The sequence below is a fragment of the Lissotriton helveticus genome, chromosome 7 (genome assembly GCF_964261635.1).
Source record: "Lissotriton helveticus chromosome 7, aLisHel1.1, whole genome shotgun sequence".
Lineage (NCBI taxonomy): Eukaryota > Metazoa > Chordata > Amphibia > Caudata > Salamandridae > Lissotriton > Lissotriton helveticus.
This window is the reverse complement of record NC_136068.1, coordinates 370,861,215-371,437,930: the sequence shown is the minus strand read 5'-3', so window position 1 is coordinate 371,437,930 and position 576,716 is coordinate 370,861,215. Positions and strand designations below refer to the sequence as shown.

Genomic DNA, 576,716 nt, shown 5'->3' with positions numbered 1-576,716 from the left:
TAGTACCCATTATAGGTACAAACATGACGATCAATACCCCAGGCTGTAACCTTCTAAGGGGGTCTGATCTAAACGAAATTGATTGACTAACAAATGCTTTACAATCTCCCTACAGGAACACTATAACTCAGGTTCAGGCCCCTATAGACTCTGAATCTATTAATCTCCTGAGTACACATGTCCAGGCGACAGCACCAAATCCAGAGCCATTATACAATCTTAGTAGATCTACTAATCCCGGGAATATAGCAACAAGCTCCAACACACATTTGCTAGTATGCAGCACAGTGGAACCCAACCTTACCCAGGTCACACTGGAAACCAAATTAAGAGGCTCTAGCACTCAGATTCCAAGCTTTAACATCCTGTCTTGGAATATAGCTGGCCTTCAAAAGAATTTAGCCCTTCCTGAATGGAACAAGTTCGTTGAAGCCTACGATATTTGTATTTTTCAGGAGACCTGGAGTCTGGTACCTCACCATAAAGTGGGTTTTGCCACTTATCACATTCCAGCAGTACCGTCAGTATCAGGAAAGGGGGGGCCATCTGGTGGCCTACTGATCTGGGTTAAGATCTCATTGGATTGTACATTCCAACAGATTGACTGCAAATGTCCTGACCTCCTAAGGATGACCCTAAAAGACAACAAGAGTGGGAGGATACTAGAGATCTTTAACATCTATGTGCGCGGCACAAGAGGTGGTGCGCAACCTCCCATTATTGCGTGCCTGGAAGCTGAACTCTGCCGCTGCCCCTTAGACTCACACACTCTGATAGCGGGAGACTTCAACTGCACATTTGAATCTCTTGCCGTTGACGACATGTTAGGCCTAGATGAAGACGACGCAAAGCAGGGAGTTCCCCCGCTGAATTTATCCCCTGTAAAAAAGTGGACCCAATTAGCGGTCCAGCTGAACTCCCTATGCCTAGAATACGGGTTAAGGGCAACAAATGGGAGATCACAGTCTGACTTGATGGGAGCCCATACGTTTAATAGGTTAGGCCATTCCTCCAGGATTGATTATATCCTGCTTGACTGCAATTTCTGGAGTCACTTAATAGACATGGCGGTACTGCAAATTTTTGACAGTGACCACAACCCGCTATGTCTCTCGCTTAAACCACCATGGCCTCCAAAGCTCGTGAATCCAAGTAAAATAGATCTAATGCAGACAAGGGAATTAATTCCCTCAAACTCTTGTAGGCACCTCAAATGGAATAAAGTTGCCCTTGATGAGTTAAAATTATCGGGCATTAGAGCCACCTTAACAGGGGCCTTAACTGGGTTGCAAAACATTACTACCGAATTAGATGGCTTACAGAAGATACCCTTAATATATGAGAACACCTTTAAAATGTTGGCTACTTTTTTCTACACAAATAGCAAGAAACCTAATTTGCGTAGCACCTCCACTGGCACATGGTACACGGCATCTTACAGTCACAAAAAATCAGCACTTATAAAGGCCGTTAAAAGCAAGTCCCCCTCTGGGATTTCGACAGCAAGAAAGGAGTATAAGGCGGCAGTCCTTAAGGCAAAAAAAGATTGGGAGGAGCAGCATTGGCAGGCCCTATCAGCTGCTAGCCTGGAGAAGGATGCCAAGCTTTTCTGGGATCTCCTGAGGAAAAAAACGTGCCCTGTTAGCAAGCTTATCACTAATAACATCTCAAGTAAAACTTGGTATGACCACTTCCAGAGCCTATATGGCGATGATGGGGAAGTTACTCTAGATGGCCCACCAGTTGACCCTCAGGCGGCTCCCGGGGACCTTATTAGATACCCTTTCACAGATTTGGAGGTAGAAACGGCCATTCGGCGGATAGTCCCAGCAAAAGCAGCAGGGCCCGACGGCCTGCCAGGGGACCCTCTCCAAGCAGATCCTGTCAATTGGGCTAAATTTTTATCATCCCTAATTAATGCCATAGACAGTGGCTGCCCGATTCCGGAGTCCTGGAAGGGGGCCGAAGTAGTACCAATTTTTAAGAAGGGGGCCAGGGATAATCCTGCAAATTAGCCCCCAATAAGCTTGATAGATTCGATCCAAAAGGTGGTAGGATGTGTCTTGCTGGAGAGAATCCTAGCAGGGGCGGACGAAGATGAAGTCCTTTCGGATTATCAGGCTGGCTTCAGGGCAGGTATGGGGACAATCGAGCAGGCTTTCAGGCTGCTCCTCCTGTACTGGAAGGTGGTTAGAATAGGCAAAGGCAGTCTTTACCTTGCTTTTAACGACCTTAAGACTGCCTTTGACCTGGTCCCACGTGAGCGCCTGTGGCAGGTCTTGGTAGAACAGGGGGTTCCTAGGCACATCGTGAATATACTGATTCGCCTTCATGAGGGCAATTATGCCCAAGTGAGATGGGGGTTACAAGGGGAAAATACACCTCGGATACCGGTGAACAGGGGAGTCCGCCAGGGATGCGTGCTAGCTCCCACCCTATTCTCTTTGTAGGTGAATGGGGTGGTCAAATACTTACAGCAGATACCATATGACGCCCCACCCCTGGCGGGCGAAAAAATTCCGACACTCCTGTTCGCCGACGATACCCTCCTCTACTCAAAAACCCCGAATGGCCTGCAGACCCCCTTGGACAGTTTCCAGCGGTTTTGCACTACTAGAGGACTGTCCATCAACACCCTGAAGACTAAGTTCCTAACTCTCAATCCATCTAGAACCTTCAGGAACCCTCCAATGCTAAACTCCGTCCAACTAGAAAGGGTCACCACCTTCGATTATCTGGGCATCCGTATCTCAGATTCTATGAACTGGTCACCGCACACACAGAAAATGCTTATGTCTCAGAAAAGGGTGGTGGGGTCAATACTAAAAGAGCATCGTTCTTCCATGAGCAGACCAATCGCCCCCGCCCTCACAATTTACAAGGTGCCGAACTGTGGGGTTTTTCTAATATAGACCAAATTGCAAAATTGGAGAATAAATTCTTAAAAGATCTAATGATGCTCCCTCAGAGGATACCCATCAAGCCTCTTTTATACGATTTAGGCTGTCACTCGCTCAGGGACATAGCAAGACTTCGCCCACTCTTGCTCTGGGTACGCCTGTGGCGGACCCCAGAGCTATCGAAATACGCAGCAAGGCTGAGGGAGATAATGGATATGGACGGGTGGTACAAGATCCATTGGCTCAAAAGCGTAAAGAAACTTCTGTACGATTTGGACCTCAACGAGGAGTGGCAAAATAGAACTGCCCCGCCCAAGGCTGAGGTCAAGAGGCTGTACTGGCAGTGGGTTGCTAAAAACGACCTGCTTAACCCAAGAATAGGCAGGCTCACAGAAGAGTTCATGTAGCATAAGCTCTTTATTCGCTACGAGCAGTATTTAGATTCCATACAAAAACCACACGATAGAGCCCTTTACTTTGAGTTCAGGACAGGCACACTTCTTATGAGAGAGATGACTGCCCAGTGGATGCCTCCCCATCAAACCACAGCTCTCTGCCCAAGCTGCGAGGCTCCCTCTGAGTCAATTGCACACCTTATGTTTGTCTGTCCAGCATATAAAGTCCCTAGGGGGTGTTGGCTGAAACCAATATGCAATGAGATGGGCACTGGCAGCCATCGAGCTGCACTGCGTATCCTAAAATCTGACACCCGGGACCTCTACGTTTGTGGACTAGCTAAATACCTTAAATGGGCATGGAGTATTAGAGCGCAAAAAATAAAATTTAACTCCTGAAGCATGAATTCTGAAGTTGGACCTAGTCTCCAACAAAGCTCCATTCCCTTCTACCACCGCGTAGTTGATAACTTTTTATAACTATTTATTGTCTATTGTTTTTTGAATTGATAAATTTTAACGCTCTTTTTATACATCACGTTCTTATAATGTGTGCATTATGGTCTATTTTGTATACTTTTTTACATTGGATTGTATAGCTTTCAAGATATTTATTTATCGAAATAAAGCTTTATGAACTGAACTGAACACTGGTCACTGTGACTATACAATCATATATTCTGTTAATCGCTGGAGACTTTTGTTAACACGCTTCAGACTGAATATTTTACACAGGTCCTTAAGTTTCCCCAATTAAATGATTGATCTAGAACACTATGTAAGTGCCCGTGTGACGATGTCTCTGCACAGTCATCTATACATATATTGTTTTTTTGCAAACTTTACTCTATCCCCAGGAAAAGATGGATTGTGCCAGTGTTAAGAAAATTGGGCCTGAGACAATGCTGCCCCGCATTCCTGGCACTACATTTTTTGGACAATTAAATCATTATTGCCTCTGTTATTGCTTTTTATTTTTTTTATTTTAATCTCGCAAATCAACTGTGCTATGATACCTATAATTTTTTTACTTTTGTTAAAATTACCTGAAACCATTATAGTCCTCCTTTTTTAAATTGTTCCAGGAATTTTAATTGTGTGATATAGAAACTGTGTTTTATGGTTTACTTTGTATAGTAACAGAATAAAGTTCTTTGAATTGAATTGAGCAGCAGCTTCTTGAAGCTCAACTCAGAGAAAATGGAAGTTCTCATCCTCGGATTCACCCCCTCTGCATGGGACGATACCTGGTGGCACCACACCCTCTGAAACCCTCCCACAGACCACAGCAACAACCTCGGCATCATACTTGACTCCTCCCTTAACATGAACCGACAGAATAACGCTGTAACCTCCACATGCTTCAACACCCTCCGAATACTCTGCAAGACCTTCAAATGGACCCCCCCCCCCCTGAATCCAGGAAGGCCAATGGCCATGAACTCATCACCAGCAGGCTGGACTACAGGAATGCTCTCTTAGCCGGAATCAACAAATCTCTACTTCACAAACTCCAGACCGTCCAGAACGCCACAGCCAGACTCTTCCTCAGAACCAACGAAACAACCACATCACCCAGCACCTACGAGACCTCCACTGGCTCCCTGTCGAAAAAAGAGTTACCCTCAATCTGCTCACACACGCCTACAAAGTCCTCCACAACACTGGACACCCATACCTCCTAGAAAGAATCCACAGAGCCAAAACAGGAGGCAGATCCTTCTCCCAAATCACGGCAAAGACGTGGAACAAACTCCCCCTCAGCACCAGGTGAAGCTCCACACTACAAGCATTCAGAAAGAGCCTCAAGACCTAGCTCTTGAGATGACCGGAGCTGCCCGAATATCCCCCCCACCCCACCCCCTAGCACCTTGAGACCCTCAAGGGTGAGTAGTGCGCTCTACAAATCCCTGATTGATTGATTGATTTACCCTGCAAGCATCTGTTGCATTTAAGATGGTGTTTTACTAATAATGTGTATGGACTGTTTTATTCTTTATTCATGTCAAGCTCTTCCTGTCCTACTCCCACTTGGGAAGATGTGTTGTAATATGTTTATCCTAATACAATATCCGTCATCCTTTTCTACCTCTTTCTCCCTCTCTCCTTTTCCAGCTCTCCTACAAAGTCCTAGGCAGCCCTTAAAATCCTCGCAGCAACAGTGACATCAAGGTGACCATGATGACTAGAGTGGTCTTGGTGGTGCTGTATGTACTTCAAAGAAACGTTGTCGAACTTTATCCAGCATCCAGAATTTGTAAGAAGACACATTCTTCTTGACTTTGATGCAGCCGCGGTGCGTCCTTTGGGGAGTAGGGGCATAGCCCCACTAAGCCACATGGACGCACCGTGGTATTTTTGGCAATAATAATTACCTATGTGTAATATTAGCGCTACCGGCCGGGAATCCGCCGGGAGTGGGACAATCGGGAGTGCACAGGGGGTGGGGCTGGCTGGGCTGCTGCAGCTTGAGTGACAGTCCACACTCAGCTGCAGCAGTACTGCGCATGACAAGGTTAGGTGCCACCTTGCCCGAGCATGCGCGCTAGACTTTCCCCATAGAGAGGGGTGCTGCTTCTTACAGCAGCGCAGCCGCTGAAAACAGGTAAAAAAGGGCGAGTACTAAATGTGCCCCCCTAGCCAATCCTGGCGCTGCATGCAGCGCCAGGATTGGCTAGTCCACCGCTCGGAAGGTGTCAGCAGTAAAGGCGGACATTTACTCGCTTCCACAGAAGCCGCCTGAGCTTGGAGTGAAATTCTGCACTGCTCGGGTCGTGCTGGAATCAAGACACGGCATGACCTTGACACATGCAGCGATTATTGCCTGATCCAGGGTGCGTACGAGTGCAGTTGACACCAGCAGCGGAATGAGCGATGAATGGCAAAGTAACTCTTGCCTGAAGCTGGGGCGTAGCGGAGACTGGCAGAGAATTGTGGCTCACATGTCACCTTGCACAGCTGAGACAGGGGCATTTGACAGTGCCAAGCAGCGTAGGCTGAAAGTTGCCCGGGACATGGAGAAACTCCACTTCCACTTCTGCGTGGATAATTAATTCTTTTCAGCTGGTGAAGAGGAGTTTGTTTTGCCGATTCGTTTTCCCGACCTTCCTGACCCCTTGAGCTGTTTGTTTATCCGATCCGGCTGTGACAGAGTTCGTAAGGAGCAGGTAAGAGAATGTGTGGCTAATGTGTTTTTTAAATCTGTGAGAAAGACATACTTAGAAGAACGCCGTGTATATTTCATTTACATTGTGTGTTTAAATCATTGGTATCATTCATGAGTGGTTCTGCAAGGATGCACAACAACTAAATGTCCAGATAACCTTGGGTATTGTTGATCTTGCTGGAGAGCGTTCTTTTTTTGGTTTGTAGTATTTAAATGCAATAGAACTGTGGTTAACGTGGATAGCTCAGTGGGTTACTGCCTTTGTCACAGAGATCCTTTGATACAGAAGATACAATCCTAACATAGGACAGTGTGCTCAAAGACGTGTATACAAACCAGAATGGTATAATTAGATTTTTTTTTTTGTATTGCTAGTTAGTTCGAATTTCTAATCAGTAGAGCCAACCACTGGGGTATGCTTTAAATCCTGTGTTTGTGGTTCTCCATTCCCAACCCTCTTAATACATATTACCCAGCAGCATGGATGAGATGTGATTCCTACACCTGGTAATCCTCATTAGCTTATGTGACATTCCCTATAGGCTGATTTGGATACTTTTATGAATCATTGTGTCTGCATAATGTGTGTGTGATGTACAGTACTGTGATACCCTACACTATGAGTAGCGCTATACAAGAAATAAAATGCATATGAGAGAGGGGCTATGGAATGATGATGGGCTCTGTTGGAGGGTGGCAATGAGGGAATCCGAGGGGGACATCATGAGGGGTGGAGATACGGAGAGATGGGAGGCACTGGTGGAGGTTGTTTGTGAGGGAGTCTGAAGAGGAGGTCATGGGGGAGGGGCTTTGGAGTGATGAGAGGCACTGGTGTAGGGTGGTAGGAAGGGCGTCTGAGGAGGAGGTCATAAGGGGGAGTTGCTTTGGAGTGATAAGGGGCACTGGTGGAGGGGTAGGAAGGGAGTCTGAGGAGGAGATCATGGGGGGAGTTGCTTGGAGTGATGATGGGTACTGGTGGAGGGTGGTAGGGAGGGACTCTGAGGAGGCGGTCATGAGGGAGGTTGCTTTGGAGGGATGAGGTTATGTGCAGTGCTTAATTTGAACCGGTGGCTGCAGGTGGGTCCCACCGGCAGTTGTTTTTGGGAACCACCACTTCATAAATCTCTCTGCGCCTATCAAAAATGAATTTGTTTGTCTGTAATGTAAAACTCTCCAATACCTTCGGGAGGAGTTCGCTTTGTACAAAACTGCAAAAGTAATCTGTCTTGCCCGTTTTTTGGTTTTTTTAGAACAAAAGCTTTATTGTACAACCTTAATCTATAGACACGTCCCAGTGCTAGCAGTATGTAGAGACTGGGTGTGATATGTCATGTGTGTCGCTGTCCTGATGAATAACACAGACACACTAATGTGCGGCCTTGTCACCAGGACTGAGGGCAAACCCGATCTGTTTTTCTCCAACTGTCTGATGCGACGTGACACGCGTTCCGTTTACTAACATGAACTGCTGCTCAATAGGAATAGGGAACTTGGTGCCTGGGGGTCTGTTCTGTTGGTCTGTGTGCCTGGGGGTCTGTTTTTCTGTGTGCATGGGGGTCTGTTGTTCTGTGTGCATGGGGGTCTGTTGTTCTGTCGGCCTGGGGGTCTGCTGATCTGTGTGTATGGGGGTGTGTTGTTCTGTGTGTGGGGGGTCTGTTCTGTGTTCCTGGGGGTCTCTTGTTCTGTGTTCCTGGGGTGGTCTGTTGTTCTGTGTGCCAGGGGGCCGGTTGTTCTGTGTGCCTGGGGGCCGGTTGTTCTGTGTGCCTGGGGTGGTCTGTTGTTCTGTGTGCCAGGGGGCCGGTTGTTCTGTGTGCCAGGGGGCCGGTTGTTCTGTGTCTCTGAGGTGGTCTGTTGTTGTGTGTGCATGGGGGTCTGTTGTTCTGTGTGCATGGGGGTCTGTTGTTCTGTGTGTGGGGGGTCTCTTGTTCTGTTTGCCTGGGGTCTGTTGTTCTGTTGGCATGGGGGTCTGCCCGATGGTATGTATGCATGTAGTACTGTAGGTGTGTTGGTCTGAGAGTGCATGGATGTTTACATGCATGTATCATTTATGTCGAGTCAACATGTGCTTGGATGGTGTGTATCTGTATTTACTATAAAAGACAAACACATTCGCTTTGCCAATATTTGGATTTCATTTCACTTCAAAAGCAAATTTAAAGTCTAATTTTACGCCCACTTTACCTCTCAGCCTTGGTCATGGTTCCTCTAGACTCTGTTAGATTACCTGTGGTTGGTAGCTGCCTCTGGGTACAATGAACGTCACCCACAAAAATTAAACGGGTGTCTATTTACTTCCATCTCTAGACAAGTGTATTTTGCTATCTTTCACAACCTCTCTTCTGACCCTCACCCTGGAAAGGCCTTCCCAAGACGAAGGCTCAGTTTAGCCAGTGTGACCGTGCAACATGTTGTCTGGCACCTGCACCAAGTGAATGGGAACACATGTTCACAATGGATGTCATTCTCCTTCCAGATACTAAGCCTCGCACTGTACTGAACGTATGGACTGCAAAGAAGGGCACTTCTAGGGGCACTGATGTGAAAGAGGTCATAGGGACAAGAGATGCACCGTGAGCATAGGTAGTCTGCTTCAAGATGACCTTTGAGTATAGCACAAGCACACAAATTACAAGGGCATACCCCATGGCCGTACTTATACCACGTGAACATAATTATAGCCTAGGTGACTGGACACCTAGGCAGCCAGCCTCTTAGCATTTTCTCGTGGCCTTCAGAATTTATTGTTCACTTGGCCAAGATGGTTAGCAAAAACCGAAACAAATAACAAAACCCAAAAGACCACGAACCATGGTCATCCACAAACCTTTTTTTTTGCTAAACACTGTTTAATTTCATTTCCCCACTGTAAAATGATTTGGCGTGGGAATTGGGGGCCCTTTTGGTTGTGGATGATTGTGAGTACCAAGTTCTGGACATTTTGGTCAGGAGGGGGTCCTCATGCCTAAAATTTTTTGACAGGGGGGTCTCGGCATCAAAAAGTTTGAAGACCTCTGCTCTAGAGAGATAACGGATGCAGAAATCTGACATTAATAGAAACAGAGTGGCTGGCTTTTATCTGGTATAAATGCTATCCCCAAGGCCTGTAAGTATGAGTTTTTATGAAATTGCATTTCTGCAAGTTGCCTAGCTGCAGGGAGGAGGTTAATAGTGTTGTGTAGATATCTCAGTGCACAGGAGGCTGTGGCAAATTACTCAGGACATAAATACAGTGGGGAGTTCATTGCATTGATTGTAATTCTTTTCCCAAACACATGTAAACTCAAACATACTCACACATGCAAACAGCCAAAAACACCAGCACATGTAAACGCAAACCTGCTTACACATGCAAACAGCCACAAACACCAGCACATGTAAACTCAACCATACTCACACATGCACACAGCCACAAACACTAGAGACCAACAAGCAGACAACCACATCCACTCACTTATTCTGATAATGGGAAGTTCCAGGCTCAAGCATGCGTACCGGAGGGCCCTAGAACAGGTGAGGTGCCAAAGATATAAAGACAACACTTCTAGCATTACAGAGTAAAGCTCATTCTCTTTCCGGTTTTTCAAAGCTGTTCCGCTTAGAAAATGGTCAGTTCCTCTTGAGCATTCCACAAGAGTGACTCGCAGAGTAGCTACAGCAAGAGTCACGTGCTGCTTCCTGGGTGTATAGGCCTAGGGGGAAGGCATATGAGTCATCAGTCATTGCTTCATAGGTTCCTCGCAGTGACCGTGTGTAGGACATGTATAATTTGATCATTGAATAGTCATAGTGTATGGCTAAGCAGACCTTGAAGCTCAGATTTTTTCTTTTTTGAGTTTTATATAGCGCGAACTAGACCTGAGACATCAGGTATCAGAGCGCTTTACATGAGCACCAGTTTCGTTATAGATGAACACCTTCATTTTTTTATTGGTAGGCACGGGGAGATTAAGTGATTTGCCCTCAATCACAGGATGTAGAGTGTTGTTGCTGAGACTCTAACCAGGTTACCCAGCTTCGAAGCCGACCGCTCTAGCCGTAAGGCTACATCCTCTCCCCTTGATTGTTGATTGTAGTCAATTGGTCACAATTATGCAGCTCTCCTGTACGGATCGCTCATAGTGTTCTATTTACTTAATAAAAAATGTTTGGGGAAAACAACAAAAATGTTTGCCCATATAACGTTATTTTGTATTGCACGTTCTTTAAATGCCATTGTCGACATCCGCCATGCCGCTGTGCTTTTTCCTTGAAGCACATGTCTTTTCAGTGCCATCTGAAATTCCTGCAGAGATTGGATGGGCCACATATTGGGTGATGTGGAGTTTCAGTGTAGAAGGACAGAGATGTAAAAGTCCCAGAACTATGAGGCAAACATGGTGGCTTTGGTGTTGTTTGAAGGTTGTGATTGGTGGATCTAAGGTTCTGATCTGGTGTGTAGTATGGTAGAGTGTCAGAGAGGGTGTTGGGAGCCGTGTCATTTGCTGATTTGAAAGTTGTGATTGGTGAATCTAAAGTTCCGAGTTGGTTTGTAGCATGGCAGGGTGTCAGAGAGTAGGTTGAATGCCATGTCATTTGCTGATTTGTATGTCCATGTAAGTGGTTTGAATACGGTCCTGTTCATGAAAGTGAGCCAGTTGGCCTGGTGACAGGATTTAGTCTGAGCATAATAGGACGGAATGTATGAAGCTCTGTGGTTATACTGAATAAGCAGCTACCTATGTTATGCCATCTATTATTGTAATAACTGCACTTTCACAATTGCTTTTTTAACCTTCCTGCTTTCTCAAATTTGCTTGAAAATGCATGATTTTTCTTCTTTTTTTTCAAAATTTTCTTGGGGGGGTTATCCCCCTAAACCCCCCTTTTGGGGTTCGGGCACACTCGCTGCGCTCGCTCGCTACGGTGCTGTATGCAAATCACTTTGCGCCCCACCACTTTCAAATGTCACCCACTGCCCCTGCTTTGATGTACTTACTCTCCTTCATCTGCAAGGCTGAAATTTGGCGCAACATGTCATCCTCTTAATCTGTGATATTTCTGCCACGTTTTACTCAGTAGGGGGTAGACGAAGGCAAATTAGCCTTTTTCCATTCCTTACCACATTTGCGCTTCGTTGTTGCGCCATTTTGAGCTTCCTCGTAGTCAGTAACGAGTAAAACTATTACCAGGTTATTAGAACCAAACACTCGGCATTTAGCTGCTGCCTGCAAGCAATGCTGCCTGTGTGAAGGAAAGGTGGTTTTCGGGCAGCCTGGCCCCTCAGCCTCTCTCTTGCTGTGCGCTTTGGTTGCCTGTTGCAAAGTCATTATTTAGTGACTGAGGTGGAACCTGAGAAACCTCGTGACTCATTGGCTGCACAGCTCGTGCAGTCTTTCAAGTCCTTGTCCGTGAGCCCACTGCGACCGACAGGGCATAACCTTTCCATGACGTGTTACAGTCCTGCTTGGATTGCTTAGCTCCATTTTGTCTGCTTCTGCAGTCTAGTAACATCCTCGGGATTGCGACACTGACATATTCAATGAAACTACTGAATAGGGCTCAATGGCTGAGAGTTTCAGTGCAGAACCGAAGTTCAAGAGTGGGGTCATTGGGCAGAAGTTCAGTCCGGATCAAGTCAAGATAGGCTAGGCTGTCAAGGTGAGGTAGGTGCTTTGTGCTTCACTTGCTTGCTCTGGGTCACATTGCCTCTGATGCGCTATTTGAGCTTCTCTGCCTGAGATTAGCTGCCCTGAGCTCTGCATAGACAAACATTGCCCAAAAAGAAGCAATTACATAGAATAAAGACCAGGCTAAGGTGGATTAGAGCACCGAATGAGAAATGGATCAAGGAGAAAAAGAATGATAGTAAGAAAGAAACAAAACAAGAAAGAAAAAGAACAGCTGTTTAAATGTGCTGTGTTCATTTTGTTTTTAGAAGCGATTTAGTCATCTGAGACTTTTAGTAGCTCACTTTCTTCAGAGATAGAATCAAACAGTTGAGGTGTGTGTTTCTAAAAAAAATGAGTGACAAATTCGGTTTCAGATGCTTCGAAAACCCAAGATTATTTTTTTTTTTAAAATAGGAAATCCGTTTGAACACTGTCCTCTATCATGGGTTTCCACCCAAGAATTAATAAACAAAGAAAAGTGTATCAACTCAACCATAAATCAATATTAATTTGTATAAAGTATGACATGTTGGGGAGCACTTTTACAGTCAGTTGTGTGTATCAACATTTATTTAGTAAAATTTTACAGCCATCCATTAAGCACTTTCAACAGGCTCCCATCATAGCCAGCATAAAATAAGAGACATATCATGGTACGTGATTAGTAATATCTTAAAGAGTCCTTTGCCAACTCGATGTTAAAGTGATTGGACAAATACATGCACAGCAAACAAATTAAATCAAATAACAAATATTGAGAGGCTCAACAAGTGATAGGAAATTCAGTAGTCTACCATTCCATACATTACTGGAGCCAACCATTTTTTATTCCGAGTTGGCATGTCACGTGATTTGGTCTATTTCACTTTACAATTAGTCCCATAATTGATATTTATCAAAAAGTCCATTAGTTCACTCCCCAACACACTTCCCTCGCTTGTGGTTCAACGGCACAAATGGGATAGTCTAATTCCAAGGGTTTTCACCAGGAAAATGATGATCAGATGATCAGGCAAGTAAGAGCTTGCAGTATCTTAAAGCATAAGCCACCTGTCATGATCTATTTAAAGCGAAGACCCGGTGTACATAGGGCTAGCCACCTGTCCTGGAAACGTCTTGAACCAGGCTTGCAGAGAGGCCAGTAAAGTTTACTTTTTCCCTCACCCCTTGGCAGATTTCGGTGCCATAATGCAACACACTGCCTACACTTCTTGAGGCATCCTTCTGCACTCCTGAAATGCCCTATTATGAGACAAAAATGGGCATAAAGTACTTGTTTATTGTTGGATATGGCACCACTATTCTCTCAAGGATGATCCTCTTAGAAAATGGAAGAAGTTTGTGGACCTTGCAAAAGCACAGCATAAGATGTCAGTACATCATGGTATTATGTAAGGGGGTAATTTGAAAAATCTAGCTCTGTACATTTACATAAGTGCTTTAATCTATTAGAACTGAAATGTCCCACGTAAACCCTCTAAAAACATGGACATTTCAAACCTTAGTACATTGTAAACGTGTTAGCTGTGCAGTAATGCGATAGAAATGATGATTGCATACGAACGTCCACCCAGGTACCTTCAGTGCCTGCAAATAATCTGAATGAACCCTTCAGCATTTTCATGGACGTGACCGGTAAATCTTTTTTTAATTTAATCTACGTTATACTGGGAAATATCCTTTTTCGCACGTTATATACATAACAGCCACTAGAGGGAGGCAAATCATTAAAAAAATAATAAGGCCCGTGCGTGTAGGGGAATAACAACATTGTGATATTTCATATTTCACTTTGCTCTGTTGAAAGGCACGCAGTGGCGTGCACTTATTTTACTGCTGCATCCTCCGAAAGTGGCCGCCTTATTAAACAGTAAATCATGGTACTCTCACGTGGTCTCACTCAGTAATAATCTAAAACTCTCATGAGAAACAGGAGCGCAACTAGACACGAACTTCGCGGGAGGGGGGCGGGGTGCGCTCGGGTGCTTGTGGCTGCCTTTACAACTGTCTTATTTGGCGCGCCCCCCCCCCATCCCTTTTGAACTCCTTCTCCATGAATTCCCACACTATCAGAGGCGCAACTTGAGCCAAATTTCGGAGGGGAGGGAGGGGGGGGGCCTAAAGCCTCGTTAGCACTCTCCAACAGTGCATCTCATCTCTCCATAGCCTCTCTGTGACATGCCTTTATTTTATTTATTTTTTCAGAGTGCTACTCATAGTTCACTCACACTCTGTTCTCTCATCCGCATGCTACACATTCTTTGCAGCAGGCACGTTAACATTCCGCACTACTTTATGGGGAGCCAAAACTGCCACTAGACAAAATTCGGACTCTCACCAGCAGGATCATTTATCACCAGAGTTATCTTGACATTTCTCAAGTTCAAGTTCATAAGTCTTTATTTCGAATAAAATTCATAAAAGACCACAAAATAAAAATATTTACAAAATATCAACATTTTTGCATATTCCAAGGAACCCCAAATATAAAACAAGGTTGCCCGTAGGCGACATACAAAATTTTAAAACACAAGTTAAGAAGAAGAATACAAGTTAATCAAAGCAGGGTTACACGTTCTTTGCACGTATCAGCCACATCCACCCCAGAAATTTAGCAACACAAATCACAGATTTTTCAGTGCGCATGTCGTGTAATTTCAACAGGGCAGTGCGATTCTCTACACAATTTAAAGTTTTACAAATTGGTTGCAGCCATTTAAGTCGGGGCAACCGATATGCTGGGCACGCAAAAAATATATGGCCAATACTCTCAACCTGATCAGAGCAAAAAGGACACTTAGAGGTAGAAGACTTTGTCCATCTTGCAGTAAAGGAATTGATCGGCAACGTTCCCACACAAAACTGAAAGTACAGCTTGCGATCAAGGGCTTTGCATATCAAATCCCAAAAAGGCTCAAGGGATGGTATAATCTTATGTGATAAGAACAATCCCGTTAGGCTATTTTCTGATGAGAGTGAAACCAAAACAGATTTCTTTGCTGCCCAAAATAGCTCTTTAAACTCCACTTTGGAGGGGAACCTAGCACATTCCGGATGCAACCATAATTCAGAAAGGCCCATGGAGTCCAGAGTCTGTTTAACCTCCCGCAGCCAAGGGATTTTCATGGCACCCCACAGTGATCTAATTTCACACAATTCGTGGGCAAAAAGGCTAAGCTCATGAGTAGTCCAGAGTCGTCGCCAGAAGGCGACAAGCCGGTACTGTGCCATCTCATCCAGAGGTCTGCAACCCAAATCCAAAAGCAAGGGTTTTATGGGTGTCGATTGCGGAAGCCCAACTAGACTCCGAAGGAACCTATTCTGTGCTATAGTCAATGCTGTCAAGCTTTTGTAACCCCAAATGTCCGCACCGTACAAAATGGCTGCGTTAACCTTGGCCTCATAAATTTTTAAAGCTGGTGTAATGCGTTTTGTCAAGGTTTTTTTTTGTTCCTTTAGCAAGCAGCCAGTGAGGCGGACAAATTTTAGAATTAAAACCTCCAGCTGGGGATTCCAGTTAAGTTGATGGTCAAGAGTCACGCCTAAATAGGACATGACTTTGACCTGTTCAATAGGGACACCTTCTAATAAAAATGAACTTGTAATTTGTTTGTTTTTGTTAAAAACCATAAATTTCGTTTTATCAGCGTTAATCTGAAGGTCATTTTCAGAACAAAATTCTGCAAATCTATTTAAAGCTGCCTGGAGGCCACTCCGAGTCCTAGAGAGGAGCAGGGTATCATCAGCGAATATTAACATGGGGTACTTGCCCCCCCCCAGGGTGGGTGCATCAGTTTGAGTTTCATTAAAGAAGGCAACCACCCGATTAATAAATAGGAGGAACAGCGTGGGTGCCAACACACAACCCTGCCGAACCCCGCGTTCGACAGGGAAGTTGGCGGTTACCTGACCCTGCTTCCCCCATCTTACACGGGCAAAATTATCCTCGTGTAGACGCCTAACCAGCTCTAGAAGTTCAAGTGGAAGGCCCATAAGTCTAAGGGCATCCCATAACTTGGCCCTCGGAACCAGGTCGAAAGCCGACCTGAGATCGACAAAGGCGGCGTACATGACACCTCCGCCCAAGAGGACCACCTTCCAGTATAACATGGTAAGGCGAAACACCTGGTCTAGGGTGCTAGTACCTGATCTAAACCCTGCTTGCAAGGGGGAGAGTATATTATTCTGCTCCATCCACCCCTGAATTCTAGCTAGGGCCATTCTTGATACCACTTTCTGAATAGTATCTATCAAGCTGATGGGGCGATAATTTTTCGGAGAAGTTCGATCCCCTTTCTTGTGTACCGGAAGTATTTCAGCCCCTTTCCAGGATTGTGGCACCCTAGCTCCCGCGGCAATAGAGTTTGCTAAAATTGTTATATAAGGGACCCATAATTCTATATTTAATTTAAAAAGATCTGCGGGAACAGCATCTATGCCTGGGGCTTTCCCAGACTGGACTAAGTGTAAGGCATGTTCGGTGTCAGAAAAGCAGAAGTTAAGAACATCCCCATAAACTTCTAGTGAGGTCCCCACTACAGACTCAGTAGCTAAATGAACGATGTTAGGGTCTTTAAACTGAGTGGAAAAGAATTCCACCCAATCATCAGAGGAAACATAATTTTCCGGAGTAAGTGAGTCAGAGCCCCGACCCCACCTAACCAACTCCCAAAACTTAATCTGGTTGGATGATTCACAGGCTTTAAGGAGTTCCGTCCAATATGAATCGTCCCATTCCCTTTTGGCTTCCCAAATAACGTGTTTATAGGCCTGTCGGGCTGTCCTGATTTCTGGGGTATTTCTAGATTTAACAGCAGCGATTAGTATACTATGGGCCTCTCGACAATTTTTAGTATACCAACCTTTGGGTTGCTTCACTTTCTGTTTTCTATATGGCCTAGTAAGCAGTTCTTTAATGGCCGCAAAACATGTCTCGTGAAGATCAACAATGGTGGGCTTAGCCCTGTCGTCGTCAGGTGAAAGTGCAAGCATCTTATCTCTGGTTTCAAGGGCAAGATTTTCTATATGACTTACAAGCTCCTGATCTACTATGACCCTCGGCCATTGGACTCGTCTTCTATTGTCACTTAGAACCAGATCTGATGTAATGCAGGCTGTTTCAGCCTGGGGAGGTGCTAAGCCCGGGACCTTAAATACAAATAAGAGTGGATCATGATCACTCTCTGGCCTTATTTCAATTGACATGTCCACTACTGTGTCCCAGGAATCGATATTGACCAAGATATAGTCAATACGACTCACACCAAGCCCATTATTGAAAGTTGGGTTGCCCACCTTATCAGATAGGCAACGCCCGTTCACTGCACGGAACCCCCATTCCAAACAGAAACCAAGCCAGTGGAGGGCAGCCTCTGTTCCCTTAACTCCCTTAGTTATAGCCAGCGGGGGAATATTCCAGACAGAGTCATCCTCCAACCCTATATCCTCACCTAGATTCATAATTGGTTCAAATGTGCAGTTCAAGTCACCAGCCACCAAAACGAGCTGGTCACTTTTCTGCTCATTTAGGAAGGCTTCCAAGTCATTAAGGATGGGTTGTTTTTTTCCACCCTGGCAACCCCTGGCATAGATATTAATTAAAAGGATGTCCTTGCAGTTCTCCTTGCGCAATAGCAGACAAAGGAGATCGGGGTTCTTCACCTGGATTTCCTTCACACTAAAACAGAGTGAGTTTTTTACCCAAATTGTTAACCCACCTGAAGGCCTGCCCCTAAGACCCTGCAAAGCAGGTATATAAAAGTTTAGAAAACCTACTCTAAACAGGGGATCAACTGACCAGGTTTCCTGGAAAACGATGATATCATGAGTGATAATGAAATCGACCCAATCATCGTTGTCCAGGCGACCCCTTAAACCTGCTATGTTCCAAGATGCCATATTTATTGGGTTAGCTAGATTACTAAAACTGGAGGTCGCAGGGTGTCCCGGAACTTCAGACTCAATCAGAATACGCTCACCATCGATGTCCACTGGAAGTAATAATCCCGATGGCATCGTGGTGCATTCTATACTAGGTGCTACCCGGGAAGGCAAGCTGAGATCTACTGGATGCTTAAGAGCAACCCCCCCCCCCCTGTCAGTCAACCTCATCCAAACAGCCAAACATGTTACAGGTAGGCACACCTTGCCATCCAGTGTTCTGTGTGGGCCCACTGTACCCAAAACCTCTAAGCCTGGGCTTTTGAATAGTCATCCAAGACCCACCCATATCAAATTGCCGTTGAGGGGGATAAAAAAAGGTGAGGGGTCTAACAACGATTGACTGATCACCTTCGTAATGGGGCCATGAGCAAAGGTGCTGTGCAGTATTGGGATCAGCGAATGACACCACTATACAGTCACCAGTAAGGTTTTTATAAGTGCGTCCAACCCATGGTACTCTTCGCACCATTAAGACCTGGCTTCTTAGGTGACTGGGTATCTGTTTGTTCTTGTTTAGCCAGTGGATGACCTTATTTTTAAGAGACCAAGGGTCCTCTTTTGTTTGATGGCCAAGAGAAGGAACGCCAGTTAATATGATGACATATGAGCTCGCCTCAGGAGGTAGATCAATATATCCACCACGAAAATTTGGTCTACTAAATTCTAACGGTGGACAGTTTTTATTAATCAAGTCGTTAGAACGTTGTACAACAGGTTTTAAGCTAGGTTTTGGACGTGTTGTATTCTGTGATGTGGTAGTGTGAGCCCTCGCCTTTGGTGGAATTGTTGTTTTAGCGGGGCAAGCTTGTTGTGTGGGTTTCGGTGGTATTGGGTCCTGAGGCATAGAACAAAGGCTAAGATTAGAAGAGTTGATGGCACTATCTCCAACAATTGTGCGAGGTTTTGGCACAGGTTTGGGGTTTGTGGTGGGGGGGGGGCAGGTGGGTCTGCCACAAGTGGCTGTGGCATCAAGCTCCCATCCTGTATGACCCCAGCTTCCATTTGCTTAAGACTAAAGCTAGCCAATGTAACAATAGTTTTGTCCATTTCTAACAAATGGTTTTCCATACGGGAGAGTCGTAGTTCTAGGGGAGTAAGTAACTTTTTGAGCGTGTCCCAAACTGTTTGTAAAAATTCCTCATCCCTCCTTCTGTCCCCCTCAACCTCACTCAATCTACACTTGTTTGGTACTATGTTATTGTTGACCTGGGAATTTTCCACTAAGGATTCAAACTCTACATCACTTGGGGCAAAACTAATGTCACTACCATGTGGAGCAGGTACAACTTTATCTTTTGCATCCTCTGTCCCTAGTATACCCAATGGACGTCGATTATTAAAAAACTGGGAACGGGCAATCCTTGCCTTTTTACGAGCAAAGGTAGACCTTGCCAGAATTTTTTTCCGCTGGAGGGCAGCCTTTCTAGCGATAGCAGCTGACCTAGGCATGACAATTTTCCCCGGTGATTTTTTCCCTGCCACAAAAATGGATGGTACAGGCACCTCTGAAGCGGTTGGAATAGAAACCTGAACTTGCATAAGAGGAGATACGGGTGGCGGGTGATGCATTTCAGCCATTGTAATCAAGGGGCGAGGGCCAGCTGGACGCTCGGGAGTTAGTGCTAAGGCCAACTTTCCCAGGGACGATTTTTTGGAGGAAGCAATGTCCATAGACAGTTTCCGAGCAGCATCTAATTCCAAGGAAACCCTGTGCTGCATTTTATTTATTTCAGCATCAATGGCCAAGTTAGTCTTTGTGAGGAAATCGTCCAGAGTCCCACTAGGTTTTTTGAGACCCAAGGCAGTTTTGCTCCGACTACCCCGTGAGCACATTATTAACACAACAGGGGACAAGAATACACAATGAAATTAACACTAATAACAAAAAAAGGTAATATAATGAAACCAAGGGGGGTAGCCCAGCCCAGCCCTCTTAGACCTCGAACGGCCTCAAACGGCCCGCTCTTAGCCCGGTCTTCGCCCCAGCGCTGCGTCCCGCGCTGCGGGAGACAAACACTGTTTATAGTAACTAAGATTAGGCGGAGGGTGGAGCTACAGGGAGAGCGGACCGGAAGGTGGACTCGGTCTCGCAGGGACACCTGGGATAGGTAGTCCCTGCACGCTCGCAGCCCTGTAGCCTTGCTGGTCCCTCTGTCCAAAGCGAAGTGCCCCCACAGTAACAGGCAGAGTCCAAACAAACGAAGCGGCACCCGCGGAGCGGGTGCGGCGAGCTTCTCACTCAAGGCAGCAGAAGGCAGGTGAGCGCGAGTCCCACAAAGCGCTGACGGTGAATGGTGTCCCAAAGGTCAAGGGCTGTTCCAGGTGATTTTAACAGCACACCGAGGGGCAGAGGGCGGAGCTACAGGGAGAGCGGACCGGAAGATGGACTCGGTCTCGCAGGGACACCTGGGATAGGTAGTCCCTGCACGCTCGCAGCCCTGTAGCCTTGCTGGTCCCTCTGTCCAAAGCGAAGTGCCCCCACAGTAACAGGCAGAGTCCAAACAAACGAAGCGGCACCCGCGGAGCGGGTGCGGCGAGCTTCTCACTCAAGGCAGCAGAAGGCAGGTGAGCGCGAGTCCCACAAAGCGCTGACGGTGAATGGTGTCCCAAAGGTCAAGGGCTGTTCCAGGTGATTTTAACAGCACACCGAGGGGCAGAGGGCGGAGCTACAGGGAGAGCGGACCGGAAGGTGGACTCGGTCTCGCAGGGACACCTGGGATAGGTAGTCCCTGCACGCTCGCAGCCCTGTAGCCTTGCTGGTCCCTCTGTCCAAAGCGAAGTGCCCCCACAGTAACAGGCAGAGTCCAAACAAACGAAGCGGCACCCGCGGAGCGGGTGCGGCGAGCTTCTCAGCAGAAGGCAGAAGGCAGGTGAGCGCGAGTCCCACAAAGCGCTGACGGTGAATGGTTTCTATTATTGCCCGAAAACTGCATGATGCATAGGGAAGTTTATTAGCTTTTAAAACTAAAAATATTTTTAAACACAGTGCCACCCACCAAAGTCAACATCAGGAGCGGCTGCACTAGTCGCACCGCCTTAAAGCCAGTCCTGGTGCCAGCAATGGGACAGGACAAACATTTCAAGAAGTGGGGTCAGAGCTAACTTCATGGCGATTGTATGAGGAAAAATATCTATGTAACTGGTGGGGTGTGATACTCCTCCTAAATTCCAGCAAGCAAAACAAGTTAACAGATTTCTTGATGATTTAAGGGAGACTGGACTTCTCCCCTGAGAATTTTTTGAAATTTTGGGATCAAATTTCCAAAAATCTACAGACCCATATAGGGTATTCATGAATCATTCCAGTACTTTCTTGGTGCACAAGGGAAGCATGACCTTTCTAGGAGTAGATCTAGTTTTTTTTTCAAATGTCTTAAGTCAGAAATTACTTCCACTATACCAAGGTCATAATGTTTTCATAGGTGTGCCCCTTATGCCAAGGAGTACATTCAATATGACATTGCAAGAAATGTATTATGGATACTTCAGCCACAGTCATGGGTACCTCTAAACATTTGATCCGGTATACAAGGAGCAGCATTTTGACATTGACACCCCCTATAAAATGAGTATAGGAGATCTTATGACAAGAGTTGCCTCCAATATCAGTTCCAACATTTTTCTATGTATCCACCCCTTATGCTAAGAATTACTTGCATCGTGTCAGGCCTTCGGCCAGGTGTGGTGCCGCGTGTCGTGTTTTCTTGCGGCTGGGCATGACTGGGCTACCTGCTTTCTCAGACAGTTCGAGTACCCACAGCCAATGATGGTGTCTTAATAGAAGCAAGTCTAGGCCTGCTGTTTTCCCAAAGTAACACCTCACATCCACATAATATTATGCCCTTGTCCAATAAGGCAATAGTAACCTCCATTATGCCTGACCAACAGCACATTTGCGTACAGAACACACATAAACTGGCCCACACATATTTTCTCACATACTCATTCTCACTATATCTCTTGCACTCTTTTATACATTTGTACTCTGTTACTCACACACAGACACACTGCCACTCACACTTCCATTAGTCAATCTGCTTTCATTTTGGTAGAAAAGCTTTTCCTGCTGCATCTGCTATACCTGCCTTGCCTTTGTAGTGAAGCTTAATCAAAACATATTCTATGTAAGCTATTCAAAAATAATAATAAATAGACTTCCTAATGTTTGTTACAAGTATGATGTGAATAAAAAGTGCACTTCCTTAAAGTAGCTGTATGGGCCTTATATTTGGTTTCATGTGTGGATCAAGCAATCACAGTATTGGAAATGAACTAATCCATGTTCTAACATTTAATATCACGGAATCCAACTGATTCTATAAAATGCTTGACTTCTTGGACAACCATGGATTTTATCCAGCAACACTTTGCATTTTGGGGTTTTGAGACCCAAATTACAATGTAAAAAAACTACATGTCCTGGAATGAGTTTTGAGCCACTGCCCAGTCAATTGTATCCTCGGATACTGTATTGGAGAGTTTTTGTATTAGTTGAGGTGAGTCTCTATATCCTCACGATACTTCTATCTGGGACTTGTAAACTATAGATAGGAGGGTTATGTTGTTACACGCGTGTATTGTTATTGCTATAGTTGGAGGTTGTGGCACCACTACAGGCAACCGGAAGGGGAGAACATGTTGATTTATTTTATTTACAGGGTACTGACTAATTGATGCGTGGTCCCTGTAATGGTGTCCATGCGCTCGCGCTGTAAATAGCGGCGCCGTCTTTATAATGAGACTCGAGACACTCGTCTTTAGTTGCTGCGTGGTTCCGACTAACCCCGTCGGCCATGCCCCCTTTATTTTATAGCTGGCGCGTGACGACACGTGCCAGCACTAGCGTGACTTCGCCGGCACGGGTAGGCTGAAACGCTACCCTGCACCCGAGGACACTACATTCCTTCTAACCTTTATTGAACAAAACAAAATAGAAACACTAGACATAATGCAGATCTGTTACCAGTCACTTGAATTTCAGTCTCTGGACGATCACACTAGGAAATCAGCTAGCCGGGCGGATGGTGCTGGATTCTTACGCAACCCATACCAGGATTGCTCTCCCCGTGACAATGGCACCGACGGTGTTATTCCAGGCGGGGTTCCGCTCGCCGGGGATCTTACCGGAGAGCTCGGAAGGCTCTCTCCTGGAGTTGTCGACGTTGGTTGAGTGTCCTGGTTCATTGCGTTCTCATCTTCAGTGGGGTACTGCCCCTGCAGTTCAAAGCCATCTTCACCTGTCAGTTGACTTGGCCTGCTCCTTAAGAGTTCTGGCTCCTGTCGGTCTGGTGTTCCGGGGTATACCTTCTTGAAGAATGAGATGTTGCGAGTGACTACTTCGGCTCCTCTCTGGGCTGTCACCATGGTGCCAGTTCGGCGAAGGACTGTCCAAGGCCTGTGTTCAAACGGGAGCCGGAATTTGCTCCAAGGATGTCTGTCCTTGATGTACACAGTGTCTCTTACTTGGATGTCGGACTCCTTGGTTCGTCTCTGGGTACTGGTGTGATCATTGGAGTTAGTCCGGTTAGCCAGGGTTTTCTCCACGTCCACTTGGGCTGGGGTCCAGTTTGGGTGATTCGGGATAGTGTCTCTCACCACTCGGCCCATGGTTGCCGGCCCGGGTGCTGCTTCGGTTGTGAGGTGGGGCGTCAGCCGGTACTCTCTCAAGAAACTGTAGATGGATCTCTCCAGTGGGGATCCATCTGCATGCGCAATGCGTATCGTCTTGTTGAGCGTGCGCATAAATCTCTCCACTTCCCCATTGGCTTGTGGCCAATGTGGAGTTACCTTCCAGTGATGGATTCCCCAGCTCTTCAAATAGTCTGTGAATTCCTGTCCTTGGAAGGGTGGGCCGTTGTCTGTTTTGACCACCTCAAATATTCCATGCGTGGCAATGGTTTTCTCGAACTTGGTGATGACCTCGGTGGCGGTCTGACTTCCGACAATCTCCACCTCTGGATACTTTGTATGATCGTCAATGATTACTAATGCATAGCGTCCATCAGGGAGGTGCCCAAAGTCTGCACTTACACATTCCCACGGCCTTTGGGGGTTGTCTTCCATGAGGACTGGGTGAGGGCGTTCTGGCTGCCCAGCTGTTTGACACCATGTGCAGGCTCTGACCATCTGCTCAACCATATTGTCCATTCCTGGGAACCACACCTTGGCCCTCAGCCTGCTCTTGGTTTTCACCATGCCTTGGTGACCTCGGTGTGCCAGGTCTACAGCTTGCTGGGACAGGCTGAAAGGCATCACCAGTCACGGACCTCGTAGTAGGCAGCCTTGGCTGTCGGTGGACAGTTCCTCCTTCACCCGCATCATCGCCTAAAGTGCCGCTTTGGCTTGCGGCGTCCGCCTGCTCCGGGTGGCTTGAACAGGGCGCCAGTCATTAGATAGGACGGTTGTTAGAAGTGATTTTCTCATCTTAGACTTTTAGTAGGTCACTTTCTTCAGAGATTGAATCAAAGACCAGAGGTGTGTATTTCTAAAGAAAATGAGTGACAAATTGTTTCAGATGCTTCAAAAACCCAAGATTAATTTTAAAAAAGAAATAGAAAATCCGTTTGAACAATGTCCTCTATCATTGGTTTCCACACAAGAGTTCATATACAAAGAAAAGTGTATCCACTCAGCCATAAATCAATAAATATTAATTTGTATAAAGTATGACTAATGTTGGGGCGCACTTTTACCGTCAGTTGTGTATATCAACATTTATTTTGTAAAATTTTACAACCACCCATTAAGCACTTTCAACAGGCTTCCATCATAGCCAGCATAGAACTTGAGAAATATCATGGTACGTGAATAATAATATCTTAAAGAGTCCTTTGCCAACTCGGTGTTAAAGTGATTGGACAAATACATGCACAGCAAACAAATTAAATCAAATAACAAATATTGAGAGGCTCAACAAGTGATAGGAAATTCAGTAGTCTACCATTCCATACATTACTGGAGCCAACCATTTTTTATTCCGAGTTGGCATGTCACGTGATTTGGTCTATTTCACTTTACAATTAGTCCCATAATTGATATTTATCAAAAAGTCCATTAGTTCACTCCCCAACACACTTCCCTCGCTTGTGGTTCAACGGCACAAATGGGATAGTCTAATTCCAAGGGTTTTCACCAGGAAAATGATGATCAGATGATCAGGCAAGTAAGAGCTTGCAGTATCTTAAAGCATAAGCCACCTGTCATGATCTATTTAAAGCGAAGACCCGTTGTACATAGGGCTAGCCACCTGTCCTGGAAACGTCTTGAACCAGGCTTGCAGAGAGGCCAGTAAAGTTTACTTTTTCCCTCACCCCTTGGCAGATTTCGGTGCCATAATGCAACACACTGCCTACACTTCTTGAGGCATCCTTCTGCACTCCTGAAATGCCCTATTATGAGACAAAAATGGGCATAAAGTACTTGTTTATTGTTGGATATGGCACCACTATTCTCTCAAGGATGATCCTCTTAGAAAATGGAAGAAGTTTGTGGACCTTGCAAAAGCACAGCATAAGATGTCAGTACATCATGGTATTATGTAAGGGGGTAATTTGAAAAATCTAGCTCTGTACATTTACATAAGTGCTTTAATCTATTAGAACTGAAATGTCCCACGTAAACCCTCTAAAAACATGGACATTTCAAACCTTAGTACATTGTAAACGTGTTAGCTGTGCAGTAATGCGATAGAAATGATGATTGCATACGAACGTCCACCCAGGTACCTTCAGTGCCTGCAAATAATCTGAATGAACCCTTCAGCATTTTCATGGACGTGACCGGTAAATCTTTTTTTAATTTAATCTACGTTATACTGGGAAATATCCTTTTTCGCACGTTATATACATAACAGCCACTAGAGGGAGGCAAATCATTAAAAAAATAATAAGGCCCGTGCGTGTAGGGGAATAACAACATTGTGATATTTCATATTTCACTTTGCTCTGTTGAAAGGCACGCAGTGGCGTGCACTTATTTTACTGCTGCATCCTCCGAAAGTGGCCGCCTTATTAAACAGTAAATCATGGTACTCTCACGTGGTCTCACTCAGTAATAATCTAAAACTCTCATGAGAAACAGGAGCGCAACTAGACACGAACTTCGCGGGAGGGGGGCGGGGTGCGCTCGGGTGCTTGTGGCTGCCTTTACAACTGTCTTATTTGGCGCGCCCCCCCCCATCCCTTTTGAACTCCTTCTCCATGAATTCCCACACTATCAGAGGCGCAACTTGAGCCAAATTTCGGAGGGGAGGGAGGGGGGGGGGCCTAAAGCCTCGTTAGCACTCTCCAACAGTGCATCTCATCTCTCCATAGCCTCTCTGTGACATGCCTTTATTTTATTTATTTTTTCAGAGTGCTACTCATAGTTCACTCACACTCTGTTCTCTCATCCGCATGCTACACATTCTTTGCAGCAGGCACGTTAACATTCCGCACTACTTTATGGGGAGCCAAAACTGCCACTAGACAAAATTCGGACTCTCACCAGCAGGATCATTTATCACCAGAGTTATCTTGACATTTCTCAAGTTCAAGTTCATAAGTCTTTATTTCGAATAAAATTCATAAAAGACCACAAAATAAAAATATTTACAAAATATCAACATTTTTGCATATTCCAAGGAACCCCAAATATAAAACAAGGTTGCCCGTAGGCGACATACAAAATTTTAAAACACAAGTTAAGAAGAAGAATACAAGTTAATCAAAGCAGGGTTACACGTTCTTTGCACGTATCAGCCACATCCACCCCAGAAATTTAGCAACACAAATCACAGATTTTTCAGTGCGCATGTCGCGTAATTTCAACAGGGCCGTGCGATTCTCTACACAATTTAAAGTTTTACAAATTGGTTGCAGCCATTTAAGTCGGGGCAACCGATATGCTGGGCACGCAAAAAATATATGGCCAATACTCTCAACCTGATCAGAGCAAAAAGGACACTTAGAGGTAGAAGACTTTGTCCATCTTGCAGTAAAGGAATTGATCGGCAACGTTCCCACACAAAACTGAAAGTACAGCTTGCGATCAAGGGCTTTGCATATCAAATCCCAAAAAGGCTCAAGGGATGGTATAATCTTATGTGATAAGAACAATCCCGTTAGGCTATTTTCTGATGAGAGTGAAACCAAAACAGATTTCTTTGCTGCCCAAAATAGCTCTTTAAACTCCACTTTGGAGGGGAACCTAGCACATTCCGGATGCAACCATAATTCAGAAAGGCCCATGGAGTCCAGAGTCTGTTTAACCTCCCGCAGCCAAGGGATTTTCATGGCACCCCACAGTGATCTAATTTCACACAATTCGTGGGCAAAAAGGCTAAGCTCATGAGTAGTCCAGAGTCGTCGCCAGAAGGCGACAAGCCGGTACTGTGCCATCTCATCCAGAGGTCTGCAACCCAAATCCAAAAGCAAGGGTTTTATGGGTGTCGATTGCGGAAGCCCAACTAGACTCCGAAGGAACCTATTCTGTGCTATAGTCAATGCTGTCAAGCTTTTGTAACCCCAAATGTCCGCACCGTACAAAATGGCTGCGTTAACCTTGGCCTCATAAATTTTTAAAGCTGGTGTAATGCGTTTTGTCAAGGTTTTTTTTTGTTCCTTTAGCAAGCAGCCAGTGAGGCGGACACATTTTAGAATTAAAACCTCCAGCTGGGGATTCCAGTTAAGTTGATGGTCAAGAGTCACGCCTAAATAGGACATGACTTTGACCTGTTCAATAGGGACACCTTCTAATAAAAATGAACTTGTAATTTGTTTGTTTTTGTTAAAAACCATAAATTTCGTTTTATCAGCGTTAATCTGAAGGTCATTTTCAGAACAAAATTCTGCAAATCTATTTAAAGCTGCCTGGAGGCCACTCCGAGTCCTAGAGAGGAGCAGGGTATCATCAGCGAATATTAACATGGGGTACTTGGCCCCCCCCAGGGTGGGTGCATCAGTTTGAGTTTCATTAAAGAAGGCAACCACCCGATTAATAAATAGGAGGAACAGCGTGGGTGCCAACACACAACCCTGCCGAACCCCGCGTTCGACAGGGAAGTTGGCGGTTACCTGACCCTGCTTCCCCCATCTTACACGGGCAAAATTATCCTCGTGTAGACGCCTAACCAGCTCTAGAAGTTCAAGTGGAAGGCCCATAAGTCTAAGGGCATCCCATAACTTGGCCCTCGGAACCAGGTCGAAAGCCGACCTGAGATCGACAAAGGCGGCGTACATGACACCTCCGCCCAAGAGGACCACCTTCCAGTATAACATGGTAAGGCGAAACACCTGGTCTAGGGTGCTAGTACCTGATCTAAACCCTGCTTGCAAGGGGGAGAGTATATTATTCTGCTCCATCCACCCCTGAATTCTAGCTAGGGCCATTCTTGATACCACTTTCTGAATAGTATCTATCAAGCTGATGGGGCGATAATTTTTCGGAGAAGTTCGATCCCCTTTCTTGTGTACCGGAAGTATTTCAGCCCCTTTCCAGGATTGTGGCACCCTAGCTCCCGCGGCAATAGAGTTTGCTAAAATTGTTATATAAGGGACCCATAATTCTATATTTAATTCAAAAAGATCTGCGGGAACAGCATCTATGCCTTGGGCTTTCCCAGACTGGACTAAGTGTAAGGCATGTTCGGTGTCAGAAAAGCAGAAGTTAAGAACATCCCCATAAACTTCTAGTGAGGTCCCCACTACAGACTCAGTAGCTAAATGAACGATGTTAGTGTCTTTAAACTGAGTGGAAAAGAATTCCACCCAATCATCAGAGGAAACATAATTTTCCGGAGTAAGTGAGTCAGAGCCCCGACCCCACCTAACCAACTCCCAAAACTTAATCTGGTTGGATGATTCACAGGCTTTAAGGAGTTCCGTCCAATATGAATCGTCCCATTCCCTTTTGGCTTCCCAAATAACGTGTTTATAGGCCTGTCGGGCTGTCCTGATTTCTGGGGTATTTCTAGATTTAACAGCAGCGATTAGTATACTATGGGCCTCTCGACAATTTTTAGTATACCAACCTTTGGGTTGCTTCACTTTCTGTTTTCTATATGGCCTAGTAAGCAGTTCTTTAATGGCCGCAAAACATGTCTCGTGAAGATCAACAATGGTGGGCTTAGCCCTGTCGTCGTCAGGTGAAAGTGCAAGCATCTTATCTCTGGTTTCAAGGGCAAGATTTTCTATATGACTTACAAGCTCCTGATCTACTATGACCCTCGGCCATTGGACTCGTCTTCTATTGTCACTTAGAACCAGATCTGATGTAATGCAGGCTGTTTCAGCCTGGGGAGGTGCTAAGCCCGGGACCTTAAATACAAATAAGAGTGGATCATGATCACTCTCTGGCCTTATTTCAATTGACATGTCCACTACTGTGTCCCAGGAATCGATATTGACCAAGATATAGTCAATACGACTCACACCAAGCCCATTATTGAAAGTTGGGTTGCCCACCTTATCAGATAGGCAACGCCCGTTCACTGCACGGAACCCCCATTCCAAACAGAAACCAAGCCAGTGGAGGGCAGCCTCTGTTCCCTTAACTCCCTTAGTTATAGCCAGCGGGGGAATATTCCAGACAGAGTCATCCTCCAACCCTATATCCTCACCTAGATTCATAATTGGTTCAAATGTGCAGTTCAAGTCACCAGCCACCAAAACGAGCTGGTCACTTTTCTGCTCATTTAGGAAGGCTTCCAAGTCATTAAGGATGGGTTGTTTTTTTCCACCCTGGCAACCCCTGGCATAGATATTAATTAAAAGGATGTCCTTGCAGTTCTCCTTGCGCAATAGCAGACAAAGGAGATCGGGGTTCTTCACCTGGATTTCCTTCACACTAAAACAGAGTGAGTTTTTTACCCAAATTGTTAACCCACCTGAAGGCCTGCCCCTAAGACCCTGCAAAGCAGGTATATAAAAGTTTAGAAAACCTACTCTAAACAGGGGATCAACTGACCAGGTTTCCTGGAAAACGATGATATCATGAGTGATAATGAAATCGACCCAATCATCGTTGTCCAGGCGACCCCTTAAACCTGCTATGTTCCAAGATGCCATATTTATTGGGTTAGCTAGATTACTAAAACTGGAGGTCGCAGGGTGTCCCGGAACTTCAGACTCAATCAGAATACGCTCACCATCGATGTCCACTGGAAGTAATAATCCCGATGGCATCGTGGTGCATTCTATACTAGGTGCTACCCGGGAAGGCAAGCTGAGATCTACTGGATGCTTAAGAGCAACCCCCCCCCCCTGTCAGTCAACCTCATCCAAACAGCCAAACATGTTACAGGTAGGCACACCTTGCCATCCAGTGTTCTGTGTGGGCCCACTGTACCCAAAACCTCTAAGCCTGGGCTTTTGAATAGTCATCCAAGACCCACCCATATCAAATTGCCGTTGAGGGGGATAAAAAAAGGTGAGGGGTCTAACAACGATTGACTGATCACCTTCGTAATGGGGCCATGAGCAAAGGTGCTGTGCAGTATTGGGATCAGCGAATGACACCACTATACAGTCACCAGTAATGTTTTTATAAGTGCGTCCAACCCATGGTACTCTTCGCACCATTAAGACCTGGCTTCTTAGGTGACTGGGTATCTGTTTGTTCTTGTTTAGCCAGTGGATGACCTTATTTTTAAGAGACCAAGGGTCCTCTTTTGTTTGATGGCCAAGAGAAGGAACGCCAGTTAATATGATGACATATGAGCTCGCCTCAGGAGGTAGATCAATATATCCACCACGAAAATTTGGTCTACTAAATTCTAACGGTGGACAGTTTTTATTAATCAAGTCGTTAGAACGTTGTACAACAGGTTTTAAGCTAGGTTTTGGACGTGTTGTATTCTGTGATGTGGTAGTGTGAGCCCTCGCCTTTGGTGGAATTGTTGTTTTAGCGGGGCAAGCTTGTTGTGTGGGTTTCGGTGGTATTGGGTCCTGAGGCATAGAACAAAGGCTAAGATTAGAAGAGTTGATGGCACTATCTCCAACAATTGTGCGAGGTTTTGGCACAGGTTTGGGGTTTGTGGTGGGGGGGGGCAGGTGGGTCTGCCACAAGTGGCTGTGGCATCAAGCTCCCATCCTGTATGACCCCAGCTTCCATTTGCTTAAGACTAAAGCTAGCCAATGTAACAATAGTTTTGTCCATTTCTAACAAATGGTTTTCCATACGGGAGAGTCGTAGTTCTAGGGGAGTAAGTAACTTTTTGAGCGTGTCCCAAACTGTTTGTAAAAATTCCTCATCCCTCCTTCTGTCCCCCTCAACCTCACTCAATCTACACTTGTTTGGTACTATGTTATTGTTGACCTGGGAATTTTCCACTAAGGATTCAAACTCTACATCACTTGGGGCAAAACTAATGTCACTACCATGTGGAGCAGGTACAACTTTATCTTTTGCATCCTCTGTCCCTAGTATACCCAATGGACGTCGATTATTAAAAAACTGGGAACGGGCAATCCTTGCCTTTTTACGAGCAAAGGTAGACCTTGCCAGAATTTTTTTCCGCTGGAGGGCAGCCTTTCTAGCGATAGCAGCTGACCTAGGCATGACAATTTTCCCCGGTGATTTTTTCCCTGCCACAAAAATGGATGGTACAGGCACCTCTGAAGCGGTTGGAATAGAAACCTGAACTTGCATAAGAGGAGATACGGGTGGCGGGTGATGCATTTCAGCCATTGTAATCAAGGGGCGAGGGCCAGCTGGACGCTTGGGAGTTAGTGCTAAGGCCAACTTTCCCAGGGACGATTTTTTGGAGGAAGCAATGTCCATAGACAGTTTCCGAGCAGCATCTAATTCCAAGGAAACCCTGTGCTGCATTTTATTTATTTCAGCATCAATGGCCAAGTTAGTCTTTGTGAGGAAATCGTCCAGAGTCCCACTAGGTTTTTTGAGACCCAAGGCAGTTTTGCTCCGACTACCCCGTGAGCACATTATTAACACAACAGGGGACAAGAATACACAATGAAATTAACACTAATAACAAAAAAAGGTAATATAATGAAACCAAGGGGGGTAGCCCAGCCCAGCCCTCTTAGACCTCGAACGGCCTCAAACGGCCCGCTCTTAGCCCGGTCTTCGCCCCGGCGCTGCGTCCCGCGCTGCGGGAGACAAACACTGTTTATAGTAACTAAGATTAGGCGGAGGGTGGAGCTACAGGGAGAGCGGACCGGAAGGTGGACTCGGTCTCGCAGGGACACCTGGGATAGGTAGTCCCTGCACGCTCGCAGCCCTGTAGCCTTGCTGGTCCCTCTGTCCAAAGCGAAGTGCCCCCACAGTAACAGGCAGAGTCCAAACAAACGAAGCGGCACCCGCGGAGCGGGTGCGGCGAGCTTCTCACTCAAGGCAGCAGAAGGCAGGTGAGCGCGAGTCCCACAAAGCGCTGACGGTGAATGGTGTCCCAAAGGTCAAGGGCTGTTCCAGGTGATTTTAACAGCACACCGAGGGGCAGAGGGCGGAGCTACAGGGAGAGCGGACCGGAAGATGGACTCGGTCTCGCAGGGACACCTGGGATAGGTAGTCCCTGCACGCTCGCAGCCCTGTAGCCTTGCTGGTCCCTCTGTCCAAAGCGAAGTGCCCCCACAGTAACAGGCAGAGTCCAAACAAACGAAGCGGCACCCGCGGAGCGGGTGCGGCGAGCTTCTCACTCAAGGCAGCAGAAGGCAGGTGAGCGCGAGTCCCACAAAGCGCTGACGGTGAATGGTGTCCCAAAGGTCAAGGGCTGTTCCAGGTGATTTTAACAGCACACCGAGGGGCAGAGGGCGGAGCTACAGGGAGAGCGGACCGGAAGGTGGACTCGGTCTCGCAGGGACACCTGGGATAGGTAGTCCCTGCACGCTCGCAGCCCTGTAGCCTTGCTGGTCCCTCTGTCCAAAGCGAAGTGCCCCCACAGTAACAGGCAGAGTCCAAACAAACGAAGCGGCACCCGCGGAGCGGGTGCGGCGAGCTTCTCAGCAGAAGGCAGAAGGCAGGTGAGCGCGAGTCCCACAAAGCGCTGACGGTGAATGGTTTCTATTATTGCCCGAAAACTGCATGATGCATAGGGAAGTTTATTAGCTTTTAAAACTAAAAATATTTTTAAACACAGTGCCACCCACCAAAGTCAACATCAGGAGCGGCTGCACTAGTCGCACCGCCTTAAAGCCAGTCCTGGTGCCAGCAATGGGACAGGACAAACATTTCAAGAAGTGGGGTCAGAGCTAACTTCATGGCGATTGTATGAGGAAAAATATCTATGTAACTGGTGGGGTGTGATACTCCTCCTAAATTCCAGCAAGCAAAACAAGTTAACAGATTTCTTGATGATTTAAGGGAGACTGGACTTCTCCCCTGAGAATTTTTTGAAATTTTGGGATCAAATTTCCAAAAATCTACAGACCCATATAGGGTATTCATGAATCATTCCAGTACTTTCTTGGTGCACAAGGGAAGCATGACCTTTCTAGGAGTAGATCTAGTTTTTTTTTCAAATGTCTTAAGTCAGAAATTACTTCCACTATACCAAGGTCATAATGTTTTCATAGGTGTGCCCCTTATGCCAAGGAGTACATTCAATATGACATTGCAAGAAATGTATTATGGATACTTCAGCCACAGTCATGGGTACCTCTAAACATTTGATCCGGTATACAAGGAGCAGCATTTTGACATTGACACCCCCTATAAAATGAGTATAGGAGATCTTATGACAAGAGTTGCCTCCAATATCAGTTCCAACATTTTTCTATGTATCCACCCCTTATGCTAAGAATTACTTGCATCGTGTCAGGCCTTCGGCCAGGTGTGGTGCCGCGTGTCGTGTTTTCTTGCGGCTGGGCATGACTGGGCTACCTGCTTTCTCAGACAGTTCGAGTACCCACAGCCAATGATGGTGTCTTAATAGAAGCAAGTCTAGGCCTGCTGTTTTCCCAAAGTAACACCTCACATCCACATAATATTATGCCCTTGTCCAATAAGGCAATAGTAACCTCCATTATGCCTGACCAACAGCACATTTGCGTACAGAACACACATAAACTGGCCCACACATATTTTCTCACATACTCATTCTCACTATATCTCTTGCACTCTTTTATACATTTGTACTCTGTTACTCACACACAGACACACTGCCACTCACACTTCCATTAGTCAATCTGCTTTCATTTTGGTAGAAAAGCTTTTCCTGCTGCATCTGCTATACCTGCCTTGCCTTTGTAGTGAAGCTTAATCAAAACATATTCTATGTAAGCTATTCAAAAATAATAATAAATAGACTTCCTAATGTTTGTTACAAGTATGATGTGAATAAAAAGTGCACTTCCTTAAAGTAGCTGTATGGGCCTTATATTTGGTTTCATGTGTGGATCAAGCAATCACAGTATTGGAAATGAACTAATCCATGTTCTAACATTTAATATCACGGAATCCAACTGATTCTATAAAATGCTTGACTTCTTGGACAACCATGGATTTTATCCAGCAACACTTTGCATTTTGGGGTTTTGAGACCCAAATTACAATGTAAAAAAACTACATGTCCTGGAATGAGTTTTGAGCCACTGCCCAGTCAATTGTATCCTCGGATACTGTATTGGAGAGTTTTTGTATTAGTTGAGGTGAGTCTCTATATCCTCACGATACTTCTATCTGGGACTTGTAAACTATAGATAGGAGGGTTATGTTGTTACACGCGTGTATTGTTATTGCTATAGTTGGAGGTTGTGGCACCACTACAGGCAACCGGAAGGGGAGAACATGTTGATTTATTTTATTTACAGGGTACTGACTAATTGATGCGTGGTCCCTGTAATGGTGTCCATGCGCTCGCGCTGTAAATAGCGGCGCCGTCTTTATAATGAGACTCGAGACACTCGTCTTTAGTTGCTGCGTGGTTCCGACTAACCCCGTCGGCCATGCCCCCTTTATTTTATAGCTGGCGCGTGACGACACGTGCCAGCACTAGCGTGACTTCGCCGGCACGGGTAGGCTGAAACGCTACCCTGCACCCGAGGACACTACATTCCTTCTAACCTTTATTGAACAAAACAAAATAGAAACACTAGACATAATGCAGATCTGTTACCAGTCACTTGAATTTCAGTCTCTGGACGATCACACTAGGAAATCAGCTAGCCGGGCGGATGGTGCTGGATTCTTACGCAACCCATACCAGGATTGCTCTCCCCGTGACAATGGCACCGACGGTGTTATTCCAGGCGGGGTTCCGCTCGCCGGGGATCTTACCGGAGAGCTCGGAAGGCTCTCTCCTGGAGTTGTCGACGTTGGTTGAGTGTCCTGGTTCATTGCGTTCTCATCTTCAGTGGGGTACTGCCCCTGCAGTTCAAAGCCATCTTCACCTGTCAGTTGACTTGGCCTGCTCCTTAAGAGTTCTGGCTCCTGTCGGTCTGGTGTTCCGGGGTATACCTTCTTGAAGAATGAGATGTTGCGAGTGACTACTTCGGCTCCTCTCTGGGCTGTCACCATGGTGCCAGTTCGGCGAAGGACTGTCTAAGGCCTGTGTTCAAACGGGAGCCGGAATTTGCTCCAAGGATGTCTGTCCTTGATGTACACAGTGTCTCTTACTTGGATGTCGGACTCCTTGGTTCGTCTCTGGGTACTGGTGTGATCATTGGAGTTAGTCCGGTTAGCCAGGGTTTTCTCCACGTCCACTTGGGCTGGGGTCCAGTTTGGGTGATTCGGGATAGTGTCTCTCACCACTCGGCCCATGGTTGCCGGCCCGGGTGCTGCTTCGGTTGTGAGGTGGGGCGTCAGCCGGTACTCTCTCAAGAAGCTGTAGATGGATCTCTCCAGTGGGGATCCATCTGCATGCGCAATGCGTATCGTCTTGTTGAGCGTGCGCATAAATCTCTCCACTTCCCCATTGGCTTGTGGCCAATGTGGAGTTACCTTCCAGTGATGGATTCCCCAGCTCTTCAAATAGTCTGTGAATTCCTGTCCTTGGAAGGGTGGGCCGTTGTCTGTTTTGACCACCTCAAATATTCCATGCGTGGCAATGGTTTTCTCGAACTTGGTGATGACCTCGGTGGCGGTCTGACTTCCGACAATCTCCACCTCTGGATACTTTGTATGATCGTCAATGATTACTAATGCATAGCGTCCATCAGGGAGGTGCCCAAAGTCTGCACTTACACATTCCCACGGCCTTTGGGGGTTGTCTTCCATGAGGACTGGGTGAGGGCGTTCTGGCTGCCCGGCTGTTTGACACCATGTGCAGGCTCTGACCATCTGCTCAACCATATTGTCCATTCCTGGGAACCACACCTTGGCCCTCAGCCTGCTCTTGGTTTTCACCATGCCTTGGTGACCTCGGTGTGCCAGGTCTACAGCTTGCTGGGACAGGCTGAAAGGCATCACCAGTCACGGACCTCGTAGTAGGCAGCCTTGGCTGTCGGTGGACAGTTCCTCCTTCACCCGCATCATCGCCTAAAGTGCCGCTTTGGCTTGCGGCGTCCGCCTGCTCCGGGTGGCTTGAACAGGGCGCCAGTCATTAGATAGGACGGTTGTTAGAAGTGATTTTCTCATCTTAGACTTTTAGTAGGTCACTTTCTTCAGAGATTGAATCAAAGACCAGAGGTGTGTATTTCTAAAGAAAATGAGTGACAAATTGTTTCAGATGCTTCAAAAACCCAAGATTAATTTTAAAAAAGAAATAGAAAATCCGTTTGAACAATGTCCTCTATCATTGGTTTCCACACAAGAGTTCATATACAAAGAAAAGTGTATCCACTCAGCCATAAATCAATAAATATTAATTTGTATAAAGTATGACTAATGTTGGGGCGCACTTTTACCGTCAGTTGTGTATATCAACATTTATTTTGTAAAATTTTACAACCACCCATTAAGCACTTTCAACAGGCTTCCATCATAGCCAGCATAGAACTTGAGAAATATCATGGTACGTGAATAATAATATCTTAAAGAGTCCTTTGCCAACTCGGTGTTAAAGTGATTGGACAAATACATGCACAGCAAACAAATTAAATCAAATAACAAATATTGAGAGGCTCAACAAGTGATAGGAAATTCAGTAGTCTACCATTCCATACATTACTGGAGCCAACCATTTTTTATTCCGAGTTGGCATGTCACGTGATTTGGTCTATTTCACTTTACAATTAGTCCCATAATTGATATTTATCAAAAAGTCCATTAGTTCACTCCCCAACACACTTCCCTCGCTTGTGGTTCAACGGCACAAATGGGATAGTCTAATTCCAAGGGTTTTCACCAGGAAAATGATGATCAGATGATCAGGCAAGTAAGAGCTTGCAGTATCTTAAAGCATAAGCCACCTGTCATGATCTATTTAAAGCGAAGACCCGGTGTACATAGGGCTAGCCACCTGTCCTGGAAACGTCTTGAACCAGGCTTGCAGAGAGGCCAGTAAAGTTTACTTTTTCCCTCACCCCTTGGCAGATTTCGGTGCCATAATGCAACACACTGCCTACACTTCTTGAGGCATCCTTCTGCACTCCTGAAATGCCCTATTATGAGACAAAAATGGGCATAAAGTACTTGTTTATTGTTGGATATGGCACCACTATTCTCTCAAGGATGATCCTCTTAGAAAATGGAAGAAGTTTGTGGACCTTGCAAAAGCACAGCATAAGATGTCAGTACATCATGGTATTATGTAAGGGGGTAATTTGAAAAATCTAGCTCTGTACATTTACATAAGTGCTTTAATCTATTAGAACTGAAATGTCCCACGTAAACCCTCTAAAAACATGGACATTTCAAACCTTAGTACATTGTAAACGTGTTAGCTGTGCAGTAATGCGATAGAAATGATGATTGCATACGAACGTCCACCCAGGTACCTTCAGTGCCTGCAAATAATCTGAATGAACCCTTCAGCATTTTCATGGACGTGACCGGTAAATCTTTTTTTTATTTAATCTACGTTATACTGGGAAATATCCTTTTTCGCACGTTATATACATAACAGCCACTAGAGGGAGGCAAATCATTAAAAAAAACAATAAGGCCCGTGCGTGTAGGGGAATAACAACATATAGATATTTCATATTTCACTTTGCTCTGTTGAAAGGCACGCAGTGGCGTGCACTTATTTTACTGCTGCATCCTCCGAAAGTGGCCGCCTTATTAAACAGTAAATCATGGTACTCTCACGTGGTCTCACTCAGTAATAATCTAAAACTCTCATGAGAAACAGGAGCGCAACTAGACACGAACTTCGCGGAAGGGGGGCGGGGTGCGCTCGGGTGCTTGTGGCTGCCTTTACAACTGTCTTATTTGGCGCCCCCCCCCCATCCCTTTTGAACTCCTTCTCCATGAATTCCCACACTATCAGAGGCGCAACTAGAGCCAAATTTCGGAGGGGAGGGAGGGGGGGGGCCTAAAGCCTCGTTAGCACTCTCCAACAGTGCATCTCATCTCTCCATAGCCTCTCTGTGACATGCATTTATTTTATTTATTTTTTCAGAGTGCTACTCATAGTTCACTCACACTCTGTTCTCTCATCCGCATGGTACACATTCTTTGCAGCAGGCACATTAACATTCCGCACTACTTTATGGGGAGCCAAAACTGCCACTAGACAAAATTCGGACTCTCACCAGCAGAATCATTTATCACCAGAGTTATCTTGACATTTCTATTATTGCCCGAAAACTGCATGATGCATAGGGAAGTTTATTAGCTTTTAAAACTAAAAATATTTTTAAACACAGTGCCACCCACCAAAGTCAACATCAGGAGCGGCTGCACTAGTCGCACCGCCTTAAAGCCAGTCCTGGTGCCAGCAATGGGACAGGACAAACATTTCAAAAAGTGGGGTCAGAGCTAACTTCATGGCTATTGTATGAGGAAAAATATCTATGTAACTGGTGGGGTGTGATACTCCTCCTAAATTCCAGCAAGCAAAACAAGTTAACAGATTTCTTGATGATTTAAGGGACACTGGACTTCTCCCCTGAGAATTTTTTGAAATTTTGGGATCAAATTTCCAAAAATCTACAGACCCATATAGGGTATTCATGAATCATTCCAGTACTTTCTTGGTGCACAAGGGAAGCATGACCTTTCTAGGAGTAGATCTAGTTTTTTTTTCAAATGTCTTAAGTCAGAAATTACTTCCACTATACCAAGGTCATAATGTTTTCATAGGTGTGCCCCTTATGCCAAGGAGTACATTCAATATGACATTGCAAGAAATGTATCATGGATACTTCAGCCACAGTCATGGGTACCTCTAAACATTTGATCCGGTATACAAGGAGCAGCATTTTGACATTGACACCCCCTATAAAATGAGTATAGGAGATCTTATGACAAGAGTTGCCTCCAATATCAGTTCCAACATTTTTCTATGTATCCACCCCTTATGCTAAGAATTACTTGCATCGTGTCAGGCCTTCGGCCAGGTGTGGTGCCGCGTGTCGTGTTTTCTTGCGGCTGGGCATGACTGGGCTACCTGCTTTCTCAGACAGTTCGAGTACCCACAGCCAATGATGGTGTCTTAATAGAAGCAAGTCTAGGCCTGCTGTTTTCCCAAAGTAACACCTCACATCCACATAATATTATGCCCTTGTCCAATAAGGCAATAGTAACCTCCATTATGCCTGACCAACAGCACATTTGCGTACAGAACACACATAAACTGGCCCACACATATTTTCTCACATACTCATTCTCACTATATCTCTTGCACTCTTTTATACATTTGTACTCTGTTACTCACACACAGACACACTGCCACTCACACTTCCATTAGTCAATCTGCTTTCATTTTGGTAGAAAAGCTTTTCCTGCTGCATCTGCTATACCTGCCTTGCCTTTGTAGTGAAGCTTAATCAAAACATATTCTATATAAGCTATTCAAAAATAATAATAAATAGACTTCCTAATGTTTGTTACAAGTATGATGTGAATAAAAAGTGCACTTCCTTAAAGTAGCTGTATGGGCCTTATATTTGGTTTCATGTGTGGATCAAGCAATCACAGTATTGGAAATGAACTAATCCATGTTCTAACATTTAATATCACGGAATCCAACTGATTCTATAAAATGCTTGACTTCTTGGACAACCATGGATTTTATCCAGCAACACTTTGCATTTTGGGGTTTTGAGACCCAAATTACAATGTAAAAAAACTACATGTCCTGGAATGAGTTTTGAGCCACTGCCCAGTCAATTGTATCCTCGGATACTGTATTGGAGAGTTTTTGTATTAGTTGAGGTGAGTCTCTATATCCTCACGATACTTCGATCTTGGACTTGTAAACTATAGATAGGAGGGTTATGTTGTTACACGCGTGTATTGTTATTGCTATAGTTGGAGGTTGTGGCACCACTACAGGCAACCGGAAGGGGAGAACATGTTGATTTATTTTATTTACAGGGTACTGACTAATTGATGCGTGGTCCCTGTAATGGTGTCCATGCGCTCGCGCTGTAAATAGCGGCGCCGTCTTTATAATGAGACTCGAGACACTCGTCTTTGGTTGCTGCGTGGTTCCGACTAACCCCGTCGGCCATGCCCCCTTTATTTTATAGCTGGCGCGTGACGACATGTGCCAGCACTAGCGTGACTTCGCCTGCACGGGTAGGCTGAAACGCTACCCTGCACCCGAGGACACTACATTCCTTCTAACCTTTATTGAACAAAACAAAATAGAAACACTAGACATAATGCAGATCTGTTACCAGTCACTTGAATTTCAGTCTCTGGACGATCACACTAGGAAATCAACTAGCCGGGCGGATGGTGCTGGATTCTTACGCAACCCATACCAGGATTGCTCTCCCCGTGACAATGGCACCGACGGTGTTATTCCAGGCGGGGTTCCGCTCGCCGGGGATCTTACCGGAGAGCTCGGAAGGCTCTCTCCTGGAGTTGTCGACGTTGGTTGAGTGTCCTGGTTCATTGCGTTCTCATCTTCAGTGGGGTACTGCCCCTGCAGTTCAAAGCCATCTTCACCTGTCAGTTGACTTGGCCTGGTCCTCAAAAGTTCTGGCTCCTGTCGGTCTGGTGTTCCGGGGTATACCTTCTTGAAGAATGAGATGTTGCGATTGACTACTTCGGCTCCTCTCTGGGCTGTCACCATGGTGCCAGTTCGGCGAAGGACTGTCCAAGGCCTGTGTTCAAACGGGAGCCGGAATTTGCTCCAAGGATGTCTGTCCTTGATGTACACAGTGTCTCTTACTTGGATGTCGGACTCCTTGGTTCGTCTCCGGGTACTGGTGTGATCATTGGAGTTAGTCCGGTTAGCCAGGGTTTTCTCCGCGTCCACTTGGGCTGGGGTCCAGTTTGGGTGATTCGGGATAGTGTCTCTCACCACTCGGCCCATGGTTGCCGGCCCGGGTGCTGCTTCGGTTGTGAGGTGGGGCGTCAGCCGGTACTCTCTCAAGAAGCTGTAGATGGATCTCTCCAGTGGGGATCCATCTGCATGCGCAATGCGTATCGTCTTGTTGTGCGTGCGCATAAATCTCTCCACTTCCCCATTGGCTTGTGGCCAATGTGGAGTTACCTTCCAGTGATGGATTCCCCAGCTCTTCAAATAGTCTGCGAATTCCTGTCCTTGGAAGGGTGGGCCGTTGTCTGTTTTGACCACCTCAAATATTCCATGCGTGGCAATGGTTTTCTCGAACTTGGTGATGACCTCGGTGGCGGTCTGACTTCCGACAATCTCCACCTCTGGATACTTTGTATGATCGTCAATGATTACTAATGCATAGCGTCCATCAGGGAGGTGCCCAAAGTCTGCACTTACACATTCCCACGGCCTTTGGGGGTTGTCTTCCATGAGGACTGGGTGAGGGCGTTCTGGCTGCCCGGCTGCTTGACACCATGTGCAGGCTCTGACCATCTGCTCAACCATATTGTCCATTCCTGGGAACCACACCTTGGCCCTCAGCCTGCTCTTGGTTTTCACCATGCCTTGGTGACCTCGGTGTGCCAGGTCTACAGCTTGCTGGGACAGGCTGAAAGGCATCACCAGTCACGGACCTCGTAGTAGGCAGCCTTGGCTGTCGGTGGACAGTTCCTCCTTCACCCGCATCATCGCCTCAAGTGCCGCTTTGGCGTGCGGCGTCCGCCTGCTCAGGGTGGCTTGAACAGGGCGCCAGTCATTAGATAGGACGGCATCAGCGGCCAGTTGTAGGCATTCATCTCCTTGGGTGGCTTCGATGATGGCTTCCAGACTCATGGGTAGAGGCCGTGACCTTTCCAGTATGAGCCGGACACACTCTTCAGTGTCCTCTGCATCATCTCTTTGCATTTTTGTGGCTGCTCTGGGGTGTCTCGAGAGGTAGTCTGCTGGATTTGATGAGCCTGGTTTGTACTCTACCCGATAGTCGTACCCTTGCAGCTGAAGTATCCACTTTTCGATCCTTGGTGGAGGTTTGGATACAGAACCCTGAAACAGGGGGATGAGCAGTTTGTGGTCTGTGAATACCATGAAGGGATGGCCATATACATATACGTGAAAGTGCCGGCAGGCCCAGTGGATGGCGATTGCCTCCCGCTCTATTTGCGAGTATCTCTGCTCTGTGTCCGTTAGGGAGCGGCTGGCATATGCAATTGGCGCCCATTCTCCATTGTTCTGTAGCTGGGCTAGGACTGCCCCCAGTCCAAAGGGACTGGCGTCCACTGCAACGTTGGTGGATCTGGTGGGGTCAAAGTAGGACAGGGTCGTATCCTCCGATAGGGCTGACTTTGTGGCCTTGAAAGCTTGTTCCTGTTCCGGGCCCCACTGCCACGTGGTGGTGGACTTTGTCAGCTCCCTGAGGGGTTTTGTGAGATTAGAGAGATCGGGGACAAAGCGTCCGCAAAAGTTCACCATCCCCAGGAAGCTCCTGACTTCCGAGATGTTGGATGGGGCTGGGGCTTCTTGGACGTCCCTCACTTTGTCGGGATCATGGGCTATTCCCTGGTCGGAGAAGGTGTAGCTGAAAAAGTGATCTTGTTTTTCAAGAACTGACACTTCTCCCGGTGTAGGGTCAGACCGGATTCCTTGATCCTTTGGAGGACTCCTCTCAGTCTCTGATGGTGATCTTCTATCGATGATGCGTAGATGAGTAAATCATCACTTATGTTTAGAACCCCTGGGAGCCCGCTGAGGACCTCACCGATGGTGTTTTGAAACACCTCAGTGGCACTCGAGATTCCGAAATTGAGGCGTCGGTATCTTCTGAGGCCTACGTGCGTGGAGAAGGTGGTTATGTATCGAGAGTCCGGATGTAGTGGTAGTTGGTGATAACCGGACTGGAGGTCCATCTTTGAGAACCATCTCGCGCCGTTCAATTCTCCCAGTATGTCATCGATGGTTGGGGTTAGGTGTCGTTCCCTCTTCACCGTTGCATTTGGAAGGCGCATGTCCACAAAAATGCGGACTTGCCCCGGCTGTTTCGGTTTCCGGGCCACCACGATCGGAGACACCCACTGGGTGGGCCCACTGACCTTTTCGATAATACCTTGTTTTTCCAACGCCTCTAGCTCCTCTTCAACCTTCTTCCTCAGGTGGAACGCGATGCGCCTATGTCTCAGTGCCACTGGTTGGACCAATGGGTCAATATGGAGGGAGACCTCTTTCCCTTTTAGGCATCCGATGCCTTTGAACACGTCTTCGAATTCTTCCATGATGGACTCTAGCTCCTCTTTTAGTACTGCCATGGCGAGCGATATGAGTCTCAGCTCTTCCACCGACTGTCCACTTATCAGCGTACCGCTGCCTTCTCTCGTGACATACACGGTGGTGGGAATTTTAAGGCTTTGGTGTTGCAGCTCAGTCTTGAAACATCCTATCAGCAGAATAGGTGCCTTCTGGCCATACGCAAACACTCTAAACCTTGCCTCGCGTAGGGGCCGATTGCTAAGCTGGTTGTATACATTAGCGGCCATCAGCTCAATGGATGCTCCAGTGTCGATAGTGGCTCTCACCTCCTGCTGGTGAATTTTAATTCGGCATTTTGGAAGACGTCGCTTCTTCCGTCGCGGCTGATCAATCGCAAATACATAGTGGACCGGGTAATCGCCCGTGTCATCGTCCCTGTCCTCGCTGTCTCGTTCCACTACTACTGCTTGAGCAGCTTCTTTATTTGCTTTCGCCAATCGGCATACCGCCGCATAGTGGTTCATCCACCCACATGCACTGCACTTCTTTCCTCTCGCCGGGCAGTCCTGCATGCGGTGGGGCGGGCCTCCCCAGTAACCACATTCCTTCCGCTTATCCTGATGTTTCTTCCCGGCATATTGCCGCGCTTTTGGCCTCACCACATTTGCCTTCTCCGCCATGTTGACTTGCTCCGTTTTGACGGGTCGGTGGAGGGCTGCTTCCATGTGAGAGGCTCTGGCCTGCGACAGTTCCTTGGAGCGGCCCAGGCTGAGGATGTCTGCTAGTGTCTTGCCGTCTTCTTGAAGGATAGTGACTCTGAGTTTGGATGAGTAGCACCCTTGGATTATCTGCCCTCGGATTTCTTCCTGCTCATCACAAAATCCGCATGTGCTAGCCAACTCTTTTAGCCATCCATGGAAAGCATCCAGCGACTCCTCTGCGTCCTGCTTGGCCTGGCGAAATATGAATCTCTCATAGTCTTTGTTCGCTTTGGTTCAAAATGTGCGTTTAAGGCGTTGAGGAGGGTATGATATGACTTGGGCGTAGCTTCAACCAAAGTTTTGTAGATACAGTGGATGTCTTTGCCTCCTAGGTGGAGAAGTAGAGCTCTGCGCCTCTCACGGGCTGTGCCCGCCCCTTCGAAGTAGATCTGGAGACGATCAGTCCAGTCTCTCCAACGCGGAGCAAGGGACGATGGAGCCCCATCTACCACAAAAGGCTCAATGGCAGGGATCGACGCCATTTTGGCGCGTGCATGAGCACTCCTCGCAGCACGTGCGCTACTCCCTCCTGGGCGCGCTGGTATTGGCTTGGCCGAGAGTGGTTGCGATGTCTCTGGGGGTTCCTTTCCAGGACCATTCGCACTCACACACCCCCAGGGCTGTTCCTTACTCACTCCTCTCCTCCACAGATGTCAGCATTTCGGGTACACCGGCGTAGGCCTGGACCTGGGTGCAGCATGGGTCTTCTCCCCTCCGCAAGGCACTCACAGAGGCCACAAGGACCGCCCTAGCTGCAGAACGCCGGTCTGGGGACCCCCCAGCAGGTGACCTCGAGGTCGAGCGTGAACTTATGGGCCCAGAGCATGTGTTATTGGCCAGAGCACCACCAGTTATTGGAGGCACCACGAGCACAGCATGGGTTATTTTAAACCCTCGTCGCCAGTGTAATGGTGTCTATGCGCTTGCGCTGTAAATAGCGGCGCCGTCTTTATAAGGAGACTCGAGACACTCGTCTTTAGTTGCTGCGTGGCTCCGACTAACTCCGTCGGCCACGCCCCCTTTATTTTATAGCTGGTGCGTGACGACACGCGCCAGCGCTAGCGTGACCTCACCGGCGCGGGTAGGCTGAAACGCTACCCTGCGCCCGAGAACTCTACAGTCCCCTTTGGTAGCAATTGACACTTCCGGTCCAGTGTGTTCACAAATTGGTGTTTCCTTAGCACCCGCGGGGCAACTCTTTTCGGAACGGGTGAGTTTATTGTTTATCACACAACATCATGATGCATTAACACGTTTAGAGGCATGTTGGCACATATATTTAAGGGTCATACTTATTCTTTCCAACAGGTCGCCAAGTCACTTTGACGTGATTTATACTCTTAATATCATTATCGCCTGTCAACTCTGATTACACTAAGGGGTTGAAGTGTTCGTTCCGCACTTGATTATTGGATCGTGTGGGTGAGTGTTATTTTGGGTTTTTCCCTATTCATGACTAGTAATACAGGATGATTGGAATGTATTTGGGCTGACTGCAGGTGAGTGTTGTGTTAGGATTTGGGTCTCCTCTATGCATGACTAGGATCACAGGCGGATTGGAACGTATTTGGGCTGGCTGATGGAGTAACTCTTATGTGGTTAGGACCACCGCTTGGGTGTGCCTCATACGACAATGGCATTATTGAGCATCCATCTTCTACAAAGGGTTGCTCGACTTTATCATACTGTGGGCTATGATTGTATTTGAGCTCATAGCATGGATCTGGCTATTGGACACCACCTCTTTTGGTGACACTGCTTGATTTATTAGGATCTACCATTTGGTTATAATGCTACAGACCACATGTGATACTCGTGTTTTATAGTATATTATGTTTGTATTACTTTTTATTCATTTACATTGCTGTATCAGAACACATATATGTTTCATGTTATTGGCAGTTTACATGGGACCATCGTTATTTAGAAGCATCCAATATGTCGTGGAACACTGGTCCAGTTATTTAGTCTGGTGTTGTGTTGAACCATTATCTGTTTTTTTACAATACTAGCTAATTACTTGGAACATTTTGGTGTCTTGTGCATCACACTTTCCGTGCTATTTGGTACCACAGGAATTATCTTGCCATCACTGTATGAAATAACAATGGTGGAGGTTCATCAGCTCTATGTTCTTGCTCTCCTTTACTTGATTACACACTACGTGTGCCCGGCTTACATGACTAATTACATCTTGTAATGATTGATATCTATTATCACTTAGGGTGTCTATTCTATAGGCATCCTATACAACTCACGGTGTCTCCTCATTTCTTCTTTCTACGGTTCTGGGATTATTTGGTCCATGCAAGACTAACAAGAATAGTTTGTATATGTGTATATATTAGCTATTAAACAAAATAACTTAGGGAAGCTAGGTAATGTTTATATTCCAGCCTTGAGAAAGTCTGAATACATATTTGTACAGACCAAACAAGTGTTGGCTTCAAGAATTGGCATCAACAATTGCTGGAAATTTGGCGTACACAAATAAAATAACGTATTTTTCCTTCTCTTGTGATTGGTGGATGGTCCTTTGAAAAACAACGGTGGATTGAAATAGGATACATTCACCTGTGGACATTGTAGATTTTTGATACATACTGTTTTGATATATTCTTAATTTGGGATATAAGTTCTGATTGAATTTATTGTGACTACTCAGGGTGTGCTATAACTGTATTGTTTGATATGTCCTGGAATGAAGCAATGTGGTGAAAGGAAAGCCAGGAATGGCTGAAGGTTTCACACAATCCTCAATACAGGACCATGCCCCAAAGCCTCAGCCTTAGTCTCCTTCTTTGTGCCATCTCACATTCTCAGTCCACTCTCCCATCTTGCACCAGCCCAATTGTTGCAGATGGAATTAAGTAGGCATCTAGTACTATGGAAAGAGCAGATATGTGCCTTTGTAGAATTATGTGTATATTCATGAGAGTTGTGCAATATTTATATGTGCAGAGTTAGAGGTGTACTGATGTAAGTGCTGGGTGATGGTGAATAGTGTGAGTGAACGCAGCATGAGTGGTGGGAGTGGAGGGTGAAAAATTTGCCAATTTGAGTGCATGAATGCAATGGGAAAGGAGAGCCCATGTGAGTGTGGTGTAGGGAAATGGGTGCAGAGTAAGAGGAGTAAGTGCAGGGTGGTGGAGCGGTGTAAATGCAGGGAGAGTGGTGTGCTGTGTGTGGTGCAGGGTGATCGACAAGAGTGAAGGGTGATCTGTGAGAATGACTGGCAAGTGCATTGTTGAGATGAGTTAGTGCATAGTGAGTGGCGTGTTCCCTATGTGTTCCGGCAGACTATTTCCCCTGTGTGCAGGCAGGATAAACAAAGTGCCTGCATGAATGCAGGCTGAAAGGTTTGTCCGTGTGAGTGCAGGGTGAGAGGAGGAAGTGCACAGTGCGGGGAGTAACTCCAGGGTTAGTGTTGTGGTTGTTTGCGTGGTGTGAGTGCTATGCCCATGTTAGTAAAGTGTGATCTGTGTGAGTGACAGCAAAGCCTATGTGAGTGCACAGTGAGTGATGTGACCTGTGAGAGTAGGGTGAGAGGAGTGACTGCAGGGTGAGTGATGTGAAATATGAGTTTGGGTGCAGGCAAAAGAGCAGAGTGGGGGGAATAAATGCATGGAGAGTGATGTGCTTGTTTGAATGAGATTGCAGAGTGAGCAGTGAGAGTGACCAGTAAGTGAAGTGTCACATGAGTGCAGGGTGAGTAGTGTGATTGTGTAAATGCAGGGTGAAAAGTGTAAGTGCATGGTGAGTGGTGTGAGTGTAGTGTGATCACTGTGAGTGTAGGGTGAGCAGTGTGCTCACGTTACAGCAGGTTAGTGGCATAATGAAACTTGAGGGCCCCCCCCTGCAAAGCACATGGCGAGGGCCCCCCGGTGGCCCGGCCCACCACCTACCACTTTGCCCTCCCAACCAGAAATCCATACTAATAATATAAAGAGAGAGACCAAACCGTTGAGGCGGGTAAGCTCCAGAACCACAGCGCCAACCGGAATAGCGCATGAAGCATTGGAAAGGTGAGGCAAACCAGATGGACAAAGGCTCTACACCAGCGCAACATATACTTAAGAAGGGACAAAGCCCGTTGTGGGACAAAGTAGTCCGTTGGAAGTAGCACCAGCTCTGAGGTGGGCGTGTGCATTGTGGTAGGCGTGTGCGTTCTGTAAAGCGTGAGACGCCACATGAGAATAGCGTTCTATTGCAGAACTTACGCCCCCTGAGAATAGCGTTCTGTAAAGCGTGAGACGCCGCATGAGAATAGCGTTGTGTCACAGGCATTGTGGTGGGGCGTGAGACGCCGCCCGAGAATAGCGTTCTGAGAATAGTGTTCTGTAGCAGCATTGGAAAAGCGTGAGAATAGCGTTCTAGCGTCTCAGTGCACCAGGTGTGTGGCGTCTCAGTGCACCACGCCGTGTTTCAGAACTGCGTTAATGTATGAGGGCACACAGGCACATTGTGCAGGCCAGGGTGGCTGTGGCGCGACAAGGACAGAGAACCTCAGAGCACACGCTCACCTCCTGCGCAAAGGACTGAGAACTTCACAGCGGGCACACACGCTGAACGTCGGCGCCTTAATCAGCGGATGCAAATTATTCTTACCTACTCGAACCATTGCAGACATTCTTTTTTATACCCGGACTACGTCGGGACGGGCAACTAGTCTAGTATATTTTGATTTGAAACCTCCAACATTTAAATGAAAAGGCTCTGTATTGTCTCTCTAAGTTCTAATGAGAAAGTGGAAAACACTCTAAATATACAAGCTATGCCATTTGTAACAATCCTGTCAAAATCAGATTATTTAACTGAGGCAGCAATCAGAACAATGCCAGGGAGCGATCCTATTGTCTCAGGAACACCATGGCTGAAGAACAAAGAACAACTATGAAGGGTCTGAAATATAATTGACATTAATGGACAATAACTTGAAACTTTGAAAGACAAACCCAGACCTGCAATTCCATAAAAACTTGACTGAAAATATACATGAGAAGTACACAAGATAGAACTCAGTATTGAGAAAAAGTCAAGAGAAATAGCCTGGAATTTTTCATTGAGCAACCCTACTTTATATTCCTTTTCATGAAATGCATTCTCACTGTCACACTACAGCAGTAAATGTAAATTTCAAATGTGGGGAATAGGCAGAGTGGGGGACCAGTTGTTACTGGTACCGGAAAAAATATCTAAGCCTCTGTAACCAGTTTAAAAGGTATGTAAATATGCAAATGGTCTCTGGCCTTGAGGGAGTTGCCTTAAACCACCTTGTTCTGGGCCTGGAAGCTCAGGTCACCTGCACCCACTGCACGCGGCACGCACCATTTAATTTATGATGTAGGACTGTTATGAGGCAACTGACTGCTGCAACCAACGCTGGCGAGAGAGTGTAGTGCTGTCTGTGTGCGCTACTGCTCTGATGAGGCCCCTGGAGACTGGAAAACGGGGGCTGCTGGGGGCTTAGCTGCCAAGTTTCAGATTGCCATGTGCGACTGTTGTTGATGTATGTTGCATCCCCTGTAAGTAATCTCTGACATACACAGATATTAATTTTCCAATAAAAACTTTATGGATTAAATCGAAATGTGAAACTGAGTTTTCTTTGCCAGGAGGCAGTCACAGGAGCAATGTTAGTTGCAGGCCCCTCTGTCAGAATACTGGGAATATATTGGGACCTCATTTTCATGGCAACACTGAGAACCTTCACATTTAACCACAGTCCCAGCTCTGATTGTGTCTAACAGTTGCTCCCCTGGTGGCCAAAGGCAGAGCCTTTTCCTTCTCAAGTAAGATGGCCACCACATCGTTCGCTCTCTCAACAAAGATGATTCTCATTTCACCTCTCTGGAGAATAGGAGTAGTCAGAAAATCTTTAATTCAGGGAACCATGCTAGAAATTCTCTCTTCTTACTTAATGTGTTGTCAATATCAAAATCCAAGATCTGGCAGTTGCAAAGTCCCAAAGTTTACTCAAAGGGAGAGGATAGTCAGAATACATTTCTCACCAGTGTTTCAAGGGTCATATTACAGGACCAACGTGTTTCATACAAGTCTTCCCAGCGCACACAACATAGGACCACCACAGCCGGCATCGTCTACTGAAGACGACCCACTGTGCAGATTAATTAAAGACTGACTACATTCTGTGAACTGAATCATCTGAAGCAATAACTACATCCTTCTAAGTAGCAGTAAAAGACGCCATTCCAGATCTTCCTTTCGGACATGAATTCCTCAACCTAAACCATTCTTCAAATAATATATTTTACAGCCCAGTAATAAAGGGGAGCACTGTGCTTCAATCATCAGTCGAATTACTGCAAAAAAGAATCCAGCTGTACCGATGCCGTGATATGAGAAATGATCACCTTGTCAATTTATGACAGATCACCAATGAAGGACATGATGTCACCAGGCAATCTTCGTGAGACCCACAGAAGGGGACCAGGAACAGTTCACAGAAGGACCTCACACTTGACACCACAGGAAATATCTTCATCCAGAAACGGCTTCACTAACCAACTGCGGAACCTGCAAATGAGCACACAATGTCCTACTGGCCCTGGGCTGGGGCAGCGCTGAGAGCTCCAGAGGAGGCTGTCCAGTCTACTGGAGAATGACTCCACGCACCTCGGTACGTCACTAGTGTAGCCACTAAAAAACATAGGGCGCATCCCTCTGCAGGAGCGCGTACTGTGTGATCTACCACTGTAGGTAAGGTCCTGTCTTCATAGTAGCCCCAGAAACAGCAGACCTCCATTGAATGAGCAGAGAAGAGGGACTGGCTGAGTGATCCAGACAGGCCTCCCGAGTAAGGTGAACTGTCGACCTCACTGTAATGTTCTTGGGAGGAGCAGGGAGTTGTGTGTATTGCTTTGACTCCTCTTGGACTGAGAAGCATGGACGTCATTTACAGCTCGCCAGGGGTAGCTGCTGCTACACCTGGCTAGCCCCTCGCGACCCCTGGCACTGCCTTTGTGACCCCTTGTCCCAAAGGTGGCAAACACAGTGCCAGGAGCAGAGGCAACTAATCCTTATAGACATTGTTTGGTTGGCACTCCACTTTCTTTGTTCTGTGTCAATTTTTTTATTGCACTATTGGTGAATATTAGTATATTATTCACTATTAGTGTATTAAAAAATGAAGTAAAATTAGCTCAAATATGACCCTCCATGGCAAGGCAGGTAAATAAAAAATGCTTTTAAATGTATGTTGTGTGTGTGATTGTGGGTGAAAGTGTTTATGTGAGAGACAGTGTCTGTTTGTGTAAATGTGTGTATATGTGTAGGTGTGAGTGAAAGTAAAGGTTAAATGGTGTGTGACGTTGCTAGTGATGTCGTTTCTGATACGCCTGTCATTTTGGTGAAAACATATCCATGCTGAAAAGCTGGCTTTCTCTAGATGGGTTGCGCCTGCTGTCAGTCATCCCTGAGGAGAAAGGAAAATCTTGCCACAGAAGTACTTCAGCGCCCTCTCTGTGGTTCCATCATAGAACTGTCCGTCGTGCCTTGAAAACACAGAGAAAAAAGAGTGGCGTAACGCATAATGATAGCACCCCTGCAGAATGTGATAACAGGCCCTAGTCTCAGATATCTGCCAAATATTCATAAGCTCTGGGCTGAACAGCTTTCCCCTGAAGGGTAGGGGGAGGGCGCACCACAAAGGTAACAGGAGCTGCAGGAGCCTGTGTTACGCCCCAGAGAGGAAATATTCTTAACTCAGACAGTTGAGCAATATTTGCCCTGCCAAGCTGTTGTTTAAATCAAATGCTCCCCATTGTTATTAAAAAAGGGCTATCTTTATCTTAAAAGTGGAACCTGAACCTCTCTGTGTTCATTCTTTTTCTACAGTGCCTCAGTGTGTAAAGGCCAGCAAGACAAGACCAGGCCTGTTTGCCGCACATGCAGAGCTGACTATGCTTGTGAAGTTCCACCAGAAAACAGGGTATCCAATCTCGGACCAGGTATATACCTATTCCCCTGCACTCTCCTCTGTGCTAGGATTCCAGAGGCCACTGACCCTCCATTTTATTGCGAGCCGTCAGTACTGGCTGAAGCAACAGCTTTCAGCAGAGGCCTAATGCTGTGGCATACTGTACAAGTAAGGTTCTCTACTCCCTGCTTGCTTCAGCCTCACCTCCTGCTGTCCTCGCCACTCATCAGCTGCTGAGACCCAGACCTTCAACCATTTTTTTATTCCATTTTTAGGCTTGCCTGGTTTACATTCTGCAACAATCCAACTCCCAGGCTCCCTCCTCAATCAATGGACCCCGCCACTCCTGGTGGCCCCAAACTGATTTCAAGATTACAAGATTTTATTTTTGGGTGATCGGTCTTTCTAAAATCAAAAACCATTACACCAAATAACAATATTTAAATAGTACAACTACATATAAACACATAAAATTGTTTGCAGAATCTTACAAAATTAATCTGTAAGGTACTTTTATGCGTCAAATATTAAAAATGTCATTTTTAAACGAAGGTTTAGAAAAATCATGTCTTTCTAACATCATTATTATTAAAAACGGCCTTTAACTCTTCTTAATTTTCTGGTTCACCGTTAGTTTTTTATAGAGAATCTTTTTTCGCTCTCTACAAAGTTTCAACCGATTTCCTTTAAATACACATATAAAAGTTTCACCCCTCTACATACTAATGGGATTGAGGTCCCGCCGAGCCAGGTGATTACAGCTTCTCTACATGAGCGTATATTCAAACTATTCAGTAGTGATTTTAATATTGCCTTCCGTTCATTTAGTAGCATAGGGCATATGCAAAAAATGTGTTGAATAGATTCGTCTTTATATCCGCATAGTCTGCAGTCTCGATTTTCCCTTTTATCCTTCCATGCTGGGATTAAGTCTTTTGTTTCCCACATGCCCAGACGCAACCTCATAAATTGATGTTTTAGGGTAAGTGAGAAATAGGCTGATAAATATTCCTGAGGCTTCCTTTTCCCATATGGATTAATAACCGTCCAGACATGCCATCTTTGCAATAGGGTATACTCATCCATTGAGTGAGACAAACATTTAATTATGATGTTGATTAGTTTGTTGAATGCCTTTTTCCTATGCTAAGATTCCAAATATCTAGGGCAGAGAGGTCCTTTATCACTTGGTTTAAGTAACTAACCCAGGATCCTTGCATTTTCTTTTCTTTTTGTCTTTCTATTTCTTTCCAGAAAAGGTGATCTATGGTTCCGCTTGCAGAAGCATGCAACCTCCAGCACAGTTTTATGAATGCTCCTTTGCTGCGAAATTCCTGGTTTAATAAGCCAAACACTAGCCGCACCTGAGCAGGATATGGAAAACTTTACTTTTGTTTGTATTTTGTTCAAGACTGGAATTTCACATCCTTTCATTATTTCGATGCCATAGGTTACTGCTGGCATTAACTGTGCCTGCATAACTGTTAATAAGTTGCCATATGATCGACAGCTTAATTTATTTTTTAATACATTGAAGCCATATATCAGGTTTTGAGATTTTGACTTCATTGAAATGAGCTGTGATTTGTGGGGTCATTTTTGTTCTACCATGAATCCGAGATATTTTTAGGAAGCTCCTGTTTCGACTTTCTTCCCCTCTATATGCCATATACATTTCTTGTTTTTGTTTTTGGCATCTACTAGCCGTACGACCTTTGTTTTTGATTAATTCAATTCTAGCCCTTGTGCTGTCAAATATTTGGTTAAGGCACTCATTCCTCTTTGTAAGCCAATTGGCGTTTGACTTAGGAGTACTAGCCCCAAACTGAATATCATAATTTGAGGTCACCTTTTCTTATCTAATTGACACTACACTTCTCTGTAAGTGCCCGAACCAATCTACCTCTTGATTTTACGGGTATGTCCAAAGCTAGCGTAAAGGGTTCCTTGCTTTGTTTTGTTCTGTGCACTCTTTCTAGTTTGGAACAGATCTTTTCCATCTGTGTTTGAATAAAGAGCCACAGGTCTGCTTCAGCAATAGTTGGCACATGTACAGATAAATGAACAAACAACATCATGCACTTCAAACGCAAACATACAAAATCACATTCGTAATGTCAAAATTGAGTAAACATTAAAGAACAGAGTACAGAAAGAGTTTTTCAGGAAACATTAAAAAATATATATATAAAAGCTGCGGTCATCATGTGAATTGAGATATTTTCCCACTGGCTATTAGTAGTAATGGAATATTTTAATATGTTTGCCAATTAATATGCAGCTCAAGATCAAATTTTCTATACAGAAAGGAAATTAATAAATGTTAACTACGGTTGTGACAGATTCTTGAAATGTAGATCAACATTGGCTGAATATTTTTAACATGATGGAATATATTATACCTTTGCAAGTTTCATAGTTTATTAATGGAATGAAAAGTATAGACTAAGCATGGGCGTAAAATCCGCTCCGCTCGCGTATTTTTCGGATTTTCGGCAAATTCGCAATCCGCGAACTCTCGCGAATTTGTCGAAAATCCGTGAATCCGCTCGCGGCGGATTTTTTGCTTGGTTGCGGCGCGCGGCGTGGTGCACGGCGTTCACTTTCCGTCATTAAGCGTTTGCCGAGTTGTTTTTCTCGATCATATTTTGCGAGTGCCGTGCCATTTTGGATCTTGCTGCGTGATCCCGCGGGAGTTTGGCGCCCGCGAATACGTAATCGTGGCTTGCCACCTTGCACAGCACACCTCGCGAGAGTTCGCAATTGCGAACACGTAGTTGCGGCGGAAAGGAACAATCTCGCACTCGCGAAATAGAGATTTTGCAATTCTGCACAAGAAATCCACCAGCAAACAGGATAAACCTTCAGAAAATGATGATTTTTATCAGAATCACTCCTCAGGTTGACATTTGAATGGCCTTTTTTTTGCAAGGAGTCCATTTTTGGGGGGGGGAGGGAAGGAAGTGCCCCACAGTCTCCAACTTCCTGTTCCTGTCCAGGAGGCTCCTCCCAGTGCTTTGTCCATCTCCTGGTCACTTTCATTTGGATCTGGAGCTGGAAGGATTACTTTTTGTGGGTGCTGCTGGATATTTGGATTTGAGGCCTTTTTGACTTTCTTTGGATCACTTTTGGATTAGAAATCAACTTTCACAAGTAAGTTTGTTTGGGGCATTACAGTTGCTGCAACTACAATGTTGGAACTTTTTCAGAACATTAAATACATTATATTGTGGGTAGCCACAGTATCCAGTAGGACCAGGGTGTGTTATGGGTGCATGATACAACTGTTTTGTTGAATTTAAACACCATTGAGGCCATGGATGGGCTGGGATTGTGCTGATTTTTGTTGTTTTTGTCGTTTTTTTGGGGCTGCTGGTGGGGCCCTTTGCCCAGGGGTGGTGAGTGTTGCATGGGCCTAGTCTTTCTGTGGGGTGTCTTCTTGAATTTAAACATCATTGAGGCCATGGATGGGCTGGGATTGTGCTTATTTTATTGTTTTTTGTCGTTTTTTTGGGGCTGCTGGTGTGGCCTTTTGCCCAGGGGTGGTGGTGCATGGACTGAGTGTGCCTGTGGTGTGGTCTCACTCTCTTTAATGTAAACATCATGGATGGCATTGGATTGTGGTGATTTCTGGCTGGTTTTCTGTTTTTTGGGGGTGTACTGTTGATGTGGACTGGCCATGTGGGTGGTGGTGGTGGCCATCTTGAGTGCTGGCTGGTACAGGCAACATGTGCTTGGGGTGCAAGGGGCCATTTTGAAGAGAGGCAGTGTCTGAGGCCTGCACTTATTTTGCCTACCTTTCATCCATTATGCCCATGGGTAGTGAGTGTTGCATGGGCCTAGAGTTTCTGAGGGGTGTCTTCTTGAATTTCAACACCATTGAGGCCATGGATGGGCTGGGATTGTGCTGATTTTATTGTTTTTTGTCGTTTTTTTGGGGCTGCTGGTGGGGCCCTTTGCCCAGGGGTGGTGAGTGTTGCATGGGCCTAGTCTTTCTCTGGGGTGTCCTCTTGAATTTAAACACCATTGAGGCCATGGATGGGCTGGGATTGTGCTGTTTTTTGTTGTTTTTGTCGTTTTTTGGGGCTGCTGGTGTGGCCTTTTGCCCAGGGGTAGTGGTGCATGGACTGAGTGTGCCTGTAGTGTGGTCTCACTCTCTTTAATGTAAACATCCTGGATGGAATTGGATTGTGGTGATTTTTGGCTGTTTTTCTGTTTTTTTGGGGTGTACTGTTGATGTGGACTGGCTTGGGGTGTAAGGGGCCATTTTGAAGAGAGGCAGTGTCTGAGGCCTGCACTTATTTTGCCTACCTTTCATCCATTATGCCCAGGGGTAGTGAGTGTTGCATGGGCCTAGTGTTTCTGAGGGGTGTCTTCTTGAATTTAAACACCATTGAGGCCATGGATGGGCTGGGATTGTGCTGATTTTATTGTTTTTTGTCGTTTTTTGGGGGCTGCTGGTGGGGCCCTTTGCCCAGGGGTGGTGAGCGTTGCATGGGCCTAGTCTTTCTGTGGGGTGTCCTATTGAATTTAAACACCATTGAGGCCATGGATGGGCTGGGATTGTGCTGTTTTTTGTTGTTTTTGTCGTTTTTTTGGGGCTGCTGGTGTGGCCTTTTGCCTAGGGGTAGTGGTGCATGGACTGAGTGTGCCTGTAGTGTGGTCTCACTCTCTTTAATGTAAACATCCTGGATGGCATTGGATTGTGGTGATTTTTGGCTGTTTTTCTGTTTTTTTGGGGTGTACTGTTGATGTGGACTGGCTTGGGGTGTAAGGGGCCATTTTGAAGAGAGGCAGTGTCTGAGGCCTGCACTTATTTTGCCTACTTTTCATCCATTATGCCCAGGGGTAGTGAGTGTTGCATACTTGCATGGCCCTAGTCTTTCTGTGGGGTGTCTTCAATGTAGTGATAGAATATTGGGAGTGGGGCACAGGGTCAGCGCTGATTTGCATATCGCCATTGTCTAACCCAGGGTGGTGTGGAGTGGAAAAACGATGGATTTGGGCCCAGATCTTTGGACTGGGGTGAATGTGTGACATTGATCCACATTCTGTCCATCATTGTTGTGTTTGCAATTACCGCTCTAAGTGTACTGGGGATGCTCAGACGTGAGTCCCGGGCACTCCACACCACTGGAGTCAAGCTAGCCGGGCTGATGAGAGGTGTTACCTCGAAACCGGGCCGGTCCTCGGATGCTTGATTCCGTTCTGGGAAGGACATGGCTTTTGTAGTTCGGACTGGACTGTTCCAATGGGGCACAGGGTCAGCGCTGATTTGCATATCGCCATTGTCTAACCCAGGGTGGTGTGGAGTGGAAAAACGATGGATTTGGGCCCAGATCTTTGGACTGGGGTGAATGTGTGACATTGATCCACATTCTGTCCATCATTGTTGTGTTTGCAATTACCGCTCTAAGTGTACTGGGGATGCTCAGACGTGAGTCCCAGGCACTCCACACCACTGGAGTCAAGCTAGCCGGGCTGATGAGAGGTGTTACCTCGAAACCGGGCCGGTCCTCGGATGCTTGATTCCGTTCTGGGAAGGACATGGCTTTTGTAGTTCGGACTGGACTGTTCCCATGGGGCACAGGGTCAGCGCTGATTTGCATATCGCCATTGTCTAACCCAGGGTGGTGTGGAGTGGAAAAACGATGGATTTGGGCCCAGATCTTTGGACTGGGGTGAATGTGTGACATTGATCCACATTCTGTCCATCATTGTTGTGTTTGCAATTACCGCTCTAAGTGTACTGGGGATGCTCAGACGTGAGTCCCAGGCACTCCACACCACTGGAGTCAAGCTAGCCGGGCTGATGAGAGGTGTTACCTCGAAACCGGGCCGGTCCTCGGATGCTTGATTCCGTTCTGGGAAGGACATGGCTTTTGTAGTTCGGACTGGACTGTTCCCATGGGGCACAGGGTCAGCGCTGATTTGCATATCGCCATTGTCTAACCCAGGGTGGTGTGGAGTGGAAAAACGATGGATTTGGGCCCAGATCTTTGGACTGGGGTGAATGTGTGACATTGATCCACATTCTGTCCATCATTGTTGTGTTTGCAATTACCGCTCTAAGTGTACTGGGGATGCTCAGACGTGAGTCCCAGGCACTCCAGACCACTGGAGTCAAGCTAGCCGGGCTGATGAGAGGTGTTACCTCGAAACCGGGCCGGTCCTCGGATGCTTGATTCCGTTCTGGGAAGGACATGGCTTTTGTAGTTCGGACTGGACTGTTCCCATGGGGCACAGGGTCAGCGCTGATTTGCATATCGCCATTGTCTAACCCAGGGTGGTGTGGAGTGGAAAAACGATGGATTTGGGCCCAGATCTTTGGACTGGGGTGAATGTGTGACATTGATCCACATTCTGTCCATCATTGTTGTGTTTGCAATTACCGCTCTAAGTGTACTGGGGATGCTCAGACGTGAGTCCCAGGCACTCCACACCACTGGAGTCAAGCTAGCCGGGCTGATGAGAGGTGTTACCTCGAAACCGGGCCGGTCCTCGGATGCTTGATTCCGTTCTGGGAAGGACATGGCTTTTGTAGTTCGGACTGGACTGTTCCCATGGGGCACAGGGTCAGCGCTGATTTGCATATCGCCATTGTCTAACCCAGGGTGGTGTGGAGTGGAAAAACGATGGATTTGGGCCCAGATCTTTGGACTGGGGTGAATGTGTGACATTGATCCACATTCTGTCCATCATTGTTGTGTTTGCAATTACCGCTCTAAGTGTACTGGGGATGCTCAGACGTGAGTCCCAGGCACTCCACACCACTGGAGTCAAGCTAGCCGGGCTGATGAGAGGTGTTACCTCGAAACCGGGCCGGTCCTCGGATGCTTGATTCCGTTCTGGGAAGGACATGGCTTTTGTAGTTCGGACTGGACTGTTCCCATGGGGCACAGGGTCAGCGCTGATTTGCATATCGCCATTGTCTAACCCAGGGTGGTGTGGAGTGGAAAAACGACGGATTTGGGCCCAGATCTTTGGACTGGGGTGAATGTGTGACATTGATCCACATTCTGTCGATCATTGTTGTGTTTGCAATTACCGCTCTAAGTGTACTGGGGATGCTCAGACGTGAGTCCCAGGCACTCCACACCACTGGAGTCAAGCTAGCCGGGCTGATGAGAGGTGTTACCTCGAAACCGGGCCGGTCCTCGGATGCTTGATTCCGTTCTGGGAAGGACATGGCTTTTGTAGTTCGGACTGGACTGTTCCCATGGGGCACAGGGTCAGCGCTGATTTTCATATCGCCATTGTCTAACCTAGGGTGGTGTGGAGTGGAAAAACGATGGATTTGGGCCCAGATCTTTGGACTGGGGTGAATGTGTGACATTGATCCACATTCTGTCCATCATTGTTGTGTTTGTAATTACCGCTCTAAGTGTACTGGGGATGCTCAGACGTGAGTCCCAGGCACTCCACACCACTGGAGTCAAGCTAGCCGGGCTGATGAGAGGTGTTACCTCGAAACCGGGCCGGTCCTCGGATGCTTGATTCCGTTCTGGGAAGGACATGGCTTTTGTAGTTCGGACTGGACTGTTCCCATGGGGCACAGGGTCAGCGCTGATTTGCATATCGCCATTGTCTAACCCAGGGTGGTGTGGAGTGGAAAAACGATGGATTTGGGCCCAGATCTTTGGACTGGGGTGAATGTGTGACATTGATCCACATTCTGTCCATCATTGTTGTGTTTGCAAGAATATTGGGTAGATGCACAGCTGTGGTAATGACAATGTTTATTTTGAAGGTAGAAAATGTTTTTATGGTGCTCCTAAATGTAACGACGAGGGTCCAGCGTCGTCTCGTTAATGCATAGATGTGAAATTGGACAGTATCCAATATCATCCCTTTAAGGCACACATTTTAGTTATCTTTCCCGTTGAGGGAAAAAATACTTCCACTCGGTTCTATGTTAGTTGAATATATGAATCATTTAATGGAATTAGTTTTCTTTCGTATTTATCAACTTCTTTGCATTTTTCATATGGATTGTGATCCAATGTATTTCAGGCAATGTCATTATGTGATATCCAATGCATTTCGGGCATTACACTCATGCCCTTCATCAGGGAATCGACACTGAAAACATAATATGATAATGGTTTGTCATATGGTAAAAAGTAAGGGGTAAAACATAATCATGGTGATACATTTCCTAAGTTGATGACTATACTTCATATAAACATAAGATGTACAGTGATACATATTACTTCAAAATAGTGTCAAGGGTGCACAAACAAGGTGAGGTGAACAGAAAACGGCGTATCACTCACAAGCCTTTCCTCAAATGGTTGAGTTACATCTGTAAAGAAATGTAAAGTGTAGGGTTAGCGTTATGCTGGGCGCTTAACGCGGGGATGCTTTCAAAGGGCCGTCAGCCCTTCGGCTGATGTAGACTAACCTGGTAGGTTGGGGATTCAAATCCGTAAGGAAATCTTCTGTAGCAACGGCACAGGCGGATGCCGGCAGTGCTTTAATGTGTTGTAAAAGTTCCGGTCACGTGGGCATGAACATAGTCGAAAGACTATCGGAAACTTCGGTGGGTATGTCTAGCGGGAGGGTGCTTCGGGTAAACCGTGGAGTTGGGAAATGGTAAATGCAATTGGGTAAAAAATATTCGTTGCTGGAATAGGGTTGGAAAAATTGGAAGAACTATTGGGTGGTTAGGAAATGTTGGTTATGAAGAATAATAAAAAAGGTGCTGGTGGGACTCGAACCTTTAGGTGGCCATGTTAGTTGTGGGGATGCTTTGTGGGTAGAGCTATTCTGGATATGGGTAATGGGTTTATGTTTGGTAGTGTCTGGTAGTAAATAGATCTAGCACATTGTAAGCACAGTTCAGTCATAAGAACAATATTTATAGGTAACATGACAGTTCAATTCTTTCATTTAAACCTGCCGGTTTCTGGGTAGACAGTTTATGAATCCAAAAGTTCTCTCTTTTGAGGAGGTGTTTAGTATTGTCTCTTCCCTCTATTTTCTGGGCTGTCTCTAGTATGATAAACTTAATTTGGGAAACGTTGTGATTTGCTTCTGTGAAGTGCGCTGATAATGCTGACTTCGTGTTTTTCAGTCGTATATTAGATTTGTGTTCTGTTAAGCGCACTTTTATTCGACGTTCTGTTTTCCCAACGTACATCTTGCCACATGGGCATCTTATTCCATAGATCAAGTTGCTAGTGTCGCACGTAGCATTTACCTTCAGTTTTATCGGATGGCCTTTCATTAGGTGGTTAATCGTATTACCTCTTATTATGCTGTTACAGTTGCCACAATTCAGGCAAGGTTTAGTTCCTGAGTATGTGGTGATTTCTGGAGGCCTGCTTTGCAAAATTTCGCCGATATTCCTAGCTCTGGTAAATGCAAATAGTGGTGGAGCATTAAAAGATTGTTTGAAGTCAGGTTCCATGTTTAATATTGGCCACTGCTTCAGAATCACTTTTTTGAATTTCTTGCTGGCTGTTGAAAATTTTGAAACTGCTACAGTTCGCTGTTGTGAAGGTTTATTTCTCGATGTTAGAAGTGTTGTTCTATCAATTTCTTCGATCCTTGCTTTGGTATTTTCCATTAGTGTTTGAGGGTACCCTCTATTGATGAATTTGTTGGTGGTTTCCTTAAGTCTTATGTTGAGAGTATTTTCCTCTGAGGTAATTCTTTTGACTCTGGCCATCTGAGAGAAGGGTAAGTTTCTTATCATATTGGGTTCATGGAAACTTGAGTATGATAACATGTTGTTTCTGTCTGTTGGTTTAACATATAGGTCTGTGGAAAATCCATGTGGGGTTGTTGTAACTTTAACGTCCAGAAAGTTCACCGTGGTGTCTGACATATCCCAAGTAAGTTGGATTCGTGGGTCTATTCTGTTAAATTCGGTCAATTCGGTTTGCAGTTTTTCCTCTGTATTAGTCCAAATGATGAATAGGTCATCAATATATCTGATGATCATTTTCAAATTGTCCGTCCATTCTTTTTTGGTCAGGATGTGTTGATTTTCATACCACTGCATGAAAATATTAGCATACACGGGTGCCGCCGAATTGCCCATAGCCATCCCAGTTAGTTGTTGATACCATGATTCATTGACTTTGAAATAGCTTTGGTACAGGGTGAAATACATGAGTTCCATTAGAAAGGTCTGGAGGTCCTGGTCTAATTCTGTATTCATGAGTGCTGCTTCCATGGCTTCAATCCCCATGTTATGGGGTATGCTAGTATAGAGGCTACGCACATCTGCTGTGCAAAGTATGATTTTGTCTTGTGGGTCCCATTTCACTTGTTGTAATTTCAATAGGAATTGTGAGGTGTCCTTTACATAGGTCTGCATAGCTTGTACTGTAGGTTGTAAGTACTTGTCAAGTAATTGGCCTATTGGTTCGTGGAGACTCCCACATGTCGATACTATGGGTCTCATTGGTGGATCCATGGTATTTTTGTGTATTTTCGGTACCATCCGGAGGGTTGGGCTTTTAGGGTTGGAAGTTATGAGAAAATTTCTTGTCCTCTCTGTGATGGTTCCTTGTTTGTAGGCCCTATCAATGATTATCCGTAATGTTTTGGAATATTCTTGTGTCGGGTTGTAATCCAGTTTGCTGTACGTGCTGGTATCATTGATGTGTTCCATCACTTTGTTTTCATACATGGTTTTGTTCATGATAACAATTGCACCTCCTTTGTCTGCTTTGGTGAATACTATTTTGTCATTAGATGCAAGTTTATGTAGTGTGTCCAAGTCTTTTTGCGTGGTATTTCTATGCTTGGGTTTAGTATGTTTAAACTTACTTAAGTCTTGTTTGACTAAGTTCTCAAATAGGTCTAATGTTTTGTGGCTTATGGGTGCTTGGAAGGTACTTGGTGGTCTTAACCCTAATAGTTGATCCTTCTCTTGTTGTGGTTGTTCTGGTACAATATTGTCAAAAAAATGTCTTAGTCTTAGTTTACGCATTAATTTGAAGAAACTGACTTCCAGTTCCAAGTGGTCTGTGGTTGTCGTCGGTACGAAAGATGTTCCCTTTTGAAGCAATCCTAGTTCATATGTGTTGAGGTGGTGGTCACTGATGTTGATCACTAATTGTTCTATGTCTGGTTCTTTTTGGGTCTCTTCTCTTTCTCCTTGTCTTTGAGTGTACCTGCGGTACTCCGTGTATTCGGTGGGTCTCTTTCCTTTTCCTTTTCTTTTCCCTCTCCGGGGTCTCCTTTTTGGGCTTGGCCCTGTTCTAAAAAAGGATTGGTATCAGTTGTTGCGCTAGTAGTAGGATGTTCGGCTGTGTCTTTATCTTGTGGTTGTTGGGTGGGCTGTGCCCTTTGTGGTTTTTGGCTGGTGTCACTGCCAGTTGATGAAGTATCAGTGTTGGATTGATATGGACGGTTCCTCCTTTTTTGGGCGTAGATGTCTGCCCATGTGTAGACTTCACCAAGTCTGTAATCAAGGGTATCCCTCTTGAATTTACGAATTTTGCGTTCGTTAATCTCCCTGGACTGTCGGTCTATTTGACTTTTTATGTCATCCAAGGTTGTTTTTAATTCCTCTTCAGTCAACATTCTGGATAGTTCAGTTGATACTTCTTGAATTTCTTTGCTCAAGTCTTCTAGTATTGTAGATAGTTCTTGTATTATGAGTAAAATCAAGTCTAGTGAGCATTTATTTAAAATTTCATACCAACGTTCCTGGAATTTTTTTGAATGTTTGCAGAGGGATGGTTTCAGTGCAATTCTGAGGCCTCGTGGTATCCGTTGATTGCGATGATATTTTATAAGGGTACTGGCATGTAGTTGTTGGTTGGTTTTCCTTTTTGAAAGGTACAGTAACTGTCTCACATTTTGTTCCTTTGACCGACCTGTGGTGTCCTGTGCGAGTTCCTCCCTGATAAGAGAATAGATTTGATCCACGTCTTGGATGACATAAAAAATCAAATAGACCGACACTCCAGGGAGATTAACGAACGCAAAATTCGTAAATTCAAGAGGGATACCCTTGATTACAGACTTGGTGAAGTCTACACATGGGCAGACATCTACGCCCAAAAAAGGAGGAACCGTCCATATCAATCCAACACTGATACTTCATCAACTGGCAGTGACACCAGCCAAAAACCACGAAGGGCACAGCCCACCCAACAACCACAAGATAAAGACACAGCCGAACATCCTACTACTAGCGCAACAACTGATACCAATCCTTTTTTAGAACAGGGCCAAGCCCAAAAAGGAGACCCCGGAGAGGGAAAAGAAAAGGAAAAGGAAAGAGACCCACCGAATACACGGAGTACCGCAGGTACACTCAGAGACAAGGAGAAAGCGAAGAGACCCAAAAAGAACCAGACATAGAACAATTAGTGATCAACATCAGTGACCACCACCTCAACACATATGAACTAGGATTGCTTCAAAAGGGAACATCTTTCGTACCGACGACAACCACAGACCACTTGGAACTGGAAGTCAGTTTCTTCAAATTAATGCGTAAACTAAGACTAAGACATTTTTTTGACAATATTGTACCAGAACAACCACAACAAGAGAAGGATCAACTATTAGGGTTAAGACCACCAAGTACCTTCCAAGCACCCATAAGCCACAAAACATTAGACCTATTTGAGAACTTAGTCAAACAAGACTTAAGTAAGTTTAAACATACTAAACCCAAGCATAGAAATACCACGCAAAAAGACTTGGACACACTTCATAAACTTGCATCTAATGACAACATAGTATTCACCAAAGCAGACAAAGGAGGTGCAATTGTTATCATGAACAAAACCATGTATGAAAACAAAGTGATGGAACACATCAATGATACCAGCACGTACAGCAAACTGGATTACAACCTGACACAAGAATATTCCAAAACATTACGGATAATCATTGATAGGGCCTACAAACAAGGAACCATCACAGAGAGGACAAGAAATGTTCTCATAACTTCCAACCCTAAAAGCCCAACCCTCCGGATGGTACCGAAAATACACAAAAATACCATGGATCCACCAATGAGACCCATAGTATCGACATGTGGGAGTCTCCACGAACCAATAGGCCAATTACTTGACAAGTACTTACAACCTACAGTACAAGCTATGCAGACCTATGTAAAGGACACCTCACAATTCCTATTGAAATTACAACAAGTGAAATGGGACCCACAAGACAAAATCATACTTTGCACAGCAGATGTGCGTAGCCTCTATACTAGCATACCCCATAACATGGGGATTGAAGCCATGGAAGCAGCACTCATGAATACAGAATTAGACCAGGACCTCCAGACCTTTCTAATGGAACTCCCGTATTTCACCCTGTACCAAAGCTATTTCAAAGTCAATGAATCATGGTATCAACAACTAACTGGGATGGCTATGGGCAATTCGGCGGCACCCGTGTATGCTAATATTTTCATGCAGTGCTATGAAAATCAACACATCCTGACCAAAAAAGAATGGACGGACAATTTGAAAATGATCATCAGATATATTGATGACCTATTCATCATTTGGACTAATACAGAGGAAAAACTGCAAACCGAATTGACCGAATTGAACAGAATAGACCCACAAATCCAACTTACTTGGGATATGTCAGACACCACGGTGAACTTTCTGGACGTTAAAGTTACAACAACCCCACATGGATTTTCCACAGACCTATATGTTAAACCAACAGACAGAAACAACATGTTATCATACTCAAGTTTCCATGAACCCAATCTGATAAGAAACTTACCCTTCTCTCAGATGGCCAGAGTCAAAAGAATTACCTCAGAGGAAAATACTCTCAACATAAGACTTAAGGAAACCACCAACAAATTCATCAATACAGGGTACCCTCAAACACTAATGGAAAATACCAAAGCAAGGATCGAAGAAATTGATAGAACAACACTTCTAACATCGAGAAATAAACCTTCACAACAGCGAACTGTAGCAGTTTCAAAATTTTCAACAGCCAGCAAGAAATTCAAAAAAGTGATTCTGAAGCATTGGCCAATATTAAACATGGAACCTGACTTCAAACAATCTTTTAACGCTCCACCACTATTTGCATTTACCAGAGCTAGGAATATCGGCGAAATTTTGCAAAGCAGGCCTCCAGAAATCACCACATACTCAGGAACTAAACCTTGCCTGAATTGCGGCAACTGTAACAGCATAATAAGAGGTAATACGATTAACCACCCAATGAAAGGCCATCCGATAAAACTGAAGGTAAATGCTACGTGCGACACTAGCAACTTGATCTATGGAATAAGATGCCCATGTGGCAAGATGTACGTTCGGAAAACAGAACGTCGAATAAAAGTGCGCTTAACAGAACACAAATCTAATATACGACTGAAAAACACGAAGTCAGCATTATCAGCGCACTTCACAGAAGCAAATCACAACGTTTCCCAAATTAAGTTTATCATACTAGAGACAGCCCAGAAAATAGAGGGAAGAGACAATACTAAACACCTCCTCAAAAGAGAGAACTTTTGGATTCATAAACTGTCTACCCAGAAACCGGCAGGTTTAAATGAAAGAATTGAACTGTCATGTTACCTATAAATATTGTTCTCATGACTGAACTGTGCTTACAATGTGCTAGATCTATTTACTACCAGACACTACCAAACATAAACCCATTACCCACATCCAGAATAGCTCTACCCACAGAGCATCCCCACAACTAACATGGCCACCTAAAGGTTCGAGTCCCACCAGCACCTTTTTTATTATTCTTCATAACCAACATTTCCTAACCACCCAATAGTTCTTCCAATTTTTCCAACCCTATTCCAGCAACGAATATTTTTTACCCAATTGCATTTACCATTTCCCAACTCCACGGTTTACCCGAAGCACCCTCCCGCTAGACATACCCACCGAAGTTTCCGATAGTCTTTCGACTATGTTCATGCCCACGTGACCGGAACTTTTACAACACATTAAAGCACTGCCGGCATCCGCCCGTGCCGTTGCTACAGAAGATTTCCTTACGGATTTGAATCCCCAACCTACCAGGTTAGTCTACATCAGCCGAAGGGCTGACGGCCCTTTGAAAGCATCCCCGCGTTAAGCGCCCAGCATAACGCTAACCCTACACTTTATATTTCTTTACAGATGTAACTCAACCATTTGAGGAAAGGCTTGTGAGTGATACGCCGTTTTCTGTTCACCTCACCTTGTTTGTGCACCCTTGACACTATTTTTAAGTAATATGTATCACTGTACATCTTATGTTTATATGAAGTATAGTCATCAACTTAGGAAATGTATCACCATGATTATGTTTTACCCCTTACTTTTTACCATATGACAAACCATTATCATATTATGTTTTCAGTGTCGATTCCCTGATGAAGGGCATGAGTGTAATGCCCGAAATGCATTGGATATCACATAATGACATTGCCTGAAATACATTGGATCACAATCCATATGAAAAATGCAAAGAAGTTGATAAATACGAAAGAAAACTAATTCCATTAAATGATTCATATATTCAACTAACATAGAACCGAGTGGAAGTATTTTTTCCCTCAACGGGAAAGATAACTAAAATGTGTGCCTTAAAGGGATGATATTGGATACTGTCCGATTTCACATCTATGCATTAACGAGACGACGCTGGACCCTCGTCGTTACTTTTAGGAGCACCATAAAAACATTTTCTACCTTCAAAATAAACATTGTCATAACCACAGCTGTGCATCTACCCAATATTCTATCACTGTTGCAAAAGACTGGAGTCCCCGGGGACAGATAGCACGCATTCACCAGCTCAACGAACGCTTTCACAATGAGCAGTTATGAAGATATATCAAAAAGCACTGAGGCCAGAGCCTCCACCTTTGCGTTTGAAGCAAAAGACGTGGATCAAATCTATTCTCTTATCAGGGAGGAACTCGCACAGGACACCACAGGTCGGTCAAAGGAACAAAATGTGAGACAGTTACTGTACCTTTCAAAAAGGAAAACCAACCAACAACTACATGCCAGTACCCTTATAAAATATCGTCGCAATCAACGGATACCACGAGGCCTCAGAATTGCACTGAAACCATCCCTCTGCAAACATTCAAAAAAATTCCAGGAACGTTGGTATGAAATTTTAAATAAATGCTCACTAGACTTGATTCTACTCATAATACAAGAACTATCTACAATACTAGAAGACTTGAGCAAAGAAATTCAAGAAGTATCAACTGAACTATCCAGAATGTTGACTGAAGAGGAATTAAAAACAACCTTGGATGACATAAAAAATCAAATAGACCGACAGTCCAGGGAGATTAACGAACGCAAAATTCGTAAATTCAAGAGGGATACCCTTGATTACAGACTTGGTGAAGTCTACACATGGGCAGACATCTACGCCCAAAAAAGGAGGAACCGTCCATATCAATCCAACACTGATACTTCATCAACTGGCAGTGACACCAGCCAAAAACCACGAAGGGCACAGCCCACCCAACAACCACAAGATAAAGACACAGCTGAACATCCTACTACTAGCGCAACAACTGATACCAATCCTTTTTTAGAACAGGGCCAAGCCCAAAAAGGAGACCCCGGAGAGGGAAAAGAAAAGGAAAAGGAAAGAGACCCACCGAATACACGGAGTACCGCAGGTACACTCAAAGACAAGGAGAAAGCGAAGAGACCCAAAAAGAACCAGACATAGAACAATTAGTGATCAACATCAGTGACCACCACCTCAACACATATGAACTAGGATTGCTTCAAAAGGGAACATCTTTCGTACCGACGACAACCACAGACCACTTGGAACTGGAAGTCAGTTTCTTCAAATTAATGCGTAAACTAAGACTAAGACATTTTTTTGACAATATTGTACCAGAACAACCACAACAAGAGAAGGATCAACTATTAGGGTTAAGACCACCAAGTACCTTCCAAGCACCCATAAGCCACAAAACATTAGACCTATTTGAGAACTTAGTCAAACAAGACTTAAGTAAGTTTAAACATACTAAACCCAAGCATAGAAATACCACGCAAAAAGACTTGGACACACTACATAAACTTGCATCTAATGACAACATAGTATTCACCAAAGCAGACAAAGGAGGTGCAATTGTTATCATGAACAAAACCATGTATGAAAACAAAGTGATGGAACACATCAATGATACCAGCACGTACAGCAAACTGGATTACAACCCGACACAAGAATATTGCAAAACATTACGGATAATCATTGATAGGGCCTACAAACAAGGAACCATCACAGAGAGGACAAGAAATGTTCTCATAACTTCCAACCCTAAAAGCCCAACCCTCCGGATGGTACCGAAAATACACAAAAATACCATGGATCCACCAATGAGACCCATAGTATCGACATGTGGGAGTCTCCACGAACCAATAGGCCAATTACTTGACAAGTACTTACAACCTACAGTACAAGCTATGCAGACCTATGTAAAGGACACCTCACAATTCCTATTGAAATTACAACAAGTGAAATGGGACCCACAAGACAAAATCATACTTTGCACAGCAGATGTGCGTAGCCTCTATACTAGCATACCCCATAACATGGGGATTGAAGCCATGGAAGCAGCACTCATGAATACAGAATTAGACCAGGACCTCCAGACCTTTCTAATGGAACTCATGTATTTCACCCTGTACCAAAGCTATTTCAAAGTCAATGAATCATGGTATCAACAACTAACTGGGATGGCTATGGGCAATTCGGCGGCACCCGTGTATGCTAATATTTTCATGCAGTGCTATGAAAATCAACACATCCTGACCAAAAAAGAATGGACGGACAATTTGAAAATGATCATCAGATATATTGATGACCTATTCATCATTTGGACTAATACAGAGGAAAAACTGCAAACCGAATTGACCGAATTGAACAGAATAGACCCACAAATCCAACTTACTTGGGATATGTCAGACACCACGGTGAACTTTCTGGACGTTAAAGTTACAACAACCCCACATGGATTTTCCACAGACCTATATGTTAAACCAACAGACAGAAACAACATGTTATCATACTCAAGTTTCCATGAACCCAATCTGATAAGAAACTTACCCTTCTCTCAGATGGCCAGAGTCAAAAGAATTACCTCAGAGGAAAATACTCTCAACATAAGACTTAAGGAAACCACCAACAAATTCATCAATAGAGGGTACCCTCAAACACTAATGGAAAATACCAAAGCAAGGATCGAAGAAATTGATAGAACAACACTTCTAACATCGAGAAATAAACCTTCACAACAGCGAACTGTAGCAGTTTCAAAATTTTCAACAGCCAGCAAGAAATTCAAAAAAGTGATTCTGAAGCATTGGCCAATATTAAACATGGAACCTGACTTCAAACAATCTTTTAACGCTCCACCACTATTTGCATTTACCAGAGCTAGGAATATCGGCGAAATTTTGCAAAGCAGGCCTCCAGAAATCACCACATACTCAGGAACTAAACCATGCCTGAATTGCGGCAACTGTAACAGCATAATAAGAGGTAATACGATTAACCACCCAATGAAAGGCCATCCGATAAAACTGAAGGTAAATGCTACGTGCGACACTAGCAACTTGATCTATGGAATAAGATGCCCATGTGGCAAGATGTACGTTGGGAAAACAGAACGTCGAATAAAAGTGCGCTTAACAGAACACAAATCTAATATACGACTGAAAAACACGAAGTCAGCATTATCAGCGCACTTCACAGAAGCAAATCACAACGTTTCCCAAATTAAGTTTATCATACTAGAGACAGCCCAGAAAATAGAGGGAAGAGACAATACTAAACACCTCCTCAAAAGAGAGAACTTTTGGATTCATAAACTGTCTACCCAGAAACCGGCAGGTTTAAATGAAAGAATTGAACTGTCATGTTACCTATAAATATTGTTCTTATGACTGAACTGTGCTTACAATGTGCTAGATCTATTTACTACCAGACACTACCAAACATAAACCCATTACCCACATCCAGAATAGCTCTACCCACAGAGCATCCCCACAACTAACATGGCCACCTAAAGGTTCGAGTCCCACCAGCACCTTTTTTATTATTCTTCATAACCAACATTTCCTAACCACCCAATAGTTCTTCCAATTTTTCCAACCCTATTCCAGCAACGAATATTTTTTACCCAATTGCATTTACCATTTCCCAACTCCACGGTTTACCCGAAGCACCCTCCCGCTAGACATACCCACCGAAGTTTCCGATAGTCTTTCGACTATGTTCATGCCCACGTGACCGGAACTTTTACAACACATTAAAGCACTGCCGGCATCCGCCCGTGCCGTTGCTACAGAAGATTTCCTTACGGATTTGAATCCCCAACCTACCAGGTTAGTCTACATCAGCCGAAGGGCTGACGGCCCTTTGAAAGCATCCCCGCGTTAAGCGCCCAGCATAACGCTAACCCTACACTTTACATTTCTTTACAGATGTAACTCAACCATTTGAGGAAAGGCTTGTGAGTGATACGCCGTTTTCTGTTCACCTCACCTTGTTTGTGCACCCTTGACACTATTTTGAAGTAATATGTATCACTGTACATCTTATGTTTATATGAAGTATAGTCATCAACTTAGGAAATGTATCACCATGATTATGTTTTACCCCTTACTTTTTACCATATGACAAACCATTATCATATTATGTTTTCAGTGTCGATTCCCTGATGAAGGGCATGTGTGTAATGCCCGAAATGCATTGGATATCACATAATGACATTGCCTGAAATACATTGGATCACAATCCATATGAAAAATGCAAAGAAGTTGATAAATACAAAAGAAAACTAATTCCATTAAATGATTCATATATTCAACTAACTGTTAGGAACTTGCCTTGGCCCTTCACAGTCCTCTTTCTCTTGCCATGTATAACGAAGCCCATGTGACGCTAGGTGGGGTTAAAAGGCTGATTCCCCCTGTCTCTGGTGCTCGTTATCTAGCATTGTGGTTCCTGTTCCTAGCTGAGAGTTGTATTTTGTTTGGGAATACCGATTTAAATCACGGGCTCGTGATATTCCCTGTATTGTGTTTCTGACTCTACATTTTCCCTTTGGATTTCCCTGGTCCTGCCCTTGTGTGTGTGGGGTTTTTTGGTAGCCTGTGTTTGTCTGTTTTGTCTTGTTCCGTTTTGTTTATATGTTTTAGGTGCAGTTCCAAGTCCTTGGGCAGTGAGGTTCCGTGACGATTTTACTCATGTTTGTAACATTGTCGGAAATACATAATTTTGGTATCAGTGAACCGCAAATGATCCATTTAGTATATCCTGGTGTTTTCGCTATGCTACGAGCAAGAGCACTCCAGTTACAAACACATTTCTGTTCTACCCGTGACATCCATCTTAGAACACGGAAGCCATTTTGTATTCCTTGCCCTCACATAGTCAATGGACACGCAATGATCTCTTTTTCATTAAAGGACACGTAGGCTTTAACCGGCAATTCACCTTGCTAGTGACACGTGCACCTTAGGCCAGCAACGCTGTAGCAGCATGACTCGGCAAGAACTGCCTCCCCAGCCTGAGGCCAGTCCTGCTATACTGGTTCTTGTGTTCGTTGGCCTGATCATGATTAGGCGGCCGAAGCTGGTAACCGTGCCCATTTACGACCCACAAACATTTCTTATCCTGTCTTTCTATCTTCTACACCTGGCTCTGCTCCTTTCCTTCTGGGCCTTTATTAGGGGGAGGTAACGAAATTTACGATGAGGCGGTCCGGGTCTTGAATGAAGAATTGACATGGGATTATGATGGACTAGTGGGAACCCCTCATTCGTAATGTTTTGACATCAGATACTGTTGACGATTCCTGTGCAACGCCAAATATTTATTGTTTAAGACACGAATGTTTAGAACTGTGGTAACATGTAAAGAATTTGCCTGAAGCCCAATATTTAGTATATAAGGAGCAATCCTCTTTGTACAAATCGAACAGGCTCCTAGATACTGCCCATGTGTAGTTTCTGTGACTTCTGTGTCCCTGCAGTAATAAACCTTTGGTCTTTGACGCCACCATCGAGAAGCCCGTGTTTCTGTTTGTTTGTGTACCAAGACAGGTTGAACTCCGGGGTCTTCGGGTGTTGTCCCTGACACCTCTGGACGGAAACTAAAAAGTCCAGAACTCCAGTTGGCGCCCAACGTGGGGCGACGTCATTCGGTACCGGTCCAAAAGCCTGAAGAGTTCGAGGAGCTTCGTGTGAAGATTTCAGAGGGAGGCGCCCCACTTCATCGATCCCGGCATATCGCAAAAGTGGCCCCGACGTCCTCTTCCACGAGGGTTCCCGTTCAGACGGCTGCAGTGCTCCGTTGCCTTGACCGTCGCCCTGTCTTGGACCCGAGGTGCAGTCCTCAGTACGGCGAAACGTGACGGGTTTCTCCTTGGTGACGTCTTCAGTGCCTCAGTTAAGTATTCAGTGGTTGCTAGTTAAATATTTTGTAAGGATTGCTCCTGTTTGGATAATCCTTTTAGTTCTCAGTTCAGTTCAGTTCTGTAAGGTTATCACTGGTTATTCTGGTTACGATAATCATTCTGTTCAGTTCAGGTATCGATACATTTGTCAGTTCTGGTAGGCCTAAGTTCGTGGTTCGAGTGCGCATCTTTTCTGTTTGTGTCTTGTTTGTCTTGTGTTCCGGATTATAAAATGGTAAGTCGGAAAAATTGTATGTTGTCTTGTTTTAGTTGCAACAGTGATTCCCGGTTGGAGGACTCGTGTTTGGTTCCCCCGATTGGAACTCCCCTTTATGATCTATATTGCAAATTTGGTGTGGGCCCTATCTCTTATAATGAGGTATGGATCCGCTACACAGAGAAAGACGGTGTCCTTAGTTGGCCACTACATGGTAGTTTCGAACCTGAAGTTCTCGATAATTTAGAAAGAAGGTTGTTTAAGAAGAAAGCCCGGCCGGCAATGTTTGATTCTTTCCGTTATTGGCGAAAAGAATCTAAACAGAGAGAAATTAAAAAGTTGAAGAAAGAACAGAAAGAGCAAGAGTTGACTTTAGAACAGTCTGCTAGGCAGCTGCAACTCAACGAGTCTGAGAAAGCGATGGAGGTGGCCGATAGAGAGCGTAATTTAGCGATAGACAAGTGCTATCCTGCTTTGCCATCGAGTACGGCTAAGACAGTAGAGGACCCTGAAAAGGATCCCCTGTTGTCTTACTTGTTACGATCACCCCCACCGTATGCACAGGGTGCTACGGCTCCACCTATACCGAATGTTCAATTACCGGTTGCTGGACAACCTGGTGTCCCTGTTCCCGCTCCCCTGAATCTAGTTCCTGTACCTCCTGTGGTCAATATTAATGTTCCTTCGACAACCCCTCTTCTAGGGTTGCCGGCTTCTTTTCCTATGCCTGTGTCACTCACACCTGCCACTTCACAAGCTATTTTGCCTGCTACTCCTACTGTTCCTGATCTATCTATTCCAACTACTACTCTGTTCACTGCCTCTGCAAGTATTATGACTCCGCTTTCTGTTCGACGAAGAATCACTGATTCTGTCTCCAATATTCTATCTCCCTTCTATAAAACTCTGATTAAGACTCCTACCTCTGACTCTGTGCAGAGACGTAGTCAGCTTCCCAGTACTGAAGAAAGAGGACTACTAGATTCCACTGCCCTTAGATGGGTTTCGAAAGTTGGAAGATATAATGTACAAAATGTATTAGATACATTTATGCAATGGAACGAACCGACACAACGATATGTGTTCGATGAAATGTGTTTCCTTCTACGTGAGGAATTGGAAGAGGATGACCCTGAATCAAATTTAGGAGAATTAATTAATGTTCAGAAAGAGTTTGCTACAGGTATGATAGTTGGTCAAAATATAAAAGAAGCGATGGAACTAATTTTAAATTATAGATCCGACTCATCCCTTCTTTCACCGAGAGAGTTAGAGAAACGTAGTACGAAACGAAATCGTCAATATCCAATGAGAGAGGTTCCACCAATTTGGCGCGAAGCTGTGCAAGCTAATGCACCGCTTGGTATTGCAGCCGCTCCGGCCCAATTCCAGAGAGTCTGGATACATATTCCATGGAAACGAGCTGAAGTGTTAGCAGTAAAACAGGCCTTGCCAGATCCGCGTAAAAATCCTGCAGGGTACTACAAAGAGTTGGCTCAAACAGTTGACGCTTGTGTATTGAATCTTGCTGACATAGATCTGCTATTTGGTAACGTAGTACCGCAACCAATTTGGGCTAAAATTCGTAAAGAGAATCATCCAGTTGCCCTAGGTGGTGACTGGGCAGCTATAACTGCAGCGGATGGTCAACAAATAGGTGGTTCCAAACCTGAACCTTTAATTGCTAACTTGCCTGGTAGAATAATCGATTTAATGAAAACCTTAATGCCTGCATTACGCGTTAACTGGGATAAATTGTCCGCATGCAAACAAAAGAAAGACGAAAGCGTCTCCGACTTTTTCACAAGATTCGAAGAGACTTTCGTAGATCATAGTGGTCAGGATATGAGCACAGAAGGGGGCCAGAGATTATTTGTTGATAAATTTGTGCACAATCTGTTGCCAGAACTTAGTGGTAAATTAAAGAATTCTGAAAGTGCGTGGGCTGTCTCTACGACTGCGCAAATACTTGCGACTGCTCAGTACTACGAAAATAGGGATAAAGAAGAGAAGGAAAAATCAGATAAAAAGACGAAAGATTTAAAAACTAAAGTACTTTTACAGCAAGCTTATCCGCCTCGCATGAATCAAACTAATATGCAGCAAGGGTCATATCAAAGAACGGATTATAATTTTCAAAGGCCACAATACCAATGGAATCAATGTGCTTATTGCAAAAAGGAAGGTCATTACAAAAGTGATTGTCCAGTTCGGGCGCAAAATAATGATGCGGCCGCTCAGAGAGGTCGTGGTAGTTCTATGCAAAACTCTAGAGGTCGAGGACGAGGTGCTATGCCTCCACAGACAAGTGATCGCCCCTCTAATTATTTCGACCAGCGTAATGGACAATCTGCCCAACAGAATAGGTCTCCACAGTATCATGTTGAAGACTATTATGAAGCTAGTGAGGAAGGTCAGCAAAGTGAATACTAGGACAGCCATGGACAAAGAGAGGGAGTAGTATCAGTACCAGTAGATCAGAGTGGGCCTTATGTCGCGGTAGCAACATCAGGTATAGTCGAACCGTTTCTGTTGGATACTGGTGCAGCAAAAAGTTCTATCATACATGCGAAACTCCCTGGCGCACCTTTGTCTGGCTCAACAAACGTTTCAGTAGGTTTTTCGGGCGCCCCTGTTCACAACCCTGTTTCTGGTCCTTTGTCTATTTCTGTTGGACCCCGTCAATTGAAAGCACCCCTGATTTTGACGACAGGTTGTAACGAAAATCTGCTTGGTTTAGACTTGTTAAAACGCCTGTACGCGACATTATACTGTTCTCCAGCAGGAGTACAGCTTACGTTGGGTAAAAGAATAATCTCTCCGATGTACTTGTCGATGGATGCGCTCCCACCAGAGCTGCGTTCACTCCCTGATACTCTTTGGGCGACTGGTCCTAATGATGTAGGCCTATTGGAAATTCCACCCTATGTAGTAACTTTGAAAGCAAATGTCAAACTTCCACGAATTCCACAATACAGAATCTCTAGTGAAGGTGAGCGTGCGCTCCTACTGATAGTACAAGACCTGATCAAGAAAGATGTTGTAGAAGAGACTAGAGGTAATGTCTGTAATAGTCCTGTACTGCCTATTTTGAAACGAACTGACCCTACAAAGCCTCCAGTATATAGGTTCGTAATTGATCTTAGAGAGGTTAATAAAATTGTGATCCCACAGTTTCCTGTGGTTCCAGACATTACTGCATTGTTAACGTTGATTCCTGCTACAGCAGCATGGTTTTCGGTTGTCGACTTGAAAAATGCCTTTTTCAGCATTCCGATAGCCGAGGAAAGCAGAGATATCTTCGGTTTCTCTCTAGGAGGACGAAGTTTTAGATTTAAACGCGCTCCACAAGGTTATTGTGAAAGCCCATCCATTTACAGTCAAGCATTAAAAAGCCAGTTAGATTCCTTCGTACTTCCTCGTGGTTCTGCTTTAGTACAGTATGTCGATGATCTTCTAGTGGCTGCCGATGACAAGGAAACTTGCAAAACAGCTACGATCTCTTTATTGCATCACTTGTCAGATTTGAATCACAAGGTGTCACCTTCAAAAATGCAATACTGCTGCCAAGAAGTGATCTACCTAGGTCATCTCTTGTCAAAGGAGGGAAGGAAGTTGACCCCAGAGAGAATAAAAGCAATTACACAGATGAACGTTCCTAGCACGCAGAGAGAAGTACGTGCCTTTTTGGGTATTACCTCATATTGTAGGCAATGGATCCCAAATTTTTCTCTTCTAGCAAAACCATTGGTAGCCTTGACTGGGAAAGGTGTCCCGAGTCCGGTACCATGGTCTGCTGAATGTCAACAGAGTTTTTCTGAGTTACGGAATGCACTGTGTTCAGCACCTGTATTGGGTACACCCGACTACAGTAAGCCATTCACGCTCTATGTCCACGAGAGAGAAGGTTGTGCATTGAGTGTTTTGACGCAGAAATTCGGTGATAAACAACGCCCTTGTGCGTATTTTTCATCAACATTAGATCCAGTAGCTAGAGCATTGCCTAGTTGCTTGAGAGCTACAGCCGCAGCTGCAGCTTCCATTCGACAATCTGCTGGTTTAGTAATGAACAACATGTTAGTAGTCATGGTTCCTCATGCTGTGGATACACTCATGAACCGAACCAAGACGCAACACCTTACCAGTGCTAGATTATCAGGTTATGAACTGACACTGTTAGCTAGTCATATTCAGATCAAAAGATGCAATGTATTGAATCCAGCAACATTGTTGCCGACTAGCGAAGAGTCGAGTGATTCCGAACCACACGACTGTTGTTTCAGAACTGAGGAAGAAACAAAAGGACGAATCGACCTAAAAGACACTCCGTTGTCAGAACCAGATGGCACGTTGTATGTTGACGGGTCTTGCTTCAAATTGGAGAATGGTGATGTGACTGCTGCTTATGCAGTAACGACCTTGAGTACGATTGTGGAGACTGCAAGAGTGAGTCAGAATTCTGCCCAGGCTGCAGAATTGATCGCGCTAACAAGAGCGTGCGTTTTAGCTAAGGGAAAGAGAGTGAACGTGTTCACAGATAGTCAGTACGCGTTCGGCGTGGCCCATAGTTTTGGCCGTTTGTGGAAAGAGAGAGGTTTCATTACGTCCCATGGGACTAAGATTCAACATGGTCAGCTAGTTAATGACTTGTTGGAATCTCTAACCTTACCGACTGAAGTTGCGATTGTGAAATGCAGTGCTCATAAAGCAATCACGGATAATGTTGGTCGTGGGAATGCTTTTGCTGATGAGACTGCAAAACAGACAGCCAGAAATATGACGAGTAGAATGTATCTTGCAACGTCTGCAAGATGGATTTCTGAGTCTGGAATATGTGAAGACACAGTGGAAAGCGTGAAAGAAATTCAGAAAGAGGCGACTGAGGAGGAAAAACTTGCATGGAAAGAGAGCACGGGTAAATTGGACTCGAGTGGGTGTTGGATTGACTTGTCGGAACAACAGCGTTGGATGTTGCCTGATGCGTATGTGCTTGCAGTAGTAACAATGGCACATGGAACAGCGCACATCAGTTCAAAAGGGATTTGTAAGATGTTGGCTCCGGTCTGGAAGAATGACGGGATTAGTAGGTGTGCAGAGAGAGTGGTGAGGAATTGTATGGTATGCTTGATGCATAATCCTGGCAAGGGAATCCCCACACCTGCAGGTCACTTCGCTCCTCCTTCCTGCCCCTTTGAAGTGATCCAGCTAGACTTCATTCACATGGATCGTTGTAATAACCTGAAATACGTCCTAGTGGTAGTTTGTGCTTTCTCCAGATGGATCGAAGCATACCCACTGAAGGACAATACTGCCTTATCCACTGCCAAAATTCTTCTTAAAGAATACTTCCCCAGATACGGAATGCCACGGATTGTATGGTCAGACAACGGAAGTGAGTTCGTAGGGAAAGTTATGCAGAGTGTGTGTGCCGGCCTAGGGATTAGACAGAAATTTCATAGTGCGAATCATCCCCAGTCCGCGGGTTTAGTCGAGGGTTACAATGGCACCCTTAAACTGAAACTCGCTAAGATACAAGCATCCACGGGTTTGTCCTGGCCAGACGCATTGCCTTTGGCTTTGCTATCAACAAGAACAACTGTACATTCTAGAGTAGGGCTTAGTCCCTACGAAATAGTTTTCGGTCGTCCTGCAAATGTTTGGGGGGTACCTAGACCGAAAGAATTTAAGCAGCTGGAATACCCAATGTTAATTGATTACCTTTTCGACTTGACTGCTAAATTGAGTCTTATTCGCCAACAGGTTTTCGATGCATTGCCAAAGCCATCGGAGAGTCCAGGTCATCAGCTGAAACCGGGTGATCAGGTGGTCATCCGAAATTTTGCAAGAACGAAAAATCTTCAGCCCAGATTTATTGGCCCGTTCCAAGTCCTGCTAGCAACGAGAACTGCTATTCGTGTGGCCGGAAGAAGAAATTGGATCCATACGACTCATGCTAAACGTGTGCCTCTGCCACTTCCTTACGACAACTGGGTAAAGAAAGGAATCGGTGCCTCTGAAACGGAACAAATCCCCAGGTTCATACCTTTCAGCGATGCAGAACTGATCACGGATTCACCAAATTCTGACTCTCCTCCTGAAACTGCTCTTTTGAACCCTGAACATTTGCTTTCTGCACCAAAAGAACATTTGTCATCTGCGAACGTGAACATTGCAACGTCAGCTGAAAATACATTGTTTCCAGATCAGACAGCTCCTGCAAAACTGAGATACAACTTACGTTCTCGCAATATGGACAAATAAAGCAGGAAACTGCCTATTTTCAGATTTGAATTTGCTATACATTGCCTCCAGCCAGGAAGTTTGCTAATACTTTGTATTGTTTCTTTTTGTTTTAAAATTGCCTTGCCGTCTGGGTAGCCGTAGGGTCGTGGCTGTGTGCCTAGTTGAATCTGCAGGGGTCTGACACAAGGTCGATCTTTCTGTTAGTTTTGGGAACTCCCAGGGCTGATAGAGGCATTTTCATCTACGTACACATCATCAGTGGTCGCGAACGGTCGTAGAAGATGGAGCTTCCTGAGCTACAACGAGAAAATGTAATTTATGTTCGCAGAAATAGACTGAACAGAATACTACACAGCAAATGCTTTCTAATGCAATGTGCAGTTACATTTTTAATTGTTTTAATAACGTTGGTGGGTGGAATCGTCTTTGGTGTACATTTGATTTTTATGCCAGTAACTACAGTACCTTCCCTTGATCCTGCTACTTCTACGGTTTCTTCTATGCATTCTTTTCACTCATTTCCTGAACACGAACAAGCTCGACGCTCAGAATTTATTAACAATACATTTGTACAGCTCTTGCATCAACACCAACTGATAGTTAATACTACAGACTGCTGGGTGTGTGGTTTGATACCTCACACTATGGATAAAGGCATTCCCTATCTAGTCTTGCCTTTTAGCTATAATGGATCATTTCAGGCCTTTCAGACCATTTTTTCATATGCCCTTGAGACCTATCCTCCGCGTCCATCACGGTCCACTAAATACAACTCAGCCAACAAAGCTTTAGTCCAGGGAATTATTGATATGATTAAAGACGTCAATAATACTCCATCTTATCCTAGAGATGAATTGCTGGTGTATTTGACTTGGAACTCTACAGAGTACCGCCTTGGTTTGGGAGAAAGCAAGCGTAAAAGCTCCACTTCAGTTTGGGTCGTGCCTCACCGAGGTCAGGTCTGTTTGCAAGGAAATGGGAGAAATCCGAGAGCTCAGCTAGGGAGCAGTGAGTGCGTTGAGACTTACGTATTTCCGTCTGACTCCTCCCCTGCCTTTCTGACTGCTAGGGGTACCTACTTCATTTGTCAGGACAGAGCATATACATGGCTGCCTGCTGACTTTTCAGGTTCATGTTATATTGCTCGATTGTTACCTCCGACATACACTGCTTCTTCAGATTATCACAAAACCAGAGTAGCAAGAGGTGTCTTCAGCAAGGAAGATACCGCTGGTCAAGAAGCTGGAGACTTCTTCAAAGGTTTCCTTCCGTTTTGGGGGCCTATGGCTAATAGTAGAAGTATACGTCAACTAACACGAGTAGTTGAATCTACTATTACAGAAACTGCTGGTGCCCTTAGTAACTTAACTGCTGAGCTTCAAGCGGATCGTCTCATGACGTTGCAGAACCGTATGGTTCTAGACGTAATACTTGCAGATCGAGGTGGGGTATGCAGAATGATCCAATCGAGCTGCTGTGTCTTTATTCCAAATAATGCTCCAACAGTCTATGAAGCAATCTCTAAGCTACATAAGATTTCCGACTCTATACACGTAGATAAGGGAAACTGGTCCTTCATGGAGTGGTTTTGGACTCTGGTATCAGAGTGGGGATGGAAGGTTCTGATGGTCATTGGTGTCATCCTAGTATTTCTGTTCTCGTGCTGTCTTATTATCCAATGTGGTCCCGCTCTGTGTAGCCTCTGTGCTGCAACCTGTTTCAGAAAACCACCTACATTAGGAGAAAAGACACGAGACAGGATGATGATACAACAACATGTCACTGACCTAATGAGCATAGAATTAGACTCTGACTCTGATATAGACTAAGTAATTGCCTATGTAAGGGCAAAAGGAGGGTCTGAGGTTCCGTGACGATTTTACTCATGTTTGTAACATTGTCGGAAATACATAATTTTGGTATCAGTGAACCGCAAATGATCCATTTAGTATATCCTGGTGTTTTCGCTATGCTACGAGCAAGAGCACTCCAGTTACAAACACATTTCTGTTCTACCCGTGACATCCATCTTAGAACACGGAAGCCATTTTGTATTCCTTGCCCTCACATAGTCAATGGACACGCAATGATCTCTTTTTCATTAAAGGACACGTAGGCTTTAACCGGCAATTCACCTTGCTAGTGACACGTGCACCTTAGGCCAGCAACGCTGTAGCAGCATGACTCGGCAAGAACTGCCTCCCCAGCCTGAGGCCAGTCCTGCTATACTGGTTCTTGTGTTCGTTGGCCTGATCATGATTAGGCGGCCGAAGCTGGTAACCGTGCCCATTTACGACCCACAAACATTTCTTATCCTGTCTTTCTATCTTCTACACCTGGCTCTGCTCCTTTCCTTCTGGGCCTTTATTAGGGGGAGGTAACGAAATTTACGATGAGGCGGTCCGGGTCTTGAATGAAGAATTGACATGGGATTATGATGGACTAGTGGGAACCCCTCATTCGTAATGTTTTGACATCAGATACTGTTGACGATTCCTGTGCAACGCCAAATATTTATTGTTTAAGACACGAATGTTTAGAACTGTGGTAACATGTAAAGAATTTGCCTGAAGCCCAATATTTAGTATATAAGGAGCAATCCTCTTTGTACAAATCGAACAGGCTCCTAGATACTGCCCATGTGTAGTTTCTGTGACTTCTGTGTCCCTGCAGTAATAAACCTTTGGTCTTTGACGCCACCATCGAGAAGCCCGTGTTTCTGTTTGTTTGTGTACCAAGACAGGTTGAACTCCGGGGTCTTCGGGTGTTGTCCCTGACACCTCTGGACGGAAACTAAAAAGTCCAGAACTCCAGCAGTATTGAGTCATTTTATCCCGGCTGGGATTTAGGAGTGGCTGGGGCTCCGGCGCTTCTGTCTTGGAGATCGGTAGTCCGGCGGGATCACCCGGTGGCATTTGGTGTGTTTGAGTGCTCTGACGCTGCCCCGCACTTCCGCGTCTTTTGCAGGCTCTCCGCATCGTTGTGTGGAGGCGGAGTGCCGGTTTGGGCGCTTTCGCGTTCGAAGCGACGCGCAACGAAGATTGAGTTGCTCTGCCCTTCAGCCCCTGTGTTTGTTTGTTTTGGACCCTCGTTTGGCCATAAGAAAGGAAGGCTCTCGTTGCTTTGGCTATTGGAGGTTTTTTTAGTCGTTTTCACGACTTTTTCCTCCTCTTCCCCCCCTTGGCCTCCGTTGGTTTCAGTTCCCTGAAGCAATCCCCTGCTGCTTCGCCCTATCTCCCCCTGGTTCCCCTCCCCCCCATTATCTGCCTGCCGGACTCAGCATCTACTCCTGGACGGAGCACTCCACCAGGCGATTATTACAGCTTCTGTGGGTAAGGAGGAGTGTTACAGGGAGGTGTGTGTGGGGGGCATGAGAAGAGAAAGAGGGCTTGTATATTGGGGATATTGACATTGTGTTGTTTTTCTTGTGTGGCAGACGGCGATTTGGCCAATCCCCTGTAATACAGCACGTGGAGTTACATGGTCCTGGCAGAAGGACTCTTTCCCTTGGAGAAGAAGACCTGGGATCCCTTGTTTGTCCTTCCCTTATTCCCGCCCCCTGTCCCTAACCAGTTCGTTGGTTCATGGTATTGTTTACGGTGTGAGCCACGGAGTGGTGGGTTCAGGGGAACGGGGTTGTCTTCGCTCCTGCAGTGTATGGGCATAGGTGGGCAGGAGCCAACAAAATAACGAGCCCACGTAATAATTGCACTGCCTGAGCGAAGATGGATGAGGATGTGGGTGCTACGGCGGGTACATCCCCCACTTTACAGGATGTCATGGGCGCTTTGACTGCACTTCAAAGCCAGATCCATGATTTACGACAGGAAAATGTGGCCATGAAGCAGGAGGTTGGGGCACTGCTTAGTAGAGAAAGGGTGCAGCTTAGGACACCTCAGACCCCGGTAATACAACCAGCCACATTTCAATACACAGGTGGGCCAGGGCAGGGAGCTAGTGGGGGGGTACCAGTATCAGTTACTGTGAACACTCCTGTACCTGTACCATTGGCGCCACCAGAGAGGTTTGCAGGGGATAGCGCCAAGTTTGGCACTTTTATGAACCAATGCCAACTGCACTTCATGTGCAAACCAACTGCTTTTCCCAATGATTCGGCCAAAGTGGCGTTTACGATATCATACCTGGCTGGCACAGCGGCACAGTGGGCTATACCCCTAGTGGATAGGGATGATCCGGTGTTGACTAACTATCCGGCATTTAAAGAACTGATGCGCGGGTTGTTCGCGAAACATGCCTTTATGCAGGCAAGTGACGCAGAACTTCTGAAACTAAGACAAGGACGCCAGGACCTCCTGATATATATTTCCACCTTTAATCGGTTGGTGTCGGAGACACACTGGCCCGAGGATAAGAGAACATCTTTGTTCTATCAGGGATTATCCGAAGATCTTAAGGACATAGTCTCACAGATAGTGGACCCCCCACTTGATTGCGCAGCCTTTATCGATCTGGTGGTTAAGTTGAACCATCGCTTGGCGGAGAGACGGGGGGAGAAGAGTCGTTACCAGGTGTCTCGGGGAGGGTTTGTGAAGCCTGATCATAAGCCCCTGGGAGCTGGTGAGACAAAGGGTCTCTCTGAACCGATGGAGATAGGTGGAGTAAGGGGGCCTTTGTCCGATGAAGAAAAGAAACGAAGGCGTGAGATGGGTCTGTGTCTGTATTGTGGCCAGGGTGGGCACTTTGCGAGGGAATGTCCCGTGAAACCCTCAGGATCCTCCTATGGGAAGAAGGTGGCCTGTTTGTACCATGAACGGAAGGAGCGACAGTACGAGGTGCTTGGGGTAGTTGACAGGGCTCCTAGACATTTCATCATTAATGCGCATTTGGTACTTGGAGGAGAGAGTAGAGTGCCAGTGTCGGTATTGTTGGATTCGGGGGCTACGGGGAATTTCCTTGATATCACTTTGGCTGATAAATTGAAGGTTCCCTGTTGCATAAAAGATCAACCCGAACCCGTGCGGGCGATTGATGGCACAGAATTAACATCTGGTTCAATTACAAAGAGGACTATGCCTCTGTGCCTGGTATGCGAGAACGGACACTCCGAGATGGTGTGTTTTGATCTCATTGATGCTCCCTCATTTGGGATGGTTTTAGGTGTGCCGTGGTTGCAAGAGCACAACCCCAGGATAGATTGGGCACAAAGGCTGGTGTCTCTTGATTCCTTGTATTGTATAAAACATTACTACAGAGATGCAGGGGAAAAGGAGTTGCCATTATCTTGTGCTACTACTGACATGGATGCAATACCTTTGCAATACCAGGAGTATAGGGAGGTGTTCGATGTAGAAAAGGCGCAGGGTTTACCTCCACATAGGTCATTCGATTGTAAGATCGATCTTATTCCTGGGGCGCCCCTTCCTTGTAGTAGAGTGTATGCCCTCTCCGAACCGGAGGAGCTGCACCTGAAGGTGTATCTCGACGAGATGTTGCGTCTGGGGTTTATCCGTCGATCATGTTCGCCTGTCTCTTCGGCTATCTTTTTTATTCCGAAGAAGGAAGGTACTCTGCGGGCATGTGTGGACTATCGCACGTTAAACAAAGCCACCATCAAGAACAAGTACCCTCTTCCACTCATCCCCGTGTTGTTAGATCAGCTTCGCAGCGCAAAGGTGTTCACCAAGTTGGACTTGCGGGGCGCCTATCACTTGGTGCGTGTGAGAAATGGGGATGAGTGGAAGACGGCTTTTAAAACGAAGCATGGCCTTTATGAGTACTGTGTAATGCCGTTCGGGCTGTGTAATGCACCGGCGGCATTCCAGTACTTCATAAACGAGGTGCTTCGGGAGTTCTTGGATCGGAGTGTGATAGTATACCTGGATGATATCTTGATTTTCTCTGAGACAGGGGTTGAGCACCAGCAGCATGTGATCCAGGTCCTACGCAAGTTGCGGGAGCATAACCTATATGCAAAACTGGCGAAATGCCAATTTAGCACTACGCAGGTGGAGTTCCTTGGGTTTGTGGTGTCTGCCGGAGGGGTTCGGATGGATCCAAGAAAGATCGAGGCCATACTCACCTGGCCAGTTCCAACGTCTGTAAAACATATACAGGTGTTGTTGGGATTCGCCAATTTTTATAGGCGTTTTATCTCTCATTTTTCGGACATCGTGGCTCCCCTGACTCAGCTTTTGCGAAAGGGTGTACCTTTTGAGTGGTCCACAGAGGCGCAGGGGGCTTTCCAGCGGCTGTTGGGTGCGTTTACATCGGCACCTGTGTTGATCCATCCTGACCCGGCTCTGCCATTTTTTGTGGAGACGGACGCATCGTTGTGTGCAGTTGGTGGAGTACTGTCCCAGAGAGAGGTTGAGACTGGGTGTATGCATCCTATTGCTTTTTTCTCCAAGACCCTGCTGCCTGCGGAGCGTAATTACACAGTGGCAGAAAGGGAGCTGTTGGCGGTTAAATTGTCCTTTGAGGAATGGAGGCATTATCTGTGGGGGGCGAGGCACACCGTTACCATTTACACGGACCATAAAAATCTGGAGTTTTTCCGTTCAGCGCGAGCCTTGACACCACGCCAAATGCGGTGGGTTCTCTTTTTTAATGAGTTCGATTTCATTATTACATATCGGCCGGCAGCGCAGCAGGTTAAGTCTGATGCCTTATCTCGTATCCATGTAGACTCCAGTGAACAGGGTAAGGAGAAGGAGAGTAGGCCTATGATATCTGAAGACAGGATTGTCGGGGTGGTGGATGGGGAAGCGTTCACTGCGTCGGTAAAGAACCAGTTGCGCAGGATGGATCTTACGCCTTGGGTGTCTTTGCCCCAGGCATCGTTCCGGGATGACTTATTGTATTATGAGGATCGGTTGTTTGCGCCCCCTTCATTGAGAGATCAGGTCATGGAATGGTGCCATTCATCTGCCCTGGTGGCGCATCCTGGGATCCCAAAGACGAAGGAGATGTGTGCTAGGTGGTTTTGGTGGGAATCGTTGGCTAGGGATGTTCAGGGGTATGTTACGGCTTGTCCGGTATGTGCTATCAGTAAGCCCTAACATAGTAAACCATCGGGTCTGCTGAAGCCTCTGGAAGTCCCTCCTTCACCTTGGCACACCATCAGCATGGATTTTGTGACTGAGCTACCTTCTGTTTCTGGGTTCACTGCTATTTTGGTTGTGGTAGACTTGTTTACCAAGATGGCCCATTTTATTCCTCTTCCGAAGATTCCTACCGCCAGAGAGATGGCTTTGGTTTTTATGTCTTCAATCGTGCGAATACATGGGTTGCCTTCTGCCATGGTGACAGATAGGGGGGCTCAGTTCGTTTCCCATTTTTGGAGGGAATTGTGTGCAGTGTTGCGGGTGGACGTCAGATTGTCAACTGCATATCATCCACAGTCTGACAGCCAGACCGAGCGCACAAACCAGACTATGGAACAGTACCTTAGGTGTCTGACGTCATCACTGGCATGTGATTGGGTTATGGCTCTTCCCATCGCCGAGTTTGCATATAACAACAGTCAGCACTCGGCCTTGGGCATGACACCCTTTTTCTGTTCATTAGGTTACCACCCCAGGGCATTGGCTATTCAACCCACTGGGCATGTGCCAGCCATAGATGATGTGTGTGGTCGTTTGGGCAAGATATGGGATGTTGCCCGGGAGCAGTTGTTAGCAGCTAAGGCTGCTATGAAGTTGCATGCGGACAAACATCGTGTTCCTGCGCCTGTTTATCAGGTGGGAGACCAGGTATGGTTGGCTACGAAAAATCTGAGGCTTGAGGGCTCTCGTAAATTACAACCCAGATATGCGGGACCGTTCCCAATAGTACAGATCATAAACCCTGTGGCCATGAAATTAGAACTGCCCAGTGACTATAGGGTTCATCCCGTATTTCATACGTCCCTACTAAAGCCTTATGTACCTTCCTCACAGGTCCTGCCACCTCCTCCCCCTATTCTTGTGGATGGACAGAAGGAGTTTGAGGTCCGGGCTATCCTGGATTCAGAAAGACGCAAGGGACGTCTGTTCTATCTGATAGATTGGAAAGGGTATGCCCCTGAGGACCGGACTTGGGAGCCGGCTGGGGGAGTACACTCCCCTCGTCTTGTTCGTATGTTCCATCGTCAACATCCATCTAAACCCTGCCCTGTGGGGAGGATCGTTGGGAGGGGGTACTGTTAGGAACTTGCCTTGGCCCTTCACAGTCCTCTTTCTCTTGCCATGTATAACGAAGCCCATGTGACGCTAGGTGGGGTTAAAAGGCTGATTCCCCCTGTCTCTGGTGCTCGTTATCTAGCATTGTGGTTCCTGTTCCTAGCTGAGAGTTGTATTTTGTTTGGGAATACCGATTTAAATCACGGGCTCGTGATATTCCCTGTATTGTGTTTCTGACTCTACATTTTCCCTTTGGATTTCCCTGGTCCTGCCCTTGTGTGTGTGGGGTTTTTTGGTAGCCTGTGTTTGTCTGTTTTGTCTTGTTCCGTTTTGTTTATATGTTTTAGGTGCAGTTCCAAGTCCTTGGGCAGTATTGAGTCATTTTATCCCGGCTGGGATTTAGGAGTGGCTGGGGCTCCGGCGCTTCTGTCTTGGAGATCGGTGGTCCGGCGGGATCACCCGGTGGCATTTGGTGTGTTTGAGTGCTCTGACGCTGCCCCGCACTTCCGCGTCTTTTGCAGGCTCTCCGCATCGTTGTGTGGAGGCGGAGTGCCGGTTTGGGCGCTTTCGCGTTCGAAGCGACGCGCAACGAAGATTGAGTTGCTCTGCCCTTCAGCCCCTGTGTTTGTTTGTTTTGGACCCTCGTTTGGCCATAAGAAAGGAAGGCTCTCGTTGCTTTGGCTATTGGAGGTTTTTTTAGTTGTTTTCACGACTTTTTCCTCCTCTTCCCCCCCTTGGCCTCCGTTGGTTTCAGTTCCCTGAAGCAATCCCCTGCTGCTTCGCCCTATCTCCCCCTGGTTCCCCTCCCCCCCATTATCTGCCTGCCGGACTCAGCATCTACTCCTGGACGGAGCACTCCACCAGGCGATTATTACAGCTTCTGTGGGTAAGGAGGAGTGTTACAGGGAGGTGTGTGTGGGGGGCATGAGAAGAGAAAGAGGGCTTGTATATTGGGGATATTGACATTGTGTTGTTTTTCTTGTGTGGCAGACGGCGATTTGGCCAATCCCCTGTAATACAGCACGTGGAGTTACATGGTCCTGGCAGAAGGACTCTTTCCCTTGGAGAAGAAGACCTGGGATCCCTTGTTTGTCCTTCCCTTATTCCCGCCCCCTGTCCCTAACCAGTTCGTTGGTTCATGGTATTGTTTACGGTGTGAGCCACGGAGTGGTGGGTTCAGGGGAACGGGGTTGTCTTCGCTCCTGCAGTGTATGGGCATAGGTGGGCAGGAGCCAACACTAACATAGAACCGAGTGGAAGTATTTTTGCCCTCAACGGGAAAGATAACTAAAATGTGTGTCTTCAATGTAAACATCATGGATGGCATGGGATTGTGCTGATTTTTCTGTGTTTTGTCGATTTGTTGGGGTGTATAACTGAACTGATGTTCCTCTGTCTTCCATTGCTTTTAGGTGCACAAGACTCAAGAGAACCACCAGTGCCAGGAAGAAGTCCTGCAGCGGTGTGTGTGTGCAGCATAACGTCACGCGACATCACGTCTGGACACAGACAACTCTGCAACTCGTGCAACTGCTGCCTGCTGTTCTGACCTGCTCTGAAGAAGATGGCCCCAAAAAAAGTTACCCGTAGCTCCTCTAGCAAGAAAGGTGCCTGTAAGGAGCAGAAGAAGCAAGTTACCAAGGAGACTGGTGTGCCGGCCGCCCCTTTTTTTGGGAGTAAAAAAAAGTATGCCTGCAGCAGCAGCGGGATCTGCTGGGGACCAAGCTGGCAGCAGCACCCCGGCTCCATTGGGCTCAGTGCCACCACCACCACCACGCCAACTTAAGTCCAAGCCCTTGAGTGCTGCAGAGGCAGCCAGTATAGTTCTTCAATCACCATCGACCAGTGATGTTGGCTCATCGCAAGAAAGCAGCAGCAATGTCCCTCAATCAACACAGGTTGTTGTAGCTCATCTGACGAGTGTTGAACAACCACAGCCGCAACAACAATCACATGTGCAAGTACAAGCCCAAGTACATGTGGAAGGAGAGGCAGCGCAAGGAGATGCGCAAGCAGAGGTGCATGGAGGGTCACAAGTGCCCACAATAGTTGTTCCTCCCGAAGTAGGGGCACATCAGGAAATCGACAATCAAGGCGAGGTATCATTTGAGGAAGACACTCCTCCTGATGATCATTCATTGTCTTCCACACCCCTAGCAAGGAAGAGATCAAGGGTGGTGTCTACATCTTCTTCAAGCACACCTCCTTCTGATGATACGGATCAAAATTGGGAACCAGCACCACTGCCGTCTGAGAGTGAGGCACACCATGATCTGACAAAGGTAGTTAAGCGTAAAAGGAAGCTCGTCCAAAGTCTCAGACTTATGGAGTGTGATGATGAGGCTGAACAAGAAGTGGCGGATACTGCTGCTGATGAAGACTCTGACAACGACGACCGGAGTCATCATAAAGGTCACTGCAGCCCCAGCGGGCATGCAGCAAACAGACATTTTGACCCTAGCCCGAAAAGCTGCTGAGCGTGATGATGATGATGTTGTCGACGAGGAGGCAGTGGAAACACCACCACAATCATTGGAGTTAAGTAGTACACCAACTCGTACCGCTTCCATATTTCTTTCTGGCAAGAAGGGACCTCCATCCACCTAGACCTTAATTAGTGGCGGTGAAAGTGCACAACGTACAAAAGTTGGGCAATCCAGATCCTCCACTTCATCTGGCATTAGCAGCATGACCACCACCATCAGTATCGTCGCCTCCTCCGGCCCCCACAGACACTTCAAGTCCCCAGTTTGGGACTTCTTTACTGTTTGCCCACAAAGGGAAAAGTTCGCCATTTGTACCATTTGTAAGCTTGCAGTTAGTCGTGGTAAGTTAGGTACCAACTATGGTACCGGAGGCCAGAGAGGTCATCTTAGGAGACAGCACACTGTCCAATGGTTTGCGCACCTAAAGGCGATCAAGGAATCCCGAATTGGAAGTCAAGAAAACGTTGATGTTTCATCTGATGATGACGAGGAGGAAGAAGACGTGTCAAACACTTCACTTACACCCAGTACCCCTGTCAGCAGCACACCCCGTGTGAGGCACACTAAGAGTGTTGGAGCGAGTGAGACACCAACGCGCAAAAGTTCACCAGCGAGCATAATTGGGTCAACAAAGTCATTATCATCCCGTAAATGCTTGGTCCAGGGCAACATTAGAACCATGTTTTCTTCAGACGCGCCATATGAACGCAACCACCCACTGACGCGTCTGTATAACACTAAGCTGGCTAAAATGCTAGCTGTGGACCTTCTCCCTTTTTCTTTTGTAGAAGCGGTAGGTTTTCTAGAATTAGTGGCAACGCTCTGCCCTAAATGGAAGGTTCCTAGCCGGTTCTATTTTGCCAGAGTTACGGTTCCAGCACTACATGAAGATGTGCCCGGAGGCGATTGGGGCAGCTTTGCAGAAGAGTGCTGTTCACACTATACATCTGACAACAGACATGTGGACCAGTGGCGCAGGCGCTGATTACATGTGCATCACTGCACACTGGGTCTCTTTTTCAGGTGTTAATGCAAAGCTAAACGCAGGTGTTGACACAGACCAAGTTTTTAAAGCTGCTCGGAAACATGCAACACTAGCCATGTTTGGCTTGGAGAAAAGTCACACAGCAGAAAACATTTTGGACGAGTTTAACAAAAAGGTCTTTCACTGGCTGTCCCCAAAAAAACGCCAGATTGGTTATGTTTCCATGGATAATGGCGCCAATGTAGTTAAGGCCATGTCGCTGGGTGCATATTTCAGAGTGCCGTGTTTGGCGCACTGTATCAACCTGGTAGTTCAAAAATTCTTGAGTGATACAGACAGTACAGCGTTCGAGGTAATGGCCACCTGCCGCAAAATGTGCAACCATTTCAGCCATTCTTTTAAGGCCCGGAAGCATCTGAGGAGCCTGCTACTTCAACGTTGAATGCCAGTGAAAGCACTCATCCAGGAGGTGGCAACACGTTGGAACTCAACCTTCTACATGCTTGAGCATCTGTATGAGCAGTATACGGTACTCGATCACTATTTCTTAACAGAGGGTACAGCTCAGAAGGACCTGCGGATGGGTGCGGCGCAATGGGACATAGTTAAAAGCCTGACAGACATGCTTCGTCCTTTTGAGTTCTTCACGCGCGCAGTCAGCCAGGAGGACTGTAATTTGGGAAAAGCTATCCCATTGTTGTGCATGCTGGAGCACCAACTGAAGGCGGTGTCTTCTGAGTTTGAAAAAGATGAAAAAAAAAGACCCTTTTATTTTGTCGGAGAAATTATTAGAGCGCCTACGTGGTGATAAACGTCTTAAAAAGATCAAGTCAGAACAGCATTACATTTGTGCTACTATTCTGGATCCACGCTACAAAAAGGCGCTGGCAGGCCAAGCATTCTTTCCTTTTGCTGATGAAGATGTTCAAAACTACAAACATTGGCTAGCCTGGTCAGCCAAGAGGTTTGAAAAAGAACGGCAGGATATTGAAGGAGAAGGCAGTACATCAGCATCAGCATCAGCAGGCCATCCCCAGTCAAAAAAATCCACTTCTGCACCTGTGGCTGTGGCACAAGTGACCTCTCAGCCGTTAAAGACACCGGCAACCGGATCATCTGCACCACACACAACAGTAACAGTGGCTGCTGTAGAGGATTGGCTAACTTTGCTTGGGTATGGCTCTCGAAAAAATGTCACAGGCACAGCAAAAAGTAAGCAAAGTGGAGGAACCGTTGATGACCTTGAGTCGATGGTGCAGGACTATCTGAATGACTCAACAGAGGTCTTTCTTAATGATGAGCCACTGCAGTATTGGCATGGGAAAAAACAATTGTGGCCACAGCTCTCCAACCTGGCTATAAACTATTTGTCTTGCCCACTCGCAAGTGTGTCTTCTGAACGTGTTTTCAGTGCTGCTGGTGGCATTGTAACTCCCAAACGGAGCCGCCTCTCGCCCAAAAATGTGGAGCGGCTGACAATGATCAAGATGAATCAGCACCTCATACCACCAGATTACAAAGTACGAGAAAGCACGCCGCATGAAGACGAGGAGGACGGCAATGTAGATGAGGGGATTTGTTCTCTGTTCGGTGACACTGACCTCATCCTGCCTGAATTCGCAGAGTATGATGACAAAATCTTCTTCTTATTCCCTGACACCGAGCCCTGAAAATGAGACAATGAATCAATAACTTTCTTTTTCGTCCTTATTCACTTTTATTCCTGTGTGTCTGTCTTTCTTTGTTTTGCACAGTTAATTTAATTCAAACTTTAGTCACCTAATCCCAAAAACAAGCCCATCAGCAGAACTGTCTTCACTTGTTTGCTTATTGATTTGAAGGTGCCGCAGTCTACATTCCTCAGGTTCACAAGTTCTGAAGAACATGCTCCTCTATCCTCCTCCTCCAGACTCCGATTTCCCTCAAAGCAGAGGGCTGGATTACGCCCAATGAAGAAAGACTCAGCACTTGTGGGGGGGTGTTCTACTTCTTTGCGGGTGAGTTGACGGCTCTGGGCCCATTGCTGTGAAGCTCTAATAACGGATAAAAGTGTTTTGGACCAAATATGAGGCGGAAATTTCTTGCCGTTTTTGCTGACTTGCTTGCCTTTGAGGTGCTCTTTGGTGGGGTTCCGGGTGTTTGTGGGTGAGTTTTGGGGTCTGGGAGCACTGCTGCAACAGTCTAATGTTGATTGCATTTGCTTTTCAGGAAATCCATGGTGGAAAACAGGCGTTATGATGATGACCTAGCTGCACAGCGCGTTTGGACCGAAGGCCGAGAGATATTGTAAGTATGGGATTTTTCTTTTTTGCTGTTTGGGGGTGTGGTGGTCGCGTGCTTTTTTGCGGGTGGGTTGGCGGGTCTTGGGGCATTCCTGGGAAGGTCTAATATCGGATAGAAGTGTTTTGGACAAAATCCATAAGGAAAAGCCTTTTTTTTGCTATTTCTTCTGACATCTTGCTCAATGTAGCGTTTTGGGGGGCTTCCTGGTGTTTGTGGGTGGGTTGCGGGGTCTCTGTCGAAGCACTGCTGCGACAGTCTAATCTTGATTGCATTTGCTTTTCAGGAAATCCGTGGTGGAAAACAGGAGTTATGATGACGACCTAGCTGCACAGCGCGTTTGGACCGAAGGCCGAGAGATATTGTAAGTATGAGATTTTGCTTTTTTGCTGTTTGGGGGTGTGGTGGTCGCGTGCTTTTTTGCGGGTGGGTTGGCGGGTCTTGGGGCATTCCTGGGAAGGTCTAATACCGGATAGAAGTGTTTTGGACAAAATCCATAAGGAAAAGCCTTTTTTTTGCTATTTCTTCTGACATCTTGCTCAATGTAGCATTTTGGGGGGCTTCCTGGTGTTTGTGGGTGGGTTGCGGGGTCTCTGTCGAAGCACTGCTGCGACAGTCTAATCTTGATTGCATTTGCTTTTCAGGAAATCCGTGGTGGAAAACAGGAGTTATGATGATGAGACCTAGCTGCACAGCGCGTTTGGACCGAAGGCCGAGAGATATTGTAAGTATGAGATTTTGCTTTTTTGCTGTTTGGGGGTGTTGTCGCGTGCTTTTTTGCGGGTGGGTTGGCGGGTCTTGGGGCATTCCTGGGAAGGTCTAATACCGGATAGAAGTGTTTTGGACAAAATCCATAAGGCAAAACCTTTTGCCACTTTTTGTAACTTAGGGTTCGTTAGGGTTAGCCCTAGCAGCAGGATTGCATGTGTTTCGGGGTGTTCTATTGCAACTCAGTTCTGGGGTTTTAGAGCACTCTTGGAGCGATGCTGGCTATGGATACTTTTGCTTGCTTGCAAGTGGTTTGAATACAATCCACGATGGGTAAGGGTGTATTTGGGCCTACTTTTACTTTTAAAGTACGTTTTGTCACCATTTTTCTGCTAGGCCTCGTTTTTTGAGATCTGATTGGGGGTCTTCTACATTTGCGACTGGCTTTAGTAAGGGTCTTGGTGGGAGCATTGCTGGGAAGGTCAAATTTTGTTCTAAAACACAGTTTACAGTACACCTACCTTGAGGGGAAAGATCCGCTATAATATTTTGGCCATACTTATTTATCCTTAAAAAGGTGACTCAGACAGAGTACGCAATTTCAAAAATATTGTACTGTCTATTAGGGAAATCAAAGTGTGACTTTTTGCACCACACAGCTTACATACCTTATATTTATTTATCAGTGGTATTGTAATAGCACTTCCTGTTTTCCGTTCAATAATTACAGGCCGGGTTTCAGTCGACATCCGCCAGGCAGGCAGTGGACAGGGTGTCTTCTGTCAGTGGTCACCAACATTGATGGACGAAGCGTCAGCTGGAATGGAGGAGTGCCGCTAATAAGAGGAATTGTTTGCTGCATGCAACTTACTTACCAAATTCAACAGGACAACTCCAACAACATACAGAATACAGATACAGTATCCATTGTTTTCTTCTATGAGTGTGACTGCATGTGGTTAGCTTTAGTTTGTACCCAAAGATTTCTTTATCTTCAATTATTGTTTGTCCATGCTGTGCTTTTTATTTCTTCTCTCAACAAAACCTACCCAAAAAGAAACCCCCATTCCCATCCATTTTCCAAACCCTAACCCTCTTCCCCCGCGCTGTGTGGTTTTGCTTGATGTCTGACTAAATGACATCACTAATTTCACACACTTGCTGGGGAGGATAAGGTCATAGCAACAGGCTGGTGAAGGAATACGAGGATATCTTCTAGACTTACTCAGCTTCAGTACTATTTCTTGTAGTAGTAGAAGCCAATGTCAACTAAATTCAACGCAAGTACTAGTTATACTTGCAATACTTTACCATTTGTTAGGCTACATTGTGGCACCGTTCTAGTTTACTGTCACCTGCTATATTCTCGATCGTACCGTAACCGTTGTAATGCTACAGTAAGGACAAACCAGGTTTCGTTTTCTTTTTTCCCATAGGCATGCAACTGCCACTGTGTCACACCACTAGTACCACCGCAATGAGGAAATTTCATCCGCCCAGGATTGCCAACCTTAATCCCCATTTCACGTGGAGCCAGCCCTGGGCCTAGCCCTAATTTCTAACACAAATTACAGGTAAGATAAGCGTTTGGTGGGAGGTAGTATAATGGAGTATTAGGACTAGACGAGAGATTGACGGTAGTACTACTAAAGTCCTATGACTCTTCAGGAAAACAAACTTACTGTTACACCCCCACCCACCAGACTGAAAAGCAGTAAAAAACAGGTATGGTCAGATAAAGTTCAAAAAAGTATATTTATGTAGCCCTAACAAAATAATCTCCCTCAAGACCCTCCCTAACCCCAACGATTGTCTTTGAAAAGTCCCAAAAAGAACCCAACTCCCAAATCCCACCCAATAAAAGTCTCTAAAAAAAGGGCACGGGACACTCCACTACTGGAGGGTGCTGGTGAATTTTGCGGCCAGGGCATCATACTCCTTGCGGAGGGTGGCAAGTTCGAAGCAGAGGCCCTCCACCAAGTTCTTGTACCTAAGGACCTCCTGCTCCGGGTAGGACATTCGGACTCCTAGGCGGCGCTGGCGTGCCTTGCAGCTCCTGTGGGGGGCAGCTGGTCTTTTTGCTGCTTGGCGGTGGCGGTTGGCTTTGTTAGCCCGGCTCCGTACCGCTGGAGCACTGCGCTGGCTGGCAGCCCGTGGGGTCACGGAGGAGGATGCAGCTGTCCCAGTCGAGGATGTTGTGGTTGCACCGGTCGACTGCGTGTCCTCCTCCTCCTCCAGGGCCACAAGCCGCCGATATTCGGCGACAGTGGCATCCAGCCTCCGTTGCCGGGCCATTCGAGCCTGCTCCCTCCGTGATGTCGATTTGGAAGGAGCAACTATATGAAGAAAGAAAGACATAGTCTGTAACCAATGCTCCTTCACATTAATAACACAAAGTGATTGAGCCGAAAGTTGTGTCACAGTACAAGTAGCAAATTGAAAGCACAGTACATAACTATTGAGGACAGTATCTATCTAACCTCCCACTTCTGCATCCTTGCTCTAACATTAGTGGGAGTTTAATGAACAAATTCTACGACCACTATGGACTTCCATTACAGTCGACTATGACAGTACACCAGTCTTATTCTTCTTCTTCTCTCTTGTTTACGAAAATTGGTACGTTATCTTATGCAAGCCGGCAGAATGCCAGCACAGTGAACTTGCACCCGAGAAAAACAGACGCACACCATGATGAGTGAGACAGACTTGCGTTACTGTACCTGTCCAGTACATGCAGGTGGTGAAGCTGTTACTTTTCTATTACGGGTGGCACTGAGAATACTCTGTTACAAGGGCTACTGCTTAATTAATTTACCTTTCACCCTACAGTGCAAATGAGTACTAGAAAAGGAAAATGAAGAAGCTAAATAATTAGATTATCTATCACTTCACATGGGATGTATTTGATGACATATGGGATGACTTTAGGTGCTTTGCCTATTATTGAGTGAACAGTGATACACCCACACATGAATGACGTACTACTACTAAACTAAAGTTATTAAGAGAGGTACGGAGTGTCCACCGTAATAACCGGATATATGCTGTGCTTGCAGTTGCAATACAAACTACTGCTACTATTCATGGTAGTATTGGACAAATTTACAATTTCTTTTCCTTGCCTTCCCTACACTGGAACGGACGTGCGGGTGCGGTGTTACATGCTCTTCAAGGTAACACTTAGTTCATCCAGCGACCATCTACTCTCTCTAGATACACATGTGCTATCTAAGAGTCAGATAATACCATGCTCCAGGCATCCATCCATTCAAAGTATATGCACACATACAGTTTCTGTTTCACCCACCCAGGCTGTTGTCCGTCCACCCATCCTTGCTTCATCATTGACCCATTTTGGAAAAGGGGGGCTGGTGATGGACAGAGTTTCTGAATGATGCAGAATACTCTTACCAGGTCAATAGATCATGGTTTTAATCCATCACCGTTTTTTAGCTCACTGCACCATCCCAGCTCAGAACCTGGCTATATGCAAATTAGTCTGTTCCTGTCCCAGTGCATGATGGGAACAGGGCAAACCAAACTACCAAGCCAATTCTTATACTGGGAAGGAAACAAGCTTCCGGGGACCGGTTTCTGGCATCACAGCCTTCTTCGGCCCGGCTTGCTTGAATGATCATCATTGACCCAGCCATGCACCATACCATATTCTTTCCTTCCCAGCCACCTCGGGGGCCAAGCAAACACATATCATTCTTCTTTGCCAGCCATCATAAAATTTCTCGTCCTTCCACACTTACTTACACCCTTGTTTCGCTTTTCGTTCATCCCATCCATCAAGTTCATCTAAGATCTTATTGGGATTCTTCTCACCAAAAACTTCACAGCTAAGTCGAAGTACATTTCGAGGAGGCTACTACCTGGTTGATTTGTAATACACCCGTGCAGAAAGCACACTATGCAGTCTTCAATCTCAATAAGTAAGGAATATATAGCTTACCTCTTCCCGCCACCACCGTGCGAACCCTCACAGGAACGTCCGCCGGCACTTCCACCGCATCCTCCCCAGAGTCCTCGTCCAACACCACCACCTCCGCGCTGGCCCCGCCACCAGATGTTACACCTACAAAGTACATTTAAGGATGTTAGAAATACACCACTCACTACTATATAATATTTGGTCTAGGAGGAATAAAGAAATTTAAAAAAAACGAAATACAATGTAATAATTTGTAACTGTATACTCTACAGTAAAAATGTCCCTTTTTCCAGGGAAGGCTGTTGTCTTGCTGCACTTTTTGGCACAACTGATGAATGCTTGCTTTTTATTTTTAACACACAACACTTTTTCTCCTAACAGAAGCTTGACTTCTAAGAACACGATCAGGGTCAAGCTCAAGTTCAAACCAGGTGAGAGCTCAGCTCGACCACAAGAAATGTGTCCAATTAATCGTTAGCACTAAGCACTTTTCCATTTTCAGTTAAACGTTTACTTTTATGACAAAGTTGATTTTAATAAATGTGTTTAGTTTTAATAAAGCTTTTAAACTTAAATAGACTCTGTGGTTTTTGGTCCTCCAGACTAGAGTGGATGAGCTAAAGGTTTTGGAATTTTTGCAAGCATGAGTGCCTCTGACACTTCTTGACTGTGACTCCGTACTCTTGTCCTGCGTAGGATAATCTAATGATCATTGGGGATCAATCATCGGTGACTTAGGGAGCTAAATGACTCTGCCACACTATCTAGTCAGTAAGGAGATTGGGGGTTCTTCAAAGTCTGATATCACTGAGGTATGTGGAAAGAAAGTCTACCTGCGCCTATTATAATTGATAAACAATGCACTATTTAGTGTTCATAGTTCGGTTTGTGCAGATTTGTCCCTGAAACAGTAGTAGAATGGATTGTCCTCCTATCCAAACCAAAAGTAAAGTAGTATCTTATTCTTTCTTGGTGGTCATTCACCTTTTTATTGTTGGCAATTGTCAAAGCATAAACATTTAGAAGACTTGAAAAGACATTATGGACAATCCCAGAGGACTGAACTCAGTGCATAGAGCTATTGCTGACTAGAATGGGAGTCCAATGGAATTGACAAATGTGCTATCTTAGTTAGCTACACAGACAGACTAATAAGAATAATCTAGTAATACCACAGGGAGTCATAGTCGAGGCAGGATAAGAATTTAGATCCAGTCTACAAGAAGATCAAAGACGATTTAGAAAAAATCGAATGAGGAACGCTAGGAAAAAATAGGTACTCTTTATTAAAATTAAAACTTACTGGGGCCAGCAAAGGAGCCCTCGCCTGCCCGATCCTGGCCTGCATCCTCCTGAACAGCACCCTCCTCCTCCTCCTCCTGTGTCCTCTTGCCCTTGGGGGGAGCTGATGTACAACATGAAAGAAAGAAAGACCAGAAAACATGGATGAGATTTGTCAACCAAACCAAACATTTCAAAAGAACAATAACAAAATATTTTGGAGAAATAGCAAATAGATAGACAACTATTCCACGGGATATATTGACCTATCTCATGTGGTATACTACGTTATTCGTATTGCCTGATTTGCGGACCGTTGACTTTGAAAGTTCCTATGTAACTCAATAAACAGACTACTAAAAAGGTTTGCCTAGGCCTGGCAGGCAGCAGTCCGCAGCACGCGAAGTGACATACAAAGTCCATCCTGCTTGCAGATCAGTGAATACTCAAACTATCAATCCACCGACCACCACCACTATTTCTTCTTATAGCCATGTGTCTAAAGGAAGGACTGGACTTCAGTCTGTTGGGGCTGATTTAGAAGTCCCTTGCGGCTCATTTTCCTCCATTGTTGCGTGACTTTTGTGACGCAGCGGCAGAACAAAAGAGTCGCCATGGTGCGGCGTATATATAAAAAAAAACGCATATGGGAGATGCATCACGTTGTAAAGCCCTGTGCCATCAGGGGGCGTTCCGGCGCAAGGGAGGGCGTTCCTGCGCAGGAACGAATCCTAAAAGTGGCTGAGGGAAATCTACAAGATGTCAACCAGTCACTTTTAGGACAATGATGCGTGACTCAAACCCTGCGCCTGCTTGAAGCCGACGTACGGCTTGATGCAGCATTGGGGAGATAGGGCACCCCAGAGCATTGCTGGAGCTGCGCCATCGTTGGCACGCAACTCCAGCAATGCGCCGCCTTTACGGCACAGATGCGTAAGGCTTCTGTGACGTTTTGGGCCAATGGGTGGTGGTGGCATGGCGCACAATTACTGCCGCATCCCTGCTACTTTGCAGGGATGCGCCGGTAATTGAAAATATGACCCTTAGTGTCTAGCATTACGCAGTTCTTACCTTAACACTACACTCATACATAATTTCTCAGGCCAATGAAATGAACACAAAATACAAAACAAATAAGCATAGTAGCAAGCAAGGCTACTGAGAAGGAGAGCAGTGCACCTGAAATGCATAGAAGATTTTGAAATATAATTTACCTACAATGTAATCTGCAGCATTATTGCTCTTGGTAAAGAACAAAGATTTGCAAATAACAGAGCCGGATAAAACAGAGTAGTGATGAATAGCTACTACTACTCACCAAGCCCGGGGACCTCTACGCCCAGCGCGTCCAGCAAGTCCCGTTCCCGGTCCATGACATCCGTCCAGCGGTGGGTGGCCTGGTTATAGGTGCGCCGGACCCCAGAGAGCTTAAACATGGCCCGGCACACCTTCTCCCACTGCTTCCAGCGCTCCCGGATGCCATAGCCGGTTGCGATCTTGCCGCCTCCCAGGATGGTCTTGGGAAGGCGGCGCTGGACGTAGAAGATTAGTGCGCCCACCTCCTCCGCGCTAAAGATCTCCCGTGGCACCACTTGCTCCCCCCACAAACGCCCGCACGGGAGCCGGGCACGGGGTGCGGGACCCTTCCCCTTCTCAGGGTGCTTCCCGGCTCCCTTTACCATGGTCTGGGCAGAAATAAAGTTAAATGATAAAGAAGAAATAGAATAGTGAAGAAGAAAAGAAAAGAGTTTAAAAAAGTAGTTTAAAATTAACTAAAAGTAGCAGAAAACACAAAAATATAGAGCTAGAAAAATAGAGGGATAGATAATAAGTAAAATAGATCAAATAAACTTCAAACAAGCAAAGGATGGCAGAGATTCAGAGAGGATACAGAAAGCATGCCCAGAACCATAGCAATGAATGAGAAACAAGTGGCCGCGCCCATTCACGACCGCGTGGGTAAGTTCGCGCAAGATTTTCCTCGCGATCACGCGCGAAATTGTACTAGCGAGCAGCACACTTTGCGAGATTACACATAGCGGCCGGAAACGGAATTACGTCACGCAAACAAGATGGCCGCGCCCGTGTACGACCGCGTGGGTAAGTTCGCAAACGTATCACTACAAGCGCCTTGCGAACATGCAAAAAATCACGCGAACATACACGCCGCAAAAAAAAAATTCGTGTATTCGCACGCATTCGCGGCTTCCGAAATCGATCTCGCACGGATTCGCGCCCCGCAAATCGCGCGAAATTGCAGAAAAACGATTTTTGCTAAACTGAAAGCAATCACCAGGTGCAAAAGTTCAAACTTAACATTAGTAACCATTCACTCTAGTGCTTCCTGAGGGGCCCCTCCAGAGTTCAGTTGCCTATTTGCAACTATTCTATGACCCTGCTATGACCCAAACAGCAGGCTCATAGAATAGCTACAAGTAGACCATAAAGGTCCTGTGAAAAAAAATTGCACTGCAACAGAAAGCAAATTACAGATAAGGAAGGAAGCAGGTGCCAGCCAGACTGAAAGTTTCAAAATTACTGACACATTAATCACCCCCAAATTAATTCATGGCAGTTGAAGAAGGGCAGGTGTGCTTGCTTTCACTGCAACAGAAAGCAAATTACAGATAAGGAAGGAAGCAGGTGCCAGCCAGACTGGAAGTTTCAAAATCACTGACACATTAATCAACCCCAAATTAATTCATGGCAGTTGAAGCAGGGCAGGTGTGCTTGCTTTTTTTCACCCCCATAATATACAGTGATAAACAAACCTAATGGGTGGCAGTGAGGATGTACCAGAGGGTGGCATGGGTGTACCAGAGGGTGGCAGTGGTGAAACAGAGGGTGCTGTGAACCTGTGATGATAAACCAGACGTAGAAACAACATAGTCGCGGCCGTTGCGAGCCGAAAAGTAAGTTCGCAATTGCGAAATGGTCCACAAATCCTCGCGAACGCGCGCCAACACAAAAAACGTAAAAATCCGCAAATCCGCGAGAGTTCGCGTATTTTTGCGGATTGCGAATCCGTAAATTCGCAAATTCGCGTACGCGAGATCCGCTAGATCCGCCCATACTTAGTATAGACCTTTATTCTCACCGAGCTCTCCTTCTCTTGCCTGACATGTTCTTATTTGCCATACTATCATCGACTCAGTCCTAACCTGCTTTTACATATGGGCGGTCAACATTTTTCATGAAATATGCAACATTTTGTAAAAAATTATGTGAAATTATGCCTATTGCGTGAAATGCACTTGGCCAATAATTTTCATGAAATTTGAACATAAGTAATTACATAACTCACGTACAAAAGACATCAAGTGTCCTGCTCTCTCTGAGGGCACCCACCCCCATCCCTTTTCCAGGCCTGACTCTGACTGAAGAGAAACAATGTAACTTGTTACTTTGTTTCTCTTCAGTCCTGGGTCAACGTGAGGAGCTAAGAGCAGGCTGCAGACTGCAGCTGCTTAAGAGCAAACCTCTCACAGCTCTCTAAAGAAGACTGGACGCCCTGCACCGCGGGGGCTGCGGGGTGTTTTTTACGCCCCTGCAGCACGGAAGGTTCATTGCAAGGAGCATGAGTGCAGTGTGGTTGCTGTGAGTTCAGAGTGAGCAGTGTGCATGTTGGGCACAGGGTAAGAGCAGGATGAATAGTGTGAGTGGAGGGTAACATCATGAGTGCAGTGTGATTGCTGTGAGTGTATGGTGAGTGGTGAAAATGACAAGTGAGTGGAGTGTTATGTGTGTGCAGGATGAACGGTGTGCTTGTGTGAATGCAGGGTAGGAGAAGGATGAATGATGTGAGTGCATGGTGAGCTGGGTAAGTACAGTGTGATCACTGTGAGTGCAGGGTGAGTATGAAAGTGAAGGGTGAGCGGTGCGAATGAGGAGTGAGTTGTCTAAATGCAGAATGCATTTCCAGACACCTAGAGAAATACAGCATTGTATTGACAGCTGGCGTAGGGTTTGAGATATAAATTAAACTAATGCTATTATGGCTTCAATCAGGGCTGGAGGGTGGAGGAAAGTAATAATGTGCTAATCCTGCAATAAACTTTCAGTCTCTTGATCAGGGTTGCCAGCTGTTAGACCTGTCTGCTTCTGAGAGTCCCCTCACCACTATGATTTCTTTTGTTCCCCTGTACCTCCCAAAATTTGTCGCTTTTCTTTGTCTGCCAGGACTTTTTATGTGTTGTTTCATGGGGTTAGATGTTCCTTGACGCCCAGTTGCTCACAAGGTTTGTGGCACCTATTTACAAGGCACCTGTCGAAACCTGTGGCATTACAAACTGGGGTTGTCAACCTGAATATATGGCCCTAAAATGGTGGACACCCTTTTTCCCTCATGTGAATGACTCCCATTGGAGCCTCCATGAACCTTGGCCTTTTGAGGTTTTGGCGCCCTTTGTTTGGCGCGCATTCCTGATAGGAATTCCTTTATTTCCCTCAGGTACACAAAATGGCTGCTCTAGAACCATAGTACGGTGGCTGGTAGTGCCCTAAATACACCTCAAAAGTCCCATGTCATTGTCACAGCCAGGGAAGGTTCTAGAACCTTCTGGCTCGTGCCAGCACCTCAGGACACTGGCTATAAAAGGCCCAGTCCCTGGCGGCCATTTTCGAAGAAGATGATGAGATTGAGATTCCTGACTTGACACCAGATTGACACCTGCCCTGTTGACCCCTGAGGTGGCTGGTAGCGCAGGCAGTAGAGTAGCAAAGGTCATTGGCGTTGATTCTGACTGGCGTTCCAGTCAACTGCGTGAGCGGTGACCTTGCGCCTACAGCTCCTGCCCAGCGAGTGCCTCATTACCCCCAAAGACTGTGGCCAGATTTGTGTGCCTCCCCGCCCCTCCCCCAGTGGTGAATTGCGACAGATTTCACGAGTCGCGAGGCGAGAGCAAGTTCGCCGCGACCGCGATCGTCAACAGTGCCCCCCCTTCGCGACAGGCGCCTCTAGAGGGGAGCTCGGACGTCTCCGAGCCCCATCGGCGTAGAGCGCTTCCTGCGTGGACTGAAGGTGAGGTGGTGCGCCGGGGCGGGGAAAGGCCGGCCTTCGTTGGGCGGGACTATCGTCTCTGCCACTCCCCAGTGACCCGGGAGCTGTAGCTGTGGGCGGGAACTCCCCTCGTATGCGGAAGTCGGAGGGAGGTCTGTGGAGCCCCTGAGGACCCCATCGCTGGCGTGCGAAGCGCCGTGCCCTGGCTGAATCGCTTCCCGATTGCAGCCGATGTGAGGTGGCCCATTCCTTCAGGTGGGGTGCAGCGTTGTAAAGGAACTGTGAACCGGCATTGATTTGACTGAGCGCGAAGGTTGTGTGATCTCTCCGGCAGCCCGTTCGTCAGTCTAAAGACTCTGAACTGGTGCCGCCTGAGTGCTAGCGGTGACAAAGCCTGTAGGCGTGCATAGACTCCACCGGCAAGCAGAGGTCTCATCCCGGTGGCAGCCGAGCGCAAATGAAGTATTCACTGTATTTCCTTGCTTTTTAGATACACGCGCATTCTCCCTGAATGAACCTTAAAGAGTCCCAAAACTCATTCTGTGCCCAGAGAAGCCCGTATACCTTAACCTTGAAACCAACATAAACTGTAAGAGTTATCTTTCCAAACTGAAACGTATTGCAAGTGTAATGTTCCTGAAGTATTTAATTGGTGGCAGCGATACCAGAATGAACATGTGTTTGTTTAGTTAAATGAACCAGTATTTATTCTGCTAGGCAAAAGTGATATTCATCCTATTTATTCGTGATACTCATTCCTGTTATTTATTCTACTTATTGATGCTAGTGATGCTATTTAATCTTGATATTATTTATAATATTGCTTATTACAGTATTGAAACCCAAAACTTTGTGACCAAAAGAAATGTATATGTGCTTTCCCAAACAACCCTATTCTCAACAGAGAACTTTTACATAAAGGAATCGTATTTTTCTACAACAGTGTTGTGGTGTCCTTCTTTTTGGTGTGACTGCGCAGGGAGTTATTATTGGGTCAAAGCCGGCTTAACACGACAGCCCCCACTTGCCTTGACGCTTGAGCCAAGCTACCCCCTTTGTGCTGGGCTTGCCCATCGCAGGTCCAACACCAGCTAATCGAATTTCTACCTGCATCACCTGTATTTTGATGTCCCAGCCAGTACAAAATAAGCAAAATAAGCAAAAGCTGGTATTTTTAGCACTTATCTGCACATATTTAAAATGAAAAATGTAAATAGAAAGCAATTTTAAATGTTTATCTTGCCCTCCTGCTGCAGGGGCTTTGAGTGAGGGGGCAGGGCTGCAGAGCAGGGGAGGAGTGGTAGAACCCTCCTAAGTCCGCAATGACCTTTTGGCCGGCCCTCTTGGGCCGCCCAAAAGAGTCATGCGCACTCTCTCTATTCTCCATGCAGACTGCATTACAGCTTGCATGGAGAACATGCTCAAGCCCCCTGTCCCTGACTAAGCGCAGAATCACGGTGCTCAGACCAATCACAATGCTGCTTTGCTTTCTGTTTCTGGAGTCCGACGCAGGAGAGCCGGAACAGAGATGTGGTACCTGGCAGCAAGGTAAGTGTTTATTTTTGTAAAACAAATTCACAATGCGACCCATGCCCTGTCGTGCCCCCTCTCCTGGCGCTCGCCCCGCCAACCGCAAACCGTCGGTGGTAGCTCGCAGAGGGAGTGCTGCGGGAGGTGGGGCAGGGTGGGGGGTAGTGGAGTCGAACATACGACGACAAGGAATAAAGTAAGTCAATTATTAAATAAAACTATTGATCATGAAAAAGAGGGGCCTACCCTAAGTTAATTACACTGTATTTGACATAAGCCTACAACAGAATTCTATGCCCATTTTCACTTGACAGACAGTCTCTACTAATCTGATGGTTAAGTGTTACATGGGGGTTAACCCAAATAGGGAGCCTCAGACAGATCAGACCCAGTTTTACAAGATCTTCACTATCATCAAGGCCAATCTCCTTCCGGCAAATTTAAAGGTGAAGAGGGTGGGACAGAGAGAAGACACCTGCAAAAGCGATTCTCTTCTACCTGTAATGACAAACAGTTAGAAGAACACATACAACAGCCCCATTGATGAACGTATGTACACACTGGCTTTTGTACACCTCAAGGAGGCGGATGATAGGTTTCCCACCTACAGAAAATGATAAATTAAAAATAGCTCCTACAGCTTGACTAAGCTTCAGACAGCTGTTAGCAATTAAAATTTTAAAAAAACCTTAGAAATTCACTGAAAAAAAACAAAGGTTTCGGGAATGCCATAGACATATTACATCACTCATGACATGGTCACCAGGACAGCTTCTTGGCCCCCAAGGTCCCTCTGGAGGCAAGGGGAGTTTATCCTCCAATTAGTAGTGTGCCAGGAGGCACATTTGCAGTGGTGGAGAAAGGGGCGTGGCCTCTTACAACCTCTCAGCAATCCTGCTGTGTGGGATCTACTGGGGGTGACAGGAGGGGTAGTTTGCCCCCAAGGATGTCCTACCCCTCCTATTAACTTCAGTAAGTTCCATACAGCAGGATTACAGAGTTCTGATAGCACGCCATGCCCTCTTTCACCACCACTCTGCAAATGCACCTTGGTTGAGGGCTGAAGTCCCATTCACTGGGGAGGGTTCTTAGGGGCCAACTAGCCCACCTGTTACCTCTAGTAAGCCCCAGACAGTGGGATTGCTGACAGATGGATGCAGGCCATGCCCCTTTCTCCACCACTCTGCAAACACACCTCCTGGCACACTACTGGTTGGGGGATGAAGTCCCTTTGCCTCTTGAGGGTCCCTGGGGGCCAACAAGCCCTCCTGTTACCTCCAGTAAGCCCCACACAGCTGGATTGCTGAGAGGTGATCAGAGGCCATGCCCCCTTTCTCCACCACTGTGCAAACACAACTCCTGGTGCACTGTATGGGGCTTTCTGGTGGTAACAGGTGGGCTAGTTGGCGCGTAAGGACCCTCAGGAACAAAGGGGAATTCATCCCCAACCAAGAGCGTGCCATGAGGCGCATTTGTAGAGTAGTGGAGAAAGGGGACGGGGCCACCGGGGAATTAACAGCTTTGTTTTTTTTATTTTAGGAATTGGGGCTGTGTGGCTCCCTTTCCTTTGACCCTTTTGGGCCCCAGGTACCCCATGCCCCAGGGCCTGACCCATTTTTAATTTGTTATTACAACAATAAACCAGGCCGGGGGCTGTGTGGCCCCCTCCCCAGGCCAATTTTGGCCTGGGGACCCCATCACCGGGGCCCGACCATTTTTTTAAAGGAGGGGGAACATGTGGCCCCCCTACCCTGGGCCAGTTTTGGCCCCGGGACCCCGTTCCCTAGGGCCTGCTCTGTATTTAATATTTGTTTTGATAATGGAGGGTGGCTGCGTAGCCTCTCTCCCCAGGCCAATTTTGGCCCTGGAAACCCCATCCCCCAAGGGCCGGCCATTTTTGTTTAGTCTTGTTTTTTATGGGAGGGGCCATGGGATCCCTTTCTCTGGGCCAATATCGCACTGGGGACCCCATCCCCTGGGGCCCAACCATTTTTTTAAGGGAGGGGGACCATGTGGCCCCCTACCCTGGGCCAGTTTTGGCCCCGGGGACCCCGTTCCCTGGGACCTGCTCTGTATTTAATATTTGTTTTGATATTGGAGGGTGGCTGCGTAGCCTCTCTCCCCAGGCCAATTTCGGCCCTTGAAAGACCATCCCCCAAGGCCCGGCCATTTTTGTTTTGTCTTGTTTTTTATGGGAGGGGCCACGGGATCCCTTTCCCTCTGCCAATATCGCACTGGGGACCCCATCCCCCGGGGCCAGGCTTTTTAAAAAAAATGGGTAGGGGAGCCTAAGGAGCCCCCTACCCCGGCCGATATTGCCCCAGGGATCCCATCTCCTGAGGCATGGCTAGGTTGTTGGGGATCATGGGGGAGCCTCAGCACCCCCGTGGTCCCTGCCGGCTCCCGCCTCTTGCGGGAGCCAGCATTGCTTTTTGGGCTGAGGGAGCTGCAAATATGCAGCTCCCTCGGCCCAAAAGCAATTCTGCTCTGCTTCATGGAGGCAAGAGCATTTTTCAATGCTCTTGCTTCCATGAAGCGAAGCAGTGTGTGCTATGGCTTCTCCCGTCAAGCCATAGCAAACTGCAATGTCTCAGGGTTGGGCACCCCAGGACATTGCTGGAGCTGGCCCTGTGGGGGTGGCAGTCCCCAGGGCCATTTCCCCTTCCTGGAGGGAAGCCGTGTGGCCCCCTGAATATTTTAATCCAAGCCCCCGGGAGGTGGCGGTCCCCAGGGCTGGAGCCCCCCATGCATTCTAATTCAAAATAGCCACAGGGAGGTCGTGGTCCCCAGGGCTGCGGGGGGCTGCACAATCCGCACAGCCCCCGCACTTCAAAGTATTAGCCCCAGGGAGGTGGAGGTCTCCAGGGCTGTGGAGGCCCCAGTTATTGCTCCGAGGACCTGGCCCACCTGGGGCCCTCAAGTAAACTGAGAGCGGGAGCCAGTGTTATTTTTTTTGCCGGATTCGCGAATCCACAGCGAATCCCACCGAAATCTTTTTTTTTTTAAATGCTTTTGCTTGGCCCTGGGTTCCCTGTGGAGCTCCTTGACCAGGCCTAGGGGGTCAGGGTGTTTCTACCCTGCCCCCTTTTCTTGTTTCTTAAGCTTTTTCTTGTGACTCGGTGTAGCATAAATGAGGAAAATGAGAATATAATATTTATATAAAAATAGGTTTATTTGAGAAAACAAATAATAATAGGTGTTGCTCAGTCAGAAAGTCCCAGGTAGGTTGACTGTAATGTAGAACGCTTAACATAAGATGCAGCACAAGCCTAACAGAAAATTCTAAAGGCATTTAAAGTGACATACATGTATATAGAAAATGCAACACATCGCTTCCCTTTAAAATTGAAACATAATCTCTCCTTTTAATGGGAGCTTTAATAACTCTTTAATTCTAGAGGAAATAGAATCTGCCTTATCAAAACTTTCAGTTCTGCAAGAGTTAGAATCCAAAGAAGGAACATCACATTTAGCAATTCTTCTAACATCCCAAATGTTCCCATCTTGTGTCATTACACTATTGTAAAACTTGTTAATGACTTTAATGGGAGGCCCATACTTAGATGATCCTTTAATGTAGAATCCTGGTTTGCGTACTTTTACCCAATCACCAATCACAAAAGAGGGTTCTCTCACATTCATTTTAGAATCATAGGATTTCTTCATTTTGTCTTGTTTCATTTGTACATCATATCTTGTTTGTTCTAAATCAAAATCACAATGTTCCTTTGACATTTTATTTTTTACCCACCAAAGACACAACTTCGATCCAGGATCTCTACCTTTGAGGAGATAGAATGGACTCAAATTTGTAGTAGAGTGTGTAGTAATTTGATACAGCCACAATCATTCCCTTAATACAACTTTCCAATCCTTGCCCAACTTCTGAGCCATTTCAACACCGTCTTTAAGGACACGGTTGAACCTCTCAACCTGACCATTACTCTGAGGTACATACAGCCAGATTCATGAAGCAAAATTGCGATCGCAATAGCTGCGAATTAGCTATTGCGATCTCAATTTACAGAAAAGCAATTCATCATGTGAAAAACACTGTATTTGCGTGTTCGCAAAAATAAAATTGTGAATTCGCAAAATAAACGTCAGAATTTAGGAGGAACCCCAATAGCGAATCGGAAATAGCGAGAATCCATGGATTCTGCGATTTATTTTGCGATTCCACTAAATATCTGCAAACGCTATTCATGAAAACTCGCAAATAGTGAAAAACCCGAAAATCGCTATTTGCGAGCCGTAATTTAAGGAGAACCAAAAGCAGGTGGTAACCATTAAGAAAAAAAAAATTCAAAAAAAAAACCTAATGAGCCACAGGTGCAGTCCTGAACACACACACTTAAGGAAACACAGTAGTAGCATGAGGACTCTCACAATGCCAGGACTCTACATGGTGGTCAGGCGGCGCAGGCTCCAGGCTGCAGCACGGAACAGACGCAGGATCCAGGAGAGAATATTCCGCTTGCGGGTCACCCTGCTGGGCCAAACAAGGGAGCAAATTTACGCTAAGTACCGCCTGAATGGGCCAATGATTCTTAAGCTGATCCTGGACCTAGACCCCCTGATGCAGCACCCAACAAGGAGGACCAATGCCGTGCCTACACATGTCCAGGTCTTGTGCTGCCTGCACCTACTTGCCTCCGGAAGCTTCCAGGGGATAGTCGCTGTTGCAGGGGGGATATCCCAGAGCACCATGTCCCACTGCCTAAAGAGTTTCCTTGAGGCAATGCTGAGCCGCCTTCACCACTACATCTCATTCCCGACCACCCAACAGGACTTGAATGACACCAAGCTACAGTTCTACAATGTTGCCCAATTTCCACAGGTCATTTAATGCATTGACTGTACCCACATCCACATCTGCCCACCAGCACCAACGGAGTACATGTACCGCAACCGCAAAAACGACCACTCCCTCAATATCCAGATGGTGTGCAACGCAAAGACTTACATCACGGACATAGTGGCACAATATCCGGGGAGCACACATGACTCCTTCATATTCCGGCACAGCGGCATACACACACAACTGGCCTGGGGAGACTTTGGCGAAGGACACCTACTAGGTAAGTACACATGCCCCATATAATACACGGTGATCATGTAGCTGCGCAGAACATGCACTCACCCTCTGCTCCTTTTATTCAGGTGACAGCGCCTACAGTCTCTGTGAGTACCTCCTCACCGCTTACCTCAACCCTGCAACACCACAGCAACGGCGTTACAATGCAGCACACATCCGCACTAGGAATTGCATTGAGAGGACATTTGGGCTGTTGAAGAGTCGCTTCCGCATACTGCATAAGACTTGTGGGGCCGTCAAATACGAGCCTGAGGTCTGCTGCCGCATTGTTGCCATGTGTGCAATACTCCACAACATTGCTACCAAGTGCAGGTTACCTGTTGAGATATCTGGCAGTGAGTCGGAATGGGACAACCGCCCACCTCCACATGCGCGTCATGCACGCGGGGAAAATCCTGCTGAAGGACACAGACGCCGTAACCAAATCACTAATAACTTTTTCTAGTCCACCCACTCCCCTCACCCACCACTGCACTCATGCATGACAAATGTAATAATGACATGAGTCGGATTTACGTTCAACCATAAATTCTTATTGTTCATTCACAATAATGTGGTTTTACTTTTGTCCATGGGTGCACATGGGAACAGTATTGCTTCATACGTCCCCATGCTGGGGTAGAGGGCTTGTTTGCAGATTCTGCATGGCCCTGCAGGCAGAGTGTAAATTGTCAATGGCGCCTCCGTCCAGACGCACCCAGTCGCCTCTCGCTATCCTCATTTGCAATGTTGGCCCGTGATGCTGCAGTGGGCCTGCTGCTGCGGCGTGTTCTGTCACCGGCGGCAAGGACATGCTGCTGTGGCTTGACGTGCCCTCGCTGACATCATCACCACCCCCTGGTGCAACATGGGCAGTTGGCTGCATACTGTGCACAACTGCTGTCACCTGATCAAGTGCCCTTGCAACGTCCTGGCAACACTGAACCATTTGTACCTGCATTGCAAGGGACCGGCGGGACAGCTGAGATGTTGCGTTGCCGAATATATGATTTGACCTGGTGTAGGCTGACAGGTGGGTCAGCAGCTGGCGGTGGTGCCGCCGGATGATGTCCTACTGAGAGACCAGGATCTGGTTGTTCTCTCGCACAGCTGCGGTCAGCTGTCCAACATGCTGCGCGGTATTGGTGAGCTGCAGATGTATGGCAGCCAGGTGACGCGCCTGCGTCAGATGTACCGCAAGCATGCGGCGTTCAATTGCCAGGCCAGGATCACGTGCATGGACAGCCCTGCACGCGTGTGTTGAGATGTCATGCAGCTGGCGCGACAGTCCGCTGGACTGCGACCTGATGGCGGCTGAGCGTCTCGTCTGCCTCCTGGCAGCTGGTGGGGTGGCCTGTACCACTGCTGTGGGTGTGGTGGGGGTGGTTGCTGGGCACCTGTTGCTGCAGGGTTGGCCCTGGCCACATGGGGGCGTGGTGGTGGTACTGCTACAGGTAGCTGAGATGTTCCTGGTTCAGGTTGGCCCTCACCCTCGGTGTCCTCCTGGTACTCATCAATATTTAGGGCCTCGCTGTCGGTGCTGGCCTGTTCTGCTGCACCAGTGATGTAAATGGGTGCATGATTAATGATATGTAGCTTGCACATGAGATGTTGCTACATGCATGCAGGCCTGCTGTCCCTGACTGGCTTTTGGAATTACTTTGAATTTACCGGTCTGCCTGTGTTGGGCTATCTGGGAATGTTTATTACACTACAACTCCCACAATGCAATAGGGCATTTCAGGTGTGCATGGCCTGCATTACTGGGGTTGTCAATTTGCTAGCTCAGGGGTCATGGGCATTGTTAGGGGACGGACTCGCAGTCGCATGGCACTTACCTTTGGATTGTTGGGTGGGTCGGGACGAGTCCAGCTGGGTGACCCCCACGCAGGCTTCAGGAGTCAGGGTGTCCTCCACGAGGTCCTCCAGTCGGGTGTTGGGTGTGGCAGTGGGGTCTCCTCCACCGGTGGCAAGTCGCTCCCCCAGCCTCTCCTCAATTTGCTCCTTGGCACGCCCTCTGAGGTTGTACCACCTCTTTTTCAAGTCGTCAATTGACCACTGGGTCACCCCGACCGAATTTACCTTGGCGCGGATGCGCAGCCAGATGCGGCGCTTGTCAGCCTCTGGCACCCTCCTGGAGTCCTTGCCAAACAGGCGTACATGGTCCTTACAGACCCCCTCAATTATGTGGAAAATAGAATATTGTCGTTATATATGTCCCATTATACACCCTCTTTCTCGTCCCGAGCTCATCATGACGGTAACTAGAAAACCCGGGCACATAAATGTAAGGTTGCACGCAAACACATCTCTTCCTCAAACTGCAACTGCACATTCTTATGGTCAGGCCGATTCAGAGAAACGAGCCCCCGTTTGCCAAAACACAACAACCAATTCCGAGAAACCAGCTCCTGTTTGCTAAACACATGACACCAGACATCCTGTCACGACCATTTCTCCTTTTCTTATCTAAGGAACCAGCCTAGGGTTATTTCTCAACTCTCTGCCTCTGCCATGACTTCGTCATGATTATGACACAGTTACGTCGCTACTGCCATGATCTCTGTATGATTGCCACATTTTCGTAACTGAACATTACTCAAGGGAAGCTCCTTCCTCTTTTTTGTGTATAATTGCCATGTTTTCTGTGATTAAAGTAGAGACCATTCCCGAGCCTCCTTAGGTGACGGAGCTCTCCCTTAACTCGAGTTACTGAATAAAGACCCTGAATTCTAACCACCACGGACTCTGCTTTTCATGCTTGACCTTATTGATATTATAGAAATTCCGATCAAGGTAAATTACTAAAATATTTACCACAGCAAATTGGCACCCGAATAGGGACTTCCCTTTCTCCCCACACGCCGGTGATGCGGACCCGAATCTGTCTCTCCAGACACCGACGGACTTCCAAGTGCACACTGCAGGGTGTTCCTGCATGAACTCCTTCGCGTCGAAGAGGGACCGTGCCGTGGCCTAGCCATCCACACGAGGCGGTGAGGACGACAGCGGAAGTCTTGACCCAGAGCCCGAACATTGTGAAGTTGCCGAGTCTGAGGTCTTCAGAACCCCGACAAATCCCTGATCAAGAGCGCAGCTCAACAAGTCCAGTGACCTGGTTTCCAAGGTCTTCAAGGTCTCTGCACCTCGGTGAGTCCTGTGGGGGTGTATCAAGACGGGTTCTGATTTTTCAGAGCATGGTCAAGACGGGTTCTGATTTTCAGAGCACGGTCAAGACGGGTTCTAGGTTTCTAGAAAAAGGTATGTTTGTACTCTGATACTCAGGGTATATCACGTTATCAAGTATAAATTGTTTATTTATTGACGAAAATGCCTTTGTTTTCCAAATTGTGTAAAATGGGTACCCGGAAAGGGTTACTGGAACAATCTGTACCAGTCCCCCCGAAGGATACTCCTGGTTACTTCATGTATACGAAATATGGAATTGGTGCCATCTTGTATTTGGATCTTTGGGAAGGTTACACTAAAGATTTAGAAGTTGCGATCAGATGGCCAAAGAGTGGCACCTGGGATTTGAATTGTATCATGGCAGTTGAAAAGAAATGTTGGGAAAAGAAAGCAAGACCCTCGATGTTAGAGAGTGTCGAAATATGGCGAAAGGAAGCACATCGAAGGGAACAGAAAGAGCTAGGTAAAGTGGAGAAAGCAAAGAGAATGTCAGAAGAAAGTAAGATGAGAAAGTTACAGATTCAGAATGATGATATTTGTTTTGAACAAAAGAAAAGGGAGGTCTCGGCCTCTGTGACGGGTATATATCCCGTCCTCTCGCAAAAGACAGGGTCCGATGGTAGTTCAGAACCTAACATCCCCACAGCACCTCCACGTCCTAAGGTTCCTTCCGTGCCCGAAGACTTCATTATCACCTATTTAATGGAACCACCTCCTGCTTATACTAATCAAATAAGGCCAGACGAGTAGTTACCCAGACGGAACCCATCCCTGACACTTCGGGTGGTGTTCTACCTATGTTAGAATGTGAATATGACCCTACTCCCGGGGAAGGTCCACAAGCAGATGTCTCCTACCGCTTACGGGAAGCTCTAGAAAGCATACGGGAGGTACCGAATATCACAAATTGCCTAAATAAAATTTACGAGGCTCTCCGAACAGGAGAAAAATTAGAAGTCCTACAAGAGGCTATTAAAAATAGACATATTGCTCATAGAAAATGCCTCTCACGATTTATGATTACCTGCTTTATCCGCATGATCTCAAGTGCTGGAAAAAAGGTTCCCGATGACCTACTTCAGCGAGATCAAGCAGTAGTAGCGGGAAATTATAATAAAATAAAAGAAATAGATCTCTTCGCTCCTCTCTTTACTAGTAAGGTTTCCGACTCACACCAGAAAGATGCCCCTACCCAGGAGACCGAGAATGAGGGTACAGACGAAGACAGGGAAGAAGGAGCTGCTTTTCACAGAGCAGTATGATCCCGTATCCCTCGCTCCCTAGGTAGCGGACAACTCAGGAATAAGACAAAAAAAATGTCAGCTTCCTCAGATAAATTGTTTCAACAAACACAGGAAGCCTTGGATGATTGGATGGACGACGAGCCTCCACTCACCACACAAGAAAAAGAACTCGCTCGATCAAGCGCTCATTGGGTGTCTCAACACTCCATATATGGCCCTGACATAGTTGCTCAAATCTTTTTATCACTCCCTATGACATCTCAAAGACTAGCCAGCATATATATGGTCCAACACCTCATTACCTTGTACGAAGACACTGGCTACCCACCCAAAATGTTACGTCCTCTCTTACGGGATTGCCTAGAAGGTAGGTGGGTGGCAAGGGGACAAGAATTCCTCAATATTTTCCTGGATCAGCGACAACGCTATGTCCAATGCTTTTCTGATATATATGACTCAAATTCCCTACAGTACGGCCAAGGTCAATTTCCTCTTCGAGAAGTACACCCCATCATAGATTCTGCAGGAAAACTACAACAGACATTTGTCTATACTCCCTTGACAAAACTAGAGATATTAGAAATGAAGAAAATGGTCCCTTCTCATGAAAAAGATCCTACAGGATTCCATAGGAAACTCAAGGATATTCTTCAAATGGGCTCCTTTACTTATAAGGACCTCAATATTCTCCTCAAAGTCCTGCTACCTCAAGGAACATACAACAAACTAAAAGGAAAAGATTAGGAGGTTGAAGGGAAAAAGATAGCATGGGCAGATTTAGAGAAAGAAGACACTACTCGTGATCCTGGACAAGGCCTGGGACCTCTAGTTCTGGAACTCCCTCGCCTTCTCCCAAAAATACTCTCTCAGTTGTTGGCCACTAAGAAAGAAGATTGGGATGCTATCTCTGCATGCAAACAAAAACCAGATGAGGATGTAGAGGACTATTATACAAGATTAGAGAAATGTTTTCTTATTAATAGCGGCCTCTCCTCAGGTTGAGATGCATATAGTCGATTGTTTGTCTCAAAATTCATCGAAAATGCTTTACCTATGATCAAAAATAGAGTATTAAAGGTTGAAGGTACTTGGCAAGCTAGTTCCCCTTCACAAGCACTTCAGATGCTCCAGTATCATCAGAACAGGATTAGGGATGAACAAGAACAGGAGAAAAGAAGGACAAAAGACACTAAAATGAAGGTATTGGTAGCGCAGACTAATACAATTCCTCAGACCCATAAGCAAACTCCAGTATCACAAGAAAGGGTTACCTGTAACTATTGCAAAAAGTCTGGTCACTTTGTACGTAACTGTCCAGTCTTACAACACAATATTGCTACTGGAAAGACACAACCTCGCACCAATACCACTCGTCCCTCTGCTCCAACATCAGCTACCCCAGCTGATACTAAGTTAACAACCCAACTCTATCAGTGTCCCGTATCATCCTATCCTGAATTCCCCACAATTTCATGAGACAGCTGGGAGGAACACGATAGTCGTCCACTGATCCCGGTCGACCAAGAAGGTCCCTATGAACATGCTAAACTCCTAGGTAAAGAAACGAAATGTCTGATTGACACCGGGGCCAGTCGGACGACAGTGCAACAAAACGAAGTTCCCAAGGTATCCCTCTCTGGCTCAAATAGTATTTCCTTGGATTTTTCAGGTACACCAGTCATCAACAAAGTTTCTGAACCAGTATCACTTCAGGTTGGCCCTCTTACAACTTCCACCGATCTGATACTTACTAAGTCCTGTCCCGAAAATCTACTTGGCATCCAGACATTAAAGGAACTGGGTGCTGTGATATGCTGTTACCCGGAAGGGATCCGACTATTTCTCCGAGATTTCAAAGGTCACTTCACCACACGAGAGTTAGATGTCAGATTAAGGGACATTCCTGTTACATTATGGGCTACTGATCCAACTGATGTAGGATTCATGGATATTACACCGCACATAGTCACGTTAAGGGAAGGTGTTGTCCTACCTCGTGTCCGCCAATAAAAATTACCTCCAGATGTGGAACAAGCCCTTATTCAGATTATCGATGACTTAATTCAAAAAGGAGTAGTCAGAGAAATGCCTTCCAACATATGTAATTCGCCAGTTCTGCCAGTCCGAAAGAAAACTGATGATGGTGCACCACCAGTTTACAGACTTGTGGTTGACTAACGCGAGCTCAATAAATGTGCGGTACCACAATACCCTGTGGTCTCAGACATCAGTACTCTGCTAACAGCTATAGATCCTGATGCCACACATTTTACCGTTATTGACCTGAAAAATGCCTTCTTCAGTATACCCATTCATCCAGACAGTCAATACCTATTCGGATTCCCCCTTCAAGGTCATAGTTTCTGTTTTACAAGAGCTCCTCAAGGGTACACAGAAAGTCCCAGTATCTACAGTCAGGCACTTAAAAGACAATTGGACGACATTGTTCTGCCCTCCAATACGACATTGTTACAATATGTCGATGACTTACTGATCACCGCACGTTCCGAACCAGAATGCGAACAAGCCTCACGAATTGTCCTAATGTTCCTTGCACAACATGGCCACAAAGTGTCACCCTCTAAATTGCAATTGTGTTTACAGCAGGTGGCATACTTAGGACACCTGCTGTCAAAGGAGGGTAGGGCACTCACACCTGAAAGAATCCAACTCATTTTTAACATTCCTATCCCTAAGACTCGGAAAGAAGTCTGTGCTTTTATTGGCCTCACTTCCTATTGTAGGCAGTGGATTCCCCAGTTCGCCTATTTGGCCAAACCCCTGATACAATTAACGACCTCCGATTTTGCCACCTCCTCTCCATTGCCATGGACACCTGATCATACATTTGCTTTTGGCACCCTTAAACAAGCATTATGCTCTGCACCTGTCCTAGCTACACCAGATTATGCCAAACCTTTTGTCCTCTTTGTCACGGAATGGGAAGGTACAGCCTTGTCAGTGCTCACACAAACACAGGCCAATAAACATCGTCCCTGTGCTTATTTCTCCAGTACTCTCGACCCTGTTGCACAAGGCTTGCCTGCCTGTTTAAAATCCATTGCAGCTACGGCTCTGGCAATACGACAAAGTGATTCCATTGTGCTAGGACATCCTCTTGAAGTACAAGTCCCAAATGCAGTAGAATTACTTTTGAATAGGACACAGACACAACACTTGACCATAGCTTGTCTCACAGGTTATGAAGTTACATTATTCCAACCCCACATTATCATCAAACGATGCAATATCCTCAACCCAGCTACGCTACTGCCCACTGTTCCAGTAGACAAACAGACTCACAACTGCCTAGAGGTAGTCGAACTAGTCACAAAGCCCCGGTCTGATCTTGTAGATGTTCCTTTAAATGCACCAGAACACACACTGTTCATAGATGGTTCCTGTATGCGCCTCCAAACAGGCGAACTTTCTGCAGCTTATGCTGTCACTACAGAAAATACAGTCTTCCTGGCAGCCAGAATACCCGTGCATTCAGCCCAAGCAGCAGAACTCATAGCTCTTACACAAGCATGTGAATGGTCAAAAGGAAAACGAGTCAATATCTACACCGATTCGCAATACGCGTTCGGGGTAGTCCATAATTTTGGAACTTTATGGAAGGAAAGAGGTTTCCTAACCTCTCATGGAACTAAGATACAGCATGGAGATCTTATTCTTCAGCTACTAGAATCAATACACAGGCCCACAGAAGTAGCTATACTGAAATGCAAAGCACACACAAAAATCATAGACTCTGTCACAAAAGGTAATGCTCTGGCGGATGCCACAGCTAAACACACTGCTCAGACAGGAACACTGAACACTGAAATTTCCATCAAGACTGTTTGTCCAGTTATCGACCCTACCAAAGATGTAGTAGACATCCAAAACCAAGCTACAGAGACCGACAAGAGGAAATGGGAAGAAGAGGGCGGTTCTCACACAGATCAGGGTTGGGTAACAAAGGATAGGTCCAAATGGTTTCTCCCTGACATAATGGTTCCAGTAATCATAGAAACTGCTTACGGTCCCGCACATCTAGGAGAAAAAGGGATGTTAGACAGTCTAAAATTGATATGGCATAACAAACATCTACGTTCAGCGGCTAAACAAAAAGTACGAACCTGCATGATTTGCTGGCAGTTCAATCCAGGGAAGAGTGTCTCAGTTGAACAAGGAGGGTTCCATCCTCCAAATTACCCCTTCGAAGTCCTCCAAATGGACTACATACAAATGGAGAGATGTCAGGGACATAAGTGTGTCCTCATAGTAGTCTGTACCCTAACCCGATGGACTGAAGCATACCCCGTCCCAGACTATGGTGCCCAGATGACAGCTAAACAATTGGTGAGGAAATGTTTTCCTCGATATGGGTTGCCAAGAGTCATATACTCTGTCAACGGACAACCATTCTCCTCCAAACTCATGGAGGCTGTTTCCTTACTGTTAGGATACACCTGGAAATTCCACTGTGTTCGACACCCCCAAGCCGCAGGTCTAGTCGAACAACATAATCAGACTCTAAAGACCAAGTTAGCTAAAATATGTGCTGACAAGCAAATAGACTGGGTTACAGCCCTTCCGGTTGCTCTTTTCTACATGCGGATGGTGGCACATTCCCGGACGGGTCTGTCACCTTATGAAATAACATTTGGGAGACCTCCGAATATCTGGGGTGTCCCATCCCCTAAAAAGTTAACTGACATTGATTCTAATGTACTGACAGATTACCTAGCTTCCTTGATGTCTGCACTACGTTCTAGTTGTTCACAGGTGGCTGCAGCCTTTCCAGACAAAACAACGCCAGAGGAACACGCCATCCAACCTGATACCTGGGTGTTAATCTGGAACTTTGATCGCACCAGTCCCCTGGAAAGAAGGTGGACGTCTCCCAAGCTGGTGCTACTCACGACGAGAACTGCAGTCAAAGTAGAAGGACGAAAAGGGTGGCTTCACGCCAGCCACTGCAAGAAGTTCTTCGGACCAACTCCTACTGATATTGTTGCTAACCCCAAGGGCATTGAGACGACAGACTTTATCTCACCCCTTCCTGAACTTTCCCCTCAAGAAGAGTACAGATCGCGGCTGCGATCCCATCAGAAACAAGCTAGAGACATTGCATCTGACCTCGACCTACCGGTGGCTATTTAAGTCCTAGACGTAGTTTTGGTGAAGCGGTTGCTGGGAAGTGTCCGGTCACGTATGCAAAATTGACTCAGACTAGCCACCAAAACATGGAAGATACATTTTGTATAAAATTACTGCATAACAAAGTTTCTATCTTCCTACTCTTTATGATTTCTATCTTTTGTATCACGGCTTGCCTGGGTTGGTTCCTTCATCTAGCTTTTCCACCGTCTTCCCCCACGCCTTTGAACAACACAGCTATGCACTCACATGTAGATCTTCCTCCACATCTCGAAAATAGAAGAAAGGAATTTTTCAATAAGACATTCATCTCCACGCTCCACCAACATCAAATGGTTATTAACAAAACCAACTGTTGGGTCTGTGGTTTAGTGCCACATTCCGTACACGGAAGAATGCCTTTTATCCCTCTCCCTTTCAGCTATGCTGAATCTACCTATGCCCTCTCTATGATATTCTCCGCTTCCGTTAGAAACATTCCTGAGACCAAGGCCAAGAACGCTAGCACCTGGAATGAGATAAAAACAAAGACAGTACGAGCTGTTGAAAAGATGGTAAATTTCACAGCAACATGGGGACGAGCAGACAATAATGAAAATACCAGTTATTCCCTTTTTAACGACACTACCTCTTTTAGGGAAACGTTTTCAGTCCAGAAGAGACAGACAGAACAGGGAGGATGGGCTGTGCCCCATAAGGGCCTATTCTGCGTAAGAGGAAAGGGCAAGGGTCAGAAAATGGGAGACAGTGAGTATAACAAGACATAACCCTACCTGACCTGAATTTCCCAATGATGGCCACTGCCCCCAACACCTATTTCATCTGTGGACCTCACGCACGTACTTGGCTAACCCCAAGGCTGGTCCGGGAAGTGCTACCTTGCATTTCTCCTTCCCCCTACCTACACCGCCCCAGCAGGTTACCATCTAAGTGACCCTCCGACCGTAATTAATAGACGGCGAAGGGGGGCCATAGATGCTGAAGATACAGCGGACCAAGAGGCTGGCGATTTCTTTAAAGGAATCATCCCATTCTGGGGGCCCATGATCAACAGCTGCCACATAAGACAACTGACTCGTGTAGTCCAGGGAGCCATAAATGAAACCGCTGGTGCATTAAGTAACATCACCGCTGAGATGGCTGCCGACAGACTCATGACATTGCTGAACCGCATGGTTCTAGATATCATATTGGCCGACCGTGGTGGCGTATGTGAATTGATCGGGTCCAGCTGCTGTATATTTATTCCAGATAATGCACCCTCAGTGTATTCCGCTATTGCCCGCCTTCATACACTTTCCAGAAAACTAGATGCAGACACTGATGCCTGGTCCCTGACGGGTTGGCTCTGGGGCCTCCTGTCCTCATGGGGATGGAAGGCACTTACAGTTATAGGTCATTCTCTTCACCTGTTGCCTCTGTATTCAGTGTGGCCCAGCACTCTGTACTTTCTGTATCACTACCTGCATTCCCAGACCCCAAACTAGAAAGAAAAATAAAGAAAAGATTATGTTACAGGAACAAGTGGACAACCTAATGAACATAGAGGTAGATTAAGAAAGACAATGTTAAAAGGGTATATTATGGGACAAGGAGGGAATGTGGAAATAGAATATTGTCGTTATGTATGTCCCATTATACACCCTCTTTCTCGTCCCGAACTCATCATGACTAGAAAACCCGGGCACATAAACGTAAGGTTGCACGCAAACACATCTCTTCCTCAAACTGCAACTGCACATTCTTATGGTCAGGCCGATTCCGAGAAACGAGCCCCCGTTTGCCAAAACACGACAACCAATTCCGAGAAACCAGCTCCTGTTTGCTAAACACATGACACCAGACATCCTGTCACGACCATTTCTCCTTTTCTTATCTAAGGAACCAGCCTAGGGTTATTTCTCAACTCTCTGCCTCTGCCATGACTTCCTCATGATTATGACACAGTTACGTCGCTACTGCCATGATCTCTGTATGATTGCCACATTTTCGTAACTGAACATTACTCAAGGGAAGCTCCTTCCTCTTTTTTGTGTATAATTGCCATGTTTTCTGTGATTAAAGTAGAGACCATTCCTGAGCCTCCTTAGGTGACGGAGCTCTCCCTTAACTCGAGTTACTGAATCAAGACCCTGAATTCTAACCACCACGGACTCTGCTCTTCATGCTTGAACTTATTGATATTATAGAAATTCCGATCAAGGTAAATTACTAAAATATTTACCACAATTAGGTACTCAAGTTCTTGTTCAGAGAACTTAATTTTCCTCTTCCTCTCATGGCCATTGCTCCCTGCTGCTTTCTGTGACATTTTGGAGGTTGTGGATGTCCTGCTGTGCTGCTGGAATTTCACTGTTGTGGAGGTCTTCACAGTCCAGCTTCCAGTTTCAGGCTCAGTGGTCTGAATGAGGGAGGGAACAGCCTACTTCCTGGTTGTGGTGTCATCATTGGGCTCGAAATGCGACTTCCCGTTTTTGCGATCTCGCAATTAGCGAGATCGCAATTTGCGATTTCATTAATTGCGAAATCGCAATTTCAACCAAGAAATTGGCCGATTCTGAGAATATTATGCGATTATGGCTAAAACGCAATCGGCAATTGCGGCCGATTGCGATTCGCATTTTTTGCGCATATTTCTTCATGAATGCCATTCTGCGAATTCTAAATTGCGATTCGGTAAATTTCGCTATTTAGAATTCGCAGAATGTTGCATTGATGAATCTGGCTGTTAAAGAGCTGTAGTATGATGCTTGATATTATGCAAAGTCAAAAATTCCTCCATTTCATGAGACTTTAGTTGTACACCATTATCTTCTATATAAATATAAAAACAAATGTATGTCTGTCTGTCTGTCTGTTTGTCCTTTATGCATTACTACACCATTCAACCGATCGCCATGAAACTTTGGGAAGTTGTTGAGTACACTCCCGGGAAGGTTGCTGGCATAATTTGTTTTTTAAAGATCGGCCCCCCATGGCCCTCATAATCTTTCCAATTCTGAATTTGCAACCACGACTTTGCAAGAGTACAAGACTTTCGGTGAAAAAGATGATGAACAATGTCATCGAAGCTACAATTATGAATGAGAAAATCAAGGGGGAAGATGTACTGTTGCCACGTATTCCAATGATCCCAACAGATATGCCATTTGAATTCAAACGTTTACAGTTTCCGGTGCGACTCGCTTTTGCAATGACCATCAACAAAGCACAAGGATAATCGCTGCAAGTGTGTGGACTAGATTTGGAGAATCTGTGCTTCTCACATGGACAACTGTATGTGGCCAGCTCACGCATCGGAAAACATTCAGATTTATTCGTGTACGCACAAAACTAGATATATCGTGTATCCACAAGTACTCAAATAAATAAATAGAATTAAAACAACACTTTGAAATGTTTTCCATATTAAAATTAATAAGTTTCAATAAAAATGACACAATGTAAATTGAATGTTATCATAACGAGTTTACTTGAATTTCCTTTCTTCTGAGATTGCAGCAACGTGCGATGCGTAAGCTAGTCTGTTATAAAAAATCTCAGGGAAACCTTCTCTAGAGAAGATCTCTTTAAAAAACTCTATAACACTTGAAGTAGTGGCATGGTGGACAAACTTAACTTCTGGCCACTTTGAATAATAGTCAATAATGACTAATGCAAAACGAGACTCTTGGGCTAATGAGTTGAATGGACCATATATATCAAAAGTAATCTTTTGCCACAGAGAATCTAGCCATGGAACAGGTCTCAGGGGAGCAGGAAAAACTTTCAACATCTTATCACTGTTGATACATTCAAAACACTCCCTCACTGTTCTATCCACAGATGTGTCCAATCCTGGCCACCAAAAATGTGATCTAATTAACCTTTTCATAGAGGACATTCCAGGAGGCCCTTCATGAGCAAGTTTTAAAATGAGATTCCTCATTGATTCAGGAGGAACACATTTACCATTTTTAAAAATTAGATTATTTTCAACAATTAGAAGCCTGCCAAAACGATTTAAGTTTAGTAGGAATATTTCCTTCACTAGGCCATCCTTTAAGAATAAACTCATTAACTTGACAACTAATTTTGTCAACAACCATGCTTTGATCCCACATGTCTTAAGAAATTGAGGAAAATTCTGGTGAAACCAAATCAGACACAGATGCAACCATATTAGCATCAATGGTATCTTCAACTTCAGGCATCTGACAACTAGGAAGACGAGAAAGACAATCTGCTGTAGCATTATGTTTTCCCGGAACGTATTCTATGGAAAAATTGTATTCTTGCAGTCTAGACATAAGTCTGCTGATCCTTGCTGTAGCATTCCGCCACCGCCAGGAGATAAAATTGAAACTAATGGTTTATGATCGATCCTGAGAATGAATCTATTGCCCCATATAAAATTCCAGAAATGCTCAATTCCCCAAACACATCCCAATAACTCTTTCTCAAAAACCGAATATCTTCTTTCAGTCTCATTTAAAGTGCTAGATGCAAAGCCTACGCACCATTCATCTTTTCCAGCTTTTTATGAGAGTACACCACCTAACCCATACATGCTGGCATCAACAGTTACCACACAAGATTTGTTCAAACAGAAAGGTTTTAAAGTAGGAGCTTCCACAATTTCCTTTTTTATGAGCTGACAAGCATCTTCTTGTTTCTGTGTCCAAATAAATTCAACACACTGTCTAGTAAGTTCTCGCAATGGCTCCATCTTGGTAGCATAGTCTTTAATGAACTTGCTGTAATATTCCTAAAGTCCAGCAAAAGATAAAGGTTTTTCCTTATAATCTGGAGCTTGAGCGTTAACAATGGCATCAACTAAAGACTTCTTAGGAACAACACCATTCTCTGAAAGTGTGTGACCTAAATACTCTACACTTTCACGAAACATTTTACATTTTTCTAATTTCAAACTCAACCCATTCTTTTCCAAACGACTACAAACCTCTTTTATGTGTTCAGCATGTTTCACTGAATTAGCTGACAAAACATGAATATCATCTTGAAAGCATCTAACAGATGCATCTAAATCTTTAAAGATGTGATGCATTGCCCTTTGAAAAACTGACGCCGCTGAGGCCAAGCCAAAGGGCATTCTTTTATATTGGAAAAGACCTTCTGGTGTTATAAAGGCAGTATATTGTTTCGAATCCTCTGTGAGAAGAATCTGATAGTACACAGAGCGTAAATCAAAAGTATAACAAATACTGTCACCTTCAAGCATGGATACAACTTCATTAATATTTGGCAATGGATGGCAATCCACAATTAAATTAGCATTTAGTGCTCTCAAATCAACACATAGCCTCAAACTTTAATCTGATTTCCGTGCAAGAACAATGGGAGAAACCCATTCTGAGGAATCTACCTCCTCAATTATATCTTGATCAATGAGTCCTTGTAATAGATTTTTTAAATCCTCTCTCGCACTTATGGGCACAGATCTAAGTTTTTGTTTTACAGGCAAAGTTCCATTTCTTAATTTAATTTTATGTGAAAAATTGTTTAGCTTACCTAATTTTTCACAGAAAACTCCAGGAAATGATTAAACAATGTCATCACATTATTTATTTATAAAGGCACTATCCTTAGCTTGTGATATTAATAACACAGGATTTTCACTTCTAGAATTCAACATAATACCCAGAGACCACTGATCTTTCCATCCTAAACCATTCACACCTTTGCAACATACAATTTAATGTTGGCAGAACATTCTTTGAACTCAATACCAGTAACAACAAAACCTTCCATATCTATGATAGATCCAGCCTGACCCCTAGGAATGAAAATGTTCCTTTAAAACGATCTAGGAAAAGCTCCTTAGTGACAATGGTCCAAGGAGAACCGGAGTCAGCCATAGCTCTAATTCAACATTTTGAATATGTACAGTACATTTAGGAGGTTTGAGTTCACTCAAATTAGACCCTACTACTTCTTCAGCTGTGGATAATAACATTCTAGTCTCACGGCACCATTATTATCAGAATGATCTCCAGAATTAATATAAGATACCTTTCCTTTAACTCCAGAAATGTCACTTTTTTTGTATCCTTACAAAAAGCAGCAAAATGTCCACGTCTCCCACATTTTTTACACTCTCTACTAAGAGCAGGACATCCAGCAAAAGATGCGTCATGATTAGGGTTCCCACATCTAAAACAATGAAAACCCTTTTAAGATTTTTTAGTAAAAGTTTGGCTAAAATAGTTAGATTTAGAAGACTCACCATGTGATGATGATGTATTGGAACTAGTATGTGGTGGATCATGTGGGAGATCTCTCTTAACAATACATATATCATCACTGGAATTTTTACTATTCCTATGTGCACATTTAACCCACTTTTCAGATTGTTCCATGGCTTTGGAAGTTTTAATGATCTCAGATAGATTGGGATCACCCATAATCCATAATTGTTCTTGTATTTTTTTACTTTTGATGTGTACTATTATCTGATCGTGAATCATCTCAGCAGTCATGGGACCAAAATTGCAATGTACAGATAACCCACGTAATCCTGTAAGGAAGTCTTCAAATGTCTCATTTTCTTCTTGCTCTCTGGTGTAAAACGTATATCTATTAAGTGCAACACTGGAAGAGGGTTTCAATCTAGTTTCTAATCTATTCAGTGCATCTTCAAAAACATTTCTATCACCTCCTCCATCCCCTTGTGGGAGAGTTCTAAAAACAAGTAGACCCTCGGATCCCAAACAATGCAAAAGAATATTTTTGTTTCTTTCTGCTGAAAACCTTTCACCATCAATAGCTTTAATATAAGTCATAAATTCTTCTTTCCACCTGGACCATGGTAATGGAGGATCTCCCTTTACCTGAAGAAATGTTGCAGGTGGATCAAACTGCATACTGGTATCTAAATAATTATATACAACAATAGAATGATGTGATAAAATATATAAGAAAAGCTAGAACTAGTAAAAAGGAAATTATCACATAAGAGCAAATTGCATATTTCTTAAAGATGTAATGTATATACACCTAGCAAATAAAACTTAACAATGGTAACTGTAGTAAAACAGTATGCACTTAGCAAAATCAGGTACAAAAAAATAGACCCAAATATCTAATAAAAATGGTGAATGTATCACCAGAAAACTATTATAATGAAAATATAGGAAACAAAGTCCTGTTCTCAAAGTTATAACGCACTTTAAAATTGTGGATTCCGAAGTAGTAATAAAATATAGTTCAAATTGTCTTAGGTGCTGCCAGAATGCAAGTTCAAATTATTTAAAGTTCAAATTGAATTAGGTGTTGGCAGAATGCAGTCATTCTTCACACATCGTAATAATGAAATGAAGAAAGAAAAAAAAAACTAAGGAAAATATACCACTGTGTGTCGTTTTGTTCCTCTTAACTTTGATGAAATCGCCGCCGTTCTCGCTCCTGAAAATTGAACTCTGTGAAGTAAAATGCACATCAAAGCGGTGATGCACTCCGTGAACATAGATTAACATCTAAGTGAAGCAGTAAACAACAAACAAAATTGCCCCCGTATGTGATCCCAGCGTGAACCGGCGTGACTAAACAAATGCGATGACGCGAAAGGTCACAAGCATGGTGAAGCGGAGGATCACTCGTAGGAGCACTCGAAGAGCAGAATGCCGGTGAATCCACACGATGCGCTTGAAAGGAAATAAGGAGCAACGGACTGGAGAGAAGTCAATAAATCAAATTAAGTTTCAAAAATATGTATCTTCGTCGTAGTTCATTGAACATTTTTCATACTTCCACAGGATGAATGGGAAAAAAAATTCCATGTAATTTTTGTAATCCGAAAATTATAATCCAACAGCACACAAGATGAATATTCCCATTCGAAAAATCAGGACACAAAAAAAAAATCCAGAGTCTTTGTCCACACTCTTTGTCGCCAAAATTGTAGCATAAATGAGGAAAATGAGAATATAATATTTATATACAAATTGGTTTATTGGAGGAAACAAAAAAAAATAGGTGTTGCTCAGTCAGAAAGTTCCAGGTAGTCTGACTGAAATGAAGAATGCTTAACATAAATGCAGTACAAGCCTAACAGAAAATTCTAAAGGCATTTAAAGTGACATACATGTATATAGAAAATGCAATACTCGGTTCAACCGAGTCACATGATGGCTGCCAACACTTCCTGTTTCAAGTGTTTGCAGACAGTCAGATCTCAAGCATGGAATCGGGAGGGTTTACGGATCCACTGCGGTCACAGTTGTATATCTGCGAAATGTTTAAATTTCACAAAAACGACTGAACGGATTTGAGCCATTTCACAAAAAGAGTGCTCTCTGGACCAAGAGCTACCTTTCTGCCAAATTTAGCAGTTGAGGGTGTAGTTGCATCAACAGTTTCCCATGGAAATTAATATGGAGAAAAAGCATTTTGGGACCTCCCTTTTTCTTTGCCTCAGCTGGACGAATCACTCCGAAATGTTCAAGACAGCAGATGACATGACCGTCCCAATAATTTAAAACATTTTGCGAAGATTCGTCAAACGGCGCCAATGTTAATGGCAAATCAAAAATCACTTTTCCTATGGAAACTAGGTCCTAACTATAACTACCCACTGGTGACTAGCAGTAGGTTATGTCTATATATATATATATATATATATATATATATATATATATATATATATATATATATATATATATATATATATATATATATATATATATATAATATATATATATATATATATATATATACATACATATATATATATATATAATATACAATCACACACACATTAATGAAGCATTATATAGCAAAACCTTCACCCTGCACCCCCTACCCTACTCTGTCTCTGCCGCTGGGAGCCCGCAGCAGACCTCCTCTTATGCTGCTGGGCAGCAACCAGTAAATTACTTCAATTATTTAAGAATTTAGAGGTGCATGTGAAAGGAAGGATTACCTTTCACTTCTGATTGGCATGTTGACCTGGCCTTGGTCCCAAAAACCAGGACTTTTATTTCAAATTAACAAAAGCGGCGGGACACCGGGCCAGTCCTCTGAAAACTGGGACAGTCCTCTGAAAACCTGGACTGTTCGGGCAAATCCGGGACAACTGGTCACCCTAGATTGGGGTGATGTACCCACAAAGCTCGGTTCTCCCCGCAATCTTGTAAAAGAATGGAAAGACATTGATCTAAATGTTCTAAATTCACTTGCAGTGCATGGAGTTTGCATTGTAGTCTCTACAGAGAACCAAGTTCAAATCACAAGTATAAGATTTATGCATTTTCTTTCAATTATCAATTATACTAAACAACAAAGAAAAATGATTGTTAACCAAATAAACAAAATCATTCTTATTAAAGTTAATAAGATAAAACTGAAAACTATGGACATCTTTTACAAGGATAATGTGACTCTCCGGGCTATTAGAATCCACCACTGATATACCAGCGTTTAACAAGAGCATATCAGGACAAAAGAGAGGGCCCCTGAAAAATAGATATGGAGAAGCAACACAGGAGAAATAATATCTACAGTAACACATGAAACCAGCTTCTCACAATAATTTGAAAAAGTGAATAATTCTCAAAATATTAAGTCATACATCAGCCCAATTCTAGTGATTTTTTTAATCAAACATATATATATATTACTTAAACTTTACATTCAATAATAATTTAAAAAATGTACAAAAGGAAGTAGGAGCTCCCTACAAGCTCCAACTCAATCTCAAAGATACACAGCCATACCCTCATGGTTTAGAGCATTCATACCCATCCACACAAAAAAATACCATACATTCTGGACAAAGCAGATGCTCAAGCATAACATAATTTGACCAAAATCCAAATGGTTTCTATGAATCAATCAATCAATCAATCAATCTGGGGTTTGTAAAGTGTGCTACTCACCCGTGAGGGTCTCAGGGTGCTGGGTGGGGCAGCTCCAGATCAGTCAAAGAGCCAGGTCTCAAGGTCCTTCCTGAATGTGTGCAGGGTCGTGAAGCGTCTGATGTTCACAGGGAGCTCGTTCATGGTTTTGGTTGCGATGAAGGAGAAGGCTCTCCCACGTGTCCTGTGTCTGCGGATGCAGGGGACTTCTGCCAAGGCAAGGTCGGCAGAGCGGAGGTACCACTTGGGTATGTGGAAGGATACTCTTTGGTTGAGGTATTTGGGTCCGGTGTTGTGGAGGGATTTGTAGGCGTGGGTGAGGCATTTGAAGGTGACCCTCTTCTCGACGGGGAGCCAGTGGAGGCCTCGTAGGTATTGGGTCATGGGAGGAGTCAAGGATGATGCTGAGGGTCCTAGCGTGGTCTGCAGGGGTGGGTGGGCTCCTGAGGGCCAAGGGCCACCAGATGTTGTCCCAGGCGGAGGCGCAGGGACCAAGGATGAGGACCGCGGTCTTCTCTCAGTTGAGCTTCAGGCTGTCCTTCATCCAGGCTGCCACATTCTTCATGCCTTCCTGGAAACAGAGTCTGGTGTCTTCGGATTTATTCGTGAGCGAGAGGATGAGCTAGGTTTCATCGGCATAGGATATGATGCTGAGCCTGTGATGCCTGATGATGGTGGCGAGGGGGCCCATTTAGATATTGAAGAGCGTGGGGCTGAGTGAAGGTCCCTGGGGTTCTACACAGTTGATTTCAGTGGGTTTGGAGAGGAAGGGAGGGAGTTGGATCCTCTAGGTTCTGCTGGTGAGAAAGGATTGGATCCAGTCGAGGGCGGCTCCTTGAATTCCCACGTCATGCAGTCTGGCTGCAAGAGTGCGAAGTGAAACGGTGTTGAAGGCTGCGGAGAGGTTTAGAAGGATGAGGGCCATGGTGTGTCCCTGGTCGAGTAGCATGCAGATGTCGTCAGTGGCAGAGAGGATGGTGGTCTCCTTGCTGTGGTTGCTGTGGAATCCCAACTGGAAGGCGTCCAGGATGGAGTTCTCTTCTACAAAGGTGGTCAGCTGGGTGTTTACGAGTCTCTTGGTGACTTTGGCCGCAAAGGGGAGGAGAGAGAGGGGCCGGTAGGTTTTCAGGTCCGTAGGGTCAGCTGATGGTGTCTTGAGGAGGTGTTTTACTTCCGCTTATTTCCAGTCATCTGGGCAGTTGCCAGATCTGAGGGATGCGTTGATGGTGCGTCCTAGTTCGGGTGCGATGATGGTGGAAGATGTGAGGTGGACAAGGGTCTGTAGGGGCTCCAGAGTGAGTTTTCTTCATGGTCGCTGTGATGGTCCGCTTATCGACCACAGTGGGTAGGGGGGTGGTGCTCGTTGTTGGTTCGCAGAAGTTGTCGTAGAGGACCTTGATCTTCAGATGGAAGTTGGCGCTGAGCTTGTCGCAGAGTTCCCGGGAAGGTGTGACATCTGTGGCTTCACAGGAGGGTTTTGTGAGCTGCTCTATGATGTTGAACAGTTCCTTGTTATGTTATGTTAGGAAGAATTTATAAAGTGCACGGTCACCAAAGGTTTCATGGCGCTATTCGGATGAATGTTGATGCGGCGGGCCAAAATTAGTAGGGTTGCACGAAAAGCCACGTCTTCAGGGCCTTTCTGAAGCCCAGTAGGTTGTTGCAGTTCCTAACTGGGAATGGGAATGAGTTCCAGAGCCTGGGTGCCAAGTAAGAGAACCTGTGACCACCCTGCCTTTTTAATTGAGTGGTAAGAAGATGGTGGTGGGCAGATCGGAGGTTATGTATCCTTGGCATTGGTCGCGTTGGTCTGGACCTTGTTTCGTATGAAGGTCCGTTTGGTGTCTCCTATGAGCTGGTGGTATTCCTTCAGGGCGCTCTTGTGGTCGTTTAGTGGTTCCGTAGTTTTCAGGTTTCGCCAGGTTTTCTCTTGGCGTCTGCAGGAACGTCTGGCTTCTTGAAGTTCTGTGGTGAACCAGGCGGCTTTCGGCGAACGTTGTTTGGCGGGGAGGTGGAGGGGTGCGAGTTTGTCGGCGCAGCAGGCGATCCAGAGGTGGAGTTTCTTGGTTTCAGAGTTGGTGTTGGTTGTGGCGATGGGGGGGTTTTGGAGGAGGGTGATATTTAGGAGTTCCTCTGTGACCCTTCTCCAATTCCTTTGTGGCAGGCGTGGGGCGGGTTTAGGTGCGGTGGTGGTGTTGAACGTGAAATGGATGCAGTAGTGGTCGGTCCATAGGGGCTGGGTGGTGTGGCAGAAGCGGATGTTAGTTCCTCCTGTGAAAGATGGGGTTGAGGGAGTGGCCAGCTCTGTGGGTGGGCGTGTTGACGATCTGTTTCAAACCTAGATTTGCGAGGTTGTCGGGTAGCGCAGTGGAGTCGGGGTCGTTGTCGAGGTGGAAATGCAAGTCACCGAGTAGAATGTAGTCCGTGGAGGTAATGGCGTGGGGTGCGCCGAGCGCTGTGATGGCAGTCACGTGGAGGGTGCGAGGTCCTGGCGGTCTGTAGATGAGGGTGCCATGTAGCGTGGTCCTGGGGCTTGTCTGGAACTGAAAGTGGAGGGGTTCTGTGTTGGAGTGGGGGTCACTCGTGCTGGATGTGGAGAGGCCGATGGGGGTCTTGTGTGCAATGGCGAGTCCTCCTCCTGGGCGGTCCTTTCTCTGGATCTTGTTGCCATCAGGGATGGTGGTGGCAAGTTTGGGACCGGAGGAGGAGTTGCTCCTGGTTTCCATCAAGAAGGCGACGTCAGGCGAGAGGGTGTCGAGCAGGTCCCAGATCTCAATGGCGTGATGGTGCAGGGAGCGTACATTGAGCCGGATGCAAGTCAGGGTTTTGGTGTTGTGTGTGTCGGGCGTTCCTTTGGCGGTTGCGGGGGCTCTGTCGATAGTGAAGGATTTGCGGCAGGGTCTGCACGAGAACTGCCCGTGTGTTTTGATGGTTGAGGATTTAGCACAGTTGGGGTGTCTTCCAGGGTTGAGTGCGGGGAGGATGGTAGAGTCGTAGCGTAGAGGACTGGGAGAACCAGGGGTTCTGGCGCTGGTCGCGGTCACGGACAGGCACAGACAGGCTTGCCTTAGGCACGCCAGCAGTGCGCGCTGCGCAACCGTGCAGTGGCCACCATTATGTAGGGGATGGGGGAGGGACGAGTAGCAGGCAGGCAGGAGCGGGGCAGTCAAGAGGGTCACGGGTGGACGCGGCAGGGGGAAATGGGGGGAAAGAAAAGGCGGGAAGAAGGGGAAAAAGACAAGTACGAGAGTACAGCAGAGGGAAATAAATTACGAACGGAGAGTAAGATTCAACAGTGGGATTTAAACAAACGGCAGAATAGGAGTCAACAGTGGGCATTAAACAAACGGCAGAGTAAGAGCCAAAGGTGGCAATTAAAAGAAACACCGGCAGAGTAAAGAGTCAATAGTGGGCTTTAAAACGAATGGCAGAGTAAAAGAGTCAACAGATGAAAATTAGACACCATCAGGCAGAAGAAGCGCAATCTGAGGAAAATGAAACCAGTATCAGGTGGATTTGAACCCTGTCAGCGGAGGGCTGGCAGGCAGCACACAGCACAGTGGAGCTGCCAGGAAGAGTGCGATCCTGGGACTGAAGTTGTAGGTCTCACTTGCACTCCCCGGCAGCTGCCAGGGAAGGGACGAGTAGCTTGGAGGGGAGAGTGGCCGGTCAGGGGGCGGGGTCACGGGTGGACGCGGCAGCAGGAAACGGGAAAAAGAAATGGCGGGGAAAAAAGGCAACAGTGGGGGGCAAGTACGAGATTACAGCAGAGGGAAATAAAATACAAACGAGAGTAAGAGTCAACAGGGGGCTTTAAACAAATGGCAGAGAAAAGAGTCAATAGTGGGTTTAAAACGAACGGCAGAGTAAAAGAGTCAACAGAGGAAAATTAGACACAAACAGGCATAAGCAGCGCAATCTGTTTGAAAACCAATACAAATATCAATGAATTCTACAGGTACTAATGGGAAAACAAAGCAGAGAAGAGAAAAGATAACACAGGATTGCATCATATCATTTGATTCTACAGGTACTTATAGAAATCAAGACAAAAAGGAGAAATAACAAAATAGGATAGCAAGAGCATAACTAGATTAAAAGCCCTCCTTTAGCCCGTTCTGAACTACAAGGAGAAGTGGGTATATAAAAACAAGCATACCCGTCACAGTCTGGGGGGGAAATAGCCCAGGTTTCCTGCAGTAATAGTCAGGGAAATCCAATCTGTTACCTTCGAATTGAAGCCAGCTATATTCCAACTCAGAGAGTTAACTGCAGCAGGTGCAGACAGTAATTCCCCCCCAAATATGGGCACAGATCATTACTGGATTGAGCGAATCTATAGTCACAAGATCTTGAAGGGCCTCATACCCGTTTTGTCAGTACAAGACATTGTCCACGACAGATGGTAGACAGTTGGACAATGTGGTTAGTGTAGGGGTTGGATGAGGCTGTACCGAATGCACAGCAACAAACTGATATGGATTATAAAAACACCCACTATTGCAATACAACATTCCTACTCAGTTTTCCTGGCCAAAACATAAGATGTAGCTAGCATATTGCATACACAAATGGGATTACAAAAAGTGACCAGAAGGCAATCCCCAATCAGATATTTATTTGCCAGTCCAACCCACTCCACCCTCCTTGCAAAGAGAATCTGATTCCAATGATGCTACAAAAAATCCGAGCTCTGAGAGAACCAGGGGAAAAACATATATATAAGCTGCTCTGCGGAGTCTCTCTCACTACGCCTAAGCCTAGGGGCATAGCCAGAACTAGACCATAGGGGCAAGCTGAATGGGGTAAGCTCAAGAAATTAGGCTTATCCACTGACACCATGCACACACAATCTCCCCTTGACGCTTCATTAGCAGGAGAGCCGGCTATAAGTCCATCAGCTCTATCTGTGTGGGCAGAGGCTTCCACTGTACATATTGAGGTTATGTTTGATGTGCAATTTGTTTGTGCAGCCTTACTCCAGGAGGATACAGAAGACATAGTGGATGAGCACAACCCAGTAAGGTTACAGCGCAGTCATTATGCAGCTCCTAAGGGGTAGGGTGACATGATGACCCGAGAAAGGCAGACATTGAGGTTCACAATTATGATTCTGCAGAACAGATGTAAAGTTGGCTTCAATACGCACAAGGTGCAATATATTAGGACTCAGTTGGGTTCTTATGATAATACAAAACTTGTTGCAATAGTCCTCCAGTAAGGCCGAATAAGAGCTGTCACAAGATGAAAAGGGCATCAGGATGGGAGTACTCGGAGGAGAGGAAACCTGCGCCCGTGGAGCCCGTGTTTTTCCATTTGGCTGCCAGTGCTAAGGGGTAAAGAGATCACGGACACTAACAGCCCATACCAAATTGGAAACTATGGTTCTGGTGTTACTAGATCAAGAGCCATTTTCATCCAGGGTTGCAAGCTGGTTGCATAGACTCAAGATTTCAAGAGAGAATCTTCTTTCAGATAAGGCAATCTCCTTAGTGACAACACCAACAGCACATTCCAAAATACTGTCAATAGAGGTGCTAGTAGCAGAGTATTAGAGTGCAAATTCTCCTCTTGCATTTGAAAAGGGGCAAGTGGAGTAGTGTGGCTCACTGGTTAGAGGCGGCAGACCCGAGAGCAGAAGTCGGCCCGGGACCAGGGTTTGATTCCCGACGTGGCAGGGTCGTGGACCTTGGTCAGCGGACTCGAAAATTCTCGCTTCGGTGCTTACTCTAATCAGGGATCACACTCGGCAACTCTGGGCATTAGCTTGCCTAATCTCCACAATGGCCCCACCAATTCCAGGGATGCCTGGCTCCACCTTGGGGACTCCCAGCAGGGACCATCCCACAGGGAAAGCCAGGACGGGTTCCCCAGAGTTATACAGCGCCGGGACGCCCCGTTGCTGGGGCAGCTGTGCGCTTTACAAGTATACTACATTTACATTTACATTTACATAATCATGGGTAGTCTGCACCTACATATAATCCTTTATTGTTTTAATTTAGGCCATTAGAAAGTGAACTGTAATTACATGAAAGGTTATGTGTTAGGTATATTTTCGATGGAAACTTGAAGTAATTAGCATTGCAACTGCTTGTGGTTAGTCAAAAACATTCACGTGCAGAATTTGTACATGTCGCTTACAAATACTCACACAATTGATGTACATATGTAATCTGTTAACTTAGATGTGCTCCTTAATGATTTTCATTTTATATGTGTAATTTCATGAGGCCGCCTTCTATTTCTTATGCTGACTGATTTCTGTAGGCCTGAATCTTATTTTCCCTTGGAAGCTCTCGCATTAGATTTACTAGTGAATTGAATGTGCATATTGGATTTGTTCTTTCTCACATTTCTGTTGCAGGTGGAGAATTCATCCTTGTTAGCTAGAATAATGTCTTTGTTTTAGGAGTTAGGCTTCGGGAGGAGAGGATGCAATGAACGTTGATACTGATAATAAAAGAACTGTTGTACTTTCTCATCGGAGTAAGCCTGGAAATCAAGGTCACCCCGCCAAGGTCTGGGAGAATCACTGCTGTGTGGAAAGTTGCCTACAAGGAGGTGGCTTGACTGAATGGTGTGATGTCGCAATGCATCTTGGGATACGACTTGCAAAGTGAAGTATCTAAGTTAGGGATAGTGTCTGGGGGACTACTGCCTTGCCTTGAGAGAGCAACTTAGAATGAGCTCTGTAGCTTCATGCTACTTGACCCATCAAAAAATGAAGAGACTTCTTAGGAAGACTTCACACGCTGACACCTTATGGATTGTGCCTTGTGAAATGCTAAGTAGAGATGTCACGCTAGTGGTAGAGTAGGGGCAGACTAATGCTTTATACCTACGAACCTCCAATAAAGGGGAATCTCAACGTTGGTGCTATTATCCCCAAAGGTTTGACTTTGTATTAGTTCCAGTGTATTTCTACCACCTCATCTTGAGGTGTTTGTACGTCCAACTGTTTTTGGCTTTGTAATAAACTAAGTATACCTAATTGGGAGTCTGTTATTCTTTGGAGTCATAGTTCATTGAAACTGTAATGATTGAATGGCTAACTATTTTTCTCCCCACCACGCTTTCATCCTGACAAAGAGAGATATCGGCCTGGGGTTCCAGAGTAGATATAGAATGTGGAAACCGGTTCCTTCAAGAGTGAGGGGCATTACCCACCGCCTCCCTAGGCTCTGAAGGGTACAGATGGGCCTGCTCTTAACCCTGTCTTCCTCTCAGTTGCAGCGGTGATTCTAGGACATATAGTCCATTCTGGAGCCCAGAGCCGAGCCCCAGAGCAATATAGTAAAAGCTTGTCCAGTTCTGAGGGAAGGGATATACATGGCTCTTTTAAGTGCTTCAGGCATCAGTAGGAAAGGAGGGGCCCACCACATCCATCCTCTTGGTTGCAGCTGTGATTCTGGGACAAATAGTCCCTGCTGGAGCCTAGATACAATGCAGCAAATCGTATCCAGCCCTCCAGGATACCAGTGGAGTTTTTAAGCGTTTTAAGGATCAGGAGAAAAGAATGAGGGGCTCACCACCTCCATCCCCTCAGTTACAGCGGTTAATTTTGGATACATAGTTCCTGCTAGAGCCCAGATGCAGTGCAGGAAAGTGCATGTGGTGTTTATGTGCTCAATGGTCCAATATAAAATTGATAGACTTCCAGAATCCAGCCCTTATCTTAGTTTCCTGTGCACTCCTGATGTGACACAGGTATACCTGTAAGTCTTCTTCTGACAACCTCAAAAAGACTAATGGTTCATTTCATTGCATGCTGTAGGTTACTATCACAAATGGATTAGGATGCCTGAAGGATCTGTGCAGTATCATAGTTGAGTTAGTACTAAACTCATGGAAGAGAGGAATCTCTGGTTTCGGCTGGTACACCCACAGAATCATGCATACTTCCTAGAATATGTCTACGCACTTCTGAAGAGGACCCTAACAATGAGGGTGGTTCGCTACCCAGTGTACCCTTTGAGTTCTCAATTGTGGATGTTAAATACAGCTGGGCCATTTTCTGGGTTCAGTGCAAGACTATCTGCCAGATTCCCTTCATACCATTTATACGACATCTTGATATCAATTTTTGCTTCAACTCATGCTGGCTTACAATATGCACTACTTTGCTTAACCTATGTAAGGGAAGCCTCTAGCAAGAGGCTCCCTTTTACTTGCTGCTCGGCCAGCAGATAATAAGTATTTCCAACTTACTTGCAACATATTTAATTGTTACTTGTTATATCCCCCTTCCCTACTCCTTTGTAGTTTACCCAAAGCTGTCATTGGTCTTACTTTGTTTTCCATTGGGAATTCTAGTTGTGGCAGCCAGTGGTTTTAGAACCAGAGTTTATGACCTATGACCTTTGGCCTATGACTATGTCAGGGTAACATAATATAGGTTTGGTATTCCTTTGTTTGGTTATGAAAGCATATACATTTGGGGTGTTTGATCATACTAGGATGGTTTTTATTATTGTTTTTGATGCTTTGTTTAACAATAATATGTTTATCTAGTTTAGGAAACATAATTGTGACTGCTAGTATTCTGTCTTAGATGTGCACAGTTCTAACACCTTATTCACAAGTGCATCTCGATAAACAAGTATTCCCTGTCCCACTTTTTTGCATGTAATGTCTGTTCACACTACTTTCCTTAATGTAACAGTATACAATGCTTAACTTTTTAGCATGTGGCTAGAGAGGAGAATCACTGTACTGATAATCACCATGCTGATATTCTGAAGGACTAGTGCTATATTCTAGTGGCTGCTGGTCATCCCTGAAAGTGCTGATGCATAATAAATTGCCCTGTGGTCACCTCATTTTTTCACAATTTGCCTTGGGTGCAGTCACAGACAAACAAACCCATATACTCACACTCACTTTTCTCATACACAAACGCACTTGCACAAACTCACACTTTCACAATCATTGACCGACTCTCACAACTACTGGTGTACAGGGGTTCTAATTTGAACTCCTGGGATACAGGTGTTCTGCTTTAATGATGCAGCAGTTGCACCAGGGACTCTGTGCCCTGGTGCAATCGCTGCACCATTGATAGAGGCACCCCCCTGAGTCCCTTCCACTCCCTCTGCCAGTCTCTCCCTCACTCACTCCTTTTAACTCACTCACTTGCGTTCCCCTATTCACACTCACTATCACTCATTCATTGATTCTCACTCTTCAATTCTGATTGACACTCTCAACCACATTAAACTAACACACACTCATTCAACCTCGTTGTCTCTCAATCATTCACAATCACATTTTCATTCACACATGCATAGAGAAACAACAATGAATTTGTTGGCAACTTAGAGGATCTTTTGTAGCAGCAGAGCAGGAATCCAGTGCTAGACCTTGGAACCAACAAGCCATAATTCCTACCAAGGATCCGTACAGAGCAGCGGGCCAGGTTTAAGAGGAAGACCACTGAAGCCTTCTCCCAGCTTCTTGATAGGACTGGAAGCACAGCCCCATCAGAAACCTGGACAGAGCTAGGGGCCCAGCCTGTGCTACTCTGTGTGGCTTCTCATTTGCCTCAGGGGTGCACTGAAAACAGCCAATCCACTAACTTTATACATGTATGTCTGGCTATATTTCAAAAACCAAAGTGACTAATGCGTACGTATTGTTGATCCATTAGGCAGGTGTAAATGCATCAGGAGGACACAGCCATTTTTAGGTGTGACTTGGCAGAGCAGCTGTTGCCAGACCTTATCTGATCAATAGAAATAGAGGTTTAAGGAGCACCACTGAAAGAGAGGCTTTGGATCTGCTCAAATGTTGATTATGAGTGAAGATTTTGATTGGGAGAACTTGCATGCTTGCACTGAAAAAAGCTGAAAGGAATGCTTATGTTGCCTTGTGGAAACGCCTATGCTCTAACCAGCCGGACTGAGTTGGTTATGGTTACAGGCCAGTGGTCAAGTGAATAGTGATCTGTTTATTATGAAAAGTTACGAGAAAAGCAATAGGCCTGAGTCATTGATTGTTAAAAGCATATGTTAAAGCCTATAGGGCATTAAGAGTGGATTGTCATTACATTCTGGTAAAAGCTTATAGAGTTACTTTGTTACAGAGAATATCACAGATTACCACAGTAGGTATGTATGTGTTTTAGTGTTGGTGTTGGCTACCTCCTGTGACCAACCCTCGGGGTAAGTTGCACCTTGAAAATTCTTGTTATGACTTTTTAGAATGGGATGAATATTACCTTGCAAATTGTAATTTTGTAATTATTAGTCATTTTATGACTGAATACCAATATTTGTCTCGTGGGAAAGCTTATGTGGAACATAATTGGCCTGACAAGCATGAGATAAAGGCTATAGGTCTGACTTGTTCTTGGAGACCATTAGGTCCGAGACCTTTATGTCCGAGGCCATAGGTCTAATATTTTCCTTATGAAAGGTTACGAAAAAGAGACTAGGTCTGAAATTAATTGTGAACATCATGGTGTAAAGCCAACAGGCATTTAAGGTGCATTGTTATTACCTATAGGCATGTAGGCTAGTATTGCATTACATGGATGCTCAAACAATACTTTAGTCGATAAGGGTTTTGGTGTTGGTGTCCCCCTCTGTCTCTCTTCCTCACATATTCTGCAGTTAGGAAATATGCACTTTGATAATCCTTGTTAACCCTCTGACGAGCTGAATATTGTTTTTCAACTGTAATTGTGTGCATCTTTATAATTTTCTAACTGTATACCTGAGGGTTACCTTGTGGGAAGGCTTAAAGCAGAATTATAGGCCTGAGTTGGTTATGGTGACAAGTCAAAAGAAAAGACAATAGGCCTCATGGGTTATTTGGGACATTTGTCAGATGCCATGGGCCAGATATGTTTATTAATACAAGTTAAGACAAAGGGAATAAACCTGTCCAATTGATTGTGAAAATTATTTATTAGAGCCAAAACGCCTTTAAGGGTGTATTGTCACCACACTGTGTGTAGACTGATATTTTGTTACAGCGAATCTCACAGATTATCTTGGTAGGCAAGGTTGTTGGTTCCCCTCTGAAAACATTTGGAGTTCAAGATCTGCATTGTAATAATCCTTCTTAGACATTCTTAAGAGGGTTTAATGTTTCGCCAGATGCAATTTGACATATATTTGTACTTTTTCTGATATTTGCCTGCAGGCTGCCTTACAGGAAATCTTATGCTCGATAGAGTGGTCCAAAGTTGGTGATGGCTACAACCATAAGGTATCAGAATTGTAGATCTTAATGTTGCTGGGAGAACAACTTGAACCCCATCATTCTGCTTCCCATTATCAGTGTGGAAACATGTGCAAGACTGTGATCCGCACTAACATAGATGAGGGCAAAGGAGGATAAGGGATATGTAAATTAGCACGCAAGACACACTGTGTGCTTGTAGTCATACAGTGCATGTTGTCAGACAGAGGCTCTCTCAGAGTTTCTGCTGTATCTCACAAGTGATAGACTTTTTATACTAAACATAACACAAGACTACTGTTACTCTCTGATCTTAGATCTTAGAATCTGAGAACTATTTATGTGCTCATTCTCTCCCCTCTCTTCCCCAGTATTCAATATCTGAGCATTGCGCAGTCTTAAACGTTTTCGGAACTGTCGCCGGGGAAAGAGACTGGTGGGTTCCATGTCATTTCAGCAACAACATTCAGATCTACAAGTTCGTGGTAACTTGAAACTGATACGAGGCACAACAAGAAAATCAGTAATGACAGGTATGCACTAATACATTTGAAAGGAGTGTTTTCCAAAAAGAGAAATATATGTTTCAGGTGAAGATATACTTTCATCGTCAATGGTGGGAGGCCTTGTCTAGTCAAAAATGTGGTATGTTAAATTTATGAGAAAATGTGACATTTTACCATAGTATGTCAGAGACAGAAAGTGTTTTAAAACAATTTGTCAATTAAATATAACAGTTGTCTGACTACTATACTTTTTCTATTTTCAGTTCAAGGCGGAACATATTACAGTGCAGAGGCAAAGGTTAGGCATTTGTAACTGCGTCTCATGTTTGTCAACAATTAGGCCCCGTCGATACATGAAAGACATGGAATGGTCTTTTGGTGTTTTGTATATGCTGAACCACAGTGTGTAGTGAAACAAATAGAGTGGCAGATATTATGCTCATAATCACAGTAACTATGGATGGAAGGAAAATTGTATGTGAAGCGAGTGTGAGCTATGTTAGCAACTATCGTCCCATTTGCCTTCTTCCAGGGATTAGCAAGGTTCTGGAGAAATATGTCAACATGATCCTTTTCAATTTTATAGACACCTATAACTTGCTTCACCCCTCCCGAACTGGTTTTCGGCCACTACATGGCACTGAAACCGCTTTTATTACTGTGGTCGAAGAGTATAAGAAAATCCTCGACCATGGGGGAATCCTCCTCCATTTGAGCTCAGCCTTCGATACTCTAAATCATAATATCCAGTTAAACAGACTCAGAAGCATCAGAGTCTCAAGAGGTGCTGTTACCTGGCTACAGTGCTTCTTAGAAGGTAGAGCTTTTAAGGTTTTCGAAGGAAACCACCACTCCAAGAGTCTGCCATTCAGCTGCGGAGTGCCTGAGAGCTTGTCGTCGAGCCCCACATTGTTTAATGTATATTTGAGACCTCTTGCAGAGATTGTTCGGCCATTTGGGATTAATACTGTCACATATGCTGATGATACCCAACTGGTCTTTTCACGGACTCACTCACAGAATTTCCCTTCTTGCCTTGAACCATGCTTAGAGAAAGTGGCAGAAGCGACAAAACACTGCTGTCTCTAGCTCAACAGAAACAAAACCGAGCTTATGATCCTGGGTGACACCGCTAGCTTAGACCTTGGATTGACATGGTCAAACTGTCTCGGGTCTGCCCCTGCCCCTAAGATAAAGATCAAAAGCTTAGGTATGTGGCTGGACCACTCCTTCAAATTTGATCATCAATAAGCATGGGCGGATCTAGTGGATCTCGCGTACGCGAAATTGCGGATTTACGGATTCGCAATCCGCGAAGATACGCGAACTCTAGCGGATTTGCGGATTTTCCCGTTTTTTGTGTTGGCGCGCGTTCGCGCCGATTTTGGGACAAGTTCGCAATTGCGAACTTACTTTTCGGCTCGCAACGGCCGCGACTATGTTGTTTCTACGTCTGGTTTATCATCACAGGTTCACAGCACCCTCTGTTTCACCACTGCCACCCTCTGGGACACCCATGCCACCCTCTGGTACATCCTCACTGCCACCCATTAGGTTTATTTATCACTGTAGATTATGGTGGTTGAAAAAAGCAAGCACACCTGCCCTTCTTCAACTGCCATCAATTAATTTGTGGGTCATTAATGTGTCAGTAATTTTGAAACTTCCAGTCTGGCTGGCACCTGCTTCCTTCCTTATCTGTAATTTGCTTTTTGTTGCAGTGAAATTTTTTTTCACAGGACCTTTATGGTCTACTTGTATCTATTCTATGAGCCTGCTGTTTGGGTCATAGCAGGGTCATAGAATAGTTGCAAACTCTGGAGGGGCCCCTCAGGAAGCACTACCTTGAATGTTACTAATGTTAAGTTTGAACTTTTGCACCTGCTAATTGCTTTCAGTTTAGCTAAAATCGTTTTTTCTGCAATTTCGCGCGTTTTTTGGGGCTCGAATCTGTGCGAGATCGATTTCGGAAGCCGCGAATACGTGCGAATACAAAATTGTTTTTGTGCGACGTGTATGTTCGCGTGATCTTGCGCGTGTTCACGAGGCGCTTCTAGCTATACGTTTGCCAAGTTACCCTATCGGTCGTACACGGGCGCGGCCATCTTGTTTGCGTGACGTAATTCCGTTTCCGGCCGCTATGTGTAATCTCGCAAAGTGTGCTGCTCGCTAGTACAATTTCGCGCGTGCTCGCAAGGAAAATCTCGCGCGAACTTACCCACGCGGTCGTGAACGGGCGCGGCCATCTTGTTTCTCATTCATTGCTATGGTTCTGGGCATGCTTCTCTATCCTCTCTCAATCTCTGCCATCCTTTGCTTGTTTGAAGTTTATTTGATCTAATTTTACTTATTATCTATCCCTCTATTTTTCTAGCTCTATATTTTTGTGTTTTCTGCTGCTTTTAGTTACTTTTAAACTACTTTTTTAAACTCTTTTCTTTTCTTCTTCACTATTCTATTTCTTGTTTATCATTTAACTGTATTTCTGCCCAGACCATGGTAAAGGGAGCCGGGAAGCACCCTGAGAAGGGGAAGGGTCCCGCACCCCGTGCCCGGCTCCCGTGCGGGCGTTTGAGGGGGGAGCAAGTGGTCCCGCGGGAGATCTTCAGCGCGGAGGAAGTGGCGGCACTCATCTTCCACGTCCAGCGCCGCCTCCCCAAGACGATCCTGGGAGGCGGCAAGATCGCGACTGGCTATGGCATCCGGGAGCGCCGCCAGCGGTGGGAGAAGGTGTGCCGGGCCATGTATAAGCTCTCTGGGGTCCGGCGCACATATAACCAGGCCACCCACCGCTGGACCGATGTCATGGACCGGGAGCGGGACTTGCTGGACGCGCTCGGCGTAGAGGTCCCCGGGCTTGGTGAGTAGTAGTAGCTATTCATTTACTACTCTGTTTTATCCGGCTCTGTTATTTGCAAATCTTTGTTCTTTACCAAGAGCAATAATGCTGCCGATTACATTGAGGTAAATTATATTTCAAAATCTTCTATGCATTTCAGGTGCACTGCTCTCCTTCTCAGTAGCCTTGCTTGCTACTATGCTTCTTTGTTTTGTATGTTGTGTTCAGAAGCATTTCATTGGCCTGAGAAATTATGTATGAGTGTAGTGTAAAGATAAGAACTGCGTAATGCTAGACACTAAGGGTCATATTTTCAATTACCGGCGCATCCCTGCAAAGTAGCAGGGATGCGGCAGTAATTGTGTGCCATGCCACCACCACCCATTGGCCCAAAACGTCACAGAAGCCTTACGCATCTGTGCCGTAAAGGCAGCACATTGCTGGAGTTGCGTGCCAACGATGGCGCAGCTCCAGCAATGCTCTGGGGTACCCTATCTCCCCAATGCTGCATCAAGCCGTACGTCGGCTTCAAGCGCGCAGGGTTTGAGTCATGCATCATTGTCCTAAAAGTGACTGATTGACATCTTGTAGATTTCCCTCAGCCACTTTTAGGATTCGTTCCTGCGCAGGTACGCCCTCCCTTGCGCCGGAACGCCCCCTGATGGCGCAGGGCTTTACAACGTGATGCATCGCCCATATGTCCATATGTGTTTTTTTTTTAATATATACGCCGCACCAACACCATGGCGAGTCTTTTGTTCTGCCGCTGCGTCACAAAAGGCACGCAACAATGGAGGAAAATGAGCCGCAAGGGACTTCTAAATCAGCCCCAACAGACTGAAGTCCAGTCCTTCCTTTAGACACATGGCTATAAGAAGAAATAGTGGCGGTGGTGGGTGGATTGATAGTTTGAGTATTCACTGATCTGCAAGCAGGATGGACTTTGTCTGTCATGTCACTTCGCGTGCTGCGGACTGCTGCCTGCAGTGCCAGGCCTAGGCAAACCTCTTTAGTAGTCTGTTTATTGAGTTACATAGGAACTTTCTAAGTCAACGTTCCGCAAATCAGGCAATACGAATAACGTAGTATACCACATGAGATAGATCCCGTGGAATAGTTGTCTATCTATTTGCTATTTCTCCAAAATATTTTGTTATTGTTCTTTTGAAATGTTTGATTTGGTTGAAAAATCTCATCCATGTTTTCTGGTTTTTCTTTCTTTCATGTTGTACATCAGCTCCCCCCAAGGGCAAGAGGACACAGGAGGAGGGTGCTGAGGATGCAGGCCAGGATCGGGCAGGCGAGGGCTCCTTTGCTGGCCCCAGTAAGTTTACATTTTAATAAAGAGTACCTATTTTTTCCTAGCGTTCCTCATTCGATTTTTTCTAAATCGTCTTTAATCTTCTTGTAGACTGGATATAAATTCTTATCCTGCCTCGAATATGACTCCCTGTGGTATTACTAGACTATTCTTATTAGTCTGTCTGTGTAGCTAACTAAGATTGGACATTTGGCAATTCCATTGGACTCCCATTCTATTCAGCAATAGCTCTATGCACTGTCTCCTTACTGACTAGATAGTGTGGCAGAGTCATTCAGCTCCCGAAGTCACCGATTATTGATCCCCAATGATCTCTAGATTATCGTACGCAGGACAAGAGAGTACGGAGTCACAGCACAGTCAAGAAGTGTCAGAGGCACTCATGCTTGCAAAAATTCCAAAACCTTTAGCTCATCCACTCTAGTCTGGAGGAACAAAAACCACAGAGTCTATTTAAGTTTAAAAGCTTTATTAAAACTAAACACATTTATTAAAATCTACTTTATCATAAAACTATTTAACTGAAAACGGAAAAGTGGTTAGTGCTGACGATTAATTGGACACATTTCTTGTGGTCGAGCCGAGCTCTCACCTGGTTTGAACTTGATCCTGGTCGTGTTCTTAGGAGTCAAGCTTCTGTCTGTTAGGAGAAAAAGTGGTGCGTGTTAAAAATCAAAAGCAAGCATTCATCAGTTGTGCATAAAAGTGCAGCAAGACAACAGCCTTCCCTGGAAAATGGGACATTTTTACTTTGGAGTAGACAGTCACAAATTATTACATTGTATTCAGTTTTTTTAACATTTCTCCTAGACCAAATATTATATAGTAGTGAGTGGTGTATTCTAACATTCTTAAATGTACTTTGTAGGTGTAACATCTGGTGACGGGGCCAGCGCGGAGGTGGCTGTGTTGGGCGAGGACTCGGCGGACTCTGGGGAGGAGGCGGTGCAAGAGCCGGCGGACGGTCCTGTGGGGGTTCAAACGGTGGTGGCGGAAACAGGTAAGCTATATATTCCTTACTTATTGAGATTGAAGACTGCATAGTGTGCTTTCTGCACGGGTGTATTACAAATCAACCAGGTAGTAGCCTCCTCGAAATGTACTTCGACTTAGCTGTGAAGTTTTTGGTGAGAAGAATCCCAATAAGTTCTTAGACGAACGTGATGGATGGGATGAACGAAAAGCGAAAGAAGTCAAGTCAAGTCAAGTCATAGAATTTGTATAGCGCACTACATACCCAGAGGGTTTCAAGGCGCTTAGGAAGGGGAGGAGGATTACTTGTCAAATATCCACGTTTTAAGTTGCTTTCTGAATGCTAGGTGGTTCTGGGTAAGGCGAAGGTAAGCGGGGAGTGAGTTCCATGTTTTAGCAGCTAGGTATGAAAAGGATCTGCCTCCCATGGTGGTCTTGTTGATGCGAGGTACAGTGGCGAGGGCTTGGCTGGAAGAACGTAGTTGGCGGGAGGGGGTGTAGAAGGACAGTCGTGAGTTGAGGCAATCTGGTCCGATGTCGTAGAGTGATTTGTGTGCGTGGGTAAGCAGACGGAAGGTGATCCTCTTATTGACGGGTAGCCAGTGGAGGTCTTTAAGGTGACCAGAGATGTGTTCGTTGCGTGGGATGTCTAATATGAGCCTGGCTGAGGCGTTTTGGATTCGTTGGAGTTTCTTCTGGAGTTTTGCGGTAGTACCTGCGTAGAGGGTGTTTCCGTAGTCCAGTCGGCTCGTGACCAGAGCGTGGGTGACTGTTTTCCTAGTTTCGGAGGGGATCCAGCGAAATGTTTTTCTGAGCATGCGAAGAATATTGAAGCAGGAAGAGGATACGGCGCTGACTTGTCTGTTCATTGAGAGTGAAGAATCCAGGATGACGCCTAGGTTACGTGCGTGGTCTGTCGGGATGGGTGCTTTTCCGAGGGCTTCTGGCCACCAGGAGTCGTCCCATGCAGAGGGGGATGTACCTAAGATGAGGACTTCTGTTTTGTCCGAGTTCAGTTTCAGACGGCTTTGTTTCATCTATTCGGCAACTTCTTTCAAGGGTGTAAGTAAGTGGGACGCGAACTTGTATGATGGCTGGCAAAGAAGAACGATATGTGTTTGCTTGGCCCCCGAGGTGGCTGGGAAGGAAAGAATATGGTATGGTGCATGGCTGGGTCAATGATGAAGCAAGGATGGGTGGAAGGACAGCAGCCTGGGTGGGTGAAACAGAAACTGTATGTGTGCGTATACTTTGACTGAATGGATGCCTGGAGCATGGTATTCTCTGACTCTTAGATAGCACATGTGTATCTATAGAGAGTAGATGGTCGCCAGATGAAGTAAGTGTTACCTTGAAGAGCATGTACCACCGCACCCGCACGTCCGTTCCAGTGCAGGGAAGGCAAGGAAAAGAAATTGTAAATGTGTCCAATACTACCATGAATAGTAGCAGTACTTTGTATTGCGTCTGCAATCACAGCATATATCTGGTTATTACGGTGGACACTCCGTACCTCTCTTAATAACTTTAGTTTACTTGTAGTACGTCATTCATGTGTGGGTGTATCACTGTTCACTCAATATTAAGCAAAGCACCTAAAGTCATCCCATATGTCATCAAATACGTCCCATGTGAAGTGATAGATAATCAAATTAGTTAGCTTCTTCATTTTCCTTTTCTAGTACTCATTTGCACTGTAGGGTGAAAGGTAAATTAATTAAGCAGTAGCCCTTGTAACAGAGTATTCTCAGTGCCACCCGTAATAGAAAAGTAATAGCTTCACCACCTGCATGTACTGGACCGGTACAGTAACGCAAGTCTGTCTCACTCATCATGGTGTGTAACTTTTTTTCTCGGGTGCAAGTTCACTGTGCTGTCCATGTCATTCTGCCGGCTTGCATAAGATAACGTACCAATTTCCCTAAACAAGAGAGAAGAAGAAGAATAAGACTGGTGTACTGTCATAGTCGACTGTAATGGAAGTCCATAGTGGTCGTAGAATTTGTTCATTAAACTACCACTAATGTTAGAGCAAGGATGCAGAAGTGGGAGGTTACATAGATACTGTCCTCAATAGTTATGTACTGTGCTTTCAATTTGCTACTTGTACTGTGACCCAACTTTCGGCTCAATCACTTTGTGTTATTAATGCTAAGGAGCATTGGTTACAGACTATCAGCCTGATTCATGTACAATCCGTTTTGCGTGTCCCTAATAGCGAATCATAGCGACTCGCTATTGAGGACACGCAAAACGGCATTCATGTAGGAATTGCTAATAAAATAGCGATTCCTACATGTTCTTTATTTGCGAGTAGCAATTTGCTACTCGCAAATACTCCCCATTCATTCCTATGGGCCAAGAGGCCCATAGGAATGAATGGGGAGTATCCCTTATTTGCGAGTAGCAATTTGTTACTCGCAAATGAGATAGCGACTGAAAGGGTGCCAGGGGTGTCCAAAGGACGCCCTGTAGCACCCCTAAAATGCACATTTGGACAGGAGTTGCGCACACACATGTCCAAAGGACATGTGTGTGTGCAACATGCAACTTAGAAAAATGCTTTTAAAAGCATTTTTCTGAGTTTCTGCTATTTACCGACAGGTCTGACCTCTCGGTAAATAGCGGCCCCAAAAGTGCTAAATCGCAATTTCAGGATGTGTCATGAATAGCATTTGAGGAATCTCTAATAGAGATTCCTTAAATGCTATTCCTCGCATATTTGCGACTTCTTAAATAGCGATTTTTGCATTTGGTATCATGAATACCAAATGCAAAAATCGCACTCGCAAAGGGCCAGATTCTCAGAATCTGGCCCTTTTGCGAGCGCTATTGCCTACATGAATCAGGCTGTATGTCTTTCTTTCTTCATATAGTTGCTCCTTCCAAATCAACAACACGGAGGGAGCAGGCTAGACTGGCCCGGCAACGGAGGCTGGAGGCCACTGTCGCCGAATATCGGCGGCTGGTGGCCCTGGAGGAGGAGGAGGACACGCAGTCGAGCGGGGCAACAACAACATCCTCGACTGTGACCACTGCATCCTCCTCCGTGACTAAGCCAGCGGGACCGAGCCGGGCTAAGAAAGACAACCGCCACCGCCAAGCAACAGAAATACCAGCTGCCCCCCACAGGAGCTGCAAGGAACGCCAACGCCGCCTACGAGTCCGAATGTCCAACCTGGAGCAGGAGGTCCTGAAGTATAAGAACTTGGTTAAGGGCCTCCGCTCCGAGCTTGCCACCCTCCGCAAGGAGTATGATGCCCATGCCGCAAAATGCACCAGCACCAGCACCCTCCAGTAGTGGAGTGTCCCTTGCCCTTTTTTTATAGACTTTTGGGGGGTGGGATTTGGGAGTTGGGATCGTTTTGGGACGTTTCAAAGACAATCGTTGGGGTTAGGGTGGGTGAGGGAGATTATTTTGTTAGGGCTACATAAATATATTTTTTAACTTTATCTGACCATACCTGTTTTTTACTGCTTTTCAGTCTGGTGGGTGGGGGGCGGGGGTGTAACAGTAACTTTGTTTTCCTGAACAGTCGTAGGACTTTAGTAGTACAACCGTCAATCTCTTGTCTACTCCGAAATAATACTCCATTATACTACCTCCCACCAAACGCTTATCTTACCTGTAATTTGTGTTAGAAATTAGGGCTAGGCCCAGGGCTGGCTCCACGTGAAATGGGGATTAACGTTGTCAATCCTGGGCGGGTGACATTTCCTCATTGCGGTGGTACTAGTGGTGTGACACAGTGGCAGTTGCATGCCTATGGAAAAAAAGAAAGCGAAACCTTGTTTGTCCTTACTGTAGCATTACAACGGTTACGGTACGATCGAGAATATAGCAGGTGACAGACAGAACAGTGCCATAATGTAGCCTAACAAATGGTAAAGTATTTGCTTGCAAGTATAACTAGTACTTGCGTTGAATTTATTTGACATTGGCTACTACTACTAGAAGATATAGTACTGAAGCTGAGTAAGTCTAGAAGATATCCTCGTATTCCTTCACCAGCCTGTTGCTATGACCTTATCCTCCCCAGCAAGTGTGTGGAATTATTGATGTCATTTTAGTCAGACATCAAGCAAAACAACACAGCCCGGGGGAAGAGGGTTAGGGTTTGTAAAATGGATGGGAATGGGGGTTTCTTTTTGGGTAGGTTTTGTTGAGAGAAGAAAAAAAAAGCAGAGCATGGACAAACAATAATTGAAGATAAAGACAATCTTTGGTTACAAAGTAAAGCTAAGCACATGCAGTCACACTCATAGAATAATACAATGGATACTGTATCTGTATTGCGTATGTTTTTGGTGTTGTCCTTGAATTTGGTAAGTAAGTTGCATGCAGCAAACAATTCCTCTTATTGGCGGCACTCCTCCATTCCAGCTGACGCTTCGTCCATCAATGTTGGTGACCACTGACAGAAGACACCCTGTCCACTGCCTGCCTGGCGGATGTTGACTGAAACCCGGCCTGTAATTATTGAACGGAAAACAGGAAGTGCTATTACAATACCACTGATAAATAAATAAAAGGTATGTACGCTGTGTGGTTCAAAATGTGACACTTTGATTTCCCTAATAGACAGTACAATATTTTTGAAATTGCGTGCTCTGTCGGACTCACCTTTTTAAAGATAAATAAGTATGGCCAAAATATTATAGCGGATCTTTCCCCTCAATTAAGGTGTACTATAAACTGTGTTTTAGAACAAAATTTGACCTTCCCAGCAATGCTCCCACCAAGACCCTTACTAAAGCCAGTCGCAAAAATGTAGAAGAACCCCAATCAGATCTCCTAAAACGATGCCTAGCAGAAAAATGGTTACAAAACGTACTTTGAAAGTAACAGTAGGCCCAAATACAGACCGTGGATTGTATTCCAACCACTTGCAAGCAAGCAAAAGTATCCATAGCCAGCATCGCTCCAACAGTGCTCTACAACACCAGAACTGCGTTGCAATAGAACCCCCCGAAACACATGCAATCGTGCTGGTAGGGCTAACCCTAACGAACCCTAACTTACAAAAAGTGCCAAAACTGGTGTTTCCTTCAGGATTTTGTCCAAAACACTTCTATCCGGTATTGGACCTTCCCAGGAATTCCCCAGGCAAGACCCGCCAACCCACCCGGAAAAAACCACCCGACAACACCCCCAAACAGCGAAAAAGCTAAATCTCATACTTACAATATCTCTCGGCCTTCGGTCCAAACGCGGCGCTGTGCAGCTAGGTCATCATCATCATCAATCATCATAACTCCTGTTTTCCACCACGGATTTCCTGAAAAGAAAATGCAATCAAGATTAGATTGTCGCAGCAGTGCTTCGACAGAGACCCCGGCCGCAACCCACCCACGAACAGCAGGAAGCCCCCCAAAACGCTACATTGAGCAAGATGACAGAAGAAATAGCAAAAAAAAGGCTGTTCCTTCAGGATTTTGTCCAAAACACTTCTATCCGGTATTAGACCTTCCCAGGAATGCCCCAGGCAAGACCCGCCAACCCACCCGGAAAAAACCACCCGACAACACCCCCAAACAGCGAAAAAGCTAAATCTCATACTTACAATATCTCTCGGCCTTCGGTCCAAACGCGGCGCTGTGCAGCTAGGTCATCATCTTCATCAATCATCATAACTCCTGTTTTCCACCACGGATTTCCTGAAAAGCAAATGCAATCAAGATTAGATTGTCGCAGCAGTGCTTCGACAGAGACCCCGGCCGCAACCCACCCACGAACAGCAGGAAGCCCCCCAAAACGCTACATTGAGCAAGATGACAGAAGAAATAGCAAAAAAAAGGCTGTTCCTTCAGGATTTTGTCCAAAACACTTCTATCCGGTATTAGACCTTCCCAGGAATGCCCCAGGCAAGACCCGCCAACCCACCCGGAAAAAACCACCCGACAACACCCCCAAACAGCGAAAAAGCTAAATCTCATACTTACAATATCTCTCGGCCTTCGGTCCAAACGCGGCGCTGTGCAGCTAGGTCATCATCATCATCAATCATCATAACTCCTGTTTTCCACCACGGATTTCCTGAAAAGCAAATGCAATCAAGATTAGATTGTCGCAGCAGTGCTTCGACAGAGACCCCGGCCGCAACCCACCCACGAACAGCAGGAAGCCCCCCAAAACGCTACATTGAGCAAGATGACAGAAGAAATAGCAAAAAAAAGGCTGTTCCTTCAGGATTTTGTCCAAAACACTTCTATCCGGTATTAGACCTTCCCAGGAATGCCCCAGGCAAGACCCGCCAACCCACCCGGAAAAAACCACCCGACAACACCCCCAAACAGTGAAAAAGCTAAATCTCATACTTACAATATCTCTCGGCCTTCGGTCCAAACGCGGCGCTGTGCAGCTAGGTCATCATCATCATCAATCATCATAACTCCTGTTTTCCACCACGGATTTCCTGAAAAGCAAATGCAATCAAGATTAGACTGTCGCAACAGTGCTCCCAGACACCAAAAATTACCCACAAACACCCGGAACCCCGCCAAAGAGCACCTCAAAGGCAAGCAAGTCAGCAAAAACGGCAAGAAATTTCCACCTCATATTTGGTCCAAAACACTTTTGTCCATTATTAGAACTTCACAGCAATGGGCCCAAATCCGTCAACTCACCCGCAAAGAAGTACAACACCCCCACAAGTGCTGAGTCTTTCTTCATTGGGCGTAATCCAGCACTCTGCTTTGAGGGAAATCGCAGTCTGGAGGAGGAGGATAGAGGAGCATGTTCTTCAGAACTTGTGAACCTGAGGAATGTAGACTGCGGCACCTTCAAATCAATAAGCAAACAAGTGAAGACAGTTCTGATGATGGTCTTGTTTTTGGGGTTAGGTGATTAAAGTTTGAATTAAATTAACTGTGCAAAACAAAGAAAGAGAGACACAAAGCACACAGGAATAAAAGTGAATAAGGACGAAAAATAAAGTTCTTGATTGATTGTCTCATTTTCAGGGCTCGGTGTCAGGGAATAAGAACAAGATTTCGTCATCATACTCTGCGAATTCAGGCTGGATGAGGTCAGTGCCACCGAACAGAGAACAAATCCCCTCATCTACGTTGCCGTCCTCCTCGTCTTCATGCGGCGTGCTTTCTCGTACTTTGTAATCTGGTGGTATGAGGTGCTGATTCATCTTGATCATTGTCAGCCGCTCCACATTTTTGGGCGAGAGGCGGCTCCGTTTGGGAGTTACAATGCCACCAGCAGCACTGAAAACACGTTCAGAAGACACACTTGCGAGTGGGCAAGACAAATAGTTTATAGCCAGGTTGAAGAGCTGTGGCCACAATTGTTTTTTGCCATGCCAATACTGCAATGGCTCATCATTAAGAAAGACCTCTGTTGAGTCATTCAGATAGTCCTGCACCATCGACTCAAGGTCATCAACGGTTCCTCCACTTTGCTTACTTTTTGCTGTGGCTGTGACATTTTTTCGAGAACCATACCCAAGCAAACTTAGCCAATCCTCTACAACAGCCACTGTTTTTGTTGTGTGTGGTGCAGATGATCCAGTTGCCGGTGTCTTTAACGGCTGAGAGGTCACTTGTGCCCCAGCCACAGGTGCAGAAGTGGATTCTTGTGACTGGGGATGGCCTGCTGATGCTGATGCTGATGTACTGGCTTCTCCTTCAATAACCTGCCGTTCTTTTTCAAACCTCTTGGCTGACCAGGCTAACCAATGTTTGTACTTTTGAACATCTGCATCAGCAAAAGGAAAGAATGCTTCGCCTGCCAGCGCCTTTTTGTAGCGTGGATCCAGAATAGTAGCACAAATATAATGCTGATCTGACTTGATCTTTTGAAGACGTTCATCACCACGTAGGCGCTCTAATAATTTCTCAGACAAAATAAAATGGTCTTTTTTTTTGTACATCTTTTTCAAACTCAGAAGACACCGCCATCAGTTGGTGCTCCAGCATGCACAACAATGGGATAGCTTTTCCCAAATTACAGTCCTCCTGGCTGACTGCACGCGTGAAGAACTCAAAAGGACGAAGCATGTCTGTCAGGCTTTTAACTATGTCCCATTGCGCCGCACTCATCCGCAGGTCCTCCTTCTGAGATGCACCCTCTGTGAAGAAATAGTGATCGAGTACCGTATACTGCTCATAGAGACGCTCAAGCATGTAGAAGGTTGAGTTCCAACGTGTTGCCACCTCCTGGATGAGTGCTTTCACTGGCATTCCACGTTGAAGTAGCAGTCTCCGCAGATGCTTCCGGGCCTTAAAAGAATGGCTGAAATGGTTGCACATTTTGCGGCAGGTGGCCATTACCTCGAACGCTGGACTCTGTTTATCAATCAAGAATTTTTGAACTACCAGGTTGATACAGTGCGCCAAACACGGCACTCTAACATGGTCACCCATCAACATGGCCTTAACTACATTGGCGCCATTATCCGTGGAAACATAACCAATCTTGCGTTTTAGGGGGGATAGCATTTTCAAGACCTTTTTGTCAAACTCTTCCAAAAGGTTTTCTGCTGTGTGACTTTTCTCCAAGCCAAACATGGCTAGTGTTGCATGTTTCCGAGCAGCTTTGAAAACTTTGTCCGGGTCAACACCTGCGTTTAGCTTTGCTTTAACACCTGAAAAAGAGACCCAGTGTGCAGTGATGCACATGTAATCAGCGCCTGCGCCACTGGTCCACATGTCTGTTGTCAGATGTATTGTGTGAACAGCACTCTTCTGCAAAGCTGCCCCAATCGCCTCCAGCACATCTTCATGTAGTGCTGGAACCGCAACTCTGGCAAAATAGAACCGGCTCGGAACCTTCCATTTAGGGCAGAGCGTTGCCACTAATTCAAGAAAACCTACCGCTTCTACAAAAGAAAAAGGTAGAAGGTCCACAGCTAGCATTTTAGCCAGCTTAGTGTTATACAGACGCGTCAGTGGGTGGTTGCGTTCATATGGCACGTCTGAAGTAAGCATTGTTCTAATGTTGCCCTGGACTAAGCATTTACGGGCTGATAATGACTTCGTTGACCCAATTTTGCTCGCTGGTGAACTTTTGTGCGTTGGTGTCTCACTCGCTCCAACACTCTTAGTGTGCCTCACATTGGGTGTGCTGCTGACAGGGGTACTGGGTGTAAGGGAAGTGTTTGACACGTCTTCTTCCTGCTCGTCATCATCAGATGAAACATCAACGTTTCCTTGAATTTGGCCTTTCTTGATCGCATCTAGGTGCGCAAACCATTTGACAGTGTGCTGTCTCCTAAGATGACCTCTCTGGCCTCCGGTACCATAGTTGGTACCTGGCTTACCACGACTAACTGCTTGCTTACAAATGGTACAAATGGCAAACTTTGGATTTTTTGGACAAACAGTAAAGAAGTCCCAAACTGGGGACTTGAAGTGTCTGTGGGACATGGAGGAGGCGGCGATACTGGTGGTGGTGGTCATGAAGCTAATGCCAGATGAAGTGGAGGATCTGGATTGCCCAACTTTTGTACGTTTTGCACTTTCACCGCCACTAATTAAGGTCGAGGTTGACGGAGGTCTCTTCTTGCCAGAAAGAAATATGGAAGCGGGACGAGTTGGTGTACTACTTAACTCCAATGATTGTGGTGTTTCCACTGCCTCCTCATCGACAACATCATCATCATCATCACACTCAGCAGCTCTTCGGGCTAGGGTCAAAATGTCTGTTTGCTGCATGCCCGCTGGGGCTGCAGTGACCTTTATGATGACTGGGTCGTCGTTGGCAGAGTCTTCATCAGCAGCAGTATCCGCCACTTCTTGTTGAGACTCATCACACTCCATAACACTGAGACTTTGGACGAGCTTCCTTTTACGCTTAACTACCTTTGTCGGATCATGGTGTGCCTCACTCTCAGACGGCTGTGGTGCTGGTTCCCAAGTTTGATCCGTATCATCAGAAGGAGGTGTGCTTGAAGAAGATGTAGACACCACCCTTGATCTCTTCCTTGCTAGGGGTGTGGAAGACAATGAAGGATCATCAGGAGGAGTGGCTTCCTCAAATGATACCTCGCCTTGATTGTCGATTTCCTGATGTGCCCCAACTTCGGGAGGAACAACTATTGTGGGCACTTGTGACCCTCCATGCACATCTGCTTGCGCATCTCCTTGCGCTGCCTCTCCTTCCACATGTACTTGGGCTTGTACTTGCACATGTGATTGTTGTTGCGGCTGTGGTTGTTCAACACTCGTCAGATGAGCTACAACAACCTGTGTTGATTGAGGGACATTGCTGCTGCTTTCTTGCGATGAGCCAACATCACTGGTCGATGGTGATTGAAGAACTATACTGGCTGCCTCTGCAGCACTCAAGGGCTTGGACTTAAGTTGGCGTGGTGGTGGTGGTGGCACTGAGCCCAATGGAGCGGGGGTGCTGCTGCCAGCTTGGTCCCCAGCAGATCCCGCTGCTGCTGCTGCAGGCATACTTTTTTTTTTACTCCCAAAAAAAGGGGCGGGCAGCACACCAGTGTCCTTGGTAACTTGCTTCTTCTGCTCCTTACTGGCACCTTTCTTGCTAGAGGAGCTACGGGTTACTTTTTTTGGGGCCATCTTCTTCAGAGCAGGTCAGCACGGCAGCAGTTGCACGAGTTGCAGAGGGTTCTGTGTCCAGACGTGACGTCGCGTGACGTTATGCTGCACACACACACCGCTGCAGGACTTCTTCCTGGCACTGGTGGTTCTCTTGAGTCTTTTTGTGCACCTAAAAGCAATGGAAGACAGAGGAACATCAGTTCAGTTATACACCCCAAAAAATCGACAAAGCACAGAAAAATGAGCACAATCCCATGCCATCCATGATGTTTACATTGAAGACACCCCACAGAAAGACTAGGGAGTGGGACATGCAAGTATGCAACACTCAGTCACTACCCCTGGGCATAATGGATGAAAAGTAGGCAAAATAAGTGCAGGCCTCAGACACTGCCTCTCCTCAAAATGGCCCCTTACACCCCAAGCACATGTTGCCTGTACCAGCCAGCACTCAAGATGGCCACCACCACCACCCACATGGCCAGTCCACATCAACAGTACACCCCCAAAAAACAGAAAAACAGCCAGAAATCACCACAATCCAATGCCATCCATGATGTTTACATTAAAGAGAGTGAGACCACACCACAGGCACACTCAGTCCATGCACCACCACCCCTGGGCAAAAGGCCACACCAGCAGCCCCCCAAAAACGACAAAAAACAATAAAATCAGCACAATCCCAGCCCATCCATGGCCTCAATTATGTTTAAATTCAAGAAGACACCCCACAGAAAGACTAGGCCCATGCAACACTCACCACCCCTGGCCAAAGGGCCCCACCAGCAGGCCCAAAAAAACGACAAAAAACAATAAAATCAGCACAATCCCAGCCCATCCATGGCCTCAATGGTGTTTAAATTCAAGAAGACACCCCTCAGAAACACTAGGCCCATGCAACACTCACTACCCCTGGGCATAATGGATGAAAAGTAGGCAAAATAAGTGCAGGCCTCAGACACTGCCTCTCCTCAAAATGGCCCCTTACACCCCAAGCACATGTTGCCTGTACCAGCCAGCACTCAAGATGGCCACCACCACCACCCACATGGCCAGTCCACATCAACAGTACACCCCCAAAAAACAGAAAAACAGCCAGAAATCACCACAATCCAATGCCATCCATGATGTTTACATTAAAGAGAGTGAGACCACACCACAGGCACACTCAGTCCATGCACCACCACCCCTGGGCAAAAGGCCACACCAGCAGCCCCCCAAAAACGACAAAAAACAATAAAATCAGCACAATCCCAGCCCATCCATGGCCTCAATGGTGTTTAAATTCAAGAAGACACCCCTCAGAAACACTAGGCCCATGCAACACTCACTACCCCTGGGCATAATGGATGAAAAGTAGGCAAAATAAGTGCAGGCCTCAGACACTGCCTCTCCTCAAAATGGCCCCTTACACCCCAAGCACATGTTGCCTGTACCAGCCAGCACTCAAGATGGCCACCACCACCACCCACATGGCCAGTCCACATCAACAGTACACCCCCAAAAAAACAGAAAAACAGCCAGAAATCACCACAATCCAATGCCATCCATGATGTTTACATTAAAGAGAGTGAGACCACACCAAAGGCACACTCAGTCCATGCACCACCACCCCTGGGCAAAAGGCCACACCAGCAGCCCCCCAAAAACGACAAAAAACAATAAAATCAGCACAATCCCAGTCCATCCATGGCCTCAATGGTGTTTAAATTCAAGAAGACACCCCTCAGAAACACTAGGCCCATGCAACACTCACTACCCCTGGGCATAATGGATGAAAAGTAGGCAAAATAAGTGCAGGCCTCAGACACTGCCTCTCCTCAAAATGGCCCCTTACACCCCAAGCACATGTTGCCTGTACCAGCCAGCACTCAAGATGGCCACCACCACCACCCACATGGCCAGTCCACATCAACAGTACACCCCCAAAAAACAGAAAAACAGCCAGAAATCACCACAATCCAATGCCATCCATGATGTTTACATTAAAGAGAGTGAGACCACACCACAGGCACACTCAGTCCATGCACCACCACCCCTGGGCAAAAGGCCACACCAGCAGCCCCCCAAAAACGACAAAAAACAATAAAATCAGCACAATCCCAGCCCATCCATGGCCTCAATGGTGTTTAAATTCAAGAAGACACCCCTCAGAAACACTAGGCCCATGCAACACTCACTACCCCTGGGCATAATGGATGAAAAGTAGGCAAAATAAGTGCAGGCCTCAGACTCTGCCTCTCCTCAAAATGGCCCCTTACACCCCAAGCACATGTTGCCTGTACCAGCCAGCACTCAAGATGGCCACCACCACCACCCACATGGCCAGTCCACATCAACAGTACACCCCCAAAAAACAGAAAAACAGCCAGAAATCACCACAATCCAATGCCATCCATGATGTTTACATTAAAGAGAGTGAGACCACACCACAGGCACACTCAGTCCATGCACCACCACCCCTGGGCAAAAGGCCACACCAGCAGCCCCCCAAAAACGACAAAAAACAATAAAATCAGCACAATCCCAGCCCATCCATGGCCTCAATGGTGTTTAAATTCAAGAAGACACCCCTCAGAAACACTAGGCCCATGCAACACTCACTACCCCTGGGCATAATGGATGAAAAGTAGGCAAAATAAGTGCAGGCCTCAGACACTGCCTCTCCTCAAAATGGCCCCTTACACCCCAAGCACATGTTGCCTGTACCAGCCAGCACTCAAGATGGCCACCACCACCACCCACATGGCCAGTCCACATCAACAGTACACCCCCAAAAAACAGAAAAACAGCCAGAAATCACCACAATCCAATGCCATCCATGATGTTTACATTAAAGAGAGTGAGACCACACCACAGGCACACTCAGTCCATGCACCACCACCCCTGGGCAAAAGGCCACACCAGCACCCCCCCCAAAAATGACAAAAAACAATAAAATAAGCACAATCCCAGCCCATCCATGGCCTCAATTATGTTTAAATTCAAGAAGACACCCCACAGAAAGACTAGGCCCATGCAACACTCACCACCCCTGGGCAAAGGGCCACACCAGCAGGCCCAAAAAAAGGACAAAAATCAGCACAATCCCAGCCCATCCATGGCCTCAATGGTGTTTAAATTCAACAAAACAGTTGTATCATGCACCCCTAACCAACCCTGGTCCTACTGGATACTGTGGCTACCCACAATATAATTTATTTAATGTTCTGAAAAAGTTCCAAAATTTTACTTGCAGCAACTGTAATGCCCCAAACAAACTTACTTGTGAAAGTTGATTTCTAATCCAAAAGTGATCCAAAGACAGTCAAAAAGGCCTCAAATCCAAATATCCAGCAGCACCCACAAAAAGTAATCCTTCCAGCTCCAGATCCCAATGAAAGTGACCAGGAGATGGACAAAGCACTGGGAGGAGCCTGCTGGACAGGAACAGGAAGTTGGAGACTGTGGGGCACTTCCTTCCCCCCCCCCCCCAAAATGGACTCCTTGCAAAAAAAAAGGCCATGCAAATGCCAACCTGAGGAGTGATTCAGATAAAAATCATAATTTTCTGAAGGTTTATCCTGTTTGCTGGTGATTTTCTTGTGCGAAATTGCAAAATCTCTATTTCGCAAGTGCGAGATTGTTCCTTTCCGCCGCAACTACGTGTTCGCAATTGCGAACTCTCGCGAGGTGTGCTGTGCAAGGTGGCAAGCCGCGAGTATGTATTCGCGGGCGCCAAACTCCCGCGGGAACACGCAGCAAGATCTAAAATGGCGCGTCACTCGCAAAGAAAAACAACTCGGCAAACGCTAAATGACGGAAAGTGAACGCCGTGCACCACGCCGCGCGCCGCAACCAAGCAAAAAATCCGCCGCGAGCAGATTCACGGATTTTCGACAAATTCGCGAGCGTTCGCGGATTGCGAATTTGCCGAAAATCCGAAAAATCCGCGAGCGGAGCGGATTTTACGCCCAAGCAGTAAGGCTGGCAGCAACTTGTTATGGCATTCTTAGGATACTGGGTAAATTCTTACCTCTACTTCCAGTCATGGTGATGAGACTTATGGTCCAGTCTCTGATTCTCTCTCACCTGGATTATCGAAACTCGCTTTACCTAGGGGCCCCTATTTAAACCACAAGAAAACGAAACTACAAGTGGTACAGAACTGTGGAGCTCGGATGCTGCTCAGCATTTCCAAAACGCAGTCAGTCAAGTCTGCACTGCATTCCTTACACTGGCCAGCAATTACCAAGAGAATAAAGTTTAAGTCTCTATGTAGGGCTCACAAGACAATTTGGGGAAGGGCCCCCGATCAATAATTCTCTCATCTCTTTCTATCCTCCTGGTAAGAATCTCCGCTCTGCCACCCTATTCTTGGAGTCAGTTCTTAGAATGAAAAAGGAAAGATGTGGGGCTGTTCCTTTTCATATATTTATTTATTTATTTATTTATCATGAGTTTTATATGGCGCTGGCTAGACCCGGAGGTATCAGAGCGCTTTACATAAACCACAGCGAGTTGTAAGTTACAAGTATTAAATAGGTTACATACTGATTACATAATAACGACAAAAGTACAGTCTAGGTGCAGTAAATAAAAGACAGTTGCACGGAAATTAACAAGGGTAGTGCTGCTAGGCTATGAAACTCCCTCCCTCCTCATCTTCATTCAGTGACTCAACATCTTCCCTTCCAAAAGCTTCTCATAAACTGGCTGTTCCCAAATTCTGCACCATAAGCTACATTGTTTCTGTCTGTGCGATATGGCTAGCACAGGGATGCCTTCGGACAGCCATGCACTCTACAAATGTTTGTAATAATAATAATAATAGTAATCATCATCAAAAATCCATATTTCTGACATTTGTCCATAAAAGCACAGATAGAACTACAATACATTACATTAAATTTACTTTAAGATAAATAAAATTTGATGATCTAAATGAAGGGCAGAATTGCTAACAAAAGTTCTTGTATAGCACATTAAAGATCTATAAAACACTAGAAAATCTCACGTGCCCACCTCCAAAGACCTAGGATTTGGCCTACGGGTATAAGTTTCTTTAAAGTGCATGTGCATTACATGTGCAATACAAAAACCATCACAAGACGGAAAGAGCACTAAGCAGTTCAACTGTGCGCAGACATGAGCCCCATATCCCTCCATTGTATTTATCTACAGGAAAATAGTGCAAGTGCCTTACACCATCTTTGCATGTACGCAAACTACATAGACAAGAGCCCTTTTCCAGGAGCCAGGGTTCTCTTTACTAAAAACAAGGCTATCATTGCCTGATCACATTAAAAAAATGTGCATGAATGTGAAAAGTAAGAAAAACCAAGTGTACAACATATTATACTTAAAAGATAATTATCTAAGAATCATAAAATGTTTTTATACAAGTTAAACATTTACCTCTTTCAATTAAGAGAAAAAAGATGGGATGATCAAGCAAGACCTATGGGCTAATCTGCAGGAGAGCTCTACATATGCACCACACGGAAAATAAAAAGTGTGATATTGAGAACATAATAGGCAGGTGAGTATTGTATTTCAGTATCCTAAAAACCTCTGCGCAATGCTTAGTTCCCAGGTTTCTGCATAGCTAGATTAGCCATTGGTGTCTCGCCTTCTTGTAGCCTTGACAGAAAAATATTACATGATATTCTGTCAACTGGTGAACACCCCCACCCACTACGCCGGCCACACGCATGACCCAATCTTCTCCAGCAAACACGTCTCCTTCAGCCACTCCACCGGACTCCATTGGACTGACCACAGCTGCGTCCACTTCAGCTTCAGAAGAACCACGACTCACCACCACCCCCAACAGGCCCCTTGCAGAAACTGGAGCAAGATCACTGCTGACAAGCTCACCACCGCCCTCAACCGAAACCCCCAGCCAGCTCAACGGACCCCAACGAAGCAGCCAACAACCTCACACAGTGGTTCACCAACTGCGCAGACGAACTCACACCACAGAAGACCCCCCCCCCCAGCAGACCCGGCAGCAAGAAAACTTCATGGTTCACCAAAGAACTTAAGAACTCCAAGAAGACCTGCCGCACCCTCGAGAAGGCCTGGCGCACCGACCAGACCACAGACAACATGACTTCCCTCAAGAAAGCCACCCGCAATCACCACCAGCTGATCCGGACCACCAAGAAGGCAGCATTCAAAGAACGACTGGACAACAACGCCCACTACAGCAAAGAACTCTTCAGCATCGTCAAAGAGTTCTCCAACCCCAGTGCTGGAAACAACTACATCGTTCCCTCGCAAGACCTCTGCAACTCACTCGCCTCATTCTTCCACTGCAAGATCGGCGAAATACACAACAGCTTCGGCGCACCAACCACGCACCCCACCACCGAACCAACGCCCCCCACCATCACCCTCCGCGCCTGGACCCCGGTCAGCACCGAAGACACCATCAGCACGATGAACACCATCCACTCCGGATCCCCGACCAACCCCTGCCCCCACCACGTTTTCAACAAGGCCGACTTCACCATCGCACCCAAACTCAAGGACATCATCAACACCTCCCTCGACACCGCCACCTTCCCGGAGAGCTGGAAGCACGCCGAAATCAGCGCTCTCCTGAAAAAACCAACAGCTGACCCCACCGACCTCAAGAACTTCCGCCCCATCTCGCTCCTCCCGTTCCCGGCCAAGGTCATCGAGAAGACCATCAACAGACAGCTCGCCGCCTTCCTCGAGACAAATGAATCCCTCGACCACTCACAGTCCGGTTTCCGAGCCAACCACAGCACCGAGACCGCCCTCATCGCAGCCACAGACGACATCAGATCCCTGCTCGACAACGGGGAAACAGCGGCCCTCATCCTCCTGGACCTCTCCGCAGTATTCAACACCCAAGTGCAGCGCCTACGCAACATCGGAATCCAAGGGAAGGCACTGGAATGGATCATCTCGTTCCTCCCCGGAAGAACCCAGAGAGTCCGCCTCCCACCGTTCAGATCAGAGGGCACCGAAGTCATCTGCGGCGTACCACAAGGATCATCACTCAGCCCCACCCTCTTCAATATCTACATGAGCCCCCTCGCAGCCATCGCACGCCAACACAACTTCAACATCATCTCCTACGCCGACGACACCCAGCTGATCCTCTCCCTCACCAACGACCCCGCCACCGCCAGAACCAACCTACACGAAGGGATGAAAGATGTCGCCGAATGGATGAAGAACAGCCGCCTGAAACTGAATTCAGACAAGACGGAAGTCCTCATCCCGGGATCATCGCCCTCCGCCTGGGATGACTCCTGGTGGCCCCCTGCCCTGGGCACCACTCCCAAGCCAACGGATCTCGCATGCAACCTGGGCTTCATCCTGGACTCCTTCCTCTCGATGACCAGACAGGTCAATGCCGTGTCCTCATCATGCTTCAACACCCTGCGCATGCTCCGCAAGACCTTCCGATGGATCCCCACCGAAACCAGGAAGACGGTCACCCAGGCACTCGTCACCAGCCGCCTGGACTACGGAAACGCCCTCTATGCCGGAATCACAGCCAAACTCCAGAAAGGGCTCCAACGCATCCAGAACGCCTCCGCACGACTCAGCCGCATCTCCGGCTACCTGAAAGCCCTACACTGGCTCCCCGTCAGCAAGAGGATCACGTTCAGACTCCTCATCCACGCACACAAAGCCCTTCACAACCTGGGCCCCAAGTACCTCAACAACCGACTGACCGTCTACACGCCCAACCGCCAGCTGGGATCAACCAACCTCGCCCTCGCCACCGTTCCACGCATCCGCAGAGCCACCGCCGGAGGAAGATCCTTCTCCTACCTGGCAGCCAAGTCATGGAACTCCCTCCCCACCCACCTTCGGCAAACCCAGGACCACCTCGCCTTCAGGAAGCAGCTCAAGACCTGGCTTTTCGAGCAATAAACGGACCCCCCTGCCCCAGCGCCTTGAGACCCGCCCGGGTGAGTAGCGCGCTATTCAAATGCTATGATTAATTGATTGATTGATTGATTGACACCCCAAATTAGGTGAGAACGCCCATTTGTTTGTAAAAGCATGCAACTGGAGGACCCCATGTCTAAACTGCAAGTATAATTTATTTGCAAGGGCTGGCTGAATATCATCCAGAACAGGCTCTAATCTATACTGATCTTGTATTTCTAAAAACGCTGTAGTCTGTGAGCCAGACATGGTGCTCCTCTGGAGCCGGGCAAGTGTATGCTCCCTACAACTCCCTATCAAGTCCTTCCTAGATATTGTAGAGCAGGTTTCCTCATCATTGTACCTAAGGTTGCCCCTTCCCATTGCCACAAATGTATCTTTAACGAAGGCTTGCCAAGGTAGTTTGCTCACACCCTGTAGACTCAATACCTCGCTCAGCTCTTCCCTATATACAGCCGGTTTAGGGGTGCCTCCAAGACGTTGCCAAAATAAGAGGGGTCTAAGGGCAGCTTTGTCTGCAAATGATCTAATCCCAAGGTCCAGATGAAGTGGTGTAAGAGGGGAGCGAAGGGGAAGGCCAAATAACTACCTGGCAAAGGAGTTCTTGATTTTTGCTATAATGCCAGATGGATGGTGGGCCCAGAATTCGGCCCCGTAAAGGGCAGCACCCCGTGCTTGTACTTTGTAAATTTCCGCTACCGGGCCAACAGGTTTATGGATGCAGTTCCTGTATACCTTTGTCAGGCCCCATAGTCTGGGCCACCTTCAGGCTGGTTGTCTTAATTTGGGCCCCCAGTCCATTTTTTCCGTAAGCGAAATATGGAGGTAGTCAAAAACAGACACCCTCTCAAGAGGTCTGCCTTCTAAACGGGGATTTGGCCGAGTACTATTGCCTGCATTAAACACCATGGGCCAGATGTAGGAAGGCAAATACCGGTCGGTAACGGACGATTTCGGCCGTTACCGACTGGTATTTGGAGTTTGGGATGAAGGGGCATGTTAAAATACAGATTCGGTAATTTTACCGAATCGGTAAAATACCAACTCGGTAAAATTACCGAATCTGTATTTTGACATGTAGGTAGCACTGTAATCAGTGCTACAGGGGTTTAAGAATTCGTTATTTACCACCAACTAGAAGTTCATGGTAAATAATGAAAACCCTTTAAAAAGCATTTCTTTTGCTTTTTAAACAGTGCCATGTTGCAGACATACATGCCCTAACGGCATGTATGGCTGCAACATGTGCATCCATGCACAATTGAGGGGGGCAAAAGGGTGTCAAAGTGACACCCTGCCACCCTTCAATGTTTCCCCCAATTACCAAATCGGTATTTACCGATTCGGTAAATGACATTCATTCCTATGGGCCTCCAGGCCTATAGGAATGAATGGCAATTACCGATTCGGTAAATACCGATTCGGTAATTACCGAATCATACTGATTCGGTAATTAAATCGGTAAAATTACCTAAATCCCGATTGCCAGTTCTTAAATACCGAATCGGTATGATTCGGTATTTAAGAATCAGTAATCTGGGATTACCTACATCTGGCCCATAGTATTTGGTTTTCTGTACATTAATCTCCAACCCCCTTTTTTTTGCAAAAGACGTAAAGTTATCTAGGGCCCTCTGAATACCCATAGGAGTTTTTGAAAGCAGGAGAGTGACATCTGCGAATATCATGACAGGTACTTTGCGGCTCGCCAATTTAGGGGCATCAATGTCCTTCCCTGCAATCAGAGCCTCAACTAGTCCATTCATAAATAAATGGAAAAGGGTCGGGCTAGGACACAGCCTTGGTGTACACCTCTGTCTACTGGTATGGGAACAGTTAGTTCTCCATGTTTTGAAATTCTGATAATGCAAAGTTGCCTTCGTGAAGTCTTTCAACAGGTGGCAAAGATAGGCTGGAGCCCCCAAGTCCAGTAAAATAGCCCACAGTTTGGCCCTTGGCACCAGATCAAATGTGGATTTTAGGTCCATAATTTTTAAGTAGAGTCTGCCACCCTCTATACACACTGTATTCCAGTATAAAAGTTGTAGCCTACAAATTTGATCTGTTGTGGACGGGCTAAGGACATTATGCTCCCCCATCCAGCTCTGTCGACGCCCCAGCACCATGCTGCCAAATATTTATGGGCTGACGTCGATAAGGATTATAGGTCTATAATTTATGGGAAGAAGTGGTGAACCTTTTTTATAAATTGGCAAAATTTCCACCCCTGGCCAGGTAGCGGGGATCGGCATTCCTTGTAAGATGGCATTAAATAGTATCCACAAGTAGGGGGCTCAGATTTTAGGTTCACTACGTAAGAGGTGCCCAGGGATCTTATCTAGCCCTGGTGCTTTCCATGGTGCTACTTTGCTCATGGCATCAGCTATCTCCTTAAGGGTGATAGTGGGAGCCTCAGATGACGTTATTTGACTGGTGGCAAACTCATGACCAGTTGCACTAGCCTTGTCCTCTACCCCAAAGTGAGCCTTCCACACTTCCGCCCCCATATTGGGTTCTATTGCCTGTTTGCCTTCCGAGCAACCCGTGTTAACCACATTCCAAAAGGTCCTTATATCACAGGTGCATCGGGCGCTTCTCAAGGAGTCCCACTTGACACGTTCCCAACTTTTTTTTGCCTTGTTGATGGTGCTTTTATATGCCGCCCATTTTTCTTTAATTAGCAGCCTGTCCTTGACCTTGATAGTAGTGATAAGGACTGACTTGGCCATATGGCAACTATTGCAATACCAGGGGTGTTGTGGTCTAATATTTTCCCCTATTTTTTATTGACATAAAAAATATTAGCCATAGTGGATGTTAGAACTTGATGGTTTGCCACGATTTTAGAGAGAGACCGAGAGGTGCCATTGGACAGAATAGATTGGTTCCCAGCCATACGAAATGGAATAGTGGTTTGGTGTAAAGAGGACAATCTTTCCTGAGATTGGCAAATATCCCCCCTTCGAACTCTCTTCCTGCAATTGGTGAGTGTTAGTCCGGTGTCAGGAGATGATTTGGGTTCAGATGCGCTCTCAGCGCATGGCGAGACTATCTCTAGGATAAGAGCATTATGATCACTATCATGGCGGGGAACAATTTTAAAATCTATCACCCTTTGCCAAAATGTTGTGACTATCAAGATATAGTCTAGAAAGGAGTGATGGCCTGATCTATTAAAAGTGTAATTCCACGGTGTGTCGGATTTTGTGCGACCATTACATGCCCTTAATGAATGGTTCAATGTGAGGGTGTTCATCTGGAGCACTAATGGGGTCCAGGCCCTAACAGGTGGAATGCTAGGTTCTGGAATTGCCCAGTGTAGATCCTCATCACTGGGGTTACCTCCATTCAGGCCATCCAAGGGCTCATACTGACAATTAAAGTCTCCACCGAAAATCACCAAGAAGTTAGCAGGGATAGGGGATAAAAAGGTGGTCAACTGGTCAAGAGTTGTTGACTTTTGACTGTAGTCAACCGGTTGGAAATATACATTGACCAAGACGATTCTAGCCTTTGCAGGAAAGATCAGGAAAATACAGAAAATATCAGTTGCGGATGGCTCAATCTGTTTGGCTACACAACCCAAGTGTACACCGACCCAAGTACATGGCCCCCCCTAAGTGCCTTCCCTTGCCTCCAAAAGTGTCTGGCCCTCCCTGCCCCCAATGACCTTGAACCAGTGCTGGCAATATATTTGTCAACTATGGGAGATGGAGCATTAGAGGCTAACCATATTGGAGGATTAAGAGCCTGCTTAGACGTATGGGGTAGGTCAAACGAGGGTCGGTTTGTTGTGGTTCTGTGCAAGTTGTCTCTTTCAACACCTCCCTCTTCAGTAATGCCCATCTTCCCCTGATCCATGCCCCGCCTAAATGGCACACTCTGTTGAAAGAGCTCTCCCCGTTGGTTAGCACTCCCTAGGGACTCCTTCTGACTATGGAAATTCTCGATCGGGTACCATGCAGGATTGAGTCAGTCCACCAGTTTGAAAGTCCCAAATCTACTTGATAGGGGTAGGTTGACAAATAACAGACTGGGTTGATCGTGGCTAAAGTTAGTAGGTTGATTATTCTGGTTCCACATGCCCACCTCATGAACATTTTGCTTGCTGATTTGTGGGACTCGCCTTAGAGGATAAAAATAGCTCAGTGGCAAATACCTGATATCCCCTAGCTGCCTGTGGTGGTTCCAGTCTAGGAGAACTTGAGCAGCCAATGGATTTCTGAAATTAATCACAATACAGTCCCCTTGAACATCTTTCGGCCTCCAACCACCCAGCCAACCCTTCGTGTCAAGAGAATTTCACCTGAATTTTTATAGGAAAATTGCTTCTGCTTGGTCAGCCAAAACAAACATTTATTCTTCAGTTCAAAATGTGATTCCCTCTGCCCCATTTTAACACAATGACATAAGGGGTTGAGGCAGGTGGAAGATTGATACAGGGCAAGACTGGCTTCTCTTCACTGATTTCTGCACGTGATACAGGCCCTTAAAACGCACCCCCCCCCCCATTGACTAGGTCCCTGACTAAGCATGTTGTCAATTACTGTCTGAAACGTTGGATTGGCCCTACTTTTATTAACATCATCCACCTCCTGAACGTGCCCCAGACATTGTGTGTTATCATATGCTGTCTGCATTGTAGGGTTGGCCCTGGTTTTCTTAACAACCCCCTGATTGATCTGATCTGGGGGAGTAAAGGAAAACGTTTTATTTCCAGGTGGAGGATCCAACCTGCTGCTGGGGGGAGAAGCTTGTGTAACTTGGTGATTGGCTGACTCAACCCCTTGTAGTAGCTACTGCCTTGCTTACCCGGGCCTCAATCAAGGATGCACGCTTATCCACCCACGCTATTAGACTACTGAGCTCGTCCTTCACAATGGCCCTAACTTGAACCTGTAAGTCCACCACCGGGTTGGTCACCAATGCTGGGTGCTGTATGGCGATGGTTGAACAACCACCTGACCCTCCCTCCCCAATGTCTCCGGTGGCTGTTGACTCTACTGCACCCTTCTAGCATTTTGCCCCCGATCTCACAGCAGCAGAATTGGGTTTCCCTTTCTTGACAGGGCCATGAGGAACATCCTCCAGATGCGGATCATTACTGGATGATTCATGAACAGTTACATGGGCCCTTGGCTGGGACTTAGGAGAGTTAGTGTCCAAGGGTGGTGAGGTATGCGTGGCATCAAGGTCAATCAAGGGAAAGTCTAAGTCTGGGGTTAGCAATAAACGCCTTTCGTTTAGGTTGATTTTGGTCACTACCACACCTATAGTCTTCTGAAGCATCCTGTTGAATCGAGGTAGGTTGAAATGTTGCTGTGGTTTGTGGTAGTGGCATTTGTTTCTTCTCAGCACAAATTCTTTTCCCCATTATTGTATTTATATGCCACGTACGGGTAGATCAAGTTTGCTAAGCATCTACTGATCTAAATCTTCCCTTCCACTGACAAAAGGGGCAAATGGAAGCCAAAAATTAGTCCGGACAAGAAAGAATCAACAGGGGCCAACCCACATGAAAAGTAAAAAGGCAAACAAATATGGACAACGTAGGCACAACAGCGATATGAACGTTTCCGGGGAGCAGAGGCGCTAACCTTAGGCCCTGCAACAACTAAGGATCAGATCCAAAAGACTCCGCAGGCAGACCTCAGAAGGGTGGCCCAGCCCAGTCTCCTCCGGGTGCTTCAGGAGGGCCTGGGACGATTTTTATGCCTCCAGGCAAAGACAGGTAGACGTTGGCGACACATGGGCCGCAAAGGATGCTGGGGTTTGTGGTCCCGCAGTGTTGCTCTCCCCCGCACTGCAGGAGGGCCTGGGCCAATTTAACCGCCTCCAGGCGCAGACAAGAAGATGGTGGTGGCACTCGGGCCACAAAGGATGGCGGGATTTCTGGTCCCCCGGTCGCAGTGTTGCTCTCTCCCCCACTATGGGAGGAACTGTCCCAATTTATGCGCCTCCAGGGGCAGACAGGAAGACATTTGTGGCACTCAGCCACAAAGGATTCCAGGATTTGTGGTCCCCCAGTCGCAGCGTTGCTCTCTCCCGTGCTGCGGGAGGGCCTGGGCCAATTTATCTGCCTCCAGGCGCAGACAGGAAGACCTTGGTGGCACTCGGGCTGCAAAGGATGCCGGGATATGTGATCCCCTGGTCGCAGCATTGCTCTCTCCCGCACTGCAGGAGGGACTGGGCCAATTTATGTGCCTCCAGGCGCAGACAGGAAGACGTTGGTGGCACTCGGGCCACAAAGGATGCCAGGATTTGTGGTCCCCCGGTCGCAGCGTTCCTCTCTAATAACAATAGTTTTAACATAATTAACCTATAGAATAATAAAGTAGCGAGAGCAAAATGTTAACAGTATTTGAGCGGTCGATGAGCTGGAACTCTCATCATCATTTTTTTAAGACACACTGCAAATATATGTAAAATTGTTTTGATAAGAAGTTTTGGGAATGCCCCTAAAAGATCTCTATAATGCATCCACCGGTTGGTGTGTAATTTTGACTCTTTTCGACCATTTCAAGTTCCTTGGGGTAAATGGGAAATGCTTCAAAACAGACTTTGCACACCACGGGTTTTCAAGCATTAAGGTTTGAGTCTCAGCTGTTGGTGCTAGTTACATTTCTGACTAAGCTACACTACCTTTACTCCTAATTTGTTTCTACCAAAGCAACTGTCTAGAAGCTGGGAGAGTTGAAGCGATGTTTACATTTAGAACACTACTTGTTGTGAAATATATACAACATAGATAGTTGCTTGCAGCTGTAATCCGTTACATGCAAAGCATAAAATATTACACAAGAAATGGGGGTGCCTGAAAGTAGGCAAAGTGATTTATATAAAATTCAACCTGGACAGAGCATAGCACAAATAAGTATATAGCTGACTATCCACAGTCTGTACAAATAATTAATACAAAACATGCATCAATTATTTGTACAGCATACGATCTTCGTCTCAGTCGTTATATTGTAAATAACATTGATTCAGCCACAGCCGACATGTGTTTCGTTGCTATTCGCGACATTTTCAAGGCTGTCAAGCAAAATGATACAATGTATTTATAATATTGTAAACATCTATACTCAATTGGAAAGATCAACACAAAAAACCCATTGTGCCACATTCGACATTTTGCTGGTTGAGCCGTTCCGCTCCCTTTTCAGTGGTGCTCATATAAAATTGTCAAAAATAGGTAAAAGCACGTGTAACACCCTAGTGCAAATAAAAATGTAGATGTAGAATCAGTTACTAGTGGTGAAGGAGTGATTTCTAATACTAATGAGATTTCTGTTGTTAATCTTTCGCAACATGTATTATGTGAGGACGAAATAAAATTGCTTACAAAAGGTCTTAACTTTTGCCCAGCGTCCGAACCTAATTTTAATTCTATGCATGTAGATGTTTTTAAATTTGTACAGAATCTCAAATTGAAAAAGTTTTTTGCATTACATCCTAAGACCATCACTGAGAGAAGCATTGCGAACAACATTTCTAGTGAAAGGACTATAGAGGATCTATATAATATACAGACATTACTCACCATTAGTGACGTTAACTCTATAACAACATCGATACCCCAGATCCTATTGGATGTGAACATTCAGCCTGATTTAAATACTAGTAGTGTTTTAAACCCAAATCCATCTTTCTCCCACCTTTGGGTAATGACAATGCAATGGAAACTTTTCAACATCTAGTCACCATGGATTTGTATAAATGGGAGGATGACTACACAAAAAGGTGACCTACAATAAAAGACAACCTATCGAGGGGGGAAAGGTAGGCTCTACGTACACTTAGCCAGTTACCTGACTTGACCGTGAAAGAAGCGGATAAAGGTGGGAATTTAGTCCTGATGGACACACAAGAATACCTTGGGGAAATCAACATACAATTAGGGGAAGTGAAGTCATATGCAGCACAATCAGGAGACCCTATGAGATCTATCACGAATATCCTTGAAATTAAACTGAAAGGAGGGAGATAACAAGGACTCATAGACGATCAGGAATTCAAGTATCTCCATGTTCCCAATTCAGTGTCACCCTGCATATACATCCTCCCAAAAATACACAAACTGGGGGTTTTCCCCCCGGTAGACCGATAATTTCGGGTATAGATTCCCCGACCGAACACATTTCAGTATACATTGATCAGTTCCTTCAGCCCTATGTAAAAAATCTACTCTCATTTATATTAGATACAAAAGATCTTTTGAACCAATTACAGGATTTCACTTGGACTGAGGACTTTGGCTTTGTTACTCTTGACATCAGTTCCTTATATACGTCCATTCCAACTCATGAGGGTCTTGAGGCTGTTAAATATTTTCTCTCCCAAAGGGATGCTTCTTTATGGCAGCACACAGCTATGCTTCTGGAGATGGTCACTCTAGTTTTAGAGAACAAAGTTTTTCTACATAATGGGTCCTGGTTTAAACAACATCAAGTAGTGGCCAGGGGTTAAAAATTGTCTCCAGCATACGCTAACCTGTTTGTAGGATGGCTGGAGAAATTCTATATATGGTCCCTATGTCCTGAACATCTAATCAACCATGCCATATATTGGGGGCGATATATAGATGATGTTCTATTAATTTGGACAGGAGATGTTTCACAACTGGAGGAATTCTGTTGCTTCCTAAACTCTAATACATACAATATCCGTTTTACACATGTGTATGACAAATTTGAAGCAATCTTTTTAGATCTAAGATTGTATATCAAAGAAAATTCTATAATGTCTGCCCTGTACAGAAAAGAGACAGCACACAACGCAGTGTTACATGCTGGGACATCCCATCCCAGATCACAGGCCAATTCTAATCCTTTTGGAGAGCTCACTATGGTGGGACGAAACTGTAGTGAGGATAGCATTTTTGAAAAAGAAATGAAAAATACACTCAGGAGTTTTGAATCTAGAGGGTATGAACATACAATCTTTGGCAACGCGGAAGAAAAGGCACAACATCTAGATCGCAGGAAACTACTTGCACATACACCCAGGAAGGAAAACAAGAGAAAAAGAGCCCATACGTCCAAAGTAGTGCTAGTAACAACATACAACACATACAGCCACAAACTATACAACATAATCAAGAAACATTGGCATATACTAAGAACAGATATGGACATTCAGGAGGTGATAGGGGCTAAACCAACTATTGTTCATAGACGTGGTCTAACTTTGCATAATAGACTAAGCCCTAGTTTTTACAATCCCAAGAAACCAGGGAGAGGTCCACCCTTGCTAGGTGGACCAATAGATGGCTTTTACAAATGCGGCTATTGCTCTGTTTGTCCCCATACCGTGGACAAGATCAAGATGTTTAGATACAATTCACTGATTGAACATAAAATAAAGTCTTTCATGAATTGCAATAGTAAATTCATGGTCTATTGTATAATATGTGTCTGTCAAAAGATTTACGTGGGAAGCATGATTAGACCGGTAAAAGAGCGCATACAGGAGCACATACGGGCATTAGAAATGGTAATGTCAGTTATCCCTTAGCCGTACATTTCAACGTGAAACATGGTGCAGCGGAACTATTACATCTAAAGTTCCATGGAATAGAATATGTATTAGAGAACCCCAGAGGGGGTGACAAAATACATTGTCTGCGCAAATTGGAAGCCTCTTGCATATGCAAACTGCGAGTGGTTGAATATGGGCTTAACGTCGATAAAGAGATATATGATTTCCTAAAAGATTGAGAAAACAATTAATATCTACTGTTTGTCTCTTATCTTGCATTCTCTTGTAACATATGTTTTCTCCCTATACGCTGAATGCAAAGTGACCCCTTTGCCTATTATATGAGGATATGAGATGTCGGGTTCTTCCCAGTGAATATTTCAGATGTTGTAATCAGATTAGCTATGATGTTGTATATTCATGCTGAACTTGTATGACTATGCTTCCCTACTTTTTTTACATGCCATAAATGAAATATAAAAATGTTAACTAATATATGGAGAAAGGATTGGGAGTTGCGAATTAGAATAGGTACAGAAAAATCATCTTCTATTGATTCTGCATTGGTTATAAAACAAATTGTATAGCTAACATGCGTTTAATAACTGTTCGTTTTTACGTTAATTGATAAGTTGTGTTTGTACTGTGGCAAATAATCTGAGGGTTCTGGTGCCATTGACCTTGATATCCGCAAAATTTGGGTCATATACCAAGAGATTCTCTTATTGTGGAATGCTAAATAAGCTCTGAATTTATTATGTGAGACACAAAAGACTACTACTTGACTTCGTTTCCCGTTTGATATTCTTTCTGTCCTTTACACTACCATTTATGGGTTACTAACTAGTCAAGATATAATGACTTGTTTGCTTTTCTGAACTGTCTTTTCTAGCAAGCGGCTAATTCCTTTGCTTTTAAATCATTCATAATTCACACTTGACAAAGATCGGAAACTTCGGTTTCTATGGTTGTCAGCTATCCTATACACGGTAACATAACAAGTAAACACTTCACGATAAACTACCAAAATGGCAGCGGTTTCTTGATCCTACATTTTGGTTAAACGTTGAGTCACACACTAATCACGTGTGTAGAATGCCGGGATGATGCAGAGTTATAAACTGAATGGTGAGGAACGCGGGACCTTTATATCTTTCCTGTTTTTTCCTTGTGGACTGGAGGCTACTTTCCCTGAGGTGAGCGCACTATGCGGTATTAGTTAGGGAGACGGCATTGCTATAAACATAGGACTTTTTAGTCTACACAACCGATCGATACTTACGATACTGTAGACTATAGCCACTCCTTTTGTCTTTACTCTGCAGCTTTTACACTGCCGAAAAAATGACGGGATAAATCGGGAGGTACATTGACCAAGCTGGAAGTATACACCAGTGGTGGGATTACATATTAGGATAGAACATGCCCGTTCCTGAGGTGAGCTCATATACATACATTTTACATATCAGTGGAATGCAGGCTATTTTGGAGGATAGTGGACATAGAATTTCTATCACGCCTCGCGTACAATATATGTTTTCTAGTCTTTTTTGTCTTTACAGAGAACTAATCCAGAATATATATAAAAGGGATTCTTTACCTTGTGACGTTTTAAAAATAATTTCGTCTTCATTCTCCTCGGGGAACTACACATGGTATTTTACGAAGCAAGTTAATATAGAGGTTTCTTTATAAATATAGTTAATCAATCTACAGGCAGCAGCGGACAGGTCACTCTAGAAAATATGTAGGTGTCTTCATCAAGGTTGTATTTACTTTGGTGTTGAAGACTCTGTGAAGTATGTATATGGTGGTACCAAGCTGGTAATCAACATTAATAACAAATATTAGGATACACCTAATGCAATTGCCAGCTTTTAATAGGTAGTGTGCATGTGCGGGACATTGACCATGACTTGAAGGAAAGTTTGGCGACATGCAATACGTTACACTGGCTATCTAGAGGATTTGCCTATACTCGTAGATTTCTTTGGAACATATGGAAGGTTATAATAATTTTTTTGGGGCCAAACTCACCATTTCCAAATAAGGTTTAGAAGAAAGTCTCTACCATTGGTTTGTATCTCATGGAAAACTGAGGCACATTGTGTTGTTTTCCAGTATCAGTCTGCAACTTGGGAGCGATATCAGCAATATGGACAAACACTATCCAGACTTCGTGTGGTCTTTTATCTACTGAACATGCGTGATTCTTAAATCAAAAATCTACTTAACTTTGGAGGTATTTACAAAAAATGTTCTCCTCTTCCTAATTTTTCATAAATACTAACTACATGGACATAGGGTGTCTTCAATGTTTTCACCTTTTTCACTTTTAACATTTCTGTGTCACCAATAAAGTGGTGCACACTTTTTCTGCGACAATATTCGTTTAAAATTTTTTTTTTTCTCAAAAATTCTTTATTTTTTGCACTAGGGTGTTACACGTGCTTGTATACACGCTTTTACCTATTTTTGACAATTTTATATGAGCACCACTCAAAAGGGAGAGGAACTGCTCAACCAGCACAATGTTGTATGTGGCACAATGGGTTTTTTGTGTTGATCTTTCCAATTGAGTACAGATGTTTACAATATTATAAATACATTGTGTCAATTTGCTTGATAGCCTTGAAAAAGTTGCAAATGGCGACAAAACACGTGTTGGCCGTGGCTGAATCAATGTTATTTACAATCTAACGACTGTGATGAAGATCGTATGCTGGACAAATACTTGATGCATGTATTGTATTAAATATATGTACCGACTGTGGATAGTCAGCTATATACTTATTTGTGCTGTGCTCTGTCTATGTTGAAATTTGTATGTATATATATGGAGGATTCTGTATATATTGTGTAGTACTGTGGGTGGCACGGTACAGGGACATAGAGCACGCTTTGTACGAATCATGTTCTACTTACTTTATATGCAAAGATAACGGAGGTGCTGGTTACCTTGGATAACCACTGCCATCATTTATCTGCCGATTAAAGTGATTTATATATTTAAGTCTACAAACAAAAATACAAGCGTTAGCACGCAAATTGGCCCTGTCCTTATTGTAGCAACTGTCAGGCCGGCTCTCTGGGTCCTGCATGTCTTAAGGACAGCTAAGCAATCCTGTTGACATGTAATGCTGCTGCTGTCATTTGAAACATTTGATCCAGGTACTGGCTTAAGCACACTCAGTTGCCAAGTACCACCTTGTTACCACCTTGTTATGCTTTCATTTTCTGGGTGATTGTTTGAATACTGAATGCTTGCTCTCGCAGAGTAGTGTGGGGGTACAGAAGGTATATCAGGTACCACCTGAATTAATAAAAATGCATATATGAGGTCCATATATGAGGTCCATATATGAGGTCCATATGAGGTCCAAGCAATATTATTATTGAATAAAACATATATACGACTTTTTCTATCTTTAAATATATATTCTAAGTACCTTTAATAGGTTTAAGGTTTTAATTCCTAGGTTACGCTGTACCTTTGCAGTGTCTTATGCACACTGATCAAGCAGTACAAAAGTGCTACACCTCTATTTCCAAGTGCAGCATCTCCTTGTAAGTGCTGTTGCTGACACAGTTCTATCACTGATTTAGATCTCTTTGATTCCCTTTATACAGCTACTCATGACCTGTGCACCTGGACCGCTCCGTTTATCTCCAGTCCTGTGGTTTACAGATCACCGGTCACAATGAGAAGTAAAAGATGTGGACGGACCAGGTGAGAAGATGAGCAGCAGTGGAGCAAACGCAGGGACCTCCATGCTGGCCTGACTGCTGGATGAAACTGAGGAGAGGGTCTTCAGCAGCAATCACAGGGGACGTAGCACACAGGCTCGCATAGGTATTGGTGGCAGTTTGAAGTACAAACAGTGATGCACTTTCGAGCACATAAGTCTTAAACGGACATCATTCACTCAAGAAACAGGCCACAATGATGAGATGCTGTCAGACATTGGGGTTTACAAGGATCAATAGGAGAAGAAGATGGGTGAAATGATGAGATGCTGTCAAGGACACATACCTTAAATAGACATCAATCACAGACTTAATAGCTGCAATACAGAGTGCAAGCTCACAGAGTTTCACAGGGACATCTCTCAGAGAAAATGTAGTGACAGAGCAGGGGTCAAGCATGTTGTGCCCCGCAAGAACATTGATCCAAGATGTAGTAGCAATGCAAGCTGCAGGCATAGAGAATCTCCTATGGGTATTCCTCGAACAAAGAAGCACCAGCAATGTGCGCAAGAAAGCTGCCTGAATCAGCTATCATGCAGAGGTAGCAGGATGAAGCACACAAACACATTGAGGGAAATTGAGCAGGGTATCAATTGCAGGATCCCAGTCTTGGCAGACATGGCTTCTCAGCTGTTGGACCCTGCCCTTTTTTCAGGGTTATCCCCAAACTACCTTTCTCCACCAATTTTCTGACCTTCTTTGTGTTGGCTTTAGGATTTTGAGGACTTTACTACTGATAACCAGTGCTAAAGTGCATGTACTCTCTCCTGCAAACAAAGTATGATTGGTTTACACTAATCAAAAAATGACCCAGTCCTCAAGGCAACACAGAAATAAGTAGGGCTGTAAACAGTTCTAGATCGTCCAAAGAGCACTCTAATTATATCTCTATTCATAGAGATTATAACACTGTTTCAGGCTGTTGCCAACGTTAAAAAATGAGCCCATCTCTGATAAACAGAAAACCGTCCAACACAGTACAGACATTCACTAGAGGGACAACATTTAGGAAAAAAGTGTGAATAGCTAGATGACACCTCACGGGCGCACCACCAATGGGGCCCCTGGTTGGTACTCACCAGGTCGGCCCTGTTCTCATCATCGGTGTCAAATAGCTTAACGAAAACGTGTCCAAAACCCAAAGTAAGGAAAATAACAGTGAATGGTGCAGTGTACAAACAACATATATGTGACACGGACTAACAACGTTCAACATATAACACACACAAAACTGCGCAGCAAGATACTACTCATTACTTTATTTATATCTTCTTGTTGCATTGCAGTTTAACATGTAATATAAAAGGGTGAGATATGAATACTACCTATCGCCTCATACTCAACCCGCAGCGATGAGTATGAGGCGATAGGTAGTATTCATATCTCACCCTTTTATATTACATGTTAAACTGCAATGCAACAAGAAGATATAAATAAAGTAATGAGTAGTATCTTGCTGCGCAGTTTTGTGTGTGTTATATGTTGAACGTTGTTAGTCCGTGTCACATATATGTTGTTTGTACACTGCACCATTCACTGTTATTTTCCTTACTTTGGGTTTTGGACACGTTTTCGTTAAGCTATTTGACACCGATGATGAGAACAGGGCCGACCTGGTGAGTACCAACCAGGGGCCCCATTGGTGGTGCGCCCGTGAGGTGTCATCTAGCTATTCACACTTTTTTCCTAAATGTTGTCCCTCTAGTGAATGTCTGTACTGTGTTGGACGGTTTTCTGTTTATCAGAGATGGGCTCATTTTTTAACGTTGGCAACAGCCTGAAACAGTGTTATAATCTCTATGAATAGAGATATAATTAGAGTGCTCTTTGGACGATCTAGAACTGTTTACAGCCCTACTTATTTCTGTGTTGCCTTGAGGACTGGGTCATTTTTTGATTAGTGTTGGATTGAGTGGAGGGCGATCCAGTCCTTTCTGCCCCTCTTGACTCCTAGTAGTTAAATATATGATTGGTTTACACCTGTTTGGCATATTTGATTTACTTGTAAAGTGGTATATCAAATACCAAGGGCCTGTAAAATAAATGATACTGGTAGACCTGCAGTACTGCTTGTGCTACCCACAGTAGTAGCCTTTCAAACCTGTCAGGCCTGCCACTTGGACTTGGCAATTAAAACTCTTGCCAAGCCTTAACAGTCCTAGATAACCCAAAGGGCAGGATGTTGTGTGAATAAAAGGTAGGACATGTACTTTACTTGACAAACAGCCTATTTTGTTTTCACTTCTGTGGGGTGAGGCCTACTCCTCTCATAGGCTATCATTGGGAATTCACTTATATTTTTTAAGTGGTAATTACTGATCAGAAAGGAGCATGTTTGGCATGTTTAGAATAGTGGTGATAAATCCTACCTATTGGTATAGTTGGAATTTACATTACTATTTTAGAAATGCCACTTTTAGAAAGTGGTTGAAAAAAGGGGGGTTAGGCCCAAATGACTGGAGACAAGGTAGGGCCAATAATCAATTTATTTAAAGAAAAAAGTACCTGGAATTCAAACTATTTAATGAAAAAGATGACCACTCTATGCTTTTAGTGATACGGGCTGTTTATTTACCCATTTACTTTTTTTAATTACTCCTTAGTTTGAGTAGGAAACTCTCTTATTTCCAAAAGAAACATGAACAAAGTCTACAAATTATAATCACATTGTTGGACTTGGCCCTTATGGCGGGTTAACCCCTAAACTTTTTGCTTTTATTTGTGACCCTGTGTTAGTGATTTTTGGGTCCCTGCGCACTTTTTCCTGTGTCCCATAGTAAAAGTGCGTGCGTGTAGTATGGCTGGCCGGCCCTCCCATAGGAATGCATGGGGAATGTGTGTGTCCATGTTAGTTCCTAATGTGTGGGGAGTGCAGGCTCGAGTTTGGTATGTGTGAACTCGTGAGAGTGAATGCTGCACGATGGTATGTGCGGCTTGTATGTGTCTAGAAGGGAAGTGCCACTTCTAGACATTGATATGTGTGTGCAGTAAGGGTGCTGGAGCGTGATTGGCTGGAGCTGGCTGGCAAGCCTGGCTCCAGGAAGTTTGGATGGGTCTGCCCAGGAGTGAGTAGAGAGATCAGCATGAGTGATGTGTGGGAGGGCTGCACCTGGTTCCTGATGGGCTGGGTTTTTCACCACACAATACTGGCTCCGCCCCCTGTGGTGCGTCTAACGACCCTAGCCTCCCCAGTGAATGAAAGGGGTGGTTGGGCCATCAAGGGTGCTCCAAGACCAGCTGCGATTGGTCTCCCCCCACCCTGCACCTACAAACAAAGGATTTCACAGTATAAGAAGGGGCTGTGTCCCCACAGAAGTTGTTCTCTTCCAGGATCCTGCCAGAGGGGGCTGCTGCTGTTGCTGGGGCCAGGAGTAGACATGGGCGTAAAATCCGTTCCGCTCGCGGATTTTGCGGATTTTCGGTAAATTCGCAATCCGCGAACTCGCGCGAACTTGCCGAAAATTCGTAAAATCCGTGCAAAGCGGATTTTTTGCTTGGTCGCACTTGCCAACTAGAATACTATACAATTTCGCGGGAGTAAACACTTGCGAACACGTAGATGCGGCGGGCAGCGACAATATCGCAATTGCGAGATTGCAAAATTTGCAATTTCGCACAAGAAATCCACCAGCAGGCAGCATAAACCTTGAAAATTATGATTTTTATCAGAATAACTCCTCAGGTTGACATTTGCCTGCACTTTTTCTTTGCAAGGAGTCCATTTTGGGGGGTGGGGGTGGGAGGAAGGAAGTGCCCCACAGTCTCCAACTTCCTGTTCCTGTCCACCAGGCTCCTCCCAGTGCTTTCTTCATGTGCTGGTCACTTTGATTTGGATCTTGACCTGGAAGGATTACTTTTTGTGGATGCTGCTGGATATTTGGATTTTTGCAATACTGAAAGCACTCAGCAGGTGCAAAAGTTCAATCTTATAATTAGTAACCATTCCCTGTAGTGCTTCCTGAGGGGCCCCTTCAGAGTTCATTTGCCTACTTGCAACTATTCTATGACCCTGCTCTGACCCTCACAGCAGGCTCAAAGAATAGCTACAAGTATACAACAAAGGTCCTGTTAAAAAAATTACACTGCAACAGAAAGCAATTACAGACAAAACTGAGAGCACTCAGCAGGTGCAAAAGTTCAATCTTGTCATTAGTAACCATTCCCTGTAGTGCTTCCTGAGGGGCCCCTTCAGAGTTCAGTTGCCTACTTGCAACTATAGGCCACAAAGGTCCTGTGAAAAAAAATTGCACTGCAACAGAAAGCAAATTACAGATAAGGAAGCAGGTGCCAGCCAGACTGGAAGTTTAAATTCAGTGACACATTAATCAACCCCAAATTAATTCATGTCAGTTGAAGCAAGGCAGGTGTGCTTGCTTTTTTTCACCCCCATAATCTACAGTCAGCGATAAACCAACCAGAGGGCGGCAGTGATGTACCAGAGGGTGGCATGGGTGTACCAGAGGGTGGCAGTGGTGAAACAGAGGGTGCTGTGAACCTGTGATGATGAACCAGATGTAGAAACAACATAGTCGCGGCCGTTGTGAGCCGACAAGTAAGTTCGCAATTGCGAACTGGTACAGAACCCTCGCAAACTGGCAGAAATCCTTGCGAACACAAAAAAAAAATCCGCAAATTCGCGAGAGTTCGCGGATTTTGCGGATTGCGAATCCATAAATACGCAAGTTCGCGGATTGCCAATTCGCAAAATCCGCCCATGCTTAGCCAGGAGGACCGCCACTTGGACTGTCTCCCTGCCTGGAGACCCAGTGTGCTGGCTCTGGGCCCAGCCTCGCCCCCCTGCCTGCCTCCAGACCCTGCTGGAGATTTTGCTTTGCTCATAGCGCTGAGAGCGCTGCTCTCTTGTCCTTCAGCGCTGGGGAGCGCTGAGATCCCTTGCCTAGCGCTTGAGAGCGCTTCATTTGGCCCCTAGCGCTGTGAGCGCTTTTTTTGTCCTGTGGCGCTTGGGAGCGCCTTTTCTTCGCTGCTAGCGCTGCTAGCGCTTTGTGTGCCCTGCCGGTGCCCAACCGGCATCTGCCCGAAATTACGGCGCATAGCGAGTGCCTACCTCGCTTCATATTTGTATTTAATCGAGGGAGCCCACCCCTCTTCAGCCCCGCATCACCGCCGCAGCCCCAGGGCAGAGGAGACGCCGAAGGAGCAGCCGCTGACGTCACCCGGGAGCCGCGCTGTCATTGGTGGAGGCTGCGGGAGGCTTGCCGGGCGACCTGTGCAGTGATTGGCTGCTGGGGAGGACCGGAGAAGCAGGAAACAGCCTGCCGAGGCTCCCGAGGGAGAAGGGAAGCCCAGCCAAGAAGAGCCGACGCCGCGAGGAGACGCCGCCTCCCGAAGTACCTGGTGAGTGCCGGCGTGCCCCGGGTCGCATCTCTGTCCTAGGCATTCTGTGTCCCCGAGTCCCCCGAGAGGGACTCCAACGTGCCCGCAAGTGCTTTACGAGTCCCGAGAGACTCGAGGGGCCAGGTCTTTGTTCTTGGAGCCTGCGAGGCTCAGACCCGGCCCCATCGTTCTTTGAGCCCCGAGAGGCTCCAGCCACAAGTGTTCGAGCCCAGGGAGGCTCGTGGGGCATTCACCTTTGTCCTGAGTCCCCCGTGAGGGACTCCAATGACCCCGCAGCAGTGATTAGAGCCCAGAGATGCTCTGGGGGTATTTTCTTCATTTAGAGCCCGGGAGGCTCCCGCCCCTATCTATTTTGCGAGCCCCGAGAGGCTCGAGTGCCCATTCGTGTTTGAGAGCCTGAGAGAGGCTCAGGGTGCCAGTTCTTGCTCAGAGCCCAGAGAGGCTCATCGCCCGCATTTGTCCACGAGCCCCGAGAGGCTCAGCAGTGCCACAGTTGTGGTTCTTGAGCCCACGAGGCTCCAACGTTGCCCTAACATTACCTGCACCAGTTGCCCAGCACTTTGTGGGCAACTGCCACGTTTAGGCTTGTGTTCTTGGCTGCCTGCGCAGCCTGCCTGACATTGTGGACTCAGGGCATTCTAGCCCTTGTGAGGCCAGTTGGCCTGAGGGACCGTTCTAGTGTTGTGCCAGGTGATTCTGGTACATTCCTGATTTACTTGCTAAATGTGAGTTCTGCGCAATTGTTATTGCTACACCTCTGAATGTGTTGATGCATCATGTGTTTTGCTTCCTTCCCTTTGCTATGTGTTGATGCTTAGGTGATTGCTTTTCCTTCCATAGGTCCTGATACTAAGGTCCTAGTTCCCTGCGTGATTTTCCTAGAGTGGTTAGGGTTACGTAGGAGGTATTTACCCCTTACCAGGAAGTCCTGGTTGTGTGCTACATGTGCTATTTTGATGCTAAAGTCATTATATGATTTATGTGCTGAGTATTATTTCTACAGAGTTATTATTTCTACCACTGCTAAGTTCTAAAAGTGCATACCCTTGACAGTGGCCCAGGTGGACCTGTCCTGTACATAATCCCTTGTAAATTCTGCCCGTGCCTGTTGGCACAGTGTAACAATATGTGTGTTTTATCTAATGTATGTTTATTATAATACAAAGGCTATTTTTATATAACCTTGTGTGGAGTTTCCTTTGTGGTGGGTCCTGGGTGTTGTTGCTGGGGTGCGTGCGCAAATACTTAACTCACATCGCCTCCAAGTTTAGCCTTGCTGCTCGCGCCACGTTACCTAGATGGTGAGCAGGGGTTATCTTGGCGTGTAACTCCCTTGCCCTGACCTTGGGAATGGTGATCTCTGACTGACTTTGGCACGAGCCTTGGCCAGCCGGGGGTCCCGTTTCCAACACACATTGATCACATTAATCACATATAGACGTTTACAATGGACAAAATCAATAATACTCCAAAAACATTCATAAATTGCACAATACGTAATGTAAATAGTAAGCAATCACGTTTGGTTATACAATTTATAAATAATTATTATGTACAACCAAAGAAACTGGAACATTCAAAGATGAATTCAATCTAGGTATCCTGATTTAACAGTTTTAACTGTTTTATATCAATTAAAGAATATGCCGATGCGTTTCTGGCCATGGTTAATTCCTTTGTGGGCTTTCATCAGGGCTCCTTAGTACAAGCATATTGAAGCAATCTTCTGAAGATTTCTTGTTGGAAGACAACAGTATGATTTGAATCAATCCTGGGGAGGCGGGGCCGGGATGTTACTTATTTTGTGTGGATGAATTGCTCTCTCCTTTTTTTTGGGGGGTATGAGTTTTTTTCAAAAAAGATGTCCTGAATTCACAGTCCTGTCTCTTGACGGGATATCCTCTCAAACAGTTAACGTCTTTTATCGTGATCATACAATGATTTACTGCTGTTTTGTTATCCTAGTCATACAAGGCAAAGCCATAAAACTCCTTAACTCCCACGCCGGTCGCCACCAAATGGTTGTAAGACGTCGACGATTTTGTCCATTGTAAACGTCTATATGTGATTAATGTGATCAATATGATTATAATTTGTAGACTTTGTTCATGTTTCTTTTGGAAATAAGAGTTTCCTACTCAAACTAAGAAGTAATTTAAAAAAATAAATGGGTAAATAAACAGCCCGTACCACTAAAAGCATATAGAGTGGTCATCTTTTTCATTAAATAGTTTGGATTCCAGGTACTTTTTTCTTTAAACAAACTTTTAGAAAGTGGGCATTTCTCTGTGCTTATGAGTCTTTGTGCCTTACAGCCTGACTCCAATACACATCTGAGCTAGGGTGACAGCTACGTTTGATGCATAATTTCCAGACAGCCAGAACACAGGTAGGGCTGGGTGTGACAGGGGTTACATTTGCATTCATCTGCATACTGATAGTCTTCCTGGACTGGGAAAGGGCGTTAACACTTTACAATTGAATATGTTGTTTCCTGCCCTCACACAAAGGGCTAATAATTCCTCTAATGGAGCCAGGGCTGGGTTGAAAGGGAGTGTTATGCACTTTTAAGGTTTCTTGTGAAGTAACCCTCTATATCAAGACATTTATAAGTAAAAGTACAGGGGCTCTGGCCCCATGTTGAAGAAGCAATTCTGGATCTGGAACTGAACCTCTGGCAGAAGGACTGCAGCGCTGCTTAAAGGACTCATCTGGACTGCTATTCTGCTTGTTCCCGAACTGCCTGCTGCTCCCTGACTCTGGTCTAACCAGACATTGGATGGGAGTTGTAACCAGACGCTGCTGGCTCTACATGCTTACGAGAGAACTGCGTTGCTGCCAGGAGGAACCGCCATTAGCACAGCCTGCTTTTTTGTGCTGGCCTGCTGCCTGTGGGGCTGCTGGAGGGACTGCCACTTTGCCAAGAACCTTTATGTGCTGGCCTGCCAGCCTGCTGCTCCCTGTGTGCCCCCAAGTGTTCTCCAAGGACAACAGTCCGTGGTGAGTGCTGTTTTATTGCTCCTTGTCTGACCTACACAGCGCAGTTGGAGGTCTTCATTTTTGCCCCAAACCTAAAGTCAAGAAGACGTTCTCACGTCAGTGTGTGGTGAAGCACTGCTACCACCACTTCAGAGGGTTTCAAACCAGCGCATGGTGAAGCGCCGCTACATGTTCCTGACTCTCTGGGGGACAGGGTGTGTTGAGCGCTCCTCATTTGGGCAGAGTGGCCTCTAAGGCGGGGTGCCGTGTCGAAGCACCAGCTCTCAGTGTACCGCAATGCCCTCGGCCCGAGGGAAATCCCCCACTAGCACGGCCCCTCTTCCAGGAGTGAGAGGTTGCCCAGTGATGTCCTTGACACAAAGGAGACCAGCATCGTGTGGGGGTAGTGCCACAATGTGCCTTTGCCCAAGAGTGATCGAGCACCTTCAGGGTTTTGCTGAGGCTGACCAAGTCCAGCTCTAGTCATTAGCCCCACTGGTTTGAGAAACATCTACAGGTACTAGCCCACTGCAGCTGCACAACGCAATTGCAGGCAGCTGAGGTGGTGCGTGGATTTGGGACAGCGAGGGCCCAATGTTGTCTTCCCGCAGTCTTCAAGTTTGTGCCTTCTCCCTCCTTCTGTGGGGAGGGCCATGGGGGCAATGTTGTTGCTCTATATTTAGTGGGGAAACCTCTGGAGAGGATCCTGAGAGCAGTGCAAGGCCGTGTATAGAGGCGAGACCGTGTGAAACTTTTGTTTAGCTCTTAATTACAGTATGGAATGTAATAGGAGCGCATGTGCTCTGGTGCCTCATGTTTAGTTATTGTGATTGAGGTCCCTTCAAGCATTTATGGTGATGTTTTAACTGTGTGTATTTTTACATACCCCTACCAGATCACAGTAACACTTATAATATGCACCCAGGAGCTTCTATGCCTACGTTTTGTGATTGTTATAGTATAAAGTTTAACAGGGGAGCAGGTATATTGTCCCATATGTGCTTATGGTGATAAATGGTGATTTATGTGTTTCCCTAACCTAAACTAGCATTACATGGACTGATGTTATAATGTATGTCGTTTTGATTCTTGCATTGTCAGGATAATGAATACTATACCAGGAATTGCATACTATGCACAGTATTTATGATTCATGTCGTTTTGATCTATATTGTGTATAATATACTATATTTTTATATAATTTTGTGTGGAGTCTCTTTTGTGGTGTAATCATTGTGTTCTTGTGTGAGTGTGTTGTGCAAACGCTTTACACGTTGCCTCTGATGATAAGACTGCCTTCTCTGCGCCAAGGGTGAGCACATGATTTCTTTGTCCTACTTGCCCTTACTAGAGTGGTGGGTTCTTCCTGACTTAGAGGCATACCCTAGCCAACCAGAAACCCAATTTCTAACTTCAGCCATCCTCAGAGTTTCTTGAAGTCAAATGAGAACCAAAGACGTGCTGCAGGGTTCAGCTTATGTCCACCCCGGAGCAGTTGGCCCAAATATAGCTATCCACTTAAAATCACGGCCTTACTTTCGAGGGAAAGTTATCAGCTCAGAGTGCATTTTAAGTGTAATTGGTCACTGCCCCATGAAATGAAAATGAACTTGGTGTATTGCTTCCAGACACTGCCCTGTCAACATCACAAAGAAACAGATTAGTGGCTGATGCATGTGTTGGGCAAGCAGCCCATCTTCTTTGTAAAAGGTGCACAGTTTGGACCTGTCTTTGGATTATTCCTTTGCTTGGTCTGTGTTCAATTCACCAAAACATAATTCCTTCTCCTGGCGGTGTGTCAAAATATCATTCATCCACAGAAATATTGTCTGAGATAAATATCACATCGGAAATATCATTTACAAAAATATAATCCCATTGGTATAAAACAAATTAACTTCAGTGGAGAAATATTGTTGTGCTCAGGGCACAGTAGTCATGTGAAACAACATTCTGAAAACAATATTCCAGTGCCATGCCATCCTGCTTTCTCTAGGATAATGATTCAAGAAAGACAGTTGTACTTCATAAAGATTCTAGAGGGAACTGAGGAGCAGAAAGGGGCCATGCAGAGAGAAGGGGATCCAGCAGTAGCAGCTACTATGAAATCCTTCTGAGTAGCCTAACATCCTAAGGATTAAAACAGCCTGGTATTCTTACGTGGGTACCCCGCTTCACTTACACCCAAGCATTTTCATACATTTCACATGCAATCAGGGAAATGAGAGGCAATCAAGGCATAATACACAGATTTACTAAATATGGCCAGCTGGTAGACTCCAGTTCAGGTAGAAAGGTCTGTGCACAGGTGCTGGTTGCATAATAGGTGGTACAATAAGACCAATATATATCATTCGAAGAGTAGAGGCATCCTAAAAACTCTGACTCAGTATCATCCACTGAGCTATACCATTCCAGTCAATATTTGGCATAGGATACTAATAAATAATAGACCTGCTACATCGCCTGAGCCCAGACCTTCCCAAGGTAATCTGACAGCGCATCCACATCAGTAGATCCCTGAAGTTGTCTTTATGGAGCTCAGTTTCAAACCTACCCACCGAGTCAATGCACTAATTATACTACTAATATCAGTCATTTGTGCATGTTTTTCACCAGATCCTACGATTTGCATCAGCAGTTTTCAGCATTTGTTCAGTAAATTCCAAAGGTGAGCAGCTAGATCTCGTTGTGTCAGTGATGTCTGAGAGGTCATCTGCGACTGGGGACCCGATGTAGGACACCAAATACCAGTCAGTAACGGCTGATTTCGGCCGTTACCGACCAGTATTTGGTTTTTGATATGTAGGGGGCCTAACATTTACAGAATCTGTAAATTTACCGATTCTGCTAAAAAAAAAACGAATCGGTATATTTACCGAATCGGTAAATCTAGATGTAGGTGGCACTGAAAACAGTGGCACAGGCCCTGATAATTCGTTATTTACCACGAAATTCTATTGTGTGGTAAATAACGAATTCCTGTGTACATGCACATCAGTGCATGTACACTGTGCCATGTGGCACACATACATGCCCTAAGGGCATGTATGTGTGTCACATGGCACACAAGCCAGAATCAGGGGTACAACAGGGTGTCAAAGTGACACCCTGTCCCCCTTGACAATTCGGTAATTTTACCGAATCGGTATTTACCGATTCGGTAATTGACATTGATTCCTATGGGCCTGTATTACTATATCAGACATCCAAAAGCTTTCCAATGTTTTTGAATCTTTCCAAAAAACGGAAAAGCAATTGCCTTAAATGGAATACTGCATTCTAAATCTTCTGGTGCTGGTACAGCTTCCAGCCCACTCTTGCTACTAAAGCAGGGCTTCCTTGGGGTTCTTTTCTTAGCTTTGTGCTTTTCAATATGCTACAACCCCTCACTTGGCAACGTTTGACTCCTCATTATATTTCTTTATTAGTGTCTTACTTTAGGATACTCAAACGCAGTTCTGCCCCGCTACCCCCTTCAAATTTTCACTACCTGTGTCCCTGCCTCCCGTAACCAAGTATCACCTATAAAGCTGTACTAGGTAAATGTTCTGGTTCTTGTATTTCTCATTCAAGTATCACGCTACCAGAAAATAAGAGCTGAAACTTCAAAAACAAGTCCCACCAAAAACTGTGTGCCACCTGGAATCACTGAAGCTAAAGAAATTATTACTCGACAGCTCAACAAAACTGTTACTGTCAAACAGTGTCATATCATTTATGTCCCACTCATATCACTGTCTACCAAGCAGTATTTGTTAAAAGAAACAATGTTCCTAACTTCAATGGCTCTTTTAAAATGACTTAAGAAGTGTATTTGCAGAGTGCATGTTCCACCGCAAGGGAGTTAGTTTCTAGCCACTAATGATAGTGTAGCATGTATATTGTTACTCAGCTAAATTGTACTCATGTTATTAAATGGAATGATGAAAAGCCAGGTGTAACTGTCACGATTTAAACCCATAACCATGGGGACAAACAGATATCTAAATGGGGGATGCATTAATCCACCAAACAACTAGACCCAATGGCTCAGTGAGAACATTATACTTTTCACTGACTTATTCTGGGATGATCTTTCAGGAAAAGGCTTTGCCTGCATGGGCTGGTCTATTAGCGGGCCACAAGGTAATTCTTCTTATCTGTTTTACAGACCCCTCTGGTCTTGATGGCTGTCCTGTGATAGAACAGTCATAGTGTGCCTTTACACTTCAGCATCCTTAGAAGTAGCCCATTGGAAAGTGCTACTGTCAGAACTGCTCATAAATAACTGCTCACACGCAAATGGAAGAAGAGCAAGTTTATTACGCTCTGGCCTCAAGCATGATCGCCTCTTCACTCAACGTTCTATGGTGAGCTCCTATCGAGCGTTCCACCGAGGGAAACAACACTTTGCGGGAAGGGGAGGGGAGGAAGGTTCATACCAATAGGCAAGATAGATAACTGTTAAACATCAGGTTACAACACATCTCCCTCTGTCCGAAAACAAAAGACAGTTACAGCATACATTACCTCCGGAGGAGGCATATATTTACATCCTACTATTTCACGTAGTCCTCCTGCCAACGTGGCGGGTGGCATACTCTTGAGTCTCTGGGCAAACGGTCACTGGATGGTGTATCCTCTGGGGTTTCCTCACTATCGGGTACAGGTACACACACATTGGGGCAACTACTCACATTGTTCATGCTCCAAGTGCTGCCGTCCTCCAAAACGACAGAGTTCCCACCAACCCTCTTGATTCTCGATGGTTTGGAGAAGGAGGAGACCTTAGCACGTCCAGTGCCAGGTTTTTTTGATCACCACCCATTGTCCCTCATGAAATCTCCTACTGGAGGTTCCCTATTTCTGGTCATATCTAGTTTTGTATTCCGCTTGGTGTTGGACCACTTTTCTCGTAGTAGAATCTCTGTCCACCCATACCGGATTGCCCCCATTGAGCCAGTTAGGGGTGAGTTTGGATCCTGGGTTTCTCCCCTTGAGGGACACAAAAGGAGACACTCCAGTCACAGCATTCGGGGAAGAGTGATACGACCATAATGTTTTCCTGATGGCTTCCTCAATAGGTTTGTGCATAGTGACGGCCATCTGGATAGTGTTTTTTAACATTCTATTAGCTCTTTCCACTATCCCATTGGCCTTGGGACAGTAGAAAGGTGTCCTCACATGCAAAATGGCTAAACCATCTAAGAATTCTCTCATCAACTCTGATGTAATTTGAACACCATTGTCCGTTACGAGGGTACTAGGTACTCCCTCTTTTGAAAATATTTCTTTAAGGAACTCAATTAGGATTGAAGTGGTTATTGAGGGCACCATTTTAGTAGTAATCCAATGGGAATGATAATCAATAAGTACAAACATAAATCTCTGGGAAATGCTTAAAATATTCAATGGACCTATAATATCTAGGCCAAGCTTATCCCATGGTTTAGACGGCACCACCACAGGGATAAGGGGTGCTTTCTGTACCACTTTCGATTTGTCACTCATCCCACAAGAAACACAATCTTTCACTGTACTTTCAACCAACCAATCCATTTTGGGAAACCAATAATGTTGCCTAATTTTGCTCTTGGTCATGCTTCTACCTGGGTGTCCCTCATGCGCGATGTCAATCACTCGTTCTCTCATGCTACCAGGGGGAATGATTTTTGTTCCCCTATACACTTGGCCCCCTGTGATGGATAGTTCGTTCCTCACCACCCAGAAAGGTTTAAGAGGATCTGACAGCTCGTTGCAAGTTCTAGGCCACCCCTTCTCAATCATCACTTTCAACTCTCTCAACACCTGATCCTCCTCTGCTTCCTTCTCCCACTCCTTCCTGTTGATGGCAGGATATTCAATGGACAAAACAACCTCATCAGGTGGACTGCATGGTGAATCTTCACCAGGTATGGGTAGCCGTGACATGCAGTCAGCAATTGTGTTTTTTACACCTGCCACATAACACATCATGAAATTGTAACCCTGCAATGCCAAAATCCACTTAGAGATGCGGGGAGTGGCCGTCTCAATGTTTTTTGTAGAAAATAGTGGAATGAGGGGTTTGTGGTCGGTGCGTAATGTAAAAGGGATACCCCACAGGAAAAATTTGCAGTGGTTTATCGCCCAATAGCATGCTAGGGCCTCCCTTTCGATTGTAGAATAATTTGATTCGGCTTCCTTCAGACCTCTGGATGCGAATGCAATTATTCTCTCGCATCCGTTCACCACTTGAGTAGGGGATGCACCCAAACCCTTCATGCTAGCATCCGTGGTAAGGGTATTTTCGCGTTGGGGTCAAACATACCTAGAGTAGGTGCTTTGGCGATAGCTGCCTTGACAAACTGGAATTCTTGATGTCACTCCGTACTCCATTCAAAAGAAGAACCCTTCTTTAAAAGCTCTCTCATGGCCTTTGTGTGACCAGCAAAATTTTCTATAAATTTGGTCATGTATTCCACTAAGCCTAAGAAGGATCTAAGCTCGTCTTTATTCGATGGACCCGGAGCTAAAACCACAGAATCCACCAGACTAGACTTGGGCTTGATTCCTTCTCCCGAAATGGTGTGCCCTAAGTAAGTTACGGACTTGACACCAATTTTACACTTGTCTTTTTGAGTAGTAAAACCTGCCTTGCTCAGTTTGCCTAGCACCTTTTTGAGGTTCTCGTTATGCTCAAGTTCTGAATCACCATAGATCAAAATATCGTCTTGGAAACATAAGACTTTTCCTAGACCTTCAAGTATGTGCTGCATAATCCGTTGAAATACGGCAGCTGCGGATGCCAACCCGAATGGCATCCTGTTGTACTGGTATGCCCCAAACGGTGTTATAAAGGAAGTCAGGTGTTTGGACTCTGGATGTAGGGCAACCTGATGATATACAGCCGAGAGGTCTAGGACGCTGAAATACTTGGCTCCCTGAATGACACTGAGCATCTCATTTATCTTGGGGAGAGGATGTCTCTCCACCCAGATGTTGGCATTACGATCCCTGAGATCCACACATAACTGAATGCCTTTTCCTCCCCCCTTGGCCGCGACCGCAATGGGGGCGAGGCACTCTGAACTCTCAATCTTCTCAATTACCCCCATAGATTCCAACTTCTCCAATTCTTCCTTAAGGGAATCTCTCACCTCCAAGAGTACCAATCTGGCCTTATGCACTGATGGTTTATAATGCTTTTTCAACTTTATTTTATGGATGAACCCCTTCAGCAAACCTAGTTCCTTCGAAAATACCTCAGGAAACTCTCCACACACATCAGCACCTATGCTGGGTCGTTCCACCAAGTACACCGGCTCTGAGGCATTGGGATCCAACTTAATACCAAGGTCTTTTTGATGTTTCCACTCTAATAAGTTTGAACCCTGTTTTGTTTTGTATACCTTCCCAACCGTGAACCTGTCCTTGAAGTTAATTTGCATAATCAGCATGCCAACCAAAGGTATTGAGTTCCTGTTGTATCCCCCTGGGTTGATGACTGGAGGTAATAACACATACTCCCTATCTCCTGATTTACTTTTGAAAGTTTCTTCACTTATGAGAGTATACGGTGAGCATGAATCAGCATAAACATCATAAGATACATTGTCAAGCAAAATTTTACATTCTGGGTAATTGCTAGTAGAGCTCTCAAGAAGTTCATTGACTTGGAAAACAATATCTCCCCTTTGTACCTCTTCTTCATGAATAACATGAGTTATGTCTTTTCTTGCATCATGACACACTTTAGTAAAATGACCACGTTTGTTACATGTTCTGCACAAGGCACTTCTTGCAGGGCACTTTACACAGTTTTTTTTGTCCTCATTTGCCTTCCCTTCAAAACAAGGGCGATACCAACCACCTTGCACGACTTAAAGACGTGATTTGATTTAATATTCTGGTGGTAGAGATGTCCCAAAAGAAGCAAGGGTGATGTCTTTAACTCCATCTAGGTATATTTCAACCTGCAGGACCTTAAACGAAACTAGGCTGGCCCTGGTCCAGGAGTGTTATTGGCATAATCATCGGACCCGGGGCAAGAAAAAAACGAAAAAAAAACGGAATCACCTCCAGTTGATTAGCAGGTCCCAAAATGCCAAGTTACGTTTACTAGCTGTTCTTTTAAGGTCCATTTTAGACGTCTCATATAAGGATGAAAGCCACCGAGAATGTAATGGGGGTGTTTTTTCTATCCAGTGTATACAAATGTGTCTTCTCGCCAATAAAATTGCGTAGAAAAGAAAAGATTTCGCCTTGCCTTTGATATTATCATCCAGCCCAAAAATGAGAAGTGAAAGAGTTATTGACAAGGATGTATGTAGGATAGAATATAAAGTATTAATCACTTCTTCCCAAAAATTTGAAATGTCAGGACATTCTAAAAACATGTGTATGTCACTAGCACCTACCATGCTGCATTTATTACACTTTTTATCTGGTAGAAATTTAGAGAGTTTCAGTGGTGTTATGTATGCACGGTGTGCAGAGAAGCAGTGGTTTCGTCTTAGCCATGAGGGCTTTACGATTTTATACAGTAATCCGAAAGACTTTCGCCACCTCTCCTCACATGGAGTACCAGTCACTGTTCCCCATAGCTCGTCTGGAAGTTGGAACTCCCCGTCGTTTTCCTCCAACAGCTGCCAGTACCATGTGGCTACTTCTTTCCCTCCTATGGGTCGTTCTACCATTTTTTGCTCTGTTATGCTAATTTTCCCAATGTTAGTGTCAATACGACTCTGTGCTCTTGCCCAGCTGTCTATTTGAATGTATTTGAATCTGGACAGCCCTGAGCCAACAGGTTCATATAACTCATCCCAAGTTATTAATTTTCGTCTTTGAATAATTGGCTCCACCTTGTAATACCTGCTTGTTCTATTATGGTAGAAAGACTGTCTCTCAAACATGGTGGTAAACCGGGTGAATCCCAGATTGGGGAGTAGTATGAGTAGTATGACAAGCCAAGTTTTTTCCTGATATTAGCCCAGTTTTTGGCCCATGATTGTGCCATTTTAAGTTTGATATTTTTGAAGAATTTCTGACTTGCAAATTTAAACATAAAACCATCGGGTGTTAGATTCGCCCCCATCAACATAGCCTTGTACATAGAGTCAGTAGTAAGATTAGATGGCATTTTTAGAAGCATTCTTGAGTGTGACATCTGGAAAGCCCATGATTAATACAACAAATCCGGCAATGCAAGGCCCCCTTTTTCTCTTTTTCTTCTTAGTTTTTTCCATGCTATTCTTGTGGTTTTATAGTTCCATATAAAAGAGTTGATTTCTCTTTGAGATTTTTCAATCAATTTCGGATCGAATGCAATTGGGATAGTATTAAAGATGAAGGTGAATTTTGGGAGGATGCACATTTTAACTAGATTTATCCTACCCATTATAGAGAGTGGTAGATGTGACCAAGATTTTAGAAGTTTTTTGCTCTCAGTGTGTATTCTTTCCAAATTAGTTTGCCCAATATTTCCCACTTCTTGTGTTATTCTTATTCCTAGGTATCGCGTTGATGTTGATATGTTTACCCCTAGCTGTATGTTTGGTAAATTCCATATCATTATCTCACTTTTATTAGAGTTAATGTCATAACTCGAGATATGGCCAAATTCTTCAGCCCGTTGAATAACGACTGGAAATGCCCTCACTGGGTCAGATGTAAAGACCAAAATATCATCTGCATATAATGCCACCCGCCTTTCCCAAAGCTAAAAGATGGTATATTAGCCTCGTCCCTTAAAAGCTGAGCGAACGGTTCGATATACAGATTGAATAGGAGAGGGGAAAGCGGGCAGCCCTGCCTTGTGCCTCTAGATATATTAAAGGCTTCGGTCAATCCCCCATTAACCAGCAACCTGGCTGAGGGTGTGCTGTATAGTTGTTTAATAGTCCTACAAAACCCTTCCCCACAATTTAATTTTTTTAATACATCGTTTAGATAGAGCCAATTGACTCTATCGAACGCTTTGGTTGCGTCTAAAGTCAAGGTAGCCAAGGGGACAGAGAAGGCAGTGGCAATATCTATAGCCCCCACAACTTCATGTGTTAACTCCGCTAGTTGTCTACCCTTAATAAATCCCTCTTGATCTAAGTGGACTATGTTATTAATAACTCTGGCAAATCTTGTGGAGATGATAGTTGTAAATATTTTGTAGTCGTTATTGAGTAGTGATATTGGTCTATATGACCCACACTCTAATGGAGATTTTCCAGGTTTCGGAATAAGTACAATTGTGGCTTCACCCCAATATTTAGGCGGCAAATATCCATCTATTAGAATACCGTTAAAGAGGGCCGTGAGCACAGGGACAATGATATTCTCGAGAGATCTGTAAATGTCTCCCGGCAGCCCATCCGGACCTGCCGCTTTTCTTTTTTTTGATTGGCGAATCGCTTTTTTTACCTCGTCCATTGTAATCTTATTCTCTAAAAATTTACTCTGACTTGTTGATAAAGTTGGAAGGGTAATAGCATCTAGTCCCTTGCTTGCTGGTCATTGGGAAGATCTTCTTTATAAATCTCCTCAACACATTCAAAGAAGGCTCTCCCTATTTCTAGATTAGTGGTTCTTGTCTCTGACTCTCCTGCTATCTTAATTTCCCTGATGTAGTTTAGGGCTTTGTCAGCTTTTATTTTCCATGCAAGTACTTTCCCTGCAGCTTCTCCGAATTCAAATTGGGAGGATTTGCTCACTTCCCACCTTTTGTTTATTCTCTCTTGTAGAGTGCTTTCCAGTTGGTTTTTTAACTCGGCCAATTTTTCATGTTCTTCTGATGTTACTAAAGACGGGTCGATCTTTGATTCTAGAAGCTTCATATCTATTTCTAGTGTCTTTATTTTTTCAATGTATACTTTCCGCCTAAAAGAGACTCTGTTAGTAATCTGTCCTCTTAGGAAAGCCTTAAAAGTCTCCCAAACAACTGTTGGACCAGCAGAACTTTTGTTAATATTGAAAAAAATTAAAGCCTCATCTGACAGAAATTTGACCTCTTCCTCTACAAGCAAGAGTGTCCGGTCAAAGGACCAGGATGGATGTTTGACTAGATTATCAGATTTCAGAGTACATTTTAATGCGGAATGGTCTGATAAGTGTGACGGTAAATAATCTATTGATATCAGGGTGTCCTTTAGACAGTAGCTGAAGAGAGCGTAGTCAATTCTAGATTTGTGTTTAAACCGACTGTTCCTAAAGGACACCCCTGGCTTATTGCCCACTCTTTCTCTCCAAAAGTCCGCCAATCCTAGATGTATCATGATTGATTTAAGAGTTTCTCTCGATTTAACGGAGCTAAGGGTTCTAGATTTTGTCGATTTGTCAAATCTTGGATCAAGAACAATGTTGAAATCACCCATCCAGATTATTGGCTCCTGGGCTGATATTAGTTGGTTCCTTACAGCGTCCAAGTGTGTTGGATCATCTGAATTGGGACCATAGTAGCCTACCAATGTCCTGATCTGACCGTCAAGAGAAACTCTAGATATTAACCATCTCCCTGTGTTGTCTTCCTTACATTCCAGTATTTGCGCCTTTACAGATTTTTTAAAGATAAATATTACCCCTCTTACATTCGCATTATGATCTGTGGAACAGAATTTATCAATCCACCTTTGTTTTTTTAGTATAGTAATAGCCTCTGATTTGAGAAGATGAGTTTCCTGCAACACGATGATATGCGCCTGCGAGTCTCTCAGATATTGTAAAATACAGTTTCTTCTTCCTCGCACGCGCAGACCATTCACGTTCCAGGCCATATAATTTATAGTTGTCATGATTTGGCTTCCTTCCCTAACATCCTCATTCTCTTACTTATACTTGTTATTTGAAGACTTTTTGATTTTAGCATGTTAAGAGTTTGACAAAAGTAGGATTCTAGAACCTTGAATCGGGCTGACAAATGAGGATTTTTTGCTTTCTTGCCCCCCCCCCTCACCCTCCCCGTAGGAAACCCCCCCTTATTTATTCTGGCTTGGTGTTGAGCCAGGTAAACGCCCACCAAGAGCCTATCCTTTTGACCCCCTACTGCTACATTTTCCTCATATAAAAAGAAGTAGCTGTAACTGAGCCATAAAAGGTGAAAAATCACCATTGTTTATCATACCAAGAGGGGATATTTGGGGGTTTTCTACTATTGGAAATATGTAAATGTGATAATGTGATTATTGTATTTTAAATGAGTACCATTTATGTATTTTGTGTATTCATATATATATATATATATATATATATATATATATATATATATATATATATATATATATATATACACTTTTCTTTTTTTTATATATCTTTTCCCCCCCTTTTTTTTATCTTTATTGTTCTTTCTCTAATTTTTTCCCTCTCTTTTCTGTTTTACATTTCCTCCCCCTCTTTTTTTTTCTTTCACTACAAGGTCAGTGTACCTTTCGTGGTATCTAACTTAACTTGTTTTATGAGCCTGAGCTTGGGCATGGTCTCTAATGGAATCAAGTAGGTCATCGGCATCATGCATAGAACGAACGTTATGCATCTTGTTATTGTACATCATTCGGAGAAATGCAGGAAATCTCATCTGTACCGTCGCACCAAACGATCTAAATTTATCCATACGTTGCCCCAGTTCCCATTGTCCATCCAATGTAGTTTTTCATAGATCTGAGGGTATCTCAAAGGAGAAATCAGGGCCCTTTGTTGTGCCAACTTTTAAAGCAAGATTTAATATTTTTTCTTTAAGAGCATAAGTCAAAAAGTTGATTAGTATTTTTCTTGGTTTAGTCCTTGCCGGATTCATACGGAACGGGTCCCTGTGTATTCGCTGAATGTCTTTGTTTAGTTCTTCAGCCGTTTCTTCCAAGTTAAATGAGTCTTTTATTAGATGTACTATAAAACCTTTAAGGTCCCCGCCTTCCTTTCCCTCTGGAATTTTTAGAAGTCGAATGTTGTTACGTCTGGAGTAATTTTCTAATACTTCAATTCTCTCTTTCATGTTATCACCGTCTCTTTGAAGAGTGTGGATTTTTGATCTGGCCGACTCCAAATTTGTGGTCAATAGACCTACCGAGCTTTCCAGTACCTCCGTTCTCTCACAGAGGCCTTCTACCTTTTGACCCAATTCCTCACAGGTTGTTCTAATCTCTGCCTGGTTAGCTTTAGAGACTGCGAAATCTTGTCTTATCTCATCTCTCATAGCTGCGATAGAGAAGACTATAGCCTCGAGTGCATTACCGAGAGCTGGATCTGAGTTTTGGACCGTTGCATTTTTATTCTTGCCTAGTTCGTTTATTGGAGTCTCTTTACCTAAAGTTTCTCCTTGTTGGGCAATTAGTACATTGTCAGTAAGGCTCTCTGTATGTACTTCTGATTCAGACAGAGTAGATTGAGTAGATCTTGCAGAGGCTTCGGATGATCCCTCCTCTAATAATAATGGAGCCAGGGATAAATCTAATCTTGGGGCGGATTAGCCGTGTTCTATTGTGTTGTCCTGCTTATCTTGTTTGCCCTGCTGTAGTTTTTGGTTCTCCATGGCTGCAGCCATATCCTGTGTGATCTGCAGTACTTGTGGGAGGGCTCTAAAGTATGAACGCAAAGATGGAGTTATATCACCTGCAGCTTTTGGTTTTTTACTCTTATTTTTACTTTTAAGCTGTTTTAGAGTAGTTTGTTTGTCTCTCACTGATTCAGTCTTTTTTCTTTGTGCCTGACCTTTCTTTTGAGTCCCCCCCAAGGTGCACTCTGGGAGCTGTAGTCCGTCTCCCTCAAACCCAGTCTGCTTCTCTCTGTTTTTTGTTTTACTCCTAGTTATCCTTGTTTGTGAATCTTGCAATTCTTTATTTAAATCACACTCTGTGTTTGACCCCTCCTTAAATAAATTAAAGAGCTTACTTGAGTTGCAAGAAAAGATATTTTGATCACCAAAACCCGCGAAACCAGCTCCTGCAGCTGTTGTCGTGCCGCTCGTCCCCTCTGCTACCGAACCGATCAACAATGCAGTTCTCAGCGGTTCCTCTCCTCTTCCTCCGCCAAACGCTGCCGCCGTATGTGTGCTCCGAGCAGCGGCCGCACGGCCGCACCTGATCTCCACGGCTGCCCACCCCCAGCACAGGAGAGAGTCGGAGAGGGATGAGGCAAGCGGCGGGCACATTCGAAAAAAGCCTGTTGTTTGATCCGCTAATCACTTTGCGTCCTTCGAAACGACCGCTGAACCAATTCGAAATCCCCTGGAGGCTCCGCGAGAAGGTACACTTCAAAGTGAACCCAGGTACAGCATCACCGCTAAAACCGCGGTGTAGCAGCGAGGGTCTCAGGAAACAGCCTCTGGGCGTGCAAGCCACACCTAACCTACGGCCGCCATGTTTCCTCCCACACTGATGCCGGCACTTTACACTGTTAGCTAAGTGATTGGGATTACTACAACGGTAGCACTTAAACATTTGTGTCTCGGATTTCTGATTTGAACTTCCTGCATGTACACTTCTGTTTTTATCTCCCTTCATGTTTACCTTCAACACTTTCCCTTCGCAAACCTGCTTTACCTCAACAGATTCCTTCATTTCGTTCATACAGAACGCTATGTGCTCTATGCTTTTCGCTATGTCTACCGCCTGTTTTAAATCAGGTGCATCCGCTAGTAACTTCTCCTGTATTTTTTTGTCGGATGTGCACATCACTAACTGATGTCTGATAAGAGAATTAGTTAGTGTTCCAAAATCACACGTGGATGACGACCCTCTAAGCACTGCAATATAATTAGCTACCCTTTCATTTTTCCCTTGTGACCTTGAGAAAAATTTGTGGCGTTCAAGCACCACATTGATTTTCTTGCCGAATTGTGCCTCTAACTTTTTCAAAGCTATTTTGAAAACATCAGGGGGCCCTCACTTTCTCCCTCTTCAGTTCCTAATTCAATTATAGTGTCAGGTAAATTGTCATAAATTTCCCTTGCATGTCTTCCTAAGTTATGTAACAATATGTGTAGTTTGCGCACAGATGAAAATCTGTTGCCTCCAATCGCGATCAAATAGGACTCAAATATATTCACCCAATTCTTCCATGGGGTGAGAGGTTCACCGTCCTCACTCAGAAATGGAGGTGGCTGTGACATTGTCATTGAAGACGCCATAGTTTAACAAAAGGGGTTGAGTAGGCAGAAGCTTAATATGTGATTTAGGAGGAACTGACAGACTTTAAGGTAATAGAGGGATACTCTTGTACAGATATGAAAATTCCAGGCACAAAATTCTCACCCTAAATATGTGGCAGAGGAAATAAATTCACATTACACATTTTTCCCGTTTTTTTTTTGGTATGCAGACTGTACCTCAACACCATGAACCCATAAACTTCCAAACCGTGCCCCTTGCGATCACTTTGGTTACCCTGTAGAGATACACGTGCCAACTTCGCTGTGCTGGGTCCTTTCCTGACCCTTTTTCACACGAAAGTTCCTGTCAGCGCGGTGGGTTAAAAGTACTTTGCACGCAGGCTCTTATCCTCCACAATGCTGAGCCTATCAGCGCAAAACTCAAATGTGGTACTAAAGTACTGAAGTAGTTTAGACTTTCCACATACACCTTCGCTTCATATGTCCTTTTCCTTAAGGTCTTTTCTTACTTCCCACCTCTGTTGCGCAGCAAGAACCCTGCGCTGATACTCGCTTGAATAAGGGGTCGTTCGGGAAGATCGCCCTCTGCTGCTAGGAACGGGGCGCGCGCCAGTTCCGTCAGCTGAGGGAAACCGCTGTCACTTCCACACGCTGTGCCGCTCCGATCGCTGATCTCATGAAGGAACGCAGACAGTGCTTATGCCAGATCCCTGCCTGTCACGCACTCAGGCACTAGTCAAAACTTCCTTCTGTTTACCCATGCCGCGTATGAAGCCACCACATCATACATGCAGTACGGACTCGTACAACAGATCAGCTTACATGCTTCCTTCAACGTGCTTTTCTTTTCAAAACAGTCTTTTTCTTTCCTCAAGTTTCCACGTATCACCGCTCATTTATTTTCCTGAATATACTTCAATTTCCTTCAACTTCCGTACTAAACGTTGTTTTCTTCCAGCCACTAACATCACTCGGCAATACTTTCAAAACGGTCCGGTGCCGATTATTATATCATTGTTAACTCGTACTACATCGGCACCCTTCGTTCAATTTGCCTGAAGTATGATGTCACAATTTTGCCAATATTTTATCGCTGATACCACTTACCATCACTTTCGCCGGAATCACAGCCCGCCGGAGCTCCAATCTCATATGTCACTCTCTGGCCACGGAAGGTTCACCGGATCCTGCTATATAAACCGTGGAAGGTCCAGACACTGCCCCCTGCGCAGCCTCGTCGCCACTTTGTTAGAACTGCTCATAAATAACTGCTCACATGCAAATGGAAGAAGAGCAAGTTTATTACGCTCTGGCCTCAAGTACGGTCGCCTCTTCACTCAACGTTCTATGGTGAGCTCCTATCGAGCGTTCCACCGAGGGTAACAACACTTTGCGGGAAAGGGAGGGGAGGAGGGTTCATACCAATAGGCAACATAGATAACTGTTAAACATCAGGTTACAACAGCTACACCACAAAAAAGTACGAAAACATCTGGCAAAACGTCACTAAAAAAGAGAATCAGGATGCATCAACAGTCAGCAGCAGTGTGCCCAGCAGCAGTAAATCAAGAAAGCACCTGGCAAGTGTGACTAATGCCTTTGATGTACATTGGGATCTTTTACATATGCTAACATCATAAATGTGTTTGAGAAATAGAGCAAATGGTATCAGTGCAAATGCTATTGTTGGCATATTTGTATTTTAATGTTACAAAACATTGAGGAATACACATCAATTGGTATTTTAGTCTGTATTCCAACCTGTGCTATCCATATCCTACATATCCTTTATTTTGCCCACGTTAGCTCAACTTGATTTATAGACTCTACCTGCTAAAATGCTACTGTGGGGAGATAATAGCAGTTGGCTTAATTAAAAGAATATCCAAGTGACCTGCAAGTTTCACGAAGGGCAAAATAAATATTTTCATACAGCTCTGTGCGTAGAAAATCCTCTGCATACCTCCAATATAAACTACTTAAAATACATTTAAAACATGTTCTGTGTTTTGGAATAAATAAATAATTATAAGAGATGGCAGGATTCTTCGATGTCTCTGAATGATGAAATGAAACAGTGGACTTTTATTTCTAAGTGCGGGCAAAACTATTTTTCTCTCGTTAACTTTTTGACACAGATAACAAACATATCAATGTCTATTATTTGTCTTTTCTTCCTCCTTTTCGGCATCGACATGATTTCCAGAATTAATAATTTAGCTGACTATCAGCTCTTGCAAGCAGTCCTGTTTCCTGGCCTTTGCATCATGGGGGAATTCCCTAAATGGCAAACTTTTCTTCATCTGATGTTTATATGGATTGTAAAGCATCCATTGACAAACATAAATCATACATTTTTTGTTCAACTAATCAGGCTTTCAGAGTCTCTCGATCTACCATTGCTGCTCTATTTGATGGTCTTTACTAGCTGCCGACAAGGTCATGATGAAGGCATTGTTGTACACTTCCTTTTTCATGAGGGACATTAACAGAGTGAATGCTTTCTCCGGTACAGATGTCAGTCAGGTAAATGTTCACTTGGGGCCAGATGTAGGAAGGCAAATACCGGTCGGTAACGGCCGATTTCAGATGTAGGGGGCCAAAATATTACCGATTCTGTAAATTTACCGAATCGGTAAATTTACCGATTCTGTAAATTACCGAATCGGTAAATTTACAGAATCGGTAATGTGGGATGTAGGTGGCACTGAAAACAGTGCCACAGGCCCCTAAGAATTCGTTATTTACCATCAAATACTATTTGATGGTAAATAACAAATTCCTGTGTACATGCACATCTGTGAATGTACACCTGTGCCATGTGGCACACATACATGCCCTAAGGGCATGTATGTGTGTCACATGGCACACAAGCCTGAATCAGGGGTGCAACAGGGTGTCAAAGTGACACCCTGTCCCCCTTGTAAATTCGGTAATTATGTCGGTAAAAATACCTACATAGCATTTACCGATTTGTAAATACCGAATCGGTAAAATTCGGTATTTACGAATCGGTAAATTCTAATTTTCTACATCGGACCCTTGGTGTCTTTCTGTCAGCTTGAACCTATAAGATGAAATGAAGAGGCAAAGCACATAAACCCCTTTTGACATGGCCGTGATAATTAATTACAGTAGCCCACGATGGACAATTGTTACTGTAGCAAGATGATGGTGTGGCCTGAAGAATCATATTTCTATGGTAATGGGGCAGGCCTAGCCAGAGAATCTCCCCTGCATGGTGGAGTGCATGTATCATTGCCGTAAGTGCTCAACTGCATGTGAAACCGGTATCCTGACTATTTCTTTGACCCTGGCATTATGCTAATTTCTCATGTGCACAAAGGACTTAGCCTGTCCCTGGCAATGTGAGGTACAGAACCTGCTCTGTGGCCTGGAGGTACGCACCAAGTGTGCCTTCATAAAGAGCATCTGACTAATATCCATACCCTGGGTGATTCACATATATGGTGGTGGAAGCATACCAAGGGTTGTGAGATTTTAATATGATATGATCTTTTTCTCTGTAGGTGGTAAAGGTGAGTGGTGGGACTGCAGTTTCTGTAGTTCAAGGTGAGAATGTTTCTAGGCAGGCCCCCCATTTTGTCTGTCCTTGATTACTGATTCTTGAAAGCTCATGACAACCAGATGCAGCCATCTCACACTACTTTGTACCCTTGATTTAGACACACCTGCTTGGAGCTGACATCATTACTACCTGCTGTTAGTGCCATCCCCTTGACTAAAGGCATGAAGGTTTTGTCTGAGGAGTAGCCAGAAAATTACATTAGAAACAAAATCCAAAGCTGTTCTTAAACTACAGGTATCCGTCAACATCGCCAGTCTACAAAATGTGTATACAAGTCAGGTCTAAACCACCACACTTTGTTTCAGTTTCTTCATCAAGGAATGGAAAGCTCTGCAGAGTACTCAAAGCACTGCTGTGTGACTGGACTGGGGTCTGAATGACAGCCAGTCTCCAAGAGGTGAGGGGACATCATCTCACAGCTGTAACTTGCTGGAGAGGCTGAGTGCATTCCAAAGCACCTAAAAGTTTGCCTGCTCAAAGAAGGAAGGAAGGTGCCTAGCCGTAGAAGAAGCGAGAGTGTCTAGAAGAAGGAGCTCAGCATGTGGAACACCCAGACATAGCTGACTACTGGCAAGGAGAGAAGCAGCTACTGACTCGATGTGTGAGGTGATCCCCAGTCCTGTTCGTGATGTGAGCATCCCAAGAAGTTGCTCGCCAAATCACTGTGTTATCCAGAATTCCCAGTGACAGCCCCAAAGGCCAAGTGCCACCATAGCTATCAAGGGTGTCCACCTGTTAGGAACTGCTGCATCCCCCCGGAGGCTGCAACAGCTGAAGACGAATGTCCCATTGCACCGGGCCACATGGTGTGATATCTGAAAAGCCAGCCACATGCACTGTCTAATTCAAGCAGTCCCAATAACAGCACAACTGCAGTTGGTGGACCTCTGGTGCCAACTTGAGGTACAAGGCCACGGGCTGTACTGGGCTAAGCCACGGACTGCTACTGCCATTGAGCAGGACACATGGGTCTATTAAGTGCAAAGGGAATTTTGGCAATTGGAAACAATAATCTTTGCCTGAATTAACTTGTTTGGCCTACAGACTATTGAAATGACCTCCAAGCTAACCTTTGGGTAGTCTGCATCTGTGACTCATCTATGGTTATTCCTGTTTCATCTATGGTTATTCCTGTTTCACTGCCAAATTTGCCTAAGGGGGGAACTTCACAGCATGAGAAAGGGGGAAGCGGTCACCATAGAGCAGATATCTTCAAATCTTTTGATGCAGAGACACCGCCTGTCAACATATTTTATGTGTAAGGACCCCCTCCTGACAACAATGTCTAGAACCCGTCACTCCTCATTATCAAAAACCATGAACGCCCCCAATTTTGGTGGGAAAATAATATTAAATAGTGTTTAGCAAACCAAAGGTTTATAGGTGGCTGTGGTTCAGCGTCAGAGACTTACCAAACAGTTCAAACATAAAGTCTCCAAAAAGAATTTTCCTAAAAATGCACAATGGTACTTTATTTTTCACAAACAAAACATAATTTGACAAAACCTATTCAGATGTTTCTGAATTAATGTGATGGGTGTGCCTGTTTTTCTCCAGAGAAACGGACAATCTGTGGTTGCACCTCATTAGTACCAGTTTAACAGACCTTTCTGAACTAATGTGACCGGCGTGCCTGTTTTTTTTCCAGAGAAAAGGACAATCTGCGGTTGCACCTCCTTAGTAACAGTTAGTACCAGTTTAACACCCAAATATAGCAATAAGCAATGTAAACTGATAAAATGTAAATGTAAATTGATCCTGGTATAGCGCACTACTCACCCACAAGGCTCTCAAGGCGCTTGTACAAATACCGCTGTGGAACCCATCCTGGCTTTCCCAGTGAGGTGTCCACTCCTGGGCACCCCCAAGGTGGAGGCCAGGCATCCTTAGCGTTGTGGGGGCCGTTGTGGAGATTAAGCAAGCTATTGCCCAGAGTGGGATTCCATGATTGGAATAGGCACCAAGGCGAGAATTATCAGGTCCATGGAACTTTGAGCCCAAGACCCACCGAGGCGGGGAATTGAACCATGGTCCCAGGCTAGACCTCTGCATCAGGGTCTGCCGCTCTAACCATTGAGCCACACTTCTCCACCGCAATGAAAACGTGACTAGTACAGCTTTGCAAAGGACTTTATACTGCACAGCAACACATCCCCTACTTTTAAGTAGTAGTTTATTCGATCAATAATTGATCATTTAAAAAAGAAATCAAAACAGCTCAAAGCAGGTATTAGAAACATTTGGGGAGAAATATAAATAGAAGCATATCAGAAAAAACATCATAATTGTGGGGTAAGTTAAAAAAAATAAAACATATATTTGTCAAAGCAAAAATTACTATGAGAATAACCACATGCAGAGTCAGGAAAAATAAATATAAAATCCATCGAGATAAATCGCCAATTATGTTGCAGGCAATTAAAAACATTATTGCACATTTTGGGGGAGGAGCCTGCTCTTTAGTAACTTTTGTACTGTACGGGTAATAAAAAAAACTTGTGTGAAAATCAGCAGATTATGCGGCAGATGATAGATTATGTAGCAAATGTGGTAAACCTATAATTATACTAAAATTGCAGCTGCCACACAATTTCATATTTTCAGTGGCCTAATAGCTGTAGTACATGGGCTGCAACTTTAGTGCAGGGCATCCGAGAAGAACCATACAATATTTCATAAGATGCTAATGGCTTGGCTTTTGGAACTGTACGTTGCTGAACATCATTCATCATAATTAAAACATACCATTTACAATCAATATTGATGAGTTGTAAGGTCCAAGTAGGATGCTTTCTTTAATTCCTGGCGAGCAAGTGGTCCCTTAATCTTCTTTCATACTGCTTTTAAAAAAAGGTTTTTATTTGTAACATTATGAAAACAGACACTTGTATTTTAGCAAAAACTGAATCCTGGTTATATTAGTTTGCTGCTGTTGTTGACTTCAGCCATGTTTAGTGGGTGCTTGAGGGCCTTGAGAGCATGAACATGGGGCTGGGTCAAAGATGTAGCTAAAAACTAAATATTCTGTATGTTTTTATGTCTTTCACAATCAGGTAGCTAAATATAAAATAACGGGCAGCCTAAATGAAAAATAAATAAATATAAAAAGTTGTTACTCAGTGGGAAATGCACTATGGTACATTATGAAACCACTATTAGATAATACACTGCAGAGGTCTGTGTGTTAACCATAGAGCCGCAGAAATAAATCTTGGTTGGTGCAGTAGAAAATATTGACTTGTGTCTTTTATTTTTAGTGCTAGGAGGTCACAGTCTGAGGCAGAAAGCACAGTGAATATGTAAGTCATTATTCTGTACTTGCATTACACACAGTATAAGATAGACTGCTACAAAATGCACAGAAAGTTTTACGATAAAATGTGCTTCCAAGATATAGACTTTAGCAATACCCAGAACATATGAAATGTTTTTTTGTTTTTTACATTACTGTCCCTTCAACACCTCCTCAAGGATAGTAAGCGCTATGTAAATACAATGACAATTAAAAGAACACACTTTTGCAGCTCAGTTGTTAACTCCTTGTACAAAGCCACTCAAAAAGAATAAATCTTTGTCATCACAAAGCTTCAAGTGATTCGATCAATTAAAGCCAGTACCAGCTCCCAAGCATCCGTTTTGATTTACGGATTTCCCTTCACAATTTAAGTTGTTGTATCCATTTGCATTTCTTTAATGCAAGCAGCACAGTGGCAGAATAGCGTGTCTAGCTGTCTGCCCAGCTTTGGTTTTACAGCAGAGGAGTGTCGCTGAATGACACTCCAGCAGAAGAAGCTGAGGAATGCGTGCACCCCTTACCAAGACTCCGCGACCCCCCTGGGAGTCTCGCCCCAGAGATTGAAGACCTCTGTCATAGAGGGTGTCAACATTACATAAGACCTCATATGGACATTGCAAACCTGAAATTAAACCACGTTTGGAGCATATAATAGTGTGTTTTTCCTGCTTGGTTTGAACATTTTCTTTTAGCTAAAAGATAACCACTAAGTAGGAAATTACATTATTTCTGTTGGTTGACTGTTGAGTTCAAAGCTCTAGCCCCTCGTTACTTCCCCAATGAGAAGTCTTTGTCTGCTTGCCCTCACTACCCTTAGAGTCAAGTGCGAAAGGGAATACTTGGTCAAGTTTGCAAAGCCATAGTAGGATGGACTCCAGGACACCAGTGACAAAACCACCATGTTTGAGGAGCCCTTGTTTGCTGTGTGGGTCTGATAGGCAGCAGAGTGCATGTCTCACAAATAAGTTTATCATCTATGACAGCATTCTCAGCTTTAGCACAGCTTCTATAAGAGGCATTCCGTCCAGTAAACTAAGTTCTATATCTGAACTAATAAGATTTTAAAGCTTTAAGCCATTACGGCCAACATCTTTAATATGCATAACTTATGAAAATAATAATGAACATAGCCAAAACCAGCATGAGTGCTGGAAATAAAATTGCCTCTAAGGGCCATTAACAATCTACCTCCAAAATTAAAATCAATTTTTCATTTCATGAATTTTTAAAAAGTAACTATTTAGAGAAATGTAATTCAGAGAAAGTAGACAAACAAAATAAAACTACAAGTCTTCAATACTAGATCACAATGCTTTCAAGGCACAGAAAATGGCTTTCTCTGTCATGAAGCTTGGAAAGAGGCTCTTCTTCGCATGTGCAATGAATGCTTCTTTTGATGAGGGGGCGTAGCATCAGGGGGGTGTTTGGATATAACACCCCCCTAATAAATGCTTCATCTGATTGACAGTTGAATGAAGGGACTTCCCGTCAGAAAGGTAATGTTGGATTACACTTGCAATTAACAGAACTGATGTGTTTAGACAAAATCCCCATTTAAAAAAAAAAAAACAGACCCACACTCTCTCTCTAGGGCTACTTTGTGCGCATAGAGAAAAAAAGTGCAGTGCCATATTTACAAAGAGAATGAGCTAAAAAAACAAGCATTTGAAATGCAAAAGGTCTTGCATTAGTTAAATGGAGAGATATTGGCTTTGCAAATGGGAAAGAAATGTGGGGTCCGCCTGGCTTTGTTTTGATATTTATTTACTTTTGTAGCAATCGCGGCCCGCTGCACCTTACCTTTAGATGTTAAAAGCTAAAGCGTGGTGTGTTGCCATTACTACAACAGTTAGTAAATAGAAAGAAAGTTTGCGGCCGCCGTATTTTTTTTCTGTTTATTTACTATTGTAGCAATGATGTTTAAAGCTAAAGGGTGGCGTGCATCCATTGCCATAAAAGTCACTAAATTGAAAATAAAAGTTGCGCGCCTGCCATATTTATTTTTTATTTATTTACTTTTGTAGCAATCGCAGCATGCCACCCTTTACCTTAATATGTTTATAATTAAAGCGTGGCATGCAGAGATTGCTATGAAAGTAAATAAATGGAAAAGAAATGTGGCGTCCACCTGCCTTTGTTTTTCTATATATTGACCTGTGAAGCAATGGCAGATGTTTAGAGCTAAAGCGCGGCGTGCCGCCATAGCCATAAAAGCCAATAAATTGAAAAAAAGGCACAATAGTGCAACAGAAACGAGACTGATGCTGCCATTGTTTATTTGAGTGTGGTGTTCGGGAACTGCGGCTGGTGAAGTGTGGAGCTGTTCAGCCTGCAACACTAGCAGACCAAAAGTCATGAACAAAATAGTAAACTGTAAATAAAACATTCCAAGCAAGATTACATGTAATAGGGTCAGTCCTTACAGGAGGTTACAACAGCAGAAAGGGAGGGAGTAGGGACTACTGAACAAATTAACCAATGAATGAAAAGCATTTACAAAAGAGAGTCAAAGGAGCCAATAGAAAAAATGGGCGGAGGTTCAAGCCCATTTCATGAACACAGCATGTTTCGAAGAGACAGCACAAGCGCTGCCTACGGGAGACCTAAAACTGTTTTCGAGCTGTGCATGCACAAAGTCAAGTAATTGGTTTCTTGTGCAGAATTTTTAACCAAGGCGCAACTTCTACTCCACATTTCTATGCAATGGCCGCCATTCAAGGGTAAGCTGCACAAAATGAGTAATTTGGGAGAAATTACGTTATAAAAGAGAATACCATGCAATATTCCACTTCAGCACTTTTTTGTGCGTGGTTTTATTTGATGCTATGATTTCACCCAAAGACACTTTTTTCCTAGACCTGGCTTTGTGTTAACTTCTATGAGTGTTTGCTCTATTCCCACAAGCTTATGACCACTTCGTATAGATAATAGGCGGCATTGATGTGTCATGTCAAAAATTAATTTTGGGGCTTATCAACAAGCCTCTTGCGCCGCCGGTGCGGACCCCCCCCCTCCCCTCCCAAGTTAAAAATGACGTACCGACGGCGCAAGGGGGTTGTACATAAGCCCGTTTGTGCTTTGGTCTCGTCAGGTTTCTGGCGCAAAAATGTTGCTGAACGGTGTTGTCACGCAAACGCCCAGGTTAAAGACAGGCAATTAGACCTTATTTGGGTATGCCATGGTGAGTGTCGGGAAATCTCAGACTCACATGCTCCACAGTTTTACTGACCAAGCTACCCCCGTTTAAATGTGAATGCGGCAGTAGGTTTCGGAAGTTGAAGTAATGAAAGGGAGGAGGGGAGCCTGAGCTTTGGAGCAGGGTCACCTTTGAGTGGAGGATTGTCGACTGTCTGGAAGTATAAGGTGTAAGCCCTAAACCTGTGGTTCCCAAACTGTGCACCGCGGCTCCCCAGTGCGCCGTAATGAGGTGCCAGGGGCGCCACACACAGCTAGGGTGACCAACCGTCCGTAAATTCCAGGGCCATTACAGGGAGCAGCGCTGCTCCCCTGTGAGAGGCCTCACCCCCGCTGCTGGAGCCACCTCACACTCCTCCAGGAGCACAGGAGCAGCCCCTCCCGCCCATTGAAATTCTGTATGGGGCTGATTGCCACTTACTGAATGACAATGGGGCAGTCAGGGGTGTTCAAGCATGTGGCAGCCTCCTCCTGCCTCAATGTACAGAAGGGCATTCTGTTAGACAAAAAAAAAAGGAAAACGCGCACGCTGCAATGTTAGAGAACACTTCATTTAAAGAAGCCTGTGAAATAAGTTTAAAAGAACAGGTTAACGTTCTTTCACTGTCTCATCATTTTTTAACTGAAGTATTTTCAATATTATATTCAACAATGCCATGGTTGCTGCTTTTTTATTTTAAGGAACTAGCAACCATTGACAAAGCCAATAGTCCTGGCTTGTTGTTGGTGCAATGATACTTGCTGTATTATATATCTGGATGCAATGACAGAAACAACATAATACCAGTCGGGCGCAACACTATGCTAAGCGCAGATTTTTAGCCTAGGTGTTTTAAACTGCGCTCTTATTTACATACAACACCCCCTTTGAAGAGACCCCCCATTTTTTTTACACCGCTTAAAGCCCTGGAAACAACACCATGTTACAGTAACCTCACTTCCTGGCACTGTGCATCATGTGCGACTCATGACTTCTACGTTTTCAGTCTGCCTATGTGCAGGGGCATAGTGAACTCTCCCCCACCGCACCCCACCCATTGCTGTAGTTCGTTCTTGATAGGCCTCTTCTGCCTGCAACTCTGCAAAGGCTCAGCTCATAATGTGGAAAGGTGGGTGAGTAAATAAGTGAAGGAATGTCTGAATGGATTACTTAAAGGATGAATGCATGAATGAAAGGGGGAATGGATAGATAATGAAAGAAAGGATGGATGAATGAGTGGAAGTATGGATGAGAAAAAAGGTAAATAGATGGATGTATGGGTGGAAAGGTAGATGGATGGGTAAAAGTGTGGATGGGTGTGTGAAAGGATGGATGGATGAGTAAAAGGGCAGCTGATGGGTGAGTGAATTGGTGGATGGGTGTGTGAAAGGATGGATGGATGGATGAATGAAAGGGTAGATGATGGGAAAGTGAATGGGTGGATGGATGAATTGATAAGTGAAATGGTGAATGGATGGATGAGTGAAAGGGTGAATGTAAGGATTGATGAGTTAGTGAAAGGGGTAGATGGACAAAAGGATGGATAGATGAGTGAAGTGAAAGGGTGGATGGATGAGAGAACGGATGGCTGGATGAGTGAACGGATGGTTGGGTGAGTGAAAGAATGCGTCCCAATTACTTTAAGGAAGATAACAGGAGGTACATACCACCCATCCACCGGTAAAAAAAATGGTGGGGAGCCACGGCCAACTGCCGATTAGGTCAAGGGAGCCACAGGTCAAAAAAGTTTGGGAACCACTGCCCTAAACCATTGGAGCTGGTTGAGTTCAGGACAAGAAAACACCTCAACATGCCTCCGCCCCCCCCCCCCCGCCCCCCACACACACACGCCTAAAAGTGATATTAAACAAATTAGAGTGCAATTTAAAAAAGCCTAGCAAACTGCATTGCGAGGGTGGAAGAGTGGAAACAACATTCGCCTCTGCCTAGCACCACACTCTTTATTCGCATTCAGTCACCCTGCTTCAGCCAGGACACCGGGGGCCAACTTCCCGAGAGAGCTACAAGAGGGATGCGCCCTATGTCAATCCGAGCGAATAACGGCACAGTCAGTATTGACAATGACAACTGTGGTTAAAGCGGACAAGATGGTCAAGTGGCGCTGGCTCGTCATGCGGAAGATACAGACCGGGAGGCTCTCGGTCACAAACGGCGACCCTGACATTGCTGCAGGGCGAAGTCCAGGCAATCAGACCTAAGTCCGCAAGTGTAAAAATAACACACAGATTTCATTCACATTCGTCTGTTTGCCTTAAGTCTGGATGCTGGTTTATTGTAACACGCAGGGAAAATTATTCCATGGGCAGTTCCGGAACATCATGCTTACAGATGTAGGCTGCAATATGTTATATATAAATTCCATGCCTTGCACGCACGCGCGCTGCTACTGCGTTTCAGTCTTTGAACATCTAGCACGTGAGCTCCCAGGCCAATTTCTGGAACCCCATATCCAATGAGTATCTGATAAGAATTCTCTAGCCAATCCCATCACAATGCTCCTCGGGCCAATTCAAGCGCACTATGCTTTCACACTCCCAGAGGAATCTGTTTTCTCTTTTCTGATTGGTTGTCAGCACACGGCTTGTCCCAAGTCTTTTGGCTGTTATTACAGACATAAATACTTCCGTTGATTATTAGCTTCAACACTGTCCCAACATTTTGTGGAAAGGTAGCCACCGCACTGATACCGTGGGATGTGCTGTTGTGTAGGAGCAGAGTGATGTCAGGAACGGCGTGGGCGTCCTTGTGAAGGGAATTACTGTCATTAGTGTGCATAATATGAACGTTTTCGAGATCGTTTTGATGTGCATGGTGAAGAAGGTAATACTTTTACTAATGTTAGTCCTATTCGTTTTGCGAAATTTCATAAGCAAAGACTTCATTCAGTTTTCAAGATAGGAAGTTGATTATAACAAGTAAATGTAAATGCAATAAGTTTAGCCTAGGTGATTAATAATAAGTTTTTGTTGTACGTTTTAGCTTAGTGAGCAGTTGTGCAATATAAGTTACTGAAACACTGTTAAAGTGTTATGGCTTGTTTATTGAGAATGGCAATGTAGTGTGCAGTAACATCAATTTTAGTTAACATTTAAGCATTTTATTGGGGCGTCCCCGTGTCTCATGTCCAATCTCATTGTCACCTCTCCCTGTAATGAAGCGTGGCAATAATTGTGCTTCAGATTTCTCTTTTAACTATGTGCAAATTAAACCACTCAACCGTCTTCAGTAGCAATTATTTTGATATTTCTGAAAGTCTTTTCTGTTCCAGAATGCCCTTTTTAATGCTTGATTAGATACCATTTCAGCTGTCTGTCTGAGCTGTAGGCACAATAAACAAGTATTTTTAAAAAGAGCTATGCTGCAGATAGCGTTGACCGCGTCATATGGGATTGTGTTTACACCTCTTAGTTTATGGTTGTTTACCAAGGCACTTTGTAGAATATCATGCTGTTTGTTTTAATGCAGACTAATAAAATTGCAAAAAACCCAGGTGTGCGAGTGCTCCCTTCTTGAGTCCAGGGTGGGGTCTGGAATGTTATCTGCTCAAAAAGGAATAGTGAATTCGCAGCCAGAGCCACATTCCAAGAAGCTCACTGGTATTTATTAATGTCTTATTTATGGTGCGTCTCTCTGGCTAATTTTGTTTCCTTGGAGACTTTCAGAACATTCTGTAGCCTGGACACAACTTCTGAAATCTGGTCAATAATGCAAGCATGAGGCTCATGTTGTCATCTGGGCTTTCTCTACAGAACAGGATTTGTCTATAAATCGTGCATCCCCTTATTCCCTCAACAAAAAGAACTTCATAAAGACTGGAAGCGAGGATAAAGCTGAAGGGCTTGTATGATTTGTGAACAGAGTGGGCAGGAAATGAGCAGACTTTAAGGGGTTTTATAATAGTCACTGTTTCTACATAGAGCATTGTTTTCTAAAATGTGCAATATGATGATAGAAAAGTAATTTTGTGCTTGCATTTTTTTGCCAGTACTGTAATACGACATACCCTAGACTTGACGCTTACAACTCACTCTGCTAGGACAGCAAACCAGAAGAGAAAAATAAAATAAGAGTTCTCGAATCTAAGTAAGCATTACATTTTTGAATGAGATCATTGAAATTGGTACTACTGTTCAATATATTCACTGTTGATGCCTTTTGCAACGAATAAATGTTCAAAGAAAATGCTATTACTAAATGGACGTCAATACACAGCCACTGCGTATTAGCAGTATCCTTCAGGAAAATGTGCACATATTGTACTTCGTGGTTTTTGTTTGCAAGTTTTTTGTTGTAATTTGAAGTGCAAGCACATCATTGAAAAGGGTAACTGTCGATTTTAAACAGTATTAGAACAAGAAAGGATGAAGTGGGAGAAAAATCAGTTAACAAATAGAAGTTGTAGACTAAGCAGCAACTTTTATGTCTATGAGGTGGCCACTGCTGTCTGTGGGGAGAAGGACAAGGGACGGGGTGGGTGGGAAGGTTCAAGCACGGACGAAGCTGGAGGAAGTGAGAGGAACTGGGAGGGGGATCAGAAGTGATAGAGAGGCCCTGAAAACACATGGACTTTTCCAGGTATCGACAATGTGAGAAGAGGACCAGGTAGGAGAGGAGATGGCATGTAGATGCACTCCTATGTAGTGTGAGATAACATTAAAAAAAAATACTTAATCCCCGGTGCTGGTAAAAATAAATGTGTCCTTGTGTAATGTAACATGTGCTCATGTAAACACTCCAAGTGCTTTACATGTAGAAGGGTCTGCGTTTGAAGTAAATTGTGGAATTAAGTACATTTATATTTCCTTTAAATTCAGTTCATTTTGCAGGTTTCTATTTTAGAAAGTTTACATTGCACTTTTCTCCAACTGAGAACCTCAAACCGCTAGAAATCAAATTAATAATGGAACCATGCACCGTACACAACATTTCAGCAGTCCTAAGATGTACTTATGTCTGGGCCTTCATGGCTGTTCCTCGCATTTATTGAGCGCATCCCACAGGTCTCTGAGGACAAACCACTATAGACAAAACACAAGGAGCAGAGAGGAAATGTGGTGTAGCCAGCTGGAAAAAAACTGAGGGAAGGAGGGGTGTGATGAGAGAGGAGAACAATGTATGTGATTGCTGTCCTTTCGGCTTCGATTCCTTGGCCGAAGAGCATAAGGCATGCAAATGATAATTAGGTTGTAGCCCTGCATTGTGTAAACCTGTAATATCACTCGACGACTTGCATTGTTTCAGAAGCAAATACCGCATTCAAAGGTTAAAAAAAAAGGCATTCTTACTGTGCAGCGTGGAAACCTCCTGTCAGCTGCTGCTCCCTTGCAAAAACATAAAACTTTCCTCGGCCATGCAAATGAAGAGTTCATGCAGGACTAATGTGCTGAGGGCTGGTACAAGCAAGGATGTGGGCGAAGGGGCTCTTTTACAAGTAACTATTTGTAAGGAATGCGAAGAAGGAGGAGAGACTGCCAAAAAGCATGCACACTCTTATGGAGTGTTAAAACATAAATACAATTAGATTTTTAACACATTTCCCTCAGAGCATAGAACAAGAAGGCTGCATTGTGTTGCTGAGCAACAACAGACTAAAGGTTACTTTGTAGGCTGAAAACCTGTCTGTAATTTAAAGCAAGGGCTCTGTGAAGTGAGCGTGAGATGCAGCTGTGGCGGCCGAGGCATGGGGTGGGCTGTACGCCGAGGATAAAGCAGAGCCAATCGAAGATGATAAGATTCTGTGAGAGAAGTGGCACAGAAGGAGGAGGGTACAAGCAGGGGTGCTGACATGCTTGCTCACAAATAACAATGAAGTTTGTTGATAAAAGCGGAGGAAAATTAGTACTTGGGCCGTGGGACACTGATAAGAAACCCACACTAACAACAACAGGAAACAGCACGCTACAACCAATAGAAACAAAGAAAAGTAAGTGTCAAGTGCACAAATAACTGAAAAGTGAGGGTGGGATGTAAGCCCCCTTTAATAGCTTATTTACCATTATGAATTATACTTATAGACCCATCTTGCTTTGGCAGGAGTCAAAACGATAGAAAGCAGGACGACGGTTCATTGGCACTGGCTACATAGGTCAATCAATCAATCAATGCATTTGTAAAGTGCGCTACCTACCCGTGAGGGTCTCAAGGCGCTGGGGGGGAGGGAGGGGGGGCGCTACTGATCGAAGAGCCAGGTCTTGAGAAGTCTTCTGAAGGCCAGCAGGTCCTGGGTCTGTCGTAGGTTGGTAGGGAGAGTGTTCCAGGTCTTGGCGGCCAGGTAGGAGATGGATCTGCCGCCGGCGGTGGTTTTCCGGAAGCGAGGGACTGTGGCGAGGGCAAGGTTGGCAGAGCGGAGACTGTGGGTGGGGGTGTGGAAGCCGAGTCTGTCGTTTAGGTATGCTGGTCCTGCGTTGTGTAGAGCTTTGTGTGCGTGGATGAGGAGTTTGAATGTGATCCTCTTGTTGATGGGGAGCCAGTGCAGGCTTCTCAGGTGGTGTGATGTGGCTGCGTTGGGGGACGTCGAGGATCAGTCGTGCTGAGGCGTTCTGGATGCGTTGCAGCCGTCTCAGAAGCTTGGTTTTCGTTCCTGCGTAGAGGGCGTTCCCGTAGTCCAGTCTGCTGGTGACGAGGGCCTGGGTGACGGTTTTTCTTGTGTCGGGGGGGGGGGGATCCATTTGAAGACCTTGCGGAGCATTCGGATGGTGTTGAAGCAGGACACGGAGACGGCGTTGACCTGCTTGGTCATGGAGAGGGCGGAGTCGAGGATGATCCCCAGGTTGCGTGCGTGGTCGGTGGGTTCTGGGGCTGTTCCTAGCGATGTTGGCCACCAGGAGTCGTCCCAGGCTGAGTCTAAACTGAGCCTCTTAGGGTGTAGTTGACACAGTTTTTCATTTGGACATCATGTTTAGGTCTCGCGTCAGCGAAAGACCTTATGTCGCCCGTTTTTGGGAATGTGGACAGGAAAGGGTGCACGAGCGCAGAGTAGCTCAGTTTTCACCTCGTGAACGCGCACGGCGCCGTGCCCCTCTCCTGTCCACATTCCCTTGCGCAAACACTCACTCACGCATGCGCACATACACACACTGCATGGGCGCACACGCGCACACGCATTTACACTTACACAGACACGCAGGCACCCAGACAGGCAACCCCCTCCTCCTCCCCCCACAGTCACACACGCATACACACAGACTCCAAGACACACGCACGCTCACACACATACACAGCCCGCCGCCACGCGCGCGCCCACACATGCCCCCCCTGCCCTCGCAGGCCAGCCACAAAGCGAAGCCCCACTCACCGGCAGCAGGACTCTTCCTCCATTCTTCGGCACCGGGGCGCAGGGTAGGCTCCTGCCTGCTCCGGTGCTGCAACCAATCGCGGCTCTTCCGTGGGAGGCGGGGTAGGCTCCCGCCCTCCTACTGCCTGTTTCCGGTTGTCGCGCCGGCCTGCCTGACTTCCTGGTCGCAGGCCGGCAGAGTGACGGCGGTGATTTGCGGTATTTAGTTATTTATGCATTTTTATATAGCGCGGACTTTACCCGAAGGCGGTATTTATTTATTTATGTGTTTATGCATTTTTATATAGCGCAGACTTTACCCGAAGGCGGTATTTATTTATTGTTATTGTGTGTGTGTGGGGAGGGGGTAACCAGATGCAGTGAACTGTTAAAATAAAGGCGTCTTTGTGTACGTACTATTATACCTGAAAAATGTGTGCTAACTCCCCAAAAAGAGATAGGCACATTGTTTTTTTTTAAATCTATCAGGCTAGCTTGTGATATGTTCGATTGAATGATAAATGCAGGGTCGATAGTTAAAGATTTCTGTTTCTGTATTCTAATGGAAAGTGGGTGCGGTCTCTAAGAGAGACTTTTAGTCCATGTGTTTTTTCCAACTTTGCATTGCAGATATGTATATATAAACCAAATAAAGCCATAATTTGAAATGATCTGGTTGTCATTTACGGAATGATATGACATATCTACACATGCTGTTTGTGCTTTTCTTAAAAGGGAAAATAATTTTGCAGTACGTATGAACACATGCAGTGTGTGTGGTAACCTGATAGCTCTGTCTTTTCCCCTGAAATGGGGCACTTTTCTCTCTTTTATGCACAATCTGACGAGGCTTTATAACCAGCGTTCTTTCTGTTTAATACGTTTTATATTTTCTTTCATACTTCTTAGCTCTGTGTTTGTTTAATTCAAGAGGTCTTAATACCAGCAATCCGCATTTTAACAAAAGCTGCAACTTGATGTCAACTACCGTGGTTTTATTGCATACCATCACGTGCAGCCCAATATTTCTGCATGAGTCCGATATCCCTTCATTTGCCTGTTCGCTGTGCACACACCTGTGCCATTTCTTGCATGTAATTTTATTGTGCCACTATAGCTCTACTGTGTCACCATTGCAAACATTCCAACTTATAGATAGATAAAATGATAGAGACAAAAAGAAAGCTGTGTTTTATGTTTTGACCCTGTACTTATATGTGCATACGTTTGTGTAGTCCATTTCTTCTTGGACTGTGTTGGTGGTATCGGAGTGAATCTTAAACCACCACACACTGAGTGATGTACCCGTCACTGTTTACTATTTCACTTCAACAACTTGAAAACAGGAGACAGCACCAGTGTGTTGCTGCTAGCTTTGTAGTCATTTGGTCCTGTTTGGGGTTTCCGTGGCATGAGTTGAACCTTGCGGCATTGGCAGCATGGTGTTTGGCGATGCACAAGGATGCAAACGATCAGACAGGTACGATGAGTGCAGTTCGTTAACGTTATTTCGTAGCATGCCGACTATGCATTTTATGACATTTGCTTCATTCTATCACAGACTGCCTTAGTTCGAAGTAAGGCAGTGAATGGGTGAACACACCATTTGGCAGCTTGTGAGCCTCTCTCCGCACTCATGCTGGTTTGCTTGCAATCGGTATCAGACTTCAAAGTAATCCGTTCCCCCGTCCCCCGTTGCTCGCTGAAGGCTGTCATGCCCAAAATCACACCGACTGTCACTCAGACCTGGCTTCTCCCACTTTGGCAAGGTGAAAAACAATGTTTATATTGGGCGTCCTGGTTTGTACATTCCCAAAATAGTCGAGCGTTGTTGCAGTAAACATTCAAAAAAAGGTTCGGTTTGGGCTCTTTAATAACAACGCCCACCCTTTACTACATTTTCCAGCACACCTGTGTGGTTTCTGTGAAAGTTTTAAATAAAATGTGTTGATCATATCACGGGTACAGCTGTGCTCCTTGCATTCCCTCCTCCCTTTTAGCCCATCCCTTTCAGCAGCAGCTGGCAGGCACCGTAAGGGGCAGAGCAGCGCACACATTTAAACTTTGTTTATTCACTCTCTCTTACCTAACACAGCATAGCACATAACACCCAAGTCTGACACCACATCACACACAGCAGAGCACATCACACTCAGGCCTGACACCACATCACACACAGCAGAGCACATCACACTCATGCCTGACACCATATCACACACAGCAGAGCACATCACACTCATGCCTGACATCCCATCACACACAGCAGAGCACATCACACTCAGGTCTGACACCACATCACACAAAGCAGAGCACATCACACTCAGGTCTGATATGACATCACACCACACACAACCAACACCACACACACACACACCACTACAAACACAACCCCACACACACAACCACCCACACATCACCACACACACACCCACACAACCACACAGACCCACCCACACAACCACACACACAAAACCACACCCAACCACACACACACAACCACACCCAACCACACACTCCACAACACCCTCACTCTATCTATCTTTCGCCCTCACTCTATCGCCCTCACTCTATCTATCTCCCTCACTCTATTTGTCTATCTAACGCCCTCCCTCTATCTATCGCCCTCCCTCTATCGCCCTCCCACTATCTATCCATCGCACTCACTCTATCCATCGCACTCACTCTATCCATCGCACTCACTCTATCCATCTCACTCACTCTATCCATCGCACTCACTCTATCCATCGCATCGCCACAGCATCACTCAGCCCCACCACAACATCACTCAGTGCCACCAAAGCATCAATCTGTGCAACAATTCAACAAAAACAGGTTCAAATATGTTCTCTCAATATTTCAAGCTTTATTACAAATGTCATAAAAAGATGTTAATATTTCACTTCTCTTCTTGGATTTTCATCACAATAAAACACACTGAACATAATCTTCACAAAAGTGATTTACAAAAGTTTAAGCTATTGCCATTATAAATTACAATAACTTTTATGTAAGTATTAATTATTAAAACAAAAGCCATTGTTATTTGTAATATCAATACATCTAAGTCATGTAAATACAACACATATTGCATTGCAAATGCTATAGGTGTCACATTTGCGAAAGTTAAAACTATTGGCATTGTAAATGACAAAGCTATTAATTTAGCGATTTTCAAAACCAACACATTAATACAACAATTGTCATTTACCATACCAATAGCTCAAAGTTTCCTAATGCGAGACCTATTGCATTGCAAATGCTTGTTTTAAGTTAGTAACCACTGCCTAATATAAAGCAAATGCAATCTAAAATCTAATATTTTGGGTATGAGAAAAACGTTTTTTCAAAAGAAGGGGGCAATAGATTTCGAATATAGCAAATTCTCGTGAAAATATATTAGAATGTTGACAGGCTAACTAACTACATGCTTTATGCAGAGAATGAATCCTAGAAGGAATTCCAGAAAGACTCTGGCTAAGATAAGAAGAACAAAATATACAGAATACGCTTCTCACGGAAAAGAAAAGGACATTGACAACCATGCATTTATAGAGTACATTTGAATAAAAAAACCTTTTGACGAGTTCTGTCATCAAGAATATATCATTGTTAATGTTAGTGAAACTTGTACAGCGCATGATTACCCTCAGGTGTCATTGAGGTTCCACATTTTTCACCTTGCAGCTAAGCCATGCCATATTGTCTTCCTTCCTGCTAGGGGTGATAGAGATACCCAATCAAATATTATTTGTGTTCATTGTTGCCTGATTTTAAGTTAGTACTTAGAAAATCAGAATAAAACAGGTAGTGTTTTTTGCAACTTCTTGCCCTTTCACAACTCAGCAGAGGCCTTACTGAGATTTAAAATTAATGAAATAAATGTCTAGTGACTGGTGTGGAAAGAAAGAATTACACATTCTTTTTTGAGCCACCCCGTCTGACTCATTGTAAAATACAATGTCAGGAGCCACTTTCCAACTTTAATATTGTGTGGCACAGATTCCTATTATGGTCAATTATATAATACTAGGAAGAACACACAATCGACAAACGTGGAATAATCCGCGATGGAGTAGTTGTGGGTGAAGTAGAGGACAAAAGGTTGAAATTCCCCCATGGCAATCTGATTCCAAGTGAGCTTCGAAGCAGAACATTGATTCCTCTATGTTGGAATCCAGCCTCAGATGTTATTTGATCTAAAAACCAATTGTGTGATGTTAGCATAGATGTTAAAACCCATGTTGTAAGAGAAACTAAATACTACAGAGGTTTTAAGTTGTACAGTAAATAAAGCTGGTGATGGCACCGAATCCACAGGTGATCGCAGTTTTGGGCAGAATCCTTCCATAGTGATGACTTCTTGGGACCATTTTAAACTTTCCCTAAAGACTTGGGCTATACAGTTGGAAGAATAAACGGGAAATTGCGACTCCACTTTAACTGGTATGGGAACAAACCAGTGCTAAGTTGAATTATGGACGTACTTTCATTATTTGGTGCATGATGAGGTCCGTTAGTGAAATAGCATAGAATCATTTAGACGTAGAGTATCCGTCTAAATAAGAGGAAAATGGTGGTTATTTGATTTATCCTCTGGTGTGAAACTTAGCAGAGGAAGCATTTATAAATCTAACCCATGCACCAAGCGCTAGATGTCTCTGGGTTTCAAAGTGATGTAATACCAAATATAAACTTATTTTTTATAGAGAAAAATGCTATAGTTAAGTGAGATTAAGCACGGGTTATAAGTTTTAAGTACTTTAATTTTATATTTCAAAAATGTGTCCACCATGATTTTCAAATATTTCATAATAGTTAGTGAACATGCAACTCTATGTATAACTCCCAAAGGTGTGCAAACATCTCTTGTATTTTAGTTTCCCCGATTGTCTATAGAGATTTGTGTCTCTAGTATGTTGGACTTCAAGTTTTACTGAAATCATGCTGTGTCCCTTTTACCACAACCTTTCTTCTATTGTGCACGCAGAATTGAGTACATGTTCTTGCATGTCATTCCAAATACAGTGTTGTTATAATTCACGACATTCAGAGTTAAACAATGCCATTTTAATTGACATTAAAACATATGCTTTTATTTCTCACTGGAAAAACTTAGTTCACGAGCAACTGCAGAGATATAGAGGGTGCTGCGATATAGCTGTTAAACACCTACAAGCATAACACTTGGATCAGGCATTGAAAAGCACGTTGGTGGAGACCGGTGAATGATGACAAGGATGCACTGGAAATCACAGCAAACTGCAGCATCCAAATGAACGCTTTCGAGATCGTTTTGATGTGCATGGTGAAGAAGGTATTACTTTTACTATTATTACTCCAATTCTTTTTGCGTAATTTCATGAGCAAAGACTTCAGTTTGCAAGATAGCAAATTGATTATAACCAGCACTGGTAAATGCAATATGTTTCGCCTATGTGATTAATAATGTTATTTTTTGTTGTAAGTTTTACCTGGGTGAGTAGTTGTGCAATATAAGCTACTGAAACTGCGTAAAAGTGTTAGGACTTGTTTATTGAGAAAGGCAATATATTTAAGCCTGGGCGGAGTTCGTGGAGTGAACTCGGCTAAGTGCAAAATAAAACTCTGCCGCGCTTTGCGGAGCTGCGCAGGCGACGGAAAGGGTTAGAAAAAATGCTATTCGCAATACTTTTCAGTGCCGTGTGTTTGTCCACGCTGTGAAATTATTGCGAACTGCACCATGCACAGTGCAAGCGGGCGCTGCTTCCTTTCTGCTGCTTGAGTAGATTTTCTATCCGAGCGGCAGCTTTCTCAACTCGAACAGATGGTTTCTCAACGTGAGCGGTTGCAAGCATACGCGGCCACTCTCTTTGAGAAATCTGACCATCCGCATTGAGAAATCTCGCCTGAAGTTTGATATCACTCGCTTGAACTTGCCAACTTGACGTTGACGAGCGCGAATGAGGAGAAATCTTGCCCGGAGGTGGATTTTCACGCTCGCCAACTTGATGTTGATGAGCGAGGAAACAAAATCAGCGAGCTCCGCGTAACGCGGAGTGCTGAAAACTCTGCGAGCTGAGTTCACTGGCCAGACTTAAATATATTGTGCAGTATCTGATATACAGCGGGGATATTAGGTGAAGGGCAGAGCATTTAGCTAAAATGAAATGCAGCCCACATCGTTCCCCAAATAAAAATGTGAGAAACCTGTTTTAGTATGGTTGTGATTTAAAGGTGGAAAGAGGCACCGTAGAAATGGCAAGAAGATGAGTTAAAAGGCGTTGTAGAAAAAATCATACAGCTCACAAGCACGCTTGTAATGCATGCTGACACAAGGAGATTACATTAAAGTGTCAAACAAACCAAAAAAAGCAGTTGAAAATCACGTAAATGATATGCAGTCCTAATGAACTCGTTCTTTAAGACATGGTGGATTTGTCCTGAGTGCAACAGGACCTTTTGGGTTTTAAGCGCTATTGCCAACACAACAAAAAAAGGGATCTATGAATAGAAAGAGGGGGGACCTGTAACATAATCACTGCTCTTGTGCTGTACAGGACTGTCATGTTGTGCATTTGTACCTGCATTAGTTCCTTGGAGAGGGATTGTGTAATATTTTGTGTATTTGAAACATATTATCATTTATATCATAGCTATATTTCTTAAATAAATGAATTTTAAGCTATCTTTCCTGTACCATGTTTAATTTTTGCAGTGTATGTGTTGTAATGTTTTGCAGTATGATTGCAAGTTCGCAAAAGATTGCACTGTGTCTAACAGATTCAACAGTGGGTGATGGTGTGTGGCCTTATGACCTTTAGGTAGTCTACAACTGAGGACACCTTGCTTTAAGATCATTTTATTTTTAACTGAGTGCATGCTTTTATGTGAATTCACAGCTTTATTGGCAGTAAACAGGAAAGATACAAAAGCCATAAGGCTCCTTAGAATCATGTAGAGGAAAAAAAAGTCATAACCCAACTAAAGTCGTGAAAACTAAGGAGAGATGATTGATAATGGGGGCTTAGGAAATAGAAAAGAGACTGCCATCCCTGAGGGGTGCTAACAAGAAAAGTGTCTTTTATGTCGAAAGTGACGGCCATCTTGGTAATAATAATGTAAAGAACCTGCACTTCTCTGCTGGGGCACCATACTTTTAACAGTAGAGTACTTGCACTTCTTAACAGGAAGCAGCCACTCTCATGGTGCATGTTTGCAGTTCTATATTTCCATTTCACTGACCAGGTGCATTAATATTAGAAGTTTTTAGCCAAAGAAAGAAAAATTCAAGATAAACAGATGGACTGCACTTGCCATTTTACACGTGCTAAATTACATGTTGACCTCAATTACATGCAATGCTCTGATCTTCCATTTTGTTGCATCGCACTTCCATTTTGTGCTGCCTTGCCCTGTAGTTACACTTCAGCAGTAACATAAACATGTTTTTCAAGTAAACCAGTACAAGCTGGTTCGAGGTATCTCGTGAGGTTATGTTGTACCTTCAGCTTGTTTTCGTGCATTCTAGGCTTATCTCTAGGACAGAGGGAGGATGCGCTGTGCAAAGCTCTCCAAGGCAGGAGATAGGAAAAGGAATGTCTTTTGCCTCAGCGCAACCAAACAGAATCTGGCCAGGTCTGTATGGGTGGATCTGATGCAGAGATGGGACCAGCACCTGTGAATAGAAGGGCAAGAGCGCCTGCTAGAGGCTTCTCGAACATGTTGATTTAAACTATAAAAAGCGGTGTCTGTGGGGTGGAGCTCATGAACTCAGTCTTGGAGTGGACGCACTCGCGGGACAACTTTGGTGTCCGGAGAGATTACTTCATGTGCCCCAGTCTCTACAGGGTTCCCAACTTGGGGTATTCAGTGCATATAGTGTGGTGTATTCACTGTTTATTGCCTTTTACTCGGTGCCTAATAATTTACTAGCTTCAGTGACTAATTTCCTTTGCCTACGATATTAATGAAGCTAATTTTTTACCTCCAGAGGAGTGTTGGAGTTTCTGTGTGAGTAAGTGGTGTGCGTAAATTCAGATTACGCAAGTGGGCAACAGATTTGCGGAAAAAGTATCTCCAATAGGTTTCCAAAAAGATGTTTATCAATAGTATCACATGTAACCACATCTTGGCAGATCACGTGGTGTCCCACACTCAAATGAACTCGCCCACATGCCTGCACACACACACACATAGGCCCGATGTTTTACAGGCATGCTACATACACATCAAGCGTGCGTATAAGTGAATCACATGTACGCACATTCATACCCATGAACAGAAACTCTAAAAAGTACCCACAAGCATACGTCCAACACACACACAGTTCACCTGACCCACACATATCACATGTTCAAACTCAAGTACACATAACAAAAAAACAGCTCGTAGCTATCGGGTTAACCATGTTTGTGAGAAAGTGCCATCTTTCTTGCATTGGTATGCCCCCACTTTTTGCTGAACTGCTGATGTGCTTTGACTGAGTGTGCCCTGGGCTCCTGCCAACCAGGTGCCTAGGGCCTGTGTTCCTTCCCTAAAAACTGTGTTGAAACTAAAACCCCATTGGCATCTCTGGCCACCTATCAGCCCCTTGTAAATGGTACCCTAGGTACCCAGGGCATGGTGACCAGAGAAGGCCCCTAAGGGCTGCAGCACTTATTGTGCCACCCTAACCCTGTACCGTAAACACCCACACACCCCGCTCTCCTGGGCCTGCAACAATGCACATCCTGGGCGAGGTGCTAGGACTCCTCCCCTAGGATGGGCAGGGGGAAGCTTCAAAGGCCTGCCGCCTCTGTGAGCTTCTCCAGACCATTTGCTGTACCCAGCAACTGGCCCCCACCAGTTCTGACCCCCCACTCTGGCGTGAGGACTGGCGGGAAACCCTACGTCAGGAAGGGGGTGTGCCAGTCTGTGCCAACCCCACCCCTCGGGTGGGAGAGGCGAGGTGAAGTACGACCCCTGGCTCCGGTCATCTTGAAGATGGGGAGCCCTGCCCAATGACAGCTAGGTTCCTGCCCCCCTCCCACAGGAGAGGAGCAGGCTTGGGGGTGTACCCACCCCAGGACAGGGACCTATTGGTCCCTGCCCTTGCCCTACCTGTAACGCCCCTAAATTCAGTATTTAGGGGCTCCCTGAACCTTCCTTCCTCAGATCCTGATACGAAAAGAAGAAAGAAGATTAAGACGACGAAGACCCGCTGTGCAACTGCTAACAACAGGACGACACCAACTGAGTTGGTCCCAGCCCTACCGGCCTGTCGACCCTGGAACCGGCTCCTGCTAAATCCCGTGACTCCTGCAGACAGCAAGCTTGGACAACCCGGAGGACCTGCCTGCCTGGAGCCTATAACAGAACGGGACTCCCCTGAGCTCTGCTGGTGCCAGCCAGGAACCACGAATGCAGCCTACTCTGCACCCGCCAAGCCCGGCCTGTGCCCGAGTGATCCAAGACCACAAGGACGTCCCCCCGGCGACTGGGACCCGAAGTCCAGTGCCAAAAGACCCCCTCGACGACGCCTGCAGCCTCAGAAACGGGGCCCCCACCAACCGCGACCGCCGAGGGTAAGATTTACGGACACCCAAAGACACCCCTGCACCCGGCGCTCCACGGCCCCCTGTGCCCTCCTTTGGGGTACTCACCTCTTCTCCAAGATCCCAACTTACCTCTCGAAGTGGTGGTGGCACCTGAAGAATCTCCGTCCCCTAGTCTGCAGCCTTTGTTCCTTTTTAGGTCTCGCCTGTCGATGCGCATGCGCATCGAGCAAGGCGAGAGTATTGGGACTTATCCACTCTTTATCCACACTGCAAGGAATCGTGGCGATTCCTTGCAGTGCCCGTGACTTTTAAGCTCAATGCGCATGCGCATTGAGCTTAAAAGCGCGTGCACGTCCGTCTTTGTTTACCCGCTCCGCCCCCTCCCCTTCCCGCCGTGTCGCATTTCTCCTCCCCCCTCCCCTCTCTTCCCTCCGTCTTGTTTATTTTACCCGCTCCGCCCCCTCGCATTTCTCCTCCCCCCTCCCCTCTCTTCCCTCCGTCTTGTTTATTTTACCCGCTCCGCCCCCTCCCCTTCCCGCCGTGTCGCATTTCTCCTCCCCCCTCCCCTCTCTTCCCTCCGTCTTGTTGCCTATGGGCGGCTGTGCTGGCAAGCAGCGCTGCTTCCTCTCCTCTTTCTGTTGAAACAAACAGCAGGGAGGGGAGGCGTTTCCAGGGCCAGCTCACTCTCGCTCTCTTCGTCTTGTTAGGGTTTTCACCACCAGAATCAAGGAGTGACAAACCAGCCAGTATGTACATTTTCAATTCAGAACGCCACCTTTTTTATGCACACTGATTTACACAATATTTCTGCGCAGTGTCCCGTTATTATTTCAAGGCGCTACATTTGCTCGTGACAAACATCTCGCAAACCATTTCAGCGAGCAAAGACGCGCCTCGCGCTGCCTGCGTCTATGTGACAGCGCGAGACGCTTCTTAAAATAGAGCAGCGGTCGCTGAGCTCCGGTTCAAGCCCTCGTAAACTTTATTTTTTCAATGCAATACGTCTGTTCCAAAACAAGCAGGCCCTCGGCCCGCCGCTGCCGCTGCACACAGGCTCCGTTGTGCCGCCGCGGTGAATCACTCCTCCTGCAGGCGGCTGATCTCCTGGGGCTGGCGGGAGGCCAGGGCGGCTGCAGCTGGGCCTTGCTGTCTGTTCTCCAGACCTGGGGGGCAGGAAGGCTTGGCGCTCACCAGCGCGCCCTGTTATGAATGCTGCCTGTACCCAATGTGCCCTCGTTCCTCGCCTGTGCCCGGACCCCGTCTTTTGCCTCTGGCTGTGGAGCGCTTCTCTCTGTTTCCACCTCGTTTCCCCGAGCGGGGGCCGCACCTGGTACCCCCTCCAGCCTCACACCCTTTACGCTTCCTGTCTAATGAACTGTGTTTCCATCACTGCTCTCTCTCCCTGCCAATGTCGCCTTTCTCTCCCATTGCCCTCTGTCTATGACCCTTCACCAGTCGCTGTCTCTTCTTCTCTGCCCGTCACCTCTGCAAGGGGGTCTCCTTTCTTCATGCCCTCCCGTCCTTTGTTGACATTGTCACTCTCAGCTCTCCTCACGCGCCCTCTCTCCTGAAGTGTCAGTAATCGCGGCCGCCGTTTCTCCCTCCCCTCACCTCTCTCCCTACTTCCCTCGATCTGTCTGTAACAGAGTCACTGCTCCTCCCACTCTCTCTCTCTGTCTGCCTTACGCCCTCTCGCCTATCCTCCTATCCTGCCATCTCTCTCACATCCTGACATCTCTCTCACATCCTGACATTTCTCTCACACTCTCTCCCATCCGGCCATCTCTCTCTCCCATCCTGCCATCTCTCTCCCTTCCTGACATCTCTCTCTCCCATCCTGCCATCTCTCTCTCATCCTGCCATTTCTCTCACACTCTCTCCCATCCTGGCTGCTCTCTCCCATCGGGCCACCACCCTCACCCTCACTCACCCTCACTCACCCTCACTCACTCACCCTCACTCACCCTCACTCACCCTCAACCCCTCACTCACCCTCACTCATCCTCACTCACCCTCAACCCCTCACCCTCACCCTCACCCACCCTCAACCCCTCACCCTAACTCACACTCACCCTCACTCACCCTCACCCTCACTCACCCTCACTCTCACTCACCCTCAACCCCTCACTCACCCTCAACCCCTCACTCACCCTCAACCCCTCACTCACCCTCAACCCCTCACTCACCCTCAACCCCTCACTCACCCTCACTCACCCTCACCCACCCTCACCCTCACTCACCCTCAACCCCTCACCCTCACACAGTGCAATAGGTCTCGGAGCATTTGAGTTAGAGCTTTTAGAATTGTTTATGGCTTTTTTTATTTGTAATTCTTTAGCATTGGCTACAGGAAACAAAAATGCTAAAGATTTACAAAAAAACCCCATAAACAATTCTAAAAGCACTAACTCTAATGCTGCGAGACCTATTGCATTTCCAATGCTTGTTACTGTTTCCATTGACTAACATTGGGCGCCAGACGGCTTAAAAGCACCCTGCACCCAGCCGCCCGAGTGCCGCTGGAAGTGCAACTACTACCCTACTCTACTTCCCCACTTGCCCTGAGTAAGTGACCAGAAGTTCAGCTGCGTGGCCTGCTTGCTTGTAGCCACCAACCCAAGGCCCCCCTCCCCTCCATTGGATTGCATTGGGCCTACTCTCTCTGCACCCGGCTGCCCCTGTGCCGCTGAGGTTGTACCTACTGTACCTGTCCGACCCTGGGAGACCCCTGATCCTATGCCCAGAGCCTTAACTTCATCAGTTGAGTACTCACCTGGAAACCGATAACTCACTTTTCTGCCATAGGATAACATTGACTGGTTTGACTCGAAAAATGTTCCAAGTGGGAAGTTTTGATACTCTAAAATATTCCTCTAAAATCCGCTGAATAACGAAATCCGTGTTACTCACCTGGAATCAGGAGAGGAGTCAGTACTGTACCTTTCAGCCCAGTACTGAACCACAAAAGTGATTTAACCTATACTTACCGATCATCTGGATTTTCTCCCGTAGGAAACCATTGACTGTTTTTATCTGAAATTTCTTCTGTCTACTTTTGAAAATTGCAAATATTCTTAAAAAATTGTACCAAACACTGAAACGTAAATACTTACCATGTCTTAGGTAGAGACCTCAGTACTGAACCTAGGAGTCCAGTCCTGGATTACTAAAGAAACAAGAACCTACTTTACCTGTGACTTGAATTTCTGTCCATAGGATAACATTGCTCGATTTTCACTGAAAAGTTTCTAATTGTCAACTTTTAAAATACCTTTTTATTCCTTAAAAATCATTGCCTTAACTAAAACGTTTTTACTAAACTGTTTCCAGCTTAGACCCCAGGACTGAATCCAGGATCCAGTCCCTGAGTTACAAAAGTAATCTATAAAGTAATCGGCTGCATTTATGTAAAAAACCCATTGAGCTCAATGTTAGATTGTGTTTAAAATTGTGTTGCCTACTGCAGCTACTGTACCTATTGTGTTTACAAAGTTTATTGCATCTTTGCAAAGTAATTACCTGCAAGTACTCATATTGAGAAAAGTACATTTTGTTATGTTTTGTGGTTTGTTCTCAGAGATACGGAAAAAATATTTGTTGCCAATTTTAAGGGAGGCAGGCTTCCTTCAAGTGAGGCCGGCACTACTCTACCTCCAGTCACTGAGCAACACTCATATCATATTTTGCATGGCAAATTATCTAGTGGCGGCGTCAAGAATTAGATCATGTAACGCACCACTGAGTGTATTGTAAGAAGTTTTTATTAATTGTAGACCTTATATAGCTTAAACTTCTGACCCAATGTATTGATTATAACCCAATGTACTGATTATAACGCAAGTGCAATATATATTTTTATATGTATATAAATGTTTTATATCTTTTATGATTTTAATGAAATCGAATAAAGTATTTTGACTGACTACATTTTTATACCTGTTGGTTCTAAAAATAAAACTATATCTTTTGATATAAAAACAATTGGCTTAGAGTTCAGTTCTTGATTGTGTGAAACCTTTTGCTGACTGAGTGTGTACAACAAATGCTTTACACTGCCCTCTGGTACTGCCTTACTGCTCGACCAAGCTACCACTTTTGAGAGTAAGGTCAGACCAGACTTTAACCTCTGTTATACCTCTGGGGTCTGTGGACTCTATATACACACTGTACCTTACTTTGGTCCAGTATATATAGAGCCACTTTCTCACATTGATACCCAGCAGTGGTGCATTGTCTTACATTGTCATTTTGTAGTTTGTTTATGAGCATATTTTGTATATCAGATAGTGTAACCTGTTTAATCTCAAAGCAACTTGCACTGCAGTGCATAGTGCAGTAGTATACACTCAGGCATGAGACTCGCCAAGAGAGCCTCTGAGTGCCTGCTGCTGTTAGTAAGGTGAGTCTGCCTTCATTTTGTTTGATTGTGACTTTCTGGTGATCTCCTGTAAACTTGTTGTGAACAGTCTAGCATAACAAAAATAAAGTAGTAATTTTGGAAGAGTACTGAGGCGGCGCTTCATGCAAAACCCGGGGGCGGGACTCAGGGCTGAAAGCGAGGCTTGGAGAATGATGCGTTCCAAGACTCTTGTAAGAAACGCAAGTTACAGTGTGGAGTGAAACAGATAGAAGAGAAACAAATGAAAGACACCGGATGGGATAGCAAACAAAAGCTTTCAAGTCTCTTAACAGAAATGCAAGCAGTCGAAAAACAAGCAGAGTGCAAGCGCTGTGCAGGCAAAAGCTTAAAGAAAAAAAGTCCCACAAAGCAGATGAAAACTGTACTTGGACCATGGGAGACTAATAAGAGAAACACACAGAGGAGCAACAGGAAATATTATGCTCCAGCCAATAGAAACGGTGGAAAAGTAAGTGTCAAGCACACCGATCAATGAAAAGTGAGAGTGGGATGTAAGCCCCATTTAAGATTTATATTAAATACAATACATTTCACAAGCACCACACAAGCACTATGCAGGCTAAACCTAAAAGGTGAAATAAAAGCATTGATATATTGAAACTCCTAATATAACCGTAAAGTTATTGAAATCAGAGCAGGCGTACCCCCACTGACGTATTTTCTACTTGGATCTTATTTTGTAAATATTATCAAGAGCAATACATGTGCTTTTAATTCCAAGCTTAGCCACAGAACACCATGTTTTAAAAGCCATTATCATTTACATTTCAGAAAAGATCATTGCTACCATAGTTTACTTGTAAGAATTAATTCTGAACTAATCTGATCAACCCCAGGATCAATTGGAGAATTAATTTAATGAGAAACTGAGGAAGCCCACAGTGGTTGTGTTTGACAATAGAGTAGTAGCATCAGTATACCTAGAACTCCATTTAACAGTCTTGATTCCTATTGTTACTGGTTCCTACAAATAGAGAGAGAGAGAGTGGGTGGGTGTGTGTTTGTTCATCTCTTAGTATTATGCATGTATTATTCAAAGACATCCGCACATAACATATGGCATGCTGATTTGACTGAGCACCACCACAATCTGTGTTAATATTGTGAAATTTCAGGGACCATTGGTCTGCAATGCTAAAGGGAGGTGGGAGGAATGTATACTAGATGGAACAAGTACTTGGTTTTTGTACCATTTGGAACATGCTGCTTCATGCATAGGTAGCAACGCTTAACAAGATGAAGATGAAGATCTATAGTGAAAGCGAAACCTAATGATGACAAAGATTACCGCAGTGAAAATGGGAACTGTACTAGCTGTTTAAAAGAAAGGAAATTGCCTCATTGAAAATTGATCAGAACCTATTTTAAAATGAATTTTGAAAAAAGAAAGTGAAAATGTATGGGCTGCATCTACCAGAGTGCTATGTGGCCTAACTGAAATCACACACACATAAGATTTATGCTACTACAACCTGTGTTTTTTTTTTTCAATATTGGTTCCCCAAATCAGTATTATTTATTTGGTGTCATTCAGAATTGTACCCAAATATGTGCCTCAAATTTCATGTGTCTGAAAGGTTAAGTGTATATCCAGGAAAGATTTGACAAGGTGCTGGCGTAATTCCTATCCCGGTCGCTTATCTCTTCAGGCCATGAAGTACTTTCTGTACTGTGATGTCGAAATACCCTGATATGCTCCATGATAAATCTGAAAAATAAATCTTTAAATGCTCTTCACAGAGCTCAAATTCCTGCCTCTCTTAAGAGAACCTTCTTTTGAATCGTTTCCCCAATTGTTTGAGTTTGTCTTATTTAAATTCAGGTAGACCATTTAATGTGTATGTTTGCTTGCTGCACAGTTTCAGTGTGTTTCTTCTATATAAGCATGTTCTATGATTGTTGCAGAAGCCATACAGTAAGTGTCCCACTATCATATTGCATACATCGTTCCATATATGTGGTGGCATGTTACTTTTCCTCATGGACTTCTTTGCCAGAGAGGCAAATTACATTTTTTCAAAATTAATGTATGACAAATAAGTTTTTTTTAGGGGTCTAGCCCTATAACACTACATAAAAATACAATTTTTCTGTACAATTCAAAAGCAATAAACACACATAAACCTCAGTAATGCAGAAGAAATTATTACAAACAATAAGGCTCACACTTTTGGTAAGAGTTATCCATATTATTGCACTTATAATGCTTATAAAAATGGATGTTACCATATTAACAAGAATCACTCCAGAAAAGCTAAAATCAATTTAAATGCATATAGACAATTCTAAGTCTAACGTTAAATACACTCTTTAACTAAAATGTCTTTTATATTGCTCACATAATTTTCTAGATGTTTATGTGTAAACAAAAGTCACGCCAATACAGCTAGAAAATATTTAAAATGTATGAAAACTGTTGATTGAAAAAGTAATATCTGTAGACCCAAACTCTTCCTTTGGAGCGACACAGCACATATATATGTGCTGAGAGCAAATACTATAAAGGACTAGTACCCGTCAACAGGATTCGAAAAGCAGCTTTATAATGTCTCACACGCAAGGCCTGATCCATGCCTTTCTTGGTCCAGTTAACATTGGGCCAAAAATGATAAATGTTCGGACAGAAAGTATGCGTCCCACTTTCAGGTTGCATATATTGTTCAGTGTATGTGGCAGCCTGTTACTTTTCATCATGGAACGCCAGGAAAAGAAACAAATTAAAATGTTTCAAAATTAATGTTTCAGAGGCCGACTATATCAAAAAGAAAGTGAAGGAAGTTTTACCAGAAAATGACTGGAGAAGAGGGCACTCTTATGGCGCGAGGTAACAATATGCATTTTATTTCTTCCTAAATGTTTTGAAACGTTTATCACTTGTACAATCCATTGCTGGTCCCTTCATTGTTTGCGATTTAGCAGGGTTTGCCTTTCCATCGTCTGAACAATGAACTTTACAATTGTTTACACCTACGTGGGAAGATGCACGCCAAAATGACAAGGCTGCCAAGCTTCTTGAGTTCATTTACATTTGTTCAAACTTGATCTTGCCATCTAAATGTAAAGCAAGCTTGAAAATGCATTAATTCAAACATGAGATTGACTCATATAGTCCCTCATACACAACATTGTCAAAATGCATATAAAATAGGCTTAGTTAGTAATTAAACCTGTACCAATGAAAGGAACATGGTTAAAAATGTTCGCTTTTCTCATTTTAAAAACTTAGTATAACAATTATGCCGCCTTTAGGTTCTCTCGATGATTCAGCAGGTCTTCTACATTTGGAAATATGTACCTTTGCAATTCTACTTTTGCAAATCAAGTATACTTCAGCTCTGTTTTTCGCCTTTGATACATGTTGTCCCCTAAATAGGACGTCATAGGGTTACAAAAGTAAATTTTATTCGGATTAAACTTTGAACCCCCTCCTTGCTGGCAGCTGTCATCTGAGTCAGCATTGCCAGAAAGCACATTTAAGATAACCCTGGTCCGTCGGCTTGGGCGTTGGCATGCTTTGTAAAGTAGTGAACAATATTGAGATGAAGAACATTGGCTAGCATGCCTACCTGTGACCTTCCTTAGAATGACCCACGTAAGTGTGCTCTTGCAAGCCACTACCCTCCGCATTTAACAAAGCTCAGCTGCAATGGTGACTGTCCTTTGATCTAGGATCTGGTGTTCAACAAAGCGTGTACACAGTACAGAAAAATAAATTGGGAAGAAGTGTGGCGCTGCGGCCAGGGCGACTGACACCGGATGCTGGGGCTCACGGTTCGATCCTCGGTGGCAGGTCAGCCCAGCACCATGTGACTAGGGGCGGACTGGCCATAGCAGGCACCGAGCGTTTCCCCGGTGGGCCGCTAGTGTGAGGGCCGGTTTTAGGACCCTGGGGGCCGTTTTTGTTCCCGGGGACCGGCAATATCGGCCCCAGTAACAAAATCGGCCGAAACTGGCCCTAAGAAACAGCTTGGCCGTGCCCCCCCCCTCCTCCTCCCCAGGGGGTTGGGCGAGCAGTTTGCCAGGGCTCGTTTCGATCCCCAGTACGGCCCTGCATGTGACTCTGGGCAATAGCTCTCTTAATCTTCCCGACTGCCCCCAGTGGCGGGATGCCTCAGGGTAGCTGTGCGCTTTACAAATACTGGATTTACATTTACATTTCAGAAAATTCAAAGTTACTTAGTAAATCTCCTTTGTGGTAAGATGGATACCTCATTTATTGCCTTGTCTCTGGAGAGAGAAACAAAACCCCACAGAGACCAAAGCAAGACTTTGTGAATCTAAGGTCACTGTGACTTTGGAACCTTATTTTCTGTGCCTTGGTGGGCCCCAACACGGTTGATGAATGTGCACGTTTGTTTTTTCCCCTGCTTATATGTAGCTAATGTTTCCTGACCGAGCGATCAGGATGTCCATAGTGTACCAGCAATTTTCAAAATGATTTTCTCCCTGTATGAGGTCACTGTTGATAAAAGGCATGAGCACGTCATCAAGCCAGTAGAATATGAGTCTTTATTTCTTGCTTATGCACATTTAGGGTTCATGTGTGCCGAGAAACTGTTGGTGGTTATCTACATAAATAAGTTGGAATGTACCTGATCAGTGGAAGGTTGTCTTGACATATTGAAGTTGCCTGTGATATCCCACAGTACGGACTGGCATGAGAGCAAGAGCATCTTCGTAGTCGTGGAGCTTCATTGTCTGTCCTTGTAAGAGCTCCTGACCCTGCAGCACTTGTCTGTAATGTGCATGTTTTCCCTTCACCAGTCCCATAAGGATCAAGTACCAGTCATATCCAGCCCCCCCCCCAAATATGGTATTCAAATATTTTGCTTGAAGAAGATCAACATGATTGAAATACCCTTTGAACCATCCTTCTAGCCACTATGATTCTAAAGGTGATCTAACATAGTGGTAGTTGCAGTTGTGGTCAAGCCCTAACAATAAATCACCAGTTCCCAAACAGACCTGGTGACACCAATGACTATCCCCAATGTCTTGGGTTCCCCTGCCAATTGAAAATCTTAACTGTGACCAATACCTCCTGAAAAACAGGCCCACCGATTCCCCGGAAGATAAAATTGTCTCATGGGCTAAATTAAGGATACATCTAACGTCTATTGTTGATATTTGCGGTTGTACCACAGCCTCGAAAGTGGCCATCACCTCCTTTCTTTCTGTATGCTACCTTTTAAATGTTTCATTTGCCTACAAAAGTCATTTCCTTTTCAGTGATAAAGCACGGACTAAATATTGATGTGATCAAGTTTTATTTACTGTTTTACTAACTAGCTAGGTTTTAGGCCGCCACAGCCTCCCACAATAAGTCTTTTACATCAGCCTCACCATTTGCATTCCACCATCCTTACACAGTTATGATGTTTTTCTCATCGCCAGAAGACAGGGATAGACTCTATTTTGGAGTACTCTTTCCTGGATGTGGTGCTTTTCGTTTGTTTTTACATTTCCGATCTGTTTTCTGAAAACACTGAGGCCACAAGACCCTTGTTGGCAATGCTTTACAAGTGTGTTGATCACCATCCTTGTGTCTGGGCCCTCTAAGTGGTGGGAAAGCACTCAGTCGCAGATATCTGGCACTTGCGGCACAGCATCGCCTATCGTCATGGTACGGCAGAGAAGCAGCTGTCTAGTTTAGCAGAGTTTTCTTTAATACCTCCTTCTCATCAGTCTCCTTCTCCTGATTTGTCTGACATGTGTGGGGCCTCAGATCTTTAGCTGTCTGTTCACAAACTGCATTTTGCAGTATGTTCAGTAGTGCTACAATGATACTACTGAAGTACTGTAGCATGCTATTAAACTTTTTATATAACAATTGTTAAATCAAACTTGTTTTAAATTGAATTAAACAAATAGGTTTGAATTAAATTTAGTGAATAATTCAATATAAAAATGGTAGTGAGTGTTGGGCTATATTCCTAAATTATTTAAAATATTTATAATCAAATAATATATTCTACTTATTTGTTAAACATATACTTTGAGTGAATGTGCTTTAAAATGATTTATGTATTAGTTTTAGGTTAATAATGTATATTTCTGGTTAATGTACATTCGTAATTCACATGAAATATTTTGAAGAATTATTAAACGTTAATATTTTTTACGTATAATTTACCATAGGGAGATCCCACCCCGGTGCCAGAGACCTCTGCTTGCATGTGTCCTGTCAATCCTGCATTGCAACTAGTTGTAAAAAGGGATTTTGCTGCTTCAGTAAAGGTATCTAAGGATGACTCTATTCTTTCGACTTGTAGCTTAGATAAGTAAGTGATAGATTTTAAAATTGATATTACATTTTCAAATTGAACAAGCCTAGGAAAGAAACCCCGAAGGCTGATTTTATTATGTCGCTCAATCTAACCCTTCAGCCTGTTGTGTGTACTGTAACCCCAGTTTAAATTCTGCCCAAAAAAGCAAAAGTAGAGGCAGGAAACAATACATTTTCTGACCCAGAATGTTGTCAGTTTCTCCCCATCAGACAATTCGAAACGGTTGTGCAGAAAGTGATATGTGAGCCTTTTCTTCCAGAGAGCATACATTTAAGTTTCTATGTCTATAAGCTGTTTGTTGGACAAACGGGAAACCAGAACGTTTGTGTATGTTTTTGTTAATGCTAAGAGTTTTGACTCTTACACTTATTTTACAAATCCAGTTGGTTTAAGGTTCCTCAGCAATAATACAGTAATCTAGTATTCAAAAAGATGTATTCCACAGATAGTGATGCTTCCTTCGACCAGATCATCTATCTTCCTGTGGATCTTAGCGGTAGCGTTTATATTAGGGTACCAAAATGCACCTGACCATACAACCATGTAAAAGAACATCCAATTACTTGAATAAATTCAGTCTACCAGTCTTGCTACTTTTGGGCTCTTTTGATAGTTTGTTCTTTCTCAGTACTACTAAACCAAGTCTGTTAATGGGGCTGCTTATTTTCGGGCAATCTGTAATGACTTGTTGAAGGCCTCACAAACTTGCCATTTCAGAAGGTCATAGCATAATGTTGTAAAAAGATGATTCCTTCATTATTCTGGGAAATCTCCCAACACAGCCTGCTGCTGTTGGCACAGAAGCCTTGGGGCTTCGTTCGTCTATATTGGTCTAAATGAAAGTGTAGGTGAATCTTATTATTATTATTAATGGAGTTTTGTTAAGCGCATGCTACCCGGAGGCCTCCGAAATTGTTGAAATGCTTACCTTTCTCTTGAGCAAAGCAATTCCACCACAATTATGCTGTCTTATAATTTTCAGATTGGAGCAAAATTAAGAATACTGTGGAGTGTTTGCCGTGCAAGTAAGGGTTTTTCCTTCAAGGGTGAAGAAAGTTGCCATTCAGAAGCAATAAATTCACAAACACATGGTGACCCATGCAGCGATAGAGATACACTGCTCGGTGTTTATGTTCTGAGATTACAAACTCGGGACCTTGTTGCTCTGCTTTGACTTTCAAAATGAGGTTATGAGCCTCCCTTTTGATGGAAAGACCGTTTATTCACCTAGTTAAGTCCTTGAAAAATATAAAATGAGAGCACTTGCAGCTAAATCTCATTCTTTAGTCCCAACCTACAACAGGACAGGAATCAGCCTTCTCTAGCCTTATCACTAAGATAGGCTTTGCAAGGAAATCAATCTGATAGATCTGTCTGTTCAAAGAAGTGCAATTTTCGACCCCGTCAAAAAGCTGCTAGCCTGTCCAGTGTCACAGTTGAAAAAATCAAAAGATCAGCACAACTTCTCTCAAGGTCCTCAGTTCCTTCCTTTTCAGTTGTTCCAGAAGCACGTCACGGGTGTGAATTAAACTTTCCTATTTTTAATTGTGTATGCATGAGAACCTCTCAAGTGTGACCAAACTAAAGAGCACTGGAGCACTGAAAATGAGCGGGAGCACTGAGTTTTGATTTAACATTTTTTACTGGGAGGCAGAATATTTGGTTTGTTAGTGTTGGTTCTTATCAAGATGTAGTGCTGTCAGAAGGTATGAGTTTATAGATATGATTAAAACTGATTTGATCATGTGTAATCTTATTTTTGTTTGCTTTTTTGTGGTGCTCCTGTTCATTCCCAATGTCTGCGTCTGATTATCGTGCATTTAACTGTTCCTCATTCCCCACTTAACCCCTTCGGCGCTAATGACAAGGTCAGCTCGTCATGGGCGTAACCTGTGCTACGCGGATGACGAGCTGACCTTGTCACGTAACACGGGTTTTTGCGAATCGCAGCGCGCAGCGGGAAAACTGCTAGCGCGCATGCGGTTAATGAACTGGGAACTGCCAAAATGCGGCTCATTTTAGTGGGATGTACCTGGCAACTTTAAGGAAATTATGCTCTATGGTCAACTTCTCATTAGCAAATTATTACCATAATCTGAGTAGCTACCCTCTCACCTTAGGAATGCTGTTTTCCCCAAAAGGATGCCATCATCACTTTGGAGGCCAGTAGGGCCTGTACCATTTGTTGGTGAGAGGAGCAGTTAAATTAGCTTTACTGGGCATTACAGCAGAATGATTTGAGGCTCTTGAGGCAAAGCAATGTTGTATGTGTAATCAATCATGAACAACACCCTTAAATATGTGCAGCAGTGTGCCCAGCCAACATCTTTCTTATTTCAGTTTGTCCCAGTTGTTAATTCTGGAAGGTCCATAGCACCATTATGGTTGAAGTTTATAGACCGACTTTCTACTTTGGGCACTCTTAGCCATCATATATATTCTAAATAAACTGTCCTCCTGTGGATTATCTGTAAAATCTTCTTGGTAATTCCTCTTCCTTTCCTTGCTGATAGGGGTTCCTATTGGTCATCTCACTAAAAGAAACTGATACAGGTGCGATACTAGATCCTTTTCTCCATCTTTTGCCTAAATTCACCTTTAAAAGTTGGTGAGCTGTGTAGTTCTTTTGTAGATGGTTATGAGATCCAGTGTCTGATATTACCTAACTATAACTAAACATTTTTTTATTCCGAAAATGGGGAGTCCCCTTTCATCTTCTGGGACGTTTAATAATATTTTTGTAATAAATCTCACATTTTGGTGAATTTTTCCCAGACACAAATCATCTATCCAGAAGGTCTGGCCTGAATGCCAATTTAACGCCAGTTAAACCCTATCAGAATGAAGTGGGATGGATATTTGATAAGGCCTTGAGGCTAACCTTGTCCTGGGTCGCCATAGTTGCTGGGGTCAAGTGAACTGTAAATTCCCTTGGATTGTGTTTTTAAATCAAAACCCATAAGACAGCGCAGCTGCCTGGTTGCAATAAGACTTCTTGGGAACATTCTAAAGCTTCCCTGGGAATGCATTCTGCCCATTGCTTAGCATAGGCTTTGTGGTTTGTAAACTCCCATTTGCTTGCTCTCCGTTTGGTGACTTTATTTGTTTTATTCTGTCTAGCATGTCTTGGTCTATCCAATGGAGCATAGCATGTTAATTGTATCTTTCTTTGAGCCCTTACTTTCTGTAAGCAGGCCTTTAAATTTTGTTCCTATCTGATTATTGTCACATTTGCTGTGCACACAAAGACCGAGGTCCAATGTCAGGCTGTTTTCAGAGGTAGCTATGGTGTTTACTTTTCTTGTTCAGACGTCAAAGTGAGAATTTATGTAACAATATTGCTGGATACTGGGAAAGAAAAGGTATTGCACTCACACACAACAAAAGTTAATCAGAGCACATTTTTCAGAATATATCAGACTCTAAAAGGTACAAATAAAAGCATTTTTTGTGTGATTCTGAGGTGTGTCAGAAACATATATTTTAAAATGATCAAAACAAATCATTGCATTAGGTGACGATATTTCCACCAACTATCGTTTGTGCGCTGTATAGTTTTATAAGTAAAACTGTATGTGACAATGTGATGGTCATTTCAATTGAAAATGTGTCGTCTATATTAGCAGTGCCATGCATACTCCACTCTGCAACACTCCTAGACACTTTACTGCACTCCACTCTATGCCCCTTTGCTCCTCTCTGACTCTGTACTCGACCCTGCGCCATTCCATCCTACGTGCCACTCCAGGGTGCCACACCATCCCTCGTGCCACTCCACTCTGCGTGCCACTCCACCCTGTGCGCCACTCCACCCTGTACACTCCACGCTATAACTCTGCACTCTGACACTTTACTCCACTCTGTGCCTCTTTAGGACACACTACTCCACTCAGAGTAATTCCTTCTATGCCACTTTACTGCACTCTACAACACTCCACGCTACTCCACGCAATTCCTTCTACTGCACTTTACTCCAATCTGCAACACTTCACTCCAGTCTACTCTATGCCACTCCACTCTAATCCACTCTACACCATTCCACTGCATGCCATTCTATGCCACTCTACAATAAACAATGCCAGTCCACAGTTCGGTGTTCAACTCCAATCTAAGTCCCTCCACTCGGCACCACTTCTATACACTTTACTGCACTCCACTCAACCCTACTTTGCTCCACCCTGCGCCACTCCACCCTGCGCCACTCCACTTTATGCCGCTCCACTCAACTTTACTACTCCACTGTAGGAAACTGGGGTATGATGCAGTGAGGCTGGTTAGGCTTTACTATGTAAAACCTTGACATTACCCCCAAATAGGTCCTTTGGATTCAAACTAATAAATCCCTAGCTCAGTCCTGCTAGTGTGGCACAGAACAGTCAGGCTTTACTAGAAGAACATGTGTTAAGCATTTCAGAGTACCAACTAGAATGGTAAGTAATTGATGCGACTCGAAAGAAGCTCAACACCAATGTACAAAAATAGATCAGATTTTTATATAATTTTGGACAATCTGATGAGTATAATCGGAGTTAAGGATTTCAAAGGAAAAAAACATTTGTGCATTTAACACTTGCAAAATGATAACATTGCGATCAATGGGAAAACACACTAAGAACACTTGGGGCCAGATGTAGGTAATTTTCATTTTCCGATTCTTAAATACCGACTCATACCGAATCGGTATTTCAGAATCGGAAAATGGTATGTAGGTAAAAATTCGTTAAAACTTACCAAATCAGAATGACTCGGTATCTCATTTCGGTATTTACCGATTCGGTAAATTCCGATTCGGAAGTATGAAAAACGACATGTGAGCCTGCCAACCAATCAGGGACACCCTACACACCCCACAACCAAGGCCCAGAGAATCCAACCACTCAGAATGAAGCACCCCTCCCCAGTACCTGGGAGTGGCCACACCCATGCAGGTGCACACCAACTGAACAAACAATTGAGCTGAGGTGAGAGGAGCTGAACATCCAGAGCCAAGCAGTGCAACAGAATGGAGTCTCATAAAGGGCAAAAGGATGGTGGGGAGCGCAAAAGAAAGATAAAGTTCAGCCCAGCAGAACTTCAGGTGGCTGTAGAAGAAATTGTAAGTCACTACAACCAAATATTCGGGAGACAGTCTCTGCATGTTACAGAGTCTGTGAAGAGGAACATATGGCTTGCCATACAGGGCAAAGTGAATGCCATTGGTGTGACCCACTGGGAGATCGAGGACATCAAAAAGCGATGGTATGACCTGCGCATCATAACCAAGAAGAAGATTGCTGCGCAAAAAAAGGATGCTGGTGTGACAGGAGGTGGCAGGAGCAAAGCACCAAAGCTGACTGAGATGGAGGAGCTTGTTGAAACCACCATGGAGCCAGAATGCATCCATGGGATTGGAGACCTGGACAGTACAGCAAAAGCAATAAAGAAACAAGGTAAGAGGCATGTACCCTAATCCACAACCATTAACCTGAACCCGTACCCCACTGTGTAGAATCATTACACTGCAGAACAGCTCATACTTGGTGCCAGCAATGCATCATGGTAGACGTAGTCATGAGTACATACATGCAATGCATACACCACAAGACTCAGCAAGGCATGCCATACACATCACCAAACACACAATGTACACTGTGCAAAGGTGTGTAAACGATTTACTTAAGAACTACACACAGGTGAACAACAACATTGACCCTATGTCAATTTGATTCCACAGGAGAGTCCTCACGCACTCCAGCACCAGCAAGGGAAGAGAGGGCACCAGCAACTAAGAGAAGGGAAAAAGAGAAAAAAAGCACAGGTCACAGCGCTGTAGAAGGAGGCAACAACAACACCCAGGAAGCCTCATCACCAGAGCGAGCCTCAACACCTGTCCTGCTATCCCCTTTGTTATTTGGATCTCCTGAATTGGTAAGCACACCGCTTACACCCATAGCAACGTCCAGGTTGTCCATGCAGGGAAGGGCAAGTAGGCCTGATGTGCCCCCTCAGAGGATCTTGCAAACCTCTGATTCAGAGGATGAGGATGTTGTACATCAAACAATTGCACCTGTGGCTGACAAGGCTAGACCACAGATTCCAGCAGGCGCTCCGCGCACCAGTGTCCTTGGCAGGAGGGCACGTGAGGGTGGCAAGGGGCAGGAAGTAGAGAGCGTCTTCTGTGGCCTGGAGGCCACAATGGTTAAAGTACAGCGCATGCAGGCCAAGGCACTGTTGGCCGTGCATAGGCATGTGCGCTGCATGATCAATAAAATGACAAACATGGACAAGGGAATAGGCCACATAGCATGTAGTTTGGAGGCAATTTCAAAGGGGATAACAGACATCTCCACATACATGGGTGTACAGTCTGATAAGTTGGACAGGGATCAACTACAGCGTCGCAGGGAGCGGCAGTATATGCAGCCGCAGTCAAAGGCAATGAACAGATTTGCTACAGCTACGTCACTACTGTGCCGACGCTCAATATCCATGCAGGATGCAATTGTGCACTGCTGCGCAGACTTGACACGGGGCATGGGAGGAGTGACCTCTGTGATGGAGCAGATGCTAACCACTAACACAGGCAATGCTGGTGATACGGGTGTGGAGGAGACAGAGGGGTCAACCAGCAGGAGTGGCTCCAGCACTTCTGTACCAGAGGTGCGCAGGAGCGGCAGGCGCAGCCATGCTGAGTCAGGCCCCAGCCGAGATATTGAAAGCCAGGCACATCAATCGCGCAATGTAGTGCGTGGACGTAAGCACTGAACAATGCCGAAGATCCACACGACTGCACACAGTGACGGCAACTGAGCACAAGCAGTCATGGAAATGGACTTTGATGGGCAATGGCTTTTCCTATGTAATGATGATGTAGTGAATATTAAACTACACTCGTCAAACACTATACCTGTCTATGTGTCATACATTACATAGAAATATCGACGTGTAATTTCTGTCCGTCTCAATCTTCCATCTGTTGCTGCTGGTCCTGTTGCTTGGGGGTCTGCATGTTCTTGGTCATCATCAATGTCCTCGTGATGTGTCACCTCCACCTCTGTGCCTTCTTTGGTGGCAAGATTGTGCAACATGGCACAGGTCACTATTATCTTGCAACACAGGATGGGGGTGTACTGTCGAGCACCTCAACTCTTGTGGAGGCAGCGGAACCTGCTCTTGAGGAGTCCAAATGTTCGCTCCACTACGTTGCGAGTTGACCTGTGTGCCACATTGTAACGCCTTTCGCCTCTGTTAGTTGGGTTGAGGTACGGTGTGAGCACAAAGGAACGCAGGGCATATGCACTATCGCCTGAGAGGGAATGAGAGGTCCATGAGTTACATTCACATGACACATACATCTGCCATTCATTTCAGGGTGTGTTACACTTATTTACCTAGCAGATATCCATCTCCAAAATCTCCAGCAACAAGCCGTGTGTATATTCCGCTGTTCTGGAAAATGTAGGAGTCGTGCGTGCTCCCAGGAAATTTGACCACTATGTCTGTGATGATGTTTCCAGCATTGCATATCACCTGCACATGGATGGAGTGCGTTGACTTACGATTTCTGTAGATGTGTTCAGTGGCTGCAGGTGGGCATAGTGGAATGTGGGTGCCATCTATGCAGCCTATCACATGCGGGAAGTGTGCCAGTCCATAGAAGTCAGTTTTTGTTTTGGCAAGTTCCGCAAGTGTGTCAGGGAACCGGATGTAATGTTCCATTCTCTGCGTCATGGCATCCAGGAACTTCCTGAAAAATGGGACAGACAGCTCTGGGATACACCACCTACTGCAGCAATCACACTCTGGTAGCTCCCAGAGGCAAGCAGGTGTAAGCTACACAGCACCTGCACATGGGGTGGGATGGCGTGGGCCCTGGGTGTTGGGTGATCCAGGTATGGGTGGAGGTCCCTAATTAAGTTCATGATGGTTCTGGGGTGTAGCCTGTACCTCTGAAGTATCTCGGGCTCAGTCAATTGGAACAGGGTGATCCTCTGCCTGTACACCTGCTCCTCCCTTCTCCATACCCTCTCACCTGCAGCCTGTAGCCTTTGCCTCCTCGCAATCACATAGAATGCTACCATTCTTGCAACACTGTTGCATTTTGGGCCCTTTTTTATAGCCTGCACCTGGTTACCACCTGCTTTCAGTCCATGGTAAATACCGACTCTTAAATACCGAATTTCATTGAATTCGGTATTTTTGGCCTTTCCTACATCTCGATGGGCATTTTTTACGAATTAAGAACTCGGTAAATAAGGAATTGGTAAATACCGATTCGGAAAATATGTAATCGGTAAATACCGATTCGTTTTTTTACCGATTCATATTTTCCGATTCGGTACATTTTTGACACCTACATTTTATTTTCCAAATACCGGTCGGTAACGGCCGATTTTACCGATTTTGGGCCGTTACCGACCGGTATTTGCCTACCTGTAATGATTTCCAGGCTGGTTCCGCAGGAGCGTCAGGAATCCGGAGAATAATCCTCAGCCTTCCCCTACGGCCTTTCGACTCTATCAGACTCTAGAGTATCGAATGGCTCGCCAGGGGAAAACAGGGAAACAAAACATGGAAAGGTTGGGGGAAAACAACAGGTCTTGGCAGTGGACTTCGGAGTGGACAATTGGTGATAAGGCAGGCTGTAAGGGAAAGCGTATATTACAATCTGTACTAGATGACAATACCATGTATATATGTACATACGAACATCACATACCACAATTAATCGTCTGGACCTTGGGACATGTGCAGATGGGTAGAGGAAGGCGTTCGTTATTCTGTACTCAACAAGACAAAAGACAATAAGAACACTATGCCACTCTATGCTAGCATGTGAAGTAAATGTTATGTAAATCTCACTCTATTTTCTGATGGAAACTGGATGAACATCCCTTTCTTCAAGGCTGGATAAGTGTGTGCGAGTCTCTATCGTGACGTATGTACAAGGATATCTGCCATATAATAATCACCATTAGTCATCCACTCTTGTAATCCCCAAACATAATGTAATCAAAAGCAGCGCAAGGCGCTGTTACCGTGATTCTTTGCAGCTGAGCCTCGAAGACACACCACACTCTGGTCCACGCAAGTGCCCCAAATGAAGTATTCAAATCCCAAGGAAGGGAATAATAAGGGGATTCACACATCGGATGAAAGCTCCGGTCTGTGAACCAAAAAGGCAGGAACTCTTAAGCGGTACCCGCCGGATGGCGGGGAAGGACCCGGCCACCGGGCGGAGCACAGGAAAAGGGAAGGAAGGACTGGCTGTGCCCGGCCGGATGGCGGAGAAAGACCCGGCCACCGGGCGGAGCACTGGAAATGGAGTAAATGGAAGTGCAAACAAACACGGAACAAACGTGACCGTGTTAGCGAGGTCGGAAATTGCAAGAGACAGATTACGCTGACAACAAGATGAAGAATGTCAGGATACACTCGTAACTCTAAACAAAACGTCCCCAGAAGATCAGCCGAACAAAACATCCTCTCGGAGGAGGCAGGAAACCAAACAGGAAACAACATCCACCGGAAACCGGAAGTCAGGCAAAACGAACAGGGACAGAACCCTCGGAAGTACGGGCTAGACGCAAGAACGCAAAGCGGCGTTCTGTTGGTGTAATGCGTCTTTTATACTGCCCATGCGAATGGAGTTACAGATCGAGAGGGACACTACCTACATCTGGCCCTTGGTCGAGTCCATTGGAAACCACTGGGAGGTAATGTGCTGTGGGTCCCAGGAACCGTCTCCAACAGTTAGTTGAATTTTACCTGACTAGAGTGGGGCCCGGGTGCAGAGTTGTCCTGGCTGGCCCTGCTGCTGAAGTGGAAGCTGCGGGATTGTTGGTTTTAACACTTAGTGCTGGTGAAATGGATGCAAATAATCGACAACTAGCTGGTGAGGCGTCAAACAAAGATAGGGGTAGCCAGACTAGCCACTAACAAGCCTTGGCAGCAGCAAGCTCAGTCTTGACTTATTTCGATGTTCTTGAGTCCTGGGGAAAATGGTAGCTTCCTGAAAGTTGCTGGAGAAAAGGGCTATGTTTCCCACAGTGCACTAGATCATTTACCTGTGGCCGATCCATCGGCAGGCCCGATAGCCAGTGATTTTTTTGGTTCGGTGATTGTGATTTGCCTGCGGGCTGCAGGGGACTAGTACCTCTAGTCCAAGGGAGTTCTGGAGTTGCCTTTGGCTTGCAGAGAGGCTTCTCCTTCCTGTAAAGCTGGTGACTGGTCCAATACGAGCTGTGGTCCTGACTCCAGGCCACTCCCCACACCGCACGGCTGCCCTGATCTGCATGGGTCGCTGCCCCACTGCTCCACCGGTTCGCCCCTGGTAACTGTGTTCCTGTCCCCCCTGCACTGCCATCATTTTCCTCCCTGGTAATTGTAATTGTATTTTCGTCATTGGAAATTGCTTTTTCATCATTTGTATTTGTATTTGTGCTATTGTACTGTAATTTTGGCACCCCTTGCGGCCCTCTGTGCCACCCCTGCTCCCTGCCGCTGCTCCCCGTGGCCCCGCCTCCTTTTCCCTTCTGTACCACCTGCCATTGGCGGCCCCGCTCCCGCCTCCCAGCTGCTCCTCCCTCCCACTTCGCCTCTTATGGAGGCCGCGCGGCAGCCGCGCCGAGCAAAAGGCAAGCCCGTCCGCGCCTGGCCCCAGCCGTTGCCAGGACACCCGACTGAGATACGACACCGCCACCCTCACCACACTCAACACAGGACGACCTGCCGCCTGCCACGGAGCCACCCCGAGGCGCATCCACGTACCCTTTACCTGCCAAGCATGCAAATTCACCTGCCTCCGAACCTGCACCCCGCCCACCGAACGCAGCAACGACAACAACAACCACCTCAAGTGCATCCTCCTCAACACCCGCTCCGTCCACAAACACACGACACCGTCACCCTCACCATACTCAACACAGGACGACCTGCCGCCTGCCACCGAGCCACCCCGAGGCGCATCCACGGACCCTTCACCTGCCTAGCATGCAAATTCACCTGCCTCCGAACCTGCACCCCGCCCACCGAACGCAGTAATGACAACAACAACCACCTCAAGTGCATCCTCCTTAACACCCGCTCCGTCCACAAACACACCATCAAACTCTGGGAACTCCTTGATACAACAGCACCAGACGTCGCCTTCTTCACGGAAACCTGGATGAACGCCTTTTCGGCCCTCGACATTGCCATAGCCATCCCGGACGGCTACAAAATCACCCGAAACGACCGCGTCGACAAAGCTGGAGGAGGAATCGCCATCATCTATAGGAACACCATCAGCGCCACGACCAATGCCGAAGACACACTCACCGCCTCTGTACACCTACACTTCCAGATCCACACCGACCCCCAGACCACCCTCAGAGGAACGCTCATCTACAGACCCCCGGGCCCACAGACACAATTCAGCAAAACCAGCGCCGACTTCATCAGCCCGCACGCCCTAGCCTCACCAGAGTACATCCTCCTAGGGGACCTTAACTTCCACCTGGAGAAAAACAACGACAACACCGCCACCCTGCTCGGCAACCTCGGACTCCAGCAACTGGTGGACATGCCCACCCACCTTGCTGGCCCAACGCTCTACCCCATCTTCTCCGCCAGCAACCACGTCTCCTTCAACCACTCCACCAGACTACACTGGACCGACCACAGCTGCATCCACTTCACCTTCGAGAAGACCACATCCCACCACCACACGCTACAGATCCCCCGCAGATGCTGGAGCAAAGTCACCACAGACCAGCTGACCTCATTGCTGAGCCAGAACCCACCTGTCGACACATTGATGTAATAATTTGTATGTATTTTTAAACTGTTGGTTACTTACTTCGAATCGCGACCCCTCACCTAACACACCTACTGCTCACTTCCTGGTGGCCTCAGCCAATCGGCCTTGACTGGGTGGAGCCTGGAGGCGGGCTGTCCCGGCTTAATGCAGTACCTCTCACGGGAGCATAGCGGACGGGCGCGCCGAAGGCACGCTAAAGGCAAGCCCGTCTGCGCCTGTCCGGGCCCAGGGGCCAGGAACTCTGGCCAATCTATTATTTATCCAGCTAAGGCGCTCAGAGAGTTGCAGTCATCGGACATCTCGCTATCTACAGGTACGCTTGAGCTCATTTCACACCTGGTCATCTCTCGGAACGCGCAGAGTCCCTGGGTAAGGAGTGAGTGTGAAGTCACCCGCTGTTCCTCTAAAACATCACCGCAGGCACTAAGCAATGACACACCGCTTCGGGTGCCCTATCTCTCTATGGTGAAAGACCAGCTAGACCTATTTATCCTACTTACTACGGATAAACCAGATGTCTTGCTACTAACTGAGACATGGCTTACGTCTGACTCCCACCCGGACGTTCTGGCGGCCCTTTCCCCGAACTACTACATCCTTAATGCTAACCGATCATCTAGCCGCCCCGGGGGAGGGGTAGCAGCCATTATACATAAAAATTTAAATGTATTACCATTGCCTCGTTGACGCTGCCTGGGGTAGACAATTTAGTCCTCAATCTTGAAACTGAGGCAGGTGCTCTCGCTCTTGTATTGCTCTACCGCCCGCCCCCCCCCCCCCGTCGATGCCTTCGTTCCTCATTTCCCTGAGTGAACAGGTAGCTGACCTGCTGACTCACCATACTAGACTCGCTATTTTTGGCGATTTTAATTATTGGTTCGATAACGATCAAGCTGGACCACATGCCATGGAATTATTTGAAATTATAACTAGCCTCAATTATTTTATTTTATTTATTTATTTTAAAACTTTTATAGCGCGCTCTATTACCACAGGGTATCCTGGCGCGGTGAGTAGTGTGACCTCATGAGTGAACAAATCTGAATCAAGTCTGTTATAGCGGGGCATTAAAAAGATGGGTCTTGATATCTTTCTTAAAGACAGTGATGGTTGGAGAAGCTCTAAGGTGGAGAGGAAGGGCATTCCAAGCATGAGCTGCCTTAACTGAGATAGATTGGCCTCCCAGGCGTGCATATCTATATCTGGGAACAATCAATTGGCATTGGTTGGCCGATCGCAGAGCACGATTGGGGATATAAAATGAGAATCGTCTCTGCAAATACATCGGACCTTGACCATGAGCTGCTCTAAAGGCCAGCACAAGAATTTTGAACAAAATGCGGTGTGGTACCGGGAGCCAATGCAGGCTACGCAAGTGGCTCCGCACACTCGTCCTCCTAGGGAGCGAGAAAAGCAGACGTACTGCAGCATTTTGTATCACCTGAAGGCGATGAATCATATACCCAGGCAGGCCGCTAAATAAGGCATTAGCATAATCGAGCCGAGACAAAATCAGGGCTCGAAGAACAGTTTCCTTAGCAGCCCTGGGGAGGAGAGGGAAAAATCTTCTCAGGGTTTTCAAGGTGCCAAAGCAGATGCCGGTTAATTTTTTTACATGGTCCGAAAACTTCAGGTCCTGGCCGAACCAGACCCCCAAGTTCTTAGCCGGGCCTCCCATTGCACTAGGGCAGGGTAGGTCAGGGGGCCAGATCTGATCCTTGAAGTTAACAGGGAAGGTGCCAAAGAACAAAACCTCCGACTTGTCTTCATTGCACTTAAGCTGGACTTGTGCAAGCCACCGAAAGACTTCTGACAAACAAAGCTGGATAGCTGATGGATCCAACACACCCTTAGGCCAGGTGAAAAGTAGCTGTGTGTCGTCAGCATAGGCCATTATTTTGGCTCCCAGCTGTTCCGCCAAAAAAAGTAGGGGGGTCATATAAACGTTAAACAATAAAGGGCTCAACGTAGACCCCTGCGGGACTCCAGTTGTCAGTCTCTTTGGGGCTGAAGAATGAGGAGGCATCCAGACCTGCTGAGTTCTATCGCTCAGGAACGATATAAGCCAATCGAGGGCCAGTCCAGAAATGCCGACGGCTCCCAGTCTCGCAATAAGCAGGGCATGGGGCACCGTATCGAAGGCAGCAGAGAGGTCCAATAGAATCAGGACCGCTCTGCCGCCCCCGTCCAAGCACTCCCGAACTGCCTCTGAGACCTCGACCAATGCCGTCTCGGTACTGTAAGCTGCCCTGAACCCCGACTGAGCAGGATGTAGGGCGTGAGAGGACTCGATAAAATTATCCAACTGTTTGAAAGCCACCTTCTCACATACTTTAGCCAAAGCTGGCAGCAGTGAGATAGGCCGGTAGCTCGATGGAGTTGATGGGTCTAAACCAGCCTTTTTTAACAGCGGGAGCAGCTTTGCCTCCTTCCAGCTTCGCGGAATCAAGGCAGTGGAAAGGGAGAGGTTGACGATCTGGGTCACCTCTTGGGCAATGGTATCCACTATCCCTCCCAAAATCCTGGCAGGACAGGGGTCCGAGGGAGAACCGGACTTTAAAGCCACCAGGATTTGCCGTATGTCAGATTCCGATGCTGGCTGGAAGGCAGCAAACTGGGCCTCTGGACATCGTCTATCAGGTGGAGGGTGAACAGACGAGGTCAAAAAGGTCTTTTGAGCCGCTTCCAGGTCCAGCAAATTTTTTTAATTTTGTCCGTAAAATAACAGGACAGTTCTTCACACCAAGGTGCAGATGAAGGAAGCAGAGATTGGGCGGCGCAAGGCGATAAAAATTTTTGGACAATAGAGAAGATCTCTTTACTGTTGTTATCCGCCTTCTCGATTCTGTCTGAGTAATACCTGCTTTTAGCCGCCTTAATCGCAGCATAATAGTCCTTTTGTGCTACCCGTAAAGTCTTCTTATCGGCCGGCAAATAGGCATGTCTCCATGCTCTCTCTAGTTTCTTACAGACCGACTTCTGTTCCCGCAGAGCATGTGTGAACCACGGCTGAGAGGGTCTCGATCGCATCCGACGGATACCTCCCACATTAGTGGAGGCTGCGGAGCCGTTCGCAATCCAAAGATTGAATGCGTCAACCGCCGCCTCCATTTCCGTAGTCGGATCCGGGCGGGTGCGAGAGAGGGACTCAGTTAGTGACCCCAAGTTAATTCGTGGCCTATGTACCAGAGAAGGAATTTTTTTCAAGTCCTTATCTAGCTGCCAGGTGAACTTAATCAAACAATGATCAGACCACGGCATAGGCAAGGGGGGGAACATACTGATGTCAAAGTTGGTGCAGATCAGATCAAGAACGTGACCTCCCACGTGCGTGGGAGCGTCCACCCATTGAGTAAGGTGGGCCATACTAAAAGTCTCACTGAGACGAGTAGCTACAGTGGTGTTCCCTAAATCCTCATGAATGTTGAAGTCGCCCAGCAAAAGAAAACGGGGAAACCGTAGAGCTCGTGGCACAATTACCTCCTCCAGGGATCCGATAAAGTTACCAACAGAGCCTGGGGGACGGTAAACTAACGTGCCGCCTAAAGTAAAATGCGGAGTGAGCTCCAAACAAAAGTGGAGAAGCTCAGCCTCCACCAGCTCATCTAAGTGTTCACAGGTGAGAGTCCAATGATCCCGATAAATCACCGCCACCCCTCCACCTCTTCCCTGTTGCCGGTCAGCGCGGCAGATCTTAAAACCACGCGGAATAGCCAGCTCAACTACTGGCGCGCAGGAGTCGGTCATCCAAGTCTCGGTAACAAAAAGCAGATCGAAATCATTTTCTGCTAGTAGATCAAAGACCTCCGCCGTGTGGCGCACCAGTGATCTGGCATTGATAAGGCCCGCTTGAAAGCTCTTAATTTTATAGCTAGATTGGGTGGCCAGGGGTTCAGGGCTATTGAATTGGTAGTTGCAACAGGAGCAAACTCTGGACCGACTGTCCAAAACCACCCAAGTATGTGCAAACTCACAAGCAGGGGCATTTAAAGTCCTAAGATCTGCCGATGAGTACCGGAGTGCAGTAGGTGGAAAAGAATTAGAGAAAAAACTGCCAAGGGTCGTGGCCCTGTGCCCGGCCGGAGCACGGACGGGCACAGACGGGCCCTCCTTTGGCGCTCCTTCGGCGCGCATGCGGCGCGCTCGCTGCGCGCGTCCGCTGCGCGCACGCCTCATCATAGCGTTAAATACGGGCGGGCGAGCAAAAGGCTAGAGCGTCAACCCCGGTGCAATGCGGCCCCGCCTCACTTCCGGGGACCGCTGGGGCCGAACGCTAAGGGCGGAGTCCTAAGTAAAAGCTTCCAAAGTGCTAGGTGCAAGAAGGAAAAACGAAAAAGGGATCAAAAAGGTAGGAAGGGGATATTACTATGGGGGTATAGCAAAGTTCAAACAGTACTAGTTAAAAATACACACACAGTGTCAGCGCTATGAGGATGACCAATGTTAAAAACCAAATAGATAAAAAACGGCGATTAAAGAGCTAAATACAGCAGCAAACAATAGACCTGTGCAGTTTACAAGCGAGCTAAGGGCAAGATCATGCACTCGTGGGTCGGATACTCACATACATGACACAACATATCATTGCACTCACCCATATTAGTGATCATATTCTCGACCATATTTGGACTCCTAATCTAGTTTTATCCTGTCCGCTTATTTCCCCCTTTATCTGGTCGCACCACCACCTGATAGAGGTCACTATCACAATTGAAGGTAGGGCTAACGCCCCTATTTTAGCAGGCGGGTTGTCTCGCAAATGGAACTTCTATGACTCCCAAGGGTTCCTTGACTTTGTGACTAATACTTTTCCCATTATTGACCCTGAATCAGGTGTTGATTATATGGAGCATTGCTAATTGGCTGCAAACAGCCAGTGACCGGTTTGCCCCTTGCTCATTGCACCATCAGGATTCAAGCAAGCCGGGCCGACCTCGGCTGAAATGCCAGAAACCGGTCCCCGGAAGCTTGTTTCCTTCCCAGTGTAAGAATTGGCTTGGTAGTTTGGTTTGCCCTGTTCCCATCATGCACTGGGACAGGAACAGACTAATTTGCATATAGCCAGGTTCTGAACTGGGATGGTGCAGTGAGCTAAAAAACGGTGTTGGATCTAGCCCTGATCTCTTGACTGGGTGAGAGTATTCTGCTTAATTCAGAAACTCTGTCCATCACCACCCCTTGTTGTTAAATATTTTGTCCACCCTAAGCGTGGAAGGGTATCCTCAGATGTGAGTCCCTTGCTCATTGCACCATCAGGATTCAAGCAAGCCGGGCCGACGACGGCTGAAATGCCAGAAACCGGTCCCCGGAAGCTTGTTTCCTTCCCAGTGTAAGAATTGGCTTGGTAGTTTGGTTTGCCCTGTTCGCATCATGCACTGGGACAGGAACAGACTAATTTGCATATAGCCAGGTTCTGAACTGGGATGGTGCAGTGAGCTAAAAAACAGTGTTGGATCTAGCCCTGATCTCTTGACTGGGTGAGAGTATTCTGCTTAATTCAGAAACTCTGTCCATCACCACCCCTTTTTGTTAAATATTTTGTCCACCCTAAGCGTGGAAGGGTATACTCAGATGTGAGTCCCTTGCTTATTGCACCATCAGGATTCAAGCAAGCCGGGCCGACCTCGGCTGAAATGCCAGAAACCGGTCCCCGGAAGCTTGTTTCCTTCCCAGTGTAAGAATTGGCTTGGTAGTTTGGTTTGCCCTGTTCCCATCATGCACTGGGACAGGAACAGACTAATTTGCATATAGCCAGGTTCTGAACTGGGATGGTGCAGTGAGCTAAAAAACGGTGTTGGATCTAGCCCTGATCTCTTGACTGGGTGAGAGTATTCTGCTTAATTCAGAAACTCTGTCCATCACCACCCCTTGTTGTTAAATATTTTGTCCACCCTAAGCGTGGAAGGGTATACTCAGATGTGAGTCCCTTGCTCATTGCACCATCAGGATTCAAGCAAGCCGGGCCGACGACGGCTGAAATGCCAGAAACCGGTCCCCGGAAGCTTGTTTCCTTCCCAGTGTAAGAATTGGCTTGGTAGTTTGGTTTGCCCTGTTCCCATCATGCACTGGGACAGGAACAGACTAATTTGCATATAGCCAGGTTCTGAACTGGGATGGTGCAGTGAGCTAAAAAACGGTGTTGGATCTAGCCCTGATCTCTTGACTGGGTGAGAGTATTCTGCTTAATTCAGAAACTCTGTCCATCACCACCCCTTGTTGTTAAATGACATCAAGTATAGGCAAAGGTTGAGTAGCACACATCCTAAATAAAGCACATTTTATAGGTTCAGCTGGTAGAATACCATCCACTTTGCATGGTGTGAAGTGGAACCGTGGGCACAACTAATACAGTTACATAACACAAACTAATCTACAACGTAGACATTGTGTTATATAAAACAGGCTACTCTAAAGGCTGCCCAAACATTGAAACAGGGGAAACCACATTGCACTGCTAAACAGTTAACCATGTAAATGAATCGGAGAACATTAGTGACTGCAAGCAGCAAACAGCCTTGATTATTGCAACATTACTAGAACATATCTGGCATGACTTCCTTCGAAGCACAAGATAGATACAGTACGAGAAATTTCACTACAGAATGAATCCCATTTTGACTATTTCATTAAAAAGGAAAAACACTGAAAGGAGATAAACCTACATGAAGGATACTTCTTGTGCAACTTTTAAAAGCCACATTGTCTTTAGTTGTCAATACACATAAAGAAAGGCACAGTGAAATTTCCTTGCAGCCAAGTTAAGCTAACTTAAACACGCACAAATTAAAAAGTATTTTAATGAATAAATCTGCTCTAACAGGTGCAATAAATAGCATCTTCATTCTGACAAACTCAGGATTGTGGCCAAGGGGTTTATTTCTTTTATAGAGGATGCTATTTGGTTTCCAGGTTATGAACTTTGGAGGTCAATTGCTGTGGAAACTACTACCCTGCCTCAACCTCCTTAAAAGTCTTTATTTTATCCACCTGTAACTTTTTGGTTAGGTAAACTTGAAGCCTGGTGCCTGCATTTGGTCGCTTTCCCTAGCGGCCTATCTGCTGCTCAGTTATAAGGAAATAAAAAAACCTTTTCGATATTTTTTTTTCAAAAACTGATCTATTTCTGCTCGGTAAATAAGAAAAGGCACCCACGTCATTTTGAAGGTATACAAAAGGGCTAGCCTAGAAAATTACGCACCTGCAGTGCCTTTTTTTTTTAAGACATGCTTTACAGCATTAATAAAACCCTTTGGCAAAGCCAGTGTGTCCCGATGACAAGACATATTGTCTCTGCTAATGCTTGTTTGAGCCATATGTTGCAAGTTTATCACCAGTCAAGCGTCGCTCTTGTAGAAGACAAATCTCAGAATCGAAGTACTCCAGTTTTTTTAGGACATTTAGTCTTTTTGCTAATGCATTAGGGCTTTTCTCATCTAATCAAATATGTGGGGATGCAAAATGTATTTAGCTTCTTAGTTGAGGCATTTTATATCTCTCGAGCACCAACCCTTCTCTTTCATTACTAGTTTGTGGATAGTGCTTTGATCTCCACAGTACTCATCCTCCAAAAACTCTCAAAATTCCAACTCACAAACCACCAAAATCAAACATTTATTGCACATCCCACTCTCCCCCCCTCCCATGCCACATATTAAAAAAAAAAGATGTTCCCCTGTGCCAACCTTCACGGAATGCCTTCAGCAATACTACATTTTACTCCTCTGGAATGTAGTTTCAGGGATTTTGAGGTTTAGCTGTGGATAAATTCATGGCAATTAGCGAGGTAGAAGAAGAACCGCTACAGGATGAGGCAGGAGAAGCTCATGCTTGTTTGTAGATCAATACTTTGTGGTCGACAGTGTAATGGCCAAGGACAGGTCGATTAGGATGGGGATGCAGTGTCCTTGGCAGAGATAATGAAGGTATTGTCAACTAACTGATTTGTAATATGTATGTGCTGTAGAATGGTCTGAAACTAGATTGTAGTCCTGGGGTTATTTTCATTGTAGATTTGGTTTTGGAAATGCATAGAGACTACTGCATTGCTGAGTTTCTCCAGTGCAAAATGGTGGGTGGTAGACTGGTTGTCTGCAAGATCATCTGAATTCAGTGTGGGTTTCTTCAGTAGTGCAAAGATCTGTATTTAGGTTATCTGGGAAAGTTCATTGGTTGAGTGAGACATTGACAGTGTTAAGGAGGGGTATGATGGCATATCCATTAACGAATTTCACTGCAGATGAAGGTTGGAAAGTTGTCCTTCTAGGTGGTGTCCTTTAGGAAGTTGAAGATGTTGGCGAGGTCAAATTGTGAGAGAAGGTGAGATCAGTGTGTGAGAGAAGTTTGAAGATTATCCATTTGGTAGATGACAAAGAGAAATAAGAAGCATTGAGTGGTATTTGAAAAGGTGCACAGATGTTATTAGCTGTATAATGTGACCTGCGTTGTGGGTGTTGGAGTCACTGAGTGATTTATTGAATAGCAGGATTTAAATTAGTTCACCATTCAACACGATTTGAGTGTTGCCTCCAACAGCAAGAAATAGCAGTCCCTTCCTGGTCAGCAACTGCAATTCAATAGAGATTTGCTTCATGCATCACTGACATAGGAATTACCTTCTGCAGAGAGAATTATTTTTCAAAATCTAAAGCTTACTGCACGGTGACTGCTGCTCAATAAATGGATCTTCTCTCATAGGTGCTACTTTCGCCAGTAAATTCTCCAGTCTGTTTTCTCAAAGCCTAGTCTGCAAATGATGTCACTCTTGTTCCGTCCTCCGCTTCCAAGCATTTCAGATTTGTATGATCAGTTTCGCAATCGTTTGACAAGGAGAGAGACAGAAATACAGAGTTGTGTAAATTACTCACCCAGCCACCCATCCCCTCTTAAAAGTATATGCTCGTCTTCCACATTGTTAGAGGAGACTGGGAACTGGGTTGAGGTTGTTGGCAACGTGGGTGACGGAGTGGCTCCGACACTCAGGAGAGTTTTGCTAGTTACCTAGATAAAATGTGTTGTGACAGCTATCTTTTTCAGAAGCTTTTTTGAGGCCCTACATTCAATATTAGTATTTACAACCAGTCTAGCTGTTACTCTGATTCTGATCTATGAAAGAAGCCTGCTTATGGCAGCGATGTAAAAATAAAGATCGACTCTACACTGTTAAAGAATGCAGTTTGGAATGTGTAATGGTGCCACTTTCATAACTGACCTTGGATTAGAGTGTCTGGTAGACTACACTTTGTGTAGCGGTGCAATACATAAATACGTTACCATAAAATGCCTCTCAAACATATAATAAAAGTGAAATTCTAGGAACTAAAGTAAGAAGAGAAAGAGGTAAAAGCAAGTTCTTCTCCCATTTGCATAAGCCACACTTGTAATTCTGTTCAGGGACCTGTTCTCCACATTGCCTGCTGGTTCTGGCAAGACGTATTATAACATTACAATTAGAGGGTAACACTTTATTACAACAAGGTAGCTGTATCACTTACTTATTTAGTTTTAAATCTTTTTATTGGTTTGGTAGACAAGACAAAATAGAATGCACTTAGCAAAGATGCACAGCTGGGCTGTGCGCAATGAAATGCTCACACTTTCGTATTGTGTTGAGTAGTGATGGCACAATCTAGACTGTAATGCGGAAATTACATGTAGGTTTTTATACAGTTATTGCAGGCTTCTATTTATTATAGGAAAAAGAAAAAATCTGATTCTTATTAGAAGCCAGAATTGGACCATGATGGGTTAATGTTACTGTTTTACATAGGTATGCATACCTCTCATGTATTCTAAAACCATTCATTCAGTCAGTCAGTTATTTATTCTGCTGATCTCAAGCCATAAAAAGCACAGAATAAAATAGTACAGCCATGAAACTAGATAAAAAGATTATTAAGAAGTATGCTTCAAAACAGGTTGGATCCATTACATATCAAGCATTTGCAATGGTGGGGTCTCGCATTTAAGCGAGTTTGAACTATTGACATTGCAAATAACAATGCCTCTTGTTTTTATTTGATAGTCTGTTTAAAATATGTAAATTGGCACACTTTGTACCCAATCCACAAAAGCATTTGCCATCAGATTGTACCATTACTGATTTGCTACTTGCATGTGATACACAGTGATGGATGCCTATTCTCCATCTGAGCACTTCTGCTCTGAGGCCTAGGTTGGGTAGTGTATCCTGGTAGGGGTACCAAATTTCATTCTCCCAGCTATTCATCATAAAATGAACAGATTCTTTCTTCTCAGGTACATCAGATCTTTTAGCCCGGATACTTCCTTCCCTGCTGTTCTAAGCTCACCTTTCATAGCTTCTACCAAGAGGGACGACTGGTCGAATTCCACTTTTAGATTGTTACAAACTGAGAACAATTTCATTCTGACCTCTTTGGCCCATTTTAAGTCCATATGCAAGGCTTATCCTTGCATCATTGTGATACTTCCTCAGATCACAATCTTTTCCAAAATCTTAGAAGGGCCACTTGCACCTGTACGTTCCATGATGTGAGACCTAGTTCCAATCTGATTGCCTGGATCATAGAGGAGCCCGGTAATGACATCAATGGTTAGACATTTCCCTTCCTCAATGTCCCTACTTTTTGCATTAAATATTGAATTCAAATAAAATTTGCAGCCCAGTGGTGTTTTCATTGAGTTATGGTTGGCAATAATACTTCATTTGTTAAAATGTTCCTTGTGGAGGCCATCCTGTCTTTCCCTGAATTCCCCTTTCACCTGGGACATGAAATTTAGGTCTGCAAAACCAAGATCCATATATCCCCCCCCCCTTAACATTATTGATCCAAGGGATCACCAAAACATTATCAAGGAAAAGGCAATATTCCTGTAATAATAATAATAATGTTTATTGATTGATTATTTAAAATCTTTACCAAAAAAGAATGCACAATATAACATTTCAATTATAGTAATACAGTAAAATTATAATAGTACAGTAAAAGGTCGATGACTTTAAAATTTAAATGGTAATTTAGTAATTTTTTTAAAGAATTTAGAAATACAAACAATATAATAATTAATGTATTAACAATTTCAGGTTTTTTCCATGCACTTGATAAAAATTTTGAGAGAGCAGAGTCAATATGTATATCTTCCAGGCAAAGACACTGGATTAGCGCTTGTACATCTTTTGAAAGTGAAGCCTCCTTTCTGCCCAACATTCTGACCCAGATTAACAAAGGATCCAACCTAATCCTATTCTCCAAAGGGTACAAACCCACCTCGGAGTGGCACATGAAAGAAATGGTGGGTTGGGGAACAGCAAGAAGTCTTCTTAAAAACTTGTTCTCAATATTCTCAAGTTGGCGAACACCTTTATGCCCCCACACCGTAGCTCCAAACAAAGCTACAGAAATACAATTACTTTTGTAAATGCTAATCCTCTAGTGCACCAACCTATGCCGTAGCTTGCTTGCATAGGTGAAAACGCCTCCACAGCCGCTTGGGACTGGATTACCCTGTTGGAAAATAGACTATGTACACACAGAAAGGTGGCCCGAGGAGATTTTAACACCACAAAGCACACACGAGCCCTCTGGTCTATTAAGTGAAGGAAGTAAGACAAAAAGGCTGGCTAGGAAGAAGTGGTCCATTTTAAAGGACGGTTTACCTCACCCATCCAGAGGTGGCATGCTTCATCAAAGGGAATCCTCCTCGCGTCATGAGACCTAGTCATGAATCTGGCTACAACCCCCTCGCTGCGAGGGAGGAGATCAGGGATATTTTTAGTGTCAGAGGGGTTGTTACTAAAACCCACTGAGTGTTGTGAGGGGCGCCATACTGGTAAAGAGGTGGATTAAAACTAGCTACAGGGTTGACCACATACTTTTTAGGTCGAGCCTAACACAGCGCACATGCACTGCTCTAGGAGATGACCTTTTGGGATCTGTCTGCACTTTTGTAACACTTGTGCGAATGACGGTATCCACCTAGCGGGAGCGAGCAGCGGCACACAGGGGCCATCTGATTCTAATTAGCGTGGCCGCGCTTGTTTACATTTGCCTGTTTCGCTTTCACTTTCATGCCGTGCTTGTTAAAGGAGTGTAAACACTGCTCGTTTGACCAGAAATAGCATCTGCGAGGCTGCTGGGACCCCCAACACAACTGTGCCATGAGCGTCGCAAAGCGAGTGCAAAAATGACAGTCGGGAGCCTTCTTTCAAACCGGACCGCCTTAATCTCCTTTCACTTGCCTCAAATGCATCTCAAAGCATTTTTAGCAAACATACACCTGGCTCTAACTGTTCATTTGTTTGGACTCTTATTTTACTATAAAATCATCCGTGATTAGACCTCGTGAGCTTGCACTAACAGAAGGTGGTGATCCGAAGGTTAAAGTTCTAATCCAGGCGAGCCCGTTCAGCCTTCCGTCATAATACTTAATGTATAGTGCTTAGATGCGCTGAACTGCGTCTGTAGCACATAAGACAATGTATCACTAAACACAGTACCGTCTAGTGGTATAGAACAAACTGCAGGCAATGCTTGCCTTCAGCAAAAATATTGATTTAGCGTACACCTGCTCCAGAACTCATATTTATGCCACACATTTTCTATAAAAGTATACGTACAACCTTGCTCATTTATTGCTATATTATAGATCGAATTGGCATATTTTATACATCGGATTCCCTGACTCCACTGGCAAGGGAGAGCTGTACGGGTCCGGGGCTCACAGACCGGTTTGTCAGTTGTACTTCCAGGAATATGTGCAAAATAAGAGCCGGCTTCTAAATCAATTTGGCTTAAAGTATTCAACAAGCGTACAAGTTCTTTAGTTTTTTTCCGGGTTTGATTAACTGCAAGCCGTGTATAAATCTAGACTAGAGCAACGCCAAGAATTCACATCCAAGGATGCCAGAGACTGGCTGTCTGCACCCCCTCCAACGCAGACCATCATTGGCAGGCACCACACATTCAGGTTTGTTAGTGTTGTGGTATACACGCAGGGTCACCAGACTTGGACAGCAGGGGAGAACCAAAGTATGCAGCAGGGTTGAATATTATGTGGCAAAAAAAGTTATGCCCCTCACTTTGTGATAGTATCACTTCATTATTTTATTTTTCTTCTCATGTTTGGGTAAACATTTCACTTAATTAATACCAGGTTAACACCCAAATACATCTATAAACTTACAGTTGACCAGTCACTCTTTGTGAATGGCCTTCCACTGCCAACAACACCTGTTGCTGTATTGTAGTAAATATTGATCCGTTTGAATAGAATTTTCTTTTGTGTAAAAATGTGCAGTTTATGCAGAAAATTACGGATTATGTGGCAACATTCATAATTATGCGGAACGTGCCACAGAATACGAGATATGTCTCTGTTTATGCTCTATAACGTAGCTTAAAAACATTGACAAAGCCAATAGCTCTAGATAGACACTTATAAGGTCCCAAAAGTGAGACCTATTGGCTACGCCAATGATTATTATTCTGGCTACCTTGTGCTAGGATTAAAAACAAGACGTACGACAGACACCATTAGATCCTATTGTAGTGCGCTTAGATCGACATGTTTCAGCCAATGACCTAGAGAGTGTTGCGGCTTTCTTCAGGATCTTAATTAAACTACTGCTGTGAGAGTGATATATACAGGGGTGTGCAAAAGTTTGTACATCAAGGCATTGAGCCGGTATTTTGAATTATGATTCAAAACCAGTGACCCAAGGGAAGCAAGATGGTGGATTCACCGGTGGTACCTGTAGGGCGACATAAACAACATACCGAGCAGTTTATGAAATAGAACAGCTTGGAGCAGAGCAGCCAATTTGTCAACCTGTGAGTCATATAAGATGTGAGGTAAGAATCTTATACAATCAAGTATTGTACAGAAGAGAGACATTCCCAGTTAACACCCTCAAAGATCCCTGTCATGAAGGGTGTTACACAGTGTTTAGGAATTGCTATGACATAATGAAAAGATTGTCCTATATATATGAGGCACTCACCTACAGATGTCAAGTACAGTGCCCCAGCTGTCCTTCGGCTAGGTGCTTAAGGAACAAACGTGTCTCCAACCTGTTAGATTAAGGTTGTGACGTTAGTGTAGGTACAAAATTGGAGCAAAAAGCATAAGAAATAGCGGAGGCCAAGTAAACTCATTTGTATGGTAAAAGAATCTCAAATTGAAGGAGGGGAAAAGGAGAGGAGAAGGGAGGGGCGGGCATTGGCCCACTGAGTTCATTTTGCTCCAGTCAGAAAGATTGTCCATTTTGGAGAGTATAATGAAGTTTAGTTAGAAAAGGGGAAGCCTTTACTGGGAGTTAAGAATGATTCTCAGCCTCCTCAGAGCTTCACTAGCAAGAATTGAAAGGTAAGCAAGGTGTAGTAATGTACCTGGCTCATATATGTGTGCTGTTACAGCAACTTGGCATGTGGGACACCCTCTGAAAAGTAGGGCGAGATACTTTATTGACACTGGCAGAGGTCTGGAATCGAACATGTAGAGTGTGATTAAGGCATGTTTGCTTGAATTTCCAAACGATTATGTAATGCTCCTATATAATGTCCTAAAAGCATGGTTTAGGACATGTGAAAAGGCCACACCGTAATAACTAATGAGCAATAATGAACTAACCTGCAAAAAGTGCTAGGGGAACAATTATTCATGCAGTGATGTCAGACGCTATGTTATGACAAAAATGCAGTGTGTTATTGAAACATATTGCTGGAAAAGGAGGTGGTCACACTGAGTTACAACACAAGCATGTTACACGCTCCGTGACAGTCACGAAAAATGGACACCGTAATTATCATGAGCAGATAGCTCGATGTGTACGGATGACGGGACCGTCAAGAAGCACTGCGCTTGGTGGAAATCAAAAGAACAGGAGGGAAACCGACTCTCCTCTGAAAGGTCGAAAGATCGTCCAAGTGCATTGTCGGAAGAAGTGTTGACCCATTCATTCCAGACAAAGTACTGTGCTCATAGGAAGCATATCCGAGACATGTTGTAGGAATGATGAAAGACTACGCCATGTTTAGGATACAAAAAGCCAGGCATATAGTATGCACAGTGACACGCAGTCTCATTTACCAAACTGCATGACTGGGGAGGCAGAATAATGCTAATGATGGGAGATTCCCCTAGGGAGACAGGCTGTATCAAAATTCAACCTGCCTCTGCAGTACAGGAGGGTTGACCACACGTGTTGTTGGGAGATAGCGAAGTACGTCAGACACTGGCAGTTTGTAATGTGGGTTGACCCGGTATCCGAGTACTTCCTGGTAAGAACTTCTAGACTGCTGGGAATGGTAGTTTCCTGCTCTCCACTGAACTACGTGGCGGAGAGTGCGTCCTGATGGATAAAAGAATTGCTAGCTAACGCAACAAGAATTTTCGATTCTATTAAGGACACGAAGGCGAGGATTATGCTTCTCTTTACTTTACTGGCAAACAGCAGCCAGTGAAACAACTTTAAACTGAGCATACCCCGGAAGTACAACCCGCTCCATAGTATGCACCAATCCTTGTCCATCCATATTGTATATATGGTTTGTCATACAGAAACCACTTCCTCTTTCTTTGCAAACAACTTTTAACACAGTCCACAAACTTGACTGTCGAACACTGGACACCACCGATTCCTTCATCGACATGAGTCCCAACATTGGTCACGGAATTTCCTCTCCAGATGCGGAGCCGAAGTCACCTGAGTCCTTTATGCCGGTTTGTTCTGTTCTCCTGAAACGAGAACATAAATCGTAATATACCATTCACAAATGTATGTTTGAACAGAATGGGCGGGAAGAAACCCTTAAAAATTACATATTCCAAAATGTCATCATCAGCAATATGAACAAAGTCCAAAATCATATTGAAAACCCAGTTTCTAAGGTGGGATAATCCTCGCATCCGTGCCCTTAATAGAATCGAAAATTCGTGTAGCGTTGGCTAGAATTTCTTTAGTACACGGAGGATCTGATTATGCTAGTTTAAAGTTGTCCCATCACATTAGTAGCAACATCAACAATAGGCTTATGATAAAACGTTTTAAAAGTATTCTCAGAAGACCAATCCACCGCAGTCATAATGTCCTCCAAACGAGAACCTTTAGCAAAAGCTTTGGAAGCCAAAGCTAATCTCACTGAGTGAGCGCCAAAGGCCGCAGTATCGATGCCTGCCAAATTCAACAATCCAGTAAACCACCAGGCTAAAGTTGCGGCAGTGACTGGTCGGAAAGGTCTCTGTAAAGATATTAACAATTGTCCTGTGACATCATTTCTACACTCACGTGTACAATCCTCATAACATTTTAAACATTGAACAACACACAATTTACTATGATGCGGAAAAGCAGGGTAGGAAATTGTGAATGTAACCCCCGAATGAGTGAATACTCTCCCCACTAAGTCCAGAGCCCGTACATCAGACACACGTCTACATGAAATCAATCACAGCAATAAAGTCAGTTTAGCTGATAATTGCTTACGGGATAGATCTTCATTAGCTGGCCAATTTCTGAGAAAACAAAGTACTACATCCACATCCCACAATAATTGTGAATACCTTGGTTTTGGAGGATTTACCAACCTGATACCTCTCACCACTTTACAGACCAAAGGATGTTTCCCCACTGGTTTACCATCCATGTGAGGATGACCCACCGAGATAGCAGATCTAAAATTGTTCACCGTCCTATAGGCTAATCCTGTACTTACCATCTCCGACAGGAAGTTAACGATCATATGGATTCCGGATCCCATGGTATCCCCTTGTCGTTCAGTACACCAACTAACTCACTTTATTTATTTATTTTATTGAATTTATATTGCGCACAGCTACCCGCAATGGGTTTCCCGGCGCCAGGGACAGACTGGAGAGAGAAATCAGGTAACACTAAAAGGAATCACAAAGGATGAAAAAAGTTAAAACAAAAAAGTCTTCAACTTTTTTCGGAAGGCCAGAAGATTAGTTTCTGTTTTTAATGCCAATGGGAGGGCATTCCACATCTTTGGTCCAAGATATGCAAAAGAACGGCCTCCCATTTTTGCCAGTCGAATTCTGGGGATCAGGAAATCGCCATTATTTGAAGACCTTAAGGAACGGCCAGGTAAATAAGGCTGAGCGAGATTATGCAGATATGTAGGAGCAGAACCCTGACGGATCTTAAACAGAAGACACAGTGTTTTGAAGGTCACACGTTCAGAGATTCTCAGCCAGTGTAGATCACGTAAGGCTTGCGTTGCGGACGTTCTCCGTGGAACATTACGCAAGAGGCGAGCAGCTGAATTCTGTACCACTTGTAGTTTGTGGATTGTTGCTTTATCCGCTCCAAGATAAAGCACATTGCCATAGTCGATCCGTGACATCACAAGAGCCTGTACGACTGTTCTTCGGGTGGATTCGGGCAGCATCCATAAGATCTTCTGCAGCCAACGTAAGGTGTTAAAACAGACTGCAGCGACCTTAGTCACCTGCTGCCTCATCGAGAGTTTGTCGTCAAGTAAGATTCCGAGGTTACGAGCGACAGGCACGGGGGTAGGCAGAGGACCCATATCACATGGCCAATGGCTAGAGCCCCATAGATCTTTGTGCTTGCCTAATATAATAACCTCCGTTTTCTCGCCGTTTAGCTTTAGCAGATGGTCTTGCATCCAAGCTGCTACGCGAGATAGGCCAACTTTAAGGGCGGAAGCTTCCTGAACCCTGCTGCCAGAAAGAGAAAACACAATCTGCGTGTCGTCAGCATATGAGTATATGGACAGACCGGCATCCTCTACGATGGAAGCAAGAGGAACTTAAGCCCAGCTGACTCATATCGCTTGTGCGTAGGTGGGGTCCATGATTGGGATAAGAAAAACAGTGCATTCTCCAAAACTCCTGGCACTTGCCAACGTCTCCGGAAAGTTTCCACGCCATGAGCGGCAACTGGTCTTGAAGAACCAGAGAATGCGGTTGACCCAGAGGGTCCGTCAAAATTTCTGGAAATAATCACAGACGTATTGGAGATGCACAAGAAAGAGCCAACGCCACTGGGAACCACTCTTGTGCTCTCCAACACGGGGATATCAACATCACCTCCGCTAACACTCGGAATCATGGCGAACGGAGGAAATGCATACAGCATGCCCGTCGTCCAGGACTGAAGGAATGCGTCTGAGTTGTTCGCCAGAGGATCTGGTCTCCAACTGTAGAACAGAGGCTGTTGTGTATTGAGCCTGGACGCGAAGAGGTCTATCACACAAGGACCCCACTTGTTTTTGAGTTGCCGGAAAATTCTGGGATGATGACTCCAGTCACTGGAATCTCAAAGAAAACGAGAATGCCAATCCACCACCACATTGGAGCTGCCCGGAATGTACTCCGCTGTCACTGAAATGTGGTGGAGAAGACAGTAATGCCCAAAATCCTTGGCTATTTCCACTAGTAGTCGTGACCTGGTGCAACCAGCCGATTGATATACCGTACTGCAGAGACATTGTCCATTCTCAAGAATGCAACAGCTCGCTTTCTGAGGGGACAGAGTCCCAACCGCAAAAGAGCCCGCCAGCAACTCCAGACAATTTATGTGGAGACGTAGCTCCTCCGGAGACCATCTGCCCCCGTCTCCGCTGAACCACACCGGGCTCCCCAGCCCCAACGGCTGGCATCCGATTCTATCATCACTTCTGGGACTGGCGCAAAAATGGCCTAGCCATTCCACGCATCCATGTGCTCCAACCACCAAGAGATTTCCGTCCTGGCCTCGTGGCTCAACAGAATCGGTTCCGTGTAACTCAGACCCTTGCGTAAGTGTAAGATCTTTAAACGTTGGAGTGCCCTGTAATGAAGAGTTCCCGGGAAAATGGCCTGGATCGACAAGGCTAACAGGCCCACCAACCTGTCTAAAGTCCGTAATGATATGGTCTGAGAGGACAGCGCTCTAAATTACTTCTTGATGGCAACCCGTTTCTTCATTGGAAGTAAAAGCTGTGCCGTCACACGTTCACTTGAAACCTCAAAAACTCCATCGATTGAGCAGGAGTCATGATAGATTTGTCGGTGTTGATGACAAACTCCAACTCTTGTAGGAGTTGTGTCGTCAAAGCCAGATGTTGAAGAACTCTGCTCACACTCGGAGCCAATATCAGGATATCGTCCAAGTAGATGATAAGCCTGACCCCTTGCTCCCTCAAGAATTGAATCACCGGTTTTAGGAGTTTGGTGAAACACCAAGGGGCGGACAATAGTCCGAACGGCAGAGCGGAGAATTTGTACCAGACGTTTCCCCATTGGAACTGAAGAAATCGCCTGTAGGGAGGAAATATAGGGACCGCTAAGTAAGCGTCTTTGAGGTCTAGCCTTACCATCCAATCCCCTTCCAAGAGCAAGTCTCGAAGTAAGTGTATGCCCTCCATCTTAAAGTGGCGATACACTACCCAAGAATTGAACTCTCTGAGATTTAATACCAGGCGGAAGCCTTGATCTTGCTTCGGGACAAGAAACACTGTGCTGGTGAAACAGTGAGGGTGAGGCGTAGTTTGTACAGCTGCCCCTTTCTGCATCAGAGATGTCACTTCTCTGTCTATAAAAGACCTCTCTACTTGGGAAAAATGTAGTGGTAGTGGTCCGTCTGTTTGTCGAGGTGTGGCATAAAAATCTATTTAAACACTGAGTACGATCTGCAGTACCCAAGGGTCGTATGTTGGGGTTCTCCATTTGTTGAGGAACAATGCAATCCGACCCCGCACCTTGACATTCCCACACTGAGGCAGAATTACCTGAATCGGAGGAGTCTCTGTCGCTACCCTGTCCTCGGTAGCCTCCTTTCTGGAATCTGCTGCGACCCACATGATTTCTGGTGGGATAAAAATTGTACCTTTGGGCTCCTCCTCTGCCTTTCTGCTTGGAACCTCTGGAGGCCTGATTGAATGAACGACCGGGAGCTCGACATCTGTAGCGACCGGCCCTGGTAAAAAGGCCAGCATTTAAAACCTTCTTAATATTGGCTTGGTCTTTATCCAATGCAGAGAAAGTGGTGACGTATTTACCTTGTTCCTTCACAAACTTGTCTCCGAACAAAAGACCATAGTCCAAAGTGCCAGCTTCTGTTGAGACCATGTCTGCCAATTGGGGGTCTATGCGCATTAAAAATGACCGCCTGCGCTCTGTTGAGATTGCACAATTGGCATTGTCCAAAAAACAAAGGGCCCTCTGTGCCCATTCCAAAATTTCCGTCACATCTAACGGAGTGTTAGTATCTTTGGCGTGCACTGCCGCATCCGGGATCTTAGTAATCGGGCCAGAGATATCTAATAATGTATCCAGTCACCCTCTCCAGGCTCTATCAAAACCCTTCTTTGGATCCTTAGAAAATGTCTTTAGAAAAGAGGCCATGTTAGGGTCCAACTCGGAAGTGTCAGCCACTTTACCCAACAATGCTGGTCTAGGACATTCTGAGCGTAAAGTGGCACGCACTGCATTCTTAAACCCTTGGCGAAGGTGCTCCTGGACATAATGTGCTACTTCCACACAAGGTACCCAGTCTGTGGAACGCTGGTGGATGATGTTTTTTGGGTCAAAAAGGAGATTACTGCTAGGTGGAGGTGCGTTGACATGGTGAGTTTTGCATTTCTTTTTCGCCGGTTTAGGTGGTGCTATCGTGTCCTTATCAGTGTCAGAGGTATCTGTGGCAGGCGGTGATGACTGATCCATATCCCCTGCCAACCAGGTGGAATTTTTTGCCAGAAAAAGTTTGCCGTAGGAACCATGATCAAGGATCGAAGACGCCACTTGCGCAAGGCTCCCCCAGAGGAGGGCTGAGACGTGGTGCCTAAAGCCGCCTGCATCTGGCGCTTCCCATAATTCTTCATGGGTTCGGCATACGGCTGTAGAGCCTTAATTAACGCCCTGTTCACAGAGCCCTGGACGTGGGTATCCAGGGCTTCGACCAACTGCTCCTCCAACTGGTGCTCCTGGGGCACCTCTTCATAGCCACCGTAATCATAATAATCAGCCCACTGGTCAGCCTCCTCGGCATAGTACACCATCGTAGGACAGGAGGTGTGGAGGATCTTCAGGTAGGGGAAGAACCCAAGGGTGATCACTGTCAGGAAGATAAAGAAACTTGCCAGCTAAAGCCCTAACTACACAGTCCTTGAAAGTGAAAGCACCACACACTGTCCCTAAGTCTAGTACACTCACAAAAACTGCCAAAAAGTCTTTAGATCATTGTGGAGGGAGCCACCCTTTACTTCCCCTAAGGCAGAGCCTTTAAAACGCTTTGCGCCCCGTCGTGCGTTCAGGAGGCTGAGGGCTGAGCAGCTGCACTCGCTGATGCGTGAGAAGCCCATCGGGACTGAAATCTCCGATACGGCTTCTTGCGCAAGCGTCGTGGCAATAAAAAGAAGCCTGGCTGCCCCTCAAGCGCGCATCGCTCATCTGCCTTGCTCCCGCTCCACCTCACATTAAAATGCCACACCGAGTGCCGATGCGCTCCGATCACCGCAACTCAGTGCAAAGCCTGAAAACACAGCGCGGGGACAAGGTACACAGCGCAATGAACTTGCCAAGCTCGTGTAATACAATTACTGAAACAAAACATGCAAAGCACTTAAATCGCTGCTGCAGCAGCAAAGAAAGAGGAAGTGGTGTCTGTATGACAAACTATATATACAATATGGACGGACAATGATTGGCGCAGACTATGAAGGGGGTTGTACTTCCGGGGTATGCTCAGTTTAAAGTTGTTTCATTGGCTGCTGTTTGCCAGTAAAGTAAAGAGAAGCATAATCAGAGCCTCCGTGGACTGCCATAGAATTTAACTGGTTAGTCACGGTACAATTAGGTACTGTTTGATCATTCACAACAAGTGAATGTTTTGAGGAATGGAAACAGAAGAGACAGTTTGGTGTGACAATTAAGGAAACATGGACTCTTAAGGTTAAGAGTTAATGAAAAGTGTTATGGCAGTTGGCAGTCACAAATGGAAAACGATTTTAGAAATTTCGAACCTGCTAAATGGGAGGGGGTGTGCCCATTCACATTCATTATCAATGATGAACCTCGTTTTAAAGTGGACAGTCCTATTTCATTGAGTCATTATCTATCTTGGCAGGGTAGCCGATATTATTGGTGCATTATGTAAAAGACAGCCAGGGTATATCTTCATTAAGCCCTCCTACTGTGCCCATCGTGAAGACCCATTTTTGTTAAATCCTCAACAGGGTTTTGCTTATGTTGAGCCCCGTAGATGACAGAGTGGGCTTGGCCAAGACAGTCAACCGCAGGTCCTCCGCATTGTGCTTCCTCTCCAAAAAGTGTTTTGTCAGTTTGGTTGCTTGTTTTTTGCACCTGATGGTGTTTTTGTGTCCCAGTATGTGCGCTTTGACTTTGCGAGAAGTCATACCCACATACCTCAGGCCGCAAGGACATGTAATCAGGTATATGAGTCTCTCTCTGTTACAATTTGTGTGCTATCTTAACACCCAAGGTCTTTCTGTTCCAGTGTCAATGGTCTTAGTTACAGAGGTTTGTGTGCATATCCCACAAGAGCCACACGGGTAATGTCCTTGTACAGGTGAAAGACCCCATAGCGTGTTTTGTCTGATAATTTGGAGTGGACTGGGTTTAGTATGAACCATACTGTTTTAAATTATGACTCTTTGAAAGCGACTAAGGGTTTCTGTATGTGCCAGTCCTTATGTATCACTTTTTTTACCTGGTTAGAAAAGGAGCAAAAAGTGTTCAAGCAGACCAATTTGTTCTTGGGTTCCTTACGACCCAAATAAAACGTTCTGGTTTCAACATTTTTTGGGGGAAATCTAAGCAAAGGATTTACTGAGATTAGTTCTTAAGGCCTCCCCCCCCACCCCCCCCCATAAAACAGTAAAAGAGTCTTAAAGACATTGTAAATCATTTGCGGTTCTTGACATAAGAACCGCGTCATCAGCTTACAGTACAACAGACAGGACACTTGACTTCACTTTGGTGAGATCCTCCCCCGCTTTCCTTAAAGTCTCCTCAAGGTTATTGCTGTAAATGAGAAACAATAAGGGGGACATCACGCACCCCTGTCTAACCCCCATAGAGGATTTAATTTCAGGAGAAAGTTTGACCTCCGTATAAAACCTGACCCTGATCCCAGTGCATCCTCTGCGACAAACCAATTATGGCTTGGCCAAGTTCCATCCTTGCCATAATCCCCCAGAGCTTAGATCTGTTAACTGTGTCTAGAGGAGAGGTCCATAAACGCTAGATGAATGGAGCCTCTCCTTGCCTTGACCTACTTGCTAATGACCAGCTGGAGATTCAAGCTTTGCTCGACTGTACCCAGCTGGTACGAAACCCGTATTAAGCTCTAGAAATGGATGCAGTTTTGTCCAGGCAATACTCCAGTTTACTTGCTAAAATTCTGCTGAGGGTCTTGAGCGAGCTATCTGGAAAGAAAATTGTCCGGCAGCAGAAGGGATCATGATGATCCCCTTTCTTAAAAATCGACACCACTACAGCTTCCTTCCATGTGTGTGTTTAAGGTTCCCCCTTATGGAAGCTTTGGAAACATTTGTTAAAATCGGGGCCCACAGTACAGTACAATATTATCTTTGAAGAGATCGAGAGGGACACCATCGGGCCGGGCGCCTTCCCCACCGCACTCTGAGGGCGGCAATTATATCCTTGACTTCAAGAACAGGGCAGAGTCCTTCAAAACTGAGGCTTCTGGCAGCTCCTCCCAAGCTTCTTCCTTTAGGAGGCAACTTCTACACTCCAGAATAGATTTATACCCTCTTCTGGCTTTTAATATGTCACTTTTTGAGTGCGGTCTAGTAGAAAAAGCCAGTTTCAGTTTCTTTTAGACCAATGTACCGGCATGGTCGAACCAAGCTATGGGGCGATTTTTTTCGGACTTTAGACTGCCTAAACCCCATGACCACCACAGAACATACACTTCTAAAGACATTGGAGATTTTCTCTGGTGTCTCCTTCTTCCGGGTAAGTATTGAGAATGGCTCACTGTTCTCACACACAAGTTTATCCCAGAAAGGCATCCTTGTCCACGTTCTCCCATTTTTCGGGAGACCCCCATTGCGCGAGTAAGGCTGGGCCAGGTTCTCCTGCTGTCCCTTTGACCCTGTCAGTGTAAGTTCCAAAACTAAAGTAAATTTGTTATGGTGGCTAATACAAGAGTTCAGAACGTAATGGTCTAGTATTAGCTTGGCTAAATCATGGGACACTAAGGGGTTGTTTCCGATGTCGTTCTAAGGGCTCCGAATTGAATTTGTGTTTGCCGAATCCGATCCGGAGTCCTTGTTTCCGACCGAATTGTACACACTTCCCAACGACCTAGTACGATGCCTGGAACCTGGTAGGGCTGTCCGAATCGGTTCTGAAAGGTATTCGGACATGTCTCGTCTTTTGGAGCAGAATCATACAGGTCTATGGACTCGGTTTCCGAGCAAGCGAGTACAATGACTGATTAGTACAGCAATTCCGATTCAGTTTCTCTGGAACAAAGCAGCTGCCGGAATCTGTCTTTGGGGTCCTATAGCAGGCCACCCTTCACCCGGGGCCCTCAGAATCGGGCCTGTGGGAGTACCCAAGGGACCTCCCTTTCAAACCATGCACGATGGGGTGCCCACCAGAGGGTGCACGATTTTCCACAGCCACCCCTTTCTTCAATGGGAGCCTGTGTTCTTGTTCGGAACACAGGCTCCCATTGAAGTCAATGGGAGTACGACCGAATCGTATCCTCAACGATCCGGATGCATCCAAATTGACCGGTCGGACTACCCAGATCTGAGTTGTCCGGAAAGCATTCCGGAACGGATTTGGTAGGAATTCTTTCCAAACTAGATCGGAATCGGGCCCTAAGATGTAGTCAATCTCACTACCCTTTGCGCACCATTAAAAGTAGCGATGAGGGGCACCGAGGCATTGAATTCTTTGATAAAACTACATATCTATAGGTTAACAATCTATTCAAGACCTCCCCAAAAGGTGTATGTTGGAAATGTATATACTCCTCCCCCTTTGATGTCTCCAAGCCACAAGAGGATGGATCAGCTTTCCCTCAAAGCCTTTCATTAAAATCCCCCCCCACCCCACAAGAAAATCAATAACTCTTTGTTATGATTATACTGGAAGGATTCGAGATCGCTCTCTAAATCATCAGCTAGGGCGGTTACACAAGTCTGAGACATTATTGAATACGTTGACCAAAACCACATAAAAATAGTATGGGGCATGCAATACAGCCAGCCGATAGTTGCACCTAGTAAAGATAATTCTAAGCGAAATATCTGTTAATTTGTAATGCATTCATATTAATAACGTAAGTATTTTATTACAAACTGTAATTATACATTTTCATTGATCAGCTGTTGGGACTGTGAAACCTGAGGTAGTAGAGATTGAAATAGGACAGACATCGCCTGATGGGAGTCACTATGAATCAGACGACACAGAGTGGGATGGTACATCTTCTGCAGGTAAGGAATAGATATGTATCTTTGTAACATTCTCTATGTAGTGAAGTTTGAAGTTTTGTAGTGTTTTCTTTCAGCCTTTTAGTGGTTTATTTAGATTGAATCTCATTGTTACTATTCTAATACAGATGCCAATGCACTGTTTAGTGGATGCTTTTGGTAATTAAGTAATTATCTTAATCAGCTCAGACTGTATTATACAGTGTATTTCCATTGGAGAGTGAGGAAAGAGGCAATGGTTCACAAGAGGTGAAGCCTCAAGCCGGTCATGATGCCCCTCACTTTCCTTGCCAGTGATCACATTAGTCTTGTGAATCTGCATCTATATTATATGCCATGCTGTTCCTTCATGTATATAAGTTAAAAACAAAGTTGTTTATCCAGAACCACAGCACATGGGGTTTAACCCATGCAGGGAGATAAAATCTCATTCATTATGCCTATCGAGTATAGGCCATTTGTTTTGCTCTATAAAGTGATTTCAACCTGGAATGGACAGAATGTAAGCAGTGATTTCTTAAATTATGTATACTGTACAGTAGTCCTAACATAAAATAGACATTTGCCATTCATTAATAACGGTGTAAATAAACTTTTATTCATACTTCAATTTACTTATTTTATAGGGCCTCTTTTATTTTCAGTCACAGTTCATTAATATATGTATGCTATGCCAGTGCAAAATGCCCCTGAGGTAGTGTTCTGGTCAAATCAGGGACCTTAAGGACCCACCTCCATTTATTTGTGATGTTTTAGCAGTTCTAACCAGTGTGACAGAGGTGTCAGAGAAATGATGCAGTGTAGCAATTTTGCTCAGATGTGCCGGTTCCTCTATTTCATCGGCTCAGGTTTTGTGCGCACAACTGGGATTCTCACGGGGTTGTAGCCCCAGCTTCTGAATTTCTAGTCACGAAAAACTCACTATACAAACAGCAAGGATCACTCTCCATTAAATCAGTGGTGCAGATTCATTAGTCCAAGAGTTATGGTTTCTAGTCAGTAGTGCCTGTGAATATTATTACAGGAGTCCAAGCTGGACACGTTTCAATATTTTCTTTGAGATCTTTTATGGTCTCATATTGTCATACTGTTTTTAAACAGAACTAGCCGTGGCGATCAACTCCCAATGTGATATTCTTCTTGTGTGCCTTTAAAGGACTATATCAAAACTACCTGCCACTGTTCAAATATTTCAGTAACAAGGATACCTATGGGACTGGAGGCAAACACCATACGCCAAAACATCACCAGTTCCACATTCTTATATCATCATAGGATTTCTAAGGTGCTAGGGAGATGGTATGAGAATAGTACGTTGATCTAATACAAGGCCACAGGAATGAAGAGTTAAAAGCTGTGGTAGCTTTCAAGTGCATTTTATAGGCATAGAAGTCCAACTTCCTTGATTGCACGTGCCAGAAAAACTGGAAGGAGAGACCCAACTGCAGTGCTCCGTGAATCTGATTAGAGCCAACTGACCGGTACAATTAATGATAAAGGGACGACCCAGTCTTGACTGCTGTGTGCATATGATCAAATATTAAATGACATGAAGTGATTTGGCCTGTGGTATGATTGGATGAGACTCAATCTTGTCTGCGGACTGCAGTTAGTGAGCGCTTTTACGGTATGTATGCACAATAAATACACACAGGTAACAGCGGAGAAAACTGCTAATTGTCTCCGGACTCAGATCTCATTTGCCTAATGAAACCAAGCTAGATGCATTACTTCTATAATAATAATTAACAAAAGGGGGGAGGGAGAGGGAATAGTGGATTCTGTCTCCCCTGGCAATACTCATAAACAAAAAGGAATCCACTAGGTGGAGTATGGTTGTTACCACATTGGTGGGGAGCAACCAGTGTTGTTTAAATACCCCTCACACACCAACAGGCCCCTTGGTGTCATGCTTCATCATCGGGGTCTTCGCAAACCTCTACGGGATGCGGCGTGCTACGACTCACGGTTACGTAGGAGCACTATCAGTGAACTATGTGTAGGTGTGTGTGGGTAAATAATGTGAGTGGTGAGGTGAAAGTGAAAAAATTAAAAGATACCTGGCACGTAAGTACTGAAATTTTTTTTAATTAGTCTCCAGCTGGTATCGTTAAAAGAGTGCTAAAGTGGCTGTTATCTACTGATTAGGGTAAAACAACCATGTTAGTGCGTCGACATGTTTCGGAGTTAAAAAACTCCTTCTTCAGGACGAGGATGTGCACTACTTATCCCCACCTTACTCACATGTATGTAGATATAAAAGTGTGCTCTACAAAAATAAGATTAGGTGAAAATGTACCTATCTGTGTTAAATGTTATAAGGTCCGTTGCGCCCAATTGGCGGATAAAGACACCTGTAAATAGAAAGGGTCTGGTAAACCATAGTGTAATACATTTATTAAACTAGCGCTGTGTAAATACACAGAAGGGTAACCAGGAACAAAAATGAAGGTCCAGGAACCTTTGTACCAGGGACTGGTTAGTACTAATAGTACAGACGGCAAGTAAAAAATCTCAAGAATTGAAAATAGAGATACAGAGACTAGAAGTCCAACTAAAAGGATACATCCAACCCGCTGATCTAAAGAAAGGGTTGGAAGAACTCAATAAACAAATGTCAGATTTTGAGGCCACTTAGAAACAAAGTAAATTTAACAAATTTAAGAAAGACAAAGACCGTTTCACAGCTGAGTGGGCATACCCATACACCAAAGCAGACTATGTGGCGAGTGGGAACGTGAGTGATGCCGACAGCGTCAACTCGGATGGGAGCTCCTCTAGTACCAACTCTGGGGGATTCAGGAACAAAAGACAACAAAGGGGCGGTTATCGCCAACAAAGAAACCAGTATCCACGCCAGAGAGGATGGCGAGGTTTCCAAGGACCACCCATGTTCAACCCTTTTCAGGGCCCTTTTCAGTTCCCTCAATACCAGTACGGCCCACCACAAATGGGACCAATGTACCCACAATGGGGAGAAGACCAGTCCACCGTGCCACAACAAAATCAACAGCCTTTTTTATCACGGGGCCCAGGATCCAACAGGGGCAGGAACAAGAGAGGGAACAACGTCACCTGGCAACCGGTGACCGAGTCAGACCCCAGAATGCACACCAGGAGCATGACAGCGGGTCAAGCGTCAACCAGCAAGAGAGGGACCTAGTTATAAACATATCACCTTGGCCATTAACTGACATGCAGAAACAAGTATTGAATAAAGGCCTAGGCTACGTCCCTACGAACAAGCCAGATATATTCCTCCTACACAAAGAGGTCCAGGATTTTGTTCACCTAATCTTATTTTTGTAGAGCACACTTTTATATCTACATACATGTGAGTAAGGTGGGGATAAGTAGTGCACATCCTCGTCCTGAAGAAGGAGTTTTTTAACTCCGAAACATGTCGACGCACTAACATGGTTGTTTTACCCTAATCAGTAGATAACAGCCACTTTAGCACTCTTTTAACGATACCAGCCGGAGACTAATTAAAAAAAAATTCAGTACTTACGTGCCAGGTATCTTTTAATTTTTTCACTTTCACCTCACCACTCACATTATTTACCCACACACACCTACACATAGTTCACTGATAGTGCTCCTACGTAACCGTGAGTCGTAGCACGCCGCATCCCGTAGAGGTTTGCGAAGACCCCGATGATGAAGCATGACACCAAGGGGCCTGTTGGTGTGTGAGGGGTATTTAAACAACACTGGTTGCTCCCCACCAATGTGGTAACAACCATACTCCACCTAGTGGATTCCTTTTTGTTTACTTCTATAATAACCCACACTGATGTAAAAACTAACAGGATAGGTTTACTCCAGTATTCGAACTTTCATAGATTTACATGCTTGAATCATTTCCCGTCATCGAGATGGGTGTCCCCGATGTATCAAAATAGTAATGCAAAGTTAACACAAACTAGATAGGCCTAAGCCCATTTCAGTTTTGTAACATATCCCTATTGTTTTGTAAAAAAAAAAGACCAAACATAAGTTTGGTCTTTAGACCCTCTAGAACACTCCTGAGAGAACCTCAGTATTTTTGACCACAAGTCGTGTTAGGGAATCTCCACTGAGCTCTGCTCAGTTTTTGCCTTCAAATCTACTACTTCAGGGTTTCTGGAAACAGTTTTTGTATTCTCCTTTATACAGTGTACTATTGATTGAACCAGCTATTCAGTCTACAATTCCTTCTCTAAATTTTATTAATTCTGACAAGGAGAAGAGTCTCTTCCGAGCCTGTGTCAACTGCTCCAAAGAAAGACTTCATACTGATGACCCTTGCAGCGACTGCATCTATTGCCTGTATCCCAACCACCAGGCAAAGGATTGCAAGGTATGTCGTACCTTTTCTACCAACATTTTGAGGGATCGTGAGGGGCGCCTTCATATTTGGCTTCAAAAATTGAAGGCCAGGAAGGAACCTCTATCAAGTAATGACAGTGATGAGACGTCTTCTTTTTTTATCTAGAAGATCTCATAAGAGAAAAATCACAAACTCACGCATCCTGTGATTGCCCTCAAAAAGCCTTGAAAAAGACCACTCTAAATCTCGTCACAGAATTAAAAAGGAGAGAAAAGGACATAAATCAGGGGATATTTAAACAAAAAAAGGCAAGTTCAGAGCTGACTGCAACACCTCCTCAGGGCCGGCATGTTTTCAAAAAGCTTTCATCTGTCCCCACTGCGGATAAACCGTCGACTAAGGCATTACTGTCGACGAAAACTTTGTCTTCTACGACACTGACAAACCAAATCCTCATTGTCATCGACACGGAGCGATGTTTGTTTTTTCTAAAGCCGAGGAGCCATCCTCGACTAGTTCCGCTTTACCGATAACGTCCGCATCAATGACACCCTGGTCGCCAAGGGTTTCACAGTCTTCGCCGACCATTCTTTCGCCGACGCCCATATCATTGGCAGTAACAATGACAAAAGTATCGATGAGGATAGTGTCTACGTTGCCGCTGATATTGACAACAACAGTAGCTCTGTCGACAACCTTGCAGACGAGGAAAAAAATCATCTAGACAAGGGGAAAAGATCAGAAGTAGACATCTTACACCAGAGGTCACCTCACCTAGCAAAGTGACGCCTTTACTTCCTTCACATCTGGAGGAACAGGATTCAGATGAGGATGATGGACCTTTTGGAAAATTCCATAGCAGTTGCATGTAGTGTCAATAGGATGACTATGAAGAAGAGTATGAGGAACAATACTCTTATATGCCTCAACAAAAGTACCACCAACAATATCACGATGAGATAGTTTCAATGCCATCTTCATTACTCTTGGACTTGCAGTTCATGCTTTTGGACTATGAGAAAAGATTCCCATCAGTGTCTGCTCCTCCTGAACATTCTACATTGCCACCTCTGCAACTGTCGGTCCCTTCCACTCCACAACAGGGTCCAGTGTTACAATCTACAGTTCCTCCACAGACACAACCGCCTCCCACTCTGAAGGATCCAGTGACTATGGATGATGACCATGAGGAGGTAGAGCTTCCAGATTCACACTAGGGCTGGGTGGACTGCCTCATACCCACACCGTCTTCTCCCTCTCCAGTTCCCATTGTTTCACTACCGGAGAACATCTTGGATTTCACAATTTGCTGGAAAGGGCAGCCAAGAAGTTTAACATGCCAATGCCAGCATCCCAAACTGAGTGCTTTCATTATGACTTTAAACAACACTTTAGAAAGTTAAGGTTCTCCTTCCATAATTGCATATGGGAGGAAAACCTCACAGTCATGAAGACACCAGCCACAGTGACTCCTGTCCTTCCCAGGTTGGAGAAAATATATAAAGCTCCAGAGGATGCTTCAGAGGATGCTCCCATCTGCCTTGTGGGCCACCCTTAGCCTAACTCTGTGATCTCTTATGCTGCACAGAGGAAGTCTAAGAACCTGTCTGCTAAGATTACAACACCTCCAGATAAAGAAGACCGATTCCTTGATAATGCAGGTAAACGTTTATCATCGATCTCCATTCTTTGGTCAAGGCAGCTAATGCTCTAGCGATCTTGGGACGCTACTATCGTCGGATGTGGTGTGATCTGGCTCCATACATTGATCAACTTGTGGATGACAGTAAGACAAAAGCCAAAAAGATCCTCCATGTAGGGGAACAGACATTGGGTTATAGACTGTGCAGTGGGCGTTGCTAAAACAGCCTTTAGATCGCTGTGAGGCGCTGCAGTCTTACGGCGCCAGGGTTGGCTCAGGGCTTCATCTTTCCATCCAGAAGTGCAGAACAAAATACTTGTTCTTCCCTTTGATGGAAGGGCTCTTTTCGGGAAACATATTGATGAGGCACTCCAAAACACTGACCCGGCCAAGTCGTTGGGGACTCTTCAGTACTGCAAGGTTCCTTTCCAATATAAAGGTGGACACCTACAATATTGGTATCCCTCTTACACCCCCTCTTCACAACCATATAGACCTCGATACACCCACCGTCAGCCGCAAGCTGTAGCTTATTCCAGATCTGCCCCTAGGGGAACAGCGGGGCAAAATGCAAAGAATTCCTCAAGTCACCAATAATGACTTTCAGGCTACAGCTATCCCTCTATCTCCCCCCCCCCCTTTTCAGGTCACCTTGGGGGAAGGATCTCTACACTACTCCAACACTGACGAAGAATAACAGCAAACCATTGTGTTCTCAAGCTAAGTCTATCTCAAGCTAATTCTATTTGGCCGTACTCTGGAATTTCTTCAAATTCCACCATGCACTCCGCCCCGCTTACAAGGGGTGAAATGTTCTGCATGTGGAGGCCCTTCTGATGCTCCAAAAAGGGGCAAAAGACCCATTTTCTGCATCTCAAAGAGGGAAAGGGTTCTACTCTAGTTTCTTTTTGGTATGGAAGAGTTTAAAAAAATGGCGACCTTTTCTGGACCTCAAATAGTCCTTTTGCATAGTCACATTGCAAGACATCTTATTGCTTCTAAACCCAGGAGATTGCATAGGCACTCTCGACCTACAACATGCATACTTCCACATCCACCCATCCCACAGGAAGTATCTCCGATTTGCTATAGCCAGGAACCACTACCAATTCAAAGTCCTGCCATTTGTCCTAAAGTCCGCCCCAACAATAATCACCAAGCGTTTGCCTCCAGTGGCAGCCTTTCTAAGAAGACAACAACATCAGGTGTTTTACTACTTTGACGATTGGTTGATCAAGGCACCATCAATACTCAGTCGTCCACCACGACTTGCACAAAACTATTTGCCAGTTTAGGCCTTACCTTGAACAAGGACAAATCAGTCTTACACCCTTCCACAGACATCACCTTTTTGGGGATGATTCTAGACTCCGCTATACACAAAGTCCCCATCTCTCGGGAGGCAAAATTGATATTGTTGACTCAGCTTATCCTAAGAAAAAAGTCACTTTCAGTTCACCATTACAAGCCTCTGCTGGAAACAATGTCATCCACATCCCTGTTATTCCCTTTGCCATCTGAGGATGCGTCCTCTTCAGGAACAGCTAGACTTGCAATGGCGTCAAGCGGAAGGAACTTTCGAGGATGTGATTACAATAACACCAGCAATGGTCCAAGCCATCTCTTGGTGGACCCAGAGAGAGAATATTTCAATAGGTCTCTCTTTTTTTGTCACCCTGCTCATAATCACCACTGATGCTTCTCTGGATGGGTGGGGGGCCTTTCTGCAGGATCTTCAGCTCAGTGGCCATTGGCAGCAGCAACATCAACTTCTCCAAATCAACGTACTGGAGCTGAGAGCCGTGCCAAGGCATGCTTGTGTACCACAACAATTTCAAATGGAAGCCAGGCTTTAGTCACAGCATGGGCATGGTATGTTTCATAGCAAAACTATGATTATAGTTAACCCTTCACCCTGTGAAAAATGCTGCGCATCATGCCAACAGTCTCACTCATAGCGCATTGCATGGCCTCTTCAAGGAGCAGAACCTGAAGAATATTGCCCTGCCTTCCCACATTTTGGCAGTGATGGGGTCATATGATGCTGTAACAGTTTACAGATTATAGACCTGCCTGGCCCTTTGGATGGCAGTAGTTATAATGTGGTCCTGTGCAACTGAGAAGAATTTAGTCAGGCAATAGTTTGCATGTGTTGTACTTAGTAACCCTTCCAAAAAAATATTCAGTGCTAAAACTTCTAGTTCATTTGGTGAGGCCCCCTATCTGAATGTTGGTCCTCATAGCTTTTCCTTCTGCAACTTCAGCCCAGTATTCAAGGAATGAGATTCTATCTTGCACGTTCTCAAAGTGCTTCCTGAGCACTCAGATCTCCTTGTCAATCTTTGCTACCATGAGCTGTATGAGTATGTGTTGTATGGGTAAATAAGTCCATGTAGCCGAGGTGTTGATGAAGAAGATTGTACTTTATTGATATAGTCCTTAGATTATAATGCAAGCCCCACCAGGAGCAGCTCCCTTGTTGCTCAGCCCATACTCTCAACTCTCAGTCCCCAGGCATCTCAACACTCTATGACCTCCCCACACATACCAACGTTCTACACCACATCCACACTGGCTGAGCAGCAAGGACCATGAATCAGGAAAGATGCAACAGAATGATAAATCAAGAAGTAGATATATGAATCATATCAAGAACAATTACGTGAAAGATAAATCAAGAAGTAGGCATATCAAACATATAGGTAACAATTGCATGAATAAGCTGTAAAACAACTTGAGGGAAACTAGCAAGGCAAACGCAAAACATTAAATGAAGATTTGCAATAAATCCTATGGATGAAATGCTAAGGAAACCTTGCAGTGATAAAGGAGAAGACAAATACAGAGAAGTAGTAAATGAGAGTGACACAAGACGCACACATCTTCCCCTTTTTCAGGGCACAGAATAAAGGCTAGAAGGTGCAGACAAAAACAGCAAATAATTTGCTGGAAAAAGGAAGAAGTGTAAAACAAAACACCTAAAAGAAAGGAAAATGAGAATAAGGCATAATTCTCACTGTAAATAGCAAAACTGAATGAGAAGACGAACGAACAGTAGTAAGTGTTCTGAGTACACCACGACACACCAGTTGGCAAGACTAGCATGAAGATAAACCCAGAACAAGAACATTAAAAGTAGAAGCAACAACCAGAGAAACAAGAGGTACTCCCAACCATAGAAAATAAACAGAATCTCGTAAGGAGAAGGGTTAGAAGAACACCCGCTACGAGTACAGACAAAAGAGGTTTGAGTGGAAGCCTCAAATGCCAGACCCACAGAAGACTTTTGCACAAAATTGAAAACTGGCGCTGACAAAATTAATTTGTTAATTTCAGTAAAGATCCCACGTAAAGGAATTTTGCAAATCAAATCATGTACAGAAAAGTAACGTACACTAAAAATGGAAGTAGCAGCTCCAGGAATCCTGCAAACAAATTAATTTAAAGAAATATTACCTGCACTAAAAATGTACATCATATACGGAACTTGTAAAAAGTACAGTAATGTATAACAAAGAATGTAAGTGACAAGTCTACACAAAGTAACATGTTAAAAATGGCAAGTCACATAGCCAACAGGCTGTTTTAAAAACGTGACAGCATCATCATTGGGTTACTAAAGTGTTTATGGACACTTTAGTGCGGTAGACTAATAATAGGTGTTCCTACGCCCAACACTATTTTTAAATGGTCTCAAACCTAGACCTGTTAAAATATAATCTAGGTATACAAGTTTTTAGCGCCACTTTTACAATTTGCACTTTCACATCTACTTTTTCGTTGATCACTACTGCAATAACCAGTGGTTCACCTCCGGATGGAGGAAGCATACGACAAAAAAAGTAACAGAATGATGATGCTGTCACGTTTTTAAAACAGGGCGGAGAACCAAGATATACCGCCTTACGACTTGTGCACGTGCATGAGGGCTTTTTATTGATAACCTACACAAACTTTGCAAACCCTGGTTACTCGGGTCAAGTGATCCATTCTCTTTTGATATTTAGTAGTCATGCAGATACAGCCATTAAGCAATGAAAGAGCCATGCAGGGGAGTCTGCCATAAGAAAAAAAGAAGTAAATAGGATAAACACGGAGGAAAACTGCATGTATGCATGTCGCAAATTGCATGCCTCATTAATATTAATGGGGCAGGCGCAATTTGCGACTCCACTAGAAATGGCTAGCACTCACAGGGATGGTGGCCTGCTGGAGTCAGCAGACCACCATGTCTGTGACTGCTTTTAAATAAACAGTTTTTTTTAAAATGCAGCCTGTTTTCCTTAAAGGATGCATTTAAAAGAAAAATTAAACTTTTCAGTTTCATTTTTTAGCCCATTCACAAAGGAGAAGGGGTCCCCTGGGGACTCCTGTTTATGAATGGTTTACCACCGACTAGCAGTAGATGGTAAATTGTGAGTGTTTTGCGACCACAATTCAGGTTACAAAACATACATACATACAAATGCGAGTCGCTATTAGGAAGGGACGCCCTTGACATGCCCCTTCCTAATAGCGAGTTGTAAACCTCATTTTGCGATTCAGTAAAATGTACTGAATCGCAAAATGAGGTTTATACATGACCATGCCCTAAATTGCAGTTGCAAATGGCCCAATTGCCTGTTTGCGACCGCAATTTAGGGTCGTACCCTTATATTCTAAAGCCAGATAAGGACCCATTGCTATGTGGGACCGATTGCATTGATTAATGTTCACATGAATATACTCCCAAAAGTGTTAGCAAACCGTTTAAAGCAAGCTGTGCCAATTTTAATTCACCCAGAGCAAGGAAGGTATGTTTCACACCGCTTCTTAACAGCTCATCTGAGATTGTTAGCCCATGTTTTATGACAGGTACAGAATGATAGACATGAGAAGATGGCCTAATCCAGGCTGATCAGTCTGGATTTGTCCTATCCCGATCCACCGATGATTGCACTAAACGCTCCATGTCATAGACCTAGGAAAGAAGCGTCACAGGAGGTGGTTTTGATTTCTGTTGACATGGAGAAGACCTTCGATCAGGTGGACTGAGCTGTGCTGAGGGCCATGTTACCCAGAGCGGGACTTGGGGCCCTTTTATGTGAATGGATTGGGGCATTGTATGCCTCTCCCTGGGCTAAGGTCAATGGCTATAAGTTGCATGGAATCCCATTCCATAAGGACACTCAGTAGGGTTGCCCCCACACCCCTATGGTATTTGCACTGTATCTAGAGCCACTCTTGCGTTGGATCTGGGTTCATAAGGAGATTTGGGGGATACCCTTCCACTAGGACACGTACAAATTTGCCTCCTTTCTGTATGACATCTTGTTATCACAGACGGCTCTGGACCATTAGCTCCAGCGCCTGATACCTCTCCCTGTGGAGTAGGGCGCTCTTGCGGGCCTTAAGATCAACCTGAGGAAGTCCCTGGGATTAGTGGTCTCTGGAGGACAGAAGCTATTGAAAAAGCTTCAGTTGATTACTGGGTTGCTGATTCCCTGCCACGCTTGTGGATGACACTGACCCCTGACCTGTACACATGCTCCAGGAGCCATTAATAATAACTGGCAGGCTTCCTTAAGGCCACCTCCTCAAGGCATCCTCACACCCTCTCATGGGATGGGAAAACAGCTTCCTTTAAAGTGGCTTCCCTCACCAAGATCTTGAATATGTTGCAGACCCTTCCACTTCAAAGGGCAGTACTAGCACAGCTGATGGATATATGCTGGTCCTTTATTTGACCAGAGAAGCTATCTTGACTCAGCCACCAGGCCATCACACGCCCCCTGAAGCGCGGCGGACTGGATGTCCTTAATATCCACCTTTTATTACCTAGCAGCTCAGGTGCGGTACAGAGTGGAAACAGACAAACCCTGGTGCTCCATTAATTAGAATATGACAGCTAGGCCACTTGCCGAGCTTTTCTGGCTCTCCCAAGTGCCAGAGGTGCTGTAACTTCTACTTTTCCCCAGTCATGAGGGCCAACTTTGAAGTTTGGCATTAGCTCTCCCAGTATAAAGGAGCAACCATATTCCCGTCCCCCTTGACCCCGATACTTTTCTTCCTTCCTGAAGAGGTTCAAGTTTTGAGGAGCAATCCACCCTTTGAGGAGATTATGCGGAGTTACCGCATACCGTAGGAAGAGAGAGAGAGGTTCCACTATCTGCAAATGAGTCACTAGGTCCTCCAGCCCCTGTTTAAAGTGGGGGCCACAAGACTGCTTATGTACCAGGAGAAATTCCAGGGTCTCACAACAACTCGTCACTTGATCTCCCAGATATACATACCTCTGCTCTTCTGCTTACCCCAGAGTCCACCCCCTTATAAGAGGGCTTGGGAGAAGGATTTAGGTGTTGCTTTCGACAAAACCAATGGTAAGCTATCCATACACCAACAGCCAACTTCGGTAAACACTCTCAAGGCAGAGAAGTGCTCTTTAAGATCGTCTATTGATGGCAGTGCACTCTAACTCACATGATAGATGCTAGCAAACCCAGAACGTACTGAATGGTGTGTGCTGGGATGGGGACCATTGCCATATTTTGTGGTCTTGCCCTCGTCTGAGCCAATTGTGGCTGTTGTATCTGAGGTGGAGGGCCAGCCTTTCACCGGGACCCTTGTCTCAGTCTTCTGGGGCTGTTCAAGAGGGACCTGCCGGGAAGACAGGAGGTGGAGTGGCGGCCATTATCCGTTCCGATTTTAAATTCACAGAGCTGTCGGCGACTCTTATTCCTAAAACGGACTGCCTCTCTCTCAAATTCTCCTCAGCTAAATTAGCTTTTGTGTGTGTTCTCGTTTACAGGCCTCCTGAACACGTGCCTCTTTTCCCTAAATTATTTGGTGACTTTATCTCACAACTCGCCATCAATCATGCTCACATCATGATTATTGGAGATTTTAACTATTGGCCATCTGATGCCCGTGAAAGCCTGCTCTCTACGGAGTTTACTGAGCTTCTAACCAGCATGAACTTCTTCCAGCACATTCATACTCCTACTCACCACAAGGGTCACATCTTGGACCAACTTTGGACATCTAATCTTGACCTTTCCCTTCCCTCCGTCCTTCCCTGTTCTTGGTCCGACCATTACTCTATTTCCTTTCATCTTCATCTTCATTCTGTTTGCCTTCCCCCCCCGGTCAAGAATTTTGTTGCTCGCAACTGGAAAAGCGCAAATCTGGCTGACTTCCACGCTACTCTGGCCTCTTCTGCTCCTACCTCTTCGACCTTGATAGTCGATCAGGCAATTCATCTCGAAGAATGGCTACTCTGCGCTTGTGATAAAGTTGCCCCCCTTAAAACAATTAAAGCTAAGCGCCCCCACGACGCCCAGCGATGGTTTTCCGACCAACTTAAAGCGGACAAACTTGCTCTCCGCCAAGCTGAGCGTCATTGGAGACGCAATTACGATCCTCAGCTTAGAATCATTTTCGAAGACTCTCTTAATTCTTACAAAAATTCGATTCTGGCAGCCAAAACTGCCTATTTTTCTCATAAGTTAATGGCTTCTAAGAATAAAACTAAAGACATCTTTGCCATTGTCAACGAGCTCTCCCTCCCTGACAGGGTCACACCCCAACCCCAACCAACCCAACTTTTATGTGACTCCCTTAACGTTTACTTTTCTGAAAAGATTGCTATTATCAAAAAGAATATTCCTCCTCCTTCATCCCCTTTACCCCTTCCTCTTCCCCCTATGAACACCAGCAAGCTGACAGAGTTTCCGCCGATCTCATTACAAGAATTCTTCTCCTTGCTCCAGAAAGTCAGTTCAGGCTCTCCCAATGACCTATGTCCACCTCAGATTCTCAGAGAGGCCTCTTTGGCCTGCCCAGGCCCCCCACTAGCCCTGCTCAATAACTCCTTAGCCACTGGAGTAGTACCCCGCTCCTTTAAACAGGCAGCGGTTCTGCCTATCTTGAAAAAGACCAATGCAGATCCTTCTATTTTAAGTAATTATAGACCCATTTCCCTTCTTCCCTATCTAGGAAAGATCTTGGAGACGTATGTCACCCGCTGCCTTAGTACATTCATCGAGAGTTCTTCCTTCCTGGATGCCCAACAAGCTGGTTTTAGACCCCTCCACTCCACCGAGGCGGTCATAGTGGCCGTCATGGATTCCCTCAGGAAGGGTGCCGACAAAAACATCTCTCAGGCCCTTGTCCTGTTGGACCTGTCGGCTGCTTTTGACACGGTCGATCATGTGATTCTGATCGACCGTGTCAATAACGCTGGCATCCAGGGGGTAGCCCTCGATTGGCTTAGATCTTTCCTAGATAACCGCTCTCAGGCAGTTCATTTATCCACTTTTGCAGCACCTCTTCTATCCTTAAACTGCGGGGTCCCTCAGGGCTCTGCGCTGTCACCTTTACTATTTAATTTATATCTGCAACCCCTATTAGCCTCACTCCGAAATACCCCGGTCACTATTTTTAATTATGCAGATGATCTTCAGTTAATTTTTCCCATTGATTCCCTTCCCTCCTCCTGTCTTAATTTTCAGTCTACCATGTTGGCCATTGCGGAATGGATGTACCATAGTCAATTGAAATTGAACCCTGCAAAAACAGAGCTGGTATTGGTGGGTGGCTCCGCCAATCTGTGGAATCCTTCCTATTGGCCTCCATCTCTTGGGACGGCACCCACTCCTGTGAGCACAGTGAGGAGTCTGGGGGTGATCATCTCTGAAGATCTGTCAATGAGACCACAAATTAACTCTGTCACCTCATCCTGTTTTTTTCACCTTAGGCGGATCCGCAAAATCAGTAGGTTCCTCTCCAGAGAGGCCCTGATCCTTGTTATCATTGCTCTTATCACCTCCAGACTCGACTACGCTAACATCTTGTATGCGGGGATTCCGGCCTACCACCTCCACCGGTTACAATTGGTGCAGAATCAGGCCGCCCGCCTGATTTTTCGTCAGCCCAAATACCAGCACGTTACTCCCCTTCTCCGCAAGCTTCACTGGCTCCCTGTCTCTAAACGTTGCATTTTTAAACTTGGATGTACCGTCTTCAAGGCCCTCACTGACTCAGCCCCGGCCTTTATCTTATCTTGCTTGACACGATACATCCCCCACAGAGCTCTCCGTTCTACCTCTCTCAATTACCCTGAGGTTCCTAAATACAGACGGAAAAAAAATGGAGGACTGAGCTTTTCTTATCTGGCCTCCTCTACCTGGAAAACTCTCCCATTGACTCTTCGTTTCTGTCCCAGCTATGCTTCTTTCCGCACACTGCTAAAAACTCATCTATTCCAGTCAGCATCTGAGTAACTCTTCCTCCCTGGTAACCGTTTTTGTCAAAGAGCGCCATGAAACCGTTGGTGAACGTGCGCGGTATAAGTATTTTTAACGTAACGTATTCCCTCCACTCTCTCAGAGGTAAGAGGATCTCCCACCTACTCCTGGCGTCCAAGCAGACCATGTTGAGTCTCTGTGGGAAAGGCCTAAACCCAAATGAAAGAATGTGGCTTCCTATACTCTGGCAACTGTTGGCATATGAAAATATTACGCATGTCCTTCAAGATTACTCAGACAAGTTCAGTGCTAAGTGGGATCCTGTGCTGTAGTACCTCAGTAAAGATAACAGATGCTTAACTTGCCCCATTAGATTGCTAGCGTTGGGTCTCTTGTCGTAGGACTGATTATCGGCGGATGAAGAAGCATGATGTCCCCTCTCATTCTCAGGCTGCTGTTTTTTGTCTGCTTTCTCTTGTGATTTTGATTGTGAAATGCACCAGTAACGTGATGGCTCCGGTGCATATTAGGTGAATATACTGTCTTGGAAACACCAGATTTGTACTCTAATCCCTGGTTATTGGCTTAAGAGAACACCAGGTACACTTGACAGAATTTTAAGTTCACAGAGTAACCACTAGAATTTGGTGAAACACTCTATTAGGACCCCCTTAGCTCTATTTAATGCAGATGAATGAAACTGTATTGTAGCTAAGCCTAAATTGTAGGTTATTACACTGACTTAAAATGAATGTGTCCTCTTTCTGCTAATATAAATACACAGTTGTCTGGAAACCAAAGCTGAGGGCTCCATTTGTTAATGCAGCAGCCAATCCTTGAAGTCTGCGATGCCCTAATTCTTCTTCTGCGCTTTACATATTGACACTTAGTGTGTATCTATTATTCCTATCGAATTTAAACAATGCATATTTGTATATACTTACCATTTCAGAATCTTCTGTCTGTTAGAATATTGTAAAGAGGTGATGTTTATATATTTTATATATTATAGTTGATGTGATACAAAAGGGGGTGGTGATGGACGGAGCATCTGAATCAATCAAACACTCACACCCAGTCAAAAGATCTGGGTTGAATCCATCACCGTTCTTTAGCCCACTCTGCCACCCCAGTTCAGATGTTGATGTGAATCAGAAGAAAGGAAAGGGATCACGTTGCAGCCATCAACATTTATTTTATTTGAAAAGTACTTATGTAGACTAAGAATTGCACTGGGTCAGTCAATCAATCGGATTTGTAGAGTGTGAATCACCGTTACCTGTGAGGGTCTCCAGGTGCTGGGAGAACTATGTGCCGGATTTCCTATTGGTTGAACATCCTGGTGTTGAGGTCCTTCCTGAGCTGCTGGAGTGAAGTTAAAGCTCTCAGGTGCAGGGGGAGGTTGTTCCAGGTTTGTGGCTCCAGGTGGGAGAAGGAGCAGCCTCTGCTGTTCTTTCGGCGGATGCGATTTGTGGCAGCTAGTAAGATGGGGTCCGAGTTTCCTTGTTGGTTGGTGGAAGTTCATTCGAGTGTTGAGGTACACAGGACCTCCGTTGTGTAGTTCCTTGAAAGTGTGGGTGAGCTGCTTGAATTGACATTTCTTCGCGACCGGTAGTCAGTGGAGTTTCCTGAGGTTCTAGGTGATGCGAATCCACCTTGGTGTTTTTATTTATGTACTTTTGGAAATGGTACAGAGTACTTTCTTGATTTATCAATTTATATCTTGTTTTTTCAGTTCAGGAATGTGTTCCTCAACAGATTTACTAAGTAGCCTCTTGGGCTTCATTTAGCTTGATCTTCCTGAATACTAAAAAATATAATGTTAACACATTTCAACTCTTCCGTTTTAGGAGGAAGATCGTTTTTCGTAGTTATGATCCAAGTGATTCCTTCAACATGTTTAATATTTGTTCCTTCATTGTTGCTCAAATATATTTCAATGTCATCAACTCTTATGACTTCAAAATCATTTAAAGACTGAGTTCTATATGTTTCTAATAAGTTTTGTGTTGCTTCCTAATTGATATAAATTTGGGCCTGCCAAGAGGTTATTTCCTGTTGAGTTTCTTTGTAATATTGACAGATTAGAGTTTAGAAACTCTGAGGTAGATTACACAGAAATTAAACTTACAGGCTGAAGTTTTTCTCAACTCAATTGCGAGTGGTCGCCAATGCCCGCGTTGAGAAACTGCGCGTTGGGGTTGAGAAAGCGCGCGTTGGGGTTGAGAGAAGTAGCAATGATTTAATGGCAAATAATACATATGTTTTACCCCACTTTCTCTGGAGACAGACAATGGTCACAGTCCTGGGAAAAATACTGCATGATCGTTGTTTTCTTTAAATAACTATATCGGTAACCGGTAATCACAATATACCTTGGATGGTTTTAGTATTGCGTGTTTCGTTATCAAAACATGTTTTTTCTCTGTAGCTGTGCTGGTACTCCCTGATTTCTTTCTCAAGATTTTGCGAGCATGTTCTAGCTATAATATTTTGAATGCACGCCATTTTAATGCCTTGTGTTTATCTGTAATATGATAGGAACTACTAGAAGGCATGAAGAGGACATGGCAACAGTTGGATCGTTTCAAGTGTCTCGCCAGCAGGGAAAATGGATGCATGGACATAGAGGGAAAATAGCGGCAAAGTGGACTGAGGTCAGAAGGCGCAGTGTGAACTGGTCCATAGAGGAGCTGGAGGGTCTTCTTAATGCCTTGAGACGATCACCCCACCTTGGACTCCTAATGTCGTCTAAACATATGTCCACCCTGCATGAATGGCAAACTGTTGAGGATGATATGCGTCAGGAAGGTTTCTGCCGTTCAGCTGACCAGTGCAGACTAAAGATGAAGGGTATAAGACGTGTTTTCCATCACTTGAGACTTGGTTGGGGACCTGGTGGCAAGAACACAACATCCTTGCCTCACTGGTTTCCTCGAATGATGGATCTGTGGAGACAGGCTGGGAAACCAAAATTTAATACTCCGCTGACCAAAGGTAATATGAAATCATAGCTGTGTGATGTAATAGTAATTTTTCTTCTTTCTCTATGGCTGTGCCTTGTAGCTATCCCTTTGTTTTGATTTTTGCCTATCAGATAATACAGAATCTTCCACACGGTAGCCCAACACCCGGCACAGTCAAAACACTTTAACACAGCACCTTTAGAAAAGGTTTTTTTTTAACAAAATGCCAGGACTCTCTCTTAGAATAAGACTTGGGGTTATATTTTACACAATGCTCTCAAAAGCTTTCCCAGATGCCTAATGCAAAAGATTCAAATATACAAAGATATATATGTATGTATGTATATGTGTGTTAATATGCAAGCAATAATAACACACTTGGTAAATTTAATGAATGAGTTATACTGATGAATAAACAAGCAGCAAATAATATGAGATAAGACTCAAGTAAATATACTGGACGTCCTACAAGAGATCAGAAAGCTATATATACATCAAATGAGTACTTTGGAGGTGCACTTTGACTCACTCACACATCACAAAGAAAACACACTCACTCACACATCAAATGATCACAGCACTCTCTCACATCACAATGGCAATAACCAAAACTCAATACATCACCTGGTGCAAAACACCGCATCTCAGACTGGGGAAGTAAACAGCCGTGATTGAAAGCCTCAGCATCCAGGGTTCACACTCCGAGATAGACGCATCCGTCCTCGCTCGGATTCCAAACTCCCAGTTTCCAAGTCCACACCCTCAGCTTTAAACACACTAGAAGGTTCGAGAAAGACCTCCCCCTGGGCCAGAGGAATCTAATGTGTTTCTAATAGATAGTTGCAGTGTACCTCAAATGTATCTATTGGTGCCTTTCTATGTAGGCTATTTTTGTTCGAAAACTCTGTGACCTTTCCGTGAAGAACAAGTTCTGTAGCTTGTTGTAGAGACAATTTAATGTGTCACACTTGTCTTTGTTGAAGTGTAGATTAAACCTCTATAAATCAAATGGTAATTTAGGTTTATAGGTGGAAAATCCATGATTATTTCCCAGGTTAAGGTAAGTAATGATATTTTTGGACTAAGCAGCCAAGCTGTTGACACTCTTCTGCGCTTGTTGCAAGTGTTCATAGTCATCTTGCAACTGAAAGGACTCGAAGCAGTATGTATTGGCTTGCAGAACCACATTGCAACCTTGACATTTTCTTTGGGTACATTTGAAAATGGTAGACAGAGCATGTTCTAGATTTCATAAATAATATTTAGGCTTTTATAATTCAGTGCTGGCTTTCCACAACAGTGACAGTGAAAAATTCTTTATTGTACAGTTAATTAAAACCATTACAATATTACAAAGCATAAACTGTATTTCCTTCACGTACTTTGTTAGATATAAACAATTAATACCACATTTAAAATTTGAATTCAGTTTGCATAATATATACCATTTTTTAAAAACAAACATGAATTGCTAAATTATTATTATGACCTGTATTATTCTTTTAGTAAATTCTCAAAATAGTTAAAAAATTTAATTCATTGACAGATTAATTGTGGGTCCTCCGAGTCCAGGGTTTTAAGTATTGCTGATCGACAAGTGCGGATGCCTTTTTCATTAAACTTCCTCCTAAGTAAATTTCGACAACTGCACTCTAACACCGGGAAAATACATATCAGGTGTATAAAGTCCTGAACTGATGCTCCACATCGGTTACAATCCTTTGGGCCCGGAGTCCTCCAATTGGGTTGGTCAACATTGGAGGGCAATTTCCCCATGCGCAACTCAAAAATATTTCGTTTTTAGGTGGGGAGAAAAAACGAGGCCTAAGAATGATGCTGGCTCAAGCCTTGTATAGGATTGTAAAACCATCCATGCGTGCGCACGTCGGCTTAAGGTTGCTTTATCTTCAGTTAGAGAGTGCGCGTTTGCCGCTTTTTTCACGATCAGCTGAAATGATGTCCATGTTAATTTCCTTTGCCAAATGTCTGCCATCTTTGTTATTTTTAGCGAGGTATTTAGGTACTTAGCATAGTGGGATTTTGGATCATTTTGCAAGGCTTCCCAGAGTGCCGAGTTGATTTCTAGGTCACGATTGAGCCATATTTTGTACCAGAATTTAATTGTCTCATACCTCTTATGGAGTATTTTATGGTGTAATCTGAACTCTAGACGTACCTGAGCTGGTGAGGCATCACATGGCAAACAAAATACTCTTTTGTACACTCGCATTTGGAGTTTGTCTAGGATTGGTGCGCTGTTTCCATAGTGGACCACGCTTCCATAGGCAATAGTTGGAAGTAGTTTTGCTTTAATGACTGCCAGGAGTGGGGTGAACAATGGGCCTTTTAACTGTTTTGATATCCTGAAAAATGCAAACAGTAGAGCGGTTCCCTGTTTTTTAAATTATTTCATAATGTGTGGCGAATGAGAACCTTCGGTCCAAATGAATCCTCAGGTATTTATAGCCATCGACTACTTCCAACTCAGTGTTGTCGATTGTAAATTTTGGCTGTTTGGGGCGACAATGTGTTAATATCCTGATCTTTGTTTTTTTATATTTATTTCCATCAGGTTTTTGTTAGCGAAATAAGCTAGCTCGTGGATTAAACATTGCAGGCCGATTCTCATCTGACTTAGAAGGACCACATCATCTGCATAGGACAAATGTGTTAGTGGCAGCGTGCCCAACCGTGGCGGGTGTAAATTGACCCCGTCTAGCCTTATTATTAGATTTTTATTTTTTTTATTTTTTTATTTTAGCGATTTGTAAAGCGCCTGGTGACCCGAAGGCATCCCCGCGCTCTAGATCGGCCATGAATAGATTAAACAAATGCGGGGCCAAGACACAGCCTTGTTTTAACCCTTTGTTAGTAGGGATCTTTCTTGTGAGCCTTTGGCCATTGGCGATTCTAACCTGCATCCAAGTGTTAGTGTAAACATCCATGATTGGGTTTAAAATTGTGTCTGGTAGACCCTGGAGTTTCAGTTTGGCCCATAGTGTGTGTCGACTAACACGGTCAAAGACCGCCTTGAAATCCAGGAAGCATAGATGGAGTCCCTGCCGCTGTCGTAGGCTTTTCTTGGCGATTAGCCCTATTGCTAATACGTTTGCAATTGAGCCCGTGCCACGCCGGAAGCCTGACTGGTTTATTGGGACTTTTTTATTCTCATCAGTCCAGTTTACTAAATCAGTTAGGATCAGCGATACATAATATTTGCCCTCCGCATCTATCAACGCGATCAGGCGATAGTTTGCTGGATCTGTGTGGTCCCCGCCCTTCTATATCGGATTAATAATAGCACCTCTCCAACTTTCTGGAATACAACTGGTAGGGCCGATCATCTTGAACAAACTACAGAACTTACTTGCCCAGTAATTTGGATCTTGTTTGTAGATTGCCTGTGGCACACCATTCGGTCCTGGTGCGCTATCAAGCCGACTTTTCCTTATGATTTGCAAAATTTCTACTTCGGAATGGACGAGAGTAGATTCAGGGGTATCTTTTTGCTTTTCGTGCATGGAAATTCCAGCTGATGGCAGCTGTTCCAAATTGTTTATGGAGAATGTGGAAATGAGGTGCTGTACCCATGCATGCTCGGCGACACAGGTCGTATTTATGGTTTTGGAGGGTCTGTCCATAGAGTTCACCTGTGCCCAGAAAGCTCTGGAGTCAGATTTATTTGCACTATGAAGTAATTTTGTCCAGAATTTGTTTTCTTCAGTTTTTTATCATTCCAAATTTGTTTCTTGTATTTTATCTTTAAAGAGCGTACCGCCTCCCATACTTTCGACCGCGGGCTATGATGTTGAGCATTCCTAAGGGACTTTCTCAGGAGCTTTCTTAAGGTTCGTGATGCTTGACGAAGCTGGCTGGTGTTATCTGTGCGTTTTTTATTTATCTTGTTGGCGGATGCTCCTGCGTCGGCTAGCTTTGCCAAAAAATGTGATCCATATTTCTATGGTCGTTTTATTTTCTGCCTCAAGGATTGTCATTAGATTTTTGGCTATTAAAGCTATATGCGGTAGTTTGGTGCACGTCCACCTCAGACGCTTCAAGTTGATTGTTGATGTTTCTCCCTCGATTACTGGAGCTACTTGATGTTTAAATGATGTTATTTTTTATTCGATATGCTGAGCCAAATGATCACCGTCGGGTGAGCATTTTCATTTGAAAACTCTTTATTTGCCCTAAAAGAGGGAGGGTTACTATTGTATAGTCCAGGATAGAAATTGAGCAGAGGCCAATATACGTGCAGTTGGCAGGTTTATCCTGTTTTATTCTCCTGTTTAATACGTGCATACCTAGATGTTCGAGGTCCCTTGTAAATTGCTGCCTACTTTGTCATTGCGTTTTTGAACAGGAAACAGCTGCGTTTCTACCGCCTAAATTTCGTTTGATGCGATGATATTGTCTTTCTCTTCTTGAGTGTGTAGTAGATTTGCATTAAAATCTCCTGTTAGGATTATTGCCCAAGTCGGCTGTTCAAAGCGAAATTCCGCAATGACATCAGTAACTTTCTTAAAAGATCTTTTTTTTATCTTAGATTTCGGGTGAGCATAGATATTGATGAATATAATGGTGCTTAACCCGGTTCCATTTTTATTATTTGCATGGCTGAAGTTGTTGATGTCAGCTGTGTTGAGTTAATTTTTAATGCCGTAGAGATATAAACAGCAAGGCCCTCCTTAGCTCTTCCGTATTGCGTATTGAGTTCTTATTGCATTCACGTGATAGCCTATCCTACCAGGGACCTCAACTGGGGCTGTTAGCCAGGTTTCTTGGAGCACAATTATTTCGTGTTTATTCCAGGACTCTAACTTTCCGCTGTCTTTTAGGATTCCTTTTGCTCCTGCGATGTTGCAGGATAGAATTTTTACGGGGGAGAGCACTGTCTTGCCAAATATACTGCAGCTTCATTCTCCCATCCACCCGGTGATGGGCAGCCCTAGGTTTGTTTTCCTCTGTTGCTCTGTGTTTGTGACATCTGCACCTTTGGCACCTTGCAGTACCGAGGTGACTATATTTCTAATGAGGTCTGGGAAATGCTTAATATTAGGAATGGAGATGGATAACGTTGTTTTACTGGGCTGGTGACTGAATGTTATGGTTTCTTTCAGGATCGCTGTTACTATTTCTTTATTCCTCCATGTTGCTAGGGTGCCTTCATTTTCTATGTTTTTTCCAGGATTAACAAATTCTATTGCTATTAGGTCTTCAGACATTAGATGTTGTAATGTTGGGATTTCTGCCCTGAGGGATAAGATGTTCCCTCTGTTCAGATAATCTTCCGGACCTTGTGACTGATAATGTGGCGTAAATAGGATCCTATTTGTTACATTTGATATGTCCTCTTTTGTTTGCTTGTGAGAAGGTGGTGTCTGATTTCTTCTTAACTCATCATTGTCCCTGCCGTTTGTATCATTACACTACCTTTTTGTGTTAATCAGACAGTGGTCTTTCGCAATGTTTTCTTGAGGCTGATCTGCCTTCAAATTAACTTTTCTGTCGCCTCTCCTGATGCTTCTCCTAATGCTATTTCAGCCTTGTTGATACGATGTTATCAATTGACCGGGCCCTGAGTTTTTTTCCTTTTCAGTTCTATTGCTATTTTCGTCATCGCACTCCGTTTTTATGTTGATAAATAGCATTCCACCGCAGTTTTACTAAGTAGCCCTCTGGACCGGTGTTTACCTGTTATTCCTGTATTCTGAAAGATGTAATATTTTACTACTGACATTTTAAGTCCTCAGTTTTATGAGAAAGATAGACATTAATTGCTATGATTTGAGTGATTCTTTGTTCTTGTTTAGTATTTGTACGGTCAGTTTTGCTCAGCCACGTTTCAAATTGCTCAACTCTTATCTCCTGAGGCTGTTGCTTGTTAAGCTACGCTCAACTATGTCAGTTGGGTCTGGACTGTTCCTATTGGAGGAGGCCCAAGGCTGATTGCATAAGGCAGGTTGCTTGCTAGAAGGGCAGAGTGGGTAAGAAGGGGTGGTCTGGAATGGGGCCGGAGTGCTTGCCAGTTTGTGACAATAACTCGGGCATTTCTTCCATCACCGTTTTTTTTTTGTTTTTATGAAACTCCATGAGGAGGTGTTTGGTACAGCTGGGAAACGTAATTATCAAATAAATCCCAGCAACAGGGTTACACGCTGATCAATGCGATGCCTTAAACACACATACTCGGGTAATGGATCTGCCCCAAATCTAACATTGTGGTGTTATTTACGTTTTTGGGAGGCATTAATGGCAACTAGCATAGAGTTGTGTACTGAAACAGACATTTCCAGTGTGAGGGGTTTATTGTGAGACACGTTACTTCATGATTAGTTTTAGACAACAGTATCCCCACTGGTCAATTGTTAGCATATGGATTCCTTGTAAAGGACTTTGAATGTGATGTAACACATGGTGTGCCAAATCTATTTTTCACAATGACTGGTACTAAGAAAATGATTACACAGTTGTATGGTGCTATTTAGGTTATGAACAAAACTAAGCTGTAACAACTAAAGGATAAATAGACAGTGGAGAAGAGTAGAGAGATGACAAACACAAAATAGTCCTTTGTCCTGAGTTCCCATGTCAAGGTCTCCAGGAATGTTAGATTCAAATTAATACAGCCTGAGTTAGCACATCGAACTAGCATTACTCCACAACTCCTACAACCCATATTACAAATGATACCAGACAGTTTTACGAGATGCAACATGAAGATGCAAACTTTTACCATATCTTATGCCTCTTCGTAAAGCCATTCTGTACTTTTGGACTTTTCAGCTGTACTTAAAGACAGGGACCGCATTTATAAACCTTAGGTTCATCTACTTAGCCTGATGCCCAGACACGAAGAACAAAATTAGAAAGCAAATGTATAGATCTAGCACTATTGCCGCCCAAAATGCATATTGCAGTGACACTGATATCACCCTGCACTGCACTTGTGTCCAAACGGAGGAGAGAGCTGCTACAATGGGAGGTGGTCGGAGATGTGGCCATTCTATAACATCAGTGGTATGGAGATGACCATATGTTGTTCACTGTTTGGGGCAATATATACCTCACAAAAAGGGAAGGATGGGAACCAGCTGCTTAAATAGAACAGCTAAAGAACGAATGGTATCCTAATCAATCATACATTGGATGTGCATCTTAGGGAGCAAAAGTAAAAGTGCAAGAATTTGTGAATAACAGTGACTGACTTAAAGGAAATCCATTAGTTTTCTTAAGACTGCCCTCACCCACTAAGTAGTGGAATGCTTAATCATAGTGCCGCTATCATCACCCTGGTGCTGACCAACACACCGGGTGGAGCACTGATTTCTTTTAAAGCAAGAAAGAGAGGAAGTTCTCTAAAAGAGGGTTCCCGAATGCAGAAAGGAATACTAAGTTAAAATGGTCTAAGTGGGTACCGTATACATTTGTTTATTGGCGGTCCCACTTGGCCGGATTAAAAATAGGTGTTGGGAGTTTAGGAGTGACTTCTCCATTACCCGTCTGCTATTTGGGACTATGGCCTAATCTCCCCAACTGGAAAAAATGAAGCTAAACCTCCATAGATCTGTAAGTGGCAACCTATGTAGCATTTATAATTTGTTGTTTCACAAGAATATTTAAATTTATAACCGTATACTAATGTACTTCAGACGCAATCCATCAGATTATATAGGTAAATGATAAGGATATTGGATTTCTATGTCTGCCATATGTTTGTGCTGACCAGCAATGACCAGTACAAGTTTGACTTTGCTAGTGTTGATGTTCAATAGAAATACATACATATTTGTTTGAGACACAGAAATGTTATGTTCACTATAATGGGGAGAATGTGCACTAACTGCATCTCTGAAATGATATGTAAATTGTAAAAGTAAAACATACTTTAAAAGATATTATACACTGAGTTTCTACCAGAAGTTTAAAGCTTGATCACAACACATGCCAAGGCACTCTAGGATATTGAACTTCAGCCTTCTCATATGAGGGTTACCTGGATGACTCTGGAGACGCACATGGTGAAAAAATCTGAAATGGTAACCTTGCTATGACTGCAATTTTATTTTCGGGGTAATCACTTCAAGATTAATCTTGCAGAATACTCTCGGGAAGCCTATCCCTAATTTATCAGCTTATCTCTGATGCCCTTTTCTTTATAAACGGGGAAGATGCCCCTTCCCTCATATATTATTCTATATATAATTTGAAGCCTTTTCATTATGGTTTACCATTTACCAAACCCTACAGTAACCCTTATTCTTACTCTCTTTCCCTTACTTAACTCTTTTTCTATTCCTAAGATTATGCCTTACACTAACTTTACCCTTACTGTTTCTTTTCCCGGTAACCGTAAATTAATGATTTAACAGCTCTAACCCTAATAATGTCACTTACCTTGTCCCTTACACTTACATTTTCGTCCTGAGGTGTTTTTTACTCATCATAAAGACATTTCAACTTTATTATTGCTCTCTTTACTACTGGTTTTCAAAGGGCCGAAAGTTCTCCTGTTTTGTATAATGTTACCTCAATACTTTTATAAGTATACCACAGTATGCATCTCAAGTGAAACCCTGTACTTAGAAAGCAGGCCCAAATTACTATTTGTTACATAAAAAAGTAGGTCATTGTATATCCCCATTTCTCTGATCTTGCTTCGGTCATGTAGGACTCCTTGTTTGTAGGCTAAAGTATTTTGGACTTGTAACCAGCTAAATGTTGAATATAATTATAGATTGGCTTGAACTCCTGTCCTACAAACCCTTAGATGTAACTGAATAAATGATGAACTTTTAACAATATTCAGTTTTCCTAGCATAGAACCTGATGTTCCTGATCAACATGAGTCTTCTGAATAAAAGATTTGTGAACAGCCCCCACATCAGACTATACACTTTAAGAGGAAAACGAAGTCTATAGTTGTGGATAACAAATAGATGGGGGTAAAGCAGATACACCAGCTCTACACTGAGACCCTTTACCTCAAAACTTCTTATGCAGTAGGGGATCTCGGTGGGTATCAACGAAGTACTCACAGCAGGTGATCACTCTTTGGTAATTGCAGTTTGAAGAGCAGAAAAATATTTCTGGTTTATTTCTGTTTATTTAGACCATTGTCTTTAAACGCACGGAAATCTCATATACACAATAAAACCATACATAAAAAGATCACATAAACAATTAAAACCACTAATTCATCAGAGTTAATTTAGCTTATACATTATAAAAAGAGACCGGTAACCACCTTCTCCCCTGGTGACATCAACATTTAAGTATTCTATATACAGTTTGATAATTAAAATAACATACAAATATTTAATTGGCGGTATTGTTCAACTCCCATTAAAAGGGAATTTGTTGTCCACATTCTTCCTTTTTAGCAGCAGTTAATTAAAAACATTGGATCTATGACTGTTCCATAAGCTTCAATATTTGTATACTCAGGGTATGGAATTTTAGGACTAGGTAACATTACTATCCTTGCTGAATTTTTTCCCATACAAGCCGATTTAAGCCTTTCATGAAGCTTCCTAGTGCAATTGAAATGTCTAGGTTTATCATTTCTGACAGTAACACAATGGCTAGGGCTCGTGACCTTATTCCGTATTTTAAAAATACTCGGCATAAAAATAATTTTCTCAATTCTAAAACTGCAAGGCAATCTAGCAATATATGTTGGGTTTCTGATTTGGTCCCAAGGCCACATTTGCATGTTCCATCTGGATGTAACATTTCTGCCTTTATTTTCCCATCCATTAACCACGGGTTAATGCCAATGCGTATCCTTAGGATTTCGCACCGAAGCCCATCGTTTGGTAAGGTTTCTAGATATGGATACCATGCATCATTTACCCAGGAGTTTTTTATACATTGGGCTGATTTTTTCTTCCTCAGGTATTCTAGGTCATTGTTCCTTGACTGCTCCATGCCTTGGTACCTGAGTGACGCCTTTGTAAATTCTACATCCAGGGGTTGCTGTGTTGAGCTCACATTTAAACTCCCTGTTATTGCCTGGATTTTCCTTCTCGCTTCCTTTGCCCATTTTAAGCTACTGTGCCAAATCTCCTCGCTACACCAGTGTGAGACTTTCTGCACTCCCCCTGGGTTCTGGCGTTTCCAGAATCTTACAAAAAACATTTGGACCTGGCTATTCCATGCTATTCTTCCTTACTCCATCCTAATTGCCTGTATCATTGCCGAGCCTGGAAGGCACAGTAGCATTTTTAGGGCCTTACCCTCCTCCCGATCCCACCCTCCTTTACCTCTTAGAAAGAGGACTTCTGCCCCTTACAATACTTGGGGTGGGATCATAGCTTCATAAGCTTTTAACAGAGGTTTATGTGACATGTCCCCATAGTCTTTGTTGAATTTTTTCAACCCACAGATGGAAGAAAAGGCTTTTGTTTTTTGAGCTTCTAGGTGAATACACCATTTTAGGGAGCTGTCAAACCAAAGGCCCTGGTATTTATATTCTTTTACTATTTCCAGTTTTGTTTGCCCTAAATACCAGTTAAGGTTTTTGTAGAAAAATATGTTCAACTAGAGAAGGTGTCCCGAGGGTTACATCTTCTGCTGTCATTGACTTCAAAGTATCACTTAACAGAAGGAAGGAAGGCCTGGGAGCAGAAGATCTCACTGCTCATGACATCCTTAAATAAATGTGACTTGATTGAATCATTCCTTAAGGGCTTCTTGAGCTAGGCCTCTAAAATCTTAAATTTGGTATTTATGGGCATGACCATCTGTTCCCCGGAACTTGCTCTCCCTCCACTCTGCTAAATACTATAATAACGAACAATAGCAGCCATCAGCTTTGTCGTAAAAAATGTCACTAAATTAAACTGTGCTTAAGCAGTCCGGCTTAATTTAGAGGGAATATGTAAAGTATTTTTGCAGCACTCAAACAGTATTAAAGTAAAAGCAGAACATAAGAAAAATCCCAAACCAATTAAAAACATAGGGTAAGGTGAATAAATAAATGAAGTTATATCAGAATGACAAACATCCAATAAGTAGAACCATATATATACAATTTTAATGTTTTAGGTAAATATAGCTCCTAAAAGTAAAACAAATTCCCAACGTGGTCATCTGATCTTGCTAGACCAGTTGAAATTTGCAATTTCAGGCCGGCCGTGATGGAGTGCTGGCCAGATTAAGAGACCAGGTTAGTTCAGCTAAAAAAAAGTTCTCAAAATCCAGCTGTGGAGGAGGCTGCGAGGAGCAGGTAGAGTGTTGCAGAGGGGAGTTTTCACTAACTAAGAGGACATGTTATGTTATGTTATGTTATGTTATAATACATTTATATAACGCGCACAGATACTCAAGAGTGTCCCGGCACGGACACATGTGAAACCTAAACCCATTTGTCCATTTTTTTAAGATGCAGTGCGCCAAGCCCTATGGGCATTTAGAGCGTACCTTATGGGTGACTTATATGAAGGTTTAGGCCTGGCAAAAGGTTTATTTTGCCAGGCCGAACTGGCAGTTTAAAACTAGACTACAGGCTGCAATGACCTGAGACCTATTTTAAAGTGCTGCTTTTGTGGGTGGCACAATAAGTGCTGCAGGCCCACTAGTAGCATTTAATTTGTAGGCTATGGGTACATTCAGTTCCACTTTACTAGGGACTTAGAAGTAAATTCAATGTGGCAAGCAGGTGTAGGCCAATTTTACCATGTTTAAGAGAGTGAGCGCAAGCACTTTAGAACTGATTAGCAGTGATAAAGTGCACAGTCCTAATGCCAACAAAAACGAATTCAAAAAACAGGAGGGTTGATGACAAAGTTGAGGAAAAAACACATCAAGATTGTCAGGGCTAACATTTAGTATTTACTGAATTTATGAACTGTGATGCTTAAAATGAGGAAAACGATTTGGCCTAAGAACACAAAGTGGCCCAAAGTGATATCTGTTGCAGTGGACCGTCATGTTCTGGTGGGTTCTCAAGAACTTGTCACATTCTCTTCCAACAATAACATATTTTCCTGAGTATCTCTTACAGACAGTATTCTTAACTGACCCCATGAACATCATGAACTATGTAACAAGGAGAACTGAGACGACCAAACATGGGCATTTATTAATTTATTTTTGAAAAATAAAAATTGGTGTAGTGCAATAAATTATATAGAATAGTACATACAAATATTTATGAAAAACTGTTGTCAACTGGTCCTTTTATTATTGAAAAAATACAAACATATTTGTTATGTTTTTGGCTTTGTGAGTAATCGGATAAAAATAAAGGGGACTAACAAACAGGAACCAAAGAGAGGGTGAATGTTTTTGAGTATGTGAAACCACTGACTACCCAGACACGGCCCATTGATCCTTTGCCCCCTGGAATATGTAATTGATGCACACACAAAAACAATGCAATGCCTGCAGAAAGGCAGCGGTGTCAGAAGAGTTGTTCATTTTGATTTCCACTGATTAGTTATTTTGGAGTATTTGGAAGTTTTGAAACCATTAGTTAAAAGTGTGTTTGACAACAAGCAATTATGTTTTACTGATCTAAAGAGGAATGTTTTTAATATAAAGGGCTGTAAACAGCTGCCACACATTTGCACAAGAAGAAAGTCAATTACCAAATGATGAGAAAAAGAGCTGAACGGAAAATGCCTTATGGCAATCAATGGGTTTAGAGTGACACACGTCTACATTCCATGGTTGACAAGGTCTCTTTTTTTCCCACCAGCAATAGCCAAGATCTGACCACCTAATGACAGTGGTGTCCTTTAGCTCTAAATGCGTGGATAGGACACTAGGGAATGCAGATGGTGGGCTTGATATGGGTTTCTGCCAGGGCGAACAGGTGGCAAAGACAGACATGTCCAGTTAATGTAAGCACAGTTTGTGACTCGTGCCACCTTAACTACACTTCATGGATGTCCGTCTCCTGTGCCCTTTTCGTTGGTCAAATGCAGCAGAGCAGGTCCATGTTTATGGACAGCAATAAAAGGGTTATCATAGGGTCAGTTCTGATGGGTTCCTGTCTGCCAATTGGGCAGGAACATCAGTTCAGCAGGCATCTCTGCAACTCGCCCTTCCTAAGAGTGGAGAGAATGCTGTCTGTACTCCTGTACCTCTGCAGGGTGTGCGCCATACTAAAGAGGCGGGAAAGAGTAATGCGAATACACCCGACTGAGTTTATGCAGAATGTCCCACATATTTAAGAGCAGTGGCAGATTGCATCAAATCCTTTGGAGCAAAAGTTCTAATATGGTTCGGCTCAAGGAGAGACATGAAGCACAGAATAGCCATGCTCCCTAACATGGATGGAAAGATCTATGTATGGAATGGGGCAGCTTTTTGTAGTGTGACGATCTCTCTCTATCCTTCCATCAAAGTGTGCTTCTCTGGCACAGTAGCGCAATGTTTAAGCCTGAACCAAATATCATGTTACTCTCTAAAATTGAAACATTGCCAAAGCAGGGGCCTGCTCTCATTTAAATATGCCAAAGAAGGACCTGGACCTCCTAGTGCTCATTTGATTTGTTTTTTTAACATATTTTCTCTTTCTGTTTTCACTATTAACGTCTGAAGAAGCTACCTATTGTGTATTTCCCTTCTCACTCAGTCTCGGCCCTAGGTATATTCGCTATACATTTTAAATGATCCTTCAATGCTGCTGCATTGTGCCAGCAGGCTATTCGTATTTTAATGCAACTTAACTTCTGCTTTTAATTTTTCGTTTCTGTTCGCACTGAAATTTGAGTGGACAAGATTTGTTGTCCTCAAGCAGCGAACTACATTGCAAAATACTTCCTCGGTTTGTCATGAGAAGCACTGAATCTGTTTACAAAATGCTTCCTCCTTTTGGTATGAGACAAAGGCGTAGTTTTTATTCGCTCGACATATAGGACAGTGCTACCCTCTAGTGGCAACATTTGAGTACTTTTCGATTTACACTTTAAATGCAGATTTCCGTCCAGGTATTATTTTTTTTATTTTTTTACAGAAACCCTATTTATATTACAAATACGCTAAATCTCCACATAGATCTGTGTTGGAAGTACTGCATCTGAAAGTTAACATAAGGCCATTCAAATGTGTCTTTTTAAAACTTGTTGTGGAGATGTGTGTTGATTGTAAGTTCAATGAAGTTCTTAACAGTAACTTTTATTCTGATGGATTCATATTCCTCACCTCAGCGAGGTGGCGTAGTTCTGCATTGACAGACATAAGCACCACTCCTGTGTGCTGACTTAAGTTCACTTGGCAATACTCAAAATTGGACTGGCTCTCACCAGTAACCTTAAGCTGTGGGTTTGAAGTCGCACTCCATTGAGGCCACCGCCCACGGAACCGATTCCTCAGCTGGTTCCAGTCTACCCAAGTTCCTCGGGCCGTCCTTAACCTGCAGCTGTTTGGTTATCACAAAGGCAAAGCTGCAAATTTATATTCATACTCTTCGGTTCTTTCTGGTTTGCCCCACGGCCCTAGTAGCGTCCACTCAGGTTACGTCTGGCGGTGGCTCTCTGGTGCCGTCTGTCCACTAAGGACCCATCGCTGGGCCAGGACCAACTATAGTAGACACTACACACTTCTAATCCGGCCCAGGGATCCACCCTAGTTCCCACCAACACTAGTGCAATGCCCATGTTGGATCCCAAACCAACATCAGCTCGCACTCAACCAATGTTACGCTATGAATTTACTAAAGTGCAATAAACTCTCTTGTCGCCTGGCTCTAACCCTGTGCCTCTCCCGTGTCACACTATTTGCAGGGACTTCATTGTCCTTCTGGTTCTGACTCTGATTCTGTGCACCCCTGGATATTGATAGTGATGATGGTGATTGCGTCGGTTACTTCTTCCCTCATTACACTGATGATACCTTAAATCTTGATTGACAGAACACCAGTGGGCTTGATACCCCTCCTGAGAGAGATCTTGACTTCCCACATAGGCCAACAACAGAAGAGAGTGCCTCATGTGCAGTGGTGGTGGTGGTTTGGAGGACAGACAAGGTACTTGAATTACAGCTGCCCTTAGTTGAGACTTAAACAAATGATGTTCCACAAAAAACCTGCAGTGTGGGGAAAGAACATATGAGCCCTTACTCCCATTTATGCCCTCATAATTACTCTGATGACTACCTGGTAAAAGCCAGTTGTTACCTCCCTGTTAGCCAGCATGTGGCCAGACGCCATAGTATGGCGCACTGTGTTCAAGATTTTCCCACCAAGCATCCTACTCAGGAAAGTCTGGTTGTATAGGCCTCAACCAATAAGGTAAGCGCTAATTTATTTTCCGACTAATCCCCCGGATAAAGACTCCAAATGGATTGATACCGTTGGCAAACAAATGCTTTCTTCTGCCAGCCTGGCAATGTGATCCCTAAACACAGTATGCCTGTTGGGCTCATACAGTCATTTTCTTTAGGACACGGCTAGCCAGATCTTGCCTGGCAGTCCAGGAGTGTTGTAGGATCTCTCTGGCTCAGGTGATTCTTGAATGGTGGACTTGGACATGTATGTTATCTGAGCTGTTTTGGATACCATGGGCTCCATTGGCATGGAGGCTTTGTTGTTCGTAGACATGCCTGGATGAGGTCCACCAGATTCTCCAGCTATGTACAGGCATCGCTCATCGATAAGCCCTTTGATGGGTGTCACCTTTTTGGAGAGTAGGGAGTGTCAACTGTGAAGTGCTTTAAAAGCGGTTCAAAAGGGGGTGGTGATGGACGGAGCATCTGAACCAATCAAACACTCACACCCAGTCAACAGATCTGGGTTTAATCCATCACCGTTCTTTAGCCCACTCTGCCACCCCAGTTCAGACATGGCCATATGCAAATCAGTCTGACCTTGTGCCTCATGGGAACAATCCAGCCCGAACTGCCAAGCCATGCCATCCCTGGACCAGATTCAAGCTTCCTAGTACCGGTTTCTGGCATTACAGCCGTCTTCAGCCAGGCTTGCTTGAATCCAGTGGCAAAGTGAGCAAGGGACTCACGTCTGAGCATACCCTGCCAACTTATGCCGAACAAAGCGGTACAAAAGGGGGTGGTGATGGACGGAGCATCTGAACCAATCAAACACTCACACCCAGTCAACAGATCTGGGTTTAATCAATCACCGTTCTTTAGCCCACTCTGCCACCCCAGTTCAGACATGGCCATATGCAAATCCGTCTGACCCTGTGCCTCATGGGAACAGTCCAGCCCGAACTGCCAAGACATGCCTTCCCTGGACCGGATTCAAGCTTCCTAGGACCGGTTTCTGGCATTACAGCCGTCTTCAACAAGGCTTGCTTGAATCCAGTGGCAAAGTGAGCAAGGGAGAGCTACGGCAAGTTCCTTGTGGCCTGTTGACTCCCAGAAAACATTTTCCACACCATTTCTGGAAATTTAGCGGCTATTCAAGAGGGATTTGGTATAGGCAGAGTCAGTCTTCCCAACAGTAAAGCAGAAGATATCTCAGTCCTTTCAGGGCTGCAGACGCAGAATCCGTAGACAGGACTTGGGCCATTAGGTGCACAAGTCCTCCAACTCCTCTTCCTCTGCTATAACTGCCAACATGTTGCTTTAGTTTGCCCTTAGTGATGCATGGCCAATCAACGGAGGGCAGGATCTACAAGTTTTACCTGGGTTGGTGAATCATAACCTCTGACAGATGGGTCTTGCAGAGTTTTCAAAAGGATTCTTATCTTTTCATTCTTCTCTACCCAATATTCCTCCAAACCAGAGTAAATTTCAGACAAGCATGTATCCACCCTGTTAAAGGATGTGTGCTTTTTGCTCTCCATTGAGAGGATAACTACTGAGAGTAAGGCGGAGTTGTTATAAATGCTACTTCCTTGTCCTGAAAAAGGTTGAGGCCTCTGGCAAAGCTTTTAGCTTTGACTCCTGGACACCTATGTGGGAAAGGACATAATGAAAAAACACTCACATTAGCTCAGATCCTTTCTGCTATAGTCCTGGGAGATGGGACAGTACCCAGGTACTTGCTGGATACTTTCTGTATATACGAGTCCTGCAGTCCTACTGGTGCTAGCTGGGATTAAAGGTGGCCCAGAACCATTATCAGTTAGTCATGCTCCCCTACTGCCTCACCTGTTCCCTTTGACAGCTGCCCTTCTTCGACATTCAGGAAGTCATGTATTCTAGTACCTCAATGATTGGCTGCAGGAGACAGGAACGCCACAGTCAGTCTTCGATGACCTCCAGATCAATCAATCACTCAATCACAAGAATTTGTATAGCGCGCTACTCACCCGTAAGGGTTTCAAGGCGCTGAGGGGGGAGGGAGTCGCTATTGCGCGAACAGCCAGGTTTTGAGTTGTTTCCTGAAGGAGAGGTGATCCAGGGTCAGAGGTAGGTGAGTGGGGAGGGAGTTCCATGTCTTGGCTGCCAGGTAGGAGAAGGATCTTCCTCCGATGGTGGATTTCCGAATTCATGGGACGGAGGCGAGGGCGAGGCTGGCGGATCGGAGCTGGCGGGTGGGTGTGTAGAATGTGAGGTGTCTGTTGAGGTACTTCGGGCCCATGTCGTGGAGAGCCTTGTGTGCGTGGGTGAGGAGTCTGAACGTGATCCTCTTGTTGACGGGGAGCCAGTGCAGGTCTTTCAGGTGGGCAGAGATGTGGCTGCGGCGAGGGATGTCCAGGATGAGTCGTGCTGAGGCGTTCTGAATGCGCTGGAGTCTTTTCTGGAGTTTGGCTGTGGTTCCAGCGTAGAGGGTGTTCCCGTAGTCCAGACGGCTGGTGACGAGGGCCTGGGTGACCGTCTTCCTGGTTTCTGTGGGGATCCATCGGAAGATCTTTCGGAGCATGCGCAGGGTGTTGAAGCAGGATGATGAGATTGCGTTCACTTGCTTGGTCATCGTGAGGGAGGAGTCCAGTATGAAGCCCAGGTTGCGTGCGTGGTCCATTGGTTTGGGTGCGCTGCCCAGGGCAGGGGGCCACCAGGAGTCATCCCACGCAGAGGGAGATGGTCCAAGGATGAGGACTTCCGACTTGTCTGAGTTCAGTATTAGGCGGCTGATCTTCATCTATTCTGCGACTTCTCTCATTCCTTCCTGGAGGTTGGCTTTGGCGGTGTTGGGGTCGTTGGTGAGGGAGAGGATCAGCTGGGTGTCGTCGGCGTAGGAGATGATGTTGAGGTTGTGTGTTCGGGCGATGGCTGCGAGAGGGCTCATGTAGACGTTGAAGAGGGTTGGGCTGAGTGAGGATCCTTGCGGGACGCCGCAGATGACTTCGGTGGCCGCGGATCGGAACGGGGGGGTTCTTCCGGCGAGGAATGAGATGATCCACTCCAGGGCCGCTCCTTGGATTCCGGTGTTGCTGAGGCGCTGTATCAGGGTGCGGTGGCAGACGGTGTCGAAGGCTGCTGAGAGGTCCAGGAGAATGAGGGCAGCCGTTTCCCCATTGTCGAGCAGGGACCTGATGTCGTCGGTGGCTGCGATGAGGGCGGTCTCGGTGCTGTGGTTTGCTCGGAAGCCGGACTGTGAGGGGTCGAGGGATCCGTTGGTCTCGAGGAAGGCGGAGAGTTGTCTGTTGACGGTCTTCTCGATGACTTTGGCTGGAAAGGGAAGGCGCGAGATGGGGCGGAAGTTCTTCAGGTCAGTGGGGTCTGCGGTGGGTTTCTTGAGGAGGGCGCTCAGCTCGGCGTGTTTCCAGCTCTCCGGGAAGGTGGCGAATGCAAAGGAGCTGTTGATGATGTTCTGGAGTTGGGGTGCGATGATGGAGTCGGCTTTGTTGAAGATGTGGTGTGGGCATGGGTCGGTAGGGGAGCCGGAGTGGATGGCGTTCATCGTGCGGGTGGTGTCTTCGGTGCTGACCGGGGTCCAGTTGCAGAGGGTGGTGGTTGGGGGGCGCTGGTTCGGCGGTTGGGTGCTTGGTTTGTGCGACAAAGCTGTTGTGAATGTCGGCGATCTTGCGGTGGAAGAACGAGGCGAGAGAGTCGCAGAGTTCTTGTGAGGGAGTGATTTCGGTGTTGCAGGCACTGGGATTTGAGAGCTCTTTGACGATGCTGAAGAGCTTCTTGCTGTTGTGGGTGTTGTTGTCCAGTCTTTCTTTGAATGCTGTCTTCTTGGTGGTGCAGATCAGCTGGTGGTGTTTGCGGGTGGTGTTCTTGAGGCGGTCATGTGTTCTGCTGTCTGGTCGTGGCGCCAGGCTTTCTCGAGGGTGCGGCAGGTTTTCTTGGAGTTTTTAAGGTCGGTGATAAACCACAAGGCTTTCCTGCTGCCGGGTCTGCTGGGAGGGTTCTTCAGTGGTGCGAGTTCGTCGGGGCAGTCGGTGAGCCACAGTGTGAGGTTCCGGGCTGCTTCGTTGGGGTCCGTTGGGGTCCGTTGTGTTGGCAGGAGGTTTCTGGCTGAGGGAGGTGGTGAGCTGGTCGGCGGTGATCTTGCTCCAGCTTCTGCGGGAAACCTGTTGCGGGTGGTGGTGGGTCGTGGTTCTCCTGAAGTTGAAGTGGATGCAGCTGTGGTCTGTCCAGTGTAGTCCGGTGGAGTGGCTGAAGGAGATGTGCTTGCTGGAGGAGAAGACGGGGTCAAGCATGTGGCCAGCATAGTGGGTGGGGGTGTTCACCAGTTGCTTGAGTCCGAGGTTGGCGAGGTTGTCCAGCAGGGCGGCGGTGTTGCAGTCCTTGTTGTTCTCCAGGTGGAAGTTGAGGTCCCCTAGGAGGATGTAGTCTGAGGAGGTGAGGGCGTGCGGGCTGATGAAGTCTGCGATGGCTTCGCTGAATTGAGTGTGTGGTCCCGGGGGTCTGTAGATGAGAGTGCCTCTGAGGGTGGTCTTGGGGTCGGTGTGAATCTGGAAGTGAAGGTGTTCGGCGGTGTTGAGGGTGCCGTCGGAGTTGGTCGTGATGCGGATGGTGTTTCAATGGACGATGGCGATGCCTCCTCCGGTTTGGTTGACACGGTCCCTCCGGGTGATCTTGTAGCCGTCCGGGATGGCTATGGCGATGTCGGGGGCTGAGGAGGCGTTCATCCATGTGTCCGTGAGGAAAGCGTCTGGTGAGGTTGTGTCGAGGAGGTTCCAGAGTTCCACGGCGTGCCTGTGGACGGAGCGGGTGTTGAGCAGGATGCACTTGAGGTGGTTGTTGCTGGTGCTCGGCTTGGCGGGTGCCGTGCAGGTTCGGAGGCAGGTGAATCGGCAGGCTTGGCAGGTGAAGGGTCCGTGTGTGTACCTCGGGGTAGCTTGGTAGCAGGCGGCGTTTCGGCTGGCGTTGAGTGCGTGGAGGGTGGCGGCGTCGTAGGTCCGTCGGGTGCACTGGCATCGTCGAGGACCAGGGGTCCTGGCGCTGGGCGCGGTCCAGGCGCAGATGGGCGTAGACGGGCTTGCCTTTGGCCGCCTTCAGCGCACAATCGGCGCGCCATCTGCGCGTACGCGTGGGCTCCATATGAGGCGAAGTGGGAGGGAGGAGCAGCTGGGAGGCGGGAGCAGGGAGGCCAATGGGGTTAACAGAAAAGAAAAGGGGCGGGGCCGCGAGGGAGCAGCGGCGGGAAGCGGGGGGGCACACCAGGGGCACAATCAATTGGACAGAAATTAAGAGAAAAATAATTACAAGCACAGAATGAGGGCAACACTACAAAACTAACGAGGCACAGAACAGTTAACAGCGAATAAAAGAAGTACAATTACGACAAGTATGAAATAAGGGCAACCGCAGGGAGAGAGGGAACGAGCAGCAGCGAGGGGCGCCGAGGTCAGGAGCGAGCCTGTGGCGCCGGGGCAGAGGCGCGCTTCAGCTGGCGAGCCGAGTGGCGTGGGGGGTGTCCTGGGGTCAGGTCACACTCACCTGCGCCGCGCGGGCTCCATATGAGGCCAAGTGGGAGGGAGGAGCGGCTGGGAGGCGGGAGCGGGGCGGCAATGGGGTTAACAGAAAAGAAAAGGGCGGGGACGCGAGGGAGCAGCGGCGAGAAGCGGTGGGGGGGCACACCAGGTGCACAATCAGTTGGACAGAAATTAACTGAAAAATAATTACAAGCACAGAATGAGGGCAACACTACAAAACTAACGAGGCACAGAACAGTTAACAGCTAATAAAAGGAGTACAATTACGACAAGTACGAAATAAGGGCAACAGCAGGGAGAGAGGGAACGAGCAGCAGCGAGGGGCGCCAGGTCAGGAGCGAGCCTGTGGCGCCGGGGCAGAGACGCGCTTCAGCTGGCGAGCCGAGCGGCGTGGGGGGTGTCCTGGGGGCAGGTCACACTCACCTGCGCCGCGCGGGCTCCATATGAGGCCAAGTGGGAGGGAGGAGCAGCTGGGAGGCGGGAGCGGGGCGGCCAATGGTGTTACCAGAAAAGAAAAGAGGCCGCAAGGGAGCAGCGGCGGGAAGCGGGAGGGGGGCACACCAGGGGCACAATCAATTGGCCAGAAATTAAGAAAAAAATAATTACAAGCACAGAATGAGGGCAACACTACAAAACTAACGAGGCACAGAACAGTTAACAGCGAATAAAAGAAGTACAATTACGACAAGTACGAAATAAGGGCAACAGCAGGGAGAGAGGGAACGAGCAGCAGATGGTGATGGAACTCCTGACATTGGTGGGATTTACTATAAACAAGCTAAAGTCCCACCTGTTTCCATCACTGATTTGAATTATATTGGTAATTCTGGGACCAGTGGAGTACAAGGCCTGGGACATTCCGGCTATGGTACCCATGTTTCAGGCTTGTTCCTGGATCCTTATGAGGGCGGTTCAAAGACGTCTTCACCTTGTTCATTTTCATTGTCACCTATGCTATTGGAATCTGAAATTCCATTGGGCGCAGCATTAAAGGCGCTTTGCCCATACCATGCAGGTCTTGGAGGAGACAGGCTATGATATGCAGTCGTGGCAGCCAGTCACAATCTATCCTGTGACTGGCCAGTCTCCCTTCCCTACCCAAAGCGAACAGTGGTGATGGACACATCGCTGTCGGGTAGGAGGATTCATCAGGGGGAGATCAGAGGCTTCTGATCACCAGTGGTGGGCTAGCTGTGTGTCAACCTGCAACAAGGAGGGCAGAGTAGGGTCCTGAGTCCTGTGTCAATGGGCTTTGTGTCTTTAGAGGGGGCTAATGCACTAGGACATCTTGCTGTTCTCCAATCTCCTGGTGAGGTCCCTGAATGCCAGAGTGAATGGACTAAGCAGAAGTCGTCTGGCAGTTCACTTGTGGTGTTTACATCCCAAGGTGGCACATCATGTCTTTCACCAAAGGAGAGCCCTGGCTAGTTCTTTTTTGCACAGTCATGAATTTGCAGTGTCAAAAAGTTTGCGTGCTGGGATTTCCGCAACAGCACTTTTTAGGAGACTTATTCCGGCTGAATAGTGCAAGTGATTGCCTTTCCGACGCTACTGCTCCTGTCTCAAATTTTGAAGAAGATCAAGAAAAACTGAGACCAAGCCATCCATGAACATCTATCCTCCATGAGCTTCTGTCTTCCAATAAGACTACCACTTTAGGAGGAACACTTGTCTCAGCAGCAGGGCAGGTTCCTGCCATATATGCAAGTTACACCTCCATGCTACAAAATTGAGTAGCAGCAGTTAACTGTTTTCAATCTACCACATGAAGTGGTGTGGTAGATGCCATCATCTTCTCCAAATTTTCCTCCACATAATTCTTTTATGTCCGTTTCTGTAAAAAATGTGTTTCATAAATCCTTTTGTTTGTTTTGTTATTAGCCTAAGAAGGTCTTGCAGTTTGTCCTTGTTTAAATCACTTGTTGTGATGCCATAGTGGGACCTTAACTAGGTCTTGACATTCCTCATGTGAATAAGTCTTTCAAGCAATGTGTTGCTCCTTCCTGCATCTTCTGACCTTGAAGACTGTATTACTCATTGATTGTCCCATGAGTGAACTGCAGGCGCTTTCAATGCAACCACCCTACTAACTTTTTTAGACAGATTGGTGCTGAGGACTCGTGAGGCCTTCTTAGTGAAAGTTGTGACTTTCCACATTAGGCAATCATTTTACCAACATGTTTGCCTGACCCCCTAAAAGAGGAGGAGCGGCTTGTTTGGTTTGGAGTTTTTTCATTGATCATATCACGGAAGAAGTGTTCTCTGGAGCAAAGAATGGGGAATGGCACTGTAGAAGAGGAATTTGTTGAGAAGTATGGCCCTCTGCCTTGAGAACTGCTGCACATAGGCTATAAGCAGCTCCCTGAAGGTCCGAGAGGCATTTCTACCAGGGCCAAGGCCTCTACCTATAACTTGACACAAGGTCTATTGGACCTCAATATGGGTCTTGGTGCATACGTTCACAAAGCACTACTGCCTTGACTGCCAGGTTTGTGGAGAAGGGCATTTTGTCTGCTTTTTAGGTCGAGGCTACCGTCGCACTGCAAAGCAGTGGACGGAGCCGAAGGTGGGCTTTAACCCGCCTCTCTCTTCCATTGGCTAGCTTCGTAAATGGAGGCTAGCCATTGGAAGAGATCTGCGTCACTCAGTTCAGGCCCGGGCTTGAGCAGATTCGGGGACGTCATCCGTCACTCAGCAAAAAAACACGCCCCCGATTCCGAAATTTTCGGATCTTTGCGGCCGCCATTTTGCTGCTCGGTAAAACCAAGAGAGCAGCGTCTACCGAGGACATGAGGTAACTATCCCTTGTCTTGCCTCTGCAACCCTGTTTGTGCCGTTTTTCGTGCCCCTGCCCCCTTGTTTGTGCCATTTTTCGTGCCCCTGCCCCCCTGTTTGTGCCGTTTTTCGTGCCCCTGCCCCCCTGTTTGTGCTGTTTTTCGTGCCCCTACCCCCCTGTTTGTGCCGGTTTATGATATAGGTATCGGGGTACATGACACGTTCTTTTGTACTTGCTGCATTTATTGTTTATTCACATTGAGTCTGACTTACATTTCTGTGTACATTGTTCATTTGTTACAACCTTTGGATGTTTTCCCGAATAACTTATGTACTTTATTTTCAGAGGTGTTTGTTTCTACTATTATCTTTTTATAGTCCGGTTAGTCTTGTTCTTTCCAGTTTTACTCTTCACCTTAATTTATTCACCCACACAATATGGCGCTCACTTTTTCCACTCTTAATCGGCATGTCTGTTTTCTCTGTTCACTTCCCAACCACGCGTCTTAATCAGCAGTGCTCCCTTTTGTATTTTCCTCCGCTGATCATTCACCCCAGATTTACGTCCTGAACACACAGGTAAGCGATTTTGCACCCCGATCAACTACCGTTCTACCTCGTGATCAGTAAAACTGTTTCCCGTATTTATGTTGACTCTTTTTCTTTAGATGCGTTGAACTTTATTTACAGCGTTTGACCTCTCGGTCATCAACAAGACCCGAAGTGAGATTGTTTAGGGGTTTATTTTCCAGAGTACCTTTTTTCACTTCACCGAACCACGTCCACTGTTGTAGATCGCTCACTTTCATCGTATGCACCGGTTTGTCACGCCGCATTTAAACACACGTCGTAAATCCTTTACTCTTAACAAACTCCTCATTTTACCTAACACTCTGTATAGATTTCGATCTTCTACACGCCTAATTTTGTTTACTGTCACGGATTTTATTTTACCGAGCACTCAGGCTTTTAACTGCATGGTTCACAATCGTTTACCTAGCTTTATCGCTTCCTATAGAATTTTCATTGGTTGTAAGTTGCTCTTGCTCGAAGTATCCGATGTTCTGTTGCTGATTCAAATAGATTTATTTATAGGATAATTATACCCTGATGAAGAGTCTGTGACTCAAAATGCATTGGGACCATGCATTTAGTGTTTTGGAAATCCGATATGTTTAAATGAAAAGAATATTCATATATGAGAAGCATCGATATGAAGAGTTACATTGATCAATACAACAAGATCATTGTTCAGAATTCAACATTGTATAAACTTGTTTTTGAAATTCCTTTACTTCTAGAAAGAGGTCACTCTTGACCATCCACGGAGTGCCACAGAGGGACACCCAGTATTTACTTGGTGCTGCAATCATTTTGGACTTACTCCCTTAAGGTCAGAGGGGGAGACCTCGTGTGCACCCAAGAAGTATAATTTGAAAAACTTGCAAATTACTTACGGTTTACCAGTGTACTTCACTATTGTCATGTTTTGATTGTTGTCCAACATTTTTTTTCACATCCATCTATGGCTGTTAAAAAGTCTTTTCAACAAAGTAAAGAGAAGGAGCAGAGGGGCGGAGCAGAGGGCCTCACCTGAGAAGTGTGATAACTCCCCAGCAGACATCTGGGGAAAAATTAACCCATTGGGTAGCCTGCAGTGGTAATGATGACAAAAACAATAAATAGAGCAGAAGGGGATAAAGTGAAAAAGAAAGACTTAGAAGGTCCAAAGTTGTACCTCAGTTCCCCAGGACAGCCAGGGGCCATTCAAACAAGATTCTGGTAAATACCAGTGTGCTAGTTCACCATGAGGGTGGCAGTTGACAAAGTGGATCGAGAATGCTACAGGGTCGATGCAAGCAATGAAGTGCCACTGAACAAAACCGGTAAGCTGTAAGGGCAGCAATTTCCTCAAAGCGTCATTGGTAGGATGCCAGCGGCAAGCAAATTAACCTTATATGGCACACCGACGTGCAGTCCAAAGAGCTTGTGAAATTGACAGGCGACTGGAAAACGGAGCTGTCATATTGGTTAAGGCAGAGGCAGCGTGTGAGACTGAAAAAGGACTAATACCATGCCCCAATAGGCTCTGTCTGTGTGTGGCTCTGTCTGTGTGTGGCTCTGTCTGTGTGTGGCTCTGTCTGTGTGTGGCTCTGTCTGTGTGTGGCCCTGTCTGTGTGTGTCTCTGTCTGTGTGTGGCTCTGTCTGTGTGGCTCTGTATGTGTGTGGCTCTGTGTGTGTGTGTGGCTCTGTCTGTGTGTGTGTGTGCCTCTGTCTGTGTGTGTGTGCCTCTGTCTGTGTGTGTGTGCCTCTGTCTGTGTGTGTGTGGCTCTGTGTGTGTGTGGATCTGTCTGTGTGTGTGTGGCTCTGTCTGTGTGTGTGTGGCTCTGTCTGTGTGTGTGTGCCTCTGTGTGTGTGTGTCTGTGTGGCTCTGTGTGTGTGTGTGTGTGTGTGTGGCTCTGTCTGTGTGTGTGGCTCTGTCTGTGTGTGTGTGGCCCTGTCTGTGTGTGTGTGGCCCTGTGTGTGTGTGGCCCTGTCTGTGTGTGTGGCTCTGTGTGTGTGTGTGTGTGTGTGGCTCTGTGTGTGTGTGGCTCTGTCTGTGTGTGTGTGTGGCTCTGTGTGTGTGTAGCGCTCTGTGTGTGTGTAGCGCTCTGTGTGTGTGTGTGTGGCGCTCTGTGTGTGCGCTGCTCTGTGTGTGTGGCTGTGTGTGGCGCTCTGTGTGTGTGATGTGTGTGTGTGTGGCGCTGTGTGTGGCGCTGTGTGTGTGCGGCGCTCTGTGTGTGTGTGGCGCTGTGTGTGGCTCTGTCTGTGTGTGGCTCTGTCTGTGTGTGGCTCTGTCTGTGTGTGTGTGTGGCTCTGTCTGTGTGTGTGTGTGGCTCTGTCTGTGTGTGTGTGGCTCTGTGTGTGTGTGGCTCTGTATGTGTGTGTGTGGCTCTGTATGTGTGTGTGTGGCTCTGTCTGTGTGTGTGTGGCTCTGTCTGTGTGTGTGTGTGGCTCTGTCTGTGTGTGTGTGGCTCTGTATGTGTGTGGCTCTGTGTGTGTGGCTCTGTCTGTGTGGCTCTGTCTGTGTGTGTGTGTGGCTCTGTCTGTGTGTGTGTGCCTCTGTCTGTGTGTGTGTGCCTCTGTCTGTGTGTGTGTGGCTCTGTGTGTGTGTGGCTCTGTCTGTGTGTGTGTGGCTCTGTCTGTGTGTGTGTGGCTCTGTCTGTGTGTGTGTGGCTCTGTCTGTGTGTGTGTGTGTGTGTGCCTCTGTGTGTGTGTCTGTGTGGCTCTGTGTGTGTGTGTGTGTGTGTGTGTGTGTGTGTGGCTCTGTCTGTGTGTGTGTGTGGCTCTGTCTGTGTGTGTGTGGCTCTGTGTGTGTGTGGCTCTGTATGTGTGTGTGTGGCTCTGTCTGTGTGTGTGTGGCTCTGTCTGTGTGGCTCTGTGTGTGTGTGTGTTTGGCTCTGTCTGTGTGTGTGGCTCTGTCTGTGTGTGTCACTCTGTGTGTGTGTGTAGCGCTCTGTGTGTGTAGCGCTCTGTGTGTGTGTGTGGCGCTCTGTGTGCGGCGCTCTGTGTGTGTGTGTGTGTGTGTGGCGTGTGTGTGTGTGTGTGTGTGGCGCTGTTTGTGTGTGTGGCGCTCTGTGTGTGTGTGGCGCTCTGTGTGTGTGTGGCACTCTGTGTGTGTGTGTGTAGTGCTTTGTGTGTTTGTGGCTCTGAGTGTGTGTAGCTCTGTGTGTGTGGCTGTGTGTGTGGCTCTGTGTGGATAGCTTTTTTTGTGGTTGGCTCTATGTGTGGGTGGCTCTGTGTAGGTGGCTCTATGTGAATGACTGTGTGGGTGGCTCTGTGTGGGTGGCTTTGTATGTGTGTGTGGGTGGCTTTGTGTGTGTGGCTCTGTGTGGGTGTAAATGCAATAGGTCATGCATTTGCGACCGATTAAGCTATTGGCAATGTAAATGACAATGCCATTTATTTATGATTGAGAAAAAAAAAATCATGAACAATGCCAATAGCTCTACCTTTAATAATGCCGAGACCATTGCATTCTAAATGCTTGCCTTGACTGCCAAGTTTGATGAGAAGGACATTTTATCTCCTTTTTTGTCTGAGCCCACTCCACAGACCCTCCACCTTGAGAAGTTGCTGCTTTGGTATTTATTCTGAAGTTAGGAATCTGGGGTTTGGTGTGTCCACCAGAATAACATGTTACTTACCTTCTATAGCACTCTCTCTGGTGGACACTCTATCTAACCACAGATTCCTCACTGCCCTCCCACTACCCCACTCTTGGGAGCGGCCTCTTTTTATTATCTAAAAAGGTCTCTAATTTGTAAATGGCACACTATTATGAACAATTGCTCTTGCTCTGCACACAGGAGTAACACGTATATGCAGCTCTACTCTGTCTCTTCAAGGGCAGTATGGAGTTACAACACCACCTAGAAGCGCCCGTGAGCACTGCTGCAGAATTATTCGGCTCCAGTTTTTTGCCGGAGGGATATTCTAAGGTAGGGAATCTCCAGTTAGAATACCTACCAGAAAGAGTGTAGCCAAAGGTAAGTACCTTGTTCCTTATCAATAAATGTGTGCTCATGCACTGTTTTCCCTCTTTTCCAGCCCCAAGTGGCAGCAAAGTGAAGTATGTTTTCATTGCTGGCACTTAATTGCTCCATCAAACATTTTCCTCTTTTGTAAACGTTTCTCAGTTATGTTTTCCTTTTATTTTAGCTAACAGTACTAGCAAAAATGTGAATGCTAAGAGAACACAGGAAATGTCAAAGTTAATAGACGTGGAACACAACGAAGGAGGACACAGAACCTTTCCTTGTAAGATAGAGGGAGGGCATCCCAAGCCACACTACACCTTCCATCTGCATCCTTCAGGATTTATGCAAAAGGCACATGGATTAAAACATGTCCCAACCTCCCGTCAAGGTAAATAACGCTTTTTTAATCATAGTACATAATACTGTATTCTTTAAATTGTTCCCTCTTCTTTATATTAATTTATTATAGTCTATGAAACATGTCTGCAGAATCAAAGACCATTCTCCAGGCACTTGTATGTGGAAAGGGGATTGGTCAAGATTCATACATGGTGTCAACTGTAACAGAAAGGTTTAGGTTATAATTTAGTTTAACTGCATTGTTTTCGGTGATATTTGATTATTAAAATTGGCAGTTTTGAGAGTTTTGTGGATGGCATTTAATTTTGTTTCAGCTGTGCTTTCCATCGGAAAAACTAAAAATAAGATACTATTTTTTTTTAACTACTGCAACAAAATGTGGACTAAAGAGCCATAATGACTGTTAAAGTAAAACGGAACTCAGTAACTTAAAATTACATTTAGGTAAAGGGCCTAATTTAGAATTGGGGGGTGGGGGGGGGGGGGAATTGGAAAATTCTCCCGATTTTGGAGTCTGTAAATATGGGGTAGAATCTCCAGGCGAATTTCCTACCCAGTAATATCCCTGTGTTGAAAGAAATTCAGCCTGTGATTTGTATTTAGAGATTCCTCTGAAAGTTAGAGGATTTTCAGATCCCTCAAAGCACCAAATGAGTCCCATAGTTTTGACTCTCTCTTGAATAATGGTCACATAGATGATGTGTCCACCGGTGATATAATAGAGAAAAGAATCCAACAAACCTATTGCCTAGGGCGATATTTACAAATTTCCCACCATATGATGAGTGGAGTGGGCAAATACCATTTGTTTTAGTCTGCCAGAAGCAGATGCGAAAATGGGCAGATCTGATTGGTTCCTCTGATTTCTCATGTGTCCTCATGAATGTGAGTACTTTGAAAAAGCCTTTACATTGCTCAAGAAAATAGCACTGGTGAACGTTGTCTTTTTCCTCACCCATGGGGAAGCTAATGAACACTAATTTCTCTCTTAAGGTGAAAAAGAAAATGGGCGGATTTTGACTTTTTGGGAAATTTTGCCAAATCTTTTCCCCACCCAAATTGTCAGGTGATAGCTACTTAAACCTTAAATTCTCTAAATGCTGTCCTTGACATGCTAGAGAGTAACAAGATTCTAGCCGGTGTTAAGCACATAAAGAAAGCAATATATATTCAGATTGTTTACATTTGTAAATAATTAATTGCGTTTTAAGAAAAGTACTCCGGTTTTGCTGCTGTAATGTTGCACACATGATGATCATTGCTCTCCAGATTTAATTCTCAAATTTTTCCTGTCATCCCATCCTGGGTGCATACAATATGGTAGTATCCAGTTATTTTCCCCATATTATTAGATTGAAGCCATCCTATTGAAGAGCCTGTGTGCTTTTTCTGTCTTGGGCAGTAAAAGGACGGAACTTTCTTTATCCTGCTGTTGAAGTTTCTCTAAGGGCTTCAAGTAGAAATTGTTTCCTGTTGGAAGTCTCAGGATCACTAAGCCTTCATCTGCTTACCAGCACTGAGAACTGCGCTTTAGTGCTGCAACAGAAGACATAGGAACATCTACGTCGTTACCATCGTCACCGAATCAGCTGCTTGCACCGTGACCTGACGGCACCGCATGAAGCATCGCCCGCTTAACAACGCAACCCTGGACTCACCAACACTGCCATCGAGCCTCTACTTGCACGTGACCTGTGAACACCACACATCGCATCGCTTCACTTCGCAGCCCTGATATCACCAACGACTATGCTCCATGCTGACATCGACAACGCTGCCTGCACCGTGGCCTGTGGACATGGCCCATGAGATACACGAAGCATCGCCCCATCCCACACTGCAGCCCTGGTCTATCGACGTCCGTGTTATCGACTGCGAGCTTGTCAACGAAATCTCCTTCTTGCCAGGAGGCACCACACAACGCATTGCCCCACTTTGCATTGCAGCTCCGGCCCAGCAAGTCCCCCGCACCCCCCCTCGCCCCTTAAGGTGCTAAGCACACCTGCCTGTCGATGCAAGCTCCCCTGATAACCACCTTGAAGGCCTCCCAAAGGGTGGCCCTAATGGTGTCCTCCTTGTCATTATGCTCGAAATATTCCATGTTTGCCATTTTTGTGTCCTCGCGGAACACTTGGTTGTGTAGCGCTGTAGATGGGAGCTGCCAGGTGAAGGCCCGGGAGCGAACTACAGGCAGCTGTAGTTCCAATAGCACTGGGGCGTGGTCTGAGAGCATGTGATGGTAGGTGTGATGCCTGTGCCGACCACGATGCCACGTCCTGTGAAATAAGCCAATAGTCCGGTCGGGACCATGTTGCATGCACATTATTTATACAGGTTCCTTCTTTCAGGTGGGCATTTCCTATGCAGCAGATATCAAGCAGGTCGTGCTCCTGCATAAGGAGGCGCAGTTGTGCAGCGGCCCGTGGGTGTGGTCACCTAGTGTTGCTCTGTCCATTTCAGGATCACGAATGATATTAAAGTTGCCCCTGCAAAATGTTGCACCAGGTCCTAATGCTTCTGCCTGCTGCCATACCTCTGTGAAGAATTAGGGGTCATCTATATTAGAGTTATAGACAGACAGTATCCTGACCGCACGTCACAGCATGCCGCCCGAAAGCAAAACGTATCTGCCCTGTGCGTCAACTTTGACCCTGTGCCTCAGCAATGCTAGCCCCTTTGTATCACAGTCACCACTCCCTGCCTATAGCCTGAATAGGCAGCCACATCATTCTCACCGAACCAGCGTGATCTAAGTCTAGTGGTAGTACTTTCTGCAAGGAGGAGCTCCTGCAGCAGGAAAATAATTATGGAGGCTATGTAAGTATGCAAAAACTTGACATGCCTTCCGATGGTTGTTAAGGCTGCAGATATTCCATGTTAACAATTTAATGTTGTACATGAGAAAGCAGTATTCTAATGTAATGATAATGAACAATAACCCTCATCATGTATAGTGTGCCCGAATATGTTGAAGCAGATAGGTGCTGATGTTAAAAACTATAATAAACCCACCCTCACATGTTATGTTATATGTTATGTTATATCAGCTTATAAAGCGCGCTGCTACCCGAAGGTGACCCCTCAACTTGGTTGTGCACCGTCCTTACCCTCCTCAAACAAACCTTGTAAAGAACTTTTAAGAGGAATCGTCCCAGGGGACAGAGAGAAACCTGGTGAACACCTCCTACCATGTAAGGCAGTGTGGCCGAGTCAAGGATACCAACGAGCAGATTTTAGAAACAAACATCCTGTATAGGCTCTAGTAGAATATATAAGTTATTAAAGGTGGACTTGTCATAAATTTTAACAATAGAACACAGGCGAGGGCGAGAGAGGTATCAAATCAGTCATTATCGCTAAGCAAATGTCCTTCCACTGCCACCGGCGAGCTTTGTGAGGGCCATTTGTCCTTAGTGATGCATTTGGCAAATTTCAAGCCTGCCTTGGCTTCCGGAAGAAATGTTATTTGCCGCCCCAGGTCACCTAGAGCCGGGCAGGATAAACCAAGGCGCATGGGATCTCTACTTTCTGGAGCATGCGTTTAGCTGGGAAGAACTCCCGTCGGGTCACCTGCACCACCCAGTGAAGTCGGGGTAAAAGGATAAGTGTATCAAGCTAAACTCTGAGTTCACTTTGGTGGTAGATCCTTTTTCTTTGACCACTCTGAGGCAGCATGGGACTGGGTGGAGGAGAGGAAGGCTCTGCAGTAACACCTGGGGGAACCAGTGGCAGACACTCTAGGTACATGAGTGGAGGGGCGTCCAAGGCCACAGAGGAAACTATACCATCTACGGAGCGGTAGGCACAAGGGGAGCCCTGCACATGATGGCAACAGTGTAGATGCAACAGTGTAGATGCAATGACTCAGCTGATGTGTTAAGAACTCTTGTGGCCCCCCCTGACTCCAGGTATGTCTGAGAGGCCTAGTCCCCCTCACCTCGGCCTCGTGAGAGGTAGCCCTTGCTGCAGTGTTGGTGAGCAGCTTGTTAAGGCAGTAACGCGCCACTCTGCGGGATGGCAATGATACGGCCGAGCATACTTTGGGTGTGGAGGATAATGCTACAAATAACAATTTGTTGAATGATGGAGGTAGGAGCTGAGTGGGCAATTGCGCACACCCCATGAATTAGGTTTGGAAATTTGGTTGTTGAATGTTCAAACTGGGGTGACCGGTGTGGGCAAGGAAGTATAGACTAGGGTTAGTGGGAAGTTTAGGGCCACAATGCAGTAGTGTCAGATGTTTTTGTTTTACCTCCGGCATCGGCTGCTACATTTTGGGCACGTTGATGTTCCTTTGATCTCCCTATATGGGGGCTCACTAAATCTGGCCCCCACAGGCAGGCAGCTGGGGAATCTCCATGTCACCCCAAAGAATGTTCCGTCCCTGAGCGATCTACCAAGCCCATGTTCCACTAGGACCTGGAAAGATGGGAGGCTCCTCTTGATAATGCATCTAAAATGAATGCCACTACTCACATGACTAAAGGCCAATCAATTCTGTATTATATCCTGGAATGTAAATGGGTTGAATTTTAAAATAAAGCATGGAGAGCAGTCATGCTTTATGCTAATAGACATGCTCCTGATATTCTTTTTCTCCGAGAGGTTTACCTGCTGGGGACCCAGTGCAACTTACTTGGTAGGCATGGCCACACAAGAGTGTTCCACTTGGGTTTTGCCCAGAATTGCAGTAGTGTTTCAGAAAGTGTTCCTATTCCCACTGACAGATACAACTGCAGGCCTTTTAGGTCGATTGATTACAGTGCGAGGGAGAGTGGAGGGATGTCAATGGACACTTATCAGCTTATATCTACCCTGTTGCTTTCAAGAATATAACATCATACACATGTCCAATTCCCTATTGAATACGCCACCGGAGAAGATAATTATAGATGGGAACTTCAGTCTTATAATGAGCCTACGCTTGATGTTCATAGTGCAGGTATTGTAGGCAGGTCCCTCGCTTTGGGCATGTGGACTGCCTCACTATGACTTACAGATATATGGCACCCTTGGAACGGAGCTGACCGACCCTTTACATACTACTCACATGCACACCACTTCCACTCATGCATCAACAATTTCTTCCTCCCGGCACCAGGAGCCGCCTCTGTCTGTCTCTCAAGTTCGAGCCCTGCGAGGAGACTCTCTGACCGCTCTCCAGTGGAGTTGTGCCTTCAGAGGGCAGACATAGGTGGGGTGGGACTTGAAGTCCGAACTCCCAGTGGTTCAGGGATGAGCAGATGGTAGACTTGCAATTGCGCTATTCATTGAGCTTAAAGAGGGTTAATTTCCCTTCCAAGCGTCCCTCTAAGAAGCATTCGCAACAGTTCAGAGAGAGCATGCCATGTCCTACTATAGGGGCAAAGATAGGGAGGGAGTGCAAGAGACCGAGGCGATGAAAAAACAGATTAGGTGTCTAGAAATGCACTCTAATCACGCACAAACAGAGGAAACATTCAAGCAGCTTGAAATACTCAAAAACTCCTTGCGGGGAAAGATGCTGGATTCTGCCTGCTATGATTGGCTTCACTTTTAGCAGCGAATATACCAATGGGGAGATAAAGTAGGCAAACTACTCTATTGACTAGCTAGCAAGAGGTTGAGGCAAGACTGAAAAAGATACCAAATCTGTTATACAATCTTCTAGTCTAGTTCCGACATAGGTCATTGATCTGGTAAAATGTTTAAGAAAATGTATGTTTTCTTTTGAAAAACATTTTTTTAGTAATTGTGTGTATTTGGTGCAGTTAGATCATTTATCATTTCCTCTACCAGGCAGTTATCATAGCAATGTTATGTTGTTTTTACTTAATCCTGAAGCAATAGTATTCAAAAACGTAATAATAATTCATGTGTAAATTAAGTAGCCCTAATCCACAATCCAATTTAGAGAGAATTATTGTATGAAGTGCAAGTCCTAAGCATTTATTGGCCTAAATAAAGTTAAAGAATAAACTCTTGATCTTTTGAAAAGACATTTATATACAAAATACATGGTGCATTGGAGAAAACAAAAATGAAAAGGGGAGGTATTGACATTTTGTTTTAGGGCAATCCTGCTAATTATTACAAGAGGAAGATCTTTGCATTTATCAAACTTTTCTCAAAATCTCCTTATCGAGGGAGCGTAGTTTAGGTCATATGTGTCAAAGGATTTTACTAAAACTAGAATTTTCACATATTGTTTCAGTTACTGCCTATATACGTTCGCGTTCGTCGGTGGTAAAATATCTATTATGGTGTAAAAAAAAAAAAAGAAGTCAAGGTTTGGGTCTTCACATGTATTATTTTACAAGAGCACACATCCCAAAATTTGCCAAAACCCTCCTTAGCCTTGTGTAAAGTAAGATTAACTACTTTAAAAAGTAAAACAATTTTGTGAACTTGTAGTTTTCATTTCAAAGTATTTTGTAGTGGTGTTATATTTCTGAGCTATGACTAAAGGTTTAACAAAAATAAAGAAATAAAATAGTGACATGGTGTAACCCTGTTGTATGCCTCTTAACACCTTGACTTTATCAGCTAGTACCAAATTTACCATCATTTTAGCTTCAGCATATGTGTGGGTATTGACTGCCAAAATTATGAGCTTGGTGACTGGAATCAAAATTCTGCTAGGATGGAAACAAGCATTGGGAAAGCTAGTCGGTCTGGCTTGGTCTGCCAAACTTTTGTCAATTCATCTTTTCTTCTGCTATACTTTTTGCAAACTTTTACTGTTCAGGAAGTGGCAGGTGTTGGTCAATCTATTTTTTTTTTTAACTAAAGGCAAACATCTTTTTGGGGTCTCATAAAAGCACATACATTACCATAGTAGTCCCTGGCCCTGAAGGGAACTATATTTTGTGTGGATGTGCTCATTTTTAAAGGGTAGCATGCCATAACTCGTACTGAATACAGCCAGTGGCTGACACATTGCCCTGTGATGCATGCTTGAGTGGGTTAGAGAAAAATGTGAATTACAAAAGTACAGACAAATGGATGAAATATGGCTTAAGGACCTGTAGATAACTGTCATACACATAATTACAGTACACCTAAAATGACTAGACTAACCTAGACCTAAAAAAGCCAATCATTCTGCATTGGCAGCCTTTGAGAAAGAAGGAATGAAAAAAAAAGAACTAAAGAAGGCAAGAAAGAAGTCCAAAAGGAAACAAAGAATGAAATGATAGAAAGTCCAAAAAATGAAAGAAAGAGGCAGAGATAAAGAAAGCTGGAAAAAGAGAAGAAATAAAGAAAGGAATATGAAAAAAGGAAGGGAATATGAAAAGAAAGATGTGTAAAAGGTGAAAAGGAAAGAAAGAAAAAGTTGAAAAGGAAGGAAAGAGCAAATAAGAGGGAAAGAATTAAAAAAGAGCGCAAGAAAGTAATGATAGGAAGGCGTGAATAATAGAAAAAATGAAGGAACGATAGGAAGGACAAAGAACAAACAAAAGAAGGAATGAAAAAGAAGAAAGGGAGGGAAAAATAACAAGACGAGGAAAAAAGAAGAAAGAAGGCGAGGAAGATGGAAAGAAAGAAAAGAGATAAAAGGAAGATGAGTAAAAGACAAAAGAAAAAAGAAAGGAAAAAAGGGAAAACAAAGGAAGAAAGAAAAGTGGAAGGAATACAAGAAAGAATGAAAGAAATGGTCGACAGATGGAAAGAAAGATGGCAAGAAGGCAGGAAAGAAAGAAAGAAAAGACATATGGAAAGAAAGAAGGAAAGAGGGCAAAAAGAAAAAGAACCAAATGAAAGAAGAAAAAAGCAGAAAAGAGGAAATAAAGAAGAAAAATGCAAGAAAAAGGGAAAGAAAACAAGAAGAGAAAAGAAAGAAGAAAAGTAAGAAAGAATATGAAGAATATAAAATTATATCTAGATGAAAAGAAGGGAAGAAAAGGACGAAAAGAAAATGTAGGAAAGATGGAAAGAAAAAAGAATAGAACGAAAGAAGGAAACTAAAAAGGAAGAAAGTACGTACAAATGAAATAAAGAAAGATGGAACAAAAGAATGAAGGAGAGATGGAATGAGATGTAAAGAAAAACGAAAGGAAAGGAGTAAAGAGGGAAAACAATGAGAGGAAAACAATTCTGAAAGACAGAAGGAAAGATAAAAACGGAATAAAATAAAGCTGAAAGGCTGAAAGGAAAGCGGTAAAGAAAGGTGGAATGATGGAAAGAAAAAATAAAGAAGTGAAAGAAGGAATGACAGAGGACAGAAAGTCCTAAAGGAGTCAGACAAGGCAGGAAGTAAAGAAAGAATGATACTAGGAATGATGGAATGAAAAAAGACCAAAACAAACAAAGAAAAGAAGGAAGGAAACATTGAAAGAAAAGATGAAGGAAAGACAGAAAAAAGAAAGGAAAGAGAGAATTAAGAATGTAATGAAAGAAGGAAGGAACAAAGGCAAAAACACGGCCAAAAGGAGGCAAAGATGAAAAGAAAGAATGAAGGAAAGCTGGAAAGAAAGAAAAAAATGGAAAGAAAGCAGGAGCGCAAGAATGCTGGAAGGAAATGGAAAAAAGCAAAGGAAGAAAGATGGGGAGGAAAGAAAAGGCTAGAAAGAAATACGGAAGGAACCAAAAAAATGGCAGTAGAAAACAAAGACAAACACATGGAAAGTAAGGGTATATGGAAAAAAGAAAAAAACAAACAAAAGAAGTAAAGAAAAAAGAAATTATGAATAGAAAGAAGGCTAAAAAGATGGAAAAAGGTAGCAAAGATGGAAAGAAGGAATGAAGGAAAGATGGGAATAAAAACGGAAAGAAGGCAAAGAAATGGGAAAAGAATAAAGGATAGAAAGAGCGAAAAAGGAGGAAGGAAGGAATAAATTTAAATAAGGTGGGAAATGTGAAAAAAGAGAGAGAAATAAGGAAAGCAATAAAAAATGAATGAAAAAGACAGAAGGCACGAAAGCATGAACGGAAAAAGACAGAAGGAAAGAAAGAAATATGGCAGGAAGGAAAGAACGACACGTACTTTAAGGAACTATAGAAAGAAAGCTAGAAAGATGGAGAGAAAGTAGAAACAAAAGTAAAGAACGAGTGAACGATTCAAAGGATAGAAAGACCGAAGGAAGGAAGGAAAGGGAGAAAAGGCTAAAAGAAAAGAAAATAGGAAAGAAAGATTAAACACAGAAATAAAGAAGGCAAGAAAGAAAGAATGAAAGCAAGAAAGAAAGGATTGATATACTGAGAAGGCAGGAAGGAAACAAGAATGTAAATATGGAAAGAAAGAAACATAGAAAAAAGGAAAGATGAAATAAAATACTGAAAGATGAAAGGAAACACAAGTAAGGAAAGTAGGAAGGTAATAAGGCTGGAAGGAAAGAAAAGAAAGATGGAAAGAAATAAAATAATGAATGAAAGAACAAAAAAGGAAAGAAGCAAAGAAAACAGGAAAGAGGGAATACAGCAGGAAATAAAGAAGGAAAGAAAAAGGAAAAAGATGGAAATATAGAAGACAAGGCAGGAAGGATGGAAATGTGAAAAGAAAAAGAAAGAAAAAAGAAAAAGCAAGAAAAGCATAAAAGCTTGAAAGAAAGTATGAAGGAAAGATAGAAATAAAGAAAAATTATGGAAAGAAAGCAGACAAGTGTAAATAAAGAAGGTAATAAAAGAGAGGCTAGAATTAACGAAATAAGGGAACAAAGAAAGAAGTCAGGAGGGAAAGAAGGAAAGATGCAAAGAAAGAGAAAAGAAAGAAGATAGGGAAAAGGAAGCAAAGGTGGGAAGAAAGAATGAAGAAAAGATAGAAATAATGAAAAAAGGAAAGAAAAATACCAGCGAGGGTAAGAAGGAACAAGAAGGCAGGAAAGAAGAAAAAAACAAAGACTGCAGGCTGTTGTGCTGTGAAATACCAGCGTCAGACGAACAAAGGACAGTTGAAAAGGAATTTGCAACAGCATTGACAGGAATCAGGAACTGATAAAGCCCAGAATGTGGCCTTTGCTCACATCTGGTATAATTATCCTGCTTTCACCCTGGTTTCTAAACACAAGTGTAACACTAAAGTAATTATAAAGTAAAAATAAAAACAGTGGCACTGAAGGGAAAAACCTTGTGTGCAGATAGATATGCTCTTGGTTAAAAAGTTAACCAGTAGCTGAAGTAGTCTGATCCATTGCTCTATGTTGTAGTGGCCAGAAGTAAAATGTGAATGGCACAACAGACCAGTTGATGAAGAGAGGTTGCTGAAAGCCCCTTTAAGTTGATATTTAATGCATATAATTTTATTAAAATCAAAAGATCTTGGCCTGACCTAAAAAGGCATTCCCAGCACACAAAGACATGGGCATTTTCAGCATCCAACAGCTTTACAACTGTCAGTATTTTAACTGTGAGAAAATATTGCTTCTGTTTATCTGGAATAAAACCGTTTTGGACTTTATGTAGCTTACCTTCTGTCAAGTTGGTTATCCTAGTTGCCATTACATTAGTGATTCATTTATAGTCTCCTACATCTAACTCTGCTTTATTATTACTGCATCACACAATGACATTTAAGTGTGCAATAAATTTGACAAATTTAAAAACTGTACCTCAAATATTTTGCTCCTATTTTAAGAAAACAAATTCGAGTGGAGACCTTGTGGGTTTATTGACTTACACAACTATGGGTCTAATTGCTGTGTGTTGGTTTTTAAGGCTCTGGACCCTTTGAAGCTTTATATTTTGAGTACATTATTTTCCAGTCCGACGTGCTATTGTTTTTTTTTTACTCATTCAGAATATAGAGAAACTAAGATTGTCTGTAGTGCATAATATTATCTGTTCACTCCCACAATGAAGTCTTATATTCCTTGGTATGGGGATGGGACCATTTTAATACTGATTGAGTCTAAAATTAAAGGTAGATTTACCTAGGAAGGCAGCATGGTTGATTGGCCTAATGCTTGTTTTCCCAAAAATCTCCTATTCCTTTACCAGAAACACATTTTAGTTTGTGGCTAAACTATTTTTAGAATGGACTTGCCTTGATTGGTTTGGGTATTAATGCAGTTTAGCCACAATGTAAAGTACAAAGTTCCCCAGATTGGGTAAAGAGGAGGTAGAGTATGTCAATATGTAGTGTGTACAGAGAGAAAGAGAAAAGCCAAAGAAGGGGGAAATTCCCTTGTTGGGACTAAAACCCTCACACACCTAGCAAGCTAGATGTCATGCTTCATCATATGGGTTTGCTCCTCGCTGAACTGGCGCTGCAATGTTCAGCGGGCACCCTCAAGGGGGCTCTTTAACGGAGATCTTTAATCCCTGCCATATGGTGCATGCGGGTGTGTGGGGAAGAAAAAGGGGTGTAGTCGTAGGAGGTGAGGTGAAGATAAAAAAGGTGGGTCAGTCCACAAGAGAATTTATTAGAGTGGCTGGCGCCCTTGGTAAAAAGGTGGGAGGGGAGATAGTTGCTACTGGTCTATGTTGGGCAAGATATCTACAACCCCCTGGTGTGGTCAACATGTTTCATGCCTACGCGGCATTTCATCAGGACCCAGGGTGGGACGTACTACACAGTGAAAACAATAATAAATTGTGAAAGTAAAAACTGTAGTCATACAACCTTATGCCAAAAGGTCATAAAGGCGCAGGCAAGGAAATCCTGCTCGGTATGAGTGACCCTAGGGGAGATCGAGAGATGCCCCGCAGTCTGCTCCAGTGGGACCTGCACGTAAGGTCAGGAACCCGGAAAGCGTGCGGTCGGAGCCGCTAACACCTACCCCCACCGTCTGGTCAGGACAGAGCAGTTTGCCTTAATTGCTTATGCTATCAGTTTGTACTCACTTTTCACATCCTTTTATGGAACATTGAGTACAAATGGAGTAATCCTAAAGAGTCTGAGCTGTTCATTAGAGCAGCTCATGCAAGCTCAGCAGCCACCTTTTTAAGTTGCTCTTGATCCCATCTGGCTCTAAAAATCTGTAATTATGTTTTAGGAATTTTTAACGGCGTTGCTTAAACTGCAGGAGCTATACCGGTTCTTAGAATCAAGAAGCATACAGAAGTACACCTATTTATATGTGTGGTATTATATATGTATACATTTAGTGAACTATATTGGTATTTGAAGGCAAATCTAGTTTTATATTTTGAGGCAAGTATATGTTAACGTTTGAGAGTAATAATTTGCCAATGCTTTGGGTCATGCTTTGAGCATTGAAGCTCTGATAATGCTTTATATTCAAAGCCATGTGCGGGCCCATATGCCATGTTTTAAGATAGAAAACGTTTGTCCTGCCTGCTTAAGGAAAATTATGTATTTGCACTTTTTTATGGAGACTAAATATATTGATGCCCTAGATAGAAAACATTGGAAACTGGCTCTCTTCGAAAACAAAATTATCTGCCTAGGCCAACAATATTGTTAATCTATGAGCAGTACAACACCAGAAAAAAAGGATTGCCCGCAGCAATTCCTCTCCTACTGGTCTGTTTCTTGCCCACCCTACCCTTTGTCCCCTAACAAAGAAACTGAAATTAACAAGTTATAATTATCTCAAGTAACTATAACTTGTGCCCTAAAGTAACTTTAAATCCCGCCTTCACCAACATTGCTAATTACCTCTTATATTACATCACTCATAACATTCTGTGACATCATTTATATCTTCTCTGTAACATCTGAAATGACACAATTGATTATAACACTGTACATAGCGGGAGCACAAGTTATAGTTACTTGAGCTAACTAAAACTGGTGATTCTTAGGGGTTGTGTTAGTTTAAAACTGTATGTTTGAACTGACATTTTCACCTAATTATAACATTCCCTGTAACCTATGAGATATATATGTATATGTTATTTTATATATATATATATATATATATATATATATATATATATATATATATATATATATAAAATACATTTCCACTGAAAAAAACAAAGATTACAGGGACGTTATAGTTATACTCAAATTTCACTCGCACAAAACCAGTGATATTCAGCAGTTATAGTTACCTGAGCTAACTATAACTTACGCCCCCCAATACGCTGCTTATGACTTCACATATTACATCACTCATGACATGGTCAGTGACATCACTGATGACATCATCTACAGAACCACTTATTCCCCTATATAACCTCTCATACACACACCCACACAATCACTCACATACCCGTTCACCGACCAGCTGTCTATTAGCTGAATTTGAATAAATTAGTTCAGGTGCTGTAAGGAGGTGCATTTTTTTTCTTCCTTTTCCCAGCTTTTCACTGAAATTGGTAGGAGTCCACCAGGACCTCCATGCATGGTAACAGACCATTTCTGCTGACATTTACTGTTCTTTGCTACCCGCACATTACAGTAATAATGTTCTTAGTCTATATTTTTAAAGCATTGTAGAATACGCTCAATTCTGTTTTTTTCTGATAATTCATGCATTTCTTTTTAATTGCTTTCATTTTTTATATTTTATTGTCAGTAGCAGAACGTGTGGTAACCCTACCCTCCAGAACGGCAGCATCGCGCTTCACCTGTAAGTGTGTCTTTAACATAGTCATTCAGAATCAACTAATTGAGCTCTCTATACATTGTTCTGACTCTATTACAATTTTAGAAACAAAACCATAAAGTGTGTTCCACAGTCTTTGCTACGATATACAGTGTGACTCTTAGCTGAATGATGGGGTTAGAGTAGCATCACTTGATTACAGGAAGAGATGTTCACGTTCTAGTAGCTGTGTCAATCAATATAATGACATAACTGTATTTGTATTTCTGACAGCAAACGCACTTTTCCCCCTCCTGAGGCGGAAGCCGGGAGGTCTCTTGCCTTTCCACTTTATTTTAGCTATTTTAGCTGTTTTTAAAAATCGAATTGTGTATTTCTCTGTGACTACATCTGAGCAATATTTGTTGTGCTGTGTCCCCCTGCGCACAGTAGCGCTTCAGATCCCTTCCACCCCCTCCCCTCTTGCTCCGGTCCTGCTCTCGGCCGAGTATTGACGCCGAGAGCAGAGCACCGGTTTTGGCGGCCATCTTGGGTCGGGTAGTTGGTCGTGACGCGATTGGCAGCATCATAAAAACGGGCAGGGATGTCTCCGCGCAGCGGACGCGGGCAGCGGAAGCGCCGGATCTGTGCCGGAGTCGTGCCAGAGTCCTGCCCGTCTGCGCCCGTCCGCGTCACGGCTGCGACCGGCGTGGCGGCAGACTCTGGCCATAGGCTTACCTACTCTGCAACGGATTTATTATCCTATGCCCTGAATATTACGTCCTGTCGGCCTGTCTTTCCAGGCCGTTACAAAGGTAAATGTCGCTGTCCTGGTTGTGGTTGGTACCCTAACATCTACCGGGTATCTGAGGGTCCCCACTTACTCCCCGTAAATAATTTTAAGTGTTTACTGTTAAATACTCGTTCTTTGCATAGACACGCTCTGGACATTTTTGAGCTATTGACCGTTGAGAAACCACTTTGTCTAATGCTTACAGAAACCTGGCTCAATGAGTCTTCTAACCCTGATATTGCGGCAGCCATTCCTCCCGACTATATAGTCTATAGAATGGATCGGGCACTGGGTAAAGGTGGGGGTGTGGCTCTTGCAGTTCAAAGATCTTTTGCTTGTGCAATCATTCCTTCACCGATCTCCGGCTGCGAATCCCTCGCCTTCTCTATTACACTTACTCCACACCAATCTTTCTCAGGGCTCCTAGTTTATAGACCTCCTGGTCTGCGTGGTGCCTTCTTCGAGGAGCTTCAATCAGCTATTTCCACTCTATGCCTGAAGGTGGAACACTGCATAATGCTTGGGGATTTTAACATTCACATGGATGTCGAATCGGACAGTGAAGCTATTAAAATCACGGACATCACTGCTCCCCTTGGTCTAACTCCCTACATCTCTAGTGCAACTCATGATAAGGGTCACACCCTTGACCAAGTGTTCTCCACTATTCCCCTCATTATGTGCCGTTCCACTCCTGTTTTGTGGTCTGACCACTCCCTGATCAGCTTTTTAATTCAAGGCAGAAGTAAAATCTCTTGTAATAACTCTGACCAACTGAGGCACCCCAGTAGACCCTTTCATAAAATTACTCAGGAGAGCCTTGTTCAAGCGTATCAAGAACATCCTTGCATCCTATCCGGCCATCTCGAAAGAGACCTTGAAACTTTTCAGAAATGGCTTACGGATAGGCTTGACGATCTTGCTCCTCTTTCTACGCCCCGCTCATCCACTAAGCGTAGCTCGGCTCCTTGGTTCTCCAAATCACTGACTCTTGCTAGGCGAAACTGTAAGTTAGCCGAAAGACTTTGGCGGAAACAGTACGATAAGGATGCTAAGTCCGCCTACAAAGCATCTATTAAATCTTATCATGCGGCCATTCTAGAGGCCAAAAAGAATTATTTCGCCAACAGAATTGAAGCTGCGTCAAACTCGTGTAAAGAAATTTTCTCCATTGTCAAAGAGTTTGTTTCTCCTAAATCGAGTTCAGTCCAGCATAAGTTCTCTGAATCCTGGGTAAAGGAGCTGGCTATCTTTTTTAATATGAAAATCAAACTCATCCAAGACTCCTTTCCTCCAGCTGTCCCCAATGTACCTATGATTGATTCAAATTTGTTGTCTTTTCCATCTGATACGTGCCCCACTCTATCGGAGTTCCCACCTTTATCGGAATCTACTTCTTTGGATCTCCTACTCAGAATTAAATCAGGCTCTCCGCTTGACCCCTGTCCGGCGAGTTTTCTTGCTAGCAATGCCAAGATTTTCAATTCCCTGATTTACCCTATCTTGAATTCATCCCTGTCCAGTGGCATGGTTCCGCCAGCATGGAAGAAGGCAATGGTTGTTCCCCTTCTAAAAAAACCAGGCCTTGACCCAGAGATACATGCGAACTATAGGCCCATATCTCTCCTGCCCAGTCTGGCTAAGATCGTCGAGAAGCACGTCCACTCTGTGCTTTCCTCCTTCTTGGAAGACCAGGGGTTACTCCACTCTACCCAATCTGGCTTCCGCTCCAATTTGAGCACCGAGACCGCTCTTTTGGAAGTAAACGAAGCCATTAAGGAAGTTCTCGACGCAGGGGGAAGAGCTATGCTGGTGATGTTGGATCTGTCGGCGGCCTTCGACACCGTCCCGCATGAGGCCCTCTTGAGAAGACTTCACGAGATTGGTCTCCGTGGAACGGTGTTGAGCTGGTTGAGATCTTACCTAGCGAGTCGTCCACAAGTGGTCTGGGCCCCGCCGTACTCCGCAGAGGTGCCGCCTATGGATGTTGGAGTCCCACAAGGGTCGGTGCTTAGCCCGACCCTTTTTAACATCTTCATGACTCCACTGGCGGTACTTGCGGAGTCCATGGGTGCCCAGATCATATCATACGCTGACGACACCCAGCTTCTCTTCACCTGCAAGAAGGGCATGGAGTTTGACGGGGAGAGCATCCGGGGTTGCCTGGGGGCTGTCTTCGACTGGTTTCAGCGAAGCAGCCTCAAATGCAACCCTGATAAATCTGAGGTGCTTTTCTTCGGCTGTCAAGCAGATCCACCGTGGCAGGAATGGTGGCCGGTGTGTATGTCACCCCCTTCCTCCTCCTCTGTGGTTGCAAAAAACTTGGGGATCAAAATTGATAACACCCTTTCGCTGAAAACACAGATCACAGGTCTCTCCAACACCTGTTTTGGTCTGTTAAAAATGCTGCGAAAATTTCTTCCTCTGCTCCCTTTAGTCCACAGGAAGCTGACGGTACAGGCTTTGATTTGCTCCAGGATTGATTACTCAAATGTCCTCTACCTGGGCTTACCGGACTACCTCCTGCACCAACTTCAGGTAGTTCAAAACTCCGCAGCAAGGGCGATCTTTGGCCTACCTCGACAAGCTCGGACTTCAGAGCTGCTTTCTTCCCTTCATTGGCTCCCAGTTAAGAAGCGTATTACTTTCAAGGCTCTCACTTTAGCCCACAAGGCACTCCATTTGGTTGGGGCCTCGTACATTCAGAAAAGGCTTCTTTTCTATAAACCCACCAGATCTCTCCGATCTGAATGTCTTGGCCTGGCAATGGTTCCTCCCATTAGAAGGGTCAGGATAGGTGGTCGTTCCTTTACACATCTTGCCCCAAAACTATGGAATTCCTTGCCTGTGGATCTGCGCCGTACTTCTAATCTGCTTGCCTTCAGAAAGGCCCTGAAAACCTGGCTTTACAAGCAGTAACTTGTTATGTTTGTGTTTTCTTCCATCTTCTTTCTCAGTTTGGGGTCAGAAAGCGCCGGGACACTCCCTGGAGTAGCCGCGCGCTATATAAGCAACCCCAATAACATAACATAACATTAGAAAAATATAATCATAAAAGTGAATCCAGACATAATTTAGTAATCAAGAGTTAAAAAAGCACCGAGTTCCTATGTCGTATTAAGTATTTTACGTTGAGCCAACTGCAAGAGACGTCCTGTCATGATAGAATCTGCAAAAGTGCTGTTTAACATTGCCTGAAATTGTAACACTTCAAAAGAGAAATTAGATACCTTTTGGCATCAATCCCATAAACTTTACAAAAAAAAAAAAACTCAGTACAGAGTGATCAGAAAATTCATCACAGGGGCATACGCAAACAGTTGCACTATTGTATTGACCAAGGGTAAACAACAAGATACTACAAATCGACCCGACTCTGAATCTAGATACGAAAGGTCTTTCCCATTTTTCTAGTGCACACATTAAGGAACTGATTACGATGTCGGATGTACTACTACTCCGCGGTCTCGGAACCAAACAACCTCCGGTTGGTGGTCCGACACCCCCATTACAATACAACATACATTACGTACTCCCATTACTCTACGGCAGCTTGTGCTGCGGCTGTAAACCACCCGTAGCACAAGCTCCCATGGAGAACTGGGACGTTCTGTTAATACCTGCACCGCTTTGCAGGCACCTCAAGCTGGATTAACAGGAGGGCACCATAGGTGTCCCCTCAGCCCACAACCAGAGACCGTGGAGGAATGGGGCTCAGCTACGAGCCCCAAAGTTGCTTTTCAACTGGCTTTCTATGTCGGAAAGCCCGACATGGAAAGACTGTCGGAAACCAACATTGTAATCCCGACGGTTAAGGTGGGGCTCCTTGACCCCATCTGAATCCAACAGGAATGACCGGCCGATTTCACTTTCGAACGGCAGCATTTTAATGCGGCGGTCAAAAGTAAAACCGAAGATGTCGGCCGGAAAGCCACCGACCACATGTCAGAGGCTTTCTGACCGACATCAAAATAGGGCCCTAAGTAGGGTTTAACACCAGGAGTAGTCTCAAAGGTAGTATAATGTTGCAATTAGATTGAATTATTTCTCTAGATTCCTTGTTAATGAATCTATTATCCAAAAAGGACGTTTTGACCCTTGTCTTGCCCTGCTGATTGATAGTAGTGGAATTGAGAAATAATGGGGGCAGGTCCAAAACCCCCACTGAATAACCAGTGAATCTTCAATCAATCAATCAAAGCATTTGTATAGCGCGCTACTCACCCGGAGGGTCTCAAGGCGCTAGGGGAGGGGGGGGGGTCCGCTACTGCTCGAACAGCCAGGTCTTGAGCTGCTTCCTGAAGGCGAGGTGGTCCTGGGTCAGGCGGAGGTGGGTAGGGAGGGAGTTCCAAGTCTTGGCGGCGAGGTAGGAGAAGGATCTTCCCCCTGTGGTGGCTCTTCGGATGCCGGGGACGGCGGCGAGGGCGTGGCCGGTCGATCGAAGCTGGCGTTTGGGAACGTAGAAGTTGAGGCGGCTGTTGAGGTATCCTGGGCCTTGGTTGTGCAGGGCTTTGTGTGCGTGGGTGAGGAGACGGAAGGTGATTCTCTTGTTGACCGGGAGCCAGTGCAGGTCTCTCAGGTGTCCGGAGATGTGGTTGCGACGGGGGATGTCCAGGATGAGACGTGCTGAGGCGTTCTGGATCCGCTGGAGTCTCTTCTGGAGTTTGGCGGTGGTTCCGGCGTAGAGGAGACGGCGTTGACTTGTCTGGTCATGGAGAGGGAGGAGTCCAGGATGAAGCCCAGGTTGCGTGCGTGGTCTGTTGGTTTGGGTGCACTGCCTAGGGCGGGGGGCCACCAGGAGTCGTCCCAGGCGGAAGGTGAGGATCCCAGAATGAGGACTTCTGTCTTGTCTGCGTTCAGTTTCAGGCGGCTGCTCTCCATCCATTCAGCTACCTCTTTCATCCCTTCGTGTAGGTTGGCTCTGGCGGTGGCGGGGTCGTTGGTGAGGGAGAGGATCAGCTGGGTGTCGTCCGCGTAGGAGATGATGTTGAGGTTGTGCTGGCGTGCGATGGCTGCGAGAGGACTCATGTAGATGTTGAAGAGGGTTGGGCTGAGCGAGGAGCCTTGAGGAACGCCGCAGATGACTTCGGTGGCTTCTGATCTGAACGGGGGGAGGCGGACTCTCTGAGATGATCCACTCCAGTGCCTTCTCCTGGATTCCGACGTTGCTGAGTCTCTGTACTAGGGTACGGTGGCAGACCGTGTCGAAGGCCGCGGAGAGGTCTAGGAGGATGAGGGCCGCTTTTTCTCCGTTGTCGAGCAGGGCTCGGATGTCATCGGTTGCTGCGATCAGGGCGGTCTCGGTGCTGTGGTTGGCCCGGAAGCCAGACTGCGAGGGGTCGAGGGATCCGTTCGTCTCGAGGAAGGCGGCCAGCTGCTTGTTGACGGTCTTCTCGATGACTTTTGCAGGAAACGGGAGCAGCGAGATTGGTCGGTAGTTCTTGAGGTCGGTGGGGTCGGCTGATGGCTTCTTTAGTAGGGCGCTGAGTTCGGCGTGCTTCCAGCTCTCCGGGAAGGTAGCGGTGTCGAAGGAGGTGTTGATGATGTCCCGCAGGTGGGGTGCGATGACAGCGTCAGCTTTGTTGAAGACGTGGTGAGGGCAAGGGTCGGTCGGAGATCCGGAGTGGATGGAGTTCATCGTGCGGACGGTGTCTTCGATGCTGATCGGGGTCCAGGCGCGGAGGGTGGTGGTGGGGGGCGGTGGTTCGGTCGTTGCGTGCGTCGGTTGAGTGCTGAAGCTGTTGTGTATGTCCGTGATCTTGTTGTGGAAGTAGGAGGCGAGGGAGTTGCAGAGGTATTGTGAAGGGGTGATGTCGTTGTTTCCGGCGTTGGGGTTGGAGAGCTCTTTGACGATGTAGAAGAGTTCCTTGCTGTTGTGTGCGTTGTTGTCCAGTCGTTCCTTGAATGCAATTTTCTTGGTGGTGCGGATCAGTTGGTGGTGTTTTCGGGTTGCGAGCTTGAGGGCAGTCATGTTGTCCAGTGTTGGGTCTCTGCGCCAGGCTTTCTCAAGGGCTCTGCAGTTCTTGGAGCTCTTGGAGCTCTTGAGTTCGTCGGTGAACCATGGGGCTTTCTTGCTGCCGGGTCTGCTAGGCGGGGTCCTCAGAGGGGCGAGGTCGTCTGCGCAGTCGCTGATCCACTTCGTGAGGTTGGTGGCTGCTTGGCAGGGGTTCGTTGCGCTGTTGGGTGGGTTCTTGCTCAGGGAGGTCGCGAGCTGGTCGGCTGTGATCTTGTTCCAGCTTCAGCGTGCAGCCTGTTGTTGTTGGTGGTGGATCGTGGTCCTTTTGAAGCTGAAGTGGACGCAGCTGTGGTCCGTCCAGTGGAGTCCGGTGGCGTGGCTGAAGGCGATGTCTTTGCTGGATGAGAAGACGGGGTCGAGTGTGTGTCCGGCGTAGTGGGTGGGGGTGGTCACTAGTTGCTTGAGTCCGAGGTTGGCGAGGTTGTCCAGTAAGGTGGTGGTGTTGCGGTCGTTGTTGTTCTCCAGGTGGAAGTTGAGGTCCCCGAGGAGGATGTAGTCAGCGGAGGGGAGGGCGTGCGGGCTGATGAAGTCGGCGATGTCCTCGCTGAATTGTGTGCGTGGTCCCGGGGGTCTGTAGATGAGGGTGCCTCTGAGGGTGGTCTTGGGGTTGGTGTGGATCTGGAAGTGCAGGTGCTCGGGGGGTGCGAGGGTGTCGTCGGTGTTGGTTGTGATGCGGATGGAGTTCCTGTGGACGATGGCGATGCCTCCTCCTGTCTGGTTGATGCGGTCCCTCCGGATGATCTTGTAGCCGTCCGGGATGGCGATGGCGATGTCAGGCGCTGAGGAGGCGGTCATCCAGGTTTCCGTGAGGAAGGCGACGTCTGGAGCTGTGGTGTCGAGCAGGTTCCAGAGCTCGACGGCGTGTCTGTGGATGGAGCGGGTGTTGAGCAAGATGCACTTCAGGTGGCTGCTGCTGTTGCTCGTCGAGGTCTTGGGCGCTGCTGGAGTGGTGTTGGTCCGGATGCAGGTGAACTTGCAGAAGTTGCAGCTGAAGGGTCCGTGGGTGCGTCTCGGGGTGGCTTGGTAGCATCCCGGGAATCGGCCGGCGTTGAGTGCGTTGAGGGTGGCGGCGTCGTACGTCCAGCAGGTGGGCTTGGGTCTGCGGGGGCCAGGGGTCCTGGCACGGGGCGTGGTCCAGGCGCGGACGGGCGCAGACGGGCTTACCTTTGGCGCACCTTTGGCGCTTAGTCGGCGCGCCCGCTGCGCGTACGCACGGTCGCCATTTAAGGCGAAGTGCGAGGGAGGGAGGAGCAGCTGGGAGGCGGGAGCGGGGAGGGTACAGAAAGGAATAGTGGGTGTGGCCGCACGCAGGCGGCGGGAATCGGAGAGCGGGGCACAGGGACACAGAGGCTACGGTGAGGCAAACAAGGGGAAAACAGCCAACAATGTGGGGAACAGGCACAGAACAGTGGGGAAATAAAAACGAACTAAACGATAAATATAATCACAGTGTGCTAGACAGGCTGCTACGAGCGCGAAGCAGCGGCGGGGGCGGGGGCGCCGGGGCGGGCTCAGCGAGGCTGAGACAGCAGCGGGGGAGGACCGCACATGCAGCAGCTGGTGGCCGTGCGGCACGGGGGTGTCCTAATCTTGGTACAATCATTGCAGCTTTAGCTGTCAGTGAATATATTTTGGTTCATAGTGGCATGGGGTTGGACCACACAGAAAGCCATAACCGCAAAGGGGCAAGCTTAATATGATCCTCTATGTAGGAGAGCCTCAGTTCACCAAGACAGAAAAAATGAGGACATCTCGGAGGAAGTGAAAGTAGATGCTACTAAACCGTGTACGCATTTCCCCAACCACCTGTGCCATATAGGGTGATCGGAAGACACTGAGTATTAAAAATGTCAAACTGGGGTATGATGGCACTACTACCTACTGTGGCTTTTAGATTAACTAATGCACCCACTGAGCGACTAAGCTTTTAGCATCTAATTATTATGTTGGAGACCATGAATTTCCAGAGTCAAACGCAATACCATGATATGGAAATGGATACACCTTCTCAAGAGTATTACCATCAGTGGAGGCAAATCACATATTCAGACTATTAAAGCCACAGCACAATGGTCTCTAAATCTCACTCCATCAGAAAAGTGGGAGCCTAAATTCTAAATATTAATGACTATGAAAAAGACAATAGGTCTACTTTGGGTCACAGACCCCTTGATAAATCCAATAGGCCTAGCTTTATATATTTTGGTGTTCTTAGCCTTTGATAAAGTCAGTAGGTCTTCTTATTTAAAATTGCACCCTCTATATTGTGACATCACATAGTCAGCCATTCGTGCCCACGGAGGATGGGTTGGCATTGCACCCAATCCCACCATCACATTGTGCACAGCCATGCGCTACAGAGGGATAGTGCGCCCACGGGGTAAGGATGCAAATAGTTAGTTGAAAATGTCAGTTAAAGCATACCATCTTAAACAAACAAAACCACTGAAATTAACCTGTTATAATTATCTCAAGTAACTATAACTCGTGCCCTAAAGTAATTATAACTTGCGCCTTCGCCAACACTGATAATTACGTCATATATTACATCACTCATGACATGTTCTGTGACATAATTGGTATCTTTACTGCAACATCTGAATTACATTATTGATACCAACACTATATGGCGTGAGTGAAAGTTATAGTTACTTGAGATAACTATAACTGATGAATCTCATTGGTTTTGTTAGTTTAAAAACATGTTTTAACTGACATTTTCACCTAATTGTAACATTCCCTTTCAGCTGCGGGGGGGGGGGGGTTCGAGGAATGTGTGCTGTAGATACACATGCTTTGCATACTCCTGCCATGTAGTGTTGGGTCCGGATGTTTGCAAGTTGTTTTTCTTCAAAGAAGACTTTCCAGTAATGGGGAAAGGTGACTCCTCCTTTCGGTGATAGTGCGAACCCTAACTGTGTTCGGACATATATTGCTTTTTCTCCGGTTCTGAACCGTTCTTCGGGTTCCCCTCGGTGCGCAATCCTCTCTACCCTCAACAATATTGTTTTGTACATGTTTCTCACCTCTCTGCGTGTCGTTATGGTCAACAGAATCTACTTTTCGATCAGAAAGCTTGTGGATGGCCTTCGGGCCTAACTGCATCTGCCCAGCTCTCCGTCAATGGAACGAACACCTTCAAATTCTGTCCTCCATGCCGCGCAAAGTATCTGTGCACTGACTCACACCAGGTATGTAACTTGTGCTTCTCTCTGCAGTTCAAAGAAAAAGACTGCGACGCTTGCAGATCGTCTCGGTCAAAAAAAGCCTTCATTATCGTCGGGCTCGATGTAGTTCTCTGCAGAGAGATCCCCGGTCAGACCTGCACCCTAAGATGGACGCTGAGGGGACTGGCTCCCCAACAGGTTACATTAGGTAAAAAGGACTTCCCAGCCATCTCTAACGACACCCCCCGTGAAAGTTACTAGCCTGGGCTGAACAAGAACAATGGAGCACAACGAGATGAGCTAACACATGCCAGATGGGAACATTTGTATCAGTGATACAAGGCCACGGTGCTGGGTTTCAGCATCTCCTAAGGTGGGGGCAGAAGCTACACATTCAGCTAATCATGTGATGGCAGAATATCTTATTCATTAGCAAGTCAAGGAAACAGCCTTGGACAGCAGGAGAAATGATAACAAAACACAGTGTTCTGCTGAAGCAAGCAATATGAGCACTGAGGCCTAACCCAGGCACAGTCTAATATGGATTGGGAAATTCAAAATGGATGCACACTGGCTAACTAAAGCTTACATGTTGCGAGGATAACTCAGTGGGTTTGTGGTATATAAATAAATAATACCGGATCTAGGTTTGACTGGACATAGTAATAACAGATAGCTCAATAAATAAGAGTCAAGATTCGAGGTAGTAGGAGTTTGCAGGTTTAATACAGCATAAAGGACAGGAACAGGACAACCTGCACAGGAATAGGATGGCAGCTCCTGGGACAGGATTGGACTGGCGTAACATTTAATAACAGTGCACAAGCATATATACTAAAACAATTGCATTACAATACATACGATAGGTGGAGCAGTGGGTGTGGTCAATAGCAGTCGCGAAAGATAAGGGTGAAAATGGGTGTAACAGGAGGCGTATACATAGACATGTGATGTAAACGTAACAGAATATGTCATAAATGGGGCGGAAACATGGAGGGGGCTACCTAAGGAGCCGGGACCTCTAACCTAATGGTGCACGCAAACTGACAATGACGTGTTACTAGGAGAAGCTGGGGGCTATGACTTCTGCGCTAGGAGCAGAGACTGAAGTCTGGAGAGTCAGAGCGACATGTACCTAAACACTATCTAGTATCTGATGTTTAGAGAACATGTTGATAGAATCCAAAAGTTATCGGGGTAAAGGCTAACAGACTCTAAGACTGGTGCATGCATTATTCTACATGTAGTGCGTGTTGAGGAATATTAAATGACCATTAATACAGTATTTCTCTTACATGGAGACGTAAAGACTAGACGATGACTGAAACTATTGATGCGATTCAGTAGCTTAGGAATGCAGAGAAGGAGGGCTGGACTGATAACTAGAATCATAACATACTTTTGGCAGACTCGTAGGCAGAGCCAGGCCGAGCCGGGCACTGTGAGGCAGGAAGTAAGTGAAGGGTCAGGAATACAGGTGGGGGCTGTATCGCTCCTCAGCGAGGGCTCAGGAGACAGGAGCTGAATCTGGTGTCCGGGCCCTTTTGAGGCCTAGAAACGGGGACTTTTCAATGAAATAACGTGCACACTGGGAAACGTGGCAACGTAGCTTTACATAGGCCTAATACTCGTAGCTTTCACGAGAACTGGAAACTGGCATACTAGAGATGGACACAACTGTAATTGCGTCTTTAATCAAACATGGGGAATACATATGCATATTAATCATGCACACATAACATAAGATGGGGGACACGTAGGGACACAGAACATGGCAAAATTTACTTTTCCACATTCCCTCCTTGTCACTACGTTTCCATCAGGAAACATCAATATTCATGATACCATCTATCATTTCATACAGTATCATTTGCTCGTCTCGAATTGTCTTGGAACGGGATTTAGGACGGGACTTGGGACTAGGAATACAAGAGGTAGCACAAATGCCACAAATCTCAGGGCCACATTGTATACAGAGGCAGCAACTGAATATGATCGCTACTGCAATACCTAGAAAGGACAATACTTTCCATCCCCAGACGGAAATTATATTCCAGAACCAACCGGACCATGTCCAGGTGCCTGGATCTTGGTGTAACATATGGGCAATTTTATGGAGTCTGGTTATAGCTGAATAAACAGACGGCGCGTTATTTGGAATGAAAATGCAGCAACTAGATCCGATGACTCTACATGCCCCGCCCCTATCGGCCAGTATGACGTCAAGGACGAGACGATTCTGGAGCACGACAATTCTCATAAAGGATTGCTCTTCGGTTAAGTTACCTAGAGCAGAAGTAGTCTCAATCACTACTGCTTCAAGTGTTCTGGTTAATCTACGTATCAGTTTACTATTTACGACAGTACCTAAATAGGGAAAGACACCTTTATTGATATCTATGTATTGTTCTAGAGCAGTTTCAGTATAATCGACAATCGGGAGGTCTCTCTTGTGTCTAGTATGTACTAGGTGGGAATTCCTATGATAGTCAGGTGGGGCTAGAAAAACTGGTGGCAGTAGGAAGGAAATGTAACAGGTTCCCTCCCAATCGAGGGGCAGACGAACATATGCGGTCTGACCACAAACAAAATAAGAATGACGTGAAGCTTTAAAAATAGATTTCCTACTGTCACTATACTTGACAATAGTAGTACAATCACTATGTCCTACATGTACGGAACCATTCTTTCGGACACACAATTCGCCTTTGACTGGTAATACTGACATAGCAGGTAAGTCTGGAGTAGAATCAGACTGAACATTCAGGACCATGAAATTCGAAGAATAATTACCTAAATTATAAACTTCATTTTCTAGATCTAACCCTGTTCTGTGGGGAAGACCTTGCTTGTCTGGAAAACATGTACTGTTAAGAAAAGACATATCTGTTGAGGATGACGTTAACGTGGACCATGCTCCACATGAACCATTATGTGAAAATGGATAAGGAAAGAGTGGCAGAACTCCCTTCGGTGTCTGGAAAGGGGGGAGTCGACCACACACCCAACAATTAGTGGCATTGCTGGTCTGGTGTGAATAATGTAACATGCGGATAAATGAGTTGTTACGCATAGCAAGACGATAGGAAAGTTCATGAGGAGGCAGATCACTAAACGTGTGCTCTACTGTAACATTAGAAGACTTATTTACATGAGGAATAGGAAAATACAAATAAAAAGCATAACTTGTGCAGGTAATCATAAGGCTGAAAAACAATATGAAACTTAGAAAAACGATACATCGGATTGAGTTTTGACTAACTCTCTCACTATGGGGGTCTATTTTATACATGTCAGAAACCGGTCTAACCGTTTCACCTAGGGGAGGACTTAGACAATCAAACTGGCTGACTTATTTTACTAGACCTTAATTTCTTCTTATACTCCTGTTGCAGAGTTTTCTCTAACAGGGAGGGATTTGTATCATTGTCTTTTGCGGGACAGTCCTTGAGAATAGTACTTTGGCAGTCTTTCAAATCCTCGGGAATGTTCTTGGAAACAGTCTTTAATCCATAAAACTTTTTCACGTGAGACAGGTGGACCCAGCCCTTCCTGCCTTCCAGCTTGACGGCAGTACGGGTGGCCAAGAGTACTTGTTTTGGCTCCTTCCAGCGAGGCTCCAGCGGACTTGAACGATCAAAGTTCCTTACAAGAACCAAACTTCCGGGAACGATGTCATGCGGTGCCACCTCGGTATTGTCTGGAAATGCGGCAGAAACCTGTGAACGACAAGAGTGCAGGGCAGACATCAAGGAAGCTAGGTAATCTGTCAGCATATTACTTGAAACATCTGTAATACTTCGGGGTCTAGGTGTACCCCACATATTAGGGGGGCGGCCAAAAACGACCTCGTACGGGGACAGACCTGATCTGGAATGTGCGACCATGCGCATATAAAACAGAGCGACTGGCAGAGCTACTAACCAGTCTACACCTTTTTCTTGACAGACTTTGGCAATGCGGATTTTCAGGGTCTGATTATGTCTCTCTACGAGACCGGCTGCTTCAGGATGGCGTACACAATGGAACTTCCACTGGTACCCTAACAAAAGCGAAACGTGTTTCATCAGTTCAGATGAGAATGGCTGGCCGTTATCAGAATATACGACCCTAGGGAGTCCATAACGGGGGAAGAACTCACGAACCAACTGCTTGGCAGTGGTCGTGGCTGTGTAATCTGGGACTGGATATGCTTCTGTCCACCTGGACAAAGCGCATACAACTACGAGAACATACTTGAAACCTCGACATCGCTCCATCTGAATATAATCCATCTGGAGGACTTCAAAAGGGTGGTCAGGGGGCTGGAATCCACCTTGTTCCACCGGGACACTTTTACCTGGATTAAACTGGCAACATATCATACAGGTACGGACTTTCTGCTTGGCTGCAGCTCGTAAATGCTTGTTAAACCAAATGTTCTGGATACTATCTAACATAGCTTTTTCTCCTAAATGTGCTGGACTATGTGCGGTATTGATAATGACTTGAACCATAGAGTCGGGGAGAAACCATGTGGCTCTACCCTTCGTTACCCATCCCTGATCTGTCTGGACCCCTCCTTGTTCGGACCATTTCTTGATTTCATCGGGAGTAGCATGTAACTGGATATCTATGACATCTTGAGTAGGGTCCTTAACTGTCATGCTAGTAGTCGGATCTGGAGTATGTGTCTGTGTCGGGTTAACTGACATGTCTGGAGTCTGTGCTGTAAGCTTGGCTGTGCGATCTGCTAGATCATTACCTTGAGAAATAATGTCAGTAACTTTCGTATGTGCTTTGCATTTCATGATAGCAATAGATGTCGGTAAATGTATTGCATCTAACAGAGCTTGAATAAGGAGACCATGCTGAATCTTGGTTCCATGAGAAGTCATGAAACCTCTCTCCTGCCAGAGCACTCCGAAGTCGTGTACAACTCCGAATGCGTAGCGTGAATCTGTGTAAACATTGACTTTCAGGTTCTTGGCGTGTATGCAGGCTTGAGTCAGAGCAACTAGCTCTGCTGCTTGAGCAGACAGGGTGTCAATACGGTGTGTTTTAACAACTTCAGTGTCAGTAGTCACTGCATACGCGGCTACTAGTTCTCCTGTACTTGTTCTCATACATGAACCATCCACATAAAGTGTCAGGTCGGGATCTGGTAATGGAATATCTGTCAGATCTTGTCTTGGCTTTGTCATAGTGTTAACTACTTCCACACAGTCGTGTGTGGCAGGATTCGAAATAACTGATGGTAACAGTGTAGCAGGATTTAGAACGTTGCAGCGTCTGATTTCTATGTGTGGCTGGAACAGTGTCAGTTCATAACCTGTTAAACGTGCAATTGTCAAGTGCTGAGTCTGTGTTCGGTTTAAAAGAACTTCCACGGAGTGTGGAACTTGTACTGTCAGGGAATGTCCTAATACTATGGAATCACTTTGTCTGATAGCTAGTGCTGTGGCTGCAACTGACTTGAGGCACGCAGGCAAAGCCTGGGCTACTGGATCTAATGTGCTAGAGAAATAAGCACAGGGCTTGTATTGTCCTGCTTGATCTTGTGTGAGAACAGATAATGCTGTACCATCACGTTCTGTGACAAAAAGTGTAAAAGGCTTACTGTAGTTCGGTGTAGCTAGAACAGGAGCTTGGCATAAAGCTTTCTTTAACTCATTGAAACTAAGTGTATGTTCAGATGTCCAAGGGAGGACAGTCGATACGGCTGCCTCCTGTGTCGTTAACTGTATCAGTGGTTTGGCTAGAAATGCATACTGAGGAATCCATTGTCTGCAATAAGAAGTAAGGCCGATAAAAGCACGTACCTCCTTCTGGGTCTTGGGCCGAGGAAGACTCGCTATTAACTGGATACGGTCTGGTGTCAACTGCCTACCCCACTTGGACAGTAAGTGGCCTAAGTAGATCACTTGCTGGACACAGAATTGAAGCTTCGAAGGGGACACCTTGTGCCCCATCTCGGCAAGGAAATACAAGACTGTAAGTGATGCTCGCTCGCAAGCACGTTCAGAACGGGCTGTGATCAGTAGATCATCGACATACTGGAGCAGGGCAGTGTCAGTTGGCATGTGAATGTTGTCTAGTTGTCTCTTAAGTGCTTGACTGTAAATACTAGGACTTTCTGTGAAACCTTGAGGAGCTCGTGTGAATTTATAGCTCCTTCCATTTAAACAAAATCCGAAAAGAAACTGGCTGTCTGGATGAATGGGGACACTGAAAAACGCGTTCTTGAGGTCAATGACTGTAAAAAATGAGGCTTCGGAATCAATGGCTGTCAATAGGGAAGAGATATCTGGAACAACTGGGTACTGGGGAATAATACATTTATTGAGTTCTCGAAGGTCAATCACTAATCGATATACTGGGGGTGCATTTGGATCAGTACGTTTCATGACTGGAATGATCGGAGAATTACATACATTGGAGTCAGTTTCTACAACTACTCCTTGAGCCATGAGCTCGTCAATAATTTTGGATAAGGCTGCTACAGCCTCAGGTGGTAATCTGTACTGTCTGATTCGTGGTTACACTACACCTGGTTTGAGAGTCACACGATGGGGTGTGATTTGCATATAACCAACATCAGTTGGACCTTGCGCCCATAGATGCTGCGGAACATTAGACAATCTTGGATCAAAATCTCGTAATACATAGTGACCCTTGAAGTCACGTAAAAACAAACGTATTCCCTCTGGGGAGCAGCAAATAACTGCACCTAATTCTTTCAGTGTCTTAATGCCTAACACATTTTCTGGACATGACTTAGTAAGTAATAGATCAGTAGTGCGGGACAATGGACCTACTTCTAGAGTCACTGGCTTAGATATCTCGTTTACAATAGGCTTTCCTGAAAATCCAAGGGAAACATTTCTTGAGCCTGAGAGCGGAGCCCCTGGAACTTCGGCGTGACTGATGGTCGTCCTACTTGCCCCTGTATCAATCAGAAACTTTCTGTCTTTCCCTAGTACTTGACTATGAACATAGGGACCTTCTTGATCTACAGGAATCTCGATGAGAGGCAAACCTACCTCCCTCTCTAGGCTGTTTCATGAGTACTGTTGATACTCTGGATACTCTGTCTGAGCATACTGGTACATCTGCTGTGTAACATGCTGTGTTGCAGCAATAGGCTGCGGTGCTGGAACTGTCTGTTGTGCATTCTGTGGCTGAGAAGTCTGTGAAACTTGTTCTTGTCTCGGCGGACGTGGTCTTTCTTTAGTTTTACCAGTAGCTATATTGTGTTTCAGAACTGCACACTCGTTTATAAAATGACCTGGCTGTTTACAATAATTGCATGTCCCTTTAACGGGAGCTGCAGGATAACTTGCTTGATTCGGACCCCTCTTCTGACTGTCTTGAGGAACAGATTGTGCAACTAGTACTTTCATTTTCGTGTCTTTCATACGTTTTCTCTCGTGTTCTTGCTCTTCTCTGATTCTATTCTGGTGGTACTGGAGCATCTGTAACATCTGGGACGGGGTACTAGCTTGCCATGTACTTTCGACTTTCAAAACTCGATTCTTAACTTGTGGACTTGAATTCTCGACTAATTTAGTAACAAAAAGATGAGGGTATGACTCGCTACTCGTCTTCAAGCCACTGTTTATGATGAAACATTTCTCGAATCTAGAATAAAAATCACTAGTATCTTCATCTTGTTTCTGTTTACAGGCTGAGATTGCATCCCAGTCTTCCTTTTTAGTGGCTAATAATCTGGGCAAAACTTTTATTAACAGTTCTGGTAATTCTTTACATTTCTCTCCAAGACCGGTACCTGGTACTCGTATCTTATCTTCAGCTTCTAGAACTGCCCAATCGATCTTTTTCTCTCCCACCTCCCATTCTTTTTCCTTGAGTTTTTCGTATACCCCCGCGGGCAATAGGACTTTTAACATTTTAATAATATCTGGATACGTGTATTCTCCCATACGGAGCATGTCCTTTAATTCTCGATGGAACCCTGCTGGATCTTTGTCGTGACAAGGAATTAATTTCTTCATCTCTAAGAGTTCCATCTTTGTAATCGGGGTGTAAACAAATACTCTTTGCATTTCACCATCTGCTGTCCTGACTGGGTGTACTTCTCGTAACGGATTCTGTCTATCTATGTAAAACGGTTTACTTTCTGGAGGTGAGACATGAACAAAATGCGGGTTCAAAAACGTTCTATATTTGTGACGCTGTTCTAGAATGACACTAATTAAATCGGTACCTAAACCTTTCCATCTATACTGGAGTAACTCGTTCAGGACATCATGTAACGGACCTGGATCGGAATGTTGACCCTCATACAATGTGATGAGGTGCTGGATCATATACATACCCACCAGTCGCTGCTCGGCTGGGGGCAGTTTCAGAAACATTTGTGCCACTATTTCGTCTGGAAAAGTGGTAGAATCAGTAGTCCATCGGACTGCTGATCGGGCTAGTTCTTGTTCATGCATAGTACTTAACTCACTATAACCGATTCGTGATTTCAAAATGTGATCGGTAGCTTGAAATACTTGTTCTAGAGAACCTTGTTCTGGTGCTGGATGATGAAAAACTGACTTGTGTTCTAGGCGTAAGTGGCGGTCTGGAAATCTAGATTTTCCTACATACGCTATTCTGGCGGGATTCTCGTCCTCTACCTCTTCTGTAAAAGAGTCATTCTCTTTCTCGCTTACTTGTGCTGCTTTACGTTGTTCGTGTAACCTTATTATTTCCTTACGAATTCTCTTATACATACTCTCTATACTACTGATAGTTCTGTGCTTACCCTCGGCTATATTATCACTCCACCTTGTCAGGGTTCTCATTTCGGCTGGATCTTTGGTCGGATAATCTTGTTCCCTTAATAAACAATTAATCAGAAACTTTAATATCATGAGCTGAATCTCAGCTTTCCTTTGAGACATGGCTTCGCCAATACTTTCTGGATCATCCCCTGTACGGATGAAACGATATATTCTGTCTAGATCTTCTTTCATATCTGGTAGGGTGTCCAAATACCCGGTCACCCGCCTTACACGTATGGAATATATAACCGTACTATCATCGCCTGTGACTGGATCATAGCGGCATTCAGTAAGAGCTCGTCGGATATCTGCAACGGACTTATATTTGGGCGTACGCTGTAACGCACGTTCATGTAACTCGACTAACGTTACACGTTGGTGTGGTGGCGGGGTACCAGGAGGACCTCCTCCTGCGGCCCCTATACTAGAATCGTCGACTGATACTCTTCGTGCTGGCAGAGTGGCTGATGTGGCGGGAAATTGTAATGTAGGCTGGACCGGGGGTACCGTAGCAGGTACCCCGGTGTCTGGAGGAGCAGGAATTGCATGATTTACAGGGACTGGCGGAACAGGATTTGCATATTCTGGGACTGTGTCGTCCAAGTAGGACGAGAGAAAAATATCAGCTGCGGTCGGTTTGTGACGTAACTTGATCGGAACTAAGGGTGGCGGAAAATTACTGGATGCCTCCGGGGTCGCTTTTGGCAAGCCCTCGGCAAGAAGAGGATACATACCCTTTATGAGGGCATTCCTCTGTCTGTCTGACTGTTCGGCTTTGACTCGTTCACCTATCTCGATTAATTCCCTTTCGTGGGCTCTTTCTAAGGATTCTCTACTTAATTCTGACTTTCTGATTTCTTTTTCGGTTCTTTTATGAGATTCTTTGCGCCATAACTCGATGGCATCTTTCTGTGACTGTCTGGCTTTCTAGAGGACCTAATCCCTCTAGAAATTGTTTTTGTGGCCCCGGGGAGGTGGTGGTCCCGAGGGCCCTTAAGGGCAATGGAGGTGGAGCCACACAGTCCCTCCGCTAAAGCCCTGGGAAGTTGGTGTCCCTGGGACTCATAACAGCCTCAGGAGGACGGCCTCTCAGCCCTCTTGCTTCAATCTGCCTGCCCCAGGAGGTGGCGGTCTCAGGGGCCAATATCGGCCACGGGGAGTCGGCCTCGTGAGCCCCTCCCCTTACTTAAAATCTAAATAAGCCTCCGGGACCCATGTTTAAGCAAGTGCTGCAGACCGCACTTGTTGTTTTGTTTTTTGCTACAAATTCGGGAATCTGTTTCGATTTTCGCCATGAAAAAAAAAATGCTTTTTGGGCCAAAGGGGGATTGTGTGACCCCAGCACTAGGCCTATGGGTTCAGGGTATTCTTACTCTGACCCCTTCTCTTTTTTTGTAATGTTTTTATTTGGGACTCGGCTGAGTACGAGTCCCATGATTGCTGCCAACACCTGCTGGGTGAAGTGTTGGCAGCCAATCGGATCTCTGCACAAGATCGGCAAGATTTGCGGAGGGTCCACGTTCCCTAATATACAAATTTGGTTTTCCATTAATATCTCAAAAAAACTACTGAACGTATTTACACCAAGTCACTAAAAAGCGCCCTTTCTGGACCAAAATCTAGCTTTATGCCAAATTTGGTATACTTCTGTTCAGCGGTTCAGGCTGTAGTCTTGTTTAAAATCTCTATGGAATTAACATGGAAACGCACTTAACATCTCCTCGCTTGATTCCCGATAGTTCTTCCTCCTTCTGTGCCTCCGCTCGGCAACTAACCAGCGCATTGCCTTAACCATGCATATGCTTTATTAAGGCACAGGCATGGTTAACCTCATGCGTGCGGCGCATTTTAACGCCGTACGCTGAGCTTTTTAAAAACCCGCGTTACATGATGAGCTCAGCTCGTCATGAGCATACGACAGGCGTACCTCATGACGAGCTGAGCTCGTCATGAGCGTCAAAGGGGTTAAGGCAATCATGGTATGGCTTGCGGTAAAACGGCACGCGTTGCTCAGCTGGCGTTGTTAAGGGCGTTTCCCGCGATGGAGCCCTAAGGGCCCATGCAGCCCTAGCTGGCTTACCGCATGGCGCAGGAGTCAGCATTTCTACTGCCCAGAGGGAGAAGGTATATATGTTTGCTCCCTCCGGGCGGGAGCACAGAGGTCTGCTTCAAGTCGGTAGTAGCTTTTTAAAATATCCTGCCCTGGGGGAGCAGACTTGCTTGTTTGCGCCCATCTGGCAGGAGATTGAAAAATGTTTCCTTGAGGAGGGAGCAAACATGTTTCCCTGCTTGTGCTGGTAGATTAACTACTGTGCCCTCGGGTGGGCTCCCTGGGACACAGTACCTGAGCCGGCCTCTCCCTTTTAATTAGTATCATGTCCTCGGGGCATGGGGTCACTGAGCCTTTTTAAGGCTCCAGGGGAGATCCCTCCCCTTTTATATACATTTAGGCCTTAGAGATGAGGCCTCTGGGCCTATTAGGCTCAGAGAGGGGGTCCACCCGTCACCTCCCTCCAATTATTTATTCAACCCTGGGGGATGGAGTGGAGGCTTTTTAGGCTCAGGGAGGGGGGTCCATGTGGCCCTACTCCCCTTTTTCATATATTTCGGCCCTTGGGGATGGGGTCCCCTGTGCCTAATCCTGTCCGGAATGGGAGCCGTGTGCCTTCCTTCCTTCCTTTTTAATCTTGGCCTCTGGGATAGGGCCCTGAGGGCCTCTTTGAGGTTTGGAGAGGAGGGCCATGGGCACCCTCTCCAAAATAAAAACAAGTGTTGCCCCGTGGGTCCTGGCCCACACCGGTGTTGTGTTTTTTATTTTAACCAGGGACAGAGTCAGCGCTTATTTATTTATTTTTTTTTTTGCCCTAGATTTTCATGTTCTCTGTGAATTTGCTGCAATTTTTTTTCTTTTCCTTAGATGTTTTTCTCCTCAGACCTAGGTAGGTCAGTGTTTCTCTCTACTTTGCCCCTATGTCTTTTTTTGTGCATTTTTCTAGGGGTTGGCTGAGTCCTAAAATTGCTGCCACCACTTCCCTGGTTGATGTGGTGGCTGCCAATCGGATCTCAGCAAGAGGTCTGTCGGCTCGACGGATCTTCTGCAGTGTGAAATGTACATTTTTTGTTGTTGTTGCAATTATTTTCTCAATAACTACTGAGATAATTTACACCAATTCACAAAAAGTGCTCTTTATGGACCAAGATGTAGCTTTCTGTAAATCCATTCAGCAGTTTGGTCTGTAGCGGAGTCAAAAATTCCTATTGAAAAATATGTTTAGGGACCACTCCCCTTTTTCCAGGGGCCTCTTTATGGATCACCAGAAACTTTCTATGCTGAAACTGGTCAAAAAGTAGCTTTTTGTTAGATAGTTTTGTGGAGATGCGCCAAAGTTATTCGCTACACAAAAAAAAGCATTTCCTATGGAAATTATATACTATAACTACCCAGTAGCGATTGCTAGTGGGTAACATAACCACGAAAAGGAGTGGTAAAGATACACAATGTAATGCAACACTTTGTATTACATATGTGTTTATGGCAAGCATGGTAAAGTTGTGCATCCTCTGATACGGTATGGTACAAAATTGGAATTTCTAAGTGAGAAATTGTATGAAGTTCATTTAAAGCAGTAATATAGCCCATTAATAATAGTTTTATTTATATTCTCCAAAACTGATCTGTTCCATAGAAGAATGAATCTGTGATATAATGTCCCTGAGGGAAACGAATCAAATGTAACATTGTAGGCCAGGTCTTAAATGATCGCACTACTTGATTGAACATCAGTTATCTAAAGGGGGTAATACAAGAAGCAACCCCCTTAACAACATGCTGAAATATATGCAGTGCAACTGTTTTTTTCCTTCTCTGGTTATGCACATTTTTGCATCAAATGTGCAAGCATTTTGAACTTTTGCTTTTCCAGATAGCCTTTTGCTAATAAATATTTAATAATAAATATTTAACCACATGGAGAGAACATTGAATCACCCATTATTAAATACTGAAGTTGATGCATGCTATTTAATTGTTTTAAACAACATTTTGTCCTCGCTGCAGCCTCCTTCCAACACAATCCATCTCCACATCAAAAAAGTATGCAGAATATCCGAACTTCAGCTTACCAAGGTAAACCGATCCAGAAACACAGTACTGTATGTGTCTTTTTAATGATTGGGTGATCAGCCTTGAGAAAAACAGAAAATGATGGGTGTAATGCTTGAATTCATCTGAGCCACTAGAAATTACTCTGGTCGAATTCTAGTAAGTCATTTGTTTGCCCACCATGCCACCTCAGACAGGAATAAGCCAAATCAGCCTTGTTCCAGCTACAGTGGGAATGATGGGAACAGTCGATCCCAAACCCCCAGGTTAGATCCTCTCTAAACGTATACACTAGCAACCCCAGACTGATTTCGTCCAAATTGTGCCTAGTCAGTAGGGTTTAGTAAAGTGCAGCTTGATCCGTGTGACACACCACGGGATCCATATCTGAACGTACTCTGCACAGTTAAGCCATTGCAATGAGCAAAACAATAAAGTGTTATATGGAATGCTTGAATTAATGTCAGACATATGTAATAACTCTTCCCATACTTTAAGCGCAGAGGACTCCCCAGGTCTCTGGGCACTGCCACCATTTCATCTTCTCCACTAATGATGACTACTTCCAGCTTCAGCTCCCTTAAGTTCAAGCAAAGCACCGACTGTACAAGTTAACCAAAAAAGGCATTATTTTGGTGCTCGATGCCCAGACACTCTATTGATTTTTCAATAGTTGAAATAATAGTTCTAGTTACAACTTTGAAAATATATTAACTTCAGGGTCAAATCATCTTTAGAGCTATTTCCACTGATGGATTGCAGGTCATTAGTGCTAGTAAACAGAGACTATCAAGATTTTTCTAAGTTCAGGCTTTAATTTGCTCTTGTCTGATCATTTACTCTAGGAAATTAGTACAATTACATCCCACAAAATGTAATGATGCAGAGAATAAACAATAGGTTAACTACAACACAATGTTGGCAAGGGAACACTGCATATAATACAGGATCTGAAAGAGACACGTTAGTATTAGATTCCTTACCTTAGAATATCCCCAGGCGTCAGACTGGATCCGGAAATTTTTGCGTAGCAGTACCCTTGCGCGTCGGTAGGCGTCGTCTGCGGCTCCGCGTCCGTCGTGGGCGCCGTGATGACGTCGTCGGAGTACTTAGACGCAGCCTCAGTTCTTCTTTTTTCCGCGCCAGCAAGCGCAGATCTGGAAAAAGCAGTAACCCTTAGTCAATTTTTGACTAACTTTTTGGATCTTTTTGATCATTTTTCGAAGTCTTCACGACTCCGATCGGTGCCGTAGGGATGCCTGGCTTTAAGCACTGCGAGGATTGTGACCGCACGATGTCGGTCACGGATCCTCACCACCTGTGCCTCACTTGTCTAGGCCTGCTCCGACTGCCGGGCCCTCTCTTCGAAAGCCAGGTGGGAGCGGTCCCGCAGGCGACTCGAACTCCGGCAGTCGGTCCCGCGCCGCGAGAGGTCCCGGTCCCACGGGAGGTCGAGGGACAGGTCGCGGGCTCGGAGCCACCACAGTTCCGAGAGTAGGCCGCACTCCTCCGGGTCGAAGTCGTCGTCAGGTAAGAAACACAAGAAGTCCAAGAGACGTCATCGCTCTTCGGTCTCCCCCCGACGCTCGCGCGATGCGGCCGGGGGTTCTGGTGACACCGCCCACGCGGCTCCGTCGGAGTCGCGGGCGCCGCGTCCAGCTCCACACCCTCCGCTCCCTGGCCTAAACGCGGCGCCGGAGGAGATCGAGCGCTTCCTCATGGCCATGAGAAAACTCTCTCCTCCGACGGGCTCCGAGGCGCCTTCGGGCCCAGCGGACCCGTCTGGGGCCTCTAGCGGGTCGGGGGGTTCGGCCCGACGCGGTCGGGTGCTTCAGCCCTGACGCCGCCGCCGCCTTCGGGCCCGGCGCCGCTAGGCCCCACCATCCCGACGCCGCCGGTGCCTTCGGCGCCGCGGGACCCCACTAGGCCTTCTTCGGGATCTGGGTCGTCGCCGGTGGACCTTACGACCTCCCCGGCGTCGGACCATCAGGTGTCGCCTCCGGGTCCCCGATTCCTCCTTCGTTCCTGTACCGACGTCGGGACGGCCCCGATGGGCGCCGCTCCAGACGTCGTTTGGATGGTTTCACTTCTATGAACAGGCCCCATTAATTGAAAACCCTGAGTATCAGGAGATGGGTGAGGAAGGGGATTGGGAGGGGTCTGAGGACCCTCTGACCCGAGAGTGTCAGTCTCATGAGGACTGGGCAGGAGACCTTGGGGAGGCCAGTGGCCTGGACACCTCTCCAGACACTTGTTTTGTCTCCCCTCCTACCGTGGCTTCGGAGGAGGGGGCAACCTACAGTGTGGTGTTGATGAGGGCTGCCAAGGCCTTGGGCCTTGAGCTCCCCGTCGCGGCCGTGAGGACTAATCTCCTCACTGGGGTCCTTAAACCTCAGTCAAGCTCGGCCGAGCCTCTGCTGCCCTTTAATGAGGCCTTGACCGATGTTCTTCTGGGCACTTGGTCCAAGCCCGCTACGGGTTCGCCCGTAGATACGAACGTGGCCAGACGCCACCGCCCAGCCCCGGGCGACCCATGTTTCCTGTCCACCCACCCCACCCCCGAGAGCCTGGTCATCCAGGCCTCCAATTCCCAGACCGCGTTCCCGTCGGCTCCGCCGGACAGGGAATCCAAGAGGTATGAGCAGTATGGTAAAAAGATCTTCTCATTCCTTAATCTGGGACTGCGGTCTTCCAACACCGCATGCCTCTTGGGCCGTAACACCCACTCTCTGTGGGATACGGTCGCGGAAATGCTGCCAGAGTGTCCGTTGGAGGTACGGGCCAAACTCGGCCAAGCCCTTGTGGAGGGCCGGGATGCAGCCAAATATTCCATCCGGTGTGGGCTGGATACCACCGACTCGCTAGGTAGAGCGATGGCAACGACGGTGGTGGTCAGACGCCACGCCTGGCTGAGGTCCGCCAAATTTTCGGCAGATGTCCAGAACACGTTGATGGACATGCCGTTCGATGGCCGTCGCCTCTTTGGCGACAAAGCAGACCATGCGCTTGAGCGCTTTAAGGACTCCAGGGCTACGGCCAAGTCCTTGGGCCTCTCGGCCCCGCGCCAGCAATCGGCTGCTTTTCACTCCTTTCGTCGCCACGAAAGGGGTGTACCCACACGTGTTGCCAGCCACGCTCCGCAGGGCAATACCCAACGCGGTGGCGGCCGTGGGAACCGCCGTCCTGGCGGTAGGGGTCAACGGCGAGGTCAGTCCACACCTTCCCCCGCAGCATCCGCCTCAAAACCCTCCTAGTCCGTGTTTTCAGGCCCATGTGACGCCATTGGGGGGCAGGGTTCGCCATCACCACCTCCACTGGCGCACTGTCACTTCGGACAGGTCGGTGCTGCAAATCGTCCGAAGGGGCTACTCCCTCCCCTTCGAGGTGACTCCTCCAGCCATGCCACCGCAGAACCACCGTGTATCGGGGGATCATTTGCGACTTCTGCAGGAGGAAGTTACGGCCCTCTTGGCCAAGGGGGCCATCGAGCGCGTTACTGGGCCAGAAGTAGGGTGTGGTTGCTACTCCCACTACTTTCTGGTGCCCAAGAAGGGCAAAGGGGGCCTACGCCCTATCTTGCATCTGAGGAACGTCAACGGCTTCCTCCGGAAGGAGAAGTTCAAAATGCTGACACTGGCTCAGGTCTTAGCTGCCCTGGACCCAGGAACCTGGATGGTAGCGTTGGACTTGCAGGACGCTTATTTCCACATCCCCGTCCTGCCGGCCCACCGGCTCTACCTGCGGTTCACGGTTGGCCTCGAGCACTTTCAGTTTACCGTGCTCCCCTTCGGCCTTACCAGCGCCCCACGGGTGTTCACAAAGGTGATGGCGGTGGTCGCAGCTCATCTGCGCAGGTTAGGGGTTTCAGTCTTCCCCCTACCTCGACGACTGGTTGTTGAAGGCGGGCTCGCCCCAGACAGTCGTCAACCACCTCCAGACTACGGCAAATCTCCTGCACCAGCTGGGGTTCTCCATCAATGTGCCAAAGTCACACCTGTGCCCCTCTCAGAAGCTCCTCTTCATCGGAGCGGTTCTAGACTCGGCGCGGTTTCGGGTTTATCCACCCGAACAGCGGGTCCGGGATATTCATGCTCTGATTCCCATCTTTCAGCCGTTATCCCGGGTCTCGGTCAGGTTGACGCTGCGGCTTCTGGGGCTGATGGCCTCCTGCATCCTTCTGGTGCATCACGCCAGGTGGCGGATGCCGGCTCTGCAGTGGGACCTGAAGTTTCAGTGGACCCAGCATCAGGCCACGTCCTGATCTCGGAGGGCACTGCGAGACAGCTGCAGTGGTGGCTCACGGACCGCGATTGGGTCAGCGGCAGATCCCTCTCCCTTCCCCAACCGGAGCACGTAGTTGTGACGGACGCGTCCCTCCAGGGCTGGGGAGGCCACATGGGAGAGGCGGAGATCAGAGGCCTCTGGTCTCTGGCGGAGGCCCGGCTCCACATCAACCTGTTGGAGCTACGGGCGATTCGTCTAGCACTGAAGGCATTCCTCCCCTCTGTCCGGGGGAGTGTAGTGCAGGTATTCACGGACAACACCACCGCCATGTGATACTGCAACAAACAGGGCGGGGTGGGGTCGTGGACCCTTTGCCAGGAGGCTCTGCGCCTCTGGCAATGGCTGGAACGCCAGGGCATGACCCTGGTGGCTCAACGCCTGGCAGGTTCTCCGAACGTCAGGGAGGACGAGCTCAGCCGTCGGTGCATGATGGATCACGAATGGCGTCTGAACTCGGACGTGGCGCAAGGCCTCTTTCTGCAATGGGGAGAGCCTTCTATTCGCCACCGAAGAGAACGCGCAATGTCATCAGTTCTGCGCGTTGGAATTTCCAAGGCGACACTCGCTCGGAGACGCTTTTCGTCGCAAGTGGAGTTGCGGTCTATTGTACTTATTTTATTTATTTATAAAGTCTTATATAGCGCAAACGTGACCCACGAGGGTATCAGAGCGCTTTACAATAGAAGAATAAGCCATGGAAAAGGTAGTCAATACAAACAACATGTCAAATTGTCATAGTAGAGCAATAGCATCTGCAGAACATATTACATTAGACATTGTGCTATCAGCCGCACAGATCTATATCCCACGAAAAACATTAATTAGCAAACAATTGTGGAGCAACATGGGATGTGATAAAAGACATGCAGCCAGATACGTCCCATACTTGGATTTAGGACATTAGTTTGTTCATTAATAGACTTTTTACTTCCTTTTTGAATACAGTAAGGGATGTGATTCCACGCACTCTGGGTGGAAGAGAGTTCCAGATCTTTGGAGCAATCCCTGAAAAAGCTCTACAACCTGTTCTCTTCTTTCTGAAGGATTGGGGTTTCAAAAGTAGAGTGGTCGCACTTCGTAGTTGTCTGCAGCCACCTGATTTTTCTAACTTTAGCGCCAAGTAGCTGGGTGTATTGTTGTGAATTGCTTTGTGCGTCATGCACGCCACTTTCAGGTGTATTCTTGCTTCATAAGGCAACCAGTTCAGTGCTTTCAAGGTTGGTGAGATGTGATTACGCCTTTCCGCCTATACCACTTCTGCCCAGAGTGCTGAAGAAGATCAAGCGCGACCGGCCCCAAGTCATCCTTGTGGCTCCGGACTGGGCGAGAAGGTACTGGTATCCAGAGCTACTCAGTATGTCAGTTGATCCCCCGGTTCGTCTGCCTCTTCAGGAGGACCTTCTGTCGCAGCAGCAGGGGACGGTCCTCCACCCGAACCTGTCCAGTCTCCACCTCCATGCTTGGAGATTGAGCGGCGACATTTGAGGATATTTGACTTGCCTCCTGAAGTCTGTAACGTCATTCTGGCAGCCAGGCGTCCCTCCACAAAGTCAGTATACGCCTGCAGGTGGAACAGATTTGTGGCATGGTGCGCAGCAAAGGCTGTGGATCCTCTTGCTGCCCCCCTCTCTGAGGTTCTTCTCTTCCTTCTTTCTCTTGCCCAGCAGGGCTCTGCTCTGGGCACTATCAAGGGCTACCTTTCTGCCCTTTCAGCCTTTCTGAGGCTGCCTGATCAACCTTCTTTGTTCAAGTCCCCTATTGTACTCCACCTTTCCTTTCTGTCCATCCGGACAAAGTGGTGTTGCGTACTAAGCCGTCTTTCCTGCCCAAGGTTGTCACGGCCTTCCACATCGGGCAGTCTATCACCTTGCCAACCTTCTTTCCGCCACCGCATCCCTCTAAAGAGAAACAGCGGCTCCACCGTCTGGACCCAAAACGTGCGCTCTCATTTTACTTGGATCGCACACGCCAGTTCCGGGTGGATGACCAACTTTTTGTTGGTTACGTGGGCGCTAAGAAGGGGAAAGCAGTGCACAAGAGGACCATCTCCCGGTGGATCATCTTGTGTATCCAGGCATGCTACTCCTTGGCTACAAAGGAGCCCCCTGTTGGATTACGGGCTCATTCCACCCGAGCCACGGCGACTACAACTGCCCTGGGCCAGGGTGTGCCCTTACAGGATATCTGTCAGGCAGCTACGTGGGCAGCGCTGCACACGTTTGCAAGACACTACTGCCTGGACAGTCAAGTCCGGAGGGATGGCTTCTTTGGCCGTTCCGTCCTCCAGGACTTTCTGGTGTGATTATTGGTTCGCAGACCCACCACCGGGGTTGGTATTGCTGGGGTATCTATTCTAAGGTAATGAATCTAATACTAACGTGTCTCTTTCAGATGCACAAGTTACTACTTGTGTAACGATATATCTGTAAGAGACATTAGTTAGTATTAGATTCCTTACCGACCCACCCATCCTCCCCGTTCTGCGAACCGATATCTAGGGTTAGGGTTATCCCCTTTCAGGGCCCTAGTTTCAATGGCACCAGTGTTGGTTTTTAACATGGCTCTGCGTTTCTGGCGCGGAAAAGCTGTGTCTAAGAACTGACGTCAGCACGCGGAGGCGGCGTCTAAGTACTCCGACGACATCATCACGGCGCCCACGGCGCCGACGACGGACTCGGAGCCGCAGACGACGCCTACCAACGCGCAAGGGTACAGCTACGCAAAAATTTCCGGATCCAGTCTGACGCCTGGGGATATTCTAAGGTAAGGAATCTAATACTAACTAATGTCTCTTACAGATATATCGTTACACAAGTGGTAACTTGTGCTACACTAACAATGGCATGGCATGACTCTAGCAGTTTGTTTAATGTCGAAAAGAAAGTTCTCGCCACACATCTAGCCAGGTGCCTCTTGGCGGTAGTGGGAGAAAGAAGCTATGAGCCCAAAACAATCTGTATACATGCCTGAGAGGGCTACTAGAATCAATCTCAGCTGAGTGTGTTTCTGCCTGGCTATGGCTGGATGGGTAATTGAGCCTAATACGTATCTCTCACTGGATGCGGAAAAGTCGTTCGATTCAATGGAATGGCTGTTCATTGTTCCTGTCCTGGATACGATTGGGCTGGGCCCAAGGACACTCACTTAGATTGAGACGTGGTGAATGTTTCCCATGGCCATGGATCAGGTGAATAGGACTCTGTTGTTTGGTTTACCATTTTGTTGGGGTGCTAGACAGCGTTGTCTCGTTTCCTCAATCCTCTTTGCCTCCTGTTCGAACACTTGGCCTGCTTGGTATCTAGGCATGTATTGTTTGGGCGGGTGAGGTAGTGCTTGGATTGGGAGGATTAAGTGTTGCTCAGCATAGACAGTTCGTGGTGCAAATCAGTGTTTAGGGACTATCAGTCCTCCGGGTTTAAGATACCCTGGGACAAATTTATATTGTTGCCAATAAATGACTGGCGTGCCTTCGACATTGAAAGGCATTTTCCTTTATGGTCGTGGCTGAAGGCTTTAAGTGCCTGGGGTTATGAATATCAATGCATTAAAATGATTTTGTGACTATAATTTGAGGTATTTTGAGAAAGTTATACAGGATAGTAGCGTCTCCCATTGTTCTTTTTTAGAGAGAGCTGCATTAAATCAGATTATTGCTCTACCCAGATGATTGTATACACTAAAGAATGCCCCCTTTCTTCAGGGAAGTGTAGGCCACCCTTCATAGTTCGTCATTTGTAGAATGTATTGGTGTCTGGGATTTTGCTGGCTACAGTGCACGGAGGACATACAACAGGGGAATTTACCACCCAAAGTTGCGTAACAAAAATGTGGTGGCTCATCCGGTAGTTGTCAATATATGAGCCTTTACTGAGGATGTGCAATATTAGATGGAGGCTTGCAGGATTTCTGCACCAGGTATACGGGAAGGCTGGTGATCCCTATGCTGACCCCATTTGCAGTGGCAGTAAAAGCTTAGACAGAGGATGTTTTTGATATTGGCTGGAAAAGACTGGTAAAATAATGTGGAAAACCTCACTGTGGATAAGAAATTGTTTGAGAAGTCGCTCGTCTCACTGGCTTTCGGGAGTGGGACAGGATAGGCATCTCCAAGTTATGGGACATATTAGGGAAAACTGCAGTGCTGTCATTCGTGCAATTAAGCCAACAGTTTGAACTATCTCCCTGGCTGTTGACCACATACCTTCAAGGGAGACATGTGCTGAGTAAATATTTTCAGTTGGGGTCTGTGCCGCCTGTGTCTTACATACTAGAGAGCCAAGTACATATTGATACATTAAAGGCTGGTACAGTGTCAGCTCTATACCAAACATTGAAAAAAATCCCCTTTACACACTGACAAAAATTTAAGACCAGTGGGAGAAGGATCTGGGGGATCTTGACGAAGAGGATTTGCAAGAGATGCTTGCATGTCCTAGAGAGTGATCTAGTTCAGAAATGGTGAAGTAGCTCCTCTCCATCGCTGGGTGTGTAATGCAATAACCTTGACTAATGTAGAGACATGTAAGTAATTATCTGCACTGGTGGGGGTATCCAGGTAAATTTTACAAAATGTGGAGAGCGTGGACTAGTTATTCCTGCTAAACTTGTTGAGGGATGATGCGGTCATGGGCACTATTGTTCTTGATAAGGATGTCTAACGCCAAGCCCTTAATTATATGCACACATAGATGTATTGAACCGCTACAGAGATATTCATTTGCAGTACTGCAACATTTATTTTAAGAATTGTGCTATGACTGCACCGAAAAAGTTTGATCTGTTTTCCTTTGTCTAAATGGAAATGTTGTCAGGTTTTAAAACATTAACCCAATAAAAATAACTTTATCAAAGAGACCCGGATTGATGGGCATTGAGCAAATATTGTGCGTTTCACGTAGACGATTCAGAGCTGTCAACGAAGACAATGGGGCCATTGTTACATGAAAATCATCTCACATCATTATTTTCCTGCAACAGTTAACTCCTACTGGTAAGAGGCCATCGGGATCATTGGGTTCATTGGGAAATTAGTCATCCATATGGGTTGCATGTCCACTGTGCGGAACGTGTACGGGTTAGTCAGGAAATTGAGTAAGGCATACACTCCAGAAAGGACAGCCCTCTCACTCCGAAGCAGTTTGGTCATGCGCGGTTGGGCAGTATAACGTAGGTTTCAGAAATAATCCTTGAGGGACATTTAGAAAAAACAATTGTAATGGGAAGGAAAGGGGAAAACCCAGTAAAATGTTGCATGGTCCGACTTTAGATTCCTTGCAAAACTGCACAACTCTGTAAAGTCCTACAGCTGGAAAAATCAAGCAAATGTGCAGCATGCAGTTTTAAAAGGAAATCATTTGATTGGCAGGCATCAGTCAATAGATACGTACTGTGAATATCGCCCATGTCGAAATATCTGCAAAAGAACTTCTGTGTGAGCTGAAGGCCTTAATTTAGCAATTATTAGTGATCTAAAGTCACACAAAGTTTAGCGTATGATGCAGTCAATTGCAAACAAAATTTGTCCTGGTCACCAGGATATTGAAAAAAAAACCAGAGCAGGAGTTTTAAGGTGGATGTAGTGTATTAGAAGTTTTGTTTTTTCCATGAGTGTTCTGATACTACTGTGGCCAAGCCTTAAGATGATGCAGTCAGAGTTTTGGCCCAGTTTGTAGGTGCTCAGTCTTAAGATGGATTTGTCTTTCTGTGTACTTTCCACCTTTATAATAACCTCCAGGTAACAGACTGGATCTGGAACATTTCCCACCAGCAATAGCCCTACTGTAATACCAGTTGGTGCCATTCGGCTTGACAACCAAAGAGCATGACGCCTTAGAGAGATATAAGACACAGATTGATGTTCTGCTGTCAGTTCGTGTTTTTTTCCTTGCCTCATTCACGTAGGTCCGGAGCTCTTCTTGGTATTTCACCAACAAAATTCCTCAGATTTTCGTCAGCAACTAGGTCAATTGTTACCTCCTAAGATTTAGGGGCCAGATGTATGACCTATTTTTTGCGGCCGCATACCGGCGATCCTCCTGTTTGAGACTGCAAAAAAGGGTAATGGCATGTACAAAAGCTATTTTGCGAATCAAATAAAAAAAAGCTTTATTCGGGCTTCTTGGATCCATTTCACGGGGACGTAACTAAATGAAAGGACCATTGTTTTTGTGGCATTTCAGAGAAATCATTCTGTTTTCTTTAATTGCAGTGCAAGCATGCGGAGCTGTAGCTTAAACTATGAAGGCCACGCCTTTGTTTGTTTAGCACGGCACAGTTCGTAGAGGTGCATTCCTCCTCCAGCTCAGCGTCGATACTCCTCAAAGCCCTTCATCTTTCAAAGAGGTGAAGGGGGTGAAGAGGGGTTTAACTTTGTACAGACATCAGGGACGGTAATCGGACTCAGCTACTTGCACCACCCTCTATCCTGCTGCGTTGGGTTTGTTGTTTTTAGTGTTCAGGTTTGTAGCACTTTCAGCCCCCACGCACTTCCTGCAGCAGCTGAGCCAAGAAATGAGGGGAGGCAGAGTCTTGCAGCATCCCTCCCTGCTCCACGCGCCAAGACCCGCTCCTGGAAATGAAGCCTCTTATGTCCTGTGTCAGTCCCCTGGGACACAAAACTGCCATTGCTGCACCCCCACCTCCACAGTGCTTCTTTCCCCACGGATGGCGCTTCATACAGGCATTATAAATCATGCCGATTCTGCCCTTGTGTAGCGCTTTCTTGCTGTCTAGCTAGGTTCATGCTACACACGCTCCCGCACACGACATACATCTGAAGGTGTGCTAGATTTGGATCCATTCAGACTCCTCGACTGCTTCTACCGAGCGGCCAATGTTGTCATTGTGATCCTCCTTCCACTACCTAGCATGGGTACCAGTAATCGCAGGCTATCTCTGGACGAGCATCCCTGCACAAAGCCTACCTGTGACTCACCGGTGGAATTGCTTCTTGAAGTCTCAGCCCTAGCTGGAGTTTAGCACTCGCTGTCATCCGATGTTAGGACCTTGTCTAGCTCTCCCTTTGTCTCCTCTTTCTATTGTACCTGGAGAAACCCTACGAGGAGATTGTTTTTCCCTTGCATTTCTTATACATTTCCACTGGGAATCCATCATCCCATGTGATTCATTGGTGAACATTTCTTGTGCGGCTCTGGTTATAACCATATTGGCGCTCCCCCGCCTCGTCACTTAAGCTGTGTCACATTAATGGAAGCGAAGAAGCATGCTTCTGCAGCCTTCTCTATTTCCTCTGGGTGACACAAATGAGCGTACTATTTCCAAAGGCACGGTCACCATCACTCGTTCTTCTTCCTAGTTGTCATGTCGCACAGATATATTGCAGGCCAGTTTAATGATTATTAAAGGCAGTGTAGTGTCTATTTTAGTTGCTAATAAGAATGTTTGTTATATTCTTTTTTTGGGTCAAAAAATACCCCAGCAGTAACATAAGTAATTAAAGAAATCCACAAAACAAGGAAGGGGTGCAATACCACAGGCTGTTACTAGGTGTCCCTGTGGAGGTGTAAATGGGCCTCTATTATCCACATAAGATACTGCATCCTTAATGCAATTATAAAAATAAAAGCAATAGCAATAAAAGCAAATGGAAAACTAGGGTCAGCGCATTTTTAAATTTTTTTTATAATTGCATTAAGGGTGGAGTACCTTAAGTTGCTAATAAAGGTCCCTTTACAACTCCACAGGGACACCTAGTAACAGCCTATGGTACTGCACCCTTTCCTTGTTTTATGGATTTTATATGATTAGTTATGGTATCGCTGGAATATTTTTTGACAAAACAAAATCTAACAACATTATCATTTTCAACGCCCATAGCTAAAAATTACCCTAATGCGAGACCTATTGCATTGCAAATGCATGTTGGACTGGCATCCTCTTTCAAGCCAAGCTAATACATACAATGTAATCTCCTACTCTGAGGACTGTCTTCTTGGTGAAACTTCATGCACTCTCACTTTGTCCACCTTTGACAATATTCTGCAAGGACAAGTTGGTTCTCCGTACCTGCTCATCCTTTCTACCTCTGGTTGTATCTAACCTCCACACAGGCCAGTCTGTTAGCCTTCCAACTTTCTTCCCTTCAACTCCCACAAAAGAGAAGTGGCTGCAGAGACTGCACCCCAAAAGTGCTGTATCCTATCACATCAACCGCACTCAGCGGGACAGCGGGTGGATGATCAGCTCTTTGTGAGCTTCGTCAGAGCTAAAAAGGGCAAGGTGATGACTAAATGCACCATTCCACATTGTCATTCTTTGTATCATTATCTGCTACACTGTAAACAAAAAAGACCCTTCGGGTGGCATCGGTGTCCTCTCCACTAAGGGCATGGCTGCTTCTGCAGTTATCACCACAGGCATTATGTTGGATGGCATTTCCAGGCAGCCAACTGGTCATTTTTTAACGCATTTGCTAAACATTACTGACTTCATCCAGCTAAAGTACGCAGTGATGAATACTTTGTAAGTGCTGTGTTGCACGACTTCATTGATTAATCGTCACTCTTCATCCCTCCTATGTTAGGAAATGGCTCGGGACTTCAGAGAAAAGTCACATTACACCAATAGTGGGCGCGTATCCAAAACTACAATAAATTGGCAGTCATCTTGAACGAGAAAGCAATCTACTTTCTTGTAAGAGAGACTGGACTGAACAACCTGATTACACTAGTGGGCACATATTAATTTCATAACTATTATAGAATTTAATATTTAGCCGCACGTTCAGCTAAAAATAGTGGACCCACATTTGGGACACATGCCTGGAAGATATCCAAAACCACAGTACATTAGCGGCCATCTTAGAAGAGAAAGCAATCTTGTTAGGAAGGAGATTTATTTCTCTTTAAAGAAGGCTGCCAATGTACTGTGGTTTTGTATCCATACCAACTATAGGTGTAATGCCTATAAATTGATAGGAATTACCACATGGCACCTGTTTGGTATGGGACTATGACGCTACGTTTTGGCTCCCAAGTGCAGTCTCAGGTAAGGCGACTGTAATAAGACCATTCTGTTCAATGGTATTGGCAGAATTGTTGCTATTTTTTACTTAGTTACATATCAGAGTTAGAGGACACCTTACATTGTTTCAAGGGAATGTGATTCTTGAATTTAAACTAGTAACCAAACAACTTTTTTTGTGTTATGTATTGTGTCTAACTTTCCGGTTTAATCACTGCTTACACATGACTTTTCTTATTATATATAACTAGTCCCGCCATGCAAGTTTTGTCTGGAGGATACATGGTGGATTTTCATACAAAATGTTTTGGTAAACTGATTTATAGGTACAAAGAAGGAGAATTTGATTATTGTCTTGCTGACTAATCAATGGTCAATTTGTATTTACTCCTTATATGAGGAATTCAGTTTATAGGCCTGTTGAGTATATGTAGATTACATATTGACTTGTTGGGTCATCTTTCGGGCTGTGCTTAATCTGTTGTATAATGGCCAAATGGTTTTCTTGTGAGATGATTAGTGAGTCCAACAATATTATTTTTATTTGTAGAGCACTGCTAGAACTGCGAATATAATCCTATTTCTTATAACTCAAGAATGATAAATTAAATTATCAATTACTGCTTTCTTTTGGATAATAGCAAATTGGTAATGCAAGTTTATAAGGTTATTGTTTGTGACTATTTGTCTGCATTGCTTTACTAAGAAATGATAATATAGGTGTGGATATAGGTGACCAGTCGTGATGGTACCACACGGACTGTATAAGCCTATCATGTCTCTCTGTTGAATTTGACATTAGTATCAAAAGCGAGTACTAAATAACTGGTTGCTTGAAGTTTTATAATACTGTGAGTAGCTTGCCAAAATTTACTAATTATTGATGTATGATTGTTTTAACCTCTTGCATGCTCATGACAAGGTGAACTCGTCATGAGGCACACTGGAGCTGTGCTCATGACAAGGGGAACTCGTCATGTATAATGGGATTCAATAAATATCAGCGCAGGACGGGAAAAGCCTTAGCAGCCAAGTGGTTAATGACCTAGGCATTGTCCTGTATTTGCTCACTATATTTGTGTTGATCAAGTTTGACATTTGATGAATCAAGAGAATAAGTTAATAAATATTGAATCATTATTTTAGGATCATGATGCCAATGTGAACTATAAGTCAACTTTTCATTGATGACAAATTCATGGCTATTAAATATATGGTGCAGGCCCTGTTTAGAATTAGGGCCATACCTAGGTATGGTCATGAGCCCTAAATTGTTTCGCGACTCAATCTATAGCATTGATATCATGTTTTTAATAATGTATATTTGGTTTTTATTTTTTACATAACTGTAAAGAATCTAATTTTTGCAAATGGTTTTTATGTCTTAAGTGGTTATTTATCAGGCCTGAAGAAGTCCCATTGTCTTCGGGGCGAAAGGGGTTGGCCTTGTTTGTCACTTACATTGTGTCTGTCATTTATTATGGAATAAGAAGGGAATAAAGAATAACACTTTGATCACAAATCAGTGTTCTAGTATTTGGAAGATTGAATAGTTCGTCTTGGACTTACATATAGGTTATTAATTCTCCTTTTAAACAAATTGACATTATTAGACCTGCATTTACCTTCTCTCTCCCCCTCTCTCGCTTCTCTCTCTCCTCTCTCCCGCTTCTCTCTCTCTCCCTCCCGCTTCTCTCTCTCTCCTTCACCCCATGAACCCCCCTCAGACAAGCAACTCTGCAATCTGCCTTTGTTTCAGCTTCTGGTTGGGCCTGACTGCTCCTAAGATTGAGGCCTTCTGAGGTAGTTCAGGCCCCCTTCTTGAGCCTTTCCCTTTTAAGAGGTGGCAGGCTTATTGTATTTGTTCCGTCTTCTCTCCATTTGGAGATTCGGGTGGATTAGTGTGATTTATAGCCATTCTGAGTGATTTTTTAGTAGTTTTGAGGTGGTTGTGGGATAGCTAAATGGTTGGTTTCAACTAAGTTTGGAGAAACTTCAGGTGAATAATATGAAACGAGTAAGAAAACTAGGTTAGAATGCTGTGGTAGAAAAATAGGAACAAATAGTCTCATCAAGTTGGATTGGGCGAGTTAAAATTAAGTTACAGACTATGTTCATATCTAGGCTCAGGGTAGGCAATGTAAATGTTATAGGGTGGATCCCATTATGCTGGTGGGAGCAGCATAAGTCAATGCAGGCGATATAGGCCATAGCCATCCAGCTACTAATTACCAAACAGTAACTTATGCCTGTGATGTGGACGGGTAATTAACATAAACCAAGTAGCCTCCCTCTACTGAGTCACTGTGGCTTATCTATAACACCTTGTGAGGCCCACAGTGTAGTTTCCGGTGCCGAAGCATGGTTTGTCGATGTGTTAGATACTGCCACTGCGGGCGTGGACAGTTGGTTGGGAGAGACTCTAATATAGCACGGCAACACTGCTCCAACACTCAGTCTACGATGGGGGGTGCCGGATTTCTTGCAGGCCGACCACTGCAGAGGAACCTGTTTGTCTGCAGGTCCTGGAAACTGGAACTGAGTTCCATCCTACAGTTAACGAGGAAGAAAACAGAGAGGTGGGGGGAGTAGCAGGCTGCATCAACTTTTTCAGTGGGTGCTTCTGCTCTTGCTGATGGCTCCTCACCACAAGCACACATCTAGTGTAGTGCTATCACTGATCAGAACCTTGGGCTCCTTTGCTCATAAAATCTTTGACAAGCCTGCACAATTTCTTTTCCTGGATAGACCAACGACTGTACAGAGGGAGCTCTCCAAGAGGCATAGTCTGAGTTGAGTAGGTAGCAGTTCCACCAATTGATTTTAGGGTTCTGCAACTGACAAACACGTAGGCTTCCTGCTTGCCTTCCCTGGTCTTCCTTAATCTTCTAGTCCCCTTATGCTTGCCTGGTCATCCTAACTCTCCCTCCTCACTCCGGGCCCTCTCAGACATTGTTGGCTCTGTCACACTCCTCCATTTCATAACCTGGGATCCCCTAGACATTTGCATCCTCGCGGGCCATCAGCACTCCTGCACAGCATAAAACCCCATCACTCAGCCTAGCTTTCACATACTTGATTTCATCTCCCACGCCCAAAAACAACATTTTTTCCTCGTTTAGCTTTCAATGGGTTGAAACGTCACATTTTAACGTTAAGACACTCAACTTCAGCAAAGGTTAGTACTACCTGGGCATCCAGGACAAATCCACACCTCTGCAGTAAAGTTGCCATTCAGTAGGAAAAATCCACTGACCCTTTCCACTTCACATCTTACTACTATTCAGGATCTTGGTGGAGAACCAATAGAACTTCAACAAGTAACATTCCCTCATCTACCAGCCTAGTTATCTGTCCAAAGGAATTCCCATGTGTTTTATGTTTGATACATCTACATTTATTTCCTCTATCTTCACCCTGGGACAAATGCATCTTATGTCAGTCTTGATATGTCAGCCTTGGAACAAAGACTTCCACCTCTCGGGAAATGTGCCTGTCAATTATTAATTATGCAGTCTTTTCAGATGCTCCATTACCTGGGTATCAGAAGGGCTCTCCGGTTCTGTGTTGAACGTATCAAAGTACTTTGCTCCACAAATAGAGGTTTTGGTTCCTATCTGAATGAATGCCTAGTAATTTCGTGCCACCTTAACAAACATACATAAGGTACCCCTCCTTAGCCTTGGCAAATAAAAGAAAGTAATATCAAGGCTGAAACACTTATAGAAGGAAGAAGTGTGCATATCCAGGTTGCCTTAATGTAAAAGTATGCAATAATATAAAAGAGTACAAGCTCGCTAAGGATTGTTGTCAGTGGTATTAAACTAGAATATTTTTTAAAGCTTGTTTGTTAACTGTCAAGGTTAATTGTGCGTGTTTGTTTGCTGATGGATTTTTTCAATGAATTGAGCACAGGCCACCTTCCATATAAATGGAAAGGGGTAATGTTCTAGTTTTGAAAGAGATGAGTGTTGACGTTACAACTTATTCTTACTGCTTTGTCACCAATGTCTAATTATTAAAAAAAAGTATTTTATTGAAATCTTTGTTATGCTTTTTAGCGCAAGAAACGACACTGGAGAGAGGGAATCATGTACCTCTTTCATCCTGTAAGTACAGTGTGGTTCTTTTTTAAGCTGTCCGTCCTCCTTTTCTTTTCATAGTGAAACTAAAACGTGCTTTTCTATTTCCAGACATACCCAACCAGTCACAGCACATGCCCCCGTGTCAGCCTGCATCCACAAGGCCACAATCAGACATTCGACAGAGTCAAGGTAGGTTCGACAGTGCACAATACAACTTGAAAGTATTATTAATGTGAACAGTCTAGCACATTTGTTTAGTGTTATACTAGGTCATAACTAATATTCCACCTTCTGCTTATCACCTATTGCTGTAATGCAGGTCTCTGCCACCTGCTGCAAATCACCCCTCTTCCTATGTTGTCTGTTTTATCTCCCACTCATGTGTTCACCCTCACTGCTGTCTGCCTTCTTGAGCAGAGCCAATATCCAGAAGAGGCATTCTAGGGCTGTATTTTAACAGATATCCCCAAGAAAAATCTAGTTGTGTTCCTAATCACAATAGGTGTCACACTGATAGGAACGCAGACTTTGTTTTGATCCCTTGCACAGCTGTAGAGTGCCCAGAGCTCGGATGCAGAAGTGAAATATATGTGTTAGACCTGTCATCCTTGGGGTGTTCTTTCCCCAAACATTTTGTCTGCTTACCTCCACTTTTTGCCTTATTTTTTTGTTGGCCTTAGGACTTCGAGCACTTTACCACTGCTGACCAGTGCTAAAGTGCATGTGCTTCTCCCTTAAACATGGTGACATTGGTGTATACATGATTGACATATATGGTTTAAATATAAATCTCTTGTAAAGTGGTATACCATATACACAGGACCTGTAATCTAAGTGCTTCTAGGTACCCTGCAGCACTAGTTGTGCCTCCCACACAAGTAGCTTTTCAAACCAGTCTCTTGCCTGCCGTTGTGAGGCCTGTGTGCTCCGTTTACTGCCACTTCTACTTCCCATTTAAAACCTATTGTCATGCCTTAATTTCCCCTTTTATTACACATGTCACGCATAAGGTAGGCCCTAGGAAGCCCCTCAGGCAGAGTGTTGTGTAAGTAAAAGGATCAACCTGTACAGTTAAGTTTTACATGTCCGGGCAGTGGCAAACAGATACATTTGTTTTTCACTACTGTGATCCCTACTCCTCTCAGATGCTAGTATTGGGAATGCCTTAAAACACTTTTAACCTGCAATTGCTCATTAAAAAGGAGTAGCTACATCATGTGTCACATCTTTGGAATGGTAATGATATATCCTCTTTACTGGTACAGTTGGATTTAACATTACTGTTTTTGAAGTGCTACTTTTAGAAAGTGGACATTTCTCTGCTCGTAATGCTCTGTGTGCCTTGCAGCCTCTCTAAAATATATGTCTGAGACGGGTGACAGCTGCCTTTTGTGCATTCCCTCTCGACAGCCACAAACTCAGAAAGGATAGGTGTGACAGAGAACTCATCAGCATTCATCTACTTTATGATAGCTCTTCTTGGGCAGGAAAAGAGAGGGAGAGCTGATACACCTGAATAGCTGAATAGGCAGTGTCCCGTTGCCACACAGAGGGCTGCTTGCCCCCCAGAGATAGTCTGACAGACAGGACTGGGATGAAAGGGGACCTGTGCACTTCAAGGGCCTGCTTTTAATTCACCCCACTTCCAAGGCACATTTCGGTATAAGTACTGGGACTCTCTGACCCTACCAAGGCAGTACACTACTCGGCCTGTGATGAATTCTGCTAGGAGTAAGGACTGCTGTGTTACATGGATTGTCACTTTGTTTGACTGCTGCTCTGAAGGAACGGCTTTCTGCTTTGCTGAGCTTCCCTGCTGTCGACTGATCTCTGCGCTGCTGAGGACAAGGACTGGACCCATCCCACTTGAACCCACAGTGACTCCAAGGGCTAGCTGGCTTGCATCCTGTTCTGAAGTCTCAAGGCTATCAAAGACTTTCTGCAACAGCACATGGGCACTACCATCTGTGAGTCCTGCCCTGCCAAGTGGTGCCAATCCAGTCCTGGGTCCTTGAAAGTTGACGTTGCTGTCCAGAACCATAGAAATGACACTGTGTCGACTTTGCGCTGATCCAAACTGATGCAGTGCCCTTGATGCTGACAGTGACGATCCCTTGCGCACTGTGGGTCGACGACAAGTACCCAAACTTTGAGGTTTGATGACTACGCAGCGCCTGTATCATAAGGGTTTGACGTAAGACCCGACTGCGAGGCTCAACAACAACGCTTTGACCCGATGCTTGGTCCATCCAAAATACTTTTTCAGCAGGCCCTGCGTGGGTCCTTAAGCCGGACTGCCCTCCATCACGGTCGGCCTTAACTTTGGATTTACAACGTTTCAGCACGACCTCAAAGAACACCTAAGCTCTATTTGACTCTAACCTTTGATTAATTCTTCAAAAATTCAAAACTCCGGTTCTACTTATTGCATTTTTGTTGTTTTGGTGTTGCCTTACTCAGATAATTGTTCTCTATTGTTTTAAACCCATGTGAAATATTTTTGTGGTGTTTTCATTGTGTCACTGTGTGTGTTGCACAAATTTGTTACACATTGCCTCTTTAGATAAGCATGCCTGCTCTGTGCCAAACTACCAGAGGGTGAGCACAGGCTATCTTTTATGTGCAATTTTTGTTTTACTTTTTTCTTGCACTCTCTGCTGCAAGTCATAGATTCTACTTAAGGAAGTGTTATGTGATACTTAGTGTGTACCTGTCAATTAGCAAATGTTGTCAAAAACAGATTTCATGGATTTAGAAAACCTAGTCTGAAAAGACAAGCAGTGACGGTGGATGGCAGTTATCAGATATCCGTATTGAAGTCATGAGATAAGAAATCTAATATGTATGAGCTCAATTGCAGTACATTCAAAAAGCTTACACATTGCTATCTGAAAGTGTAGCATCTCTTCGCATTTTGATGCAAAAATGTTTTTTTCAACACAGAATTACAAAAATGGATCTTTATAACTAGTGAAATATATTTGAAATGTTTGAATAGTTCACCGAGCTATTTCAGTGTTGTGTTAGAAAAAAGCCTGACTTCATACAGCCTTTCAGTTCAATTATCACTCAGTTCATTTTACAAAATCCTCTAACTGAAGTCATAGAAAGAAAAATAAATGTAATAACATGAGCTGACTTTTGACCTCTGTCTCTGAAAGCCAGCAAATGTGACAAGATAACAAGATTTAATGGCATTGTTATGGCGCTTTCACTTTGTAAGCAATAAAGATATTTTTAATCAAGTTATCTTGACACATTGGCTCTGCTTTCAGAGACAGAGGGCAAAAGTCAGTTTGTCTTCCCTGAAGCTAGAGGCTTTTTAACTCCCCAGAAAGGACAAGTAATCCCTAAAAATAGCTCATCCTGAATAAATCTTGCGAGTGCCTTTTTGGAGCCCTGACCATGAAATAGTTCTGCAGCCCAAAACGTATTCTTTTATATCTGACCAAACCAACATAAGTCTATAAAGTAGTTATACCTGCAATTCTCTCCCAACTCGAGTTGATGATATCTGATGTTCAGGTCAAGACAGGAGAAAACGTTGGCACTGTGCAGTTGCCTGGTGCTCATGTCTGCTACATCTGGACCAGGATGTCTTTCTCTGTCATTTGCTTTGTTGGCCTGGTGCATAGCAACACAGATGTGCACTGCACCCTCCCTGTCCTTTTTTGGTACCACCATTATGGGCGACACCCATGGAGCACTCAATGATGTCAAGCTTCAACGGCGTTTCTAGTTCTTAACGTCTTCTTGAAAGCGGAAAGCGACTCAGTCCTCATTAATGTGTAGTCACAATTTAACTGTCTTGAGCGTGCCCAGGCCATGAAGTAATGATAGATACTGACTCACTACTTCAGATTGAGTGTGGAGGTTGTAATTGATAGATATCAGTCTCGTGTCACCAGCGGTGGAAAAGATGCGGAGACAAGCCCTGGACAAAGCTCCTTGAAGAACTCAAATTGGCGCTTGCATGGATACTGCTGTATGTCTCAAAGGCGTTGTGAAGGACCCATGACTCTACAATGCTTTGAGGTTGCCCACAAGTATACTTTTGTGTTTCACGGCTGGAGACGTGGCACATGAGATAAACTGTTCTCAACTAGTATGACGTTAATCAACGCTACACTGTTTATAATGAAAGTTGTGGGGCAACCGCTGACCCTTAATGTAATTTTGGGGCAATGTTCAAATGAGTTTTGTTGTTTCGTTAGGTGGTTTGCTTTTGTCATTAGTACTTCCTTGCAAGCAGCCAAACCTACATGTGCCCATTTTTTGTCAGTCGATGCCATCAGCGCACAGTTTCTTTCCTCACTGGCGCTCAATGATGACATTTCAGAAGCCTCTGTAGGACAAACTTGACGATGAGTGACTTTGTTTGGTTTCTACTTGTCGTACCTGACGCCTCCTTTGTTTTTTGGGCGCATTGGCAAAAAGGCTTCTGGAACTTTCTGGGGTTCATTTTCTCTTCTCACTGGGAAGCAGTTCGTTTTTGTTTCGCTTGATAAACCGTTAGGAAGTGGTGCTCCTTACCGCAGCCTTTGCACATATTACCTATGGGGGGACATTTGTGTTCATGTGAATATTAAAACCCACATCGGAAACACAACTATTTTTTTCTTTGTAGACTATTACTTGCATGTGTCTACTCTGTGTTTCTCCTCACTCTTTATGGCCAGTGTTGATTCATTTTTCACTGTTCCAGCTTACATGTCAGCGGCTTGTCGATCTGCTCTTTCTTCGCCCTTTGTGGCCGTAAGCATTTTCTCAAATGTTGAGTGTCTCTCTCAACATGCGGCTTCTGTAGGAGTGTGACTAACAGCCATCGATAACTCAGACATATGGCTTCTTAATCAATAAATTCACTAAATTTGCAATGCTTGATTTGCTCATCAAATCTATCAACAGACTCATCCATAGTTTCACCAGCTTGCTCCCGTGCTTGATTAAAAATGTCCCTTTCATAGTCGATGTTTGGCATCGGATTGAACTTGACTGAGATTGTGTCAGCTTGTGGTATTTTCTTCAGTACTTCTTTTACTCCGTCATTAGCAAAGTTCTTTAGGTACTTCATGATTTTCTTATCATCTACATCAAATCAATCAATCATATCATTTGTACAGCGCACTACTCACCTGTGAGGGTCTCAATGTGCTGGGCTGGGGAATGCTGCTACTGCTCGAAAAGCCAGGTCTTGAGGAGTTTTCTGAAGGTCAGCAGGTCTTGTGTCTGCCATAGGTGGATGGGGAGGGTGTTCCAGGTCTTGGCGGTGAGGTGGGAGAACGATCTGCCGCCTGAGGTCGCTCTTCGGAAGCAGGGGACTGTAGCGAGGGCAAGGTCGGCGGAGCGGAGCTGGCGGGTGGGGGTGTAGAAGCTGAGTCGTCTGTGGAGTGCCTTGTGTGCGTGGGTGAGGAGCTTGAAGATTATCCTCTTGTTGACCGGGAGCCAGTGCAGGTCTCTCAGGTGGGGTGTGATGTGGCTGCGGCGAGGGATGTCGAGGATCAGGCGTGATGAGGCGTTCTGGATGCGTTGGAGCCGTCTCAGGAGATTGGCCGAGGCTCCTGCGTAGAGGGCGTTTCATCTTCTAGGACATCTATGAAATGATCGAAGGTCTCTATCCATGCGGTCCTTCTGGCGTCAATATTCTGCCTCTTGGCAGTGTCGAAAGAAAGCGGTGGTTTCAGAAATGTGGCTGCACCATATTTAGTACTTCTTTCGGCAGCCATGGAAAATGTCACTATTCTGCAGGCCTTTTGGTGCACTGGATTCCACTTGCCGCTTTGCACACTTCCGCAGCTCAACCAGGCATGATCGTCATGCCCGATTTGCAGTTGTGTTGCACTTCCCTCACTTGTGCTGGTAAGTACACTTGTTCTTTAGTACCTGATTGTCACTGCCTTTGGCATCTGCTTGAGTACCGATGATAGCTTTGTGTTAGGCTGAGGCGCAGCATCTCTTCTTTTGGAAATAGCAGTGGGTTTCTGCAGGGTCTTCATCTTCTTCAAGAGCCATATGTGGGCTGAAGCGGGACTTTTCGATTCCACACATGCCAACTGTGAACTGTTTCTCATCGAAATAGGTGCATATGGTACACAAGAGGGGTTTGCGATAGTGTTGCAGACTTACCTGGGAGAGCAGTCTTGTTTCTTCAGGGCACAGATCCCGCACTAGTCGCCAGTTTTAGCATACTCCTGAGTCCGGGAACATGCAAAGGAATACGCCACACACTGAGCTGTACATGTACATCTTTATTCCTCAGCATACAATCACGTTCTGATCTCTGATTATGTCTGAACAGCTAATAACCACAACTTAACACCTCCCAGCTAGTTACATACTTCCTCTACTGAGTCTACACAGTCTCACAACACTACAGATCTGTGAGATAGTTTTGTCACGAGAAAGCATACACTCAATATTGAAAGTGCATCACTGTTCTAAAACAGTAGAGGTAAGCAAAAATGGTATTAGCTTTTTCTCACCAGCAATAACTGGCTAACTTAACTTTTAAAATACCCTATCTGAAAGAAACAGGTTAGTATTAGATTCCTTACCTTAGAATATCCCCAGGCATCAGTCTGGATCCGGAAACTTTTGCGTAGCAGTACCCCTGCGCGTCGGTAGGCGTCGTCTGCAGGCGTCCCCTGCGGCTCCGCGTCGTCGGCGTCATGCGCCGTGATGACGTCGCTGGAGTATATAGACGCCGCCTCCGCGCGCTGACGTCAGTTCTTCTTTTTTCCGCGCCAGTTAGCGCAGATCCGAAGAGCAGTACTCCGGTCTTTTGACCAAGTTTTTTGTTAACTCTAAATCTTTCTTACGGTGCCGGTAGGATGCCCGGTTTCAAGAGTTGCGACGGGTGCGACCGCCTGATGTCGGTCACCGACCACCATCGACTCTGCCTCCGATGTCTGGGCACGGACCACGACGTGGAGTCCTGCGTCGACTGCCGGGCCTTGACTAGTAAAGCTAGGCGGGAGCGGTCCCGCAAGCTGCTCGAGCTCCGAGTGTCGGCCCCGCGTCGAGAGCGGTCCCGGTCCGGTCGAGGGAGCGGTCGAGGGAACGATCGCGGAGCCGCCATGAGCGCTCCGGGAGTCGCCACCATTCCTCCGGTTCATCAGGTAAGCGCAAGAAGTCGGGGCGTCGTCATCGTACCCCCGACGCCCGCGTGATGCGGCCGGGGGTTCGGGTGGCCCCACCCCCGCATGGGTCGCCGACGCCGTCTGCCCCATACCCGTCGGTCCCTGGGGGAAGGCGCGTCGCGCGAGGAGATTGAGGAGTTCCTCATGGCTATGAGGGCGATGTCTCCTCCGGCGGGGCCTACGGCGCCTGCGGGCCCGTCGGTCCCGTCTGGGGGCCCGAGCGGTTCGGGTGCACCTGCTCCGACGCCGCCGGCGGCTCCGGCCCCGGCGCCGCTGGGCCCTTCAGGGTCGTCGCCGGCTGGTCCACCGGCCTCTCCGGCGCCGATTCCATTGGGCCAACCCGTGGTGCCGCCTCCGCGCGGCGCCGTGACTCCGCCGTCGGTTCCGGCCGGCGTCGGGTCCCCGGCGCCGCGCGGCGCCACCCCCATTCCCTCTCTGATTCCTGACGCGGAGTCGGACCGGCATCGTCCGACGCCGAGTCCGGCGCCGTTGGGGCCCATTGGCTCCGAGGAGCCGGTCTATATCGTCGACCCGGACTACGGCGATGAGGACGAGTATGGAGAGGGTTGGGAGGGGTCTGAGGACCCTTTGTCACGAGCCTGCCAGTATGACGTGGACTGGGTAGGTCACTTAGGTGATGCCAGTGGTCTGGACGAGTCGCCCAACCCTGGGTTTGTCTCCCCTTCCCCTGTGGCGTCGGAGGCGGGGGCTGCCTATTCGGTGGTCCTGATGAGGGCTGCCAAGGCCTTGAGCCTTGAGCTCCCCGTGGCTAAGGTAAAACCTAACATCCTCACCAAAGTATTTAAACCGCAGTCATGCCCACAGGAGCCTCTGCTGCCGTTTAATGAGGCCCTCACGGATGTCCTTTTGGGCACCTGGTCCAGGCCCGCTTCCGGTGCACCGGTTGACCGGAACGTTGCCAGGCGTCACCGTCCGTGTTCGGACGACCCTGCCTTCCTTTCTACCCATCCCTCCCCGGAGAGTCTGGTGATCCAGGCCTCCACTTCCCAGTCCGCATTCCCGTCGGCCCCGCCCGATCGGGAATCGAAGCGATATGACCAATTTGGCAAGAAGGTCTTTTCGTCTTTGAGTGCTGGACTGCGGTCTTGCAATACCGCATGCCTCTTGGGCCGCTACACCCACTCTCTGTGGGATACGGTTGCGGAGTGTCTGCCGCAATGCCCGCAGGAGGTGCGGGACAAGCTCAACCAGGCCTTGGTTGAAGGCCGGGACGCGGCGAGGTATTCAATAAGGCGTGGTCTTGACACGACCGACTCGCTAGGACGGGCTATGTCCACGACGGTGGCGATTCGTCGCCATGCTTGGCTGAGATCCGCCAACTTCTCGCCGGATGTCCAGAATGCCCTCATGGACATGCCTTTCGATGGCAGTCGCCTGTTCGGTGACAAGGCGGACAACGCGCTTGAGCGCTTCAAGGACTCCAGGGTCACGGCCAAGTCCTTGGGTCTTTCGACCCAGCGCCAGCAAACGGGTTCGTTTCGCCCCTTTCGTGGCCAGGGAAGGGGCGGTCCCACACGTGCTGCCAGCCACGTGCCGCAGAACGCTCCCCAGCGCGGTGGCGGCCGTGGATTCCGCCGTGGTGGCGGTAGAGGGCAGCGGCGAGGTCAGTCCACACCTCCCCCCGCAGCAGCCTCCAAATCTTCCTAGTCCGAGCTTTCGGGCTCACGTGACGCCAGTGGGTGGCAGGGTTCGCCATCACCACTCCCGCTGGCGCGCGATTACATCGGACAGGTGGGTGCTGCAGCTCGTCCGAAGGGGCTACTCCCTCCCCTTCGAGTCCACTCCTCCAGCCATGCCACCGCAGAACCACCGTGTGTCGGGGGACCACTTGACACTTCTGCAGGGGGAAGTTACGGCCCTCTTGGCCAAGGGGGCCATCGAGCGCGTTCCTGGGCCAGAAATAGGGTGTGGTTGCTACTCCCACTACTTTCTGGTGCCCAAGAAGGACAAAGGAGGCCTGCGTCCTATCTTGGACCTACGGAACGTCAACGGCTTCCTCCGGAAGGAGAAGTTCAAGATGTTGACTTTGGCTCAGGTCTTGGCTGCTCTAGACCCACAAGACTGGATGGTAGCGTTGGACTTGCAGGATGCGTATTTTCACATCCCCGTCCTGCCGGCCCACCGGCGTTACCTGCGGTTCACGGTAGGCCACGAGCACTTCCAGTTTATCGTGCTCCCATTCGGCCTTACCAGCGCCCCACGGGTGTTCACGAAAGTGATGGCGGTGGTCGCAGCTCATCTGCGCCGGTTAGGGGTTTCAGTCTTCCCCTACCTCGACGACTGGTTGTTGAAGGCGGGCTCGCCCCAAACAGTCGTCCACCACCTTCAGGTGACGGCAGACCTCCTGCACGAGGTAGGGTTTTCCATCAATGTGCCGAAATCACACCTGTGTCCCTCTCAAAAGCTCCTTTTCATCGGAGCGGTTCTCGACTCGGCGCAGTTTCGGGTTTATCCTCCGGAACGGCGGGTCCGGGATATTCAGGCTCTGATTCCCATCTTTCAGCCGTTATCCCGGGTTTCGGTCAGGTTGACGCTGCGGCTTCTGGGGCTGATGGCCTCCTGCATCCTACTGGTGCATCACGCCAGGTGGCGGATGCGGGCTCTGCAGTGGGACCTGAAGTTTCAGTGGACCCAGCATCAGGGCAACCTATCCGACCATGTCCTGATCTCGGAGGGCACTGCGAGACAGTTGCAGTGGTGGCTTACGGACCGCGATTGGGTCAGAGGCAGATCCCTCTCCCTTCCCCTACCGGAGCACGTAGTTGTGACGGACGCGTCCCTCCAGGGCTGGGGTGGCCACTTGGGAGAGGCGGAGATCAGAGGCATCTGGTCTCCGGCGGAGTCCCGGCTCCATATCAACATGTTGGAGCTGCGGGCGATTCGCCTAGCACTGAAGGCATTCCTCCCCTTTGTCAACGGGAGTGTAGTGCAGGTGTTCACGGACAACACCACCGCCATGTGGTACTGCAACAAACAGGGCGGTGTGGGGTCGTGGACCCTTTGCCAGGAGGCTCTGCGCCTCTGGCAATGGCTGGAACGTCAGGGCGTGACTCTGACGGTTCAACACCTGGCAGGTTCTCTGAACGCCAGGGCGGACGAACTCAGCCGTCGGTGCTCGGTGGATCACGAATGGCGTCTGAACTCGGACGTGGCGAACGGCCTCTTTCAGCAATGGGGAGAGCCTTGGTTAGATCTATTCGCCACAGAAGAGAACGCGCAATGTCATCAGTTCTGCGCGTTGGAGTTTCCAAGACGGCACTCGCTCGGCGACGCCTTTCGGCGCGAGTGGAGCTGCGGTCTGTTGTACGCCTTTCCACCTATACCACTTCTGCCCAGAGTGCTGAAGAAGATCAGGCGCGACCGGGCCCAAGTTATCCTTGTGGCTCCGGACTGGGCTCGAAGATACTGGTATCCCGAGCTACTCAGCATGTCAGTCGGTCCCTCGATCCGCCTGCCCTTTCAGGAGGACCTTCTGTCGCAGCAGCAGGGGACGGTCCTCCACCCGAACCTGTCCAGCCTCCACCTCCATGCGTGGAGATTGAGCGGCGACAGTTGAGGCCATTCGACTTGCCTCCTGAAGTCTGTGATGTGATTCTGGCAGCCAGGCGTCCCTCCACAAAGTCGGTATACGCCTGCCGGTGGAACAGATTTGTGGCATGGTGCACAGCAAAGGCTGTGGATCCCCTTTCTGCCCCTCTTTCCGAGGTTCTCCTCTTTCTTCTTTCTCTTGCCCAGCAGGGCTCTGCTCTGGGCACTATCAAGGGCTACCTTTCTGCCCTTTCCGCCTTCTTAAGGCTACCTGATCAGCCATCTTTGTTCAAGTCCCCTATTGTACTGAGATTCTTGAAAGGCATCACGCACATGTATCCTCCTGTTCCGTTCGTGATGCCTCAGTGGGACTTGAACCTGGTTCTGACATTCTTGATGTGTTCCTCCTTTGAGCCGCTTCATTCCTGTCCTCTCCGTCTTCTCACTTTAAAGACGGCCTTCCTGGTTGCCATCACCTCTGCCAGGAGAGTGAGTGAGCTCCAGGCTCTTTCTGTCAAACCTCCTTTCATGTCCGTCCATCCTGACAAGGTGGTTCTTAGGACTAGGCCTTCTTTCCTGCCCAAAGTAGTTTCTGCTTTTCACATCGGGCAGTCCATCACCTTACCCTCCTTCTTCCCGCCTCCGCATCCTTCAAAGGATGTAGAGCGGCTCCATCGTCTGGACCCAAACCGTGCGCTTTCATTTTATATGGATCGCACACGCCAGTTCCGGGTGGATGACCAACTGTTTGTTGGCTACGTGGGTGAGAAGAAGGGAAGGGCGGTACAGAAACTAACCATCTCTCGGTGGGTCGTCCTGTGCATCAAAGCATGCTACTCTTTGGCTCGGAAGGAGCCTCCTGTTGGGCTGAGGGCCCATTCCACTCGGGCCACGGCGGCTACTACTGCCCTGGGCCGGGGAGTCCCTTTGCAGGACATTTGCCAGGCGGCTACGTGGGCCTCGCTGCACACCTTTGCGAGGCACTACTGCCTGGACAGTCAAGTCCGGAGGGATGGCTTCTTTGGCCGTTCGGTCCTCCAGGACTTTCTGGTGTAGGTTTGTATTGGTTCGCAGACCCACCACCGGGGTTGGTATTGCTGGGGTATCTATTCTAAGGTAAGGAATCTAATACTAACCTGTTTCTTTCAGATGAACAAGTTACTTACCTTCGGTAACGATATATCTGTAAGAAACAGTAGTTAGTATTAGATTCCTTACCGCCCCACCCGTCCTCCCCGTTCTGCGAACTGATACCTAGGGTTAAGGACATCCCTTTCAGGGCCCTAGTTTCAAATGGCACCAGTGTTAGTTCTCACATGGCTCTGCGTGTTCTGGCGCGGAAAAGCTGTGTGCAAAGAACTGACGTCAGCGCGCGGAGGCGGCGTCTATATACTCCAGCGACGTCATCACGACGCCGACGACGCGGAGCCGCAGGGGATGCCTGCAGACGACGCCTACCGACGCGCAGGGGTACTGCTACGCAAAAGTTTCCGGATCCAGACTGACGCCTGGGGATATTCTAAGGTAAGGAATCTAATACTAACTACTGTTTCTTACAGATATATCGTTACCGAAGGTAAGTAACTTGTTCGTTTAGTCTATTCCAAGGACAGAATATTCTAATATCTCAAGAGAACTGAAAACACACCTGCTTGTTTTATGGAAACCTTCTTACTTGGGTAATTGAAGAGAATTGATTCCTTGTCGACCTGAAATATTGCTGTCTCCTGAGGCTTAGGACTACTAAAATTGCTGAGACAGAGGAAGGTTGTGCCGGTCAGGGAGAATTCCTGATGACTAGTGGTAGTGGATGTGTCTTGTGGAACTGGAATACAAGTTTTCTAGTTCAACCTGCAACTGAAAGAAGTGGAATGGTGTCTGAGCAACACATGATGTATTTTTGAGAACTTTTCTTTAAGGTGCACTTTTTTAACTTTTTATTTTATATTTCTTACAGCAGTGGCAGCAGTTACATACACAGACTAATGACACAGAGGGATGTACAAAAGTTCCCCGGGAAGAGTGATAGAGGGGTGTGTGTGTGCTAGTGAGTGGGGGGAATCCCCTAGTTGGAACTAGAACCCTCACACACCCAGCAAGCTAGGTGTCATGCTTCATCATATGGGCTCTGCTCCTCGTCAGACTGGCGCTGCAATGTCTGACGGGCTCCCGAAACCGGGGCTCTTTATCGGAGATCTTTTGTTCCCGCCATATGGTGCATGTGTGTGAGAGGGCCTGGGGAGTGTGGTCGTGACGTGAGTGTTAGGTTAAAAAAGGTGAGTCAGTCTACATAAAGAATTTATTCTCGTAGTAGACTCCCTTGGTTAAAAACAAATGAAAGTGGTGTGGGAGGGGAGAAACAATGACCCCAGTACTATTAGGGTCTATTGGACTGCTACCCTCAATTATTGGTCGACATGTTTCTTGCCTGATGGCAATTCTTCAGGACCTAAATATGATCGTACCACACTGTGAAAATGCTAGTGATAAATGTATATACATAAAAGTGAAGGGTTGAAACTCGCAGGTATGTCTATGACCGTATTATAGTCAGAAATACCAAGATGCAGGCTAGTCAGTCCTGCTGCAGTTTGCAAAGCCTGTGAAAATAAGATAATATTCATAAGAACAGACATAGTACAGAGCAGCTGCATAGATACAAATTATCACCCTGTAAGTAAAGTGAGCACACACACACCCACAATAACTGTGCTACTTAAAAGACCGAACATAAAAATTGCTATCAGTGGCACACCATCGATGTGATAGATTAGTACCAGCCATTATATGTGTCGGTCAGATTAGGCATGAAGAAACAACATGGTAAAGTGCTCTATCGTCTGAGGAATATGATCAGGGCACACTTACCCTTACCCGGATCCCTGGTGGACCCCTCAGTCTGCTCCCGTGGGACTGGCTAGGGAGGTGTAGTACCTATTTTACGGGAGACAATAGTGATGTATGGTCTCATAGTATAGATATTTAGAGTTGCTGGCAGGAAGGTATGGACTAACCAGATTGCCTGTCAACCGAGGTAAGGTAGAGAGCCTCCCTATTCGCCCCAAGCAAACGAGTCCTCCGGTGTGTCTCCCACCGCCACAATCGGCCAGGGATACACCCACCAGAGGGGTAAGGGCGGACTTCCAGGCCAGCGCCAGCCGTCCCAGTGCCGAGCCCCGGACTCAGCCTCAGAGAGCCAAAGTGAGCCGACATAGCCGCCGGGCAAGGCAGCCACGCCTGCCCCGCCTTATTAGTTAGGCGTGCTGCACCGTGGTGCAGTGGGAGACGAACACCCGGGGAGTCAACTACTCATGGGATGTCAAGGGGGTAGCGGAAGAGCTTACCTGGTCAGACGTAGTGGTACCATGGCGTCTACCTTAAAGAAAACCTCACCTCCGGCGTCAGCAGTCCAAATGGTGTCACCTACCCCACGTACAGCGTCTAGGTAGTGGCGCAGAGCAGCTGGTAATGCTCTCTCTGCGCGGACGCTATTTAAGCGCCACTGGGATTGTTTACAGCGGCGTCAATCTCCATTAGGGGGCCGCCCCACCCGGACAGCGCATGCGCAGTGTGGAGAGAGATTTTAACCAGGGGTCGGGCTGTTGGCTATGGCTGCCATATTGGAATGGTGACAAGTTGTGAGGAGAGCAGGCTAGTGGCTGTATCGCTCAAGGGACTATGCAGCGAAACAGCTAAATGTGAGAGTCCACACCGCAGGGTATTGAGATCTCAATCGGACCTTGTTTAATACGGGACCAGGCGCTTCCCCCACTCAGCATTGCGCATGCATGTAAAGCGCGAATTACTAGGAGAAGGTCTGGTGGTTATGGCGGCCATCTTAAAGTGGTGGCGATTTTGAATGGATGTGGGTAGGGAAGTAGGGTGATGGCTAACCTATTTAAAAGGCTGGGCAGCAGAGCGGATGACTGCAAGTGTCCAACTGACCAGGTGGTGGGTTGTAAGCCGTTCTCCACATTTCAAAGAACCAGTTGTAAAAATATCGTAACTAGTAGTGAACATTGTATGAGGTAGGGTCGCAGGGTCATATTCCTAGAGATACCCATGGGACGGAATCATTCAGCCCATCAAGGTCCAATCGGAGACGATGGACCCACCTTTGTTCAATCCTGAATAAGGCCTTTCTGGAAATGGCTGGGTGGGCTTCCAACACCAACCAAGTGAGACTGTCTGCCGTGTGGTTATTCTGGGAAAAATGTTCGTATAGTCTGGTATGCGTTTTGTGGCACCTGATGTTGCTCTTGTGCTCCAAAATCCTTACTTTTATGTTCCTCATGGTCATGCCAATGTAATTTTTGCCGCAAGGGCAAGTGATCATATAGATACATTTGGTGCTGTTACAGTTGGTGTGCTTACGTAGTTGCCACCGAAATGTGTCAGACAATCTTACTTCTTTGCATTGGGATGTCTGGGGGCATGCCGCACACCCTCCACAGGGAAAGTGGCCTACAACTGGGGGAAGGTCCCACAGTCTCCTCTGGTTATCACTGTTGTTATGTCTCGGGCGGGTGTGTATTAAGGCATCTTTCAGATTAGCAGTTCTCTTAAATGCGAATCTGGGTTTGGGAATTTCTAACCCCCCCGAGTTGATAATTGACCAATGTTTGTTTATAGTTTTTTTGAGGAATGTTGAGTTGGGAGTGAATGAGGTCACACACGTTATCAATTCGTCCTGAACTTTGGGGCGTTCTTCCAGTAGGCTTGACCTTGGGTTATTCAAGGCTCTTTTCCATGACTGTTTTATTAGTCTGGTGGGATAACCCCTGTCTTGTAGTTTGTGTTGTAACAGAGTGGCCTCCCTTTGGAAATCTACTTTGTCCGGACAACTTCACCGAAACTTGTGAAGTTAAGCAACTCTTTAGAAAGGTGCGTCTTCGTTCCTTTTTTGCGGATAAACCAGAACAGGACAAAACGGACACTGGTTTACGCAAGCCATCAACTTTCACACCATCAGATTCAATGGTTCCCCCAGAAATCCTTGCCTTTGAGAAAGCAGTGTTGAGGAGTCTCGATAACAGACCTAATAATTCCTCTTACATGAATTTGTCCAAGTCTGAAAAACAGGCTATGGTGGAACTTGGGAATGATACCAGCATAGTGATCAAACAGGCAGACAAGGGTGGGGCCACTGTGATCCAGAATCATGTGGATTACGACACAGAATGCAGACGCCAACTCGCTAACATCTCCCACTATAGACCACTCAATACTGACCCTACCAAACGACTCATGACCACGATTACCAGCCTTATACTTGAGGGCGAAACAAACGAGTGGATCTCCAAAAATGAGGCAGCATTCCTAGTCACCACGGACCCGGTAATCCCTTATTTTTACACCCTCCCCAAAATTCACAAGGGTGTCACTCCAGTACCAGGGAGACCCATAGTCTCCGGCATAGGCTCCCTACTCGAGCCCTTGTCGAAATTTTGCGACTACTTCTTGCAACCAGTGGTGAAGAAAATCCCATCTTTCTTACAAGATACTCGGGATGTCCTTCGTCTCATTGAATCTCTAGAGGGGAGGGAAGGTGTGGACCTCCTCCTCACGATGGATGTTGAGGCGCTTTACACCAATATCCCTCAACAGGCCACTCTGGACGCAGTTGAGTCCACTCTACTGTTGGAGGACTGGTCTTCCCCAACACCGGTTTCATTTATCATGGCATGCGCATCCCTGGCCCTGACTGAAAACTTCTTCCAATATGGTTCCCAACTCTACCACCAAATCCAGGGGACCTCGATGGGTTCTACCTTCGCTCCTAGCCTGGCATGCATTTACATGGCTACCTTTGAGGAAAGAGTCATCCAATCTGCACACAATCCTTATCGTGAAAATATCACTTTGTGGCGCAGATACATCGACGACATCCTGGTCTTCTGGAAAGGTGATCGCAGTACCTGTGAGGCATTCTGCAGCTGGATCAACCACCAGAATGCATATCTTAAGTTCACGGAAACAATATCAACCACCACCATCCCTTTCCTGGACTTATGCATTAACCTCAGCCCCACCGGCCTGAGCACGACTCTGTTCCGTAAAAGCACTGACAGAAACAGCCTTCTACTATTCCAGAGCCATCACCCACGGGCCCTGCGGGATAACCTACCCTTTGGCCAGTTCCTCCGAATTAGAAGGAACTGCTCGGACAAAGTAGATTTCCAAAGGGAGGCCACTCTGTTACAACACAAACTACAAGACAGGGGTTATCCCACCAGACTAATAAAACAGTCATGGAAAAGAGCCTTGAATAACCCAAGGTCAAGCCTACTGGAAGAACGCCCCAAAGTTCAGGACGAATTGATAACGTGTGTGACCTCATTCACTCCCAACTCAACATTCCTCAAAAAAACTATAAACAAACATTGGTCAATTATCAACTCGGGGGGGTTAGAAATTCCCAAACCCAGATTCGCATTTAAGAGAACTGCTAATCTGAAAGATGCCTTAATACACACCCGCCCGAGACATAACAACAGTGATAACCAGAGGAGACTGTGGGACCTTCCCCCAGTTGTAGGCCACTTTCCCTGTGGAGGGTGTGCGGCATGCCCCCAGACATCCCAATGCAAAGAAGTAAGATTGTCTGACACATTTCGGTGGCAACTACGTAAGCACACCAACTGTAACAGCACCAAATGTATCTATATGATCACTTGCCCTTGCGGCAAAAATTACATTGGCATGACCATGAGGAACATAAAAGTAAGGATTTTGGAGCACAAGAGCAACATCAGGTGCCACAAAACGCATACCAGACTATACGAACATTTTTCCCAGAATAACCACACGGCAGACAGTCTCACTTGGTTGGTGTTGGAAGCCCACCCAGCCATTTCCAGAAAGGCCTTATTCAGGATTGAACAAAGGTGGGTCCATCGTCTCCGATTGGACCTTGATGGGCTGAATGATTCCGTCCCATGGGTATCTCTAGGAATATGACCCTGCGACCCTACCTCATACAATGTTCACTACTAGTTACGATATTTTTACAACTGGTTCTTTGAAATGTGGAGAACGGCTTACAACCCACCACCTGGTCAGTTGGACACTTGCAGTCATCCGCTCTGCTGCCCAGCCTTTTAAATAGGTTAGCCATCACCCTACTTCCCTACCCACATCCATTCAAAATCGCCACCACTTTAAGATGGCCGCCATAACCACCAGACCTTCTCCTAGTAATTCGCGCTTTACATGCACGCGCAATGCTGAGTGGGGGAAGCGCCTGGTCCCGTATTAAACAAGGTCCGATTGAGATCTCAATACCCTGCGGTGTGGACTCTCACATTTAGCTGTTTCGCTGCATAGTCCCTTGAGCGATACAGCCACTAGCCTGCTCTCCTCACAACTTGTCACCATTCCAATATGGCAGCCATAGCCAACAGCCCGACCCCTGGTTAAAATCTCTCTCCACACTGCGCATGCGCTGTCCGGGTGGGGCGGCCCCCTAATGGAGATTGACGCCGCTGTAAACAATCCCAGTGGCGCTTAAATAGCGTCCGCGCAGAGAGAGCATTACCAGCTGCTCTGCGCCACTACCTAGACGCTGTACGTGGGGTAGGTGACACCATTTGGACTGCTGACGCCGGAGGTGAGGTTTTCTTTAAGGTAGACGCCATGGTACCACTACGTCTGACCAGGTAAGCTCTTCCGCTACCCCCTTGACATCCCATGAGTAGTTGACTCCCCGGGTGTTCGTCTCCCACTGCACCACGGTGCAGCACGCCTAACTAATAAGGCGGGGCAGGCGTGGCTGCCTTGCCCGGCGGCTATGTCGGCTCACTTTGGCTCTCTGAGGCTGAGTCCGGGGCTCGGCACTGGGACGGCTGGCGCTGGCCTGGAAGTCCGCCCTTACCCCTCTGGTGGGTGTATCCCTGGCCGATTGTGGCGGTGGGAGACACACCGGAGGACTCGTTTGCTTGGGGCGAATAGGGAGGCTCTCTACCTTACCTCGGTTGACAGGCAATCTGGTTAGTCCATACCTTCCTGCCAGCAACTCTAAATATCTATACTATGAGACCATACATCACTATTGTCTCCCGTAAAATAGGTACTACACCTCCCTAGCCAGTCCCACGGGAGCAGACTGAGGGGTCCACCAGGGATCCGGGTAAGGGTAAGTGTGCCCTGATCATATTCCTCAGACGATAGAGCACTTTACCATGTTGTTTCTTCATGCCTAATCTGACCGACACATATAATGGCTGGTACTAATCTATCACATCGATGGTGTGCCACTGATAGCAATTTTTATGTTCGGTCTTTTAAGTAGCACAGTTATTGTGGGTGTGTGTGTGCTCACTTTACTTACAGGGTGATAATTTGTATCTATGCAGCTGCTCTGTACTATGTCTGTTCTTATGAATATTATCTTATTTTCACAGGCTTTGCAAACTGCAGCAGGACTGACTAGCCTGCATCTTGGTATTTCTGACTATAATACGGTCATAGACATACCTGCGAGTTTCAACCCTTCACTTTTATGTATATACATTTATCACTAGCATTTTCACAGTGTGGTACGATCATATTTAGGTCCTGAAGAATTGCCATCAGGCAAGAAACATGTCGACCAATAATTGAGGGTAGCAGTCCAATAGACCCTAATAGTACTGGGGTCATTGTTTCTCCCCTCCCACACCACTTTCATTTGTTTTTAACCAAGGGAGTCTACTACGAGAATAAATTCTTTATGTAGACTGACTCACCTTTTTTAACCTAACACTCACGTCACGACCACACTCCCCAGGCCCTCTCACACACATGCACCATATGGCGGGAACAAAAGATCTCCGATAAAGAGCCCCGGTTTCGGGAGCCCGTCAGACATTGCAGCGCCAGTCTGACGAGGAGCAGAGCCCATATGATGAAGCATGACACCTAGCTTGCTGGGTGTGTGAGGGTTCTAGTTCCAACTAGGGGATTCCCCCCACTCACTAGCACACACACACCCCTCTATCACTCTTCCCGGGGAACTTTTGTACATCCCTCTGTGTCATTAGTCTATAGGACAAGTACACTGGACCCCGTAAAATATTGTCCTAACCCAGTTCCCTCCCTGTATTGACATACACAGACTAAACCAGCAGTACAATTCCATCTGTTAATGACCTGATTACAACTGAGATCTGGTGCTACCCACGCCGTACTACGTTCGGATATAGAAATACAGCTTCTAAAAACAACTCTAAACAATTCAACTATAAACACCCCCCCCATCCCCCCCCCCCCCCCCCCCAGGGTCACAATGGGAAACACTTCCCCGCACCTTGTGCCACGGCATAGTCCGTACCAACCTCCCAGGCTTTCTAGAGGGTTCACAGACCGGGATTGTTCTCTGGCCACGATCTCTCCTCTGACCTATCTCCATCCATCTGTGTTCCCTCATTAGCATGTGTAAGGGGCCTCTCGCCAGTGGGGATTTCTGAGTTCATCTCGCGTTGTCTCTAATTTGTCTTCCCTACGGACTCGCCTCATGCGGATTAGTTCCGCTGTGGCCCATTACTTTAAGTCTTTAGCCCAGTTATCCATCGTGGGGGGGGGCAGAGAGCCCAGCCAGCTAATTGCAATCCTTATTTTTGCCAACACCATTACCAGCTGTAGGAACCTCTGTGTAAGCTCTTTTGGGCCTTGGAATAAGTCCCAAAAGCACCTGCTTAATGGATTTTGGCATCAACCAGCCCACCACCTGCTTTAAACCTTCTAAGATCGATTTCCAGAACAATTTCAGTTTTGGGCAGCCCCATGTCATATGTAAGAACTGGGCGTCATTATAACCACATTTGGGGCAGTGGGCGGAACGATCCGGGTAGATTCTGTGTAATGTATGTGGAGTCAAGTATGGTTGATGAACAATACTGAATTGGGTGAGCTTAAATCTCACATTAGAACTAATTTGTTTGACCCCTTCGTGTACCTTCCCCCAATCTGAATCTGTCAAGGCCTCTTCTAATAGTCCATTCCATCTAGCCTGCACTGGGAGTGGCTATGCGGCTAGGTCCTCTCTTGAGTCCCTATATATATATATATGTGATACCAGTCTGCAGCCCCCAGCCATCCAAGTGAGGGCCCGGTGTTTGGCAGTTATGGGTGGTTCCTCTGGAAATGATGGCCAGATCTCCTGTGCGACTGCCGAGATCTTTGTACACTGGAGATATTGTCCCTGACCCAAACCAAATATCGACTCATCTTCCTCCCTTGTGAGGAGATGCTGCCCCTGGTATCGATCCCCCATTGTGTTGCAACCTCCCACCGTCAATCTAGTGATGGTCATATTTTGATTTATTCTTTTGAACTGTATAACTGCCTACAGCAGGGCCTCCGGGGCATACAGAGCTAGTTTCACCACAGTTTTAGTTGCAGTTTCCCATATTGCAACCATATGCCTAATAATATAAGGGAATCGCGCGGGCACCCTTGAGCCCATCATGAGGAGATCAGAAAGGGGAGTCCCTCTATGAGTGCCTTCCAACAGCCGTTTCTCCAAATTGTCATTCTCATCCAGCCACTGTACTGCATGCTGAAGTTGTGTCGCTACATAGTAATGGGTGAACCTGGGTACCTCCATCCCCCCTTCTTCCCACGTCCTCTGCATGGTATCCAGCTTCTCTCTCTTACGTTTGGATCCCCACAGGAGGTCCACCAACAGTCGATCCAGCCTGCAAAAATACGCACATGGGATACGATAGAGAGAAATTTGCAGAACATATAAGCAAAGTGGAAGGACCACCATTTTAATTAGGGCAATTCGCCCCATCAGGGATAAGGGGAGGTCTCGCCAGAACTCAATTGATTTTTGAACACCCTCCACACATCTCTCCACATTATGTTCTAAGTAGGCTTCCTGCGTGTGTGTCAGCCGGACCCCCAGGTAGCGGACCGTGCCAGTGACCCAGCTCATCCCCACTATAGGCAGGGCTTCTTTCCCGACATCCCACAGGCTGCCCATGGGGAAAAGTTTAGATTTTCCTGGATTAAGGCAAAGTCCCAAAAATTCAACAAAATGAGTCGGCTCCTGGAGGAGCTCTGGGACCGCCGTCTCAGGGTGACAGAGGTATACCATGACATCATTGGCGTACATGGACACATGATGAACCGTAGTCTCCACCCTAACCCCCCTGCATTCCATCCGTTGTCTGAGGGCAATTGCCAGAGGCTCCATTGCAAGGGTGAAGAAGAGCGGCGATAGGGGGCAGCCCTGTTGGGTACCTCTTTGGAGTTCCAGACTATCTGATACCTGTTTCCGGAGGAGAATCCGAGCCGTGGGATTACAGCAAAGCAATTTCAGCCACTTAAGTAGTTATCCCCCAATCCCATCCGGGTAAGCACCAGCCACATATAATCCCACTTAGCAGTGTCGAAGGCCTGATGAATATCTAAAAGACACAACACCCACTCAGACTCCCGGAGATCCGGCGCATGCCATAAGTGTGCACGTCTGCGGAAATTATGTGTGGTATTCCGACCCGGGATAAACCGGGTGGACCAATTGTGTCATATACGGCAAGAGTTGTGCCGCTAGGACACCGCTCAGTATTTTCTCATCAATATTTAAAAGAGATATAGGCCTGCAAGTGCTCGGGAGTGAGGATCCCTATCTGGCTTAAGGACCATGAACACCAGTGCTTCCATCATGGTGTTGGGATGTGCACCCTTGTCTAGGGCTTCTGTGTACACCTCAAGGAGGTGGTCCACCAACTCTGGGGCAAACCTCTTTTAAAACTCGGCCGGGAAACCATCACTCCCGGGGCATTTTTTGTTCTTCAGCTGTTTAATGGATGTCGGTATTTCTTCCCTTGTAAGAGGCGTCCCAAGGGCCTCAGCCTCATCATCGCTAAGTGTAGGAAACACTATATCATTAAAAAAGTCTTGAAATGCAAGACATCTGGCCCGGGCTACGATCAAACAGGTCTGTCGTAAGTGTGACCCGAATTCACGTACAATCATGTCATGTGTGGGAGAGGGAGAGGTGTGGCGCCGCGGCCAGGGCGACTGATGCTGGAATCTGGGGATCAGGGTTCGATCCCCGGCTCCGGCGGCAGGTTAGCCCAGCACCATGTGACTCTGGGCAATAGCTCGCTTAATCTTCCCGACGGCCCCCAGCGCCTAGAGACCCTTACAGGTGATTGTGCGCTTTACAAATGTGGACTATTATTATTATTATTATTATGTGTGTATACTATGTTCCCCATGGTTTCACGGAGCTGTAATACCGGAGTGTGTTCCATCTCCGTCCTAATCAGCCGAGCTAGCAGCGCTCCAGACCTGTCGCCCCCAAATGAAACCTCTGTCTATAGGTGGTATATTTGTGTTTCTCTAGTCGCGACCAAGCTTTAAGTAACTCCCCCTTAACTCGCACCCACTCCGCTTTATCAGTTGGGGCCCGATGCAGTGTAGCCTCTAGGGTTTTCAAGCGCTTTTCTAAGGAATCGATATCTGTGATAAGCTGGTGGTGCCCCCCGTAGGTGGTCTTCGTACAGACTCCCCTGATAACAACTTTCATGGCCTCCCACTCTGTGGATTTTGTGGCTGTGGATCCCCAATTCTCCCCAAAGTAATGCCGGAGAGCCTCCTTCACAGTCTGTACATATGGGGGATCTGTAAGGGCCTCAGCTCGAAGTCAACATGATTGAATGGGCAATCCACCCAGCCCGGAGGTCAGGGTCAACAGCAATGGTGCTTGGTCAGACAAATATCATGGTAGGTAAGAGATGGCCTCTGTCACGGCAACATGGCTGGCCGTGAAACAGCAGTTATTAATCGGAAATAAGGTATTGGCTGCGGGAGTGTAGCAGGAAAACTCCCTTCTATCAGGATTGCATGCTCTCTATTCATACCGTAACTGTATACCCTGTAGAATACCCGTAAGGGATTTCACCATGCAGGGTTTAGTATTGTCTCTGGGGGGTTCTATCTAACGTCCCATCAAGTATACAATTAAAGTCACCAAAGAGAAGATTTTCTGTTCCCGTGTACGGTGTCGCTGCCTTCAGCACTTTCTGGTAAAATTCGGGGCAGTCCAGGTTGGATGTAAACACACTAATAATACATAATTCCTTTCCTTACCCCCTCCCGAACAGAATAACATACCGTCCTTCAGGGTCCAAGACGTGGTGGATGTCCTGGAATGGAACCCCCGGTGCCACCCACACCAATGCCCCCGTGCAAAGCCAGAATAGGATGTGGCATATATCTGCCCCCTCCACCGTTTACATAAACACTTTATGTTATCCCCCAGATGTGTCTCCCGTAGAACCGCAATCGTTTAACTAAGCCTGCCATCCATTGAACGTTCCAATTAAGGAACTTTGGTGATTGTACTGTCATGGTAAGGTGGTAGTATTTTCAAGGCGTGTAGCACTCCCCGTCCCGGGAGTTCCCCCATCTTAACCAGAAATCGTGCATCATGGTGTCATTCTGTGTGACCCAGTAGATTCCAGAACAAATAAATAAACTTCCAGGAACTAAAACCTTCGTAACCCCTTCCCCCCTTCCTTGGGCAGCAGCGTAAATGCGAATACACAGTTCCATATAAGCCATCATACATACTGCCCCATACCTCCCCCTACCCATATCAAGTAACTATGTGCAAGAGAGTTGGTTACACCGGGTCGCAACCTAGTCTCTGATGGGGGTGTAGCTGCTCCGACAGCAGCCTGTGCTCTCAATGCTTCCAACAATTGACAAAGAAGAAGCATAATACCACATCAATCGAGAGGCCACTTCCCCATACTCAGAATGCCTTACCCCCTGGAATCCCTCCATAGGTAAACAGGGCTGGCTCCCATGTCTCAGCATAGTTCAGACACTTGCAGACTTATCTGTACAGTTCAGCAGTTGATACACAGCTCTTAGAGTTCAGTCCTGCTCACTGTACCGGTTTCAAGTTCTGGCATCACTTCCACTGAATCCGGGACAACCTCGGGGTCCGAGGCCTGTATTGTGCCATCACGTAGGACTGTGATTTGGCCCAAGCTCATCGTTCTCTTTTTGGGCGCTTGTCTCTGAAGCTGTCCACGACTCAGCACAGGGAACTGCGAGGAGTTTGATCCCGCAGAGCTCGTAGAAGGGACCAGGCGCCTCCCCTCCGGAGCCCTGGTGCCCAACCAGCCTCTCCCCTCCTCCGCCGAGAAAAAGAATAAGACCTTGCCTTCACTCTCCACACGTAGCTTCGCCGCGAACATGAGGCTGTATTTCAAGTTCAGGTCTCTGAGTCGTCGTATAATTGCAATCAAAATCTTCCTGTGTTCTTGGACTCTTTGTGTATAATCAGGATATATTGGTATGGAGTGACCCTCAAAAAAGAATTGTCGTCTTCTGCGAGAGAGCTGGAGCAGAATATCTCTGTCCCTGAAATTGAACAACTTAGCGATGATGTCTCGAGGAGGATCTCCGGGTCTAGGGGGAGGCACCAGCGCCCTGTGCTCCCGAACCACGCTAAAGAATTTTGACAGCTGTTTGGGTGCCATTTCTAGAGGGATCCAATCCTCCAGGAAGAGGTCCACCGCAGAGCCCTCTGCCCTCTCAGGGAACCTCACAAATCTTAGGTTCCCTCTTCTTGACCGGCCTTCTGAATCTTCGGCCCGGTCATCGAGCTTGATCATCTGTCCTTTCAACTTCATTACCCTGGCACTAACATTGTTAACCTCTTCCTTCAGGGCCTCTGTGTCCTTCTCCGTGACCACCACCCTGTTCGAGACCTTTCTGAGGTCACACCTCAGCAGATTGACGTCGATAGCCACAGCATCAAACTTTCAGATCATGTCCTCTCTGGTCGACTGAACTGCGCGGATAACATCCAATAGGGTCGGTGAATCATCACCAGCCCCCACCATTGCTCCTTTTTCCGGTGCTCGGTCATCAATTCTATCCTCCGGGCCGCACGATTAGGCTGGGCATAGTTTATTTGATTGTGATTTTGTAATTTAATATTTACCCATATTGGCCAGTTCGTTGTACAGATTGGGTCTTAACCAATCTGGGAGGGGGGGTTTGGGCGCAGGCTATGTCTTATCTGATTGGGTTCAACCCCGGCCGGGGTCTGAGTCTTATGCGCACTGAATGATACTGTTCCAGACCCCAGGATATGCAGGGATATTGAATACGAACTCTGGGCACAACACAGCTATACAACTCCGTTCCTCAGGGTGACGGATCCTCCTGCCAAAGGGCGTCCACCAACCCCCCCTCCTTCTAGTTCATCCAGCACAGCCCCGGCTGATCCACAGGTTTTGAGGTTTTGTCGGCGGAGGAGATCTCCTTCAATCCCGGTCTCCCACAGTCTTTCAGCCCCAGGTTCTCAGGTATTTGAATCACTTCGCTGGCCCATACCCAGCAGATCGGGTCCCGTTGAGTGCGTCTCCGTCACGGCGCGTTGTCCACCTCCCAACATGCTGTCCGTATCTAGTAATGGCAGACCACTCCTCGACAATCGGGGTGGTGGTCTCCACTCAGAGATACTGCTCCCTGCAAGATTATGAGAATGGCAGTCTATTCACAGACTCCCCCCCCCCCCCCCATCCCCCCTCCACGGCTCAGTTCCCTCAGCTGACGGCCTTACAGTTTACCACCCACCACAGAGGTCCCGTGGGGCACATCGACTCAATTACTCTCTCGAGCCGTCCAGTCTCCACTCAGAGGGCTCCAGTCTCTGCTAAGAGCACCGGCGCAACAGAGAGCCCGCTTCCAACACAGCGGCCCCACAGCGAGTGTCTAGGGTCGTCCTCCCAGCCGTGCTACCCGCCGGTGGCTCCTTTCTTGAATCGGAGCTGTAAATGTAATTCCCCCCATCCGCTGGGCTCCCAGGAGCACGCAGTGCCGACAGACATGCCCGGTCCCACAACAGTTGTCTCAAAATGGTGGCCGAAGCTCCGCCCGATCAGGGCTCCGGGTTGGAAGACACGATCTCGGTGGCTCTATCCTCCTTCAGGCCGTGGGCCAAGGTCTCCCACTAATGTAGAAGCTCGTTTTTCAGCCCACACGAACCTGGATTCCGCAGGATATTATGGACAACACGGGCTGCCGCTCGCAGCTCTTTCGGAGCACGTCTTCACGGCCATTTTGGCAAGCCACTCCCTATTTAAGGTGCACTTTACCAGGATGTGAGGAAAATTTTCCTAGAGGAGGACCAGAGGTACCTGCAAAGTGTTCCTGAAATTGATGCCACCTTATCAAGTTCATCTTTACATGTTTCTTTCTGAGCTTTTTGGCAGAAGCTCTGAGCTAATAGTGGCATTACCCGATCCCATCATCCCATGCCTTGGAACCTTTTTGAGGACCTACATTCAGGGTTGCCTCATTAAAGATATATTATTTCAGAAGAGTTTCTAAGCTAGACTTCATTGAATTCAATCACAGAAATCTGTGGGGTGGCTCCATGGGGTGTCTAATTTGCTGTTGACTGATCCCCAAGACTTGACTATTATTAGCAGGGCCCCAACATCCATGGAGTATTTTCCAAGGCAAACTGCTATCCAATTTGCCTTAGCAGGTGGATTTTTTGTTAGACAATGGTGTTGCTTTAATCAGAAATAATTTTACAAGAACTGGTTGAACCTCTTTCAGAGGGCCACCGGACAAGCACAGGTTTCTGGGCCCAACCTTAGGGGTTGAGGTATTTTGCTCCTGACGTCATGGGCCTGACATACTATGGATTCTGAGAAACTGGGCCAAGTCCCCCTTCTGCACTTGAGTCTCAGTAGTAATGTGGTCGAGCAGTCCAACGCTCCTTGGGGCGGGGGGAACCAGAGGAGTGAAAACCGCTCACAACTTAAAATACGTGCAGCAGCAATAATAAATTCTCCCTTTGTATGGAGAAATGAGAAGTAATTTACTTCTACCGCTACCCACACAAAGGAACAATACGACATTCATAAACAGCTACACACTCCCCGGAGGTTAGGGCTCTAGTGTTTTGTTAGCCGGTCACCCTGGTCCAACTCTCTCCTCACTTCTAGACGTAGTTGTTATTCCTCATTCACTATAGGCAACATCCAGGGTAAGCCCCACTAGTCATCCGAGTCTCAAGTGTCCACTCTGACTCTATTTTTAAAGTCATCAGTGATCCATCACAGAAGTTCTAATTAGCAGCAAGTTTCACCGGGGCCGATGGGCCTATAATCAGTCTTACTCCCAGGATCGGAGCGACTGGAGTTTCTAAGCGCGCCCTTTCCATGGCTGGAATGACAACAACTGATTCAGGTGAGTGTGCTGGACATGTACCTAGCGGGTTTCACTCAACTGTCAAGAGTCCTCAATGCGGTAACGCCTCCACAGCAATTGGAGGTCCTCTGCAGCTCCTCTTTGCAGGACAAGTCTCTGGTTCCCCGTGCAATGGTGGGGGTGATAAATCAAAGCTCCTGGTGCAAATCCTTCATCCCAGGCAGGTGCACAGGATCCCACAGCAGAATTACTCCTCTTGTCGATGACTCCAAACAGGTCACATAAGTTGCTGGTCTTGGAAACCCCCTGTAGCATGCGGAGTTACTGTATCCTGACGGTACACTGGGTCTGGCCCAATAGGAACAGTGAAGTCTAAGGCGGCGTCTACTCTTGGGAAATGAGGTCGCGGCCCACTAACGCTCATGAGCTACAGCCCTTACCGCACAGCAGTCTTTTCTCGGTGGCCCTGCCTTGCACACAGGGTCGCTGTTCCCACTACACACATGCTCCGGCCCAATCGGGGCAACAATAAACATGCTTTAATTCACAGCGTCCCTCCTCTGGCATATGAGGGTTGCCGACTTCGTTCTGCACATGAGCAACAAAATGATCGGTTCAGCACCCGTCTTCTCAAACCTCGCAAAGGGTGTCCACTTGACAGTCCTCCCCACTGGATCTTGCTCGCTCCACCGCTCTCCTATTCCTCACAGGCCCACTGATCTTTGCAAGTAGGCATGTGCTTGTACTTCAGGCTCCAGGAAAGGTGGTCTTGGATTCCCTGGTTGATGTTTCCTCACCCAGCAGGGAGACTAGCAGACCTTCAGTTTTGTTCCTGGTTCACAAGCAGAAGTATTTCAAAGCTTCCCTTCCGCACACAGCTCGTCTGGCTTTTAGGCAGATGACAATTTTGGGGTTCTCAAAATCACCTTCTTATATCCATTTCCAGACCTCAAATGTGTTTTACAGTATGAGTCTTTTAAGTTTATGTTGGGAGTCTGCTTCTTTTGAAGCGCCCTCTCCTTTGCCGTTTGCAGTGGTGGCAAAGACTGAAGGGCAATCCCGATAATGCTGGTCATGGAGCCTGTGGGTCTCTATTAGATTGACCATTCCACCATGACTAACTGTTTTATCCTCTTCCAATGGTAAACTTCTGCAGGTTCAACGCATTCCTTCCGTCTTGCTCAAGCAGGACTCCTTGGGTCACAGGACAAGTCAGCTATTCATCAAGTGGCATCCTCTGAGGGCAATCCTGCCCTTCCCTCCGCCATACCTTAAATGGCTGGCTCACGAAGACTAATGAGAAGCTCTCTGTCTCAGAAATTACCTAATCGAATTTCTAAGGCGAAGCTTGTTTCATCTTTCACCACTTCACTGTTATGGTCCCCTCCCTCCAATCTCATGAATGTCAGCAATACACTCCCACTATCTCAGAAAGCTACCTCACCTCCATCTTGTGCGCATGGGCAGCACCAAGGGCTTGCAAAATGGAACTCGGACGCCTGTGTCACTCAGGTTCACTCGTGCACCTAGGAGCAGTAGCAGGCCACAGAGATTCTGGGTCCACTTTTACCAGCAGAACTTTGAGTGAATGGACAGTAGGCTCTCATTTGCAAAACACAGGTAAAAATACCTTTTTGACTATAATTAGTACAAAACAGGGTATGCTGACACCCCTAAAAATAAAACTTAAGCTCACCACAGCAGGACTTAGTTGGTTATAGTGGCAAGCCATTGATCAACTCTATAGCCAAATCTGTTTATTGTGAAGAGTTAAGACAAAGGCAGTGGGCTTGACTTAGTTATTGGAAAAAATCATATTTTAAACCCAATAGGCTGGATTGTTGTTTTATTCTGCTAAATCTTGTAGACAGGTATTTGTGTTGCAGAGACTCAAGCTGATTTCCAAAGCAGAGAAGAATTTGGTGTTGGTTACCCCGTGACAATTCCTCCTGTTAGAAGGTTTGTACATTAAGAATAGTTATTATTCCATTTTAGGTCGGGTTGTATATTATTTTGCCAACTATAATTTTGTATGCATTTGTAATTTTATGACTACTGAGAAAGGAGGTTTGACTCTGCCCAAAGATTGATTTCCTTCATTGCAATTTTTGATTTTACAAAAGTTGTGAATGCTTATATTGTCATGTGAGAAAGCAGCAGCTTAATACAGCAGGAGTGAGTTGGTCATGGTATTATCTGTTTAGTAAAAGTTATGACAAAGGCAGTTGACCTGACTTTATTTATTGTGAAAAGCAGATTTTTAGTCCAGTCAGCCTTTAGGAATGCCATTAAACTGTACACGGGTATCTTGTCAAATGGAATCTCAGAGATTGATGTATTTTGCCAGGCCAGTGGCGTTGGTTACCCACTGTAAAAACAAACCCAGGGGTAGATTTGCGCTTTTAGAATCCTCGTTAGGCTGATCTAGGAGTGGTAATTTTGTTTACCAGCTGTAGTTTTGCATATATTTGTAACTATATTACCGAATACTTCATGGTTACCTAGAACGAAAGCCTATGCTTATTATAGTCCGTCTAAGTAAGCCAATTATAAAGGCTTTAGGCCTGATTTGTTCATTCGGAAAAGTTAGGTCAGATGCCCCAGGTTTGATCTGTTTATTATGAAAATATATGTAAAAGCAGTAGGCCTGACTTATTGATTATGAACAATCATATGTTAAAGTCAATAGGCCTTATAGGGTAGATTGTTATTACAGTGCAGATAGTTGATGTGTTACAGGGATTTTGTTAGATTACTTAAATAGGCAAAGGGTCTGGTTTTAGTTACCTCTCTTACAAAACCCTGGAGGTAGAACATTTGCACTATGGCAATCCTTGTTAGGCTCTTTTAGGAAGTGTTTTATATTGTTTAGTCTCTAATGTACTTATTTCTGATTTTAAAACTCTGTACCCGATGGTTATCTATTAGGAAAGCCTATGTTCAGTATAGTTGGCCTGAGTTGGTTATGGAGATGAGCAAATGATAAAGAGTATAAGCCGTATTGGTTCACGTTATTTCAGATGCCATAAGTCCAATCTGTTTATTATGAAAAAATGCAGCATAGGTATCGCCTAGGCAGCGCGCGTGCATCAAGCACTCTGTATCAGGGGTAAAACTCCACTTTTTGCCGGGAAATTTCTCCTGCCACTTGCCATTTGTAAACACTGGCATTGCGCAAGTCCATTCCACTGTGGTAGTCATGGAAGCTGCTTTAAACAAGGAAGGCAGCTCAGAGGGAACACACCATCACCGTGTCGGCTGACATCCTGAAGTAGTACTCCGGTGCAGCTGCAGTACATGGATGACAATTTCCCTTTCAAATGTAAGATGTGAAGCTTCTCAATACTTGACCGCTTCAGCCCGTGTAAAGCACTGGCACCCGTAGAAGGCTGAATTAGCTGTTTTATTTTTTGTGTGTATCCAGTGTTTATTTGTGTAGCGAGTGTTTAAACGTGGAATTTTTTGTATAGTAACTCTGACACCTGTCCAGTAAGGTAACATCGAAGTGAGCTGGCACCGGCAGCGGAGCACATGTTTCCCCGTGCTCTGGGGTTGCCTTCTCATCTGCTGATGCCCGGTTATGTTTTTAATAAGCAGCGTGGCACAGGTGGCATGCTGCGCTACTTAATAAAAGCATTAACTATTGAAAAAAAGAGTTTAGCGTGACGGGCCTTTATTTTAATTGGCAATGCTCAACAAACTCTGTTGGGCATTCTGCAAGCCCCGTCTCACAACTGCAACCTGAAGGTAGCACTCACAGAACACAGCGCCGCACAGGAGACGGCACTCACAAAACATCCGAGATAGGGTATTTTTTTATTACTTTATAGCACATTGACTCTCCTCATTTGACTTCCGCTGCCTGCTGCTACTCTGTTTCCCTCGTGCCCCCTTCTCCCTCCCACTGCTCCTCTTCTCCCACTCAGCGCACAGCCTAATTGTGGTAAATTTGAACACGCCTCAGGCTGTAAGCGCATTATTACACACACTGTATGTGCTTCGCCTACTATAAAACATTTCTTTTAATATTTCTGTTACTTTTTAGACGAATGTCTTACTGCACCTTAACATACTCATATGCTTCTACAAATTTCATGTATTTAAGTGTCCAGCGAATCTTAGTTGTGATATTCTAGTCCTGGGATGTAATTGCACTATAATACGCGTTCGCCATATGACCGTGTTTAATTAAGTTACAGTGAGTACCGGCTCTTTAATGTTGTCACTGTTGAACCAAATGTCATTTACATTTTTTAAGGAACATTGTCCTCCAATACCGCATTTACAGAATTCAAATTTCTGTCTAGTGTTACCGGCGCAACAGCAATACACTTCACCAGCTACAAATCACCAATGATAATGAAATTATATATATATTTTTTTAAATACTTTTATTCCTCAAAAATGTTATGCATTTTATTGTGCAGCTACAAACTTCCCAGAGTGTCTGTGTCGAATTTTCATTAGTACCTGGATGTAATTGCACCGGGATACACTTAGGGGGATTAAATGCATTTTCACACCCATTTACGCTTTATTACTCACAATAGATGTAATTTTGTGTCTGCCGTTAATTTGCATCACCAACAACTTTCCCCAACAGTAATGTTTTTATCTTATTTTTTACAATACTGTGGTGACTTCCTTCCCACCCCCGGGTGAACTGCACCATCATAACGCACAGTATCTATTGGTTATATTAGAAGTGCTTTAGTTTGTAAGCTCGATAAGGAAGTACTGCTCTCTCGGTATATACTTTATTAAATGCCGTACACTAGAGCAACGCTTGTTTTAAAATTGAAAAATATAATGCTAGATGTTTCTTCTGGTCGGCAAAAGTGGGAAGCAGCAGACAGATGCCATGATTTGTTTCCTTGTGGAAACATTCCCTCAAGCAATCCGTTCGACAGTCCAGCAGGAAGGCCTTTGATCACTATCTGTGTCACCATCTTTTGTTAATCTGGGAGCAGTAGCCCCAACCTAAACATTGATTGCTTTTCACCATATGCTTACTGTTAGACCTGGCATCATTGGCGAGAGTCTCCCTTCCATTGCCTCCTCTGTTATGATATGTTTTTGCTGGTTATATGCTTTGGGAACTGAGCCACTATTATTCAGTGCCACAGTGCAAGTGCTCCCTTTGTTAAATTGATGTACTAATTGGCGATGCCATGATTGGGTTATTTGATTTACCTGTCAGCCCCAGCACAGGGCGCCATGTGTGCCCAGGGCTTGTAAATTAAATGCTGCTGGTGGGCTTGCAGCACTGGTTGTGCCACCCACAAAAGGAGCTTGTAAAGTGTGTCTCAGGCCTGCCATTGCAAGGCCTGTGTGCAGTCTAGTACTGCCATGTCGACTTGGCAAGTGCACCCACTTGCCAGTCCCTAAACCTTCCCTTTGCTTCATATTAGACGCCCCTATGGTAGGCCCAAGGGCAGGGTGCATTGTAAGTATAAGGTAGGACATGCTCTGATGTGTGTAGCATGTCCTAATAGTGAATTACAGCCGTTTTCGTGTTTCACTATTGCAAGGCTACCTGTTCTCCGTAGGCTAGAATGGGCAGTTAGATTATTACATTCTTATATTTGTAACTGACTCGGGGAACATGGTAGAAATCCGAATTTGATATGCCTGAACTCAGAATGATAAAATACATCTTTTAGTAAAGTTGGTTTTAACATTCTGTGTTTTAAATTACCACTTTTAGAAAGTAGGTATTTTCTTGCCTAACTGTCCAGGCCTGCCTTTGCTAGGTTGTGTATTCCTTGTCTGGGGAGTGATAGGGTTGGGGGATTCCAGGAGACAGGTGGGACAGCCCGGTGGTGAATAGAGTGATCTGCATCTAGATGGGAGGGAGGAGTTGCACCTGGGACCTGAATAGGGCTGGGCCTTCCCTCTACAATTCTGGCTCCACCTCCTGTGGGGCGTCTGAGACTCTGCCCTGCACAGTGAAAGGAAGAAAGGAGTCATGTAAACAAAGTGCTCAGGAACGGGTTTAGACTAGGCAGAGGCCTCTCTGCCTTCAAAGAACAAAGGATTTTGGGGTATAAATATTGGGACCCAGTCCCCAGAACTTTAGATCACTTCTAGAACAAGAAACCTTTTGCCAAAGAGAAGAACCAAGGAAGCTGCAGGAGTTTGACTGCCCCTCTGCCAGTGTGCCGTTTGCTGGATTGGCCTGCAGTGGTTGCTTCATTGCCAAGGAAAGAAGAAGGAACCTTTTAAGGACATTCATCATTTACAGAATATTCTCCAAGGGCTTGAAATGTCCTTGCCTCCTGCTGAAGTCTCAGGGACAAAGACTTCATCTCCAGCTCCCCTCTGAATTTCCTTGCTGGGAATTATCAACTCCAGACATTTGCGTGTCGCTGGGAGCTGGAAGAGCGACGCATCGAGAAGAAGCGTGTTGCCGCCGCAGCTGAAATCCTCGCATCGCCGGAGAAGCGAGCCTTCACGCATCTCCCTGGAAGCGTGTGTCCATCGAAGCTGCCTGCTGTCACATCACCGGAGAAGTGTGACGCCATTGAGAGTGTCGCCATCGCATCATTGGAGAAGCGCGTCGCAGGGCCTGTCGCGGCTCCAAAGTACAGAGTCGTCACAAGGCTGCCAGGGCGCCTACGCATCGCCGTGTCAAGGGCGCCATCTTCTCGCATCGCAGCCGGATCATCGCAATGCATCAAAACGCCATCTTGCGCATCGCAACGGACCGCAGGGCGAGTATCTACGCATCTACCCCGCACCAGTAAGGATCACAACGCATCCCCTACTCTGCGTAAGCATTGAGGCACAACGCATTCTCCCCCGGATCACGGAACCGACGCATCTCCCCTTTTTGCAAGCCTTTTGTTTACTTTGCGTTACGCATCCAGGAACTTTGTTGAGAACTTTGTCACATTGATCATCAACTTGAACTAAGCAACATTTTATCATCTTTAAGCAATCTTAACTGTAGTATTGTGGATTTTTTTCGTTTGTGGTCTCGTGTTAAGTCTATATAAAGACTGCTTATTTTTATAAAACCTGTGCTTTGTCCAACTGTAGTGTTTTCACTGTATTACTGTGTATATTCACAAATGCTTAACACACTACCTCTGAGATAAGCCTGTCTGCTTGTGCCAAGCTACCCATGGGGCGAGCAGAGGTTATTAAGGAGTGTAATCCCCTTATCCCGACTTAGAAGTAAGGGTCTCTATTTGGACAAAGGTGAATACCATTGCCAACTAGAGACCCCCAGATCTAACACTGACACACTTAACACTTCCCTCACAAATCTCAGACACTGGTCTACATTCTTTGTATGCTTCCTCAACTGCATTTTAAATATATTTACTTTATTCTTCATGCTGACTTCTGATGCAACTTGGGGTCTTACTTCAGCTTCACATACATTAATGCTTCTCGGAGTATAATGCAGTTGTGTACCGCTACGAACTTCCCCTACTTTCTAAGGTAATTTTTCATCAGGGCCAGGGTTTATTTGCAGTGGGATACACCACACACTACATAACATTGTTTAAATAAGTTGCCAGCCGGCTTTGTTCATTTGTTGAACCCGCTGCCCTTAAGTTTTACGTGTATGACTGCAAATGTTTTTAATGGTGCACTGCCGTTATGTTTCTTACTCACTGACATACTTGAGTATGTGTTTTAGTACGTTTCTCGGGTGACTGTTTTAGCGCCTGGTCTCCGCAACTCCTAGCATTCCCAACAACTGACCAGCCACAACCCTTCGTGTTTTATTTTAATTGGGTCTACGCAGTATATAGCAGGCGCGCGAAGTCGCCTAACACCATCTGGTATACTATGTGAAATGTGTGATGGCCGCCTTACTGTTGACAACACTGCTTGGAGTCTTTTCTATGAGGAGGCGGTGGGTGAGCTGCGTGTGCCATTTCCGTTGTGTGTAAAAGTAATACGGCAGTCAAGCAACTTTTTTTGCTGTTTATTCACTTTTGTAACAATGGCGGCACACCGCACTGCGTACCCCCATTTCTACAAAAGTAAACAAAAGTTGTTTGCCCGCCGTACTTGATGATTTTGTGGCCGCGCAATGGGCCACGAAACGGCTGCATACTCCTTACTGCAGTACTGGCAGCATGCTGAGCATACACTTAAGCAGCAACTACTTTGAAAGTACTCTTCACGTTAGCCCCAGATGACTAGCTGTTTACTAGAAGTGCCATTTGTACAAGTGTTGGAGCAGGTTTGAAGGGCGCGAGGTATGTTGTGGGACTTTTTTTTATTTTTTTTAACTTTTGTTGTTTTCATTGCTTGTTTTCTTCCATGTCCCGCATCAATGTGAAATAATGTCCATGTTATGGCAAGTGAAATAAACAGGAAGGCATAATCCGCTGCGAAGTGCAGTAAAAAAAGACCACTTTGCTTTAAGTACCGTCGGCCACATTGACTATCAGGTTACATGTGATTGGAGGGGTCAAAAAAGGTCGATAGTCGCATTTGTTTTCCAATGCAGTCAAAATTACTTGTCTTTGCCTAAGCCCCCCCATCTTCCCCCGACTCCCCCCGTACTCCTCCCACCGTGTCAGAATTTTTGGTCTAGACATTTCAGAGCACTCGAGCCAGTGTGTTCATGAAATCATCAAGTAGTGAAAGTTGCTGTTAACCATTTGACACCCATGTTTCTCTTATGTAGCGCTATCACTGTACCCCATAACATGCAGTTAATTTATTCTTGAGAATGCAGTGATTTAAAAAATAAAGAAAATTATTATACATTTTTTAAATCCGGGCATACCTTTTGTTAGATGCAGTGCCATTGCAGTGCTACAGTGCAAGCAAGACACATCAGCCCATCTTTTTGCTTGTGTAGTAAAGGCCAGTAAACTCTGGACCCCCAGTGCCACTGCTGTTGGCATAACCTTAATGTACACAGCTTCATGCGCCCCTCAGAAAATTAGCAGCCTGGGCCCCGCTCGCCATGCGAAAGGCCGGCCCTGCCTGTTCTGTTGTATGTGGAGGGTGGGTCCTACGTGACATAGCAGTGCACAGAAGAGTGCCCTAAATAACGCATGCCAATAGGTCAAACGCTCGTAAATGCAAGACCTATTACTTTGCAAATGCTTGTTAATACTTATAAGTCACCCTTAACACAGGCCTTCTAAGCCCTAAAGGCAGAGTGCATTATATTAAAAAGGTGGACTTGTGTGTTCTAACTTTACATGCCCTGACAGCAAAAACCCTGCATTGTCTTTTTTATTGTGGAAAGGCTAGTAGCCCCACCTGAATAGGACTACTAAATAAGATACTTCAAGGTATAAAAATACCTGACTTGAATCTCAGGTTATTAATGCAACTTTTGCAGTTTTTTTGCCCTAACTCTTCCGGTGACCATTTACGGTTGCTGGCCACTAGGCAGCCTTCTGCATTCCAGGGGAGGGGGTTGTGAATGACTCTCAGGAAAGAACACAACGGGCCTGCCACTGGAGAGGTGTGACCTGAAATGAAATTAAATTAAATGATTACGCAATTGTATAGCGCACGACTACCCGTAGGCATCTCAGGGCTTGTACGAATACCGCCGAGGAACCCTTCCTGGCCTTTCCCTGTGAGGAGCCCACTCCTGGGCACCCCCAAGGTGAAGTCAGGCATCCTCAGCGTTGTTGGGGCCGTTATAGAGATTAAGCAAGCTATTGCCCAGAGGTGCAGAGTGGGACTCATGATTAGAATAGGCACCGAAGCGAGAATCATCAGGTCCGAGGAAATTCAGCCCGAGACCCAACCGAGGCGGGAATTGAACCCTGGTCCCGGCCAGACTACTACATCAGGGTCTGCCGCTCTGACCATTGAGCCACACTTCTCTACTGGCCTCACCCTGGCAGGAAGACAAAACAGGATGTAAGCCCAAAAGGCAACTTCAAAAGGGAAGCCACTCCCCTGGGATGGACTCTGGAGCTCAACACACCAAGAGAAGGATTCTGCCAATTTGGGAGTGGGCTGAATGGTTCTTTCAGAGCTAGCTGGAGGCCATACTTAACAGGAAGTCATCAGAAGGTGGAGGGCACCTGGTAGCTTGTTGGCTTGTAGTTGCCACATCCCAGAGGGCGAGAACTGGACATAAATGTGGCACCCAGACCTCAGATCACGTCTGAACTAGTGCGAAAACCAAAGAAGGACTGCCCTGCTGTTCCCTGGACCCATCGGAGAGAGGCTGCTCCAAACACTGGACTGCGCCGGACGCTCCTTGGGCTAACAAAGATAGAACTGTGCCTGTGGTGCTCTGCTCAAGAAAACGTCATCTCCAAGCCCCCGACAGAAGAAGTAGCTCCAGGGGTCAGGTAGTCAAGAACGCCTGATCGCCACTGACTGCCAAAGTTCAGCAAGCCTTAAAAAGTTGCACCTGAGACTGTTGCACCAAGGAGAGTAATCAGAGTGCATTTTAGTCACCCAACAAGGAAGTTGCCACCAGTTAAAGGGAACCGCTGGTTTTGCTGTAACCTGAGACCAGTAGACCACTGCCAACTATTATTTGACTGGACTTCACCCAGATTTCGAGGGACATCGACCCCGGCAGCCTAAATCACCTTACTGTGTTCATGTACCGAGGGATGGCCCCAGGAAGACCACTGTTACCGGCTCAGCATATGGTTTACCTTACATAAGGACCACTCCATCAAAGACTAGGGCAGTTCACTCATAGAGCCTGGAAGTGTACTGGAAACTGCGTTGACTGCAAGGTAACTGTTCGGTTGTACCTTGTTGCTCCCTGTGACTAGCTCCCTGCCAGGGTTGGTCAGCCCAAGAGCGCTGAAGTAGTTGTTTGAACCTTTATATAAATTTGGAAAGTTTCCCACTATTGTGGCCCAGCATAATCATTTATTATGCTAAGTGATAATCTGTGATTTATTGTTTCTTTAGAAATTCATATCACAGGAAAATTACAACCTATTTTTGTACATTGCTGTCAGAATTTTATTGTGTTGTGTTTTACTCCTATTCAACTGTTGTGTGTACTCCTTAATGCTCTACACTTGTTCCTTTGATATAGCCAGACTGCTTAGGGCCAAAGCTACCCTGAGTGTAGCTAAGTTTTTGCATACAAATCTGACTGGACCCTAGTACAAGTTTGAGAGTTTATTATTCGGTTAGGCCACACGACCACACCATATAATAAATCACTTTCCTCATAAATGAAATCTTGCAGTTTACTGTATTAAGCAAGGATTTTGATAATCCCTTTGATAAACCCTCTGGTGGAAGATTTGCACTGTGATAATCCTTGCTACACTCTCTTTTAATGGAATGATAGGCAACATTGTCTTCCAGAAACTTGTTAAAAACAAGAGAAAAATCTTTACATACATATAAATACATTGTGGTTCTTTGGGTCAGCCTCACTTATGTCTACGCAGAGTCAGAGTCAGAGTCAAAAACACTTTATTCGATTTAAATTAAAATCATAAAAGTATGCTATACATTCAAAGTTGATCACTGGGATATACAAAAGAATTTTTATATAAACAATGTTAAAACAAAAGACATGTGCAAATTTCCAATAGTACAAAGATATATTTACAAGGATTTTACAAAGAATTTACATCATATTTACACTGTCTATAGTTACCTACAAAATTTCGCTTCATTTACACAGGTTGCACTAAGGGGTTTGATAAATGATCTATTTATAGTAATATTTACAAGCCTATAGTGCAATCATTTTATAGTGCTACCCTGACAGGGCGTACGGTTTTTTACAGAAACTAAATCAGGTAGTCAGTGACTGAAGTCTTTTTCGTCTGGACCTAATAGACGTTGTAAGAAAATTTGCTACCCCATACATAATTAAAGGTGTTTCCATTAGCTGTAAGAACAGAAAAGCCGGTTTAACTTGGGTAAACATTTGATCTTTTAGTATAGGCTTAATATATTTCTCTCTAGCATTTCTGAATAATGGACAAAAGAAGAAAAAATGCACAGAATCCTGGTCTGAGAAGTCGTCACACTTGCAGGGGGCGTTCTCATGGGGCTTACACCATTTACTATATTCACCCAGCAAAAGGTGAGCCTGATTGAATCGAAATTTAGTGAGAAGCCACCGGTGGAAAGGTTTATTTACTATCGCCAAATATGGTTCGATAGCTAGAGATGTAATTGTCAGGAAATGTGATCTCACGGTTGGCTTCGTGATTTCGCATGATTCTCTTTCAGCTTCTCTTTTCTTTGTATATTCCAATTTTACCCAACTAATGTCATCTTTTTTTAGGCCTTCAGGATTAGTATATAGATCAGGGCGGCCCAGATATCCTGCTATTTTTTTAATGTATGCAAGCCACTCAATCTCTGCCACACGATCCCGCCCCATGCAGTCTTTGATAATCTTGTGATTAAGTGTTAAGTTGGGATTAAGCCAAGTTTTAATCCATGCCCTTAATGGTGCCAGGGACAACATATCTTCAATATAACCCATCCCTAGTTCCATGTGGATAGAAAAAGCAGGTGTGGATTTTGATAAGCCCAGAACAGATCGCAGGAATATATTCTCTGCTCTTTGAATGTGGGTTGTGTTCTTATAACCCCAAATAGAGGCTCCATATCTGGCTATTGCCAGAGTTTTAGCTTTATATATGGATAGTATAGCCTCTGGAGGTTTGCCGCCAAGGCGTTTTGCGAACCCCAGTATAGCAGCAGATGATCGTTTTACTGCAGCGGTCTTGTTCTGGATTTGTGGTGCCCATGTCCCTTTCTCGTCGAACACTACTCCTAGGTATGTAAAGGCTTTAACTTTGGTAAGTGCGGAGCCATTACAGGACAAGGTTCTGGGATTACTCTTGCAACTACCCACAGCCATAACATGTGATTTCCCTGCATTAATCACTAATTCCAGATCTTGCATGAAAGCCCCAAATGTATTTAATAGATGTTGAAGACCCCTAGGGGTCCTTGACATCAATACCGTGTCGTCGGCATATAAAAGTACCGGCATCACGGAACCACCCATACGAGGCACATCTGTAGAGGCAATTTTTAGGGACTCACCCAGTGAGTTAATATAAAGGGAGAAGAGCATAGGTGCCAAAATGCACCCTTGGCGCACTCCCCTTCCCGATTTAAAAAAAGCGGTGCAGTTCCCTTCTTGAGACATGCGGATAGTTGCCCTTAAATCACTGTGGAGACGCGCCAAAAAATCCACAAGTGCTCGGTCCAGTCCCTTTTCAAGGAGTATTGTCCACAGCTTTGACCTATTGACTAGGTCAAAAGCTGTGGACAAGTCCATGAAGGCCAAATACATCATCCCCCTTGATGCTACAGTATATTTGCTCAGTATAAGGTGTAAGTTAAGGCATTGATCTTCTGTACCTCTGGCAGATCTGAAGCCATACTGAGCTTCACACAAGATGTTTTATGTCTACGCGAGTGGCATTCACATTCTGTTTCTCTGAATTAACACATGCTGCGTGGGACAATAGGTTAGCCCGTTTCTGCCATTGCCTCTATAGGTCTGGTGGTAACTGGAGTTGACCTAATCACGTGCACATCTGCCTGGAAATGAGTGCTCTTCAGCATCAGGGATGGTGACCTATCCTTTAGTTTTCCATTTTTTGTTTTATAGGTCCCCTTTCATTTCCTTTGCTTTTTAATAGTCTCTTACAGCTACCTATACAGTCTCACTGGGAGGCTTGCTTGCTGCTATTTTAATCTGCAGTGTGTTGTAGTGTGTTGTATCCTATATGCCCGTTATTCCTAAACTGGACTGTCATCTTTGTAAGATATTTTCCATAATATATAATTGCTTTACCACTGACAACAGTTATTAGGATCTTTGGAATGACAGACTGCATGTAACTCATTGAGTGTCTAAACTAATCAGTGACTGAAGAAGTACTTTATTAGAAGTAAAATGTATTGACATGGCCAGTGCTCGTTATAAACATTGTGGGCCAATGTATGGGCTGCATGTCATGATGCATGTGTCAAAAGAGCTATTCTTTACAACACATTGGGCCCCATTATGAAGTCAGGCGGAAGGACAATTCGACAAATCGTCGGTGGCGTTCCGCCCGACATCTGAGGCATTGGTCTGACTGCTGTATTATGATATGCGTGGCCCGACCGATGCCTGCGGGGGGAATTTTCTCCCCCCTCCGGCAGAAGGGCATATCGTTATCCCAAAAATGCTCAGGCACCAGCGTAGGGATTACGATGCACGTTTATGACAGCTTTTTTATGGAGGTCCGGCTGCCATAGAAAGGCTGTCAGAAATGGACTGTGGGGGCCTCTAGCAGGGCCCCTGTACCCCTGCGGCCTCTTCTGAGGCCTAAGGGGCACCTGTGGTGCCCCCCCAACATCCATGCATCGTGTGTCAGAAACTCATGGTGCCAGCCACACGGTGCAATGATATTTAAAAAGTGTATCTTTCCTATGGCGGCTTTGGCTGCAGACCGCAGCACAAGCCTCAATAGGAAAGCTGCACTTTCCGACCACCATGAAGGCAGTCTTATTCTGATTTGGGAAGCGGGACCACCAACTCCTTGACAGGCGGTCTAATTTCCAACACAGTGTGTCTGACCGGGATCATAATGGGGCCCAATATGTCTAAACAAAGTGATTATATAGCCTTCCATTTTCACGAAAGTTTAATCATTAACCGTTCAGTACACACATGAAAGCGATCATGCATTTTTGACTATGGGAATTGAAATGTAAACACAATCTACTTCCCCATGGTCTTTACATTCGTTTAAAGGTCTGGCAGATGTAAACCAAAAATAAGGTAGGATCCATTGGAACTCCAAAGCAATCAATAAAATGAACACTTCAATTTCTTCCTTTTTGCCAGTCCTTCTAAGTGGAGAAGCTGATCCTAGGTTTGGAAGATACAGTACAATCAGTCATGGCTACCCTTCAGGCAAATATTACTAGGCAAAATAAAGGTAAAATCCACCACATTGGAATGCGAACAGATCATCTGTTTTTCTGTGCCACAAGACAAAGAGAAATACGAAAGTTGAAAAAACTCCATCAACGGAAAAAAGAGAAACAAAAACAAGACCAAAAAGACAAAACTGGGTTGATATTCAAATTGGAGTAAAACATAAAAATAACAAGTCATTCTGGAGTATTGTAGCTATGTAAATGGTCATAAGAAAATCCGTCCAAGCGTCGCCAGTCTCATCATCCAAATGGGAAAAACACATCCTTAAATTATATAAATCTAACATTCAAAACCAAGTCTCACCTGGCCAGTGTCCCTACCGAAAGGCCTATTCAGCCTGCATGCTATAGATCTCAGACTACGTAACTCAAGGGGCCATATCTCATATTGGCTCACCAAGCGGCCAGATTAAGCCAGTGCTGTGTTACAGGTCCGGACATGCCTTAAGACATACAAACAGAAATGTGCACAGGATACAACACATAAAGAAAATATGTGTGAAAGCAAGGAAAGTACCTCACGGACGTGACACCCGAGGGGGTTCCCGGTCTGCAAATGACCGGTCTACCCACTTCTCATCATCGGTTACTTTCCTTGCTGGGAGGATGAAAAAAGTGCAAGAAGCATGTGCACAAAACAGAATAGAGAGACAAAGAGGGAGTGTACAAATACACTACCGAGTAGGACAGAGAAAAGTGTTTAAGAAAAGATTAACAAGTACCTACACCCAACACCAACAAACGTAAAATATTAAATAGTGAGGTTTGGCTGGCTGAATCAATTTTATTCTGGTGCTGCCAAACTTCACTTTCTAAAAAATGGTCTCCAGAGAGACGTCGGAAGCGCCGGAGGGACTCGGCAGTGGTGACTCACATTGAGGAGTCCCCAAGACGGATTTGTGATCTTTTGACACGCCATCCTTCTGATGCTCGACGGTATATCCAGTATTTGCGAGCATAAGGTTCCCATATGAAAAATGGAGGATTAAGAATAGAGACCCAACCATTTGCCCTGACGAAATTGCCAATGACAAGGCAATGAAACATGTCGGTCCAGTCATAACATTGAATGGTATCAATTTAACCATTTTTTAGAAAGTGAAGTTTGGCAGCACCAGAATAAAATTGATTCAGCCAGCCAAACCTCTCTATTTAATATTTTACGTTTGTTGGTGTTGGGTGTGGGTACTTGTTAATCTTTTCTTAAACACTTTTCTCTGTCCTACTAGGTAGTGTATTTGTACACTCCCTCTTTGTCTCTCTATTCTGTTTTGTGCACATGCTTCTTGCACTTTTTTCATCCTCCCAGCAAGGAAAGTAACCGATGATGAGAAGTGGGTAGACCGGTCATTTGCAGACCGGGAACCCCCTCGGGTGTCACGTCCGTGAGGTACTTTCCTTGCTTTCACACATATTTTCTTTATGTGTTCTATCCTGTGCACATTTCTGTTTGTATGTCTTAAGGCATGTCCGGACCTGTAACACAGCACTGGCTTAATCTGGCCGCTTGGTGAGCCAATATGAGGTATGGCCCCTTGAGTTACGTAGTCTGAGATCTATAGCATGCAGGCTGAATAGGGCTTCTTGTTTCAGATTTGTTGAGTGGGGGGCTGCCCTATATAGCCTTTTCCCCTTTCATCCCTTTTTGACTGATTCCCTACCGAAAGGGCCAATCTGATTGGGACATGTTAGCCATATCATCTACACAGATGGCAGTTTTTATTAAATCCGCCAGATCATCTGCAGCAATAGGACAAGACAACATCTCAATCAAAGTCTTACAATCAAACCCTGAAGATTGGAGCAAATTTTTAACCCCTCTCTTTCATTATTGGTTTGAAACTGGGACAATACCAAAATATTGACGGGGGAGAATCGTGGTCACCCTTTTAAAAAAAAAGGCTCCAGCTCCAATACAAACAACTATAGACAACTGCCCTCCTAGATGCTACTGGAAAGATCTTCCCAGCATGCGTATTGGACCACCTAAAAGACTGGGCATTTTGAATGGAGTGATTCCTATGGCACAGGCTGGCTTCCGCCCAAAACATTCGGTTACGGACAATATTGATATCCTCCAGACTGTCCTTGACAGTATGTAGTGTTAAAAATCACACATAGTTTACTGTACTTTTATTGACCGCTTTTGATAACGTGGATAGGCCAAAATTATGGGAAAAGTTAGAAAGTTTAGGTATTCCCCACGATCTCCTTACAATAATCATTTCTTTGCATACAGCAACATGGTATACAGTTCAAATAGGGGGAGAAAATGGCTTAACCAGACCAATTCCCACGATGAATGGATTGAAACAAGGTTGCCTTCTTGCCCCCATGTTATTTTCCATTTATGTAGGTGAACTACCTGGGAACTTTTCCCAAAATCATAACTCTCCACCAAAATTAGCTCAAAGCGATATCCATAGCCTAATGTATGTCGACGATAACGTTATACTCGATCGTACCCCAATTGGCCTACAAAGAAACTTAAACAAATCAAATCGATACATAAAAGAGAACTTTTTTGTCTCTTACATTTCAAAAACCAAAATTTTAACTTTTAGAGGAAGAAGGAAATCTCTTCCTTTCACATGGTCACTGGGAGGTAACCCTATAGAGATAATCAAAGAATACACTTATTTGGGTAGAATTTTGTTTGTATAATTTACCAAATGCTCACCATTTTCAACATCTCAGGCGAAAGGCAGATGCCCATGTCGGGGCATTACAGAGATATTATTGCTCTACTGGGAATAGACATTTCCAATCCCTACTGGAGGTTTACTGTATGAAAATCCCACCTATTCTATTTTATGCCCTGGAATATATGTGTTCGAGGCATGTGGGCTGCTAAATTCATATCTTAGCATTAGATCGCCGCCTAGTGTTGGGTCCGGATGATCGCACATTGTTGTCCTGGTAGAGTCTTCGAAGTATCCTGAGATAGGTGGTTCCTCCCCTGGACTACAGTGCGCATGGGCATCGGCTCCATCCCCAGATTGTTTTTTTCCGCCATTGGGTTCGGATGCGGTCTCGACGTCTCTCTGTCGGAACCGAGAAAAACTAACTTTTTAAGGCCAAAAGGCCTTGTTTTCATAGCGTCGGTATTGTTTGCACACGGTCTCGAGTTCTTCCGTCTCTTGGAGTCGGAATCAGCGGAGTATTTTCACTCTTCGGACATCGAGGCCTTCTCATCGCGACACGACCGCAACTTTCCAGCATGGAGCGGAGTCCGTTTAAGTACTGTCCGCTCTGTGGGTCCAAGTACCCACATATAGACGTGCACCCGGTCTGTAACAAATGCCTTTCACCAGACCATAACGAAGACAACTGCATGGCCTGCGCAAGATTCAGGTCAAAGAAGACACTCAAGCTTCGGCGCGCGGTGCGCCTTGAGGCCAGACAAGCGGCCCCGGATCCAGAAAACATCTTCGGCGACCAAGAAGAGGAGGACCAGAGCCATCATCTTCAAATCTCCCCGCCCGAGACGGAGGTCGAGGCAGATCCGGAAGACGGCGACGGAGTCGCGGGTCAAGGCCTTGAATACGTCGACGAGGTAGGGGACGTCGAAGAGGTTTATGGGGCCGCGGAAGATAGCTCAGGGGACGAGCTATGCCCCGAAGGTTACGAAGATCGAGATCGGGTCACGGGATCGCCTATCGGCCTTACCCAAGACCCCGTACCGCAAGCCACGGCCCCGCCTTCAGGCCCGGCCACGGACATACTTGCTGTGCAGGCCGTATCGAAACCGAAACTGAAACCTACGGTATCGACTACACCTAAAATGGCCGACCCAAAATCGAAACCGAAACTTATGGATTCGAGCACACCTAAGATGGCGGCCGTACCACCAAAAACGACTAAACCCGCTGCTTCATCGACTCCGTCGCCTCCGGTCCACAGAAGTCGAAGAAATCTGTCGATTCCACAGTGTCGAAATCGGCGCCAGAGGAGGGATCCTCTAAGAAGGGTGGTCGGCACGGGTCAACCGCTGCGACGCCGTCAAAGCCCGCCAAAGCCAGCGAAACGGCTCCGGTTCCGACTGGGACTTCGTTAGTCGGACGCGTGGTAGAGACGGAGCCGACAAAGTCACACGGATCGAAGGCTGGCACATCTGCGCATCGGTCCAAGGACTCTGGGTCGGCGGCTGCGGCATCCTCGTCCAAAACTCAGAAGGGCCAACAGGACGTCGGATCCGAGGGCAAGGTCAAGACCTCCTCGTCGGCGCCAAAGGCCGCTGTAAGTGACGCGTCCCCCATCGCCTCTTCACTACAGAGAATCAGGGAGAAGGCCTCTGCTACGTCGGCTCCGATGCCATCGCCACAGAAGCCGATGGACATTCCGGTGAAGCCTGCGGGTAAACTTCTCTTCCTTCTGCCGCCAAAAGAGGCGCCGAAGGCCTTTTCGACAAAATCGACGCCAAAGAAGTCGGATTCTTCAACGGCAGGGGCACTTTCAAGTCGGGTACTCGACTCAGAAGAGGATTCTGAGCGTTTTATCGACGCAGACACGGGCAAATTGACCCTTTACAAGAGGAGGATCACTTCACAGCCAGTGGACTCCTATGTCATCCCCCTGAAGAAGAAAAGGCTTCCTCAGGACGCTTCAGGCCTCATGGAACCTATCCAGCCTCCTCCAAGAAGGAGCCCAACTCCTTCCCCAGAACAATCTGAGGGTGAGGGATATGATGAAGATGACCAATACACTTTCCCCATCAATGAACCAGATGCACAGCTGGATTCATATGATGACATTGGTGACCAAGGCACCCAGGATGTGGGGCAAGACCCACAGCCTGACCCACAGCCTTTCAGTGCACGTGCATCCCCAACTGAAGATTCTGCAGGTTTTCATGCACTCATTGAAAGGGCGATACAGAAAAGGGGGTGGTGATGAACAGAGTGTCTGAATTAAGCAGACCACTCTTACCCAGTCCAAAGATCAGGGCTTGATCCATCACCGTTATTTATCTCACTGCCCCATCCCAGCTCAGAACCTGGCTATATGCAAATTAGTCTGTCCCTGGCCCAGTGCATCATGGGAACAGGGCAGACCAAACTACCAAGCCAATTCTTCACCAGAAAGGAGACAAGTTACCGGGGACCGGTTTCTGGCATTTCAGCCTCTTCGGCCCGGCTTGCTTGAATCCTGATGGAGCAGTGAGAAAGGGACTCATGTCTGAGTATACCCTGCCACACCTATAGTGGCCAAAAACGATACAGAAAAGGGGGTGGTGATGAACAGAGTGTCTGAATTAAGCAGACCACTCTTACCCAGTCCAAAGATCAGGGCTTGATCCATCACCGTTATTTATCTCACTGCCCCATCCCAGCTCAGAACCTGGCTATATGCAAATTAGTCTGTCCCTGGCCCAGTGCATCATGGGAACAGGGCAGACCAAACTACCAAGCCAATTCTTCACCAGAAAGGAGACAAGCTACCGGGGACCGGTTTCTGGCATTTCAGCCTCTGCGGCCCGGCTTGCTTGAATCCTGATGGAGCAGTGAGAAAGGGACTCATGTCTGAGTATACCCTGCCACACCTATAGTGGCCAAAAACGATACAGAAAAGGGGGTGGTGATGAACAGAGTGTCTGAATTAAGCAGACCACTCTTACCCAGTCCAAAGATCAGGGCTTGATCCATCACCGTTATTTATCTCACTGCCCCATCCCAGCTCAGAACCTGGCTATATGCAAATTAGTCTGTCCCTGGCCCAGTGCATCATGGGAACAGGGCAGACCAAACTACCAAGCCAATTCTTCACCAGAAAGGAGACAAGCTACCGGGGACCGGTTTCTGGCATTTCAGCCTCTTCGGCCCGGCTTGCTTGAATCCTGATGGAGCAGTGAGAAAGGGACTCATGTCTGAGTATACCCTGCCACACCTATAGTGGCCAAAAACGATACAGAAAAGGGGGTGGTGATGAACAGAGTGTCTGAATTAAGCAGACCACTCTTACCCAGTCCAAAGATCAGGGCTTGATCCATCACCGTTATTTATCTCACTGCCCCATCCCAGCTCAGAACCTGGCTATATGCAAATTAGTCTGTCCCTGGCCCAGTGCATCATGGGAACAGGGCAGACCAAACTACCAAGCCAATTCTTCACCAGAAAGGAGACAAGCTACCGGGGACCGGTTTCTGGCATTTCAGCCTCTTCGGCCCGGCTTGCTTGAATCCTGATGGAGCAGTGAGAAAGGGACTCATGTCTGAGTATACCCTGCCACACCTATAGTGGCCAAAAACGATACAGAAAAGGGGGTGGTGATGAACAGAGTGTCTGAATTAAGCAGACCACTCTTACCCAGTCCAAAGATCAGGGCTTGATCCATCACCGTTATTTATCTCACTGCCCCATCCCAGCTCAGAACCTGGCTATATGCAAATTAGTCTGTCCCTGGCCCAGTGCATCATGGGAACAGGGCAGACCAAACTACCAAGCCAATTCTTCACCAGAAAGGAGACAAGCTACCGGGGACCGGTTTCTGGCATTTCAGCCTCTTCGGCCCGGCTTGCTTGAATCCTGATGGAGCAGTGAGAAAGGGACTCATGTCTGAGTATACCCTGCCACACCTATAGTGGCCAAAAACGATACAGAAAAGGGGGTGGTGATGAACAGAGTGTCTGAATTAAGCAGACCACTCTTACCCAGTCCAAAGATCAGGGCTTGATCCATCACCGTTATTTATCTCACTGCCCCATCCCAGCTCAGAACCTGGCTATATGCAAATTAGTCTGTCCCTGGCCCAGTGCATCATGGGAACAGGGCAGACCAAACTACCAAGCCAATTCTTCACCAGAAAGGAGACAAGCTACCGGGGACCGGTTTCTGGCATTTCAGCCTCTTCTGCCCGGCTCGCTTGAATCCTGATGGAGCAGTGAGAAAGGGACTCATGTCTGAGTATACCCTGCCACACCTATAGTGGCCAAAAACGATACAGAAAAGGGGGTGGTGATGAACAGAGTGTCTGAATTAAGCAGACCACTCTTACCCAGTCCAAAGATCAGGGCTTGATCCATCACCGTTATTTATCTCACTGCCCCATCCCAGCTCAGAACCTGGCTATATGCAAATTAGTCTGTCCCTGGCCCAGTGCATCATGGGAACAGGGCAGACCAAACTACCAAGCCAATTCTTCACCAGAAAGGAGACAAGCTACCGGGGACCGGTTTCTGGCATTTCAGCCTCTTCGGCCCGGCTTGCTTGAATCCTGATGGAGCAGTGAGAAAGGGACTCATGTCTGAGTATACCCTGCCACACCTATAGTGGCCAAAAACGATACAGAAAAGGGGGTGGTGATGAACAGAGTGTCTGAATTAAGCAGACCACTCTTACCCAGTCCAAAGATCAGGGCTTGATCCATCACCGTTATTTATCTCACTGCCCCATCCCAGCTCAGAACCTGGCTATATGCAAATTAGTCTGTCCCTGGCCCAGTGCATCATGGGAACAGGGCAGACCAAACTACCAAGCCAATTCTTCACCAGAAAGGAGACAAGCTACCGGGGACCGGTTTCTGGCATTTCAGCCTCTTTGGCCCGGCTTGCTTGAATCCTGATGGAGCAGTGAGAAAGGGACTCATGTCTGAGTATACCCTGCCACACCTATAGTGGCCAAAAACGATACAGAAAAGGGGGTGGTGATGAACAGAGTGTCTGAATTAAGCAGACCACTCTTACCCAGTCCAAAGATCAGGGCTTGATCCATCACCGTTATTTATCTCACTGCCCCATCCCAGCTCAGAACCTGGCTATATGCAAATTAGTCTGTCCCTGGCCCAGTGCATCATGGGAACAGGGCAGACCAAACTACCAAGCCAATTCTTCACCAGAAAGGAGACAAGCTACCGGGGACCGGTTTCTGGCATTTCAGCCTCTTCGGCCCGGCTTGCTTGAATCCTGATGGAGCAGTGAGAAAGGGACTCATGTCTGAGTATACCCTGCCACACCTATAGTGGCCAAAAACGATACAGAAAAGGGGGTGGTGATGAACAGAGTGTCTGAATTAAGCAGACCACTCTTACCCAGTCCAAAGATCAGGGCTTGATCCATCACCGTTATTTATCTCACTGCCCCATCCCAGCTCAGAACCTGGCTATATGCAAATTAGTCTGTCCCTGGCCCAGTGCATCATGGGAACAGGGCAGACCAAACTACCAAGCCAATTCTTCACCAGAAAGGAGACAAGCTACCGGGGACCGGTTTCTGGCATTTCAGCCTCTTCGGCCCGGCTTGCTTGAATCCTGATGGAGCAGTGAGAAAGGGACTCATGTCTGAGTATACCCTGCCACACCTATAGTGGCCAAAAACGATACAGAAAAGGGGGTGGTGATGAACAGAGTGTCTGAATTAAGCAGACCACTCTTACCCAGTCCAAAGATCAGGGCTTGATCCATCACCGTTATTTATCTCACTGCCCCATCCCAGCTCAGAACCTGGCTATATGCAAATTAGTCTGTCCCTGGCCCAGTGCATCATGGGAACAGGGCAGACCAAACTACCAAGCCAATTCTTCACCAGAAAAGAGACAAGCTACCGGGGACCGGTTTCTGGCATTTCAGCCTCTTCGGCCCGGCTTGCTTGAATCCTGATGGAGCAGTGAGAAAGGGACTCATGTCTGAGTATACCCTGCCACACCTATAGTGGCCAAAAACGATACAGAAAAGGGGGTGGTGATGAACAGAGTGTCTGAATTAAGCAGACCACTCTTACCCAGTCCAAAGATCAGGGCTTGATCCATCACCGTTATTTATCTCACTGCCCCATCCCAGCTCAGAACCTGGCTATATGCAAATTAGTCTGTCCCTGGCCCAGTGCATCATGGGAACAGGGCAGACCAAACTACCAAGCCAATTCTTCACCAGAAAGGAGACAAGCTACCGGGGACCGGTTTCTGGCATTTCAGCCTCTGCGGCCCGGCTTGCTTGAATCCTGATGGAGCAGTGAGAAAGGGACTCATGTCTGAGTATACCCTGCCACACCTATAGTGGCCAAAAACGATACAGAAAAGGGGGTGGTGATGAACAGAGTGTCTGAATTAAGCAGACCACTCTTACCCAGTCCAAAGATCAGGGCTTGATCCATCACCGTTATTTATCTCACTGCCCCATCCCAGCTCAGAACCTGGCTATATGCAAATTAGTCTGTCCCTGGCCCAGTGCATCATGGGAACAGGGCAGACCAAACTACCAAGCCAATTCTTCACCAGAAAGGAGACAAGCTACCGGGGACCGGTTTCTGGCATTTCAGCCTCTTCGGCCCGGCTTGCTTGAATCCTGATGGAGCAGTGAGAAAGGGACTCATGTCTGAGTATACCCTGCCACACCTATAGTGGCCAAAAACGATACAGAAAAGGGGGTGGTGATGAACAGAGTGTCTGAATTAAGCAGACCACTCTTACCCAGTCCAAAGATCAGGGCTTGATCCATCACCGTTATTTATCTCACTGCCCCATCCCAGCTCAGAACCTGGCTATATGCAAATTAGTCTGTCCCTGGCCCAGTGCATCATGGGAACAGGGCAGACCAAACTACCAAGCCAATTCTTCACCAGAAAGGAGACAAGCTACCGGGGACCGGTTTCTGGCATTTCAGCCTCTTCGGCCCGGCTTGCTTGAATCCTGATGGAGCAGTGAGAAAGGGACTCATGTCTGAGTATACCCTGCCACACCTATAGTGGCCAAAAACGATACAGAAAAGGGGGTGGTGATGAACAGAGTGTCTGAATTAAGCAGACCACTCTTACCCAGTCCAAAGATCAGGGCTTGATCCATCACCGTTATTTATCTCACTGCCCCATCCCAGCTCAGAACCTGGCTATATGCAAATTAGTCTGTCCCTGGCCCAGTGCATCATGGGAACAGGGCAGACCAAACTACCAAGCCAATTCTTCACCAGAAAGGAGACAAGCTACCGGGGACCGGTTTCTGGCATTTCAGCCTCTTCGGCCCGGCTTGCTTGAATCCTGATGGAGCAGTGAGAAAGGGACTCATGTCTGAGTATACCCTGCCACACCTATAGTGGCCAAAAACGATACAGAAAAGGGGGTGGTGATGAACAGAGTGTCTGAATTAAGCAGACCACTCTTACCCAGTCCAAAGATCAGGGCTTGATCCATCACCGTTATTTATCTCACTGCCCCATCCCAGCTCAGAACCTGGCTATATGCAAATTAGTCTGTCCCTGGCCCAGTGCATCATGGGAACAGGGCAGACCAAACTACCAAGCCAATTCTTCACCAGAAAGGAGACAAGCTACCGGGGACCGGTTTCTGGCATTTCAGCCTCTTCTGCCCGGCTCGCTTGAATCCTGATGGAGCAGTGAGAAAGGGACTCATGTCTGAGTATACCCTGCCACACCTATAGTGGCCAAAAACGATACAGAAAAGGGGGTGGTGATGAACAGAGTGTCTGAATTAAGCAGACCACTCTTACCCAGTCCAAAGATCAGGGCTTGATCCATCACCGTTATTTATCTCACTGCCCCATCCCAGCTCAGAACCTGGCTATATGCAAATTAGTCTGTCCCTGGCCCAGTGCATCATGGGAACAGGGCAGACCAAACTACCAAGCCAATTCTTCACCAGAAAGGAGACAAGCTACCGGGGACCGGTTTCTGGCATTTCAGCCTCTTCGGCCCGGCTTGCTTGAATCCTGATGGAGCAGTGAGAAAGGGACTCATGTCTGAGTATACCCTGCCACACCTATAGTGGCCAAAAACGATACAGAAAAGGGGGTGGTGATGAACAGAGTGTCTGAATTAAGCAGACCACTCTTACCCAGTCCAAAGATCAGGGCTTGATCCATCACCGTTATTTATCTCACTGCCCCATCCCAGCTCAGAACCTGGCTATATGCAAATTAGTCTGTCCCTGGCCCAGTGCATCATGGGAACAGGGCAGACCAAACTACCAAGCCAATTCTTCACCAGAAAGGAGACAAGCTACCGGGGACCGGTTTCTGGCATTTCAGCCTCTTCGGCCCGGCTTGCTTGAATCCTGATGGAGCAGTGAGAAAGGGACTCATGTCTGAGTATACCCTGCCACACCTATAGTGGCCAAAAACGATACAGAAAAGGGGGTGGTGATGAACAGAGTGTCTGAATTAAGCAGACCACTCTTACCCAGTCCAAAGATCAGGGCTTGATCCATCACCGTTATTTATCTCACTGCCCCATCCCAGCTCAGAACCTGGCTATATGCAAATTAGTCTGTCCCTGGCCCAGTGCATCATGGGAACAGGGCAGACCAAACTACCAAGCCAATTCTTCACCAGAAAGGAGACAAGCTACCGGGGACCGGTTTCTGGCATTTCAGCCTCTTCGGCCCGGCTTGCTTGAATCCTGATGGAGCAGTGAGAAATGGACTCATGTCTGAGTATACCCTGCCACACCTATAGTGGCCAAAAACGATACAGAAAAGGGGGTGGTGATGAACAGAGTGTCTGAATTAAGCAGACCACTCTTACCCAGTCCAAAGATCAGGGCTTGATCCATCACCGTTATTTATCTCACTGCCCCATCCCAGCTCAGAACCTGGCTATATGCAAATTAGTCTTCACCAGAAAGGAGACAAGCTACCGGGGAAGAATTGGCTTGGTAGTTTGGTTTGCCCTGTTCCCATCATGCACTGGGACAGGAACAGACTAATTTGCATGTAGCCAGGTTCTGAGCTGGGATGGTGCAGTGAGCTAAAAAACGGTGATGGATCAAGCCCTGATCTTTGGACTGGGTAAGAGTGGTCTGCTTAATTCAGACACTGTGTTCATCAGCACCCCCTTTTCTGAATCATTTTGTCCACCATAAGCGTGGAAGGGTATACTCAGATGTGAGTCCCTTGCTCATTGCACCATCAGGATTCAAGCAAGCCGGGCCGCCAGGCTGAAATGCCAGAAACCGGTCCCCGGTAGCTTGTTTCCTTCCCAGTATAAGAATTGGCTTGGTAGTTTGGTTTGCCCTGTTCCCATCATGCACTGGGACAGGAACAGACTAATTTGCATGTAGCCAGGTTCTGAGCTGGGATGGTGCAGTGAGCTAAAAAAACGGTGATGGATCAAGCCCTGATCTTTGGACTGGGTAAGAGTGGTCTGCTTAATTCAGACACTGTGTTCATCACCACCCCCTCTACTGAATCATTTTGTCCACCATAAGCGTGGAAGGGTATACTCAGATGTGAGTCCCTTGCTCATTGCACCATCAGGATTCAAGCAAGCCGGGCCGACGAGGCTGAAATGCCAGAAACCGGCCCCCGGTAGCTTGTTTCCTTCCCAGTATAAGAATTGGCTTGGTAGTTTGGTTTGCCCTGTTCCCATCATGCACTGGGACAGGAACAGACTAATTTGCATGTAGCCAGGTTCTGAGCTGGGATGGTGCAGTGAGCTAAAAAACGGTGATGGATCAAGCCCTGATCTTTGGACTGGGTAAGAGTGGTCTGCTTAATTCAGACACTGTGTTCATCACCACCCCCTTTTCTGAATCATTTTGTCCACCATAAGCGTGGAAGGGTATACTTAGATGTGAGTCCCTTGCTCATTGCACCATCAGGATTCAAGCAAGCCGGGCCGACGAGGCTGAAATGCCAGAAACCGGTCCCCGGTAGCTTGTTTCCTTCCCAGTATAAGAATTGGCTTGGTAGTTTGGTTTGCCCTGTTCCCATCATGCACTGGGACAGGAACAGACTAATTTGCATGTAGCCAGGTTCTGAGCTGGGATGGTGCAGTGAGCTAAAAAACGGTGATGGATCAAGCCCTGATCTTTGGACTGGGTAAGAGTGGTCTGCTTAATTCAGACACTGTGTTCATCACCACCCCCTTTTCTGAATCATTTTGTCCACCATAAGCGTGGAAGGGTATACTCAGATGTGAGTCCCTTGCTCATTGCACCATCAGGATTCAAGAAAGCCGGGCCGACGAGGCTGAAATGCCAGAAACCGGTCCCCGGTAGCTTGTTTACTTCCCAGTATAAGAATTGGCTTGGTAGTTTGGTTTGCCCTGTTCCCATCATGCACTGGGACAGGAACAGACTAATTTGCATGTAGCCAGGTTCTGAGCTGGGATGGTGCAGTGAGCTAAAAAACGGTGATGGATCAAGCCCTGATCTTTGGACTGGGTAAGAGTGGTCTGCTTAATTCAGACACTGTGTTCATCACCACCCCCTTTTCTGAATCATTTTGTCCACCATAAGCGTGGAAGGGTATACTCAGATGTGAGTCCCTTGCTCATTGCACCATCAGGATTCAAGCAAGCCGGGCCGACGAGGCTGAAATGCCAGAAACCGGTCCCCGGTAGCTTGTTTCCTTCCCAGTATAAGAATTGGCTTGGTAGTTTGGTTTGCCCTGTTCCCATCATGCACTGGGACAGGAACAGACTAATTTGCATGTAGCCAGGGTCTGAGCTGGGATGGTGCAGTGAGCTAAAAAACGGTGATGGATCAAGCCCTGATCTTTGGACTGGGTAAGAGTGGTCTGCTTAATTCAGACACTGTGTTCATCACCACCCCCTTTTCTGAATCATTTTGTCCACCATAAGCGTGGAAGGGTATACTCAGATGTGAGTCCCTTGCTCATTGCACCATCAGGATTCAAGCAAGCCGGGCCGACGAGGCTGAAATGCCAGAAACCAGTCCCCGGTAGCTTGTTTCCTTCCCAGTATAAGAATTGGCTTGGTAGTTTGGTTTGCCCTGTTCCCATCATGCACTGGGACAGGAACAGACTAATTTGCATGTAGCCAGGTTCTGAGCTGGGATGGTGCAGTGAGCTAAAAAACGGTGATGGATCAAGCCCTGATCTTTGGACTGGGTAAGAGTGGTCTGCTTAATTCAGACACTGTGTTCATCACCACCCCCTTTTCTGAATCATTTTGTCCACCATAAGCGTGGAAGGGTATACTCAGATGTGAGTCCCTTGCTCATTGCACCATCAGGATTCAAGCAAGCCGGGCCGACGAGGCTGAAATGCCAGAAACCGGTCCCCGGTAGCTTGTTTCCTTCCCAGTATAAGAATTGGCTTGGTAGTTTGGTTTGCCCTGTTCCCATCATGCACTGGGACAGGAACAGACTAATTTGCATGTAGCCAGGTTCTGAGCTGGGATGGTGCAGTGAGCTAAAAAACGGTGATGGATCAAGCCCTGATCTTTGGACTGGGTAAGAGTGGTCTGCTTAATTCAGACACTGTGTTCATCACCACCCCCTTTTCTGAATCATTTTGTCCACCATAAGCGTGGAAGGGTATACTCAGATGTGAGTCCCTTGCTCATTGCACCATCAGGATTCAAGCAAGCCGGGCCGACGAGGCTGAAATGCCAGAAACCGGTCCCCGGTAGCTTGTTTCCTTCCCAGTATAAGAATTGGCTTGGTAGTTTGGTTTGCCCTGTTCCCATCATGCACTGGGACAGGAACAGACTAATTTGCATGTAGCCAGGTTCTGAGCTGGGATGGTGCAGTGAGCTAAAAAACGGTGATGGATCAAGCCCTGATCTTTGGACTGGGTAAGAGTGGTCTGCTTAATTCAGACACTGTGTTCATCACCACCCCCTTTTCTGAATCATTTTGTCCACCATAAGCGTGGAAGGGTATACTCAGATGTGAGTCCCTTGCTCATTGCACCATCAGGATTCAAGCAAGCCGGGCCGACGAGGCTGAAATGCCAGAAACCGGTCCCCGGTAGCTTGTTTCCTTCCCAGTATAAGAATTGGCTTGGTAGTTTGGTTTGCCCTGTTCAAATCATGCACTGGGACAGGAACAGACTAATTTGCATGTAGCCAGGTTCTGAGCTGGGATGGTGCAGTGAGCTAAAAAACGGTGATGGATCAAGCCCTGATCTTTGGACTGGGTAAGAGTGGTCTGCTTAATTCAGACACTGTGTTCATCACCACCCCCTTTTCTGAATCATTTTGTCCACCATAAGCGTGGAAGGGTATACTCAGATGTGAGTCCCTTGCTCATTGCACCATCAGGATTCAAGCAAGCCGGGCCGACGAGGCTGAAATGCCAGAAACCGGTCCCCGGTAGCTTGTTTCCTTCCCAGTATAAGAATTGGCTTGGTAGTTTGGTTTGCCCTGTTCCCATCATGCACTGGGACAGGAACAGACTAATTTGCATGTAGCCAGGTACTGAGCTGGGATGGTGCAGTGAGCTAAAAAACGGTGATGGATCAAGCCCTGATCTTTGGACTGGGTAAGAGTGGTCTGCTTAATTCAGACACTGTGTTCATCACCACCCCCTTTTCTGAATCATTTTGTCCACCATAAGCGTGGAAGGGAATACTCAGATGTGAGTCCCTTGCTCATTGCACCATCAGGATTCAAGCAAGCCGGGCCGACGAGGCTGAAATGCCAGAAACCGGTCCCCGGTAGCTTGTTTCCTTCCCAGTATAAGAATTGGCTTGGTAGTTTGGTTTGCCCTGTTCCCATCATGCACTGGGACAGGAACAGACTAATTTGCATGTAGCCAGGTTCTGAGCTGGGATGGTGCAGTGAGCTAAAAAACGGTGATGGATCAAGCCCTGATCTTTGGACTGGGTAAGAGTGGTCTGCTTAATTCAGACACTGTGTTCATCACCACCCCCTTTTCTGAATCATTTTGTCCACCATAAGCGTGGAAGGGTATACTCAGATGTGAGTCCCTTGCTCATTGCACCATCAGGATTCAAGCAAGCCGGGCCGACGAGGCTGAAATGCCAGAAACCGGTCCCCGGTAGCTTGTTTCCTTCCCAGTATAAGAATTGGCTTGGTAGTTTGGTTTGCCCTGTTCCCATCATGCACTGGGACAGGAACAGACTAATTTGCATGTAGCCAGGTTCTGAGCTGGGATGGTGCAGTGAGCTAAAAAACGGTGATGGATCAAGCCCTAATCTTTGGACTGGGTAAGAGTGGTCTGCTTAATTCAGACACTGTGTTCATCACCACCCCCTTTTCTGAATCATTTTGTCTACCATAAGCGTGGAAGGGTATACTCAGATGTGAGTCCCTTGCTCATTGCACCATCAGGATTCAAGCAAGCCGGGCCAACGAGGCTGAAACCAGAAACCGGTCCCCGGTAGCTTGTTTCCTTCCCAGTATAAGAATTGGCTTGGTAGTTTGGTTTGCCCTGTTCCCATCATGCACTGGGACAGGAACAGACTAATTTGCATGTAGCCAGGTTCTGAGCTGGGATGGTGCAGTGAGCTAAAAAACGGTGATGGATCAAGCCCTGATCTTTGGACTGGGTAAGAGTGGTCTGCTTAATTCAGACACTGTGTTCATCACCACCCCCTTTTCTGAATCATTTTGTCCACCATAAGCGTGGAAGGGTATACTCAGATGTGAGTCCCTTGCTCATTGCACCATCAGGATTCAAGCAAGCCGGGCCGACGAGGCTGAAATGCCAGAAACCGGTCCCCGGTAGCTTGTTTCCTTCCCAGTATAAGAATTGGCTTGGTAGTTTGGTTTGCCCTGTTCCCATCATGCACTGGGACAGGAACAGACTAATTTGCATGTAGCCAGGTTCTGAGCTGGGATGGTGCAGTGAGCTAAAAAACGGTGATGGATCAAGCCCTGATCTTTGGACTGGGTAAGAGTGGTCTGCTTAATTCAGACACTGTGTTCATCACCACCCCCTTTTCTGAATCATTTTGTCCACCATAAGCGTGGAAGGGTATACTCAGATGTGAGTCCCTTGCTCATTGCACCATCAGGATTCAAGCAAGCCGGGACGACGAGGCTGAAATGCCAGAAACCGGTCCCCGGTAGCTTGTTTCCTTCCCAGTATAAGAATTGGCTTGGTAGTTTGGTTTGCCATGTTCCCATCATGCACTGGGACAGGAACAGACTAATTTGCATGTAGCCAGGTTCTGAGCTGGGATGGTGCAGTGAGCTAAAAAACGGTGATGGATCAAGCCCTGATCTTTGGACTGGGTAAGAGTGGTCTGCTTAATTCAGACACTGTGTTCATCACCACCCCCTTTTCTGAATCATTTTGTCCACCATAAGCGTGGAAGGGTATACTCAGATGTGAGTCCCTTGCTCATTGCACCATCAGGATTCAAGCAAGCCGGGCCGACGAGGCTGAAATGCCAGAAACCGGTCCCCGGTAGCTTGTTTCCTTCCCAGTATAAGAATTGGCTTGGTAGTTTGGTTTGCCCTGTTCCCATCATGCACTGGGACAGGAACAGACTAATTTGCATGTAGCCAGGTTCTGAGCTGGGATGGTGCAGTGAGCTAAAAAACGGTGATGGATCAAGCCCTGATCTTTGGACTGGGTAAGAGTGGTCTGCTTAATTCAGACACTGTGTTCATCACCACCCCCTTTTCTGAATCATTTTGTCCACCATAAGCGTGGAAGGGTATACTCAGATGTGAGTCCCTTGCTCATTGCACCATCAGGATTCAAGCAAGCCGGGCCGACGAGGCTGAAATGCCAGAAACCGGTCCCCGGTAGCTTGTTTCCTTCCCAGTATAAGAATTGGCTTGGTAGTTTGGTTTGCCCTGTTCCCATCATGCACTGGGACAGGAACAGACTAATTTGCATGTAGCCAGGTTCTGAGCTGGGATGGTGCAGTGAGCTAAAAAACGGTGATGGATCAAGCCCTGATCTTTGGACTGGGTAAGAGTGGTCTGCTTAATTCAGACACTGTGTTCATCACCACCCCCTTTTCTGAATCATTTTGTCCACCATAAGCGTGGAAGGGTATACTCAGATGTGAGTCCCTTGCTCATTGCACCATCAGGATTCAAGCAAGCCGGGCCGACGAGGCTGAAATGCCAGAAACCGGTCCCCGGTAGCTTGTTTCCTTCCCAGTATAAGAATTGGCTTGGTAGTTTGGTTTGCCCTGTTCCCATCATGCACTGGGACAGGAACAGACTAATTTGCATGTAGCCAGGTTCTGAGCTGGGATGGTGCAGTGAGCTAAAAAACGGTGATGGATCAAGCCCTGATCTTTGGACTGGGTAAGAGTGGTCTGCTTAATTCAGACACTGTGTTCATCACCACCCCCTTTTCTGAATCATTTTGTCCACCATAAGCGTGGAAGGGTATACTCAGATGTGAGTCCCTTGCTCATTGCACCATCAGGATTCAAGCAAGCCGGGCCGACGAGGCTGAAATGCCAGAAACCGGTCCCCGGTAGCTTGTTTCCTTCCCAGTATAAGAATTGGCTTGGTAGTTTGGTTTGCCCTGTTCCCATCATGCACTGGGACAGGAACAGACTAATTTGCATGTAGCCAGGTTCTGAGCTGGGATGGTGCAGTGAGCTAAAAAACGGTGATGGATCAAGCCCTGATCTTTGGACTGGGTAAGAGTGGTCTGCTTAATTCAGACACTGTGTTCATCACCACCCCCTTTTCTGAATCATTTTGTCCACCATAAGCATGGAAGGGTATACTCAGATGTGAGTCCCTTGCTCATTGCACCATCAGGATTCAAGCAAGCCGGGCCGACGAGGCTGAAATGCCAGAAACCGGTCCCCGGTAGCTTGTTTCCTTCCCAGTATAAGAATTGGCTTGGTAGTTTGGTTTGCCCTGTTCCCATCATGCACTGGGACAGGAACAGACTAATTTGCATGTAGCCAGGTTCTGAGCTGGGATGGTGCAGTGAGCTAAAAAACGGTGATGGATCAAGCCCTGATCTTTGGACTGGGTAAGAGTGGTCTGCTTAATTCAGACACTGTGTTCATCACCACCCCCTTTTCTGAATCATTTTGTCCACCATAAGCGTGGAAGGGTATACTCAGATGTGAGTCCCTTGCTCATTGCACCATCAGGATTCAAGCAAGCCGGGCCGACGAGACTGAAATGCCAGAAACCGGTCCCCGGTAGCTTGTTTCCTTCCCAGTATAAGAATTGGCTTGGTAGTTTGGTTTGCCCTGTTCCCATCATGCACTGGGACAGGAACAGACTAATTTGCATGTAGCCAGGTTCTGAGCTGGGATGGTGCAGTGAGCTAAAAAACGGTGATGGATCAAGCCCTGATCTTTGGACTGGGTAAGAGTGGTCTGCTTAATTCAGACACTGTGTTCATCACCACCCCCTTTTCTGAATCATTTTGTCCACCATAAGCGTGGAAGGGTATACTCAGATGTGAGTCCCTTGCTCATTGCACCATCAGGATTCAAGCAAGCCGGGCCGACGAGGCTGAAATGCCAGAAACCGGTCCCCGGTAGCTTGTTTCCTTCCCAGTATAAGAATTGGCTTGGTAGTTTGGTTTGCCCTGTTCCCATCATGCACTGGGACAGGAACAGACTAATATGCATGTAGCCAGGTTCTGAGCTGGGATGGTGCAGTGAGCTAAAAAACGGTGATGGATCAAGCCCTGATCTTTGGACTGGGTAAGAGTGGTCTGCTTAATTCAGACACTGTGTTCATCACCACCCCCTTTTCTGAATCTCATTGAAAGGGCAGCTGCTAATCATGATGTGGACATGCATGCTGACCCAGTAGAAGAAGACTTTCTATTTGACACTTTTTCAGTCTCTGAAAGGACAGTAAAGACACTGCCTATGCTCAAAGGGGTCCTCAAACATGCTGCGGACATCTTTAAAGAACCTACCAGGGCAAGAGTGGTCAATCCACGTATCGAAAAAAAGTACAGACCAGCACCTGCAGACCCTGCATACATTCGGGGACAGTTGCCGCTTGACTCCCTGGTGGTCGCAAATGCCCGCAAAATGGCCAACTCACAAACAACGGGTGAAGCTCCTCCCCCGGATAAGGAGTCCAAAGTGCTAGAGGCAGGAGGCAAAAGAGTAGCTGCACAGGCTGCCAACTTTTGGCGTATTGCAAATACACAGGCACTCTTGGCACGCTATGATAGGGCGCATTACGACACCCTAGAGCGGGTTTTAGAACACCTGCCTTCGCAGTTTCAAGAGGGCACCAAACTGCTTATAGAAGAGGGAAAACTGATCTCCAACGCAGCCATAAAGTGTGCACTTGATGCCGCAGACACAGCAGCTAGGGCCATTAACACTAGCGTCATGCTGAGACGACAGGCGTGGCTCCGCATATCGGGGTTTAAACCTGACATACAAACAACCATACTTAATCAGCCAGTCAATCCTGATAGACTGTTTGGTCCAGATGTTGACACCACCCTTGAAAAGATTAAAAAAGACACCGAAACTGCTAAGTCTATGGGGGCCCTACAATCACAACAGTTTCGGGGCAATAATTTTCGTCGCTCAGGTGCACGTGGAGTCACCAGAGGACAGATGGGTCAACAATCACAATTCTCTAGAGGTGGAGCACAATCCTCGTACCCCAAACAGAACAAGGGGGGTTACCGAGGAAACAGCACCAGAGGACGCGGCAGAGGGAACAACAACTCCCGCTCCTCTGCCCCAAGCAAACAGTGACTCTCTGTCACTGCCCCCCGACCACTTGACACCTGTCGGGGGGAGACTACAGCAGTTCCTGCCCGTCTGGAGAAACATCACCACAGACAGGTGGGTGCGACAACTTGTACAGTACGGTTATTGTCTAGAGTTAAAATCCACTCCACCCAACATTCCACCAAGGCAACGGCCTATGTCCGCAGAGCACTTGCACTTATTGCAGCAGGAAGTAGTGGTGATGCTGCAAAAAGGCGCAATCGAGCTCGTGCCAGTAGAGGAGGAAGGCACAGGGGTATATTCCCTGTACTTCCTTATTCCAAAGAAGGACGGATCTCTCAGACCCATTCTAGATCTACGTCCCCTCAACCTGTATATACTGTCAGAACATTTCCATATGCTCACACTGCAACAGATTCTTCCCTTGTTAAACCAAGGGGACTTCTTAGCAACCTTAGACCTCAAGGATGCTTATTTCCACATACCACTACACCCGTCCCACAGAAAATACCTCAGGTTCACTATCCAAGGCAGACATTATCAGTTCAAGGTCCTACCCTTCGGAGTCACCACAGCCCCAAGAGTGTTTACCAAGTGTCTGGCGACAGTAGCGGCGCACCTCAGGAGGCAGAACATCCATGTCTACCCCTACCTGGACGACTGGCTCGTTCAAGCCAAGTCGGAACAACAGTGCGCCGCGGACATGTCGACTACCATTCACCTCCTTCACGATCTAGGTTTCTCGTTGAACTACCCAAAGTCGCATCTTCAGCCGGCACATGTCCGGCAGTTTCTAGGTGCGACGATCAATACCCTGACGGCCATGGCTCAACCAAACCAAGTCAGGATAGACAGCATGCAGTCTCTAATCCAGAAGTTCAGACCACAACACTGACTTCCAGCGAGAGTGTTCATGCAGTTGATAGGCATGATGGCCTCCTGCATCTTCATAGTCCCTCACGCACGGTTACATATGCGCCCACTCCAGGAGTGCTTAGCAAATCAGTGGACACAGGCTCAAGGACAATTAACAGACCTAGTGTTGGTTACCAGTCGGGCATACGACTCTCTGCATTGGTGGACTCCACACAACCTTTGCAAGGGCCGACTGTTCCAGGAGCCAGTGCCACAGATTATCCTGACAACGGACGCATCTCTCCAGGGATGGGGAGCTCATCTGCTCACTTACACAGTGCAGGGACTATGGACGACGCAGCAACAGAAGATGCACATCAACTATCTGGAACTGATGGCAATCTTCATGGCGCTCAAGTCCTTCATTGTACATCTGTGCAACAAGGTAGTGTTAGTCCGGATGGACAACATGACCGCGATGTACTACATTCAAAAGCAGGGGGGCACCCACTCGCCACAGCTGTCTCATCTGGCTCAGGGCATGTGGCGGTGGGCCATTCAGAGGAACATCTTCCTCATGGCAGAACACCTCCCGGGCAAGGACAATCAGATGGCGGATCTGCTCAGCAGATACAGCCATCAAATGCACGAGTGGGAGTTACACCCATCTGTACTCCACCCGTACTTCCAGCATTGGGGTCATCCGGAGATAGACCTGTCTGTAACAAAAGAAAACGCAAAATGCCAACACTTTGCCGCCAGGTTCCCTCACCCACAGTCGCAGGGGAATGCGATATGGATGAACTGGTCAGGCAAATTTGCGTACGCTTTTCCGCCAGCCCCTCTGATACCGCTGGTGGCAAGAAAGCTAAGGCAGCACGCGATGACTCTCATCCTGGTTGCTCCAACGTGGGCGCGCCAAGCATGGTACACCACGTTCCTCGAACTCTCAGTGGTGCCGCATCAAAGACTGCGCCTCACGCCCAGACTTTTGACGCAGAACCATGGAGAAATTCAGCATCCAGATCCGCAACAGCTCAACCTGGCGATCTGGCTCCTGAAGTCCTAGAGTTTGGATACCTTAACCTACCTCCAGAATGCATGAACATCATCAAGGAGGCAAGGAAGCCGACTACCAGAGCATGCTATGCTGCAAAATGGAAGCGTTTTGTCATTTACTGTACAGCCAATGACATCAACCCGCTAGATGCATCTATCCCTAACATCATTTGCTATCTGCTACATCTGTACAAGTGCAATCTAGCGTTCACTTCTATTTGGATACATCTATCCGCCATCGCAGCTTATCTTCAGAATAGGCAGCATCTCTCTGTCTTCAGGGTGCCTGCCATTAAAGCTTTCCTTGAAGGTCTGAAACGAGTCATTCCCCCAAGAACACCGCCAGCTCCGGTGTGGAACCTCAATGTGGTCCTCACCAGACTGATGGGACCACCATTTGAGCCACTGCACTCGTGTGAACTCCAGTTCCTAACGTGGAAAGTGGCTTTCCTAATTGCTATTACGTCACTGAGGCGTGTTAGTGAGCTACAAGCGCTCACAATCCAAGAGCCATTCATTCAGATTCATCCAAATAGGGTAGTGCTACGTACTAACCCCAAATTCCTTCCGAAGGTGGTGTCACAGTTTCATCTCAACCAAACTATTGACTTGCCGGCATTCTTCCAAAACCCACAAACGGTGGCGGAAAGAATGCTCCATACGTTAGACGTACGGAGGGCGTTGATGTACTACATAGACAGGACACAACACTTTAGGAAAACAAAACAACTTTTTGTTGCCTTCTCACCACAACACAAAGGCAACCCTATTTCCAAAGCAGGAATAGCCAGGTGGATTGTTAAGTGCATCCAAATCTGTTATCAAAAGGCCAAGCGCACTTTAACAATACCCCCAAGGGCACACTCCACACGCAAATTGGGGGCATCCATGGCTTTCCTAGGGAACATTCCTTTAGAGGACATTTGCAGAGCAGCCACGTGGGTTACACCACATACCTTTACAAAACACTACTGTGTTGATGTGCATTCCAAGCAGCAGGCTGCTGTAGGACAGGCTGTTCTCAAGACACTTTTTCAGGTTTCTGCAGCTGGCACGGGCAACCGCCGCTGATGGAGGGACTGCTATGTATTCTATGCTAAGATATGAATTTAGCAGCCCACATGCCTCGAACTGAATATGCTACTTACCAGTATGCATCTGTTCTTGGCATGTAGGGCTGCTAACATTCATATCGCCCACCCTCCTCCCCGGTGCCTGTCGCAGCTGCAGATATACTATTGTATTCAATCATTAGCATGGACATCCTTTACACTTTTCACTCCATCTTCTGCCACAATGGCGAAAAACAATCTGGGGATGGAGCCGATGCCCATGCGCACTGTAGTCCAGGGGAGGAGCCACCTATCTCAGGATACTTCAAAGACTCTACCAGGACAACAATGTGCGATCATCCGGACCCAACACTAGGTGGCGATCTAATGCTAAGATATGAATGTTAGCAGCCCTACATGCCAAGAACAGATGCATACTGGTAAGTAGCATATTCAACATATTCAAACCTGGCAACCAGTAAAAATGAAAGAAGGGATTATTCCGCGGAAACTGCTAAACGTCACCCAATCAGTCCCAGCACAAGCCTTTTCGTCTCGAGCTTTCTTTAACTATCATATATGCTGGAGCCGTTTCCAACATTATAAGGTGGGCTTTTAACATTTTACATGCTGTCCCTGGCTCCCTAAGATACATATTAAAATTGGAGACTTGTAGAGTTCAGTCGATAGATACAGCATACTTTCAACAGAAACCTTAAAATAGCCTTCGATGCATCCCAATATACTGTAGCACTTTTGCAGGCTTGGTTCCCAGCGCACTAAAGCTCTTTTGAAAACATCTGACGCCAAGAATAAGTTTTGAATTAGATATGTAACACTGTAACCAATTAAAGCACTATAAACAATTTGCGGAAAATATAGTATATAAAACCCCCGAGCACTATCTTCAGTTTCAGTTAGAGCACAGAGTAAGGCATTGTATCATTCTTCTGCGATTAGGAATCCTCCCTTTAAAAGTATGTTCCTCTAAATGGAACCCCCTTGAAAATCGCTCAGGTAATGGTGACTTTTCTTACGGTAGAGCACAAGACCTTTCTCATGTATTGTTAATCTGTCCAAATCCGATCCTGGTAGAGGCTTGGTGACGATTAATAAAGCCCATTTGCTTTAGACACAACACTATTTTAATTCAAGATTTAATTATGTTGTGCAAGTCTCCCCCAAATGAAGTTGTTTGTCATAACCTGTTTAAGTTTTTAAAGAGTTTTTTAACCCCTTGCACGCTGATGACAGAACCGCTCCGTCATCAGCTGCGGGTGCGCTGTGCTGATGACGGAGCGGTTCCGTCATGGCCCGCCAGCTCGATAGAACGCTCATGCGCGGTGCGAATTCCGCGCCTGCGCTGAGGGTTCTATTGAGCGGGGCGGGCCATGACGGAACCGCTCCGTCACCAGCATAGCTCAACCGACGCTGGTGACGGAGCGGTTCCGTCACCAGCATGCGGCCGCCGCCCCGCCCCCTTAGCACTGCGGCGGAATGGCCGCCGCAGTGAAGGGGTTAAAGCTGTCTTAAAAGCGCATAAATATAACAGTCTTATAATCGCGCATTCTGTATTTGTCGACCTCAATATGCCATAACCTGTTAAAGTTTTTAATGCCGTTTTTAAAAGTGCAAATATAAATGTTTTATACTTATGTACTTGTATTTGTTGACCTCAGTTGATGTCTGAATCAAATAAAATTGATTGATTGATTGATATAGCCTTCCACACAAGCACACTAAAATATATGATGTTTTCTTATTTGTTTTGCACTTTTGAAAAGCATTTAATGCGTCTTTACCCAGTTTTAACTTGTATTGGTGAGAACTTAATGCCGTTTTTAAAAGTGCAAATATAAATGTTTTTTACTTATGTACTTGTATTTGTTGACCTCAGTTGAGGTCTGAATCAAATAAAATTGATTGATTGATTGATATAGCCTTCCACACAAGCACACTAAAATATATGATGTTTTCTTATTTGTTTTGCACTTTTGAAAAGCATTTAATGCGTCTTTACCCAGTTTTAACTTGTATTGGTGAGAACTTTCTCTTATGAATATAGACAATATAAACATTTGTAATATGTGATTGGCAACAAGGAACCTAATACAGGTTACTTATGGAATTATTTTGTATCAACCGAACCACTTTTATTTAAACATTTATAGATGGTTTAGCCTTATGAGGATAAGGAAATTATATTTTATGGCACTACAGTTCTTACTATCAGTATGCTCTTTTTCTAAGACTTGTTGCTATGCTTATTCCAAGTTTCTGTGCCAATTATAGGAGGGAAGATCTGTTGCTGTAATGTTTACTGTGTATCTGTGTAGTGTGTCTGGTGCAGGATTTGAAAAGGTATGGGAATGTAGATGGCTCTACTGGTTTGCACGTTCCGTATAGTGTAAGGTCAATCCACAGAGTTGTGACAGCCCCTCTATTTCGCTTTACTTTACCACAACAGCAACTTCTCGTTTTTTAGGTCTCGCTAGACGAAAGCAAGTCTAGCGAGACAACTAATGTCATCACTTTCAGGGGAATGTAGACACCAGACTGAGCTTCTCCTGCCGGAGATTGTAGTTTGTGAGCGCGCACGTCGCCGTGCCTCATGCAAAGAAAGGCTCCCGCACGCATGCGCACATACACACACTGCATACACACACACGCATTCCCCCCCCTTAAAGAAAGGCTCATGCACGCATGCGCACATACACAAACTGCATACACACACACACACGCACCCCCCCTTAAACAGACACACGCGCAGACAGACGCACACACAGACACACTACAACAGACACACGCGCGTACACCCCACCCCCACTCACCCCTCCTCTCTCTCAACACACTCACCTGTTCTGGCGGTGCTCGGCGGCGGTTCTGCCTCTCGGGCGGTGGTAGCGCTTTGCGGGGCTCTCTCACCACATGAGAGCCCCGCCTTCCCCATGCGCCCGGCCGCTCTTCACCCGGTCCCCCATCTCGGGACCGGGACTCGATCAGGGCTCCTCGGACAGTGGCTTCCCTCTCGCGCCGCGATGGGGGCGGGACTTCCGGTTGGGGCCGCGCTGCGATTGGCCGGCTGCCCAACCGCTTCCGGGTCGTCGCAGGCAGCGCGGCGGCCCGGCGGGAACTTGTTGATCCTAGTTTCCTTATTGGAGAAAGGCCACTGCAGGTCTCAGGTGTACAACAGTTGTGTAGAGGGCCCCTTTTCACTCACTGCGTGTATTTGGTACGTTTCTTGCTGAATACGTTTCAGGCCTCAAAGCCATCAACTTTAAACGTTAACCTCGTGAACGTTTTTCTGCCGGCAATTTTTGTTCCTCAAGTGTCGATTACGTGCAGTCAGAATCCGCCCTTGGGCTACACAAACCTTCCTTTAGAAAAGAACCCGACTGCACTGGTAAACGGATGTTTCCCCATTGTCTGTTAGAAGGGCCTTCTAAGGAACCTATGTGCCCCGAATGTGCATGCCTAACTCAGCATGTTCTGTTTCCTCATCGGAGATTTGGTTCATCCTTTAAAGACCGGGTGTAGACTTGAATGAATTCCAAGTTTCGCAGTTAATGTTTTGTTCACTTCTTGTTTGTGAATAATCTGTGCAGTAACTTCAGGCTATATCACTCTCACAAAGACTTTTTTTTCCGACGCCTGGGCTAAACGTTATATATTAAGCAGTGGGGTTCTAGGGACGGACAAGATAAACAACATCAGAAGCAGCTACTTAACTTGCCCCTCTGTCGGGTCAGCAGAGGGCGAGGCTTGCGTACACACCTCCTTGTCTGGGCAGCGAGGCTCCGGTACACAATTCCCTGTCCGGGTGCAGCCAGGGACAGGGACACGGCTGTCTGATCAGGCACAACACTCCCCCGGTCCACAGAGGTTCAGGGACGGCTCCCAGTCAGAGGTGTGCGACGGTCCAAGCGGGGCACAGCCACCCCGGGGGTTTCTGTTCCACAAAACTGATGCAGGGGTGGGTGGCCGTCATCAAGTAGAAGGGCTGCCAGACCACAGCAAGGTGTATGGCTCTGTGTGCAGGCCCCTGTCTGTGCACTGCTCCAGGTGTGTGCCCGTGCAGTGCCGGTCTCCGCACTGCCTGAGAATTGATAGTATCCGGGCAGGAAGTTGTGCAGCTGGGAGTCAGACCCTACTTCCTGGAATGTGGCTGTGTGTCCGACTCTCTGTGGCCTGAAATAAATAAGTGCTGGCAGTCGGGCCTCTCCTTACACACACACACCCGAGCCATTTGGGTCGGAGGTCAGTTCCTTGTTTTTGAGCACTCGTTCTCCAGGCGCTGTCTGCAATAGTGATTCCGCTGACAGGCTTCAGGCCCCTCGGCCGAATCTCCTCAGGGCATCTCTTCACTTAGTCCCTGATCTCCACTCTTCTTGGGAGTGCAAATGCAAAGACTTTGGCAACATCATTGGAAACAAATTACAGCATGTCATGGAAAATCACCATTGAACATTTTCAGGAAATAATGCCAGCTAAAAAATACACACTCTGTTTCATGTATTACAAGACTTGCCAGTTAATAATAGCTTCATGGAAACATATATCAGTTTGAGAAATTGTAATTGACATTTCGCTTCTGATGCTACTTAAAATATGACATGCTACATAATAGACAGAGGCAAGAAAGAACTGGGCAGTACTGTATTAGGTTGCCATTTGCTTGGTGTTTATTGTTCATCATATTTGGTCTTTCGTTCTAAAAACTAATTTCAATATAACTTATATCAACATTCCCAGAAAACTGAAATTATTCCGAATTTATTGACATGCTAATCTGAGTTTCAGGACCGTACTGATCTGTATAGCGCCCCCTCCTTTCTGATGTGCTTTTGAGCTCAGCTCTGTGACCTAAATCATTTTAACATGAATTCCAAATTAAATACTGGCACATTCAAGATAATGGAAAATCTAACCAAAGCGCCCGGCTTACTTGTTTAGAATACATTTACTTTACTACCAATTCTTATTTTTTTCTCCTCCTCACACACCCCCACACACTCACACACACACACACACACACACACACACACACACACACACACACACACTTACTCTCCTATCACACATATAACACACTCCTTTCACTTATACGTACAGCACACACACACTCCTATCACTTACACACAAACGCACACTCACAGTCCACACACACACACACGCATACACTCCTATCATTTAGACATACAGCATTCACACAAAATAAACCACCGATTATGTTTTGGGAAACTGAAGGCAGTGCATTAAGCTGCAAGTGTGGCTTTGAAAAAAAGATGGCTGCTTGTCGTTTGGAGGTACTAGGCCTTGTGGGCGAAAACCTTTAGTAACACCAATACAGACTTTGCTAAAAATTTAATGCAACCCATTGTCATATACAATGCCAATAACTCAAACTTTAATGCTGCGAGACCTATTGCATTGCAAATGCTTGTCCTAATACCTGAATACTGGTTTGCTTCTTAGGAGAAACTGCATCTTCTCCTGTCCCAGCCGTTTGCCAAGCATCCGAAAACAATACTGAGCTGCTGAAAGGTAAGCATGCACTAGAGTATTTAAATGCACATAACAAAATAGTACGAGGTCAGCTGGCGCCTGAGGTTAAAATTGGTTATTTTATCAAGGAGAGCCTGCAATATGCCTTTTCTGATTCGAAGATTTGCATTGTCAGTTCTGGAAAAAAATGGCAACTGGCTTGTGCCCACATGCCAAGTTGTAATAGATGCTTACACAGAAGGCCAGCACACCTGCCCACATTCGTCTCCATTTCCGGCTTGGAAACTGCACCATATAGCAATTGCTGAAGGAGGATCAGTTTGTGAGATTGAACGTGGATGCAAGGAACAATGACATTCACCAGAGCTCGCTGGTTTGTAACATAACATAACGTGTATTTGTTAAGCACACTTTTACCCATAGGTATCTTGGCGCTGAATAACAGATGTTTATTGTTACCCAACTCAATGGTACTCATTTTATCACCCTCAGATGGATTAAAGGCTGAGTGGATCTGCTGGGATTTGAACATGTGACCATGAGGTCGCACACAGGCCCTTGCAGTGGACCCATTAGTCCACTGAGCCACCAGACCCGGCAGCTGCTTCAGGGTTGTTCTTTATATATGCTACTGAATGAGAACTGTAGATACTGTTAATCTGCGTTTCCTTCTGTTACTTTGGAGCCTCAAATGCTGAATCACAGCTTTATTTTCATTTGCACTGAGATTGAGTTTTAAATGCTTGGTAACGGGCGATCACAGTTAGGAAGTTAAAAGCTGAGATGCAGTACATAAGTGGTAATTGAAACAGTACAGTAAACAAATATATGTCACCTCAGCAGTGACTCCTCAAGGAAATTGATCAAAAATCGCTGCTGATAATCCAATTTTGCCAATCCAGTTACACTCATTTTTCCTCTTTCTTCTTTTCGCCACACCCAAACGGAAAATAACATTTGGAAATTCATCAAACAGTACCTCTCACATAATTCCTTTTGTATCGTTTTACGCACAATATGTCATTTACTTCTTTCCTTAAACGTTCCTTTTTACAATTTAATAATTGTATTGGCTAAACGGTTATTGTACTACAAATTTCTCAAAGGGGTGTTTTTTAGGTTTCGACTTTTGGCGAGTGGCGAAGCCACTCCCAGTCGAAATCTGTTGTTTTTAGTAGTGAGGTTAGGACAGCCTCTGTTTCCAATTGGCTAGCTCCATAAATGGAGGCTAGCCATTGGGAGGCAGAGGCTGTCAATCGCGCTTTCTCTCGAAAACGCGATTCGGGGGCGTTTCTGGTGCTTTTTTTAAGCCCCGCCCCTTTGTCCCGGGCCGCGCTGCCATTGGCTGCTGGCCCGGGACACCCCCGTGACGTCATTCCCGGGCCGCGCTGTGATTGGCTGCCGGCCCGGGACACCCCCGTGACGTCAGCCAATCACAGCGCGGCCCGGGACCTGACTTGTTTTTTTTTGCTGTTTGTTTTCCTCATTCCATGCCGACCACGGCCGCCGGAAGAAGTCCAGGTGAGTGCCCGTTCCCGCCGACCGTGTGCTGTTCCCGCCCCCCCCCCCCCCCTGTCCGTGTCAGCCCCCCCCCTTCCCGCTGTCCGCCCCCCCCCCCCCGCCCCGCTGTCCGTGTGCCCGTAGGTGCTTGTTTAGGAACAGCCACGCACCACCTACGGGGCACCGCCTTGATGCAAGGTGACACAAAAGTGCGCAACTGTGTTACTTTGGGAAACTATCCCAACATAACACTGTGCCTCGGGTTTACATTTTAGAAGTAATATCTCAGCGCAAAGCATTACATAATCTGGACCTTAATTTCTAGCTCACCTTGAAAGTTGCGTTAAACTCATTTCTTATAATTTTTTTGCTGTTTGCAAATATTCATGAATTAGGGCACAGAGTATCGGTGAGAGCGAGTATTTTGCACAAACTCCGATATATGGTAAAGCCTTAAACCCCAGTGGCGTAATACAGATTGAGGGGCCCCGTGAGTCTCCCATATCTTCATTGGCCATGGGCTGAATGGGGTCACTCACTTTGAAGTGCAGGGGTCGCCCTTGGAGGGCTAGGGCTCCCTGCGCCGCAGGGGCTGCAGAAGCCTGCGTTCCTCCCCTGCCGTAAGCAGGAGTTGCGCGCCGTCTAATTCTGGTGCTCCTGTCGCTGCGCCACATGCACAGAGCATGGGTCCGTGAGCGGCTCAACCGGAGCTCTCCCTACATGGAAACAAGTGATGCGGCCGAGCAGCCAATGGGAGCGGCTCCTCCCGCACCTGAACCGAAATCTGAGGCAGGCAGGGGGGATTTACAGCGTATGTGACGCCTGCACTTTCATTTCCTACCCCATTGTGTTGGCGTCGACCCACCAAAAGTTTCTGCTGCCGCCCACAACTTGAGAGCTAGTTCTGCACGGATCGCGAGAAGGAGAGTAACTGGACCAACACAGACGATGGCTGAAGAACGCCAAGACCTACTGGGCAACCAGGAGATGCCCTCCGTCGTGGGGAGCGAGCCTGCGCCACGGGGGTACGTATGGCTGGAATTCATCCACTAGCTTGTTGTATCAGCTTGTAGTCTTGTATTATGGTTTTTGGTATTTTATGCATTGTCACAGATGCATCCTGTATGTAGTAACGTAGCTCTTGCTTAAGAAGGGTTTAAACCTGCCAGCGGGTCTGATGTGACTCCGTGCGCGCTCTGCCAAGGAACCCGTCAGTGCTCGGCTGGGAGAATTTAGGGTGTCGGTTTAGGGGCACTTATTTCTGATGCCACCCACTGCTAGTCCAGCACCGCATCTTGACCACTAGACCCTCACACTCGCACTGCCACCTGTGCCATCTCATTACAGTGCCCTTTCTTACACTGCCCACCTGTGCCCGCTTTATTCTGCCCACCAGTACCCATCGGTGCCAGCTCATAACATCGTCCAGCCAGGGGAGGGCAGCCTTCCACAGTGGCTTTACGTTTACATTCAATCGCCAGAGGATGAGAATAGAACATGTTTGTTTCTTCCTTTGTGCAGAGAGAGCGAGCCGGCAAGGAAGATGGAGTGTGACAAAGAGTGCGTGACTGCCCCCATCTCATGACTGATATCGAAATTAACATTTGCTGTTATGTCTGGTTTTTTTTTTGGTGCAGAGTTTTATATAGCGTGAACTTGACCTGAATCGGGTATCGGGGCGCTTTACATAGCACCAGTTACATTAAATGAGGACACACATACATTTTTGTTAGGCACGGGAGATTAAGTGATTTGCCCAGAATCACACTGATGTTTAGCGTCATTGCCGAGACTCGAACCCAGTTCCCCAGATTAGAGGTCGACCGCCTTTTTTGTGAGGGCTGCTTGTCCTAGCGGGAAGCAAACCTCCTGGGTTCCCGTAATGCCCTGCTACAGAGAGAGCGGCCTCACAAACGAGCGTCCAGCTTTTACTGACCTCTGAGCAAGCGGCTCGGGTACATCCATATTGAGCGGGAACTGCAGAGGCCCAATAAAAATACCTTCTAAGGTGGAAGGAAATGAAAGTTCAGACTTGTGTCCAGCAGATGCTGTTGTCCATCATGTTGCTCTCATGCTGGTAAAACTATTACCCAGCATTAGAACAGTGCCCAGATTGGCTTTAGCAGGTTAAGTTTGCTCTCCAACACGGACTGGGAGCCTGTGCCTACTGTTCTCCAGCCCTGGCATATCAGCTCGGGTTGGGGAGATGTCAATGCCAATAGCTCGAACTTTTCAAAAGGCGAAACCATTGCATTGTAAATGCTTGTTTATGTTATTTTTACTACCAATCGCATTTTACTGCTCTTCTGCAGATGTTCTTCAATGGACGCAATCAAGCATATTAGACAAAGGAAATATGGGAAGTATGGGGTATAAGTAAGTTAAATTCTGGTGTGCTAAGAGCAGAACACAGTATGAGTAGAATTCTTCACAAGCATATACAGGAAGAAGGGGTAGGACAAGTGGACGGACAAGCAAGGTGAATAAATATTCAAACTAAGCTGTAGAGTATATGCAAAAGAAAAACAAAATGTATTTATGTACATATTTCTTTATAATGTGTGTTCTGCAATGTATTTGCTGGTGGGCATAAGGAGGGCTAAACACAATCACATCTGTAGGAAATATTTAGTAGCTGTGCACATTGTCAGGGGCAACCCTTGAGTACTTGTATTAAAAGATGAAATACGTTTGTTTTTACTGGTTTCATGAAGTGTTGGCTTGTGTTAGATATCGTTTGAAAGAAGGGTCCAAATCATTAGGCCTATTACAGAAAATCACTTGTTCCCTTCCAATGCCGTTTTTGTCATTTGGTTTGTCAGGAACATCTGGTCTACTGATCTGAAGGACCTCTCCTGAGATGCAACTTGTCTAGCAAGTCACTATACGCTGATCCGTGAAGACTAATGTTAGTTAAGCTATTACAAAAAAGACAAATAAAGAAAAGATAGAACAAGAGTGAGAGTCACACACAGGTGCAAATGAAATCATCATAATAACATGAATATCCTTACAAGCCTTAATAAAAATGAAATTGAAAGAAATAGAGACATGGAAACAAGTGGTACATTCGGGCAATGAAACTGTGTGCAATTTCATCTGTATGCAATTGCAATTTCTTCCCCTAGTTGCAAAGTTGTGTAGACTAGGTAAGGCAGATACAGCCGCATCTCCATTTCACTAAAATTTTGAATCTACCGTAAAATCACCAAAAAGCCACGTCAATGGCATGGGTTGCACTGAGAAATGATGTGGTCTTGCCACTCCTTACAGTTGAACAGGTGAAGCATGCGGGCGATATCTGAATGAGAATTCAAGGTAGTATTCACCCCTGCCAGTGGGTAGACATACACCTAAATTATTAGCACATTCAGAAAGCAACGTTCAATAGAATTTCTCAGAAATAACAGCTAATGGCATCACTCTGAATCATCCAAGCTATCACCCACACCCGCTCTTATCACTTCACATGATCACCCATCACACCTCCTTTCAGCTTACTATCCACAGTCTCTCTTTATAGCCATACTAGCAACCCGTTCCGGCGTTGTCCGTGATGTGTTCTCCTTCCCATATAGCAGTAATTCCGCCTCAATGGGAAGGTCTGTGAATATTCCGCCTCAATGGGAAGGTCTGTGAATGTGGCGTACCTTGTTGTTTGGAGACGCCTCTGCCCAGTGAATGCCACGCTTTTAAAGCCGCGCTGACAACGCTGCACGTTGTCCGTGATGTGTTCTCCTTACCATATAGCAGTAATTCCGCCTCAATGGGAAGGTCCGTGAATGCGGCGCACCTTGTTGTTTGGAGACGCCTCTGCAGAGTCAATGGTGTGCTTGGAAAACCGCGCTGACAACGCTGCACGCCCACAAATGATGTATCGTGAATGGGCACGCACAGTCAATGCCGCGCCCCCTTTGACAACGCTGCACGCCCACAAACGACGGATTGTGAAAGTGCGCGCACAGTGAATGCCGCGCCCCCTCTGACAACGCTGCACGGCCACAAACGACGGATCGTGAATGAGCGCGCACAGTCAATGCCGCGCCCACTTTGACAACGCTGCACGCCCATTGCTGACAGCACAACGCCAACGCCCACAAGGGACTACTTTACCCCTAAGGTACTTTGACCTTTCTAATGTATATGGTGGGCAGCTGCATAGCCTATGTCCATCTGCTGCAACTCCCCTTTACAATGCTGTATTGGGTGTTGTGATTGGTGCTGTACTTCTTGAGTTTACCCGCCTCAAAGGTTTCAGCTCTCTCTTTATAATAGTAGTATAGATTCCTCTTTCACATACTGCGTCCACTCTGCTTTCTCCTCAAATCTTTAGGTTCATTTTTATAGCCCATATTCTCTTCCCACCCCCTCGTCCCCTGATTCATCTCCATCTATTCTTAATTTTCTCCTTATGCAAGCTCTCATTCCTCACCTTACACAGTCCCTCCATATGTTCTCTCCTCCACACTCGTACCTCTGCTTTTCAGCCCTTATTTCATACTGGAGGTTCCCACGAACACACTAAAATAATCCTTTTCTTTTTTAATAAAAAGGACACAAACCTTCACAAACAATTCGTGGCATGCCCAATGGGGGTTTTCTGTTCGCTGACAAAGATTGTTGCAATGAGGGCTATCCACAAGCTATTTTTACAGATGATTTGTGTTGTTGGAGAGTTCACTTGTGTATAAAATTCATATTCCATGTAAGTAGAATACCTGACGCAGGTCAAAAACTGAATAGAATTGTGTATTGTAGGCTTTGTATTATTTATATTTGCCCCCTAATAAAGTAAAGTAAAGTCCACATTTGTAAAGCGCACAATCACCCGTAAGGGTCTCTAGGCGCTGGGGGCCGTCGGGAAGATTAAGCGAGCTATTGCCCAGAGTCACATGGTGCTGGGCTAACCTGCCGCCGGAGCCGGGGATCGAACCGTGGTCCCCAGATTCCAGCGTCAGTCGCCCTGGCCGCGGCGCACACCACACAAGTCTGAAACATATTTCTGCCCTTGCTATGTGCCCAGTGGGGTCAGGGCCATCGCCAGGACATATAGTGACTTCCAATGTTCCTGCCTACGTCATTGTCCATTCTAGAAGGCATGTTTCTATCAGTCAAGAGTACACTATTGAGGAAGTGAAAAAAGGATGACACCTTCCTTTCCCAGTGTAAAACATGGCGGTTTAGATGAGTCCCCTCTGGACAGAAAAGTGCAGAAAAGTAAAGATGTTAGTTACATATTAGCCAAAGAAGCTTCCTATCATGACATTTGTACTTGTTGTGTGATGAAGTAAAGATAGCACTCTATGTACTCTTCTTTACAGCTCAGCCCGAACACACTTCTGCCAGCACATATAAGATAAACTGTGAGTAGTTATTCTGTAATCAAATCATATGTGGGTGTTACTACACTCACACAATTGGATGCGTTGTTATACTTCCATCAAGTGAGGTCGTAGAAAGATTGTTGAATAGTCTTATCTCTTTGATAGGCGGGTGTCAAAGCCTGCTATAATTGTGCACAATAAGTTACTAAGGAAAGTACCCAGAATATGTCACTGGAAGCAAGGCTCAAGCCGAAGACACACTCGGGTTGAAGGCGTTTACACATTCTTTTCACAGGGTGGACCCCGTCCACCAAGCCAAGAAGTTGGGCCCCACAGAAATATCTTGAACTCGTCCCAATGTAATTTTAAGACACATTCTCATTTAGTGAAAAAATGTCCAAATAAATCAGGTAATGCAGTAATACATTAGTCAAAAATATTTTAAAGTGCCTAATTGTGTGCATCTGTAAACTGATTGAAAGATATTACAATTTAAACTGCTTTGGTTATGTATTGAAAAATAAACTTGACAGTCTACCTAAGCATCTTGCTCTTGGAAGTTATTAATTACATATCTGCCCTACCTTTCTACACTATTAACTTGGGTAGGGGCCACAAGAGCTTGTCATTCAGTTCACTGTGATTAGTAGTAAGGCTGAAAATATATGTTCGAGGCATGTGAGCTGTAGAGCAAATGCTATGCATAGATCTAGTGTTGGTTCCGGATGTTTGCACTTTGTTTTTGTTCGAAGAAGTCTTTCTAGTCACGAGGTAGGTGACTCCTCCTTTCGGTGATAGTGCGCATGGACATTGACTCCATCCTTAGATTGTATTTTTCCGCCATCTGTTTCGGATGTGTATTGCTGCGCTCCAATTCTGCACCGTTTCTCGGACCCCTTCGACGCGCAATCGATTCCATCAACGGTATTGTTATTGACCGCGGTTCCCCATTCGTCTCGTATCGTCTCAACTTTAACATCTTTGATTGGAAAACTCATGGAAGGCCGCCGGGTCAACCCGCTCCGACCGCTCTAGCAGTCGATGGAACAGACTCCCTTCAAGTTATGTCCCGGGTGTTGTGCTAAATTTCCTTGCACTGGCTTGCACGAAGTGTGCAACCTCTGTCTAGCCCCGGAACACAATGAGAAAGACTGCGACGCGTGCCAATCATTACGATGGGAAAGGACTCTTCATGATCGTCGTGCTCGACGTCACGAGATGCAACAGCAAAGCGGCTCCGTACCGGAAATCTTCGGAGAAGAGTCCGTCTCCGAACATCATGCCCAGGGAGCCGAAGAAGAAGAAGAACACTTCTCCGTGTCCTGGGCCGACTCAGACATCAAACAAGAGGAGCAAGTTACTCCGGGTCAGAGTACAGTGAGTAAAGACAACCCCTGGCACCCCCCCTCCCTAACAACCTAAAACAAAGGCTCCTATCCGTCCTCTGTCTTCGGGCCAAGGTCGGCACTGCAAAAAGTTTCTGGCGCCCGACCTCTGGCCTGGCTCAGAAACATAAAGAAATCCTTACAGTTCTGGCTCGAACCAACCCCATCTCTATGCCAACCCGACACCTTCGGCACCTATACACAAGTCCAAGCCGACATCGTTGGTGCCAAAACCTTTTACGCCGAAACAGGCAACCAAGGATAAAGAGACTGCGTCGGAAGAGCCTCGGTCCGATCACTCTATTTCAGAGTCGAAGCTGAAAAAAATGGTGATTCACCTGATGCATGGCATATTCAGGCCACTCTACCAGAAAATTAGGCCTACCAGAGGACTACCACATCCCTCTAAAGAAGATACGTTAGGGTACTAACCCTTCTCCTCCTTACATACCACCTACTTCTCCTATTAATCCTAATTTACTCATTTTACCTGAAAATTCACCACCACCAACTTTACCTGACCCACAAGATGATGGGGACGGAGATGGGGATGACAATCCAGATCCCCCACAGGACACTGATCCTTGGCAGGATTATCACACTTATCCAGATCAAGTTAATGATCCAGAGTTGTACCCCTCCAAGCCCTCCCCGGCAGATGACAACATTGGATACTTTGAGCTCCTTAATAGGGCTGCTCAATATCACAGGGCGGAATTACAGTCAGAACCATTAGAGCAGGATTTCCTCTCTGAGACCCTTAGCTCCTCTCACATAGTGACTCATACATTACCCATGCTCAAAGGCATGTTAAAGCACACTGATGAAATTTTCAAAGACCCTGTCTGGGCAAGAATTATTACTCCTAGAATGGAGAAAAAATATAAGCCTGCACCCACCAACCCTACATAAATCAAAGTTTAGTTACCTTTAGATTCTCTTGTAGTCTCTAATGCTTGCAAGAGAGCCAACTCCCAACGTCAGGTGAAGCTCCTCCTCCAGATAAGGAGTCCAAGCTCATTGACACCTCAGGCAAAAGAGTAGCTTCACAAGCAGCTAACCATTGGCGTATTGCCAATACTCAAGCTTTGTTGGCTCGTTATGAAACGGCTCACTATGATGAGTTAGAAAAACGTATGCAGTTCTTACCCGGCAAACACAAGACTAAAGTTAATGACCTTATTCAAGAGGGTAAGCTCATTACAAATACCTCTATCAGATGTGCTCTAGATGCGGCAGACACAGCAGCCTATACAATTAACACCAGTGTACTCTTACGAAGGCATGCTTGGTTGAGAGTTTCATGATTCAAATCTGAGGTTGAATTAGTTTTTATATAGCGCATGGCTACCCGGAAGGATCCCAGCACTGAACAGTGGCTAGAAGCACAACTTCCTAGGTGAAGAGCCAGGTCTTTAATTGTTTTCGAAAGGTGAGATGGTTGGGCTCCCTATGAAGGTTCAATGGGAGAGCGTTTGAAAGTCTGGCGGTGTTGTAAAAAAACAACCAGCTGCCACTTCTGACCTTCTTAATCCGGGGAACGACTGCTAAGTGGAGTTCATCGGAGTGGAGTTTTCTGTTTGACCTGTAAGGGCAGATCATGGCTTTATTAATGGAAGGTCTGCTCCCTTCCAGAGACTTATGGGCGACGCAGAGAGCCTTGAAGTTAATTCTCTCCTGCACCGGGAGCCAGTGGAGGGAGCGTAACGTAGGCCTTGCAGACCAACGATTCGGGGTCCCTGTCAGAATTCTCACTGCACGATTTTGTATAACTTGCAGTTTAGCGACCACTGATTCTGGCGCCTCTAAATAGAGGGCATTGCCATAGTCTATCCTTGAGAGGATTAAAGCCTGGGACAGCAGTGTTTTTGCTTGGAATGGTAGCAAGGGGAGGAGTTTTCTGATCGTTCTAAGTAGGCCATAACTTGAGGCGGCCGTCTTCCTAGCCTGTACTTTGAAAGTGTGGTCCTGATCTAGCCAGACTCTCTAACTTTTTTTCTCAGTTTTTGGTGCTGGCACCGGGCCCATACACGGGGTCACATTGTACTTGCTTTAAAATTTAGGGGATTGCCGAGAATCATAGGCTCAGTTTTTTCGGCATTGAGCTTTAGGTGAGACAGGCTCATCCATTTGGCAACTTCCTCAAGACAGGCATGGAGATTATTGCAGGACTGGTTGAGCTGATTGAATGTTACGACCAACTGTGTGTCGTCGACATATGTTACTATATGGATATCGAAGGGGGATACAATATCCTCCAACTGGGCCATAAAGACATTACAAAGAGTCTGACTCCGGGAAGAACCCTGAGGCACTCCACACTGTAAAGGAATGGGATTTCACCTTCAAAAACCTGGAGGTACAAACCTCCATCCTCACCCATCCCTTTGATAGGGAACATCTATTTGGACCAGCAGTTGACACCTCGCTGTAAAAAAGGAAAAAAGATACAGAGGTCGCAAAGCCCATGGGGGCTTTGCAGTCACACATCAATAGAGGGTCCTTTTGCCACTCCTTTTATAGGCGTGGCTCTAAAAACATATCCACAAAGACTACCTCCTCCTCTTACAAGGGTAATACTCCATCCCCCTCACCAAGAGGTTATTTCAGAGGACTGGAATGGGAGGACTTTGAATTGATAATGTTGGCTGTCGACCATAAACCTGAGGTATTTGCGGTGAGCTGGGTGAATGGAAATAGGCGTCCTTTAGATCCAGAGTGGACAGAAAGTCGCCTTGCTGAAGGAGTGGGAGAACCTGTTGAAGTGCGACCATGTGAAAGTCGTCTGATTGCATGTAGAGATTTAGTTGTCTGAAGTCTAATACAGGTCTTAAAGAGCTATCCTTCTTGGGAATTAAGAAGTACAGGGAGAATACCCCCGGTCCCTTGGTATTGTAAAGGGACTGGTTCTATAGCTTGTTTTTCTAGGAGAGAGAGAACCTCCTGCTTTAAGAGTGAGAGATGTTCCAGTGACATTGCATGTGGTCTTGGAAAGATATTTGGGGGATTGGCTGTAAATTCCAGGCAGTAACCATATTGGATAATTTGCAATACCCATTTGTCTGAAATGATGGAGTTCCAGACAGGGAGAAATTGGGTTAGACGTCCCCAGACAGGAGTGGAATTATCAGGGGAAGGGATGGAAGTCACTGTTTGTTGTTGGATGGGGAAAAGCGTGTGTCCAAAGGCAATGCTCTATGGATGACTTGGTCAAGGATATTTGCTTACGCTTTTCCGCCTCTCCCACTCATTCCATGAGGGGTTCGGAAGCTCAGACAAGAGTCCCTGACACAAATCCTAGTTTCTCCCACATGGGCCCGTCAACCCTGGTTCACAACCCTGGAGCTATCAGCAGTTCCTCACCAAAAACTGCACCTTACTCTCAATATTCTCACTCAGAACCATGGAGAGATAAGGCATCCAGATCCCAGTCATCTCAACCTTGCGATCTGGCACCTGAAATCCTAGAGTTTGGTTATGTTTATCTTCCCCCAGACTGCATGAATATTATCAAAGAGGCTAGACGCCCTACCACAAGAGCATGCTGTGCAGCAAAGTGGAAGAAGTTTGTCCTTTAATGTGACAACAATAAAATCAATCCACTAGATGCTTCAATTCACATCATCATTTGCTACCTACTACATCTACAGCGTTCCAATTTAGCATACACATCTATACGCCTACATCTTGCTGCAATAGCTGCATATCTTCAAAACGGACAACATTTGTCTCTTTTTAGAGTGCCTGCTATTAAAGCATTTATAGAAGGACTTAAAAGAGTCATTCCACCCAGACTTCCACCTGCTCCAATGTGGAATCTCAACATTGTTCTTACAAGACTCATGGGTCTGCCTTTTGATCCATTGCACAAATGTGAACTACAATTTCTCGCACGGAAGCTCGCCTTCCTCCTAGCCATCACATCTCTGAGGAGAGTGGGTGAGCTTCAGGCACTAACCATAGAAGAGCCATTTTTACAAATACACCAAGACGAAGTGGTTAGTCCTTCGAACCACTTTGTCCACTTCGAAGGACTAACCCCAAATTTTTACCTAAGGTCACTTCTGCCTTTCATATCAACCAATCTGTTGAGTTGCCTGTCTTCCTCCCTTAAACAGAGTCAGTGGCAGAACGTGTTTTTTACACCTTAGATGTCAAAAGAGCATTACTTTACTATAAGAAAGGACAAAACCTTTCAGGAAAACCATGCCACTTTTTGTTGCTTTTGCTCCACCACATAAAGGCAGTCCAATATCAAAATCAAGTATTGCACGGTGGATAGTTGAGTGCATTCAGATATGCTACATCAAAGCTAAAACTACATTAAATTCCCCCTAGAGCGCATTCTGCATGCAAACTGATGGCCTCTATGGCATTCTTAGGAAATATACCCATAGATGACATCTGCAGAGCTGCAACATGGTCTACACCACACTAATGTGTAGATGTGTTAGGAAGACAACAAGCTAGTGTGGGCCAGCCAGTTTTACGTACACTATTTCAGACAGCTGCAACAGCTATAGGTTAGCCACCGCTTTGGTAGATAACTGCTAAATAGTCAATGCATACCATGTGCGCTACAGCTCACATGCCTCGAACGAAAAATGCTACTTACCACAGCATGCATCTGTTCTTGGCATGTAGAGCTGTAGAATCTCATGTGCCTGCCTGTCTCTCCGGTCACCTATACCTGTTGCAGAACTATCTTACTTAGATACAATATAAATGGACATCTCTCTTTACCACTCTTACTAACTCCATCATCACCCTCTGCGGCAAAACAATCTAAGGATGTAGTCGATGCCCATGCACACTATCACCGAAAGGAGGAGTCACCTACCTCATGACTGGAAAGACTTCATCGAACAAAAACAAAGTGTAAACATCCGGACCCAACACTAGATGACGATCTATGCATAGCATGAGATTCAACAGCTCTACATGCAAAGAACAGATGCATACTGTGGTAAGTAGCATTTTCAATTCGCAAAATATTTCTAGTGTCGATTGTTTGGCCCTCTCTTTTATTATCCATTCAAATTTGTTTTCTGAATGTGCTTTTCTCATTAAATGGGCTTCTAATTAAGGTGGAAGCCTACCCACTGAATACTGCTTCTGTGTGCAAGAATATGGTGTTTGACTTTAGGTGTAGCCTTGCCTACATATTTCATCCATAAGTTCATTTTAGAACATAAATAGCATTTTGGAAGATACAATTTTTATTTATTTTATAATCGTTTTTATAATGCAAACATGACCTTTGCGGTTATCAGAGCGCTTTACAGAACTACAGTAGTAAAAGCAGTAAAATCACATTCACTACAAGTTCACTAACAGTCGAATAACATGGTTATGTCATTAATAACACCATAATTTAATAGTTCATCAAATGCAAATACCAGGCAGAGTTGAGAAGCAGGGGGGTAACGTCAGTATTGCACAGAAGGGCGCATTGCAGCTGCGGCCCCTCGACTAGAGGAGAGGAGTGCCACCAACCACAAATAAAACAATAATAAAATGGTTTTCTTTTAATCCCCCTGGACTCGCCCCCAGGACTCTGACGAGTCTTGGAGGCGGGTCCAGGGGATGCCACTGTGATGAGGGAGTGGCAGTGCACTCGTGTCAAAGCGCATGAGGGTTTGTCCTGCTGTCTCAGGCCAACCAAACGCTCATGCGCAGTGAAGCTTTCTCCAGCCTCAGCTGCGTTGCTGGGGCTGGAGCAAGCATGCACTGGCTCCCTGTCTGCCTAGGAGCGCAAAGTTCCAGCGCTCCGGTTATTTCTGACGCTGCTTTCATGCAGTGTCAGGATTGCTGCAGTGCATTCTGGGAGACTATGCCAGGAATACAGAAGAACGCAATGCAGCAGACCGCAACGGCAATCAGGTAAGGTTTTTTGATATATATATTGTTAATTTATCCCTCAACAAGATAGAGAGATTAAGTTTGACTCTTTAAGATCTGTTTAGGGAGTAGGAGGATAGCTTTTGAAAGACAGAACCTGTAATGCCAATATCGGTGTTCCAAAAGGTCTAGGAGATTTGCGAGCTTCACAATATCGAATGCCGATGATAATTCAAGGAGGACTAAAAGATAGGCTTGGTTCTAGTCCAGCATTTTTAGTGCATCGTCTACAATGTGTGTCATAGCAGATTAGGTGCTGTGCCCAGAACAGAAGCCCAATTGGACTTTGTCTAATAGATGGAAAAGATCGATGTGGTTACCTTTTTCCAATGGTTTTGCCAGGGTAGGGATATTGGAAATAGGGCGGAAGTTATAGGGTTATTTTGGTCTGCTTTTGTTTTTAACAGAATGGGGGGAAATTGTATTGATTTTAGGCACTCAGGGATGGAGCCTTGAAGGAGGGAGGCATTGACAATCTTGGTCCAGATTGGGAGTAATGCAGGTATTATTTCCTTGAAGAATTTCAAGGGAAGAGGGTCATGGAAAAAGTTTGATGGTTTCAGCCTAATTAAGATTTTATGAATGGTGTCTTCATCAAATGTTCTAAAGGAGTTCTATGAGGTGTTATTTTTGGGGTAAAGACTGGGAGAGCATACTGGAACAAAACGCCTGAGAGGGAATGGGCAGGAGTGAGGGGGGACAGGTTGTTGTTCTAAGGCCAGCTGCAGGTCATTTCTCATGGTTTCTGCCTTCTGCAGAAAGGAGGCTAATTCCTCAGTTTTGAAGCGAGTTGGTTCTCACCAGTGACTGATTGAAAGTGCAGGTCAATCATGCTTTTATGAGATCAAATAGTGTTTTGGTTCCGTTACTGGCTTAATTGAGTTGGTTTCTGAAGAAGGCTGCTTTAGAAGTTTTGATGTTTTTGTAGTAACTGCTCCTTAATGATCTCAGGTGCTTGCGATGCTCAATGGACGGGTCAGATCTCCATTGATGTTCGGCTAATCTCAAGTTACGTTTTTTTTAGTCCTCATACTTTCTCCAATCTCCAAATAAGCACCTTGTGATGACCCTGACTGCTATGTAATTCTTGACAATTTGTTTTTACTATGTAGAATGCTTTCATGGATACTCTTTTATATACCGAACAAAGCTTGTTTTGACTTTGACTTGACCCCTCCAGGCCAAGCTCTCTGAAGTTTTGACTGTGTTGTCCCTAGCCCAGAAATGCCTTGCTTTGGGCTCTGTTAAAAGGTACTTGTCAGCTCTTCCTGACTATTTAGGGTTGCCAGATGAGCCTATGTCATTTAAATCTCATGTTATAATGCAATTTTGCAAAGGGTTGCAACATATGTTTGCTCCTTCTCCTGCTATTGCACCCAAATGGGGCTTAAAATTGGTCTTCACATGCCTCATGTGTTCCTCATGTACGCCTTTTGAGCCCCTATACAGTTGTCCTTTCAGACTCCATACCTTTAACCCCTTGAGTGCCGAGGACATAACTGTTACGTCCCCGGCTGCGGCGCCGGTAACCATTACGTCCTCAGCACACCACCTCCTAATCCCTCTGCTGTAAACAGCAGAGAGATTTCCATTTTTTGTTGTTGTGTCTTTTTTTAGCCCGGGAGGTGTGGAAGAGCTTCCCAAACTCCAGAGGTATTTTTTTTCTCAATATAATGATCTCATTACATTGAAACTTAAACGAGCCAATCGTCTAGTTTCAGTTTCACTGCTTCGGTGCTCTTGGGGCTACCTCAGCCCCGAGCACCGACACACATGGGTGAGGTACGTTGGAAAGGGAAGACTCTCCCCTTTCAAATAGTTCTTTTCCCTAGTCAGATCTCTGCTAAGACACCAGGAAGGGGGGACGGCCTCTTAGGCAAGGGCCTTTGCTCCCCCATATAAATGTGGGCATTTTCGGGCTTTCTGCCCCCTTGGGAGGCAGATAGGGTAGTATCCCCCAATCTGCTCCCTTGGGGGGTAGAAAGCACACTAGACACCAGGGATTCTTTTGTTTAGTATTTAGGGGTGAGGGCGGCCCTAAATGGGCACTATAATGCCCCCATCCCTCCCAAAATGTGCTGCAGTCTTTCTGCCCCCCTGGGGGGCAGATGGGGCAATAACCCCAAACGGGGGCAAAAAAACATTAGGCACCAGGGATAATTATTTTTTTCTTTTTATTTTTTAAAAGAGGAGTGGGGGATGCTCACAATAAGCATGCCAATGCCCCAACACAAAAAGGTCAGTCTTGATGGGGTTGTTACCCCTGATCTGCCCCCACAAGGGGGCAGAAAGTCTACTAGACAGCAGGGATTATTTTTTGTACTGAGGGTTGGGGAAAGCCCTAAATGGGAGCTATAATGCCCCCACCCCTCCCAAACGTGAAACATGATTTTGTTAGCTAAAATTGAGGTTTGCAGGGGGTTCTCGGTAAAGCAGTATTGGGGATCCATGCAAGCCACACGGATGTCTACTTTCAGAAATGCCTGATAGGTTTCCCTAGATGGACGCTGAGCCCGGGACCAAAAATGCAGGTGCCTCTCTTGCAAAAACTGGTTGTTTTGTCACAAATAGGGGCTACCTGTGCCTTTGGTCCAGGGCTTGGCACCCATCAAGGAAAACCTACCAAACCTAGACATTTCTGAAATCTAGACACCCAGGGTAGTTTAGGGATGTGTGGCTTGTGTGGATCTCCCACTGTTTTCTTACCAAGAATCACCTGCAAACCTCAAATTTAGCTGTGTGGGAAAGATGAGGAATCACCTGGCCCACACAAATTTCCTACCAGACAGTTTTCCCACAGGTCTCTCGATAAAATTGTTACCTCACATTTCTGTCTGGGATCACCTCGCCAGCAAAAATGTCCTACGACCTAGAGTTTCTCTCAGTCTCCCGATATAAATTATACCTCACTCGTAAAAATGTGACGAAAATAATTTTTTTTGTTTTTTTATGAATTTTGAGGTTTGCACGAGATTCTGGGTAGCTAAACCTGGTGAGAACCAACCAAGTCACCCCATCCTGTATTCCATTGGGTGTCTAGTTTTTAAAAATGTACAGGTCGGCTCGGTTTCCCTAGGTGCCGGCTGAGCTAGGGCCCAAAATCACCAGCTAGGCACATTGCAAAAAAAAGGGTCCGTTTTCACTGTAAAAATGTGATGTGTCCATCATGCGTTTTGGGCCGTCTCTTGTCACTGGCACTAGGCCTACCCACACAAGTGAGATATCATTTTTATCGGGAAACTTAGGGGAACACAGAATAGTAGAAAAAGTGTTATTACTGTTTGTCTTTCTATGCATTTCTGCCTTTCAAATGTAAGACAGTGTGTAAAAAAGAAGTCATTTTGAACAATATCCTGTAATTCACATCCTAATTTGGGTACCCACAAATTCAGAGATGCACAAATAATCACTGCTTCAAAACTCCATATTTTGTTACCATTTCAGATATACATAATTTACCTTTATACCTATTTTTCACTCTTTATATTTTACCAAATGAATTTCTTTATACCCGGTACACAATGAAAAACCATTGCAGGTTGCAACTCAGTTGTTGGCTCTGCGTACTTCAGGTTCTTGGTGAACCTACAAGCCTCATATATCTCCGCAACCAGAAGGGTCTTGCGGTCGTAACAGTATATAGCTTTAAAAAATCTACCATAGTTAGAAGAAGTTACAGGTGAAAATCTAGGCACAAATGGCTGTTTTTCTCAACTAAATTTCAGCATTCTTTTATTTCAACTGTTACTTAATATAGGAAAACCTTGAAGGATTTACACAAATTACTCCTTGCTAAATTCAGAATTTTCTTCACGTTTCAGAAATGTATAGCTAGCTGGGATCCATTATTGGTTTCCCACCCATTTGTTCCACTAACTGGAAGGAGGTTGAAAGCACAAAAAATAGTCAAAATAGGCTCTGTCCCAGTAAAATGCCAAAACTGTGTACAAAGTTATGGTTTTCCGACAGACATCTACCTGTTCCTGAAAGCTAGGAAGACAGTGATTTTAGCACTACAAACACTTGGTTGATACCATTTGCAGTTAATAAACCAGGTGCTTTCTTTCGCAGCACTTTTTCCTATATTCCCCCAAAACCCAAATATTTTGCTGTATTTTGCTTAATTTCTAGAACCCCTCCAGGGGGATCTGCAAACCCTGGGTAACTATGTTGCAAGTAAAGGTCGCCAATTCGACCTGGATACCTTATGTGGACAAAACATTATGGGGGCCTAAGCGCAAACTACCCCAAATAGCCAAAAATGGGCATGGCATGGGGGAGAAAAGGCCTGGCAGCGATGGGGATATTACAGTCTTTCTTGTCACAATAACATCAGTGAGGTGGGTTAGCAAGCTTCAGACTCTTTCTGTAATCAACCTCGCACTATGTTACACCCAGACAAGCTTCTCCTCTGGACAGGTTCTTCCTTCCTTCAGAAGGTGGTGACTCCATTTAATTTTGGTCAGGCCATCACCCTTCTGGCGTTCAGTACTCCACCTCACACCTATAATCTGGAGGAAAGGATACACCTCTTGGATTTGAAAAGAGCCCTCAGCTTCTATATCGATCGTGCTAATGAACACCAGGTATTTATCAGGTTCACTGGAGCGAAGAAAGGCAAAGCTTTGCAGAAAAAGACCATCTTGGGCTGGATTATGCACTGCATTAAGATCTTATTTTTTATTTTACAGAGTTTTATATAGCGCAAACTTGACCCAAAGGTATTGGATATCAGAGCACTTTACATAGCAACAGTTGCGTTACATGAGGACACATTCATATTATTTTGTTAGGCACGGGGAGATTAAGTGATTTGCCCAGAATAACAGGATGGTCAGCGTCGTTGCCGAGACTCGAACCCAGTTCCCCAGATTCGAGGTTGACCACCCTAGCCATTAGGCCAACTCCTCTCCTCTGTATTGGCCAAAAAGCAGCCTCCTAAAGGGGGTACTGCTAGAAAATGTTCCGAATCAAGTCTAAGGCCTGGGGTAACATTCAAAAGGTGAGGAATTTGCGCCAGAAAGAGCGTTAGCAAAGGTAAGTAACTTGTTCTTCATCTCATTGCTGGAGGGAATGTGTCGTAAGAGGAACTATGGCCAACACGGGGTGGGCATGCTCGAAGATACTGGGAAATAATATTGAGAATCATAAAGATATAACGGGTATTACTTTAAAAGCTGATTCACTGGTAGCTCAGTTTGGGAAACACATGCAATAATGCCTCTTATCCACTAGGTTCCACACTAGATGGGCTTATTACTCATTTTCTCCAAGCTTCCAGTTGCACAATTCTGAAAGCAGGCATATCAACTGTCGATAAACTTTTGGTGGGGTAAAATATGGTGCAAAGGAGCGGATTGCGGCTGTTGTGATAGATAAAGTGCATAGATTGGAAAGGGGCCCCTAAAACATTTGCGAAGAGACGTGACACTGTTGATAACATTCTTGTGTGTGTGGCAGCTGTGGTGAGGAGATTGAACTTGTGCGCTGTTTCTTGAGACCTACAATGTTTTAATTGTTTAGGTTATGTGCTCGAACAATATTACAATGTGATTAAGATTTGTAATTTTAGGGTTTGTTTGGGTGGGTGTCCTGGGTTCCTTAGGTGCGCCAGTGGTTTATGCTATCTCATAGGCTTATCAGTGATATATTAAAACAATTGTGTAGGTTTTTAAGTGCAGCTGTACCCCTGCCAGCCTGTTCAAAAAAGAATTTTGGTATTTAACGACCGATTGTGATCAGAATAGAAATTCCATTATTTTAGGGCTAGGTAGTTGGTATTCAACCAATACATATTGGCCAATTTCCATAAAAGTGATCTTTGTTTAGCTGCATGCTCTCCCGTTTAGTACACAATCCCCACATGTTCACTCGATAAGTAGCGTAATTTTAAGAGAATCTCAATGTAGTAGGTGCTTTTTATTCCTCTGCCTGTAATCCAGATTTGAGCACAAACAGGATTTTGCCCTGACTCGGGATTACATTGTTAAAAAAAATACTGCACTTAGTAGTTTTTCCCACACAGGGACTTGGTGATACCTATTGAAAAATATTCCCTGAAAAACCCTCCCCATGCAAAGTTTTGCACCTCGCATTAGGGAAAACAAAATAGTACAACCTTATTCACTATTCCACAATGCAGAACTTAGACTGCAAAGGAAATACCATGCATCGTAAATGCTTTGCAATGAGGGATCTATATTTACCCTGTGCGCCATTACTTCCCGGAATAAGGGGGCATCCGGATAAGCTCCCTAATATTTTTTTTCAATTTGAGTCGGCTAGCACTAGAAGTCATTAAAAAAAAATGTTTCTCTGCCTTAACAAGTTTCAAATGTCATCTATTCAATATTCACAGCATGTTAGTGGTACCTTCTGCTTGAATTTTTCACAACTTATCTTGTTTGGGTTTTGGAATTCAGGATTAGATTGCCATATCAAAATTGACAAAAAGTCAAATATGTTTTTAGCTAAATGTGAGGGTTACTGATAATTGCAAGTATACCAACTGACTGAAAGTAATAATATACACAAGTACTTGGAGGTATTCATTTTCATGTTTTCTTCTTTTCTTAAAGAACTCAACGCCAGAGTTCAAAGACTGGAAGACTACCACCAGCGCACCAATGAACTTCTTCAGCAAGTGGTCAACATTCTCCAGACACAAAGTAATGTCCTTCAGCGGTCTGTGAACTGAAGTCCAACTCAGACTCATCAAAATGTGATCATGATACTCTTCTCTTGGGAGGCATGGTAGCAGAAAGCAAATTGCCTACACAGTCCAGTGTTCATTAATTTTCAAAGTTTTGCCCCATCACCATCTCTTAGCCTCCTAGACTGTGTAACCTTCTATAAATATCCTCTTTTTGCTCTTAATTTAACCGTCCCCAAATTCAAATAAAAGATGTCATCGTTCCTAAATTGAATCTCCATATAACCTCCAGTCCCATTTCTCACAAGTTATGAATTAGTGCTAATAAGTTAGTTATTCATTTTAATACAAAAAAGAAAATTATTCTAAAAAACAATAGAATCTTTAGTTCTACATTTTTTCTACTGAATTGTTATTTTAATAAAATACTGGTTTAACTTCACTCTGAATGTAAAATGATGTTTCAGTTCTACAGGATGCATTTAAAGAAAAGACTGAGTCTTAAAAGAACAGAGTACTTTCTAATACTGCTCTCCCTTTAAGTTACAGCTACAGAGATATATGTCATGAAAGATCTGTGGTTCATTGAAGCAGATTAGACCATTTATTGATCCATTGCATTGTGCATTTCTGTCCGTAAGTGGTGTGCATCACCGAAAAGAAAAACACCCTATCCTGTGTACAAGATATATTTGAAGTCAGACATAGTAAGAGTTGTTGCAGCACTTTTTGTGGTTAATATAAGCACCTGCCCTGAAATGCAAGAGCACTGGACAAAGACAGCTTACCAACACACTACCATACTGTCACCACCTTTAAAACTGGCCCCAGCACTGCAAAATCACCCCAAGCACCACTCTATTGCTGCTCAGCACTGCACTGCCATGACTTCCACAGCAGCATATTATAAAGCTGCATTACCTCCTCATCCGTCTTCCTCGCCACAGTAATACTAATGAGCATTCTGCTCCCACAGAAACTCCAAGCAGAAGTTATCATACTACTCTCTCTATCCCTCCAATATGGCCCCCAGTGTCAACCACCAATCACATAAACCTGGATGAACTTCTCAATAGCACCCAATGTTGCCATAGCTATCCTGGATTGCTACAAGATTACCCGCAGGGACTGCACCAACAGACCGGGAGGAGGAATCGCCATTGTTCACAGAAATACCCACGCAATCTCGGCCAACACCAAAGACACCCTCAGCACCGCCGAACACCTGCACTTTCAGATCCACATCGATCCCAACACCACCCTCAGAGGAACACTCGTGTACAGACCCCCCGGACCCCGACCACAGTTCGACTCCATCACAGAAGCCGTCAGTGCGCACGCCCTGGCCTCCACAGACTACAGCCTCCTCAGAGACCTGAACTTCCACCGCGAAAACACCAACGACAGCAACTCCACCACACTACTGGACAACCTCGCCAACCTCAGCCTCCAATAGCTCATCAGAGCACCCACCCACTCCGCCGGCCACACGCTCGACCCCATTTTCTCCGCCAGCAGCCACGTCTCCATCAGCCACACAACCGAACTCCACTGGACCGACCTCCGCTGCATCCACTTATCCTTCAAGAAAACCACCGCACACAACCACCAGCGAAGAATCCCCCACCGCAGTTGGAACAAGGTCACCGAAGACCAGCTCACCACCACCCTCGCCCGAGACTCACCGAACGACCACACCAACACAGCCACCCGCAACCTCAAGCGATGGATCGAGGACTGCGCCAAAACTCTCACCCCGATCAAGACACCCACAAGCAGATGCACTGACAGAAGAGCCATCTGGTTCACCGCCGACCTCCAGACATCCAAGTAGACCTGCCAGAGACTAGAGAAGAAATGGAGCTACGATCAAACACTGGACAACCATGCAGCCCTCAAGAATGCCAGCCGCAGACACCACCAACTCCTTCGAATGGCCAAAAGGACCTCCTTCAAGGAATGCATCGACATCAGCGCATACAATAGCAAAGAGCTCTTCAAAATGGTGAAGGAACTCGCCATCCCCATCTCCACCTCCAATGAAATCCCGCTGTCACAAGACCTCTGCGACTCTCTAATCTACCTTCTTCCACTGCAAGATTGCAGACATCCACGACCGCTTCAGCACCCAGACCTCTCCAACAGCCATAGACACCCCAGACTCACTGCCCCCAAGTCACACTAGTCGCCTGATCTCCTGGAATCACATCAACGTCGAAGACACCATCAAGACCATGAACACGATCCACTCCGGCTCACCATCAGACCCCTGCCCCACCACATCTTCAACAAAGCGAGCTCCATCATCGCACCCCATCTCCGTAAGATCTTCAACAGCTCATTCGAGACCGCCACCTTCCCAGAAATCTGGAAAAACACAGAGATCAACGCCCTACTCAAGAAACTCAAGGCAGACCCAAAGGACCTCAAGATATTCCGGCCCATCTCCCTGCTCCTGTTCCCGGGGGAATTTGAATTTAAAAAAATTGAATTTAAAAACATTTGTACAGCGCTCGCATACCCAACGGTTTCATGGCGCTAGTGATGATCAGTGGATGACAGTGGCAGGGGGATTAAGGATAGGCTTGCGTGAACAGAAAAGTTTTAAGATTTTTACGGAACAAAAGGTAGGAGGATGAGGTGCGCAAAGCAATCGGGAGGGAGTTCCAAAAAGTAGGGGCTAAAACAGCAAGTCTCGCTCCGCCCGCCCTCTGTTTTTTAAAACGAGGGATGGTAAGGAGGGCTGAGTGGGCCGAGCGGAGTTCTCTGCCTGGGCAATAAGGTGTAATAAGAGAACAAATGAACTCTGGGGCAGTGCCCGCTTTGGCTTGATATGTGAGACAGCCGAGTTTAAATAGGGCTCGCTCTCTCACAGGAAGCCAATGCAGAGTTCTGAGTAGTGGGGTGACCTGATGATATCTAGGGAGGCCATGGATCAGGCGGGCCGCCTGGTTCTGCACCAGTTGTAATCGGTGAATCATGTATGCAGGGGCTCCGTTATAGACTATGTTACCATAGTCTATACGGGACAGTACCATGGCCAGCATGATAATTTTTAAGGCTGGGGGAGAGAAAAAACGGGAGACTTTCCTGATGACTCTGAGGAAAAAAAAGGATGAAGAAACAACGGAGTTAACTTGAGGGAGAACAGTAAGCTGGGGATTAAGATAGATTCCCAGGGTTTTCACTTTGGGGACCGGGAGTGGAGGAGCACCAAGAGTGGATGGCCAGAAGGAAGAAGACCAGGGGCTGCAGCCACCTCCGGTCAGGACCAGCTCGGTCTTGTCCGGATTAAGTTTGAGGTGGCTGCAGTTCATCCAGTCTTGAATGAGGGTCATAATGGTTTGGACATTCAAAGCAGATGAAGGTGAGTGGGACAAGTTGAAGATTAACTGGAGGTCATCCGCGTAATTAAACACGGTGACCTCCAGTTGCTGTAACATAAAAATAAGGGGGAAGATGTAGAGGTTAAACAAAAGGGGGGAAAGTGAGGAGCCCTGGGGGACCCCGCACTCTACCTTACGAGATGCCGCCGCAAAACCAGCCAAATGGACACCCTGTGTTCTCCCAGCAAGAAAGGACTCCAGCCAAGTGAAGGCTAGGCCCTCTACACCCGCCGCCTTGACACGGTTCAGGAGGATGGTGTGGTCCACCGTGTCAAAAGCGGCGGATAGGTCCAGGAGAATCAGGGCTTGCGGAAGATTGATGTCAATGCCTTCACGCAACTTGTCCATGACTGAGATGACCACTTTTTCGGTAGAGTGCAGGGGACGGAAACCAGCTTGACAGGGGGAGAGGCAATGATTTGCCTCAATATGAGTGCTGAGCGTGGAAGTGATGTGGGATTCGAGAACCTTGGCAAGGTAGGGAAGGAGTGAGATGGGGCGATAATTAGAAGCAGAGGAGGGATCGGCATCCGATTTTTTAAAAATAGGGATGACAGTCGCCGATTTGTGTGAAATAGGGACATGACCTTGAGTGAGTGAGGCGTTAAGGAGGGTCAAGGGGGGAATAGGACAGGTGGAGTAAATTTCCCTGAGTATGCGAGCGGGAGCAAAATCCTGGGGTGAACCTGATTTGACCCGTTGAAGCAGGGGGCGAAGGGAATCGAGAGTTAGGAGTGGGAAGTTAGTCAGTTTAACAGTGGAGGGAGGAGGGGAAGGATCCAAAAAGGTTGAAGAGGGAGGGGGGGATGTTATGTTTGATTTTTTCAACTTTATCTATGAAAAACTCGTTAAGCGAGTCACAGAGGGATTGGGACGGGGAAATGGTAAGTGTGGCTCTGGTAGATGAGGCAAGCTCATGTACGGTGGAAAAAAATTCTTTAGGTTGTGACTCCGCCACCAGTATCCTGTGGGTGTAATAATCAGCCTTGGCTTCCAGGATGCTCTTTTTATAGGTAAGCAGAGTGGCCAGGTAGGTTGTTTTTAGGGCAGGGTCGTAAGATCTACGCCAGACTCTTTCCGCCCTTCTTGCAGCAAGTTTTTTCTCTTTAAGGTCGGCGGTAAACCATCGGTTGGCTGCATGGGCCCGCTTTACTGAGAGGCGCTTAAGGGGGGCGAATTCATCGCCTGCCCTTGTAAGCCAGTTGTTGATTGCGGCCAGTTGGGGGGCCGCTGCCAAATCAGTAAGATCCGGGCAGGTCGTGGCCAGGGCCGAGCAGAAGGAGTGCATGTTTACCTTACCCCATTTCCGAACCCAGGTGTTTTTGGGGAGAGGGAGTTTGACCGGACGTGCTAAGGCAAGGGAAAACGTGATGGTGGAGTGGTCTGACCATGGGCACGGGGAGGTAATGGGAGAAGTGGATGGAACATTGAGCGTCCAAATTTGATCCAATGAATGGCCATGTAGGTGGGTAGGACCATGGATGAGCGGTGTAAAATTCAAATTTTCCATAAGGCTGGTGAAATTCTTGGATTGGGGGCTTTCAGCCGGGTCATTGGGCCAGAAATTGAGGTCCCCTAGAACTAACACAGAGGAATAATTAACTGCTAAAGTGGCCAAAAGGGTCTGTATGTCGGGGAGAAACGAAGGAGTCGGCTGAGGAGGACGATAAATAAGGACAAAAGTAAAAGGGGCTTGAGGGGAAGTAGAGCGGGCTACAAGGAGGTCAACATCAGCGATGAGTGGGGAAGGAAGGATCTGGAAATTAAAATCAGTACGAGCTATTAAAGCCACTCCGCCGCCCCGCTTGCCATCAGGACGATCCGCACGAATGGCGGAATATGTAGGTGGTAAGGCGGCAAGCACTTTGGGCAGGGAGTCGGACTTAAACCAGGTCTCAGTTAAAAACATGAGATCTGGTACATTGGTGTCAAGATAGTCAAATAGCTCGTGTTGATGTTTTACGGCAAACCTAGTATTAAGAAGCGTGACTGAGGTAGAAAACAGTTGGGCAGGAGGGACTGGGAGTACAGGGGGAACAGGGGAGGAAGTGGAGACAGATAAAGCGAGAAGAGATACAAGGTCTGGAGGAAGGGGTGGAGGAGGACTGTAAAGACCCAAAAGTTTTAGGCCAGTGATGGTAAGGGAGTTAATGCGACCAGGGGACCACAAGAGGCATAGCTGAGACTGGGAGTAAGAGATGTGCCCAACAGCGTCTCGTACCCCGGGCACCGGCCGGCCGCGGACGGGCGCAGACGGGCTTAACTCAGGCGCAACTCCGGCGCGCCTCCGTCGCGCCCGCTGCGCTGCCTCATATTGCCTGTTTAAATAGGGGCGGAGCGGCGGGGGAGTGGCAGGGCCGAGATGGGAGGCTAAGCCCAAGCCAAGATGGCGCCCGCTGCCGCTGGGAGCCCGTGAATAACACGATCAGCCCCAGCCGGCAGTTCACCCCTAAAAGCCCAAAGGAATCAGGACCTGCACAATTTTAAAATGAGGTTAGTGACAGTTAAAATCAAGCATCAAACATCGCCAGAGTAACGCCTCCGCTCGCAATCAGCGGGGCGAATTGTGGAAGAGAGCAGCACTCGCTAAGCATAAACCAGTCAGCCCACTGCCACCGGGCCACTGGTCAACACGAAGGGCGAGAGAAGCACGCTGCTAAATAGGGGCGGAGCGGCGGGGGAGTGGCAGGGCCGAGAAGATCGTCAACAGACAACTGAAATTCCTCGAAGAGAACAACACCCAATCCGGATTCCGCAGCAACCACAGCACCGAAACCGCCCTCATCGCCATCACTGACGACATCAGGGCCCTGCTGGACAATGGCGAAACCGCGGCCGTCATCCTCCTGGACCTCCCGGCCGCCTTCGACACCATCTGCCACCACACCCTGCGCACACGACTCTGCAACGCAGGAATCTACGACAAAGCCCTGGACTGAATCACCTCCTTTCTCACCAACAGAATCCAGAGAATCCGCCTCCCTCCATTCCGATCCAAAGCCACCAAGATCACCTGCAGCGTACCCCATGGATCATCCCTCAGCCCGACCCTCTTCAACGTCTACGTGACACCGCTCGTCAACATCGTCCGATCACACGACCTCAACTTAGTCTCATACGTCATTGACACCCAGCTGATCCTCTCCCTCACCAAAGAGCCCGCCACCGCCAAAACCAACTTCCATGCAGGGATGAAAGCTGTTGCTGAATGGATGAAGAGCAGTCGCCTGAAACTGAACTCGGACAAGACGGAGGTCCTCATCCTCGGCTCCACCCCTTCCGCCTGGGACGACTCTTGGTGGCCAGCCTTGCTCCAAACTGCGCCGACACCCACCAACCACGCACGCAAACTGCGGTTCATCCTGGACTCAACGCTATCAATGACCCAACAAGTCAACGCCGTCTCCTCCTCCTGCTTCAGCACCCTCTGTATGCTTCGCAAGATGGATCCCCACCAAAACCACAAGGCCCTCGTCACCAGCAGGCTGGACTAAACAAAGACCTCTACCGGGAACCACAGCCAAACTCCAGAAGAGACTCCAACGCATACAAAACGCCTCTGCACGCCTCTTCCTCGACATCCACAGCCACATCTCGCCGACCTGAAAGACCTCCACTGGCTTCCCGTTAACAAGAGGATCACCTTCAATCTCCTCACCCACGCTCATAAAGAATTCCACAATGCAGAACCAGCATACCTCAACAAGCGACTCGCCTTCTACACCCCCAACCACCAGCTCTGCTCCGCTGATCTTGCCCTTGCCACTGTTCCACGCATCCACCGAACAACCATCGGCGGCAGATCCTTCTCCCACCTCACAGCCAAGACATAGAACACCCTCCCCATCCACCTAGGACAGACCCAGGACCTGCTGACCTTCAGGAGACTCCTCAAGATCTGGCTGTTTGATCAATAGCTGTTCCCCACACCAGCTCCTTGAGACCCTCACGGGTGAGTAGCGTGCTCTACAAATGTTCTGATTGATTATTGATTGATAAAAGGATACAAGATCCACACCACAACCTGTCTTTTTGTTTCTGCACTACTCCTAGTGCTGTTCCTGTGTTCAGGTAAATGGGGGCGGAGGTCCTGCAGTAGCAGACTCTCATGCCCCAGGTTTTTTTTGGTTTGCCTAGCTTATCTTCTTTCCCCCTGTTGCACTTCCTCCTCGGTCCTGCTATAGCGGACTCCATGAGTGTGCTGTGCTTCTGACCTCACCTGCTGGAGGTCTCCTACCGAGTCCCCTAGCGGACTCGGCAGGTGTTTGCGGTGGTTGGTTTCTCAGCACCGTTTTGGCACCTTTTTGTTTGGCCCCCTAGGGGTTGGGAGGGACGCCCGGGCTCTCCTGTAGGCTGCCTCCGGCCCATTGTCTTACCAGTTTCCCGCTGGAACACCGCTTAGGTCCCAGTGCCCTTGGGTTGCGCTTCGGCCTATTGGGGGTGTGGATTGGTTCCGGCTCCTTGTGGGTCATCGCATTGTTATGGAACAATTCATGTGGAGTGGTGTGGTTCACTGGTTAGAGGCGGCAGACCTGGAAGCAGAGGACGGCCCGGGACCAGGGTTCAAATCCCGACGCGGCAGGGTCGTGGACCAGGGTCAGTGGACTCGATAATTCTCGCTTCGGTGCCTACTCTAACCAGGGATCACACTCGGCAACTCTGGGCATTAGCTTGCCTCATCTCCACAACGGCCCCCCACATACACCGGGGATGCCTGGTTTCACCTTGGAGATACCCAGCAGGGGTCATCTCACAGGGAAAGCCAGGACGGGTTCCCCAGTGGTCTACAGCGCTGGGACGCCCCATTGCTGGGGTAGCCATGCGCTTTACAAGACAACATAACATAACATAACATTTGGGCCATTTGCATTCCTGGGGAGTTGCGTACACGCTGGGGGCCTGCCCGAGGCCGTCTAGGAGTGTTTTCAGGGTTGCCATGGCGTTGGGTCGCTTTTTAAACCATGCTGGCTTGCAGTTGTGGTTTTTCATGCATTTTTGTCATGGAGCGTGGGGTGCTGTCTTGATTCTTCCCACACTGGGGGGTGTTCAGACTCCGCTGCCAAGGTCCCGTCGCTGGCTGTGTTCCAGCAGATGTTACATTCTGCGGTGGCTGACGCTTTTCGTGACTGGAATGTTCCTCCGTCTGGAGAGGCTAATTGTGTTCCTCGTCCCTTCCAGGTCTCTGGTGTGGGAGGTTTTAGATCTTAGGAGTCGTCGTTTGTGCGGGAGTCGAATTTTCAGGCTGTCCTTCAGCACATTCGCTCTACCCTGTTATTTTCAGGGTCTGCTGGTAATATGGATTCTTTGACCTATGGCAATACCACCCTGAATGTTTACGATCTCGTCTGCTCTCAGAAGTTGAGCTGGGTCTGGTCTGGTTAAAACCTGGATGGGAGTCCACCTGGGAATACCATGTGATGTAGGCTTATAGGTAGTGTGACACACTTTGCCGCTGCCTCTTTTTCTTTACAGTGCTGCTGCTTATTCTTCCCCTGCTATCTAGTCATCGTTGATGACCTTCCAGCCGTTGGCTGTGTTGTTGTAAAGGGTCGCAGACATTTCTTCCACACTCGTCCTGATGGGGCAGCGGCTCATTTCGACTTTTCTTGTGCTTCCTCGGGGGCAACGGCATCTGCTACTGGGACTTTTGTTGCGGCTCGTCACCAGTTGTGGTTACCTTCTTGGTAGGCCGCTGTTGCGCTGAAGGGTTTGCTCATGAATATCCTTTTTTTCTGGTATTGAGCTTTTTGGTGCTCCCTTGGAGAATTTGGTCATGTCGGCAGAGGTTCATTAGCTGTTGGCTCCTAAGATGGCGGCGTGTTGCCGATGTTTTGGGGCTCGTCAGGCCTTTTTGGGTCCTATTCGTCTGGTGCGGGCTCCTCAGTTCTTTCGTGGACGGGACGTGGCCGGGGTGCTCCTTCCTCTGGCACACCCCGGTTCCCTGCCATCTCTTCCTCCTCTTCTGCACACTCCATATCATGACTGCGTGGCTCCAGGTGTGGGTCCTGAGGGGGTCTCCTGTCTCTCTTTGTGGTCGACTGGTTGCGGACGGTCACCCCTTACCCCTGGGAAACTCTGCTGAATGAGGCTCTGTCAGTTGACGGCTGTTGCTTGTGGTATAGGGCGCTGTCATTCCGTTGCCCGGGGATCTGTGGGGCCTGGAAGTGTCCTCTATTCTCTTCTAGGTGAAGAGGCATACAGGGGTCTTCTGGCTGATCTTGGTACTGATGTGGTTGGATTGGTTCATTCCCCTGTCTCATTCAGGGTGGTGTCTTTACAGGTTATGTTATGTTATTTTAATTTATAAAGCACATATATACCCAGAGGTGTCTTGGTGCTAGGGACGGCGGGGTCTGCACTGACAACTAGTTCTGGAACAGCCAGGTTTTCAAGCCCTTTCTAAAGGAAGTGAGGGTGGTTGCACTTCTAAGCTCGAAAGGAAGGGAGTTCCAGAGCTTGGAGGTGTAAAAATGGAAGCTGTGACCACCCCACTGTAAGGTGCGGATTTTCGGCACCTGCAGAAGTTTGGTGCCGGAGGAGCGAAGGTGTCTGGCTGGTTCATACCAGGCAAAAAGATTTTGCAGAAAAACCGGACCCTTTTGGCTCAGGGCTTTATAGGCAAGAGAGAGTGCCTTGAATTTGATCCGTTGTTCCTCTGGAAGCCAATGCAACCTTCGAATTTCCGCGGTGACCGAGTTATTTCTAGGAATATTAGATAGTAGCCGTGCTGCTGAATTCTGTACACTTTGAAGTTTTTTCAAGCATTGCTTCTGTACGTTTCCCAGTAGTCCATTACAGTAGTCCAATATTCAAGCATTGCTTCTGTACGTTTCCCAGTAGTCCATAACAGTAGTCCGATTTTGACTGGATTAAGGATGTGACTACGGTTTTTCTAGTTTCTACAGGGGGGTAAGGAAGTATCTTCCTCACCTTTTTAATAAGAAAGTGACTGACAGAAACCGTTGCATTGGTGTGTTGGATAAGAGAGAGTTGGTGGTCCAGCCACACCCCCAAGTTCTTGGCCTTCACCACAGGTTTAGGTAGCTCACTCATCTCTGCTGCCACCACAGATTACCCCAGCTAGGTAGCAAATTACCAAAAATCTTAATCTGTTTTGTCAGAGATTAGCTTAAGGCAATGTGTGTTCATCCATTGATTGACGGTCCACATGCAATTTGTAAATTGCAGGGTGGGGGGGGGGTTCATTTTTGTATGCTGTTACCATAATCGGAGTGTCGTCGGCATACGATGTAAGGTTAAAACCGAAACTCTGAATTAGCGGAGCCAGTTCCGAGACATACACATTGAAGAGTGATGGACTCAATGAGGGGCCCTGTGGCACTCCACATGGAAGGGTATAAGCTTCAGAGTGGTATGTGTCGACCGAGACCGTTAGCCTCCTATCCTCAAGAAAGGAGGACAATAGGGCCAGCGCAGTACCCCGACCCCTAAACTCTCAAGCCTCTTACGCAAGAGAGTAGTCAACGGTATCAAAGGCGGCTGAAAGATCGAGGCGTATCAGCACCGCTGTGCCGCCCCGATCTATCAGCGCCCTAATCTCTTCTGTGGCTTTGATAAGTGCTGTTTCGGTGCTATGTTCACGACGAAAGCCAAACTGTGAGGGATCCAGCAAGTTGTTCTCCTTGATGTATTGGGTCAGCTGAGAATTCATGATTTTATCAATTATTTTAGCCGGCAGTGGTAGCCGGGCTATAGGCCGGTAACTATTGGGGTCTGAAGCATCCAGCGAGTGTTTTTTCAGCAATGGTAAAATTGACGTGTCCTTCCAAATTGAAGGGAAGGTCCCAGAAATGAACATTGAATTAAACATTTCTGTAAATCCTGGACTCACCAGGTCTACAATTTCTTTAAGAAATGTTGGTGGACAGGGGTCAGTGGGAGACCCTGATTTGGATTCTTGAATAAGTCTGGCTACAGTTTCAGTGGAGATGGGAGAATACGCGAGAAGCGTGTTAGTGTTGAGCTCTCTAGTGGAGGGTTCGCTAGAAGGGGACTGGGTTAACTCTTGAAAATTTTAAAAAATGTTCAACAATTTTGTTCTAAAGGCGGCTGCAATGTTATCACATAGCTTTTGGTCACTCTTAATCCCTAGAGTCTTGGAAGTGGCTAGTTTGTTCACCACTGCAAAAAGTTCTTTAGATGAGTTTTTTGCTTCTTCGATTTGTTTGGTGTAAAAATGTATTTTTCCAGCTATCAGTAGAGTTTTGTACTCTGATAGGGCTGTTTTGTAGATTCTTTTCTCGTTCAGGCAATAGTTGGCACGCCAACGTCTTTCTAATTGTTGACATTTCTGTTTTCCGAAGATCGTCGTAGAACCAAGGAGCTGTAGGGTTTTGCCTATTTCCTGTTATTTCTTTAATGGGTACGGAAGCTTTAAATGCACCGTTTAGCCATTTGGAATATTTAGGGGCTGTAGTGTTGGGGGGGGGGCTCATGTAGCTGCGGACGGGAAACCTCCAGCTGGGCGCGGAGGGTTTTTCTATCCATTGAACCCCAGTTTCTTTTCGTCATACCAGTGGTCTTGGAAGTCCCGTTAGGTCCAGAGGAGGTGATTGGAAGAGGAAATTTGACAAACGAGTGATCGGACCAAGTTAGAGGCAGGGTTTCAGTAGAGATAAGGCCGTGGACTGACGTAAAGATGCCATCTAACGTGTGACCAGCTTCATGGGTAGGGGTCTGGACCGTTTGCCTTAGACCCTCTGCTCCCAGTGTTTCCAGCAGTGCCTCTTTCTCTCTGTTGTCCCTATCTTCGAGATAAAAACTTGAATCTCCCAAAATGGTAAATTCATCATTTTGCAGGGTGGGCTCTAGGAGGCTATCTAAGTTAGATGTGAAGTTACTCCTAAAGCCAGGCGGCTTTAAAGTAAAATACCCCTAAAAGTCTGCTTTGAGCTAAGCTCAATTATAAAATGTAGGCCTCATAAAAGGGTGTAGAGGTGGAGTAAAATATGACCGGGAAATGTTACCTCAGAATTACAGCCACCTCAATTGAGTGGCCTAACAACCCTTAGAGCCCGGTAACCAGCCGGAGTAGCGGTCACGAAGTCCGGGTCGAAAGCTGTGTCTGCCCAGGTTTCAGTTAAACACAGTGGGTCCAGTTCATAGTCTGAGATGAGGTGGAAGATTTCATATTTGTGTTTGGCTAGCGATCTAACGTTTATGAGTCCGCCGTGCAGAGTAGTGTTCCTTTTGATTATATAAGGCTTGTCACTTTCGGGTCTCTGGACAGGCTGAAAAGCCTTGCTCCTCTGTGTGTCAGGAAGGGTGAAGACGCATGAACAGACGGCTTGTCCATTGCCCGGAATACATTTGCAGCAATTTGCTTCAGGCCTGTTGAGAAGGAGTAGGTCTTTAGAATTATACCGATACACAAGTGTCCCAGGAGGAACAGGGGTCCTGGCCCTGGGCTCGGTCCAGGCGCAGACGGGCTTGCCTTTGGCGGCGCGCCCCCTGCCCGAAGCTGCCAGCGGTGCCATTTATAGTGAGCCTCCAACCTCTAGCCCGGACGTGCACCAGCCTGTGAAAACTTTCACTAACCCCAAATCCATGCAAAGGGACATTCCCCCCTCCCAAAGTCTATGTGACACCATAGCAGACTTCTTCGATACAAAAATTCAAACGCTTATCAAAGATTTCCCCCAACCCAATCCCAAGAGGAGAACCCGACAAATAGTGTCAACATAAAGATGAACACTCTGTTCTCCTTTCTACCTGTTAGCCAAGAGGAATCTCAGACTGAGATCATAAAGCTCAAATCAGGCTCACCCTTTGACCCCTGCCCTCCATCTGTTCTTCATACATTGATAGAGATCGAAAATCCATTTATCAACAATATCATTAACTCATCACTTAACCTAGGCTCAGTCCCTGAAGAATGGAAGCTCGCAGCAGTAAAGCCCCTGCAGAAAAAGCCACTACCTTATCCTGCAATCCTCACTAACCTCCGTCCCATTTCCCTTCTTCCTACCTTTTGTAAACTGACTGAAAAGGCAGTTAACAGCTCACCGCTTTTTTGGAGGCCAATAACACATGGCACCCCAATCAAGCAGGCTTTAGAGCTCAGCAGTCAACCGAATCAGCTTTAATATTTACATCTGAAACTCTTCGAGCTGCATTAGACCAGGGTAAGAAAGCAGTCCTGGTTCTGCTGGACCTGTCCGCGGCTTTCGATACGGTGTCACATACCATCCTGATAAACCATTTAGCCACGGCAGGGATCGTCGGAAATGTGCTGAGCTGCCTTAAAAGCTTCCTAGCAAATAGACGACAAGTGGTCATCTTAGGCCAATATAGGTCATAAGAAAAACTACTAGGAACAGGAGTGCCCCAGGGCTCCTGTTTGAGCCCGACGCTCTTTAATGTATACATGGCCCCCTTAATATCCCTCATATCACCTTATGGCATAGATACCATATCTTATGCAGATGATACACAGCTCATTCGGGTCATGGAGGACAATACCGGTGAAGCTGAAATGAAACTCAAGAACTGCCTTAAAGCTACGTTCAAATGGATGGACATGAACCACCTTAAGTGTAACTCCAGTAAAACTGAGATTTTACCTTTTGGTAAAGGAAACCAATTCAATCCCGAATCCTGGTGGCCAGAGGATGCCATTGCCCCCCCCCCCCCAATACTGCCCTCTCAGTCCGAAACCTATGGATCAAATTCGACCCCTCCCTTAGTTTCAAACAGCAAGCAGTGGCCGTAGCAGGGACCTGCTTTGGCATTATAAAAGGGCTCAGAAAATTCTTCGATCTGATTCCCCTCTCAGCAAGGAAAATGGTTGCAGTATCCCTTATAACCTCCTGCATCGACTACTGCAACAGCCTCTATGCAGGGACCAACAGAGAAATCTGCCACAAACTACAAATGTTGCAGCACGCCGCAGCCAGACTGGTGTTAGGATGGAAAAGGAGAACATCAGCCACAGCAGCACTGAACATCCTGCACTGGCTGCCAATTCACAAACGGGTACTCTTTAAAATACTCCTTATCACCTACAGAGCCTTTAATCGGAAAGGACCTAGCTACATACAGAGTATGTTCAAACATTACACCCCCTCACGATGTCTTAGATCCCAAACTGCCAACCTCCTCACCATTCCCAAGTTTAGACTCAAAACGAGAGGAGGGAAAGCCCTGGCAGTCGTAGGCTCTAAAGCTTGGAACACGCTCCCACCACACTTCCGCCTCATCCCCACTGAATCCATCTTTAGAAAGACCCTCAAAACTTGGATCTATACTCTATCCGAAACACAATGTATATTCCTAGTCTAAACTGTACCAATCCACCAGACCCCCGGTTTCAGGTTCTTTTTCTAAAAGCGCAAAGATGCTCCCTGGAGTGTAGCCCGCGCTGTACAAGAAACGTATTACATTACATTACATTACATTACATTACATACAAGCAGCGCTCTCACCCCACGCGTCCGCTGCGCGAAACTGCCAGCATTGCCATTTATAGTGAGCCTCCAACCTCTAGCCCGGCAGTGCACCCGCCTGGTGCTCCCTCCACAACAATCGGGAAAACCAGTGGTGGACCGAGGAGCGCGAGGCAATGAAGGGCGTCAGAGGAGGAAAGCGCTAGGATACTGAGCCGGTGAGCAATGTGCAAATTAGCAGATATATCACTGGTAAACAATGAAATCGATTTTTAAAAGTGTTTCTAAAAAGGCGTCTAGTGAAAATAGCAGCAGTGCAGAGATACAAGCAGTGCTCTCACCCCCCTCGTCCGCTTCCAGGTGATTCTGCCTCCGATCTATCAGAGGTTTTCTGGCTTCCATCGGCCATCAGGATGCTTTTCTCCCTGTCCATCTGGACTCGGGAGTTTTTCCTCTTCTGTGTTCTGGGCGGTCTTTTTAAATTCAAGGTGTTACCCTTTGGCCTGTGATCATCCCATCTTGTCTTTACTGAGGTTCTAGCCCCTCTGATAGGCCATTTCCATGAGTTGGGGGCTGTGATCTTCCTTACCTGGATGTTTGTTGATTTCTGCTTCTTCTTTCTCTTCGGCGGAGTTCCAAGTCAAAGAGGTTTGCCTGGTCTTGGTGGGTCACTGTTTTCTGGTGGATCGGTAGTAGCCCAGCCTGGTTCCTTCTCAGAATCTGACGTATGTTGGGGCTCCCTTCCGGACTCTGTTTGGATTTGTGTTCTTGCCTCCTGCCCAGATATTGACTCTGGTGCTGGTACTTCGATCACTGTTATCAGGGACTTGCCCTCCTGTGAGCCTTGGGTGTTACCTGGTCCAATTGTGGGTCATGGGGCTGCTGTCCGCCTCCTTGTTGGTGGTTTCTTGGACTCGTCTCCATGTGGCTCCTGTGATGGGCCATATTTTGTCTGTTTGGCGCCCCTGTGGTCTGGATATCAGTCAGGGGGTTCCTGTGTCAGCCGGGTTGAGGGAGGTTCTGTTTTGTTGGTTAGTCGACGGTCCTCTGTCCGGGGTCGTCTGTTTCATATTATTCCCTCTCTGGTTGTCACTTTGCATGCTCGTCTGTTGGACTGGGGGTGCCACTCCGGACAACGCTTCTGTGCAGGGCTGGTGGTCGGTGGCTCTGATGACTTGCTCCTCCATTTACAGGGCGCTATGACCCATTCACTTGGGTCTCTTGGCGTTGCTGCCTTGCTGGAGGGTCATTTTGTTCAGGTACGGACTGACAGCCGAGTTGTCATGTCTTACATCTGTCATCAAGGGGGTTGCCGGGTTCGTTCCCTCGGTTGCCTCAGTCACCTCCTTTGTTCTTGGGCGGAGTCACCGTTGACCTCCCTGTCTGCGGTTTCCCTCCCGTGCCAGGTGCATGTTGTGGCAGACTGTCTGGGCTGGGTCTTTCCTCCATGGGATCTTGTCTCTGACCCGGGTGCTGTTACGGACGTTGCTGAGGAGGTTTGGGTGTCCGGTGGTGGACTTGTTTGCGTCTCCGGGCGTTGCCATGATCCGTTGTTTCTGCACGATTATGCCTTGTCAGATGGCTTGGAGGGTGGATGCACTGTCCTTACTATGGCCCACGGGCCTGTGTATAACTTCCCTCCGGTACCCCTGCTTCCGGCAGTTTTGCAAGTGCTGCTGCCCGTGGTTTCCTCTGTTGTTGCAGTTGGTGGTGAGTCCGGATTGGACGTTGCCGTACCTTCCATGTACCTTGTTGGGCACTCTGGTTCCTCTTCCGATGTTCCGGGTAAGGGGTCTTCAGACTTAACTCTTGGACCGTGTTCCCTGGTCCACGTGGTTGTACCTTGATGGTTGCGGATCTTCTCCGGCAGTCCTGCTGTTCCTCTCCTTTGCAGTCTTACGCTACACATTGGGTCACCTTTGCCTGTGGAGTTCTGCCGCCATGGTTAGTCTGTTAAGGGTTTGGATCCTTCTTGGGTCTGGATTTATTGGAGGGCGGTTTTGTTTTGGGCTTGGCTCTTTCTCCCCTCTGTGCTCAGTGGGCGGCCGTTCCGGATTTTCATTGTTTCCCTTTTGTGTCTGTTGAGCCCTTGGTAGTTCGTCTTTTCAAGTCTCTGGCCTTTCCACGCCGGCGTCCTGTCTTGTCTCCTCATCCCTGGGGCCTTCCATTGGTATTGAGGTCTTTGTGGAGGGTTCCCTTTGGGCCGTTTGGAGTCAGTGGACTTGAGGTTTTTGACATTGACGTTGGTGGCTATTGCCTCTGCCAGATGTGTTGGGGAGTTGGGGTTTTTCCTTCGGTCTGCTCCTTTTTTGAGGAATTTGGGGGATCAGGTGCTCTTGGGGGGCTCTTCTTTCTTTGATGCCTATGGTGGATTCTTTCATCTGTCGGCTATGGTGGTCCTGCCTATCCTCTTCCTGTTCCTTCGTCGGCAGGAGACTCTCCATTGCTCCTTTGTTAATGTGACGCGTGCTTTGTTGCCTAGCTTTAAACACACAGCTTGTTTTGGTACAGTGACCAATTTGTTTGTCTTCTGGTGTGGCCCCACAGGGCCTGCGGCCTACTCTTTCCACTCTCATGTTGGTGGATTCAGGAGACTGTCCTATTGGCGTTTGATGTCCTTTCTGTGGTTCCCTCTCGTCCTCTTCTGGGGCGTTCTGCTAATTCTATTGCTGGTTCTTGGGCCGCCTTTTGGATGTTTCCATGGGGGATTTTTGCAGGGCGGCTCTTGGTTGTCCCCTCATTCCTTCATGTCTGGTTCCCCGCTTGAGGTTGAGGTTGGTGCTTCGGTTGCCTGTGACTCTTCGATTCTGGAGTCAGTAGTTTCTTGAGATGTGTGTATCTCTCAGTTATTGTCACTGTAGTTGTTGTTGTACTGCCTTACGTGTGTGGGCTATGATTCTTATCCATGAAGCTGATGTTGCTTTGGTATCTGCTCATTAGTAATTACTGTGGCGAGGAAGATGGACGAGGAGGTAATGCCCCGGTTACTTACTGGTAATCATCATTCCTCCTAGTCTTCCTCGCCACAGTATAGTTTCCCTTCCCTCCCGGCCCTTTGTTGTGTCTTCATGTATACATCTTTGGTTTACAGGTCGTGGTGTGGATCTTCTATCCATTAATGTGATTGTTGGTTGCCACTGGGGGCCATATTGGAGGGATAGGGAGACTAGTATGATAACTTTTGCTTGGAGTTTCTGTGGGAGCATAATGCTCATTAGTAATTACTGTGGCGAGGAAGGCTAGGACTCGGAGTAATGAACATTACCGGTAAGTAATCAAGGCAGCGCTACACAACAACACCATTGAAAACTACCATAGCACAGCACTACTGTAAATGCGCTACTTGAGCAATGCTTCTGCACTTGAACCACCCCACACTATACTACCCGTCAAGCACTAATATGATTGCTTGACCATCATAACACAACTTTTCCTCAAAACTACCTTCTTTAAAGCATTAGACATTGAAGTGCTGAAAAGAACTATAGAACTTTGATCAGGTTTTCACTTGGAACTAATTATTATGCACAATAAAATAACACAGATTTTTCTGTGTAGATTTAACCTATATCAATATTTAGATTTCCATTTTTCGACAAACAAAGTTCTGGCTAGATTTAATCATCTTTGTAGACACTTAGTTAAAAAAACAGCATTGTATAGTTGGATTCGATTCAGCCAAATCAAATTTTATTTCGTAAGCAAGACAATAGTCTTATCATTTGCAAATACGTGAGTGATAAAAAACTTTTTGAAAAAAGAAGAAAAAAAGAACCCCAAGTGAGAGAAACCAAAACCAAACAGGGAGCACGTTGGCCAATTGTGTGAGTATATATGATATATTGGTTATTATACCAGAAAACAGCTGATTCTTTTTCATACAATGAAAAACACAAAGTGGAATTCTCAGGGTACATCATATATGCTCACACAATTGGCCACCGTGTTCCCTGTTTGGTTTTGGTTTCTCCCGCTTGGGGTTCTTCTTATCTTCATTTTTCAAAAAGTCTTTTGTCATTCGCGTTTGCGAATCATAAGATTGTTTATTGTCTTCCTTATGATATAAAATTTGATTCAGCTGAATCGAATCCAACTATAAAATACTGACTCGTTCTATTGAATTAAGTGTCTTCATAGGTTAAATCTAGACAGAACCTGGTCTATCGAAAAATTGAAATTTATATATTGATAAAGATTAAATCTACACAGAAAATATAGTGTTATTATATATGCCCTAAACATGAGTTCCATGTGAACGAACGCCTGTTCCCAGTTCTACTTGATACCCATGTTCATATGGATATTAGGGTCGCTCTTGTTTTTGTTAAACTACTGAAAAGCACTGCAGCACGGCAGTGCCACCCCACACTGCCTTGCCGCACCCTACCAAATCAACCTTCGCATTACCTTGTACATCTTGGAAGAATTTCTTCCACTTTTGAGATGACTTATGATACATCACCTGAAACGCTCTATACACCAGGACTCAACTTAGATTGTTTTTTCTGCCATCCGTTTTGAATAAGCTTTAGAGCACTCCATTCTGCTGTGCACCAACCTACATTTTGATGCATGAGTACTGGGCTTTGTTGGGGAAAAAATCTAGGCCATGTCCTTGCAGGCAACCACTTAAGGACTGAATCAGCAGAAGAGCCATGGGCCATGAGTGACTCATTTGGAGGAGGGGGTGGAGAACACGCCTTTTAAATGTTGCCATTCTTATACTAATAAATTCCTGTGGTTGGACCAGCACTGGGTATATAACCTCTGCCTGCTGAGGTGCCACAGCAATAGCTCATGCGCAGCTTGTAATACCTTTAAGTTGAAACAAACATAAGTTTTGTCCTTCCTGTAATAATAAATTCCTATGTTGGAAAGTTGGGAACATTACTCCTCGATGATGCACCCTGACTCTTCAGAGTCAATGTTCGCTGTAGTTTCCAACAGAAGAAACACACTCCGCACCTCAGTTTCCAATGATGTTGTAAGGAACAAACTCCAGTGACCACAGGTACCCAGGATGCCTTGCAGGCACAGAGCGTAACATGTGTTTCAACTCACAACTGTGAATCTGAAGAAGAATCTCCAAGGCCAACCACACAACCCGCACAAAGGTCATAAAGCTTTGAGGTTTCTCTTTTTTTATTTTTTTTAAAATTATTTTTATTGCTTACAAGCGTACAAAGCAAAAGGTACATGAAGTCATTGGTACATTTTTACATAAGATCATTGATACATATATTGGCAAACAAAGAAAAAGGGAAAAAAACAGTAATGCAAATGGGGCGTACAGGCAATGCTAAGAAGAAAACGAGAAGGATGTAAAACAGAGAGATATGCAGAAATTAATTCTCTGCATCATTGTTCCAAAAAGGTTCCCCAATTTTTTTCATGTTTGTTTAGTGATCGAATTCCCCTATTTTTTTGCTAGGGCTAGTTCCATTGAATGGATCTCAGTTACAAGAGCCCACCAGTCCCATACCGTAGGTGACTCAGAGCAGGTCCAAACTCTTGCCAGAGTTAGTTTGGCACATGACATAAGTATAGTAACCAAGGCTGCGTATGGTAAAGAAACAGAATAAGTATCTAACAAAACAGAAGCAGCCGTAAAGGTAGGTAACTGAATTTGCTTCATTTTCAGGACCTTCTGAATATCTTGCCAAAAGACCTTAAGATTAGGACAGGAGAATAGCATGTGTGCCAAATCTGCTGCATCTGCATTACATTTGGGGCATTTAGTACGGTCACTGTAAGAGTTATTAGAGGACCATTTAGAAATTATTTCGGGAGTGTAATATAGCATACAGGATGTTCTAAATTGTTGTAGCCTGAGACTCAATGAGCGTACTCGTTTATTGATATTGGTCAAGGAGCACTCTATCTGTTTAGGTGTGATGTTGAAATCCAACATTCTGCTCCATTTGCCGGCCAATTTTATGCTATCATTAGGTCTAAGGCTGATTAAAAATCTGTATGTTAGACTTATTGTTGCTTTGTTTTTTACAGAGTATAAGTTTGTCCATATATCACAATCATGAACCTCCCGAATTTGTTTTTGGTTGATTAAAAAATCATGTAGCTGCAGATGTTTATACCTCATATTTTCAGATAGGTCATATTGCATTTTCAGAGAATTAAAATCTAAAAATCCTTGTGTGCCGTAGAGATCTCCCAACACGGTAATTCCTGATCTAGACCAATAATGAGCAATATTGTCGTGAAAGATACTAGGGAGACCTGGGTTTCCCCATAGTGGCAGCTTAGAATGAAAAAAATTGGTTTTACAATAGGTTAGTATATTCCTCCAAATCTTTGTAACATCCCTTGCAGTCTTGAATCTAACCCTTTTGTAATAATTGGGGTCGTTCGTTCTAAACAAAAACATATTTGAATCAGTTTTTAACATAAAAGAATGAAAAAATAGTGGCCCCCCTTCATTGAGTAAAGAGCGGAGACCAATGACAAAGGCGGACCAAAAGTACAGTTTAAAATCAGGGAAATTAAGCCCACCCTCATTTATACTTTTTTTCATGAGATTCAGCGACCTTCTCGCTTTTTTGTAGCCCCAAATAAAACTACTAAGTGCACCATCAAGTTTCTGAAAGAACTGGTTGTTTAGCGCTAGTGGGATAGAGCGAAATAGATATACGTATTTAGGCAACACTTTCATTTTGATTAGATTTATTCTACCTATTATGTTCAAGGGTAATCTGTGCCATTTTTTTAGTGAAATTATGGTAAGTTTTGTTAGTTCATTGTAATTTATATTAATAATTTCTTGTAGTTTATCTGTTATTTTTACCCCTAAGTAGGTAGCGGTTTTACAGATCTCAGGAACTTGCACCACTGGAGTATAATTAGCTATGACTTGTGTTTTTTGTAAGTTAAGTTTGTAACCAGAGACTTTCCCATATTTCCCAGCCTCTTTAGTAATTCCCTTTAGGGCTTCCACAATGTCTTCTGAATAAACCGCAATATCGTCGGCATATGCTGTTATTTTTAACTCTTGTGAGCCAGATCTAAAGGGTACAATTTGGGATTGGGATTGGAGGGCTAACAAAAAGGTTCTAATGAGAGGGCAAATAAAAGAGGTGATAAAGGACAACCCTGACGAGTACCGCGTTGGATTGAAAAGTCTGAAGAAGTCAACCCCCCATAACTGATGCAGGCCTTTGGATTGTCATAAAGTGCCTGTATACTCTGCAGAAATTGTCCCCCAAACCCCATTTTAGACAGTGTGTACCAGAGAAATTCCCACCCCACTCGGTCGAAAGCCTTCTCCGCGTCTAAAAGGATCATACCGAGTGGGGTGGATTCAGTCTCTGCCACATCAAATGCAGTGATTGCCATGTTAACGTGTATTGTGGTATCTCTCCCTGTTATAAAACCATGTTGCTGCGGGTTGATAATCTGAGGCATAAAAGGGGCTAATCTTAATGCCAAAATTTTAGCGAAAATCTTGGCATCAGCTTTGAGGTTTCTCACATCAATAGCAAGAGCTGGGTGCACCCACCATGATTACAGGTACAGAGAAAACCACTGCCTACTGAGGATCATTCCACCGCGGTGATCTTGCATTGAGTATTGCCTCCACCCCAAACAAGCATTTGCAATGCAAGAGGTCTCACTTTTTTTGGATTTAGAGCTATTGGCGTTGCAAATGATAAAGTGTTTTATCTATGTGTTTATGTTTGGAGTATAGTGGATGTATGAATAGAGCTATAGCTTCAGCTTTGCATAGAGGACCTAGAATGAGAAATTACCTTTGGAACTAGAGAACCAGCTGCAGTATTATGTAGAGGATTTAAAATGAGGAATTACCGTTGAGAGAAGAGAAGTAGGTAGCAGCAATGTGTAGAGTATTTAGAATGAGGAATTATTGATGGGAGGATATAGAATGAGGAATTGTAGATGAGAGCAGAGAAGCAGCTGCAGCGATGTATAGAGGACCTAGAATGAGAAATTACCACTGGGACCAGAGAAGCAGGTGGCAGCACTGTCTATAGGACTAAGAATGAGGAATTACTGACAGGACCAGTGTAGCAGCAAGCAGCACTGCCTTGAGGACTTAAAATATGGAATTACCACTGAGACCAGAGAAGCAGTTAGCAACACTGCCTAGCGGACTAAGAGTGAGGAATTACCACAGATGCTGCTGTAGCATTGCTTATAGGATTTAGAATGAGGAATAACTACTGTGACTAGAGATATAATTGTAGCACTTCCTAGAGGAGTTAGAATGAGGAATTAATGTCGGAACCAGAGAAGCGGCTGCAGCACTGCCTAGAGCAACCTTAAAATGAAACACTACTACATTGTAGGGCAAATATAATAACTGGCAAAACAAAACCCTAGATGTTTTCTCTTTGCTATAAATAAAACCTCCGCCACGAAAATATAAACAGAAAATCAATGAAATGGTGCAGGTTGTTATACTAATTATTTGATATACACCTAAATATAGAAGCACGTTCTTTTAAAGTTGCATTGGAGTTTGAAATAAATACATGAGCAGCCAAGTACTTAGTTGTGACTTTCAACGCGCATAAACAAAACACAACTATAAAAAAGCACTACTATACTTTAGCTCATGTTGTCAAGCTACCAAGCCCTTTATTGTAAAAATTAAAGCAAACTTACTGAGTTGTTTTCACTAAATGTGGAAAAGACAGAAAAACATTGGTTGAAGGAGAGACGGCCAGTGCTGGAGAGGAGGAGCCGTGGCCGACAGGAGGTGAGACAGCGACAGGCGGTGAGACACCACTAGTATCCCCTGAGAGAGGACCTACCACAGAGGTGACCGGTGGGGACAGTGTGTGCGAGTGCCTCCGACTGGGAACCCCATAGACCAAGAAGGGAACTGGCCCAGGGATCACGTACGCCTGTGTAATCGGGACGGAAAGGGCATCCTGGATGCGCTGATCTGGTGGGAGTTTGCAGGCGACATAGATTCTGCCATTAGCCATTGTACCAGACCCTGGCAAATGAGTGTGAGTTACAGGCTGCGACACGGACCTGAAATAAAGGCAGATCGGAGACCCAGGGTAGAATCTGGGGGTACTGACGGCTGCCTGTGGAAGTGAATTTAAGCTTGAGAGGTGGGGAAAGAGTCAACCAGCGGAGTGCTTGGGGGTGAGACTTATTACTCCCTACATGCTTAAAGCCCCACTGCACAATCATCAGCTAATACAGGGGGCCTGGAGGATAAATGAGACATCTCCCCCGCTACTCAAACTCTGACCTGAGGTTGAATTTGAGGCTCCACGGCCGGATTAGACCACAAGAGGCCACGCACTGTTCTCGGGAAGACCGTTAACTTCGGATCAGACCATGACGAAGCAGAAGGGCAATCCACCCTCAGTAAAATTAAATAAACTGGATAAATACGCGGTTCTGTGGCAAGTGGCATCTGAAAATGGAGCGCCCGGCGACAAGGAGCGAGCGGAAGAGCCTTTTCTGGGAGCAATCATCGCGGCCATTCTTGCCCTGGGATCGACCCTGTAGATAAAGCCACGATTGAAATTAACCTGATGCAAGCAGACATGCACAAGACCATAGAACGTGTTACCACAGCCGAAACGAACATTACAGAGCTACAAACGCGTAAGTTGGAAGAACGAGTACAACAACTGACGCAACAGCACAAACAAATGGCACTGAAGCTCGAAGACCAGGAAGGGAGAACCTGCCACAGCCACATCAGTGGTGGGGGTCCCGGAGGGGGCGGAAGGTCCAAGCATGGATCTCTTTCTTGAGGACATTATACTCAACCATCTTAAGCCTGAAAGACTCTCAACCTACTTTACGGTGGAGAGGGCACACAGAGCACCGTTACCTCCACCGTGGCCGAGGGCTCTCCCAGAACTATTATAGCAAGGATCCTAAATTATAGGGACCAAGACGTTATACTACAGGCGTCTAGGGTGCACTGTGACCTTCTACACGAAAACTCGGTCGTTAGGTTCTTTCCAGGCTTTACCCTGAGGGTGTAACAGGAGAGACATACATTTGACAGGGTGAAGCGTGCCCTGCGAGAAAGAGGAATAAAATATATGATGCTCTTCCCAGCAAAACTCAGGGTAATAGAGAATGACAAATCCTGGTATTTCAAAGTGCCAGCGGAGGTTCCGCAATGGCTGGAGGAGGGGTGCCCTCAGAAACGTAGCCGGCGCAGGGAGGAAACTGGAAGGGGAAACTGAAATGGCAACATGAAATCCCTGACATGACGAGCGGAGGATGAGAGCTCAGAGACTAGATTGAGTGGGTCATGTTCTAGAAGTCCATCCACCGAAGCGGCGACATCCGGAAAGGAATAGACACTGGCAGATTTCCTGAGATTGGGCATGACAACGATGCGTGATTGCAGGTATAGACTGTGACCATTTGGGGGTGAGAGGAGACCAAACAAACCAGACAGTCATATTTGACACCCTCCCAAAAAAAAGAACATTGACTCGAACACCATAGCAATACTGAATGTTGAGGGGCTGGAGTGGAGCTCTGTGTGGAGAGCATTGAGTGATGGTGTCAGCCAACCCTACGATGTTCTACTGTTTTGTGGGCAACAGGCACTCAGCTAGTTGGGATGTGGGTAGGTTTAGACCTACAAGGCATGGTAGCAGGGAGGGGGGAGTTTACATTGGGACTTTTATTTATTTCAGTTGGAATTGGGTTATTTATGCTTCAGAAATATTTATTCGACGAATGTGGGCTGTGACCAGAAATCCTATGCTGTATATTGATGCCCAGGAGCACGGAGGGTTTGGCGGGTGGGAAGGGTGGAGTAAGGGAGAAGGGCCGCATTGATCTCTCAGATGGCTGCACGACAAGCTAAAACATTTAAGATTCTCTCCTGGAACATAAATGGTCTGGGGGATAAGATAAAGCGTACCATGGTGCTACAATACTTAAGCAGACACTCACTGGACATAGTGCTTCTACAGGAGACGCACCTGAAAGGCGACAATTATTTAGCACTGAACCAATATGGTTATACCCTCCGGGTGCACGCTGGATTCACTATTGGCTCTAGAAGGGCTTCTATACTATGTAAAAACTCGGTCCCATTTGTGGTGAAACACACCTGGTAGGATAAGATGGGACGCTACGCTGCCCTCTCCAGGGTTTGGGAGGGGCGAGTCGTAAATATATGTTCGATGTATGTGCCCTCTTGATTACATGGAACCACATTCCAGATCTGAACCAATTAATACTCAGCATGCCACAGGGAACATTGATTACGGGCGGGGGGTCATGAACGACACTATGACCCCAGACCTAGACAGGGAGCGACACCTTCTGAACACTCAGGGACACAGACCATTAAACACATTTGCGAGTGCAATGGGACTGATGGATCTTTGGAGATGGTACAACCCCAGATCTAGACCGTTTACGCATACCTCCGCGGCCCACGTAGTAGTAGATTATATCTTTACACATACCACTTGTGTAGGACTTTTTCAAGGCGTGTGCCACAAGGCGAGAGGGATATCGGATCACTCGCCAATGGAGGTTTAGATGCACGGGCCAGTGAAGAACTGGTCTCTTACACCGAGCTTTAACCCCTTCTTGTTCAGAGATCAGGAGTTTCTGCATCGCTTTGAGGAGCGTACGGAACAGTATTTCACTGAGAAAGTGGGCTCGGTACGATCGGACTGTATACTATGAGAGGCATATAAGACGGGAGCCAGGGACTTTGTGCAGGCGACAAGTGGGATCAAGCGCAAAGAACAGCGCACACAATGTGACTGCGTGGAGAAAGAGCTACCAAATCTCGAGCTGGCACAGAGCACTGACCAAGAGGAAGACTAGACGAAAACACAGACTTAGACTTAAGCAAAAAAAGCTCAGAGACTTAGAAAAAAAAGCAGCGCGCACTCACGCAGTCGCTACACAACGGAAAATATACAATCTGGGTGATAAGGCCAACTAACTGATTGCGTGGTTGGAAAGGAGGAATGAGTCCAGAAATTGGGTGTCTTAAATTAGAACTGAAGAGGGCCTGCAGAGTGGGCCAGGCACAGAGATCTCAGAAATATTTGCTAGCTACTAAGAAAACATCTACCAATCACAGACCAAAAAGGGGGCGGAGGATTGCATCGAACTGCTAAAAGACAAGATATTGCTGACCGTTGGAGCTGACGATAGCGCCATCTCAGTGAAAATAAGTTATGTTGTGACAAGGGCGAGTGTGTCCCAAGCGCAATAATATTCATCCAAGAGAGAGTAATTAAAAGTACTCGACTCAAGTCATATTTGTCGCATTTATTCCTTTGATACCATTTTTGTTTTGTATTCTCAAATATGTTTCTGGGGGCAAGAGACAAACGTCAACTCCCAGAAGATGTTAGAATGGCGACAATAGTGGTAATTCGTAAAAAAGGGAAACCTCACGACCTATGTAGTTCGTACAGACCTATCTCCTTGCTAAATTTTGAAGCCAAAGTATTGGCCAAGGTTATTGCTAACCGGATGAGTCCAATCATACAATCCCTAATTCATCCAGACCAGTCCGGCTTCATGTCGCACGGGAGCACTATGCTCAACTTGCAGCGACTCTACTGTACCATGCACATGACCAAAAACAGCCAGAAGTACCTGCTGCCCTCCTATCACTTGATGCAAGGATGGCATTTGATAGTATTGAATGGACTTATTTATTTGCAGTTTTACAAAAGGTGGGGCTCTGCACAAATTTTCAGAGGTAGATATGTCTACTCTACACCGCCCCGATGGCACGAGTCAGAGTCAATGGGACCATATCTAGACCTTTTGCACTTCACAGGGGCACACTTCAAAGATGCCCGTTATCACCAATGCTCTTTGCACTAGCATTGGAACCATTGGCAGTCTGGATACAGCGGGACCTGTTGGTGAGGTGTATCGACTTAACAGAGTCTGGGAAGACCGTATTTCTTTACATGCGGATGATATCCTGCTTTATGCCCACAAACCCCGACAGACATTCCATAGACTCATTCATATTATACAGTCCTTGGCACATATTCTGGATATTGCATTAATTGGGATGAATATCTGGTCTTCTCTCCAGCGGGAGAACTACCAATCCTGACATCAGTTTGTTCTGAGCTAGCAAGGAAAGAGATATTCAAGTATTTGATGGAAAGGTGTGGCGCAGCGGCCAGGGTGCCTGACTCCGGACCACAGGGTTCACTGTTCGATCCCCGGTGCGGGACGCAAGTTAGCCCAGCACCATGCGACTCTGGGCAATAGCTTGCTTAATCTTCCCGAGGGCCCCCAGCGCCGGGACACCTCTTCAGAGGTAGCGGTGCGCTTTACAAATGATGGTATTTCATTTCATTTCATTTGGGCATATGGATTATGAGGTCGGAGGACAAGTTCATATGATTGAACTTACAGACACAACTTGACAGATTGAGGGACAATACGGCGCACTGGAGGCGATTGCCTGTTTTCCTTATGGACAGAGCAGTCCTCTTTAAAATGATGGCACTTCCATACCTACTATATGTTGTTCTAAAAACTCCATATCAAATACAAGAGACATTCTTCAGGGCAATCAAGTCTGAACAGAGGCTGCTGTTATGGGGGTGGGGTGGGGATCCCACAGAATTGCACTTAAGAAACTGGAGAAAGGAGTGTATCACGGGGGTCTGGCCATTCTGGATCTTCTGAAGTATTATTGGGCCTCGCAACTTATAAACATTAATGGATGGGTGTTTTCCCCGCTTGAGGATCCGGCATATAGGGTAGACAGACTGATGATGTACAATGGCAATTACTTTGCTGAGCTATGCCGGAAGCTCAGAGAAATATTGCACACCTGCCAGTGCACACTCGGACAGTGATCGAAATATGGCGTATGCCACTAAAATGACAGGCTGGGAGAATAGGCTCACGGAATAGACACCTTTGTGGGTGGGAGACCAACTGAAAGAGCTGAACCGCCTAGAGGGCTTCTGGAAATAGAGACTTATAGGAATTGACTTAGGAGATATCTGGAAGGGAGGCAAGAGGATCGTGTTCAATAGATTGCAGAAGAATTTCAGAAGGGAGAGAGGGTCATTCTTCCACATGTTGTGGGACTGCCCATAATCCAAAAGGACGGGGAGAGCCTGTCCTGAGTCATGTCTACAGTGGTGGGAGAAAAGGTGATGACGGAGCTGAAGTGCTATATTCTAGGAGTAACTGGAGAGACGGCATGGCCACAATGGGCCAAGACCTGGCTGGCACTGGCAGGGGGGGGGTGGCCAAACAAAATATTGCCCTGGCATGGGGATCTGGGTACGCCCCTTCAGTAGAATCCTGGAAAAAATATATGGGTTGGAGCTACAGGGTGAAACAATCCATTTATCAAAGCAGGGGCTGCCCGCACAAATGGGGTAAGATATGGGGAGCATGGGCAAAATATAGAGGTCTTTGGGCAGAGAAATGTGGGCCATTTACAAGCCTCCCTAGATCAAATAGTGGAGAGATACCTCCCGAGAGAGTAATAATGGCAGTAGCAAATTAATAGACATCAGTGCATGAGACAACAGGGGTACTAGGAAAACATGAAAACTTATGTGACTCTATAATTTATGTACGATGTATATCTGAAGTTTGTTATTTGTTCAATAAAAATAATTAAAGAATAAAAAGTAAAGGACGGATTAAAGCTTATAATACAATAGTGCCTTAGAGGCCCTGTACCCTGACACACACACACTGCCTTGGCAGGCTGAGTGTCTTGGTGCAGAACTAAACAAAGAGTCGACATGGCACACATCCCTGTGTGCCATGCCCACAAACACACTGCCCAGTTTCAATGGCATGCCGCCTTTGTGAGCTTCTCCAGGCCACTTGCTGTACTCCCCAATTGGCCCCCACCGGTTCTGACCCCCACTTTGGCGGGAAGACAGGCGGGAAACCCTAAATGAGGAAAGGGGATGTGCCAGCATCTGCCAACCCCACCCCTCAGGTGGGAGCGGCGCGGTGAGGCACAAATCTGAGCTACCACCATCTTGAGGATGGGGAGCACTACCCAATCAGAGCTAGGCCCCTGTCCCTCTCCCACTGGAGAGTGGCAGGATAGGGGGCGTACTCACCCCAGGACAGGGACCCATTGGTCTCTGCCCTTGCCCTACCTGTAACACTCCTAAATTTAGTATTTAGGGGCACCCTGAACTTTCCTTCCTCGGATCCCGATTTGAAACAAGAAAGAAGAACAAGGAGAAAGAAGACCTGACGTGCAGCTGCTAACAAGAGGACAACACCAACTGACTTGGCCCCAGCCCTACCGGCCTGTTGATCCTTGAACCTGCTCCTGATAAAACCCCGGCGTCTCCTGCGGACAGCAACCTTGAAAACCCCGGAGAACCTGCCTGCCTTGCTCATCTAAAGACTGGGACTCCCAAGAGTAGTGGTCCTGCTCAAACAGCAACAACCCCTGGTGCTAGCCAGGAACCGCGAATCCAGCACACTCTGCACCCGCCGAGCCCGGTCCGTGCCTGAGTGGACAAAGACCACAGGGACATCCCCTCGGCGACTGTGACCTGGAATCCAGTACCCAAAGACCCCCCTTGACGATCCTGACAACGCCTGCAGCCTCACAACAAGGGACCCCTCCAACCGCGACCAGCCGAGGGTATGATTTCTCGATGTCAAAAGACACTCCTGCACCCGGCGCCTCACAGCCCCCTGTGCCCAACTCCTGGGTGTCTTCCTATCCTCCAAGATCCCAACTTACCTCTCGAAGTGGTGGTCGCACCTGAAGAATCTCCGTCCCCAAGCCTGCAGCCTTTGTTCAACTTCCAAGTCTCACTTTGAATAGCATTGGGTGCCCGAAGGCCCAAAAGCACCCTGCACCCAGCTGCCCGAGTGCCGCTGGAAGTGCAGCAACTACCCTACTCTACTTCCCCACTTGCCCTGTGTAAGTGAACAGGAGCTCAGCTCCCACAGCTGCGTGGTCTGCCTGCTAGCAGCCACCAACCAAAGGCCCCCTATCCTCCATAGAATAACATTGGGCCTACTCACTCTGCACCCGGCTGGCCCTGTGCCGCTGAGGGTGTAACAATTGTACTTACCTGATCCTGGGAGACCCCTGAGTCTACCCCCAGAACCTTAACTTTGCCAGCCGAGTACTTACCCAAAGACCGATAACTTGATTTTCTCAATAGGGTAACTTTGGCTTGGTTTCACTCAGAAGTTCTTCTATGTCAATTTTTCATACTTACAAATATTCCTTAAATATCGTCCGAACATCAAAAACGAATTTACTCACCTGCAATCAGGAGAGATCTCAGTGCTGAGCCTATCAGCCCAGCGCTGAACCTAGAAAGTAATTATAACCGTGATTTACTGTTAACCCAATTTTCCTTCATAGGAATATATTGCCTGGTTTTTACCAGAAAATCTTCTAAATGTCAATTTTCCAAACTTCCAAATATTCCTTAAAAATCACCTGTATAACAAAAACGATTTCTGTCAACTGTTTACAGGAAATGCACCAGGGCTAAATCCAGGAACCAGCCCTAAGTTAGAAAAACATACGTGAAGTGATTTTATCGCATTTACTTAAAAACTTCCAATGAGCTCAATGATATTTTGTGTTTAAACTTGTGTTGCATATTGCAACAACTGTAACCCTTGCATTTAAAAGTCAACTGCTATTTGAAAGTATTCAATTGCAACATCTCATTCTGAGAAAGTATTTATGATACCTACTGTGGTTCTAAAATAAAGTAACGATATATTTTTATATACAAAACAATTGGCCTAGAGTTCCGTTCTTGAGTGTGTGAAACCATTTGCTGACTGAGTGTGTACAACAAATCCTTGACACTGTCCTCTGATACTGCCTTACTACTCGACCAAGCTACCACTTTAGAGAGTAAGGTTATATCTAACTTTAGCCTCTGCGTACCTCTGAGGACTGTGGACTCTGTGCACCCTGTACCTTACTTTGGTCTAGTATATACAGAGCCACTTTCTTACAATAAGGCATCAGGGCATGCAAGCAAGTATGGAAGAACGGCATAAAACACAATACTTGCCTGTAAATGCCTTTACGTATACGGTACGTTTTTGTGAAAAAACAGTAGGCTACAAACAGTGTCCAAGTTGCCCATGTTGTACTGGCATTATTTACAGCCTGTAAGATGTGTTAGTGAAACTGTCCCCCTGTTATTTGCAGTTATTTAAAGGACTAAAGCAGCAGTTTCAGGGAGACCAACTCTACTGCCAATGCGTGCAAAGATGTTAAATAAAGTATAATTAAAGCGGCAAAAAAGTTTTATTATTAAGTACCTGTGCAAATATCGAAAATATGATGTGAAGTAGGGAAACCAGCAATTACGTTATGTTATAGTGCTTCCGTTTTTTTCAAATAAAGCAGCGGACCAATGAGCTTGGACTGCTTTAAACAGGACTCTATGTTTTAGGGAAACAGATGGTTAGCTTGTCTAAAGTATTGTGGTACACATGGTATTATCATTGAATGAAAGGTCATGAATGTTGGACCCGGCCTCATGGCGTGGTCCTACCCCTCCCGCATGGCGGGCCCAGGACGATGTCCGCCCTCCACCGGACCTCGGGCGGCCCCTTCGGCCCGATCCTGCACGCCCCACCACCACAGGGCCGGCTACCACCCCGGTCCTCCACCGCAGGCCTGCCCCCGCGTAGGCCCATCACGACCTAAGCACGAGGCCGTGCCCGACTCCATCTTGGGCCACCACGTCACAACCACGTGGCCTCGGCCCCGGCCCAGGCCCCAGCGAAGCCCCGACATCGAGGCACCAAGATCCACCCAGGTGGTCGAGTGGCCACTCGGCAGATCCCGGAGGAAGAGGAGTTTCGATGGCCCTCCAGCCGTCCCCGGACGCCTGGTATCGATCGCCCTCCGGCCTCCCTGGGCGCTGGCTCCACCCCCCTGCTGGGTGTCTGGATACCTTCATCCCGGCCCCTCTGACCCCCAGGCGCGAGGGTCCGGACTTCAAAGACCTCCAGACCTATATCTGGGCCAGCCCTGGATTAGTTCTTCAGTTGTATCCTGGACTGGAAGCCCTGCTGACGCTGTCACGGCCGACACCAGACAAACTCATCCGTAACCCGACGACCTTCTGAGAGCCTGCTGGCGCTGCCGCGGCCTGCCTTGCTGAACCTTCCGAGAGCCTGCTGGCGCTGCCGCGGCCTATCCTGTCGAACCATCTGAGAGCCTGCTGGCGCTGCCGCGGCCTACCTTGCTGAACCTTCCGAGAGCCTGCTGGCGCTGCCGCGGCCTATCCTGTCGAACCATCTGAGAGCCTGCTGGCGCTGCCACGGCCTACCTTGCTGATCCTTCCGAGAGCCTGCTGGCGCTGCCGCGGCCTACCTTGCTTAAACATCTGAGAGCCTGCTGGCGCTGCCGCGGCCTACCTTGTTGAAACATCTGAGAGCCGGCTGGCCCTGCCGCGGCCTACTTCGCCGAACCACCTTGCAAGCCTGCTGGCGCTGCCGCGGCTCGAACCTCTCGGAACCCCCCAGCTCGAGGATTGAGAGCTGTGCGTAGGGTACCCCTTCCTCCGCCCAGAGTAAGACTGTCCCGCTACCTTACCCCCCTTTACGAGACTTTCCAGATCCCTCGATCTGCTTGTACATACTGCCAAGAACCAGTGACCGTTTATTACCTATAAAAGCTTGCGAACTGAACTTCTTGTGTGGTGTCCGTCTGTAGTGTTGTGATTACTCTGCTGTACGATCCTAGGAGAGGACCCTCATTCAGGAGGCCTCTCGGTAAACGCTCGGCTACTTCTCGACGGAGAGGTGGACCTAGTGGTGGTCAGTCAGACATCTTCTGCCTCCCCCGGGGTCGCCTTTCTAACATTGGTGGCAAGCGCTGGGATCCGAGCCCACGCAGATCGTACAGAGAGTAATTCGCTCACTACCAAGAAAAAAAAACCACTGCAACCATGAGCACAGAATTCCAGAAAGAGAAAATGGAAGACTACAGTCACAAGGAGCTAAAGCAATTCTGCAAGGACTTAGGCATCGCTACCACTGGCTTAAGTACTAAAGAAGACTTTAAATCGGCCCTGCAGGCCTGGGTGGACGCCGGCGAGGCGCCACCCCCGAGGGAAGATAACCCGGGTCCGAACGGAGGCCCGGAGGCTGCGACGAACCCAGTGGGAGGGAGACCCGCGAACCCAGACACGGGCCTCTCCCACGAAGATGCCAGAGAACGAGAGAAGAACCGGCTCCACGAATTGGAGCTCGTTCGACTCAGACAAGAAGGAGAGATCCAACTGGCAGAAAGGAAATTAGCCCTTGAGCAGCTACGGCTAGAAGGAGACCTAGAAGAAAGGCGAAGACAAAGAGACCTCGAGGAGAAGAAACTCCTGCTCGAGCACGAGCGCGTCCTCAAAGAAATGGAATTTAAAGCCAAGGCAAACGAGACTGACCGCTCCGGGGGGAAGACCTCAACCCCCCCGGGGGACACCAAGGTGCACATACCCAAGGATGTCGTCAAAGAGTACTATAAGAACGACGACATCCAACAGTGGTTCAAAGCCTACGAGGTCGCCATGACCGCCCATCGAGTACCCCTCAAGGACTGGGGCGCCGGCCTGTGGGGGAAGTTTATCAACGAAGGGAGAGACGCCCTGCTAGAGCTCCCCGACGCCGAAATGACCTCGTACGAGCACATGAAGACCGCCCTCCTCACTCGCTACGGACTCACCCCCGAGATGTACCGGCAGCGATTCCGAGACTGCAAAAAAATCCCCGGTACCACGTGGGTGGAGTACGTGAACTATTACAGCAGAGCCTTCGAGGGGTGGACTCGGGGCTGTCAGGTCGCCACCTACCAGCAGTTGGTCGACCTCATTCTGTGGGAACATCTATCCAATAACTGCTTCATCGAACTCCGGCAACACCTCCTCGACAGCAAACTGACTGAGCCACGAAAACTCGCTGTCGAGGCGGATAGATGGGCGAGCACCCGAGTCGCCCGGGGTCCGACGGAAGACTCCGGCCGGGGATCTCTGGGAAACCACCGACCCCGAGGCGGCAGAGTAGGCCAGAGCCGGGGACGAGACGCCCCCCAGGGGTCATCCCCTGCCTCCACGTCGCCACCCTTGGGCCAGAGAGGGGGCCCCCCAGCCAGACCAGGGCCCCGCCCGAATGTTACGTGCCACAGATGCCAGCGACAGGGTCATTACGCAAATGTTCCCCTCTGCCCGATGAATCAGCGACCCGGCACCACCGGGCCCCCAGCCCGCCAGATAATGGCTGCGGCCCTGGGGGAAGAAGGTAGTGAGGAAGAGGACAACGGCCCTGAGCAGGCCGAGTGGGAGCCCGCCGCCATGACCTTAGCCTGCTTGGGGACTCACGACCTAATCCCCCGAGGCCCGATCCCCGGCAACACCCAGAAGTACCGCCAGTGGGTCACCATCAATGGTCGCCGAACCGAAGCCCTCCGTGACACTGGAGCCAGCGTAACAGCAGTCCGCTGACATTTGGTGACCCCCGAACAGATCCTTCCTAACGTCCTGTGCCCAGTCCGGTCCGCAGATAACTCAGAGACTTTGTGCCAGATGGCCCGCATCCCCTTCGAGTGGGGGGGAGTGTCGAGCATACTAAAAGTGACTGTCCGCGACGATGCCCCCGTGGACTGCCTCCTTGGGAACGACCTGGAAAGTTCCCCCTGGGCAGGCGTCGAAAGAAGAGAGCACCTAGGGATGCTAGGCCTTCCCGAGTGGGTCTGCGCGACCACCCGTTCCATGTCCGCCCGAGCCTCCACCCCAGCGGGGGAAGCTTCGACTGAAGAGCCGGAGTGGCCCGCACCGCCGCCACCCGTCATCCCCGAGGACCCTGGCCTGGAGCACGGCTCCCAAGAGCCCGACCAAGAAAATCTCCCCGAACTCCAGCACCTCCCCGAACTCGCTCAATGGCGCCAAGAAGGGGGTCCCACTCGCGAACAGTTCCGGCAGGAGCAGAAAACCTGCCCCTCCCTTGAGGGGGTCCGACAGCAAGCCGCTACTCAAGCCTCGTGAGACCCCGCGGGGTCCCACTGGGTCTATTGGGACAACGACCTTCTCTACAGTGAGCAGAAGATTGCCGAACTCGGGGCCAGCCGGGTGCTGGTCGTGCCCCTCCGATTCAGAGACTTCCTCCTAAACTTAGCACATGATGTGCCCCTCGCCGGGCACCTGGGGCAGGACAAAACTTACAGCCGCCTGGTGACCCATTTCTACTGGCCGAAAATGCGGAACGATGTGCATAACCACTGCAGGACCTGCCCGACCTGTCAAGCCAGCGGGAAGAGCGGGGGGAAAGTCAAAGCCCCGCTCCAGCCTTTTCCCGTGGTCACCACCCCCTTCGAGCGAGTGGGGATCGACATCGTAGGGCCCCTGGACCCTCGCACCTCGCAGGGGCACCGCTTAATCCTCGTCCTGGTGGACCATGCGACCCGCTATCCCGAAGCCATCCCCCTCCGAACCATCACAGCCCCCGTGGTGGGCCGAGCCCTCATGAGCATCTTCTCCCGAGTCGGCTTCCCCCGAGAGGTCGTGAGTGATCGGGGCTCCAACTTTATCTCGAAGCATATGAAGTCCCTATGGCAACAGTGCGGGGTCGCCTATAAGTTCACCACCCCTTATCACCCCCAAGGCAATGGACTAGTAGAACGATTTAATAGAACACGGAAGGGAATGATCAAGGGCCTAGAAGAGCCACTCCGGCGCAAGTGGCATGTCCTGCTGCCCTGCCTCCTGTTCGCCTACCGAGAGGTACCCCAGAAGTCCTTGGGGTTCAGTCCTTTTGAACTCTTGTACGGACACCCGGTCCGAGGCCCCCTCAGCCTGGTCAAGGAAGGCTGGGAGACGGCAGTCCGAGACGCCCTGCCTGATGTCTACCGGTACCTCCTGACACTCCGCAACCAGACTCGGAAGTTCCGGGAACTTGCCGAGGCCAACCTAGAAGCTAGTCAGGAGGAGATGAAACGCTGGTATGACCAGAACACCTCGTCCATCGAATTCGAGCCGGGCCAGCAGGTCTGGGTCATGTCCCCGGTCGAACCCTGCGCCCTCCAGAACAAGTGGACGGGGCCCTTCAAGGTGGTGGAGCGCAAGAGCCCCGTCACCTACCTAGTGGACATGGAGTCCCCCCGGAACCCTCTCCGGGTTCTACACGCTAACCGACTTAAACCGCACTTTGCCCGCAATGAACTAAGTCTGTTGCTAGCGACCGATGACGGAGCGGAAGACGACTCCGCCCCACTGCCAGATCTCCTCAGCACCTCCGAGAAAGACGGCTCCTTCGAAGGGGTCCGGCTCTCCTCTACTCTGACCCCAGAGCAACAACAAGACTGCCGGAAGCTGCTGGAACAGTTTGCGGATCTGTTTTCCCTCACAACGGGGGTCACCGGGTGGTGTGTCCACGATGTGGATACCGGAGACAGCCCGCCGGTGAAACACCGAGCATTTCGAGTACCCGACCGGGTTCGGGCCTGCATCCAATCAGAAGTGGCCAAGATGTTGGCTCTGGGGGTGGTCGAACCCTCCAACAGCCCCTGGGCCAGTCCCGTTGTCCTGGTCCCTAAAGCCGCCGCCCCCGGAGAGGCTCCGGAGCTCCGGTTTTGTGTTGACTACAGGGGATTAAATGCAGTCACCAGGACCGACGCCCATCCTATCCCCAGGGCAGATGAACTAATCGACCGCTTAGGAGCTGCCAAATTCCTCAGCACCTTCGATCTCACGGCGGGGTATTGGCAGATCGGCCTTACCCCTGGTGCACAGGAGCGATCAGCCTTCTCGACCCCAGACGGCCACTATCACTTCAAAGTGATGCCCTTCGGCATGAAGAACGCCCCCGCAACCTTCCAGAGACTCGTGAACCAGGTGCTGGCCGTACTAGAGGAGTACAGCGCTGCCTACCTCGATGGCATTGCTGTGTACAGCCTTCACTGGGGTGAGCACCTGACCCACCTCTGGACGGTCCTGACGGCCCTTCGGCGGGCCGGACTCACCATCAAAGCCAGTAAGTGCCAGATAGGCCAAGGGTCCGTGACCTATCTGGGACACCAAGTGGGGAGCGGCCACGTGGCTCCCCTCCAACCAAAGATAGACGCCATCCGGGACTGGGAGCCCCCGGTCACCCAGACCGCCGTCCGAGCCTTCCTGGGGCTCACCGGATATTATCGGCGTTTTATAAAAGACTACGGGAGCATTGTGGGGCCCCTTACAGAACTAACCTCCAAGAGACTACCCAAGAAGGTGCACTGGACCCCTTCGTGCCAAACGGCCTTTGAAACTCTAAAGACTGCCATGTGCACCGCCCCTGTGCTCCAGGCCCCAGACTACAGCAGAGAGTTTGTAGTCCAAACCGATGCCTCGGAGCACGGCATTGGGGCGGTCCTGTCCCAAGTCAACCCCGAAGGAATCGACCAGCCTGTGGCCTTCATCAGCCGACGCCTGCTGGCGAGAGAGCAACGCTGGAGCACCATCGAGAGGGAAGCCTTCGCCGTGGTGTGGGCCCTCAAGAAGCTCCGGCCCTACCTCTTCGGCACCCACTTCCGGGTCCAGACCGACCACCAGCCCCTGCGTTGGTTGATGCAGATGCGGGGAGAAAACCCGAAGCTGCTACGCTGGTCCATCTCGCTGCAAGGAATGGATTTCACCGTGGAACATCGCCCCGGCAATGACCACGCCAATGCCGACGGCCTGTCCAGATTCTTCCGCCTTGGCGAGGAGACTCCCCAAGAGGATGGGTGACTCTCCCCTGCCTTCAGCTGGGGGGGACGCGTGTTGGACCCGGCCTCATGGCGTGGTCCTACCCCTCCCGCATGGCGGGCCGAGGACGATGTCCGCCCTCCACCGGACCTCGGGCGGCCCCTTCGGCCCGATCCTGCACGCCCCACCACCACAGGGCCAGCTACCACCCCGGTCCTCCACCGCAGGCCTGCCCCCGCGTAGGCCCATCACGACCTAAGCACGAGGCCGTGCCCGACTCCATCTTGGGCCACCACGTCACAACCACGTGGCCTCGGCCCCAGCCCAGGCCCCAGCGAAGCCCCGACATCGAGGCACCAAGATCCACCCAGGTGGTCGAGTGGCCACTCGACAGATCCCGGAGGAAGAGGAGTTTCGATGGCCCTCCAGCCGTCCCCGGACGCCTGGTATCGATCGCCCTCCGGCCTCCCTGGGCGCTGGCTCCACCCCCCTGCTGGGTGTCTGGACACCTTCATCCGGGCCCCTCTGACCCCCAGGCGCGAGGGTCCGGACTTCAAAGACCTCCAGACCTATATCTGGGCCAGCCCTGGATTAGTTCTTCAGTTGTATCCTGGACTGGAAGCCCTGCTGACGCTGTCACGGCCGACACCAGACGAACTCATCCGTAACCCGACAACCTTCTGAGAGCCTGCTGGCGCTGCCGCGGCCTGCCTTGCTGAACCTTCCGAGAGCCTGCTGGCGCTGCCGCGGCCTATCCTGTCGAACCATCTGAGAGCCTGCTGGCGCTGCCGCGGCCTACCTTGCTGAACCTTCCGAGAGCCTGCTGGCGCTGCCGCGGCCTATCCTGTCGAACCATCTGATAGCCTGCTGGCGCTGCCGCGGCCTACCTTGCTGATCCTTCCGAGAGCCTGCTGGCGCTGCCGCGGCCTACCTTGCTGAAACATCTGAGAGCCTGCTGGCGCTGCCGCGGCCTACCTTGTTGAAACATCTGAGAGCCGGCTGGCCCTGCCGCGGCCTACTTCGCTGAACCACCTTGCAAGCCTGCTGGCGCTGCCGCGGCTCGAACCTCTCGGAACCCCCCAGCTCGAGGATTGAGAGCTGTGCGTAGAGTACCCCTTCCTCCGCCCAGAGTAAGACTGTCCCGCTACCTTACCCCCCTTCACGAGACTTTCCAGATCCCTCGATCTGCTTGTACATACTGCCAAGAACCAGTAACCGTTTATTACCTATAAAAGCTTGCGAACTGAACTTCTTGTGTGGTGTCCGTCTGTAGTGTAGTGATTACTGTGCTGTACGATCCTAGGAGAGGACCCTCATTCAGGAGGCCTCTCGGTAAACGCTCGGCTACTTCTCGACGGAGAGGTGGACCTAGGGGTGGTCAGTCAGACATCTTCTGCCTCCCCCGGGGTCGCCTTTCTAACAATGAACTACAGGATGGAAAGATTCTCACAGAAACTGCAGCGTAAGTGTTAAGCTGCCCACACCTTTGATGCGTTATTCAGTTGTCCTCTTTGGGTGGTGATTCTTTAGCACCAAAAACTAATTAATGGCCCTTAAAACGTAACCTGCCTTTGCTGCACACATAACGTAACTTCCTGGCATCCTCAATAGGGGTTGCCATCATCCCCACATGAAATAACTACCCGCAGCTAGGATATAAACGGTTTGATGAAGAAGTGAGCCGAGCTCATAATACAACAGGGTTTTTGTGATGCCCATGAGTAGACTAAACACCGATCAACATTCCTATGAGCAATCGCATATGAAAGCACCAACCACAACGTTACCACGCAAAAGGCTAATTGCAGGAGTTTTACAATAGAGAAAAATAATAGTAAATTCACAACACAAAGCACAGTGAAAACAAGAAGCAGATTCCCTTTTAGTTCTTCAGCATCGGATTTAGGCAATCCAATGCTGATGAGGGAAGACAGAGTACACAAGACGCAAACCCGTCTCCCACAGGGAACTCCCAGTGTTTTAATGCACAGCAATGAAACGAGACAAGAAGCGCAGAAAATGCTTTTACAGTGTTTATCTGCTAGCTATCTCTGTCATAACCAGTTTATTTTTAACTCCATAGAAATATTCCATGGTTGTGCATTGTACTAGACACGCAACGCCCATTGGGCTCAAAGGGCTTCACCCCCCACGTCGTGTGTGTCAGTCCGGGCTGAGGCAACATTCCGGGCACACACAACGCAGCACTGAGTACTTCAAAGGTCTTTAAAAGACCATTTACTTGTTAATGAAGCTTTGTTGTTCTTTCACCCCTTCTTAGAGCCCCTGCATCTTTACTCTGCCGATTGCTGGAAGAATTATCCCCCTCCCAAATTTTTATTAGCCCCCCCCCCCGAAATTTCTCTCTAGTTGCGTCTCTGCGCTGTACACGCTGTACAGTACACTATATAATGTGGGCTCGTTGATATATTTGAGCAAGCAATCTGAATTAAGACCTGCCAAAAAGAGCTGCTACAATGCAGCATGCAGATTACATTGGTAATTCAGATTAGATATAAATAATTTAATCCAACTCACACAAGCGCTGCTGGAACTGGTGTGCTTTTGAGGGAAGATCCGTGTCATCCGTAGCACAGCAAAACAAGCCCAATCCAGCGTTAAAAGGAGACCAAAACCAAACCAGTATCCTACCAAGAATAGTCCAAATGACGGTCGATATCTAAAATTGCAAAAAAAATTATAATGGCTAGAGCAGGTGACTTTAAAGCTTGGAAAGGCATTTTTCGCTCCAATACTTTCGGAGTGCAGGAAACAAAAAAACATGAATTTGCCAAACACTGAAATGGGAGAGACAATTGCTGCATTAACAAGCAAGCACAAGCACACAGCAACAAAGCACGAAACCAAGGAAAAAATAGTCCCCCTAAGAGCAGATCAACAACCATAATGTAATGAAACCGTAATTAGTCTATGCTGCCTGGGAGGAACGGAAGAGAAAAAGGAGGGACAAAGAGGCAGAACTGACCACTAGCAAGCAAGGATTTTTAAAGGACACTGGAAGAGACAAATGGAAAGCAAAGGCAAGCGATGGGTGGAGTTTTAATGCAGCGTCAAATGCGGTGAGCAAATCAATACACAAGCGTACCAACGTATCTTTTAGACTATGGCCGCAAGCATACAAACGGGCCCGTAGTCTAAAAGATACTTTGGTCCATACACGACCTAAGCCTGACACACAGGGGCATCCACCAACTGTTCTGAATGCCTGGGGTCTCCCCCCAGTGCTGGGTCATTTTCCATGCGGTTCATGCAGCGTGTCATTTAACAACTACCTCGAAACAACTGAACCTGGAACAAGGTAAACTTTGGCATCAAAAGTCACACACAAACTGCAACACCACCCTCGTGGTCTACTTAATCACTTGTCCATGTGAACTTAGATACGTGGGGATGACCACCCGGAAAGTAAAGCAACGAATCTGCGAACATCGCAGTAATATTTGATGTAAGAAAAACAGCACAAAACTGACTGATCATTTCCTGTTACAGCATCACACGACCAACGACGCTGGACAGTGATTGAACATCTGCCGCCTGGCGCTACCACACAACAATCCCTCTTTGAAAAGGAACAGAGGTGGATTTATTGTATGGCAACCCAACTTGGAGGACTAAATGATAATATTTCGTGGGGCACTGTGTTAGCTCATTGAGATTACATCAGGGTGGTCCCGAAGATGCGCTCCCGAGTGATCATGAGCGGTGTAATGCCATGTATGTCCTGTACATTGAGTGGCAACGTACCATAATACTGTGATGAAGTACTCCATTCTCCTCTCAATTCGGGTAGACCTGATTTAACGATCTGTCTCTTTCCATAGGTAATGTGAAACATAAAAAAGAGGTATGCAGAGAAATAGTCACCAAAAAACAACGAGGTGTGCAGATCGTATTCAACGACCTGCCTCTTGCTTTAAATAATGTTAAACACAAAAAAGAGGTATACAGAGAAATAGTCATCAAAAATAACGAGTTGTGCTCGAGATGGGTGTACTATCTAGTGTCTATTGACAAGTGCTGCGCTGTTACTGCACACAGGTCAGGCTTATCGTATGCCTCTTTCCATCCTCGACACCGTGCACCTAGATAGTAATATGTAAAACAATGAGGATCCTTTGCAAAACAACCCTTTCCTTTTGGATAATATTGCCTTTTGGATAATATTGCCAACTAACAAAAAGTTTTGACTCCCACTCGGCAGCGTAAAAAACAGCCTAAGTACCTTCCTTTGTTTTGCCTACAGACAGCGGTATTTGCGAATTAAATGTATTCTTTGTTAGTCACCAATAAAGTTAACATTCTTTCAACGCTGGGCAACGTTCTAGTTGCCAAGGTGTGCGCGTCATCCCCCTGTTTCTGGTCACGCCCTCAATCCTCATCACACGTTTTTGACGCTGTGACGTCATTCGGGAAGCAGCATTTGTGTACGGAGATCTGCTTTCTCGATAACATTCGAACCGGGGCGGACCTAAGTAGGTGTGTGGCTGGAACTGGACGATACAGGAAGTAAGTCTCTTTAGAACTTGGCGCATTATAGCTCAAAAATTTTTCGGAGAACATGGCGGCCGCTGGTTAGGGCGGTTCGCACGTCAGAGGCAAATCTCTCCCTAGCCGTGGAAGCAGCGAGTATGTGATCGACCAGGCGCCGATCTCTTACCAGCAACAGATGCAGAAAAGACGCGGAAGACTCCCCGGAGGTCTTGAGGCTTCGAGGGTGTAGGATAGTTAGGTGGTTCAGCGTTCGGCGCTCGGCACTTCTGTCTTCTGATCAAATCGGCTTCTCAGATTCTATCAGTGCGGAGCTGCGCCGGCTGGATGTGCGTGAGTTCAACCTCGACCTCGCCCCCCCCCCCTTCTCCCGCGGTGGACTGAAGCAGCCGTGGAGCTTCGGTGCGGCCGCACACCGGCGGCCCGTGGTCTCCAAAGAGGCTGCCTGGGCAGAGCGGAAGAAAAAACAGCAGTGAAGGCAGCAATCCACCCCTTTTTCACGGAGCAGCCATTATTGGATCTGGATCTGGAATCGGAGCCTGAAGGTAGCAGAGATAACAGCTCTACAGCGGTGTTCCGCGGAGCCACAGCTACTGTCAGTAAGGAAGGGGTACAAGGAGGCAAGGGGGGGAGGGACATTAAGCACGTAACTCACTCTAATGCAACCCCTGGTAAGAGAGCTAAAGGTATGAGAAAGGGGAGAGGAGGAAGAGGTGGAAAATGCATTTCTACTAACTCCAGCACTAAAAAATCTGCAGAAGGAAAGAAAGTGCCCGCCTGTAACTCACCAAATATACATTCAGCGAATGTCTATGGAGTGGGGGCAGAGGGAGAAGTGTGTGAAATCACAGAGGAGGAACCTGCAGAGGAATCTCAGGAAATTGTAACCAGAGAGGGGGAGCTATACACCCCACACACCCCACAAACCCTACAAACCCTACCTAATAACAGTAACCGCACAAGTTCCAACACCCAGGTTAGGGGCAATAGAAGAACTAAGAGGGGGTTAAAAAGCCCAGTACGGATTACGCCCTCACTCCGCTCCTTTTTTAAGGTTCTTCCCCAAGTGCTGGACATCCATCAAAGTGTAGGGATGGCTAGTGGGCTGGGCGAAAATAGCACGAAAAATGTAAAAGCCTCTAAGGGCGGCGAGGAGGCTGGGGTAGGAACCGCAGTTCAGGTGGCTCAGTTAACTCCAACGGGAGGCAGCGGAGGTCCAGATCCGGTCAGTGACACGACAATAACACCTAGTGCCCGTACCTTGGGAGAATCCATTGGGGATGACCGCTTAGAGGTACTCCTTTCAGCAATAAGGGAGGAGATTAAGTGTGGATTTATAGAATCCAAGAGTAATCAAAATGACATCAGGGCAGCTTGTGAGACACTCGAAAAAAAAGTGGACGGTCTTTATGAGAGAACAGAAAGCCTGGAAGGAACAGTGGGGGAGTTAAAAGCTAACCTCGAGTCAGCAGAGAGCAAGATCCAGTGTCTTCGGAGGGACGGAGACGCAATGAAAGAGAGGGTCGAGTCCCTGGAAAATTATTCTAGGAGAAATAATCTTAGACTCCTGAAGGTCCCTGAAGGAGAAGAGGGGAGTGACATAAAGGCCTACGTTGTGTCCACATTGAAGATCGCTCTGAATTTGGAAGAAACAACAGAGGAATTAGAAAAGGACATACAAAGGATCCACAGAGACCCCTTTCGCCTTAAACCAGGGAGAGAGAAACCTAGAAAAAGTCTAGTGAATTTTCTAACTTACAGTCTCAAGGAAAAAATCTTGAACCTTGCATTAAAAGCGAAATCTCTAAAGGCACAAGACTTCTCCTTCGAAGTTCGATCAGACCTGTCAAAGTCTACTTTAGATAGACAGTGGGAACTTGGCCAGAGAATGGAGAGGTTTAGGGCCCTGGGTGCAACGGTGCAGATGAGGTTCCCTGCATTCTTGAGGGTGATGTTTAACAACAAAATGCATAACATCCGTTCCCCTCTTGAGGCAGATGAATTGTTAGCCTCTATCAGGGACCATGGACAGGTAGATCCTAGATCCTAGATCCTAGGTAGATTCTAGGTCCTCCTAGTACCACTTTTGCGCTACCTATTTGTTGCGCTACTTCTAAGATAAATGGCCTTATGGAACAGATAGATGCCATAGTCACCCTGTCACCCTGTATACACTAAATTCAATTAGGGGGGGTTCTCCCGGCATAACTAATAGATGTACCCTCATCAAGTGTAAAAAAAATAAATATATATATATAGATAAATAAACAAACAAATAACTTTAAAAAAAAGGCAATTAATATAGCAAGTTAACAACAGTTAACAACGGAAAAAAATATATAAAAATAAAAAAAACGATGAAAATATAAGAAACATCATAATAAGATATAAAAAAAATGATGAAAATATAAGAAACATCATAATAAGATATAAATAAAAGAAATATAAAAAAAGAAGAAAAAAAAAAAGTAATAAGTAAATAAAAGCTCAGGTAATGAAGTCATAACGTAAGGGGGGAGATGGGGAGATGGGTCAGCAAGCCCTGGCGTCGACTGCTAGACCTTCTGCGCACGCTTTCTATATAAGCCTGGCCTTTTCAGCTTTAAATGAGCTTACACAATCGGCGATCTCTACTATCATTTTTATGTTAGACAAACAGGGCGGGGGGAGAGGGTCTGTCAGAAGACGCAAATCTGGCTATTCATCTGGCCAGGGAAAGTAAGGGGGGGTTCTCCAAGGGAGGGGGGGTAGGGGGGAAAAAAAGTAGTCCTCGTATGTTTGTTCTTGCTCCATTTGGGTTGAAATCCTATGTTTCCAAACGTAATGCACAGTTTTTTGGAATGATGGGTCTTTTAGGCCCTACAGGTGACCTAGTGAGATGGCATATGAAGAAGTCATGATTGGGTTACAATTTTTAACCTGGAATGTCAATGGCCTGCGTGTGAGTGGCAGGAGGCACAGAATTATACAATATCTGAGAGACTCCCCCGCACAGGTCATCGTCATCCAGGAGACCCATTTACTCAAACATGAGGTGAATGAAATGCTCAAAAAGCTTAAGTGGGTAACACGTTTTTATGCACAGACCACAAAACCAATACACGTGGGATCCTCATTATTTTTAAAAAACAGGCAAAAGCTCAGATTATAGAATTTCAGGAGGATCTTAGTGGGAGATGGCTTATAGCCAAAATACGGTTAGATGGTAGACCTTTTAATTTTGGTAGGGTATTATGGTCCAAATCTAGATGATCCTTTACACCTGAATAAATTCCAGAGCCACCTGATCACCTCTCAGGATCCGGTGATATGGGTAGGAGATTTCAATCGGGTTCTAAATCCAATCTTGGAAAAGTCCCCTAACTCTAGAGCAGTGACACATTCCAACTCCAGGCAAACCTTGTTAGCAATTATGACAACTTTGGGACTTGCGGATGTATGGAGGGAGAGAGCGGGTAACATCTTGGGGGTTTCTTTTCGGAACCTCAAATACAACCATAAATCTAGAATAGACTACGCCCTTTTCAGCTACATCCTCAAAGACGCTGTCAAGGACCTGGTTTACTTGCCATCGCACCTATTAGACCACTCCGCTATTCGCTTCACTTTAACCCTTTCCCAGCAGTCAGGACACACTACCTGGTCATTTGACCGGTCAATTCTACTAGAGGAGGAAGAGTCTAGTTTTCTTATTGTGGAGGCCACCTCGTTCTTGGAACTTAATCTAAATTCTGCGAAGATTGCTATGGTATGGGATACACTAAAAGCCTATTTAAGGGGATGTATAACTAACCGAGCCTCTTACAGAGCGAAGAAATATAGAGAAGCAATCACAAACATCGAGCAAGAATTAGCAACTATAGACTACAAGAGTGGATCCACCGCTCCATCCCCTACGGATCAAAAGAGGTGGGAGGAGTTAAAGAAAGACCTAGAGAACATACTTCAAAGTAGAGTGGCTAAGAAGTGGGAGGCTAGCAAGCTTCAACACTTTGAATATGGAGAGGCTGCAGGCAAGGTGTTGGCCTGGAAAATTAAATCAGACCAAGCCAAAAAATATATCAGGGAAATAAAGGTGGGGGGGGGAAGTGACTGCTAGAACTTCAAACTCAGGAATCGGAAGTGCCTTCCATGAATTTTTTAGGGATATCTACAAAGAGGCGATCACTGAGGATGTATTGGCTCGGGAGGCTTGGTTAGACAAGATTGAATTGCCTTCTCTTTCACCAGAACAAAGGGACAGCCTGGACCAAGAAATCTCTGAGCTAGAAGTTCGTAATGCCATCAATCGACTAAAACGAGGGAAGGCGGCGGGACCAGACGGCCTACCAGGGGAGTTATATCGTGTTCTCGGTCCCGCTATTATTCCAACCTTAAGGAACCTCTTTAACGACATTTTCATGAAAGGTGCAGTCCCACCTGAGTCATGGAAGGAGGCGACCATCGTCCTGATACCCAAACCAGGAAAGGATCCGACTGATTGTGGGTCTTATCGGCCGATCTCGCTCCTCAATGACGACTATAAAATCTTCGCTGCAATCTTGTCAAAGCGGCTGGGGGGCGAGATCGGGTCAATAATACACAACGACCAGAAGGGATTCATACAAGGGCGTCAGCTGGCAGATCTTACCTATGATCTGATCGGCACAATCGATATCGCCTCAACCTTCTCTCTTCCTCTAGGTGTCCTGACCTTAGATGCCACCAAAGCTTTTGACCGAGTCAACTGGTCTTACTTGACAGCTGTCATGAGAAAGTTTACGTTTGGGGAAAGGTTTTCTCGAGTCATCAGCCTCCTGTATAGGGACCCAAAAGCCAGGCTCATGATCAATGGCGCTTGCACTGAGCCTTTTGAAATTAAGAGAGGCACTAGGCAGGGCTGCCCGCTCTCCCCGCTCCTTTTCAATATTTACATAGAACCCTTTGTGCAAGTTCTTAGAGAAGAGTCTAACCTTCTATCATTTGAATTCGGAGGGTGGGAGAAGCGGGTAGGACTCTATGCTGACGACATCCTTGTCTACACAACTAATCCAGTAGAAGCATTCCCCATTGTTGTAAAAAGGGCAAAGGAATTTGGGCGGATCTCCGGATATGAAATTAATGAGGGAAAGACGGAGATCATGACATGGAATCTAGATAATGTAAATCTTACAGTGACTTCTTCCATGCGATACTTGGGTATAAAGATCACCCAGGATATTAGTAAACTAGCCCAGACCAATTTAGACCGGGTCTCTCGAGAATGTAGGGCACTACTAAAATCTTGGTCCTTTCTCCCTTTAACGCTTCTTGGGAGGATAAGTCTGATAAAAATGTCCATCCTCCCTAAATATACGTTTATATTTAACTCCATCCCCTTAACCTTTGATAAAAAGCAGCTTCAAGAATGCCATCAAGAAATCAACTCCTTCATCTGGAGATACAAAACAACCAGACTGGCATGGAAGAAACTAAGGAGGAGGAGGGAAAAGGGAGGGTCGGCATTGCCAGATCTTCAATACTAAGCTTGGGCTTTTCAACTGACCCATTCAAGGATGTTATTAAAAGTTCCATCAGACTCCTCAAACGGGAAAATGTTTAAAGCCATGCTGGTCGGGGCCAACTTGCCACTAGTCGGGTTCTTGTATAAGTTTGGTGACCAGAGATTCTTTAAAAAGGTAAGACTAAAGACTCTACTATCTCTGGTAAAGGACTGGGTGCAAATAAAAACAACTCTAGGACTGGCCTATTTTTCAAACTTTGCCCCGATCTGGGACTCCCCGGGGCTTCCCCCATGCCTGAATGATAGCCTAGCAGTCCCCATAAAGGAAGCCGAGATTTGTAGATGGGGTAACCTTTTTGCAGGAGGAAAGTTGGTGGAGTGGGAAAACTTATATGTAAAGGTTGGCCCCGGATTAACAAGATTTAAATATTTGCAACTCGTTAGCTGGGCCCGGGAGCTATCCAGAAAAAAAGGTTCCAATTGGGAAGAACTGCCTCTTAGAAAAAGGACTGGTAGAGAAACAAGGGGGTAGAAAGGAGGTAGCACTATGGTATTGGACACTATTAGAGGAGGTTGATGGGGATTTTTCTCTTCCTGAGGAGCTATGGGGCCAAGACATGAGTGTACAGGGTGATCTTTGGACCAGATCCTTTTCCCTTCTCTATAAAACGGTAAAACCAGCGTGGCTGAGGCGAAACCATCTGTTCACAGTACATCGTGCCTATTTCTCGCCACTAAGGCTCTCCAAATTCCTGCCAGGAAAGTGTTGTAACAAATGCCTTCTACCCGCAGCATCTGATAGACACATGTTCATGGAGTGCCCGCATCTAATGGATTTCTGGGACGAAGTCAAGGTTACCTTGGATTCAATCCTTAAAACATCAATAGTCATCACCCTGCCACTAATAATCTTTGGGCTGGAGGACACGGTATCGGGACCAGCAAAAAGCATTATATTCTATGCAATCCTGCTTGCAAGAAGGCAGATTTGTAAATACTGGGTTGACTCCAAGTCTCCGTCCCATGCTGGCTGGTTAATGTCACTATACGATACATCAAAAATGGACATGGCCAGAACCTGCAGTACAAGTAATCTTACATTTTGGAATCTGTTGGTGCAATGGAGATAACATTGATCATTTTAACAGCCCGGGTTTTTTTTTTGGTTTTTTTTTTTCTTCCCGGGTTTGATGATTATGCCCACATACTCCATGGACACGGTGGTGGCAGGGCGCAATAATTTGACAACCACCCAAGTCCAGCAGGCAAATAGGTGCCTAAGATGGAGCAATCAAAAATTCCTTGGAAACATCTTCCGCCAATCTGGTATATTTGTCCTAAACTTGGTCAGGAGAAGGTTCCACTCTGGTTCCTAAAGGACCCACACGGTGGTCGGTGCATATATTTCTCCTTTTTGGAGCAAGGGATGGCAAATGAAGACAAAAAAAAAATAAAAAATTCGGAGTGATCGTGTTCACAACTTACTCTTGTTTTATTTAGATGCCCAAACTTCTGTTCCCCCTCCTCGTGAGTTCCATGAAGCAAGCTACTTCATGATTACAAGTAAGCCATTTTTCTCTGTTTTTTTGCAATAGTCAAAAGTATGGTTTTCCCTAGTTTTGGTATCCCTATCTAGGGGTTACGAATTTGAAGACAACTGCAATGTATGTCATTTATGCCAATTAAGAAATACTGAATACAAATTCCTTTTGAGCTTTCATTTAATTTTCAATGCGCTCGTAGGTAATTAGAAATGCTTTAGAACCACGATGCGCTGTAATCATTTTTAAGAAATGATAAAGGCAAAGAATCATTGCTGTTACCACATTAATAAACACAGGTGTGTTCCTCTTGCAAATTATTAAGAGAAGAAGATAAAAAATGTGAATGCAAAATGTATATACAATATTGATTTGAAGAGACTAATCACTTCCATAGTGCTTGTTCAAACATGTAGTTGTGCTTAACTAGAATGGAGTTGGGACACAATGACAAAATGTCTTTTTCTTACAGGTTGAATTTAACATAAAGGTCTCTGAATCTACGCAAGACCCCTGGGTTTAACCGTGAGTTGTACCACTTGTTTTATTATTCCACAGGTTAGGGTGCGCCTTAGCGTGCGCACACCGCCCTGGAATTTATTTTGGGTCCTGACTAATGCTTTGCCAACAGCACGTTTAAGCAGAAACCTGTTGACCACTACTTAATATAAATTTGGATGTTGCCAGCTACTTTATAGGACTGGTTCACATCCGCCTCACGTGTTTATTAGTATTTGGGCAGCCTTGAATAAAATATTGGATGAGTCAGTTCCAAACACTTTTTAATCATCACTTTCACATTTCAAAACCTATGCACACACGCATTTGAACATCCTGCTCCGCTGTAAATCAGGCGTGGAAGCACACCAGGGAAGCACTCGGCTTCTCTGGTGGAACCCTATGATGAAGCATGTCGCCAACCAGGTCGGTGAGTGAGGGTTCTTTTAACAAACATAGGTTGTGCCTTTTCTCTTCAGTTATTTAGAGAAATTATTCATTAGTTGTCTCTTAGTCACTCTTTTGTTGTTTAGTACTGATTTACAGGGGGTACAAGAGTGCCTATTTCCCTTTCTCTCTTGTTGTTTAAAGTATGTGGAGTTAAAACTCGACAAAACATTTACATTAGGTCGCTAAGTGGCAGCGCAAGCACTGTCTTCGCTCCACCTAAAAACAGGCTTGAGAGAACCATGACTTAATTAATGGACCAACCTTGAAAAAAACTCTACAGTTTGTAAAGCCCAATAATGTTGCAACCGTTCTATGCCAAAAGGTATTTTCAACACCAGGAAATTCTTAAGGTCAAAGCTCTGAAGCTCCTGTCCAAGGGGTTACTGACATACCGTTGGAGCTGCTATAAGCATCGATGTTGAGCACACCCTCAATGCCCACCTTATTGGCTCCTTCTCAGGAAAAAGTTGAACAGCCAGACAGCAGGGAACATTTCATTAGCATTGACCCCGATAGTGGTCACATATGTACACAACAGCCTTCCCCATCTCATGTTCCAGTTAAGAGGAAACTCAGATTGATATGGAGGTGATGGATTACCCTATTCCCAAAAGTAAGTCAGTCTTAGCTTCACCCCAAATACATGTGTCACTGAATGACTCTCTGATTGTGACCAGGAACATTCCTCTGACCCTTAGCTATTTTATCTGTAACCAAGGCCAATTGATCATAAGGGCGCTTAGCATGATTATAGAAAAGATCCTCAGGATGACACATCCGATGAGCTTTGTCCGGTTAAAGCTTTGCTGTCAGAGGATACCACCATATATCATTCTGTCATATTAAGAGAAGCGGCAAACAGTAAGGTCCCAATGCGCGTTGAAGAGGAGGAAAACGATTTTCTAACAGAGTCTGTTGAAAGCAGCATTCTATATATTACCTTACCATGTTACAGACAATGCTTAAATATTTCACTGAACAACATCAAGGGCCCCAACATGGTAAGGGTAGTTACTCCCTGAGTGCAGAATACATTTAAACTGGTTCCTCAAGACCCTTCCTTTATTTGTGGGTATGTTTCAGAGGACTCCCTGGTAGGTCACACTGTCCACAAGAAAGGAAACTAAAAAGACTGATTCACCCTGGGAGCTGTCACACAATTATGTTTTAATAACTCCATGGCCGAACCAGCTAGGTACAGTAGAATTCAGTCGGTAGAGGTGGAGGAGAGGCTTAAACTCTCACCTCCCTGGCACCTGCAGGAAGAGACCAGCTGAGATTGTCTAAGAAGGAAATAAGATCTCCCTCCACCCAAAGTATACTCCTATATTTACTCCTACATCTTCCACTATAGCGTTATGGCACTAGATTACTCACGCACTAGGTTGGAAGGATAAAATAACGCTAGTGACTCCTTTGTTGGAGACAGCCCATTTAGGGATGCTATTGAAACAAACAGGGTTTCACAAATTGGACCTGATTGGCCTCTCGAAAGTTGGGTAAAAGGTAGAGTGATCCCATTTGGTGACTTGCAAAGGGACCACCAACTACATGAAAGGGAATTTTTTTGTTACCTCCAGGCCAGAAATGCATTAAACAACGCTATTCCAAAAGACTCAGATTCACTGGTCTCCTCACCTCTGGAAGATAGATTATTGGGTGATTATCTCCTGTGGAAAGCAATTTCACTGACCTATTGTAAAATTCTTAATCATACTCCAGATGTCCAGGAGAAAACACGTCCAAAGTGGGTTGACCTAGGGGTGTGGTAAGGAAGGGAAGAGGGGAAGGGGGGTTTGGGACGAATGCCTAACACCCAGACGGATAAAGACTCACCGGCACATATGTCATGCTATCATTGCGAATGGGATACTGAACAATAACTCAATTCACATAGGCTCCATAATGTTTTTATATAGTTGCCTTACAACACTTATTGTCAGAGGGGCCTGGGAACCGGAAATGGCTACGCTCTTCGAGTGTGCTCTAACACAGAGGTTTCCCTCTGTGATGAGAAACCCTCTACACTTGATTTTCTGGTTTATGTAGTTTGGTTAAGTTAGTACGGTGTCTTGGTGCCTTTTGTATTTTTCTTCTTGTCGGGGAGGGGTGGGGAAAAGACAAATGGGGGTAGGAACAATACAGGGGCAAGGGAAGGAACGCAGTACCGTTATTAGATCCCTATGGCAGTTAGGTCCATAACTTGGAATGTCTGGGGACTTAATTCCCCTCACAAGCGTCAATGCATGTGGAAATATTTACCAGATCATAATGTTCAAGTAGCAGCCCTGCAGGAAAAGCACCTAAAAAAATCTGAAGGGCACCGCTTGAAACACAAGGCATACCCACATATATACCAATCATCCTACGCTAACAAACACAACGAGGTGGCACTGCTCTTCCACACGAGGTCCCATTCCAGATGCAAGACACTAAAGCAGACAAACAGGGGCGATACATAATGGTCAAGGGATAATTGAGGGGCAGACTCTGCACTTTTGCAGTTCTTTATGCACCCAACCAGGGGCAACAAGATTTTCTACTTTCCTTTCTCACGGCTCTGGAGAATTTTGCATGGGGGACATCCTCATCATTGAGGATTTTAACCTTGTATGGGACCCAGACCTGGACACTTCAAACACCCATAGGATGGCAGTGGGGACCTTTGGTAAGGCACTTAAAGTGCAGCTCCAACAACTGGGGTTGGTAGGTGTCTGGAGAGACGTCAACCCCACTGTGCTTGACTATACTTTTTTCTCCCACTCCCACAGAACTTATTCCCATATAGATTATGTATTCTTTAGCCAATCACTGCTATCCTCGGTATTGCAAACACAGCTACATCCAATCTGTTTGTCAGATCACGCCCCACTAGAACTGACCCTTACCTGGCCGAATCTGCGCCCCAAGCCGGCGTGCTGGTACTTCCCCAACTTACTGTGTAGAGACTGGTTACTTCGAGATGAGCTGAGACACACTATTTGAACAACATGAGCCCTAGCACACCTCTCATTCCACTACCTGGGACACCTTCAAGGCCATCATCCGAGGTAAGTGCATTGAACTGGCTACCACCCTGAAGACCCAACAGAGGGAGGAAGCCTTCTTTTAGAAACGGAACTGCGGTCCGCAGAAACAACACATAAGACCGCCCCATTAGCCCCAACTCTAAGAAAAGTAACATCCCTTAAGGGGAAACTACAGGCCATATATACCAATAGGGCGGAAAAGACTATTTTGCGGCTACAAGCTGGAAGCTACATAGGGGAAATAAAGTGGGATACCTACTTGCACGCCAATTAAGGGTCAAACAGGAACAGGAGTACATCAGACGTATAGTGGATGACGCTGGCATCTCTCATGGCACTGAAGAAGGGAAGGCGCACAGCTTTGAAACTTTCTACCGCAAGCTCCACACCTCGGACAACCCCCAGCCCCATGACCAACTGACTTATCTAGACTCCACAGACTTCCCCCAAGTTCCCAAGACTGTGAATGACAACCTGGCTCAATCTATCACTCAAGAGGAGGTGCAAAAAGCAATTGATGCAATTAAGCTAAGGAAAGCACCGGGACCTGACGGATTCACGACTCATTTCTTCCATACCTTCGCCCCTGAGATAGCACCCTTTATAACCACTTTATTTAATGTTATTGCCTCTACACAACAGGTCACCCCTTTTATGAGGGATGCGATCATAGAAGTGATCCCCAAGCCAAGCAAAGAACCCACAGCATGTTCTTTGTACCGCCCAATCGCCCTCCTGAATCTTGATACCAAACTCTATACAAAAATCCTAGCCACCCACCTCGAGTCAATGCTCCCCAACCTCATCGACCCTGAACAATATGGCTTCAATAAAGGTTGACAGACCCACATCAATTTGAGATGCATCACCCATATTATAGAAAAGGCCCGGAGGAAACATGTTCCAGCGGCTCTTCTCTCGCTAGACGTGGAGAAGGCATTTGACCGGGTCGAGTGGTCCTACTTGTTCCGAGTCCTCCGAAGATTTGACTTTCATGAGACCTTCATCGGGATGATATGTGCCAATTATCACGCCCTACCTCGTGGGTACTGGTCAATAGGGTTGCTTCCCTTTATTTCCCTCTGGCTCGCAGGACGAGGCAGGGGTGTCCGCTGTCCCCCCTGCTTTTCGCTCTGAGCATTGAGCCACTAGCGCACAAAATCAGACAAACCCATGCCATCACGGGAGTGTGATTCGGATCAGAAAATCATAAAATGTAATTATTTGCAGATGATGTGCTCCTCCCGATTACAAACCCGATGTCTACCCTCTCGGCCATTCAGGTGAAATTGGCGCAGTTTGAGCGGTCATCCGGCTTTAAAATCAATCTGAACAAGTCTTTCTTACTTAACTTGACCCTTCCCACCAAAGCATGGCAACAGCTGACGAGCAAATCACCGTTCTCTTGTACGACTAAGGAGATCACCTACTTGGGCGTAAAACTCACTCAGCGCATATCGGACCTTTACAAAGCCAATTACCCTCCGCTAGTGCAACAGTTAAAGAGGACATGATCAGATGGAGCGCAGCATATATCTCCTGGCTGGGCAGAATTAACGCTATTAAGTGAACGCACTGCCCCGCCTGCTCTACCTTTTCCAGGGACTCCCCATCCCAGTGGACAGTGGTCTCTTCAGAGACCTTAAACAACTGGTAACTAAGTTCATCTGGCAAGGTAAGAGGGCCCGTCTGCCCTATCACCTGCTAACACGCCCCCATCGGGAGGGAGGTCTGGCTTTGCCTGACTTACAGGGGTACTGCAGGGCATCCCAGCTGTGGGTGATCACTGAATGGTCGCTTCGTGAATTGGAAAATCATTCGCTCCACATAGATTGCCAAATCACTGGCCGCACCATTTGGGATCTGCTTTGGAAACCTAAATCTGACAGACCGGCCAATGAGTGCATCATCACGCCCACCTCCACTACCCTGAGGGTCTGAGACACTCTTGCCAAAAAACTGCAACTGACCACATTCCCATCACCATACACTCCCCTACAGTGTAATGCGGCCTTCCCCCTGGCACTTCATAAAGGTCCCTACAACGCATGGAACGAGGGAGGGTGCCAGACGATTTCCCATCAATTCCACAAGGGTGAGCTCCTCACATTCCAAGAATGCAAGCAGCAGTTCGCGTTGGACACTAAGGAATATTTCCACTACTTGCAGATGAAGCACTGGGTAACGCAGGCCTCGATGCAGCAGGCTGCCACCACGGACTTGCTCCCCATTGAAAAATGTGCTCAATCAGGGTCTACTTCCAGGGTGTGTATCTCCTTCCTCTACACATGTATACAAGCCCTAAGTCCTCACACCACCCCAAGATACAGAAGCTTTTGGGACACTCTGGTAGGCACCCCACTCGGGGACAATCAATGGGAACGTCTCCAAAATGATATCACGAAATTAAACCATTCAATGTATTTACGGGAAGCGCACTATAAGGTTGTGTACAACTGGTATCTACACCCTCAGAAACTGCACAGATTTTCCCCCAATACCTCAGATAGATGTTGGAGGGGGTGTGGTCTTTTGGGTGACCTTAGGCATATTTGGTGGGACTGCCCCCATATTCAACCTTTCTGGAAGAAGATCCTTTCTCAAATCAAGCTTATTATAGGATACCCGATCCCTCAGGCCCTAGAACACACCCTGTTAGGAGCACGAGATCCCATTTTAAAACGTCAAACACAGAGCGATCGCTCTGTTATGTGGCTATGCCTGGGGGCCACTAAAATGGCACTTGCAGCTGCTTGGAAGCGACCAGAGGCGTCCTCGATAACTCAAAGGCATGCGAGGCTATGGAGGGCACTGGCTCTTGAGCGCATGGCGGACATAGTCGATGAAACCAGGAAAGAATTCGAATATACATGGTCCCCACTAGTGAGCTACCTCTCTGAAGGCCTTCCACTAACAGCCTTCTCACCGCTGCTTAGGGCCCTCAACATGTCCCTTATCTAGGGCCCCAGAATCTTAGCCACACTGTGGCACCGTGCTGGAGTCAACACGAGGAATCCAGACAGCTCCCCCCCCCACTACACCTATCATACTTTGGCACAAGGACACCACTGTTTTTGTTGTATTTACTGTTCCATCATAATTTGTAAAGTTCTTCTGTACCGCCCCGATATAGTAAGCAATTTGTAAGCTATTTGATGACCTGCACACAACAACAGACTGAGATTGTCTATTGGATTGGGATTTCAAGCCACAGAACTTGTGACGTAAATTTTACTTTCAGGCGCCTTCTATACTCTTGGCTTTTCCCCCTTACTTGCCATCATTGTAAGTTGTTTATGTGATGCATTTCTAAGAAGTTATTAAAACCAAATAAACAGATTTTGAAACAAAGTGGGTTGACGACTTAGGGGACCTGGACGATGATGACTGGTTTGAAGCTTTGACCTCCCCTTGCGAAGTTGCGATTTGCTCCAGATCCTGATCTCTCCTGACTGTCCCCGCGGGTGTGGCCAAGGGGGTACCTACATACATCAATGTTGGCATTGCCCGATCCTTCAGAAGTACTGGAATAAAGTTATAACTGGTTTGTCTCGCATATGTAAATCACCTATAGAGATTTCCCCCCGGTTGTGTCTGCTGATTATTTGGGAGGCAACAGATCAGTCACGGACCGAGAAGATGTGGGTTATGTTGGACTGCATGGTGGCAAAGCGTAACATTGCTAGAAAATGGAATGGAGGACTCTGGCTCAGGTACACTGATTGGGAGCTGGATATAAATTGGTGCATGCAGGGGGAGAGGGTGGTCTACGAGAACAGGGGTTGCCCGCACAAATGGACCAAAATTTGGGGCCCCTGGAATGAAAGTAGAGGTCTGTTATGCACCCCAGTCTGCCTACCCTAGTGGTAGACGACAAAGACATTTAATTATAAAAAATGTGTAAAAAGTGATACCCGTTCTTTTTAAGTAGTAGACCCAATACCTGGACTTAATTTTGTATTGTAACGCATAATTATTGGAGTGTTTGATCAATGCACTGTACTTCACAGGTTTTGGTTGTATTTAAATATTGTTTGTTTTCTTTAATAAAAAAAACAATTTTAAAGAAGGAAATCAAATGCTAATATTCGTTGTCCTTTGAATGCAACAAATAGAGTCTGTAGGCAATTAAAACTAACATCCTAATGTGCCACTGTGCTTGCCTCTGCCCCTGTGGCTTTTGGTCGAAAGTCCAGCAGCACCTTGTTGGCTTGTACTTCAACGGCGATCATCTCTTCTGCCCCTGTATGGATGAGATGCTGTAAACAATAAAGAAAACACCAATACTACCAAAGCTATGGGTATGCAGCAACACCTGCAGCCAAAAGCGTAGTACTTTCCAGGAAACTAAGAGCCCAGGGGTAGTATTAAAGGGATGGTTTCTGTGGAAACCAGCATGGTAAGGTCCAAATAATAGCCAAGTGGTCTTCTCCACCAATCATCCAACACCAGTCAGGGGAGACTGAGGTTCCTCGTGCCACAGTGGAGATTATAACCTCACACCAGTGGGTGCTTTCCTTTATCTCCCAAGGCCATTGCCTAGAGTTCCATGGTGCTCCGCCCAGTATACTGTGTTGCGGCAACAAATAATGAACCGTTCGGGCTGGACTGATCTGTGACTGGGGGAGAATGTTTGATTAGTTCAGCATTCCGTCCATCATTGGTTCTTTTTGCATTTGTCGCCCTAAGTGGGGAGGGTATGCCCCGAAGTGGGTCTCTTGCTCGCTATGCCAACAGATTCAAGCTAGCCTGGTCGATGAGAGGTGATACCCCAAAACTGTTCCCAGGATGCTTGTTTCTGGTCCAGGCAGGGCCTAGCCTGGCAGCTTGGGTTGGACTGTTGTAATGGGGAGCAGGGTCAAGACTGATTTTCAAATGGCTGGGTCTAAACTGGAATGGCATGGCAAGCCCGTCTGCGTCCAGCAGCATCCCAGAGGCGGCCGGTGCCGGACATGCTGCTGGCAAGACCATTTCTGGGTCCCGCAGATGCTACAGTGATGTCCCGCTCATAGATATAGGAAGGAAAGTGAGTGATTGCACCCCTTTACCTGCATCTGTATTTACGCAGCAAACACTAAACGGTTGTGCACAATGCGGCTGGGAGGGCTTTGTCAAAGGAACTGTGCAGCTCTCAAAGAAGCAGGTAGGGTGTAATTCAAGCCAGGGTGATGCTTCTCTTGCTCAGGATAATGCGCAACTGTGAGCTCTGCTTCGTAACACACGTTCCCTCAAATCACACGCCCTTAACGTGTATGATTTATTATTGGACAAATCCCCTGACTTTTTATTCTTAACCGAGACTTGGTTGAGGGTGGCCTCAAACCCCATTATAGCCTTTGCTATCCCGCCGGGCTATCAGATTACCAGGAAAGATCATTGCGCAGGCATCAGGGAAGGTATCACCATTATTTCTAAGAACCATTTCTCATGTACAATTCTTCCATCGGTCGATGTAGAGGGAGCGGAATGTCTCGGTTTCCATTTGGTTGTGTCTTCCCATCAATCTTTGGCGGGCATTCTAATATATAGACCACCGGGTCCTGCCGCAAGGTTTTTAGCCTGAATTGGTGACGCCGTCTCACATTTTGTCATGAAACACAAACACTGTGTAGTATGAGGTGATTTTAACATCCATATGGATATTCCGGAAGATGTAGATTCGATTAGACTCCTGGAGGCGCTAGAAGTGTTAGAATTGACCCCCTATGTCTACTCCCCTACTCACAAGAAGGACCATACCTTAGATCAGATCTTCTCTACGACTAAGTTAGATATGCGCCGACCTCTTCCTCTCATATGGTCTGACCATTTTCTCCTGGACTTTGCAATTAATAAAGAAATAAATCCCTCTTAAGCCACTGGGAAGCACAGGAGTAGCAATTTTAGACCCTTTCACTTAATTACACACTAAGTAATGCCATCAATAAGCATCCAATTACTCTTAGTAGGGATCTAGAGGCTGACGCCGAGGTCCTGGACAATTAGATCCGGCTCCGGACTGAGGATCTTGCACCCCTGTTTCTCATCTTGGGAAGAACGGACGTCCCTCTGCTCCCTGGTTTACTACTGCCCTCAGAGAAAGTAAGAGGACTTGTAAACACTTAGAAAGGATCTGGCATAAACTTTTTGACCCTAAGAACAAAATGATTTATAAACAGGCACTAAAGGCTTACTATAAACAAGCCATAGAGATCAGTGACTTTTCCTCCCCTGCAGCTGCAGTTAAGCCTTTTACCCCTACTGAGGAATGGACTGGCCATATGGCCGCTCATTTCCATGATAAGATCAAAGACATCCAGGAGTCCTTTTCGGCAACATCGGTGGTGTGTAGCGACAGCGCTATGCCTGTCTCCTCACTAACACAAGCCAAAGTACTGTGTTTCGACAGTTTCCGAGGATCTCCATGGAAAAGTCGCTAGACATTATGAAAGGCCTCAAATCCGCTTCCCCCTTTGACCCTTGCTCTGCCCCCATTCTGGCCTCGACTGCGGAGATCATTAAATCCAGTGGTCAACCGGGTCCTCACTCTCTTTGGAGTCGAGGCAGGTCCCAGATAGGTAGAAAGAACAAAAATGTTACCCCTATTGAAACAACACTGGACCCAGAGTTAGCCTCCAATTATAGGCCAGTATCTCTGCTCCCCTTTTTCTCTAAAGCCCTCGAAAAAGCGGTGAACATCGCCACTACCACTTTTGTCGAGACTAACTCATTATTACATCCGAGCGAGTCCGGGTTCAGGGCTAATTTTAGCATGGAGACGGCACTGCTGGAAGCCATAAAGGAGGTTATGGACAGAGGTGGCAGAGCCATACTCATATTGCTAGATCTATCTGCGGCCTTTGACACCGTCCCCCATGACCGACTCCTGCTGAGTCTCCGGGAGTGTGGGTTTGGGGATACAGTGTTCAATTGGTTTGCGTCCTTTCTAAAAGACCGCCAGCAAACAGTATGATCTCCTCCTTTCGCTGCCCCTATCCCTCCTTTAGAGGTGGGTGTACCTCAGGGCTCCATTTTGAGCCCTACCCTTTTTAATATATATATATATATATCTATATGACACCCTTAGGGAGGCGACTCTAGCAGAGGAATATGGAGCTAAAATTGTATCATATGCGGATGATACGCAGCTGCTATTCACCTGCAACAAAGATATGGAATTTAATGGAGACAGGATTAACAGCTGCCTAGCAAAAGTGTTCTCCTGTTCACAGTGTAATCAGCTTAAGTGCATACCTGGGAAGTCGGAGATTATCTTCTTTAGCCACCGCCCGGGCAATGTCTGGTGCAGCTGGTGGCCTTCCGACATGTCCCCTCCTACTGCATCCATAAAAACAGTGAAAATCTGGTGGTGAAGTTGAATGAGGACCTTTACATGCAGTCACAGATCCAGTCAGTGGTCGGCACTTGCTTTGGCATGCTTAAGATGCTGAAGCAGTTTCTACCTCTCTTGCTTATCACCAACCGAAAAACGGTGGTCCAATCCTTGATAATCTCTAGGCTGAACTATGTGAATGCACTCTACCTAGGGCTACCAGAGTATTTACTGGCCCGACTGCAGGTGGCCCAGAGCGCAGCAAACAGGGCAATACTGATGCTTGGCACTAGAGTCCGAATGACGACACAACTGAGATCCTTGCACTGGCTTCCAGTCTGTAAGAGGATTCAATTTAAGTCCTTAGTTCTTGCTTTCAAGGCTCTTCACGGTAGTGGTGCTGGGTACATTGCGAAGAGAGTGCAATTCTACCACCTTCATCGCACTCTTAGGACTTCAGCACTCCAACTGGCACGTACACCTAGATATCTGCGAGCTCGCATTGGGGGACGTTCTTTCCAGGTGCAAGCTGCAAAACTGTGGAATAAGATGCCATTGGAACTAAGGATGATGCTGCATCTCCTGGCATTTAGGAAATTATTGAAAACGTGGTTGTTTCAGCTTTAACGTCCAGATCAGTGGTCATTGAGGATTAGCAATATCAGTCACCACGCCTAGCGCCGGGACACTCAATTGAGTAGCTGATGGAGCAAGGATTCGCACGTAGAGCGACTTGCTAGTACTCAACCCTCTCAAATAACTCATAACGTACTAATTAACATGTTTTGTCTAATTAATATTGCATTACATGACACATCTAAAATCTAGGGGAAACTTTCAAATGTGCTTTTACTAACTATAATTCGCTTGCATTAAAATGGCAGCTGCTACGCCGGATTTCCTACTGCGCATGCGTCTGTCATACTCACGTGACATGACATACTATCTTGCTTGGAGGGAAACTTTTGCTTCTGCGCACTAGAATTAAGATGGCTGCTTTGTGTGAACGCATGCATGAAGCTGCTGCTTTTTGCTAAGCTGTTCGTTTGCCTAAACATTAAACGCAATAGTTAAAATAAATCAATGGGAATAGAGAAGAGATAAGTGGTATACAGTGCATTAATTTATTCTGTGTTCTGAAACTGTTTATTTTCAATTTTTTTATGTATTACATTTCGGGCCTGGGAGGTGCTATTTCTCCATTTTGAAACCCACACTGAGCATGTCAAACTCCAAGAAAGAACTTGAGTCATCTGTCATTGAACTGAAGCCAAACTTTCATCACGCTGGAAGATGCGCCTGGGAACCTAACCTGATGACCCCAAGCGGAAGACAAACTGTTAACATTGTATTTCTATAAGAACATTCAATTGTTGGGAGGAATAAAAAAACGCATGGGAAAAATAAATTGATGGGAACGCTAATTTCAATATCCAAAAGAAAAGTTTCATTTTGGAATGGTGTGATGACTTCTCTTCATCCTTTTGTCCAATCAAAATTGGGGATCCTTATACTTGCAACATTGGGGGGTGATACACTGCCCGAGAAAATAGTATAACTAGAGTAGGCTTAGCTAGTTAATTTGTCCGACTTGTCCAAATAGCTGACCTGAGGTGGTCCCGTCCTGATCCAATTTGATCTGTACCTGTCCTGATTCTGGTTTGCACCTATTCTTTCCTGCTGGCACCTGCACTTTGGGGGTTCTGTCCTTTGACCCAGCCCGTGGCCAGGGTTGGTCTTCACACTATTCTAGGTAAATATAATTAATGTGGGTTTGTCATTGTACTGTTTTCCTTTTCCTACCCTCCCTATGTCTCAATGCTTAATGAAAGTTTCTCATTCTATCTTACCTTAATCACATTTTTGTTGAGTGATCAAGTTTCAGTTAATGTAGTATGGACACTGACATTTAATAATTTACATAGATAAAGAGTTTAAACTTTTTCCGAGTCTTTGGTTATTTTAATGAGTGCAAAATGTATTACTGCCTATTATGCTAACACCCTTAATCCTTTAGGACTCTAGGTACTGGTGACTAGGATTGGTAAGTCAAATGGTACAGGTCCTGAATGGTAAAAAACATTTTTTGATATGAGTGTAGGTTTACCTGTTCATTTGCGTATATAGTTTTTTTATGGGCCCAGGTGAGTATGGTAAGAAGGGCAGGTGAACCTGCGCTCTATCAGCGCGCTTAGCAAAACCCATTTAACATAACATAACATGGCATGCAAAATAACAATGGATTCAACCCAGATCTGTGATTGGGGTGAATGTTTGATTGATTCAGCATTCCGTCCATCATCTGTTCTTTTTCCACCTAATATACCAACATGCCCATGCAGAATTTTTCCAGAGCATCCATGCTTCTGCTGGAGGATGTTAAAGTACTCCTTCAAAAGGGAGCTTTTGAGATCGTCCTGTTGCAACAGCAAGGGACAGATGTGTACGCTATGTTCTCTTTTCAATAAAAGAAAAGTTTGTAGCCCATCCTTGTTCTCATAGCACTTGACTACTGCATCACATCTAATTACTTCAAGGAGACCACGTTCCAGGACGTCATCCCACTACTTCAACACCTTCAATGTCAAGGATACCTATTTGCAAATCCCCATCTACCTTCCTCTCTGCCAGTACCTAAGGTTTGTGGCAAGTGAAGTGTATTACCCTTTTAAGAGCCCCATATGTTTACCAAAGGTCTGGCGTTGTAGCATTGCTCAGGGTACACTACCTATTTTATCCCAGCCGTAAGTTCAGGAAAAGGCCGTCCATCTGGGGGTCTCCACATGTGGGTCAACATCTCATTGAACTGGTCCATTACCATGCACAATCTACCCTCTAAGGATATTCTACATCTGACGATTAGCGGGCCACCCAATGGTACTAATGTGGAGATATTTAATGTGTATGCGAGAGAGTCACGGGGGCCCAATCTTCAGCAACCCTATCAGCTCTAGAGTCTGAATTATCCTGCACTCTCCCCCACCCCCCTCGCTAATATCATTGTGGCAGGGGATTTTAACTGCCCATATGAACCACTGAGTGGGGAGGATTTCTTGGGCATCAGTGAGGAAGACACGAAATGGGCTATACCCATTCTGAGTATAGCGCCAATTAGGAAGTGGACACAAAGGGCGATACAAATCGATGCTCTAACCCTATAACATAATTTAAGAGCAGTAAATGGCAGGACTCGTTCCTATCCGAGTGGGGCCAACACATTTAATAGGATCAGCTGTCCGTCACGGATAGATTACATTTTGTTGGATACCTGTCTATGGGGCGACCTTCTGGACATGGAAGTAAAACATACCCTGGATAGCGACCATAACCCTTTATGCATACAAATTAAAAACAAGTGGGCACCCTCTCTCGCCAAGTCAATCAAGGGTCCGATAATGTCAACAAAAGAGGTTGTTCCTTCGAACTGTAATCGGCGCCTTAAATGGTACAAGGTTTTACATCAGGAAGACAAATTGCTTAGCATAAAGGATTATATAGACCAGAAGATTGTAAAGCTCGAACCGATCATTGATGTCAATGAGAAATCATATGATTTTCCATTCTCTAAGTTCTACCAGAACACAATAGATAGGCTGGAAAGTTTCTTTATTATTAAGGAGAACAGGGTGATGAAAGGATGTCCACCTAGATCTACTAACCTTTGGTATACGGCCACATGCAGAGAAAAGAGACAGGCACTATCTCTAGCCCTACAGAAAAAAGTTTCCCTATCAATAAGAGCAGCCAGAAAAGATACTCAAGGGCCATAGAGCTAGCAAAGCGTGACTGGGAAGAATCACACTGGCAGGAGCACAAATCTGCCTTGCAATTAAAAGACCCAACCTTATTTTGGGAGCTAATTAACAAAGCATCCCAAAGGGGAGCTGACCCGATCCCAAACCACATTACAGGGCATCAGTGGCATGACCACTTTCTTAACCTGTATTGTGGCGATGTAGGCACCCCGTCCCCGCAGAGTGAGTCACCCCCATTTACACATGAGGGCCCTACACCAGCTGAACCCTTTGTGATCAATGAGGTATCCATGGCCATAGCGAGTATAGCTCAGGGGAAGGCAGCGGGTCCCGATGGCCTCCCTGGAGACATACTCCTGTATGACCCAAAGCCGTGGGCTCATTTAATCTTGCTCTTGATGAACCTCATTGCTAGAGGCGACGCCGTACCTGACTCTTGGAAGGGAGCCGAGGTGGTAACAATATATAAAAAGGGAAATAGAGAGGACCCTGCCAACTACAGGCCGATTAGTTTAATCGATGTAATACAGAAAGTGGTTGGTACGGTCCTCCTCATGAGGATGAGGTCTTGGATGGAAGATGGGAATATCCTCTCACATTTCCAGGCAGGCTTCAGACAGAAGGTGTGTGCGATGAGTTAGGTGTACCTAGCAATTTCTGTCAACATGTTTCGAGCATTCCCCAAGCTCTTCCTCGGGACTACACAGGGACATTTTCACACTCTGTGTCTTGTGTGTGTATAAAAAATATGTAAATACTGTGAGGGGATATGTACCCCCTTAACCATATAGTGTGTTTTTTCTCTTTCTTTCCTACAGATTCTACGTGACCAGTATTTTGCGTATGTACTAATGCATGCCTTATTATTGCAGCATTTAATCATTTTTTAACCTCACTTGAGCACATTTAGGAGTGGCGAACACAGGGCTGGTCCCTGTGTAGTCCTGAGGAAGAGCTTGTGGAATGCTCGAAACATGTTGACAGAAATTGCTAGGTACACCTAACTCATTGCTACTAGGACCCCTAGCATTCTACCCCGTTTTTAATGTACCCCCTAGGAGCAAGAATAAATCATTTGTAGCCCACTAGGTGGGTAGTTTGAACCCACTTTAAATAATTCCACTCCACAACACTGTTTTGCACTACACATAGTCCATCACTTAAGTGCTCCTACGTAGTTCGCAAGTCGCAGCACGCCTCAGTCCCCAATGATGAAGCATGTCACCGTGGGGAAACCCTGGTGAGTGAGGGGACACAAGAAAGAAAAATTATTTTCTTTCTACTCAAAACATAATTATTCCAACTCCAGTGAGTGTTGTGAATACTGGTTACAAAAAGCTAGGCTCTTGACCCCTGGTCCCAGGGGTTTCATGTTACTGTTAATTTGAGGAGGGTGAGCCTGGTCTTTATTTCCCTCTTTCTCCCCCTTTTTTGGAAAACCCCATTCTTGAGTGCCTTGTTCTGCAACCTAAGTAGGAAAAGAGACAAAAGCAAACATATTATGGTGCTGCAATTTCTGTAGGGACACAAACCTGGCCCAGCTTTGTTATAAGAAATTTCACCTAATTAGAAACAATACCAGTTTGTTGGTAGGGGGAAATGCATTCTCCTTTCAATAACAAAAAGTAGCTTTAAGGTCAAATGATAGGGACTGGTGATATATGTTCATAGCGACCTTCCATTTACAGCATCTAGGAAGTTGCTAAACTTGGCCTGATTCACCTGATAGGTGGGGAATTAAATGATATATTGAATGTCCGTCAAGTACTTATGATCAGGCAGAATCCCATAGTATGAGGGTGGCAACATTTGTGAATGCATTGGCCCTGCACTGTGTGTGGCGACTCAACAGGTGAATGATATGTAATATTCGTTTTACTAAAGGGCACACTGTACATACTGTACATTTCCAGGGATGCAGTACTTCATCCTAAGTAACAATGATCTGCTGATTAAGAGCACGCAATACAACGCTGGGGAAATATCACACCAACTGTTCCTTATTAGTGAACGCCACAGAAATGGGATGGTATGTAGAGGTTGAATGCATGAAAGCTCTATGACCACATCGACAGAATTATTGTCCACAATAACTATGCTCTTCTTTGAGGAAAATTAGGAATCGGTGGATTCCCATGGTTGTTTTGTAAGAAACATAGAAATTGGTTCCCTGGGCAGTGGTGATGCCTGGTATTAGCCAGAAGAACAGACAAAGGGTCCAGAAAATTACTCATGTAGAGACTGTTGTAATTTTTGCCATGATGGACTTCTTTACTGTTGCTGGCAAACAGGACTTGTATGCCTAGGACCACCTGAAGGACATATATAGGGGATCCTTCCAATGCTACCATGGCATACTACATTGAAGTACACAAGTACATGATGGGAAACAGTGCTAGGCAGAGGATAGCATGATTGCAACTATATGATGTATCCAGATGGATATGAGTGGTGTAAAGTACAGTAAGTATAACTGTATATGATGCCCTAGGAAAAGCTCTTGTATTCATGGAAAAAATGCTATCGTTAATTTATTTTAGAGGAAAGGTCCATAATAGAATTGTTCCTAAGTTGATGTTCCTAAAGAGTCAGAATCTGATTGGATTAGATTTAATGAAGATCTCAGTGTCCAGGAGATTTAAACACTGACAAGACAGCTGCATTTAGTTCCCAAGTGTTATAGCCTTCTATTGGAACTATTAAAGCAGCTATCCTATTTGGTGAGTCAAAACTCCTACAATTATTTCAAGGTGCAAAATTTGAAGGGAGACTGACGACTGATATGAGACATCCCATGCTTACAGTTATATAAACAGGATAAATCAACCAAACAGAGCTAGTCTTAATATCCTATTTCCTGACTCAATGCTTGCTAGGGTTCCTGAGCACTTTCTCCTACATGGTCACTGCATGCCAAGTGAGATGCAGGCCCCATGAATCCTCCATCTGCTCCATCTTTATAACCAGATAAAGCAAAATCCATGGACAGCCCTTTTGTGATATGGTCTCCTAATGCTAATAAAATGTTTGATTCCACTGACTGTCACATTTTATTCAGTCCTATATGAGATGGGCTATGACCCCTCATTCATATATGGGGTTACCCTCCTCTTTATGGAAACAACTGTGACTGTGAAAAATAGATGAGATCCTAAGTTCTGGCTGCGAAGAGGTATGACAGGGGTACTCCTTTCTATGATGCTACTTGCTGTGCCAACAGAACCCTTGGCGTGCTGGACTTATAGATTCTTTGGTTAGAAGATTCCAATGGAGTGATGGAAATCAACATCTTGACAAGTTTCTCTGTGTTAGTGAGCCTTCTCTGACATTCTTGTATGGCTGATCCAGGTCTATCTCCTGTGTAGCTGATCCACTCACAAACAACCCTTTGTGTTGCTCACCCAACCCGGAAACATCCTTTACCACAATGGCTTTACTACGCGTTACGTTTCAACGGTACACTTACCTCGTAAACGTCTTTACCATGTGTTTCCACGCACAACTTTACAACGCAACCTGCACAGGCACGTCTTCTTCATGGGAAACCCTTCTACGACCGGTCTCACCATTTCTTCCATGAACCTAATTGTGACACGTACGTACCTCAACAAGTCCTTTTTTGCTTTTTACTGTCGGTGTAGATGTGTTATCACGTTTATTTCAGAGGTTGGTGGAAGTAAAGGGTGCTGGTGAAAGGCGTGTGGGTGCCAGGTAAGAAAAGTTAACTTTTATTCATTTAAATGTAATAGCAAAGCACACTTTAGCGAAATGCAGTTTTTTTCATTAACGTAATTTGTTTTTATTGAATGTTAAAAACACTGATGTTTTGTTTTTTTCAGCATATTTGACCAATTATGTAGGTTTTTTTAATGCAGGAGTTGTCCGTTAATATGCTTTATTTTGCATTGGTAGTTTTTGTTTAAACTTATTTTATGCTAAAAACGAGTTCCAGACACACCTATATATAAAAAATAAAATTTGATGGCATGTTTTGTGTGTGTGTGTGTGTAGCGAGGTTTTGATGATGTACATGAGTATTTTTTAACGATGGAAAAAATAGAATGAATTTTAATAATTGGGCATTTTTTATTTATTAAAATAATTTGAATTTACTATGATTAAAGGCTACGTTTAATAGGTTGGTTTTCTTTTTGGATGAAGTACATGATTATTTTTATGTGGGATGTTTAGGTTGTAATAGAATTAATTTTAATAACTGGGCATTTTTTATTTATTGAAATACTTTGAACTTACTATGGTTAATAGGTTGAAGTTGTTGTGGGCATCCTGGAGGCAAGATGGTGGCCGCTGCAGTGGCAGAGTGAGGTGCCTGCTCTCTGCTCCCTGGTCGGGAAAAAAGAGAAGAACATTTCACGTGTTCGCATAGTTTACACTCCCGTTTTATGCCAGAATTTGCTTAACGGGAATTTCGAGGGACAGCTGATCGGCGGCTTGGTGGATGTGCCGCTGTGCGGTGTGGTGGAAAAGCTCACCATCTGTTGTTACCTACTCATGACTGGCCACTGCGCCCTGTAATCACCGGGAGACGCTCACCTTTCACCGGTCCATGATAGCTGTGTTTCTCTGTCCCGGCTTCCCCTGAGTGTCCGTGTGGCAGTTTCCTCCCTCCTCTCCGGGATTGTCAGCGTACCTGTGTGGGGGAACCAGCTCGCGGACGTGGATGCCGCTGAAACCCCCTGCGAAGCCCCCTACCACTAGAAGCTGCAAAACAAAGGCCGGCGCTGAGGAGATAACTGCGGGGGAGACATCCCAGCCGAACGGGCTGCAGCCAGAGTCGGAGGTGAATTCCAAAAAAGGAGGTGAGCGAAAGAAAACGCACAATGTAAATTTCACAGTGCAAACGCTACCTGAAATGTTTGAAAAACAAGCAATGCGTATCAACTTACAAGAGCCTATTGAAAACACGATATTGGGCCAGCAATCTCAAGGCGGTGATGATACTACTGCGCCATCAGCTGTTGTTGGTCCGGGAATACATCCAGTTGTTAGTGATAATGCTGAAAAAAGCCCGAGTGGGTGCATTGTGGGAGATGGAGTTCAAATGGCTCCGGGCTCGAACTTTTCTGACCCTGTTGAGCTAAATGTGATTCTGGAGGAGATAACAGTGCTAAGGTGTACCAGCAGGCCTTTCAGGGTCATCCACCTGACTCTTGGTCCTTGGCTACTATAGTAGTGTTCAAGAAAAAAGGTAAAGATGGAACTGAGTTAGGATCATATAGGCCAATCTCTCTTATAACCTCGGATAGTAAGATCTTCTCCAAGATTCTTGCTTACAGATTAGATGATTTTATGCCTACCCTGGTTTCTAAGATCAAACATGGCTTTATTAAAAAAAGAGATACAACTGACCATGTCAGACGAAGAATCGCTTTGCTAGATTGGGCGCAGGCCATGGGATCCCCAGTCAGGGGTAGCCCTGCTGGATGCAGAAAAAGCATTCGATAGGGTCGACTGGGGGTTCCTGTGGTCTGTGTTGACATGGAGGGGTTTCCTATAGAATAGATAGATGCTATAAGGGCGTTATATATTAATCCTAAAGCCATAATGCGGGTTGCTACCAAGACCTCTGAGCCTTTACTGATAACAATGGGGACAAGGCAAGGGTGTCCTTGCTCCCCCTTGTTATTTGCATTGTACATTGACCCTTACTTGAATAGATTAACAAAAGAAGTCGTCATTCCTCCTGTTAAAATCCATCAAGCAGAATATAAAGTTTTTGCATACGCCGACGATGTCGCGATTGTCACCTCCAATATCCAATCTGCGCTACCTAAAATTATAGAACTATCCCAGGAGTTTGGGAAGTCATCAGGATATAAATTGAACATTTCGAAAACTCAGGTGATCCACTCTACCGAGGGCAGACCGGAAGGCATGGCGCTTTCGCCTGAAGCTTCGTATCTTGGTGTAACAATATCTGCCAAAGTAGAGGACATTGTACGGCTCAATACAGACCCTATGTTAGATTCTGCTAATAGGACTCTTGAGAGACTGAATAACTTGCATTTATCCTTGTATGGCCGTACTAACGTATTGAAAATGATAATATTCCCCAATTTTTTTTATTTGTTTTGTACTATACATTTATTGTTCCCTTCTGCTTTTTTTTAGCAAACTAGACAGAATTGCCTCTAGATTTCTTTGGGGTTACCGGAGAGCTAGAAGATCTCTTAAATGGTGTACTTTACCTAGTATCAGGGGTGGCTGGGGGGTGCCGAATTTTCGATTATATTATTGGGCGGTTTCTTTAAGATTTATGGGAATTTTCATTTTTCAAGATTTTGTTATGGATGAATCAACTAGCCCATCAATTTACGAAATGGTTCTGGGGATTGAAGCACGACAAAGCTTGATGAGATTAATAGAACCCAGTTATTATAAAAAATCTAAATTTAAAATTATGATATCAGTGTTCCAAATTTGGAAACAGTTTAAAAAGAGATTTAACTGCTGTATAGATCTAAACTATTATACACCTCTTTTGAATAATCCGGTTTTGCCTGAAATTTTTAGAAGCCTGATTATGGAGAAATGGCACTGTCGTGAGGTGTGTTTACTAGGAGATCTATATCCGGCGGGGCAATTTGCTTCATATTCTTATCTGCAGCAAAAATATAATCTAACAAGAACAGACTTTTTTAAATACCTTCAAATTCTGAGTTTTTTTAAGGCAAAAAATCTATTAAACGCTAATATGATGGGAAAAATAGATGTGTTAGAAAGCTGCAGGAAAATAATCAAAATTGGTGTAATTTATCAGCTGATGCTAAATAGAACCCAGGATAATTTAAATGTATATGCAGAGAAATGGCAAAGAAGCCTCAGAATTAGTAATGTTGATTTATCTAGATCAATTGAGCTGGCTAGTAGGGTTTTATTCAATGGACTTCTTAAAAGCCAACATTTTATGTCTGTTTTTGATTTATATTATACCCCGGCTAAGTTGGCGAAATGGAAAGCCAAAAGTGGAGACAAATGTAGCCGGTGTAGCCATTTTGCTGCGGATTCTAACCATATGTTTTTTAGTTGTCCCAAATTATCTCAATTTATCATGGATGTACAATGTTTTTTAAATAATATCTTAGGGACACCAATTCAATTATCCGCGGAATTAGTAATACTTGGAATGCCGTCAGATCAAATTGGTCGAAAAACAATTGAAGAAGAAGGCTTTGTGTTTATATGTATGTCTGTATTTCGATATTGTATAACTTCCCGTTGGCTAGATGTCGACCCACCAGATTTTCAATATTGGCAGTCCAAATTATTAAGTATTTATATACTTGAAAACGCGGAGTATAAATTAAAGGGGCAGAAAATAAAGGCATTTGACCAAAAACTCTGGGCTCCTATTTGCAACTGGATTTAATTATTTTGTGGTAATTTAAATTCATAATTTCTTTTGCTCTCTGAATCTTCTGTATTTTCTTTCTTAAATCTTTTCTTCTCTGTTTGCTCTATCTCTGAAATGATGATGTGCTGGAATAGTTTTTTTTCTTCTTTTATTTTTATTATTATTATTACTCATGATGAACTGTACTATGTATTATGTCCGCTGTCATAAAAGCAATAAAAAATAAAATTTAAAAAAAGATAGGTTGAAGTTGTTTTGGATGAGGTACATGATTATTTTTATGTGGGATGTTTAGGATATGAGTATTGGTTGGGGAATTAATGTAATACCCAGAACATTTTTCTGCAAATATTTACAATTATCTATAAGAAAATAGTACACTAACCTTTTGGTGCGGGATGTTCGGGATGTTTGGGTATTGGATGGGGTAGTGTTTTAATACCCAGTTTTTTTTCCGGTTTTCAAAAAAATACCTGAGTATTAAACTTTGAGTGTCATTCCATTTTTTATGCAAACATGTACACTATTTTATAAGAAAATACATACCCATCCTTCAGGAGCGGGATGCTTGGGATATAGGGGTATTTGGTGGGGTAGTGTTTTAATGCCCAGGTATTTTTTCTGGTGGAAAACATCCTGAGTATTAAATTGTAAGTGTCTATCCCTTAATTTTGAAAAAAAAGAACAATACTCAACATCAAATTACTACGCTAACCTTTAGGATCGGGATGCTTGGACTACAGGGGTATTGGGTGGGGTAGTGTTTTAATGCCTAGGTATTTTTTCTGGTGGAAAAAAATCCCTGAGTATTAATTTGAAAGTGTCTTTTCCTTTAATTTTGACAAAAAAAGAACAATACTTCACATCAAATTACTAAGTGAACCTTTAGGAGCGGGATGCTTGGGATACAGGGGTATTCGGTGGGGTAGTGTTTTAATACCTAGGTATTTTTTCTGGTGGAAAAAATCCCTGAGTATTAAATTGAAAGTGTCTTTTCCTTTAATGTTGACAAAAAAAGAACACTACTCAACAGCAAATTACTTCACTATCCTTTAGGAGTGGGATGCCTGGGATTCAGGCATATTGAGTGGGGTAGTGTTTTAATACACAGGTATTTTTTCTGGTAGAAAAAACCCCAGAGTATTAAATTGTAACTGACTACCCCTTAATGTTGACAAAAAAAGAACAATACTCAACATCAAATTACTATTCTAACCTTTAGGGACTGGATGCTTGGGATACATGGCTATTTGTTTGGGGTAGTGTTTTAATACCCGAGTATTTTTTTGGTTGAAAGTAAAACCCCTGAGTATTCATTTTTAAGTGTAATTCCAATATTTTTGCTAAACAAACCCAATATTCTTTAAGAAAAAAAATCATGTCATCCTTTAGGAGAAGGATGCTTGTGATAATGAGGTATTGAAAAAATGATATATACAATCAATTAACATTTTTTTTTACAAAAATCAATGCAATTGTTAATAACATTCTGGATATTTTAAGTCTTTTTAAAACATATGCAACAATGAACCTAACATTAAAAAATGAAAAAAGTAAATAAATTCAGCCAGTTTACAGTGAAAGGATTTATTTATTGAGTAAATATAGTTTATTTAAACATTACCCAAAAAATGTATCAGTTAATTTATAAACAAGCACAACCCATATTTAATTGCAAACTCAAAAACATTAGCCAATCTGTTCTTGATAGGATTTATTCAACTGTTTGGCAATAAGTATAATGGATTAAATAGTCCATTTTAATTTTATAGAAACTTCGTAGACGCACACTGTTTTGCGTTACTTTCTGAAGTTGGTGGTGCCTCTCAGACTGCAATGCCATAAAGACGGGGTGCGGTTAGGATATGAGCTTTTTTTTTCATTACATTATAATATATGGGACGTACATTTACTGTAAGATACGTGAGATAAATTCAAATACTGTGGAGAGTATGTTTAAAAACTTCTATTAACTACACTTTGATCCCCATGCAGGTTGCTGTCACATACACACTATGGGACAAATATTTTTGGGCTATTCAACTGTTAATAAAAGCAATCTTAGATGAACACAGAAACATTCATTAAACCATACCTTGCCTATCTTTGCAAATTTTGAAAATTTGAAAAATTAACAAAAGTGTATCAAAATAAAAGCAGTGAACCACAATTGATGTGCCGTCAGTTCTGAAAAATGTAGCAAGTTGGCAAGACTCCAAAATGATTTTTTATTTGGAATTTAGATACATTTTGAAAAATGGCAATTAAATCTTTTGTAAGTTGTGTAAAACAGGTGATTAATTCACATGGTGACATGAAGAATATAAGCAATACTTTCAAGATAGTCAGATGTGCCCATTAAAGGAAATTGTTGAATTTTAGATTGAAGCCTTTCACACATCTCTTTGCTACGTCATGACACTCGAGGATTTAGAGTACCTGAAAGTGACTGAGCCATCCTCATTTCTTGGAAACTTTGCTCTTTTTTCAAAATTTCCAAGAAATGATAAAAGTTTGGATGACTCTTACCAATTGATTTAATAAAAGAGTTATGCCATACTTCGATTGAATTGTTTGTCTTTGCTCCTCCCTCTAGGTAAGTTAAGTAACAGTTCCACCACTCAATGGGGAACCTTGGCTTCCTCCTTTGACCTGACCTGCTCCCCAGGTTCCCTCAAAATAATTTAAAAGAGGAACCAATTTCTCTTCATGTGCTATAAAATAATCTGATTGAACAATTGCAGTGTAAAAGTCATCTACACGTTCAGGAGGAACAAAACACAAAGCCATTAGTTTTTAAGTTCATATTGAAGGTTGCTGTCTGACACATAATTTTCTGCTAAGGATGTTTTCTGAATTTTTCTCCATTACGCCTGGGAAAAGTGAAAAAAAAACCTTTGTATTTGGGTTTCAGGATATAGTTTAGAAATAGTATTTATCATTTGTATCTCAAAATCAATTATTACTTTCCTAGGACTTTTGTTCAGAGTTTTGGATTTTATATCGGATAAAAACTCAGTGTAAGTGGAAGATTGTCTGTCAGCCAGCAAACCAAATACTAAGGGGACAGTTGTGATGTTAATATTGCCATGAATTGTATAAATTTGGGTTAAAGGATGGGGTGTAGACTTATAAGTGCCATCCATCATCCACATTTCAGTATTTGCAAGGGTGACCAAATTATGTGCTGTAAAGAAGATTAGAAGGCGTTTTAGAGGATTTTCAATATCATGTAAAAGAAAAGTTTTGTTAGTAAAAGTGACAGTCAGTTCTGGGGGCTGTTAATATCGGAGAAAGTTTGTGGTCTTATTGCGTGCGGATTGATGACCTGTTTTGTTCTTTGGATCATGCACCTTAAATTAGAGATTGTGGGTATATTACTGGCACCATGCATGGGGATGTTTTGCGCAACTTCGCGTAAAACTGAGCCACAGGGTTCATTGGAGGTGGCAGCCAAAAATGTAATCTGCGGTAGATTTTCCTTAACTTCTATCTCAATTGCAGAGGCAGAGTGGTTATGCTCTGTGGACCTCTCCACTATGTTCCCCAGAGTAACCGTTCTGCCTTTGGAATGCGATGAGAAATATTCTACGCACCAGTGGTTAATTTGTCAAATGAAAAGTGCTGAGGCTCTCCTTAGGAGGCAGCGCTAACAGGAGAAATGTACTGGTTCAAGCTGCCTCCCGACTAATGCCCTGGCTCTAATTTTTCTGGTGAGGACTTGGCCTACTGGCTAGAGCTTCCGATTTCGGAGTGGGGGAAATGGGTTTGAGTCTCGGCGTGGGTCCACATCCTGTGATTTTGTGGAAAATCATGTGCCTTCCAAATGAGTGTGTCTTTAACTGGTGTTATAAGCACCGGTGCGGAGTATTAGGTGCTGGTGCTGAGCACCAGAAAGCACCTGCTCAAATTAAGCACTGCTACGCACCTCCAATGACTCCTGGGCTCAGTTAATCTTTCTTTGCAGTAAATGTAGCCACCAAATTACAATAACCTATTATCCACCTTTGATTGTAAGTAACTTGCTCGGGGACTAGAATCTACTGCGGATGATTCTGTAAGAAAAGGATAAGTAAAAGTGAGTGTAAATTTTAAGAAGCTACTATTATGTTTTTACAGAAGATTTATGGTTCCATAATAGAATTGTAAAAAAGAGGTTAATTTAGAAATAGAAAAGAGGCAAGAGAAAGTTTAAACAACACATTTTAAATGTGCAAAACTATTGATCGACAGTTTTATTTTCCTGAAATTGAAACGTTCATTATTGTTCTTTTTTAGTCGCCAAGTGAAATGTTTGCTTTTGTAACTGAGGTTTGCATTTCTTAGTTCTTTGGAGATGTAGTTTTGTATTAAAAAGTATTTTTAGATGAGCTGCTTTTGCTTGTACACTCTTTTCACCTCTGATATGTATTCCTGGTGTCCTTTATAGAAGTAGCTGGAAGGAGAAGTGTCAAGAAAACGATTAGAAAAGTTTGTTTTGAAAATGTTGTTTAACCTGCAAATTAAAACAAACAATTTTTAAGTTAGTTTAACAATCTCAACATTTTCAATATTACTTTAGAAACCCTTAATGTTTAAAGGTCATCAGACTTAGATGGTTGCTCCTGTTGAAATAAAAAAAATGTGTTGTTATTTTTTATTTTTTTTCTCAGCAACTGATGTTTCAGGCTTTACTTCCTTTTTTTCAAGATTGATGGAAATGGCTTTCTGTGAAATTCCTGGTTAGAAAAACAAACATGAAGGTCAAGTACATGTTTAAAATATACCTTAGAACTATTCCTTTTCTTTGAAATAGTTTACTGATTAAAGATACCTTATTTTGGCTTTAAAATCTGTGTCAACCACCTTCTATGAGGTAAGTACCCTGCAGAGTAAGAATATAAAATCTTTATCCCAGACACTGACCAACACCTTCCCTGAGGTAAGTACCCAGCGGAGTAAGAATATAAAATCTGGACCCCAGACACTGACCAACACCTTCCCTGAGGTAAGTACCCGGTGTAGTAAGAATATAAAATCTGGACCCCAGACACTGACCAACACCTTCCCTGAGGTAAGTACCCTGCGGATTCAGAATATAAAATCTAGACCCCAGACACTGACCAACACCTTCCCTGGGGTGAGTACCCCACGGAGTATGAATATAAAATCTGGCCCCCATACACTGACCAACACCTTCCCTGAGGGAAGTACCCACTTCAGACAAAAATTATATCACTGCCTCTCAGTTACGGTACAGTATAGAATAAATAAATGATATTATTTAAAAGACAACTAACCATTCTCTGATATGATCTTACTCTGAGAAAACTTTGACGGGAGACTGAATAAAAGACACTTTTTTCCCAGAAAAAAATTGTCCACTGCCTTTTTGTAGTACAAGTACATTTTTGCCCCTTGCTCACTGACAACATTTATTCCATTGACATCTTCACATCCTCTTCTACATGTACATGTATATCATACATCATACACTTAAGTTGTGGAAATGTTTTCCAAAGTACGGTTTTTAAGCTTAACAAATGTTTTACATTTCACTATTAAAACCAATTTAATACAACAATGCAAAAAAATCTTTACCTTGTCTCTCTGATCTGTAGATACTGTTCTTTCTATGAACTTGCCACTTTTTAGTCAAAAGTCCTGAAATGTATACATAACAAATATTTTTTTCAAATACTTTACAGCGAATAAACTATTGTTGTTTGATAATACTTCTTACAGTGAAATCAATATGCTTACTTCTGTCAGTGGATGGCAGTGTTGTTCCAAATGAGAAATTGTTTTCTCCGGTCAATGACAACAGTGTTATCTCTTTAGATGGCAGCGAATCACTGATGTCAAAATGGTGGACGGCCCTTTATATATGTTTTTAGGAAGGTCAACCACAATTATAGACAACAAACTTAGGGGTCTAGTAAAGAAACCCAATAATGCTTCTATATTGTTGTACCCCTGTCAATTGTACATGAGGACAAACACATTGAATTAAATTAACAGACCATATCACCAAAAAGTGAGGCACCAGTGAACGTAAGTCACCCCTGGTTGAGGATTCCCATCAAAAGTCTTGTATGGATCAATATTCTCATTTGGTAATCCTTATCGGGTATTGTATCTCTTGATCATTGAGATCGGCATACCCTGATAGCCAGTCCGGGGTAGCGACCCACAATCACTCAGTACTACCACATGATGTTGATATGATGGGAAAGTGCAGTGCAAAGAAATATATAAGTGGTGATTAAAAAAGGATAGGAACTTAACAAATAACAATTTTAATAGAAGTTAGCCCCTTCCTCATTAAAAACAAGAACAGTATAACAACGTAATCGCAGTTCACACAAATAGCTGCGAGGAGACCAACATGTTTCAGCCACGGGATGGTTACCAGGCTTTCGTCAGGGTCTCTGTTCTTTATATATGCTACTGATTAACGTGTGAAAAACTATACAAAAAAACACACTAGTGAACAACAGTAAAGGATATGATGTTCCTTCATCTGTAGAAACTCCTCACTTCGGTACTTGGTTATCTAAATACCAGAGTGACCGGGGAGTGGACCTCACCTCTTCCTGGACCTGGCTCAGGATATGTGAGACCCCGCTCTGTCCGTCGTTGTCTCAGACTGTAGCTGAGTCAGGGGGAGGCCAGGAAGAGGTCATCAGTAGCATATATAAAGAACAGAGACCCTGACGAAAGCCTGGTAACCATCCCGTGGCTGAAACATGTTGGTCTCCTCGCAGCTATTTGTGTGAACTGCGATTACGTTGTTATACTGTTCTTGTTTTTAATGAGGAAGGGGCTAACTTCTATTAAAATTGTTATTTGTTAAGTTCCTATCCTTTTTTAATCACCACTTATATATTTCTTTGCACTGCACTTTCCCATCATATCAACATCATGTGGTAGTACTGAGTGATTGTGGGTCGCTACCCCGGACTGGCTATCAGGGTATGCCGATCTCAATGATCAAGAGATACAATACCCGATAAGGATTACCAAATGAGAATATTGATCCATACAAGACTTTTGATGGGAATCCTCAACCAGGGGTGACTTACGTTCACTGGTGCCTCACTTTTTGGTGATATGGTCTGTTAATTTAATTCAATGTGTTTGTCCTCATGTACAATTGACAGGGGTACAACAATATAGAAGCATTATTGGGTTTCTTTACTAGACCCCTAAGTTTGTTGTTTATTAATCTAGTCCTTTGGGGGATAATACTTAGGCTTGGTCTTTAAACATCCCTCTAGCCCTGTGATAGTGTTTGGTTTTTTCCAACCACAATTATAAACAAAATATATTTTAGGATCGACTTTAAAAAATAAGAAAAAACTGTGACTAAATGTATATTTTAAATTACAGTTTGAAAATGACAAGTGACCTTCTTTGAAAGGTATTTCTGCCATCTTGCTTGTGGTAACGTTTGTAAAGGTCACAGAAAGTGACGAGAGACAAACGTACACATTACTTGCGTGACATTGGTCAGTTAAAGAAAACAAATACGTTAATTACAATGGAATGAGAGGAATGGGCCGTTTTATGTGTTCCGATGGATTACAGCCATAATAACAAGTGTGGTAAAAGCAGTGTGATAAATAGCTGCTTGGTAAATGTCAGCGTGGTAGTGGTTCGTGTGTAGTAAAGTATGCATTGTTATGCCATGCGTGGTAATTAATTACGATGTAAAATCATACAACCGTAGCAAACCTGTTTAATACATTTTGCAAACCCATTGGTGTTTTTGCAATCAACATGTCGTTCGGAAACAGGAGTGAAGGAATTTGTCTGCCCGTAAGTTTGGGAGGGTCACCCTCACAGTCAAATATTACGTTGATTAGCCCGTTCATATATAAAGGGAATAGGGTAGGGGCTAAAACGTGACCTTGGCATACACCTTTTTGCATTATTATCCTTCCAGTGAGTTTGCCCGCTTGGTTCCATTGGACCTGAGCGTAATTATTTTGGAGCAGGCACACTGCGAGTTGATTCCACCAGTTGGGCAGCCCTAGATCCCTCAGAGCGACCCATAGTTTGGTGCGATTTATGGACTCAACTGCTTGCTTAAGATCTACAAACACAACATAGAGATGACCCTTCCTAATAGTAACTTTCTTCCAGAAAAGCAAAAGAGAGCGGAACACCAGATCCAAAGTGATTTTGGATTCCCTAAAACCTGCTTGCAGATGTGACAGTATAATATTTTCCTCAATCCGAATGTTTAGGTGTGTCAGGATCAGTTTACAAAAGACTTTCTGTGCGGTATCTATAAGGCTGATCGGCCTATAGTTATAAGGGTCCCTTTTATGCCCTTTTTTAAATATTGGGATCATTTTGGCACCCTTCAAGTACATAGGATATTCCCTCCACGAGCTATGGCATTAAATGTTGAATAAAGAATGGAATAGATATGTGAAGTAGTGAGTTGCTGGCAGAATACAAGAGCAATCCCACGCATCAGACTAGCCCCAGAAAATTTAAACGAAAAGCCTCCACCGCTCTGCAGAATATTGTCCAGCATGCCATACTGGATATGTTCAGCATGGAGACTTCACATGCAACTGTGAAACTCATAAATGATATCAATAGCATTGACAAACAATTCAAGTGGATCACATTAAGGTGTTTAATTTTGTACATTGACTGAACGTCATTGATCAGTATATTTGCAGAACTTTTACCACTTTCTGACATAATTAAGTCAAATAACAGCCTTTTCGGACCTATGTCCTGCAGGAGTTTCAACTCGGATAGGATTCTACTTTGTGTGTGCTCCAAGAACTGCCTGATCAAGACAGATCCCTCAACAACTGTGTCATGCCAGACACAACTGGTTCAAGATGACCCGTGTCTTTAATTTCCCTGAAAAATGTGGCCATGAAGACGATCATGTTTACGTGAGCATGCTACACAGGCACTGAACAAAAAGAGAGTTACCATGAAGCATGCCTTCCCTATAGTGCATATTCTGTATGACCGGAGGCAAATCAGTGCAGCATAATTTACAGACAATAAGGAATTACAAAGCCCTGCCTGAGTTACACACACTACTCAGTCACTTCATAGAATGCCAACAAACAGAGCGTGGCCTGTCTCAGGCACCTACAGGCCTCTGTGTTAGACCAATGTTACAGATGTTCTCTGTCGACTTCTCTGCCCCACTCAGTGGTCGATCTCATAAAGAGGTGAAGCTTGGTCAGCACCTTAGTTTATGAAATAGAAGGTCTGCAGGTTTGCAGTCTAAGGGGCATATTTACAAGGGAAGTTGCGTAGTGAGGCATTAGCCTTCCTGGCTTAATGAATCACTCCGCCACTTCAGAAACACTGGTCTGCACCATATTTACAGGAATATGGCGCAGACCTGCGATTTCACCTGCGATGGGGCAATACTTAGCAGCCTAGCTCCAACTCAGGCCCGCTTGCACCATAGTGCAAGGGTGTCTACGTGCAGGGGAAGATTGTTTATGTACAGTAAGGTCCCCATTTCTGAACATAAACAATCTTGAAATGCTGTTTTGTAACTTCTATGTGTGCTGTGTAATGCAGCACACATAAATGTTGCAAAAAGGCATTTCTAAAAAATGATTGTTTATGTGCAGGGAGGGGACCTTCCTGTACATAAACAATCATTGACCTTTTGCTTTTTTCATGTGTGCTGCACAACGCAGCACACATGAAAACTGCAAAAACGAGGAGAGTTAAAAATGTCTCCTTGTTGCGCCAGGGTAAGACCAGGTTTTCCCTGGTCTTAATTCTGGTGCTGTCTCCTATTTACGCCTCCCTTGTAAATAGGGTGGCAGCGTCAGAATGAATGAGTGCAGCGGTGGAACACCCACTCCAACACCCATTGCCCTCCCCTTTCACGCTATGCATAGCGTGAAAGGGTGTCTTATGCACATGTCCCTAAGTGTCCTCATTTTTCACTTCTGAACCAGGCAGTGCTGGAAACAAGACCACCACTGTCAGTACACTGCAAGTCCATTATGTCTGTCCAACAGCACCAGTCATCACAGAGGCGCAGATATAAGCCAGTGTTTTGTTTCAGAGATAGTCGTGGTCATTTTATGACACTACATGAATTCAAAGAACAAAAATATGTTTAAATATTCTTTCTCTCTTTATAAATGTCAGCAAAATGGACCAATGATAGAAATGGGATCATGAACACTTGAAAGATGAAAGGTATGCTGGCCCAAGCCTGTTCCTAGAATCATTTACCAGCTGTCGTATTCCCTCGACCTAACTTATTAATATTAATGAGGATTGTGTCATAGGTTATATTGTGTAGCTCCTTTCTTAAGGTTGAGGAGCGCTAATTTGCTCAAATGGAGGATTGTGGCATCAATGCTCTAAAGGTAGGTTCTGATAGCACAAATCTTCTAATAGCACTCTTCTGTATTACATGGTTTGCCGTAATGAAATGTGTATCATTACGGAATGTGTACAATTATTTGAAATACATATAATTAGCGTGAGGTTTCCACTACCTCAGTATATTTTTAGAACGTGTGTTTATGCATTTTGTTCTGGGCCCAGAGATTGGCGTGATCCATTCGGGGTTGGCTCCTTTCCTATATAAAACAAAGATAGTTCAGTCAAAAATCTATTCGCATCCAGACATCATAGAAATGAAATTTGGCATACTCAGTCTTCTCAGCGGAACAGGGGTCTGGAAGCCAGGAGTAAACATTTCTTTCTAAACGTGTAAAAATGTTTTCTGTGTTATGCAAAGTTTAATATTAATGAGTTAAACAAATCTGACCAACAGTCAAGTCATTAGTAAGGTTCAAAGATGAATATATCTTACGCTCTGCTTAGTTCTGGATTATACTGTTACTAATTTTCCTGTAGTGTGGTAACATTTAGCAGGCAGCGTCACTTATATTTAAAGTTATGTGGCAGAGAATAACAATATTTTTCCTTTCGGTACTGAAAAATCAGTTTTGTTTGCCACAAAGATCAGATTTTGTGAGGAAATATCTTGTGAGATCCACATCTGAACTGAGAATGAGTTCTCTGCTGCCGATACATTTCTTCTTGCTCCTCTCAACTCTTTCTGCTGCCAGTGAGAAAGGCTGTAAGCTCACTTCTCAGACTCTGCAAGCTTACTCCAAGGAGGGAGATGTGATGTTTGGGGCCCTGGTGCCTGTACACGGAGCAATTGTTACACCCAAGCTGAGCTTCACCGAGACTCCCTCTAATGGATATTGTGACAAGTAAGTGGCCCAATGGCAATAACGTATAGTTGATGCTTAAATGTAATTTGAACCTTGGTGTGTTGCTTTTAGAGTTTGAGCTACACAGCTGTGATTAACAAAAATACACCACCTAAATAAACCTAATGAAACACTCAGTTAAAAGCTTTTCATTCTTTACAAGCATCATCACCCTCTACCAAAAGAGAATATGCACTCTCCTTAGAGACGAAAAGAATATTAAACTAAAAGAATAAACTATTAACTTATGGTACAAATTAATTGTACACATTCAAATTGAAGATACATTTCCGCATTTGATTTTATAATAAACTTTCACGAATTCCAGATAGGTTTTTAAAGGTACAGAGTTCTTGCAGAGCACCTAAAACAATGCTATACTTTGTTGTAATTAATTACAATCTGATCTCTTTAAAGTGGGGTGCCCTAATTAGGTGCAGGAGGACAACAACATCCAGTCCAAAATGTTTGACTATACACGTAAGATATATTTCCATACAACTGAAATAATTTGCTCATTAGCGGTTTTCCTTGAATTCTGGCATGGATCTGACTCAGCCCTATCTGCAGGGGGCAACCCTGTTTAAAAATAAATTCTGAAGTGGTCTTCCGATGGGCACACCATACAGTTATTGCAATACCTTTGTGTCTACGATGAGTCCACCCATTCATTAAAAAAGGTACAAGGGGCCCAGTTTCTAAATTATTGAGAAACCTAGGAATGCCTCAAAATGATAGGCGTTCCAAGGGGAGGTGTAAAAAGGAGAAATATCTTTATTTTTCCTTGTTTCTTCTTTCTATTTGTGCTGCATTCTTCAGCACACATAGAAAGATGAAACATCCTCAGCGGATTGTTTTTGTGCTGAAGGCGCCGCTTTCTGCATTAAAACAACACTGCCTGCAACGCAGACACCCTTGCATGAGCGTGCTTGCATTAGTGCTTGACAGCCACAAGTGTGCCAGCACAAAGTGAGAGCAGGAATGCACCATATTTATTCATTTATTTGTAGAGCGCGACACTCATCCTAGAGGATATCATGGCTCTATGTAGCGAGAAGTGGTGGATGGGCTGCCAGTCTGATCACATGATCTGTTGGGGGTTAGGCCTTTGAAAATAGATGGGTCTTGAGTTTTTTCCTAAAAGCTATATAGTCAGTCGTGAGGCGTAAGTCTTGGGGGAGTTTGTTCCATTTTTGGGCTGCCAGATATGAGGATGAGTATCCACCCGCTCTCACTTTCTGTATGCGCTTCGTCCTAGCCAGTGCTTGATGGAGTTAATGTAAGCTCCTTGTGTGGACGTAGAATTCAATTCTATTCTGTAGAATAGATATAGTGCATTCCTGCCCTCTTCATTTGAGGTAGTGTAGCAAGTTGTCTTGCTCCGTTGTGGTGCGTCAAATGTTAGTAAATCTGCCCCCAAGCATTTAGTAATTGGAATGTGTGTGGGGAGAGTGTGCCAGACAGTCAGCAATTATTGTTTTGCTGGTGAGTAACAGTATTTGTGGCACAGTATTGAAGCTTCCTTTATAGGTGCTTGTTGTACATGGTTTCTACCACTTCCTAGTTGCTCAAGCCAGAGTGAATGAGGAGTCTATGTAGAATGTTAGAGTGCGTGATGTCAGAGAGTTCAGAATGTGTGTGTGCCTGTATGTCTGTGGAATGACAGTTGAGAAGAGTGGGCTGAGCAACTAACATCTAGCTCCTGGTGGGACTTTATAATTACTACTTACTTATATTTATGATATTACCTGAAACCTACATGGAACTTGTATTTATCTTCCAATAAACTTACATCTTGGATAAATCATCCTGGCTACCTGAACATTATATCATCAATTACCCACGACAGTGCTTCTGCCTGTCTGCTTGAATGCAATCAAGCTGAATGTCCATCGCACCCTAAAACTACACAATCCTGGGTGTACACCACCAGCAACTAAACAACCAGTGGCATCTAGGTGGGTTCAGTGAAAGGCGTATTAGACTGCAAGAAAGCCTGAAATTCGTACCATATGAATGCGTTCCTGTAATATTTGACCCTTTTCCTTCTTTGACTGCATGACCATCCTGCCATCCAAGGTCTAAACAATGTTTTATACCCACAGGCAATTTGGGCTGTTATATGACTGTAGGTCCCACTCTGCCACTTCATCATTTCTGGATTTCGGTTTTCTTGACTCCTAAATTTGTCAGCGAACCATTGAGCTGTTGATGTTGAGCATGATCTGCAGCACTTGTAATTCTGTAATGTTTACAATCTTATTTATAAGGTCTTCTCTTCTTCTTCTCTTCTAGAACTAGCCTGCGTTCTCTGAATGTGCTGGGATATAACAGCAACAAACAAGTCCCTGTTATTCTAAGGAAAGGGCTAACTGTTGTGTCCTAGACCAAGTACAATTCTTTTAGACCAATATTACCTCAAATGTCCAATGGTCATCTATTGTTTCAAAACATGCACTTAAACCAGAAATGTATTAGTCATCAACTGTAACAGACCTAAAGTATTATACACACTTCAAAAAAGTGAGTTAAAAAACAAATTTATTTGGTTTAAAAAGATAAAATTTGTATCTAGACAGTCATTATTATCATTCAAAATCATGTTATCATTCCTCCCAAATTAGGTTACAATCTAATCACAACTTTTTTTAGTTGAATTTTGAATGATAATAATGACTGTCTAGATACAAAGTTTATCTTTTTAAACCAAATAAATATGTTTTTTAACTCACTTTTTTAATTGTGTATAATACTTTAGGTCTGTTACAGTTGATGACTAATACATTTCTGGTTTAAGTGCATGTTTTGAAACAATAGATGACCATTGGTCATTTGAGGTAATATTGGTCTAAAAGAATTGTACTTGGTCTAGGACACAACAGTTAGCCCTTTCCTTAGAATTACAGGGACTTGTTTGTTGCTGTTTGTTCCACACCCCGTCCCTTTAGTTTTTACTTCTGGGGTAACTCCCGTTTTCTTTTAAACTGTGCTGGGATATAGACATAAGCTCCGTGAACCATAGACTAGTTACTCCTCCTCTGAGTCCTGTACATAAGTTTCCAATTGATGTTCAAGTTAGAATGAACTGGAGTCACATAAGATGGAGGTTTGTCCTTGGAAATCCTTTGTGTCTCCTCTTAAATCATCCGAGATGTGGTTATCCATAATGTATTAAATTACACCGGCAGAAAATATTTTGTGCAGTTGTGGAGAAACCAGTACTTTGGCTTTGCCCTAATTTAAATGTTAAACCGTTACTTATATAGTTTTTGCTTTTCTCCCAGATCTAATGTCTCTAATGGAAATTAGATCTTTGGAGTGCAAGCTGGCTCTTTCCTCAAATGCGAAAGTTGCTCAAATGTAGCATATGTAGGTTAGCCTTCTTTTATTTCTCTCATTTTAATTTATACTCTTAATACAAGATCTCTGCCTTCTTCTGTATACTTGCAAATGAGAACCACCCGTATGACAACAATATTCACTTGTTCTTTAAGTAGCTATCATAGTTTAGGTTAGTTTTGCAAACAGTGCAGGATATTTTGTGGGGCAAGATGATACAGGCTTAGGACAAGCGTGCCCACCTCTTCTAGGTGTTGACTGTGACCGTAAGGAACAGTTTCCCCCTCTTCTCCCCTTATGAAGATCTTGTTTCATATTGTTTTGGTACAATATTTGGGTTAAAGTAGTTCTTAAAATGTTTATGTATATGTTATATAGTGTATGTAACACGAGATAGCACGAGATGTGCTCGTGTCTATCTCGTGAATGTAGTTGTAGTTGGTGCACATGCTACTGCATCTTTTGAAGGTGGGAGTTGGTTATGATTCATAACGTGCTTGACTTGATCGGAAGAGCAGTGCCTTTAATAAACTCCTAAGAAACTTCATCCTGGCCCTGGTATCTTTTCTACACTGGCGACGAGGGTAAAAGGAATGATGGTGATCTTCAACCGATCTTCAAAAGAGGCTTCCAACTAATTATACGGAAAAAAAAAAAAAAAAAAAAAAAAAAATTTTTTTTTTGGAGCCTCTTCAAATCAAAGACTACGGAGAACTCGTTGTTCACCATAAAGAAGTGCGGAGACCTACGAATCAAAATTTCAACCTTTTACAAGGTATTTCATTTAAAACTGTACCTTGTAATTCTCAGCGCGAGGTTCCCGATTACTGCGAGCCTGCTGCGCGAGGTCTTCGGTTATACTTCCAATTCCTTTGGAAATAGACGCATGGGCAACAAGCGTATGACGTCAAACGCTTGATAAACAAGCTCCACTTCCCTTAAAAAGAACGTGAAAACTACGGCGGCCATTTTGGAAAGGTGAATTTATTCGATCTTTTCAATTCCTTCGTTTTTAATTCAACTTTACATCTGAAGGATGAAAATAAAGGCTTTAAAACGGTGAAACATCAGAACAAGGTATTTTAAAAACGGTGAAACATCGGAACAAGGTATTTTCTTGGATGTTAGTTTCTTTTGATCAATTTTATCAAACTTTAATCAAATACTGATAACAATTGATAACACTACTATATTAAACAATGACTGGCATTGTTCCTCCTCCTTCATTTTTGGCAAATAAGGGTGATCCACCTATGGACTGGGAAATATGGGAACCAGTTTTTTTAGCCTATGTGGAAGTTTTGGAAGGGACAGAATGTGAAGCCGAGAGGAAACTCTCACTTTTAAAGCACTGTCTTGGAGGAATTGGTTTAAAAGAATTCCTCACTCTTCCTGCTTTAACCAATCCTGGCGATAAAAATGTGTATGACCGTGCAGCAGAACAATTAAAGATAAGATTTGGAAAAAAAAAGAACATTGTTATGGAAAGATTTATTTTCTATTCTCGTAAACAACTTGCGGATGAATCAATTGAAGATTTTGTATCATCACTCAGATCACTTGCTGTCACTTGCGACTTCGAACACATAACTTACGAACAAGTATTGAGAGACCAAATATTAATGAGAACAAATAATAAAAAAGTTCAAGAAAGACTTTGGACAACATCAGATATGTCCTTAAATGCAGCAATTGACATTGCAAGGTCAATTGAACACTCCGAGAAATTCGTTAAAGAAATAAGAGGAAATGAAAAAGGAGATGTTTTCAGTGTTTCCAAAGATGGGGAAAAATTTAAGAAAACTTTTGTTCAGAAGCACGATTCTTATAATAACAAGAATGATTCCAGATTTAAATATCAAAAAAATGAAAAAAAGAACGCTCAATGGGTTTGTTTCAGATGTGGAAGTTCGAACCATTTAGCAAACTCTAAATCTTGCTCAGCACTTGATAAAATATGCTTAAAATGTAATAAGAAAGGGCATTTAACAAAATTTTGCAAATCTACCACTAGAAAAGTGAATATTGTTCAAGATGTGGATGAGTATGAATTACAAAATGAGAATGATATCAACACTGTTATAAATATTTGTGGTAATGAAGGTGTAAGTAAGTTTCCATCTTGTGAAGTGATCATAGATGGAAAGATGATAAACATATTTGTTGACACTTGTGCATGGTATACCCTACTAGGCTTAGACATTGTAGAAAAGAATTGGCCAAACAAAAATTTACTCGAATCTGACATCTCACCAGGAGGATATACAGGACACAAAATTGATTTAGTTGGTTTCTTTTGGGGAAAAATCACTTTTGCAAGTGAGTCTACTTATGGAAAAATTTATGTTGCAAAGTCAGGACAATCTTTATTAGGATGGCCACACCAAGATCAACTGGGTATTAAGATAGACCCTAGGGCCAATCCTCCTGTATATTCCATTATAAGTACTAATGATTCTGACAAGGATCTAATGCTTGATAAGTTGAAATCTGAATTTTCTAATGTATTTAGTGGAAAACTTGGCCAATATCAAGGTTTTAAACACACTATTAAGCTTAATGATGGTGTGATACCTGTTCGACACAAGGTCAGAAATGTCCCTCTGACATATAGAGATAAACTTAAAATTTTACTCAAGGATTTATGTGACAAAGACATAATTGAGCCCATCGAGTCATCACCTTGGGTTTCTCCGATTGTTATTTCAGTTAAATCCAACAACGAATTGAGATTATGTGTAGACCTTCGCAGCTTAAATAACTCCATTTGGATTGATGCCCATCCCTTACCAAATCTCCATGAGATGGTCTCAACATTAGGAGGTGCTAAGTTTTTTTCATGCATCGATTTAGCAAGCGCCTACCACCAAGTAGTTTTGGACGATGAATCTAAAAACCTGACGGCCTTTATTACCCCTGAAGGTCTTTTCAGATATAAACGTATGCCTTTTGGGTTGGCTAGTGCTGCCTCGGTTTTTCAAAGACTTATGAAAGAGACACTTGATGGGTTGACAGGGGCAATCGCCTTTCAAGACGATATACTTGTTTTTGGGAAAAATGTTGAAGAACATGATAACAATTTAAGAAATGTGATATCTGCACTGTCAGTTAAAGGTCTTACCCTGCGTCTTGATAAATGTAAAATCAGAGAAAAGGAGGTAGAATACCTAGGACATTCCATCAGTGGTGCTGGTATTAAGCCAAAGCAGAAGCACATTGAGAGCATTATTAAGGCTCCTGTGCCAAATTCAAAGGAACAATTGGTAGCATTTTTAGGGCTAATGGAGTTTTATGCTAAATTTATTCCCAATTTTTCATCAAAAGTAGATATTTTTAGACCTCTTTTAAAGAAGAATGCAAGGTTTACATGGTCTGATATGATGACTGAAGCATTTCAAAGTCTCAAATCTTTTATTGTGAATGCACCGTGTTTGAAACCTTTTATCGTAGGGAAAAGATGTACCATTATGGTTGACGCAAGTAGCACAGGGCTAGGTTCTGTTCTCATGCAGAATGATTGTGGGAAAGAATGGATAATTGCCTATGCTTCAAGAGCGTTGAAGGATGCTGAAAAACATTATTCAGTGATCGAGAGAGAGTTATTGGCTTCAGTTTGGGCAGCTGAACATTTTAAAACATTTTTGTGGGGGACAAAATTCACAATAAAAACTGACCACAAGCCTCTTATCTATATGATGGCACCTGGTGGAGGCCGTACCATGTCAGCTCGCCTAGCTAGATTAGCTTCCAGATTGCAAACTTTCCAATTTGAAATGATGTACGTAAAAGGGAAAACTAAAATTCATGCAGATTGCATGTCCAGACTGCATTCCTTTGATGAGGTGTCTGGTGACGATGATGAGTGTGAGGTTGCTTTTACTGCTCAAGACGTATTGATGGTATATGGGGAAAAATTTGATTTAAGTAAGGAAGCCTGGACAAGAGAAATGGAAAGAAGCACTGAATTAACTGAAGTTAAGAACTACATCCTGCAAGGATGGCCGGAGCAAAGGAATTTTTCAGGTGAAATGATGAGTTATGCTAAGGTACAAGATGAGTTAGCAATTGAAAATGGTTTACTTATGAGAGGTGATAAGTTTATTCCCCCTCCTTCATTGAGGAATACCATTATTAGTATTGCTCATGAAGGACATTTGGGGATCTCGTTTACTAGGAGGCGATTAAAAGATTTTTTTTGGTGGCCAGGCGTAGATGGTTGTGTGGAACATTATGTCCAGAAATGCATTGAGTGCGCTAATAGTAACAAGTCTGCTGTCCCTTTGCGTCCTGCACCTTGTCCTGTCGAGTATCCTTTTGGTCCTTGGCGGAAATTAGGACTTGATTTTATCGGACCGTTTACTGTTTTGCCTGAGCAAGGAAGGTTTGGCATTGTCTTGATAGATTATTTCTCGAAATGGCCAGAGGTCAAAATGGTAAAGGACATTACAGCTAAGAATGTAATAGAGTTTTTAGATGAAACTTTTTGCAGGGAAGGGATCCCAGAAGAGTTAGTGACTGACAACGGACCACAGTTTATCAGTAAGGAATTTGAGTGTTTTCTTACTAAGTGTGGGATAAAGCATAATAAAATCGCTGTTTTCCATCCAGAAGCCAATGGGCAAGTTGAGAGATTTAACAGAGTAGTTAAGGAGGCTATACAACTTTCAGTCAAAGGGAATCTAAACTGGCGTAACGCTCTTCAGTCCATGTTGTTGTCTTACAGGACATCACCGAATTCTGTTACTATGGTCAGTCCATTTGAACTTTTAAGAGGTAGGAAACCCAGTACTCGATTGACTCCGTGGTGGTTAAAAAAAGAATTTGAGTGAACACTGTAATTTTTCAAAAGTCGACTATGATTTAGTTCGTAAAAGAGTGTGTGCATATAAAGACGAGATGAAGAAAAGGATGGAGAAGAAGCGAGGTTCAGTGAGCAAACATGTCATTTCTGTTGGTGATTTGGTACGTATCAAGAGAAAGGAAGGAGTGTTGAAAGGGGGGCAAATTTGGTCGCATCCTAAAGAAGTTATTGAGGTCTTTAAGCATGCGGTTAGAATTGATGATGGAAGTGTATGGAATTTGAACAGGGTTTCTATATTCAAGGGCAGAGAGAATGTTAAATTAGATGGTGATGGTAATGTTTTTTTGGATGTTGAGTCCGGGAATGAAAGATGTTATCCAAATGATAATCTTCCAGATGGGGATGCTACATGTTCTGGTAATCTTCCAGATGGAGATTCTACATTTTCTCATCCTATTGTGTTTTCAAAAAAATGTTCAAGAATTCATCGTCTTCCTGAAAAGTACAAAGACTTTGTAATGAGTTAGTATTATTGTGAGCTGCATTTAATGTATAGATCAATATCTCATGTGCACAGAATGTTTATGATATATTTTCTTTCAGTGTTAAATTAGTACATCTATGTTTTTTTTTTTTTTGTTTTTTTTTTTTATTACAGGAAGGGAGGTGTGTTATATAGTGTATGTAACACGAGATAGCACGAGATGTGCTCGTGTCTATCTCGTGAATGTAGTTGTAGTTGGTGCACATGCTACTGCATCTTTTGAAGGTGGGAGTTGGTTATGATTCATAACGTGCTTGACTTGATCGGAAGAGCAGTGCCTTTAATAAACTCCTAAGAAACTTCATCCTGGCCCTGGTATCTTTTCTACAGTATATAAGAAGCAGGTTCAGTTTGAGGCATGGACAGTGGATACATAAGCATGAGCGAGTATTGCTTAGACACCATGTCCCCTTGATCACCGGTGAATGTCAATTTTATATAATACATGTTTATCGGGCAGAAGACATAAATATTCAGTTTACAAGCTTTGAACTATAAACTACAGTTTAAATATTGATTAATCTTGAATTTGTATCCGGATTGGGAAACAGCTGAATGATGTACTATATGCAGTGTGAGAGGGTGGTTGTGGGGGACGTGAATTTTCAAACAGCCAAGTCGGAAGCGGAAATGTAATGTTGAAATTCAATAAGAGATTGCATGTGCAAATGTATGTCAAATTATGCTATCAAGTCGTATATCTAATAAACAGAAATTTAAAAAAATCTTGAATTTGTACTAATACATACTCCTACTATCCAAATCATCTGACCCTGAGCCTTGTGACCTGAAAGTTGCAATAAACTATGTGTACCGTAAGCATGCAACTGAATTAGCTACTCTTGAACCTGTTAGACTTATGAAAGCCATTAGATACGTGCAACCTCATTCCTCCTTTATTTTAATTGCATTTATATAACAATACATCTGTGGGTTATACATCGAGACAACCTTGTAACAGAAAGGCTAATGTTTTTGCATAACAATAAAAAAAACACTTTGAAATAATACAAAAAAAACCTCTTTAAAATAATCTTTATGTCTAATGTTAGAAATGTGGTGCTATAAACTACAGTTTTGGTTACAAAAGGAGCCATAGGGACTGTAATGATAAAATAGCAGTACTGCAGAGAAGGCATATTTTAGGCAGTCAATGGATGGCTGAGCAGGCTCCCTTTAGCTCCAGCGCTGGAAGGTGCCATAATATATATAAAAGCCTTTTAGCTTCACTGTCTAATATGACCTCCAAATAAGCTATTGAGTACATGTCACAGGCAAAACAGTTATGATTAGGAGGTGATTTAGCAGAAGTAAAATGTGACAACTATGTGTTGCAATAACACACTTTAGCATTGTACCTTTGTCTGCTTAAAACCAAGCATTGTGGCTGACTTCTCATTGAATACATTTTGAACAAATAAATAAAGCTGAACTCAAGATATAAAGAAGATTACATTTTACAGAACCCTATTTATGGCACATATTCTGCTTAACACAAATTAACCAAGAACATGTGTCATATGGTACACGCTCCAGTATTAATTACCAACACATCACAAACCTTAAACTTTGCGCTAAACTCGAAAGCAGTCTAAGCTTAAGCCTAATTTACCCTTCAGGCAGGGCCATTGGAATTAAGCTGAAGACGCGAGCCAAATTATGTTGCAGTGTTGACTACCTTATGCTGCAGGAAAAGGCAAATAATGCAACACATTTAGTAATAGTATTACTTCAGCACTTCGTCATTTTTAAACTTGGTAACACCCTCTGGGCGTTGGTCGCACCTTATCAGCTCCAGTTTAATACACACATATAAAAAGAAGCAACAGAAAGGTGACCAGTCGAGCTTTGCAAAGGCCTTCTACTGCAAGGCAACAGATGTTGCTGCATTTTTTGTAACTTTTGAACCGTTTGAGCTAGAAACACAATTTGTTTTTTCTTAAAATATGCAGATTATGCGGCAGATGATGGATTGTATGGCAAAACTGTCAAATCTATAATTATGTGAAAATCACTGCATAATTCCAGTTGCCCCTTTTATTGAGTCTTAAAACAAGTAGTCATCTCCCAAGGGGAGCTTCCAGACTATCGCATCATATGTAATTACAAGTAGTTCCAAAGGATTATAGGCTTTTAATAAGGGTTTAACAGCGTATCCACCACAATTATTATTACTACCGGAGAGTGCATTCACTAAGGTTTGAGCAGATTTTAGTTGTGAGTTCAGTGTCAATGTCTACCAAATGTGTTGCCTATGTTAAAACTAGTAATGGGGCAGTATTTTCACAAAAAAACCTGCCCTGATCAAACTCTTTCTTCGTAAAGTTATTAGCCAAGAGTTGTGTGATTAACCAAGAAAAAACATTAACCTAGGGTATGTGAGAAAAGAATTGTAAAAATGTGCAAAAAGAATGGTACATGGTTGTTCTGCAGGCTGCAAATAAATACTACACAGAAATTCGCAGAGAAATTATGTTAAAATTGAGCATTCACGAGTAAATGAGAAGAGACTTATTTTCTTCTGTGTATATTAGAGGTTGCACAAAAACGTAAAAACGTCAAAGAAAGCAGAAATGTGTTCTAAAGAGAGCTTTATGTGGATGATGTACTTACAGAGAATACATGAGGGTATTAAAATAGAAATGTATGAGAATATTTGTGTCTATATTAGAATAACAGAAGACTAAAATGAATAACTTAATGGAGCATTTTCTTGTGAACAAATAACTAAAATCTGTTTTATTTTCCTAGAGAAATGGCAAACTTACAGAGAAGGCATCAAATCACTGTTAGAGTTAATTTGCTTTTAGAATGTAGGCCACAAAAGAATGTATTGTGTCCTTTGTTTAGAATGAATGATTTATTTTCGGCTGTGGTGTAGAAGGGATATGAGTGGAACTTCCTTACTGTCCGGGGAAATCGTTTAGTTTTGTGGATAACTGTCCTACAAAATGTTGCGAATGCCTAGAGAAAATGTGCACAAGCATTGGAAGAAGAATATTGTGATTTCCTCCTGCTGAACGATGGTGGCGGCAGCCTGGCTCTAACAAAGGACTTTAGAAAACTAGGTCCAATGGAAGAGGCTTGACTAAACACCCTGTGTTATTGTGAATTGCTTACTTTTCTCTTGTGAGATGATCTGTGATTCGAGATTGTATAATTTCATTGACCATTCATATACTAAGAAATAGGCAAAAGCAAATTGATAAGTAATCGGAGTATGTCATTATTGATGAGTGCTGTTAATGTATTGTAAAATATATATTTGTGTTGCTTTGTTCGTAGAAATATTCCCTTTGTTGTAGGTCCTCATAGGGGGAATATAATCCGTCTTGACAACAGTCAGTCCCTGTCAACTCTACTTAAAAGATTCATCGGAGGACCTAATTGTGAAGGGTGTGGGCCAAATTTAGTTTATGCTTGGAAAAGACAGATGGTTATGAAATTAGTCTTATTGTAAAATGTTTTCCCCGCTTCCACTGCATCACTAGGCAGGGTGAAATTTAAACTATGCCAGTGTAATTTTAGTAATTTTGCATTATGCTTGTTGCACAAAATTCTTGAGATTACACCAGTACACCATGATGCGTAAGTACACCACCATTTATAGCAAACATATAGTGCAAGAATGCAGCATTATGAGAGGTTGTTATTAGCTGTTATGTTTTGTGTGTTTTTTTTATCACAAAACGCACTCTTGCTTCAAAAAATGTATACCACGGCACATTTCATGATAACATATGGCACTTGATGGATTTGCGTTTTGCATAATTGCGCATCATTTTGTGTAATTAGCCCCACACTTTCACATAACTACGCAAAAGTGAATCACACAAACTTTACAGTCATTCACTGGGGTAAAAATTTCCACTGCAGTTCTACGGGCAAATGATTAACGAGCAGAATGCCATCTGCAAAATGTATAGTAGGTAGTCACATTGAACCCATCTCGGACAAATTTAAATTGCTGAAATGCAAAGTGAATGGTAGTCATGGAGGAACACAACAATGCCTTTCCCCAGGATGAACATTATACGGCTGGTGTTTGTGTGAGCCTTATTTGAAATTACAACAGCCTAAGTCTACCAGTACAATTCACTAATGATAGTGACCGAATTCAGTTTGGGGGTCCAACTCAGCAATATATAGTCAAGGAATCCTCAAGCTACTTTATGAAAGGCTATTTTGAAATCTATAGCAATGCAGTGTTAGTGTATCCCTAACCAGACCATCAATGCATACGGGTTAATGCCACTGAGTAGTGTTTGCCTAAACCCTTTTCAGTTCCACACCATAGACCCATGGCTATATCTTGTGTGGAAGTGGCAGTGTGTCGGTTAGTATGTTGCTTTGTGCTTGCCCTGGTGGCTGCATCCATGTCTCTCAGTGCCTGTGGCTCTAACTATGGAGATTGACTTTTGTGTGTGTGGGTGCTGGAAGGTTTGTTATTCTGTCTGTAAATGTGCATTGTTTCTGTATATACATGCTACAGTTTAAATGCACTACATTAAAGCCAGTGTAAGAGCTTTCTCATTTACAGTTTGCCTTCAATATCCACGGAGGATATGCTACATTTCTGGTTCAAGGTACAAACATCTTTTTGGGTAGCTTGCATTGTTCTTATGTTTGTTTATGAATTAAATGGCTATCAATGTTAGCAAGGGCGGCGTTCCCTCTGACCAAATGCTTTTGATTAGCACTGCATTGCCTCAAATGGAAAATTTACTTCAGACCAAACTCACCTCATTCCAAAGAGGAAACAAGGTCGAATGTATTGGCAGAGACTGTTGGGCACAGCGTAGACTATATACAATTTGTTTGCAAGCACTGGTACACATCAAACACCAAAAAATGAGTTAGGATCTGCCCAAATCTTGATAATCTTAGGTAAATTACTCTATCTATCTATCTATCTATCTGTCTATCTATCTGTCTGTCTGTCTGTCTGTCTGTCTGTCTGTCTGTCTGTCTGTCTGTCTGTCTGTTTGTTTGGCTGGCTGCCTGCCTGCCTACTGGCTGGCTGTCTATAAGGAAATGCCTCTTTTTGCATATTCACCGCCCCCTTTTTGGACTGATGCTGCTGGTTTTTGACTCAGAGAGTGCACTGAGTCCTACTAATCAGACCTCAGTGCCGGTGATCTGACCCTATATAAATTGTATGCTGAATTTGATAATCCCAATTAGCAAGGACTGATTTACTTATAGGTCCCTAGTATATGGCACCCAGGACATGTAAAGCAGAGTGTCCAGCCAAGGCTGCAGCAATATGTGTGCCGCTCTGTGTGTGACAAACTACAAAATGGCTCCCAGCCTGCCACTGCAGACTGGAAGTGTGTCATACTGACAGCTCGGATTTGACATGAACAATAATGGCAACGCCACCCTATCCCATAACAATATGCATAAGTCTCCCCTAACACTTATAGAGCCCTATGGTAGGGAGCTTTATGTTCTGAAATAAGACATACATTTTTCATATGTCTTAACAGCAACACTTCTAAAGTGTTGTTTTGCTGTGGATAAAGTTAGTAGCCCCATTGGCTAGTACAGGGTTCCCTGTTGGCATCCCAAGCTGGGTTGTTCCTGAATGGGACTACCTAACTGGGTCATATAAGGTATGACATGAATCATGACATTAAATGTGACTTGATAGTCAAGTCAATATTTATGCTACTTTTAAACGTAGGCAACCTATAGATAGTTGCCACTCTGAACTCCAGTTAGTCCAGCGGTCTCACAAAGGCCCTGGCACTACAGACAGCTTTCTGACTGCCTTGGAAGATAAGCGAATTACTCCCCAACACAGGAACAAAAATAGTCGCCGTGGAGAGAGGTGTCACCTCTTCCCATAGGATGGCCACTCAGGGGTGAAGCCACCATTGAAGGGAAGTGGCTCTAACACCCCTGAGCAGGATGCCTTTGGTTTCTGCAGACAAAGTTGAGACCGGGCCAAGGAGGGCAAACTCGCCCCCCAACCAGTTCTACCGTGGGTCATTAGCCTTGAAATGGGCAGCAGTGTGGAACTCTGGGATAGCAAGATGCCTCACTTGACAGGAACCTCATCACTAGGTAGGACGGGACCTAGTAGCCTATTGGCTAGTTACCCCGTGGTTCCCTTAGGGCACATTCCTGCTGTGATAAACATGGCACCTCTGACACTCTGACCCCTAGATCATGCTGGAATCGAAGAGAGGACAAAAGAAGGACTGGCATGCTGCCCATAAGTTAGCTGCACAAAGATAGGCTGAGAGGATGGCGCCTGCTACACTTTTGGGCTAGTGAGATTGGGACTTCTACTAAAGCTCTTGAGGCAGGGAAAAGTTGGTTTCTCACCTTCACCCACAGCAGTGACTCCAAGGATCAATCAGCTGATCCCCTGGAACCAGCTCCAGAGTTACAAGAGCTGAAGTGCCCAAACTGACAAAATGGTAGCCACCGCTGAAGTTTTGCCTCTACCAGTCGCCGCGCTTGCAAGTCGACAAATCCAAGATAGCCAAAACCTGCACCTGAGTTTGCCTAACCCGGGAGTGCTGTCCAAGATCAGATTTGTCAGCCACCAATCTGCACCCAGAGGAGCAGAAAGCCCACTAGCCACCAGGGATGAAAGAGGGGCGGGTGCTGCCACAATGGGCATGCCAATGCCGTGGCCCCCAGACACTAATATTAACAGTATTCATGCCCCCAGTGGACTGATGTTTTTTTTACCACTCATCTGCCCCCCATGGGGGGTAAAAAGCCCACCAGGAACCAGGGATTTATTTTTTTCTTTAAAATGTTAGTCCTCATTCGCCTTGGAAAACCAAGCAACTCTGGGGCCCTCCTTAACCGGCACCTGCCAGAGATATTTGTTTAGTGCCAAGGATAAAACGAATCCCATGGAACCTCTCCTTCCTTTGTCTGCTCTGACCAAGAGGCCACCTGCAAACCTCACCGGATAAGTAGAAAGAACCAATATTATGGAGGCATAATCAGTGGACTTGGATCTACTCCAGAGGGGGACATTCATTCACAGATTTCTAGCCAGTTTAGAAAAGGGGACCAGAATTCATTTCTTTTATTTGCTGATGCCCTGTCCAGACTGATGGTATATTTAACGGATTTAACCCAGTCTACTTTAGCTGGAGGTAAGTTGCTTACCCAGTTCTTGCAGATCTCTCTCCAAGCTAATAGAAACAGGTAAAAAAACAGCTTTCTTATATCGTTTGACAGGATCTCATACAGTGCTGTAACCCCAAAGAATACAAGGGCAGTGCTTACCTAGAGTGCAATGCTGAGTATAATTGACATACATTTACTCATGTGAGCCCAGAAACATTGAATCACAGGACACTCCAGGAACATATGGCTATCATCCATCAACTCTTGGTTACATTTTGCACACCTCAGCGTTGTTCCCTTCCCCAATTTAGATAGCTATAGGGGTATCCAATAGACCCTATGAAGAAAAAAAATTGCAGCAGGCACCATGGAGTACAGAATGTAAAAAGATACTTGCCATACATTTGCAAGCTGTATCCCTGGCAAGCTCTTTCCCCACCAGTTGGTTGGTATTCTGAAATCGCCATCCATTGAGTCCACCAGTAGCAAGTACCAACTGGCCACCTCCTTTTTTCCTGGCACTTGGCTGGCCAACCCTGACTCCAGCTCACTTGAGGATCTCCACTGTGGCTGTTTGGTACCAACTTCTAATTTGGAGGTATTTAAATCTCAATACGTTATTGTTGGTTATCCCACCACCCCTGCCTCCCTCAAAGGGACTGCCAAGCTGTCTTTAGTCCACTCAGGGGAACCCAGGGTGTTTCATATTGGGGACAGCCCACTATGTTAGGTGAGGTTTGTCTCCTTTCTGATCTTATACCATGTCATTACTAGGCTTTGTAAGGTCCTAAGACGCACTTTCTTGAAATTTCTGAGGTCTCCAAGTTTATACATGAATGCTTACTCTCCTCCCACAATGTCTGATAGTCGCCTTTAACATTTTGCCAATATCTGAGCCATCCGGTTCATTTAGGAGCATCTTCCCATTCCTTAACAGAAAAGCCCATGCATAGTAGGACAGGTCCTGTAGACACCAGCCCCACTTGTCCTTCTTCCTTCATAGCTTTTTCCAGGCAATCCTAGAACCCTTTGAGGCCCAGATAAAGCTACTAATCTTAGCCTGCATTTTTTGGAGCCACTCCTCTTTGAAACTTAAAGGGATCATCTGGAATAGGAAAGTACATTTTGGGAGTATTGACATTTTTACCAGGCTCACTCTTCCAAGAATCTTCAGCGGTAAGTGTGACCAACTTAACTTTAAATGACATGCTTCCTTCAATACCCTGAAGTTTACTTCTGGGATTTTATAAATATTCTGTGTGATCCTGATGCCTAAATATTTCACCTCTCTTTTGACAGTATCATAAATCATGTCTGAGTTCCAGGCCATTATCTCTGTTTTTGCTCGTTTACTTCATATCCTTTGATGCAACCAAACTGTGAAGTCAATTTGTTTATTAGCAGAGCCGAAACATGCAGGTCTGAGGTGTATACCATTAAATAGTCCGCATATAAGGCCACCTTTTTCTCCCAACCCTTATACCTAAAGGGGGGTATTCCATTTTCTTTCCTGATCTTAGTTGCCAGCGATTCGATGTACAAATTAAAAAGCAAAGGAGATAGAGGACATCCTTGTCTAGTTCCCCATGACATGGTTAAGGTCATAGAGAGATAATCGTTCACCAGAACCCAGGCTCTTGGTTCTCGATAAATCATTGCTAGGGCTCTAAAAAAGTGCCCATCAAAGTTGCACATTGTTAATATTGTCTGAAGGTAGGCCCAGTATACTTTGTCAAAAGCCTTCGTGGCATTTAGAGTGATGACTGCAAGAAGAACTTTGTAAAGAGTAGCTATGTCAATTGCACCAATTAAATTGTATGTTAACTCACGGATCCCCTTTCCCCTAATAAATCCTTTCTGATCCTCTTGTAAGAGGTCTCCCACCACCCCATTTAGCCTCTCTGCCAATATTTTTGTGAAGATTTTGTAATCGCAATTTAATAGCGAGATGGGTCTGTAGGAGTCACATAAGTTTGGGGTTTTCCCGGTTTAGGAATCAACGTAACTATAGCCTCGTTCCAAGATGTTGGCATTTCTACCCTCTTCTCCAAAATATCCATAAACAGCTTTTGCAGAACTGGCAATAAAGCCTTTTTGCAATATTTTATAGATTTCTGCAGGCAACCCCAGCCGGACCTGCTGCTTTACCTGACTTCCCTGCCCTGATGGCGTTCCTGGTCTCCATAAGGGTAATGGTGCTATCAGTTCTTTTGGTATTGCTTTCGCTGATGCTGCAGGGAACATCCTGGTCCAGCCAAACCTTTATAACCTCCTCCTTAACTACCATTTCCTCCTGGTATTGGACCCCAAAGTGTTTTTGAAATGCCTCCTCTATTTCTTTGCTACTCATGAAGAATATGCTTGAAGTTTCACATCTGATTTCTTTTATAAACCCAATTACTTGTTCACTTGGCTTTCCAGGATACCAGTTTTCCACACCCATTTCCATATTCAAAATGAGTGAGTTTATTCGCTTGCCGCTTTTTCCTTAGTCTCTCTTCTACAACTCCTGAGAGTTCCATCCTTAAGTTTTTAGCAGAGGTTTGTAAACCTTCTATCTCACACTCCCCAACCGCAGATAATAGCTGAAGTTCCAGCAACTGGATATTACTTTCCAACTTACCAACCTCTGCTCTAAACTATTTCCTTTTGAATGCTTAGATGGAAGTTATTCTCCCCCTCAGAAAGGCCTTATATGCATCCTGTACGACCCCCAAAGAGGTGCTGTCCACATTTATAGAGAACACCTCAATGTCCAATCTAAGGAATCAGTGGCTACCTCATCTGATAAGAGGGCACAGTCCATCGACTGTCTCCTCTGTATTGAACTGGTGGATAGGGATAGAACTAAAGTTACCGCAGAATGATCTGACAGATGGGCCCCAACATGCTTGATATCCTGCACACATTATTTAATCTCTTAATTAATTAAAAAGAAATCAATTCTCGATTGATGCACATTTTTTTGTTGCTTTATGTAAATCCCTTCTTAGCTTGGATTTTTTTTAAGGCATACGGGTGTGGGCTGCCCAAAATGGGCACGCCAATGCCCCCACTCCCTAAACGCAAAAGGGATAGTCTTTCTGCCCCTGGATGGGTAGATGGGGGTTATTACCCCTGATTTGCCCCACAGGAGGGGAAAAAGCCCACTAGACACCATGGATTATTTTATTTGTAATAAAAGATGGTGGGGGGGCTGCCCAGAATGGATGGACATGCAAATGCCCTCACCTTTCCCAAAGGAGGACATATCACAGCAATAACCATCGAACTGCCCCCCCCCCCAAGGGGGCAAGAAGCCCACTAGGCTCCAGGGATTAATTTTTTCTTGTGCAGGGATGGGGGCCAATGCCCCCACCCTTCAAAAAGAATGGACACCGTCTTTCTGACCTCATTGGGGGGCAGATATGGGCAACAGCCCCCAATCAGCCCCACTGGGGGAGTGGAAAGCTCACTGAACTCCAGGGATTATTTTAACTTGTTGTGGGCACATTCTTTCTGCTCCATGGGGGACAGCGGGTGGCTTTACACCCTATATGCCCCCTAGGTGCGGGCAGAAAGCCCACTAGCCACCAGGGATTTGTTTATGGGCATGTCAGGGAGAAGGCCCATAGTAAAGGGTCACTCCCCTTTTTTGTAGGCACACAAATTAGCCATTTCTGATCCCCTTGAGGGCAGATCAGCGATATATCTAGGCTCATATGCCTCCAAGGGGTGGGGGGGGGCAGAAAACCACTAGATACCAGGGAAAGTTTCTGTGTGTGGTTGTGTGTGTTTGTGAACTGGAGTTTGGCTGATGGTCTGCATGTACTGACATTTGGCTGACTGTGTGTGTGTGTACTGGCATTTTGCTGGCAGAGTGTGTAGACATGCGCTTGGCTGGTGGTATATGTGGACTAGTGCTTGGTAGCAGTGTGTGGACTAGCTTTAGCTTGATAACTTTTATTTCGATCGAAAGACCATAAAAAGTGCACATAATAATACATAAGTACAGACGATAAAACAATAAATATTCATAAAATCTTAAAAAGAGAATTAAACTAAAAGTTATCATAAGACAAAGCATTTAAGCAAAATTGTATGTACAACAATCAAGTTAAAAAGGTATGTCTCCTACGCGACATTTTGAACAAATAACGGGAGACTGCGAACACAATGGGTGGATGTGTATCATATATCATTATCCTACATGCCTGTGTAAAGTGCAAAAGACCCAAGTTCTTACAAATGGGTATTAACCAACGTTTTCTGATTGCGGAATAAGCGGGGCAAAAAAACAATACGTGGATTACGTTCTCGGTTTTGTGGCTGCAAGCTGGGCAAGCTTCGCTATTAGAGTTTAACCATTAGGATGTAAAGGACCTAACTGGAAGGGTGCCATGTCTTATCTGTAAGTAAAGCTTTCGGGCAGCTGGGGGTTCGATTAAGTCCATAAATTCCTCTAGTTTAGGTTCTGATTTGACTGAGAGGAATTCAGATGTCAGCTTACCCAATGATGCAGAGCTCATTAATAGTTGGTAATTTAACGTATGTATCTGAGAGAGGAGTTCTTTCTTGGATATCCCCGGGCAAAAGATCTCAGGAGTTTCCCACAGTTCAGGAAAACCTAAACGGGTACTAACAGCACGAATATGCTGGAGCCAGGGGATCTTTTTGTTCTTTAGAAGAGGCAGGATCTCAGAAAGTTCCATTCTATACGCATCCAATTCAGGGACTGACCATAACCTCTTCCAGTACATTATAGGTCTAGCAGTAGTGACCTCCTCTATTGGCAACATGCCAAGGTCAAATCTGGGGGGGATCAAAGGCATGCTAGGTGGTAACCCAACTAAATTTCTAACAAAAGAGTGCTCTACCCTTTTGAGACTCATAATCTGCGTGTGCCCCCAAAGTTCAGCCCCATAAGTCGCTGCCGGTCTAGCCTGCCGGCAGTATATCTCAAGGGCTGGAGATGCCGGCCTGAAAGTAGATGCCCTGGAAACTTTACCTATGCCCCCGCTAACTGGGATAACTTAAGTGTGGATTTGGCGATCTGCATATTCCAACCAAAGTTCTCAGTTAACGTGACACCCAAATAAACAAATGTTTTAACCCTTTCAAGGGGAGTGCCATGTAAAACAGGATTTGGGCGTACACGCTTCGGCGGGTTAAAAATCATAAATTTGGTTTTACTTAAGTTGATTTCCAGCCCCCGAAGGTCGCAAAATTCCACAAACCCATCAAGTATTCTTTGAATGCCCTATGATGTTCCAGACAACAACAAGGTGTCGTCTGCGAACATCAGAGCGGGAACTCTACCTGTGGCTAGTTTAGGGGCATCATTGTTTTCTACATCATTCAGGCATTCCACAAGGCCATTTATGTAAAGGCTAAATAACATTGGCGCCAGTACGCACCCTTGGCGAACTCCTTTTTGGACAGGGAATTGCTCTGTGAGTTCGCCATACATGCCACACCTCACCTGGGCGAAATTTTTATCATGGAGCTTAGAAAGGATGGCTAACAAGTAGGGCGGGAGGCCCAAGTCTGCTAGTACTCTCCAAAGTTTTTCCCGTGGAACTAGATCAAATGCTGCCCTCAGGTCGACAAACACAAGGTAGAGGCTGCCACCCTCCACCATGGCAGTCTTCCAATATAGGACCTGCAGGCGAAATATTTGATCTAGAGTGGAGGTACCAGACCTAAAGCCTGCCTGGAGTATGGACAGTACCCTTTCATCCTCAATCCAACCTAAAATCCTATCAATGACAACCCTCCCCATCAACTTTTGAGATGTATCGATTAGGCTGATCGGCCTATAATTAGAAGGGGCTAAAGGACAGCCCTTTTTTAAAATTGGTACGATTTCAGCCCCTAACCATGTAGGTGGGGGGTCCTCTCCCTGTAGGATACCATTAAACAAAACAACCAGATAAGGGGCCCAGATTTTCGGTTGCGTCCTAAACAAATCCCCTGGCAATTTGTCCAAGCCCGGAGCTTTGTTAGGAACCAACTTACCTAGGGCCATCTCTACCTCAGCCAGGGTGAAAAATTCAACTGGGGTGGGGCATAAAGAAGCTGTGATTGACCGTTCCCGCTCGATCCCGTTAGTGCTTGCAGGCTGCTGGGATTCCAGAATAGTAGCAAGCGTTTCATCGGGCTCAGGGATGCCATAGAGATCGCAGAAATAGCTTTCCCAAATTGCAGGAGCAATATTCGGGGCGAGTGCAGGGGTATGCCCACTAAGTTTTGTTGCTACTATGGACCAGAATGATTTAAAATCATTAATATTGAGGGCGGATCCCAATTCATCCCACATGGAGGCCTCCCATTCCTAATTGGCATCGCAAAGTGTCCTTTTGTACACGATGCGATGGGCTCTAATTTCTTCCCTATTATTAGTTTTTATTGCTCTAAGAAGGGCCTTTTTGCCTTCCCTACAGGAGGCGTTATACCATCTAGATATTAATGCTCGAGGGTGTTTTGGTTTTCTCACCGGGTACAGAATATCTTTGAGTGCGGCTACCAGTTGAGTGTGTATTTCAGATGCCCTGCCTGAATGCCCGAACTTCCCCATGTCTTCAATGAATGGAATAACAGACTCATATAGTTCGGCAAATTTGCTAGTGGACATCTGAAAATCTGGCCATTTAACCCTGCGCCTGCAATTTGTTATTATTAAAGGCACGGTGGTGGAGTCTTTAGCCAAAGTTTGACAATTCAGCCCAAAGCTCCCCGGTTTAAGTGACAGGACCAATGCGTTATGATCACTGTCTGACCTTTCAACAACCCTAAACTCGTGTAGCCTGTCCCAGTGCCTGGCCTCGATGAAAATATAATCGATTATTAAAGTGCTAGTTTTTAATCGATTAAACGTATTTTTCCCTGGTCTGTCAGGCTCAACCCTCCCATTACAGGCTCGCAATGAAGTCGCTAACGAAAATGCCTGCAACTGTAGAACCACAGGGGTCCATGCTTTCACTCTAGTAATCAGTGGGGCAGGAATAGCCCACAGCAAGTCAACCTCATCTGAATTACTCAAACTCGAATCCATGAGTGGCTCAAAATGGCAGTTAAAATCTCCAACCAGGATTAATACAGTGGAAGGATCGATCGATTGGGTAAAGGATAACAAGGTCTCGATGGCCTCTGACTCAAGACCCCGCCTAACTGGCCTTGAATATACAT

General features: G+C 45.5%; 1 protein-coding gene across 10 annotated transcripts; it reads left to right on the top strand.

The window, feature by feature from the left end:
• The first annotated feature begins 215,549 nt into the window (after positions 1–215,549).
• Positions 215,550–470,576, top strand: LOC144768485 (uncharacterized). 10 transcript variants are annotated; one of them, XM_078652181.1, is made up of 14 exons: positions 215,567–215,805; positions 216,971–217,068; positions 225,375–225,572; positions 236,939–237,017; positions 240,332–240,430; positions 277,588–277,698; positions 295,415–295,870; positions 324,060–324,266; positions 337,645–337,695; positions 360,455–360,523; positions 377,827–377,874; positions 377,959–378,039; positions 449,343–449,411; positions 470,061–470,576. In XM_078652181.1, the coding sequence occupies exons 4-14, from the start codon at positions 236,984–236,986 to the stop codon at positions 470,177–470,179; spliced, it is 1,344 nt and encodes a 447-aa protein (XP_078508307.1). In that variant the 5' UTR covers positions 215,567–215,805; positions 216,971–217,068; positions 225,375–225,572; positions 236,939–236,983; the 3' UTR covers positions 470,180–470,576. The 10 variants fall into 10 exon arrangements, with proteins under 10 accessions (XP_078508311.1, XP_078508312.1, XP_078508307.1 ...); XM_078652179.1 differs by having other exon boundaries at positions 337,642–337,695; XM_078652184.1 differs by lacking the exon at positions 240,332–240,430 and having other exon boundaries at positions 337,642–337,695.
• The last annotated feature ends 106,140 nt before the right edge of the window (positions 470,577–576,716 follow it).

What these genes read in the sequence shown, in the direction of transcription:
- LOC144768485 (XM_078652180.1), top strand. Translation starts at nt 236,984, where the DNA reads ATGACTGGAGAAGAGGGCACTCTTATGGCGCGAG. An exon ending in TGTCCCAACCTCCCGTCAAG is followed by an intron (nt 324,267 to 337,641) that starts GTAAATAACGCT and finishes TTTTATTGTCAG; the next exon opens with TAGCAGAACGTGTGGTAACC. An exon ending in AGACATTCGACAGAGTCAAG is followed by an intron (nt 378,040 to 449,342) that starts GTAGGTTCGACA and finishes TTTGCTTCTTAG; the next exon opens with GAGAAACTGCATCTTCTCCT.